Source organism: Thamnophis elegans, chromosome 1 (assembly GCF_009769535.1).
Source record: "Thamnophis elegans isolate rThaEle1 chromosome 1, rThaEle1.pri, whole genome shotgun sequence".
Classification (NCBI taxonomy): domain Eukaryota; kingdom Metazoa; phylum Chordata; class Lepidosauria; order Squamata; family Colubridae; genus Thamnophis; species Thamnophis elegans.
This window is the reverse complement of record NC_045541.1, coordinates 88,149,819-88,585,544: the sequence shown is the minus strand read 5'-3', so window position 1 is coordinate 88,585,544 and position 435,726 is coordinate 88,149,819. Positions and strand designations below refer to the sequence as shown.

The 435,726-nt window shown below is 38.2% G+C and overlaps 4 protein-coding genes across 15 annotated transcripts; 1 reads left to right on the top strand and 3 right to left on the bottom strand.

The window, feature by feature from the left end:
• Nucleotides 1-43,722: 43,722 nt before the first annotated feature.
• PARVA (parvin alpha) lies at nucleotides 43,723-126,262 on the bottom strand. 3 transcript variants are annotated; one of them, XM_032223537.1, is made up of 14 exons: nucleotides 126,206-126,262; nucleotides 125,412-125,621; nucleotides 67,779-67,868; nucleotides 67,609-67,679; nucleotides 65,154-65,256; nucleotides 64,303-64,443; nucleotides 62,206-62,321; nucleotides 59,227-59,285; nucleotides 58,725-58,744; nucleotides 58,266-58,327; nucleotides 55,347-55,415; nucleotides 52,294-52,395; nucleotides 51,975-52,047; nucleotides 43,723-46,663 (listed from the first exon to the last, which is right to left on the bottom strand). In XM_032223537.1, the coding sequence occupies exons 2-14, from the start codon at nucleotides 125,545-125,547 to the stop codon at nucleotides 46,587-46,589; spliced, it is 1,119 nt and encodes a 372-aa protein (XP_032079428.1). In that variant the 5' UTR covers nucleotides 125,548-125,621; nucleotides 126,206-126,262; the 3' UTR covers nucleotides 43,723-46,586. The 3 variants fall into 3 exon arrangements, with proteins under 3 accessions (XP_032079428.1, XP_032079437.1, XP_032079444.1); XM_032223546.1 differs by lacking the exon at nucleotides 126,206-126,262 and adding an exon at nucleotides 125,821-126,023; XM_032223553.1 differs by lacking the exon at nucleotides 126,206-126,262 and adding an exon at nucleotides 125,728-125,750.
• Nucleotides 126,263-128,745: 2,483 nt separating this feature from the next.
• On the bottom strand, nucleotides 128,746-273,722 carry MICAL2 (microtubule associated monooxygenase, calponin and LIM domain containing 2). 6 transcript variants are annotated; one of them, XR_004255932.1, is made up of 30 exons: nucleotides 249,522-249,806; nucleotides 233,556-233,763; nucleotides 232,554-232,670; nucleotides 231,233-231,334; nucleotides 230,046-230,201; nucleotides 228,979-229,079; nucleotides 227,188-227,445; nucleotides 226,673-226,788; nucleotides 225,798-225,924; nucleotides 225,273-225,363; nucleotides 225,014-225,161; nucleotides 222,097-222,296; nucleotides 220,124-220,236; nucleotides 216,015-216,071; nucleotides 213,754-213,903; nucleotides 202,035-202,221; nucleotides 201,266-201,342; nucleotides 199,546-199,645; nucleotides 171,245-171,428; nucleotides 169,915-170,090; nucleotides 167,034-167,111; nucleotides 160,974-161,071; nucleotides 154,379-155,672; nucleotides 146,420-146,517; nucleotides 140,072-140,164; nucleotides 138,100-138,193; nucleotides 132,971-133,070; nucleotides 131,523-131,613; nucleotides 130,954-131,001; nucleotides 128,746-129,917 (listed from the first exon to the last, which is right to left on the bottom strand). XR_004255932.1 is itself a non-coding variant. In XM_032223497.1 (29 exons), the coding sequence occupies exons 1-28, from the start codon at nucleotides 249,783-249,785 to the stop codon at nucleotides 131,550-131,552; spliced, it is 4,851 nt and encodes a 1,616-aa protein (XP_032079388.1). In that variant the 5' UTR covers nucleotides 249,786-249,806; the 3' UTR covers nucleotides 128,747-129,917; nucleotides 131,523-131,549. The 6 variants fall into 6 exon arrangements, 5 of the variants coding, with proteins under 5 accessions (XP_032079388.1, XP_032079401.1, XP_032079402.1 ...); XM_032223497.1 differs by lacking the exon at nucleotides 130,954-131,001 and having other exon boundaries at nucleotides 128,747-129,917; XM_032223510.1 differs by lacking the exon at nucleotides 128,746-129,917 and adding an exon at nucleotides 273,483-273,722 and having other exon boundaries at nucleotides 130,695-131,613; nucleotides 249,522-249,878.
• Nucleotides 273,723-350,044: 76,322 nt separating this feature from the next.
• DKK3 (dickkopf WNT signaling pathway inhibitor 3) lies at nucleotides 350,045-384,526 on the top strand. The gene is made up of 8 exons (XM_032224195.1): nucleotides 350,045-350,147; nucleotides 353,255-353,491; nucleotides 359,992-360,129; nucleotides 361,260-361,340; nucleotides 369,358-369,450; nucleotides 371,264-371,408; nucleotides 380,499-380,655; nucleotides 383,341-384,526. The coding sequence occupies exons 2-8, from the start codon at nucleotides 353,279-353,281 to the stop codon at nucleotides 383,564-383,566; spliced, it is 1,053 nt and encodes a 350-aa protein (XP_032080086.1). The 5' UTR covers nucleotides 350,045-350,147; nucleotides 353,255-353,278; the 3' UTR covers nucleotides 383,567-384,526.
• A 795-nt stretch (nucleotides 384,527-385,321) lies between these two features.
• USP47 (ubiquitin specific peptidase 47) lies at nucleotides 385,322-435,508 on the bottom strand. Of its 5 annotated transcripts, XM_032223485.1 has the most exons (29): nucleotides 427,204-427,239; nucleotides 422,620-422,823; nucleotides 421,397-421,510; nucleotides 420,653-420,791; nucleotides 418,923-419,019; nucleotides 417,866-418,011; nucleotides 416,881-416,960; nucleotides 414,959-415,108; nucleotides 404,205-404,300; nucleotides 403,956-404,108; nucleotides 403,242-403,409; nucleotides 401,723-401,854; nucleotides 401,167-401,243; nucleotides 400,264-400,319; nucleotides 399,393-399,505; nucleotides 398,821-398,925; nucleotides 397,929-398,136; nucleotides 397,665-397,780; nucleotides 397,456-397,575; nucleotides 397,018-397,176; nucleotides 396,396-396,891; nucleotides 394,818-394,993; nucleotides 393,611-393,691; nucleotides 391,722-391,837; nucleotides 391,090-391,208; nucleotides 390,706-390,836; nucleotides 389,013-389,060; nucleotides 388,091-388,221; nucleotides 385,322-386,788 (listed from the first exon to the last, which is right to left on the bottom strand). In XM_032223485.1, the coding sequence occupies exons 1-29, from the start codon at nucleotides 427,222-427,224 to the stop codon at nucleotides 386,614-386,616; spliced, it is 3,927 nt and encodes a 1,308-aa protein (XP_032079376.1). In that variant the 5' UTR covers nucleotides 427,225-427,239; the 3' UTR covers nucleotides 385,322-386,613. The 5 variants fall into 5 exon arrangements, with proteins under 5 accessions (XP_032079376.1, XP_032079368.1, XP_032079343.1 ...); XM_032223477.1 differs by lacking the exon at nucleotides 427,204-427,239 and adding an exon at nucleotides 435,221-435,508 and having other exon boundaries at nucleotides 396,396-397,176; XM_032223452.1 differs by having other exon boundaries at nucleotides 396,396-397,176.
• Between the last annotated feature and the right edge of the window lie 218 nt (nucleotides 435,509-435,726).

Sequence of the window (435,726 nt, the reverse complement as noted above, 5' to 3'; positions counted from 1 at the left end):
CAATCGCGAGGGCGGAGCCGAGGGCACTCGGCGGAGCCAAGATCGCTCCAGCTGCGGCTCCCGTCGAGGGGCGGCGGGGTGGGGGAAGAGGAGGAGGATGTATAGGCGGCAGAGAACGAGGTTTTCAGTGCCCTGAGGGAGAAAGGCTGGCTGATGCAAACTTTCTGGAGCTCCTTGGAGTGCGCGCTGGCGACAGCTGGAATTTGCCTGCAATCGATCGTAGCAACGAGGAGGAGGAAAGAGAAAGAAAAAGCCGCCGGGTTTCAGTGAAACACGATATTATAACTCTTAGGAGTCGACGGGGAAGAAAAAGCGCGTCATTCAGGAACAAATCCCAACGAGGATGCCTTAACTGGGAAAGTAGGCTGGGCGGGAGTTTGTTAGTATTAGTTTGTTTGCTCAGGGTGTGGTGATTATAAAAAAGAAAAATTTCAAGCGCGGCAACTCCTCCACTTTTGAATTTGTTTCAACGGCTGCGATTGTGTGATTCCACAACGCGTGTTTTCTCTTCCCGGGGTGGAATCGATGTCATTTTCCCCATGCAGAAAAGAGGCTCCTTGGGGATTTTCGGTAACGAACTTATCTCGTTTAACCATTTGAGAGCTGGATGCCAAAGGAAGGAAGCCTCGGGAACGGTGGGGCGTCGTGATTTTGGGGAAAGGGAACCAGAGGCACCCTTCACTACAGACTAGGCAACTATTTGTATGCAAACTTGGCATAATTGTGGGCTTAGCTTAACGTTACTGTGTTTGTCCAGAGAATGCGAGAAAATGGTTAAATCAAAGTTACTATGGATAAGTCATGGGTCATGCAAACACAAGCTATCTTGTGACACTGGACTCTCCTGTTTTAAAAGACACCCCTTTCCTTCCAATTGTGATTTTCTCTCTCACTCTAGTAACTTACTGCATCTTCTGAAGTCATCTAACCATCACGGTTCTCTCACATTCACCTAGCGATAATCTATGCTAAATATGCTGGTCATATTTAGAAGATATAGCCTCATGGTACAACCTTTGGCTCATCCCCAGCCCACCACAAAGGCAGCCAAAATTCACCTCTAGCTATTTCCATTTTATAGTAGTTTTTTAAAAAATCTTGGTGTCCCCGTGATATACCACACTGCATTCATCATCATGTTGGTTGAGAGCCAGCATCTTGTGAGTACCTATTCCCTGGTTGAAGCTGTCCTTGCCCTCCATTTTGTTAGGAAGCAGATTCTATACAACATTTTCCAGCAAAATGGATATCCATGTAACTTCATCAAAAAGTACCTGAGCACTCCACCCAATACAGCACAACCAAAACAAGTGAAAAAGGACAACATTGCCTACATCAAAAACATCTCAGAATCTACCTATAGATTATTATAATCACATGGAATCAGCATAGCACACAAACCAACTAAAACTTTCCAAAACATCCTAAGTAAACTAAAAGACAGCAAGACCAGAAGAAAAAACAGGAGTCATCTACGTGCAGTTTAAAGACTGCAACAGCCACTATGTAAGATAAACACACATGAACATTAGTAGAACACATCCATGAACACCATCCGGCAGTCTGAAGACATGATGAAAACTTTGATTTCACACGTGGGCAGATTTAATCATATTGTCAACTGGGAAACTGACCATCCTAGACCAAATCAAGTCCAAAAGTGCTAGAGAATTCCTGAAAGCCTGGCCTCTGACAATGTCAATACAGACATAAAAGTGGGCATGATGACTCAGCAGTTAAAGATGCTGAGCTTGTCAGCCTGAAAGCTGACAGCCTGGGTTCAAGACCTGAGCGATGGGATACACTCTCATTACTTGCCCTGGTTCTTGCCCATCTAGTAGTTTGAAAGCATGTAAATGCAAGTAGATAAATGGGTACCACTTTGGTAGAAAGGCTTTCTGTGTACTTCAACATATAGTCTTGGTCATGTGACCATGGAAATGTCTTTGGACAACACTGGCTCCTTCAGCCAAGACATGGAGATGAGCATCGCCCCTTAGAGTCGGACACAACAAGACAGTGGAAATTTACCTTTACCGTTAAACACATGAACATAACATCTACCTATTGTGCAAAAGAGACAACAGGCCAAAATGGGAATAAAAGGATCAAAACATCTCCATACCAACCATCTCTGTGAGGAGCATAGATTAACATCAGACCAACAATCAAGAAATTAAATAATACCCAATCAAGGAACTGCTAAACAAGCTAACAGTAACCAGCCCAACCAAAGAATCTCCAAAGACCACTCCCACCAATATTGACAGGGCAAGCCACTAGAATATAAAATGAGAGTAAATCCGACAACTTAATAGCACTGATGATGTCTAATTTGTGTAATGAAATGACTGCAAGAAAACAACCAATCTCAGAGACCCAAGGACCCTTTGTTACAAACCTGAACTACAAATATTCTCCTTTATTTTTTCTTTTGTTTTGATTTATTTAGTTTTTTCCAAAAGAGAGAGCCTGTGTGTTGTTAAAAAGTTGACTGTTCTGCCACTTATTTTTTATAGCAACAGAATACTGGTTTTTACCTGACAAAAGATCCTCTTAGACTCTGCTAACAGTTAAATGACTTGGCACAGCAAACAGAAATTCCTCAAACCTGCAGGATCCTGGTCTCTTCTGCTCTTCTTAGTGTATATATTCTTCATTGTCACTAATGGGCACATCCTAATCACGGGAACGTTTTCTTGCTTACTTGAAGTTCTACAATGGTGAGGCATAACCAAACATTTATCTCTACATTACTCTAGTCATAGCAGGAGCACTTAGATTTATATACTGCTTCACAGTACTGTATAGCCCTCTCTGCATATTGGGGCAACAGGTAGCAGGTGTACACTCATCAACTGGATATTATAGTATTACATGTCATGGGATCTTACTGAGTGCACCATTATGGACAGAATTAATAAGGAAGTCCTAATTGGGTTCATACATATGAACCCATAATGTTGCTTTGGGGGTTTTGCTTTATGAACCCAGACATTGGTAAACTATGATTTGTTTCGTATGGTATGGTATAGTATAACAGACTCAGTCAAGTATGGGTCACACAGTAAAATAATTAAAACAAACCTTACTTTAGCATAATGTGTAGCTCTGACTGATTAAGAACATTTTAAATTCTATTCCTCAAAGTGACTTGAGCTAAAAAAAAATTCTTCTAGTTAACATGACATCAAAGGCTATATGATGGCTTGTCTAGAAGCAGATGGTATGCTAGTATATCCTGTTTGAAGCCTCCCTTCCCAGAACTAGATGCTCGTTGTGGGGTTTTAAAACATGAGAACTAGAGAAAGAAACCAAAAACAAGGGAATGGAGGGGTACGGGATAGGGTATCCTCTTCCAATAGACCGATTAGATCCCACAGATTAGGCCTCCTCCGAATTCCATCCGCCGGCCAATGCCGACTGGCGACTACACGGAGGAGAGCCTTCTCTGTGGCTGCTCCGACCCTCTGGAACGAGCTCCCCCTGGAGATTCGAACCCTCACCACCCTCCAGGCCTTCCGCAAAGCCCTTAAAACCTGGCTGTTCCGACAGGCCTGAGGCTAAAGAGCTTCCCCCCCACTCGAATGATATGGTTGTTGTGTACTTTTAAATTGTGTATTGTTCTGTTCGTCTTTTTTATCTCTTATCTGTACCCCCTTCCCTGACTTGGATTGTGAGCCGCCCTGAGTCCCCTTCGGGGAAAAGGGCGGCATATAAATGCAATCAATTCAATTCAATTCCCTCTCCCTTTTTCTTGTGCCTTATATATTTTAGATTGGAAGACTAAGGATGCGAACACTCATAAAGGATAAAAATGTTTTTAATAAATATATAAATCCTAGCTTCCTTTGGGTCTCTATATAAGAGGAAATCTGAGATAACCAGCTACATAAAGAATGGACCAAAGAGTGTCCCACACAGATGAACCAGTGGCAAAATCAGAACAGGGGACTACACTTCTTTTTTTATTTATTCATTGGTGGCTTGTTCATTCATTTGGCTAGCCATGTCATGTAGAAACACCTCTGAAACCAATAACTGTTATAAACTACCTTTTGTTAAATTGGTTCACCTGGGTTCAAATGATTTCACTTCAGCATGAGAGTAGCACTGAGAATACAAAAAAATATCCTGATGCTGGAACATCATTATATTCCCAAGTGCTGGGTGTAGTCCAGAAAATTAATCTAATCGTGGAAGAATATTTTCATGCAAAGGTTGATTTAGATCAGTGGTTCTCAACCTGTGGGTCAGGACCTCTTTGGGGGTCGAACGGCCCTTTCACAAGGGTTGCCTAAGACCATTGGAAAATACATTTTTTTTAAAAAAATACGGAAAACATAAAATAATTGTATGGTTGGGGGTCACCAGAACATGAGAAATTATATTACGTGACCCGACAAAAGCGTGCACGACAAAAGCACACCGACAAAACCGCGTCACTAAAACCATGTCATCACCGTGCCGACAACAGCGCGGCGACAGAAGGGCGCTTTACAACAGCGCTGTGACAGAAAGCCGATTTAAGTTAAGGTAAGGGTTAGGGTTAGGTTTAGGGTTAGCGTTATGTTTAGGGTTAGGGTTAGCTTTTGAATGCTAGTAAAAGCATTTTGCTGAGCGCTTCGGAAGGCGCAGATTTGCCCTCCACGGTTATGTCGGCGTGCTAGGGTCGCATTTTGCTTAGCGCTTCAGATGGTGCAGATTTGCCCCCCGCAGTTATGTTGGCGCGGAAAAGGGCTTCGCGGTTTTGTCGGTGAACCTTATATTAAAGGTTCGCGGCGTTAGGAAGGTTGAGACCCACTGATTTAGATGAAAGCAAGGGTATTTTAAAAGTTCTCAGGAGTGGGATCCTACTCCTCACTAATATGTAAATGTAGCTTGTTTGGATATGACTCTACTTTGTATTATGTTAAGGATTATGCTTCTCAACTCTTTCCTAGTTATGAGACACAAAGGTCAAATTATCGTTGGTTCACACAAGAATGAATATTTTCTGGTACTTATTGGCATCCAGCTTGATGTAGTAATCATGTGTACTCAAGGGATTGTGGTTTATTTTGTAAAAAAAAAAAGCCATAGCTTTGCATGTTGTTATGCAAATATTTACTGCTATCTTTACTTCACTGTGAGTTTAAGAAACTGATTGGTTTCTGTACAGTTTCTGTACTGTAAGTTTAAGAAACTTCAGGTTTGGTACAGACCCTCACAAAATTGACCTATGTAAATTGGTTTAAAAATGGATGAGGTGAACATAAGAATCTGATATGTTAAGAAAATTAACCCATGAAAATAGTGAATTACTCAAGTACGTTTCATTACATTGATTAGAAGCAAATGAAAGAGTTAGTATAGTGGTTAAAGGTACTGAATTATACAATAGAAGATTATCAGTTGTAGTCCTGCTTTAGGTATGAAATCAGCCAGGTGACTTTGGGTGAGTCAGTCCCTCTCAGCCCTAGGAAGAAGATTTGGAGACTGTTAATAAACACCATAAAACTTTTTTTAAAAGAAAAGAATATTAAACTAACAGCACACACTTTTCTTTCAATTGAAGTTCTTATAGGAAAATTCAGTAAGATGCAGTTCATTCAAATTATTTCTGTATAATACTGATTATTTACAGATATCTTAATGACACACACACACACACACACACACACACACACACACACCATGATATGTGGACCTTTTCTCCAGTCGCAGCTCAGAGGTTCTGGGATAAACAGTTTCTAATCTTTACAGGTGGCTATAGAGCATTTCTGCCAGATTTAGTGGCCCTTCAGAAGGGAGAAGATGCTTGCCGGAAAACTTAGCTTCAGGGTTGACTTTTGCATATGGGCATTGAGCTCCCATTAACCCTAATTTTGTGGGTGTAATTTTTGTGTTCATAAATTATTTCGTCCACTATAAACCACAGGTACTGCAAGTGGCTTCTGATGTCTAACAGCTTGTTAATTCACTCAGCAAATTACTGTTCAATTCATTGTGGTTACAGAATTACAGGCTCAATTTATCAGAGGTCAGTGCTGAAAATCAGGTGCTAAATGAGCTTTGGATGGGGGCATTTTAATGGAATTAAATGTCCAGTGGAACACAGCCATTTCAGAAACCTCATCACTGATTACCACTTTATTCAGATTATCTGGAACACTGGAACTTTTTGCTCTGCTTGTTCTTTATTTCTGCCATGGGATGTAGATTTATTAATAACTAAAACTCTGTACATATCATGAAAATGAAACCAGGCTAGATTTATTGAATTGGTATGTTATGGTGTCTAAACAAAAGGCCTAAATATTCATACAACAATACTAGCCATATAATGTGATTTGAAAATTAACACATAATATTTTGAAATAGAAAAGTCTGGGAATCTATATAAATAGAACTGCTATAAAAAATTATCTAATTGCTCAGAAATAATTTTCTTTGCCTCTTTGTTGCCCCCCCCAAAACCCTTATTCCATTATTAACAGACAGCACACATCAACAGTTCATTGCATTCAGATCACTTACATATTTTTTCTTTGATTGTTGAAGCGTATTTATTTTAGCCAGTTCTCCTACATAAAACCCCCCACCATTTTCAATGTCTGCATAGGCGCAACATATTAGGGCAAGAGGAAAGATGAACATGCATCTTTCTATAGATTGTATTATTTTTATTGTTTTCTTTATTTGTATCCCATCTTTATTATTTTTCATAAATAACTCAAAGTGGTAAACATATCCACCATGCCTTCTTCCTTCTATTTTCCCCATCAGCACAGTTCTGTGAGGTGAGTTGGTCTGAGAGGGAGAGTGACTGGCCCAAAGTCACCCAGCTGGCTTTCATGGCTAAACTGGACTTAAATTCACGGTCACCTGCTTTCTAGTCTAATCACTAGGCCAAACTGTTACAATCATTGTATGTCCTAGCCACATTGACAATCCTGCTGCTTGCTGCTCCAAATATAACAATAACAGCATAAGTCAGAGACATATGGGGCTGTGAGGGGGAGTGCAAGTGACAAAACATGTCACATTTCTCTATTACAATGAAATCTCATTTGCTGGCTAAGTCTAAACCACGTGATTTGATGATCCAAGTCCAAATGGAATTACCAACAAAATGCTTGCAACTAACCTATATTAACTATTCACCAAGATATCCAACATATTTACTTAATTATTTATTATTAAATCTGAGCACGGCTCAACTCCAACCAACTCCCAATCACTTGTGTACAAACCATATTTTTTCCATGTCACCTCATTTTAAAACTATAGGAAACTCAGTTTGCATCATTAAAAGCAACACCACTGGTTTACAGAACAGGACATTCAAGCATATTATTCCAGAGGTTGCACAAGTAACTAATATCAATGTCATCCACTTCCTTCAGCTTTCTGTAAAAAAGGGTTACTGTCTTAGAAGTCAGATTAATTTCTCCCAAACCTCTAACCATTGAGAAGTACATACGCAGTAAAAGCATCTAGATTAAATCTATCAAACAACAAATGCTGCAGTTAAATAATCTGCCAAGAAGCACTCTGGGGTAAATCAGACATTTTTTTAAAAGTGCAAAAGTTTTTAAAAACTGGGTCTTCACTTGATCCATTGTAAGAATATTGTTGAAGGCCCAAACTACCTTCTCCCCTCCAAGAAAAGATTTACTATGTTTAAACTAAATTAAATAATGAAATTAAATAATCTGAATTTTTCATGGATTACATTTTCAAAACATTTTCATGTTTTCATTTTCATTCTATATAGATTTACATTAGGATTAACATTTACATTAAGAGCTGATCCAGAAGGTGGTATTCACAGGTTCCGACCGGTTGCGGAGAACTGGTAGTGGAAATTTTGAGAAGTTCGGAGAACCGGTAAATTCCACCTCTGACTGGCCCCGCCCCCATCTATTCTCTGCCTCCCAAGTCTCAGCTAATAGGAAGGAAATGGGGATTTTGCAGTAACCTTCCCCTGGAGTAGGGAGGGAATAGAGATTTAACAGTATCCTTCCCCTGCCACGCCAACCAAGCCATGCGCACAGAACTGTTAGTAAAACATTTTGAATCCCACCACTGAACTGATCTTAAACCAAGGATTTTAGAGAAGTCCAATAACCAGTCTTGAATTGATCCAAAGATAAATCTGAATTCTGAAATTCTTCATTCCATCCAGTGACAAAACTTAGTATAAATACCCAGTGTTATGACTGAAAAAATTGAAGTCAAATCCACCTGGATTCAGATCTAAATGGTGCAATGTATGTTTAATATTTGCCTCTTCTTTTTCAAAAAGTACTTTTTTTCTGTCAGTGTGTTGTGATGTACTACGACTAACAAATGCCTGAAACTAGTATTTACTGAACTATTTACTGAACTAGTAAATATAATTGCTGGGTTCCCATTATCAGTTCAAGATAAAAAGGCTTATTTGCTTGTGGCAAAGTGTACTCTGTAATTCCAAACAATTGTGACATCTATAACATGCCATGGTATACCATAATCTGTGACAGTAGTCACTAGCTCTGAAGTTGCAGCACTTTTAAATGTAATTAGAAACAAAGTCCATTGTTGCAAACTTCATTTCCTCCAGATTTTTAAGAATACACGTCTCATCATTCCCAGGTACAATTTAATTATTTAGCATATGGCATACAATGTCAGGGAAATCTAAACATGCTAGACACACAATGCAGTCCTGACAGCCTAGAATGCTAGTTCATCCTGTTCAGCTTTTACACGCCTATCCTTGGTGAACTATGGCAGCGGTGGGGGTGGGGAAGCTAGCTTTACATTAGCTAACTAGCAGCACTCAGGTTTCTGGCTTTTTCAGGCTCCTCGGCCGGTATTGCCTCGCCTCGTATCAGGATGCCTTGTGTCCAGCCGGGTCCAGCATTGGGTTCTGCTCTCCATACAATTGAACACATTTTTTTTTGCACACCAAAGTGGTACCCATTTATCTACTTGCAATATTGTATGCTTTTGAACTGCTGGGTGGGCAGGAGCTAGGGATCAAGTGACGGGAACTCACTCCATCTCACTGGGCTCGAACTGCTAGAGTACAGACCATTTCTGTCTGGCAGATTCAGTATCATTAAGTCTCTGCATCACCACATCCCCTTGCAAAGTACAATGAAGATAAATGATGGGTGCATGGGTGTGAAACAGGCACTCATCTAGCAGTCTAATACTTCCCACTCTTATTCTGCATGTTAATGTCTAAATAGTTTCTAGTTCAAACTGCCCCTGTGACATTCAACTTTGGCAAGGGCCATTCATTCAAAAAGAGCAATCAGATTTGTCCCAGGCACAATGCGTAGTCCAAATCAGTGTAAGAAAGAGCCCTTTAACCATTTGTTTTGCTATTGTTTATTCATCTCCACCATGGTCCAGTTTATTGTCTCAACCAAGCTGATGGGAAGCATTTGGTGATTAATTTTCCCTTTTGTCTCTGGACATAGAGTGGGAATGAGAGCTGGTCCCTTTGCAGTATCTCACCTGTTCATAAATGTTTACATTACCCAATCGAGCAGGCATGCAGAGAATAAAATGGTAACATTAATAGCCTGAGAAATCTTAATTCCCATGCCTTTTTGTATTGGCTCTGGCCTTTATCTGATTCTCATGTTATTTCTTTGTTGTTAAAAATCAATACAGAAGGTTTTTTTTAAAATCAGTCACACAAAGATGGCTAGAATATAAGTCAAAGTATAGGAAAACTAGCTTATCACAATAAACCACAACCTGAGGCATCATCTGACATATACCATGGGACAGGAAAGCCTTGACTTAGTATGTCACACAAATGCATTTGTAATCTTGTCTATGTTAATAACTTGTCTGCAAGAATATACATCATTTTTAAAAAATTGGCAAATTCCTTTAAAAGATATAAGCATTTGGTAGTAACTTCTGTGGCTTTTAATCCATTTATAGTATCTTTTCTCTCATATCCATAGAAATGGCTGGACTTGGATGTAAAGTGAAAAAGAACACTTCAGTCTTAAGAGGAACCATCTGATTCACTTCATAAGCTGAAGTTTGTCCTCCTTTCTGATCCTCTAGGGCAGAGGACCCCAACCCCAGGGCCACAGCCCACTACCCAGCCATGGCCTATTTGGAATTGGGCTGCCCAAGTGGAGCATGCACACAGCTCAACTTAGTGGCAGACTGGCAGGGACCCGTGCGCACCAGTTCACCCCTCGTGCAAATTGAAGCTGTCTACATGTGTGTTGGCCCACCACTTGCACAAGGGCTGTATGCATGCACACAAGCCAGCCCAGGGCTCATGCAGCCCAGTTCCCCTTTCCTCCTCCCCAGCCAGGCCACAAAGGGACCGCTGCTCTAGGGCACGTCAGAGTTAAGGGTAGTTCTTATAAGATGTACTTGCAACCTGTGGCCTGTCATCAATTTGTATAAGGGCCAGGAAAACAGGGGAGACACTAACCCCTAAGAAATTGCCTGCATTTCTTCACAGGAGCTGTACTGTCTGCTTCTATTCTCAACTAAGCAGGAGCAGAGGTAGAAGAGTTAGATCATTGCATGCTGGTATCTGAAAATGTCACCCTTGAACTGATAATGTTAGTGGTGCAACTTCATCATCTATCACTTTGAAATCATTTGATAGAAAGAAAAGTCAGGGTGGGGTTTTCTCCCTAACATCCTTTGGGGGAAGTGATTGCAAGGAGGGGAAAGATGCTACGAAAATGGTAACTGGGTATACTGTAGAAGGGCATTATGATCACAGTGTTTAAAGTTGCTTTCATAAGTATTTGAATCTTGTTTCAGGCCTTTGGGTATTATTACCTTAAGGTCAGTCTGGTATACAAATAGCCAAACACAATAAAAATGATTTCTGTGAAAATTAGGGCTTGATTGAAGGCAATATTTTTAAATTCTTCCAATATATTCTGGGAAAAAGAGTTGGACTTTGGAGAGAATATAAATGTGACCACTATGACATGGATTGGTAAGTTTTGATCTGGAATGTTATGTCTATAAGGGTGACATGGTATGCAAGACATGGGCAAGGAATGGGTGAGACCAGGACCTACAGTGGGAGGAGATATATATCTTTCATTTTTTTTCCTCTTTCAGAACCCCTTTTGGATTTCTCATTCATTGTGACTCCTCCATCTTCTCTTTTCCTGCAGCAAGAATTGGGAAACAAGAATGCTGTCACTAGGGGCCTTTCCAATTTCTTGATAAGATTTTGTGTAATTAGGCTGAAGCCACATGAGATGAGCTTGAAGACTGTCTGTGCTTTAGGAGTTTTAGGTGCTCATTCTTCCAGAGGCATTGGCACAACGTTGAAATGGGTTACTTCAAATTGAAGTCCCATCTTTACATCCCCTTTTGAGGTTTTTCAGAATCATGAAGAATCCTGTATCATCTGAGATCTTTGAAGGACACAGTGCAAATCTTACAGATAGGGATGGATGGGTTTTCTTTTGTAGGCATTATAGAATTTATTAAAGAAAAGAAAATGTGTCTATAATTTAAAGGGGGGAAATGGATCATAGATCTGGTAGAAAAATAAACCAGCGAAGCTCAGAAAATAAACCAGTCAGAGAAAAAAAGACAGATTATGAAAACGAGGGAGAAAAAAGAACGGAACTTCAGAAATCCACAATATATTTTGGAGAGAAGCTGTGGAAGAGGAGGATATTACTAGAGATGTGATCACTACATACATAATACATAACATATACAGTACATACATACTTAGTCACTGTTTGTAAGCATGTATGTATGCATCATTTTGTTAGGCTAAATAATAAACATTTTAAACAAAGCATGAGGGATCCATGCCTCACCTGTTCCATGTAAATAAACACTTCATTTGACATTAATAGAACTGACATATTTGTAATGCAAATGTTTGTAAATGATTATTTAAAACTGTTCTCCAACCTCCTTGGGACTGAAAGAATCTACTATTTTTGGAAATATATTTCCCGAATTGTCATGTTGAGGAATTCTACGAAAAATGATAGTACTATCTTTCTTTTTCTGATAGTTTTCCCTCAAATAAGTTAATCCTAAAAGTTGTTTGAATCTGGGTATTATTTCAGGGACTAGGCATTTAAAGTCTATGTGGGCAGAGATTATGAAGAGCCAGAAGTGTGGGAAGGCCAGCTGGTTTTTCTATAAAACAACAGTTGGAGACCCCCCCACACATGAATGAAAAACAACATCCAAAAGAGTGACTATAAACATTTTTGTTCTCTAATTTTGTTCTTGTTTTAGGCACACATAGAAACACAAGATTCTGAAAGAGTCCATTTACATAGCAGCTATTAGATAAATCAATGTAGCGTGTAGGATTAAGGCCATTTTTAATCATGATATTCAGGGGGGGAAATGCATTATATTAATTTTAATTTTTCAGTGCAACCGGATCAATTTCTAGGGAGGACCTATTTAAAGGTAGCTGAAAAAAACAGAACTACAGAACGCAACTAGTGCAGAGGTGGGTTGTTACCGGTTCACACCGGTTTAGGCAATCCGGTAGTGGTATTTTGGCCTGGGTCGCAGAACCAGCAGTGACCTAGGCTGGCCACACCCCCAAACAGGTTCCTCAGTGTTTTTTAGTAAATTTTTCATGTTCTGCACATGCACAGAACAATTTATAGTCAACTGGGCATGCGTGCAGCAAAGCGCACACTAAGCAAACCGGCAGCAAACCACTCCTGACTAGTGGCCATTAACAGCTCATCACTCAAGTCATTCAAATACCTCATTAATAAGCTACAACATATACTGTACAAAAATACTAGAGTTTCTCATTATCTCTTATATACAGACCATCACACAACCTGAAACCAATACCCACAGACGACAAGAAACAGGGGTACAATAATAGGAATCAGACCAGTGGTGGGTTCCGGATCCCGTTCCAACCAATATGGTTGGAACGTGCCAGGCATCGTCCACATGGACATGTGCAGTGCGCATGCACACGCATGCATACATCTTACTGCTTCTGCGAACCTCTGGAACACTTCAGCTGCTCAGCGGAGCATCGCGCAGGCCCTGTACGTGCTGTGCGCAGAAGTGCCAAAGACTTAAAAGATCGGTAAGGCGTTCAGGTGAGCGGGCGGGCCCTCCAGAGCACCGTACTGGAACGGTATCCGGTGCTCTGGGCAGGCTCTGGTAGGCCCATACCGGGGCATACTGCCTGCAGCCCACCACTGAATCAGACCCTGAGATAAACCTGATGTCTACTTTGTGTCAACATGTCATAAACTGAAACAACTTTAAAGACAAGATTAGAGGCACCTTTGTATATGTTCCTCCTTCAATATGATATAGGCATTCCTTACTTAACAGTGATTCAGTGTTTAAAGAGACCGCCTCCTGCCAATCACCTCCTCTCGACCCATAAGATCTCACAGATTAGGCCTCCTCCGAGTGCCATCTGCCAGCCAGTGCCGGCTGGCAACTACGCGGAGGAGAGCCTTTTCAGTAGCAGCTCCAACCCTCTGGAACGATCTCCCCGTGGAGATTCGTACCCTCACCACCCTTCAGACCTTCTGCACAGCCCTCAAGATCTGGCTATCCCGCCAGGCCTGGGGGTAAAGAGTATAATCCGCCCCCACCTGAATGTTGAATGAATGTTGCTCGATTTTAATTATACATTGTGTTTATATGTTATTGTATGTTTTCCCCTCCCATACAAGTTGTTAGCCGCCCTGAGTCCCCTCAGGGAAAAGGGCGGCCTATAAATAAACTCAACTACAACTACTACAACTAAAGTTACAACAGTATTGAATGAGGGATAGTTATGGTACACTCTTGTAGTTATAGCTGTCATAACATCTTTACAGTCAGGTGCTCACAATTCAGGTGCTCAGTGACCAACTCACAATTCATTGTTGCAGTATTTTGTGGTTACGTGCTCCCTATTTGCAACCTTCACTCTGGCTTGCAGATCCACTCAGTTTTGCCAGGTTACAACTGAAGTTTTCCCCATATAGACCCTCACAGCCTTCATATATGAGGATCAGATATTCATGGCATAGCTTAATTCACCAAGGATGGATCTCTATCTCTATCTCTATCTCTATCTCTATCTCTATCTCTATCTCTATCTCTATCTCTATCTATCTATCTATCTATCTATCTATCTATCTATCTATCTATCTATCTATATATATATATATATATATATATATATATATTGTGGTTTTTTTATTTGTGCTGATAAATAAATAAAGGGAGACTAGTATAGATCTATTTCAAGCTATTTAGCTCTCATCAGCTAGCCATACCCTTACTGGGATTTGAACCTGGGCTATATTACACACTAGGCAGACATCTTAGCCATTAGGCCACAGGCTCTTATCCGTTATCAGCGAAGCCAGGGTGAAAGGTATCTATTAGATTTTTACAACCCCTGGTAAGCCCCAATTATGGGAGGAAGCTAACTGCTTCCATCATCTGTCAATCGACTCGTCACAAGAGTCCATCACGACAGAAACCCAATATTTTTACTGTTGCCTTTGTTATATTTTGTGTTTTTTTATTTGTGCTGATAAATAAATAAAGGGGGACTATATGATAGATAGATAGATAGATAGATAGATAGATAGATAGATAGATAGATAGATAGATAGATAGATAGATAGATAGATATTTGGGTACTATCAGCTTCCTGATGATATCTCACCCCGTGGTAATAGAGGAGCTCATCCAGGAGCTTCATGAAAATATTAAAAAGGAGAAGAGACAGCACCAAATTCTATGGCATCTCAACATAAGAGTTGAGAGCTAAACCTCTCCTTCTCAATCATCACCAGTTGGAATCAACTCCAAAGAAAAGAGACAAACCAGCACAACGCAGCACCATGCCACACAACCCCAATCCTCTGAGCCAATCCAGAAGGATACATGGCTGATGGTATTGAAATGCTGAGAGGTCAAATAGTGCAAGATAGATGCACTACCACCATCATGTTCTAGCCAGAAGCTCATCCAAAAGCATGGCCAATGCCATTTCTGTCCTATAGCCAGGACTGAACCCAGATTGAAAAGAATCCATATAATCCTCTTCCTCCAAGATCCTTTGAAACTGTTGTGCACCTTCTACATCAACTTCCCCAAGAATAGAAGATGAGATATTGGATGAAAATTGTCCACTATGGTAGGATCCAGTGGTGGTTTCTTGAGAAGGGGGCCAACCAAAGCCTCTTTAAGAAATAAAAGAGTTTAGGAATTTAAAACTTGTTAGTCTGTAAATTACCTGTGTCCTATCATCTGTCAGTAATCCCCTTCTGGATTCTATGTAGAACAAACACATCAGACTTCATACAAAAGATTCAGTGGGGACAAGTTTGACATTGTGGCTCAAAGCAAAGACAGAGAAATATCAAGAGGATTTTATCTGATTACATATTTCAAAGTTTCCATGCTAGAAGAAAGTAAGTGTGCCAGCTTTATAGAGTGACAGATTATGGAACTCGGCTATGTCAACAGGCTTTAGCCTATCTCAGAAAGTCTTAACAAACACAGTGAGTTTTAAACACGTTTTTTTGTTTCTGTGTGCCTTCAGGTCAGTCTTGACTGTTGGTTGAATGTCTGGATATGTCCCAGCGCATATTTGATAACATTTTCAGAAGTATTCTGCTATTGTCTTCTTCCTGTGGCTGAGAGTGACTCGCCCAGTCACCCAACTGGCTTCGTGTGTAAGGCAGGACTAGAATTCACAGTCTCCTGGTTTCAAATCTAGCACCTTTAACCACTATATCAAACTGGCTCACTTTTAATACATCGCAATTGCTAATTAATGAAGTACTTGAAATTTGCAATACCATCCTTTCTTCTGCCCCCCTTGCCTCCTCATCTCTTCAAATGCTACATCACTTTAATCATTCTATACATCTTATGAAGAATGTGACTTATGCTTTTTAATAATAAGCACTAGTTGGAAAAGATGTTAACAGAATTCTGATTTTTATTACATTTATTAAAAAACATCATCTGAACAATAAATAACAAATTTTATTTGGGCCCAGGGTGTGTTCTTGCACTACAAGTGGGGGAGACCTGAGTTCAAATCCACTCTAAGTCATGGAAGTTCACTGTGACCAGTCCTAAGCCCAGCCAATCTTACAGAGTTGAGGGGAAAAATAGGAAGTGGGAAAGCAATGCATGTACTTTTGAATTCTTAGAAGAAAAATGAGATATTAATCTAACAAATAAATAAATAATAGCAATAGCACTTAGATTTAGGGATTTCATAGTGCTTTACAGCCCTCTCTAAGCAGTTTACAGAGACAGCAGATTGCCCCCAACAATTTGGCTCCTCATTTTACTGACCTCAGAAGGACAGAAGGCTTGAGTCAACCTGGAGGCGGTGAGAATTGAACAGCTGGCAGTTGGCAGAATTAACCTGCAATGCTACATTCTAACCACTGAGCCCCCATGACTCTTAAATACATTTCATGATGTTCAAAACCAGCTTAAATAGCTGTCCATTCAATGAACTGAAGAAGGTCAGTTTCCCCATAAGAATCAAATACAAGGGTGATGGCTAACATTTTTCAGATCACGTGCCAAAAGCGGAGGGAGCGCAGGGGGGGGTCGTGCGTGGGCATGCTCACACCCACAACGCTATGCACGTGATACCCCACCCTCCTCCTGCTTTTGGCACATGATGGACCGTTTTTCGCCCTCCCCAGGCTCCAGAGGCTTTCTAGGAGCATGGGGAGGGTGGAACAGCCTCCCCTGCCCCCTCAGGCCCTCTGGAGCCTTCAGGAGGTTTCCCTGAAGCTTCCGGAGAACGAAAAACAGCCCTTTGGGCAACCCTGAAGTTTAGGAACAGTGACTTCCGGTTTGCCCGTAGGTCTATTTATCATCTTCTGGAGTCTTCAGGGAAGCCTCCTGAAGGCTTCGGAGAGTGAAAAACAACTGAAAAAGAAGGCCAAAGTCAGCTGGCTAGTGTGCACATGCGCGCTGTAACTGACAGGGCAATGCCTCACATGCCCTCACAAATGGCTCCACATGCTACCTGTGTCATGTGTGTCATAGGTTCGCCATCACGGAACTAGGAAGTGCTTATTACAATACCATTCTAATACAGTGTATGGATATAGGCAATATTTTATCTCCAGGGGGCTTGATATCCATATCCAGGGTATTTCACCCTATTAATCTTTCTGATATAAGTTCAGCACATTCACAGATGTCTCATTAGAACAACCCTTGCGGTTTGAGTGCTATGGAATTAATGTCCATATGGCTCACGGAGGGAACCATATTGGAAAGAATGAATTCAGTATTTGTAATCAGACCCAATTTTGTTCCCCAGAACCACTGAAAGGGGAACTAGAGTTTGGGAAGGAGACTTCTGATTACCAGATAACTCTTGATACTTTTATTAGGCTACATTCTTTTGTGAGCAGTGCTATACAAAACACAGAAAAAGAATTAAAGGAAGCAGTCAAAAGCAATTATAAGCAGAAGTGATGCCAAGAGTTGGGAAAGGAGACAATCAAGACTTTAATCCATTGTCTGGAAATTTGAAACAACAGAACTTGTCAGTCTCTACTTCCAAATCCTGGTTTCATCTCCTGAATGAAAGCCCCATTAGCAAAGAAAATATACTGGACACCATAAGCTGATTATGATTAATTACAGACCCTGACTTGGGCATTATGCAGATTTATGAACATTGGACATACTTCATTATTTATTCATCCATTCACAAAAATGGATACACTTTATCAAGTATGAGTTCTTCAGCCAACAGCCCTATTAATTAACTTAAGGATTAAACTGCTAGCAGAAGCAATAGCCACCACTGGATTTAAAAAATAATAATCTGATCCCTCTGCTGGTAAAGAAGATAGACTAACCCTTTTTGCTTGTGGGCTTGTTTGTTTCAGAGTGGGAGTGACAGCATTATATGCCACAGTAACTGATGCACCTTCATTGCTCTTGCCAATGATTGAGATCATAATGGGGCTGTTATCCTCTGTGACAGAAAAAAAAGCATGCAGCAAATCAGAGAATGAGGAGAACAGTCAAATGGAGGCTGAATATTTATGTCTTTTTCTTTGATGGCCTGCTTGCTTCACTGGAAGTTGAAAGGTTGTCTGCTGTTCTAATAGAAAAGTGTCTCTTTTGTTGAAGTTAAATAATCTCTACAACACGAACTCTCTAGTCAGAAATAAGCATCCCTGGATATAATGGAGTTTGCTCTAAGGTAACTATGCCTTAGAATGCTGTATGTAAAATGTGGCCGAGTTCACATATTGTCTTAAAACAAAGTGTGTATTTTGTTACATGTATAGATTTTAAGGCCTCTGGCTGACTACTGATGATGGCTAAAGGCTATAATAAACTGATCAGCATCTGATCTAGCATGGCTTACTCAAGTTCATTATAAGAACCATAGATGCATATAGGGAAGAGGTTAAGGCTCTGGTGCAATAAAAGTAACCTGGTTCTAAATATTAATAAAAGAAAGGAGGTCATCGTAGATTTTAGAAAGAGCCAGCATAGTCATACTCCACTCAGTATTAAGGATGCAGCTATAGAGGTGGTCAACAGTATTAAGTATCTGGGGATGCAGCTAACTAACAATATGAATTGGTCTCTTCACATGTCATTCTTAGTGAAGCATGCAAACCAGCACTTGCATTTCCTGTGTCAGATGTGGAGAGCACATCTTTCTCCTTCTGCCCTGCCCACTTGTTACAGAGGCACAACTGATAGTGTTTTAACAAACTGCATCACTGTTTGGTTTGGTGGCTGCAGTGCCTCAGATAGAAAGTCCATACAGAGAGTGGTGAGGACAGCTGAGAAGATTATAGGAAGCTTGCTTCTGTCATTCAGGATACTGTTTATAAGTGCTGTGTACAGCATTATTAAAGACCCCACCCCACCCACTTCACGGTCTGTTTTTGTTGCTTCCCTCTGGGAGAAGGTTTCAAAGCATTTCTAGCAGGACTACCAGATTCTGTAACAGCTTTGTGTATATTAGAGATGGAGACCCTTTAAGAGCTGTATGCAACGAAATTTCATTTTAATGTATAGTGATTAGTGTACATTCAAAGTGGCAATAAAGTTATTCTATGTCTCTAAGATGTCTGATACATACCCTTATACATCACAAGCATGACCACATTATTATAGGGGTGATCTCATTTGTTCCTCCCTGCTTTCCCACTGAGGAGGTTCATGCTTAGAAGTAAGAAAAAGAATCAAAAAAATAATCCTTCTCAACCTTATATAGCATATACACCATGCTTGATACAGCAAATTGAGAAATTATGTCAGGGTTATTTCCCCCCTTTCAATTATAGTAATAATGAGCTGTGTTAAATATGTATGGTCATAAAGGCATCAGTAAAATTTGTTTCAGAAACACCAGATTTAATATTGAAAAAAGGGGCTTATTTGTCAGTACGTTACCTAGATGATTAAATATTTACTAACATAAATAAGGAAATAATAGTTATGGGAACCCTTATTCAATTGAAACACAGCATGAAAATTCAGGCTCTTAAAAACTATGCTGGCAATGTAATTTTATCCAAAAGCTGGAAGCAGACAAAGAAATCAAATCACTTGTGACAGAGAAATGAAAAATGTTGTTAACTTGAAGGCAGCCCCCAACTCTCAACCTTGTATAAACATCATTGCAAGAATCTGAAAATAATTTATTGTCATCTTTCATTTCCTGCCACATAATAGCCGCAAGTGTGGAGGTGTGTGTGTGTGTGTGTGTGTGTGTGTGTGTATCTAGTGGGCTAGCTATAAACACAGACACACACCAAACACATCTAATCAAAAAGACATTTGATCCATGTCTAGAGATAGAGAAGAAGGAACAAGGAAAACTTTATGGTAAATTATTGTTCATTCTTTCTCCAGAGTCTATCATGCAAAAGTGCTTTATGGAAGGAAACACACCCTGTTACATCAGATACCTGATCATGTCCCTACAAATACTTCTTTTGAAATACTTGGGCATGCCACAAGTATTGCCATCAATATCATAGCATGTCTTGTTTCAAAATTTTACACATCCGTAATTAGTTTTCTTGGTTAGCCCTTAGAATATTGGGGGGGATCCAGCCATAGCTTATGGAATAAGGATGCTCCCAAGACCTAGGTGGCTTCCTCCTGCTGACATTTTGGAGGGGCTTTGGAAGTCTTGACTCTTTGCCAAGGTTTTTGGCTGGCGGGGAAGGGTGAAGCCCTTTCTAAGAAGTATTATGTTATTTCCCATTTTTGCCATTTTTCCTTTTTAAAAATATTCATTGGTGTTTTTTTCTGTGTTTTACTTTGTAGACCACTATGAGTTGGGTACAAAAGTAACAAACAAACAAACAAATCCACTCAGAGAGTGCTGTAAAGCATTAAGGGGCAATATATAAATCTGTGACAAATAGCTATTCAGCCTCTACTTGAACACATCTTAGAAATGGGAAATCTACTGCTCAGGTAATTATTTCCATTGTTAAGGTGCTCCTATTTTTTCCTAAAATTTACCTAGAACTGTTTGTAATTTAAACTGTATATGTATATATGTATATGTAGATGTACATGTACGTGTATATGTATCCAGTCTATGTGTCTATGCACCTATCCAAGAAACTCAGTGGGTAGTGAACAACAAACAGTTACATTAAAACATCCAAACATAAAAAGCAACTAAAATTACATCAAGGCTCAATAAAAACACAAAGCACCAGACAATACACCATCCCATGGTTCCAAAATGAACATTCGGCCCATAATACCTAGGGGAAGAGTCTTCACAGTCTTGTAAAAGGCCAATAGTGTAGGAACTGTTCATATTCTGGAATAGTCTCCTGACTATTAATAGCATGTTAAAAACATTAGTAGAACTAAACAATACATTCATACATTAAATACATTCTGCACCAAGAAACAGGCAAGAGTAAAATATAAAAAAGCAAAGGACATATGAGAACGTACTTTTAAGAACTACAAACTTAGTTCTTAGCCTTCCTGTTCCAGTTTCAGAAACTGTTCCAGTTTCTGCATCCTTTCTAACATTTGAACACAGTACATGAGACGGAAAGCCGACAAATGCAGAGTTGGAAATATTAATTACTTGCTTCCTGTGATTTAGAAACAATATCTGTATTGATGCAGTCTAAAAATGCACATGCTTTTTCTCAACCAAATCACAGTTCTGACTAATATTCAGATTACAACAAATAAATATTCAGATTACATCAAATAAAAATGCTGTCTCTGTGAAGCTCACTGAGCGAGCAAATAGAGAAAACAAACAAGTTTGCCTGGGAAATTCAGCAGAAGAAAGACGCGGAAGAAAGAGGAGGAGGAAGACGAAGAAAGGAGCAAGGAAGGAAAGAGTCTGTTGACTGATTAGAGCTGCTGACTTGCTTCCTGAGTGCTGCTGATTAGCCATTGAATATGACTAGAGCATTCGTTTGTCCTAACTTCCTTGAAGGTGCACCAGGGGATATATAAGGAAGCCAGCTCCTCAGAAAGCAAACGCACAGAATGAGCAAACAGAGAAAGCACACAAGGGTTTTTCATGACAGTTCAAGGAAGAGACACTCTATTTGCTGTTATGATTGATGTTGTTTATTATCAGAAGAACATGCAGATGGAACAAACTGCTCTCATGACTGCAGACGTGACATGTTTTTATTTTCCTCCTTGAAGAAAATAAGACATACACTTTCTATACAGGCTGGCTGAAGGTGAAAGGACCTGAGGCAAATCTGCTTACCGCCCAACTTTTCAGAGAAGATGGGGAATTCCTTGATCGAACACAGGGTGTTCTTGTATAAAAGCCGCCCAGAAGAAAGAAGGCAGTCAGATGGAAGGAGTGAAGAGATTGAGGAATGTGACACAAAAAACCAAGCCAAGTTTTGTTCCTGGACTTTCAAAATTGATTCCATGGGCTACTTGCCAATGACGTTGTTGGATAAAAAGCAGTTAGCACAAGCTCATGGACTGGGGATCAGGAGGCAGCAGCAACAATCTAAATCTTTCTATTGAGAGGGACCAAAGCAGTAGCCTGTTGTCCAGACAGTCTACTAAGACGTGTGGAGTACACATTCAGGATGTGATAGAAAGACTACATTAATTCTGTTAGGTCACTGACAAATTTTCCTTCCTAATGCTACACTAGACACAACCCCGAAAATGACACAAAGCACTATGAAGCACTTGATAGGAGGAGGAAGATATATAGCTGAAGAAAAAAGTGAAGAGAACTGCAAGGGTTCTTTTCTCTATGCAGATGGTGCCAGTGAGAACAGTTAAGAAGTTCTGATAATGGGGTACATTTCTGAAATGAGGGATTCTGCAAGAGATGGGTTGCACCTCATAAGAACTGAGGGGAATCTGTTTGGAAGGAACCTGGCAAATCTAATCCAGAAAGCCTTAAACTGACTTCTGTGGTGGGGAGAAGAAAGTTGACGAAATATTGTGACACCGAATACTGGGAACAATACTGGGAAAGATATGCAGAACATGGAGGTATCCAAAAATTATCATATAAAATTCAACAAAAAATGGGTCAACTACATGGATAGAAACTATCCTTGGACTGCAAGACGACCAAACCGGTCAGTCCTAAAGGTGATCAATAATAATAGCAGTAGACTTATATACCGCTTCATAGGCCTTTCAGGCCTCTCTAAGCGGTTTACAGAGAGTCAGCATATTGCCCCCAACAATCTGGGTCCTCATTTTACCCACCTCGGAAGGATGGAAGGCTGAGTCAACCCTGAGCCGGTGAGATTTGAACCGCTGACCTGCTGATCTAGCAGTAGCCTGCAGTGCTGCATTTAACCACTGCGCCACCTTGGCTCTACCTATCAACCCTGACTGCTCTTTAGAAGGCCAGATCCTGAAGATGAAACTCAAATACTTTGGCCACTTAATGAGAAGGAAGGTCTCACTGGAGAAAAGCCTAATGCTGGAAAAGATTGAGGGTAAAAGAAGAAGGAGACAACAGAGAATGAGGTGGCTGGATGGAGTCACTGAAGCAGTAGGCGTGAACTTAAATGGACTCCGGGAGATGGTAGAGGATAGGAAGGCCTGGAGGAACATTGTGCAAGGGGTCGCGATGAGTCAGATACAACTTTGCAACTAACAACAACATGGATGGGTATTCTTAAATAAATATATATATATATATATATATATATATATATATATATATATATATATATATATATATATATATATATATATATAAAATATATATATATATATATATATATATATATATATATATATATATTATAATAAAAATAACAGAAATAAGAAAACAATACACATGAGATTATATAGTAAAAGAATAAGAATCATAGTAAATTGAAAGAGGAAAAAACATAACAAAATTTAATAGAGAATATTAATATATTTAGAACATCATCTTTAAATCATAAGAAGTGTATTTAGCATTTCTTAAAACCTAGGCCTGATTTTCCAAAACCAAATATACCAATTCTTTGTTCCACAAATCTAAATATTATCGACATTAACCTTCTTTTAAAAAATAAAAATAGTTAAGTTTATTTCAAATGCAACTTCTCTTAAACATTACAGTATTTTCGATGTCTGCTACAGCATTTCAACCATATTGTTTTGATAGTACATGTTTACATCATAGGTAATACAAGGCATGTGATTCAAGTCACTCACCTTCTTTACATAATCTCCCAAAGCATTGAAAACACCCATTGCTAATTAATTGATTCAAGATAGTAATACTTCCTTCCTTTCTTACAGAAAACATTTATCCCCATCTTCAAACACCCCCCCCCCCCCAATATCCCATAGCATCTATGTCTTAAGTTTATCTGGGTCAAATTTTAGTTGTTTCCCATTAATGTTCAAATACATTGAGCAGTTTTCAAGGATTCCTGTGTCAGATACACAAAATATGGGGAATTAACAGGAAAAATTAAAAATCTTAATGCAGGAGAGGACTGACCAATCATAACCAACAAGTGTACTTTGCTGATTCTATGTTAAGCAGGAAAGAAGTATCACATTATATTCTCTGTGCTCTTCCAGATATTTAAGTCATTGTTCTATTTTGCTCAAGCCTCACCTTATCTATTGCTCAAGCCTCACCTTATCAAAAACCTTGCATCTGGGGCCCAGATTTTAGGAAATATATTGATAATGTTTCCAGAAGAGAGCTAAGAAAATGATAACGGGCCTGGAATGAAAATACTTTTGAGAGATTGGGTACTGAGTATCTTTGTCATGTTAAAGAAAAAACTGTAGGGAGCCAAGATAAACTATCTTCAAGAATCTCAAAGACTGTCATGTGGAAATTGGAGAAAAAATGTTCTGTTTCTCCCCCCAGAAAACAGGAAAGAAACAATGTGCTTAAATGACAAGGCTATTTCTGTTGGACATCAAACAATGTTTGATAAATAAAGCTGTTCAACAGTAGAATTGATTGCTTTGGGAGATAGTATATTTTCCTTTGCTAGAAATGTTTAAATATTTACATTAAACAAATTGTAGTTAGCAAAATGCTTTGGACAGGTCAAAGAATTAAGGGACTATATGAATGGCAAATATTGTATACATTGAATGTATACACAGCGCAGTCCCAGCTCTTTGAATTGCTCATTTACAATGAAGATACTTTAAAGTGTATATTTAATATTGTTACGCTTGAAGCATCCCTATGTAATCTGGATTCTCGTATGGTAACAATTTATAAATGTACGTGTTTATATTGTCCATTGTTCAGGACAGTTTAGGGAGTACACGGATTTTCTCCCAAAACAATAACATGAAGTTGGTAGATTTGGAATGTATTCGGGTAAGCTAAAATATTTCCACAACTCTCTTTTGAGACTGATCCTTCAAGGATCTATTAATAGAACAATCCTATTTATTCAGAGCATTCTGGCGAATGTTTTAGTGAAACAGATAATGTTGTTGTAGCTTCTGGTTGGGTAAAAATTCCCCCCATTGCTCACAGCAGGCATGAATTAATTTAGATCAGTCCAAGGATGAACAGCAAAATAACTTATACAGAATTACTGTCTGAACAGCACATGTGAAAGCAGCAGATGCTGATTATGTCAGAACAAGGCAACTAAAGTTTAATGATGTACTGTATCAAAAATACATTGAGCAATTAGAGGGGAGGGGACCTAGGAATGCCACCTCCAAATGGCATGTATGATGCCATATTTTAACAAAAGAATAGAAACGTACATCAACCCACAATCTCCTCTATTTTTGCGATCCTCTATTGTCTGAAGTGTCATATCCTTGGCCAGTGGTATCATCAGACTTCAAACATGTGGAATGGTGCCCATCCATTATTTGCAGAAGTTCATTTTTTATTTATATCTGCATATAAATGGGGACAACAGGCAAAGAAACTGGTCCATTGCTTCTGTCTCCAGAGATTTGATGTCATGTTAGTATGTATTTTCTAGATATATTCCATATGGGTTTTACTTTTTCTCTCCTCTCCTCTCCTCTTTTTTCCACCTTTTTTGATACTGTTGCTTTCCTGCATGATTTCAGTCTCAATAACAAACAGGCAGAGATTCAAGGAAATGTCATAGTTTTTTTCTTTATCATTCCAAATCTTGCTGTTTTATTTAGATGGCAGTTCATACTTATAGAGACAAATGTTTAGCTTCACTTAAGCTGCAAACAGTCCTCTTAGCACTCAAATTGTTGCAAAACACCCTGGAGATACTGTGTCTTTAGCACTTCAAAATTGATTTCAGTATAAAAACACATGCTTATTGTGCCTATTGCATTTTTTTAAATCATGGAAAAGCAAAGAACAATAAAAGGCACAACCAATAATGTTATATGAGTACAATTGTTTTGGATAACATTTTATTCTTTATGACTTGATATGCTAAAATCAATCTAAAAACATGCAGTCACATCTGCTATTGCCATCTAGTGGAGAGGTAAATTAAGAATACATTAGCCTGAAACAAATTCCGGAGGCTCTTCAGAATTCAATAAATATGCATTTTGATCTAATGTTAAACAATTTCTTACATCCAACTCCCACTTTTTTCCTTCATAGAAGAGATAATGTGGTCCCTAAAGCATTCCCTGATAATCACATTGCTTGTTTCTTCTTAACAAAGAATGCCATTTGCAGTCCCTCAGACTTCACTGGCACAATGGCAGGAATGTCATTTGCCAATGGTTTGGAATGGCAAACCTCTCATAATGTAAAATAGAAATAAGCCTGGGGAATGGGTTGCAAAATTAATCTGATTCTTTGCCACCCAGCTCTATTATGCCTTACAGTGACTGGATTGTTTTGGACTTGGAGGATTTTGTCTGACTATTATGCCTATTATCATGAATCAGTGAAGAACGCTTTGATGTGGCTAGTGCAGGAAAAGTTAGTGGCAGTGGGAAACTTGTGCCTGGAAGTTGTCGTGCATTGCTTCACCAGGGCTATGTTGCTCTCCTCGCTGTCAGAGGCAGGAAAGAGTGGGTGTTATTTTGGCCTTGCTGAAATGGATTTTGTCATCTGGAGAGCCTGAGGATTGCATTAGGACTATATCATGGATGGCAGATGGCTCTCCTCCTGTGGAAGGAGCTGTTTCTTCTTCCCAGGTGAGACCCAGTTGGGGGCAGCAGTAGAAGGGTGTGGGTGATGACTCTTAGCTAGCTGGTGAGAGTGGCTGGCATGGAGGGGAGAATGGATGGACAGATAATAACAGGTGGTAATCAGAGTTCCTGGTGGTGTTGAGAATGGTGGCGGGAGTATCTGTGGATCTGGATACGCCACCCCCTTCAGTTATATGGCTATGGAGTTTGATGTGGGGATCTCAACTATGGAACCTGGGAGGCCTGGATTGGGGGGGATGGGCATGGGTAGTATGACAGGGAACAGAGGCAGCTTGTTCTCGGGATATGTCTTATGCCAATTTGCATTCTGGCCCTCTGTACTCAATCCCATTACCTGCTACAAAGACCTAAACAGTTCTATTACAAAATCTGGAAGTCCTTTGTACTTGTGGTTGTGGTCAGGAGGGCGCCTCTGCACAGCATCATGTTGTGCACCTGTTGCGTCCTTTCCTGGATCATGTGGCTCTACTCTCTGTCACCCATGCCATAATCACCTCCAGAATAGACTGCAACAATGCACTTTGCACAGGACTTCTCTTGAATAATATCTGGAAACTTCAGATGTTGCAAAACGCAATGGTGCAGACAGTTGTGTGTGCTCCAAGATCTACACACATTACAATTTTGCCATGTGAGCAGCATTGATTATCATTTTGCTTCCAGGCCCAATTCAAGGTGCTGGTGATGACCCTTAAAGCTCTACATGGATTGGGACCAGGTTTCTTGAGGGACTGTCTCCTCTCCATTACATCTACCTGTCCCATCAGGATGGGCATATTGCAGCCAAGAAACTTCATTGGAGGGAGGGGCAGAAGGACAGCCTTTTCTGTCATGGTGCTTTAGAACATCATTTCCCCTGAGGTGAGGTCCGGAAGGCCCTCCAACTTGTTTTTTTGCCATGGTTATCTGAGGAACCCATGGAAGAGTGGAACACGTTAAATGGTTGGTATAAGCTAATTGTTCTCTTCCCTGTATTTTTGTTATCATAGTTTTCTAATTGTTTTAACGGATAAATTATATTGTTTAACTTTCGTTTTGATTGTGTGTGCCATCAGTCGCATGCAAGTAAGTTGTGTAAATTCAAGTAAGTACATGCATGCATACAATGTTTGATGCTAGCATGTCTCTGCTTCCTGCAACACAGCATTAGTGTAATGGTTGTCAGAGTGAAAAGAAATCTGCATGTCTTGTTAGTTTTCCTTAAACAAAACTATACCTGCAGTGGTGGAAGATGTTTTAATACATAAAACCACACTATTATTCTTCCCCCAACTGGATGAGTTTCAGATATATTAGACCACAACTTCCATCATCCCCAGATGTCTGAAAATGCCTTAGTGTTCGGAATCTATCAGCTGGGCTGGAAGGAGGGGTCAAATGAGGACCTAGCTTAGAGCCCTTGCACAGTTGCAAGTGGCATAAGTTTCAGCTCCACTGAGATCTCTATGAAGCCTTATTTGGTTGTTCTCAGGAGAAGGCAAGCCGCCAGGAAGATTCTTGTAACTAAATAAAGCTGCTTACTTTAGTTATTGATAAATGGCTCTGGTTTCTTGTATTTGACAATTGGTAAAGGGAACCAAACTTTTTTATATGTACCCTTAAAAAAGATTAAAACTGATTGCTGAATCTTCAGTATTAACTAATGCTTGACCTGATCATCTTTCCCCCATGAAAGTGTGTGTGTGTGTGTGTGTGTGTGTGTGTGTGTCTTACATGTCAGGTACATATATTTTAAGTCACATTTTAAAAAAGAAAAATCCTTCTGTTTATAGCTTGAAGTTATAAAACTTTGTGGGTTCAGACTGCAAGTAACACAGAGATGTGTTGTGTTGTGTGTGTGTGTGTCTCCAATGGGGATGCTTGTGAAATCCTAATAGGACACCTGTCTTGATAACCGAGCCCTCCACAAAAGTATCAAGACTCATTAGTCATCTCCCCTATAAAGAGGATTCTTGATGGCATTCAACAATAAATAAGACAACCAGTACAGAAGCAATAAAAATCTAAACATCACAATAATAAATAGCATAAAACAAAAATACGGAGAGAAGGGAGTATAAAAATGGTTTTCCCTCAGCAATGAAATCATTGGGACAAAACTCTAGTCCCCTGGGAGCTCCAGGCCTGGAAGCATAACAAGGTTCTGAGGGCCTTATGGAAAATCAAAAGGGATGGGGCCAATTTAATTTCAGGAAGATGTTGCTGATCATGGTCACTGGACTGAAACTGCAATCATAATATGTCTTGGGTGTTGGGTTTGTCTGAAAGATTGAAAATGGTATACTTCATAGTTATTTTGAAGCTTTATAAAGGCTCTTTGCACACAAGAAATGGAAAGAATTTACAGTAGTGTATACCACTATTCTTTGTGTACACAATCTGGTATCATTTTGAAAAAAAGTAGCCTTAGATGTGAGGGCAGCATTTCTCAACCATAGCAAACTAAGCCATGTGGACTTCATTTCCCAGAACTTCCCAGCCAACATAATTGACTGAAGAATTCTGGGAGTTGAAATCCATACCTCTTGAAGTTGCCGAGGTTGAGAAACTTTGCATGAGGGGGGAAAATAGCAGAAAAACAGCAGCAGGCATTTGTTTTTCTAGGTGTGCTTTCCAAAGTAAATGAGATTTCCATCCACAGACTGGGCATTTTAAAGGAAGATTTGAATCATTTTCAGGGCATCCTAGAACGCTCCTCCATCTTTGCTTTTCATGTCTCCCATGCTCTATTCAACCTCTCAGCAACAGTTTTCCCATAAGAATGTGGTCATTTGCCAAGTATTCTCATGAACAGTTCATTAAACTTCTTGGCGCTAGTACAAACAAGGAACAGCAGCAATTTTCTCTCTCAGAAAATACGCAAAGATGTGATTTTTCTATCCTTTGCCTCTCCTCTCCCAGTTTTCAGTACTTAAATTCAGAAAATTGCTTTTATTAGAGTAGGGGAGCATGACCTGAAACTAACCAAGACTCCCTCCCTCCCCAATTGTATGCACCTCCTGCCAAAGCCTTGAATACAATTCTACCGAATTCCCAAAGTTGCTGCCAAAATGCACTATACGTTTGAAAACAACAAAATACAATCATTAAATACGTCAGGCATAATCAGAGCAAGATTAAACACTTTAACCTTGTGCTGGCTCTGCCCAGTTTTGGGGACGTGACTCAGAGTCCTCAAGGAGAAAAACAGGTGGTCTTCCTTCCCTGTGGCAACGGAGCAATTTTTTTTTGATTGAAAGTATTGATTGTCTGCCATCTCAAACCACTTGACATAGCAGAATATTGTTGATATTTTGAAAGTCAATGGGGCACTTCCCTTGTGCATATTTTTTATATAAAAAAAAATCAAATGATCTTTTAAAAAGTGCTTGGGCCTTAGGTGCTATTTATATCATCAGTCAGCGCATGGGCATGCATGAAGGCAGAGGTAAATATATCAGTACAGCCTACTCTGCAGCAACTATGCTGAACTTTTGGGTCTGATTGATTGGTTAAGATATTTTCTTTTATAGAGGATACATTGAGTTTAAGCATGAAAACCTAATTTTAAAGATATTTGCCACTGAAAAGTCAATCCCGAAATCCGACCTGCATAAGATCAAAAACATTTAGCAGAGCTATAAGGATGAGGATCAGGAAAAATAAGAGGTCTGGGGGTTTGGTCAGCCCTAAGACAGGGCATAAGAGTGAGGTGAGATCCATTTTTTAAAAAAGTAAGGTATCTTTTTGAAAACATTTTTGTAGAATTAAACAGCATTTAACCTGAATTTCACATTTTAAAAACATGTGATTTCTTTTTGCCAAAGGAAAAATTTTCTCCTCACTTAGGACGGACAAAAAAGACTCCCATTTTTAATACTATAACATTGGGAGAACAGTTACCCTGAGTATATTACACTGAGATGTAAATCTCACTAAATTCAAGGCTGTTCCCAGGTTCAGGAATGAAGATTTACAGCAGTCCTTATTTTAAGTTAGCAGATATTTTGGATTGGAGGCTGATAGAACAGCTAAAAAATATTCTTTCCTACAACAGATCTTCCTTTTTACAAAGCCTGAGATTCTAAGAATCTGAAAACGAAGAATCAGATTTCTCTTTTAGGTAGATGTGAATAACTTTCCCAAATCTGATGTGAGTTGAACAAAAAGCAATCAATATACTCTGTTCTGTGAGTCATTTGGTGCCATTTAATCATTGATTTAAACTGAGAGCTTTGCTTCAATATCAATGAAACAATGCTGCTCTTAAAAAATGGTTAGGACAATAGAACAATTAAAAGAAGAGGAATGAGGCAACAATAGTGTTTTCTAAATGTTTACATATAAAATGACAGCCTAAAAGAAATTGCTTTTTTTTTTTTTATTATAGCTAGCAATCTTCAACTACCATTCAGAAAGCAGTCTCTTTCACTTGTGACATATTATCAGTCAGAAAGCAGAGTTGATATTTAGATTAGAGCCCATTTCAAGGATGGTATGCTAATATATTAGCTATTCACAACTTTTACTGTACAAAAAAATATCTCTTAACTTCAAGCCTGGCACATTTAAAAAAACAAGTGGGGGGCGAGAAAAGTCTTTTATTTTAATGAAAACATACTTAGTAAGCAGTACCTAATGTATCCTGGCCCCAAGGACCTAATGGTTTGCCACATGAAGTTCAATATCCTGAAATAGTTGAAATGCTATCATGTTCTAAAGAGGAGTGTCAATTATATTTCTTTTTCTACCACAAACTTCCTGAGAGCAATCTTAGAATGACATTATTATGATTTATTCTGGTGGTTCTCAGTCTTTTCTTCACCCTTTCAATATCTTTTGTGGCCATGGACCAGGGCCACGGACCCCCAAGGCTTAACTCAAGATTTAAATCACAACATTCCTTCACGCCTTCATGGATCCCCTTTGGTGACATTGCGGGCCCCCTGGGGATTCATGGACCACAAGTAAAGAACCACTGATTCACTGTACTTTACTATAGATAATATGTGTGAAAAAGGAGATAGAACCTTCACCAACAGAGCCATAATCACTACTAGGTTTAATTCTCCAAAAGTAGATTCAAAGACATTTCCTTCTGAAGATTTAGACTTTATTGCAGAGATACCTGCTGAAGTATTTAGTTATCCATAAGGAGATAAATACAACTTTGATTACTATTTGTTACTATTAACTGGGCTAATTCAAATGCCTGGTTTCTTAGTTTTTCTGGTTTCCAAAGGATTCCTAGTTTCTTTACTTAGCATTAAAGCAGAAAAATGCAAGATCAACACAAGCACACATTGATACAGAGATATAATGGAAGGGACAGTTGCAACAGAAAGGTGTCAAGCAGTGGTGGGTTGCCAATTTTTTTACTACTGGTTCAGGCGTGCATGCTGTCAGGCCTGCATTTATATTCCTTTTAGAATTTTGGCCTGCCACACTTTCTCTTATTTCATTATGCTGTTTCTTTAAGTATAGTCAATGGGAGGGGGGATTAGAAGGAGTAGAATTTTGGAATGTATTGTTTTTCATTCTTTGCTGGAAGCCAAGGTCATCCTTTGTCTCCACACCAGTACACCTGACCGGAAGAAGCTGGGCATGGACGCCAGCGTGGAAGAAGGAGATTGGACCATGTGATGGATTGTGGGTGTGTGGACAAGATCATGAACTTTTAACTGGGTGGGATTCTGATGTAACTTCCAGAGTTGGGATCCCACAGCTATGTGCCAACATGCCTGTTTTATTAAATTGGAACTTTAAGCATAGTTTTGCCTTCGATTCTGATTTGATTCTACATGGTATTTGGAACGCTGACACATGTGCAGAAGCATCCAGGTGGGTGAGCGGAGCCTCCCAGGGCCGCTACTACCAGTTTGCCCGATTCAGGCTGAACTGGGAGCAACCCACCTCTGGTGCCAAGCCATGGGGGTCCCTGATTTAAATCAAAAACATCTTTGTTCCAGCCCAGCTTCAGTAGTTAGCCAGTTAGTATGTAAGTCACAAGAGAAGGCATTTCTACCCTTAACCACTTCTCATTTTTCTTTTCTACCTAGCAAATTACATGCGAATAATATAACTGGATCAAACAAATCCATTATACTGAAATTGTTCGTTTCAGTTGTTTTCTATTTTTAGTGAGTGGGAAATATGTTAGTGGCAATTTGATCAATACAATGGAGAATTATGCTGCTGGTTTTGATTAGGGGCATACTCATGGAATCTAATTGCAACATTGACTGTTGCGGCCTCATGTTATCAATTCTGTTTCAGTATGTTTTCAACAAGAGCTCATAAAACTCCTTGGAAAGCTACAACTTGTCTAATAGCTTTTGTTTGTAAAAAGTGCTCTTGTCCAAGCCAAGCTAATTAAAACTAACTAGTGAGGTAGAGTGATATGTATGTTTATGCACACAACGTGTGTGAGACAGATAGACAAACAATTTGGACACCATAACTTAAGATGTAAATCAAAAGTTAATTATTACTAGAATGCTAAAAGGACAATATGTTTAACAGATTGCATTGCATGTCTAATGGATACAGTTCTATATTTAGAAAATTTTATGTTCCTTTTCTCTTCATTTTCAAAGGACTAAAATATATATCCTTTTTCAGAAAATAAGACCTAGCATATTTTCATGTGTGCGCCTAATAGAAGCCATACCCGCCTCCCTCAAATAAGTCCTACTTAAGGGCCTGCGCAGCTGCCCAGCTACTCATTCCATCTAGTTGCTCGCAGTGCTAGGGCCACACTGCGAGACACGATGGTGGTGGAGCTGCCCCACATGCCCTGCATAGGCTTACCTCAGGCCCTGTTACCTCAGGCCCACTTCTGCTTGTTCGCAGCCGCAACAGAGCAGGAGGCCAAGGGGTGTGCTGGTGTCATGGCTGAGAAGAAAGGGAGGTGTCAGGGCGTGAATGGCCCAGCTATGGAGGGCCTGAGGTGAGCTGATGTGGGGCACATGGGGCAGCTTAATTGCCCCCCCCCCCATGGCAGCAGCGCACTACACAGCCTCCTGCCTCACTGTGAGCAAGCAGAAGTGGGCCTCCATTACATGGAATGAGACACTCCCCCCAAATAAGCCCTAGTGCTTTTTGGGGGTCCCAAAATAAAATAAGATCCAGTTCTATTTTTGAGGAAACACTGATAGTACTGTTAATGGTATGATTAATAAATAGAATTCAGGTTTTAAAAATTAAATAGAAAAAGATCAGGGCTGTCATGCTCAGTATTGTAGCATAAAGAGGGGAGTTTAAGATGCTCTTCCCCAGATCATCTTCTCTTTAACTACCATCCTCAGGGCAGCCATCTTTCACAAGCATCAACCAGAATATTTTTCTGCTCTCGTTCTTCATAGCTGTTCATAGCTGTCTGGTATATGGGAGACAAGGGGACGAGGAGAGTATTACTAAAATTACACCTGAGGAAGGTTTACATTCTTACTGTCCAAGAACTGATCACATAGACCTGGTTCAATCATTACACCAAACTGTAAAGAGGTTTGTTTGGTTTTAGCATAACATTATCACATGGACCCAGCTACTACCATTGATACACAATAGCAGACTTATATATTGCTTTACAGTGCTTTACAGCCCTCTCTAAGCAGTTTACAGAGTCAGCATATTGCCCCCAACAATTTGGGTCCTCATTTTACCCACCTTGGAAGGATGGAAGGCTGAGTCAACCTTGAGCTGGAGAGATTTGAAGTACCAAATTGCAGGCAGCTGGCAGGCAGCCTGCAGTACTGCACTATAACCACTGCACCACTGTGGCTCAGTAATCTTAGAATATGCATGGATTAATGGATCTCATGGGGAGAAAAAAAAGGTGTGTTCTTCAGTATTCCAGAGTATAGAATATGCAGTCATGGATGGGAGTATAGATTTAGTTCCGTGATGGCACGCAGAGCCATTTTTCTGGGCACAGGAGCTGTCGCCCAACTCACCTGTGCATGCATGCATGCCCCAGCTGGTGTTCGGTGCACATGCACACAATTCAGGGGACCCAGCTGGCCTTTAGAGCTCTCCTGCAAATGCACACACATTTGCATGTGAGAGTACTTGTGCACAGCACACGAATGTACAGACATAATTTGTGCACATGCATTACGTGCATGAAAACCATGCACATGTACAGATGGCGCAGTTGCACATGCAGCGCACAGGGGAAGAGCTGCATGTTAGCATGGATAGCACATGCATGTGCAAAGTGCATACCTGTTTGGCACTTGGTGAGTAAAAGGTTTGCCACCACTGATCTAATTGAATGTTACGGGGGAAAATCTCCCCAAACAATCTGACAATAGAACTAATTATCCAGGCAGGTAGTGGGCTTCTCTTCACTGGATGTTCTTAAGCAAAGGCTAGACAGCCATCTGCTAGGAACGTTTTAATTTGGATCCCTGCCCTGAGCAGCGTGTTAGATTGAGGGCTTAAATGACCCCTGCCAACTTTTGCTTCTGACCTTTTACTTACAAAGCTTGCATTTTGCTACTGAACTCTAGCCATGTGTCTTCTGTGGCTCTTATTCATTGGAAGTAAAAGAGGGCTTCTCAAGCATCCTTTCCAATTTACAAATAAGAATTAAAAACAAAAGGCAATTTTGTGGATATGATGGAAGCAAGGATGGTTGAATGATAGAAAATGTAAGAGCTACAAATTGTGCAAGTGGAAACTAGATTTAGCTATGTTTTCTTCTCTGTTTCCTATCTTTTGTTTATTATTTATTAACACTTCTCTGTATTTTACATAAGATTGCCTATTCTGAAAAGGAATAACATACAGTATATGGGAATATAGAAATGGGAACCTTCATGACAAGCTTTCCAAAGATGATAAATAAATACCATAGGCATAGGGAATTTTAAGCTGCTGAAAAACAGCTGAAGCTTCATTTGAGCTGTCTTCTTACTCTCTTCATAATCTCCCTTCACAACTTCTATTTTGTCTTGTCCTTCATAATCAGTGACACCACTAAACGATGTGCATAGAAAAAATCCAATATTGATAGAACTCTTAGTGGTATATTTTAACTGATACACTTCTGATCATTTCAAATGTTGAACCATATGCTTGTTAACTTTCTCCCTCAAAGCCATGCATATGCAGCATTAGCTACAATAGTCACTTGGTTTATTCTAAGCTAAATTGTTAGTCAAACTAGAAAGAATAGAAAGCAGTTCCAACAACTCCCTTAATTATATATATGTATATATGTATATGTATATGTATATATATAGTGTCACAACCCCTGGTATGCCCCAATTATGGGAGGAAGCTAATTGCTTCCATTCTCTGTCCATCGGCTTGTCACAAGAGACCATCCAGACAGAAAGCCCAATATTTTACTGTTGCCTTTGTTTCCTATCTAACACAAATACTATATATATATATAGTATAGCAGTTAGCTTCCTCCCATAATTGGGGCTTACCAGGGGTTGTAAAAATCTAATAGATACCTTTCACCCTGGCTTCGCTGATAACGGATAAGAGCCTGTGGCCTAATGGCTAAGATCTCTGCCTAGTATGCCTAGTATGCAATATAGCCCAGGTTCAAATCCCAGTAAGGGTATGGCTAGCTGATGAGAGCTAAATAGCTTGAAATAGATCTATACTAGTCTCCCTTTATTTATTTATCAGCACAAATAAAAACACACACACAAACACACACACACACATATATACATATACATACATACATATATATGTGTATGTGTATATATATATATATATATATATATATATATATACATACATATACATATACATACACATACATACATATATATGTGTATGTATGTATATATGTATGTATATATATATATATATATATATATATATATATATATATATATATATATATATATATATATATATTCTGAGGTTTTCGCGGGTGTTAGTATGTAGGTCTCTAGTTGTTCGGGTTTTCTCCCGCGTAGAATTGGAGATGTCTTGGCGACGTTTCGACGAAGTCACATTCGTCATCTTCAGGCTGCTGCTGACTACTTCAGGTTTGGTGTTTCCAGGAGTAGTGTGGGATCTTGGCTGTTTTGTTCCTTATAACTGCTGGTAGGGGATTAAATTTTAACTGCCAGTAGGGGATTAAGTTTTAACTGCCAGTAGGGGATTAAAACTGATTGAATGGGGGCTTGGGTGTGTCTTGATTAGGTGGAAGTGTGTCATTATTTGGTGGAGGGGTGTTCTGTTCTGATTGTTTGGAGGGTTGTGTTTCCTGTGAGGGTAGGAGGGGTTTTGAAGAGGCTGATTGTGCTTTAGCAGTCTGGCTTCTGGTTCTGGGTCTTAAAGTCACAACCCCTGGTATGCCCAAGTATGGGAGGAAGGTCACACTTCCACTCTCTGTCATTAGGCTCGTCACAAGAGTCCATCCAGACAGAAACCCAATATTTTTTACTGTTGCCTTTTTTGTTACATTTGTTATATTTATGCTGAAAGTCTCCCTTTATTTATTTATCAGCATAAATATAACATACATACATACATACATACATACATACATATATATATATATTTATATATATATATATTTATATATATTTATTTTCAGGTTTTCTCCCGCGTAGAATTGGAGATGTCTTGGCGACGTTTCGACGAAGTCTCATTCGTCATCTTCAGGCTACTTCAGGCTACTTCAGGCTTGGTGTTTCCAGGTTTCCAACTCCTGGAAACACCAAGCCTAAAGTAGCCTGAAGTAGCCTGAAGATGACGAATGAGACTTCGTCGAAACGTCGCCAAGACATCTCCAATTCTACGCGGGAGAAAACCCGAATAACTAGAGACCTACATACTAACACCCACGAAAACCTCAGAAAATATATGTGTGTGTGTGTGTGTGTGTGTGTGTGTGTTCTGAGACAATTTTAAGTAAAATGTTGACTTAAAGGAATTCCAAATTTTTAAAAAATCTACAGACTACATTTTAAAAATCTTCATCTGAATACATTGTGAAGAATTGTAGCTCAGCAATGACCAAAGTTGGTAGCTCAAAAATATCACCAATAATGTGAAATGGGAGGTGTTCATTCCAAGATACCATTACTTATGATATCAAAACATGTAGATGATAGTTAGGAGACAAAATATGCTCATGTTCAATATTTCTCTATTACAGGTACCTCTGGAAGGATATGATTAAGTCTGATTTTCTCTTCAGCCTCCTTTTGGGGTATTTAGAAATATCTCAGAAAAAGTTATACTTCTTTAAATGTTTACTTTAGGCTTTTTTAGTTTAATAAAGCAAAAGCAAAATCTCAGAGGGTAACAAACATCCATTTCAGCAAGGAACATTCAGTCAAATTTCTGCGCTCTCTTTGAACACATATTCCATATCATTTTAACACATCATCTTAGAACCTTCTTGTTTAAAAAAAGAAAAAAGTTGCTATGTGGCACAAATGATCTATTTTTATAAGAAAAATCTCAAGCAGGCTTGAGTATGGGGGAAAAGGGCTAGATCTGCAGCAAAGTTAACTATTTTTACATTAGTTATTAATATTCTATTAAATAAGAACCAAACATTTTATTTCAGAAAGATGTATTTAAATAACTATTTTTCCTATGAATAATTCGACACATATAGCCACCAATTACAATTACTAGATTATGATTATGTATGCTGAAACAGTCTTAAAAATACATTATTGTTTCACAGTATATATAACAGATTAAAAAATGTTACTCAAGTAGCAATTGAAGGTGATTTATTAGACATAATTATTGAAAAACATCATTTTAAATTATCTAGATGACAGAGAATGATTTATAAAAATTAAAATGCACAGGAACAGGAGGTGTTAGATGATCATTAACATTATAGAAAACAATTCCTGCAGTTCTCACGTTATTTACTGAATGTATTTCCAGCACCAGCTCATTCCCCCGCCATATCAAACAAATTTTAAAATGTATTGAAATCTAGAGTTAGAAGAATTTTGCCAATTTGTAATTGACTTCAAACGAGTATTAAATTAACACACATACACAGTAGCAGCAGTTACCACAGTGCTTGCTAGTTTAGTTCAGTGGGTTCAATGCTTATTGATTATACCCCACGTAGTGCACAGGAGGGGATGTTAAATACTTGCTTCAAATTCCTGATTCTAACCTCTCAGCCTCATTAGATGACTTCTGAAAGAATGGAAGCATTTAGGTATGCTAGTTTACCTGTAACAGGAAAGGGCAGCCCATTAAAAAAACCCCACAATTATAACTGTTAGAATGCTGTAGTTTTTAAAGTTTTCATAATACAATCTGAATATTGCTATTCAGAAAGAAACTTTGTTAAATTGATGTGATTTGTTCCTTACAATAACAAACCCTTTTGGTGAGGAAGCTTCATCAAAAGAAACAACAACCAAAGTTGGCCATAATGTGTTTTCAAAACACACCATGACATTCTGGCTACTGTGGTGAAATACAAACATCCTTTTGCAATGTAGCAGGCTAATGCTGTACAAATAAAAGGCTGAAAAAGATTAAATAATAATAATTTGGAACATTAATGAAAAGGTAAGTTTTTAAAATAGTCCAAGATCAATTACACTGATTAAGTGTCTTTTATCTTAATATATAATACAACCATAATTGATTAGCAAATCAGGCTCATAAGTTTGCTGTATCAAAATCACTACGTGTGTGTGTGTGTCTTTCTCATCTATATCTACTTATACCTACCTACCTACGTACCCATTTATCTCTCTCTCTCTCTCTCTTTCTGTATATGTATGTGTGTATGTGTATTTGTTTTCATAGATTTTCAAGGGTGTAGGTATGCTGGTCTTGTTGTATTCTGTTTTTAGATTGAGATTGTCTTGGCAACGTTTCGTTGAGGTCCCACTCGCCATCTTCAGGCTGGTGTTTTCGGCTTCGTGCTTGTGTGAGTAAAGCGTGATCGGAGCTGCCATCTTTCTATATATCTTGGTGTGTGTGTGTGTGGAGTGCTGGCTTTGTCACTGTAAGTGGGTTGATTGGCTGTGTAGTTGCATCCTGATTGGTAGATGGAGTTGATGTTTGTAGATTGGTCAGCTGTTTCGTATCATCCTGTGTGGCTGAGGTGCTGGCTGTGTGTCCGTTGTTCTTTTGTGTTGTAACGACCTGGGTGGTGGGTGGAGCTCGTTTGTTGACTAGGGCTGGTTTTCAGATGTCTGGTAGGCGGGAGGTATCATCACATTTATTCATATTGTGAGGGTGTTACTCTATTTCGATAGCTTCCATAATTAGTCTCTTGTTGAAATGTTCAGTTTTGGAGATTAATTTGGTTCCTTCAAAATCAATTTCATGTCCTGTTGCTTTAAGGTATGTGTGTGTGTGTATGTGTATATGTGTGTGTGTGTGTGTGTGTGTATGTATATGTATGTATATATATATATATATATATATATATATATATACACACACACACACACACACACACACACACACACACACACACATATATATACATACACACACACACATAATATATACAATACAAATGTAACAAAGGCAATGTAAAAAATTGCTTTCTGCCTGGATGGCTCCTAGGGTGAGTCGAAAGACAGAAAAGGAAAGCAGTATGTTCCCTCCCATATTTGGGCATACCAGGGGTTGTGACACAATACATATACATACATACACACACACATACACACACACATATCACAAGATGAACAGTACTGGCAAATTATTGTGGCAGAACAACAGTTGGAAAAATAGGATAAATACACAAGCCCGTAACTCGGCTAATTTAGAGCATTTTCATACTGTTCCAATTTTTCAGACCCAATCCTCAAAAGCAGGTTCTGGCAATTTTGCAAGCCTGAGGCAGAGGGAACAGTCACTGTCCTCGAACAAAATACTCTCAACTCTCTTTCCACAGAAAATGATAAAATGAAATTTACATAATTTTCCTCAGGTTGGCTATATTTGTCGTGTAAAATAGGCTTGAGTGAATATTCTGAGGGGGAGGTGCACAACTATCAAGTCACCCTTCTCTTCAAAAGATCTGCAAAGGCTGTTGAAGCCCAACCGTTGGGAAGAGGTTTGAGGCTCTATGGAAGCTTAATCGAACTGTAGCATTTTAAAGAAAATGTTAGGTTTACAACAGTTTCAAACACCCTCTGAGCCAGAAATCAATTGGCTTAGTTCTCAAGCCCAATGAAGATTATAGTAGCACAGATGTTCAGGAGTGCTTTCAAACTGGAACAATATTCTTGTCAGGAAGTTTCTTTAGCCTATCTGATTTATCTATTTATTTATATGATTTATAGGACTGCCCATCTCGCACTAGTAACCCTGGGAAGCGAACCAAGTTAAAACAACACAGCCATGACACCTGAGCTTAAAACAATAAACCTAAGTCATAAAAGCTTGGGGAAACAGCCTGGTCTTCACTGCCTTACAAAAAGCTAACAGGTTTGGAGCCATCTGGGCCTCTGCAGGGATGCTGTTCCATAGGATAGGCACTACCAGATGGAAAGCATGGCTCCTGGGTCCAAAAAGATGACAACTCTTGATGAGAGGGACTTGGAGCCCATCCTCCTTGGCACAAAGGACAAAGCATCATACACAGTAGCTTTCTCAAAACTAGTGCCTCTTGCACAGCAGCAGTGTTATATAGGTGAAATAAGAAACACCAAATTTAATTGTGCCACTGCATTCCAGACCAGTTGCAGCTGCTGAAAATTCTTCAAGGGTGGTCCCATATAGACCATGTTACACAGGAAGTGACTAAGGCATGAATCACTGGGATCCAAGAATGAGTATAACTGTTGCAGAAGAAAAAACTGTGAAGACATCTCCATAGACATAACTGAGTCCAAAAGGACACCAAATTTTCTGAACTACTCCATCTGGGGAAATGCATTGCCAGGCAGAGTTAAAGACATGAGATCTCCAGTCTTAGATGCTTAAACCCAGTAGCCACTTAAGTCTTGCCAGGTCTGAGCCAAAGCCTATTTCTCCCATCCAGATCCTCACAGCCTTCAGATGCTGGGTTTAGGCCACTGGGAAAGGATGACAGCAGAATCACTTGGTTGGCCTGAGGTTGAAAGATATAATTAGGTATCATTAGCATCTTAATAATATGAACCCCAAAATGGCATGACCTCACAGTGGCTTCTGGTAGATGTTAAATAGGAGTGGGAGGAGAGGAAAGTCCTGAGGCCTGCCACAGAGAGGTCTCAAGTTCAACTTCTACACTCCAAAACCATTGACTGGAAACAGGCCAGGAGAAAGAAGAACCACTGTAATACAGTACTTGTCACTCCCAATCCCCTGGAGATAGCAGTGAAGGTTACTGAAATTAAGGAGGACCAGGATGAATGTGCCACCTCATTCCAAATCTACTAGAGATCATCAACAAGGTCAATCAATGTTGCCTCAGTACTGGGTCTGATTGAACCTGCTTACAAAATTTAGCATTTTTCAGATAATGGGCATTAGATAAATGAAAATAGCAGCAGAGGAGTCAAGCACAAGACTCAAATAGATAAGCTGACTTTACTGCAGATGCCAAAGAAGCCCTTATAGTGAAGATCAGCTACTGCAGAATCTAGCTATATTTATTCAGTTCTAGTGTCTCCTCTGCCCTTACGTGATAACAGACTTTTTGACACTCATTTCTCAGCCTTGGTGTCAAGGGCATTTTCACAGTGTTCTCTGATCTATGACTCTTCACTTCTGTTGTGATTGGCTGAAAACGTTCCTCCCACCGCCAAACAATCAGAGAATCTGCAGCAAAGAAATTCTGAAATCACTGCATCATCAAAAGCAAAAGTGCAGTTTGCTGTTAACTTTATGTTCTGGTGTATTGCTTGTCTGTGCTCCTGGGGGTGGTGATAGGCAAGCCACCAGAATATAAAGCTGACAGCACACTGTACTCCTTACTATCACTGATGATGTTACCTAGTTTAGGTAATGAAATGTCTGCAAGAAAACAAGCAAGCTCAGAGAGTACCAAAGAGCAATCACATTTTCAAAGGAATGTGCAAACTGTGGCATTCATAGATCCCCCTTCTGTGCAGAGGCACCAGTTCAAAAATTTCTACTCCATAAGGCATGAGTCCACATAAGCAAAACATGGTCCCATAGGCATGGAGTTCACTAAGTAGGAAAGAGAAGCTGCAAACCAAAAAACCATCCATGGCCATTTATAGAATTTCAGCGGTTCTTATTTCATCTTCTCTTTCTTCCCATCAGCCTTTTGGCCTGTGGTTTTCAAAACCCAGAGAGTTTGCTAATCCTACACATAAGTACACTATATTTAATATATTTATCTCACTGAACAGCAAGAAAACTAATTGATATCATAGATTAGGCAGGGTTGGCCCAAAAGCTTTCATTAATTTCATTAACAATTAAAGGGACAGATCCTATATAAAACAGATCTTCAATTATCAGAGAAACATAGCAAATACATGCATTTAGGTAAACATGAATTTTAATAGATCTGAAACCTATATTTGATACAGAAGTGAAGCTGTTAGCATAATAGTATATTTTTCCTATATTTTTTTCAAATGCAATAAATATTAGATATAATCTATAGGTTCTGTTGCATATTAGCTTCATAGCAATGATATATCTCCATGAGAAATATAAGAAAGGTTCAATTTATGTAAGCTATGTAATGCTTGGGTATGAATATTATCAAACAACTGCATGTTCATAATATATATTTTTATAATATAGAAATAGCTCTTCAGTTAAAACATAACTTGCTAGAAATATATTCACACATTTTGCAAAATCAGAGAAAGCACCTTCAATTGTCAACCACTTGTAGATTTGAAAATGGAAGGAACTCAGTATCCGTGAGTCATTTGTTGATCACATACCTAGTGTGTAATTTTGATCAAAATGCACTTCAAAAACTTCATTTTGTGGTTTGACAAGTTCATAAGAAAACACAATTAACAAAATCACGATTTGCAGAAAGCACTTTAAAGTTAGGCAATGCACTTGGGATGTTCAAGCATGGATATTATGGATATATAGGCTTCCTCCCTCCCGTATCACAGGGGCCCGTTGGCCAGGAACATATAGCTATATATCTAGCCCACTATCTTGAACTAAGAGGAAAACATAACTCTTGTTTGATGAGAAACCAGGTTCATTTGTGCTATGTATTCTCCTTTCAGAAATACAATTGATGAAACTTCTTCAGCAATATATCTGGGAAAACAAAGTACATGAATAGAGTGGGTTGAATTCCACTTCACTTTCTTAATCCATCATATATGTAGATTAATCTGCTGCAATTCTGCACAACTGAAAGTTCTGCTTTCACTTAGAAACTCAAATTACAATATAATACTGTTTCCACACATACACACACCAACTACTGTTTTCTACGTGACCTGATTAGAAACAGAAAGATGCTCTTTTTTTTGGTATAATTTTGCCGGTTTTACTTTTTGTTGACTAAGTAAACATTTTTCAAGAATTTGTCCCTTTAGTGGATTAAACACAGACCTTATTTATAAAACTAAACAGTTAAGCTGTACCCCATAACAACAAGGGATGCTTATTGTTTCATCTTTACATGTTATTCTATTATGAGAGAATTGATTTTTTTTTTTTAAAAATAGCTTGTTTGCATTTTGTGTAAGTTGGTTAGATTGCCACAAGAGTTCAAGCTTGTCAGTGTTGTGCTTTTCTCTCTCTCTCTCTTTTAAAGGATCATAAATGGTTGGCATAATGTAACTTCTCCCTTCCCCCTTCTTTAGCATAAATAATGATTTGATGAGTAATTGTTGCTTTTCTTGGCAATCACCAACTATTCCAACCTTTTCCCCCTCACGATATTAACTTTGATTTTGCAATGTAAGCAGTCAGCATCCAGCTTTTCCCTGGAGCTTTTACATATGGCGAAACATGTTGCTGTTCAAGGAGGTTAAATCAAACTGAACATAAATCCAGAATCCAATATCCAAATTTTTTTTAGAGAATGGTCACTTGCTGAGCTAGGGTCTACTCAATATCTCTGAGCCTTAAACATAAAATCCTGTCTCTTGACAATGGGCAAAGTTCAAGGATTAAGAATTCACAGGGAACTAGTACCTTGAACATACCATAAAATAATTTAGACACATTTTATATATCATCTATATCACAATGGCATGTAACAAATCACATTCAAATATATGAACGAAGGTTTTACTTGGGCATATAACCATTAAAAACAATTTTTATAGCAACTTGAACAATATATAAACCCTATAAAATATCTCATGGCAAATTTACTACAAGTGAAGTTTTGGATGAAATTAGATTTGGGCTCTTGAATACTTATAGCACTGTCTCAGCTTCTGGAAGGCAAAAGGCATGACCTTATAACACACGGACAGTTTTCTTTGGCCTATGAAAACAAAGTTACTGTGTAAATACCTAAAGACACTAAATGAAAGATCTATTTAAAATCAGAATCTAACTTTATAAAATATGTAGAGATTATTATTTTACATTTATCATTTTCCATAGAGAATACATTTTTAAACTGCTCTAAAATTTCAGTACAAAGTAAGTGTAAATCAAGTTGAATAAAAATATATTATACTAAAAATTTATACTTTATCTGTATACAGGCTAATTCTGGTGCTCAAAACCAACAGTACAGCATTGTCTGGTTTTCTTTAAATGTTTAAAATTTCTCATTCATCTGAGGTATTCAGAAAACAAGTTAAACATAAACACTTCTCTTTCTGTGTTTTTGTTATTTCTTTTGTATTTTTTAAACCTTCTATCTTACTATTATCAAATATATTTTCCTTTTCATTATCATTAAGTAAACAAAGCTTATTTTTATTTTCTTTCAGTACCCTGGCAGAACTAAACCAAGTTATATCTCCAACGTTTATAGCACCGTACTGACTTTCTTGCTGTATATTTTCCACTTTTAAAGTATGTACATATTTCGTACCTCAGTCTTTGCAAGTAAACAAGAGTCTTTTACCACAAAAGATACTATACTGTATGTTATTTGAAGTGCACAGTTGCATATATTCATGCAGACTTTATAGGAATGAAAAAATATGTGGAATGTATATAATGGGAACAAAATGTTGGCCCCTTATAGTGACACAAGTTGTTTCATTTGCAATATCAAACTATACATGATCTTTCTCTCTCTCCTTTCCCCTCCTTCCTTCCCTTCATAATCTTTGAATCATAAATAAAATGAATCATTTGTCCCAAATAAACATTTCACATGTGGGGTGGAGGGAGAGAGAAAGAGAATGTACAGTAGAATCTATAAATTAATTAAACTAGCAAATTTCAATTTATATCATTCTATGGACCATCTACACCTTAAAGAGCAATTTGTGGCATGAATGCTAAATGTTTTTGGGTGCTGTAAGAAGGGCATTTCTGCTATCAGTCATGACCTCTGTGGCTATAAGGGAAAGTAGTATAGACTAGAACTCTGTTTCAGCTCCAGTATTGATGAAAAAGCCCAATGTGATCAGAGTCTGGGTTTCCAATTATGTCTTTAGTGTGGCAGGGAGGAAACCTATGATGAAAGGAGAAACACTAGAGAAGCTTGGGCAAATGAAATAGTGTCTTGCACAAGTAAACAGACCCTTCACAGATATATAAAAACAGTGTGCATGAGGTTTTCTCCAAATAGCTCATTGGAGCAAATTCTTATTTCTTTTGGCAGTAATTTAGCTTAGCTTGGTTGTGGATCAGGATTTGTGCCTGGTGCTTATTCTCTATTAAAAGACAGTTAAAACCAAGAGTTAATTCATATAGCAACCTGCTTTTTCCCAATCAAACCTATGACCTTCCAGCAGATTTCACTTTCTAATATTTCTGAATTCAAATTGTCCTAATAAAAATATTTAAATGTAACCACAAAGAACATTCCAAGAAACAGTGTCCTTTCTTTTCAAGAAAGCGTAGTGTAAATTGAGAATGACTGCAAAGAAAAGAGAGCTTTTTTGTTGTTGTTGTTCGGTTCCAATTTTGCCACCTGTGGTTTCCTGATGTGCTTTTCTTCATTCCAAGTTTCTGTATTTGGTGAACAGATTGTAGAGCACTCTCAGCGTTGACTTCAAGTCACAGTTGACAATGTCTAAAAAGGAGGAGAAGTGGGGGAAGGAAGGAAAGGTGAGCTTTTTAAATAATCTGAAATCACAGTGAGCAAATCAAAATTGGGAAGAAACATAACCACACATTCACATTTATAGGCCAAGACTGCAGTTGTTCTATGTAGTAAGAATATTGAAAGCTATTTGATTTTAATAGAGTTTTAGCACCAACCTACAGGATTATAATAAAAGCTGGCTATAAGTGACTAGTGCATTCCTTTGGAACAGGCCTGTGCAGCTTTGGACCCATGAAACCAAATGCAACCCACCCACTGTCTAATTACGGCTCATTAAGTGGGCGATAGACCTTCTGGTTTTGCTGCTCACATGGGATCACAAGCATATGGGATGATCAGGCACTTGGCAGGCTACAACAAGTGGTTCAAAAGATGTGTTAGACTCAGTTGGTCAAGTTGCTCTTAGCTCTGATTTTGTTAGTACAGCTGAAGCTGAAAACCTAGAAGCCCAAACATTTCTCAGGCTTCTGCGTGGCCTAGGAGGACTTTTTGACTAAGATGAGACAACTGCTCTAGCTGGACTCCCACCATCCAGTGACCAAAACCAGATGTTTAGATTTAACATGTCTTTCATAAGCCATGCCATTCATTTCTTGCTGCAACAGCAAAAAAGACATTGTCAGGACCTTCCAAAGCATTTGCCAGCTCTCATTGAGCTTTCAGTGTGTGGTTTTGGCCAGACATGGCTCTCTGCAATTGTCACCCAACTCAATACTTCTTACTAAGAATTCCTCAGAGCTGTGCATTGGAGAGCAGGCTGCCACCAAAGGCTGCTCTGAAAAGTCTGACCTAAGTATGGAGTTAGTTGTTCCTGGCAGTGGGTTTCCAACCTGCCATTCTTGGTTTGCCCACTGAGGCTGGGATGTATGCTGAATGTGAGTCAGTCCTGCAACTTGTCTCAAGCTTTATCTTATCTCAGTGAATGTCCATTTGATTCTGAATGTCAATACTGAACACAGGATTTCTAAAACGACTAGCAAGTCCTTTTATGCTCTTTGGGATAATAACAGTGTACTTTTCAAGAATGATAGAATCATAGAATCTAAACTTAAGAGCACTGACTTTGCAAATCAGACAACTGTCCTCAGTGTCAGTCTTTTGGCAAACCATACAGAGTAGTTTACATTCCTCCAGGAATGTAATGTCTCAATGTGCCAGTCTCACCCAAAGGACTAACTAGGTCTGCCCAAGTTTAGGCTTCTGAGATAGATTAAATTCAATTGGGTTTGCTGCTCAAAAACACAGGTAGCATTAAAACCAAGAAGCATTTAGGCTTATATATCGTTCCATAACACTTTAAAGCACTCTCTTGGCAGTTTACAATGCAGAATCCTTATTTGCATATTGCAAATATGGGTCCTCATTTTAGCAGGCTCAGATGGATAGAAGTCTGAGTCAACCTTGAACCCTTTCAGGATTCAACTCCGGGCTGTGGGCAGAGTTAGCCTGCAATATTGCACTTTAACCACTGCGCCGCCACCACAGATAATGCCTAGATTTAGTTTATTTTTGGTTTTACTCCAGCCTCATACCCTCATGATGAGTAGGCTAATCACTTCCCAAATTCCCAGAGATGTCCAGGGCTAACTGAGTATTCTGGAACCCTCAATCCAATTTCATCAGAGCAGGTGGGCAAGCATGAAAAGCAAATGCTAGTTTGAAAACCATCACTATATTTTTTTTCTCTCTTTTGGTTCCATCCACACTACAACATATTCATACTATGCATCGGGCTGGTACTAGGGAAAGATTCCAATTTATTGTGTGTTGTCTTTGGCAAATACGTTCTTTATTAAGATATTAAGAAGAAATGAATATGAGATTGGATCTGCTGCCTGTGATGGCTTTCGAGACCGCTTATGTGTTTAGAAGGAACACAGATTAATACAACATTTGATTTATTCTGTCAGTTGTAGGTGCACAGAAGGCATTTTAAAATCGTTTGTTAAATGACCTTTATAACTTCATGTTATTTAAATATTGGTTATTTCAAAAACCTTGACAATGAGATCCCAAGAGCAGCTTGTGGAGACTTCAATGTGCCTTCCCCCGACCATTTGTTATGCCTGTCAGGCTTTCTGCATTATCAGATTATCTTTTTCTTTTAATCTTCATTTTCTCAATGAGAAATGGTAGAATGAAATGCTCCAAAGCAAAAATGCAACCCTTCGGCATTCCTCATCCCCTTCCGCTACCCGAATGCTTCTGTTCCCCATAAAAATAAGAATGAATGTGTGAAGAACAGTCCAATGCCTATCTTTGAGAATTGGTGTCCATGAAGGGGGAGATGATGCAATGGACTATAGTGAAGCAGCAGTTTCCCAGGAAGTGAGGAACACATTCCAGAAAGGAGGGTAAGACAAGAGGCGGCACAGCCTGGAGCTGGTTGGAGACAGAGGAAGAGAATAAGGATAGCCACTACCCAGAAATTTTCAGAGTATATCAGTTAGGGCACAGGTGTCAAACTCACACCGTCACATTGCCGTCACATGACAATATTGCAACGTTTTCCCCTTTCGCTCACCTGGGATAGGCGTGGCCTGCACATGATGCTTCCGGCCCGTGGGTCACCAGTTTGACACCCCTGAGTTAGGGCAAGAGTAGAATTTGGCAAGATTCTGTCTATTGTGTTGTTGGAAACTAAAGTACTAAATTATGGCTGAATTACTCTCTATTGTTCTTATGCTTAAGTTGACATAAAAAGGACACATGTAAGGCAAACTAGGAGCACAGAGAAGCATTTAATAGTTTGGATACACACACATCCACACACATACATCCACACACACTAGCTTTGTAACTGCTTATACCAACAATTTCAACGTGTGAAGGGCAACCCTCCTGCTGCAAACATTTTATAAGAATGGCCAACACACTCTTAAATGTCCCACTGGTCCAAAAAGGCCAAGGGCTATGCTTTTGTCAATCATTCTTGGTAGAAAGGACAACATTACAGCCTTGAGGAAAGGTATTGCTAGATATTGAGTGGCAGTAAAAATAAATGTTTTTTTTTTACACAGCACTCAGGAAAAAACCTTTGCTGAACTTGCCTCTTTATTTATAAGAATTTGCCTCTTTAAAGCTGCTTGAAAGCTGGGAGAAGAACATTTTGTTTCATTGGTGACAAAGGTGTCGGTTCTAGTATACGCAAAAGATCTGATATCCAATTTCTTATTCTGTTCTTGTACCTAACTATTTTTCATTCAGAAAAACAAGAATTTAAAAGCTATTTTATGTGCGCTCCGCAATTATTAAAATGCTTTTCAGTACACGGGTGCTTGCTGGAAAATTTAAGCATAGGCATTGTGCCCAGATGTAACAACATATAAAACAGATGTGTTTTTCCATTCATATTGAGCAGGAAATTTCATATTAAGCATGTTAATAATTGTACATGAATGCTGAAATGTCTCTACAGTTTGATTTATAACAGAGGGGGGAAAAAAATCAACCATTTCTCTAAGCAGTAAATATCTGAAAAACTGAAATGCTGTAATAACATTAATGGGCCATAAGGGATAGGGAATCGTAATGTTTCTCCATTTTCAGCCTAACTCTACACTTCCCACTCTATCTTCACTCAGTTGGACTGATGCCACAAGGCAAAACTTGAATCCATAAGTAAATAGTTAACACAAAGTAACTTCTGCTAATCTTAACTCACAGCTCTTCTATTACTTGTTTAGGGCATTTAAAAAAATCTAATTCCCTCTCCCCAAGACCTTTTAAAGGAAAAAGTGATTTAGGGTGAAAGAGTATTAAAACAGCAAATCCTAGATGACAGGTAATTTTATTTGTCAGAGAAAATGGAGTGAATTGTTGTAAGTTATTCCTATGACAAAATACTACAGCAAATACATTAATGTAAGTGATACATACGTATGTTGTCACTTGTCCCTTCTTGCCCCTCTTCTACAAACTGTCATGTCCAGATGGGAAATAGTATATTCAGGGTATTCCCTATTCTATGCCTGGACTTGCTAACAAATTTTAACATTTCCATGGCTATCAACAAAGTCATTGAATCCTAATCTGAGCTGATGTTGAACTTCATAGAATCCCACAATCCCAAATGTGATTTCAGTCATATTAGAGAGATACACAAGGATGAGCAGAACACCACCACCCCCAAAAAATCCCCATGATTTCAGGAATTGCCAACTGTTTGCCATTAAATTCAGCAATGGAGCTCTTGGTAGATTCAGGAAAATAATTATTTCAACCACCTATATTTTGAATGTATAGGTCGTCCTCAAGTTAATACTATAACAGAGTCTGCCCAATAATTAAGTGATGATGGCTGTAAAGCAGGTTGATCATGTGACCAACCCAATTTTATGACCTTTGTTGTGCAGTCATTAAGCAAATAGCAATAGCACTTAGACTTATATACTGCTTCACAGTGCTTTACAGCCCTCTCTAAGCAGTTTCCAGGGTCAGCATATTGCCCCCAACAATCTGGGTCCTCATTTTACCCACCTCGGAAGGATGGAAGGCTGAGTCAACCTTGAGCTGTTGAGACTCGAACTGCCAAACTGCTGGCAGCCACCAGTCAGCAGAATTAGCTGCAGTGCTGCATTCTAACCACTGCGCCACATGCTGCAGTTGTTAAGCAAATGCCACACTTGTTAAGTGAATCGATGCTTTGGCACCAATTTTACTAAAAATCAGAAATATAACTGCTTCTTTTGACAAAACAGTCGTAAAACATGGTCACGTAATTGCACCACCCTATAAATGGCCATCAATGGGGCCTGGTTGTTCAGCACCTGAAGTGCAGTCATGGGATCATCAGAACATGGAATATGGATTAGACTCCAGGTAGGTCCATTCGAACTTTGAATGGTCACTAAGCAATCAACTGTAAATTGAGGACTACCTGTATCTGTTACCTGTGGGAAATCTTGTGATTATGGTAGCATTATGATAAGTAAATTTCCTTTTAAAATAAAATCTGCATTTACAGAAAGAAGATCATTGATCATTGATACTATTTCAAAGCTATTCTAAACATCAACTCTGAAAATTATCAAATTTCCTCTGGGCTGAAAAAAAAGAAACTTTTAAGATTTACAGTATATCTACGTAAGATATTAGAATTTCATTTGTTTGTGTTTCTAAGAACGTAACAAACAGCAGTGGAAAATTAAGTAAAAAACTAATCCTCATAATTAGTAGACTATCAAATGAAAATAGGCATTTATTTCTTATGAAACTTTCCCTAAAATTTCAGGCGGCTTTACCAATGAAATGCATCTTCAAGACATTCAACAAATACCTTCTGGCCTTGGTTTTGGTTTTTCCAGCCCTCCATCTTGCATTAACTCAAATGCAAATGAGACATTGAGTACCTGATGGGTTAATTAAGAAAAAGCAATTACTCATAATTCTAGACTTGTTTACTGATACTACATAGCATAATGAAGCAGAATAATACCGTACTTTAAAAATAGAAGAGTGACATTTATTTAATCTTTATTTAAATCAAGTGTTATTGAGGGTTTTTTTTTGTGCAGTGCTATGAACTCTTTTAGGATGATGACCAGTATAAACATAAACAGCCAAATTAATTCTTCTTTAAATGCATAAAAGTTTACCTTTTGTTCAAAACTGTCAGGAGTTAGGAAAAAGCTGTGAAGAGGTACAAAATAACCTTCAAGAAGACCCATCAGCAGCACCAGGTATACACCATCTGCAAACTTTTAAAAATAATACTTTTTTAGATCTAATCTTGTAAATATCACTCTTTGACATGATAAAAAAGTAATTTCTTGATTTTAAAGTTTTATTAAGTATAAACAGTTACGCAACACAGAAGTTCCTGTCATTAAGAATGGCAGGACTCAGGTGCTTATAAGTGGTTCAGAGGAACTGAAGTACCTGGCCCAGGGAAGCTCAATCATATTATAAATATCTGGTCTATATGACTTCAAGCAAACCAAGATTCTGTTGTCCACGTTACATAAAAAGTATTAACATACTGTATGTGTCATCCCTAGCAAAAGATTTAAAAAATAGCTTCCTTTGAGCTGAATTTGATTTCAAATGACTTCTGCAGACACATCCATACAATTCTCTTGGCTTGGTATGAAAATGGCTTGTCATCACCTTTTTTCATTCTTTTTCCTTTGCAAATTTAGTCAGTAGCCCTGGATTTCCCAGGACACCTCCTATAAAATAGTAAGCAGGAATATTCCTGTTTTCTAGATCAGCCCAGGTCCATTATCAAGTGCTACCATTTCCTCAAACAGCAATTCTACCTGAAAACATTTTTAATACACAAGACAAATCACTGCAGTTTTGCTGGCATCCTTAAATCAGAGGTGTCAAACTCAAGGCCCGGAGTGCTTAGATCTGATCCGCAAGGCCACCCTGGAAACAGCCCATTTTCACTGGCAGAGCTCTCAGGACACCACAGGCACCCCATGATGTATAACTGGCCACCCCCACCCTGCTTCCTGAGGTCAATCACAACGCTGATATGGCCCTCAATGAAATTGAGTTTGACACCCCTGCCTTAGATTGTTTTTATTCTGCTTTTATTATTTTTATAAATAACTCAAGGTGGTGAACGTATCTAATGATCCTTCTTCCTCATATTTTCCTGACAGAATTCAGAATTTTCCTGAATTCACTATAAACTGAATTCACTGCCATTCAAAAGTCAAGGAATCTTAAAAAAAAAACACCATACATGTATTGTTTTTTTCTATATTTAATAGAAAGGGAAGATACAAGACACTCTTTCCTTTAATTTAAAAGGAGCAGAAATAGGGGGAAAACCCCTTTGTTGCATTTTAACATACAATAAATTGGCTTGGACCACATGATAAACCAGGGTTCAGGGTAATGCTCAAACTATGTGTTATATTAGCATAGTCATTTTCATTTTAGCATCATATAACTCTCCCTAATGCTTCCCTTCATCAGTTTAACCTCCTTTAGTCAGACCTTAATTATTTCATTCCACTGCCACAAATCCTCTTTCATTTTAAATCCCCATTATTTGAAACACTGCCTTTCAGATGTTATTGACCCTTAGCCTCTGGCAACGCAATCCATCTCTCTGTTCGGCTAATGCCACTTTCAATAGCATATTTTGGGGGACTTCCAGTAGATGTTGAGTCAGAAAATGACAATTGGGTAAACAATGCGACATGTCAGCCATCAAAACAAAGAAACATTATTCTTTTCCCATTTGAATATCACAATATTGTAATCTTCCTCGGTATCTTATTTTTTCTCCTCCTCCTCCTAAATGCAATTCCTGCCAAGATTTCCTTCCTATCACCAGTTTTCACGCAGATGAGATGGTTTATGGGAAAAACTTGAGGGGGGGGGGGAAATCAGTGAAGACAATAAAAACTATGCAAAATAGAATATAGCTGATGGACTTTTCACTGGGGTATTCAAGAAAAGGGGCCATTTCTAGATTTCTAAATTGGATCAAAGGCACTATTGTTTCTTAAGAGGCAAATATTTTACTGCTTTTATTTTAAAGCAGGGAATAAAAAACCCTACAATACACAGTAGCTCTATGATAGAGCCTACTCTCAACTTTGCCAGCATAGATTTATGCTCTGGTTAAAAATGGCATTTTCTTTTCCACAGAAATTTTCAAAACTTTAACTCCAATTATTTTTTGTTTTATGGAGAAATCAAGTGTAGATACAGCGGATTTTCTAGCAAATGCAAACAAAACAAGATCTTTCTGATTCTATGAGTTTTCTTTTGATAGAGTGATGAAAAAAGGTGTTCTGTATTAAGGAATATTAATACGAATACACATCATGACCAAAGGTGGGTTGCTCCTGGTTCGACCCGGATCGGGCAAACCAGTAGTAGTGGCGGGAGGCTCTGCACAAGCAAACGGGTAGTAAAAAAAATGGAAACCCACCACATGATCACAAAATGTGATCATGACACATTTTCTCCTGGAATGTTCACAGAACCTGGAGAATCAAACAGCCCCAGTCCATTATTGCTAATAATGGGTTCCAGTTTAGCCATTCCATACTTAGTCAGATGGATTCTGTCATCAAGCCGTCAAACATATCGAAAGTTTCCTGACTTTTTTTATATGGATGGCTTAGCTCTTATTTAATCTATTGTTACCACAAATGTTTCAGTCATTCTATTATGTATCATGTTATAGCTTTGTTGTTAACCAACAGGAGCCCAATTTGATTGTATCCGTCTACAAATTTAATAAATGAAAAAATAGCAGCAATAACAATAGCAGTTAGACTTATATACTGCTTCATAGGGCTTTCAGCCCTCTCTAAGTGGTTTACAGAGTCAGCATATTGCCCCCAACAACAATCCGGGTCCTCATTTTACCCACCTCGGAAGGATGGAAGGCTGAGTCAACCCTGAGCCGGTGAGATTTGAACAGCCGAACTGCAGAACTGCAGTCAGCTGAAGTAGCCTGCAGTGCTGCATTTAACCATGGCCATCAATAACCACAGTTTCAGCTAGTAAACATGATTTTTGTTTTGTACACATGATATAATTGTTAAAAAATTAAGGCTGGGTGAGAAAATAAAAGATAATGTTCCAATACATTTTCACCTCCACTGATTACATGGTACAAATTGGAATAATGTTAAGAAACAGTTCTATTTTTCTAAATACATCTATATAATCCTACCTGGGTTTCTAGTTCCGTAACTTCCAAATTCAGCTTATTGAGGTGCTTATTCACAAAAGTAATGAGAGTCTAGAAATTAAGAACATAAGCTTTAAAGTTTTTAAAAACATGCAATCTGAGCTTTAAAATAATTTAGCATTTAGTAAATCCACTTGTTTGTTGGCTTTTGAAAAAGAGGAAAATGCTATGGAACTCCCTCCCAAACACTGAATAAAGAATGACTACATATTGCTGGGAAATATTTATCTCACACACACATACACATATATAGTATTGCTGCCATAGGATAATGCTGCAGCAGGATAACTGATGAAAGAAAATAACATTTCAGCCACAAATAAGCTGTTGTAAAGTGGAATGCCACTGTTTTCTCTTCAAGGAAGCTGTGCTGATCTAGATCAACTGGAGATCATATAATACAAATGTGTGAAATGGCAATTTCGGTATTTCACTCCTTTTCTATACCACCTTTTACTAGAAATAATGTAGAGAAACGCATTTGTATTTATATTATGATACACGTATTTTATGTACAGGGGAAAACTGGCAAAACATCTCAGATTTCCATCAAGTGCTCTTTCATATGGCAATTTTTTTATACACTACCTCCAGTGCATACTCATAAGGATCAATGAAAAGCCAGAAAGCCAAGAGAGAATTGAAGTACTTATACAGAGGGAGATGCAAGAGGCACACACTTTCCAGGGGAAGATTGGAAAACTGGAGCCAAGTATTTCCTAAGCCCAGATCCTAAGTACCAGAATGTTGAAGGCTTTGACCTGAAACTGACATTGCTGAATGGCACATCCACATGTAGTATGATCACTTCCTCTACATATGAAGGAGAAAGTACATCTGAAATGTGTTGCTGAAATCTAGTTGGGCACAGATGGAGGAGGGAGTCCCTTTGTCTAAGATGTACATAGTTATATATAATGCTGAGCAGATGCTGTGCTGCACATATAACTGGAGGAGAGAGTGCATGTCTATGTAATTTAGCACCAGAGATAACTTTTACTGCCTATTCTACTGCCTAGCACCCTCCCTGCTTAAGCTGTTTGACATTATGGCTGATTCATGGCTGATTTGCCTTGATTTTTGGGCTCTGGGATTCTAATATCCTTGACTTGAAGGTAGGTTTGGGATTACAAGATTTCTATAAAGTATATAAACAGAAGGCCACTGAATTAGCCTTTATTTAGAGAAGTAGGAATGTGATCTGAAAATCAAAGATATTACTCCCAGTTTTTTGCTCAGTCGCCTCATTTCCAGTCGGTACCAAGAATTAAGATTGCAATGTTGTGCATGGGGAACAGATGAGGAGCCAGATTCCAGCGATACTGTTTATTCAAGATAAAAGCAGACTATAAACCAACGTGTAGCTTCCAGCTGACAGCCCCTTTTATGGGAAGCTGTCAGCCATTAACCAATAACTTTAAAATACGTCCTGCACTTGCACGGCAGAAGGAAAAGCCTCTGCTCGGGCCTGCATGGACATAACAAAGATAGTCAGCCACAGACACGGTATGGATACTAGTGGAGTAATAGCAATTGCTGGGAATTTTCTGAAAAGTTTGGATAGCAGTCCAGCTATGCGCTCAGTCGATCAACTTCTACAAAATGCAGAGATTATTCCAACTGCTGTAATTTGAGAGTTTATCCTTTAGAGCTAGAGGAGCTGTTTGGTTTATCATGAAACTTCATTATCTAATGATCCTTCAGCTCTGTATGGTAGCAGTAAGGTCGGAAAAAGTGTCAGTACTTTCCACCCTTAATGCACCTGTGGATTGCTATCTAGCAGTCTTACCAGATAGTAGTTACCATTTCCTTTTGCAGGGTTTTGGTCAGAAAAGCTTCCCTATACTTTTTTGCAAGGTATTTTGTAGCCCAAATACTTTTGAATTAGATGCCACATGAACAGAATCCAGTGAGATGACAGAAGCAGTATCTTGTGAACATATCTTGGACAGTGGTGCGCTGCTGCCGGTTTGTACGAGTTCAGGTGAACCAGTAGTTCCAACAATCAGCTGGTCCCACCCACCCACCCCCATCCTATCCTGTCCTATATTTCCCTCTTTCTGGCTCAACTGATTCATGTGGCACAGCTGATTTCTGCGCCTCCGCTGTTCTACTTACCAGGGCTGCCTTAGCAGGTAAGCAGCTGAACTCAAACTTCCTGTACTTTGAACACTGCACACAAGCACGTTAGGAGTGCACGCATAAAACACGCGATCACCAAACCAGTTGTTCAACCAGTTGCAGCCTACCACTGATCTTGGATTTACTCAAAATATAAATAGTGATAGCACTTAGACTTATATACCACTTCACAGTGCTTTACAGCCCCTTTAAGTGGTTTACAGAGTCAGCCTATTGCCCCTGACAATTTGGGTCCTCATTTTATCCACCTCGGAAGGATGGAAGGCTGAGTCAACTTTGAGCCTGGTGAGATTCGATCTGCCAAACTGCTGGCAGCCGGTGATCAGCAGAAGTAGCCTCCAGTACTGCACTCTAACCACTGCGCCACCGCGGTTCTATTAAATATTAAAGAAGTGGACAATGTTCTTGATTACAGAGCTCTCTCACCTTTGGAACTGATGCCTGCCACATCTACCCAGTGCAAATTGGGGATTGGGTTCAAGGTATTGTGAAAGTTTTTTGAAGAGGGGTAATGCCATGTACCTTGAAATACATATATGGTGATGTATTGTTTGTCAAGAGACCATCCTCTTGGCCTCAAGTTAAGGAACTTGTAAAGTACATACTTTGCTCTGTACCTTGATGACACACTGCAATTAAAAGCATGCAACAAACACTAACATGTGGAATGTCTTGGCAACATCAAAGTTTAGTTTTAATTACATTCACTGAGTTTCTAAGATAGTTAAATAGCACATGTCAAAAACACTTTTGACTCACCTTTTTAACAACATTGAGTTTGTCTGGAGCATGGTCAAATAGTGTGTCAAATGCATCTCGTTCTGCAATACAGTTGATGAGAACAACCTGTTAAACACTACATTACTGCAGGGTAGGAATTCCAAAACCAAAAGGTCATCGACAGTCATTTACATTTAATAAGGAATATTTGGTCTACCCAAATAATCCTTGGCCATTATTTATCAAATGGACATTCACATCAATTTATTTTGAAATCTATTGTTCTCTAGCCATGCAGGTTAGAAAGTATAACAAAGCATTGATTTAAGAAATGTAATTATTTTCTAATTATTAAGAAAATATTCTTCCTTGGAAGAAATGTACATTTACAGATCAATTCAGAAAATTCAGAATGTGAACTTTGAATTATATATTATTATTAGCTGGAGAAATAATTTACAAACATCTAGAAAATGTCAACAATCAATGTGTACTTACCATGCCGTCCTGACATTGCCCTATAGAAAAGAAATAATGCAATTAATTGTATGAGTCCTCTTAAGAGTCATTTAATACATTTTGTTCAATGCAGAAATAGGCAAAGCAAATTAAAGATGCATCTGCCAATTACGTGCAAAAGACAAAAGATTGACTCTGAAAATTCCATTAAAACAAGCCACAGAAGGTGCTGTCTGAATGACCAAGGAGGTCTATAAATCTGGTGCCACTAAAAAGCCCTTGTTTCTAATTGGACTTCTCTCTAAGATGGTACTCAGAAAAACTCCTTAAAACATATATGGGGAAATTACCTTCTTGTTTAAGGAATTGCTTGATTTTAAAGCGACCTACATTGAGAACATCTCCATATCTCCACATCTTACATTATTTCTATTCTTTATTATTTGGAATGAAGCCTGTTTGAAATTTCCATTAGTGGAACCCGTTATCTACAAGGAAGATTTGGTAAAGCTGGTAGGTCTTAAACCTTGACTTGACTTACTCAGTATTGCCAGTTATTTCCTCTTGGATCTGTCGGGACTGGAGGATTCCTTCTCGTTTCTGAAAAAAATAACAATTAGCCATAAAATTGACTATATTTAAATGGTAAGATTATGTTTTCTCTAGTTTGTTTCCTTATTTATACTTTTATTAACTATTAATTCGAAGATGGGAATCTTCCTATATGAACCCTGACTCATGTATATAAGGATAGCTCAACAGCAATTTTTACAAGTTAATGGCAAGCATTCCTTATGGCTGAATATTCATGTTATTCTTATACCTATTCTAGGGGAAGGTCAGAAATTTTAAATTGGAAATAGAAGGCAGGAAAAGATCCTTGATAAAAGATGGAGCAAGAAGAGACTAGATGGAGACTTATATTTTAACCTCATGGAAACTCTTTTACCTGGTCATTACTCTAAATGCATTCATAACTCTTCTTCCATTTCCACATTAATAACTGCTTTTAATTGCAAAAAAAAATTCTACATAAACATTCACATTTAAATACAATTTTTTTCTCAAAACGTGGAATTTCTTACATGCTTTCTGTCAAAGTAAGCACTTCCAAGTAAATGTCAAAATAATAATTGGAAATTGGTTTGAAAATCGGAATAAGCATTTTGATTTAGTTTTGAAATAAGAACAACCAATTCCAACAGACAGCCACATTCTATTCTGCATTTCCCCACTGGAAGGTACAGTTCACGCCTTGTGGAAATGTACAAGAAGCTTTACATATTCCTAAACCAGTGCTTCTCAACTATGGCCTATTCCAGATCTGGCGATTTCAGTTCAAAAGAGCGTTGATTGCCAAGAATTCTGTGAGCTGCATACCACAACCCTGCCAGTTGCTAACTCTGGAAAACTCCGTCCTACCCTTATAAGGATGCCAGTGGTGAAAAGGGAGATTCTCCAGAAGCAAAATTCAGAAGAAAAGCCAGTTAAATATCTAAATAAGAGAATTTATAAGGTTGACTGAATTAGTCTGAATACATGTGCAGCTTCTAAAAAGAAACAGTTCAAAGCCAAGGAACTACAATAGTTTATTAAGACGGCCTTGGGGGCAAGGGAAAAACATGCTGCCTAGGGAACAATCAGGAGAGGGAGGGAGGGAGGGAGGGAGGGAGGGAGGGAGGGAGGGAAAGAGAGAGAGAGAGATGGTTAAAAATGGCAGTGGGAAGTTAATACTTTCAGATTGGCAAGTTTCTGTTAATGTAGCCTTACAATAAAGTGGAATTAGTTCATCTTGCTTTGTTTCCTGTCTGGTTTATTTGGGAGGGCTGACAGAAATGTTCTCAACACACTGAGAAGCAATAGCAGGGAGAAACAGAGCTCATTCCATAGCCGAACAATCAATACTTATGTCTGTATATATTGAATGCGTTTATCTACAGTGCAGTGAATAAATAAAAAATTGTGGCCTGGCATGACAAAATCAGGATCTTGACAGTAGGCAGGAATCTCACTATCACCAGGGCTATGTCTGAAATTCCCAGTTTGCTTTCATGTGGCTTTGAAACTGTCTTCTGCCTTTTATGGAAAGAAGGACTTCAAAGTAGGGTGATTATTCACTATGGCATTAGGATAATAATGGAAGCTGGTTCTGTTACTCCTAGTGTAATTCTACAAATGTAGCATATTGTCCTACACATTTGGTGATGTATTCTCATATTTCTTAAGTCTTAACTATAAGAATCAAAAGGTATTCCCCCTTCCACTTGAAGTAATTCTCGAATAAATCCCAGGGAACCAATTTCAAGCAGGTATCTCACTTGTGTATGGTTACTTATACAAAATAAAGTTTGTTCTGCCTGCTATTTTAAGGAGACAGAAAACAGCTGTCCTTAGAAATATTTATCACAGAAGCTAGAATTTTCACAGGATCATTCTCCAGAAAAAAAATATATCTGAAGAACTGATAACAGCAAATTCAGTAAAAATAATAATAATTTTAAGAAGTGAATTTGAAATTGTAGGCAGGTCATATGACTGGCAGGCATTCACAAGCTGATAGAAAAATCTATATTATTTGCCAGTGTTCAGTGAGCAAATACAAATATTTGAAGTAGAAAGTAGAGCCATGCAAATCCTTTGAGGCAAATGCTTTGAACTCAAGGGAGCATATACAAAGCATCTCTTCAAATTGCAAAGCAGACGCCTCGGTTTCCTGGCTTTTACAAGCTGCTTTCTACATGTGTTTGCATAAGTTGCCACTTCATTTCACGTTTCACGTATCAGTGGTGGGTTCCGGATCCCGTTGCAAACAGTACGGTGCAATAGGGCCTGGCGGCCACCACATGAACACGTGCAGCATGCACGCACATGTGTTCTTACCTCCTGCAACACCTCCACAACTCTCCAGCTGCTCAGTGGAGCATCGCGTAGGCGCCGTACACTCCGTGTGCGGAAGCACCAAAGAACTCAAATGCAGGTAAAGAGGGCAGGCAGGTGGGACCTCCGGAGCACTGTACTGGAACAGTACCCAGTGCTCCCGGCAGGCACCAATATGCCTGTACCGGGGCATACCGCCTGCAACCCACCACTGACACATATGCAGAGAGAGCTGGGAGCATGTTCTGAAGCAGCAATATAAACCTGGAAATTGGCACACTCTTTCATGATTTGAAAATTTGATTTGTGTGCATATTCTTTCAGAAGATTTGTATAGTCCCAATAGAATGACACAACATGGAGCAAGATAAACAGAAAGGTGAAAAATATTAACTTTAGGACTCTTGCATGACAACCTCAGAGTTACAATTTGCCAAAATCTGATTTAACCTTTACTATATTAATGTTACCGTTCCGCTGTTATGCTATCAGTAATGACAACAGTGCACTCAGCTCTAAAAAAGAAATGCTATGCTTTTGCTTTTTTTTTTTTTTCTCACTGAAGAAAGATCAACTGGAAACATGCCTTTTTTTCTTATACTTTCTCTGGTTCAAAAGGATACAGAAATACATTCATTCATACCTGGACAACCACAACTTGAATAGACACATGATCTGGCAGCCTGATGGGGGCCCGAAAATACTGCGACAATGCAACCAAAAGATGCAGTATTGCAACCAGGCTTTTTGCATGGACAGCTGAAAGAGAGGAACTGAAATATTTACTTCCCAACTGCTATCAATATGCAAAATTTATCTTTTAACAACTTTGCCCACTAGAGATTAATACAAGAGTATTTCCTCTGTTTCTCTTTCCTGCCATAAATCAATGGATCTTATAAAAACAACTAAATCAACATTATTCCAGTGGGTTAGGTGTTGCATGCTTCTTGTGATTTAAAACATTTCCGTGGCTGAATTAAGTGCTATCTATGGATACCTCGGTGACATTCCTTTATCTGCACTATTCCAATGTTAATTTATAAAATATGAGGATATTTTTAAATTCATAACACACACTTAATTTAGTTTTAAGTATCATAATGTCTGCAGGAAGATGAATGAGTCCATTTAGCTAGTACCCTTGAGCAATAACTTACTAAACAGAATGACTCAAACATTCCTCACAAACTTGTTAAGAGGTCTTTCACAGTAGGCTTTGTATATGTACTCAACACTAACAGGGCTGCAAGGTATCAAAAGACTTATTATAGTAAATTTCTAATATGCAACTATCAAAAGAAATAATTCATAATGACATTCTAGCACTATTATCATTATTATTCATTTAACTTGGGATATCCATGAATACCATGTCAAAGTATTTGATGTTAATCATGCTTCATTTTAACATTACCCAAATATTATTGAACAACAATGTAATAGTACTAATGAACTATTCAATTGTATTGTTTGTCTATGTTTGATAAAAGGCGTTTTGTAAAGGTACATTCCAAACAATAGATTTTTTTAAGGCTACCTATAGGACAAACATGCTTAAGCAAAACAACCTAATGTATAAAAGGGTATTTTAAATCTTTATGGATAATGATCCAGCACAATATTTAGGATAAAGCATGGAGTATTGTCTCATATACAGGAAGTCCTTGGCTTACAACCATAGTGAACCCAAATTTGTGTTATATGTCATGATGGTTGGAAGCTGAGGCACCCAAATGATTTTTTTGCAGCAATTGTTAAATGAAAACCAGAACAAAACACTGGTTTCTGGCAAAAATGTTGTAAAATATAATTATATGATTATGGGATGCTACAAATGGCCATAAATGTGGGTCAGCTGTCAAGCACCCAAAAGTCAATCAAATGGCTGAGAGGACAGGCAACGGCTGCCATTGGAACTTCAAATTTGAGTCTTAAGTATCTTTTGGGGATGGGGGAGAATCCATCATAACTTAAAATGGTATTACGTAACTGGTCTAAGTTGAAGATTCTTCTGTACTTGATTTGGATGAAAGAATTCTAGTGTTAGATATTATTTTAGCCAGGAATACTCCTGGGAAGGTCTTTTTTTTTCCAACCTAACTCAGTTAACTGGGAATTGAAAGGAATAAATTCTGCAAAGAATTTACAATCATGTCCAAGAATTTAAGGAGGAAAATGTATTACAGGATTTGCTCCAAAATTTGTGAGAAAATTCTCTGTGCAAGAGACAATACGAAAAATAACAACTTTACATAAACTAGACTTTTTATTTTCCTGTGAACCAACTCCTTTGGATTTTCTCGGATATAAGTCTTTTTCACACTTATTATTCTACAAAGCCCCACAGTGAATTATATCAGAAACCAGAAAAAAGACCTCTCCAGTTTTGAAGAAAATATTCCTTGACGAATGCAACACTTTGCCTTCATTTGTGAATGCTACGTGGCACGCTCAATTGGAATTTAAACTTATCAACCTTTTAATTGCCGATTCTTTGCAATTACAAGCTTTTTTTTTTTTTGCTCTCTCAGTATGTCTGTGTATGTATGTATGTATATGCTTTTAAATGTATCTAAAACACTCATAAACATGCACAAATTCATGTCTTCATACACATACCCCGCCAAATTGGCTTCTGGTTACAAAACATTTCTGGCTTTTTTTCTTATTTAATAAATGTAACACAATTTTAATGCAATATGTACAATACAAATTGTACTGTAAATAAATAACTCACAGTCCACATTCCATTTGATGCTCCTTGGAGGAAGCTTAAGGGTTTCATTGATCTTTTCAAGGACTGTCTGTAGCTTCTGTTTCTGAGCTATTTCGGACTGTGTGACTTCAGCCACATTGAGTTTCTCACTCTCAAGCTTTTCTGAAGTGATAATGGAAGAAAAAAACAAGTCTTTGTCTCAACTCCATGTACCAAGTCAATGTGAAGACATTCTGTCCCACAGATTCCAAAATGGATTTTCTATAGAGAAACTAATTTAAAACTTCAAAAGTAACCGTTGACAATCCACCAAGCAAATCTAAGTACAGTAAGGAAAACCTTTCCTTCTATTGCAGATTTCAATACTTTTAATAAAGCACAGTGATTTCAATACATTTTACATTTATTTCTTCTAAACATTATAACTGACAGTATTGAATAATGGGATTCCTGGATAAAACAATCTAGAATATTTTACTAATGTTAATTATTAGTAACCCTTTTTCAAAGCTTTATAGTAGTTTTTCTCAAAAACGGCCTATAAATCTGGATGTCATAATTAAATATGGTCGCACTACTGAAAGACAAATTTCACAGTATATCTGAAGTTTTCAAGTGTCAAACTTCAGAGAGATGTCTAATTTAAGATGCTGAGTAAAAATAATTTAAAATATAAAACAAATATAAAGGAAATGGTTATTTGCTGTTTAGACATTGTGACCATTCATTGGATAAAATCTGTGAAAAATAGGAAGAAACTATTAGGAAACAGAAGGAACCTATATTTTCTTATTTCTTGGGTGTTTTTTTAACCCATCTATATAAAAGCAAAATTTCATCACACTATGCATGAAAATAAAACTAGTTCTTACCAAAGAGTTTTTGCAGTACTTGTCCATCATACATGTCTTCAGCCAGATCTTTTACAATTATTCTTTCTCCTACTAACACATCGTTAATCCAGTCTATTAATACCTTTGTTAAGAGACCAAGATTTAGCAATATTAGCCATGCATCATTGCAAATGTGTGTTATACTAAACACAGTATGATGTTTCAAACAATAGGAAAAAAACACAACATAATTCACCAAAGATGCAGTGTATCAAGTTAAATACAAGGATTAAAATCTTGATATTGAAATATTAATATTTATGACCGGTTCATGTTATGTTGCATCAAATATGTTAAGCTACACCATTAAAAAAAGCTATTTTTCAGTTTCATAAATATTGAAGTTACTTTATAGCAGAATCATATTTTTCTAATCAATTATCAGTAGACATTACAACTACTTAATGATGATTGATGGATGATAAGTTACTGGGTAAGACTTAAAATATAAATTATTGCAATTCAATAGTTAAATTCAATGGAACTTAAAATATAATTATTATAATTCAGTAAAATTCAATGGTATTTAAGCACAAGGTAAAAGGTAAAGACATCCTCGAGTCATATTCAGCTCATAGTAATAACATGAACACAATTATGAAGGGTTTTTTTTTGGAAATGATTAAGAAGGGAGAAACAACATCAATTTTTTCAGTTCTCCAATCAGTACTGAAGATTAATATACTTAATATACATGAAGTAAACAATGAAATTTTAAAGAAGGTTCTTCACATTCCAATATTTGCTCTCAGCAAATAAATCATTTACAGTAAATTCTATTTTTAGCTTTTTTTTGTTCATAGAAGAAAACGTTGGACTCAAATTCTAAATTTTCAAGGAGATACATTTTCCACTATTAAAAATCTATATGTGAGTTTTCAATAGCATACACAAAGTGGACATGGAAGTGTCTTTGAAATTATCTCAGTAGTGAGAACTTTTGGAATAGTTTGAGTTTGTTCTTAAACATATTGTTAGAAAAATATTAATTGCATGGAATTATTAGAACTATCATCTCTAATTTCATCAGTGCTAGAAGTTTAGCTGATCTTTCTTTTTTTAATCTTCAAAAATCACTAATATTGGATTCAGATGAAAGGTAGGTGTCCATTGATTTTATTAAATTCCTATCAGGCTTTCAACTCACCAAAAATACCTACTACTTGTCACATGAATTACTGTTTAGAAATTACAGTGGGAACTTGGGTCACAAACGGGTCGGGTCACACGACTAAATTCGGTGCCAACCAAAAAATCTGCTAAATGTTTCACTCTGTTCATGAACACATCCTCAGGTAATGATCACGCAGTCAGAGCGATTTTCCCTGCTGCAGCGATTTCCCCTTCCGCACCTTTTTTTTGTGTGCTTGCGCATGTAGAATCTGGTCATGATGCCGACCGAAGTTCTGGAATGGATTATGGTCGTGACCCGAGGTCCCACTGTATGGTGAAAACTCCCTTTGGTCAACTAAATTAACTAAATCTTATTTAAGCTCACAAAATGGGCACTCCATACTGGTTAATGTAAGGGAAAGATGATTTTTCAGGAATTTCAACTATCTTTTGTAATCCGCCAAAAATCTGTTCTAGAAACTTGAGGGTTGCCAGGAGCATATGGGAGGGATTGCAGAGAGTAGGAAAAAAATGTTTCTATTCTTTCCTTCTTTTAGTGAATTAAAATTAAATGATATTCCACTGAGGGAATATTCCTTTTTCAATTTCAGTTTATACTGTGGCATTCCCATTAAATTAAAAAATTACTTATTGTTTCTTTTAAAACTTCAAATAGGTCTGGTTTTAAATAAGTTAGTATAATCTTTATTGTCATTGTACTTAAATACAATGAAATTGGTTTGAAGTTGACATTCAAACCTGGGAAAAATACTCATCTCTGAGGAAATGGAACTGCAATACGCTCTTCCCACATGCTAAAGAATATTAATTTCACAAGTCTTTAGTGCCTATGACTAAGATTTAAAAAATGCATATTGTTGATATTCAGTCACTTGGTATATTTTTAGTTCTGCTGTAAATTATTCCATTTTTATTCAGCTATCATCTGTTGTATTTCAGATTATTTATTTGTTTATATCTTGGAAAGTCTAACAGAGTTAAATAGCAAGATTAAAACTATTTAAAACAAATATCTAATTCATTTAGAAAATAAAATGTGGGAGAGCAATCAATGTTAAAGCTAAAATCGGCAAACCATTTTCTGCTAAAGAATCCAGTGATTCACAAACCATTTGTCTTAAACACAGGAAATGTTTTACAATGAGTAGTCTTGAGTAAATGGTGGTAGGAGAAGGCTGGATGCGATCTAGTGCCACAAAAGTAAAGTTAAGTTCAAGAGAATGAAACACAGCTTATTTTATTTTGCCTGAATTTTATAGACTACTTTCAAAGTGTTTGAAGGTGAAAGAACAAGTATTACCTTCATTAGCTCCTGTAGTTTTGGGTCACTTCTTGAATTGGGATCAATCATTGTTCGAACTTCATTTTCCTCTTTGAAAAAAAATGGAGAGAAATGAAGAAGGAATATTCCTCATTATAAAAAAGACATACTTATGACCAGTTTAAAGGGGGGAAAGTATTTCAAATTACCTAGCATAGTATCCTCAGGATCTAATTCAAAAGGAATTGGACTTAGTGGTAAATTTATGGCATTTATTCCTTCTTCTTGTAGTTCAGATACTGAAAGGAAAGGGAAAAAAAGGTTAGTGATTTTTTTTTTAATGTTACAATGCCTTTTGGTAGCAATAAGGATGTGCACTTTATGTTCTTATCCAATGTTGAGAGATAACAGTAAAGTGAAGTGAACAGGAAACAAAATGCAAAACTGAGAAATAACAGTAAAAAGCAAAAATCATGGGTCATTGAGGACCTGACACCACTGCAACTTTCTGCTAGTTTCCAACAAGTAATGATAGTGGGGATGGAAGTTGTAAATCCTGGACAACTTGCAAGCAGGCCAGGGGACTTGTGGGTAATGGCCACTCACAAAACAGTTCTATTGCAATAATCATGCAAAGAATGCATGCACCCATTAAATCATTCAAAACAATATGTTTTATATGAGTGTTTTAAAAACTGAAACTTCACCACAACACTCCCTCCTCAACCCACATCCACCCATGTGGCACCACAACCTCTTCCTAGCCTGAACCAACTCCCCACAACATCTCTCTGCCTTACCCTGCAGCAGAGGTGGTATTCAGCAGGTTCTGACCAGTTCTGGAGAAATGGTAGCGGAAATTTTCAGTTATTTGGAGAACTGGTAAATACCAGCTCTGACTGGCCCCGCCCCCATCTATTCCCTGCCTCCCGAGTCCCAGCTTATTGGGAGGAAATGGGGATTTTGCAGTATCCTTCCCCTGGAGTGGGTTGGGGATGGAGATTTTGCAATATCCTTCCCCTGCCACGCCCACCAAGCCATGCCCACAGAACCAGTAGTAAAAATTTTTGAATCACACCACTGCCCTGCAGCACCCACAAGTCCTCTGAGGTGTTGTGAGGAGTTGGTTCAGGCTAGGAAGAGGTTGTGGTGCCACATGGGTGGATATGGGTTGAGGAGGGAGTGTTGTGGTGAAGATTCAGTTTTTAAAACACTCATATAAAACATATTGTTTTGAATGATTTAATAGGGTGCATGCATTCTTTGCATGATTATTGCAATAGAACTGTTTTGTGAGTGGCCATTACCCACAAGTCCCCTGGCCTGCTTGCAAGTTGTCCAGGATTTACAACTTCCATCCCCACTATCATTACTTGTTGGAAACTAGCAGAAAGTTGCAGTTATGTCAGGTCCTCAATGACCCATGATTTTTGCTTAACAACGGCAACAGGGAGTGTGGGATTGCAAGCAGGTAAGAGTTGTTAAGCAATGTGGTCATGTGATATATCATTTTATCATTATTTAGCTGCATAACTTAGCAATGGCAGTTGGGTTCCCAATTACTTTTGTTAAGCGAGGACTACCTTAAATGTTGCACATCTAAGATGCCAGTGGCCAGCTCAACGTCAGTCGTGTCAGGGCACCTGTAGTGGCCAAATGCTAATGCAGGATTTCCCTGAGACACTTCCTCACTCTCATTATAATCTATCTCCTTCCTTCCTTCTTTCCCCTTTCCTTATTTTTCCTTCCTTGTTCTCTTCCCATCTGTCCTTCTTTTTCTTTCTCTTTCCTCTTTCCGTTTCTCCTTTCTTGTCCCTTCTTGTATGCCCAAATGCAAAAAAGGAAATATTTCTCCTTTTGTTTTGTTTTTAATTTGTTTTGCTAGCCCTCTGCCGGTGAAAATGAAGTGTGGGGGGGGGCATGCTGGCAGAGGCACTGCAGGCTGGTCCTTCGCTGTTTCCAGGCTGACCCCCCGGGCTGAATCCGGCCCACAGGCCTTGATTTTGACACCCCTGTTTTGAAGGAATACCAATTCTCTTGCTCCCTTATATCTGTGGAACTCTTCATATTTATGGAATTAAATCTCTAACCTAATAATATTCAGCAGCAAAACTATCCCCAATTTGAAGAACCTGACACAAAAATCAACAATGAAAAATACATTCCTGTCCATCACTAATCTAGAAGCAGCTTTCTTTCCCCAAATAAAAGTATATAAATAAATTCTGCCCTTTAAAATCCCTAGAAACTGATGAATCTATCGGAAGGCATAAATAGCAGTGCCTGCAAGGTTTAAATTAGCTTAATTTCTTTAGTATATGCAGGCATATCCTCCATGCTGTGCCTTATTAGACTTTTTCATGTCTTTTGATACCTATTTATATTTTCTTTCATTAGTGATTTCAAACATTCCATCTTGAAGGCTTCCTACTACTTTATTTCAGATTATAGGAAAGGGGGGAAAAAGGAGAAGCTGCTACTAACTGTTAACAACACACTGTGCTGCACAACAGTTACAGTTATTGTTTTTTAAAGCCTGGGAAAGTGGGGGGAAAAGTCTCTGTTTGCTTTGGCAAACAATTACTGATCTTTCCTAACTAACAAAAAGAGATGAAAGAGGAAGCCACATATATTTTCCCAATTCTTTAAATATAATCCTTATTGTTTAGGCCTTGGGTACAGCAGGCTTGCTGTTTATTTAGCACAATTCTGTACCAATGTATAGTTTTGGTTTCCAGGTGCTCCAAAGAAGAGTTAATGTACTTTAATTAGTATATAAGATGGGATTTGTCAAAAGCACATCTGACCAACTGCAACCTACACAAGAATATTGAATCCAGAAGCATCCCAAAGATGCACATAGTGTTTTTAGGAACTGTATAACTCCATTCAACATTAGTGGTATTCCATTACTCAAATAATATTATTTCCAATCCAAAGAATGTTTGCTCTCCCTCATCCAAGAACTGAATATGTGCAGCAATTTATGAGTTCCATAGCTTCCAAAGCTAAGAATTAGTGGAAAATAAAGGCAGTGTTGTCTGTAATTCACAAACTGTTGATAATGAGATTCATTATACAAATGGCTTATTTCAGTGGTTTACATTGCTCCATGTGTGCCCATAAACACATCCTCTGAGAATTATCAGCCTGTGGAGTGGAAGTGAATCACCCCAAATTACTTAGATACACAAGACTCATAATGTGCCTCATAAATCTGAGCCAGAAAGCTATGATAAGGGAACATCATGATCAATACTATCAAACACCACTGAAAAAACATATACGATTATTCTAGCCACATTTATTGATCAGGACATACAAGTCTCCTTTCATCTCTAAAGCAGGACATACAGTAATCTAGGCTGGAGAGATCTAGATAAAATGGTTTCCTCCAAAATTATAAATTATTCTAGCTCATGAACTTTTTGCTAGTCAGCTAACTAAGGTATGTAGGAAGCACATCACAATAGTAGTGGGGGATTTTAACTACCCTGACATCAACTGGGAAACAAACTCTGCACCAAGTGGAAGATCCAACAGGTTCCTAACAAACCTAGCAGACAACTTTGTTTCCCAAAAAGTAGAGAAGGGAACAAGGGAATCAGCCATATTGGACTTAATTCTCACTAACAGAGAGGAAATGATAGAAGGTGTTGAAGCCACAGGAACCCTGGGGGCAAATGACCATGCAATATTGGAATTCAACATTATGCAAACACAAGTAGTAGAACAAAGTGAAACAAGAGTCTTGGACTTTAAGAAAGCTAATTTCAATAAATTTAGAGAGAGCTTGGGAAAAATTCCATGGATGAGAATCCTCAAGGGGAAAACAACTCAAGAAGCTTGGGAAATTTTGAAAAATGAGATTACAAAAGCCCAGTCTAGCACAATACAAATGAAGAAGAAAAATAACAGCTCCCAAAAGAAATCAGCATGGCTGCATAAAGAACTCTCTGACAAATTGACAAAAAAGATAAGTATAAAAAGTGGAAAGGGGAGGGACATAACTAAGGCAGAATATCAGCAAATAGCCCAAGCATGTAAAGATGAAGTGAGGTAAGCTAAGGCTCACAATGAAGAAAGGCTTGCCACAAAAGTAAAAAATAACAAAAAAGCTTCTTCCAACATGTTAAAAACAAGAAAAAAGTTAAGGGAACAATTAGTCCATTGCTGGGAGAAAGTGGCAAGAAGGTGACAAGCAAGAGGGAGAAAGCAGAACTATTTAACTCATGTTTTGCATCTGTCTTTACACAAAGGAATAAAACAGTCCAACCTATCAAAAATAGCACCACAAAAATCAGGTTAGGAACACAAGTTGAAATAAGGAAGAAAATGGTAAGTGAGCACCTATCTACCCTAGACGAATTCAAACCACCAGGACCGGATGGATTACACCCCAGGGTTCTGAAGGAACTGGCAGACGAGATCTCAGAACCACTTTTCTTTCAGAGATCCTGGAGCTGATGTGGTTCTCATCTTCAAAAAAAGGGAAAAAAAACAGATCCAGGAGACTACAGACCTATCAGCCTGACCTCAATACCAGGAAAGATTCTGGAAAAGATAATCAAGCAACGAATTAGCGTACACCTAGAAGCAAACAAAGTAATAGCCAAAAGCCAACATGGGTTTGTCAAAAACAGATCACGCCAGACTAATCTTATTGTATTCTTTGATAATATGACAAAATTAGTGAACCAGAGGAATGCCGTCAATATAGTTTACTTGGACTTCAGTAAGGCATTTGATAAGGTAGACCATAACCTACTACTAGATAAAGGAGAAGAATGTGGGTTAGACAGCATCACCACCAGATGGATTTGTAACTGGCTGACCAACTGCACTCAACGTATAGTCCTCAATGGAACTGCATCTTCATGCTGGAAAGTATGCAGTGGAGTACCCAAAGACTCTGTTTTGGATCCAGTACTCGTCAACATCTTCATCAATGATTTGGATGAGGGAATAAATAGGGAACTCATTAAATTTGCAGATGACACCAAGCTGGCAGGAATAGCCAAAACTCCAGAAGATACGCTAAAGATACAGAAGGATCTTGACAAGCTTGAACATTGTGCACTATCTAATAAAATGAAATTCAATGGTGAAAAGAATAAGGTTCTACATTTAGGCAACAAAAACGAAATGCACAGGTACAGTATAGGTGGTACCTTGCTCAACAGTAATAACTGTGAAAGGGATCTTGAAGTCCTAGTGGACAACCATTTAAATATGAGCCAGCAGTGTGCAGCAGCTGCCAAAAAAGCCAACACAGTTCTAGGCAGCATAAACAGAGGGATAGAATCAAGATCAACACGAGAAGTGTTAATACCACTTCATAATGCCTTGGTAAGGCCACACTTGGAGTACTGCATTCAGTTTTGGTCACCACGATGTAGAAAAGATGTGGAGACTCTAGAAAGAGTGCAGAGAAGAGCAATAAAGATGATTAGGGGACTGGAGACTAAAACATATGAAGAACGGTTGCAGGAACTGGGTATGTCTAGTTTAATAGAAAGAAGGACTAGGGGAGACATGATAGCAGTGTTCCAATATCTCAGGGGTTGCCACAAAGAAGAGGGAGTCAAACTATTCTCCAAGGCACCTGAGCGTAGAACAAGAAGCAATGGGTGGAAACTAATCAAGGAGAGAAGCAACTTAGAACTAAGGAGAAATTTCTTGACAGTTAGAACAATTCATCAGTGGAACAGCTTGCCTCCAGAAGTTGTGAATGCCCCAACACTTGAAGTCTTTAAGAAGATGTTGGATAGCCACTTGTCTGAAACGGTATAGGGTTTCCTGCCTAGGCAGGGGGTTGGACTAGAAGACCTTCAAGGTCCCTTCCAGCTCTGCTATTGTATTGTATTGTATAAAGATAGTTATGAATAAATGTTAGGTGACTGTTAGTAAGGATTAGGCATTGGTATTTTATGCACGTTACAATTATTTACTGATTTGGATGCATTTACCTGCATGGTCCAAAGTATCCATAGAAGACAATATACCTGCTGTTTTAATATTGACTTATATTGACTAGCGTATCTGAACATGAATATTTGTAACCCTGTCTAAAAGTGGCATTGGTTACAGTCAGACTGAGTGCATAAAGCCATCAAGTACACCAAATGCATAAAGCCATCAGGTACACAGACTAACTCTGTGAACACTGAACATTGTGGGAAAGAAATGGCATCAATACTGCTTAATTACAGGTATAATATGCCTCCAGTTCCCCACCTCTCCATCTGTGTAAAATACCACCTTCTTTCTTATCCAGTTTTCAGAAACAATTATGCATGCAAAGGCAGAATTTTATTTAATATAGGTGGAACACTGCGTTTTTTTAATCAAGCTTTACAATTATTGTTTATTAATACATGTTTAAAAAATAAAATAGGGTGAATAAATGTTGATATTTATTAAAACCAATGTACCATTCTAGTTTCAAAAATAAATATATTGTAAATGTTTTATATAGTGATTATTATTTTTATTTTTATTATTATTATTATTATTATTATTATTGTACAATTGTATCACAGCGGCCAGTTGTTTCGCCGGATTTGGCATTGGTTACTAGTCGGGCCCCACCCAGGGGCCTAGGACGTCGTAACGTATTTTCGTAATATGCGTGCAGATCCAAGCAGTGCGGCTTTTTGCATTTGACTGATGGTGATTTTGTCAATTTTTAACTGTTTTAAATGTAATTCCAGTGCTTTTGGAATAGCACCCAGTGTGCCAATTACCACTGGAATTACCACTGCTGGTTTGTGCCATAGTCGTTGAATTTCGATTTTTAAGTCCTGGTATCTTGCGATTTTTTCATGTTCCTTCTCGGCGACCCTGCTATCACCTGGTATTGCGATGTCTATGATTGTGACCTTATTTTTCTCAACCAGTGTGATGTCTGGTGTATTATGCGCCAGTATTTTGTCAGTTTGTATACGGAAATCCCACAAGATCTTGACCATCTGATTTTCTGTGACTTTTTCAGGCTGATGTTCCCACCAGTTTGTTGCTGTTTTAATATTATAATTTTTGCACAAATTCCAATGGATCATTTGTGCTACTGAATTGTGCCGCAATTTATAATCAGTCTGCGTGATTTTTTTACAGCAGCTGAGTATGTGATCAACAGTTTCGTCAGCTTCTTTGCAAAGTCTGCATTTGGCATCATCAGAGGATTTTTTCGATTTTGGCCTTAATGGCATTTGTGCGGATAGCTTGTTCTTGCGCAGCCAGGATTAGTGACTCTGTTTCTTTCTTTAATGTACCTGTTTTTAACCATAACCAAGTTTGTTCCCTGTCCACTTTATCTTTTATTTTTTCCAGAAATTGACCATGCAGTGCTTTGTTCTGCCAACTCTCCATTCTTGATTTTATCACATCTTTTCTGTATTCTTGTTTTGTCTGTTGGGCCTACAGTAGATTTTTGTTCTTTACTTCGATTAATAGATGTTCTTGACTTTCTTTTAAATAATCAGCCAGTGCATGTTTTTCTTCTTCAACTGTTTGCTTCACTTGTAATAATCCTCTGCCACCTGATTTTCGGGGCAGATATAGTCTATCAGTATCACCACGTGGATGTAAACTGTAGTGCATTGTCATTAGTTTCCTGGTTTTTCGGTCCAAATGCAATTTGCCTGAATCTCCTCATGTTCAACTTCACTAAACACTTTATTCCGTATAATAAATCGCCTATTATTATTATTATTATTATTATTATTATTATTATTATTATTTGCAACAACAGAATTGTATCACAGCGGCCAGTTGTTTCGCCGGATTTGGCATTGGTTACTAGTCGGGCCCCACCCAGGGGCCTAGGACGTCGTAACGTATTTTCGTAATATGCGTGCAGATCCAAGCAGTGCGGCTTTTTGCATTTGACTGATGGTGATTTTGTCAATTTTTAACTGTTTTAAATGTAATTCCAGTGCTTTTGGAATAGCACCCAGTGTGCCAATTACCACTGGAATTACCACTGCTGGTTTAGATTTAGATTTTTTTTTAGATTTTATTAAGAATTTATATGCCGCCCTTTTCCCTGGAGGGACTCAGGGCGGCTTACAATAATGAGGGGAAGGGGGTGCAAGACAAGACTTAAAGGAAAAAAAAATCGTGAATAAAAGAAAATTATCCATAAAAACACAACATTCATTCAACATTCGGGCGGGGTGAGAGTAATCCTATCCCCAGGCCTGACGGGATAGCCAGGTCTTCAGGGCTGTGCGGAAGGCCTGGACTGTGGTGAGGGTACGGATCTCCACGGGGAGGGTGTTCCATAATGTCGGAGCTGCAACTGAGAAGGCTCTCCTCCGCGTAGTCGCCAGTCGGCACTGACTGGCGGATGGAATTCGGAGGAGGCCTACTCTGTGCGATCTGATGGGACGCAGGGAGCTAATTGGCAGGAGGCGGTCTCTCAAATAGTCAGATCCACTACCATGGAGCGCTTTATAGGTGGTAAGTAGGACCTTGAAGTGCACCCGACGATCAACAGGTAGCCAGCGCAGCTCACGGAGGATTGGTGTTATATGGGCGTACCGTGGTGCGCCCATAATCACTCGCGCGGCCGCGTTCTGAACTAGCTGAAGTCGTCGGATGCTCTTCAAGGGCAGCCCCATGTAGAGCACATTGCAGTATTCCAGCCTAGAGGTCACAAGGGCTCGAGTGACTGTTGTGAGAGCCTCCCGGTTCAGGTAGGGCCGCAACTGGCGTACCAGGCGAACCTGGGCAAATGCCCCCCTGGTCACAGCCGACAAGTGATGCTCAAAACTCAGCTGTGAATCCAGGAGGACTCCCAAGTTGCGGACCCTGTCTGAGGGGTGTAAATTTTGCCCCCCCAGCCTGATTGTTGGAACATTAGCCAAATTTTTGGGAGGAAAACACAACAGCCACTCGGTCTTTTCCGGGTTGAGTACCAGTTTGTTAGCTCTCATCCAGTCTTTAACAGCCTCAAGGCCCCGGTTCATCACGTCCACCGCTTCATTGAGTTGGCACGGGGCGGACAGATACAACTGCGTATCGTCCGCATATTGGTGGTACTTAATCCCGTGCCTCCGAATAATCTCGCCCAGCGGTTTCATGTATATGTTAAATAGTAGGGGGGACAGAACCGAGCCCTGCGGCACCCCATAAGTTAGGGGCCTCGGGGACGATCTCTCCCTCCCCACCAACACCGACTGCGACCTGTCCGAGAGGTAGGAGGAGAACCACTGTAGAACAGTGCCGCCCACCCCCACCTCCCGCAGTCGTCGCAGAAGGATACCATGGTCGATGGTATCGAAAGCCGCTGAGAGGTCGAGGAGAACCAGGATGGACGCGTGGCCTCCATCTCTGGCTCTCCAGAGATCATCGGTCAATGCGACCAAAGCGGTTTCAGTGCTGTAACCGGGCCTGAAGCCAGACTGGAAGGGGTCAAGATAGTTAGCTTCCTCCAAGGTACGCTGAAGCTGTAAGGCCACCACCTTCTCAACAACCTTCCCCAGAAAGGGGAGGTTGGAGACTGGACGATAGTTGTTAAGAACTGCTGGATCCAAAGACGGTTTCTTCAGGAGGGGCCTCACCACCGCCGCCTTAAGCGCGGTGGGGAGGTGTCCCTCCCGAAGAGAGGCGGTAACAACCGCCTGGATCCAGCCTCGTGTCACCTCTCTGCTGTTGGTAGTCAGCCAAGAGGGACACGGGTCCAGTATGCAGGTGGAGGAACTCACAGCTCGCATAGCCTTGTCCACATCCCCAGAGGCAACATCCTGAAACTCAACCCAGAGATGGTCTACCAAGTTATTCCCCTGTGTCCCGGCTGGATCTGCGGGGGTGGAGTCCAGTTCCGATCGAAACCGAGCAACTTTGTCCGCCAAGAACTGACTATATTCCTCAGCCTTACCCTGCAGGGGGTTCCCCGTCTCCCTCCTATTTAGGAGGGAGCGGGTTATCCTAAACAGGGCGGCTGGGCGAGACTCGGTGGACGCTACCAAGGAGGCAATGTGTGATCTTTTGGCGGTTCTCAATGCCCAAATATACTCCTTGGTGCAAGCTGTCAACAGTGCTCGGTTCGATACGGACCTGTCGGACCTCCACTGGTGCTCTAGGCGTCTCCTCCGGCGCTTTATCTCGCGGAGCTCCTCGGTGAACCAAGGGGGTCTCCGCGAGCCGCTGACCCGGAGGGGCCGTAGTGGCGCAATTCGGTCCAGAGACTCCGATGCCGCCGAGTGCCAGGCCGCAGCAATAGTCTCCGCCGAACTGTGGGCGAGAGCGTCTGGAATGACCCCAAGCTCCGTCTGGAACCTAACAGGGTCCATCAGTCGCCTGGGGCGGAACCACCTGGTCGGTTCCTCCTCCCCACGGTGGGGGTTTGGCCTCCGGAAGTCTAACCTCAGTAGGTAGTGGTCTGACCACGACAGGGGAATGGTCTCATTTCCCCTCAGACCAAGATCATAACTCCACTGCTCCGAGAGGAATACGAGGTCGAGTGTATGTCCCGCCAAGTGGGTAGGGCCTCGAGTTACCTGGGTCAGGCCCATGGCTGTCATGGAGGCCATGAACTCCTGCGCTCCGTCAGAGTGTTCGCCGAGCGAAGGCAAATTGAAGTCCCCCAGAACCATTAATCTAGGGAACTCAATTGCTAGCTCGGCTATTGACTCGAGGAGCGCAGGGAGGGCCGCTGCAACGCAGTTGGGAGGCAGGTACGTTAGCAGCAAACCCGCTTGACCCTTGAGGTCCAACTTCACTAGTAGGGACTCACACCCGGCAAGCTCCGGAGCAGGGATCCTACGAGGAACTAAAGACTCCCGGACTACAATAGCCACACCGCCACCCCTTCCCTGGGCTCTCGGCTGATGAAGCACCTGAAACCCGTCTGGGCACAGCTCTACGAGGGGGACTCCTCCCTCCGTGCCCAGCCATGTCTCAGTAATACATGCCAGGTCTGCCCCCTCGTCTACAATCAAGTCCCGGACGAGGGGAGCCTTATGAATAACAGACCTGGCATTTAGCGACAGCAGCCTGAGACCAGGGTCCTGATCGCTCACGCCATCTGACCTTGGAGTGGGACTCATAGGGCCGGAAGGAGGGATCTCTGCGATATAGCGAACCCTCCTTCCCCGGTAATGGCCAGCCCTAAAGTCCCCGCCATATCTGCCTCTCCCTGTTATGATCGCAATGCTCCGACTCTCTCCCGTGGGCATAATTCCCCCAACCACCCCAATGGCCCCCGCTTGCCCCGCCAGGTCCTCCGAATCAGGCATACTCAGACACTCACACAAACAGTCCCCACAATATAATTAAAACATAAAAAGAATACAGCAATAATAGTACTAAAAGTGGGTCTTTCATACTAACTCATTCAATTCCACGCACTCAACATACCCGTTTAAAATTGCGCAACACAGAATTTAAAATTATGAGTTCCAGAAGAGCCAGCCTCCCTTCCTCCAGTTCCAGAGAAATCCGAGGCCAAAGTCCAAGGTCCGTATTCTATAAATAGTTGTAGATGGAGGGGGGGCAAAGCACAGGCCCCAGGTATCATCCAGCACCAGCTTTGCAGTCTCACACCCTCCAAATCCAGATAAAGCATGGAATAATAAATAATAACGGTCCATAGGAGATAAAGCGGTAGTATGCAGGGGGGTATCTTGTCTTCCCCCTCTCCTGAAATCCTGGAACGGCCAGAGTCTAAATGTCCAAAGTCTACAAGTGACTGGAACCAGTTAGAAGGGGGAAAGGGGGGGTGCCAGCTTAGTGTCCAATTTTTAAAACGCCAAGTTCCTGTCCCTGAAACTGCCATCCTCTATCACTTCTTTCCCCAAACCAAATGCACCAGAAGTATATGTACCATGGGATATCAAAATGGTTAAAGAGATGGTCGGTTGCTCACATTAGATGTTTCAAAGTAGCAGTGGTAGCAAGTGGTGGGGAAGAGCAGTTGTTCCGGGCCAATGCCGATGGTCGCAGGCCAGGCAGTAAAGTTCGTATTAAATAAGAATAAATAGGCAGGCAAACATGGCTCCGCAGTAGCAGGGGCAGACAGGAAGAGGAATTGTCCAAGCCACAGAAGGAATAGAAAGGAGAGGCTCCACGGTGAGAGAGGTAGGCACTAAAATACAGGATAGAGGAGGGGCGGGCGTTCAGGCAAGCTATGATGATAGTGGCTAATCGCCGTTTAGTTCGCTCGCCCAAGCCACAATAATTTCCTCCTCTTTACCACGACGGTGATGGTAATAGTAGAGATGATAATAGCCAGTTTCAAATCCCCCAAACTCACCGTCCCTTTTTTTCGTTGTAGATGAAAATCCAGAGTTCCTCTCCAAGCCCCGCGCTGTTTAGATCTAAGAAGAACAGCGGGGGGGGGGGGCAATCGTAAGAGCGAAAAGCTCAAGCAGCCATCTTCCGACCAATTCCCACTGCCACCATTTCGCTGCTCTAGGGCACCTCCAGGACCAGGGCTCATCCGATAGGGCAGGCGACCACCAGGGGCTTCTAAGACACCCAGGTATCCAGGATGTTAAAAGACACCAGCTGTCCGCGTCTCGCCGCCGCCGCTGCTCTCGCTCGATGAATCAGCTGTTAGGCTGCTCAGCTGTTAGGCGCAATGGAGGCTAAATTAAGCCTTCGGGAGCGGTGTTTTTTGAAATGTCGTCCGGTCCTGGAGAGTTCTAAAGATCTTAATCTCACCCAGGCTCTTTCTGGAGACTATGCGGCTCGTTTGGAAGGCTAACCAGCGCTTTTTCGCCAGATTACAGGGAGCGAAAAAGCCCGGCCGCCATTCCAAACCCGCACATGCGGGTTGTGCCATAGTCGTTGAATTTCGATTTTTAAGTCCTGGTATCTTGCGATTTTTTCATGTTCCTTCTCGGCGACCCTGCTATCACCTGGTATTGCGATGTCTATGATTGTGACCTTATTTTTCTCAACCAGTGTGATGTCTGGTGTATTATGCGCCAGTATTTTGTCGGTTTGTATACGGAAATCCCACAAGATCTTGACCATCTGATTTTCTGTGACTTTTTCAGGCTGATGTTCCCACCAGTTTGTTGCTGTTTTAATATTATAATTTTTGCACAAATTCCAATGGATCATTTGTGCTACTGAATTGTGCCGCAATTTATAATCAGTCTGCGTGATTTTTTTACAGCAGCTGAGTATGTGATCAACAGTTTCGTCAGCTTCTTTGCAAAGTCTGCATTTGGCATCATCAGAGGATTTTTCGATTTTGGCCTTAATGGCCTTTGTGCGGATAGCTTGTTCTTGCGCAGCCAGGATTAGTGACTCTGTTTCTTTCTTTAATGTACCTGTTTTTAACCATAACCAAGTTTGTTCCCTGTCCACTTTATCTTTTATTTTTTCCAGAAATTGACCATGCAGTGCTTTGTTCTGCCAACTCTCCATTCTTGATTTTATCACATCTTTTCTGTATTCTTGTTTTGTCTGTTGGGCCTTCAGTAGATTTTTGTTCTTTACTTCGATTAATAGATGTTCTTGACTTTCTTCTAAATAATCAGCCAGTGCATGTTTTTCTTCTTCAACTGTTTGCTTCACTTGTAATAATCCTCTGCCACCTGATTTTCGGGGCAGATATAGTCTATCAGTATCACCACGTGGATGTAAACTGTAGTGCATTATCATTAGTTTCCTGGTTTTTCGGTCCAAAAGGTCCAAATCAGCTTGTGTCCAGTTAACTATGCCAGCTGTGTATCTTATAACTGGTATTGCCCAGGTATTTATGGCCTTGATTGTATTTCCACCATTCGATTTAGATTTCAAAATTTTCCTAACTCTGTTGGTGTACTCTCGTCTGACAATAGTTTTTACTTCTCCATGCTTGATGTTATCCAACTGCAGAATGCCTAAGTATTTGTAGGCTTCATTTTCTTTGCATTTAATTAGTTGGCCATTGGGCATTTCAATTCCCTCAGGTTATTATTATTATTATTATTATTATTATTATTATTATAGACCCATAAAGGGAAATTCATTTAGACCAGTCTCCAAACCATGCATTCTCACTGTGAAATATAGAATTAGTAGGCCAACACATCTACAAAATATCAAATTGGGGAAGTTAATATAAAGCACACTTTTCATTTGTATTGATCCTATTAGTTTTTGTAAGCAATTCAATATTTAAATTTGAAAAATCCCATGATTCACATCAAAAGGAAGTAACAATGAAGATAAATAGAAAAATACTAAGAAAATGCTACATATTTAGTTTGCAAGAATACTTGTATGCAAACATTAAATTTCATTTAGCTTGTTATACATAATGTGTAATTTTAAAAATATAAAATACTGACATGCACACAATATAAAAACTGTTTTGAGCTTAGCAACAAAATGCTACCAACTGATAATTAAAGGTGTAAGTGTATTATTGGGAACAAAATATTTATTTCACAACCCCCATAGAAATACATTTGCAATTTCACAGATGGTTGTTTATGAGGTGTTCATTCAAAACAGTGTCTTCAGAATGTAAACCATACATTGTTAAGCAACAAAATGTCCATTCATTCTTAAAACACTTGATAAAGGAAGGAAGAGGAGATATGTTTACAACTGAAAATATTTTCCAGAAAACCATCTGTAGCAGAGCTGAGTCCCACATCCATTAATTGCTGACTCCAAGCCAATCACTTCTAAAAGTGAATACAGCATGCAAACAACAAACATCAATATGATGATGCATTACTAACTATTCTCAGAAATGCCCATTTTCCATGGTTGCATAATTTCTCTTTTAAATAAAACATAACTAATAAGAAGTCAGAAAAACAACAGCACAGAATTGTTTGGAATATAATGCAAATTACTATTTTATTCCATCCTTGTTTTGCTCTACCTTCAATTATATGGAGGCAATCAATGTCACAACGATATTGATTAAAGGAAAGAGTAACATAAGATGCCCACTATGTAATTATTCTTCTGGCAAAGATAATTAATTTCATTCTCATTATAACTTCAATACTACTTTTATACTTTACTTTTATACTTGTATTTTCAGCTGAAAAGAGAAAAACAAAATATGACTTGTGTATAGCATCTCTCCTTGTTTCCCAGTAAACATGTTCTCATATTTATTATATTTCTATATTGCTGGATTCAAAAACAACTTCAAGTATACAACATATAACAAAATGTGGATGATTCTTGTAAGACTGCACAATAAAGTACTGACCCAGAGGCTTGAAGGGGGCAGTTTTTGAAATGTCAAACCTTTAAAAAGTTCTTTCCGTAAAGATGACCTAAGACATCATGTTACTATGACCATGGAAAAAATTATATTAATTAGAAAATCTGTCAACTATCTTTACACATTCTGAGGTCTCCCAGTTATCATGGGTTTCAACTAAATTTTCTGCTAAAACAGCCAAGCTGAAGTTGATATGAAGTTGACTATATCTAGAAAAAGATACTATGTAGAAAAAGTTGAAACTTTTCACCACCCCAGAGTAAAAGGCCAACAAAAAAAAAATTGAAACCTGAAATTGGTATGTCAATTTGGGCAGGGGATGGGAGAAAATCACAAATAGTTGATTGATTGATTGATTTACTGACTGACTGATTGGGATAAATACTCCACTTCAATCCAAGTGGTTTATAGCCTCTTGCAGAAAAAATAAAGTAATAGAAGAGAATAACAAAACAGTGGAATTACAATAGCAAAAACAGTAAATTAAAGATTACAAAAAAGACAATTGTGAGGCCAACAGAACAACAATATCCAAGCACAAGGCAGAGTGGGGGCTTCCAACTTGTACTAGATTCCCTCTCAGGGATGTTCACATTGAAGACTTTTACTTTATCCAACTTTTCATTCTGACAAACAAAAGAAGCAGGAGGTGAAAGAGAAATTCAAATGCATTTGCTTGTGTTTTATTTATTTAAACTAGTTGTTTTAATATGCTGTCATGCCTACACCCTATTTTATTTGATCTTAATATATTTTATATTACAAATCACTTTGGGGAAATCACAGTTTTCAAAGGTGGCTAAGAAATCCATCATTAAAAAAAAAGCTTTAGGGGTCTGAGCCCTCAATCCTTGTCTTTCATGACTAGATTCTCAAATGGCAAAACTGGCTGGGTTTGGGTGAGTTTTGGGAAGAAGAGAGAAGAAATCCTAAATAACAACATAGAAAAGCTGGGTTTATCATTGGTATGCATTTATCTTTTAAACAGAAAACCTAAATCTGTAGTGTGCAGATGATGTTTCAATGCTCTTAAATATTAAGATTGAAAGAAGATCCAGATTCAAAGGTCTAAATATAGATTGGAGTTTTCATTGGGCACATAGATAGCACCTGATATAAAAACTAATATCCAAATACAACTTTTCCTGGGGTTGTGCCTCAACTGTGGAAAGCAGCAGTGTGAGCCCAAGAAAAAACACAGCTGGTTTTAAGGTGGCTCCAATAGCTACACATGCATCTGTGTCTTCTGAATCGTATTTTCCTCTTACTTGTACCACTTCTCATATTCTCTGGAGGACCACGTATCCCTCCAGGTCAGCATTGGAAGAAGATGGGATTGGCAAAGATTACCTTTTCCCATTTCCAGTAGGACAACCCATTTGGGAAGTCAGCTCATGAGGATTTACATCTGACCCTACTGTGATTCTGAAATGATTTTGAGCGCACACATTCAGCACATATCATTTAGCCGCCGGAAGTAGGACTGTTATCACTGTCAACTATTCTCTTTCTAGCTAGGAAATTAACTCTTTAAAAACTTCAAATAAAAATACCATAAACATGCATGCACCATGATATTAGTTTATCCAATATATTTTCCTCATTTGTGTGTGTGTGTTAAAGCATGAAGGACACATGCAGCTGTTCACAATATAGAGGCTCTTAAACACATTCAAAGGGCTTCCTGATCTTCACATTGGGAAACCTCATCAAACACGTTCAGAAATAATAACGCATAACTGTGAGAGGTCATCTGTTTCCAGAATAAAGAGGACCTGAAATTAAAAAGTGCTTGGTGATAATAAAAAAAACCACATTGTTATTCTAAAACATGAAGCAATTTTGACAGAGTTGAGAAGGGACTACATTATGAAAAACATCTATTCCCAAGTTTCTTTTGTATGGCCCTGCATTTTAGTTGTTGCTGATCTGAAATTGTTGGGAATAATATTCCACATTTCTTTGGAAAGGGACCCCCCCCCCCATTTTCTCAATTTATTTGAGGTAATTTCATTAAACTGTTGACCTCAATGGCTGTTACTACCACAATATCACAGCAAGGTAATGCAACATAAAAACAATATTAGCTAGCAGAAAATTTTAAATGTAGCAACCGAAAGAAAATATCCAAATCCTTTGGACAGATAATCAGTCACAGCAACAACCCTGGAAAAAAAAATCAGCAAGCACTGCAGCATCCCTTACCTTTGAGGCAAAATGCTCCACATCCCATTGTACACTATCCAAGTCATCATTTTAACAGCTAAGTCCTCTTCTTAACCGCTCTCTCTTTTGCTGTCATAGCTGTATTATGCTTCCGAATCCATTTCTTGACAGAACACTCAATGCATATTGCACCTCTAAGCTCAATGCATTACAGAGTTGACTGACTGCCTATATAATTTAATATGATACCACAAGAGACTCGTACACCATCTGCAGAGCAAACAAAGTTTGCCAGTCTCATTTTGGCAAAATTTCATTCTGGAAAGCTGAACGTTTGACATACTGTGCAACATCATTTATCCAACTAGCTTACAAAATTCTTCAGTCATTAAATGTTATTAGGATGAATATTATTATAGCAGCAGTGAAGGCTGGGAGTGCATATATTGAGAAACCAGGGAGCAGCACAAGGTAAACTCCCCCCTCCTTTTTCCTTCAGTTCTCTTTTCACTGCTTGATCAATATCTACCTCATAATACAACTATCAAAATTATTCATTTTTTCTCTCCTGGATTGCCTGCTTTTTTCTCTCTTGCACCTCCTTTGTTTTTCTCCTCTCCATTTCCTATTTATGCTCTCACACAGAAGTTTAAAAGTACCCCATTTTATTTAATAGTTTCAAACCAATCTGCAGGTCTTCACACTGACATCCAGGTAAATATAAGTCAACGACATGCTATACAAGACTAATTCATGTGCTTTGGTCTAGTGTGATGTTTCAAGCATTCCCCAATGGTTTAAATTAGATGTTTATGAAAAATCCGTGCAGCTTCAAGCATCTCTGAGATTTCCCCCTCTTTTCTGTATTTCTCTATTTGCCACACATTACTCTCAACAATGGAGAGATCATGTGATAGGGTCAGCTGAGTCCCCTTTTTTCTTTTTCTGTAATGGTGCCAAAGCGAGATGGTAATCTGTGACAGCCACTGGAGTTAAATGGTTGAGTATGTTTGGGAGGGTTGGGGGATGAAGGTTGTGGAAGGAGCAGAGAGGATCTTTTGGAATTTTCAGTGGCAATTAGCAGGTGTAATTGGCACCTCCAGAGCAGTTGGTGAGGAATGGTCCTGTGGGAGACCATTCAAAATTAGAATAAAAAATGGACCAAGAGCTGGAGAGGAAGCTAGAGCTGGAGTTGATTGGCTAGATCCAGAAATCAGTTCTGGTGGTAGCTATAGCAATGATACCAATGACCGTGGAATATGCTGGATTGGAACCATCCATTAGCTGACAAGCCAGATGCTAGCATGGTGGTAGAGAACTTGTCTGGTGGTAGAAGCGTACTTATTATTGGCTGATCCTTGGGGTAATGGAGCTTATCCAGTATATACAACCTCAGTGAGCTGGAGTGCTGGTAGAAAGCAGGGATGGGAGCAAGATCAGGCTAATGTGTGAGAAAACTCTTTTTCTATGTTCTGCCTTTTCCAATGTCTTGCTATATTTCATTTTCCGTTCATATTTTAAGGGATTAAATATATAACAGTACAAGTACTAAACTTCAGTTAAAATCACAGGAGGGCTTTTTTAAAAAGTCTGATTTTACCACCTCCTGAACTACATCATAGCAAATCAATTATATAATCAGTTCCAAAGGTGAAACATCCAGACAATCTCACCTAAAATTTCAGAGGAGTAGAATTACATTTATGATGTTTGAAAAACATTTCAATTTCCTCCATGACATTTATTTAGGGTACCAGATGTTCCTGTGATATCCCTATCTCAGAAAAAAAAACAACAGTTCTCAGTCTTACATGAAGTCTGTTCTTTCCATTTCTTATATGTTTTTTCTCCCATCCAATTAGCATCTTAATTAAAAACTGAAATTTTATCAATAAGAAATGAAAACTTTCTGAGATGGTTTTGGTCGTCAGAAGTTCAGAGGTAACATAAAACTATTAGGTTAATTTGTGAAAATTGATGAATACAATATCTGCCATATAGCACTTTTAGCAACATAACAAATAAATATAGAAATAGGACCAGAATGGTTGGTTAAAAGGTTTTGTTCCTTGAATAGGAAATTGAATTAAACCATATAATGCCAATTACTGTCATTACCAATTATATTATGCCTTCCTAGAAATAATGCAGATGTAAGATTCTAAAGTTACCTAGATGTTTGATGTTAATAGGATAAAATTATCTAGGCCATGAGAAAATCCAGATAGTGGTAGAAAGAAAATACATTTCCCCCCAAATTATGTATTTTTCAATTGAATAATTACATACTTCAGAGCACTAATTGCACAAGAAGCAATGTGCCTCCAATGTATACATTAGCAATTTGCCCAGTTAGTATTTTTTATTATTTTGCAAATAAAAATTATTCTAAAGAAATCTGGCAATTTTTCTCTTTTTGAAATTTATCACAACAAATCAAATTCAGTATTGTATTATGACACTTTTAGCCATAAAATGGTGAAAATAAAAATTATTTTAGGGAGGACATATTTCCCTCCTTCTTTCCTCCATTTTGGAAATACGATTAGTCAATTGATATACTTGTATATAGTTTTTACTATTTCAGTGCAAATAAATTTTATTTCTAGCTATCATGGCTAATAATAAGTTGCTTCTTGTAATGCAAGAAGATCTTTTGGCTTGTTTTCATACGTACCCTTTATCAGAAGATGTAGAAGGGACTACTGGCTAAGACAGATTCTGCATGGATGTATTCAGGTTATCAATGACATATCCTAACAGCTTTATGATATTTCCCAGAAACATTTCTTGGATCATTGTTTGTCAACAAGTTGCTAAATACTGGACTCTGGTCCTGTTCAATTAAAACATTTCACGCATGTTTATTAATTTATGTTATACACCTCAGTTTTTATAAAAACTTTATTAAAAAATTATTAGAATACAGGACTTTTATTCTTGGGTTATCTAAGCTGTATTATTGCAATAAATTGCATAGAAATTCTTCAGCAGATGAAAATTACCATTCAGCCCCAAATTAGAAAGGGCCGATTTGGTCTTTGAATATTATTGTGATGTATCTATCACTTTCCCCAAGGGTTCAAGACAGCTTACACAGCAATTCCTCATCCAATTCTTCTCTACAGCAACCCTGTGAGATAGGTGGGCTGACAGAGAATAACTGTCCTAAAATCACTCAGTGAGCTTCCATTGCTGAAGATAATGGACTAGGACCTGGGTCTCTACATTTCTAATCCAAAACCTACATAGAATCACTTTGCTTGAAATGGGCGGCCATATAAATATGACAAATAAATAAATAAAATAGAAATATGTAAATGGTTGTTATGATAGTTCCCAGAACCTAATTTAGGGGCTGGTTTCGACCGTTACAGAAAGGGAATGTACAGTTTTTCTCTGATCAAGGACCACACTTGGCTTTGTGCAGCATGTTAAAGGAAAAATTTCCCCAAAATAGGAGAGACTAAAACATGTCTGAGATTTGAGCGATCACTGCTTTTAAATATCAGAAAGGATACCATGGGCTCTGTACAGTGACATGCGGTGAGGTTTATGGCTGGTGAGGCAGTCCTCTCCCCCGACACCCCACTGACTAAAGCACTTTCTTTCGCCTGCCTGAGCTCACGGCAGCCTACCTGAGCTCTGCTGCGAGCACAGGCTGGCGAAAGAAAGTGCTTTAGTCAGTGGGATGTCGCGGGAGAGGAGGGAATGCCTGAGCATTGCGTTTATTAAAGAAAAAAGAAAAAAAGGAAATTTGAAGGAAAAGAGGGAGCGTGGGGTGGGGGGCATCAGAAATGGAGAGAGGAGGAAGAGTGAGCGCGACACTGCAGCTTTAAACAGAATGACAGAGTTGAAGCCTCTAAAAAATGTGCCCTCTACTATGAGGCATGAGAACTGCGTGCCTCCGTGACCCGATAAAAGGGCGAACGTCAAAACCGTGCCCGACTAAACCGCGTCGCTAAAACCGTGACATCAACGTGGCGACAACAGCGTGGAGACAGAAGGGCGCTTTACAATAGCGCAGAGACAGAAAGCCGATTTCACTTAAGGTAAGGGTTAGGTTTAGGGTTAGCTTTAGGGTTAGGTTTAGGGTTAGGTTAAAGGTTAGCTTTAGGGTTAGATTTAGGGTTAGGTTTAGGGTTAGGTTTAGGGTTAGGTTTAGCATTATGTTTAGGGTTACATTTAGCGTTAGGGATTAGGTTTAGTTTTACAGCGCGCTTCTGTCTTCACGCTGTTGTCGGTGCGATTCAGCGCTCATTTGTCGGAGCGCTTCAGAATACACGGTTTTATCACCACGGTTTAGTCGGGCGCGGTTTTGACGTTCGCCCTTTTGTCGGTGAACCACGTGCCTCAACTACATCGGCATTTTTTAGGCTTTTAACCTTCGCTTAACTCTGCTCGAGCGCCTAAAAAGTCAGACTAGATGAGACATGCAGTTCTCCTGCCTCATAGTAGAGGGCACTTTTTAAGAGGCTTTTTTAAACAGGCAGTCATTCACAGTGTGGCAGCAGCTAGCTAGCCTAACCTCAGGACTTGCCTTTTCCCTTTTACATTTTTTTTTCCTTTTCATGATTGACAGTGGTGAGGCTGTGCCTCCCCTGACTGCACGTCACTGGCTCTGTATGCATTTATTAGTTTATTTATTTGATTAATATAATCACACAGATCCTGAAGATGAAATTCAAATACTTTGGCCACCTAAGGAGAAGGAAGGACTCACTGGAGAAGAGCCTGATGCTGGGAAAGATTGAGGGCAAAAGAAGACGGGGACGACAGAGAATGAGGTGGCTGGATGGAGTCACTGAAGCAGTAGGTGAGAGCTTAAATAGACTCCAGGGGAAGGTAGAGGACAGGAAGGCCTGGAGGAATGTTGCCATGGGGTCGTGATGAGTTGGACACAACTTCACAACAACATCAACAATCACACATCTCGGCTTCCTGGGGGCGGAGGCTGTCGACGAAGGAGCTCAACAGAGCTCCTCTCAGAGTTCTGGTCTGTATATCTAATTAAGATCAATAGATATCACCCCTTTTTGGCAGAAAGGGGCAGGCAGAAGCTCAGGTGCTAGGATTTATTCGTAGTTCACAGCCCCTTTTCTTTTTTTTCTTGGGCTGCGAACGGAGAAAAGATCCAGCGTAACTGAGCTCTTATCTCCAGCCAGTTCTTCTTAGCTGCTTTTTTTTTGCAGCCCTAGACAGGCGATCCCCCCCCTCAGGACAATGATAAACTGCTTAAAGCAAGAATAACACGAGCGGGTTTTACTCCTGAGATGTTCTTATTTTTATAACTATCTAAACACCAGCCCTGTTTTCCTTTGAAGCTTCTTTGTTCAACAAAATGGCGTTTTTACTGTGTTGGTGATTGATGACGTAATTAACCGGCTTCTCCCTGGAGACTGCTCCTCATTAACAAGCAAAATCTACAAATAACTTATTGAGAACTGAGCAGGTGAAGATACTGTTTATCTGTTTATCCTCAGCTTTTATCTATAATGCCTCCCAGGTCTAAGCAGGCAAAACGCTCCCCCCCGCATGTGCCTAAAGAACTTGTTAGAAAATCGCTGCCCTTGCCTCCTACACCCCCTACTGGAGATTCCTCAACACAGGAGCTTCTTTTTCAAATACTTAATGATTTTAAACAAGAAATCAAAGAATTTGTGCTGGATTTATGCGACAAAATACAGATCAAGATTGCCCAGATAAAGACGGATATCTTTGAAGCTATGTCTACTTTGACAGATTATATCGAAGAAATGGAGACTAAACTGGAAACTTTGGAGGAGGCTAATTCTAATTTGACTTCCAACATTCAAGCATTACAACAAGAGATTAGAGATACTCAAACACAACTTATAATGATAAACTATAACAGAAAGGCGTTTGCAATAAGAGTTAGAGGACTGCCCGAAAAGAAAGGAGAGAACTTGAAACAGACGTTTGTAGAGGCTTTCAGTCAAGCGGTGGGAAGTCCGGGATTCAATTTTGATTGGAATATTCGAAAAATCTATCGCCAGAATTTGTGTGTAGCAGAACAGCGACAGCTTCCAAGAGACATAATTATATACTTTTTTACAAGAGAATCCAGAAATGCGATCATCCAAAAATTTCACAACAACAGGCTGCGAATCGACGGGCAAGATTTGTTTGTCTTTAAAGAAATACCACTCCAGATGCTGCAAGCAAGGAGAGACTATACTTTTTTAACCCAAGAACTTAGAAATCATCAAATACAGTATAAATGGGGAGCTCCAGCTGGAATCACAGTTACATTCGAGAATCAAAGATTTCGTCTCAATTCTGTTTCGGAAGCTCGGGACTTTTATTATAAAACTCTGAAGGCGGGGCTTCCTGACTCACTCGGAAATGCGGAAAGACAAGGTGAAGGAAAGACAAGCAGCAATTTACTTGGTTACAAGACGGAGGGAGTTGTTCTCCCCCTACCGGAGAGGCAGAAGAGCGGAAACTGAGGATTTAGCCATATCTTCAAAGCAGCGGGACACGTGGTTATAAGGCAGAGGGTTGCCTTCTCTTTCCGGAAGGGCAGAAGAGTAAAGTATAAAGATCCAGCGATGTCTTTAAAATACTTTTTAAGCTCTTGGACTGATTAAAATTTTAGGATTCCTGTTTGGTATGAAATGGTAAAGCTGTGTACCGATGAGGAACGGAAAGAAGCATCTCTTATTTTGGACAGATATTGTATGGGATCTTTATAAGACTTATTTGAATTTTAATCCAAACTGCGCATGAATTGTTTTCTGGTGTGAGGAAAGCGGAGACCAAGATTTATTTGAATTGCGGTTTGGGATGAATGGAGTCGGGAGGAGTGGGACAGAAGGGAAGGTGGAGCGGGATATTGATGAAGGGATCTTGGGATTGAATGAAGTGGTATGGATTTTGGGCACACATTTTACGGATTTACATGCTTGAAGTATAACATAAAAAGCTCAGGATTTTAAAGTGAAGAGCGAGATCCTAATCTTATGGAATTTGGGCTTGGGAGGAATGGAGATGAGAAACGAGGGGTAGGAAGAAGAGTAGCGAAAGTATGATTAGACTGTTCTGTATTTGAAGGTAAATTGATTTTTGTATAAACTATTATTTGAATATAAGGTTAAGAAAGGCTATTTGGAGAGTCTACAGGAAGATGGGGGTAAATATCAAAGAAGCAAGGGACGAAGACAAAATATAAATGGAATGATCTATACTGTTTAAATTTTAAGAATGATGGGAGGCTGAGCATAATGCAAAAGATTTTCTTTTTTTTCTTTTTCTTTTTCGGAGTGTTCTTTTTATTTTATTTTCATTATTATTGTTAATCTATTTGATTATAAGATATTCTAGAAGGTGAATGGTATTGAACTGTGCCGGGTGTGGGACCTGGGAAGTCGGAGGGGATTAGGGAGGGGGCTTCATTGGGGGTGGGTGGGTGGGTGGAGATATAGTCTCAATATATAGAATAAGAAGAATACACTTGTATACTGTTGTTCCTTATCTTTTCTTTTTCTTTTTCTCTTTTTTTTCTTTTTCTTTTTATTTTTTTCCTTCTCTTTTCTTTTTAGCGCAATTTTTAGTAACTGAATAGATTAATGAATAGAGAAATGCACCAAAGTGAGAAGTAGAGGAAAGGAAGAGGGAGAAGTAAGGAGGGAGGAAGAGGGGAATGTAAGGAGGATGAGAGGGGAAGGAGGGTGAGGAAGGCGAGAAAGGAAGATAGGAGGGGAAAGGGAAGTAGGAGGGGTGATTGTTGGAGGGAGAAAGGAAAGTTGGAGGGGGAGAAGAAGGGGTGTATGAAAGCGACAGGTTGGGTTTATGATGAGTTGTGTTTAGGTGGGGTTTTTTTTTATTATATTATTATTATTGCAAATATTCAGTATATAAGTGAATGTATAAAATTGAAAATGAAAATGAATAAAACATTTGAAACGAAAACAATCACACATCTCAACAAATGACTCCAGATGGCATCCAGGTGACATAAGACATAAAAATAATTTAACAAACATAATTAAATATATATTGCACTAAGTGAAAGGGTTAATATGGATGTTGATATAGTCAGGAAACTGGGCCCTTAACATGGTTGTGACTCAGGCCCCTGCACACAACCAAATACCCTTCACCTTCTGTATTCCTTAAAAAGACTTTCCTCAATTTAAGAGATGTCCATGGGGGCAATGCTAAAAATGTCAAGGTGAGGGCCACAACTTCATGATTGAAATCCTGCTCTTATCTTTGGGTGTTACACCTGCAACCCAAGTTAAAAGGCTGGGGCTTTGTATACTTGAAAATGGCCATCGTAAACCCTCTCTACGCGCTCTACATGGGGCTGCACTTGAAGAGTGTTCGAAGACTTCAGTTGGTCCAGAACGCAGCTGCGCGAGCGATCGTGGGTGCACCCAGGTACACCCACGTCACACCTATCCTCCGCGAGCTGCACTGGCTACCCATTAGTCTGCACTGGCTACCCATTAGTCTCCGGATCCGCTTCAAGGTGTTGGTCGTTACCTATAAAGCCCTTCATGGCATCGGACCTGGGTACCTGAGAGACCGCCTCCTGCCGATCACCTCCCATAGACCGATTAGATCACACAGGTTAGGTCTTTTCCTGATTCCATCTGCCAGCCAATGTTGGCTGGCGACTCCCCGGGGGAGAGCCTTCTCTGTCGCAGCTCCAGCCCTCTGGAACGATCTCCCCGTGGAGATCCGGACCCTTGCTACCCTCCCGGCCTTCCGCAAAGCCGTTAAGTCCTGGCTGCTCCTGCAGGCCAGGGGGCTTTCAAAATATCTAGCCCCTCGGAAATTGTGACTGTTGTATATTTTAATATGTTGTTTTGTGTATTATCCCCTTCCCTTGTTTTATTGTAAGCCGCCCGGAGTCCTTTGGGAGTGGGCGGCATACAAGATCAATAAAACTAAACTAAACTAAACTAAACTAACTCTCCAAAGATCTCTACCCACTGGCTCTTGCCAGCAAATTTTAGGCAAAAATTTAGATCTGCTACATTCCTGTCCTATGTGGCACAGTCTTTCCTACAAACCCCAGAATACCATTTTAATTAGATTCTTCATCACTTTTATTGCCACATCAAACCCTGTTTTAGTCATATAATTTACAAACAATGTTATTTTAAATTCTGTATGTTGTGTGAGTGGTTATAAAAAAACAAACTAAAATATAAATGAGGTAGCGATAATGGGCAGAGATGAGTACTGGAATATATTTAAAATGCTGTTAACAGGCATGTCATCTTTCTCTTAATTTGTCATGGAAGAAGTATAATAGACGATTTGTGGGTTTTTCAGCAAGTAACAAAGAGACAGCTTTTTATTAAAGCTATGAAATTAAAAAATATGATTTGTTTAAAAATCTTACCCAGGAAATATACTTGAGTAGGGTAGGGGACACTGTTGTTAGAGCAATCCAACAAATACAGAAAGAGACTTCAGATCTCATCTGTTTCTATCTGTTTCTATGACCGCTCATCCAAAATAGAACAGAGTATAATCAGATTTCGAGATCTGATTGATCTTAAAAAGAAAGGTAAGGTTTGGAAATGGGTTGAATCTGGTTAATCAACTGAGAGAGAATGTTGTTGTTGTTAATTGGGAAGTCGTGTCCGACCCATCGCAACCTGTTCCTCCAGGCCTTCCTGTCCTCTACCATCCTCTGGAGTCCAGAAAATACAAAATCCTATTTTTTTTCTCAATATATCCATATAGGACAGCAATTTGGAAAGCTGGTGGCTCCTCTACTCTAAGTCTCCTTTCTCCTTGTTTGTCATATGCTTATTACATATTACATATATGCACATACATATTACATACAGACAAAGATATGGTCACTGCTGGTAAAAAGGTTGGAAATAATTCCAGAAACCATATTCCATCTCTTTTTCCAATCTTGTTCTAAAATTGCATTTGGATCTTTCTAAGTTATTGGCAACTCCAAAACCTTCTATTTTTTCCCCTTGGATTACTTGTTTCTCTTTTGCATGCCTTCCTTATTATGGGTCTACTTTCATTATTTTTTTATTCTTCATAAATCAAGTGACATCCCAATAATTCTGAGAGATTGCTAAAAGATTTGTCCTGCTACCACCATTAAACCCTTTTTTTGGTTTAAAAATTCTTTTGTTTTGTCTTTTCTTTCCTTTTGTTTCTGAGGTAATGTGACCACGTAGAACATGCAAAAGATATAGAAACAGTAGAGTTTTTATGCTAACATTTAAATGAACAAACAAATTATCAGTCAATTAAATGTTTTGCAGATGATGTTTCACCCCACATTCTTTCCTTTATTCAGACTGAATGTGTCATGGACCAGTATATAACTTTTTACAGGATCACAACCTATTTATTGATCTCCGCTCCTAAACAGTTTTGTGATTTATATAGAAATATTTGTATATCACTGTTGTCAGAGTCTTCTAAATCTAAAATGAAGAATAGGAGGGGAGGGAAAAGCCATAAAATTAGAAAGGAAATTTTGCACCTTGCCTCTAACAACAATCTTATAAAAATGTATCAATATTCTAAGTGGTATTAATAATTTAGCATGTTCAATGAATGTTGAATTGGAGAAAATCTTTCCCTTCATGTTTTGCATCTAACGTTTTCTCTGTGCACACATAAATATGTGTCTGCCATCTCAGCAATGAAAAGGAATCAAAATTTTAGTTAGACTATGTGCATTAGCCCAAACCCTTAATCTTGGCAGCAATCTCAGGCTGGCTAGAAAACACGTGCGAGTTATTCTTGATATAGGAAGATGCTCTCATCATAATTTCCATTATGTAAGTAGACTTTCACCAGGAGTTTTTGATAATTTCATTGTTGGTGTCTGTTTGCTCATGGTAGTAAGGCACAAGGGAATATAAACAGCACATTTATCCAATTTCATGTTGTAGCCAAATGAAATAGCTCCAAGAATGATCATTTTTCAGACATCTAAGTTGTTAATAATTAGAACTGTTGGATATAAAAGAATAGTACAATACAAGCAGTATATAAGAATAGATAGATTAGGAACTCTATCCTTATTTACTGTATACAATTATGTAATTAGGTTATGCTATTCTTTGTTTTATACCCAACTCTATCATTGTCTGTCTGTCTGTCTGTCTGTCTGTCTGTCTATCTATCTATCTATCTATCTATCTATCTATCTATCTATCTATCATCCATCCATCCATCCATCCATCCATCTATCCACGCACCTTCAATGGGATGTATTCTTTCTTTGAAAATGGATATATTGATATATAGGTGTATATACACATATATACAGGTAGCCCTCAATTTACAACCACAATTGAGCCCAAAATTTATGTTGCTAAGTGAGACGTTTGTTAGGTGAATGTTGCCATATTTTATGAATTTTCTTGCCAAAGTTGTTAAGTGAATCACTGCAGTTGTTATGTTAGCAACATGGTTGTTAAGTAAATCTCACTTCCCCATTGATTTTACTTGCTCAAAAGCTTGCAAAAGTGGTCACATGAATCACATAAATATAAGTCAATTGCCAAAAGCCTGAATTTTGATAATGTGACCATAGGCATGATGCAATGGTCATAACTGTGAAAAAAATGGTCATAAATTACTTTTTTCAATGCCACTGTAACTTTAAACTGTCACTAAATGAACTGTTGTAAATCAAGGACTATCTGTACAGAGTTCACAATTCTACATACTCCAAATAACTCAAGGTGGATTATGATCCATAAAGTGTATAATAAAATAAGGTGAAATGAAGATCACAATACTTAATTAAATATAAATAACTTTAATAAATAGAGATTCTTTTACAAAGAATAATTGGGTCCCCTAACCTTTAAGTTCTGGTTGCAAAAAGCATACCCGAGATTTCTCCTGATACTGAAATGAAACCAATACTGATGCTAGCCAACTTCCTGAGAGAAACATTCCAAAATCAGGATGTTCCTCTCATTAGTAATTCACTGCTGATTTCTCCCCTGCCTCAGTTGTCAGACTGATTTTTAAATATTTTAATATTTTCTTAGGTACAAACTAGAAGAAGGTTTTTCCCTCAAGCATCAAGGGTTTTTTTTGTATGGACATCTCTGAGCAGGCAACCTTCTATATTAGAAGATAGACATAGAATCAAAACCGCTTATCTTCTACTATTCTTGCACAGTTGACCAAATTCTCAGATGCAATTTCCACCTCCTTTTGAGGTTTAAATAGGTAGAAAAGATATTACTAAATGTTCTTCTTCTTGGAAATTTCCTGAGAGACATATAGCAGTGAGAAGGCCCATTTTAGGATGGAATAAAATCATCTAAAAATTTATGTCTATAATGTAGTAAGTAGGGAGAGGGATACCATGTGTATATGTTATTTATTCTGGATAATTCAAAGCGTAGCTCTGATATCTCTCATTTAAAAAGGAAGAAAAGGGAGTTGGTTGGCCAGATGGTATTTGAGGGCCAGAGGTGGTATTTAGCCAGTTTGGACCAGTTCACCTGAACTGGTAGCGGAAATCAGGGTGAGCCTTACAAGTTTAAATGTCATTACTAAAACCAGATATTACATGGTTTTCAGTTCCTAACTGTAATTTCCTATGGCCTAGAAACAGGTTGTCAGGTGCAGGACATCAAGAGACAGGATAGAACTCAAAAGCACTCTGAGTTTACTCCATGCAACCTATACACAAGAATCTGATTTACTAATGATCAAGGAAAATTGATGACACATAAGAGTAAATGAACGTCATAGGGGAGGGGATGGTGGACTTTGGTCTCTTACAGGGACATAGAAACTCCAAACTGATTATGCATGTGACCCCAACCTCAGGCTCAGAAAGGTCATCTGTTATACAGATGTTCTTCCAGAGATTGCCATACAACACTTTAGTAACAATAGAAAAGAATACATGTAGCCCAAGTTTGAACTATGGAATTCTTGGCAATCTCTGAGCTTGGTTATTTGCTTGCACTTATGATGTTTTTATTACCTAGTCTGGTAATAAAACATCTGCAAGCAAACTCAGAGAGAACCAAGGATTCCGCTTTAGTAACATCAACCAGCATGCTGGAAGTTGTAGTTTAATATTAATAGGTGGTCCACCAGTTCTATCTCCTTGAATTTGGGAAGAACAAATCTGCTTTCGTTTTTAGATCAAGCAACTTTTATTATAATAGAGGGGGAAATATTTCCAGAGTGTTTTCACAAAACGTGGAAAATATGTAAAATGCAAAGTGCCTACCATTTTAAAAAATATATCCTCACAACTCCCAGCTTTTTAAGTCATCACCCAATGAACATACAACTAGTATGTTAAAATAACACTGACAGATGACCTAAAAAAATGTTTGCAAAATCCTGTCCCTCTCTAGAGGGTACAGAAAACCCAACAGGAACCTGCAATGAGACAAAGAAATAGCTGAATGATAATGGATGCAAACTAAGGCAGCCTGTATCTGAGAAGATTAAGGGTTTTAAACAGAAAGCAGCAAAAAGTCAAAAGAAGAAGTTAAAATAGCTAATAGGAAGTAAAACAATGGTGAGGTAATATTTCCCTCTTTATGATGGGTAAAAAAAGAGTGAGTGGTCTGGAAATCACTGAAACTTGGTCTAGTACAATCTAGCATGCAATGAAATAGTCAGGCCAATGTGTTGAAAGTGAAATTATTTGGGAGTTGGTCTACATAATTAACAGATGGTTTAACTACTGTAAAAAGGATGCTGCAACAGTAAAATTATATTAAAAAGAGCATAGATTTCCAACTACATTTGTTCCCTTGATTCTAGTGTCTTTAGTTCCTGGTTGACCTTCTAGTCCCTAGAATCTAGGGATTAATCATTTTTAATATTATTAAACTTGCATTTCTTTACTCACAAAAATCATTGTGTGCTATGTTAAATACAAGATGTTAAATGATTATGATTAGGAAAAAAGAATATTAAGATATGCAGTATTACAGATTAAAAAAAAAGATGCTCACAGCAACATGGGAACACGAAAATAACATGTATCTGTGTGAAACTCCTTAAATGCACATTTTCCTGGGATTATGGGCCAGTTGTAGCAACCAGGCAACAGCAGGAAAAAGTGTGACTACATTAGGGGGTTAGAGGGAGGGGGTCACATTTTCATACACCCCCCATTCTGAAGCATATTTTTGCCCTTCTGAAGCACTTCCAAGCTGTGTTGTTTTCATTTATGCCATAGACTTTTTATTAGCTCAGCTTTTAAAAAAAACCAAGGCAAGAAATGAAACAAGTGAAATGGGGGAGTTTGGCTTCTCTCAGACATTGCTTTTGAGTTTTGATCCTGAGATGATTTTATCTGGAACAATTTTCATTTATTCCTCTTATGATTCACATATACCCTATGTTCCTTGATTTATAATATGCAGATTGGCTTACTTTTTTGAAATTTCTGCCTTGTTTGTAGATGAAGGTTTGGTTTCTGAATGGTGTTTCATGACTGGATAAATACAATCAATCTGTTTAGCCCTGTGGAGAGAGATTCTCTCATTCAGTTTCCATTTGCTTATGTTCCCTTGGGATTTTCACCCTCAGTGGCTCTCGCCTCTGAAAGAAGTTGATAAATTTGGCCGGAGTAACTCCCAAAGGGTTAGGCAAGTTTGAACAGCTGGGCATTCGGAGGAGCACCTGCATGCAAATGCAGTCCAAAAGGAAACCCTCCAGCCAGAAGTAAATGACCTGACATTAACCATCAGTAAGTGGAAGGAAATGAAAGATATAAAGGAAAATGATAAGAAACAAAAGGACTTTACAGAATAGAGTGCACAGCTTTTCATTTGTATTTCTCATTTATGCATTTACAAATTGCAGAATCGAGGTCTGATCCCATCTGAGAGGTGGGGTGGGGAGGAACAGTTTTATTCAGATAGATTTTTGAACTTATAGTGCTAATCCAGAGACCTATGACTAAAAATAAGCAACAGTCTGCCTAATTGGTTTGGCACAAGCTTAGCTTCTGATTGAAATCAAAGCTATATTAATAGCAGGTGTATGCTTTTTGTTACAGAGCACAAAAAGGAAAAAAAATCCTGAACCATACCCTTTCTTTTTAATTAGGAACTGTGCTTGAAGTCAATACACTTGGCTTCTCAGCCTCCCTACTTTAAAAGGGGCAAGGGAGAAGGATAATTTATGTAAGATTTATATGAATCATGTTCTACACACACACACACACACACACACAATGATGCATAAAGGAATGAAATGGGTAAGAGTGAAACAAATCACATCTGATTTATTTCAGATCTAACACTTAAGTTCAAGGCTCTAAAGCAAAGACTTAAATAGGCAATGTTAGAGAATTCTCCTGCAGCATCGCCAACATTTCAGTATTCGCTCTTTATCTGTGGGATCAAGTCTGTTGGGAAGGTTTGGTAAGTGTTACTCAGCCATCATTCCTGGTTATGTACATCTGTGGTCAATTTTCTATGCTTTTTCCCATAAAAGGTAAATTAGGCGCTGTACTTGCAACATGGTAATCTAAACAATATGAACAATGTTACAGTTACAGACCATCTGGCTCATCTAGTACTGCTCTGAATGTTTAACTCCTTGGAGTAAAATATGAACATTCAACAAGAGATGTTTTACTTGTTCCAATAGTTTCCAGGTAGCCAGAGTGCATGGCTTACCAGGACCTTTTGTCCTTACTTCTCTTCTCTCTTCCTGTACTGCCCTATCAGCTGTTGGAAAACATTTCTTCAGTTCTTTTGGAAAATAGTATCTTGGCGGCTTTTATAGGAAATGTACCGTATGTTACTTACAGCTTTATAATTAAAAGGAGTGAACATTTTTTAGGTAATTGTATGAGTGAAAAAGGACTCAAATATCTTCCTCCCTCCCCCCCTCTCTCACGCACACACCAATTTTCCTCTATGGTATATCATTTCAAACTACAATCAAATTGTGGCCTCAACACATTTCCCAAAACTATTAAAATAGTATAGGTCACGGGAGCCTTTGTTTCTGAAATGCATAAGTCCATATGAAAAGAGGCATGTTACAGTCCTTCTTTCTAATTTTGCAAGAAAAGAGTTAAATGTTATCTCCACAAATCATGCAGCTGTACAAACTCTGGCTGCCTGAACAAAAGAGCAGAATTTGGCTCCAAAGACTCCTTTTCTCAACAACTTTGTTAAATAAAATGAGAAAGCATACTTCAACATAACTTCTCTTTTTCCTATTCCCTCCATCCCCAAAAAATTAATTTTGTTTCAATGGGGGGAGAAGGAAGGGTTAAATTTGATCTTATACATTTTGTCTGAACATTAATTGGAATACAAAGGGAATTTTAACATTCATTGGGCTTGTTTAGCTTTAAGTCTCTATGGCTACATTAAAACACAAGCGTGGCCATATCTGGTTTCCACATAAACATTCAGCTTAAGCCATGTCTTTTTCCACCTACTGATTTTTGCAGTGTTAATGTTAGCCCTTGTCCTCTCCTTCCTTTTTATTAAATGATACTTATATTAATTAATTAACACCCAGATCTTAACTGAAATTTATACAATTATACGTGCGTGTATGTCACCTCCAAAATGGATAAACAATTTGCATTTGAATATATATATTTTACAATTATAAATCTGAATTGTAGTTGCATCAAAGCTTCACTTATTATTCACTTTTAAATTTAAATTGATTTAACATTTTAAAAATCATAATTAGGAACTTCTTTATTGAATGGAAAGTGTGAGGAGGTTTACAGGTAGCCCTCAACCTAAACAACCATTTGCTCAGTGACTGTTCAAAGTCACAACAGCACTGAAAAAGTGACTTAGGACCATTTTTACACTTAGAACCACTGTAGTAGTTCCATGGTCATGTGATCAAAATTTGGGCGTTTGGCAACTGCCTATTTATGATGGCTTCAGTGACCCAGGGTCATGTGATCACATTTTGCAAACCTTTGACAAGTAAAGCCAATGGAGAAGCCAGATTTACTTCACAATGTTACTAACTTAACAAGTATGTCAGACCTGGAAGCCATCTTTTACACTGGGCCTTCAGGCCTGCCACATTTTCTACTGGGGTTAGAAGGGGGGGAGGGTTATATGGAATATGGAATATGGAAGATATATACCGTATTTTCCGGAGTATAAGGCACACCTTTTTCCCTCAAAAAAGGGGCTGAAAATCTGGGAGTGTCTTATACACTGAATACAGCATTTTGTGTCTCCTGAAACCCTGCCCCTTCACCAAAATGGCCGTGCAGAGCCTCTAGGAAGCTTTCAGAGAACTCCTGGGGGCTGGGGAGGGCAGAAGTGAGCAAAATATGGGCCAATTTTTGCTCAATTTTGCCCCCCAGCCCCCAGGAGCGCACTATAAGCTTCCTAATGCCCTTTTCTTGATGAAAAATGGGCCTTTTTGCACGTTTTTGCCCCCCCCCAAGGAACACTCTACAAGCCTCCTGAAGGCTATTCATGGCCTTTTTTTAAAAAAATGGGCCCGTTTTCACGAAAAATGGGCCATTTTTGGGAGGTTTGCAGAGTGTAAAAACTTTTGTTTTAAATTTGCCTCTTCAAAACCTTGGTGAGTCTTATACTCCAAAAATATGGTAGTCTTAATAACATTCCTTTCTCAGAGTCAAGGACATTTTGCCCTGCACCTAGAGTGGCGTGACTGGAAAGCATCTCTCTATTGGGATGGTGCCTGATTGGACCATGTGATAGACATGTGGGTGCTGGGCAGGGACTTGAACTGTTACGTGGGTGGGGAAAACTTGTAAACTTTCAGATTCCAGTTTTCCCAGAAGTGACAATATGACATTTCTAATAAAATGAAACTTTGAGGAAACTCAAGCCTCCGAGTCTTCTTTTGTTAGGGGGTGTTACTTGGAATCCTGACACAGTGATTCACTGAACAACCGTGGCAAGAAAGATTGTGAAATGAAGCAAAACTCACTTAACTGTCTTGCTTAGCAACAGAAATTTTAGGCTCAATTGTGATCATAAATCAAGGACTATCTGTACATTATAACTAGAATGGTAGATCATGTCACGTTTATTTGTCAAGAGTAAAATTAGTAAAATACCACTTGGAAAATGAAAAAAAAACTTTGACACATTCTTACTTTATACGTAACCACTTATGATTCATCTAGAATTAATGTCCTTATTTTAAATTTCATTGAAATTAATTTGCATTTGTCATGACTAATCTTCCACTGATTTTTATGTCAACTAAATATAATTAACATCACCAGGGAATAACCCATTGTATTCCAGTGTATACAAATCACATATGATTATTCAAATACTGTCAAGTCTAACAACTATGTATTTCATTGTTATATTCCTTTAATGGAGTTGTATGTAAAATAATTTTTTCTTGTCTTACCACTTCTTGGCTTGTCAAGAATTTTCTGTTTCTGGAGGTTTCTTATACTTTATCTCAGGAGAGATCACTCTTATTATACTATTTTTACATTTTCTAAATGTATTTTTTTTTGTCTAACTTGAATACAATTGAATTCTGCCTCTCTAGAAGCATCAAAATATAGATTTCTCTCTCCCATTCCTTGCAGTAGAGTCTGAATGAAAAAAAATGTCCTGCTCATCTTTCATGATAATGCTCAGTAATTCAATAACTTGTTTTTTTTATTTCAAAAACTGTGCAAAACTTCTTATGTTGTACTTGACATTAAATAATTATAATTATATTACAGGCAGTTTGGCTTATTCCTTTCTAAAAGTATAATTGTGTGTTTTAAAATAAAAAAACATATTTTAATGCTTTATTTTGTTTCCCCTTTCAAAGACTACTTCAGTCCCTATTTTGACATTCCAATTATTTAATGACATTTAAAAAAAAGACTCCAAGAATATGAGTGAGAAAGATTATTGCCAAAAGAATATTGCAGCTGATTGGCTATCTCTGGATTTAGCATTCATTATTAAATGCATATTATAAAACCTTGGATATTATATTGACTCATCCTCTTTAATTTTCAATTTCCGGTAAAGGAATCCATTAGTTTTTGGCACCAAAAGGGAAATGACTGCGTTTTTTCATCTATTTATTTTGTTCTACTCGAATCAGAATAACATTTTTAAATATAGAATTTCTATATATGTTTATTCCATAATCATCACTGAGTGCAGTAGGGTCCAATGAGGATAAGACTGCAAGCTAAATTTATATTTTGACTATTTCTGTAAGACTCTAATTTAAGATTTCTATTGTTCCATAAGCAAGGACATAGATTAACAATTCTTGGAACTATTCCTATATGTAATCATATGTCAAAGTAAAAATAAAGTGAATGTTTTATATTTTTAGTGATCAAAAAAGGTAGATGAAAGAGAAGTTATGTATGCTCTGAGAGTATTGAGAAATGGTAAAGTATGGATGGTACAACTGAAGAAATATTGACTCTTGGATATAATTAACATTCAATTAAGAATTTGGTCTATATGCTTGAGATTTCCTTGGATCATTCCCTTCTTTGTAAATCAAACTACTACATGCTTCTTCCTGTGTATATTTCTTTTTGTCTCCTGGATGTTGTTCATCAGTCTTATTAGAAGTTCTAATATTTCTTCTAGATCGCTTGATTTAGGGAAGATATATAACAAAATGAATTGCCTTGAATTATGGAATGTTTTGCTTGGCATAGGATTGAAGGTGGCTTACTGAGTTCAGTAAGAATGGTATAAATGGAAGAAAAGCATGTATGAAATTAAATGATATGCTTAGTAAATGGTTTGCCACTGAGGATTGAGTAAAAAAAGTTTTGTGATGCCACCTTAGTTTGTTGCATACTTATATAAGGAAAGTCCCAAAGGTGCTTTTTCAAAATGCATCTGGACTTCCTTTGTTTTTGCTTGGAGACGTTTCATTTCTCACTGGACTGGGAATGTGACTGTGCATTTTGATATGCAGATGATATTTTGTTGGCTAAAAACTCAAAACGATTTGCAATAAATATTAAGTTGTATGATGTACTATGTGATATGAAAAACTGGGGATATGATTGTGTATATTTAGATATGCAGATGATACCATGTTGTTGGCTAAAATGTGTGGATATGTCAGGAGAACCAAAAATAAGTAAAATGTGAGGAGTTAAACCAGAAATTAGAGGGTCAAAAATGGTGCATGATTTAAGAATGAGACTTGAGTAAATTAAGTATAAGAATTGAATTAAAAAGGGAATGTAAGTACATTTGAGTGTTTTGTTCATCCAGAGAGAATGAAATGTGATCATACTACAAAAATATTATATGAAAAGTAAACACGTAGAGAGAATGAGGTAAACCAAGTCATGCATGACCAAGTGATACTATTTTTTTTGGATAGGGAACTGCTTTTATCAAAAGTATTATTTATAAAACAAAATACAAAATATACCAATGGGAGGCAAAGATAGTCACAATTTAGTCTCCAATCCAAACACAGACAAGCTATATAGTTTCATTACAACACAGATGTTTTTGTGGCATATTTTCCAAGGAACAAGCCAAAATATTGCATTGGAATCAGTCCTTATAAACCTGACATGTTTATAGACATGCACATTGAAGTATGTCGTACATACTTCTAATTTTCTAGAGTGGTATTGAGACTTTAAAAGCAGATGTGGTATTTTAAAAAAAACACCAGCTGTTTTATTTAACAATAAAAATTCCCTACTTTGTGAATTTTCTGGTCTTCACAATATGGCATAATGGTACAAATAAGAACTTGCTTATCAGCTATGTTTCCATAGAGCAGCGACACCTACATGAACTAAGATTGATAATTTTCTCCTAGAATATTTCTTTATCCACGGGAATTATGGTTGAAGCATGTCTTGTAGATATAGCACACAGGAGAGTATCAGAATCAAATGGATGAACCAAATTAATGTATATTTCTACACATAAATTACGTACCCGGATGGAAGTTTCTTCAGAGTTCCTATACTAGTTGTGGCCAGAAAATAAAACAAAACAATCCATGTAGTACTACAGATACCATAACCCCACAGGATCAGAGTTATGGAGTTATCTTATTATTGCAAATAAATCTTATGAGGGCATTTAGAACTTAAAATTACATAGATAGGTCCTATTACTCAGGTCCTTCCTAGCCATAATAAACAGAGTGAAATAAAGATGGGGACAGATTTCAATTGGCTCCATCCAGGACGTCTAATTTTAATATGACTCTATCAAACAAAATTTTAAAAAGTGAAAAACAAATATAACCTGAAGCCAATTTATAATTCTTATTTATTTATTTATTTATTTATTTATTTATTTATTTATTTATTTATTATTTCAGTTTGTATGCCGCCCTATTCCCGAGGGACTCAGGGCGGCTAACAATCAGAAAGGGAAGGGAATACAAATAAGAAAATAAAAGACAAACAATATAAAATACAACAACAATCGCAACCTCGGATGGGGCTGGAAATTCAACAGCCCCAGGCCTGCCGGAACAACCAGGTCTTAGTGGAAAGCCGGAAGGGTGGTGAGGGTCCGGATCTCAACGGGGAGATCGTTCCAGAGGGCTGGAGCAGCCACAGAAAAGGCCCTCCCCCGGGGAGTTGCCAGTCGACACTAGCCGGCGGATGGAATTTGGAGGCGGCCTAGTCTTCTGTGGGATCTAATAGGTCTTAGGGAGGTAATTGGCAGGAAGCGGTCTCTCAAGTACCCAGGTCCGATACCATCTAGGGCTTGAAAATATAATTCTTGAAAATATGTGTATGTCGTAGACAATTAAAATTTTTCAGAATAAAAATTAGCTTGATTGTGCTGTAAGAAACTTTCCATTCTGTTGTATCAATATATGAAATAGTCCAAAATTTTAATTTTATATGTTCATGAGGAAACATAATGCTTGTATTATGTTACCTTCAAGCAACTATAATGTTCAATATAAATTTAGATGCTGTGTCAGCATTAAGTCAGTGGGATGTGCTGGTTAGAAAAGAGACAGAGATCAAGTCCAGCTTCTACCATGGAAGCCTACTGATTGACTTTCTTTTTGTTTAATGTCCTGTGTATGGGAGTTGTTCTGAGGAAAAATGGAGTACAGAATGCTATGTAGGTTATTCCAAACTACCAAACAATATAAATTTAATAAAGAAAGAAATATCAGTGGGTGGCTTATGCATGTTACTATCTTTATCCCAAGAACTCAAAACATGACAAAAAGTAATATTTAGATTAAGTAACTCAGCAGGTAATCTGCGGTTTGCTTTAGCTGGTATAACAGTACAAAATGAACAATCTTTTATACTACTAATACATTTCTACTACACATACATTTACTGAACAATAACATTTAACTACAGACAACTTCAGTGGACCAGTGCCTAGCAATCAAAAGATTTATTCTTTTTATGAAACAAAATACAAGAATGTCAAGAATTATGTTTAAATTACAACTGAAAATATATGGATATGAAAGGAAAGCATTCCCCCGTTCTTTTTCCCATGACTCACAGACTCTGGTTATACCTACAGATTTTCACAATGCTTTAGATTTATGATTGGAGCAGAAGATTGAGGGTCTTTTATCTTCAGGTTAAATGGAGTTTAAATATAGTCTAGACGAGTGGTCCCAACCTTTCAGGCACAAGGGCTGGTTCGGTGGAGAGAGGTTTTTCCACAGACAAGAGGGGGCATGGTTTTGCATGCTGCCTGCATCCTTCAGATGGAGCTTTGCTTGTTTGCACGGCCTAATTTCTGGCATGCTGCGCCCCAGTGCCAATCCACGGAACAGGGGTTGGGGGCCCATAGTCTAGACTAGTCCAGTTTGCCAGTGCCCTTGCTGGCCAGTGTTCTCATAAGCTCAGTATATAGCCTAAGCATTTTTAAGGATAACTTTAATTTGCAGAAGTACCTCCATTGACAAACCAGTTAGTATCTTCCTCTACCCCTTAGCTTTAAGACTTATTAAAAAGCTTGGTCCACCAAGATGGAAGCCAGCTAATTAAAATTAAATTAAGTTCTAAATCTATCCAACAGATTTTGGACAAGGCACTTCCAGATCCACTGTTTGGTCAACCTCAAAATTCACTTTTTATCATCACTTGCATCTTTTTCTTTAATTTCCAAAAGCAGCAAAATTTTCATGTTGTGATTTCTTGGGCAGAATATGTTAATAAATAGTGAAAAACCAATACAAACGGCAAAATTCCTTATAATCATTCTGATGCACGACACATAAGCCAGAATTGCACCCAAATAGTTGATTGCTGTGAGATCTTTAGAACAAGTTCACTTTAGTATACTGTCTATCATTGTATCAAACAAGTTGGATATGAAGAAATAAAGTTCATGTTTTTTACCTGCATAAATAATAAAACTGTAAGAATAATAATAAGAGAAAGAATTGGAGAAAATCACAAAATAGAAAGACCTGCAAACAGAAGTTGAATGACAGTGGCAAAAGAAAGCAAAGATAGTACCAATACTAATAGGTTCCCTGGATAAAATTACAAAACACCTGGAGCACTATTTGAATACCATCAGCATTGACAAAATCACCACCAATCAATTGCAAAAGGCAGCTTTACTTGGGAACAGCTTGCGACGATACCTTCAACACCATCAAACAACATCTGCTTATCCCAGGTCTTTAGGAAAGGTTCAGTGTTCATTTTTCAGTGTACTTGATACCACTGTAGCAAGCTGTATTGGCTTCCAATATACTTCCAGGTGCAATTCAAGATGCTGGTAGTTACCTTTAAAGTCCTTCATGCCTTAGTATCTCATTACTATAGGATCATCTCTCTCCAATTGTTTCTATCTCTCCAATCGAGTTTGGCAGGAGGAGCATACTCTGAATGTCAGCTGGCAGGCCAATGTGGAAGGTCTTTTCTGCCAGGGGATCCACTCTGTGGAACATCTTTCCATCTGAGATTAGGTTAGCCCTGATCCTGCTGGCCAAGGATCCCAAGGCCCTAAAAACCTGCTTTTATGCCTGGGCCTGGAGGCCTAGAAGTGTGACTGAGCCCATCTCTTGGCTACATTGGCTTTTTTTTCATAAAGATCAGCTGCCGTGTACTTTTATTTTATATTATTTGTTTTTATCTATTTTATTTTAAACTGCTACATATGAGAGATGGGCAGCTATTGAAATCAAATGAATAGAGACTTGTTTAATGGGACCAGAAGCCTATCTCCTGTTTTGATTCCTGCTAGAAGCTTCAAATTGTGCTAACTTGATTTTTCTGTGTTGCAGCACAATGCAGGAGTGGTCAGTACTTAAAAGAATTTAGCCACATCATGCAGAGCAAATGTTTGCAGGTGTAGCAGTGAGCACCACCATGTAATTTCATGTACAATTACCTATTCGTTCCATGCTTTATAAGAAATCAAAAGAAATGAACAAAATATCAAAAATCTTGTCCGTGTGTTCGCTCTGGAAATCTCTGTAATTCTCAAGTGAGAATGTGAAGATGTTAGGAAATCTTGGCCATTGAAATATTACTTTTAGAGGTCTGATAATGTTACTTCAAGTTTACATGCATGTCATGGCATATATAGGCTACACACTGACAATTTATGCAATACTAGAAATTAGGAAGACAAGAAAGTTTTCAAACAATGGTCATCTCCTTCCTTCTACGCCTTGGACACTGAACATCACAAGATTATAGTAAAATGTTGATAGTAACTCAGAATTCATAGTTATTTTGCTGGATCTACCCTCTATACCCACGATGGCAAACCTATGGCATGCATGCCACAGGTGGCACATGGAGCCATATCTGCTAGCACATGAGACAACAGCTCTGGCATACTGGCCAGCTACTTTTCGGCCTTCCGGAGGGCCAGGAAAGGCCTTTTTCACCTTCCCCAGGCTTCAGGAAAGCCTCTAGAGCTTGGGGTGGGTGAAAAACGGGCCCAACGGACCAACCTCCCTGGCATCCTGGAGGCCCTCTGAAAGCCGGAAAAGATCATTTTTGAACTTCCGATTGGCCCGTTGGACCTGTTTTTCCAAGCTCTGGAGGCTTTCCTGAAGCCCGGGGAGGGTGAAAAACCCCTCTCCATGCAGGGGGGTGGGGTTATGCACACATGCATGTGGTCGTGCATGCATGCGCCTGGAGTTGTGCATGCATGCAAGTGGGTCATGCGTGCATATGTGTAGATGGGCAGGGCGCATTACATTGTGGGTGTGGGGCATGCATGCACAATTTTGGTACGCGTTTACAAAAAGGTTCGCCATCACATCTATATTCATGTATGGGCATATGATGATGGCACACTTGACAACTACTTCTGAAAAATATGGAAGTAAAGAATAGGAAAGGAATAGATGTCGCTTTCCTGGAAGTTCTTCTTTTTGCTATATTTCTCTTTACAACTATAAGCTTCCATAATTATCTCTTAAAATACAAAAAGGATAATGTAAAATAGAAGGAAAGTCATTTGTTTTAAAAAGCAGATTAGAATGTTGAATCTTATGATACACCTCTGCATCCTTTTTAGGTTAGAAAAAGAACAAGCTAGGCCTTTGAAAAGCATTATATGATTCAAGAAAAAGAAAGAAATTGACAGCAGAGTGCTAGGCAGAAATAAAGCAATCAATATAACCAATGGAGAACCAAAGTGAGAGAACTGATGTAGTTAAGTGAGAGATGATCAATTATTACTATAGAATCAGAGAAGAAAAAACATACTTCTCAAATTTTATGAAAGAAAAGGAGCAACATTATTTGGGCAGAGACTGGTTAAGAATTAAAACCCAAACAACTGTTGTTGAGTCTGTTCAACAGAATGGATTTATGTCAATAGATAAGAGAAACAAATGAGGGAGAAAAACAAGACTTTTGGGAAAGTATATATGAACATTGGTCTTGGCAACTGTTTGATACAGTAATGAGTCTTCTAGCAGAAATATCTGATAGCTAAACACATAATGAAGAGGTAACATATATTGGGGGGGACACATCTGAGTTGCATAAGATATGATACAAGAACGACGAGTAGATCCAAAAGTAGCTTTATCAATTGTGTGTCATTAATGTTCTAGGGTTTTAGATCTTCAGTATTCCAGGAACAAAAGCATGTTGTAAGGGATGGAAGAAGGTTGGTGAGGGATGGGGGGATTGGAATTGCCAAGCTGTGAGTTGGTACTATGCGGGCAGTATCAGGGATAATGTATTGGTGGTCTCCAGTAAATGAAGAGCTGGACAAGTTTGTGCAATCAAACAGCTCCTTCTGGTAGAAGAATGTAACAGAAGCAATGCTCCTGATCAGCTGTTTCATGTTGCTTGCCATTCGGCTGGAGGTACGCAATGTTAAATATCAAAAAGTGCAGCTACAGAGTTGTGGTGATTCCCAACAAAATAACAGCAGAGGTAGTGTGTTCACTAGAGGTTGACTTCCCTCCTGAGAGACAATGCCAAAGCAATCCAAAGATGTCTGACTTTGCTTGGCATTCCAGAGGATGCAGGCATCTCAGTGATGGCACTCAGGGGCAACAAGAATGAGATTGGGATAATGGATGTATTGGAAAGTTGCTGCTAGGTTTGTCACACTGGGCATTATCTAGCTTCTTTTCTGCAAGCCGGGACTGGACTTAGAAGGACAGGAAAAATACTGTGTGTTCCATCTATCAGCAGCTTGTCTCGGGCGTTTGGTCACCTGTGATATTCAAAAATCTGGATTGTGGAAGAAAACAAATTTTTTAGACAGAAGATTTCAGAGAATGGTGTTTAATAGATGTTCTCCCTCTTGATTGGGGGGAGAGGGAGCATTGATGATCCCTACTTGCTTTGGTTTTGGATTAAGTATCATTAAACAAAATGATTGCTCTTTAGAAGGCCAGATCCTGAAGATGGAATTCAAATACTTTGGCCACCAAATGAGAAGGAAGAACTCACTGGAGAAGAGCCTAATACTGGGAAAGATTGAGAGTAAAAGAAGGGGACAACAGAGAAGGAGATGGCTGGATGGAGTCACTGAAGCAGTAGGAAGCTTAAATGGACTCCAGAGATGGTAGAGGACAGGAAGGCCTGGAGGAATGTTGTCCATGGGGTCGCTATGGGTCAGACACGACTTTGCAAGTAACAAGAACAAACAAAATGAAGCTTTTGAATAAATACCAGATATACTGTACAATACTTAGAAGGAGTTTGTACAAATAATATAATTTAGTTATTAGATATATGTGCTTTAGTAATTTCATCTTAATTTTTTTTTAGGAATTTGAAGGAACATACAACAAAATGTTAAACAACTCAAAACCAAAACAAGCTCATAAAACAACAATGCAATTACACTGTAAATTGCCAAATCAAGCAACTGACAAGAACTTTCTCTTATTCATATCACAATCAAATATACTGTTTTTTCAGAAGCCCCTAAATAATTATTAGCAATTGTACCTCTCTATGACTATACATATTTAATCATTTCTTTAAAATGATTGCTGTTCATCCATTATTCTCACCAAAACTTACCTTGTGTGCTGGTTACTGGAGCCACCTGGTGCCCTATGGAGCACCTGCAGCTTATAAAACTTGAAATTACTGCAGGACAAGCTCACTGGTAGCAAAAGTGAATGAAATTTCTACATTTGGCAGATTCCATACCTAATGTACAAAGATTTTGTTATATCTTTAGAAAAATCTTATTGCATGTACTATTGGGGTCAACTTCTTGGTTTTAGGATTGCATATTTCTTTACAGAATACTGAACAATGAAATTTTATCATTAAAAAGAGACTAATCAATTAACAGCTTTTTAAAATGAAGATACATTGACATTTGGTATGGGAGAAAGTCCCTGTGAGCAGACGTTTAACAATTTATTTGCCATAGATTTGGCACTGCACTACCCAAATCTCCACCTCCTAGAAACTTGGGAGAAAATTGTAACAAGGAGTTGTTTTAAATACACTATCATCAATAAGTTCTGAGAATAAGTCATAAGAACCGAACAATCCAAACACAACTATTCTACTGGTGTCAATTTGATAACTGAGAAATGTATATTAAGCCCATTCAGTCAATGCCTAATTCCCTTACCATATATGAAAATCTAATGCTAGAAATGAGCGATTTTGACTCCATTTTCTGCAAATTCACTCTTCAGATCTCAATCTTGGAAGATAATATGTCTTGAGCATGTAGCAATTCAACAGAAATACATGGTAAGCAGCCACAAAACAACCAAGATCATCTTAAAGAAGAACACTATTGAATAGATTCAGAGTATTTATGGATTACAGCCTATTTTGTCTAATGAATGTAGCATAAACAAGATAGTATAGTCATACGGATGGACTAATTCAAGGGTGTCCGTTGTTCATAAAAGTCCATTAGATACTACAGCATATTATTGCAGCAACTTACATCATTTCCATAATGACATCATTACACTAATAATACCAATTATATCATTTGCATCAATTTGTATAATGATGTCTTTACCAAAAGATGCAAATCATTGAGGAAATTATTCCGTTGCATGCATGAATAATAATCCACTGTATCAAAGTTTCATTGTATGATACATCAGGACTGTGCAAATTATTTTAAAGAATTGCTTCAGAATGTACAGAAATATGTACAAAATAACTCTTTTTCCATTGTTAAAACAGCCACATCTTAAACTCACACGGCTCCTTTGGAAGCATGCAGTCACTTGGCCTTTTACTGGTCCCACTCTTACCATTCACATGAAATTGTATAGCAATTTCATATTTGCAACATATTCCCATTTTAATATCTGCCTCCAAAATAGACTGATAGGCAATTTTCAGAGTTGCAATATTTTTTTTCAGTTCTGCACCAGCTACGTTGGGATAGCAGAATGTATTTACTACATAATATCCAGAAGTATTTCAGACTCTTCCCTCAAATTCTCAGATTTAGACTTTATTATATATATTAAAATTCAACACAAAGATGACTTTTTTTTTGCAGTGAGTTATTTTCCTACAACTTACTCTAAAATGCTGCATTTCAAAGCCTGTAATTCCCTATTTGGATTTACCAAAAAATGAAATGTAAAGTACCTCAAGAGCACCAACTGGAAACATATTGCCTATTTACAGCATGAATGATTTTATAACATTCCTTTTTAAAATATGATATTGCTCAGGAATCAAAATGTATCCATTAGTAATAGCACTTAGACTTATATACCGCTTCACAGTGCTTTACATTCTTCTCTAAGCGGTTTTACAGAGTCAGCATATTGCCCCCCAACAATCTGGGTCCTCATTTTACCCACCTCGGAAGGCTGGAAGGCCGGTGAGATATGAACTGCCGAACTGCAGCTAGCAGTCAGCTGAAGTAGCCTGCAGTACTGCACTCTAACCACTGCGCCACCTCAGCTCATTAGAATAAAGATTTCCTGTATTCTAAAAAGGAGGGGGGGGGACATAGATTCTCAGTATCTCAGTTGTCTTATAAGTACTGGCAGTTTTTAAGCTAGTTAAATCATTGACTTCATGTATTCGCTTCATTCAATGAGGTTTACAATTAGTACAGCACAGTTTCCACTAAACCTCTTTTTTTTTAAACAAACTTAAAATGATTTTACCGCTTACTAGTTTCCCTGGCATTCAGCCATTTGGCTGTAAATAATATCACTTCCTAGAACATTCCACCTAATTAAACTTTTGAAAAAAGGTTATATAAGTTTGTTTTAGATAGAGCATGTGTTATGCCTTCCCTTTAATAGACATAGTTAGACACCATTTTCAACAGCACAGCAACAATGAAGTCATGGCAACAATTATAATCAAAATCCTCTTATTTTCAATGGTATTGGAGGTACAAAGCTGGTCAGTAAATTGTATAGTTTAGGGGTGGGCTGCTATGGATTCGCCCAGGTTTAGGAGAACCTATACCTAATGTTATGGCCAGTTCAGAGAACCTCCAAATCCCACCCCTGGCTGGGTCCGCCCATTCCACCCAGGAGTCTCCATGTGGCCTGTTTTGGATGTGAGGTAAGTGCAGGGACTGCGCAAAGGCTTGGGGAGGCCTGGGGAAGGTGAAAACACCCCCCTGCCATGGTGCAGGAGGCCAACTAGGCCACGCCCACTATGACCACGCCCACCCAGCAACCAGGCAGAGAACCCATTGCTGAAATTTTTGAAGCCCACCCCTGTATAGTTTTACCAAACTAAGTACAGATGGGTCTCAGTTAACAACCACAATTGGGACTGGCAATTCTGTCACAAAGCAAATAAATCACATGACCAGAATGGACTTATGATGTCATCTGATTATTAAATCAGGCATCACATGATCACAACTTTACTTTCATGTTCTCCATAAATTCTCCTAATACTAATCAGCTTGGCTAGACCTGCCTGAAAACTCTTGGTTACAACAGAATCTCTACTGCAGCCAGAAGAATATGAAACCTTTTCCTATTCTTCCAAATTTAGGTATCCTTGGAGCAGCATCTGCTGGCTGACAAATAGAATATTCAGAAAGCAACAGTTACTTTTTATTATAAATGTAAACTGTACACTTGTCTTGTTTGATTCACACAAGATAATCAAGCTAAACAAAAGATATCAAACTTGCAGCTCCCTTTAATATATATTATATTAAATCAACATAAGCAGTCAAGCTTATGTTTGACTGCTTTATTTTCATAGATAGATAGATAGATAGATAGATAGATAGATAGATAGATAGATAGATAGATAGACAGACAGACAGATATAGAGAATATATATAGATAGATATATAGATACATACATACATACATACATACACACACACACACAAACTTAGGAGATGCAATTAAACTGCAGAGATTGAGTTAAGCTTAGAACACATAAAGAAATAAGAGTGAACCTCCCCCCAACAAGCATCCCAAAAAAGAAGAAAGCAATTTTTTAATCCACAGTCAGTGCAATGGATTGCCTATGTTTTGCTTAGGTGTACACAGCAATTTCCAATAATATACTGTATATTTCTTCTATTTAAAAAAGTAATAGAGATATAGTATTTATAGTATTAGTGCAAAACCTATTACTTCATGCTTAAAGTTTACAAAACTGAAAATAGATCATTCTTAATTAGGTATCTATTACAGCAATATAGATTTTATTTATTAAATACAAGTTTTCAATTTAGAAATCCTTATATCCATCTTTCACTTTACAAATAATAAATTCACTCACAGTGAATTTAAAATTATCACAATAACTTTACTTCTGGTTGGTAATGGTTATGTCCACCACTTTAATGGGCTAACTTATGTTTGACTGCTTTATTTTCTTTTCAATACATTTTTCTACTAGAAGTCCCTATAACAGGCCTGTCAAACTGGCAGCCCGCAGGCCAGATAGGTCACACACAGGCCACGCCCAACCCAGCTCCACAAAGGCAAAAAACATCACAATACATCACGATCTGGCCCATGACATGATCAAATTTGACACCCATGTTTTATAGAATTCATTCTATTAAGTTTTACGTCTCATGGTTAATTGCTGCAAACTTGTATGCTGGATTTTAATTCAGTTGCTATATGGTGATTTTTACATTTTTGACACCAAAAATATTTTTTTATAATCTTACATCAAACTTGTTCTTAACTTGGTTATTTTTTCAAAAATATTTAGGCAGAAAAATACTGGGTCTACTGCAATATCCAATCATGCTCCCAAATACTATCAATTATCATTCCCTTTTTTATGGTAGTATTTAAACTATGCATCATTATTAAAAGAAGAAATAGGTCAGACATCATTTTGGAGAGCTATTTTATAGAGAGGAACAGAAACCTCTAAATTAATTGTTTGGGTTAATTTTAAAGCAAATAATTGTGATTGTATTAGGTAAAGGTAAAGGTTCCCATAGTTGTTCCCGACTCTAGGGGGCAGTGCTGATCTCCGTTTCAAAGCTGAAGAGCCGATGCTGTCCGAAGATGTCTCCATGGTCATGTGGCTGGCATGACTAAATGCCGAAGGTGGACGGAACGCTGTTACCTTCCCACCAAAGGTGGTTCCTATTTTTTCTACTTGCATTTTTACATGCTTTCGAACTGCTGCTTGGCAGAAGCTGAGACAAGTAACGGGAGCTCACTCGGTTATGCGGCACTAGGAATTCAAACCGCCAAGCTGCGACCTTTCTGATCGACAATCTCAGCGTCTTAGCCACTGAGCAACCATGGTTGTATTATTGCATGCTTAATGGAAAAATATATTTTAAAAATGAACAATAAAATATGTAGAATGAAATCCAGAATAGTGTAACAAAACCTTTTGTGGGGGCAAGGGGCTTTAAATAAGTGTTGAATCCTAGCAATTGCTGACCGCTTAGAGATTGCTATTGATAAACTTAATACCCTTTATTCATTTAATACAGATTATATAATTGAATTACACAAAGCAAAAATACTGGATGAGTGATAACTTTTGAATTTATTTGCCAACAATTTCAATCTAACATTCTCTTCTCTACTGAAATAGAAGCAACATTACATAAATCCAAATATTTATGTTATTTACCCGCAGTATCTACTATTAAAAATATTCAGGGCAAATTTTATTAAAGATTTGGATTTAATAAATGAAGATTTTTATGTTCGGACTTGGCATTTATGACAGTGAATAAAAGGTTACTGGGAAACAGAGTTATACTTAAATAAGTTATTTCAAAAACACATATGGCCAGGATATTTATCAATCTGCACTTTACTATCTTCAGGAAATAATAGATACCACTTAACTTACAAAAGCTGGAAACTATCCCAGTCTTGATGGCTATCCTGTGAAGCAATATAAGACATACATTTTTTCCCTGCATACACTGAAGGTTTATAATGTTGCTTTCCAACATGAGACTGTTTTCATTTTCTACTAATTGTGCAAGCCATTATTCAATTTTCTTGATATACACTGATGCCAATATTTTGATAGCAATCCTGGCATGTAAACTATAGATAGCATTGCCTTCATTTTCCATCGTGAGTACTGTATTCTGATTGCATTTGGTTTCATTGGATGCAGAGAATCTTTAACAAAGCATAGTTTTAGAGCTGCTTTTGTCAAACATAAATTTCCTTTTTTGTTTTTAAGAAAGTGGTATTCTAATTCTTTCGCAGGGAACAAATTATTTTCCTATCAAGAGTCTCATGAAATTGTCTCAGAGGCTTTTCTTCTTATATTTAATTTCATACACATATCCCATCTAATCAGGCAGTCACAGGACATTTTGGGCATAATAGAAGCAGTTGAACACTTCGTTGTTATTATATATTTGGAAGAATGTTGAACCAAAGTAAAATTTCGATCCTTACTCACATCATAATTTTAAACTTTAGGTGAATTCCAGTTTGAAAATAGGTGTAATTTAAAGTCAGAAGGTAAAAGGATTAAAATTTTAAATTATCTTATAATTAAGCATATGATTTTAAACTACTTGAGCTGTGGCAAGACAAAATTAAAAGTAAAGGTTTCCCCTCTCCAGTCATGTCTGACTCTATGAGGCAGTGTTCATCTCCATTTCTTAGCCGAGGGAGCCAGCTTTGTCCAAAGACGCTTCTATGGTCATGTGGCCAGCATGATTATAGGACTATGATGGTGAACTTAGGCACGTGTGCCAGAGGTGGCACGCAGTTCCCTCTCTGATGGCAGGCGAGCTGTCGTCTCAGTTCAGCTCTGCTGCACATGCGTGCGCCTCCCATCAGCCAGCTGGTTTTTGGGTCTCTGCCACGCCTGGAGGGGCACATGTAAATGTTGGGGGCATGTGCAATGGGTATGCATGCATGCACAGAGGCAAGCATACATGTGCAAGGGCCATGTGCATGCGTGGGAGCCGTGTGGGGGGGGGAAACTGTGTGCACATTGCATTTTGGGGGTTCAAGCATGCAGACACGCTTTGGGCACTCAGTCTGGAAAAGGTTAGCCATCACTGCTATAGGGTGAGGCATGGACCGCTGTTACATTCCCACCAAAGTGGTATCTCTCTTTATCGACTTGAATTTGCATGTTTTGGCAGATTGCAGGAGTTGGGGCAGGAACAGGAGCTCACCCTATTGCATAGCACTTGGGTCTTGAACTCAGGCTGTCAACTTTCCACTGTCAAGTTCAGGGTCTATAACCACTGAATCACTGCTTCCCTCAAGAGGAAATTACATGGTCTAAAACTGCAATGGCAAAATGTTTAATGAAAACAACTTTTGATTTCACAATTTGGTCTAGGTGTATCTACTGCATCCAAATCTTGGTATTACAATCATTATTGAAATATAATAATGGGACAATAAGGGAATGAGGGTGAAAACACCTTTGGTCAACCCATAGTGTGAGTGGGCAAGTAGAAGAGGAAAGGAAGAGACAACAAGCAGACATGGAAACATAGAACTGGAAGGCACTTTAGAAATATTCTAGTCCAGTGATGGGATTCAAAAAAATTTACTACTGGTTCTGTGGGCGTGCCTTGGTGGGCATGGCAGGGGAAGGATACTGCAAAATCCCCATTCCCTCTCCACCCCACTAACCTGCTTTCCAGCTCCGTTCTCCTGTTCAGGGCAGAAGAAAAGAAGATCAGCTGGGAGGCAGTAGGAGCGGGGCCAGCCTATTTGCCTACTCAAAATTTCCACTACCAGTTCTCCAGAACCTATCAGAACTGGCTGAATACCACCTCTGTTCTTCTAGTCCAAATCCCTGCTCAAGGCAGGAGATTTAGATCATTGCAGTCAAATGGTTAGCCAGTCTACTTTTGAAAACCTCAATGATAGTGCACCCACAACCCTAGAAGGCAAACTATTTCATTGAGTAAGTGTTCTAACTGTCACAAAATTTCTCCATACTTCTAGATTGGATATCTCTTTAACAAGCTTCCACCCTTTACTTCTTGTCCTACCCTCAGGTAGTTTGGAGTTTTGAATTCTGTTAATACTTATCAATAGTGCTGTTACTTGACTAGATTCCTGTGCATAGACATGAATAATAAATCAATATAATTGGAACTTAACATGGGGCCCTAGTCTTCCATGGCTGATGACAACCAGTTTATTCAGATTCTGATTATTTGATATTATTTACAGATCAATTCTTTTGCAGATTATAATACCAGATTTGCCTGTTGGATAGGGCAAAATGCAGTATTTTTCAACATCAGCAGAAAAATAAGCAATCGGGTCAAAAAAACATAGGAAATATTACAAAAGTTAGAGCCAGAGTAATTTTTCTTCTACTATCAGAACCAAATAAGCCCATGATAAGACTGGGCAAATTATTTCAATTGAAGTCATATCAATTGGGGATACTGTCTGAGGCCATATACTGCATCATAATTGTCCATATAATTTATAGGGTCAAAGCGTCTGTTTTTTCATCTGTTCCTACATCAATTTAAGCAATTTTGATCTTTGCTCTCCCTTGGTAAATGTATCACAGCTTTCTAAGACTGTCAGGCTCCAATTGTTAAGATCCTTTAAGGCAGGTAATTTTACAAGATGTGAATTTTTGATGTCTGCCAGACAATTCCAGAAATGCTGAAGGACAATGAACTATGGCTTTACTTCCCCTGGCAAACCATAATATAACATAATGAAATACTACAAGAGGGGAAAAGGATAGAGGAAAATTATTTTCTTCTACCATTATCTCAAAGACTTTCTTGCTAATGATTCTGATATCATAAAGAGATTTAAAGTAAACTGTACCTCTAAGTATCCCAAATGATATCTGCAAATATCATGGTTTCAGAGTATCCTCTTTATAGAGAATTGAGAATGTGCCCATCACATTATGAATGCATTAATAACTCTTTCTATAATCATCCTACTTACATAGCAACTCCATTAACTACCGTAATACCAGTATTTGCAGTTGTATTCCACCCAATACCTGTTCACTATATTTATTTGTAAATGAGCAGAATACATCATGAAACTAACAAGGTGACTTGGTCACAAATAGCAGTAGACTTATAGCAATAGCAGTAGACTTATATACCGCTTCATAGGGCTTTCAGCCCTCTCTAAGCGGTTTACAGAGAGTCAGCATATTGCCCCCAACAATCTGGGTCCTCATTTTACCCACCTCGGAAGGATGGAAGGCTGAGTCAACCCTGAGCCGGTGGGATTTGAACCGCTGAACTGCTGATCTAGCAGTAGCCTGCAGTGCTGCATTTAACCACTGCGCCACCTAGGCTCATAGGTGTATGGCTGTATGATAATTAACATTAGTAAGATATTTATGTTGCTGTGTTCTTCAAGGTGTTTTATAATATAGTGGAAGTGACCAATTAGCTTGAGTAATGAAAACATGGACTCTTCATTTATTTTTAAATATTTTATACATATTTTGTACAAAATACTTTGGCCACCTAATGAGAAGGAAGGACTCACTGGAGAAAAGCCTAATGCTGGGAAAGATTGAGGGCAAAAGAAGAATGGGACGGCAAAGAATGAGGTGGCTGGATGGAGTCACCAAAGCAGTAGGCGTGAACTTAAGTGGACTCCAGAGGATGGTAGAGGACAGGAAGGCCTGGAGGAACGCTGTCCATGGGGTCGTGATGGGTCAGACATGACTTTGCAACTAACAACAACAATACATTACTTTTCATACTGCTTTGATTATAGGATACTGTATAATCAAGCTTAATGTAGTTATGTAAAACAAAGTAATAAAAATAGATTCAGAGTTATTAGAATATACTGTATATTAGATAGCAAAACTGTATTTGCCTGTACACAAAAAGAATACAATAATGATATCAAATGAATCACTGTAGTGTAGACAATTTGTAATAACTATTATACTGTTAAAGGAACCTTTATGAAATTAGGAAGAAGATGTTTAGTTTAACAGTCTCTCTCAGTTTATAAATATGACTGGCTGATAATATGGATGGTCTTTGAATCAAATGCAATGTAACAATTATTTTAAAACAATTTCAATAAACTGAATAGGAGTGTTTTAGGACATATACAACTCCAAAACTTTTTTTTCCGTGGTCTTCAACCTCCATCTCTAAGATCCAGACAAATATGGCAGTGTGAAGCTTAATTTTAAAAAAAATATGACACCTCAGATGGGTATATTAAAATTTGAAAAATAAGAAAGGGTAGGAAATTCCAGCACCAGATCTTTTACTTATTATGTCATTGCATTATCATAGAGCTGTGATGGCAAATCTATGGCATGCGTGCCACGGGTGGCACACAGAGCCATATTTGCCAGTACGCCAGCTATCAGTTCCAGCATGCATGCACATGCCAGTCAGCTGATTTCCAGCCTTCCAGAGGGCCAGGGGAGGCCAGTTTTGCCTTCCCCAGGCTTCAGGAAAGCCTCCAGAGCCTGGGGAGGGCAAAAACCAGGCCCAACAGGCCAACTGGAAGTTCGGAAACGTCCACACCAATTCAATGCACACACACGACCCCCATGCATGCATACACGACCTCTCCCCACACGAAGCCCGGGGGGGTGAAAGCGGCCCCAATGGGCCCAACTGGAAGTTTGGAAACGAACTTCTGGTTGGCCCATTGGGCCCATTTTTCTCCCTCCCCTTAGGAGGCTTTCCTGAAGCCTGGGGAGGGCAAAAACAGCCTCCCCTGCCCCCCCCCCCCCGGAAGGCTGGAAATCAGCTGCCTGGCACGCGCATACACACCGTGCAGCGGATGGCTCACGTGCCAACAAATATGGCTTCATAGGTTTGCCTTGACAGCCCTAGACTATGGTGAGTATTCCCTCGCAAGTGCCCATATTAGAGGCAATCTGCTGGTGATAGGTAACCTCGCTGTCAAAATCTTGTCATTATTGATCTACACCAAAGGTGGTTTCTTAGGAAGTGGTTTGCTTCCAATATAATTTGAAAACCACTTCAACTGAAACGGGCGGATTACAGCATGTATAATCAGTTACTGCAGTATGAGTGTTCCCTAGATCCCAGATCAGAAGTGGGGAAAAACAGAACTAAAGGGTAATTTTCAGATTGGCGTTCTTTACAACATATTTATTTGCTCACCAGTTTGAAAACTTTACAGAAAGAATCATCTGCAATTCTCTAGATGTTGTTGGATTTGAATTCCTATCACCTTTGACCACTGTGTTCCCTGAATTAATTGAAGCCAACAGTTATTTTACACTACCTGCCATTAACATTCATGGATATGATAGCAAGGGGGAAAGCAATTTGCAACCCTCCAAATGTTGGATTTTCCCTTCTCTGAACCTTGCTACAAAATCAAAAATGACGTTGAGCTAGAAGTCTTTGAAGGGGCAGGGGCAGCATTACAGCCAAAATCGGTGGCCAGTGGATGGAGAGAGCTGCCATTCAAGAGTAGACTAGGAACAGAAATTTTTGCAGTTGGCTATGAGTGAAGTAGCTGGGAGTGAAGAGATTCCATCTATACGCAGAGTCATCTTTCTGCGTGTGTATGATATCATAGGACTAGAGAACAAGCACTATTGGACAAAACTGAAATTGATTTGAACTTAGATTTTAAAATGACAGGCTCCAAAAATATGGGGAAAATGATACTAGATATACAAATGAAACAAGATGATGTTTTAATAACTAAAAAAGACACATTCAAATAATCTGATAATGGATAAGAAATAAGTGATTATTAAGTTATAAATAATAAGAGTGGCTTAGATCATTTTTCTCTATTCTATTTACAAAGGAGACCTGTTAAAGTTTTTGAAAGACTTGGTGAGGGGAAAAAAAGAAACCACGTTCTAGGACATTATTTGAAGAAAATAAAGATCAAGTTAGTTAATAGTAAAGAGACGGAATATAAAGTTGTTTTATTTGATTAAGATTAAAGATGATGTTATTTCTGGCAATCTTTAATGGAATTTGCTGACCAAGATTTAAGGATCTGTCTTTAGATAAGAGATGTGGCATGGGATAAAGAGATTGTCTTATTTTATAAGAGTGGAAGGTTATTAAAACTGTTTATACTTATTGTGACACAGGAGAAAGTAACTTCTTTATACTTTCTTTTCTCTCTTTGGTATATTTTTCTTGTTTCTTCTTCTATGTGCATGTGCATTCTTTTCTACACTTATTATTTGTAGTAGTTTTGATTTGCATATCCTTAATAAAATTATTTTGAAAAATTAACCAAAGATGACATAATTGAAACAGCTTTACTTGGAAATATCTATAGACTTTCATCTCTATCTCTGTGTTCTGGAAGACAGAGGAACTGTGAAATTAGCCTTTCTTCCAGATCCATAGTGGGTCATGGGTTATACTGGATACTTACATCAGAATTACTAAGATTTTGCATTCAGGCAACATACTGGGCCCACCACTGATCTGGTTTATTATATCTTATGAATATAACTGATAGAGCCAGGAAGGCAAAACAAGAAGTTGTTAGAGGATTTTGATTTTAATAAAGTTAATAAATGTTAGTACAGTACAAATCTTGATGAGGAATGCTACAATACTATGGACTGATCTGAAGACTCAGATCAAATACCTGAGCATCACAGAACTTTGTTGAAGCAATTCACTAAGATAACTTTGAACATACTATGGTTTAAGGCCCAACAAACCACTGCATGCTCTACAAATCCAGACACTGGCTTGTACATCATGGTTTATTTCTTTATAATGTGAACTCTCTTAACTGTAGTATATTCAATAACCCATATTCAAAACCCATGTAGTTTGCTAATAGGACTGTGTGTCTTGCAAACCTAGAAACCTGAGTTGAGAGTTTCAATTTTAAACACAAATCCTCATGCAATATCCCCCTTTTTTCCACTTCTCAAGTTATGGGGTGCTCTCAATAAAGGTTATCCCACCCCCCATAACAATCGACACAGATGATGCCTTGCCCCAAACCCCTTCTCCTCTTCCATCAACTTCTGACTGGAGGTTTGCCAATTTCGTTGTATTTATTTTGTACAATGACAATAAAGGCCATACTAATTTGCCAACCCAAAGAAATAAGGAACCACGAGCAGAAAAGACACAAAGCCTTTTGACTTGGCAGAGCCCAGCTGGCTGCGGGGCGGCCGAGAGGCGCGCTGCTGCCACCAATCTCCCCACCCACGCACCCACCCCGGCCACCGGGCACACACTTTCGAGCCCCGCATTCCCATTGCGAGAAGTAAGCCCTTTCCGGTAGGCAGCGGACGGTGACGTCTCTCTCAGGCCCTTTCCACTATAAGGGCCGCAAGTTCCCTGGCGGTTGAAAACAATGAGCCAAGCGGAACATTGCCAGCCAGCCAGCTGAACGAGCCAGCCATAACCTGGCCGCCACTCTCAAGGCTTTATGCCAGAGGAGAACTTCGCACGTTACGGACGACCAACTTCTCGGGGAAAGAAAGCAAAAGGAGTTGCCGGAAGAGCCCATCATCAACTTCCCCAGCAGCGCTTCAGGGGACAACATTTTTTCAGCATGACGCGCCACAGCGGCGCACCCAGCCCGCCGGCCCCGCCAAGGCGTCTCTCCCAAGCCCCGCGGGGTCCGGGTTGAAGGGCAGAGCGGGCCACCTCTGCCTCCTCTCCCTCCCTCCTCCCGCGTCCTCTCTCTCGCCCCTCCCCTCGGCCCGTTAAAGGCACCGCGCGCGCTTGGTTACCTTCTTTGGCTTTTTTCCTCCTGGCCAGGGTACCTCCGAGCTTTCCGAGGAAGGAGTCGTCTTTCTTCCGGGAAGGGGGCGACTTGGGGGTCGGAGACTTGGGGGAAGAAGGCGATTTCTGAGGAGAAGTTGCCATGGCGGTGGCTTCCTACCAAACGGCGGCCGAAAACGGAGAGGCTTCGCTCGGCTCAGTCACCAGCGGGCTCGTCCCTATTCCCAACGGAAGCGGAATTATTCCAAGCATCTGAGGCTGCTCTGGGTCTGCTCCTTCCCTCCCTCCCTCGGCCCTCCTTCCCTCCCTCCCTCCCGCACACACCCAGAGAAGGAGGTTTCCCCCCGCGCCTGGCAAACACGCGCAGAGCCCGATCGGCTCCGCTGGAGAGCCGCCGCTGCTCTTCCCGCTCCCCACCTTCCTCCGTCCACAACGCCCAGAGATTGAGAGCGTTTGCATCTTTGGCTCATCTTCGGGTGTTAAAAAATGCTGCGGCCTGGATCCTAGGCAAATGTACAGGAGAAAGGTCCCGGCGTCCACCGCCTGCTTAGGCATAAGTCTGCCACCCGATCCCACTACCTACGGCCGCTTGACAGGAAAGTCGGTGGGGTTGAATCTAAGTTTCAACTCTTAACGTCTAGCTTTTAGTTTCGCTTGCAAAAGGGCCGTTTGAGGAAGATGCTGCGTGTCTCCCTTCTGAATAAAGTAAACTCGCGTCTTTAAGTTGCACTTAGAAGGGGCGACCGGCAACTTAAGCAAACTTCAGCCCTTTCACAACCCTGGGCTGATTTATTCACCGTACCTGCATCACTGGCCGGGACAGTTTCAAAAAGTAGCGTAGTCGGTGCTCCCGGAAAACATTTCCCGCGACGTCATTTCCTAGCCCGGTTTCAGTTACACATGCCGCGTCTGTATTCTCTTATCAATATCAAAACTATGTCTTTGTTCCACTCGATAAACTATGCCGTCTCTTTCCACTCCGCGGCTGATTTTAATTCTCCTTCCCGGGGGGCGAGGGACTGGATCGGGCGAGGATCCAGATGTGCCGCCGCCGGATCTTCAGGATTGCATGCAGCCGAGTTCAGAATTCAAATATAATGTTAGAGGAGGTGTTGAAATGGGGGGTGGAAAAAGAGGTTTAATGTAGCTTCTTTGATTCTGAAGGCTAAGCAAGCTAGCGAGGAAATAACGGGACGCAAAGTTGAATAAAAGTGGGAGTTACTCTTCCTGCTTGTAGGTAGGAAGATCTGCTTCATGTGGCACAAGTCTCTTTCTGTGCTGCTGGCTGGTAATAAGCAACTGGGCCGTTTCCAAGATGTTGGCAGATGGGAGAAATTAGCCCAATAAAACGTTGAATTTTATTCAACATTTACATGAGGCCATTGGAAAAGGTCATAAATGTGGTCAGATATCTTTGGTACCTTGATATTACAGCCCAGCTTTAGATTTCAGTCCCTTGGAGTATCTTTCCTAGTATCTGAAAGTTTGAATGAGGAGAATCAGGGTTTAGGTTTGAATCTAGCAAGATCAAATCACTTTGGTTTCAATAACATGCTTCTCATCATGAGTTACTTGAAGAAATGACATTAACTCATGGTTGCTCTTGGACTGTTAGCGCCTGCTCAGTGAACAACTCTGGTTACAAGGGCCTTTTATTTAGGGTTCACTTTAGATATCCTAAAGCAAATCTTTATAGCAAATTCTTCCTTGCAGAGGTGAGGCAGTGAAAGGAAATTGTCCAAAGTTACTGAAACTAAGTAACTAAGGATAAATACTATCAATTAATTATAACTAAAATCACCATTTTTCGACTTTACTGATTAATAGTGGTGTGGTGTCCTAGTGGTGAAAACACCTGCCTCCCACTTAGAAGGTTGAGAGTTCAATCCTAGGTAGCCGCAAATGGTTTTCTCCTAGGGCCCAAAGAAAAAAAATTCTGCTGTGAACTCTTTGCAGCATCAGACCAGTAAAGGCTCAGCTCCATCCTGTTGTCCCGTCAGTGACATGCAGGCAGGGGAGGCAGAGCCTCACCACTGTCATCAGGAAAAGAAAAAAAAAGTAAAAGGAAGAAGGCTGAGGTAGTTGCTGCCAGAGTCACAGTGGATGACTCTGCTTAGTGGCTAACTGTTTAAAAAAGCCTCTAAAAAAGTGCCCTCTACAGGAGGAGGCGGGAGAAGCACGTGCCTCATTTAGTCTGACTTTATGATCACCCGAGCAGCGTTAAGCAAGGGTTAAAAGCCGAAAAAATCCTTATGTAGATGAGGCACGTGGTTTTCTTGCCTCCTCCTGTAGAGGGCGTTTTTTAAGAGGCTTTTTTAAACAGTTAAGCAGAGTCATCCATTGGGGACTCTGGCAGCAGCTAACCCAGCCTGACATCAGCAGCTCTTGCCTTTTTCCTTTTATATTTTTACATTTTCATGATGGCAGACAAGAGCAGAGTTGAAATCCTCTGTGATTGTGAAACAGCTGGAAAAGGTATGTGGGTCGGAGGGAGGGGGAGGAATTCAAAATTAATGTAATTTGTAAGTAATTGTAAGTAATTTGTGTGTGTGTGTGTGTGTGTGTTTGTTTGTTTCTTCACTCAGAGGGAAGGGGGTAGGAGAGGCAGGGAGGGCAGCCCGCCAGCTTTCTTTCTCTGTGTCGGGGCAGCCTGCCAGCAGAGGCAGGTCTTTTACCTGCCTCTGCTGGCGGGCTGGCTCTTTCTGCCGCAAAAGAAAGAAAGCGGCTTTTGCCTGCCCCGCTGCTATGTCTGACTCCAACATAGAGACGGGGCAGGCAAAAGCCGCTTTCTTTCTTTTAAAAAAAAGCGGCTTTTGCCCGTGTCCCGCCTCTATGTCGGACATAGCTGCAAAAGCCGCTTTCTTTTAAAAGAAACAAAGCGGCTTTTGCCTCTTATGACTCGCCTCTATGTCGGACATAGCGGCGGGGCAGACAAAAGCTGCTTTCTTTCTTTTAAAACAAAGAGGCTTTTGCCTGCGTCCCATCTCTATGTCGGGGTGGGTCTCTCTTTTTGCCTCACCAGCCATAAACCTCACCGCACGTCACTGCGTCCCATACATACCCAACTAACTGCTAAACAGGGACTTTGTTGCATTACATCAAGTTATATGCTATTTGTATCAGAATCTCATTAATTTCTTTCCCACTAGTCAGGAACCATAGATTTTTGCATATAAAAGTTTTATTCAGTACTTGATATTCTTAAGCAGAAGCAACAGTGCCTTTTATGCATATTTTACATAAACAAGTCTTTTTAAATATTTCCATTTGGATTAGTAAACAAAGATGTTCAGAAACAACTATCCTGTTGTCCTACATCTTCATGCAAGTTTTAAAAAACAAACTGCAAAAATAACATTCAGAATAAACCAATAATCTTTTTATTATTAATTTCAGTACAAATAGCTTACTTAATCTCTTTACATCTTGTTCAGAATAAACACTTATACATTACATTACATTACAAAGTACAAATATCTACCATAGGTTTAAAGCTTAATATGTATAGTTACTTTTAGTTTGCAAACACATCTTATAAATTGCATTTGCTTAACAGCACAGATTCCTTTTGTTGTTCTTTATTTACAATATACATATACAGTATAGTTTCTAATTAATTGTAACTGTTCATAGTTACAATGGCATTTGAATCACAAGGATACCATTCTCCACCTCAAGAATTCATGTAAAATGTTAAGTGGTATGTAGTGATACATATTTCAATCACTGAAAGACCTTTCATCATCCATCAACAAGATATGTTTACAAATGAGAAACACTGATTGAAGGACCCTACTTTTAAGGAAAACTAAAGCAGTGTTGCAGTCTTGTAACTCTCAAGTTTTCTTAGAATTAAAAATCCAGGAAGTAGAACACAAAAACCATTCTAGTATTACTTCCTCAGTGGAACTGTATTATATAAGGCCCAGTTATGATTCAGTCATTCTTGTCCTACAAAGGCCAATGCTATTTTTACATTACCAATTGGAACATTATTCCTTTCCTCTACAGTTGTACTGTACAATAAGATTTTGATCCTAATTTACTTGATTGATTTATTTGATTTCTATAAGACACCCTCCCTTCCCCCATTTCCACAAGTGACTCTGGACACAGTACATTGTAATAATACATTAATGATATTCACTATGTTGGAAGGACAATTGTTTTCTGAGAACTTCAGAACATAGAATCACAAGAGTTGGAAGTGACCTTGGAGGTCATATATTCCAACCCCCTGCTCGAGCAAGAGAGTTTATAGCATTTCAGACAAATGGATGTCCAATCTCTTCTTGAAAGCCTCCAGTGATGGGACACCCACAACTTCTAAAGGTAAGTTGTTCCAGTGGTTTAGTGTTCTCACCATTAGAAACTGTATACATCCTTCTGTGTTTATATTTGTCAAGCAGTATAAACTTATAAAATATAGTTCTTTGGCTTATTGAAACTTCCTGTTCCTTCCAGAAAATACTGTTAGCATTCTTGTTTCTTTTCTCTTATTCATCAATTAGGCCCTGTTACAAATACAAGAGTTAAAAGTTAATATCATTTTTCTATTGCATTAAATAGCATTCTGGATTTATTATATTTAGTGTTAGTGTAACAAAAATGGGGAAACAGAATCAGGACCAATTTTGTCTGTCTATGCTATGATGTCCATGACATGAAATCAGACATCGAAATTTATATAATGCTCAACAAGCATTTGTGAACAGATCGTATTGCTACATATGTTGACTTTTATATCCCATCCGGGATGCTGTTCAAACTTGCTAAATGAACAATATACAAGAAGCTGCCATTCATACATTGGCACATACTTTCATTCAACAGTCAGTTCATAGTTCCAACAGGAACATTTCTGAACCAATCCTTTGCCCATAAGCCAGAGATGAATGCTAAATAAAACCCTATGTAAGAATTATTTGACGAGAGTCGTTTCAAACGGTCTTTTCCCTATCTTACCAAATACCTGAATTGCTTTTACATTTTCTTAAAAATGATGACTCCGAAGTTGATTGAATTTTTATCACATATGCTCTAAAAACTTTCAACTCTGTTGTTTAAATATACATTCTGTACCTCTCACACTATTTCCTCATGGGGTAAGCAATGCTATGCAAGGAGCAAGAAGTAGAGAGTGAAGCAAATGAAAATCAGAAGGTAAAATAAAAATCTGACTAAATCTGGTTTAGACAAACACCATTTCTTATACTTCTCCATACCTTCAAACCCATGCTTTCACTGTATCATGCATCGCCTTTTGTATTTAAAACCTCTAATTTCTATATTTTTCATTATTGTCCATTCATTTCTTTGTGAAGATTGAGTTTCTTTATTTTCCCCTTCCTCTCAACCCATTTACTCTTTCTCCATATATTCCTTTTCTGATTTGATTTCTCATTCACTTGATTTATTACAAAATCTCAACTTTGTTCATACTGATTTCTCACTTTCATATTACTACATTCATTCATCAGCCTTTCATTCTTCACCACATAAGAAACAATAATATTTTATGTTATTAAATGTGTTTTCCACCCATCTTACCATAGGGTGACTCTTGGCAACTTACAGTGTCAAAATAATCCATTCCTACTGTGTAAGGGAATTAAAATAGGTCACTTCAGCAAATTCAGTCATACAAGTTTGCTTGTAGCAATATACAGGTAGTACTCACTTATTGACAATTCATTCAGTGACTATTCAGAGTTATGACAGCACTGAAAAAGGAAACTTGTAACCAGTCCTCCAAACTGTGGCGATCTTAGCATTCCCATGTTCTCACGGTCACAATTCAAGTGTTTGGCATCCCGTAATCATACAATTGTCATCTGAGACTTTCATAGCCAGCTTCTGACAAGTAAAGTCAATGGGAAGCTGGCAGGAAGTAACAAATCATAGTCATGTAATGATGCACTTAATGACCCATGATGATTCACTTAACAACCTCACCTGGAAATGAAAAACTACTATTATAAGTAAGGAGTGATTCCCTCCACCTTTATAACTGTTGCTTGGCAATAGAGTTACCAGTCTCTTTGGAAAATGAACACTTAGTGTACCCATTTTCAGGTAACATATTGATTTTGTATGCAAAATAAATTTTATACCAATACCTTAAACATCTACTTTATCATCAATAGTTAGTGTTCTATCTCGGTCCTCCTCCAGTCATTCTGACGATCTTCTAGTTCTATATCTTTGGCTCTGTAACAAGAACAAGTAAAAGATCCCACTATGAGGACTGATCCTTTAATAACTCCTATCATTCTACACAAAGTTGATCAAGATCCTTATTTTTTTCAGCAATGCAATAAAAGGTGTTCAAGTTCATTTCCATTTCTATCATCATTTTTGACCCATACACCTATTAACTTGGCCAATTTTGAAAACCCTGCCTCCCATGAGGTTAAAATATGCCTTTTTTGGTGAGCATAGAAGTCCCACACAATTTTTTTGTCAAAAAATAGCTTGAGGTGTGGTATAATGTCCCCTGGGTGATTATTCCCTGTGATATAGATAATCCTCAACTTATAACTAAAGTTACAATGCCACTGAAAAGGTTGCTTACAATTGGTCCTTGCACTTACAACCTCTTCAGCATACCCATGGTCATGTGATCAACATTCAGCCATTTGGCCACTGGCATCCTGGGGTTATGTGATTGCCATTTGCAACCTTCCCAGTCAGCTTCTGATGAACAAAGTCAACAGCGGAAGCCATATTTGCTTAATGGCTACAGGATTCACTTAGGAATGTGGTGACTTGCTTATCAACTGTGGGAAACAGGTTGTAAAACCAGGCACAGGTCACTTAACAGTCCCTGTTTATCAGTAGAAATTATGGTCCCAGTTGTAGCCATAAATCAAGGACTATCTGTATATGACAACCCTTATTCTCCTTGCCTTCAGAAAAGCCACTGAAACGTAACTTTTTAGCCAGATATTGCGTGGAGTCTTTTAGTTGTTTAATTATCAAGTTTGGTTCACTATTTTATATATTGGAGTGTTTTAATGATGTAGGTTGTTCTTTTTTTGGATCATTGTTCACAAAACTGTTGTGTGCAACCCACATTATTAGAGCTGAATAGTCTTATAAATGCAATAAATAGGATAAGAAATGGGATATGAAAACAGTATCAGGAAACAAAACAGGAAATATACAGCTTTGTACAAATGTACTGCTCATGAATGAATATATCACAGCAATAAAATGTACAAATGGTTTAAGATTAGGATTGACTATGATTGTCTTATCTCAATTCAAAGGTAAAAAGTATAAAAGGCTTTCCTTCCTTCCTTGTAAAGATTTCAAATCGGCATGAAAGTATGCAAGTATCCTTAGAAGATATTCCATCAAAGCCTTTCAGTAAGGATAGTATAAAAAATATTAACTAACTTTAAACGAAAATAAGAATGCATATGCAAGGGGTAATATAGCAGTTTAGCTCAGTAAGGAACATATGTATGCTGGAAAGAGAAAATCTTCTGACATCCATAAATATATACATACCATACAGTACATACGTTCTCACCATTGATGCAAACTGTCAATTCTGACTTACATGATCAAGAGTTCAGCTTCATAGCGCATTAATCTGTTCTTTTCCAGTACTAGTTCAAACCATTCATGTAATAATTCAGATTCATCTTGTGTTCTTGACTCTGTTTAAGAATTTTTTTTAAATGCCAGAATTAGTTTTTTCTCCGTCCCAAAAATTGCATCAAGTATAGAGAAATAGTGCTGATTAAAATGTCCTTTTCCAAAATATTCCAGTTGCATTTTCTAAGCATTTTCAAATATTACAGCTGCTGTAGTGAAAGCTAGAAGTCCCAAAGGTGTTTTTTTTTCAAGAGGCAACTGGACTTTCTGGTTTTTCTTGGAAGACATTACTTCAAAGCTGAGCTGAAGAAGCTTCTTGGATGAGAAGCGACATGTCTTCAAAGAAAAGCCAGAAAGTTCAGTTGCCTCTTGGGAAAAAAAAGCACCATGACTTGGATGACTGAGAATCTCCATAGACATGAGGGCTAAAAGACATATTATTAAAAAGTTAAATTCTAGTTTTGACCCCACCCCAAAGGGTTGTTTCACACAACAAGTGCTGTTATCCAGCATGGGAGCTAACAGAAAACAATGCTGGCTTAACAAGGGGTTGATCACATTTCCAGCAATGAAACTGAATAGAGGTCTTGTCTGCACCAGAAAAGTGGGTAAATTGAGAAGCCTATTGAAGAATGTCTTTAGGACAAGCTATGGCCATGTCTCTACGGGATTGCAGAACTGACACCAAAGGAGCCGGTCTCCTCCTCCCTTCCCTTCCCTTCTGCCACCAATGATAATAAAAGCAGAAGACAAGTATGGGAAAAACAGGCCTTCTGCTCCCTGTTCTCCAATTGTACAAAATGAACACTCTAAGAAATTAGATAACTGGCACCAGGGGCAGGATTTTACTGGTTTGGATTTGTTTGGACCGATTTGGACGAACCAGTAGCGCTAAAGAACAGATGGGAGCGAACCAATTTGGTCCCACGAACAAATGGGCCCGTCCACCCGCCCCTCTACCTTTATCTTCTCAGCTGAGTCATGTGGCAGTGAATTGCCGCACCTCAGCTGTTTTCCTTCCCAAGCAGTGATGTGGAAGGTAAGTCTTCTCTAAACTGTGCACATGTGCGAAGTGCACGCTCAGCAAACCGGTTGTTAAACCGGTAAGATCCCACCCCTGACTGGCACTTCTGTTCTTCACTGCAGCAGTTTCCCAATTTTCCTGCCATGTGTGGCAGGAGAAACAACTTGCCACAGATTGACCACCTGGCATACCTTTTGCTACTACTTTTGAAGTGAAGCAAGGGGGGAGGGGCTGTAATGCAGAGACAAGTCAAAAATAATATTGTATATTCATGTCCATCAAGGATATATATAGCATATAAACCCATACTCACTTATTTAAAATGCTTTTTTCTCCAAATAGCTTCCAAGACTTTTCAAATCAGATTTTTGAGAAACTCTCAAGTATATAGCATGAAGGCAGTTGATATTGCTATAGTTTGTTTCCACCATCTATACTTCAAAGATTATCTCTCTTTCTCTCGAATATGTTATACATGCTTAGTTGTTTACACAACCAGCCCTTGCATTCTTGTAGCAATAGCAATAACACTTAGACTTAGAAACTGCTTCACAGTGCTTTTACAGCCCTCTCTAAGCAGTTTACAGAGTCAGCATATCTGACCCAACAATCTGGGTCCTCATTTTACTCACCTTGGTAGTATGGAAGGCTGAGTCAACCTTAAGCCTGGTGGGAATTGAACTGCCAAGTTGCAGGCAGTCGATAGTCAGCAGAAGTGGCCTGCAGTACATCACTCTAACCACTGCACCACTGAGGCTCTTGTAAATGCGCAAGGGTTTGTCGCATGGTCCCACCTCAGTCAGGGACACTTCCAATTTGTGGGGCACAATACAGCCCAAATACAACCTTATACTGATATATCACATTACAAATCTCTACTTTCAGTAGCTCTCACACAAAGTGGAGATGGATAAAGCAATAAAGCCAAACAACCAGGACTTCTCTATTGATGCCCCATTGCTAGTGATGGAATATGAACCTATATAGAAAAGCTTTAGGGAAACTTTAAAAGAAAAAGAGGAACAGACTGATCGCAATTAACCTCCTCTGTGCCCCAGAAATAATTAAGGGTATTCATAAGGCTAAGATTATTTGAGGTTTTTCTAATGCATACGTGATTGTTACTCCAGTTGTGATCCCCTTAGACACATTTTACTCAGTGCCTTTAGAGCACTTTATTTCACCCTCCACAGTCTCTTATTCAGTCCAGTAGCTAATGAGTAATTCCCCCTAACAAAAGAGCCTTTCATTTCACTCTCACACAATTATTAGAGGGGAGTTGCATTAATGTCATGGAAGACTACTGTTTGCAGGCCTGTCTCTAAATTTGGTTATTAAGAACCTTTGCAGCTCAATAATATTGCTTAACTGTGATGATTTTCTAATTAGCATAATAACACCTATTAAATCACTTGAACTCCATAAGCACAGGCCTGCCTAAATACAGCTTAATCTAATAAGACCTGGTTATTTATTAAGCAATAAAGTACTATATTTCTAAAGACTGAATGAATGGAACCGTAAGAGCTGTAACCATACATTAACAACCTAAACATGGTTATAAACAACACCCCCAAATTAATAATTTTCTAAGGTTGTTTGCCAAATCTATGTGTAAGGTTGACAAATGAGAAATAATCAGTCCCTCTTTTAGAACACCAGCTTCTGTCAATCAATCGAGAATAGAAAAAGCTGACCCTAATTAAAGGAATTAAATTACTAATGACAGGGAATGGAGCAGAAATCTTCCATCTCCAAAGCCTTGCCAAGTAACTAATGGCATAACAACTTAGCCGGCCTAACAAGAAGTCTTACATTTTTGAATGCCACAAATATCCAGTTCTTAAGACTTTGGGGCAGCTTAACCCATTTGTCCCATCCAAATGTGAACCCTTGTTTTGCTTTTTGTTGTAGTAGATAGAAATGCTTTTGACAAAGACTCTTGTAGGAGGTCTTCGTATAATTTACTACATCTTCTTGTTTGGTTCCCCTTTTATAAGAAACTGTTGCTACCATTGACTTGGTGCAGATGGAGAAGTGAGATTCCAGATCAGGAAGAATGGAAATGATTAAGCACCTCTGATATGTAATTTTCAAGGTTGCATATGAGCTGGAAGGATCAGCACAATTCCATTCCAACGAAGTACTCGGAGCAAGCAACCAGCCTTCTTTGGGGATTCATGGAATAAGGCCAGCTCACAGCAAGAAATTTATGCTGAGCACGAGGCAAATCTAAAGTCTCTCACAAGACAAAATGCGTGATGAAGACAGGGATTTTTTAAAAGGTACCACCTGCTGTGGGCTGAAAAGTAATTTGGCATACTTCGGAGCAATTAAGTAACTGTTTGCTCTTCCAGCCATCTGGTTGTTTTTTAACTACCATTGCTGTGCAATGAAGACCAGTATGCTGTCGTGTGCATCAGCTCTAAAGCTGCTAAAAACATATTCAGTCCTACCTATGGCATCTTCAAATTGCCTGTGGTTTAGATGTGCTGATACCAACAGTGATGCCCAAAGGCATCCTGATGTCTCCGGGCACTGCACTTCATTCTGCCCACTAAGCCAGCTTTGTCAATGTTAAGACTTGTGGACTTCAACTCCCAGAATTCCCCAGTCAGCATGGTCCACAAAGTTTTCAAGTTTGGAGACCCCTGCGCTAAGCAAATAGTCTCCAATGCCTACTCAGAGCTCCTCTTCCTCCTCCCTCTTCCACCCAGTCTTTCTATAATGTAAAGTTGGTGTCACTGAAGAGAAAGGTGTCTTCTTAGGAAGGGAGGAGGAGATGTGAAAGTAATAAAAGCGAAAGAGGGAGAGGGTGGCTGAATGCAAAAGAAAATAGTTCCTTCATCTTTCTCTTATTCTTTTTGATACACAAGTATAATGTGTACTGGTCTTCAACCACAATAAATCAAATTGATTGACTGATCACAAGTATAAAGTGCTAGAATTCTATCCTCTTTTAAATTTTGCCTCTTTTGATAGAAATGTGTTGTTACATGTAATATGATAAAATAGCACATAAGAATACAGATTTATAGTCACTTCTGAACCAAGTAATATATAAAAGGTAAAGATAAAGATTCCACTGGCACATATGTGTTAGTCATTCCTGACTCTAGGGGGTGGTGCTCATCTCTGTTTCAAAGCTGAAGAGCTCATGCTGTCTCCATCTCCGTGGTCATGTGACTGGCATGACTAAATGCCAAAGGTGCACGAAACACTGTTACCTTCCCACCAAAGTGGCCCCTATTTTTCTATTTGCATTTTTACATGTTTTAGGTTGGCAGAAGCTGAGACAAGTAATGAGAGCTCTCTCCATTATGCAGCACTAGGGATTCGAACTACCGAACTGTGGACCTTTCTGATTGACAAGCTCAGCGTTTTAGTCACTGAGCCACCATGTCTCTATGTAATCTATGGAGCTCTTCTATTAAGGAGGAGATCCTTCAATAATACTGGTCTGGGATGTAGCAAAAATTCCTTTTCCATTCCAGTATCTGTTTATTTCAATGTGTAGATTTAAATAAAGACCTGCTTTCCTGTATTCATGTGGGGGGAAATTGGAATTCGCTGCCCAAGTTTGCTTGTTTGTTTATTTAATCATATTTATGCCTCCCATCTCACCTATAAGGTGACTCTGGGTAGCTTTATCACTAAATAAACATGGGCAGTAGATAACTGAGCTTGATTCTGAATGACTTCATGACTGCCATTTTCTTTTAATTCCCCAATCTAGTTTACAAGCTGGAATGTTCTTGTGGCTGCTCGAACACTAATTAAATTGCCATCTACTCTAGCTGCTCACTTGTGTTAGGTGGTTGGGCATTGTCCTGTATATCTCAAGATTAGCCATGTTGTCCCCAACAATCATCATATCATACTAAGGGGGAGCATTCTCATATAATCAAAAATGCCCACAAACCTAAAAGCTTCCTGTATCCCATTCTATTCCAGTCTATTCTAGGAGGATAAAAAGTTAAATGCAACTGAGTTTTCTTACAACTTCTCAAACAGCTTCAGGAGGGCTGGCATGTTCTTCAGATCACAGTTTTTTCTGCCATTCTCACCTGCTTCTCCTCGTAGTTCCCTCTCCAACTGAACGCCATATACCTCAAGAGCTCTCTGCTGCTCTTCCACTTCTTCCAATAACCGTTGGATAGCCTGAACAAGTGAATAAATAAATCTAAGAAATAAAATCTTCAAAGATGCTACTTTCGTATACAGATAGTCCTCGACTTACAATTACAATTGAGCCCAAAATTTCTGTTGCTAAGTGAGACATTTGTTAAGTTAGCCTTTCCCCGTTTTACAACCTTGCTTGCTGCGGTTGTTAAGTGAATCATTGCAGTTGTTAAGTTAGTAACAGGGTTGTTAAGTGAATCTGGCTTCCCCATTGACTTTGCTTGTCAGAAGGTTACAAATAACATGACCACCCTGCAGTGGTCATAAATATGAGTCAATTGCCAAGCCTCTGAATTTTGATCATGTGACTGTGGGAATGCTGCAATGTCTTAGGTGTGAAAAATGTTGTCATAAGTCACTTTTTTCAGTTCCATTGTAACCTTGAATAGTCACTTAATGAATTGTTGTAAATTGAGGACTACCTGTATCAATCTCATGGCTCTCTATTCAATTAGACAGTGATTCTTTATGATAATACTGCTATTTTCCTAACTGTTAAATGGAGATATGGGAGTGAAATGTAGGTCTTTCAGCATATGTAACATACACCTCTGAGTATTTTTCTATGTCTATCCCAAGAAAATGTATTTAAACATTAAACACTAAACAGACTAAGACATACTGTATATATCTACTGCCAAATATTGTCAGGAACCAAAATAGAACTAACAAAAGTGCCTAACTGTTCTTTAGCAGTCATGCAACTGTGATAATAGCTACAACCTATTCCATCAGAAAAAGCACTAAGATTACCCACAATAACAGCACACACTTAATTGCAGAGCTTCTAAGGCCCACACATTTTGTCAATAAAATGAATTGATGGACATTAAGCCATCATCAATCCAAAAAAAAAAAATTACAGAAGTAAAAATGAAAATATCTAAAAATAAAAAGAAAAGATATTAATATAAAATTTTGAGACCTGTGAAGAGGTGGATAGTGTATAAAGAGGCCTGAAGTTTGGTTTAGTGGTTAAGGTGTTAGCCTAGGAACAGAGACTGTGAGTTCTAGTCCCCATCTTAGGCGTGAAAAACTGTGTGTGACTTTGGGCCAGCCATTCACTCTTAGCGAAGTGGGGGGGGGGGAATAGGAAGAGGAAAGAGTTTGCAATAGTGGCAAATATCTGTAGCTCAGGTGTGGGTTGGTTTCTGAACATTTCGTTATCAGCCTAGCTAACATCTTCAGTGGAGTTTAGGGGATGTCAGTGCCACTGTTCTGTTTATAATGGTGTGAGTGTGTCAAGTCTTGTGATGCGTAGGTGTGAGTCATCAGTGAGAGTGTGACAGGTCATGTGATAGGGAGGTTACATCAGGTCAGGGTCAATGGGAGGTGAACTGCTGGCAGAGGAGGAGCTTCATGGTTTGGTTGAGAGTCAGTGCAGTTGATTTGGATTCTGAGGGGTTCGTAAGCTGGTTGTAGGTCAATAAGGCTGTTGATGGAATTGATTGTGGAATGCCAAGCTTTGCCGAACTCATGAGCATGATGGATGGTAGCATGGCCAAGGAGGGAGGAGGGAGTATTGGTATGATTTCCACCTTGAGTAATTTATAAGCAATAATAAAGGTGGGATAAAAATCAAATAAATAAATCAAAACATGGAACAGATAGAAGAAATGACAAAAAAGGCCATGTTCTCTTCAGGATAGGATAAATAAAAATAATATCAAATTTCTTGTAAAAAGAACAGTGAAGGAATAGATGGCTCCATTGAGCCATCTCCATAAAGACATACTAAGCATTAATGAAGGGGAATATTTTTGCAGTTTCCCAATAATACGGCAGAAGACAATGCATCCAAACTGGCCAAATATTTTATGTCAAATACATTACACGAAGGGTAAGAAACTAAAATACCTGTGCTTTGTGAAGTCTTTTTAGTTCCTTTTGTTTAACCAGTTGCTTTGTTTCTTTTGCCAACTTTTTGTTCCTTCTAAGAGTACTTTTAACCTTCAAAAATAAACAACAGCACATATCAAAGGAAATCAATACTTTGTACTCAGCCACAGATTTCCATAGACTTTTCTTTTAATGTGAATGTTAAGTAGCCTTTGACTATGTTTGCTGGGCACAATCTGAGCCATTTGTTTTCATCAATAAAGGCCTAACCACAGTCTTAGTTAGTTAGGCATTAACATTTTCTGTCGATAATGGAAATGGTAATGTTCTGTCAATTAAGATAAAACACTACATTTATAAAACCAAGATAATAATCCTAATGGTTCCAAAGTAAACATAAGGGAATCTGGCATTACATTCAAATCTTCCTTAACTTACCATTGCGGCAAAATATTAAAGCATATACTCCACCATGAAAATAAAAAAAATAGAGTGTCTTCATGCAAAATGCAGGCAGATTTAATATTAAAAATGTCAATGTAGATGTTTTATTTATTATGCTCTATGCCTGTTCTGATTTCAAACTAATAGAGTAAAATAGCAATAAGATGCAATGCTAGCTATTTACAAGGAAAATGTAAAACGTATCCTGTCATAATGGTTGGTCTACAGAGATCATTCTGTAAGATGTTTTGCTCAAAGGGTCTCTCTGCTCCTTGATACTGTAAAAGATCTGCAACCACTGAAAGGGTATTTCTGCAGTGAGATTCTGCATGGTCACCCAAACATCCATTTGGCCAGGATAAAATGACCTTTGAGTTGCTGTAGCTTCAAGGAGAAGATGCAGAGGAGTATTTTGCTAGTAAATAAAGTGTCTCTTCAAATGATTTTACACTTGGTTCCTCCTCCACCACCTCATCACAGGGGTGGGCTTCAAAAATTGCAGCAGCGGATTCGCTGCCTCGTTGCTAGGTAGGCACAGCCATAATGGGTGTGGCCTAGTTGGTTTCCTGCATCCTGGGGGGCATTTTTCACTTTCCCCAGGCTCCAGAGGCTTTCCTCAAGCTTCTGGGAGGGCGAAAACTGTTTCCCCCAAGCTCCAGAGGCCCTCCAGAGGCTGGAAACATGCCCATTTCTGGACTTCTAGAACTTCTGGTGGGCCTGTTTTTCACCCTCCCCAGGCTCTGAAGGCTTTCATTGAGCCTCCGGGAAGGCAAAAACTGCTTCCCCTGGGCTCCGGAGGCCCGCCAGAGGCCAGAAACTGGCCCATTTCCTGACTTCTGGAACCTCCGGTAGACCCGTTTTCCCCCCTTCCTGAGCCTCCACGTGGGCCCTGCACTTACCATCAGCCTAGTCTGACTATTCTCAGCAGGTTCATAAATAGTACTGGGGACAAAGTAATGCCTTCTAGCATCTGCAGAAGAAATATGGCCACTCAACACTACTCTGGTACTGTTCCTTCCCATAGGAGTCAATCTACTGTGATCTCATCCTTCAATGCATGACACAGTGTACAGGGATATCAAAGGGCATCATTGAGGCACATACATTCAGGGCTCAGCCAAACACATTAATTTCCTCAGAAAAGGAGCAGGCTAAACATCCTCATTTGACTTCTGATGATAGCAAGCCACAATACTGGTTCCAAAAGACCAGATGCTGATGTCACAGTTCTTGATTCTGGTGCCGAGGATTTAAACCTGGAATTAAAAGCAAACCCACCCAGTCTTTCAGAAGATAGAAGACCACAGCTAGAAAGCCAGAGTCTAGCCTTGTGAAAGACATGTGTTGTAGGTTCAGTCTGGGAACAATGTCAGATTCAGTAGCATTTGAGAATTTCTGCAACCAGAATCTTTTTATTATCAGATATTCACCAAATAGTGCTTTTAAATTAAAATCTGAGGTTCCAGCCTCTTTCGTTTTTACACAATTTTCTACAGTTTAATTTACTTTCTATAGTTCTATTTTCTATGTCAAGACTTTTTTATCCTGCAGGTTATGTCATGCATTGTAATCCATTTCCCTTTTTCTTTATTGTTTTATTGTGTCTATATTTTAAATCTTGCTCCCACTTATTTGTACATACTCTGGCACTGGGGCCCTCTCACTGGCACTAAGACTCTTTCACAGTCTCTTGTCTATGGTTATCACTCTAGGTCTTCTTGGAATAGCTGCCACACTGTTGGGCCTTTTTCAGTGCAGCCAGTGCTCAAGGGTTTGTTACAATCTTTGTCAGCTGGGTGTTCTATGCCAGTGTTCTGGGCCTCTGCTTGCCAAGCTAGGCTCTTAGTTTAGACTCTGTGCTCTGGGCTGTTTGGAGTAATTGCTAACACTGAGGTCTTCGCTTTCTATTGGTGTCTAGATCTCCAGTGTAATTGCTGGTATATTGGGCTTAGTTTCCTGCCAGCACTCTGTGATATTTATTCTGCTACCACTAACAATCTCCTGTTCACCTCCCTCCAAGCTGCTTTCCCTATCACCCCCATTTTCCTGCTCTGCCTACCATCTTTAAGACTTCAGCTTTCAGTTTCTTACATCTTCTTTCCAACTTTTCTGTATCTTGTTCTTTTCTGTCAATGACACCATAATCAAGTTCCCCTCTAAAAGATTGGCTCATCCAATCTAAAAGGACAGTCAAAATAGGTAAAGAGGGGAAGGAGAGGGGGTGATATTTGGCCACCATGTTTCCATCATGTTTCCTTCTGTGTAGTACCTCTCAAGGAAACCAACATAAGGGAAGAGAAGGCAGAGCTAGAGGGTGGCGGAGTGAGTTAAATATGTCATCAGCTTAGAGTCCTTACATTGCCACAAATTATCCAAGTCTAGCTTTCCTTGGATTTTGTTACCCTTATCTAGTGCCAATTTAGTGCTGACTGTTAGTTGACTAGAGATTTCTGTAAAGATTTGAATAAATCTTCTGTGCTGCAAGTTAATGTATGGTCCTGATCCTTTGTGTCTGAAAACTATTTACCTTAAGCTGAGAATATGCAGGATCAAAACCTGAAAAAAATAAAGCTGCAGAGCTTCAGCTGTATCTGGTGGGGGACCTCGAGGACCGGTATATTTATGACTGCTAAGCAGTTTTATGCTCTGCTTGAGCAACATTTGGTGATAGCCCATTCTTGGTGCTGAAAATCTTTTACCTGTTCCCTTGACTCTTTGATCCAGTGGATTTTACCACACTCTACCTTTCACCCCTTTGAATTCTCACAGTGGAAGGCCAGCTCAAAGTCTGCAAAATCTTATAATACCAGTGAAAGACTGTGGACTGATTTATAGTCTTACCATTGGCATGGCTAGTAAGAGAATTGATTTACAGCAGTTCTATTTAACTCCCTGCTAGCATCTCATTAGGCTGTGAAACATATTCCCTTTGTCTTTTCTGCAGGAGGTCATTTAACAGGGTGACCATAGCTGAGTTTGTTCCAAAATCAGGCTGGAAGCCAGACTGAGAAGGACTGTGTTAATAGGATTCTTCCAAGAATGTCAGCAGTTTTACAGGCAATATGTTCTCAAGCACCTTGCCTGTAAATGGGTTTTTGTAACATGGCTGTAGTTGGTGAAAGTTGCCTATATTTAGTTATCTTTTGCTTAAGGAATGGATGTTCCACTTAGTCATTCCCCTTTTGTAACACGAGCAAACCACAAAAGGGCAGGGTATAAGAGGATATGTAATGGGCTAGAAAGTTATAATCATCTTGCTATATCCTCAAGCCTTAGCAATCAAAAGTAGATTCATATAATTAGACCAAATTATGCCAGATATTTCAGTATTATCTGTAACATTCAAGTTGGATAGTAAAGGATTTTATCTTTAAAACATCTTTTTTTGTATATGTTTTCTTTGCAGTTTTCCTTTAACAACCAACATATTTTGTGGACAGTGTAATGACTGGGTCTATAAATATCTTTAAAACACCTTATGCAGATTGAGTTTGTTAGAGCAGATGAAAATAGACCCTTGAGCAAACTAAAGCATTCTAATAGGCAATTACCTGAGATGCAATGGATTAAGTAAGCCTTCTTTGTAATCTTCATGACCTACAAGAGACATGATTGTATCTACTCAACTGCATGTCGTCTTCCAAGGGAGTCTAACACTCCTTTTGCTGTAGTTGTTTGCTGAAGCTGCGGCGCTTCATTGTATGAATCCCTCAGAAAACAAGGAAAAAAGCATGGATGCTACAGCACCAATAATAGTAAGATTGTGTCAATAGTCTCTTCTATTTTTCTATTACAGAATCATAGGTTTTGGCTTCTGGAAAATTTTCCCAGGCAAATACTATAGAGCAAGAGTGTCAAACTCACATTGTCACCGTGGTGTCATGTGATGTATAGGGACTCTCTCCCCTTCGCTAAACCAGACAAGGGCGGGGCCAGCATGTGACGCATCTACCCTGTGGGCCGCAAGTCTGACACCCCCGCTATAAAGCAATAGAGGCAATGGACACTATGAGACCATGCTCTCCAGGTAGTAATCTGTCTTGGCCAGTTGGATAGCCTTAATACTCTTAATATGCAGCTGACCTAATTTGAAGGAAAAAAATCATCCTAAAGTTCTATAACTTTTCATCAAAGACAAGCTTAGCTTCCTCAGCCAAGGAGAATATCAGGCCACCAAATAATATCTTGACCCAACACTATGCAAAACCCTTTTAGCCAGCAAAATTAGGCTTTTGGACAAATGAATTGGCATTTCCAATGGATCACTGAGAGTCCATCCTCAAATCCCACTGCTGTGCTAAAGCTACACTGAAAATACAGATGGACAAAGCAGTGTCAAGCCCACACAATCCAGATATTAGTAATACATGCCACATCATTTTCTTTTCCCACACAGAGAGACACAGCCTCACAATTTTCTCAGAGGGGCAGCCCTCATTGATGTGGCCAAAGTTAGAGAGAGGGGGGAGGGAGAGAGAGAGGGAGGGGGAGGGAGGGAGAGGGAGGGGGGAGAGAGGGAGGGAGGCAAACTATTCCTGTTTAACATTACAATAATATATTATATAAAATCAATGCCCAAGCTTGGAACATGTTCTTGATGTTTTTTTTTACTATTCCGCACTCCCTTTATCCTTACTTTGGCTTGCATTTTTCCTGGGCCCAGCATGGCTTAGGGTTAGGGTTAGTGCCAGTGTGGAAGGAGCTTTATGATTCACACAAAAACTTCTGACTCCGCAGATTGCAGTTTTCAGCACTCCCCACTTGCTTGGCCAATACTGGGAGTGGAGTTTAGCACCATATTAGGGTAACACCAACCTATACTATTAGGACAGCATTGGCAACTGCCTATTGTCCTAACTATCTTTTTAGAACTCTTTGGAACCTCTAAGTGCTGAAATTAAGAAATGAAATTGGTGCTGTTTCCTACCAAATCTCTGGAAAGGAACAAAAAAAATTGTCTACTTGAGGCACGCTAGCTTATCCGCTCTGTATTATCTCTTCCTGCCCACAGGCCACTTTAGATATTATTCCCCTTAAATGTTCTGTGTGCCTCTGGAAAACAAAAAAATTGCCAACCATCATATTGGAATGTTCATAGGTTTGTGGAGTAAGAGAATGAGAGTTCTTGCCACTTTTTAGCAATTGATAAAGTTGAGTGAAAAAAGTGCTTCAGTAAGTAAATAGTTTCCAAATAGCTTCAACTTGCTACTTAATACTGTTTCCATTCTCAGTAGGTGATTTCCGATTGACTTGGGCTAATTTCAAAATACATTATGCAAGATTGGACCTGGTTAGGACCTAGTTGGAAAACCCCTAAGAAGAAACTCTAGGGCTGTATGAACAAGATAAAAGAAATTGAAAATGCATTCCAGAAGAAGACCATGGCAAGCCACATTTATATTGCTGCCTAGGGTGCATTCTTGTAGTTCCCTAGACTCAAATTAGATTCCAGAGGACGTTACTTTTAAGATTTAGGTCCATCAAATAAGCTCTGCTACAAAAAAATTGAAATCATATAGACTATTGTTGCATATTTAATCATTTAAATTTGTTTATTATTTTGTTACGCACCTAATGGACTCTCTTCAGCCAATTTTAGTCATTACCTAAACTTATTAATGTGGTATTCCACTTGTCTGAAGTGATATAGGGCTTCCTGCTTGAGCAGAGGGTTGGACTAGAAGACCTCCAAGGTCCCTTCCAATTCTGTTATTTGTTATCTTAAGGAGTTCTGTAGAAAAATAGCTGGTCTTTCCTGCTGCCTCTGTGGAAGACTAGTTAAACTATTATCCCCTTTCCCCCCTTAAGATTCTTTAACATGCTATTAAAGAGACAAATAGATGATTGCATTAAATGTCAATCATTTTTGTAATCAAGTGAAAACAGCAAATGTTTGAGAGGAAATAGCCTTCAATAACTTACCGGGAGTTGAGGGGAAGGCTTATATTCCCATTCGTCATCAGAGGAGGATGAGCAATAGCCAGTTGTCGCTTGTTTCCTGGCAGGTAGACCTTTAGATCCTGAAAGAGAATCAAACTGCTCAGTGACATTTATTGCCTTTATTCTTTTCCTAGGATCTGACTGAAACTGCTTATGCTGCACCTGCTCATAGCTTCTCAAACATTTCTCGAATGACCATTTGTAAACTTGATTACATTAATTACATTTTGGCTACTGTTCAAGGCCTTCACTGCCTGGCAATCCTGTGCTCACAATATGAATATATCAAATTTTATGTGCAAACAAGGTCTCACCCTATATTAAAAATTAGGCCTGTTCTTAAAACGCGCATCACAAGTTAGCCACGTTATCTCACACCATGGGGCATAAATAAATGCAGCACGGCTGAGCCAGCTCTTAAGCAAATTACTCTTATGTGGCTTGTAGCATCTGGCACCCATTTTTCTTCTGTGACATCTGCTCAGTGTAAAATAGCCGGCGTCAGAATGTCTGGTCATATTTTAAAAGAAGTCACAAATATAATCAGAAGCAAATGGACGCCCTGATGGAGGCTTTATCACTCAGCCTTCTGCAGCATAAATATTTCATTAATGAGATCTAAATAAATGTCACTTATATTTTCACTCCCACAATCTCTACCACAGCAGGTATTAAACAATAGGTGCTGTTTATAAACACACAATGCAATTCTGGAGAAAACACGATGGGAAAGGAAGGAGGATTTCTGGGAATAACTTGCATTCCAAGCTGATTTCATTATTATGCCCTAACTCTACTTGTTACCTAGGTCATCAGCATTTATGTTTTAACAGGAACTGAACCTGACCTCCTAACAATTTACTTGTCTAATTCATATACCCTCCCCTTGATAAATTAAACAACAGAAGCACAAGGAACATCTGCTGCTGCACTTAATTTGCTGCAAGATTAATGATTAACACCTGGATTCACTTATGTTCAGGGCATGAGTGACAAGGACACGTTGTTTAAGATGATTGAGAGCTTCTTGCTTAATTTCAGATGAGTAAGTGTGAATTTGCTGTAACTGATGGCAGAAACGCATGTTGCACAGGCATGCAGAGATGTTCCTTTGCTTTGGAGGGACAACACTATTTGGGAGGGCTTAGCCACACAATGGAAGGTTATGATCCAGGTCGCTTATTTTTCAATGTGCTGCTCTGAACAGGTCATTCTGCTACCATGCATTTTAAGCCAAAGAGAGCCTAAAAGAGCAGTACCCAACATTAAGGCCAGGAACAATAGCTAGAGAAAATGTTGTGATAATTCACGGAGTGACAGAAAAACATACCAGACAAAAACTGTGAAGGAGAACAAAGTCCCATATTACAGGTTATGTTAAATAGGACCCTGAATCACAAATGGTTAGATTGGGTAATGGATAGGCACACACAGGCTTAACGGTAACAACAGCTCTTTATGAAGTATAACAAGTGAGAACAATCCAGTGAAGGTTGAGTTTGACAGCAGCCCTTTTATTGGAGCTGTCAGACCCTTCAACCAATAGAATTAAACCTCTGTTCCTGCCGGAACAGAGTACCTTGGTGGAAACCACTGTAGTTAGAACAAGTATCTAACACCCCTCCCCTCTTGGATGGAACAATCCTACTTGTCATGCAGGTAGGCGGGCTTTTGGGTAGCTCTGCCTGACCTGCGCAGTTCAGTAGGAGGGGTTTCCTTGGACAGGTCGGACAGACCTGTTTGCTCCACAGCTCCACTTGATGGAAGCTCCTGGAACCTTTCGCAGGCTGTGGCTGGAGCTTCTAGAGCTGGTTCGCTCGGAGCTTGCTGTGGACCTGCAACATAACCAGATACATTTCCTGGTACTCTCGGGCTTGATCTGGCCGTGGAAGGAGTGAGTGTTTGCTCCGTTTGGGTAGGGCTTTGGCTAACTCGTGCAAGAGTTACCTCTGGTTGTCTAAGAGTGGAGTTGGAGAGGAAGCCATGGAGTTGGTCAATATGCCTTCTCCAATTCCTACCGTCTTTGAGCTCTAAGAGGTAAGAGCGAGGGTCGGTGATGCAGGAATCCACAGAGTTCCCCCAGCGTAGTTGTGGGCGTATACTGAATCCCCTACGCTAAATGTCCAAATCTTGCTTGTGGAGTCTGGGGGTGATGAGGCAGAATAATTGGGGTGTAGCTGGTCTAAGTGGGACCTTAGCCGGAGACCCATGAGAAGCTCGGAGGGGCTTCTCCCTGTAGTGGCACCGGGTGTGATGTGCTGAATTAGCAAATAGTGGTCAACCCGTGTTTGCCAATCTCCTGGGCCCATCTTAGAGAGGGCTTCTTTTGCAGATCTAACCATTCTCTCTGCCTGACCATTGGAGGCCGTATGGAATGGTGCGACCAGGGCATGCCTGATTTCCTGGGCTGCTAGGCGGGTCTCAAATTGCATCGCTGTGAATTGGGGCCCATTGTCAGAGACCAAGACGTCGGGTAGGTCGTGCATAGAGAAAAGTCTCTGTAGCACCTTGATGACCGCTTCTGCTGTAGTGGACGTCATCAGGACTACCTCTAACCATTTTGTGTAGGTGTTCACAACTATGAGAAATTTCTGGCTTCAGCACTGTCGTCTTTCAAAGCGTTGATGCTGGTCACTTCTAGGCCCAGGGCTTGGAACCAATCTAGCCCTAGGAGGCTCTGCAGGTTGCCACTGACCACTGTCACTGGGAGTTTCCTGCTGAACTGCTTGAACTTCACCTGGAAGGTGCCTTGGCCCACGATGGGGACACAGTTTCCCTGGTAATCTCATAGACAGATGTCAGGGGTGCTAGCCTGCTTTAGGGTAGACCACGGTATGATGGTCAGTGATGTCCCAGTGTCGATCTCCATCTTGCATGGAGAGTCCTCAATGACGACGGTGACCTTCAGCTTTTTTGGCCACCTGGAGCGGACTTGGCCAATTGACGTATGGTAGGTGACTCTATTGTTGCCTTCTGAGCGCCATGGTGGCTTCTGCCAGGTCCCTTGGTTGGGCCTCTGTTGGTGGTTTGGTGCGCTTCTAGGCTGCCAGGTAGTGGCAGGGAATTCGCTCCAGCACACCTTGGCGATGTGCTCCTTTCGCTCGCAGCGCTGGCAAGCCGATCTGGCATGGTCTCCTCCACAGCTAGCGCAAGGTAAGAGACGCAGTTTGAATTTGTGCACCAACTGGGAGTGGCTACTGCGCATGCGGCAGCTGTCATTTTCCTCGCCTCCTGAGCTCTTGGGCTCTGCAGCCTCACGATGTACGCGTGTACTCTTTCGCGCGTCTTGTGGAACACTTTTGTGCTGCTGAGTCTCAGTAGATTTGACGGCTGATTCGGACACCCTGGCCTGCTCCAAGGCGATCTGCAGAGTGAGGTTAGATTTAGTGAGTAACCTCCTCTGTAGGTTAATGTCCCGCACACCGCAAATTATGCAGTCCAGAATCAGCTTGTCCATGTCTCAGAATTCGCAGTACACTGCAGCCTTGCGAAGCGCCGCAATGTACTCATTAATCAACTCACCCTCTTTCTGGTTCCTGATGTTAAACTCGTGCCGGCGAATGTGCTTGGACGACTTGGGGCCATAATGGGTCCTCAGCATTTGCTGGAGCAGGAACCAGGCAACTGATTGCAGTGGTGTCAGCTCAGAGAGGTCTTTTGCCGTCTCGAACACTTCCCGGCCACAGTATCCGAGGAACATGTTCTTCTTGCGGCCTTCAGAAAGGACCATGAGGTCATTTGCCTCGAGGAAGCAGTCAAATAGTAGCATGTATTAGTCCCAGTGCTCGGTGACTGGGTCATACGGAGTCAGTGGGGCATGCATAGCCATTTTGTGTACAGAGGACGTTTTGAGTTTACCACTCAAAAATGGCTGCTCAAAGCTGCACTGAGCTCCGGGCTGGATGTACTTGTTGGATTTCTACGCTCTTTTTGGTTCGCCTAGTTGCCTTCCAATCCCACCTTCGTCGCCAGTGTTAGATTGGGTAATGGAGACAGGCTTAACGGTAACAACAGCTCTTTATTAAGTACAACTGAGAACAATCCAGTGAAGGTTGAGTGACAGCAGCCCTTTTATAGGGAGCTGTCAGTCCCTTCGACCAATATGATTAAACCTCTGTTCCCGCCAGAACAGAGAACCTTGGTGGAAACCACTGTAGTTAGAATAAGTATCTAACACAAATCTTTAAGGATAACAGATTTATTCAAATAGTAGCAGAATATATTTTGTATTCTGGCAGTTTACAGCATACTAAAATATGCAAGGAGTACTGAAGGACCCTTGAGAAAAGGCATTCCCTGCAACAATGCCATTTTTGAAAAGCATTCAAATAAATTTCATTAAAGAATTCCATGAAATCTTATCATGAAATTTTATCTCCACCTGGAGATAAAATCAAAGTTTGTTAAACATTTTACATTAGAACCAGTGGGGTAAATTTGCATATAAAGAAAGAAACTTCAGAGCAAAGTACAAAATGAGAAGGAAGTCAGTGTCTTTTTGTGTGTACACTCAAAATAGGTTTGACTTAGCAATCAACTTTATAACACTTGACATTCCTTCAGAATCTCAAGCAATGCTAGAATTCTAGGGTAGGGGTTAGGTTATACTAAAAAGAAGAGATTAAAAATCAGGATCATGGCACAGTAGCAGAGCTTACTACAGCTATAGTCCTACCACATAAAGCTACAATCAGTTGTGGGTTCCTACCAGTTCAGACTAGTTCAGTCAAACCGGTAGTGGTTTGGTATCTGGGTTGTGGGCACCGGCAGTGACTCAGGCCTGCCATGCCCTCAAACCAGTTCTCTGGGCAGCGCCATAGGTGCCACAATCTTGTTTTTCATTTCTGCACATGAGCAGAATAATTTTTATTGCACTGTGCATACGCGCCCACAAGCAAACTGGCAGTAGTGCCTGTCAGAACCCGTGACCCGTCAAAACCGCGGTCCACAAAAGCGCGCTCGACGAAAGCGCGCATTTGACGTCATCACAGCGCGACAAAAAAATAAAAATTGAAATAAAAATAAAATTAAAGCAAGCCGATTCACATAAAGGTAAGGGTTAGGGTTAGGGTTAGGTTAAGGGTTAGGGTTAGGTTTAGAGCGTTAGGGTTACGTTTAGCGTTAGGTTAAGGGTTAGCGTTAGGTTTAGCGTTAGGTTAAGGGTTAGGTTTAGGGTTAGATTTAGGGTTAGGTTAAGGGTTAGGTTTAGGGATAGGTTTAGGGTTAGGTTTGGGGGGGTTAGGGTAAGGTTTTCGCTTTATTTTTACATTTTTCGATCACAGCGCGATGTTTTTGTCGCGCTGTGATGACATCAAATGTGCGCTTTCATCAAGCGCGATTTTGTCGTCCGCGGTTTTGTGGTGGAACCGTCAGAACCCACCCCTAGTTACAATCACTGCTGAGACTAAAAATAAGAAGGGTCCCCTTGTCTATCTATATCCTGTGAATGAGTAGCCCCTCATTACAAGCAACTGATCCATGCCCAACCTAATGATTCCATGAGATTATTAGATAGCTATTAGATGAGTAATAGTTAAGTAAGGTGACCAGTCATCCTGATTTTGGCGGGACAGTCACGATTTATAACAATTTGTCCTGTGTCCCAGGGCGTTTTTAAAAAGTCCCGATTTTCTGGCTTCATGTTGAAAGCCCAGTGGATTTGCTTAAGAAATCCTAACCGGGGCAAGACAAAAGACACTCTGTCTAATCCCTCTCTCTGTCTCAGTACTTTCATTGAAGATATTAAAAAGTTAAAGCAAGAAAATGGACCCCCCGCGCCCCATTTACCTCATTTTATAAGAAAAGATGACCCAGTACCATAGAGCTGCAGGAAATACTTGGCTAGAGAAGTCGCGAGTGTTCCTTCCTGGATTTTCCGGAGGGGAGGGGCATGGAGGTTGGAGGTCGGCTCGTGTGGAAAAAATGGTGGCAAAGTTTCTTTGAAAAATATTTCCCTGACTAATTTCACCATTTTAATTTGCTCAGTTCTTTGTATTAACATCTACATCATTCTGGATTGACTTGGAGTGCTCACTTGTGCCTGCTGGTAAGTGCGCTGGGTTTTTTTCTTTTATTTTTTAAATGTATTTTAAAATAATATTTTATTTATTGTGCATAGGATTTTTTAAAATAGTTTTATTCTGTGTGGATTCTTTTTTAAAATTGTCTTAGACTATTTAAAAAAAGATTCTATCCAAAATAAATTGAAGTGAAATCATTTTTAAAAATTCTATGCACAATACTTTGAAATATATTGTGCATAGAATTTTTAAAAATAGTTTTACTATTTTTACAATTTATTCTGTGTGGAATAGTTTGAAATGTTTTACTTCAATTTATTCTGTGTGGATTCTTTTTTTAAATTGTCTTAGACTATTTAAAAAAAGATTCTATCCAAAATACAAAATACCAGCTGCAGTTATTCACTTAAGAACTGTGGCAAGAAAGGTGGTATAGTGATCAAAGTTACAATGGCATTGAAAAAAGTGACTGATGACCATTTTTCACACTTAGCGACCATTTTCACACTTAGTGACCGTTGCAGCATCCTCATGGTCACATGATTAAAATTTTGATGTTTGGCAACAGTTACAATTTATATTTGTAAATTGTAGTTATGTTGAAATAAAAAAAAATATTACAATACTATTTTTGCGTTGTATGAAAATTTTTGTTGCTCTGTATAAAATTTTTAATCAAGCCCCCCCCCCCCCCGGTCAAAGGTGTCCCTCTTTACCAATCTGAAAATATGGTCACCTTATAGTTAAGGGATGCAAGAATTTAAATCATTTGTCATCTTCAGAACTGAAAGAAAATCTGGGTCTATCCTTTATATGTTCTACTAAACAAGGTTGCTAGGCATTCTCTGTCTCTCTGATTTTTCCATATTATTCTTCATTATTTTGTATTATTATGCATTTTTATGATTCCCATTCCATTTCATAGAAAAGAAAGTGCTTTCAGCATACAGTTTTGGACAGTCAGGAATACTAGACCTCTACATGTAACATTACGACTCTCCACTCTCTAACTTCCTACATTTCAATTATATTTCAAAAGAAGACATCAGAGAGAGAACATTTTCTATGAAGAAAGTTTCAGTCTAGGAGATGGGCAGCCAAGAAGACTGCAGAATGCTGGATAGATATGAAAAAAATGATCATGAGCCAATCCTCTGTTCCCTTTCAAAAATAATGGAAGTTCAAGTGCAGCATTGAAAGGAACTCTAAAAGACATTTACAAAAAATAGCAATAGCAATAGCACTTAGACTTATATAGCAGCAGCCCCCAACTTTGAAATTCTAAAAAAACGTTTACAAAAAATAGCAGTAGCACTTAGACTTATATAGCAATGACCCACAATCTTTTGGTCACCAGGGACCAGTTCCTTGGAGAGAGGTTTTTCTACGAACTGGAGGGGCCATGGTTTTTTTGCAGTCTGCAGTCCACGGATGGGACTTCACTTGTTTTCACAGCCCAGTTTCTGACATACTGTGGACCGGTGCTGGTCCATGGACTGGGGGTTGGAGACCCCCATTATATATCACTTTACAGTGCTTTACAGCCCTCTCTAAGCAGTTTCCATAGTCAGCATCTTGCACCCACAATCTGGGTTCTCATTTTACTGACCTTGGAAGAATGGAAGGCTGAGTCAACCTTGAGCTGGTCAGAATCAAACTGCTGGAAGTCAGCAGAATTAGCATGCAATACTGCATTTTAACCACTGCGCCACCACGGCTCTTCTAAAGAACATTCTAAAGCATCCTGATCTAAAAATCCAGAATCTCTTTCACAGGGAAAATTGGAGAACATATCCCAGTATGGTATTATAATAAAATACAGCATATATTTCAAATGAATAATATGTCACCCTTAATTTAAAATTTATAAATTAATTTTATAAATTAAAATTTAATTTTTATTTTTAAATAGCATGCTTACCCAAATATTCTCCTTTGGAAGTATCACTTAGTACTTTATCAACATCAAAGATGGTAGTGGGAGACACAGCTGGCATTAACAAAGGGCTTTTAATGCTGTCATCTTCTTTATTCCTCAAATTGCTGAACAGATTCCACACATTGTTCCTCTGAACTGGACCATCTAGTATAGCATTATCACTTTTCTTTTTCTGCCTTAAAGATGGATGTAGCCTGTTCTTTTCATTACAATCAATATATGACTTCCGAGCATTTTCTTTAAGGGTAAATCTTTCTAAAAGCGTGGGAACATCAACTTTATTAGAGTAAGAATGTCCACGGTGAGTGCCACTGGATGATGTCAGATGCACATCGCATTTTGGAATATATGAGCTTTTATCATCATACCGAAAATCTTCAATTGAACCGGAAAAATTAGAGATAACTGAACTCCTAGGTTTAAGGTCCTGTTCTGTATTATTCAGCATACATAACTCTTGCATTTGTGCACTGGAGGCTTCCTGATACTCTGTGTTTTTCAGATTTTCAGAATGAGCCAGGTTATAAGAGAAATTAAAGGTATTTTCCAGAGAAGGTTTTGTATGCACATCCTGGCTTTTTTCCAGACCTTCTAATATGGATTTTCTAATGACATTAGCCATTAACTTCAGTGACAGTTTAGGCTGAGTAGCAATGGGACATTTATCAACATATTTTAGACATTTCTTCTCAGGGTCCCAAACTGGCAAAAGATTATCCGAGAATTCAGGAGACCTAACATAACTAGGTTGCTTTGGAATGTGTTCATCTCTACTAAAATACGAATTGTTTGGCCCTGGAATTCCTTGGCCTTGGTGAGCAATTCTTGCCCCTTCTGGTTGAGAATTCTTCAGAGTACGAGTTAACCTCCTCATTATTTTACTTTTAGCTTTGTTTATTAAGGGTTTGTCTTGCTGTTCCTTGGCAGGCACCGAAGCAATTTTATCTCCTTCATCAAGGTTTACGGAGGATGTATCTGAGTTTTTTGTAAACAGTCCTGAAGTCAGTTGCTGACTGTTTACTGCCTCATTTCCTAAATATTGTCCATCAGTACCATAGCGGTGGATGCCAAGTTGAAGAGAACTGGGAATGGTAGCCCAATCAGCATAAGAAAGGGATTCACTATGTGCCACTGGATAACTATCTATGCAGCAGTGATGAGGAACGTAGAAAGGAATCGGTCCAGGTTCGTTGGTGCTTTTTTCTTTGGAGTGAAATTCTGCGCTGTGAGGTTGGAAATGTGCTTTTGTTTCTGGAATGTTGTTGGGATAGGTCAGCTGTAAGAAATGCATAAAGTGATTATTTTTAGAGGAAAAATGTAACTTCTCAGCCATGCTTCTATCTGGGGGAGGGGGGGGCTTTGAAACAAATCAGTTCTAAAAATGCACATATACATATCAAGGCAACAGAGCTGAAAACTCTTGAAAAGATGAAGACCCTTCCAATAAAAACAGAAAAAGGATACCATTGATGGTGATATTAGCCAAGGTCCTATGAGAGCAATAAAAACATTTGTAGAGTTGTAATTGTAGGTGTCTTTATTTGCAATAGGCTGCCTCATAGCTAGATAACACAAGATAAAGGTAAAGATTCCTCTCGCACACATGTAGTAGTCATTCCTGACTCTAGAGGGCCATGCCCATCTCCATTTCATAGCCAAAGAGCCAGCACTGTCCAAAGATGTCTCTGTGGTCATGTGGCCGGCATAACTAAATGCCAAAGGCACACAGAACGCTGTTACTTTCCCACCAAAGGTGGTTCCTATTTTTCTACTTGCATTTTTACATGCTTTTGAACTGCTAGGTTGGCAGAAGCTGAGACAAGTATGGGAGCTCACGCCATTTTGCAGCGCTAGGGATTCGAATCTCCAAACTGCCGACGTTTCTTGATCAACAAGTTCAGCATCTTAACCACTGAGGCAATGCGTTGCTCTAGATAACATTCAGCCCTCCTAATTGCGTCTTCCAACTATTCCTCATTATTAAAAGATGCTTATTCCTCAACTGCATGGCTAAAACAAACACAAAACTTGTCTAAGTGAAAAGCTGCCCTACATTGGCTGGCTGGCTGGCTGGCTGGATGGATGGATGGATGGATGGATGGATGGATGGACAGACCTTAGAAATTTTCTGATGCACTTAGCTGCAAAGGTCTGAAACAAGAATTTCAGCCAAATTGAAGTAGGAACAAGAACTGTGAATTATGCAGTGTGGTTGAATAATCAACAGCATCTCTTTGACCCTGATTGGACTGGGCCTATTGGCCAGCTGCAATTCTTCTCACAACTTTCATTTTTTAATAAATTTATTAAAACCCCATAACTTGGATTCAAAAACTTTTCCCAGTACACAGAGTGTTCTTTTTCGAACTTTGGAGATATATCACCCACTAGTGAAAACCCAGCAGTGAAATGGAGGACAGAGAGGAATCTTCATTAATTTCCTGACCAATTCCTCCCAAAATCTCCTCTGGAAGGCAAATTTGGTGGTGATGGTGGGGGACTCTGTTGCATTTCTAAATAGGATCGCTAAGATATACAGCTCTGCAAATATAACTATGATAGAAAAGAGATTACATGTATAGTTTTCTTTCTGTTATAAAAAATCTATAGCAAATTAGATATTTATCAACAAAAGAACATTGTTCTGTGCAACTCTGCTTTTTCATTTCTGGACTAGCTACTCATATGAACCCCCATAACCTGAAGCAGTCCTCAAACAAATCTCAATGTTATCTGAAGTCTGTGTAGCCATTGTCAACTTCTATCACATCTCATCCTAATGGGCCCTAATTGTAGTAGTGGAAGAAAAGGTATTTTAACATAGAATGTTTCCCTTTTTTGCTATCTTATTAGATGGTTGTATGGAGACTCTATTGAAGGAGTTCAATTTAACTTGAGATGTGATTAACTCTGTTCCTATATCTATCCTAATAAATGGTCATAAGGAAACATTATGGATGATGTTTCCTGAATGGGAATGTTTTGTAACACATGAAATATAGAAATATTTAAAGAATTAAAATTATAATTAGATAACCAACATCAATTGGCAATGGCCCCACTTAAAGTCAATGCTTGTTTGACCCCCATTTTCAAGAAACTAAAAAGTTTATAGTCACGTTCTTGTAAAAGCAAAACTCATGTATAATATCGCATGTATTACCATACTGTTGAGACAGACATATGTTTTTTTTAATTAATTGAAAAATATAGGGGATTCTTTTTCATTTATTTTGTCATTTTTTTTCTATTTGCAGTATATTTATTGTACCAACAAATGTGTTATACAAATTCTGAAACAACTACCAGGAATGCTGGTTGCAGAAAATTCTATGGAATGAAACTGGTCCATCTCCAAGCAACAACTTGCAAATGTTCTATTTGAATTTTTAATTTTTTTAAAAAAAAATTCTGTGACTAAAGAAATTGGCTCTCAAATAGATACTACATCTTGGCTTCTTAAACCTGGTGCAATTGGCAAAGTCAGAGGCTATTAACAGTGTCCAGAATTTTTCAAAGGTCATTCTTAGAAAAATTATCAGACAATATAATGATGTCTTTCCTGGAGTTGAGACATGGAAGAAAGCAACGTCAATCTGTTTTTGTGTACTTTTTTCATAGCCTGCCCACCCTGAGTGCATCCATGCGAGTGAAAACAAAACAGAACAAAAGCAGGTTTGCTACCCTGCTGTTTTGTAAGATAAGCTTGCTAGGCTAACATTCTTCACCAACCTTGTTGGAAAGGTGCCAAACTGAAGTGGAACACTTTCGCATTTTGGGAAAAGGGGGGTGTTGAAGAATCCATCAACTACTGTGGCAAATATTTGAAGGGGAGCAGCTGGAAAAATGGAAAAAGAGGATGCTAATGCTCAAGAACCTCCGGGAAAATAGAGTGGAAAGGGTTGTCAGGAATATGGAGAAGGAGGAAGGGAAATGAAGGTAGGGCTGGAAAAACAGACACATAAGAAAGGAGTTGAATTTGAGAGAAAGCAACTGAAAATGTGATGGAGAAAAAATGGAGGAGCAACAGTGGGTGAATGGGGTAGGGAAGGGGAAGAGAAAGTATGAACACCAGAAGGATGTCTGCAGGGTATAGCTAGAGCAGCTACCATCTTGATTTTTTTAAACCATGCCCTGTGGATACCCCTGGTATGGGGCGAGGGAACATAATGGGCAGAATCTAACCATTTGTACTTTTGTGCGAGGTAGATGTGGAGTTACTAGGCATAGAAGTGAGCAAGTGAACAGAGAAGTTCAACAGAGAAGCTGAAGTGATAATTATTTTTTTAAAAATAGTTTGTCTAAATTAAATCCACAAGTTCCTATCCTACATGAGACGGGAATCTTTCTGCTCCCATGATCTTTAAAAACAAGCCTTAGGACAGAGTATTAGGCAAGCTTCTGCAGTTGTGACCCACCATATTTGTGATTTGTTTGTATTCCTGGCATATATATGTAGCAACCATAGGCTCATAATTGGCTTGTGGAGGGGGGACCCCAGGACAGAAGGATAGCCATACTTCAACTGACGAGAGAGGTTGAAGCTGTATCAGATACAGAAAAGGAGGCACTAACAGGAACTCTTCAGGAGAAAATTGAACGAGGAAGCAAATGTAGTGAAAAAGGAGGGCTATGGTTTTATCCTCACATCCTACTAGCCCCTCATGGTATGAAGATGCCCCGATAATGATCTTTGTAGGTCACATCACTGAAAACATTGCTCTTGCCCCCCAAAGACACAGCTTGTTTAGCTGTTTCTGCTTTGACACATGCACAGAGAGACATGTCTCACCTATCATTTGGGTTCGTAAAATAAGTGGAGGGAGCTATTTTTAAAAACATCCTTGTTCTGTCCCACAGATCTGTGTTTAATATCTACTATCTCCTGGGAAGCACCCACTGGTCCTACAGATCAAACACTGCTGGTCATCCATTAGTTCCTAGAAAAGCAAGAGAACAAAAGCCGCCTACTTTACCGATTCTGCAGATCATCCACACCTGGGATGGTTCAATGCTACCTAATAAAGGAAGAGGGCATTGATTGCTATACCAAGCAGAAATAGCTTCTCTACTATGCACTCATTAGTTATATATTGGGAACAGGTTTTGACAGATGATTACAACCCTGGATTTAATTGTCTGTCAAAACTTGTTTCTTCCCCTAGGTTGATACCATTATAAAAATCCACTGATATTTTCATCAAATTGTTTTCCCCCATAAGTACATAGTCTGCTTTTTACAGCTCAACCAAGTGTAGAATAGCACAAAGGACACCAGCCTTGTTGTTGTTGCTGTTGTTGTTGTTGTTGTTGTGTCTCATAAATCAGAATACAGCATGGACTCAGGATTGTTGTGCTAAATCTTGGATTATATAGGGAGTCAGACTTGATCATCCCTTCAGTCCCTTCCAACTTTATGATTATAGAATTCATATTACGGTATTTGGAGAAAAGCATAGTAACATTGGACAACCAATATTGTCCAACTATTGGTTGTCCAACCAATTAAGATCAGACAATCATTTGTCTGAAATTGTATAGAGTAAGGATGGCTAACCTTTTTATCGTCACATGCTGACAGACCTAATGCAATGCATGCACAAGACCCCCCTGTGCTCTCCCTCGCACATGTGCATCACCCCCATACCCCATTTTGGGGTTAGCAGGGTCGCTAAAGCCTCTTGGAATCAAAAACGGCCACGGGGGAGGTGCTGCATCCCCCGCAAATGCACACGTGTCTGTCACATGCACTCTGCCCCTCCGCGCATGTGCAGCAGAGACCTGAAAATCAGCTGGTCGGTGGGAGGTGCACACACATGCCTGGTGGAGCTCAGCTGGGGCAACAGCTTGCGTGTCCACAGAGAGGGCTCCACGTGACACCTGTGGCATGCATGCCATAGGTTTGCCATAACGGGTATAGAGTCTCTTGCTTGAGCAGAGGATTGGGCTACAAGACCTCAAAGGTTCTTTCCAACTCTATTATTCTGTTATTAAGAATCGGCTATCTGACAGGGGTAGAGATACGGGGTTGGGAGAGATTTTGCCTCACTGGAACTCAAAACAGTATTCAATGCTCTTGCAGGATAAAAGGTTTCAAATGTTGAGGAAAGAAGAGCCTGGATCCCTGAAGGCCAAGAGCAGATGCACCCTTCAAGAAGTTAATAGAAGAGCTGTATAGTTAATTACTCACTCTACAAGCAATTACAACAAATGTGTGCTGGGGGACTGATTGGCTTATGAAGTGTCCCTGTCTGCTAACATCAAAACTCAGGGATGTAAGAGGACAATTTCCAACATCTCCACTGAAATGTTTATAGTCTGCTAATCCATGTATGACAAATGATACTGCAAGGAACAGTCATTTTCCCTTTCCAATACCATATTTCAAGTGCAATGATGCCCTTGGCTGCACAGTGCAAATGTTGTAACATCGAGTGAAGCCTTCTGAATGGCACATCTATCTCACGGTGTTTTAACATTGTTCCCTTAAATGTTAAACAATGTACGTTAACAAAAAAAATAATAGTAATGATACAGCAGGTTCAAAACAGTGTGCTGCCCTCTTTTGGTCACCTACCTCTGTCTTAAAGCAACTGTCCTCAAACTCTTGCTGAAGATTGGCAGAAGTGTCCTTTGAAGACAATCCACTTCTCTTGTTGTACAAAAGAGGAAAATCTATAAAAGGACAAAGAAGTTGTTCGGTTAAAATTGATAACGGTGGACATTTCTACTAAGCATGCTTAATCTAAAGAAGAGAAAGCTAACAGGAGAACTGATAGCAACCTTCCAAGACTTGAAGAGTTGTCAGAGGAAAGAGATTATGGATTTATTCTTTAGGGATCCCTAAATGAAACAGATGGTTGGAACGTTTACAGAAGGAGATCCCATTCAAAAGAAGGAAGAATCTCCCAATTGTGAGAACTGTTAAGTAGTGGAATAATCATGGCAGAGGTGGGTTCCTACCAGTTCGCACCTATTCGGTAGAACCGGTTCGTCAAATCTACCGAACTGGTTAGAAGAGGTTCCACCAGTGGACCCGGAAAGCAGGCCACACATACAGAAGACGTTCCAAAAAATTTTGAAACCCACCACTGGCAAGGATCTTGTAACTTGACAGCTTTAAGACTTGCATGCTTCAATGCCAGAGTTTCTGAATAGCTACTTGGACCGACCTAAGTACTAATTCATAATTTCATATCCGGTCACATGGGCGGCAAGCCACTCCCATCCGATCACATGGGTGGTAGGCCACTCCCACAAAAGAGGCCACACCCACAGAGTAGGTTCCAACAATTTTTGAAACCCACCACTGAATCATGGGTGCTCCATCACCTAGGTTTTAAATAAAAAGACTGGACATTTGCTTTGGAAAGGATGAGAATACTTGTCCTGGGCAGTGGGTTGTTGCATTAGAAGGCTTCTGATACAATTACAGTTGTATCAGAAGCACTGAAGTGTGACATCACAATTGCCTGGGGGCTCCTTTCATTTCCCCATTAAGTTGCCCATTGAAGTGGTACCCATTTATCTACTTGCGATCATGCACTTTTGAACTGTTGGATTGGCAGGAGATGGAGCGTATCACAGGGGCTGACCCCACCCCGCAGCAGCAATTGGGTCTCAAACATGAGCCTGCCAATCATCAGCCCAGCATCATAACCTAATGAGCAACCAAGCTCCTCTGATGATTCTATGATTATGATTATGCCCTTAGCTCTGAAATGTGCAGCAGAGTGCATATTGGCTACGCGTATTGCGTTTTAGGAGACTTGGATATTTCATGGAGAAAAACTCTGAGAGGAAAAAAAAGGCAGATTTGGTATTTCTCTGTACCTGTTTCTTTAAAATCCAATGCCTAGTATGGCTGCAGTCCTAACATGATGTCATATGCAGACCATCCAGCCACAGTCTAATGGTTGGGTGAGATTATTCTCTCCTATTGTAAATCTACGCAGCCTGTCATGCAGGCATTTTGTACTGCTTCCTCTCTCTATCCCTCTAACCCCGCCTTAAGAATTGTGGAGCAGAATTTTCACTGCTGGCCTGCTTCCCACCAACCTTCAGATTTCTTCACAATGGAATTCAAGGCCAGGCAGCTCTTCTCTTTATTGACTGAATGGCTCAGCTCAGCTCCTGGTGGTGCCAATTAAGCTCAGCGGGGGACACAAGCAGCAGCTGTCAAAGACTTGTTGTCGTCGTCCCCCTTCAAGCACCAGTAATGGTGGAAATGTTTTGTTCTCTGCAACATGGGAAGCAAAGGACCCTTCGCCCTTTCAATAGGAATTCTTGGCCCACATACTGTAGTATGACTTATACTTTTTTTTTTGTTAGTGGAATAGTAAATGCCAAAAATATTTGTCCAGATTTGCATGCGTGCAATGCTTGTACTGCTTTTTGAAGCGAGTGACATCATTTCAGCTGAAGCCTGCCCAAATTATCTCTCCACCCCTTTGTCTCTTGTTTTTTTCTGGTCATATACTCAAAGAATATCCCCAGGTTCAGTATTCCAGGTGCGTCTTTAATATATTGAATAAGTATTGGGGGAAGTCAAAAGAAAATGAGGCTAAATATGATGAATACCTGTCCATATATCCCCATGTAAATTAGGTCATAACAGCAGTGTACACCACTGATTCCATTTTTGAGCGCCTCCTATCTTCTCCACCTATGAACATCATGTAATCTATGCAACATACCTAAATCTAAAATCTTTAAAGTTACAATTGTTTTCTGAATTGAGAACCAACACTTAGCATATTGAAAGCCATATTACAAAAAAGATAAAAATGCAAGTAGGACCAGGAGAAAACCTGAATCTACTTAACCTAATTTAAATATAACTAAACTTACATACAGTGAATAAGCTATGTATTTAACAATTTGCTTTTTTTATGTAGGCTTTGGGAACAGTTCCCAAGCTCAGCCCGATTTAAAGAGAATAATACAGATTGTACTTCCAAAAATTAAAAAGAGTAACATTCAAATATTAAAACAATGATGTATTTTGAAATTCTAGAAGTCTAACCACTAGGATTCCTGGTTTTCACCTAAATAGAATATAATTATTGAATTGGGCAGAATATTTTAATCAAGGTAATAATTCATTCTAGTAAATAGATTAGCTTGAACACGTTAACATTCAATACCTTCTTCCCACAAGCTTTTAGCTCCCTCTGGAGACGCCTCATCAAACACACAGGGGAAATTTTACAAAATACAAAACGACAGCAGAATTAATAAGCAGCATTTTAAACACAGACTTAATTGAGAAGAACAAATTAAAAATGAGGTGGCAGTAGTTTTGCCACCTGCCTCTCTCTCCTTTGTAAAAGCATTAAGATTTTTTTTTTTTTTTTTTGCAAATTGTTTATTCTTTAGTTCGTGTGCTAATTGGACAGCTAGGGCAAACAAGGCTTTTTATATCTAAATCTAGTACAAAAATGTAATCAAAGATGCTGTTACCAATGAAGGAAAATATTTGTAGATACAAATAAAGACAATGTTATTCATTATTTGTGGAATTGCCTTAAAGTGAACGTGCATTGTGAATTCAGGAATAAGCTGCATGTCAGAACATTAGATATGATGATGTCAAAAGCTGGGCTCGTCTGCTAGAATAAGGCAGATGGTCTCTGGTGGCAAATGCTTGAGGATGGGAGGGGAGCAGAAAATGAGGCAGGGTCATAATTCAGAAACGGTGGCCACTTTCTCGTATTGCACCATGTGACTTAGGACTAGAGTAGCATGCCCTCCTTCCCTAACCCGAGTTCCAGAGTGCTTCAAAAATTAAGTGTGCAATGGGTGACATGGGTGGGAGAGACCTGATGAGGTGGAAAACAGGCCCTGACTTGTAGCAATAGCAATAGCAGTTAGACTTATATATCGCTTCATAGGGCTTTCAGCCCTCTCTAAGCGGTTTACAGAGTCAGCATATTGCCCCCGGGTCCTCATTTTACCCACCTCGGAAGAATGGAAGGCTGAATCAATCTTGAGCCGGTGAGATTTGAACAGCTGAACTGCAGTCAGCTGAAGTAGCCTGCAGTGCTGCATTTAACCACTGCGCCACCTCGGCTCCATAAGGGCCCTTGAGGGACTGGAAGCAGAGTACAGGGTACCTCAGGCGGGTAGGGCCTGCACTAAGCCTCCCAGGGCCTCCCCTGAGGCCCCTGAGGCTCCTGTGCTCTGCTTAATGACCTGCACATATGTTTAGCAATCCAAACAGCTGTTAACATCTCCCTGCACTTAGCAGCTATGCAACTATGTAATGAGGAGGATCTATCCCAGTTGAGTCAGCGACTACCTGTACTGGCTGCCTAATCTAGGTTGCTTTTCAGATACAGGGAAAGCTACTCCTCCCCTTGCTAGTATCCAAGATCTAAGTATCAGTCCAGAACTTTCTACACCATTCTTCAGAAGGGGAAACAGATAGTAACTTTGCCTCAAGCAAAACATGTTTCCAGCCAGCCTTTTCTTAGAAGTCCAAGATGCTAAAGATGATACAACTTTTTTTCTCAGCACTAAGAATGGAACTCTTCTTAGGAAATAAAGAAAAGAACTCACTGGAGAAAAGCCTAATGCTGGGAAAGATTGAGGGCAAAAGAAGAATGGGATTGACAGAGAATGAGGTGGCTGGATGGAGTCACCAAAGCAATAGGCGTGAACTTAAATGGACTCCATAGGTTGGTAGAGGACAGGAAGGCCTGGAGGAACGTTGTCCATGGGGTTGCGATGGGTTGGGCATCATTTCACAGTTAACAACAAGAAGAAGAAGAGTGGAACTCAAAAGAGCTGAGAGGGATCAGACTGTACAACAGGTGATTTCCAGGCCAGGTGGACCAAGCTGTGTTCCATGGAGGAAAATCAAGAAATCTCCTAGCTGAGGGTAATGTAAATGAATGTACAATGCACTTTAAATGCAAAGATACATTCATAATGTTTTCCCAGCACTTTGAATGGGCTCAAATGCTTGCTTCATTGATCGAGGCTTGGGAACAGCTGAAAACGAAAGTATTTATAATATATCAAAGAGTTTGTCGGTCCTAGTTTCTACAATAAAGCTTGTACATTCTTCTTGATAGGTTAGACTTATGGCCAATTGTTAAGAATACATTGAAAAGAGAGAGGAGGAGAAATAAAGCAAATCAAGAAGACCCATGTTAGTTATCTAGTGCAACGATACTACAAAATTCATATTGCAAGTATTACAAAGTCCATCCTATGTGGCCCTCGTGTCTTTAAAACTTTGAAGAGGAAAAACTGCCTTATGAATAGCCAACAGGAACAGGGAAGCAAAATATATATTTTTTAAAAGATTAGGTATCTTTCCCACATGTTTTCTCTTATATCAAAGCCATTTCCTTAAAAAATAATTATAATCAAGTCATAAGACTAGGTAGACATTAGAGGTAGTTCTTGACTTACAACCATTCTTTTAGTAAGTGTTTGAAGTTATCACAGCACTGAAAAAAGTGGCTTTCAACTTGTCCTCACACTTATGACTGTTGCAGCATCCCCATGGTCATGTGAATAAAATTTGGGGGCTTGGCAACCATATGTTGCAGAATCAGTTGCAGAATCCCAGGTGATCATGGTTTGTTCCTTCCCTTCTGTGCGACAAGCACACTCAATGGGGGAAGCTGGGTTCAGTTAACAACCTATGTCAGTGATGGCGAACCTTTTTCTTATGGCATGCCAAAATTGTTTGTGTGTGTGCATGTTATTGGCGCACCCACGTGCCCACACCAATTCAATCTTCCCCACCCACCTGCACATGTGCACATGACGTTCCCAGCATGGATGCGCATACAACCCCTTCCCATGCTCTGGAGGATTTCCTAAAGCCTGGGGAGGGTGAAAACGGCCTCCCCTTGCCCCCCAGAGGGCCTCTGGAAGCTGAAAACAGATTGTTTCTGAACTTCCGGATGGCCTGTTGGGCCTGTTTTTCGCCCTCCCCAGGCTCCAGAGGCTTTCCTGAAGCCTGGGGAGGGTGAAAGCGGCCTTCCACGGCTCTCCAGAAAACCAAAAATCAGCTGGCCGGCATGTGTATGCGCGCTGGAATTGACTGCTGGGGTTTCATCAAATATGGCTCCTCATATCACCTGTGGCACGTGTGTCATAGGTTCGCCATCACAGACCTATATGATTCACTTAATACAGGGGTGTCAAAGTCAATTTAATTCAATTGAGGGCAGCATCAGGATTGTGTTTGATTTCAGGGGGGAAGTGGATGTGGCCAGAGTGGGTGTGGCCAGCTTGATGTCACTCGTGTCAGGGGCACCTGTGGCAGCCCCAGTGCTCTGTCAGCAAAAACAGGGTTCCGAGCTCCGTTTCCGGATGTGCTGGCCTCCTTCAACCCTCTGCCAGCGAAAACGGAGCTCAGAAACCCATTTCTGCTGGCAGAGGCACCACGGGCTGATCCTTCACTGTTTCCAAGGTGATCTAAGATCTAAGCACCCTATTGGCCAGACATGGCCCACAGGCCTTGAATTTGACACCCACTAACTTAATACCTGCAGTGATTGGATTAACATCCATAGCACAAAAGTTGTAAAATTGACATAAATGAAAGTTGAACATAAATGAAATCATTATGGAAGAATGTAATTGCATTAGATGATTTAGTCAGGTTATATCTTACTTGACTGAATTTTCTTTTTCCAGTTCTGATATTTTTTTGACGAAGAAGAGTCACGAAGACTGTAGGCTCGTTGTAATGCTAGAGGGGAAAGATAGGGAGAAAACAGCTACAAAAGGTGTTTGTTAAAACACAGGAAGTTCCAAACCTTGACAATAATCACACTTGAGATTTTAAATTTGAATTTGCTTTGCTTGGATATATGTCTTGGAGTTATTCCATAATCGAAGAGTAAAATTTGACATCCTACTCCTCCTTATCATCCATATTTGGCAAATCCAGCTGCAGTTGGTAGCAATAACAAATTCAGTCAAGTCTTCTTCACAGAACAGTTCACTCAAGAAGTTTACATTTCAGGTGGAAGAGTTCAAAATTACAATTTTTCTAAGACAATGACGCCTCCTCGTTTCAAATGGACAGATAAATGTTTAAATATCAGGCACTAGAGGGCAATGTTCTCCAACCTGTTTTTCCCTTAGAAAGGCCATGGCTCAGTGGTTTAATTCTTAATTTATTACATTTTTGTAGAATGGCCTAGCACGAGAACTCATTTATGCCCAGCCATTTCTATATCTCTGTTGTTCCTCTTGCCTGTGTGGTTTTTCCCCCTACTCCAAAATGAGAGAGAAAATGAAACACTTGTTTTTTGTTGGTTGAAGTTACATAATTCTCACTACTGACTTCAAGGGAAAAAATCCTACTGATCAAGCAATGACGGTGAGAAACAGAGCAATGTGGGAGATAGAAAGCTAAGATTAAGCGAGGCCCAAAAGGGGAAAGTATGTTATGTACCAGGGAATCCTGTGGATCACTTTGGAAAAAAGCAGCGCGGAAGCTAAAGTGGCGGGTTGGGGGGGGTGTAAGGAGGGGTTATGACTCTCTCTGTGTGTAAAACACAGTGTGTGGGGGAGGGAAGATGCATGGCTGTTACTCCAAAGGAGTGACTTAAGTGGGATACTTTGCATCTCATTGCTGTGCATTTCAAAAGCTTTCCTTTAAAAAGAGAAAATTTAATTTGTACAGATTTATTGGCTGCTGTACAGATAGCCCTCAACTTAACAACAGTTGGAATCAGCACTTGAAGTCAAAGTTCTATGAAATATACGTGGGTAGTCTGGTCAAATGTATTCAATGCATTTGTTTAACAAATCTTTATTGTTAATTCAATCCCATCCCCATTAAAAAAAAGTTTATAAAAAGATTATGTTTACTGTACACAGCAACAAGGTAGGGCCTGCATTCTAAAAACAGAATACTTATTTGTTTGCGGTGAATAACTAGTTACAGGTAGAAATTAAACAAAACATTGTGCTACAACTTCCTGAAATCTTTGCCTTTGCTGAATCTCATCCCTGTTCTTTTGAACTCCAAAATGATACTTGTGGTTTTCAGGCATGAGGTTTGGGGTCATGTATTCGACTATGGAAAACTGCTGTTTCCAGTCTGAGCTATTCCCAACATATCAAATTGAATCAGGAAGATGAAGTGCTTTGACTTTGGTGGTCAATAGAGGGCTATGAATTGTTTTAAGTGTTCTTTGTACAACGTTTTAATTACTAGCATTATTGTTCACTGCCTGGTCCTAGACTCACTCTTTCATATAATTTTGATAGAGAATAACAAACAAATAAATAAATGTTTACATCCCCCCGCCCCAAAAAACTTAATAACAGTTCCTTTAATGACCATTCGAAGTTGCAACCATACTGAAAAAAGTGACTTCTGACCATTTTTAACACTTATGACTGTTGCAGCATCCTCGTGGTCATGTGATTTACATTCGGATGCTTGACAACTGACTCACATTTATGACGGTTGCAGTGTCCTGGGGTCATGTGATCACCTTGTGTGACCTTCTGACAAGCAAAGTCAATGGGGAAGCCAGATTCACTTAATAACCCTGTTACTACTGGTAATTTAACAACTGCAGTGATTCACTCAGGGCAAAACTCACTTAACAAATGCTTCACTTAGCAGCATAAATGTTGGGCTCAATTGTGGTCCTTAGTCAAGGACTACCTGAATTAGGGTTAAAAGTGGAGGAATTAAAATATATTTGGAATGATATCTATTAAAACATATAAGCAATAGATTTGGTCAAGCTATTGCTTTACAATTGTATTGGGTATGGGGTGATCATAGCAAACAATCAATTTATTCTCCCCGAGCAATTCTATATTACAGGAAACTATTTTGAGAAGTTTGTAGCTGCAGAGAGTAGGTCAAGTTAAGAAAGTTCTATTATTTAAAAAAAAAACATACAACAAAAGTTGGATGTATGGAAAGAACTCCTTTTCAGAGTTCTATCAGTATTATTTTATATAATGGTATATTTTCTAAATATATCAACTCAATTGTTTGCATTACTGTCACATTGGATCCAGTTGTTAAGAGGTACTTTACGATGCTATTATGCATAAATCTTCATGCCCCGGAGTCTACCTCTGGCTTACTTATCTAATGCTAAAGTGAATTTAGAAATGATTGCTTAAAAGTACTTGGGAAAATAGAGAGCCAAACATCCACAAGTGAATTTGTTTAATTCAACTGCATTTGTTTCTTTTTTAACTTTTAAACTCTGTAATCTCTTGATTTGGGATGGAGTCAGGGTGACTGAATAAGTTGAGCATTTGCTGGCCAGACACCCTTCCTAACGCGGAGTTCGCAGCAGATTATTTTCTTTTTGTTAGAGAAACATCTGTCATTACCTAGGAGTGCATTCTCAACCTTCTGAGTGGGAGGTGAGTGTCATCAACTCTAGGCCACCACACCACTCAATTCAACCGCATTACATCTTCTGAACTTCATCACACATTGTCAAGGGGGATGTTTTGAATTGTTTCAGTGCCTTTTGGTGAAATCAGAGAGATTTATAGAAACTTACCATTAGCAGCTTTGGATTTTTCAAGGCGATCATTTCTGTTCTCCAAATTTGTGGTGAATGGTGGAGATCTCTTTGAAGATGAGAGACAATTCCAGATTGGCTTAGGTGATGGCAACATTTCTTCTGAGGATGCAAACATGGCTGAATTTCCAGAAACATCAGATTCTAGTTCTGAGCTAAGAATCCAGGAGTAGAAAGATTTGGTTGTCTTAAGCATGACTAGCAAGTGGTACAAAACAACTAATCAACAATTCACACATGTATGGTATCTTTCCCCTACTTATGTAGTAAGCATTATTGGTTGACTTTGCTACAGTTTTTCTTTTGGCAGGTGTTCTATTTCTAGACATGTGCCCTCCAAATGTGTTGGATTACAACTGCCATAACTCTCAGCCAGCAAAAATGAACGAAAACAACACCCTCTCAAGTCACATTAGAATATAGAATAACAGACCTGGAAGGTACCTTGGAGGTCTTCTAGTCCAACCCCCTGCTTAGGCAGAAAACCCTACACCACTTCAGACAAATGGATATCCAACATCTTCTTAAAACGTCCAGTTTTGGGGTATTCACAACTTCTGGAGGCAAGTTGTTCCACTGATTAATTGTTCTAATTAATTAATTATCAGGAAATTTCTCCTTAGTTCTAAGTTGCTTCACTCCTTGATTAGTTTCCACCCATTGCTTCTTGTCCTGCCCTCAGGTGCTTTGGAGAATAGTTTGACTCCCTCTTTTTTGTGGCAGCCCCTGAGATATTGGAACACTGCTATCATGTCGCCCCTTAGTGCCTAGTCCTTATTTTCATTAAAATAGAAATACCTAGTTCCTGCAATTGTTCTTCATATGTTTTAGCATTCAGTCCCCTAATCATCATTATCCCTAATCATCATTACTGAAAGTCTATCAAGTTATTGACAGTTTTTCAGAAAGATAGAACTGCTAATGATGGAACTGTAAGGACAAAAGTTGAAGAAACTCAGTGCAAAGGAAACCATGGTGTACTGAAGTTTATATATTGAAGTTTTCAAGCTACTTTCTTGAAAACTTCAATAGCTCTTACATACTGTGATTTTTACTGTTGTTTTCAAAGCTAATCTGGATTTAATCCCCCACCCCACCCTGTATGACTCAGACTGTGTGGGATGCAAAGTTTTTCTCTCAGTGAATCATATACCCATAAGATCTTTGTACAAGCTGCAAGAATTGAGTGTTCCTGGTTCATCATTCTTCCTTCTCTCATATTATCTCCTTTATTTACTCTGACAACTGGGTTCTATCATTTCTGGACTCAGTTCATTCAAGAAAGTATATCTGCATCATTAACCAATACCTGCTTCCATCACTAGTTACCACGACTTGAACTGCCAGAGGTTTGTGATGAGCTTTTTCTTCTTCTGGGGTTACTCTGACCAAAGTCCATTCAGAAGAGGCCAAGGAGCTCCTCAAATCAAGATGGGGGATATTCTTCCACTTCTTTGGAGAGATGGATCTATCTACTGGATAGTTGTAATAGTCTAGAAAAATATATATAAAGAGCATTAAAACTTGTCCCACGTCAATTTAGAGCAATAAGATTGTTCATCTAGGATGCTCAAAATGTGGAAAAGTCAAGTCAACCACCTTTTCAACACAGTTTCTCTGTAGAGGAAGATATGCTTAAAATTAACTTATATGTCCATTGTTTAAAAATATCCTTCCTTCAATATGAAGGGTGTCCTTCAATATGTCCAACGATGAATATTATGCTGGAGTAATGAGCAAAATAGTTGTCCTCACTTCCTTTGACTTTCTCATGTAGCAGAGAACTGAAAGGTAACAGCCAATAGACAACCTATGCCTGAATTGGGGTCCTGCTGCTCCTGCTTCTAGGAACAATGATCCAACATTCCATTCTTCCTGATTTGTTACCCTTGTCTAATGTTCTCCACCTGAGCTGCTTCTGCTACCCAAACCTGCAGGATTATCGACATCAAATAGACCCTATCTGTTCAGTTTGCATATCCTGGGTAGATGCTGAGGGTTTCTCCCCATGCATATTTGTGGAGGAAGGGCTCTCGCTTATAGGCCTTAGACTCAGGAGCAGCTTTCTTCTGGAAAACTCTCATATATCTTCCCTCCCAGTATTTAAGAAGTCTGTAAAAACAGAAAAAATTTAGAAGAGCCTTCAATGATCATGTTCAGTTGGGAGATACCCAATGCAATTATTAACTAATAACAAGATTAATTATAATTATGGGTAGTTTTACAGTATCATTATGTGGTTGAAAGTTTATGATGTAAGACTCAAAGAGCCCCTTGGGATTGTGGTGATACAAAAACAAGCAAACAAGCAAGCAAACAAACACACCAGGAGTTCTCTTAGCTAAAGACATATCTCTTTGTTTGACACAAATCTGACTAGTTTCTTTTCTGGTTCTCCCATCAGCTTTTCTAAGAAAAGAATCAAAAATGGAACTGGGCTCTGCAAGGCTGTCTCTGAACCAGAAGAGTTCACCATAATAAACATCTTAACTGCAGAAACTGCCTTGGCCGTGAATTTCCACTCCCTACGGTCAAAAAGACCAACATTCACATGGCTATCTGTTGTCCCTGATGGGGGATCAAGATGGATGGATGGCACTGGTCCAGATCCACTTCAACTTCACACTTTGGGAGAAACTACTAGGAATCTTACAACATGTGGCAACCTATATGTGGAATCTATAATTTGCAGGTCCCCCCAGATTAAGATCATCCTCCACAATCAGATTTAATTTCTGGGCAATGCAGCCAACATGAATTAACTGAGTCTGACAGGTTGCTATTTATACACTGGATTCACTGTCTCTGACCACAAAGCGACCATTGAGATTTTCATGCCCAGACAGTCAGCTCCCTAGCATACAATTCATGGATACATTATTTTTTTTAAATGAACAACATCTAGCAACATGAAGCAACACCTATTTTTCAGAGTATAAGACTCACCTTTCCCCCCCAAAAAGAGGGTGAAAATCTGGGTGCGTCTTATACACTGAATATAGCATTTTTTGCCTCCTGAAATGCTGCCCCTGCACAAAAATGGACATGCAGAGGTTTTGGGAGGCCCGCAAAATCTCCTGGGGGTTGGGGAGGGCAAAAACGAGTGGAAAATGGGCCATTTTTCTCTACAAGCCTCTTAAAGGCTATGCATGCCCCTTTTTGGCAAAAAAGGGACAGCTTTTGTGAAAACCAGACTATTTTTCCTTGTTTTTGCCCTGCCCCCAGTTACCAGGAGGACTTTGCAGGCCTCTCAAACTCTCTGCATGCCCTGTTTTTCATAAAAATGAGGCATGCAGAGAGTTTGGGGGGTCTGCAGCGTGCAAAAACTTTTTTTTTGTTTACCTCTTCAAAACCTTGGTGCGTCTTATATTGAAAAAAACAGTATGTTTGACTGCTTCATCATTGGATGTGTCGGTGTCTACAACAGCAGCTTCCCTTCATTTTCAGCCTACTACCAACATTCCGTAATGAGTAGCAATAGCAATTAAACTTATATACTACTTCATAGTGCTTTACAGCCCTCTTTAATCAGTTTACAGTCAGCAACAATCTGTCTACCTTTTACTGACCTTGAAGGATGGAAAGTTGAGTCAACCTTGAGCCAGGGAGGATTGAGCATCGGCAGTGAGCAGAGTCAGTCTGCAATACTGCATTCTAACTACTGCGCCACCATGGCTCTTTGAAGGAGAGATGAGAAGTACTCTTACATTTTCAGGGGTGGGATTCTACCAGTTCGGACTGGTTTGGGTGAACCGGTAGCTCCGACTATCAGCTGGGAGCAAACTGGTTCGCTCCAACTTTGAAGTGGACCCGCCTGCCCACCCCTGCACTATACTCACTTATAGTTCCCTTTCTGAAGCCCAGCTGATTGGCGCGTCAGTGGATTGCCATGCCTCAGCTGTATTCCTCGCCAGCAGTAATGCAGAAGGTGAGTTTTCTGTAAACTGTGTATGCACGTGCACCAGTGGTGGGTTGCCAATTTTGTTACTACCAGTTCAGGCATGCGCAGAAGTGTCCGGATGGGTGGGAGGAGTCTCCCACCACCGCTACTACCAGTTTGGCCGATCTGGGTCAAACGAGCAGCAACCCATCTCTGGTGTGTGCTCATGTGCGAAGTGCACATTCAGCAAACCGATTGTTAATCGGTTGTCCCACCCCCGCTTACATTCTCCTCCTTGACTGGACTAAATACCTGAGATGAAGGATTGAAGTTTGTTATTTACAATGTGATGGGCTAGAAACTGGTAGTTCATGAGTTCTCCTTAGGCATAGAACCCCAAGTGGATTGCTTTTTCTCAGCAAACTCACCTTACAAGGTTATTGTTGTGGAGAAAATAGATGGCACAAAGAACTCTTTTACCCTATTAAGAATGGGGTTCTGATAGTTAGGGGTATCAGATGGAGAAGCCCCCAAACTCCAGCTTTTCCCACCAGCTGATTGGCTGGTTATCCAAAATAATCACCTGCATGACAGCACATGTTACATCTCATCCTTTTGAACCACCTGCCGTATGCCATCGGATGCCTTTTTGAACCACTGCAAGGGAAAGAGCTGCCTCACCACTATAGTACCTGGTGCTTCCATAAAAGGAAAAGATACCTAGAAAAAGCCTGAACAGCTACTTGAATACCCTTGGCATTGAAAGATGGTTGAAGTTCTCACATCCCGTCCCTGCAACTATGTCTTGCAGTGGTGGCAGAAGGCAGAGCAGGGATCTGGTCATTTTGAAGTGCTCCTATACTTGCTCTGGTCACCCAGCATGTCAATTGGATAGTAATGGATGCTCTGCTGGGATCTTCACAACCATCACATGCCACAAACTAAGATTTAGGAAAGGGCAGTTCGTCCTGACCCTTGCCTTCAGCCCTACAGTCAGTGTTGCCAAGGGGAGGGACTTTATTGCCTGATGCATCCGTACTTTGAATTTTGCATGAAATAATAACTAAAAAATCCTTGATGGTAATAGTCAATCCTGCAATCTCTAGCTGCTTTGTGGCTTTATAGATTACCTTCTCCATGGAAATTTGGAATTTGGGTACCGTTTTCATGAAACCACTTCCTGGGTGTCCAAAACATGCCCAGAATGGCCATTGCTGCCACGTGCTGTGGAACATTTTATTTTGTGTAAATCAATTTAAGCAAAACAAAAAGCAATTGTCTTCAGTCTCCTTGATTAACTCCTCTATTAGTCTATTAGACTTTGGGGGATTTCTTAGCAGAAAAAAAATGTTGAGGCTCACCCATTTAGTTGAGTTTATTTCCACTGAAAGCAGCGGAACTAAAAAGGCATTAAATTCAAATTCTTCCATTTGCTCTTCCTTTAGCATGTTTATTCAGGATTTTCTGCACCTTAAAGCAGACTAACTAAAATCTCTGCATGGAATTGTATGTTACTCCCAGAAAATCTCATTTATTTCAGGGACAACTTTTTTCAACCAAAATATGACTCCCACATGTTTGAAAGTTTAAGCATGAAATGCCAAAAATATTAAGGAAATCCTATCATTATAAATATCTATAATTTATTCCATGTTGGTGATTATATGGGAGTGATTTACAGTTGCCTCCTTCCAGAAACAACCCCCCCCCAAATAGGGAAGTCTAGTCTTAGTTCTACAATTTGTCTCCCATCCAGTTTACTTGCCAGCTTAACATTCTTTAGCTTTAGCAACCAAGGCCAGCTATTTTAATTTTAATTACTGAATATCCTGATTTGGGAGATCCTGATTAGCATATCAACTGTAGAGATCCAGGTACAAACTTTCTGTTTTCTAAAGACAATGTCCAGAGTGTAATGCCTCATCTCTATCTTCCAAGTAGGCTGGTTTGCTTTTTAAAAAAAAACCCAAATTCCTTCTCATCTGCAAAAAAAAAAATTCTGGTTGTTGTTTTTACTTTTTAATAGTTCTCTTTTCTATCTGGGAGTTCTCTGAAATGAAGAGGGCTGAAAGAGTTTAAAGCAAACATTCAGGTTTAGTGCTGGGGCTTCTCACAGGAGGAAGGAGGCATTTCATCTTTGGCTCACTCACACCACAGCACTAGTGGGACATGATCTCATCTGGGGTTGTGATTCAGGGACTTCCTTTCCCTTAATTACAGGCATCTGAAACTGAGCATTGGGCTGCCAGATACCACACAGAGTTACAGTGTTTAGTTAGAGGATTGTTATGTATGGATCAAAGATTACTTTTCAGTTTTTAAAAAATATTTACTTCTAGTCAAATCTAACATCTGGCTTACTGTATCAAGGAATGTCCTCGGGGTATGGTTAAAAAAATTAAGATGATTGATTACAATGGTGCAATCAAAGCTCTGTCTATTATGTGTGACATAAATAACAAAACAGGCAGAGTTTCAATGGTGCCATTATGGCCGCCATTTTGACTTTTTCTTTTAACCACACTCTGTGGACACTCCTGACAATATCTATTACTTCAAAGACTTTAATCCAGGGATTCGCTGCTGGGGATTCGCATGGGTTTGGTCAATTCTCTAGCTAGGATTCTGCTCAATTCGGCAAACCACCAAATGCCAACACTGGCTGGCCCCTCCCACCCCATCCTGTCCCTCCCACCCTGCCCTTTCCAGGATTCCCATCATGCCAGTTAAGTGCAGGGCCTGTGTGGAAGCTTGAGAAGGGGGGAAAAGAAACTTATTGGAGGTTTCAGAAGTCCAGAAACAAGCTGTTTCCAGCACCTGGAGCGCCTCTAGAGCCCAGGGAAAGCAGTTTTCGCTCTCCCGGAGGCTCGAGGAAAGCATCCAGAGCCTGGGGAGGGCTAAAAACTCACCCCCCATGCCACCGTGGTGCAGGGGGCCAACTAGGCCACGCCCATACAGCAACGGGGCAGCGAACCTATTGCTGCAATTTTTGAAGCCCACCCCTGCTTTAATCCAAATAATACTGTCTTCTTTTAGATTTTCCTAAACTCAAGCCCTATTTCTAAGTTCAGATACATTAAAACTGAAACAATTTGGGAGATGTTAGCCCACATGTAGCCTATCGCTGTAGCAGTGAGCACAGGATGAAAAGTTCTCCAAGATCAGCCAAGTGAGATGCAACATGCTGAAAGTCTCACTCTACTAAGAACATCTTCAGTAATGCTTTAGAGGTCTCAAAGCTTTAAAGTGCTTGGCTTTGTATCAGAACACGTAATCCATACATCAAAGACAAGACCAGAGCAGAAAAGCAACAGGCTGAGTTTGACAGAGCTCAGATGTGGAACAATTCTGAGTGACTCTTTAAGCATATCATTATTGGTGTTTTTTTCATACCTTTTGTGAATGCCATTCTTTCAGATGGCACATGATAATTTGGTTTGGAAAAAGATGCTCAGCTCCCAAAGAAATTTGTGGCAAGGCTACCTATGAAGAAGTGCATACATCCTACAGATCCAGGCTGGTCTGTGACCATAGTTTATCCTTGCAATTGCTGTGATCACAACAGACTGCAGTCCAGTTATCCTAGCTTTATTTTCAGTAACCTCACACAGCCTCTTTGTTGCAAGTACTGAAAAAAACAGCAGGTAAGAAGATCCTAAACAACTGGTGTTTTTATGTTACTCTCCTTAAAAATAAAAAAAGACAAGGGTTGGGGAAAACAGTCCAAACCTGAAAATCAAAAATCAATACTGAGCATCAACAGAAGGGCTTTTCAAAAAAGCAATAGCTTTCTCTCCTCCAATAACAATTACACAACTTTAGCACCATTGCCAAGCAATAAAGTGTCATGATTGTAAACCAGAAACAATTAAGATGTTCTCATCATCAATGGATTCATTTAAATGTTACTGGTGCACTTCAGCTTCATTTATTCATTGGACCCGCAAATGTACTTAACATCGTCTAATTGGTCTGGGGAGCATATTAAAGCATTACAAATGCATGTCCCTGAGCATCAATCTTGTCTTACTAAAAGCTACATGATATGGAGCATATGTGGCAGAATTCATGAATTTGATGATGCAGAAAACTGAGTGTAAAAAGCTGGTGTCCTTAATTTAAAAAAAAATCAAATGAACTACAACCTCTGCCACAAAAATTTCCAAATTATATTTGTAGCTAATGCATTGTAACACTGTCATTGAGCGAGGATACACTCACACTTGGAATAGTGTGCATAGAGGTTTCATGTGATTTCAGGAAGGTTATTGTACTGATGGAAATGTAGGAAAAAGCAGCTGAAATGGTGGGAGGAGGAGGAAGAGGACTGGAATCATTCCCCTGCAAAGACTATAACATGGTTGGAGGTGTTTTAGATGAGTAACAAGAAAGTCAAGATAGAGGAGTATCAAGTGAAGCATAATGCAATCAATCACTCAGTCAATCAATCACTCAGTCTTGCTCCCTTTCTTAACCAGTATAACTTGATTGACCCAGTCTATAACATTACAGAAGTGAAATAAAGTTCTTCATCACATAAAATTCATTGCCACAATATACGGTAGTTTAAATTCATTAGACAAATTCAGGGAGGATTAGCTATTCATGATGGATGTGGATAAGGAAATATTCAGATTCAACACCTCCTGACTGTCAATTGTCTGAGAACAGTAGCAGGAGACTTTCTTCTTTGGGACAACCATGACCTGGATAACTGAGAATCTCTATAGACCTTTAGCAGGAGAAGACAAAGCCCATTGCCTTTGTGCTGGTTTCCTGAAGACATCTTACCAGTTTCAGCATTAAGTTAGTTTTCTTTTCTTCCCCTCCAAAAGTTTGGTTAATGGAACTTTGATGGGACATTATTGTTTTTCATATGAGAATTTCTTGTGGTGCCTTCAGATGTACTGAGACCAGTTTGTGCAGGTCTAGATTAATTGCATTCTATTTAGACAAGTGGTTCTCAACCTTCCCAATGCCGTGATCCTTTAATACAGTTCTCCATGTTGTGGTGACCTCCAACCATAAAATTGGTGTCTTGGTTCCTAAGACCATCGAAAATATGTGTTTTCCTATGGTCTTAGGCGACCCCTGTGAAAGGGTTGTTCAATCCCCAAAGGGGTTCTGACCCACAGGTTGAGAACCACTGATTTAGACCATGATATTAAAGTTATGCAAAACAGTTGGACTGAGCAAAGGCTTTTTAAATATGGGACACATTACAGCCTTCTTTACAAGTCACGGAAGCTCTTCCTCACTTCACAAGTGTTGATTATTGTTCACTTGAAGTTTCCTGCCATCTCATGGGAGGTCTTGTGTAAATATGTTTTATTTTCATTTCATTTCGTACAGTCACATATATACTGTGCATAACCAGGGCCATATAACATTGAACAATAAACACAGCCATCCCTCTTGTCAAAAATACCCCCCAAAATACAAACCCAATATACCACTTCGACCCTCCGTACACCCTTTCTTTTATCCCCCCCTCCAACTTTCCTTTCTTCCCTCCAACATTCCCCTCTACCCTACTTCCCCTCCCCCTCTATCACTCCTCTCTCCCAATACACTCCCTGTGGGAGGTCTTAACCAGAGCAGGAATCCCCTCTCACAAATGGTGGAATTACACTGTGTAGAGTCTCCAGTGAGTCTCGGGAAGTCTCCCTTAGACTCACAGGCTCAAAATTACTCACAGGCCCAGATTACTTCAAAGATGTGGCCCCAATCATTTCTGTTTGTATTGTCCAACTGCTCTTGAATTTGTTTTGTTAGTCAAATGCTGCAATAATGTTTTATACCATTCAAATGGGAGCAATTTTTCCTCTAAAAGGAAGTAGGTTTCTTAAAAAGGAACGTTGGATGGCATTCAGCCAATGATCTTTTTTAAGCAACTTTTCCTAAAAGGAAGCAAGCAACTTTTACTAAAGGGAAGCAAGTTTCTTAAAAAGTACCATTGAGTGGTATTCAGCCAATACAGTAAGGACTACAACATATTTATTTTTGCCTTTCAACTATCCACTTAAGTTTGAATGTGACTCAGACTCAAGATAAATCTTTTTCCAACTGTGCTCTATATTTCTCCAACACTGCTCTATTTCAATATACTATTCTGATACAATCTGGCCATTCCCTGCATGATTCTTTACTCCAGAGAGGGATCACAGTGTCAGGCAAACTGCCTACCAGATCTTCCCTATCTGAAAACTCACAGGGTCTGTTAGATACCTGCAATAGAAGGACTCAATCTAATAGGTCCTCCCCCTCTGTGGAGGGGATGTTGCAAAGAATTACAGTATCTGCCCCTGATGAGGGACAAAGTTCAATGCCTTCCCTTTCAAATCACATTTTGTCTGCCCTAAGCTAAAAACTAGATTTAGCATATGGCCTTTAATGTGTTCTGGGTCCTTGATTCACATCTGCCACAGTAGCTATGAACTTCTGGACCATTGTAGACCCCTTGCTGTGGAAAGGTAGATTGATGTCCCCAACACTACTGGCTGGGAAACTCCCCCACCAGAAATCAGCTGAAGTAGCCTGGCAGGAACGCCATTGAATGGTAGGGGGGGATGGTGCCAGTGGTGGGATTCAAATAATTTAACAACCAGTTCTCTGTCCTTATTGATTAATCATATTCATTAAAACCTTACTAGATTCCTGTGGTTGGGTTAATGTTATAACCAAATCATCCACGAAAGTAAGTATTCTATATTCTTGATGCCTAATCTTGATTCCTTGTAGATCATCTGATCCCCGTATTTTGTTCAACAATAATTCCAGAGTTATGATAAACAGTAATGGGGATAGGGGACAACTCTGCCTTGTACCTTTCTCGATTTTAAATGGATCTGTTAAGGTTCCATTGACTATGATTTGAGCTGTGTGTTCCTGATATATTGCTTTAATTGATTGTAAAAAGTGCTCTCCTATTTGCATTTTTTTTATTTTCAATAAAAATTGCCAATTCACTCGATCAAAGGCTTTCTCGGCATCTAGAAATATAAGCGCAGCAGGGATTTAGTTATTCTTTCCCAAATATTCCAGTATATTAACAATTAGTCTTACATTACTTCTCATTTGTCTCCCTTGTATAAAACTGGTTTGATCATTATGAATCAATTGCTGAATAACCAACATTAACCTATTCGCTAGTATTTTAGTAAAATTTTTTATAGTCTATATTAAGTAATGATATAGGTCTGTTTTTCGTGAATTTTTCACAGGACTGTACATGAATAACAAAATACAAGGTTTAGATATAGATAGATACCTGGATAAAGAAAAAATACTTATAGTTAAAGACGAGCAGAGGGAGAGATTGAATCAACCAATAACTTTGGGGGAAATTCTCCAGGTAATTAAACAGCTAAAGGTAGGGAAAGATGGGCTGACATCGGCTTATTACAAAAATTTACAATTAGAAATGGTAGAACCTCTTAAGGAACTATTTAATAAGATCCAAGTGGAAGGGAAGGTACCCCCATCTTGGAAGACAGCCTTTATATCCCTGATACCAAAAGAGGATCAAGATAGTCAACCAAAAAATTACAGACCTATAACCGGTTCTCTGTCCTAATGACCAGCTGGGTGGGTGTGGCTCTATGGTCATGTGACTGTGTGTGTGTGACCAACTCAACATTTCTCAAGTCAATGGGTGCTTCGCCTTGGCTGCTACAATGTAATAAGGGTTAACTGGAGAGACAGTTTCTGTAAACAGGGCAATAAAGATTAAGCTAGAAACAACACCAGAATGTTTCCTTCCTGCCTTCCTTATAGAATTAGCCCTGTAAAGTGGAAAAAAACAAAATGAGATTTCTCCCAACAACCGGTTGTCCGAATTGCTTAGAAAGTTAACAACTGGTTCTCCCAAATAGGTGCGAATTGGCTGAATCACACCACTGGATGGTACCCAAGCAGCAAACCCGACTGATGCTTTTGGCTCAGCTGAACAAAAAAGGTCCACATCACTACATCAGATTATTTGTGACATAATGCCTTTTGATGTCAACAGTCTTGGAGAGGACAATAACTCCCCCCACTTCCCATACACACTTGATGTCTTACTAAATCTAGAAAAAGTGTATATTTCCCCCAGCAAATGTACACTGTGTAGTTCCAGGCAGCAGAAGTATTATAAAATGAGATGAGGTTTTCTGCTATAAACTTTAAATAGGCTTTATTGCCCATAGAAAGGAATATCAGGAGCCCTATTAAGAACTATAAATAAATTAAAGAGGATGATTCCCTTAGGAGACAGAAAGCATAAAGCTGTGAACATCTTGGTCACAGCAAGATAGAAACTCAGATGCTGAAGAAATAGTTAATTACTTTACAAAGGATGCATAATTACCAAAAATTGAATAAATTATATGCAGCCTTGCTTAGTTTTACACACACACACACACACACACACACACACACACACACACACACACCAGATGGGCTGAAAGCCTCTGAGTCACAATCTTTCCTACTCATTCCTTATTCCAGACATTGCATTAATGGTAAAAAAAAAAAAAGTCTGTGAGTCACAATCTGTCTCTCTCTCTCACACACACACGCACATGTATACATCAGCACATATGCATATAAATAGAGCACAATAGCTTTCCCAACTTTGTGTCTTACTAAGGGTGTGGAACTTCACACACCAGAATTCCCAGACAGGCCAAGTATGAATTGTGCAAGATAATTAAGCCCACATTGGGAGGCAACCAGCCTGCAGAAAACTTCCTAGAACAATGGGAACTTGACTTATTATGCCTCGAGATCACATAAGTGCAGACGCCAACAAGTCAACTTCAGCTTCTGTTCACTGCATTGATGCAAGTCTTTAGCCATAATCTGGGCATAATTTACCACTGTTTCCTCCTGGGCTATTTTCCACAACTTCCAATTTAGTCTACAGCCTTGGGATTTCAGGAAGTAATCAGTTTCAACCCTGCTAAGCTTTTTTGGATGTCAGGCTAAGCTCATAATATCCTGCAGAAATATTAAAGGACAAAGATTATTTAAAGAATAATTTTTGCTTAATATTGTACAGAGACAAAAGAAATCACACTGAACTACAAGAAAAGTAGAAATCTTCCAGTATGTTTACATATACTCTGTTACAACTTCCAGAGATGCCCACTGTTCAAAAACTATATCAATAGGAAGACATTAGATATTATGGTGCCAAGAAAGATGTTTGGTAAACAATCTTCCAAAATTAAGCCAAACAATGATAGGAAGGAAGGAAGGAAGGAAGTGACAGGTACAGGGGTGATATTCAGTAGGTTCTGACAGGTTCTGCAGAACCGGTAGCGGAAATTTTGAATAGTTCGGAGAACCGGCAAATACCACCTCTGGCTGGCCCCAGAATGGGGTGGGACTGGAGATTTTGCAGTATCCTTCCCCTGCACATCTACCAAGCCACGCCCACAGAACTGGTAGTAAAAAAAATGAATTTAACCACTGGACAGGGTGATTGAGTATCTGGTGAGCAGGAAGGAAGTCCTGTGATACACAGTAAGTACATCACCTTCCTTATTTCCAGCCTTCTGTCTTTCTATGCTTTGTGAGGAAGAAAATTTCCTTTCTCCTCTTTGTCATTGCTTAGGCACACTCCTTTGTCATTAACTTAAAAGAGCTCCATTGCCACTTTTTCTAATGACCCTCATTCTATATCAAAGCAAACCCAAAACACTAATTCAAATGCTATAGACCAGTGGTCCCCAACCCCCGGTCCGCGGACCGGTGCCGGGCCGTGGAGTACCTGGCACCGGGCCGCGCAGCGGCCGGGGGCCATGATCGCTGCAGCGGCCGGGGGCCATATTTGCAACTTTTTAGTCCTCATGAACGCGCCCTTTCTCTGCCCCCCCCCGCCGCCCCAGATGTGCGGGGCTGGGGGGGCGAGGGGAGGCCCGATCTCCCCCCCCGCCCTCTTGCTCTGCTCGCCCCGTGAGGGAAGGGGCGGCGGCGGCGGCCTCGGCCTCGGCCCGAACTTGGGATGCTGCTGGCGGAGGCTGCCTGGGAGACAAAACTTTGTCCGCGGACTCACCCGGCCCGCCTGCCCCGTGGAATGACGAGGGGGGGGCAGGAGGGGGCAGCGGCGCTGCATTTTCCTCCCAAGGAGAAACTAAGGTTGCGGGGGGGAGGGGCGCAGCGTGGCCGTTTCGGGGGAACTTGGGGAGCTTTGCCGTTCCGAGAGGCGCTTCGCACGCAGCCCCACCCAGGTGGGAGATGTTTTCCTCCGCCGAGGCGGGGAGGGGGGGCTTTACGTAAGACTCGCGGCGCAGCTCTGCCCCCCCTCCTGGAGTGTCACCTGCCTCCCGCCCCTCCCCTCCGCCGCAGCGCTTTTTGTGTCAGGCCGGCGGGGCTCTCGGGGGCCCTTCGGCCGCAGCCCGCCTTCTCCCCCTCTTCCCTTCATGGAGCGCGGCGCGGAGGCCCACCCCCTCGGAAGCAGCCGGCCTCCGCCGCGCCAGCCGCCCGCCCGCCCGAAGTAGGACACAGGGCCATCTTTTTCCCCCGCCGAACTGCAGTGAGGAAAAAGGGCTGCCCGAGCGAGCGGATCGCGGGGTCGGTTCCCCCTCCCTTCCCCCGACGGCCAAGGAGGAGGCGGGGCGGCCTCGTGGGCTGTCGGCCTTGGCGTGAAGGAAGCCCCCCCCCGCCCTGCGGAACGCGCGCCCAGGATGGCCGCCTTCCCACCCGCCGGTCCGGAAGGCCGAGGGAGGCTCATCTGACTGGTCCGCGGCGATAAAAAGGTTGGGGACCACTGCTATAGACAGTTTAGATTTCTGTAAGTCATTATGGCTAGCAAAGAGAATATAAGTAGATTTTTGTGGTTCGCTAACTTTGAGATGCCATTTGGGGGCCTCAAGCTCTACATTCATTATTCAATTGTCCTGTTTGTTTATATAATTTAATTTGGGATGTGAGGGATGGGTTGACTAAGTATCATATTCTTCTACTTGGGACTGCCTTAGTCTTCCATATTTCCTATTGCTTGAATATTCTTCATTCTTTCTGATTTTTTTTAAAAAAAGCAAAGTCTGAATCTGTGCAATTTTCTGATTAACAATATTAGCTGCAGCAGGCCTATGTGGCTGGGTGTGGGATAACAGAAAGCAATGGTTTGTGTATAATTGAGTGTCAAAGGGAACATGGCGTCTGCACACCTTGAGTGTTTGAAAACTCAGTTTACTCTAAAGGGGTTCATTGGAGCACCACTGTATTTCTGTTGCTAATACACAAATCTTCTTTGTATAGTTAAATAAAATCCAAGCATATCCACCCATAACAAATCATAGCACAACATTTCCTTATACAGAAGACTGTACTTGGAAACATTAAAACATGCCCTATATATTATTCTCATTAAGAAGTCATGTTTATATTTTACTTCACCAGAACTTAACTTCATTAATCTTCTATAAAGGCATTTTAGTACCACGAAGGATTGCAGAGATTAAGGTGCTATAGTCCCCCAAATTTGCAAGCCATTTTTAATGGAGAGGAAAGACCAGAGAGAGAAAGAAAGAGATTTTGAGAACAAAATCACATTCTGCTGACATCAAAATGCATAAGTTATCAGAAACAGCCTCCTGGGTACAATGTCCTCACACCCAGAACATCCTAGAAATTATACAATAGTCTAACATCTGCATGAAGATGCATTGATGAAGAAAAAGTTCCTCGTGTGTGTGTGTGTGTGTGTGTGTTTGTGTGTGTGTGTGTGTGTCTGTTGTTCATTCGCATCACCCAAACTCCAATTCCAATGACCTTAAGCATTAGGGGGATTGAACTCCACACATTGGAGAACATTGGTACATGTTCTAAAAATTCCTCTTTCATATTTCCTTTAGCCAAAATCTACTCTGAAATTAAAAACAGATTGCATGTCTGCTCTCTTGAATGTCCCAACCCTTGTCACCTGGTGATACTTTAAATCTGGAAAAAGGATATCAGAAAGACTCTTCTCTGTCAGACAGTGGGTTCCAGAGGGAGCCTTAAGATGGGATTCAGAAAATGGTTATTAGCTATCAAGCCCTTTGTGGCATATGGCCAGCCCGGCTATTTGTCTCCATTTTTTTGTGGAAAACCTCATCAGATATGTCAGGGACGGCATGCTCCAGATGTCAATGTCATCTTGCTGGAGTAGGAGTCATGCCTTCTCTGTGGTGGTGCTTGCTCCAGAGAGCAGCCTCCCTCCAGAAATCCAGATGGCCCCAACCCTATTAACTCTCATAAAGGAAATTAAAGCCTGGCTGTTCCCCAGGCATTTGGATTGTTAAATGAGCTTTGCTCATTTGGCTGATTGATTTTATTGCTCTGGTAAATTTGGAGTTATTTTTCTTGATCCTGGACTTTGGTTATGTGGCTTATTGGCTCTTTAATGTTATTGTTTCTTCTTTTTAATTTCTTATAAATTGTCCAGAGTCATTGCTATGAACAGCCCTGTCTGTCTGAATGTACATTAATCCATCTGATCAATCTTTTCATGCATTAAGAAGCAAATTATTTTTTTTTAAATTGCATAGTCCATTCAATCAACATTGCAAAGAGAACAAGAGAATCCAAAGAAGGTATTTGGCAAGCCAATAAATCTTTCAGCTTTTTTGGAATTGAAACAAAGCAATGACAAAGTAGCTGTTGGGTTTCTGTGAACATTGCCTTGCAGCCAACTTCTAAACATGTCCGATACTTATTAACTATATTTTTGCTGCAGCCAAAATAAATCTAGCTAGACAATAGCCACTGGTCCTCCTTACATCCAACTGCTGAAAATAATATTTCAAATTATGCATGTATGCATGTGATTCACTTCACAATCTGCTCTCTGAACAAACAAAAATGAAAGACCAAGGCAAAAAATGCCTAGATGGAGAAAGAAATGCCACTCCTAAAATTCCTAGGACTTATCTGCCAGTGGAAATTAACATCAATGATGATGAAAACAAGCTTGGTTCTGATGAACATTTAAAGTATTCAGCCATTTATTCAAAGCGTCCATAAAGGAGTTAATTTACACTACACATTATCAATATTTCCATAAATATTTTTCTTCTGCATTCCTAACACGATTTCCTTTCTTTTTCTTATGAAATAGATTATCTATCATCATGCTTTTGCTCTGGAACCTGGCTTATTTCCTATCGTGTAATTTGGGTAGAAACCTTGAAATGTGAGACATGCCCTGAAGATCTCAATGCCCACAATTAAAGTTGTTATGATCATCTGCTGCAGAGGTGGGTTGCTCCCGGTTTGGCCACCTGCTCCCGGTTTGGACGTTTCTGCACATATGCAGAAGCATTGGGCGCGAATGAGCGCACTTGAACCGGTAGTAAAAAAAATTGGTAACCCACCACTGATCTGCTGGTTTTTAAACAACAAATTGTGGACTCTGGAAATTGAAATTCCAATGCAGCCCAAACTCTTGTCTAGGGCTAAATTAACAGCCATGAAAACAGCTAACATGGAAGCCTACATCTGCTGGTTTGGGTAACTTTAGTCTCTTCTCTCAAGTGCATCTTTGACATCTCTTTAGAAAAACTTTTGGTATAGTTTCTGCATGTCTTGTACTTAGACATTGCTCTTCTCCTTGCTTTGTGATTTGTAGAAGCTAAGCTGCATGCTATCTACTTAATGCTTGTCTTTAACTGCATTTGAAATGGTTCCTAGCTAGCAATAGGTGCAGAAGCACCTGCTTCATTTTTTTTTTACTTCAAACAAATATAAAATTTGGTTTATAATTTTAGAAATGTTTATGAAAGTAGTCAATTAGTATCCAGAGGGTGCTGTAAAATCCTGCCCTACCACACCATTCAAAGATCATCTTATTAGCAAGGTGTAGACAACATTATTTGCATACTGTTGGTTTGATCTTCTCCAGTTCTCCAGCTCATACTCTGTATCCAAACTTAACTCCTATTTTTTACAACAGAATATACAATTCTCAAGATTCTACTTCAACTAATTCCAGGTTTTCTAAAAATACAGTGCTGTTTTTCTTCCCTTGCTTCCTCACACAAATGACCAGAAATGGAGTTGCTTCCTTTCCCTTAAAAAGCTCATCCAATGGAGGAATCTTCTTGCTCCTTATTGAATCTTTAGCATTTGATTTTCACTCTTTTCTCTATGAACATTTTGGGATGAGTTCTCCACATGCACAATTGTGAACAACCATATAATCTTACATATAAGAATGGCAAAATCTAATTTGCCTACTAAAAATAACTTAGGTTTTTTCCCCTAGAATTTCACATTTTTGAAATGTGTCACTACTTTCCAAACATGTATATCCTCTTGAATATGCTTGCCTTCTTAGACCTTATCTGTTAGATTTATGTAGAGAATCCAGTTGTAAAATACATACTGGTAGAACTATATTCTTCATTTTAGCAAGAACATGTGAATATATGCCAATGGATAATATAATAAAAATCATCCAAATAATGCTTGGCCTTCTTTCTATTCTTAGTCAAAATTCTGCTGGAGAAATCTCATTCCAGTCCAATTTTCTTTAAGTCTATGACAACTTGGTGACACAACCACTAGCCTAACACAATGAGGGTGTCTAGTTAGAACTCTTTGCAGCAGAATTCCAGTATCATGGCAGTGGGATTAAAGAATTCTAGTTCTCTACATCATATGCTTCCAAATTGTTTTTAAAGCATGTCCCCAAAAGCATATCCAAATCAGTAGTTTAGGTCAGCCAATATTTGCCAGGCAGGCACGTTTGCTCTATAATATTGGTCTTTCATGCAAAAATGGAAAGAGGAGGCATCTCCCCCCACATAGCAACAGCACTTAGATTTATATACCACTTTACAGCTCTCTCTAAGCAGTTTGCAGAGTCAGCATATTGTCCCAAACAATTTGGGTTCTCATTTTACCCACCTTGGAAGGATGGCAGGCTGAGTCAACCTTGAGCCAGTGAGATTTGAACTGCCAAATTGTAGTCAGCCGGCAGTCAGTAGAAGTAGCCTGCAGTACTGCACTCTAACCACTGTGCCACCGTGGCTCATGATATGAAATATTCTCAATTGGTGCCATGTAGCAGTGGCCTATCAAAAACCTATGGCTTCCATGGCTTCCTTATGCATATCTTACAAATTCTACTCTCCTCAGCAAGCTGATATAAATTCAGAAAAAAATTGTCCCTTGAGAATGTGACCCAGCAATCTGTTATGACTGAAAATTTGATCAGTTTAGTATACTGGGGCCTTTTAAGTAACAGTAGCAGATTTGGAAGGGACCTTGGAGGTCATCTAGTCCAACTCCTGCTCACACAGGAGACCTGTACTAGGGATTCAAACCGCCAAATGGCCAACCTTTCTGATCAACAAGCTCAATGTCTTAGCCACTGAGCCACCTAGTCAGGCTTTTCATACTGCAGAAAATCTGGTTACCTCAGATGGGTAGGAATAAATATGCTTCACACATTAAATATGCTTCACACATTCATTAAATCTATTTTGATGTCTGATACAAATAAAGCAACCATCACAAGGTTTTTAGATACATTATGGAATTATGGACCTTCTAGCTCCAACAAATCTGGAGGTCACCAGGTTAAAGAATGCTAATCAAAAGTAAGTTAATGTCATCTTCCATTAAATACAACTTTAGTCTGATCCTAGAAAAAGCATTGGCTGGAATGTTGAAAAACATTTGGCAATAAGCTCTATTTCATGTATTCAATGTAATCAGCCGAGGGGAGAATCTCAGTCTCTAGCTTCTTTGTGAACAATACAAGTGGCAGTAACAAGAGATATGGTACTTTTCATCTGTTAAGAATCGCAGACTGTAAAACATATGTTTGCACATCAAAACCTTGCAGAGAAATATTCATCAACACAAAGCCCATTTGATAGTATTTAAACTTAATTAGTTACCAAAGATCAGTCCTTCCTACCCCCTTTCAACAAATTAGAAGGCAGAACTCGCTGAATACAAAAATATAGGAAAATCTAAAATGTGTGTGAGAAATACAAGTTGCTATTAGAAATATAAATAGTCCTCAACTTGTGATTACAATTGAGCCCAACATTTCTGTGAAACATTGGTTAGGTGAATTTTGCCCCATTTTATGACCTTTCTTCAGAGGTGGTATTCAGCAGGTTCTGACCAGTTCTGGAGAACTGGTAGCAGAAATTTTGAATAGTTTGGAGAACCGGCAAATACCACCTCTGACTGGCCCCGCCCCCATCTATTCTCTGCCTCCCAAGTTCCAGCTGATTGGGAGGGAATGGAGATTTTGCAGTAACCTTCCCCTGCCACACCCACCAAGCCATGCCCACAGAACAGGTAGTAAAAAAAATTGAATCCCACCACTGCCTTTCTTGTCCCAGTTGTTAAGTGAATCATTGCTGTTGTTAAGTGAATCTGACTTCTTCGTTGACTTGGCATGTAAGGAGGACACAAAAGGTGATTATAGGAGACTGCAACGGTTATAAATATGAGTCAGTTGTCAAGTTCTCTGAATTTTGATCACATGACCATGGGCAAGCTGTAATGGTTATAAGTATGAAAAAATGGTCATAAGTCACTTTTTTCAGTTCCCTTGTAACTTTGAAAGGTCACTAAATGAACTATTATACGTTGAGGGCTACCTGTTATCTCTATATGATTTGGAAGTGTGTTAGAAAAACCTTTTATTAAAAAATAAAATATGAGACTCAAGCATAAATAGTTTGGGGTGTTCTAAATAATATTCTCAAACTGGCTTGCTGAAAGAGAAAATGAACAACATTATATGGTTTTCAAATAATAAATATGGGCTTGCAGAATAATACAAATGTAATAGAAAGTGTTTGTTAGAATAACTTCTATCAAATCAAATATAATAGGCAATTATTACTTTATGTCAAGAAGTGGTTTCATGATAAACGATTAAGCTCACCTTTCTGGCTCTTTGACACCAAATAGCAGGACACAAATGCAGTAATAAATAAGGATTTGAAACATTTAACACTAATGGCAGGTATCCCAACTGAACATACTAGCAATTTATTGTTAAAGTATAAAGAGAATCCTTCCCAAATTGTAAGTCACTTCCGACAATCCAAAGCAAAATATGATTGTATGATTGTATGTTTATATAACCAAAGGTTTAAGGGTGGAGATGTTAAGGCTGGGTTGGAAACAGGGAAATAGTCATTGTGGAAAGAAATCCAATATACACCGGAATTATTTTCTCTACAGTGTGGTCTAATTCAGGAAAAACAATACCTAAGAGACAAAAACCTATGAATGTTTTGACAAAAAATTGATTACACAAAAAAATTAAAGCTCTCCAGATGTTTAACCACCCTGTGTTGCCCTTGCACAGCTGATTCAAATAAAAGGGTTGGCACTGCACCTAGCAAAGCTTTGTAGTCTTGCAGAATCCTGGGAATGGAGGTTTATTGAAAGAAAAAAAAACAGGAAAGTCTTCAAAAGAAGAAAAAAACAAGAAAGTCCAGTTGCCTCCAGAAAAACCACCTTTGAGACACCCATGACCTGGATGACTGAGAATCTCTATAGACTTTTAGGCCATTGAAAGGTTTGAACAAACAAGGAAGATCTCTCTGAGTAAGTACTGTATGAAACTGGAGCTCTTCTAATTAATACTGTTGTATGGGCACTGCTTTAAGTACTTTAGTAAGCCAGTAAATGCAGTGCAAGAGATGGTAGGTTCCCTTCCTCCACTAGAATGAACCAGCGATTGAGATGAACTTACACAAACGGACGAGCAGCTCCTGTAAGCTTAATATTTAACTTCCCTCAACATTACTGTTTTGTAGACAAAGGAATGCTCTGGTCACCCATTTTGCTTCTAAGAATAAAGTTTGGGGAAGATAAGACACTCTTATTGCAATTTATTTTACTTTGTTGGCTGGTGTGAAAATGATTGGTATCTGAACAATGATTGGCTAAGAAATCTCAGCACTTCTTTCTGGCAGGAAGGGACTGTTATGTTTGTTCTACAACAGAGGTGTCAAACTCAAAGCCAGTGGGCCAAAATTGGCCCACTAGGTGCTTAGATCTGGCCCGTGGGGCTGCCCTGGAAACAGCAAAGGACTGGCCCATGGTTCCTTTGCCAGCGAAAATAGAGCTTGGGAAGGTTGCGTGCAGCCCTCCCAAACTCTGTTTTTGCTGGCAGAAAGCTGCAGGAGGCCGTTGCAGCTGAAAACGGAGCTCGGGAGCCCGTTTTCGTTGGCAGAGTGCTTGCGCTCTGACATGAGTGACATCGAACTGGCCATGCCCACCCCAGCCCTGTGAGATCAAACACAACCCTGATGTAGCCCTCAATGAAATCAAGTTTGATACCCCTGTGCTACAGGCTTGCAACATAGAAGTGCCTTTAGCATCATGTTAACTAAAATTATGAAAACCCGATACCCAAGTACTCCTGTGTTTTAGTTCTACAGTCAGAAGACTAGATTTCTGAATTGTAGGTCATTTGCTTAACCCATCATGAGGATCTGAGCCCTTTTGAGCCTTAGTTTCCTGAACACATTTCCTGCTTCTTAAACCCAGTAAACTTTATTAGCACTTATAGTTGCTATTGAAACTAATCAAATTCTCTCATAGCTAAAATGGCAGTCGAAACTTTCATTATCTCTTTCTTTTTTAAAGAAAAAAAATACTTTACTTTGATTAAAGGAAAAAGTGATCCATTTAGTGAAAGTGAAAAGTTAGAAATGTTACCAAAGCCACAATTTCTCAAAATTCAGATGAGAGTCTGCAAAAAATTGTCAGAGTATACTCTATAATTACACTAAAGGCTTCCATCTCCAGATAGGAAGAAAGTGCCATATGGTAGGTTTGAGCACAACATTGTAAAATGTTACTACTCATACAACAAGGTCTGCAAATATCAGAGCACCCACCAGATGGCTTCTTTCTGCCATCTAGTGGTTGCAAATTTTTTATACCGCATACAGGTAGTCTTTGACTTATGACCACAATTGAGCCCAACATTTATGTTGTTAAATGAGAGATTTGTTAAGTGAGTTTTGCCCGACTTTTCTTGCCACCGTTATTAAGTGAATCACTACAGTTGATAAGTTAGTAACCTGATTGTGAAGTGACTCTGCCTTCCCCATTGACGTTGCTTGTCAGAACTATGCAAAAGATGATCACATGACCCTGGGATTCTGATCACATGATAATGAGGATGCTGCAAAGCTCATAACTATGAAAAATGGTAATAAGTCACATTTTTCAGTGCCGTTGTAACTTTGAATGGTCACTAAGTGAACTGTTGTAAGTCGAGGATTACCTGTACTTTGAAGTCATTTGGCAACATTTTAAATGTCTTTCACAAGTGTAGAAAGAAAGCCCACGCTGAGTGTAAGAAGCATTGTACCAAAACCAGAAAAGCAGCAAAGGTGAAACTGTCTGTCCCCAGTGCAGTTTGTTAAAAAGAAAGGAAAGATGCAACAGTATTTAGGAGGACTGAATTTATTTCTTAACAGCCACATTAGAAACTTAAACATCGAATCTGTGCAAAATACAAATTTCCATGTGAAATTCTTATATACACTTTTTTTTTTTAAAAAAAAAAGAACACTCTAACAAAAATGCTTAATTAAGTTCCAGAAACATTTTAAGTGACAAGGAGTAGAGGAAGAGAATTCCCACTGGTACTGCTTAAGAGATGAGTAGATCTACAATAGAAATAAGTAAAGTAGAGAGAAAATTTTCATTCAGATGTCCCCCGTAGCCCAAACATGCAGAGAATTTTTGTTAATCACAGCAAAAAAGAAAAAAAAAGGTACCATTCTGTTAGGACACATCTGCATCCATTCCTAATCTTTACTTTGGGAATCTAAAGGAAGAATCTTTCTAAGATCCTTCAAGTGGTATTTAAAAGCCTTCACTGATATTTTTTAAAAGTATCTTTTTTTTTTTAACATGCTAGGGAGCCACCAAATCCTTCAAAGTGGGAACTAAAGCCATCAGTATAACTCCTAGAAGACTGAGGGTCAGCATATTTAAGAACAGAATTATGGTTTCTGTGTGTGCTAAGCTTTGGCTAATTCCCGATTCATTACAAAACATTAAGCAGAAACTAATCATTAAAAACCAGCAAAAAATTTAACAAAATCCAAGTTGAATATCAAAGTAAGCAGGAAGAGTGGTATAAATTTCTAAAAATTCGGAAGCCAAGAAAAATGGATTTTGTTTAGCATACTCAAGAGACTAAAATCAGTCTTTGGAAATAGGGACATGAAACATAGTTGGACGAGAAAGAATTTTAATAGCATTTGATTTGAGTTTGGGATTCTCTATTCAGAAAGTATCAACTAAGTCATCTGCAGTGCTATTTTCCCTAGCTTCTTTGTACTATCCATTACTTTTATGAATCATACAATCAGACTGATTCCTTCCAATTCCAGAATATTTAGAATTATTCTCCTCTTGAACAAGCAGAGATATTCTTCTTTCTATTCTCAACTCTTATCAATAATTAAAATAAACCTGGTGCATTATCTGTTCCATCCTTTCAGGCTTAATAAGGATGGCAGAAGGACAGGGAAAAAAGCCAATTGTAAACAAGAGAACCCACTAGCAAAAGGCAGAATTCTTTTTCTTATGAAAATAGCCTTGTCTCCTAGAGGGAAAACACACATCTTTTTCTTGCAAATACTGTTTCTCCTCGGGATAGGAATGGTAATAATGTCTTTTTGTTTCAATGTTCTGAGAGACCATTTTGAAAAAAGTAAAATAACATATTACCTCAGGCACTGTATTCGGTGTTTAAAATATGTTTCATAATAGCTTTCTCAATTCTCAGTGAAAAGAAGATGAAACAGGTTTGGGAGGGAGAATACATGGCGTGGGGGGGGGAGGAGGGCTGTTCTGTCTGTTTTGTCCTTCAGGCCTTTAGATTTATAAGCAAAAGCTTGCAAAATATGTAACAATTATGCTGATGTCACAGCAGCATGACACTGCATTTCAGATAAATGCACTGAAATTCCTTAAGGAATGAAATCTGTGTCTTTCCGTTTCTAGACTTAAATCTTTGTATTTGTACCAAATGAATGTTAAAAAACAATCAAGGATTCATGTTTTAAGATTACTTTCTATATAGTTATTGTCAAAATGATTTGTAAAACTAAAAGGCCGTTCCCTTAATCGTTTCCTCCCCCTAATATTTAGTAGACCAAGAGCTACAGTTTAAGAAAATGCAGATGGAATTTGAGCAAAACTTTAATTGTTGCAAAGAAGGAATTAAAAAAAAACCCATAGAAATGCCTTATGATTAAATTTAAATAATTTCTTTAAAAAAAAATAAGTTTGGAATGCATGCAAAGATAAGAGTTGCAATGCAGAGAGGGAAGGAACACTTGGAAAGAAGCAAGCCAGAAGTTTTGGACTGTCAGCTACAAAGCAGGGTAAGTGACCACACAGATTCTTATTTTGTATTTAGTACACAACACAACACAACATAACACACACACACACACTCCTCTAGTATGTTTAAAGACTAGTAGGAAGTATTAGGCATTCATCACAACATGGAAAAAAAGAAGCATAGAAAATAATAATCTTACACCAGAAATGGTTCAGCCAGTGAGGGGCTGTAGCACTGGAATGTTGAAATGAACTAAAGACAATGTAAAATATTGGAAAAAGAAAGTAGTCAGAGCAAGCTAACTGTAAATCTTTGATTACACAGCAGTAGATACATTGCACTGATACTGTAAAGTAGAACAAATGAACAGTAATTGTTTCTGAACAGCCAAAAATATTAAATAACCACATTTATTAAATTTCAAGTATCAATTAATAGTAGTTATCAAAGACTCCTTGAAATAGCAACGGACTTCAAACAATCAACTTCAAATTTGACTAAGCCAAAATAAATGATTCTGCTTTTATCTGAGACTGAATTTGGATTTACATGTACAATATATTGGTCACATCTTTTTTAACCCCAAAGCCACCTCTAACGCTTCCCTAAGAAACCTTCATTGAATGTGCAAATGACAAGGAAGTAACAAAATACCGTAGCCAAATAGAACATGGTTATTTGTGTCCATGTGACTGGATATAACTCAAAAAGAAAATTCTGGCCTTTTTACAGTGATCCAACATACCTTGGGAAATGGTTCAGAAATAGTCCCCCTTAGAGTGAGATAAACAACTGGATAAACAAAATTGTATTGTGTAATGATTATCAGCGGCTTCGAACAGTGTAAATAGACCCTCCTTTTCTATGCATTGCTTTCAAACGATTAGATAATACTGGGAGCATTTGAAGAGTTTCATTGGTGATAAATTTTTGATACACAGTTGAAGTAATCATTAACTAATGATTGTGCAATTAACAAGTCAAATTGTAGGGAAATAAAATATGAACATAATTTAATATTTTTTTTAAAAAATGTAAGGTACACTGAAGCGAACAGTGCAAAACATATTTGTGTTCTATTACTTCTTCACCCTTGAAGTTGCCCTAAAATCATTCATACATTGGCCACTCTGACGCTTCATTCCCTGAGTCTGAGATATGCAATAGCTGAATTGCAAGAATGGCAGTAGATATATATATATATATTTGCAGAGTTGTATCCATCCAACAAGATGCTGCTAGATCAAATTTCCCTTCTCTTACACCTTCTTGAGAATTGGAAACTCTGAAAAAGGTGTTGGGGGGGGTGGGGGCAGGGGGAAAGAACACAAAAAACTGTTGCATAAGCAGAAACTATGTGCTAGGGAGACCTTGAAATAACTAGAGAAGTTTAGTGTGTGTTTGAAGAGAGAGGAAGGGAGGGAGGGAGGGAGAGAATCTCCTAATGCAGGAGGGTTTTATGAGGGATGGGAAGGAAACGGTGGGTTCACACGTTTAGAGCTTGCACATCATAAACTGATAAATGGGAGGGCTGCAAATTGCAAGGGCAGGAGGAGAAATAATATATAGATAGCTGGGAAAACATGGCTAGGAAGCAGAGGAAGGGCAAGCAGAAAGGCAAGGCAGGAAGGGTGAGGAATGGGGAGTCATGATTTTACTAACTGGGAGGAAACAGACAGGCTTGCCCAGAGCCAGACTCAAAGCCATAGTGGGCAAGAAGGGATCAGAGCAGGAAGGTCCCAGAAACTGGTCTTGCAGGAGAGTGCTTTGGAAACATAGGTTGCCTCAGTAAGTGGCCTTTAGAAGTTTATATCGAGAAAAAATATCGAGAAAAACATGGCAATTAGAGGAAAAGGAAATTCAGTGATGCAGCTGCAGGTATGTTGAGACAGAGTAAGGCTCAAATGTGTAATCCCAGCCCAACCTGAATGGTTGTCAAATACCATCTTACTCTGCCTGGACAAATCAGTGGCCACACCATAGGAAGTACAATTGTATGCCAAGAAGAGGGTAGGTAGAGCAGCCTCAAAAGACTAGTTATGTGAAAGTAGGAAATGCTGTTTACAGCTTCCCTACCTCTGCTGCTCATCACTGCAGAAGAGAGGTGACCAGAAAGCCTTGATCCCAGGTCCAAGGGATAGAGGTTGGAGAACCAACAAGCTTTTCCATTGTTAAAAGAAGCCTTGTTTATTGGTACAGCAGTTTCCACAGTCCATACTGGCTTCTGATAATACAATTCCCTTTCCACTCTGTTCTTCCCTGGATCTAGTCCCTTGCTCCATGGCTCATCTGTCAGATGATGCACATTTGGGCATGCTTCTTAGGAATGGAGCAACATTGTGCCTAGGCAAGCTAACAGCAGAACCGAGTTCTCAGTGGGTTCTGGCTTTCTGGTGGCACAATTACTATTATAGCGAGGAGGAACTCATTGGTTTTATTCATGGAGGGGTGTCACACAAACACCTTTGCTGTTTCTGGGGGTTCACAATATCACAGCATTTGAGTAGGACCACCTGAAATTCTTACATGCAAGCAAATAATTATCAGAGCAAAAATTAACCCTCTTTTAAAAATAATTTTAAAAGCCTCTTTTCATCAGCATTGTTCATTTAATTAAAGATTATTGTCATGTACTGTGCTTAGCACTATATTTCTCCATTCTAATGAAATGAATAGGACAATTTTCCAAGTAGGAATACATGAGACTAAAGGGTGAAAATAGAACAGCATGTATATTTAAGAATAATTCCAATGTACCACTTAATCCTTTAACAGGCTGGCTCTAAATTAAATCTTTATTGATGGGTTTTATGAAGTTGTTTCTATTCTGTTTAGTGGTAAGTTAACATTACATTATACAAATAATATTTATGTAATTGGGTATAGAGAACCAGATATATATTCCAGGTGAGCTATTATTTTATCAGCCACAAGTCAAATTGGTTTTAGTTTCAGAAGCTATGATCATCCAAACCGTTTATAAAGTATACAAGCCTCATAGTTGGACTTTATTTTTTACAGCTATTTCCTAAGACTTTGAAGAAGCATGTATTCTTCAAAGATAAATTGGGACAATTATAACTAAAAGGACCCTATTAATTATTTTTATCTTAAATTTATCCGCATATATCTCCTGTGTAAATCTTCTATAATGGCAAAATAAATTTAAGGCCCTATACCTTTTTTTCTCTTTCAGTCCAATGTGGCTTTCATATCAAGTGAATATACTATAATTCTCAGCCATATCCTAATTTCTATGGGACTCTATGGTGTCAAAAAGATCTATAAAGTCAATAACTGAAACATTCCCCCTCTTTCTCAAATTATTCCATTTTTATACTACTCTGATCCTTACAACTTTCAAAAGATGGATTGAGAAAAAGCATCCTAACATAGATACATCTTACTTTCCATATCAACTCTAGGTCATCTCTAATATAAATTAACAAAATTGCTCCTTGATTTGAGAAAAAAATAAATATAGGCTATTGTTGTACTTTGGATTACTTTAATTAATTAAAGTCTAATATTTACTCTTTGAATTCATTCATAAATATTACAGAAAATGCCCAGAGTTCACAAAGGCTCTATCAAAGAGACGTCAATACAACTATTATGGGCTAAGCATACATTGGAACTTTTTTAAAAAAAAAAAAAAAAACGAATGCAGACAGTAGCCCCATAGATAAAGCAAAAGGTAGAAAAAGTATGTGCCACAATCAGTTTTCAAAAAAAACCTCCACGTAGTAAAAATTTGCTATTGCCCTATGTATGAAAGTTCTTCCTTTCACAGTCATTAAAATAAGAATATCAAAATGTAAACATAAAGGAATATCTGTTTTTTTAACGAAAAATAGATCAGTCATGTAATTTAAAAAAAAAATCTATAAACTATCCTTCATATCTCCATGGTCGGGAAATGAATTTGGACACTAACATTCATAATCCAACAACAATAATAATAATAATATAAAGAAATGAATGATTTTATAATTGCACCATGGAGTTCTGGGCTCATTAAAGCACCTGCTGAATTGAAATACTTATATTTGTGCAAAACCCCAGAGCTGTTTGTTTTGGAAATCTGAAAGGCACAACCGAGATTCAGAAGAATTTTAAAGCTAGAAAAATTTCTTGAACAATTCAAGCATATCCTCATATGACAAGTCCACTTCCCTGTAAAAATTGCCAAGTAACTCCTGAAGCACAAAAAAGAATGGCATGCTAAAGCTTAGGAGTTCATACAAGTAGATATAGTTGTATGCATTGTCCCTGAAATGAAGTCTGGTTGTGTGCAGGAAACCATGCATCCAGTTAGAGAGGCGTCTTGGAAGGTCAAGCAGATCCCTGGTCACCTTAAGAGGCCAGCATAGAGCTTTCCCAAAGAATGAAGGCAGGATACCTGGCGACCGGTCTTCTGAGCTGCTACTAGTAGCAAAAGCACTTTCTGAGCTAGTTTCTTCGCATATGGGTTCTTGATGCCTCTGAAATCCTGCTTCCTCCTTTAAAGAGAAATAGGGTGTTCAACTTCAATATTTCAAATAAAGAAAAACAGTTATTGTCTACATTTGTGACCTGCCACGATTCAGAGACTCTCTAGAGCAGGGGTGTCAAACTCAGTTTCATTGAAGGCTGCATCAGGGTTGTGTTTGACCTCGGGAGGCCGGGTGGACATGGCCGGCTTGACATCACTCATGTCGGGGGTGCTTGTAGTGGGTGGACCTGGGAGCATCCATTGTTTCCAGCGAGATCAGGGAGAGTGCCATACCCTTGTCCTCCAGAGGAGCCTCACTGTTCCTCTCAGGCCCTCTGCAACCCTCTGTGTTTTGTCTGCAACAACTTCCTGCAACCCTCTGCCAATGAAAATGGAGCTTGGGAGGACCGTTTTTTCCTGCAATGGCTTCCTGCAACAGTTTGCCAGCGAAAATGGAACACAGCCCTCATGAGCTCTGTTTTCGCTGGCAGAGGTACTGCAGGCCGGTCCTTCACTGTTTCCAGGGTAGTCCTGTGGGCCAGATCTTGGCTGGATCCGCCCCACAGGCCTTGAGTTTGACACCCCTGCTCTCGATTGCAAAATATTTCTTTGCAAGGTAATCTCCAAAAATACAATCTATTTTATGTCAGGGCTTCAACTTAGAAAAGGATCACCCTGATGGCCAACCAACTCCAAAATAAGTAAGAGAATATTTTCCATTGAGTTCAAGTTATAAATAGATCTCAATTTTCAGAATCAAGCTAGATATAAAGGTCATGTCTTATCTTATCTTATCTTTTTTCCCTAGTGTCTTCTTTCAAAAACTAATAAAAAGCCTTAGAGAGGCTGCAAGAAAGATAGAATGAGAATGCAAAGGATTTTTAATACTTTCTCATCTTGATACATAGAAAAAATGGCAGCCAAGGGAAAGAAAGCATGTAATTGAGGTTAGTTTCTTTCTTGCTTATCACCATATGTACTACATTTTCCAGTCAAAATTGAAAAAACATTAGAACATAGGTGAAATTCAGCAGGTTCTGACAAGTTCTGGAGAACCAGTAGTGGAAATTTTGAGTAGTTCAGAGAACCAGCAAATACCACCTCTGGCTGGCAAAATCCCTCCACCAAGAGTCGGGAGGTAATGGAGATTTTGCAGTATCCTTCTCCTGCTATGCCCACCAAGCCACGCCCATAGAACCGGTAGGAAACAAAATTGAATTTCACCACTGCATTAGAATGTATTTAATATGAATAGGGTAGGAAAATAACAGTTGGGCTTGTTAAAATAATAGAACCACCAGAAATCTCATTGGTGCTTCGAAGTTCAAATAACAATCATTTGCAATTCTTACATATTTTAGCTCTTCCTCTTCAGCATGTGGCACGAAGACATACCTTGATATAAATGTTTTAAAGCTAGGGTGGCCCACAGACTGAGCGAAAACATCTCTGAATGTATCAGTTCAATTCTGCTGAGTGACACATTTTGGATATCCAGTGATCACCCCTATCTAATTCAAGTGCAGAGGAGTCTCTGATAGAATAACATATATGGTTTCCCTTTTATGTATCACTTCCAATGAGCTGGAATTTGTCTCTTTATAATCTTCCTACTCTCTGTCATACTTTAGTAGAAATATATATATACCTTTATTTCCATTCTTTTCTTTCTGTGCTTATTCTTTGTTTTACATTGTGCAAAATGAAGCTTGCAGTAAAAATTACCTGAAAAATAAAAGGAATGCCATTAGATTTTGTTCCTTCCCCCATGCAATCTGTCAGTTAGTAAACCCGAAAGATGGAATGGAGGAATGTAAAGGTAGTATACCTTCAAATTTAAGTTATTTTAAGTGACTTTGTTTAAAACCTTTTGGAAAGCAGTGGTTTCATTAAAGAAAAGTCCTTTATATGAGGAAGGTTTATTACCTTATTCTAGCAACTGAATGGTCTTATCTTGGGATACATAAGCCTTGGCAAAGTGGCTAAAATACCACATGTGATAATGAACATGCTATCCTTGCTTGGTTTCATATAACCTCCCTTTTACCATTTAGTTTAATCTTATCTAGGAACATACAATCAAAATATGCTTAGAGTACATCGTCTTGACATCAATATGTAACTATTTCTGAGGGGTCCTTGATGTTCTCTGGACTTGGTTGTTTCCTTGCAGATGTTTCCTTACCTAAATTAGATAGCATCATCAGTGCTAGTCCTACTATCCAACTATATAGTCCTTCTACTCCTACTATCAGTGTGATAAGCACTGAGGATGTTACCTCGTTTAGATAATGAAATATCTGCAAAAAAACAACCAAGCTCAGAGAGTATCAAGGACCCCCTCATTTCAACCCTGAGCTACAAATATTCTCCTTTATCGATAAATCACAAAATACTTTATTGTAGATTTGCATTACCTTCTTCTGCATCAAAGGTATATGTAGCCAGCCGGAGAGTGGTTGCACATATGATACATTTGAAACATTCTCGGTGGAAGAAGTGGCCTTCTGCGCTCAATTGTTCCATGACATAAACTCTTTTCTTGCAGAAATAGCAGGTTTCGCTTCCACCTATTGTCTGAGGAAATTCTCTTTTCAAAGATCCCTATTGAAAACATTAAGACACATTGGTAGTATCTGAATAGCGTTTGTATAATTGTTTAATTTCATCACAAAAAAGTTCTTTCAGAAGGAAAGCTAAGAGTTTAATCAAGAACAGGCTCTCTTGATTTGCTTGACGATGATTTATATTGCTACTTACATTTTTTTTTAAAAAAATCAGAGCTCTTTTATGTCATTTTGCATTTTCTTGCCAATTAGCTAAATTCTGCATCCTGGCAATATATTGTATGTTTAAAAAGTATACAGGTAGTCCTCAAATTATCACTATTTGTTTAGTGACCATTTGATATTATGTATGACTATTGTAGCATCCCCACATGATCACAATTTGGACACCTGGCAACTGGTTACATTTATGATGGTTGCAGTGTGCTGGGAGTCAGGTGATCACTTTTTCTGACCTTCTGACCAGCAAAGTCAACGGGGAAGCCAGATGCGCTTAACAACTGTGTTACTAATTTAACAAATGAAATGATTCACTTACTATTGGTGACAGGAAATGGGGCAAAATTCACTTAACAACAGAAATTTTCAATTGTAGTTGTAAGTCAAGGTCTACCCATAGTGTCATAGCAAACCATGCATTTAGTGGGCTGTGTTTAGACTGCTACCATATAGAAGTAGTAGTAATTCAGTAGCAGAGGTGGATTCCTTCCGGTTCGACCGAGTAGGTAGTAACTCGGCCTACCACGCCCCCGAACCGGTTCTCTCGGCACTGCCATAGGCACCGCCATCTTGTTTTGGTTTTTTTTAGTACTGTGTATGCGCGCATAGCACACATAGCACATATCAAGTGCACATGCGCAGCATGCCCCTGAGCGAACTGGTAGTAGGTAGGCTAAATGGAGCAGGCTTTCCATATGTGGTGTGAGTGCCCGGATGAAGCTATCTACAGCTAGGGACAAGACCTTGGCAATTGAAGAGCCAAAAGCTCTGGAATTAACTCCTACCAGCAGCCTAATCAGCCTCTGTTATACATTTGACAAGAGCCTGGATGCAGTCAAATACTTTGTTCAAAGACCCAACCCAAATATTCAAAGCTCTTTACATTTGTCTGATGAGTGTCATCTGCAATGATTTTTGGTTCTATAGGTGGTATTTGGTACAGGTTCGTAAAGTACTCCAATCTTTTTAAGGCTATGTTCAAATACAGAATCTGCTGTATGCTCAACATACTATACATAAAATAGCTAATTAACTAATCTTCTTCAGATTTCCAGTATCTTTATAGAAATAGTATTATGCACATTTATACAGACACAAATAAAAAGCACCACTTCCAATTTTCTTAATGTGCTAGACTAGAGTTGGGGAGCAATAATGTTTTTCATATTTTATTCAATATAATATAGCTAATTTTAATATTATAATTTATATTATATTCTGCATATCTGTATAAACTGAAAATTAATTTGAATGAATATTTGCTTTGAAAGCCTCTTGTTAAAAGGCAAATGATTTGTAAAATCTGAGAATAAACTATTTTTGGTAGAAAAATGGGATAGAGATATTTTAGCTAACTGAAAAAAGGGAAATATTTTCTGGAATTGCAAGCACATATTTTTGAAATCCGACTACATGAATGCACACACACACACATACACGGAACATATTAAATGTTATCAGCAAATTCTAAATTACTTTGGGCTACTTACGCTACATCTTATTCAAAGTGCAATACATATAAAGCGACTCAACATAACCAGGGAAACTATGCATAATTCAGCATTTTGATGGGCTTTGGAAAAGTCAATACTGTTATCTATAAAAAGGCTCCACTGTTTTCAACCCTTCAAAAATGGATACATTTAATGAATAAGATATTAACATTATCATCTTCATTATAATGAGTTGCACTCAATTATGTGTGGGTTAAGGCTTACCAATTGTAAAGATGCAGATAATGGATTAGGCTTGTGATCATTCCTGTACAGATTGACAAGGATTTGTGCTACAGCATCTATTCCATGAGACACCTTCCCTACTGTCATCTAGTATTTAACAAGGCCCGAAGAAGAGGAGAGGAAAGAGAAAAGGTGGAAAATGAAGAAATCTTGCCTTAGAAATTACAATTTAAGGAAAAGCAAAGCAAAGAAAAATAGTGAAGCAAAGGTGTACAAGCTCAAAGTAAAAAAAGAAGAGAGCTTAATAATGGAATGCCAACCCCACATAAATTCTAAACATTTATCCCTTACTATACAAAATATAAAATCTGTATAATACCATATGTTGACAATCTGCCACATCTCTAAAATCTAAGATTGTATGAATATCTGGAACAGATGAGTTTGTGTATATGCATACATTCAAGCACACTCTTCTTGACACAAAAGGCTAGAGAATTAAGTGAGAGCTGCATTTAATTCTGGGCAACTTGTTAAATGGCAAATGAAATAATGAAGGTAAAATGTTAAAGCAATGTTAGTCATAATATTACAGTTGTCGGCACATATTCCTTTTGACTTCTCAAAAAAGGAATAGAGACTTTTAATAATTTGCCTTATAATGCAAACATTTACAATTATTATACCAAATAAAAATGCAAGAAGTATTTTGTAAAAGGAGGCATTCCTGATGAATGTGCTTAAGCATGTTTTCAAAAATGCATGAATTATAAATAAAGGGTAAGTTAACAACACCTTTTTTTGATCCTTTGAAGCAAATTATATCTATTGACACTATTCATATCAATGCTTTCATTTACCAGACATCAATCATGATGGGAGCTGGTAAAGCAACATACTTTTGCATCTTAAAATGATAGACACATCTTTATTAAAAAGGATGCAAGTTTGCCAAAAATGGGATTGTCTTACAAAAGCACAATTATTTTTGTCTGTATTTTATATAACTTGCTGTTTATTAAATTTTATTATTAAATATTATTCAACTTTTAAAAAAAATAGACAGGTTACTATCAAATATTTAAAATGTAATATGCGCAATCACTATCACCACCACCATCAGTGAATGGCTGGTATAAGAGTGTTTCTGCATGCTTTATTACATGAAGTGAGGGTTGAGTAAGTCAGGAGAAACATGAAACTATTATGAACACAGTGGGAACGGGATACTTAAGAAACTTATGATCTAGGAGGAAAATAAATGATGGTGGTCTGAGTGCCGATTTGAGTGAGCATTACGATAGAAATATTAAAGGTAATTTAGTTATAAAGATAGAATTAATGAAGATCCATAAGAAAAAATGAATAGATTGAAAGTAAGAGGAAAACTAGGAAAGAATGATTGAATACTTTTTCATCAAAATGAGCACTGTGAGAAGATTAGTATATGAAACAGGATTTGGACGTTATAGAAACTAGGTTGATTTGCAAAGACTGAAAATGGTTTCTGTGTAAACTAGATATATCTGTATTTCCCTTTCTTAGGTTACTATTTCTTATTTCTTTTCTATGTTTTGCATTCCTGAAAGTGAACTGTGGGATGCATATACTCACATGCATTAAACTATGTTTTCAAAGCACTATGTTCCTGAATGTTAGGCCCCAAGGAAACAAACTGCATTATGGTGTTCTATAATGTGTTAATCCATTCTTTCTGGATGAAGTTAGGAAAACAGAGCTGCAATAGGATTAAGGATGAGACATTATCCCCCCCCCCTCCTGGGTTTTTTGTTATATAAAAATATGTTTCCACAGTATTTTTGTGTTCCTGCTGCTTCAAAATCATAGTCATCATGCTACTTTCTGACAACTGCTATTAGAGAAAATTCTGAGGATTATAAATAACAAATTGGGAACCCATCTGGCCCTGAAGCTCACCTGATAATAAGCACAATTTTATCTGAATAGCAAATATACACTCATCCTTTTCTCACTGTTTATGGAGCAAAATTATGTGATTTCCATTTTTTTCAGTCCAAGTTTCAAAATAGTTTTTTAAACAGGATAAGCCAAATTCAAGTTCGGGTGCTATTTTAAAATTCTTTAATACTCCCATTACTTTAGCATTTTTTCAAATAAAATATAGCACACACAAACTGTTCTGTTGCAATGTTAGTGAAAGCCAATGTTGCACAAGCTTTTTTTTAGTGACAATATGAAGCTGAGAGGAAACCTGTTAAAGAATACCTTTTCAGAAAGAATAACAGAGGAAGCAGAGTGTATAGATGAAGAGGAAGCAGCTGAATCATGAGATGGCAGACAAGTGGGAGATGGGAGCTGAGAATGGGAGAGACCTTTAGTAGGAAGTGGATTCTGTGTAAAGCAGAAAGAGGAAAAATGGTCCCAAATTATTTACCTGCAAATGCATGTTAAATTATGGAATTTGCCAACATGCATTAAATTACCTAAGAACATTCTGTTACAGCCAGAAGAAAAAAATATTACAGCCAAAACTAAGACAAACATATTGGAAAGAAATCAACATGTTGAAATGGCCCATATCAGTTTGTGACAGACTATGAGCAAATTTCCAAATTTCTTTTTTTTTAAATCACATTTAATGAAATGAAGCAAAAGGGTTATTTAGCCATGAGCTAGCCCTCTTAACCACCAACACAGTTCCTCACCAACTTTGCATTCTCTGCTTATTTATTCACCTTGGGGATGTCAATGCAACCAAACAAGGAGGCCAGATGAGCTGCTTTCTCTTTAATGCTCTTTTTATGAAATTCTCTATTGGCTACGGACTGAGCTTTTTTCTGTGGCAACAACAGCAAGGAGAGAACAAAAGTTTGAGTTAGGGAGAAAAAGTAGAAATGATAGTACAAAAGGTAGCAGTTTGGAGAGAAAAAAAGATTAAGTAACAAAGAGAAAGAAGGCACAGAAACCCAAAGCACTGTTATGTATACATGGAGTTATCTGGAATAATTAAAGAGAAAAAATATTATGTGGGATTCTTTATGGAAAACTTTGTGCCTGATGTCACCCCAATTTGCACTTTTTTCTGGTGCATCTCACCAGTTGATGAGCTATGTTGCTCTTCCTTTTAAAAATTGTAATGTGCTTTTAAAAAAAGATTTTTTCCAGGGATTACATTCCACGAATTGTGTATGCACAGCAATCTCTTAGATGTCTCTTAGTGCATCCTCACTTTCTATAGCCTGGCTTTGAAATGTCTTGAAGGCTGTTGGTTAAAAAGGGGGAGCCAAATCTTTGCTTGATAAATAAAATTAACAAATATTCATGCAGGACTTAAGGAGACTTTGATAAGCAATTTGGCTTAATTGCTCTTACAATTGTTTCCCCTCTGAGACAGAAGGCAGGGAACTTTCTAGTCAAGTTTCTCCCAAGTTTCATTAATCAGTCTAAGGTGTATGCAATGTCAGTGCCATGTAGAAAACAAATTGTAAAAAGGTGAGGGATCTGTGAAAGGAACAAAAGAATATGTTTCATGATTACAGCAGCTAGGATTCCATGGTTCAGAACTGTCCTATATGATTGAATGTGTTTTTAGTAGCACAGGAAGAAACCAGAAGGGAAAAAAGAAGAGGAAATAGAGGAAAGAACGTCACCTGATTAATTTTTTCCTCCACATCCTGAAGGCGCTGAAGCACACCAGAGAGTGCAAGGGCAGCAGAACAGGAAGAGGCAAGAGTTTCAGAGATTCTAGACTTCGGCTCGCTTGGTTCTATGCATCTCAAAGGCTTGGCCAGTGGTTGCTCATCAGACAAAGGCTGCAAGGGTTTCCTGACAGAGCAGTCCATCTTAGCTATGGCCTGAGACTGGGAAACACTGCAAAAGAAGCCAGTGGTCTCTCTTCCAACCAAGGATATCTGCATTGAAATTGGCTAAAATAATCAAAATATATCCATGCAAATGGGCAACTAATCACATAAACACAAGGCAAATAATTTATTTGGAATAAAATTCCTGTAACCCAATAGTCATAAACAACACACAGCTGATTATTATAAATTAGATTTCCATTGTCTAATTCTATACTAAAACGATCCTCAAAAATTATTTAGCTTTTTCTGACATTCACCCAGGATAGAGAATAGTGGTGTGAAATTTTGTTAGGAGCTAAATCATTGCTACTACTTCTATACTATATCACTTCTTCAGTATATTTCACATTGTTCTAAAATGACTTTCTAGGTTGTTTTGGAATGTATTAATGGGCTTATTCCTAGCATCATCCAATCATGCTCTCCAGCAATCAAGGGTCTCCCCCCACCCCACCGAATAATGCCTACCTGTTTCTTTAATGGGGATGGCAGATTATTGTTTGCCTCCTTGGGTTTAGCAAAGCGAGGATTTATAGGAGATTCAGAAGAAAGAAGAAAGCCTGGTCTATTTACCGGCTCCTTAAATTAAAAAAGTGGAGAACAGCCAAGAAAAGAACATTTTAGAATTAGAACAGAAAGTGAGCATGGAGAAGAAGAAAGAAATTTTAAGAAGAATCACCAGCAGCAACATTTTAAAAATTTGTGAAGTTATTATAATTATATCATCATTAAATTGAAAATTTAATAATCTCCTCTAGAATCAGATGGGTACAAACTGGATTAGTAGTTAGTATTAAAATTTATAGAGCATTAGTTAGGACAGTGGGAAGGAGAAGATTAACCTTTTTTCTGTACTTAGGTCCCAATTAAAATCATCCCCCGAAACCTCTATTCAAACAAATATGAAAGCCAATGGAATAAAAGTCTACACAACTAACAAAATTGGAAGGAAATTGTTTTCAAGGCATATGTAATATTAAATGTTTTGCTTTAAACAATAGAACATCATAAATAGGGTTGTATGTTACTAACCTACAGGACTTATAAACAAGGTAAGATTGAAGTATCAACATCAACTGAAAGTCAACTAAGCAAATCATAAATTAAATCCATAAGTTTTCTGTAGAGCTCACAGTTTGTATAATCTTCAGACTGAAAGCTAAACAGAAGTCTAAGCAGGCTGAAAATCTGGCTGGAGTTCTTTGAATTAGGTGCTATTCAAATATCTAAATTCAGGAAACTTAAAAACCTCTAAAGAGAAAAGATAATATTTATAAATTACACACAATAAGCATTGACTCTTTAGATTTTTCACATGGATGGCCATTAGAAACATCATTACTATCTCTCCAGTCAAGCCAACTCTGTTTCAAACCTGATGACTTCTCTCTACCATATGCAACCATCATTTATTGTTGGAGCAGCTAATACATTTTCTTCATTTGAACAACAAATTGTCCAGAATTTTAAAAACCACAATATTCATTAGTCCATTGCTTCTTGTCTTGACCTTAGGTGCTTTGGAGAATAGGTTGTCTCCAGGGGTGGGTTCCGGCAGGCACTACTGCCGGTTCACTCATGGGTGTGTATGGACGCATGCGCAGTACAATAAAAATAGTTCTGTGCACGTGCAGAAGCAAAAAACAAGATGGCGGCACCAATCAATCAATCTTTATTGATTAGCCCTTGGGCCATATCAAAACACCAAGTTCCAGAGACAAAAACTACAGTTTAAAATGAGATTGAAACCGACCACAATTTAAAATGTAAATGGAAGTACAATTTAAAATATAATCAGAATAGAATGCAATAATTTAAGATACAAATTAAATATGCTTAAAATTATATTACAATGTCACCCCTATATCTACCCCATCTTTCTTATAATCTACCACGTTCTGCTGCACCAACTTTGTCCTTATTTCCATCAACTTTACAGTAAATTTGGCAATCCATTTCACCAAATGCAAATTAGTACCTAACAAACAATGTTGCAAAAAGCGCTCTTTAGGTGCTGGTATAAAAGATCCTACCCAACTGATGTTCCCTCAAATCTGAGTACAGGGGGCAATCAAAAATTACGTGGGACATTGTTTCAACTTCCCCCGTCCCACATAAACAGACTCTTTCACTTGCAGGGATCCCCTTATACCTGCCCCAAAGCATGTTTGTTTGAAGTTGGTTCAATCTCAATTTGGAAAAAAATCTCCTTATGACGGGAGATAAAGGCGAAGTTAAATATTTTTCTATTTTAAAAATTTGTTTGTTTACTGATAACCAGGGGCAAACTTTTGCTGCTGTCACTTGTGCAATGTCTGATTGTGCACTTAAATCTCTGTGCAATCCAAGTTCTGATCTGCCTAAGATCGTGCTGCTGCCAGTTTAAAGGAATACCAAAGCTTGATACCTGCTTCAAAATTCTTGATAACCAATTATTTTTATTACTTGAGATAATCTGCTCCTTTAGCGCTACCTTTACTAACCTTCCTTTCTCCATCTCGATTATTCTTAGCCAGTAATAAACGGTCTTCAACATGGCCCTTGTGCTAATCGCATGTACTCCCAATTCTGCCCTCACTGCGCATGCTGGAGTTTCAGGGGACAATGCCAAGATTCTCCTCAAGAACTTATTTTGAGGGATTTCCAACCCAGGCAACTTAACTAACCCCCATATTTCTGCCCCATAGGTAAGTACTGGTTCAATTTTCACATGAAAGACCTTTAACACTGGGGTTAATGAAAATGGAGTTTTCTCTAAGATAAGTTTATTTATTTGGGCCGCCGAGCCAGGGCCTTCTGAGCTCCGGCTTTTACATGTTTATTCCATTTACCATTTGTCTGGAATACTATCCCTAAATAGGTAAATGACTGAACTTGTTCTATTTTTCTGCCATTTAAAACCCATCTCCTCATCTTTTGTTGCCTGCTAAATATCATTACCTTTGATTTCTCTAGGTTAATTATCAAGCGATTCTTTATATACTATGCTGCCAACCTCCCGAGTGATCTTCGTAGCCCCACCTGTGAGGCTGACATCAAAATTATATCATCAGCATATAACAAGCAATTTACCTGTCTTGTTCCTATACTAGGCCCATGGAGTGATATGTCTTCCAAACATTTTGGCAAGTCATTTAAGTATAAATTGAAAAGTGTTGCAGCTAAAATGCAACCTTGTCATGCACCCTTATTTATTGGGATTGCATTTGTTACCGATCCTGTCCTGTTCACTCGAACTCTAACCTGGATTTCCATGTATAACAATCTAATTAAATATAGCAATTTCTTTTCTATTCCCATGGCTTCTAATTTATCCCATAAAATTTGTCTATTAATTGTATCGAAGGCAGCCTTCAGGTCTATAAATGCCACATACAGTAGTTTTTTTTCAAAACTTAAACTTTAGATGGTCCAAGACAAAACAATTGTCCATAGTAGATCTTCCGCTCCTGAAGCCTGTCTGTTCTTCAGCTAGAATGTTATCTATCTTTTATCCAATCTTCTAATTTATGAAGCAAATACTTAGCATAAATTTTTGCTGAAATATCGATCAGACTAATTAACTGGAAATTATCTGGGTTATCTCTAGAGCTTTTATGTAGTGGAATAATTATTGATGTGCGCCAACTCGCAGGAATTTGCCCTGTTCTATTAATAAAAGTAAAGAGACCCGCCAGGACAGGCTAGGCGCTGCCCGGAGAACTAGTTCAGGGGCGTGGCAGGCCTGGGTCACTGCTGGTTCCAGCGACCCAGGCCGCCAAACCACTACCGGTTCAGCCAAACCAGTCCGAACCGATAGGAACCCACCACTGGTTGTCCCCCTCTTATTTGTGACAGCTCCTCAAATATTGGAAGACTTATATCATGTCACCCCAGTCCTTCTTTTCATTAGACTAGACTTCATCAGCTCCTACAACTGTTATTAAGTTTTAGCTTCTGGTCCTTTAATCATCTTTATTGCTCTTCTCTGCACTATTTTATATAATTGTATACGTTGAATTTATGTAGCATGTTTCAAACAAGTTTTTATGGTGGACATTTAAGATTCTGACCAAAAAACCCAAGCTGACATCGAATTTTGTCTTATTTTCTGCATGTATACTAGAAATAGTTGCACATAGTTAAACAGCAATTGTCATGAAGTATAATGTTTCTAGAAAATCAATTTATTTAAGTAGCAATAAAAATGTGTAACAGAATTTTCACCACCTTGTTATCTTAATCAAAATATTGCTATCTTAAGAAAGAAAAGAATTTACATCTTTTATATTGTTCTATTAAATTATGTTACCTACTAAGACAGCCGCCTGATCCCATTTCATCAAATTATTTCAAAAACTTTCAGTAACAGGGAAGGAAAGCATTATAAAATTACATCACACTATCTACTATCTGAAAGAAACCTTGTATATTTTGAACTAGCAGCAAATGTCTATGTTGCATTTTCATCATTATACAAAAATACGAAGACAGGAGGTATTCTGAGATGCTTCCTTTGATAATGTCAGCAATATTTGTATTATCTGGCTATCTGACTATAAATGTGTATTTTCTGTATATGTGAAGATTCTGAAACTAATACTGAACTGCATTACCCAGAATCATGCTTTTTGAGAGTTGATCAATATCAGTATTCCCTAAAATGCTGTTTGGAAGCAGAATATAGTTTTAGGATCTTTCTCCTTGTACTGAAAACTTAAGACAGTAATTCCATGCACATATATTCAGAGGGCCTATGTGCCAATACCTCAAAATAGCTGCTTATTCCTCCGAAAGATTTGACTCCATTTCTAAATGTGAGTTTTACTATTTGAGTTGAGATTCTAGAAAGAGTGCGGAGAAGAGCAACAAAGATGATTAGGGGATTGGAGGATAAAACATATGTAGAACAGTTGCAGGAACTGGGTATGTCTAGTTTAACAGAAAGAAAGACTAGAGGAGACATGATAGCAGTGTTCCAATATCTCAGGGGTTGCCACAAAGAAGAGGGAGTCAAACTATTCTCCAAAGCACCCGTGGGTAGGACAAGAAGTAATGGGTGGAAATTAATCAAGGAGAGAAACAACTTAGAACTGAGGAGAAATTTCTTGATAGTTAGAACAATTAATCATGGAGCAACTTGCCTCCAGAAGTTGTGAATGCTCCAACACTGGGAGTTTTTAAGAATATGTTGGATAACCATTTGTCTGAAGTGGTATAGGGTTTCCTGCCTAGGCAGGAGGTTGGACTAGAAGTCCTCCAATGTCCCTCCCAACTCTATTCTACTGGAAGCAGTAACAAAGCAGTAACAAGGCCAAAGGAAAGTCTAGTAACTAGTCAGATCAAAGTTGATTAAATTAAATAAGACAGTAGAATCATTTACTCTACAAAAGCAGAAGATGTACACAGAAGATCTAAAAGCAAGCCAAAGTCACAAGGAGAGATCCAGAACATGTAGGCAGCAGCATCATAGGAGCTTTGCACAATCAAACATGGAACTTCTGCTGTAGGCTTAAACAGGATATGGGGAGTCCAGATTTTGTTAACTGCCTGACACTATGAGGGAATCCCTCATCCTACAAGATTTATGTCTTAGATGTTCTTTCCAACTTACTGCATGTTCTTTACTGTATGTAATTCACTTTACTGCACGTTCCATATGCCATGGTATGCAGAGGAGAGAGATAGGAAGAATTGAGCATCTCTACCTCATCTCTGTCTGTTTTGGGATAACACTGTCAGAATAGTCTTATTCCCATTTCTCAACTAACCAAGATGGTCTGTCCCTTGTCCTGCAATTGCTCTGCTTTCTTCTCATCTTCATTTATTAGCTTATTCACTCACCTGTCTCCTTAATGAAACATTGGGCGCATTTTCTTCAAACTTGGCTAAGAGCTGCGTTGCCATCGATTTCACTTTGTTTCGATTTATTGTTCCTTTCAAATCCCTTGGTCGATTACTAGAATTTCTTTCCTGATTTAAATAATTTGAAGACTATAAGCAAGCAGGTGAAAAAAAAAGTGTATGTATTTATTCCATAACATTTATGTAAATTTTTGGTGTAGATTTTAAAAATCTATATAAAAACGTTACATTTTTAAAATAAGTAACTCAAGATAACAAGCATACTTTACTCCACATTCCTCTACCTATTTTCCCCACAACAACCGCTCTGTGGGTTGAGAGAAAGTGACTGGCCCCAAATCACCCTGATGGCTTTCACACCTAAGGTGGGACTAGAACTCTCAGTCTCCTGGTTTCTAGCCTGGCACCTTAACTACTAGACCACATTGTTCTTTCTTCATTACATTTATGAATTTGAAAATTGTTCTGTCACCCACATTAGAACAATGCATCTGTTACACACCACAAAAGTAATGCAAGCTTTGAGTTTTTGTGATCAAGCATGATAATAAATAAAACAGAAAGTGGGTGTAAGAGTATGTGAGAATGGAATGTGAAAATGGAAGAATGGGCGGAGAAAGATGCTTCCTAAGGAACAATTAGATAAAAGGGGGAGGAACTCACAAATGAGTAATAGGTAGAGAATTTCATGTCTCAGTAGTCATAAAGATTCATACAGAAACTGGCCTTCTGTCAAATAGTTGGGACCTGAGCTGTGCAGGGCTTTAACTGCATTTTGTGCCCAAATAAATGGGCATCCACTACTGTACTTTAGGTATGCAGTAAACTAAATATGGACTGCTCATGGTCTTCTGAGACCAACCTGACTGCCTTGTTTTGTTCCAAATAAAATGGAACAAAGGTAGACCTGTGTAGCACCTGGAAGTTCCTAGGACATGTATCATTAATGTTAAAATCATTGTCTTCCAATGGGTACAAATTTTAAAATTGATAAAACCTGCTCCTGGCTATTTCTTTAATCTGTTCTTAGGAACAAGAGATAGATCCAAGTTCAGAAATACTCCAAAGTATCTATGTGTCTTGCAAGGAGAGTGCAATCATGTTTAAAATATACATGTCTATGTGGTGGGATTTGAAAATTTTTACTACTGGTTCTGTGGGTGTGGCTTGGTGGGTGTGGCTTGGTGGGCATGGCAGGGGAAGAATACTGTAAAATCTCCATTCCCTCCACACTCCAGGGGAAGGTTATTTCAAAATTTCCATCTCCTCCCAATCAGCCTAGACTTGGGAGGCAGAGAATAGATTGGGGAGGGGCAGTCAGAGGTGGTATTTACCGGTTCTCTGAACTATTCAAAATTTCTGCTATCAGTTCTCCAGAACTGGTCAGAACCTGCTGAATACCACCTCTGATGTCTATGCTTCTTTGGAATTATTGCCTTTCAAATTAGCACCTTCTGCTTCACTTGCAATGAATTATCCGTTATCTGTCTCACTCTCACTAGGCCATTCAGTGGAGTCATACAATTTCTTGAAAAGTTTATGGAGACATAGAATTGACTGTCAAAAGCACATTGATAAATCCAGCTGCATATCTCAAGTGTTTCAAGATGATATCAAATATTACTGGGAACAGAATAAAGCTGTAGACTTTCTTATACCTCCTGTTTTAAGGATCTGTGTCCAGGCAACATCATTTGAAACCTATCTGAGAGATGGGAATGGAACTATTACAAAGCCATTCTGCCTATTCCCAAATCTCTCAAATGATCCAGATGGTTGATGGTATCTAAAGCCACTGAAATACCCCTAAGAAAGAATCAAGTCAATTCTATCCTTGATATTTGACACTTCTCACACTACAAGTCTTCAGAGAAGTTTGACTTCTGACAATGGCAGTAGCCATACAGATTTCCAACCCAGATTTGAAGAATCTAGTATTATTTGAAAGAGGCTACGTGAAGTCCTGTTTGTTCAAAGCAGGTTCCAAAACAATATTATTTTTCTTTTTTGCAGACATTGAACTGATAACAAAATGGGAGTTATTAATAACCTTCAACTATGGGGCAGTTTAAACCTTTTAATAAATAAATAAAATAATGCTTCCCGTCCCCTGACTTGTTATGGTCAATTTTAATCAGCTAATGTGATTAAATGTGAACTTCTTAATATCTACTTTTGGTAATGGAAAACAAATTTTCTTATACAATAAAAGCATATTTAATAATGAAATGTATACCAACCTCTTCAAAACTGACGAGACTTTTGCGGCGCCTTTTACTGGTTTCATTTTCTTCCACCTGAAAGCAATGAAATCAAGTTGAGAAAGCATTCACAACTGTAAATGTATCAACAAAATTATCTATTTAATAAAAGGGCAAATTAACATGCTGTGCATTAAAAAATCAAATTAGTTATAAAAGGAGAAAGGGCAAACAGTATAATTAAATCATGCACCAGGTACAATTCAAGGTTTCATTATGCATATTTCTACAAAGAATTAACTGGAGGACTAATTTTAGGTTACTTTTAATATGTTATAAAGCCAGCTGATGTTAATGTTTTTATTTCTACAGACACCAACCTATTCTCAGCTATTGTTGTTATTTATAGTCCAAATTAGAGTATGTTTTTTTCAGTCTCCTCTATTCCAGTGTTTCTCAACCTTGGCTACTTGAAGATGTCTGGACTTCAACTCCCAGAATTCCCCAGCCAGCATTCACTGGCTGGGGAATTCTGGGAGTTGAAGTCCAGACATCTTCAAGTTGCCAAGGTTGAGAAACACTGCTCTATTCTATTCATAAGCTGTGGAATTTATATAATCTGATTTTTATGTGAAAACCACATATGACTAAAAGCCACTTTGTCTTCTGCCATTCTTCTTTGTATTATCTCAGCACGAGCACTTTTCTCATTAACAGCTAAAACACAAAAAATACATGAGAACAACTACCTGAATTAATAGATTTCAAGGCGTTAAGGAGAGCAAAAGATGAATTTTCTTATTATCCTTATCTATATTCTATGTTTGGTACAAAAGCAGCCCACACATATCAATGCATTTGGATTGTAGATTAAACATATGAAATTATTTATTGTATTTATCTGACATCTCGTAATAATGCACAATCCAATGTCCAATAATCGCACAATTCCAATGTCACAGTAGCTCAGAAACCTGCCAGGAGATAATCTGGTTCCCGATTCAAGGTCTTTATGCATTATTTTGGGCCTAAAGATCCCAGTATTACACATTTTTTTAATGACACCACTCATTAGATTGTGTATACTGCTGCCTAATTCAGGTCCTGGATAAATCACCAGTTATTCTTTATATAAGGAAGACAGATGTTATCAGTGATATGAATTAATTTATATAGCTTTCTACCTCTAGAAGAGGTAGAAAGTATCCTGTGAATATTTCAACATTATGCCAGTTTAACAATATTTCATGCAAGTTTGAGTGGCATTACTGATAAAATTCAACACTCTGGCTGAGCTTGCAAGCCACATGATTTCACATAAGCATATTTCTGTTGGAACTATTTTATAGCTATGTGTAATCTTCTAAATGATGGGCAAAACCACTCTTAGGTCTCCTTTCCAAAACATTGACAGATGTATAATTCTAAAAACTGCCTTAAAAGTTTTCAAAGTTTTTAGTTTGAATCAGACTATTGTCTGTCTAGATAAAAATCATCACTAATGATCACATGAACCAGAATTACCCTTATGCTCTTGGAAGAGGCTATAACAGAAAATCCTCCTACTAATATAAACCAGAAATTGTTTTTATTTGCTCCCTGCCAAGCTATTTGTGTGATCTCCATTCCCTGTGAAGCAGGGAAGTAAGTAAAAGAACCATTTATGGGACAGCATTGCAAGTACAGTTCGTGTTACAGATTTGCAGATTTAATCCATAGATCATTAAAACTAAGTTTCTGTTTTTTAAAATTTTTCATATTCACTGTTCATTTAATAACAATAAATTTTGTTTGTGTAGCTGAGAGCAGGAAAGCTGGCATAGAATAACAAATACGGAAAAAAATTAAGATGTCTTATTTATGTTAACTTGAGAGACTGGAAAAGTTACAATGAGCAACATCATGAAATACACTATATCAATATTTTAGCAGAGGAATCTACTATAAACTTGTTTTGGAAATTTGAGGATTTTTGTCCTATTTCTGCCAAATTGGATAGTTGGGTTTCAATTGAATAAACACAGCAGTTCTGTTTGCAAGGCTGAATAAAGAAAAGCTGTTTCCTAAAAAGGGCATATGACTACTGGTAGATAGCTTAATATTCACATGATTTGATGGTATTATTTATAGAATGGCTGGCATAAAAAGAATCTTACATTTTGTATTTGGAAGGCACTCTTAAACTGTATTCATTGGCCTTCAGAAGGCAGAGTTAATACAGCTTTAAAAGTACACAATGCATTCATTGTTTTTAGTTGCTAGTTATTGAAGACGTTGACCAAATATTTTGTACATTCTCTTACTTGATCAAGCAAGCTTTATAAAATGATGCACGCATGGTAATGTCTCTGGGGGCATTCTAGGGACACATAAGATGTAGGGATAAATGTAGGGGGGAGAAAAAGGAGGGAAGTTACACTGCATGTGTGAAACCTTGTCACATACTGGAATGAGCCATTGTTAGCTGATTATAAAAATCAATGCAGCTAATTTGTGGTGGTGTAAGTTCCACTCATCACAGGAGTAATTAATTATAGTCAGATGGCAATTTTAACCAACATACACTCCATCAAACAGTACTATATGATGCAAGTTGATAGATGAATGATCTAAGCTACACCAATTTCATTATTAAAATACTGGGAAGCTTAAGCTTATATTTGAACTCAAGTAATATTATGCAAGATGGGACGCAGTGACTCAGTGGCTAAGACGCTGAGCTTGTCGATCAGAAAGGTCAGCAGTTCAGTGGTTCAAATCCCTAGCGCTGCATAATGAAGTGAGCTCCCATTACTTTTCCTAGCTTCTTCCAACCTAGCAGTTCAAAAGCATGTAAAAAAATGCAAGTAGAAAAATAGGAACCCCCTTTGGTGGGAAGGTAACAGCGTTCCATGTGCCTTCAGCGTTTAGTCATGCTGGCCACATGACCATGGAATCGTCTTTGGACAGCACTGGCTCTTCGGCTTTGAAACAGATATGAGCACTGCCCCCTGGAGTCAGGAACGATTAGCACATATGTGCGAGGGGAACCTTTACCTTTACCTAATATTATGCAAAGCTGTTTCTTTTTCTGATACATAAGAAATATGATAGAAGGCTTTATCTCAATTTAATTTTCATACATAGGATGAAATTTAATTTTCTAAATTTAATTTAAAATTAATTCATTTTTTTAAATTTAATTTTTAATACAAGTTAATGTTCTGGAGTTATATCTCTGTATAAAACTGAACTTTCTTCCATTTCTGGAGCCGAGTATTTCTTGTACCAAATATAAAATTACTAATGGGAAGTAATACTCTTTCTTTCATCATTAAACTCACACATTCTGCAAACTCACACATTCTATCTCTTTTATTTTCCTGCTGCTATGCGGTCATACCATAGCTATTCCAATAAAGCATTAACCCGGGGGGGGGGGACAGGGGGAACCACAGTGATCTCTTTCAGAAATGAATAGAGAATACTGGTCACAGATACGTAGATTCTCCTTTAGAAACTGTAGTTTCCTTTAACATTAGCTCAATTTGACATTTGTAAATGGGAGAGCAGATTTATTGAAGAACATTTTTTTAGCAATCTTAGGGAGAAATTGGCCTTAGGAGATCATCAAAGAGGCCAATTTCATACTGATCGCAAATGGCAACCAAATAGTCCAGGGAAATTTACAAACTTTGCATGATACATGATAAGTTTATAGAGTACTACAGCAGTACTCTATAAACTTCCTAAAGGCTATGCATGCAATTTTTTTTGACAAAAGATGGGCCATTTTTTGCTCATTTTGGGGGGCCCTTACCCCCCAGAAGGTAACTCTGCAAGCGCCTAAAGGCTATTCATGCCTTTTTTGGGGGGGAAAGGGGGCTCGTTTTAGCAAAAAACAAACCATTTTGGGGAGGTTTGTAGAGTGCAAAAATGTTTTTTTTTTTTAATTTCCCTTTTCAAAACCTTGGTGCATCTTATACTCCGGTGACTCTTATACTCTAAAAAATACAGTAGATAGCATAATTGAATACTATCCTACTTTTAACTGTCATGAGTAACACAGTGTTTGTAAGTTTATAACTTTGCTGTTTATTTTATACTATGCATGCATTTATTTCTTTAACTGAAGAATGGAGAGAAAGAAAAAAGATATATAATTTTACTTTTGGTATTCTCTTCCTTGGAAATGTCAAGTTTATGTAATTATTACAGTCGAATTTGGATGATTTTTTTGAACAAGGATCAATTCTTTCTCCATTTTGCTTTACCATGGTACCTGTTCAAACATAAAGAAATAAAGTAAATTAAGGCATCATCCATTAATTTAGAAATCATATAAAGCAAGTCATTTATACTTTTCAAGTATTTTTCCTATAAAACTAATTTCTAATTTATTGTTAACTTCAGAAAGTCTTTCATTACAAAAAAAACCTGAACACTGAAAAAGCAACATTATTCTTCAAACTAAATATTACAATCACTCTGAACTTAGAATAGAGATGGATATCTCTCAAGGCACATTCAGCTCCCACTCAAATACCCTAAACTTCACTGCAAAAATTTATAGTAAAAGAGCTGAATTTCAGCAGCCCTGGAAAAACAAATGAAGTAAAAATGGTTTGTCTCCTGTTCCCAGTTCCATTTTTATCCCCCATCATCACAACCCCAAAAACTTGAAATTGTAAAAAGTTGGACATTTTTATAATAACCTCTATAACTGTCCCTCTAAGAAATCTAGAAAAAAAGACCCAAGATGAGCCTGAGAAATGGGATATCAGGCCACTGTTGACTTTTAGGAAGTTTTATGGGTGAGGATGGAAGTGGCCTACCACTTCTATTTCTATCCTTAACCACTACATGAAAAGGACATAAAATTTGGCCTTGTCCCTTCCAATGAAGTCACGGTTTCATTAGATGTCTTTCTGTGACTGTCTAGAAAGTTGGGAGGTAGGTTTAAAGCCTTCAACAACTCAACCACTGACAAATGCAGACACAAAAATTATAACACGTTGAGCAGAACTGAGTCAAAGCATGATATATATCTGAATAAATCCATTACGATTAGCAGATTGTAATTATTACTTTACATAAAATATATTTGTGCATGCCTAAGAACTCTTCTACTGTACAAATTTTAATGCAAACCGAGTGGAGAGTGGTCCAGTCCCTTCTTTTCCACATTTTGCCTATGACTATGTGAAAGGGGCAAAAGTATATTGGATTATGTAGATTTCTAAGTATTACTGACCCATATCATAGCACTTGGAAAACAATAAACCGTATTTTTTTGGAGTTTAAAACACACCAAAGTATAAGACGCACCAAGATTTTGAAGAGGCAAATTTTTTAAAAAAGTTTTTGCAGTCTGCAGACCTCCCCAAAACAGCCCATTTTTCGTGAAAATGGGCCCATTTTTTTTCCAAAAAAAGGGGCATGAATAGCCTTTAGGAGGCTTGTAGAGTGCTCCTGGGGGTGGTAGGTGGGGAAAAAATCAGCAAAAAATTGCCCCCCTTTTTTTTTGCAAAAATGGTTCTGTTTTTTGTCAAAAATAGGGCATGCATAGCCTTTAGGAGGCTTATAAAGTGCTCCTGGGGGCTGGGAGGAAAATTGGGCAAAAATGGCCTGTTTTTTGTTCATTTGTGCCTTCCCCAGCCCCCATGACCACTCTGGAAACTTCATAAAAGTTATGCACAGCCATTTTGGTGAATGGGCAGGGTTTTGGGAGGCAGAAAACGTTGCATTCAGTGTATAAGATGCACCCAGATTTTCAGCCTCTTTTTTGAGGGAAAAAGATGTGTCTTATGCTCCAAAAAATACAGTATCTAGCAGACAAGGTTCTCTGAAATTGAGGCAAATATGAAAACCAAGTGCAGAATCAGCAACTTTCATGAAACTTGTGTGATCAATTAACCAAAATAAGTAATGGCAACAGTGTCTTCTGGCTTTCCAAAACCACTCAAGAATAAAACTGTCCATTTCCCCAATTTTGTTATAAAAACTGGTTGACATAGCTAAATATAATTCGATATTTCAAAGCAGTTATAATTGCAAGAAACCTTGGGTTCAGGTTTAAGGCCAAACCTGAATGTAAAGTAACAAAAGCTTGCTGAGAGTAAACACAACAGAGCTGACTTACCCACTGCTCTCAGAGGTGTCCCCCTAAATAGCTCATAGAATTTCGAGAGATACATGACCATACTAAGTTTATCAGGCTCTTCAGCAGACACCATTTCTTTCCCAGTTGTGACAGGAGGAATTTTAAATTCATGTTCAGCAATGTCAAATGCTAGCTGGTTGTTTTTGACTGCATCTTCTTCATTCAGGGAATCAAAGTCACTTAAGAATTAGGAAGAAAAGTTGTATAAGTACAGAAACATCTCTTAGAGTAGTCTGAAAACTGAGTCATAGCAACTGGATTTATTTTCTTGCTGTTCATCTCTTACAGTACTTTTGAAAATGTTTTCTGCTATACTAAATCATTTTGGTTTCAAAGTTTTTCTAAAATATTGGGGGGGGGATCTGTGCTGGTATCCTTGATAAAAGATTAATTTAGTGAGTATTTATACCTACTTACTCTCTTCTGCATTATGTTTTTGCCAGAGTAGAATACCACCATCTCCTGACATTATTTCATTCCAGGTTATATATACAAAAGAATAGTCTATAATTATCCCTTAAAACTCTGGCCGGCCAGCCGGCCAGCCAGCCAACCAACCAACCAAAGAAATCCTGAATAAATATATGCTATAATAGAATATCCTTATTCTAGAGAATGATATTTGTTAAATAAGTATGAAATAGTTGCTAGTTCCAGTATAAGCCAATTTGATGTAGTGGTTAAAGTGCTGACTTAGAAACCAGGAGAGTGTGAGTTCTGGCTCTCTCTTAAGCATGAAAAACTGGCTGAATGACTTCAGTCCAGACTCTCAGCTCAACCCACTTCATAGGGCTGTTTAATACAATATAATACAATAGCAGAGATGGAAGGGACCTTGGAGGTCTTCTAGTCCAGCCCCCTTCCTAGGCAGGAAACCCTATACCAGTGATGGGCAACCTTTTTGGCGTGGTGTGTCAAAAATCGGCAAAAAATCGAGCATAACTCGCGTTGTGTGTCACTTCGACAAAAACATAATTTTGCGCAATTTATAGTTTAAACTACAAAAATGTATAATTGCAATATATAATTGTATTTAATAAACCAAAAACAAATTATTTAACATACCTGCTTAGTAACTTCTTTGTTCATCAGTTGATTTCGTATGTTGCCCTTGATATTATTGAACTTGTTTGGGGTGCCGTGAACCAGGGTTGTGGAGTCGGCTGCTTCCAGCTCCACGTCCTCATCAACATGCCGCTCCAGCCCGCCCCTGCTATGAATATTCCTAGTGACGCGAGGGCGAAGAATATGAATATTCATAGCGGGGGCGGGCCGGAGCGGCATGTTGATGAGGACGTGGAGCTGGAAGCAGCAGACTCCACAGCCCTGCCGTGAACTGAGATAAGTGTGGTGCGGTCGTTACCGACAGTCCCAGGAGTAGACTCTCTGTGCCGGCCTGACTGGAGAGAGGCGCGCACTGTTCCCGCGCTCCTCTCCTGCGGGTCCTCCCTCGCCGGGCTGATGACGTGTGTGCGCAGGGCACGCACGCCTTACCAGCAGCCCCTGCGCTCAGAAAGGGGCGGCGGCGATACAGTAAGTGAGTGTGGGCGGGGGAGATCACACAGATTCTTTCATCCTCGGCGGCCGTGCAGGAGCCGAGGATGAATCGCATGAAATCCTGTGCGTGTCACCCCAAATGGCTACGCGTGTCAGCACTGACACGCGTGTCATAGGTTCGCCATCACTGCCCTATACCATTTCATACAAATGGCTATCCAACATCTTCTTAAAGACTTCCAGTGTTGGGGCATTCATAACTTCTGGAGGGAAGCCATTCCAGGAAGTGGGAGCATTAGATATGTTAATTGTCTTGAGTTGATCAATATATGTAAAAAACAGAATAAAAATTTAATCGACATCATCTTCAGAATTTTGAGGAACTGGGATAGGAATAAAACATGCAATTTATTCTCCAAAGGCTTAGAGGTTAAGACGCTGAACTTGACAATCAGAATGTCGGCAGTTCAGCCGTTCAAATCCCTAGCGCCACATAACGGAGTGAGCTCCCGTTATTTGTCCCAACTTCTGCCAACCTAGCAGTTCGAAAGCATGTTAAAAAATGCAAGTAGAAAAACAGAAACCATCTTTGGTGGGAAGGTAACAGTGTTCCGTGCACCTTCGGTGTTTAGTTATGCCGGCCACATGACCATGGAGATGTATTTGGACAGCGCTGGCTCTTTGGCTTTGAAACAGAGATGTGCACCGCCCTCTAGAGCCGGAAACAACTAGCACATATGTGCTAGGGGAACCTTTACCTTTACCTACATTCTCCAAACAATTGACATAATATCCTTCCACAGATGTATTAAGATAGACATACACACACACACAAAGATACACATACACAAAGTACTGGCATTTCAAAGAGCCCTAAGGACCTGGCTCTTTGCCTAGGTTTTGCTAAGGACAATTCTTTCTTCCTTTTAATTGCCTTCAGGGTTTGTTTCCTTTGCTTTCATTGCTCTTTTGTCATGGGTTGTTTTTCTATTTTTTTTCCAGACATTATAACAATACAGATCGCACTCCTCGATTCTGAATAACCTCTCCCCACATTTGCATGTGAATATTACTCAGCACAGAGTATTTAAATGAAAACACTGTAAAATAATGCTATGTATTCAGGAAGAAATACAAGCATAAAAGATATCAACTTCTATAATACAAGCAAAAAACAGTATGGTTGAAACTCATACAGGAGTTCTTTGAATATGTAAACTTTGTATTTTTTAGTATAGAGCCAAAGACACTGAGGGGCAAAATCTGAACAAAAAGATGCAGAGAATTGCAAAATAGATGTTAAAATCTTTCTTTACTGTTTTGATTGGCCTTATTCAAGTCTTTATTTTAAAAGGAATTTGGCAATTAGCAAGCATTACATATATGTATAAAAACTTACATGAGGTCAGGTTTGAAGCGATGTATAACTGCACATAAGGCAAGGCCACTTTTCCACGAACTGGTGAGATCTGTGACATTCACGTTCTTGTATCCTTCAGTCTGTTCCTGACACCAGGTTAAAAGTTTGTTGGGCCTTATGTCATATTCTGAAAGAATAATTTTCTTCTTTTAAAAAAAATTACCGGTACAATCTTTACAACTTTCAAGCTGTCCCAGTATATTGTGTAAAAAAAGAACACTAATGAAATGTCTCTTACCACGTTTTAAAAGTCCAATTGATCTTCTAATAGTATTTGCTCTTTCTAGTGGGCAGGGCTGCAGCTCATTTGTAATATATAAATGTTTCACCTAATGGGAAATAATCATCGGTTAAGTTCAGAATCTTCACTGCTCAAATGTGATTTATCATTCTATTATCTAAACATTTATCTAAACTAAATGTCTATCTAACTCTAGTTTATATGTTAATTATTATATTTATGTGCTACCCTATTCCAAGATTCCAAGCATTTAACAAACATTAAAGCGCAATGAAACACCATTGTGGTAACTTACAGATAAACATCTGGGGGAAATAAATCTATCAAGACATGCATGCAAAACAGGCAGGTCTGCATTTTCTTCATGATCATATGAGTTTGTTTTCATATTTTATAGGTCAACTATGCAACCATTCTGTTTATGGCAGTCAAAGTTGAACAGAAACATTCTTAAAAAACCAACCCTACCTTCCTAGTACCACTTTGAATATAAAGAGTTTTATTGTTTATATCTTGGCTTACCTGATGAGGTCGAACACAACTTGAGTTCAAATTCGGATATCGTGTGGCAGGATCAATAGTGTATTGGTCAAAATTCTTAGTGATATTTTCAGGTGTTGTCTGAGGTAAGAGTCTATAAATACTTTCCCTGAAAGACAGCAATAGAAAAACGCCTGTTTGATTTTAAGAGGCAGGCAGTTTTCAACCTCACCTGATATGCACCTACCTTTATTTAGACAATGAATTTAGATTTGCCAAAGCATGAAAAATGCTTACGACGACAATAACTCATACAGAAAAATATAGGTCTTCCTAAGGCAGAAAAATAGCTACAATGATGTAAGATTACATCACCCTAAATCATCTGGATTTAATTTTCCTCTCGCACAAGAAACAACTCCTCCTTTAGCCACAAAACAGCAGTAGGTAGAGATTTCACAGCCATTATTAGTCAGTCAGGTTTCCATTTACAGCTGTGCTGTCTTTTGCTTTCCACAAATATGCTTTCTCAGCCCTTATATGACCTTTTTCCAAATTCAGACACTTGACTTCATCGTTACCATACATAACATCTACCCCACTCAAAAAAAAACCCTCTCCTCCTTGTAATTGGGCAAAGATTGCAGCGAAGCAAATGAGAAACAAATTGGTCACAAAATAAGAATAAGAATAAGATAATAGAAGCATTATCAAATATGATAGAACTAGGTCACCTAGATGCTACTGAAATCAACTGTAGCAACCAAGTGTCCAAGGCCAATAGTAAGGCATACTTGATATCTAGATAGCCACGGATAGTGGGGACTTTGGATCAAACTGGGATCAATTTACACTCTGTGAAAACATGGAATTTACTCACTTCTCTGGTATATAAACACAAGCACATATAGACTTACCTTTCTGCTAGGATATCAAGAGGGGACTTTCCCTGTGCCCAGCTTTTCACCATCCATGCTGTGTCAAATGCAGCTAGGAATCCTCTTGCACAACCAGTACCCATTGGCCAGAACGGCTGTGAAACACATTTTTGTTATAGATAACATCTAATATAATTCAAATGGAAAAAAATTCAAATTCTTTATTATAATCTAGATATCATCCAGCCATAATATTATGGGGAGAAAGCAGAGGATACAGGTAGGTAAGCAATTTACACAAAAGAGGAGAAAGTAGAGGAAAAACAAACACAATAGCTAAGAGCTGGAGAATCAGACAATAATAATAGTAATTTTTAAAAAAACCCATCTTGGTATAGATTGTGAATGCTTCTGAAGTTCCTACCATTTAAGTTAGAGAATAGTATTATAGCATTCAAACTTGCAATATTTACTAGATGATGGTTCATAAAACTGTTATTACAAAGGAAATCACTTTTGAAAGCTATCTTGAACAAATGTGTATTTCATCCTACCTCTACTAAACTGTCTCCAACAAGAGCAACCAACAGTTGATGCCGATGCCTCTCGCGTATTAATGCAGCATTTTCAGAGGCATACATAGAAGTAAAATCAAACATGGCCACATCTGGTTGCCCATAGTGATTAATTGCAAAATCTAAGGCAGGCAATTGATAATCAGTCGCAAAGTCGGCAGCTTCTCTTGCATAGGACAATAGATTGTCTTGGTCTACATTTTCCACACACAGTAGTATTTCAGTATCAATAAAATCCTAAATGAAATCAGAGATGTCTATTGTTAAAATTCCTAGACAGTCCAATGGATGCTAGATAAAACAAATAATTACATATAACAATACATGGTGAAGATATATGCATACTATATGCCAGCAATTTAATTTGCTCTAGACCAATGGTCTCCATATTTTCCGCCTTTGTGGACTGGTAGCAGGGGGGAAGAGCGGGTGGTTCTGGGTAAGCCCGCACACGGATATATAGTTCCATTTGCAGCTCATGCAAATGGAGTTTTGCATGCGCACATGTTCACCCACCGCTTGCAAAACCCGGTTCTGAATGGTACCGGGTCATGGTCCATAGATTGGGGACCCTTGCTCTAAGCCATTGAGGGCATCTAAATCAAATATATCTGTACCTAACAAAAATGATTTTTTTAAAAAACATTTCTTTTTAAAAAGTATGAATTCAGACAGTATGTGGAACATAGAATAAAAGGATCGGAAGGGACCATGCACCTCACTTTAATGATCTTCCACCAGTTACTGCTTGTCCTCAGCTCAAGTACTTTGGAGAATAGGTTGAAGCCCTCTGCCCTGTGACAGTCCCATAAGTATTGGAAGATAGCTATTGTGTCACCCCTAAACCTTCTCTTCAATGGGCTAGACATACATAGTTCCCTTAACCCTTCATCATATGGTTAGACTCCAAATACCTTTCATCTTTATTGTTCTTCTCTGTACTCTTTCTAGGGTCTTAGTATCTCTCTTGTACTACAGCAACCAAAATTGGATGTAATATTCCAAGTGTGGAATATTAGTCAAGACTAGTTCAATATAGACTGGTACTATCACTTCTCATGATCTTGATTCTATCCCTGTTGATGCAGCCTAGGATTGCATTGGCTTTTTTGGCAGTTATAGCCCACTGCTGGCTCATTCTTAAGTAGTTATTGACTATTCTATATCCATGCATTTGATTTTTCTTGTCTAGGTGCAGCTCTTACTTTTCTCATTTTATTTTTATCAATGAAACTCAGTTGCCAAAGACATACAGTACATCACTCTTCCTCAATTACTTTCCAGAAAACTTGGGGTTCAACTCTCATAATCCACAATTATTAATGTAGCACAAATACAAATTCTATGAATTTATAAAATAGCTCAATTGAGATATAACAATTTTAACCCAGAACATGCCCTAGTTTATTAATACTATGATGAAGTCTCATCCCTGCATGTTTCCTCTCCATCTTCTTTGAACACTCAATTTCAGTGAAGTGTTCTTGAATACTTCAACACAATTTCCTGTTATATTTCAATTTGAAAATGCAGCTCAGCTTTTGTCAAGTTGTAGTTCATCAGGTGTGTTGTGACTGCAACACTTAGAATTTCCACCCAGTACTTTGGGAATACAATGGCTGAGAATCCTGAAAATAATCTGTCCCAAATAATGTGGATAGTAGTGATTAAAAAAAAGAGAGAATCTGGGTTTTAAGATTCTGTCCAGGCTTAGAGATCAGAATGTGTACTATTATACAGAGAAAAAATATATATACATTAGATACCTACATTAATAATGACACCCTTCTCCAGAAGGCTCTGTTTCTTTGCAGTCATCACAAAGTAGTGGGTGCTATCTTTATAGTAAACAATATTTTCCAGGTCAATTCCTACAGACGAGCAAGACATGAAAACTCATATAATAAAGCAGTGTATATTTCTCAATTTTTTTACTAAAAAAAAAAACATTCAACAAATTTGGAAAAAACATTTTTAACCTCCTAAATTTTGAATTCAAATTCATTCATATTCTTAACTTTCTCAACAATACATTTAATTAAATTCTAACTTGATGTTGACATTAAAAACATCAGGGTTTTATAACTTAAAGATGAACACATTAAACCATGTTTGTCCATAATCTAAAATCCTATCCTAGTTAAAAACTATGTCATATTTAATTTGTAAACAAACAGCATGTTTCAGGGATTTCATTTTCTCCTTGTATTCATGCCAAGTGTTGGGGGGGGGGGGAATTGAACCAGAAAATAATATGAAAAAGTAAAGGCTGGGAAGATTCTAAAGTAGAAAGTCATAAAACATTTTGCTATTTTTATTGCAGCAAGTAGCACCTTTGAAATAACTATGACTTAGTTCATACTTAATGCTATGACCAGAAGTTCACAATCCATGTTCCTGATACCCAAGCACCCTTGAAAACTTGCAAGCAACTTACATGGGCCTACAGAAATTATTACCAAATCTCAGTTTTCATTGTAAGAGAAAGATATTAAATGTCTAACTAGTCAGCGTTCATAGTCAATTCCAATTTAAATTTAATCAAAACAATAAATGAAGTCAAATCAGTTTATTCTTAATCCTTTATATTCCTACATCCACAGGAAAGGGGTGATCCACAACATGGAAAAAAATCCACATTACTGCGCAAATATGTGGCTAGATTACTTTTGATTTAGCATAATAAGTGAAGCTGTCTATTATAGATTTTTGTGTAAATCAATGAAGAACAAAATATTAAAGCATGTGAATTCAAGTACTATCTCTGATTTTATACCTCTGCTATTCAGTTTGGTTGCCAGTTTGCTGTATTCTGCCATGTTTAAAAGAATACCCACCTGTTTCTTCTTTCAAATCTTGGAAGAATTTTTGATTAAAAATGAAAGCAACACCACTAATCTCCTCCACTTTGGCCTCTGCAGTGGTATTTCTGTTTATAAAGTTGGCAGTAATGGCAATAGCTAGCTTTCCACGAAATTCCTTCCTTTTAAAACCTTAGAAGGAAAAATAACATGAGTTGATTAATACCTTTTTTCCATGAGAAATTTGGGCATTTACCCAAGAACTCAGGTGGAGATCACAGAGATTGCAAATTAATTTGGAGCAAGAAAACTCTCAAATGTTTGTTCTTCTCTCCTAGCATTTCTCTATTATGTCCTCTTTTAATTGAATCATACCTCCTCTAACTATATAATTTCCTGCATCAAATTCTTAAAACTGACCCCCTTCATTTTTCCACTGGGCAGCTCTACATATTTCATACCGAGTGTAAACATTTATTTACAAATCTCCTAAAGAGTTTACTTATTTTGCTATACATTTATTGTGAATATTCTACCACATTCTTCTGGTACCTCTACCTTAGATGCACTGGTTTTTTTCTCTCCAAAATTGGGTAGGCACAACTCTCTGTAGTGATATTAAGTTCAAAAGTTGTAAACTAAAATCTAGAAGTTCCAAAGAATTAATGTACATCTAATTAAATCCCAATAGGAATAGGCATGAAGATGTTCAATCATATGACATAGCAAGGGCTATTTAATTAATGTCTCACTGACAAAAGCCAACTTAGAGTTGTGATATTTATTATTATTAAATTCCTTTTAAAATATTTAACAGCTAGTACAACAGGATCTCTCTCTCCTTCCATTTGGTTACTCTATGCCAAATTCACAATGATTATCTTTTAAGTCAATTTATTGCTTCCTAAAGTAAACTGTTCATTAAATACATAGCAACAAGTATTCTGTATATTCATTTTGTGCACCTGCAGAATTGTGATCCAAATAGCACAACGTGTTCTTACTGGAATAATGAAAAGTTCTGCATTAGATTTTGCAGTTTTGAAAGTGCATGTCTCTTTCTTTTGATAATAGCCAAGTATATTTTTAAAAAATAAAAGTGTAATAATTTTTAAAAGTCTAATCTACTTTATTGTTCTTTATAAAGAAAAAAAAATGAGCAGGCTCTTTATTTCCATTTTAGATATTTGTTCAATTGAATTTTTATTCTATTTTTAACATACCTTCCAAACTATTTCTTCGGCCATCAGCTCCAATTATGACATCAAATTCAAATTCTGATAAGGGATGATCCATTGGGAGAAATTCAGCTCTCCAACCTATTTCTGAAATCAAGAGGTTAGTCAGCAAGTACTATGCCTATGTCTTTATGTCAGTAACATGTATAATGCAAATCATGTTAAGAAAAGGAAAAACCCCTACTTTCTTCTAGTTGATTTTTTTAAAGATTCAATTTATTAATTGATAATTATATTCATCCATACCACTTCTGTTAAACAATAATCAAGCAATACATGAAGAAAGTTAACACTAATATGATCATGAAGAGTTTCTATAAATCTAACATATGTATTCTACTCAAAAGTGTATCATGTCATAACAAACATTTATAAGCAAGAAGATTCCAATTTTAATGTTGAATCACAATTTAATTAGTTACTAATTAATTAGTTAATTAATTCCTGTAATTAGCTTCTTTGTTCAATCCATCCTTAACTTCTTTGGAAAAGATTTTCAGAGTTAATCCTTCAGTTTGAGAGAAGGAATGTGGTACAACATCTGCTCTAAAACTTAACATTAGGCAAAATAAATAAAACACACAAAAACATGGATTTATTCAGGTCGCATATTGAGATGCACATAAAATGGAAAATTAATTTTGTTTCAAATCAAAACAAACACATACTGTTTCAGACGTTTTCCTTAACTGTGGGTGGACAGTAGTTCAACAACAGAAATCCAGAAGGATTTCATTGTTTGAAGATATGGTTGAGGCACACTTTGGAAGGGTACTAAGGACTGCTCTCTTCTCCTACTCCACATAGTTTAAGCCCAACCTTTCTTCTCTTCTCCCCCTGATACTGCTTTTGAAGCCAAGGATAGTAGCATTAGCAGCTGAAGGGAAATAGGGGGAAAAACATTGGAAAAGATGGGGACAGAGAGGCTGGTTGTGTATGCTGTCCTTGAAGTCAGAATGAAAGCTATCGATCCACTCCTTCCATTTACTTGACTTTTCTCATACCTTCCTTCCTTTCTCATACCTTCCTTTACTTAGCAATCATGTATCACCAATAACTTTGGCTTTCTCTACAAACGTTTCTGCCCAAAACACAAGTTTCCATCTGTGCCTAGATCGAGTTACACAGTTTCACTACAGATACAAATCAAAAATACATATTATGCTCTCGACACAGATTAGCCACAAAAAATGCTTTGCACACCTCTACAGATATAATCAGTTGCACCAAAAATAGTTACCTGTTTTCTAATATTAAACATTCTTTTTTCATGTGAAATTCTTCCTTACAAAAAAACACAACTTACTTTGATTTTCTTGATCTTCAGGAGGTTCCAAAACTTTCACAAATTCTAAGTTCACATGGATTTCAACTCCCAGCAGCAGTGCAATCTTGAAGAGCATAAGCTGAAGTTGTCTAATGCCTATGAAAGAAAAATGTTACATGTCAGGTTTTTGGTCGTAGCAATAGCAATAGCATTAGCACTTAAACTTATATACCACTTCGCAGTACTTTACAGTTCTGTCTAAGCAGCTTACAGAGTTAGCATATTGCCAATAACAACCTGGGTGCTCATTTTGCCAATCTTGAAAGGATGGAAGTCTGAGTCAACTTTGAACCGGTGAGATTTGAACTATCAAATTGCAGGCAGCCAGCAGTCAGTAGAAGTAGCCTGTAGTACTGCACTCTAACCACTGCTCCACTTTGGCTCCTGCATCATACATTATTTACCATTTATTTTCATTCTGGAAGATATCCAAGAAGTTTTTTTATGGTTTTCTTTTAATGTTAAGAAAGGATCCAAGCCTATAAATTGAAATCCCATTCCTGTGTTTTATTATGAATAATCCAGATTGTAAATGGAGGCTGTAGTTGAACTCTGACATATACATCAAGTCCTATTGAAAAATTGTACATAAATACAATTTATGTAAAGATAATTTCTGTCAACTGATATTGTTAAAACTCTGAAGGAACACTTTGGCATCCAGGTTAGATAAAAAACACTTGAAAATACTGACAGGAAGCACACCCTGTGAAGGAGTTGCAAAGCACTTAATTTTGTCTTCTTCCAAAAATACCTGTCAAAGACTTTCTCTGCAGTGGATCTTGTTTTCAGCATATGAATCCATTATAATAAATGTTATATCATATCAGGAAGAGCTGCAAATCTGTGTGCTGTTAACTATTCAACACACTACATCTACATCTTGGTATTAAATTACAGCTAATATTTCTAAACAAAAAGTATTCACCATGGGTATAATGTGCCTTTTCAGAAAGAAACAATGATGTAATTATGACTTACTAATGTGATCAATTGATCCAGCACAAAACTTCCCATAAAACTTTTTAGCTCCCAGACTTCGAAGATCGTGAATTGTAAATGGCCAGAGGTGAAGTACATTGTTTCTTGAAAAAGTGTCTCGCTTTTCTACGACAACGACTTTGGCTCCAAGAAAGGCAAGTTCTATGGCAGTTCGCAGGCCACAGGGACCACCTCCAACAATCAAACACTGGAAAAACAAATAAGAGGAAAATTGGTTATAATTAGACCTATAGAAAAATTAAAATTTACACTCTCCTGCACAGCCAGCAAATAATGAAAGGCACATCTAAAATCTTGAGAGAAGCTAACCCTAATCACTTAAGTTGGTAAAAGTCAAGGGCAAAATCAATTCATATTATGGATAGGATTCAAAATATTAAGACTGAGCAACCTTGGCTACTGAAATTCCCAAAGTGACTGTGGGCCAAAGTCACTCTCAGTCCAATGCATTCCACAAAAATGTGAGTGTGTGAAAACTTTGGAAGACAAAATGTTATACCTGCTGCTGTGAATTTCTTGAGTTATAAGTCTAACAAATAATATAATAACTCCATACAAAATATACTTCCTCAAAAACCTCCCATTTAATTCAGAGATGAATCCTTTGTGGTTGACTTTCCACCAATGGTCCAATTACATGTTCTTAGTTGTTCTTCTTCATTAAAATAGTTGTATATAACCTTAATCCAGATACTAATTTCTTCCTGTAAACTCCCCTTTCTAAAGCTATTTGCTCCAAACTGCTTTATTGTATATAGTAAACAGCACTTTTGGGCACAGAAGATAGATATATACCAGTAGGTGGAAAATGATTCACAGCTAAGCTCTTCCTCAGTTACTTTCCCTTCACAGCCAGTAGTTAGGTCAAAAACAATATTCTAACATGAATATACCGTTTCCCTGAAAATAAGACCTACCTGGATAATAAGCCCAATTGGGCTTTTGAGCGCATGCGCTAAAATAACCCCTCCCCTGAAAATAAGCCTTCCCTGAAAATATTGCAACACAGTAGCAGCCATGAGGTGACCATGCTCACCATCTCCTGCACTTCAAAAATAATAAGACCTCCCTGAAAATAAGGCCAAGTGCTTATTTCAGGGGTCAAAAGAAAATAAGATCCTGTCTTATTTTCAGGGAAACACGGTAGTTTGGACCAAATTATATAGTTCTGGAAACTTGCTTAGAAGTATTAAAACAAACTTTGAAGCAAACAAGAACATTCAAATACCTAAAATCAACTTGAAAAATTCATTGTTCTTTCGAGAACCAATCCGTTCTTCAGTACAGATTTGACATATAGGCATTCATTCTCTCTCTCTCTCTCTCTCTCTCTCTCTCTCTCTCTCTCTCTCTCTCTCTCTCTCTCTCTCTCTCTCACACACACACACACACACACACACACACACACACACACACACAGTGCTGATGAATTGTTAAAACAGTTCTTAGGATGACTGGCAGAAGATAAGGAAAATGAAACTCCAAGTACTAATATAACAACCTATGCTTACTTTACTCTATGAAACCCAATACATTAGTTGCATTTCTGCATAGGTAAATTTTGGTCTTCCCAGCTAGATTTAGCATATAAAGTCAAAACTACTAAATTATAAAAGGCAGAAAGAATAACCTTAACAAGAGCCAGAACCAAGACAAAAGTCAAATAAGAGAAATCTGAGTCTGGAACATGAATGTAATTTGAAAAGTGTTTCAGATATGACCCTCCCTAGTTTTCACAAAGATAAAGGGAGGGAGGGGAGAAGTGATTTGGACCTCAAAAATCCTGTTACTGTAACTTTATAATAAAAGTAGCCTTAGCATTCATAACTTTGATTTCCTAGTCTAGCCTACCTTGAAGGGCTGAGATAAAGCTACAAAGGTACTTTGTGTCAACTGCTATCATAAAACTGGTTCAGTTGACCTAATTATATGGATCAGCATTATCTAGTCCAGATACTATCGAGATTGAGGAAACAGTGGGCAGGGGTTTATGAGATTTGTCAGCACATTTTTGTTATGATTCACATGAGAACTCTGAGTTCTAACAAACATTGCTAAAGAGTGATATACACAGTTTAACAGTACTCAACACATATACACCATAAATAGTTTAATCTATTCCGGCCTGCTAGGCAAAGATGTGCGTATGCATATGTCTGTGCATATATACAAACAATTCCAGTTATAAAAAGTGACTCACTCAAACTTCGGTTTTTCAAGGAATATTCTTTTATCACTTAAAACATACATTCTTTTGAGCAGTCACAAGATAAACACCACCTACTTTCTCTGAGGCATGCGTTTAGCAACTGTTTTATGCCACAATCTGTGAATACCATCAAACATATTTACATTAAATTACTTGCGTTGTAGTTTTGTTTATCAAGATTTCTTACTAAAATGCAAAATACACGTGTTATTTGCCATTCATATTAAAAAAAAATGGAGGACAAAAACAATAAGGTTCTTAACTGCATTAAGCATAGTAGTGTTTAGACTCTCGCATTTAGCAAATTATGAATGAGACTGAACAAATTAGTTCTCAATTACATTTAAATCTGAAGATACATAAAGAAAACCATTTAATATACAGTACAAACACCTAACTTTGTACCAAAGATGCTTTTTCTGGAGACAACTGGGGTAAAGCACCTTTGGGACAACTATGACCTGGATGACTGAGAATCTCTACACATCTAACTTTGTACTATGTACTGATTCCCAGATTTTTCTCCATTTCCAAATCTAGTTAATCTATTTATGATGAAAGAAAGACATAAAGTGCTAGGCAAAGACTCAATAAGGAGAACAGTCAGAAAAACAGAACCAATAGCGTCATTCTGGGCTCATAGACTGACAGACAGCTTATATTAGCTTGAATTCTGGATTTATGCCTGGTTTACAAAATGCCTTCCTTTTAACTCATTCTTCTGTTTGCAAAATTGGAATCTAAAGGAGAGAATTATTTTTTAAAGTAAATCATTGCTTTAAGGCTGTTAATGACTCTGGTGCCTTTGCCTTGGCTGATTTGCAGCAAAAAATTCAGTGTGTGAAAAGAGAAGAGCTGACTGGCAGAATTTGCTATAGATAAATGGATAATACTCCCACCTTGGTTGACATTAAAGAACCACTTCCATCTCTCTTTCATCCAAAAAGATTTTAAGCTACATTGCATGAAGAAGAAGAATTTTGCTGAAAAGAAAGCAAACCAAAGAGGTTTTGCATGCACCCACACACAGGGACAACTGATAGATACAGCCAGAAAAAGATGCAGCTGTTTTAAAGATTTGAAAATAAGTTTTTAATTCATGTTCCCATGCTTTGCAAAGAATATCTTTCTGTGCAACTTTCATATAGTATAAACCATTACTTTGACAGAAACATGGGATACAGGAGAAGGGTAGAATGAAAAAATTGCTATGTTCTTATTAAGCAGGCATGCATATTTACAACTTGATTTATTGTGTCCAAGTTGCAGAATAGGATAGGATAGGATAGGATAGGATAGGATAGGATAGAACAGAACAGATTTATTTATTGACCAAGTGTGATTGGACACACATAATGTTATGTTCATTGTGTGTTCTTGTTTTATGAATTTTTTTGGCCACTGTTTTTTTTCTGGGTTTGCTACGTGGTTCAGTTCATTGCTCTGAAGGTTTCTACAGAGACTGCACAACACACTTTTAAATAAGATGAAATATAACTATACTATTTTAAATAATAGACATTTATAAAACCCACTGGTATGTCATACTATTGAATGTACTGTAGAGCTTGAAGTAAAGAAATGTTTTCTAGGTCAGAATCCACCTCCACTACTCTACAGCCAGGTCTATGAAGCATAATTGCCTTATTCAATATGCATCTGATATCATACAGATCTGATGCCTTATATTTACATCTAAGGAAGTACTTTAAGTAAGCATCAATTTGTTCCAACTTATACAGCAGATGTTATCAGATAAATTTATCTCACTCCTGATGTGAACTACAAAGGATTGTTTTAAAGAAATACTGTAGATGCCAATGTCCTCAAGGAAAAAAGCTCCTTTGTTCATATTAGTGCACAGGAATGCAGGGAAACATACCTCCAAGTTATTTTTGAGACAGGAACAAAGTCATCTGCTGGGACACTGGACTAAATAGATTGTATTTGGTTTGGCAAGTAAATTAAGCAAGTTGTGTGCATTTCTTATTAAAAGCTGTTAAGAAAGCTGCACTCAGAATTTAGTACTCTTGAGTTTAATAGGAATTTCTTCTAGGAACCTATATACATAGGATTACAGCTATGCCCCACAATTTTTGTGTAAGGTAGAATTTGGGCCTTTTTAAGACAAAGTTTTAAATGTAAAAATAAAATCCTTGTCAAATATGTTTTAGTTAAGCACTACCAGATATTCTGTGCCACCTATCAGAGTGACAAAATAGTTTAGGAGTTTTATTAAGCATGGTTATAAATTTTGCTCACAGATAATTAACATTCTCTTTAAGTAATTCTGAATGTCATTTTATGTTGATAAAAGAGCTGTTTTGCTTCACGTTACATTAAAAAGTTAAACATTCTTATTTAACAGACTTGAGCCATTATATATTTTAAGTAAATGTTAATACAGCAAAATTAATATATCTTTTCTAAACTGTAGATATTTTAACTATTGTTGGGCCAAATATTTTGTTTCTATGGCATGTCTGTAAAATAAATTCTGCTCCAAAGCAAAATCTACCCTTTCCCTCCTCCCCTCCATCATACATATTGACCTATGCTTGGTTGATTTAAAATTAACAAAAGGTAACATTACCTGGCTTCAACAGAATTTAATACATGAGCCCTATTGCTACATACATAATCATGATTCTATTTCAATAAAGGCATCCAAATGTCAAAATTAATTACGGTGAATGTCCTCACCATAAAGCACTGCAAGAGAGATTGTAACCACTTATTTTCCCAGTCCTCTGCATTGTCAAATGAGGAGTAGTGAAAATTCCTTGCCTTAAGAGACCTTCAATTACAATCTATTTTCTGATGAGCATGACAGTTTGCTTGCTTGGACTTTGATCTGTCCTTAGGTCAACACATACTCATTCTATTGCTGGTTCACTAATATAGCTCTGTGACTTTACTCTGTCTTTGGTTCTTTGACCCAGTTTAAAATATTTGACCTGTATTGTTTGCTTGGTTCCTCTTTTACTCAATGTTATCTTTATCTTTTCTCCTATAATTAGTGGCAATTTTTTATTCTTTGTGGTTTGGATTAAATCTGCTTTCTGTTACTTTTGGGGTACTTAGATGTAAGTTGGGGGATTTAGATGTAAGAATCTGCAAAAGTTTTATTTTACTTTTACCTTTGTAATTGGCAGCCTACACCATTCTTCCTGAACTTGTCTCAAGGTAGCTCTGAGCTCCTGCAATAAGTCTTCAGTAGAACTGATTTCTCTCACTAGAAGTCAAACACTTGACTTGAATAGATAAGATCCTTGCTACAGATACAAGAACTTTCATTAGTATGACAGGAAGCTTCTGGCAGGCTAAATTCTAGATGCTTACATGCCCCAAGGTTTGAATATGAAGAATAATTTTCTGGCTGTTTTGTAATGTATACTAAGCTTTCTCAACATGGCCAACTGGTTTCATCTGCACTTTGTTTACAAAACAGCTCTTTCCATTCCCAACTTCTTTCCCCTCCACCTTGACCATTGTAGCAGTCACAAATCTCTTTCATTAGATTTTTTTTTGTTTCTCACTCTATTTAGATTTTATCAAATATTCATATGGATAATATTTTTAGCGTTTTATTTCCTAACTCTTTCATATCTAACAGCCATACTGATTCCAGAGAAGCACATTAAATGTCATGTGCTAGCAAAGGGAGAACCAACTAGACCCAAAGTAGGATAGGCATCCCACTCTAAGCATACTTAGATGCATATGCTTAAATATTATTCATCTTCTTTCTCATTCTTTTTCACATTATTTTCCAAACTTCAGAGAAATACAAGAGCTTGCCCTGCATTAAGATAGTTTAGCTCCTGTTCATCTAATGCAGAACCATCTACTTAGATACATTCTCTGGGTAATCAAGTAGATATGGATTTATAACTTTGAACTGGATGTGTCAAGTAATATTGGAATCCAACCTTCTGCATACTATATTGAAAAATAATTAAGAAACCAATTACCAAGTGACCCGCATGAGAAATTACCTTCCATTTTGAATGTTGCTGGTCATTGACTGAATAAACCATCTTTTATTTTCATTTCGGTTTATCTTCACTGAGAATAGAAGAGACTGTTGAAAAGGTGCAGATTTCCCGTGAAGGAAATGGCTGCAGACATTATGGCTGGAAAGCAGGGCTGTCTTTGAAGATTAGCCTGAGGCTTGTTGCATTTGCAATGCTAATTTATATTTTTCTGTATCATCAAACAGGTTCCTATACTATCTTGTCCTATCCTAGCCACTTTTATTTTCCCCTTTTCTATCCAAATTTCAATAGCATTTAGACCCCAGAAAAATCTCAACCCTAACCCTAATCCTTGTATTAATTAGAACCTTTATGTTATTTTATTTTATATTTTTGAAGCTGTGTAGATGAATACTTTTCTGTTTCATATTTGGATTACTAAACTGATTTTTAAAATTCACTCACAACATAATTCTGGGTTGTCCTGCTGATTTAAATATTACTAGTTTAGATGGAAGCGTGTAATGTTGTCAACAAACTAAGTGTAACTTTAAAAGTAGAAAAATTATATTCCTTGTTTTTTCCTGGAAATTCAGCACATGCTATCTACCAGCTTATTACTTTGTCTTTTGCTAGAAGTGCAGTGGTGGGTTTCAAAAATTGTTGGAACCTACTCTGTGGGTGTGGCCTCCTTTGTGGGAGTGGCTTGCCACCCGTGTGACCAGATGGGAGTGGCTTGCTGCTCATGTGACTGGATATGAAATTATGAATTAGTATTTAGGTCGGTTCAAATAGCTATTCAGAAATTAGTGGTTAGAAGCAATCGTAAAGCAAGATATGGAATTAAAATCAAAAATATTTGTTGGCTATTTGAAAAGGAGTATAATATATATTTAATTTTACACATGTTAGCAGCTGCTGGAATTGTGTTTGCACAACAGTGGAAAAACAGAGATATGTAAATGAATAAATATTACAATGTGCAGGAATAAATAAATTGACAATTAAAATCAAGAAGGCTTTGAATACTTTTTCACGTGGGATTGGTTTTAGCAATTGCCAACTAATGGAAACAGAAATTAAAAATCCAAAGGTTGAAAGAAAACACCAATTATGTAAGGAAAGGTCCCTAAAATGTGTAAGGAAATATTACTAGATCATTATTAATACTTAGATAACTGCGGGACATTACACACCCACCAGTGGTGGTTTCAAAAATTTTTGGAACCTCTTCTGTAGGTGTGGCCTGCTTTATGGGTCCACTGGTGGAACCTCTTCTAATCGGTTTGGTAGATTTGACGAACCGGTTCTACCGAATAGGTGCGAACTGGTAGGAACCCACCTCTGTAGTAGTGTAAGAACTGAGCTCCTTTCAGGAGTCTAAGAATTGCTTATTACTGGGCTTTAATCATACCTTTCTCATAGTCTGGAACAGCTTCCCCACAATGACTCATCAAGACCCACATCATCTAGCTCATAACCTTAAGTTTCCTATAACTTCACTGTGGCATTACCCACAGGTATTATCATCTCTTACTATTTAAGCATCTGACCCGACTTCATCATCTTCTAGGAATTCTGTCCTAGCAGTGTGTCAATTTTAAAACAAGTAGTCAGTATCAATAGTTGTCTACAATAAATAATTCCATTTATTTTGCAAAACTCTCTTAAACTGTCAAAACCATAGCTAAATATCCTTCACTATCACATTAGTGGAAGACTATAACCAATAGACTTAAAAAGTAACTGTACCAAGTTCATTCTGGAGGCAACAATCAAGTGCCAGAAAAAGCAGTTCTTAGTACTGATGGCATTAAACCAAAATTAATCTCTTCAAACAAGATGTTCCTGAAGTCAAATAAGTTGTTCTGTTCTGTTATCAAAAAAGTATTGTCTGTGGTTTTTTTCATCACCAGTGCTTGATAAAGAATTACTTCCTATAATTTTCTTTTTTTAAAAAAAGAACACATATAAACCAAACCATTATGCAAATAATATAAATGGTAAAACTTTAACTTCCTTTGAGCATTTTTGTCCAAGTGACTTAATCTTTCTATTTAATGCTGTTAAAAGAGGTGTTTAATTATTCTGAGCAACTCTGCCCAAATTATTGGATTTAGTAAAAATCAGCAATTCTCTACAAGGTGACAACAGATTGGAATTTTGCAAATTCACCAAATACACCTCCCATCAAACAATCTTAGGATTCTTCCATCTATAGTTATCACGAAGACCATTTGGTCATATCAAAGGATCTTGAACTAAGGAACGCAAGTCAGATCATTTCCAGGCGGTCTAAAAACTGATTCCTATGTCTCCATTGTCTGGTTTATCTTGCCCTCTCTACTTTCACTGCACACTGCTCTAATATCTCTAGCAGGCCATATAATTACTTGTCTTCACAGCTAATTCTTGTGCTAAAATTGCATACTTATTCCCCACTAACTTTATTTTTATTGAGAGATTGTCCTTACTGTCATCTGGTAATAATTGCAGTTGTTTTTCAGGACAGCGTGTGCTTGCACATTACAGAAATCATCAGAGTAATGTATTGATGTCTGCAGTTCTTGTGGTTTGAAATAAAACAGGTAATGCTAAATAAGCATAAATAATCGGAGGGAGTCCCAGAATTGTGTGTTTTTTAAAAATTGAGATGATGAAAGCTCTTTGGCTTTAAATAAGTTTCTTGGCTCTGGTTTTATTAGCTGAATCTAAGCATTTTATTCAAAGCAACTTGCAAATTTTCCACAATTTCTAAGCGATGTTGAATTCTGTTCTACATTATTATAATGTTTTGTTTAATTTACAGAGTACTTGCAGTCCTCAGAGGGACAGTTTGGTGCAGTGGTTAAGGCTAGAAACCAGAAGACAGTGAGTTGTAGTCTCATATTAGGCAAAAAAAAGTGGCTGACCTTGGGCCAGTTACACTCTCTCAGCCTTCGGAAGGAGGCAATGACAAAAAAAAACAAAAAAACAAAAAAAAAAACTCCAGGGATTTTTCCAGGCAGTCACCAGGAATCAACACCAACTTGTAGGCATCCCCTCTTCCGCCCACCAAATTCAGTCTCTAATAACAAAACAAGTATGATTTTAATTGCCTTAAATCCCTGGTAATAAGTTCTTTTCAGTATGCTAGTCCTCAGATAATACAGATGCTCATTTCAAAAAGCATAGTTCTGATATAATTTTTTTTAAAATTCACTCTTAGAAATGGTAACAGTTGTTATGAAACTATATGCAGAAATCACACTTTCAAATGTGCTTCAGAGTACAATGCAAAGTACTGTACGGCATGTACTGCTTATTTCCTCAATTTCACATCCACCTTTTACATCAACCATTTGCAATTCCTGTTTAATCCTGTCAGGAACTAAATAAAGCTAGTAGCTCATGTTAGATTTTGAAAAAAAATATCCAAGTTATCCAATTCCATTCCAAAACCTTGACCATAATTACACCTCTATAGAATTTTAATGCATTCAAAATTTGTTTTCTTTTTGTACTTCACACAAGTGGTTTCAGCTGTTCTGAAATGATTTATCCCAAAATTCTCCACCAAAATAGTATCCAGGATTTGAAAGGTAGAGTTAAATATGGAACTCATATTAGCATCATTTATAACATGGTAGTTATTGGTGTAACATTTTCTTCTGATAAAATATCCCAGGATGCCTTTGACAGTCCCCCATGAACACCTCATCCCATATTTTAGTCTCAGACTATATAGAGGGCTATAGGGGAGAAAGTATGGTAGGTATTTCATTACTTTAAACTTTTCCTCTAAGCCAGATTGCTTTAGAAACTCCTCAATGCCAAAAGCCATTAAATTTGCATTAAAATTGGGGGCGGGTGGGGGGAGTAGAACAGTGTGTGCTGTTCAAGAAACATTTACTTGAAACATGTACCTACAACAATAACTTCATTGCTCTCTGAACTACATTTCTCAAAAGGAGGAAGGAAAATATAGGAAAGAAAGGAGGGGGGGAATATTAAAAAGCCATGAAAAAATACACACTGATATCAAATGTGTTTTTTATAAATTTCCAAATCTAACTACATTCAAACTGATAGAAAATGGGGATGGGGGTGAAATTGTTATCATACATATAACAATTGCTGCTGTTTTTTCTCAGAATACCTTACTTTGTTTGAGTAGCAAGAAGATAGTCTTAGCTTGAATGGGTTTTTTTTTCTTCCATTATAATGTACACTAATTCATATTTTTAAATATTAACTTCCTGAGAAAATGATCTATCATTTCAAGCCTTGGCTAAGAAACAATAAAGTTTAATGTTAAACTATCAAGGAGCACACTTGCAACATACAGTGTTTGTGTACCTTGATTCAGCTAGCTGGAAATGCATAAAGGGTATGGTGAAGTATTTATGTATCTTACTGTGGAAGTGCATTAAAAAAAATTGCTCAGTTTGTATTCCAGACATTATCAAGCAAACCAAACAGATTAAGCAATATACTTATTGCCAGTCTGTCTGCTCTTGAAGCACTGACTGGGAAAAGTGATTAGGACTGCATCAGACAGCTGTGGGTATTCCATTTGCACGAATTTTAAAGAGCCTGCCCAACCCTCTCTGTACATATCTACCCCACTGAAAAAGCCACCCATTGCTTCTACTGATATTAGATCAGCAGGTATCTGACAAGCAGGGAAATGGTGTGTGTGTGTGTGTGTGTGTGTGTGTGTGTGTGTGTGTGTGTGAGAGAGAGAGAGAGAGAGAGAGAGAGAGAGAGAGAGGGAGAGAGGGAGGGAGGAGGAGGAGGGAGGGGGAGGGAGGGAGGGAGGGAGGGAGGGAGAGAGAGAGAGACAGAGACAGAGACAGAGACAGAGATCAGAACTATAGCAAGGCAGGTAGTAAATCACTCACTTCCATCTGGAGTTCTGATCCAGATGAATCCCTCCATTCTGAATAATGCACAATTGACTTACTAGTAATGATAATGAAGTAATGTTTAGTTGGATACACCCCCTTCCCTTCCACAGTATGCAAGAGCTAACATTGCGAAATGGCTTTTACTGTCAAGATTATTGAATTATTGAAAGAGGTTTGGTCCTCTCGCAGGTGCTCTGCAGACCCATTTGTACAGTATTTAATAGACTAAATTCAGCTGTTTCAGAAGCATAAGTAATAATACAAGTGATTATTCTACCCAAAACCCCATTTTCTAATTATGACTACCAATCGAGTTCAGTAAAAATATGCAGAAATTCAAAGAAGCAATATTACAGAAAATACAATGATTCCAATTTAATAAATATGGAATGTTTGAATGTTTGTTTGAATGTTTATTAACATTTGTAGGCCGCCCTTTTCCCTCAGGGGACTCAGGGCGGCTCACATAAAAATCAGGAAGGGGAATACAAACAATGACGTAGACACATATAGTAAAAAATAATAAGCAACATTCATTCATCATTCAGGAGGGGCGGCTATCTTTGTCCCCAGGCCTAACGGGCTAGCCAGTTCTTAAGGGCTGTGCGGAAGGCCTGGACGGTGGTGAGGGTACGAATCTCCACGGGGAGCTCGTTCCAAAGGGTCGGGGCTACTACTGAGAAGGCCCTCCTCCTTGTGGTTGCCAGCCGGCACTGGCTGGCCGATGGAATTCGGAGGAGGCCCAATCTATGAGATCTAATTGGTCGCAGGGAGGTGATTGGCAGAAGGCGGTCTCTCAAGTACGCAGATCCACTACCATGCAGGGCTTTATGGGTGACTAGTAGCACCTTGAAGCGCATCCGGAGATCGACAGGTAGCCAGCGCAGCTCGCGGAGGATAGGTGTTATGTGGGTGAACCGAGGTGCACCCACAATCACTCGCGCGGCCGCGTTCTGGACTAGCTGAAGTCGCCGGATGCTCCTCAAGGGAAATGTGGTTCAGATTTTTTGCATTACTCCTATCTCAAAATTGATTTTAGACAGGCATTCCTATTAATTAATTTCATTGTATTTATTTTGTACAATGACAATAAAGACTATACTATAAACAGAGGCTAAAATAGAAATAGAAATGCTTACTTTGTCCTACAAAAGCAGAGATTTATCTGTCAAAGTTCTCCCTCAACCATTAAAGTTATCTATTCTAATATTGCTGTAGCCAACATCTGAAATATGTTTATTTAAAAGTGAATGTCACTGTTTATTTCTTATAAATCTATTGATTTCCCTGTTTTTTTGTTTCAGATATTTTTATTTATTATTTTTTCACTACTGTATGTATGTAGTTTCTTCCATTCAATTATGTCTGATTCGTAAAGATCCCTGCACTTTTCCTGGGGAGGTTTTCAAAAGTGGTTTGTCATTGCCTACTTTCTAGAACTCAGAGAAAGTGAGAAAGTGGCCCAGAGTCACCCAGCTGACTTTGCACCTAAGGTGACACTAGAACTCACATTCTCCCAGTTTGTGGCCTAATGCCTTAACCATTACATTTATTTTTATTTTATGTATTTTATACTTATATACCACATTATAAATAATGCAATATATACATTTTAAGGCTACAAGATATATGATAGATAGATGATAGGTAGGTAGGTAGGTAGGTAGATAGGTAGGTAGGTAGACAGACAGACAGACAGACAGACAGACAGAAATAATGTAAACAATAAGATGCAAGACTGCTGTGCTATTTATGACTACGCAGGAATTTCAACATGATTTTCTAACATTTAGCGAAACATTCTAGCTCGTCCACAAAGTTTAATTCTATGACCATTTATGATCAACATCAGAACCATATTTTATTCCAAGTATATTTGTTCTCGCTAATTGTATGGAAGATTTTAGTTCCACAACTGATTTATATACTGGCATGTAATGTAATCTTCTAAGGTGCTAAACCTAGTATATTTAGTATCTTAATACCAGTACTGCCTGAAATTAGTCACTTGGGATTTGTTCTTGTTTTGCACTTCCTATCACTCATATTTATATCATAGATATTTTTTGACAGGAAACAATGATTCATCAGTAAAGAATGCTTGCTTGATAGCTACATTTGGCTGGCAATTCAGTCAGTGTTTTCATTACATTCCTCAGATTAAGCATTTCCATACATACAGTCTGGTTACTCTGATAGTAGATAAAACAATTTTGGATCACTTTGGAGTAACTGAAATTTATTAATTGATACTATTTTCTATTAAAATGTCATTTTTGTTTTAATTTCTGTGGAATATTCACATTTTTAAAAATGACAAAAAGCCATTGTTAATAATAAAATTTGGGATAGTCCAATTCTTTTCTATCCTGGGAACAGAAAACACATTTTAAAAAATCCTTAATTAGAGAAGGATACTAACTACTTAAGTTGTACATATTCCATAATTCAACATGTAACTCAAATTATCTCATTTACATCAGTGCTACAGTTAAGGACTCAATTCACAGGTAGGACAGTGATGTATGAGGAAACGTATGGTCAGTTCTCAAAGCTGAGGTTGTCACAGCATCTCCATAGTCAGGTACTTGACAATCGGCTCACAATTCTGCACTGCAGGATCCTGTGGTCACATGATCACCATCTGTGATCTTCATTGCCTGCTCCCAACAAGCAAAGTTGATGGGAAACTGGCAGGAGGGCCCAAATCTGAATCTTGTGATATTGAGCTAAAATACTGTGCAGGATTCACTTAACAACTGCAACTGAAACTACATGAGTTGATGTAATCATGTAACGTTGTGTTTCACAACCCCTTTGTTTATCGACAGAGTTGCTGGCCCTAATTATTGTCATTAATAGAGGACTAATTGTATTAATTAGTCAGGTTCAAAGTGTAGAAGATGACCAGGATGAGGCTAAGGGGAGTGGGGGGGGAGCATGTCACAAATCTCAAATCCCTTCATGTCCACAAGGGATCTAAGTCCAGTTCATTTGAATTCTGTTGACTCTTTGTCAACAGTGTCAATTTGCTTTGACTGTAGTCATTCAGATTCTTGTAGAGAGCTTAAGCTTGCAATAAACCCTTATATTCATTTGAACTGCCTGGATTGCTGATTGCTGATTTCCTGCGTTTGAAACAAAGCATTTTAACCTAAGTGAGTGCAAATGGATTCAGTTTTTCAATAAGGATGTTCCCCTTCTACCTACATAGTGATCATTCACTCAGAGGTTCTTATGAAAGCTGAGAGTGGAAACTAAAAAGCTGCTTTGGTTTCTTATTAAGTATTCCCAGCACACCTTGCATTTTTGACTTTGAATGCATCGATTTTCAATGCAAGTTAAATATGATAATAATCTTCCTCAAAAGGTGAGTAGGTGAAGCAAGTACATATATTTTAATATATTAAAATTAACACATGAATTTGTTTTTGTTATATTTACAATAGAGATTAAAATAACAAGAAATTTACAAATATATATCATGCTCAACTTTCAAATACTAAAAAACAGATGTACATTGGCTTATGATATAGTATGTATGAATAACAAAGCATAGGAATAGACTTTTGAACTTTTATCCGTAAGGAGAAGTTTGTGGAGAAATACCATGTTTCCCCCAAAATAAGACAGGGTCTTATTTTCTTTTGACCAACAAAATATGGCTTGGGCCTTATTACCAGGGGAGGGCTTATTGTTTTGGGGTTGTCAGGCAGCTGCTTTCTCGCGAGTGGGCTCCTGAAGAGCCAGGCACAGCCTCAGGGTCAAATGGCTGTGTTACGCTGTCGCAGCAGCACTACACAGCAGCCATGAGGTGACCATACTCATGAGCAGCCCTCCGGCAACCCCCCTTTCCAGCCGGGCACAGTGCCATTCACTGACCTAGGGGTATCGCCAAGCTACGTGAGTGCCTGTTCGCCGCCCTCCAGATCCCGCGGCTTCCCATCTTCGGAATGCCCCTAGGTCAGTGAATGGAGCTCTGCATGGCTGGAGAGTGGGGTTGCGTGAGCGGCTATTCTGCTTCCTGCTCAGGGACTCCCAGGCTCACAATGCCCTTGCCTGCTCGAGCGACTCCCAGGCTCACAATGCCTTTGCCTAACTCTCCCTGCAGAGCCAGGGCATCTCTGCTGCTGCCCACTGCCGCCTCATGGCTTTTTCTGCGGCTTCCAAAGCACGGAGGTAGGATGCCTAGTCTTCCGGCAGTTGCCACTCTGGGAGTACGCTCTATGGTTGTGGGCTAGCTGCCGGCAGAGCATACTCCCAGAGTGTACAACCATAGAGCATACTCCCAGAGCAGAAACTGCTGGAAGACTCAGCATCCTACCTCTGTGCTTTGGAAGCCGCAGAAAAAGTGGGGGGTTGCCAGGTGGCTGCTCATGAGCATGGTCACCTAATGGCTGCTGTGTAGTGCTGCTGCAACAGTGCAACACAGCCGTTCAACCCTGAGGCTGTGCCCGGCTCTTCAGGAGCCCGCTTGCAAGAGAGTAGCAAGAGAGTAGCTGCCCAGCTGGGCACAGTGCCCCTCATTGACCTAGCGATATCTCGAAGACACCAAGCAACACGAGCCTTTGCCCCCCACCTCGTTCCTACGGCTTGGCACTTTCAGGGTACCGCTAGGTTGGTGAGTAGCGCTCTGCCTGGCTAGAGGGGTGGTGGTTGTCCAGGGGGCTTATTTTCGGGGGAGGGCTTACATTTTTGTCCACCCAAAAAATGTGGCATGGCCTTATTTTCAGGACATGTCATATTTTGGGGGAAACACGGTATTATTAAACCTAAAGAAGTATCCCAAAATTTCTTCTATAAAACCAGAGGGTCACCTGATTTATATAAGCATGATCAGATTCAAAATAAAGTACAAAATTCACCTTACCTTTGTGCTTGTACAAGATTTTCCACGTTTATATTCCTTATGGCTTGCCCTTTTATCTAGCTTATTCCACAAAGCTTTAGCCTTCCAGCTGGTCACTTTTGATTTAAGTTTGGCATAAAAGTTCCTGTTGTCCAAAGGATCTAATTCAAGATGGCGAGTGAGAATATTAAAAGCCTGAATCGAACCTTTGCATGTTGAGGCTTGAACAAAGCTTTCAAATATTTGGTTAGCTTGGTGGTACTTATCGTTGTCTTTTTCACCCATGTTTCAAGAAGATTGAGTAGCATGTACAAATGGCATACTTTTAAGCAGAGGTTCATCTGAGAGATACTGTCAACTTGTCCTAAGATGTAACATCTAGAAAGAGACAGATAAAAATCATTAGTGTAAATCAGGACAAAATTCCAAACCTTTACAACATACTACATAGAATACTTCGTAGAACTCAAAGTGTTCTCATCGAGAAAAAAAAGTATCATTGTTGAGAGAATTTTAAATAAAACTGCTACAACTAAAGAAGTTATATAAATGGATATGCTTATAGCAATGTTATGTTATTCTAACACATGTACCTTGTTTCCCTGAAAATAAGAAGAGGGTTTATTTCCTTTTGACTCAAGAAATAAGTGCTTGGCCTTATTTTGGGGGAGGTCTTATTATTTTTGAGGTGCAGGAGGCGACGAGTGTCTTATCTTATACAGTAGACGTTTGTAAATATACTGATCTGTAAATCATTACTAGTGTATTCCTAGTGGTCCATGAAATATGCAAATGCAAACTATGGGCTTTATTATTATTAAAATAAAGTTACTTGAAATGCAAACAAGTCAGCAATTACTTATGTTTAACACTGTAAAATAAAAAGAAAGAATAGTGAGGAAAGGAGTGGGCTAACTTTTTGCTTTCTACTCATTAACACCAATTTCAAACTGCTTGCCTATATACAAAATGCTACACTAATTTCCAGTCTTCCAAAAATATCTATTCCTAAAAAATATAAAGATATCAAACTTTACAGACTTTCTTAATAGCAACTATAAATCCCTTTCCCCCTGTTTATCGCTTCCACTATGAAATTAATTCGGGTAGGTTACGATTTAGCAACTTTTTAGAATATTGTTCAAATAAGGGCAAAGCACACTTGATTCCCAATGGACACCTTGTATAGTTTATGAATTTTCTTAAAGATATCAGAAGAAAGGCCATTCTTATTCCAACATTCCATGCACAAGTTTTGTAATAGCTACATTTGTAACATTTTTTTTGTTTTGTTTAAAAACCCTATGAGCTGTTATTCAGTACAGTGTTTTATTCATGGTCAGTTTTGGATAGGTTAAAATAGTTTTAATATACAGGGAAGATACAACCTATTTGTCACAGACAAATCATAATAATGCATAATTCAATTGCAAAAGATAAATCAAATGAAACGTCTTAAATATTTATATGTGTATAAGGAACAAGAACCAAAATGTTTTGATCTAGTCTACCATGTTCCAGCACAGAGTCATGGACTTAGTGGTCAGTGATATGAATACATTTCTTAAATATTTTTTGTAGATTATATCAAGAGATGCTATTCATATATTAAAAATTGTTAAAAAGGGAACAAAGCTCTAGCAAATAAATATAACTGCAATTCCTTTTTAATGAAATTATTTTTTTTCCTCCTGGAGAACATTTTTGACAAATTCCTTATTACTTACTACTTTGTACATCAGGAATGCATTAAATACATTCACCATTGCTAATATTCTATTTCAGCAATGTTGCTCAATTACTGAGTACTGTATTCTACAAGATAAAGGAACAATGAGAAATTCTTCCTAAACAATCACAATGAATTAGAGTAACGTTATCATATCTTTCACCACTGGTCAGTTTGCCAAACTTTCTTAATTGAGTAAAATTGTTCTTTATTACAGAATGTCAACTCCATGAAATGTAACCTATGCTCACTCTCTTTCATAGGGGTGGGAAACTTCCTTCCTCCATAGATGTCCCATGGATCACACTACATTTATTATTTATTTTTTTAAAATTGCATGGCTGCCCATCCAGACAATTTGAGATGGGAGGCTCACAGCAATAAAACTAAGAAACCTATATAAACATAGAGAACTTAAGAACCTAGCACCTCAATCAACCTCCAAAATGCCTCAAAACTCTTCACAGTCCACTTTTTACCCATTGCCTGGGCAAAGAAACAGGTTTTAATTGTCTTCTTAAAGGCTAAAAAGATTGTTAGTTGCTGGATAAAAGTGTTCCATAAGATAGGGGCAGTCATGGGAAGGGGCTTTTCCAAGTTCCCACTCAATTTAGGAAAGGAACCTGGACCCTACCTGGATCTGGAAGGGTGGGCAGATAGTCTCAGAAAGAGACTCATAGTCTCCCCCATGAGTAACCTGCCATTGTACCACAAAGAAGAGAAGGACAACCTATTCACCAAGGCACCTGGGGGCAAGACAAGAAGCAGTGGATGGAAACTTATCAAAGAAAGATCCAACCTAGAACTAAGGAGAAATTTACCAACTTAAGAACAATTAATCAATGGAACAGCTTGCCTTCAAAAGTGGAGGTTTTTAAGATGACATTGGACAACTATTTGTCCAGAATGGTATACGATCTGCTTGAGCAGAGGGTTGGACTAGAAGACCTCCAAGGTCCCTTCCAACTCTGGTATTCTGTATTTTGATAATGTATTCGCACAGATGTTGTAGATGGCATAATAGGTGCCCATTTATATTTCCTCTAGACCAGGGGCACTCAGTATTCAGCATACTACAACACTACAAGGAAAGGAGTCTGATCATACTTTTCATATATTCAACCAGCTGTGTTTTCAACTGTTCCATGACCACTCAAAAGGAGGAAAGCAGAAAGATTATGGGAACTAGGCCTTAAAGAGTCTGGTGCAATAAACGCCCCACAAATGCACTCAAGGGAGGGAGGCCCTGTATTTAATGCTGGATTGCTTGGAAGGTTGAAGCAAAATGGTTTTGTTTTTTTAAAATAGCCTTGAGTTAGAGAAACAAAAAAAAATGTTGAGTTTGTTTCCTTTGTCTTCGTTATCCTTTTTAAAAGAGATTGGCTGCTACGTTTCTTCTAGAATTACTGTTTAAACCAAGAATTGAAAGTAGCCATCATCAGTACTTTAAACTTTTCTTTTTGTCATTCTATCTTCCTTTTGTATATTTCTATTGCATTGCTATGGGTGCTCCATTTTTTAACATTTCAAATGCTAAGCACTCTGACTTCATTTCCTACTTTTGCTTTAAATCTTATCCAATAAAGCCAGAAAAGCCAACTAAATTTAATTTTTAAAGTTTAATAATCTTTAATTTAAAAAAAATTAAGATGACCCCTCAAGTTTATAAGGTACAAATATGTAACTGTTTTATAAATTATCTAATTTTGTCCAGCATCATAATTCACATGGGAAATAGTTTAAAGAAGTGTAGCAGTTTCATATAATTGATTTTAAGCTTCACTCTAAAACAGATGTACACTGTCTCTATGCTGGAATGTTAAAGGGCAAAATACAAGCTGGTTAAAAATAATTTCTTTAAAAAGGCATACTAATAATAGCTCAGATGCTTGAGAGGATAAAATAACTTAAACAGTCGTGATATATCTTTCTTCCACATCAGGTGTATTTCAGATCCTGATATAGCAACAGTTACATAATCACTTATATAAAAGTGTATCTTTTGATACAACACTTAAGCAGTAACTTTTAAGGAATTTAACTACCACAAAATTATAGTAAGGAGAACAATGCCTGAATTACAAGCAGAATGAAACTAGTAGTACAGGTGAGCGTAGGGTTTCCATCAATTTCAAGTAGTGCTCACGTATGGAGTGTATTTGGCTCTATTTGCAACATTACTAAAAAAATGTTGATTGGTTAAAATGATTAATTTTATTTCCTGAATTTCAGGTAATGTCTGTTAACAAATATTAGAATTACTATTTTTATTGTATTTTTAAATTTTTACTGAGACACCAGTCTCTAAACCACATTTTAAAAAAGTACATTACAAATACTTCTTTATGCATAGTGCTATCAATTGAAATTGGTACACAACAGTCACTCCACTTAATAAACTGGAATTTTATATATACTCCCCAAAACTCACTTAAGGACTTACTTCTAAGCAGATACAAAGACTGTATCTAATTTAAAACTTTATTTATCTAAAACTTGGCCCTATATTCTATTAAACAGAATGCCTTGCTTAATGCACTGAAGTCCAAATACAAAGTCAGAGCAATCAGGTTCTTTTAAAGTAGTATAAACCTAAGTCCCTGTGAGTGCACCTAGCTATATAAATTTCTCTAGCTAAAAACTTTCCAGATGGAAAGAACTACAACTTCTATTATCCTAAGCATTGTGGATAAGAATTGCTGTCCATCTGTTCTAGAGGCGATGGAAAGAATGAGCTTAACGCACACCAGTCTTCACAGAAAATGAAATGGATGTATGTACAAGAAAATAAAATTCTTTAAAGGCACTAAAGGTTTTAGAATTTACCATTTTTGGCTATTTTTCACCATCTTGGTTTCAGAAATAGGAATAGCTTACAGTTACATCAAGTTGCATACTTTTCCAAAGTTCTGCTTGTAAGACGGTTAATCATGTACACTTCACATAACAACTATGTTTTTATAAACTAATGAAAAGACAGAATATAAATTTAACAAATAATATATCTGAAACCTAACCAGCACGGAGTTTATTGAATTAAGTCCAGCTTTTTAACAATTATGTTTGAAGTTGCAGTCTGTATCATCTTTGGAGGTGGGAGAAAGAAACTGTCAAATTATTCAGATTCATTGTATAATCAATACTGAAAGATTAGAGAATAACTTGAACCTTATGAAAGTCTTTCCAACCCCGATCTTGCTAAAGAACTTAAGAAACAGGTTTGGTACAATCTTACAGGACAGGTCCAATCCTGCCCTCTTTTTTCTTCCATCTCTAGGTGAAACTCATATTTCTAGTTCCTATTTCCCAGTTCTTGTCCATGTATCCAGAGACAACAATGAAGATAAAATTATGTATGTATGTGTCAGTGGTGGGATTCAATTTTTTTTACTACCGGTTCTGTAGGCGTGGCTTGGTGTGGCATGACTTGTTAGGCATAGTGTGGCTTGGTGGGTGTGGCAGGGGAAGGATACTGTAAAATCTCCATTTCCTCCCCATTCCAGGGAAAGATTACTGCAAAATCCCCATTGCTTCCCGATCAACTGGGACTCAGGAGGCAAAGAATAGATGGAGTAGAGGTGGTATTTACCGGTTCTCTGAACTATTCAAAATTTCTGCTACCAGTTCTCCAGAACTGGTCAGAACCTGCTGAATACCACCTCTGGTATGTGTGTTTTATATTTATATATTTACACACAGATAAAGACCCATCCACACTTTTTGCCCCCCTCTTATTTTAGAACTAAAAAATAGGGAAATAATGATGTGCAAAACATTCTGACCTTGAATTTTATATTACTTCTAGTTCAAAATAGTTGTTTTAAATATAAAATATTTTGTTCTTGTGGATGCATTTTAAACTCATAATAGTTCTATTCGTAGTAACCTACTTCCAAATATAAAACAACCATTTCTCTCTCCAAATAACTCTTTTGAACTTAACATCAAGTGTTTTAAATTCAAAATGGTGCGTTTGCAAAATAATCTGAAAGCCTGTACAGGACAGCCTTCTTTACATCATTTCCTACAGACGAAAGTCTTCTGGGTTCTGTATTGTCTTCAGTTTCTTCTCAGGTTGGTCTCTGTATTTGCCAGCACCTGTATACTGTACAACATAGACTAGAACTGCAGAAGTCATAAAGAGAATAGAGCCACTCTGATACTTGAAAGGTAATGGCAAGCTTCAAAGAAACAGCTAGTGTGCTGACCAGCTTTTCAGCAGCTAGCATCATGGAGGCATTACAGGAACTGGCAGTATCAGTAATGTCTGTATATATTGTAGCAGTGGTGGGATCCGGATCCCGTTGCAACCGGTACGGTTGCAATGGGGCCCGGTGTCCTCCACATGAACGCGTGCAGTGCGCGAATGCGTCCTACCTTCCAGCGACGCCTCCGCAATGCTCCAGCTGCTCAATGGAGCATTGTTCAGGCACTGTATGCGCCGTGCATGTGCGCGGAAGCCCTGAAGAGTTTAAAGACAGGTAAGGATGACAGGCGGGCAGGTGGGCCCTCCGGAGCACTGGAACAGAACGGTACCCACTGTATTGTAGGTGCTAAGCAGCATGTCTTTCAGGGCCAAGATGGTTATAAAAACCTAGGCAATTGGGACAATACTGGTGGCAGTAGGTTTGTTAAGTTCTCAAAAAATGCCAGTGGGCCACTCAAGGTTGCTTGGCAGACCACAAGGTGTGATGAGGGCTATAAATCAATCAGCATTACAGATGAACCATAAATAACTTATACATACCATATTTTACTGTGAAGAAGTACAGAGCTGAGTTGTTAATTCACACTAAGCCACTATATGGTTTTCTTGGTTCTAAAAGTAGATGCACATGTTTTTCAGATTACATTACTTTTAAAAGATAAGCATTTATCATCAGGAAGAAAGTGGAAGAAGGACTCACCCCATAAACCTTCAGACATTTAATTCCTTACTCAAGCTGTCACTTGGACTAGCTTCAACATTTTACATGTATAAAATAAAAGTCAGTAACAAGCATAATAAAATTAATTTTATTTAAGGAGCAAGATCATACATTAAGTCTAATTAAATTAATTCTTTGTAGTGTTGCCTTCTGCTAACAAAATCTTTATGTCCCTAAATCTTAACTGCTGTGGAGAAATACAGTTCCTAAAATGTGAAGTGATAGATTTACCTACTTAATAGATTTACTTACTTACACTTTTATTGTTAGCCACCATGAATCAGTGAGATGGGAGCATAGACATTTGATACATAAATAAATTAACATATATTTGGGGAAGGGGAAAAGTGCAAATATTAATCATTGATTATTTTCACATCAACAATTTTATTAAACTCTTAAACTGCTTTAACTCACAAATGATTTAATAAAATGCAAGTAAAAATAAAAAAAGTATTTTACAGATAAAAAACAGCTATGCTGACAATAATAATGGCACAGCATGTATATAAACTCAAAACTCATTCATGCAAAATAAATAACCTTTTGATAGTATCTCTGTGAACCTATACAGATAAGCAGATTCTGTGTTTATGAACAATTATTTTTCTATTTAAAAAGATTTTTAAAATAGAAGGAAAAAATCTATACACACACACACCAGTGGTGGGTTTCCATTATTTTTACTACCGATTCGCTCATGCACGCACGCAACACTTCTGCGCATGCACAGAAGCCTCCTACTGATTCACCCAATCCGGGCTGAACCGGGAGCAACCCACCTCTGACACACACATACACACAAACACCATATATCCCATTAAGAATGAAAACAAAAGCAGCAAGCCAGTAACACTGAATCATTAAATGTCATCTGATTTCTGGGAATGATATCTAAAAGACTGCTTGAAAAAAATAATCATGAACTGCTTCTCTGTTCAGTTTTGACTATATGAAAACAGCCTGAGTACTACATGCTGAATATTTGTAATCCTTGAGTTTAAATGATGGATATGATGGTATGTGGGAATTACCTTGAGAGACAAAGAGATGCTGCCTAGGAAATGGTAAGCTAAGACACAGCATAGCCCACAATTGTGTAGTGGGTGAGCGAAAGGCTCAGGACAGATCCTACTTAAAGTATCAGAATGTAAAGGTGATGGCGGAAGAATTGTACTTTCACACTTGCAAGATTGGTGTCAGTTTTGCCTACTCCACCAGACAGCAAACACAACTAGATGACCTAATTCTATATTCTAATAGTATATAGAATTATATTCTAATTCTATTACGACCATAATTGAGTCCAGAATTACAATCATAAGTTGTTGATGTCATGAGGTAAGGCATCGCATGACCAGAGCTGATTTTCTGACATTTTTGGCAGCAGTCATTAAGTGTATCAATTTTCCCCAATGGCATTTTTTTGCCAAAAAACAGAAGTAAACTGGAAACTGTCAAACATTGCAAAGCATATCCAGGTAACAGTGGGGCATTGCAAACAGCCATAAATGTGAGCTTGTTGCCAAACTCTGAAAAGCAAAGTCTGTCTGCATATGGATTCATTAGTAAAGCAACCATACCTTTTAAAATGGAAATACTAATTGCAAGTTCTTTCTTAAAGTAAGTAGGTTGTAAACATAACTTGAACAATTACACTGTCATCTGGGAAATGCCATATAGACTAATCCTGAAAATCTGTGTGATTTATTTAAGTTCTCCCATTTCATAACCTGTTAACCTAATCCTTTGTGTCACTATAAAAACATTAACCTCATTTCCAATATCACACATTATGTGAAGAGGAAGAGGAGCTTTAAAAAGGAGAGGAAAGCAGTCACATAATGTGAAGTAATATTAAACCAATTAAAATTACTTCCTGTTATGCCTCTAGATGTTAAAATAAGTGAATGTATGATGCAAAATGGAAATCACAGGAAATGTCATATTTTTTAAATAATTTATACTGTGTCATTAAGTATTGTTTTCAATGGTAATAATGAAGTAGGGATCGGTAAGTATACAGTATTGGTCACATTTTGTGAGATGGGTGGCGTATAAACATGACAAACAAACAAACATTTTTTTCTAATATAATATTTCAGTTAATACCATAACTTAATAGGGGTAAACAACATGGAATCCACAGGTGCCAACATAACCCTAGATAACTTTCTTAATGCTGATCAGGTTTCTTGCTTAGCTGGTTTTTTTAAAAAAAAACTTTTTAAATAAAAGCATAAAATAATAAAACCATTAAAAATCATTTGCAGCTCACTTGCTGCAAAACAAAATGCCATTCTCCGTCATTCTGTATATTTGCAAAATGCCTTTGAGCACCACCAAAATGGTTTGTGAAATTCCCCAATCTGAGTCGCTCTTTGATTCTTGTTCCTTCCCACCCCTACCAATTAGTGATAAAATCTCATGTTCAAAAAAATATTTTCCAAATGGAGATAAATTAACACAGGCAGATATTACAAATTCTCATTAATAGCAACTAATTACTAATGAAAACTAATGTAACAATTGCTGATTAGTATGGTTATAATTGATACAGTATATCACAGGTGTCAAACTTGTGGCATCATGTTGCTGTCACATGACGTATCATGATCTTTTTCCCCTTTGTGGAGCTGGGTGGGCGTGGCCTATGTGTGAAGCATCTGGCCCGTTTGACACCCCTGAACTATAGATATAATTAATACTATAATTAAGACTATGTGACAGAATTAATGTAATTAAAGACAAAACTAAGTAAAAGCAATTAAATAATGTGCTAATGGATTTGATATAATTATAATTAATATAAATATAATAGTGATTATAATTACTTAATATAATTATTAAACAATTAATGTTATATGAACATTGCACAGATGAAAGCCAGCTGGGTCACCTTGGGCCAATCACTCTCTCTCAGCCCAACCCACTTCACATGATTCTTGTTGCTGCATAAAATAGGAGGAGGAAGGTGCATTGGATATGTTCACTGTCTTGAATTATTTGTAAAAATAATAAAGGCAAGATAGAAATAAATGAACAATTGTGGAATGCGTTTGACAATATCCTCGTGCTGTAGTGATTACAGAAGTCACTGGCAAGCATTTTTAAAGGTGGGCAACAAAGAAGCAAGAGCCCTGTCTTCTGTTAAATGGCAGTACTATGACTGGCTGACTATAGTATACATTTTCTCAAAATTCTGAATATGACCCTCTCCCAAAAGGGTACCTATTCATGATGCTGAAGAATTCCAAAATACTTTTCTAGAATTTTGGAAGTCAATTAAATGAATACAATAATGTTTTCTCCATGAACAAAAATTACAGTTGACTATAATGGGAAAAAATGGAAATTAATATAAAATATTCTCTATATGCTGTTGCAGTGGATTAAGGGGGCTCTTAATTAGGCTACTGGCTATCTGGGAGACTAAAATATTGTGAAATACAGAGTCTGTCCTACCAATGACAGTGAGGGAAGCAGAATTCAGTGGGAGAGGAAGTTAAAAGTTTCTTTATTCTCATACACATTTGGCTGTGGGCCCTGCAAGAAGCAGAGATTTAAAGAAGCTACTTGACTTAAGAAGTCAACCCAAAAGCCTAGAAAACCTTGGGGGAATGGGAACTAATAAAGTTGGCAAGGAACATTTAATTTAGTCATGTAAAAAGAATATTCTGTTTATGTGATGTTATATACAGTATCTGCTTCATTAACTCAGAATGTTTACAGATCTGTGCTAGGTTTTGAATGCAAATCTCAACCTTATTAGCTGGTTACAATTACACTGGGCTCTGAAATCCTTATTTTGTTGCTATTACTAAAAGAAAAATTCTTATTTTCTTCATTACTCCAATCTATTACCTAATGTCCCGAAACTGCTTGAGCCTGGCTGAAAAGGAAAAACTGGAGCCATTCAGTTTAAAAGTTGGTTCCTTTTGGGGAGGGAGCATTTCCTATGACCCACCAGATTTCAAGGGACAGGAACTCAAGAGTAGGTGGCTGCAGCTTTAAATACCTCCGAGTAGAACTTTTTCATTTCAAATAGATGAATCCAGACTCCCAGAACTTAGATAAAGGGTAGATAAAGGAGAGTAGAGAGTGGAGATTGCAGGAAAGGATCTGGCAGCCTGTTGTGGAGGTTGATAACAAGCTCCCTTCAGCAAAACAGGAAAAAAACCACTTTAATATGAGTGTTTAACTAGTAATCTGTGTTCATGATTCTCTGATAAATACTACTGTGTTCACTGGTAATTCTTTAACACTCAGACTATAGCTGTCTCAGAATTAATGCGTGTATCAATATGTTGTGTTCTGATAAGTGTATTACTTCTTTTGCTTCAAAATCGTGCATGCTGGCTATACTGCCTGAAAGAATCTGTAAAAACAGGAAAATATTCTTTTAATTATATCTCTGACCTCAGTATTCATCCATCAAAATCTTACAAAACCACAAAGTACAGCGTTTACTTGTTATTTGTAAAGCTGACATGATGGATCAAGCAAAATAACTATCTTTTCCTTGGATGGTTGGAATGTCAACATTTAACTCCCCAGCACTTACGAAAGCCACCACAAAGGCTTCACAAAATAGCTAAAATTCACTAATACTATACAGAAACCTCTAAAATATAAACATTTCTTAAAAGAGACAACATAGAGAGAAAAAGAAAAAATGGCAGGATTTCCTCCCCTTTTCAGCATGTTAAGCTTTGAAGGCCTACTGTCTTTCCAGATTCAACCAGAGAGATTATCCAATAAATACTGATATATAACAGTTTCCAAGAATTACAATTTCTGGCAATCTGCAGGACCAACAGCTGCCCACTTTCCAACTAATAGTATTTCTTTTTCTTTACATAAATATTTGTTGCTTTCCTGGTAGGATTATAGATTTAGCTATCACCTATTTTACTCCCTAATAAGGTATCCTAAAACCTGGCCTTTGGGTGATAGGTATTATGGGGGAAAACACATTAAAAAACCCCTCTCCATTCTCTTTCTACAGCATGTTCATCTTATGAATTAAAAGTTTAATACTACAGTAATTGGACTCATTTTATTACAGATTAATTTTTGAACATCCATTTATAGATGTATTAATTCTATAATTATTCTCTTTGGCTGGTATTTAAAATGCTGTTTCAAATTACACCCATTGAAATGAATGAAGCTAAAGCCACAATACTGGGTGGAGGCTGGGCAGAACATAAGTAAATAGTACATAAGGGTTTCATAGGAAGCTACAGGGTAATGAAATAACAGTGTTTGCTTGGAATGCTTATTCAAAATCAACAAATATCTGGCTGCAATCCAATACTGCTAGCTTTGATGGCAATTTGATTCTCACTTATATAGAGAAAGCTCAATGGAACACAGTAGAACCTATTTCTCAATCATTTGTTTGGTAAATTAAACAATTTACAAAATTTTGGAGACTGCTTGTTTCATGACACTTGAATATATTTAGGAACTATGTTCATTATATGATTGATCAAACCCTATTTGTCTGTTTCAGATATAAAAGATACTGCCAACATTCAACAGTAGAGAGCAGGTATCAAATATTCTTCTTTGGAATAAAAATGTTGTTTAAGTACACAAAGAGAAGCATCAAAGTCTCTTTATAGTATCTCTAGAATTTAAAGCAGAAGGGCATACAAGTACTGCAGCCCTCAACTTACAATTGTTTAATGACTGTTCAAAGTTACTGTAAAAATGACATATGATCAGTTCTCATAGTTATGACAGCTGCAGAATCCCTGTGGTCACATGATCAAACTTTGAGCGTTTGGCTACCAACATGTATTTACGATTTATGATTGCAGTGGCCCATGATCCTGGGACTGTCATTTGCAGCCTTCCTAGGGAGCTTCTGACAAACAAAATTAATGGGGAAAGCCAGCTTCTCTTAATGACCACATTATTCATTTCACAACTGTGATGATTTGTTTAACAACCATGGCAAAAAAGATAGTTAAATGGGGCATGACTCACTTAACAACTGCCTGGCTTAGCAACAGGAATGTAGGACTCAATTGGAGTCATAAATTGGGACTACCTGTAATATATTAGACCAGACAAGGTCCATTCCAACATGCATTTCCTTCAACTGTCCACAAATAGAAGGGCAACAATACTCACACACTTAAGTTTTCCATCCTCTGGTATTTAGAGGCATCCTACTTCATAGGAAGTACTGAAGGTAACATACAGGCATACATTGAAAGTTTCATCTTTGAGAAAATTTATCATGCCTCTTTTTAAAACCATTGCTAAATCTTGCAACTGTGATTTTCAACACCTTAGCATGTATTACAGAAACAAATATTTGAATTCTCTGAAAGTTCTCCTATATATCTACTAGCTTCTAACGCTCCTAAAATTCATATTTATTTCTAAATTTTACTGGAAATTCTGCTCACAATTTGTTCTTTAAGTGATATCCTGAGTATTGTCAAACACTGAACTTCGCACTACATATAGGTCCAAAGGCCATAATGATCAAAGTTATGTTTGAAACTATTCCCAATCTCATCTGTACTTTGCTTCTCTGTAACACTGTGTTACAGACACAACTAACATTGTTTAAGCTCAATATTAATCCTCCACAGAAACCCCAACAGCTGGTTAACAGATGATTGGCAAAAAGTTGGTGTTTCACACCCAGTATCTCACAAAAGCCATTTGCTTTTGGAAAATCAGGAGGAAATTGTAGGATAAATCCAGTTTTTAAACCTTAGTTACCCAGATAACATCATCAAATCATTTTTTTCTAGACATGACCATGTTTTTTTTCTAACTCAATTCTCTCTTTGCATGCAGAGTAATAATACTGGAGGCAAACATTAACACACCGGTCGCTTAATATATGAATTCATTGCCATTAATCTGGTTATCAAAGTGTTTGTAGAAATAAATGAAAAAAATCAACCATCCTGTTAAATAATTTCAGGTGGTTTGGTTTGCATTATGGTCAAAGTAAACATGATGATATAAGTGCAATGACCAACAATCTTTAATGTTATTCCATTGGCATAACTGGGAACGCATAAATCCCACAAATAATCTTCAGGAATAACTTTCAAGGTCTAGTGAGTGGTGAATGAGAATCAGATACTTTTATATGCCCTGAATTTATTTTATCAATTTCCAGAAGTAACTTATTAAATGTATGAGTGATAGGTTTTAGGTGCAATGAAGCATATGTAATTTTATGATTAAGCCACAGTTTAGTCAACTTGCTTTAGATTAGCATAATGGATGACTCCATTGTTTAGTGTTTGTGTGTGACTATCTCTCCTTGTTCAACACAACAAAATTTTAAAAATCATGACCTAGCACTGTGTGAGATATTCTCTAATAAGCAGGTAGATATGGGGAAAAAAAGATGTAATGTACATGGCGTGAATGAACAGGTATGGCATTACAAACTTACTGTCAGCCAGATCTGGCATCTGATTTGAATCTACATCTTCATGAGGAAGAGATGCTTTCTTTTTATATAGCAACAATCCCTCAGGTTTCCAGACAGAAGAGCTTTTATCCTTTAGGAAAGTGCAAATAATTATCCAAGGGAAAGGGGAAAAAAATCAGTAACAGGGCTCCTCTGGTAAAAGGAACAACTTCAAAAAGATGGAGGGACATTCCCACCAAAAGTTTCAGAGCCTTCTATTTTCCTTTATAGTTTTCTGCAAGAAACCCATTTCATCTCCTTTACTATTGTTTTGTTTATAACTACTTAAATCCAAAAAGGGATCTTTATCTCTTTCGCTTTTTTAGAAGAATGAAGCTTAGTTTTGTTTTTTCTTGTGAGATTGTTTTCTCTTTAAGGGGGCTGGGCAAGGAAAGGGGCTGATTCCTTACCTATGCCTCCATACTACAGGGTGCGCAGATGTTATTATATAGTTTGATTTTTCATTTCTCTCTTTTTCAATTTGTCCAATAAACAATTCAGGTTGTGGAGCCCTGCCTCTTAAATATCAGATGAAGGAGAAGATACTACTGATCCATTCAATAGAAAGATTAGCTGTATGAACATCCAAGCTGTATAGCAAGATAAAGGAGCCCAAAGGAGTTCTGGGAGGGGTTAATATCCCCAACGTTTCATATCACAGATTACAATGACTGGGTAAATGGTACCTGTCACTCAACCAATGATAAAGCTATCTCCTCTCGGTCAGATACCTAAAGAAGGGCATGTAGCATGGAAAAGCATGATGCTTTAATTGTTCCATCTGTCAACCAAGAAGAAAGGAAGAGTGAGATTTGGGTAGAAGGGCAGATCAAAGAGGAGCTCTGGGGCTACCCAAGTTATACCTACTAGTAATTAAAGTGAGTGGTTTAAATAACAGTTATTTCAGCTGAAGAAAAGTAAAAGCATTACTAAATAAAAACATCTGTATCCAAGCAGATATTCCTTGACTTACAATCATAACTGAGTCTGGAATAATGGCCTTAAGTCATGGCAGTTGTGATGTGTGTCACATGACTGACTGTCATTAAGTGTACACCATGGTCATTAAACAAATCCATTTTCTTCAATAAGCATTTTTGGTGGAAACTGGAAGTAAATGTTGGAAACTGGCAAAAAATACTGCAAATTGCAATTGCGTGATGGTAGGACATGGGAAACAGGTAAATGTGAGCCAGTTGCCTGGTATCCAAAATAAAATCATCTGATTGTGGATGGGGTTGTTGAAAATCTGGGTGCGTCTTATACACTGAATACAGCATTTTTACATCCTGAAACCCTGTCCCCTTCACCAAATGGTCGTGCATAGCCTTTAGGAGGCTTATACTGTGCTCCTGGGGGCTGGGGAAGAGCAAAATTGAGCAAAAAATGGCCCATTTTTCACTCATTTCTGCCCTCCCCAGCCCCCAGGAGCACTCTGTAAGCCTCCTAAAGGAAATGCACGACCATTTTGGTGAAGGGGACAGGGTTTCAGGATGTAAAAATGCTGTATTCAGTGTATAAGACGCACCCAGATTTTCAGCATCTTTTTTGAGGAAAAAAGGTGCATCTTATACTCTGAGAAATATGGCAACTCTGGTAAGGTTCATTGTAACTTGGAACAGTTGTTTAGTGACTGGTCATTAAGCAAAGACTACCTTAACAACAGACTTACAATTTAGTATTGGGGAAAGCTAATTTCAAAGGATCTTTTCAAGATGAACACTAAAGTTTGTTTTTATTTTTATTTCTAAAAACTTCTTAGCTATTCAATTTGCATCCTCTTTCATTTGGAAACTCAAGATAGTATGTATGGTGATCCCTCCAAGCAGCAACCTTGTGAAATAGTATGGCTGAGAGAAAATGAGTGGCTCATGGGCTGTGGCTGAAGGATGAGTAGAACCTGGATCTCTTCCCAGTATCAGTTCATTGTCTTATCCTGCCCTCTGGAACATTCTCCCTTCAGAAATTAGAATGGCCTCCACTCTGTTGGCCTTTCATAAACCTTGAAAGCAAAGGTGAAATGCAGCAGGTTCTGTCAGGTTCTGGAGAACTGGTAGCGGAAATTTTGAGTAGAGAACCAGCAAATGCCACCTCTGGCTGGCTCCAGAGTGGGATGGGAATGGAGATTTTGCAATATTCTTCCGCTGGAGTGAGATGGGAATGGAGATTCTGCAGCATCCTTCCCCTGCCATGCCCACCAAGCCACGCCAGCCCACCAAGCCACGCCCACAGAACTGGTAGCAAAAAAATTGAATTTTACCACTGCTTGAAAGCCTGGTTATGTGCCCAGTCCTGGGACACCAAGTATACTAAGGGTTCTGTTTTCATGGTTACATTCATATTTATGGTTATAATTTCTCTCAGTAGCTATCTCTATCTATCTATCTATCTATCTATCTATCTATCTATCTATCTATCTATCTATCTATCTATCTATCATCTATCTATAGTGAAACATAATAGAAAATTTTATATATATATTATATATATAAATTTTTAGCTTAATGGCTAAGACATTTGCCTAAGATGTAATATAGCACAGGTTCGAATCCCAGTAAGGGTATGGCTAGCTGATGAGAGCTAAATAGCTTGAAATAGATCTATACTAGTCTCCCTTTATTTATTTATCAGCACAAATATAACACAAAATGTGTAACAAATGCAACAATAAAAATATTGGCTTTCTGTCGTGATGGACTCTTGTGATGAGCCGATTGACAGATAATGGAAGCTGTTAGCTTCCTCCCATAATTGGGGCTTACCAGGGGTTGTGACACTAAATATATACCTTCTTCCCTGGCTTCAGCTGATAAGGAGGAGAACTTGTGGCTTAATGGCTAAGACATTTGCCTAAGATGTAATATAGCACAAGTTCGAATCCCAGTAAGGGTATGGCTAGCTGATGAGAGCTAAATAGCTTGAAATAGATCTATACTAGTCCCCCTTTATTTATTTATCAGCACAACTATAACTATATATAACTATAACTATATATAACTATAACTATATATAACTATATATAACTATATATAACTATATATAACTATATATAACTATATATAACTATATATAACTATATATAACTATATATATATCTCAATCAAACTATATATTAGTGTCACAACCCCTGGTAAGCCCCAATTATGGGAGGAAGCTAACTGCTTCCAACATCTGTCAATCGGCTCGTCACAAGAGTCCATCACGACAGAAACCCAATATTTTTACTGTTGCCTTTTGTTATATTTGTGTTTTTATTTGTGCTGATAAATAAATAAAGGGAGACTAGTATAGATCTATTTCAAGCTATTTAGCTCTCATCAGCTAGCCACACCCTTAGCACAGGTTCGAATCCCAGTAAGGGTGTGGCTAGCTGATGAGAGCTAAATAGCTTGAAATAGATCTATACTAGTCTCCCTTTATTTATTTATCAGCACAAATAAAAACACATATATAACTATATAACTATATATAACTATATATAACTATATATAACTATATATATATATATAAAATTTTCTATTATGTTTCACTTTAATTGGTTTTACAATTATTCACTGCCCAAGCTCACTTGAGATGCAAACTGAATAAACAAACAAACAAAAAAAGATCACAAAGAGAAAACGTGGTTGCAAATTATAGCTTTGTTTCTTCTTGTCTGGAACTAGATCACATGTTACACTAAGGCAGAAAAGGCACAATATGGAAACTAGCCTTGTTTCACTTGCTTGAAGTTTTATTTATATTTACTTCCTTAATGCTTTTTATCTCCCATGTCCAGACTATTCACCTATATCTGCTTGTTACAGTATTGTGAGAATTTCTTTTGCTCTTTTGTATACATTTAATGCAGAGGAAGGCAACCATTTTAGTGCTGCAGGCTGCACACTTATGTGGCAAGTTGTAATAAAAAAAATAGGCACAAAAGAAAAAAAGTAGGGACAAGATAAAAGAGGTATATTATTATGTATTAATTTACTCATATCACTGAAAGCCATCTAGAATAGCCCCATGGCGACGTAGGCAGCAAATAAATTTAAGAAATAAAATTTAAAAATCTATAAAAAGAAAGATTTGTGGCATAGGAGTTGTTATGGGTACCTATAGCCAGGGTAGATTTGATTTAAATCAAGTCAATTTAAATCATTATTTAAATCATTATTTAAATCGCTAGCAAAAAGACTTGATTTAAATCAACTCGATTTAAATCATAATTTTTAAAAAGCAACTGTCATCTCTGTCCCGTAGCAGCTCCTCCTCTGACCCTATGTTGATTCACCGACAGTCCCAATATTGCAGAATATACAGCCTCATGCTACATAACTAAGCTTCATTTCATACTGAATAAACTAAATTATTAATGTATCTTAAATAGAAAACTATCTTTAGATAGATTTTTACTCCAGAAGCATTTTTTAAAAAATAAATTTGATAAAAAAAAATCCAATTTAAAATTTAAAAATCCAATTTAAATTTAAAAATCCAATATTTAATTCCTTTAAAAAATCATTGATTTTTATCCACCCTGCCCATACCTATGCATCTGAATTTTATTTATAATCTATTCATACAAGGATTTTTTTTTACTACATTTATCAAACAGCTCAGCCTGAAAGAGAAAAGAATACTTTTCTCATATCACCTTTTCTAAGTAACTATACTTTGCATTGATAATTAGAGCTTAGTGTCCTTGGAAAGCCAGCCCTGCAAGTCTTATTTTCATATATAATAAACAGGAACCACATTAAACAGGTTTAGAAACTTGCTGCGCAGTAGTGCCTAATTTGCAGGGAAGGAGTGGGGGAGAGGCATCTCTTCGCTCCAAAATTGAATTTCACTAATTCATATTATGCTAATTTTACTTTATGCAAAATCATAAACGACACTGTCAACAACTACTCATAATTAGAGCAAGAATGTTTTTGCTCCCAAGACTCTCATTCACTTGGACTCTGAGAAGCCATCTCTAGTGACAAGAATCTTGTTCAGATTCCGTGCTCAAATGGAATCATCATCTTGGCTGCGACTATTGGTCTATGTGCCAATTATAAATCGAGCTTACTTACTTGCTGCACTTGAATATAAAATGCTTACTGGGGGGTTCTGGAGTTCCTGCACTGCTATGGTAAAACTTCTTTTGAAAACATCTAAAAACAGAAACCCATTATATATTAGTGCTTTATATAGCCCATTACATAAGTGCTAGTACTGACTTCAGGCTCAGAATACCAGGTCACAATCCTAATCTCATATAGTTAGTCCTCAATTTACAACAGTTCATTTAGTGACTGTTCAAAGTTACCACGGCACTAAAAAATGTGACATGATCATTTTTCACAGTTATGACCTCTGCAGCATCCCCATGAACATGTGATCAACATTCAGAGGCTTGGCAAACTGGTTCATATTTATGACCGTTGCTGGGTCCCAAGGTCATGCGATCACTTTTTGGGACCTTATGACACGCCAAGTCAATGGGAAGGCCAGATTCACTTAACAACCATGTTACTAAATTGCAAACTGCAGTGGTTCACATAAAGGTCATAAAATGGGGCAAAACTCACTTAACAAAATGCCTCACTTAACAACAGTCGTAAGTTGAGGACTACCTGTATTTGAACTATTAATCTACTTTCTGCACTAATAAACATATTTAGGATTTAGCCATCAAGGACTATGTCACACATTGGAGTCCAGGGCAGGGGTGTCAAACATGTGGTGTCACGGCAAAATCACATGACGTATCACGTTTTTCCCCTTCACTAAATCGGGCGTAGGTGTGGCCATCATGTGATGCAGCTGGCCGGCAGGCCGCAAGTTTGATAGCCCTGGCCCAGGGCATCTCTGGTGCATTACTGCATACAGGATACAGCATAACATGGCTCCCAATTAATGTATTATCCATCACTGTCTGTAGCAGCTTTTCTCAATCTTTTACCCTGGAGGGGCAAAAGAAATAATTTTCAGGTCTCAGGGAACCTTTGCATAAAAATTGTTATATATATATACAACACACACACACACACACACACAAACACACACACACACATTTATATGAATTTTATAATACAACTCCCTTCCAATCTACACAATGTTTACAACAACAGCAAATTTGCAAGCCAGTTGTTGTGTCACGGCATGTAAAAATTTCCATTCCTGAGTGTTAGCATCATGTGGCACACAAAGTTCAAAAAATGATTTAAAAAAAAAATCACAATCCCTTACCGAACCCCTAGTGACCTCTTGAGGAACCCCAACTGAGAAAAGCTAGTCTATAAAAACATGCTGACATCTAAGTAGTGATACCAATCCAATGTATACCACCTAGGATCACCAATCCTACAGCAAGGATTCTCCCAGGGACAAAATGTTTGAGGTGAGTCCAAAGATGATCAATACAAGAAAATAAATGTCTCTGAGAGGGTCTCATTTGTGAAAAGAACTGAATGTTTAAATTGTCTGGGTGTAACTTAGAACTGCAGACAATACAAATAGCTAGACAAATACTGTAATGAGCAGCAATCCACAATTCAGAGCCAGGATAATACCAGACACCTTTTTTAATTAGGCCCAACATGAGCTGAATACAGTATATTGAAGATCTGATTAAGCAAACAGACAGTCACAACTGAAATTACAGATTGGCATGACAGTATTACATAGTCACTCATAAAATATTGACATGCCTCATGTTGAGCAAGCACTGAAACTGCATTGCTCATTGAATAAACTTTTTTCCATTAAAGACAACAGCAGACATGAAAGGAAAAAAGTAAGAGTTTACATATTGACAAAAGGATTTAAAACTTTTTTAAAAAGTAGAATTTAAACAAAATGAACCAAAGCCCATTGTTTTTGACAGTTTCCATTTTATTATTATTTTTCTATGGTGGTTTTGAGATTTAAAACAGAAGCACCTAATCAATTTTAGACTTAACTTTTTTCCCATAAAAATTTAGAGTGAGCAGTTCTTATTGAAGTAACTGGTATCTGCGGTACATTTAGTTAAGAATGAAGTTTTTATTCAAGTGTCTGGAATAAATAGTGTTAATTTCCTTGACGTTTCAAATAAAGAAGGTCAACAATTTTGAACATGCTATCCCTCTAGGGGTCAAAGTACCTGTAGCTATTTGAAGCAATATATGAAAGGGAAAGTACAAAGTTTAGTACAATAAAGCAGGGATGCTTGAGGATACTTTAGAAAGTATAGGGTGCCCTGTTCCATTCTTCCTGGATGTATTTACAAATTAGAAGCTACCTACCACAGTCTGCCCTTTTCCAAAGTTTTGCCCCATAGTGGTCAAGTTTTAAAATATACTTTATATTTTAAAATATTTAAAGTGGGTACATTTTTGAGTCAAATGCAATGATTGCTTTTCAATCCCTTTTGGAATTTATTTTTAATGAATACATAGCAAACACACTAACTAAAAACACAGGATATCATACCATGCTTGCAAAAAAGAAGAGCAATGTGGCAGAACTTATTAGACTATTAGAACTTAAGCTGACAGTCACCCACTGATCTATTCTGGCACTTCATTCCATATAACAGTTATGTGGAGGAGGATCCAAAGCGAATTCATAGGAGAAATTCAAAGTCTAATTTCTGTTCCCCACTTGACTGCACAGGCATACAACTCCTTAAATAGGCACACTGTTTCATAGTGATTCATAGCATACCCGTGGCAAAGAACCATACTGATAGGAACCAAGACTGTGTTAGTGCAATACATTGAATCAAAAGCTAGTTAGCTTAGCATACTGAACCAAACTCAGTGCATGTGATTAATCTAGGGTTCAATGAGCTTGCAATTCAGGAAAACTTAGTTCCATTAACCTTGGATTTTCATGTCATATGAATACAGTCAAGAAGACATTGAAAGTTACCATATACAAGCTCTGTTTCTTAAAGCTCAAGAAGGTATTATGTAGTATGGCAAACATAGAGAAGACATTCTACTTGAAGTTAAGTGTCCTCAACGTGTTTTGTTTTGCTTGTTTATCATTACAGTATATGGATGTTTCTTCAAAGGTTATTATGAGGATACCTTCATGGTTTGTACTCTGTTTAGGCTGTCTTTCTTCATCCATAACTGGAACAACATGTTCATAAACCTCAACAGCTGCCAATAAGCAGCCTCTGACTTCCCTTCCACACCCAGCCAGTTTCTATCTTCATTCTTTATCTGCCACATTTCATTTTCCCCACAAACTTGACTACTAACTTCTAGTCTTTCCAATCAGCAACAGTATAACTCTACTGTAGAAGCAGCATAACTCCTTAAGACTACTTAGAAAAGCCTAAGAGCAATGAAATTTTAAGGCACAAAAAAAAAATCGCACCTCATTTTTAACTGTACAATAAAACCTTTAATCATATAAGGATTTGTAAGATAAGGATTAATCTAAGAAATAATGCTCAAATATAAAGCATCTTTCCTCAACTTTGCAACCTCTTCATGAATTGCAGTCCAAGCTCCCAGAATTCAAACCCAAAGAAGGATGGACAAGGACAATGTGGTGCAAATCACAAGACCCTGGATGGATGCTAGACTGGGGAAGACAGTACTCCCTTCATCCCCTTTAGATGGTGCTTTCTTGAGTCCAAAGTGTAGATCATTTACCCAAACTCAGTAATCAATATGATATGAATTGGAAATCAAAACATTCTGGGAGGGAGAACTGGAGATAATTGGTACAGAATTTCTTTTTCTCCATACTGTATCTCTACGAACACATTCCACACAGGTACCTCTGCACTGCTATCCTTCATGTGTCTACAGAAGCAGGCTCTACTCAATGTTAAGATGCCAGAAGAAAATCTGTTCCATTGCAATGCAATCTGAAATTACCCAGAGGATGAATTCAACACTTTACTTCCGAATAGATCAAATTCTGCATTGTGCAAGAAAGCTTCACTCATCCTCCCCACAGAGAAACTTTACTGTCCTGGGGTCCGCTTTAAATTCCACTTATCTTCACTAGAAAGCAGTTGAAGGAAGCAAAATAGTAGATCTGCAAGATCCATAGATGGATAGATAGGTAGACAGACAGACAGACAGACTATAGATAGATGATAAGGAGCTGATATATGATGGATGATAGACAGACAGACTGACTGACTATACATAGATGATAAGGAGCTGATAGATGATGGATGATAGACAGACAGACTGACTGACACACAGAGAGAGAAAGAGAGGGGGGGAGGGGGGGAGGGAGAGATAACCTCTCCATAGGCTTTTAAAGCTATATCGTTATTTCTTTTTTTAAAAAATCTATGAGAAACCTAGAGGAGGGAGCATCAAGAAACCACCTGCACTTAAAACGAATCGCATGCCGCCGGTTCAAGGAACTCCGAAGCGCCGGGGCGAGAAATATTTCGCCACCGAAGCCCAAACCGCAGATCTGCTTTCATTTCCGCCTCTGTCGGGATGGGGCGGAGGGAACATTTGGGGCAGCTTTTTCACATCCTGTTTTGTTTTGTTTTTTAAAAGCCCAACAGAACAGAACAAAACAAAACACTCCTGCAAAGCAGGTGAAACGCGTCTGGCGATAACAATTCTGAGGGTAGAGAGAGCGCGCAAATCCTTCGCGCCGGGCGGATCGAGCCAACCCAAACCTGGGCTCGCCTGCGCCTCCCAACCGAGCGCCACCTGCGTAAGCCGCGCTCCGGACCAGCGAGAGAAATTGACCGGGAAAGCTGTCTCTGTCGGCAACGCTGCCTTTCCTGGAAGGACGCCCACCCGCCCGCCGACTCGCGCGAAAAAGTCCCAGCTGCTGTTTCTGCCCCATCTCCCCGGGGACGCTTCAAGATCCCACGCTCCACAGACCAAAAAAAGCAGAAGGCGAAATCCTAAAAGCCTTACCGCCACAAGCCGGGGTCAGCAAAGACGGCCAAGCCCAGGAGCGCTTTGGAAAGCTCGCTCCGGCCGCGGCTTCTTCTCTTTCTACCCGGGAGCCAGGCGCATGCCGCCGGCTCCTTCCCCTCTGATTGCGCGCGGCGGAGTGCGCGCCAGGCTCTGACTGCCCTTAAACGGGACTCGCCCGCCTGCTCTGCTTGCTTGGCTTGGTTTGGCTTTGCTCGTGGCTAGCCGAGGGCGGCGGGGCGGGGCTGGGCTTCCAGCGGAGCTCTTTCTGCCAATGGGAAGACGCCGAGAGGGAGTTCTGTCACAGAGAACTTGCACGCGGGAGCAACGAGGGCGGCTTTCCGCTTTAGGACTTTGGAAGAAATGCTCCCTGGTCATAAAAAACAACAACTCAGGGTTGCACCGAGGGAGGGAGGAGGTTCAACACCTGTTAGCCAGTCCATTTTTTCCAGTCTCGTTTATATCTCTCATTTGAATGATCTTTGAGATATGCCGATATTTTAGCCATTTCAGCTAAGTTTGTTACTTTCAATGTCCATTCTTGGATTGTAGGCAAGTCTTCCTTCTTCCAATATTGCGCCACCAACAGTCTTGCTGCAGTTATCAGGTGCAGAGTCAAATTGGTCTCTACCACTGTAAAATCAGTACATATACCTAGTAAAAATAACTGAGGACTAAACTTTATCCTTCTTTTAAAAACATTTTGCATGACCCACCATATTTTTATCCAAAATGCCTTAACCTTTTGGCAGGTCCACCATATATGATAATATGTAGCATCGAGAGAACCACACCTCCAACATTTAGGCTGTACATTCGGATACATAGAAGCCAACTTTTTAGGATCTAAATGCCATCTATAGAACATCTTGTAAAAATTTTCTCTCAGATTTTGAGCTTGTGTAAATTTCACATTTCTTACCCAGATTCTTTCCCATGTATCCAACATTATTGGTTCCTCAATATTTTGAGCCCATTTTATCATACAATCTTTAACTAATTCTGTTTCCGAATCCATCTGTATTAATACATTATATATCCTCTTTATATGCATTAAGCTTTGATCTCTTATTTGTTTAAACAGATTATCCTCAACTTGAATAAAACCAATTTTTTGATCTATTTTCCACCTAGCCTGTAATTGCCCATACTGGAACCATGTTTGAACTACCTTCTCCTCTTTTAATACCTCTAAACATTTTAATTGTAATACCCCCCTTTCCGAGGTAAGAAGCTGTCTGTAAGTAATTCTGTCCTGTTTTTGTGCTGTATTCATATTTTCAATTGCGTGTCTAGGAATTGCCCACATGGGTATCTTGTCATTTAATTTATATTGATATTTCTTCCAGACCCGCAATAAAGCATTTCTTAAAATATGACTTTTAAAGGTCTTATCCAATTTTTTGTTGAATAACAGGTAAGCATGCCAACCAAATACCAGATCGTGTCCCTCAATGTTCAATATTCTATCATTAGTTAAATGAATCCAATCACTAATTACAGATAATGCCACTGCATCATAATATAGTTTTAAATTAGGTAGTTTCAATCCTCCTCTCTCACGTACATCTTGCATTATTTTCATCTTTACCCTCGGCTTCTTTCCTGCCCACACAAATTTGTTGATACCCTTCTGCCATTCTAAAAGGTTCGCATCTTTTTTAAGTATAGGTAACATTTGGAAGAGAAATAAAAATTTTGGTAAAATGTTCATTTTCACTGCCGCTATCCTACCCAGCAAAGATAAGTGCAATTTCTCCCATTTTTTCATCTCTGTCTGTATGCTATACCAAAGTGGTTCATAATTATGCTTATATAATTTCCCATTTGAAGTTAAAATGTTAACTCCAAGATATTTGACTTTTTTAACTACCTCACATCCTAGCATCACTCCTAATTCTTCCTTTTGTTTAATATTCATATTTATAGCTAATATTTTCGTTTTTCCTAAGTTTATTTTAAAGCCCGACACTTGACCATATTGATTAATCATATTCATTAAAACCATACTGGATTCCTGCGGTTGTTCCAATATTATGACCAAATCATCCGCAAAAGCGCGGACTCTATATTCTTGCTGCCTAATCTTGATCCCTTTTAAACCATCCAAGCCCCGTATTTTATTCAACAATACTTCCAAAGTTATAATAAACAATAATGGGGACAAAGGACAGCCCTGTCTTGTACCTTTTCCAATTTGAAAAGAGTCTGTCAGACTTCCATTGACTATGATTTGTGCTGTTTGCTGTTGGTATATTGCTTTAATTGACTGTAAAAAATTATCTCCTATCTGCATTTTTTGCAGTATCTTCAACAGAAATTGCCAATTAACTCGATCAAAGGCCTTCTCAGCATCCAAAAATATAAACGCAGCAGGGATCTGGTTGTTCTTTCCCAAATATTCTAATGCATTAATAATTAATCTAACATTACTTTTCATCTGTCTCCCTTGTATAAAACCTGTTTGGTCCGTATGTATCAATTGTTGAATGACCAACATTAACCTATTTGCTAATATTTTAGTAAAAATTTTATAATCTACATTCAGTAATGAAATGGGTCTATAATTTTTGGGTTGAGTAGTATCTTGATCTTCTTTGGGTATCAAAGATATAAACGCTGTCTTCCAAGATGGAGGGACTTTACCTTCCGTTTGAATCATATTAAATAATTCTCTAAGAGGTTCTACCATTTCTAACTGTAAGTTTTTGTAGTAAACCGCTGTCAAGCCATCTGTACCTGGTGCTTTCCCTGGCTTTAATTGCTTAATTACCTGCAGGATTTCCCCCGAGGTTATTGGTTGATTCAATTTTTGCCTGTGTTCTTCTCTAACTGAAGGTATTTTCTCCTTGTCTAAATATTTGTCTATGTCTAAACCATTAATTTTATCCCCTTTATACAGTTCTGTAAAAAATTCCCAGAAAGCCTTTTGAATCTCTTCCTGTTGGAACACCTCCTTCCCTCTGTAAATCAGTTTAGATATATTTCGAGTTTTCCTTTTTTTCCTAATCTGATAAGCTAACCATCTGCCAGGTTTGTTTGCATTACAAAAAGTATTGTGTTTTGCATATAATAAATTAGTAGCTACCTGGTCAGAGATCAACATGTCGAATTGAGATTTTAATATGTTAATAGCTTCCTTAACCTTTGTATCGTCTGGTTTCCTTGTTAACTCCAGCTCTTTTCTCTTAATTTCCTCTTCCAGTTCTGTTCGTTTTAACCCTTGCTTATTTCTATGTGTTTTATTTATATTCATCAAAACTCCTCTCATATACGCTTTGCTTGCATCCCATACAAATTCCATAGATGTACCCTTATTCATATTCAAAACAAAATATTCAGATAGTAATTTTTTACAATCATTAATATAGTTTTCATATCTAAATAAATTTTCATTCAGTTTCCAAAACCTTCTTGCCTGCACTACCCTTCCCAACTCCATCCAAACTGGGTTATGGTCCGAAAGGACTCTAGCTGCAATCTTTGTTTTCTTGACCCTAGAAAGCAAATCATTAGTGGTTAGAATAAAATCAATCCTTGAAAGGGATTGATGCCTGTCCGAGAAGAAAGTGAAGTCATATTCCTCTGCATTTCTTTCTCGCCAGATATCTCTCAATTCGAAATCATCCATAATGTCAAAGAAAGATTTGGGTAACTTTGCTCGCATCTTGGTATTTAGGCGGGAAATCTTCTTATCTCTCTTAGTGTCTATCACTCCATTCCAGTCACCCAATAGTATACAGGAACTATAGTCCCACTGTACTAATTTAGCATGAAGATTTCTATAGAATCTATCTTGCTGTTGATTGGGAGCATAAATTCCCAAAAGTAATGTCTTTTTCCCTTCTAAGATTAAGTCTAAAGCAATATATCTTCCGAAGGGATCTGCTTCTATTAATTCAGCTTTCATATCTTTTCTTAAGTATACAACTATACCATTCTTCTTTTCCATAGCAGAAGCTGCAAAATGTTGACCAAGTTTTGAGTTGATCAAATATTTTTGATCAGTTGACTTGATATGAGTTTCTTGCAAACAAATTACATCGTTCTTAAACTGTTTAAGATAATGAAATATTTTCTTCCTCTTCTGTGGAGAGTTCAGTCCGTTGACATTCCATGTTAAAATCTTAGTTGTCATCTTTGGTTGGTTGAAGCATTTTTAGAGCTTCCTGCACGGCCTGTTTAACCTTAGGTCTAGCTCCTCCCACTGCTTCCAGATTTGTTGTTGTAGTTCCTTGATCGATGGCCGATGATTGTTGATGCTGTTGCTTCTTAGCTTGTTTCTCCATACGTCTAGTAGTCATGCGGCTAGGTCTTGGTTCCATAGCACCTTGCACTTCTAGAGAAGAGAGATGCTCCATCTTGTCTGGTGGTTGTATAGTTTGCTGTCTATCCTGTCCTTCTTGTGGTCTTTCTCTAGGTCCAGATGGTGCAGGGTGTCCGGCCTTCAATATATTATAATAAAAATCTCGGGCTTTCCATACAGAGTTGAGGCGGTACCTTTGCTTATCAAATGTAAATATGATGCCGAATGGTGCATCCCATCTATACTGTATCTGACGATTTCTGAGTTCTTCGACCAAAAAAGCGTAGTCTCTTCTGGCTCTTAACATTTGAGGTGGTATCTCTTTCAAAACAGCCAGGTCTTCACCGCCAATTTGAAGCTTAGTGTTATAAGACGCTTGCAGTACCATATTTCTGAACTCTCTTGTAGTAAAATATATAACGATGTCTCGAGGAAGCTGCTTCTGCTTTGCCAGCCAGGAGTTAACGCGGTAAGCTTTGTCAATTTGCCAGCCTTGGTTGGTCCCTGGTCTTCCCATCAGGCGGTCAAAAGCTTCCGATAGGATCTGTTTCAGGTTCTCCTGTTTCTCCTCACGCAGCCCCCTTACTCTTAATGCGAACTCCATTTGTCGGTACTGTATCATAATAATTTCTTTTTCAGCATTTTCCACTTTTTGTTCCACCACCTCTGTTTTCAATGTCAAGTTAGCATTGGCATCATTAAGAACCTCTAGAGTATCTTCCACTCCAGAAATATGTTCTGTTAATACAGTTACAAGACTCAGCATGTCATCTCTAATTTTATCAACCTTAGCCTCAAATTTCTCATACAACTCCTGTTTAAGTCCTTTTATTTCACTTTTAATTTCACTTTTAATTTCTTCTTTCATTTCTTTTATTTCCTCTTTTCCCTCCTCTCTATTATCTCTAAATTTATCTTCCATTTTAATTGTCTGTGCATTAAGAGCCTCGCTTAAATTACTCAGGAAAAATTCTTTCGTTAACACATCCCCAGCAGGGGGCGTAGGAAGCGGAGGCTGCAGCTTTGTGCCAGGCACTGAGGATGTGCCCCTGGAAGTGGAGGGTGACGACTTCAAGTTAATATTTGGTTTTGAGGCCATTTCAAAATTTGTCTGCCTGCAGTTAATAAAACTCTATCGCCTAAATATGCAGCTTTAAGTAAAGAGGCTTTTATTTTGAAGTTTAAGGCTTGGCAAAAGTTTCAGTGAGTAAACATTGTAACAAGACCGTTCAACAGATTCGTCACCATTTAACTTCCAAATAAGCAAAGTTAATGAAGGAGTAAAATTCTTCTATTGTGAAACCAAAACATATGATAAGCTATCTCTTTTGTTTTGAATTCTTTTGAAGTCTTGTGAGAATTAGCAAAAAGTGTTCGTTATTACCGGAGAAACCAGCCTGCTCGGCGCCATTTTAAAAGCCTCTGAGTAAATAATTTTTCGGAGGAGAAAAAGAGAAGAAGCTAAAATGTTGATAAGCAATTATTGTCCTCGCAGTAAACGGATTCAGCTCGTGATAAGATTAAATCAAACAAAACTTAGAGCAGAGTGGGAGAGACCTACTTTGTCCTGCACAAGGCAGTTTGAAGTTCCCAGCACGGACAGCCGTTCTGCCTTGGGCTAGCCCCCCTTTCCTTGCAAGCACAAAAGCTGCAAAAATCGAAGAGCATTTGCCAGCAAAACAGTTTCTTCTTTCCCTCTTGCCTGAAGGATAAGAAAACCTGATAAGACGTCAGATGGAAGATCCTCTAAACAGGTACGTAGCCAGGAATTCGGAGGCAGCTGATTTTTTGCTGCCTTCACCAGTAGGCTCCTCCCAGGAAGTCCGCCGCGGCCAAAATATTGATTTGACTGGCCCCATTTATTCCTAGCACCATCCTGTGACGGGGCCTTGTTTGTCTCCTCCTAGTTTATCTCCCACTGAAGTCAACGTGCCAATAAAGAGGATGACTGGAATCCTCCATAGGTCGTGTTCCGTTTTAAGGTACTCTGTCTAAATAAAAAGTACCCATCCAATCTAAGGGTTGAGGATAATTCTTCCATACTGAAGACAAGTCAATTTCTCCAGACTAAAACCAGTCTGAATGCTGGTTCAGTCTGAACCCTTCAGCACATTTTATTCCCTGTCAAAAATCTAAACTTTTACAAAGCAAAAGCAAATTACCAGGCATGTAAATTTCGCTGAACAACTATGATTCCCCACCCCCACCCCCAGTTCTCTTCCCAGATGCTGATTTGAAAGCTATATTCTGAAAGTACATCAGCCAGTTCTGACTAGCTCTGGAGAACCGGTAGCAGAAATTTTGAGTAGATTGGAGAACCGGCAAATAGGATGCCCCTGCCCCCAGCCAATCTGCTTTTGTTGCCCTGAACAGGAGAACGGGAGCTGCAAAGTAGGTTAGAAAGCCGAGGTGGCACAGTGGTTAAATGCAGCACTGCTGGCTACTTCAGCTGACTGCAGTTCTGCAGTTCGGCTGTTCAAATCTCACCGGCTCAAGGTTGACTCAGCCTTCCATTCTTCCGAGGTGGGTAAAATGAGGACCCGGATTGTTGGGGGCAATATGCTGACTCTGTAAACCGCTTAGGGCTGAAAGCCCTATGAAGCGGTATATAAGTCTAACTGCTATTGCTATTGCTATAGTGGGGTGGGGAGGGAATGAGGATTTGCCCACAAAGCCATATCACGCCCACAGAACCAGTAGTAAAAAAAAATGACATCCTCTGACATCCTGGCTTTTTTTTTAGATGCCATCAAATAGTTTTCAACTCATAGCAACCACCATGGAGATTTTCTCCATGATGATTTGTCACTAACCTGGTTTTTCAGATCTTTTATGGTTTATCCCTGGCCACTGTAACTAACTCTATCCACTTTGCTACTGGCCATCTTCTTCTCTTACCTTCCACCTTTCCCAGCATAGAATCTTCTCCAGAGAGCTGGGTCTTGCATAATACATATACAACATGGTAATTTGTGCCAAAGCTTTACTCTAGTAATTATAATTAACACAATGTATTATTCTTATATGCTGCTCTGAGAGAAATGGCTTCTTCCTTAATAATCATGCATAGCACAATGACATTAAATTGAAATATTTTACCATAATATGTGCAAGGCACCTGAATTTTCTGTTTGTAGCCAAAGAACTGGGAGAAGACCTCTCCCTTGTTTCTGTTAGTTATTTTAACTTGCCTCTGAAACAAAGTTTCCTTTATTATTGTTTATGCCTCACTTTCACTGCAGATTGAGAAACAAGTGATAACATGACCTAATTATTCCTGGTATGTTTCATATTATCGCTTTCTAGAAATAGTTTAACACATTTGTGCTTAACATCACTGAAATATAAACATTTGAAAGTATAGGAATTCAGCATTTCCCTAAAAATTAGTTGCACTAAATAATATGTTTTAATATCCATTGATTCCTACCAAATCTGGAATATAGAATGGTTTAGTTACAGTCAAATGAAGTTTTACAACTAAGAAAATTGTAGCATTTATTTCAATATTTCAAAAAGCAGGGATAGAATAAATTGTATGAATCAATATAGAGCTGAAAAGGGACCTTGGAGGTTTTCTAACCAGCCCCCTGCTCAAGCAGGAGCCTCTGTACCTGAGATGTCAAACATATCAGGACTCCCCCCCCTCACAATCACTAAAGCGGGTGTGGGCATGTCCAGCATGTGAAGCATCCATCCCATGGTCCAGGAATTTGACAGCCCTGCTCTACACCATTTCAGACAGGTGACTGTCCAGTCTCTTCTTAAAAACCTCCAGAGATGAAGCATCCACAACTTCTGAATGCAAGCTTTTCCACTGGTTAATTGTCCTCACTGTTAGGAAGTTTCACCTCAATTCCTGATCGTTTCTCTCCTTGATTAGTTTTCATCCATTGTTTCTGGTCCTGTCCTTTGGTGTTTTGGAAAATAAATTGACCCCCTCTTCTTTGTGTCAGCCTTTCAAATACTGCAATACTGCTCTAATGTCCATCCCCCCCCCAGTCCTTCTTTTCTCTAGACTAGCCAAACCCAAATCCTGAACCATTCTTCATATATTTTAGCCTCCAGACCTTTATTAATCTTAGTTGCTCTTCTTTGCACTTTCTCCAAAATGTCAACATCTTTTTTGTAATGTGGTGACCAAAACTGGATGCAGTATTCCAAGTATGGCCTTACTAAGACTTTATAAAGCAATACTAATACTTCACATTATTTTGGTTCCATGCCTCTGTTTATACAACCAAGGATTGCAATAGCTTTTTTGGCTGCTGCTGCACACTGCTAACTCATGTTTGATACTAGGACTCCAAGGTTCCTCTCACAGTTACACTGTTTTTGAGTCAGGTTTCATCTGTACTTGTACCTTTAGTTTTTCCTACCCAGGTATAAAACCTTGCTTTTCTCCACATTAAATTTCATTTTGTTGAATAGAGCTTTTTGGTGGACAGTATGCTTTAGATCTGACTTTTAACAGTTTTTAAAATCACACTCTGCCAAAATAACAGTAACTGTAATGAGAACATTTTTTAATCATTTCAGTGATGGCTGGATGATTTAATGAAGACACTTTAAATCACATAGAAGTCACAAGGTTTAGAGATACTGGCCATATCTACGTGATAAGGTTGTCTTGTCAAGAGTAAGAGTCACCAATTGTTTCTGGAGGCCAAAACACACAGTATGGTTTTTACTTAACCTTGGCTCCCTGCCAGATTTTTCCTGCTCCAAGTTGAAAGTTCAATAGTAGTGTTTTCCAGCTTGTGGTGATTCTGGCACTGTGCTCCAGTTTGCCTACAAGTAGTCCTCAACTTACAACTTTTTGTTTAGTGATTGCTTGAAGTTACAATGAAACTGAAAAAAAATAACTTACAAACTGCCCTTCCACTTATAATCGTAACAGCATCCCCATGGTCAAATGATTAAAATTCTGACACTTGGTAATTGGCGGTTGCAATAACTCAGGGTCAAGTGATTACCACTTGGGAGCTTACCAGCTGGCTTCCAAGAAACAAAGTTTGTGGAGGACACTGGATTTGCTTATGATTCACTTAACTGCAGTAATTCACTTATGCATGGCAAAAAAAGGTCGCAAAATTGGGCATAACTCACTTAACAACCAACTTCCTTAGCGACAGTCGTAACTGTGGTCATAAGTTGAAGACTGCCTGTATTGTGTTCCAATTTGTTCAGAGGCGTGAACATCCCCTTACCTCAGAGGTGAAATCAACTTACCATTACTACCGGTTCGCAAAGGTGAACGCGCGCCCATACTTTGCTCGCACAGGCCATCTCCGCACAGGACTTTCCACCCATGCGCAGAGGACATGTCAAAAACAGGACATGATGATGTTCAGGCAGGTGAGTGGAGTCTCCCATTGCCACTGCTACCGATTCGCCCAGACCAGATAGAACCGGCTGAATTGCACCACTGCCTTTCCTCCTTTTCCCAGCTATTCCTCAATGAAGTTTGCTGCCGTTAATGTTTCAAATCTTTCTTGGAAGTTACAATATTTGCTTAGTATTGTTGAAAGAAATGTCCTCCTGGGTTCAGCCCCAAGTGGGAAAAAAGACATGGAGGCTGCTTGGAAAGATGGTTTTAATGGTGGACAGGACCACGTGGCTTGAGTCCTGAACAGAAAAGGTGATCACATGCTTCAATGTTGGTGGAGAAGGGAAGAGAAGGGAAAGCAAAGGAGGAAGAGAAGCTGAGTTCTGGTTTTATGCCCTCTCTGATCTTTGATCTTGAGCTTGTATTCTGATTGGTTGTCAGACTCCCATGGGCCCATGCAGGGACAACTCTCTAGGCTGCGTTTTGAATCCAGGTTTGGTTGAGATCTCAGACGCCATGTGGCAAGTTGGGTAAAAGGGCCAATATTATCATGCCTTAATCCCATCACTCTGGAGCTGAAGGGGAAAACTCTTTATTATGTAAAGTGGACTAGCTCAGGCTTTAATGGCTCATTGACAAAGGGGGATGGGCAGGAAGCTGCAGGCAGCTATTCTGTCTTTTAAAACATGTTTCTTTCTTTTCACATCCAGAGAAATATTCTGCCCTTTCAATATTTCCTAGGATATTTCATTTTTCTGGGGGAGGGCTGGGTGATAACTTCCTACAGTATGAATAGGATTCTCAGGTTAAAACTCAACAAGAACATTTTAATTAATATTTTCCTTCTCCTAAGCTACCTGGTGGTGGTTGTTTTTACTTTTTTTTTTTTTTTTTTAAAAAGAGTGATTATTTGTAAACCATCTCATCACTTTTCCAGTCACTTAGTCTAGATAGAAGGTTTTGAGAGAAGTAAACAGACTAATTAAAAGTACATTCCTTTCAGATTTCAAATCATGGACATTCTGCAGGTCAAGCATTATAATAAGCATGAGACTGAGAAAAAAAACAATAAAACAAGCTGCAGCAGACTTTGAGGAAAAGCTAGAAAATGTAAGAATGTTTTATTATTTTTTTTATTTCAAAGTTGTTTGTTGTGTCTGTATATATATATTTGACACCTTATTTTTATATATAAATCTATGTTTTTGATTTTGTATACCACATGTATAAAATATTGTTTTGAATGATATGTATATCTAGTTTCTATGTAAATAATTTCAAATGACTAACAAGTAACCCAACACACAAAATTTATTTCAAAGTTAAAATCATTTCATTGCTTCCTCTTTCCTCCCTCCTTCCAGCATAACATAATGCTATGCCTTGAGTTATTTGTAAAAATAATAAAGCCAGGATATAAACAAACAAAAACATAAGTCTCAACAGTATTTCACACCATGCTTTAAACACAGATTTTGATTTTGCTAAAAGTGCCTTTAGAACATGGAACCACCATTTCTGGTTAGCTAATCGAAAATTTAAAACCAAGTTTAGTGACTAAACTTCAGCTGTAGCTGAAGAGCAACATAGGACAGGGATGAGTATTTAGCATTATTGTGTGAATCTACTGTCCCAGTAAAATGTTTTAAAGAACAAAAATGGGCTAGTAATAGGCAAGTAGCTTCTATTGTATTTCAGTTGAATTGTGATGGATGCATATTGTAAGTTCATGATGATCCATGAACTTACAATATGCATCCATCACATATTGTAAGACTTCACAAAGACTTCTGATCAGATGTGGATAAATGATAGAAATTCCAATGCTATATTATCAGTTGATAGCTTTCATAGAGCTGCAAGTTTCATAGAGTTAAAAGATGGTCTTTTTTAAAACTTAGATATCATCAAAGCTCTATTTAAGAATAGCAAAAGTCCAGCTGAGAAAGAAAGAGTCATAGGATTTAGAAATGATTCATCATATGTACCAAATATATTTTATATAATACTGCATTCTTATGCACATTTTCTTAGAAGTAAAATCTATTGAAAACAATGGACCATACTAGTCAAAACTTCCACTTTAAATCTGTTAACATCTTGCCAGACGTCTGCAAGCTGCATATGTGCTACCAGATATTTCTCCCTGTAAATTGACCCTTTTTTCATCAGCACAAATGGCGTTTTCTTTGTTTAGTGTGATCCAAAGAATTAAACACCAACAAATTATTCAGCTTTTTTTTTTTAAACCAGTTCTATGATATCTATGCTACAGGTTATGTTGCTCTTTGCATTTGCTCATGTTCCATTGTTATAAATAAGTTATTACCATTTATTTTATATCATATTCTTCATGTCCCCATGGGATCTGAACTTTGTAATTTAAGATTTTATACATACTTTGAACTTCTCATAATGTACCTAGAAGTTCAGAGTTTAATTATTAAGCACTTGCTTTTTAAGGAAGGTGACTACGCAGCTATGCATGCAAAATAAATGCAATGTAAAAGGGTTTGGTTTTTTGTTTGTTTTTACCAGGGAGGTGATAATTAGTCTGGTCTAACTGCCATTGCCACTCTTGCTTAAACTTCATAGCAAGTTCTGATTAGTACTGTTCTTGACAAGTTTTCAAAAATATTGAGCTTGATGCTAATGGCCAATATACAGGCTCTTCATTAACTGCTACCATAAAAACAGCCTATTGTAGCTTTTATGTTTGATCCTATGCTGTAATTTACAGTAGTGGGGTTGCCGTGAAGAGAAGTGGGAGCTGAATATAGGAGCTGAAGTGGTGTAGTGGTTAAAATGCAGTATTGCAGGCTAACTCTGCCCATAGTCAGGAGTTCGATACTGACAACCTCAAAGTCTACTCAGCCTTCCATCCTTCCGAGGTCCACAAAATGAGGACTCAGATTGTTGGTGGCAATATACTGACATTGTAAACCATTCAAAGAATGCTGTAAAGCACTATGGGGGGTGGTATATAAACCTAAGAGCTATTAGCAATAGCAATAAGATTTATATACTGCTTCATAGTGCTTTACAGCCCTCTCTAAGCAGTTGATAGAGTCAGCATATTGCCCCCTACAATCTGGGTTCTCAGTTTACCCACCTCGGAAGGCTGGAAGGCTGAATCAACCTTGAGCCTGGTGAGATTCAAACTGCCAAATTGCAGGCAGTCGGCAGTCAGCAGAAGTAGCTTGCAGTACTGCATTCTAACCACTGCGCCATCACGGCTCTTAATAGTAATATTGCATTACTATTAAGATATTAGCTTAATGAATTGTCATTGTTATTCCTTACATTTCCAATGTCCTTCAGGACTATTTCAGACAGTTCAAATCTTAGCTCATTATACTTAACTCATTATACGCTTAATTGCATGAACTTAATTCTTTTTCTTAATTGTGGCTTATTCACAGATTATATTCTCAAGATAATTTCTAGTTTATGGTCTCCCAGCAACATTATAGCTGAATAATATAATCTTGCAATAGGAAAAACATTGTTTAAAACTCATAAAGATAAACAGAGGAAAAATCTATGGGAATTCAAATAAATACAGTTACTATTAATCTCAGTTTTCTTTGGAATTGCAAAAGCATAACTGTTATGAAAGAACCAGATGAAAGCTTCTCAAATGACCACTTCCTTTTCTTTCTGTTGGCAAATAACAGCTCCATGGTGATATTAGACTTATTCTTTCTTATCATTAAGAAAGCAATGATGTATTCACGTCTGCTGGCGCAGTCTGACTGGTACAACTTGAAAACAACTGGTTAGTTTTTAAATTTAATGTGTCATTCAGATGCAGAACACATGGTACTTCTGCATTCAGCTAATCAGAAAAAACATAAATTGCATTATATTTGTTCAAGGCTATGTTTTTCTGGTTAGATGAAAACTAAGTCATATTCTGCATTTGAACCAAACATGAAATCCCAAATTAAACATTCTCATTTTGGATGTCTTTTAGATACGTGGCCTTCAATTCCAAAATACTTTGTCCACCACTGCCTGAATTCTAGTGCTGAAGTCCAATGATTTGGATGAGACTGAGAAAACCTGCTCTTAATTCATAATTATTTTATTTTATTCAGTTTGTTACTTAATCAGAATAACTCAAAGCTACCTACAGAAAGTTAGTAATAATCAAACCAAAACACCATACTAGAGATATACAAAACATACAAAACAGTTAAAGTGAAAGATCACAATGCCCTATCCCATTTTTAGAACCAGTTTTTTTTTTTTAAAGGATCTCCAAATGGACGTTTGGCAGTAATTTTAAATGAGGAAGTAGAATTCATCCAAGATTAGAGATTGAGATAGGAAAGCAGATCAGTGGGTCCCTGATATCAGCAGCTGCTCACATCATGAGAGATGTGTTGGACTTCAGTTCCCATCAACCCTAGCCAAGGAAAACAATGTCATGTCTGCCCATGTATTACATAAGGCTCCAGATGGGGAAAGTAGTTCTACCCATTTAGCAGGAAGGAAGCTCTATTGTGCACAATGGGATGCCTCTTGGCATAAACCTCTATCCTGATCAAAGGCATTGTCCAGTTGTGAGTATGGAAGAACAATATTGCCTCTTGAAGGAGGGTGGTATTTCAATATATTTCTTTTTCTTTCCAGTAATTACTATTAAGATTGCAAGACAAATTTCTTGGGACTTACAGGTGTGAAAGCTATTCTCTGGTGAGAATGCCATATTCTTTGTATCATCTGCCACTTTCTGAACATCCTGCCTTCTTTCTGTCAGAAGTGGCATTTCTTCTCTAATCTTTTTTTCTTTTGCTTACTTGAATAATTGGTAGAAATATAACAGGCATGAGAAAAAAGAGATAATTGGCCCAAATGAGAATGAATTGCACTCATTCTTTAAAATCTGAACTGGGTTTCTCACAGAATCAAGCCACCTGGTCCAATTTCCTGTCCCCAGTGAGATCAAAAACATATCCTGGAAAGCATCCGGTTCTCTCTTCTGACTGCAATCCAAAGAGACAAGCATAAATGACAGATAAACTGTCTCTCAGGAAGCTCAGCCCTATGACAGGTTTTCCCTCTTAGTGTATTTTTTTTTAAAGTCTTTATAGCCTGCCCCTCTCCAGAGGAATTTGTGTCAGGATTACAATCCATAGAAATAAAATAAAATTTAAATGCAGCCCAGTTAGTTCATTAATTTTAAAAGCCATGCAGTTTCAAACACAAAATAATAGCTATGTAGGAAGGGATTGGGTCCTATTGGTTTAACAACCAGTTCACTGAGTGCATGCACACGCACCAGGACAAGTGCTGCGTGTGTGTGCACAGTTCAGAAAATACTTACCTTCTGGATTGCTGCTTGGGAAGTAAAGCAGCTGAGGTGTGGCAATCTACTCTGCCGTGCGACTCAGCTGAGAAGATAAAGGTAGTTAAGCGCAGGGGCAGGCTGGTGGGCCACTTACTCGTGGGAGCGAACCAGTTCGCTCACAGCTAATATTCGGAGCTACAGGTTCGCCCAAACGGGTTGAATCCCACATATGTAGGTACTTCAGGGGCAAATAAGATAGATGGACTCTGAATAGTAAATTCTAAATCTAGGAGTGAATGGTCAGGATAGCAAAAGATAGTTTGTGACAACAACAGCCTGGCCCCCAGGAAGGGAGTTCTCTAAAGCCAGGATGCCACAGGAGGCAAGGCCCTCTCCAACATTCCCACATAATGAACTTCTCTCTGTCATAGGATGCCAAAGATCTTAACATAGGATGCCTATGGGTCTTCATGTGCTGAAAGAACTGTTATTTTCATTCAGGTACTGTGTTTCTAAACTGCTCATGATTTCAATTGCCATTATGGAAATCTTGAAGTTATGTTGTTTCTGATAGGAGCCTCACTGCCTCATTCTGCAGTGAGCTACAATTTCTAAGTCCCTTTTGAAGCTAAGGTATGTCCTCAATGCACAGACTATCTGGATAAGCAGTGCTGGCATTGATTGATTGCTTATGAGTCATCAAGTCATTTTCAATTCTAGCGATCACATAGAGAGATTTTCTCAATGATATCTTGGCATAGCTGCCTGAATATATTCCAAGCTATCAATGCCACATGGGATCAAGTCACTTTCCTCCACTGAAATAATTGTTTGTCTTTATTCAGTCACAAACTCTAGATACAAGATACAACCTCTCACATATGTTGGGTTGATGAAGAATTAAGAGAGCTCTGTAATGATCAGTGTTCAGTCCCACTCTAACCTCATCAAAATGAGGTCTCAGTGGGGTAACCATTAAGCAGACTATGCATGTGCTTAGGGCACCAGGTCCAAGGGGCACCACAAAGTTGAGAAATTAAAAAAAATATGAAGATTTATACAGTATGTACAAAGGATGGGGGCACCAGGATTTGTCAGTGCTTAAGGCACCAGTGAGCCTTAATCTGCCACTGGGTCTCAGCATGGATATCAATATAATATCTGAGACTACATCATCTTCTCAATACATGTTAGAACAGCTTGTCTTGTTCATACAAGAACAAGAACATATCACAGAGAACAAGTATTGGTTCACATAGTAAATACATAGAAAGAACTAGTGAGAGCAAAACTCTGTCTTAGACTTTAGTAATGTAAGTAGTTCAACTCTTTTGATCTAGTATCAAATAATGATGGAGACTGCTTCCAAACTGACCTAGCATTTGAAAGTAGCTCTGTACAACCAGAAGGCAAACTGGCCTGGAAAACTTAATCTTGACAGGGACCAAAATTCAAAATAGTTTTCAGGTTTTCTTGACTTTTAGCCTAGCTCCTTCCCAGTACCGCTCTCTCTTCCCAATTCAGATCAATAAGTATACCCTCAATATATTGAGATTAATAAACTAAAAGATAATTCTCATATTACAAGTAGATATAGTTTAAAATGGTTCACCGACAAATGCGTGCATGACAAAAGCGCGCTGACAAAACAGTGGCGAGAAAACCGCGAGGTCAATATAGCGCCCACAACAGCACGCCGACAAAAGTGCGCCTTCAACAAACAACGCCAAAACAATGTAATAACCCTAACTCTAACCCTAACCCTAAACCAAACCCTGAACCTAACCCTAACCCTTACCTTAACCCTAATCGCGCTTCTGTGGGCGCGGTTTTGTCGGCGCGCTGTTGTGGGTGCTATATTGACCTCGCGGTTTTCTTGCCTCAGTTTTGTCGTCGTGCTTTTGTCGGGTCACGGTTTAAAATATAAGGTGAAGAACAGTGAATCTATACAGTACTAAATCAAGGCTCTAGGCTTTGTTGTTTGAGGCTTTTTACTTCTTTCTGTTGAGGTGGGCAGGTGTCCATGTTCAGAACATGCCAAGGTCTCTACAATCTCCATCAAACCAACAGCCAAATACCAGAGCAAAGAGAAGGATCAGCTGGTGAGGGCCAACTCCCTATGTTATCTGTTTGGAAATAGTCTGAGGTGGTAAAGGTCCAAGTAGGAGAGTCTGGTAAATGTCATAGATAAATGCTTGAAATTCCTTGAACCAAGGATAAAGAAACTGACATACAAAAAAGGTTACATATAATCTTCCCTCAATGGAAGCCGAGATAAGCAGCTTGGGAAACAGTGCAAGCAATCTAGTTGATAACTTGAACCTACCAAGGAAGCATTTCTTTGGAAGTTTTAAGCTCCTGCAAAGTACCAAGCATAGAAATGTTTGTCACAAGTTCAGTCAGGCATGCTTGTACTTTATGAACATTATTCAGAAATAGTAAGGACTACACAAAGAAGCTTTTTTTTAAAAAAAATTGTTAGGCCCTAGAACACACTGTCATAAAATGAAGATCCTATTCAAATAAGAACCGTGACCTGTCAAAACCGCGGTCCACAAAAGAGCGCTCGACGAAAGCACGCATTTGACGTCATCACAACGCGACGAAAAAAATTAAAAATTGAAATAAACATAAAATTAAAGCAAGCCGATTCACATAAAGGTAAGGGTTAGGTTTAGGGTTAGGGTTAGGTTAAGGGTTAGGGTTAGGTTTAGAGTGTTAGGGTTATGTTTAGCGTTAGGTTAAGGGTTAGCGTTAGGTTTAGCGTTAGGTTAAGGGTTAGGTTTAGGGTTAGGTTTAGGGTTAGGATAAGGGTTAGGTTTAGGGTTAGGTTTAGGGTTAGGTTTGGGGGGGTTAGGGTAAGGTTTTCACTTTATTTTTACATTTATCGATCACAGCGCGATGTTTTCGTTGCGCTGTGATGACGTCACTTACGCGCTTTCGTCGAGCACGATTTTGTCGTCCGCGGTTTTGTGGTGGAACCAATAAGAACATGCTTTTACTTTATGAACATTATTCAGAAAAAGGAAGGACTATCAGTAAGAGGTTTTTTTTTAGTGTGTTAAGCCCTAGAACACACTGACATAAAATATGAGGAATAATAGTATTTTATATTCTTATGGATGACATATAGATTCCAAAGCAGCTTTTTCCAACCTGATATCCTCTTAATAAATTAATAAGATTTCCAGAAATTGTAGGTTCATTACTGCCTATCTTTAAGATGATTGTAAGCATCACTTATATTATGTGCTGTTGTCATCTAAATACATGGACTGGAGAGTTGTAGACCATCTTCAAATTTAATAATGTTAGCAAAGCATTTTAGTAAAGCAATTCTGGATAAACTTACTTGTTAAAATTTTCTGATAACGTTTGTTGAGTGAGTCAGCACTTAGAGGTTTAACCAGCCTTGAAAATCAAGGATATGAATTACTTTAATTATAGACTTATAGTCTATATCTATCTATATAGTCAGAATCTTGCAAATCTGAACCCCCCCCGCCTTTATCTATAAGAAAACTAGGGAGGATCAAATCTGAGATGTTTTCTCAAATTACATTTGTTTTTGACTCACACTTCTTTAATCTGACCCTTGTCTTGGTTGCAGCTTTTCTTTCTGTTCTTCAAGGTTATTCTTACAGCCCATTACAAGTATAGACTTAAACACAGAAATGATATACATCACTCTGATAATCTCTCCCAGCTGTTTTTATGTCACTCTTCTTTTTGTTTCCCAGCTCTGATTCTTAATTATCTAGTGATACTTCTGTTTTGTTTTTGTTTTCATATTTTGATGTTTTTGGCTATTTGTTTTTAGACCGGTACATTATTAGGCTAATATTGCGAAGGATTCTAGAAGCTTGTGAATTTCATTAAATCCACCCTCCCTATTTAAAATATGCTGCCTATTTTTTCTGGTAGGTGGGTAGCTCTTGAGGTGCACTTCTGACATCTTCCTTGGTTGTAAGAAGAGAGGGAACAGTTCTGCCACATAATAGATGATGGCCTGTCACCTTCAGAAATGGTATACCACTAGTCCTTTGGACTTTTCTGTTTTGCTAAAATGTTGACCTTGAAATAAAGTAGAATACTAGACAATTTTTCCTATACATAGAAGAACAGGCTATCCACAGTCTACATTTGCCCCAGAAAAAAAAGAAGAGCGAGAGGGAGGGAGGGAGGGAGGGAGGGAGAGAGAATGAGAATGCTTTCAAGCTTACACAAAGCCTACACAGTAGTGAGGCTCTGAGAACTCAAATTCTACATCATAAATGTCAGAATTTCAGTGTTACTCCAACACTCTTTGGAATTCTGGTACACATACACAATTTTAGTTGCCAAATTTAATTAGAGAAAACCTTACCAATGGTATCTTTCCTTTATTATTCTCCCCTTGTTTTTTTACATACACACGGTATAAGAAAACCAAAGATAAAACATTTTGAAACATCTGGCTATCCCAGTTGTTCATAGTGAGTAGTGTTATATCATTATGGAAAAGTATGAAGTGCTTGTTTGTCTTGGAAGACAGTCTTTATGATTGGCATGTCTTTTTTTGGAGTGGAGTACTTCAATATTGGAGGGGTGGTCCTACTGAAACAAGGTTGCAAAATAATCCAAATTATCTTATTTATTTATGGTAGTCCTTTCTGTTGCCAACTCTGTTGAAAGTTATCTAAACAGATTACCTAGTTTAATACAAATTAAGTTATAGAATAACAGTTGAAATAATTCACAGGTGAATATTATTTTTCTACACTTGGGGCGGGGAAACCCATCTCTGTTGACCCTCATTCTTACAATCAGGAATTGCTACCTCATATGGATATCTAATCACTTGTAAGATTTGGTTTAACTATAGTTTATTGAACAAAGTACAAACATTTCTAAGCAAAATACTAAACCAAAATTAACAAGTAAAGCAGGCTTATATACTGGAGCATATGGAAGTTTGTATAATATGTTTCCTTTTGCTGTCAAAATATTTTACCTACCTTATTAAAAGTGGATTTGCTTATTGTCCTGTGCCCCTAGTACTGACTTTACCACAGAATCTACTGGAATACAGAAATTATACTACTATGACCCTGCAAGCAAGAAAACACTATTAACTTACTTGAAAAAGATCTCCTCTTGAAATTTATACATTGAATATTTAAATAAATAAAATCATAAATAATAACTAGTTGCAGCTGATATTCCGTAGGAATGAACTAGACAGTTTTCAATTATCCTGAAACAAATGAGTAGAGCTGGGTTTTTTTCTCCACATTTTCTAAAATGTCAAAGCTATAGTTGGAACCATATGCACCATTCTGGATCTCAAATTTATGGAAAGTGTGATGAGTATGCTAAAAAATATCTTATTTTTGTAACCTGGATTGTCTTCTGTACTATATCCAAGTAATAAGTATAAAAAGCGAATATTGATTGAAATCAAAAGCCATAGAACTGTGCCAGTGAATCTCATGGCAATTAGTGTTCTAATTTCAAGAAATGCAAGTAAATTTGAATTAATTGCCCTTCCCCTATTGCCACTGAGAAATATTATATTTGAATAGAAGGGAGATGTTTAGAATCTCTTGACAATCTACCACAAAAAAAAGCCTCTGAGGCAGTTGCTAGTATCTTATTACATTTATGTATTTATTTATAAAATTTATAGGCCATCCATTTTACCTCAAGGTACCATCAACATCAATTTTACCTCAATGTATCGTCAGCATCGACTTGATGCTCAAAATATCTGGCTTCTGCATCTATAATGCATATGTACAAAAAGAACATTAATAAGGGCAATTGTTCTCATCTTCTCCATGACTAATTTCTTCTGTATGTGGCTTATTTCTTGAAAAAAATGCCAAGACATCATCTAAGGCTTCCTGTGGATTATGCTATCCTAGTAATGGCCAGTTAGCTATATTCACTTACTAGCAAGGTGGCATAGGACAATAATATTATTTTAAAGGGTGCAGATTTTGCTGCATCCTTTAAACCATGTTCATCTCCATGGTTTTCAAACTGTCTTAAAAAAGAAAGGAATGCATACCAATGCATGACGTTGGGTCTTGAGTAACTCTGCAAGAATGGGCTTCAAAAACATCTTCTGAAAAATATTGAGGGGTGGGGGGGAAGGTGAAGGCCGATTTGCCCAAATGCATGAATCTTAAAAGCATGCACTCACTATAGCGGTGGAAGATTATATTAGTACTGAAATTGGATGAAAGGAAAACTTTCATTTGTTTATTTGTTTGTTAATTTAATATAGTTTCTGGTTTCAATTCTGGTAACTATTCTTGTTATAAGCTATTCCTCTGGGGAAAGAAAATCATCAAAACATGGGTTATTTATAGGCTTGTCTCTTAAGCTTTTTGCAGTATACTTCCTATTTAGGCAGATGGTTAGTCATCAGAAAGTGGCTCAAGAATATATCCTGTTCCTGATTTTTTTAAATGAGAAGTTATTGCCCCCAAAATGACTGCCTGCACTGCTAGATATATTCTCTAACCCCTTGGAGACCAGTAGGCAGCTCAAGCTATAAATAGAAATTTAGGTGAAGCTCAAGCTGAACAAGAAAAGCATATTTCCTTATGGAAACCAATTTAGAATTGCTAGTATTCTTTTGGGGGCATTTTTATTTTGTGTTTCTGTATCCTAAAATAATAGCCTGACTCAGTTTTCTTCAGCTTGCTGACCTCCGGAAATTTTAAATGCTTCCTTCCATTATCCCTAGTAGTCTTCACCAACTGGATTGAGAGCAGCAGCTGCAAATAATGAAATTTATTTTCACATCTATAATGATTTTCTTCTGGAACTATTTCCTTTTAATGGTCATGCATTGCGATTATGAATCATGAGTATTCACCCAGATACTGTGCTGCTTTACAGCTGTGGAACACTTGCCTTTGCTCCTATCAAATTCATCATACGATATTTCACTCTGAACCACATCATGGATAGGTTTTCTGAGAACAAGTATCCAAAAAAAGGATGAAGAAGAAAAATCCTTAGGCTTATCATTTTCAAAAGGTTTCTTCTTTCCAACCATAGATGGTGGTCTAGAAAGTTTCAGTATACATTCTTCTACAGCTCCTTCATATTCCCCATGTTTCTTCCCATCATAAGTCTTTACATTGGTTTCCAACTAGGGCCGGAGCCCAATTTAAGCTCTTGATGGCAGAGTTCAAGACCCTGAGATTAGCCTTTCTTATTATATGCCCCAGCCAGGGGTGGTATTCACTTACCTTCCCTACTGGTTTGCAAATGTGAGCACATGAGCCACATGTTAAGAACTCACAGGCTGGGCCTCCTCCAGATGCTGTCGACCAGACAATGCCAGCTGGCTGCCCCTCGGGGGAGAGCCTTTTCTGCAGCTGCTCCGGCCCTGTGGAACGATCTTCCCGAAGAGATCCGGACCCTTCCCACTCTCGCGGCCTTCTAAAAAGCCACCAAAACCTGGCTGTTCCAGCAGGCCTGGGGCTGCTGACCCATGAATGAGGTCCAGCCCCCAGCTAAGTCGAGTGTATGGTGTGTTCCTTTTAAATTGTTCTCGTCTTTCCCCTATTTTTTTTATTTTTTGTTTTATCTTTGTATTTGTAAGCCGCCTGGAGTCCTACGGGATTGGGCGGCATATAAGTTTATTAAATTACGAATTATGTGCAGATGCTTCTGCTCTTGCGCTTTTGGTGAAAAAATGGCCTAAATGGAATGCCATAGAGCCAGGCGTGTATGGACAGAGCCACACGTGTTTTCTGCTATCAGTTTGGGCAATTGATCTGAACTGGTAGAATACCACCTCTGGTCTCAGCCCCTGCTTTGCTTTGGTCTTCTTTTACTGCAATAGCATCAGCAGCAGAAAAGAGACTTTCCCTTCCCTTTTCACATGTTGCGTCTTTCTCATGTGCATTGATAATCCATTCTATCCTAGAAGTTGAAATCCATGCATTTTAAGAGTTGCCATGGTTGAGGCACATTGATTTAGACCAGTGATGGTGAACCTTTTTGGCACCAAGTGCCCAAACTGGAATGGATGTGCATGTGTGCATGCTGGAGCACCAGAAACCATAAGACCAGCTGGCCAGCATGCGCATGCCTGTTTGGGGGGCATTTTTGGCCTGGAAAACAGCCTGAAAATGCTCCCCAAAACAGCCTGAAAATGTCCCCCAAAACAGCCTGTAAATGCCCTGGTTTTTTGCTCTTTTCAGGCCATTTTACAGCACTCCAATGCCCGTGAAGACCAGCTAGCAATGGCGCACGCGCCCACAGAGAGGACTCTGTGTGCCACTCCTGCCATAGGTTTCCCATCACCGATCTAGACTAGGTACCCTGGGATCATGGATTTCTCATTCAAAAACAATTTCCCCATTTTTATATTACATTACATTAGGATAGCCCATAAAATGTATAATCAAATTGTCTTGGAGATAATTTCAAATTTGCCTTGCGGAGACATATGGCAACTTGAGATAATTATTAAAGGCTCACCTACCACATATTTTTTTTTTATTAAAGCAAGGGTGGTCTCCACTGAAGTGGAAATTCAATTCAACCAATTCAATTCAATTCAACCCAACAAGTTTATTTGCATTCTTGCCTTTCTTGAAAAGAATTTTGGATTCTTAGCTAATTTTTATGGGACTTCCTGCCCCCCCCCTTTTCTCATTTTGTATGCGGATTATTTTCTATAATGTAGAATTATACTGTGTATAATGTTGTAATGTTGTATAATGTTGTACATTTGTATAATGTTTTAATTAGTTATTGGATTTTTAGAATCTAAATTTACCAATATTCCCACTCTCCATGGATAAAACAAAGAGTTAGGAAAAAGTCAGAACTAGTGTTTTCCTTGATCACTATGTTCATCAGAAAGAACCTATCACCTAATTCACATAGGAACTGAGCTGATGTAATTTCTGCTGTCATCACATCTTATATTGCTCTTTGCTGAGCCTTGGTGTCAGGACTTTGGACATAGTAATTAAACACCCTCCCTATTCCATACTCTCAAATCACCTCCAGAAGGTTAGAGATAAGTAGATTCCTTGCAGAGATACATAAGCTCTTCCTTATCAGCATTTTGGAATCTTATTTCTGATAAATATATATTACCCCCTAGATTTAAATATGGAGCCTTTTCCTCCCACATTTTCAAATGCCCGACCATGTCCTTGCTTGTTTCTCAGCCTTGAAGGTCTGCCATCAGTCTTTCCTACCTTACAAAAGAACTTTTTCTGCCATTAAAAAAAACAAACCAAATTCCAGCCTCACCAGTTCTCATCCTTTCACTCAGTCTAAGCTTAAAATTGTTGCATGAATCACTTCATATCCTTTGATCCAATTTATTACAAAGTAATCCAGATCAAGTATATCACCAATAGCTAGCAAGCAATTTCCCTATTGCAATCAATGCTGAAGACAGCAACTGGAGTCATGCATACTGCAGCATTCCTGGACTGACCTCTTCCCCATAACATCAGTTCTCAGTCATGACCTCTCTGAAACTCACATTCCCAGTGAATCTTTAATTCCTTTATTCCCAATAGGACAAAATCATAGCAGCTGCCCAGAATCTTTAATCTAGCCTGTCCTTGCATGAGACACAACTTCCAGAAAGTATAACAAGCAGGGTCAACACATTTGTAGAGGATCGTGTTGAGAAATTTGGTTAACCCTATATTTCTATCAATTTTCACTTTGATCTATTCAAGACAGGGGGTTCCTGGCAGCATTACTACCGGTTCAGCACGCAAAAAAAAATGTGTGTGTGTGTGTGTGTATATGTGTGTATGTGTGTATGTGTGTATGTATGTGTGTTTATGGTTTCAACTGTTGCAATATTTTTTGCCACCCAGAGTCAGTTGAATTAAGGTGGACAGCTACAGAAATTGAGCAAATAAATAAAATAAGATCCTTTTTGTGCTTCTTGGAATGAGGCATGTGATTGCATGCTGAAAGAGTCAGGAAGATGTTAGTAATTAACTTCAGCTTTTCTTTCCTGGCCTACAATTGGACTGACAACTGGGCTCATGTGCATTCAGAGGGAAAATTTCCCTCAGGTTGTGCTCAAATCTGCAAAAAAAGTTAGTTGCATTGGGATTTTTTTAAAAAAATCCTCCATTTAGCTAGTAGTTTGTTTCTCCTACATCCAAACATGGTTAGATTTTTCAAGAATGGGGAGATGAGATACTATTGGAAGAAATGTCCATCTGGGTTCAGTTCCAAGTGGGGAGAAAGACACTGGAAACATGAAGGCTATTTGGAAAGATAACTTAATGGTGGACAGGACCACATGGTTTGAGGTCCTGGGTAAAGTGAACACATGGGAGGGAGGGAGGGAGAGAGAGGGAGGGAGAGATTTATACTCTCTCTTGGGTCCCACTTGGAACTTCCTGTTCCTGTGTAAGAAATGTATTCTGATTGGTTGTCAGACTCCCATGGGGCCATGCAGGGGTAACTTTATAGTTGTCTTGAGTCCTGGGCTTGGTTGAATCTTGTTGGGTGATGTAGTCTTCCCGGGGGGGGGGGGGTGGCATGTGGTGAGATGAGTAGAGGGCTAATCCTATTATGTCCTGAGGGTGAAGGTCTTTTGTGTTGTAGATAAGCTGGTCCAGCCTTGTACATAGGATGGTCCAGTCTTTCTGGGGCTATTAACAAAGGTGGGGTCTGCTTTCTAAGAGCATTTAGCTCCTTTTCTCATCCAGGGAGATATAATATTCTTCTAGGAATATTAGCCAATATTACCCACCAAGGGTGGGTGCTAACTTTCTACATTACCATGTTCTTTGCTGTGACTCAGTAGAATGTCATTGTCCGATCTCCACTCCTAACCTAATTCCTCATCCTTTAAAAGCAGGCTGAACTATAGGAATTACATTTCTAATCTTAAACTAATCAAGGAGAGAGGCAACCTAGAACTAAGGAAAAATTTCCTGAGAGAATAATTAATCAGTGGAACAACTTGCCTCCAGAAGTTGTGAATGCTCCAACAGTGGAAGTTTTAAAGATGAGATTAGATAACCATTTTTCTGAAATGGTATAGGGTTTTCTGCCTGAGCAGGGGGTTGGACTGGAAGACCTCCAAAGTCCCTTCCAACTCTGTTGTTCTGTTCTGTTCCTACTGTATTGTAGAATGAAAATGTTTGCCTTCTGGAATTTGGCCATTTCTATTTTTATATAAATGCTATTAAATTTCTACACATAAAATAAACCTAAAATGCAATACATAAATATAAACCTACAAATACAAAATTAAAAACATCTCACTTAAAAAGCATATAGTCCTTTCTTTCACTTTTCTCACAGCACCATTAACCATATCTTATACATTTATACAATTGCAATCACTATTTAAATTTTCTGTTATTTAATCTGTAGAATCATTTATCATCAAGCTTTTCCCCTCTACTTTATCATCAAGATTTTTTTCTCTACATTTGTAATAAAGTTTCCAATTTTTAATCCTCTGCAGATTCTTCCCTCATTAGACATGCCAGGTTTTTTTTTCATTTCTGCCAAGTTCATAATTTTAAATATCCAATCTTCAACATGTGGAGTTTCTTTATTTTTTCCATTTCTGCACATATTTTCCAGGCAATTATCTTGCCACAGTGATTACAACAATAAAACACCATATACATATGCAACAATAAGACACCATGCTTTTTCTTTAGGTTTTTTTCCCCTAAACACTAATGAGTCCAACTCTGATTTCATCTGTAAAGGATTTCCTTTTATTTTCACCAACCCTTCACAAGCCCACCACATATGATAATAGGTTCCAATCTTTTTTTCACATCTACATGTCAAAGGCCATCTACACATCATTTTATTTTTTTAAAAAATATCTTAAATTATTGCACGGGATAAATTTAATATTTCCAGTTCACATTTCCCCCAAATATCCATGCTAATTCCATGCCCACAGTTAAGCATCCATCTAATATTACATTCTTTAACTTGCTCAGTTTCTGTAACACATTTTAACAGCAATGTATAAATTCCTGTGATTACATCTTTGTCATCTTTGCATAATTCTGTTTCAAATTCATTTTTAACTTCCTCCTTTACTTCCTTGTTGTACACCCTTTTAAAATTGTGCCTTTATTTGTATACAAGCAAATCAAGTCAGGTTTATGCCTTCTGTATTTCACTGCACTCTTGTCTTAAGTGTAGGTTTGCAACCTATAAGTATCAGCAAATAATTATAATGCAACCTTTTTTTCTTGGCTTGCTGCTGTTTCTCTTGTGAAAGCTTCTTGAATTGAAGTATTTCCTGACAATCTTGGGGGCAATCTTTTCTTAAAGGGCATCTTTGACATAATGATTTTTAAACTCAACATTTACTTTTACCTTGGACTGTATACAGGAGGCACGCTAGGTAATTGAACCACTTCCACACGACCTGCCTCTGTAGAATATTGAGGATCCGGTGCAGAGGTGGGTTCCTGCCAATTCTAACCTCTTCTATAGAAGAGGTTCTACAAATCTACAGTGCCGTTTAGAACCGGTTCCAGCTCCCCCCCCTGCCCGTCTGCACATCATCAAGATGAAGAGCGAGAGGAGGAATCCTGGGAGTTGAAGTCCACAAGTCTTAAAGCTGTCACCCCTGGGTTTTTTTTTCTAAAGGGTTAGGGGTGCAAGGGTCTTGTAACTTGACAGCTTTAAGACTTGCACACTTCAATGCCAGAGTTCCTGAGCCAACATGACTGGAGGAGGAATTCTGGGAGTTGAAGTCCACAAGTCTTAAAGCTGTCACGTTTGAACACCCCTGGGTTTTTTTTCCTAAAGGGTTAGGGGTGCAAGAGTCTTGTAACTTGACAGCTTTAAGACTTGTGTGCTTCAAATACCAGAGTTTCTGAGCCAACATTTTGGTTGCTAAGCAAGAGTTAGTTGTTAAGTGAGTTTCACCACATTTTACAAGTTGGCCACTCCCACCATGGCTGGCAAGCCACTCCCACTCAGTCACATGGCCAGCAAGCCACTCCCACAAAGCAGGCCACACCTACAGAAGAGGTTCTAAAATTTTTGAAACCCACCACTGATCCAGTGGCAGGACAAGGTGCGAGACACAGAAGTCCTCTCCAGAGCAGGCCTGCCATCAGTTCACACTCTGCTGAGGAAAGCCCAGATACACTGGGCAGGCCATGTTGCAAGGATGCCAGACCACTGCATCCCAAACAATCCTCCATGGTGAGCTACCTAAAGGAAAGCGACCGCATGGGGGACAAAGGAAGCGATACAAAGAGACGTTGAAAGTCTTCAAGTCCCTGGAAATTGACACCGCCTCCTGGGAAACCCTGGCACAAGATCCACTGACATGGTGCATGCTGACCCACCAAGGCTGCCAGACATCTGAGGACAGAAGAACAACCATAGCAGAATTGAAGTGAACACTCCACAAAGCAGAGCTGCAAATGCTGCAACAATGGTGCCCACACGTTTGCCAACAGGTGGAAGAACTTTTTGTGCCCATATATGTCTTACCAGCCACCTGTGGACATATTGTAGACAGCCCACAACCTGTTAGATGTCAAGGTCTTCTTCGAACACGATGGACAAACATCATCATATCGGAGAAATGTAGACCATATCTGAGGTCGTGCCCTTCCAAATTTAAAAATTAGGCACTGCCAACCTTCCTGTTTAGCATCCTGCAAAACTTTCATTTTAACTTGTGTGTTGTTTTTTTTGCCCTGAATTTACTGAGATATTTTTGCCATTGTATCAAGGATACATCATTTTTCCAAGAATTTGGCCTATTTCTCATCATTGGAGACAAATGTTTCTTTGCATCCAGCTAGAGACAGAAAGTTCTTGATGGAGTAGCTGTAGAGGAATCATTGTGCTGCTTTTTAAGGTCAAGACAAGAAAGCATCTAGAGCAGGTATGTGCAACCTGCAGCCCATGAGCCACATGCAGCCCAGAACAGTTAGTAATGTAGCCCCATAAGATTGTAAAGTTTTAACATTATTTTATGATTTATATACATTAATTGTATTATATATTTTATATGTGGTCCAAGACAATTCCTCTTCACTCAGTGAGACCCAGGCAAGGCAAAAGGTTGGAAACCCAACCTCCAAACATGGCAACTTCAATCCCAGTGACGGGATTCAAATTTTTTTTACTACAGTTCTGTGGGCATGGCATGGTTTGGTAGGCATGGCTTGGTGGGCATGGCAGGGGAAGGATACTGTAAAATCTCCATTCCCTACCCACTTCAGTGGAAGGTTACTGCAAAATCCACATTTCCTCCCGATCACCTGGGACTTGGTAGGCAGAGAATAGATGGGAGCAGGGACTGTCAGAGGTGATATTTGCCAGTTCTCCGAACTACTCAAAATTTCTGCTACCAGTTCTACAGAACTGGTCAGAACCTGCTGAATACCACCTCTGTTCAAACCCCAGAATTTTTCAGCCAGCCATGCTAGCTGGGAAATTCTGGGAGTTGAAGTCCACAGGTAGTTGCAGGGTTGGATACCCCTGATCTAGAGGATGGCCACTTAAATTCTTTTCAAATCCTTGATCAGCAGTTACCATAGAAGCCATCTGAATATTTTTCTGGGCAATGAAGTACTATAACTTATGAGCATGTTCATTCCAGGAATTCATCAGGATATTACATTTCTGTGTATCTTTTAGTTTTTTTCTTTGTGTTATTTTGAGTGCTCTACACATATGTTGGGGGATTTGAATGGAAAAATCAGTAGCTTGTCAGGTCACTACCTAAATGCCTCTCCTACAGGGAAGCAGTGCAGAATCTCTTTTTCCCAGGTAATTTTCCCAGGGGTGGGATTCAGCCAGTTTGGACCGGTTTGGGTGAACCAGATGCTAATTTTGTATCTGGTTCATCAAACCAGTAGTTGGAAGGTTTGGCTGGCCCCACCCTCCCCTTCCCTTCCAGGAGTCTCCACAGGGCCCATTCATCATGCCTGGTAAATGCAGGGCCTGCACAGAGGCTCTGGGAAGACGAAAAATGGGGCTTCCAGAAGTTCTGGAAGTCTGGAAACGGGCCTCCGGAGAGTCTTCAGAGTCCAAGGAAGGCCGTTTTTGCCCTCCCGAAGGCTCAATGAATACCTCTTGATAGATACCCACTCCCGCCATGCTGCAGGAGGCGAAGTAGACCCCCCCCCCAATGGCCACATCCACCCAGCAACCAGGCAGGGGACCAGTTGCTAAAATTTTTCAATCCCACCCCTGTCTTTTCTGGATCCTTCCATTTTACTTGTTCTTTCTTTTGTCAACTTTTCCAGCCAATTAAATTGATTCCTCTTCTTTTCAGTTTTAAGAGAGTTCTCCTGCTAGCAGACAGAGTTTGAAGCCCATCTTTACATAATTTCTTTTCACTATTTTGCTGGGCTGGAAAGAAGGAAGATGATACTGACAAACCCTTTACAACATTCCTGTCCTTCAAATGAGCAGGAAAATTGTGCATTTGCTGACAAAGCGGGAGCGTCAATCACATGGAAACTTTTATTTACCTTCAAATGAACTCAATGAGAAGCTCCCTTTGGACCTTGACTAGATGAGGACAGGTATCTTGGGTGTTGCATACCTCATACAAACAATTGGAGAGCCTGCATGAAGTCTAACTAATTAAGGGCATTTTTTGCTACCTTATGTAAACTAGACACTACTTTAGAGAGCTTTAAAGACAGATTAAACAAATTCATGGCAGATAAAGCATATTTTCCCAAGGTCAGGCAGCAGTAGCATAAGCAGCTGTGTGAGGTCAGGGAAAAAAGCAATTGCTTTAAGGTGTAGCTGACATGTTCTAGGCACGCCTGCACATGCTCTGAATCATACTTGGCCCTTTGAAGTGAGTTTATGCACACTTGCTAAAGAGCTACTGGGGTGATGACCAATATTTTTGCTACTGTGCTTCCCATAGGCATCAAGTCAGGTATTGTATATAATAGGTGTTGGATTTTTACCTAAGCTCTTCATATGTTGTTTAAAAAAGATTACTAGCATTCCGTATAGGTTCAGCATAATGCCGTGCTGCAATTTTCATTTGATGGAAAAATAATTAAGTTATACAATACATAAACACACGTTTGGGGCTAAACCTCGTAGGTAGGGTGTGAGGTTCAGGCCCTTTATCTTAGTTACAAGACGATGGTATGTCTGAGTGTCACTGTGGAGAAGGAATAGAGACAGGAAGAAGAGCTGCTAGCAAGGCAACAATCAGACAAACAGAGCTTGAGTCCATTTCAATAAATTAGTGAGAAACTATTCCTTAACTTGCACTAAGATAAAATGAAGCAGGGGTGGGAGGGGAGTACATTCAGACTTGCAAGTAACTCCTCTTCCTATATGTCTTATAATTTTATTTATTTGTACCCACATTTATTATTTTTACAAAGAACTCAAGACAGCAAATATTATATATATAATGTCACAACCCCTGGTATGCCCAAATATGGGAGGAAGGTCACACTTCCATTCTCTGTCCTTCGGCTCGTCACAAGAGACCATCCAGACAGAAACCCAATATTTTTTTACTGTTGCCTTTTTTGTTACATTTGTTATATTTGTGCTGATAAATAAATAAAGGGAGACTAGTATAGATCTATTTCAAGCTATTTAGCTCTCATCAGCTAGCCATACCCTTGGCCCTGGCCTGGCTGATAAGGAGTCGAGCTCTGTAGCTCAATGGTTAACACATCTGCCTAAGAGGCAATAGAGCACAGATTCGACTCCCAGCAAGGGTATGGCTAGCTGATGAGAGCTAAATAGCTTGAAATAGATCTATACTAGTCTCCCTTTATTTATTTATCAGCACAAATATAACAAATGTAACAAAAAAGGCAACAGTAAAAAAATATTGGGTTTCTGCCGGATGGTCTCTTGTGACGAGCCGAAGGACAGAGAATGGAAGTGTGACCTTCCTCCCATATTTGGGCATACCAGGGGTTGTGACTTTAAATATATACCTTTCACCCTGGCCTGGCTGATAAGGAGTCGAGCTCTGTAGCTCAATGGTTAACACATCTGCCTAAGAGGCAATAGAGCACAGATTCGACTCCCAGCAAGGGTATGGCTAGCTGATGAGAGCTAAATAGCTTGAAATAGATCTATACTAGTCTCCCTTTATTTATTTATCAGCACAAATATAACATATATATATATATATAGTGCCACAACCCCTGGTATGCCCAAATATGGGAGGAAGCATACTTCCTCCTTTCTCTGTCTATCGGCTCATCTCAAGAGACCATCCTGACAGAAAGCCATTATTTTTAATGTTGCCTTTTTGTTACATTTGTGTTGCATTTGTGCTAATAAATAAATAAACAAAGGGAGACTAGTATAGATCTATTTCAAGCTATTTAGCTCTCATCAGCTAGCCATACCCTTACTGGGATTTGAAAAATATATCCTATTTTTCCCCATAACACCAACCCTGTGAGGTGGGTTGAGCTGAGGAACAGTGACTCGCCTAATGTTACCCAGCTGGCTTTTATGACTAATGTGGGACTTGAACTCATTATCTCCCACTTTCTAGATATAACACTGATAGAAGCAGTGCTGACCTGAATGGCATTGGTTTCTTAGTCTGGTCTGCCTTATAAAACTGACACTGTGCATGCATCTCTCTAGCCATTTGCAGCTGACATGCTTTTCCCACTTCAATTAAATTCCAGGAACTCCCTTCATGGACTTAAGGATAAACAAGGACGCTTCAAAATAGCAGAGATGTAGAATAGCAGAGGTCTGTAAGGGGCGTGCATAAGCTCACCAACGTGCCTACTGTTCCTGTCCTACTATACCCACTTATTCTTATCCATTTCCTGTATTCATAATCATGTTTATACTTATATCTGTTATACATGCTTGACAAAATTAATTAAATTAAAAAATTAAATTAAAAAGATGTGTGAAAAAAAGCAGCAGCCCCTGCTACCTGAAAGCATTGGAGGATAACCTCTCCAAACCACCCCAAAGTTACTTTAAAGCAGTGGTCCCCAACCCCCAGTCCACGGAGTACCTGGCACCGGGCCGCGCAGCGGCCGGGGGCCATGATCGCTGCAGCGGCCGGGGGCCATGATCGCTGCAGCGGCCGGGGGCCATGATCGCTGCAGCGGCCGGGGGCCATGATCGCTGCAGCGCAAAGGCTCCTGGGCCGTGCGCAAAAGCTCCTGGGCCGTGCGCAAAGGCTCCAGGGAAGAGAGCCCCGCGCTGGTACGCACGTGATATATAAACAATCAATGTGTCGTCGCGAACAACGCCCCCCCACCCCTGCGCGCGCTCAGTGGGCCACGGTAAAATTATCAAAGGCTGACTGGTCCGCGGCGATAAAAAGGTTGGGGACCACTGCTTTAAAGCACTCTGGGAATGACCTAGAAAATCAAAAGTTACTTTCAAAGCAGGAACTAGATAGTAATTTCAAAACAGATGAGTTCGTCATGCTATTCCGTACATGACAGTAGCTAAGACTTAATGCCAGTACATTTCCCCCCCACCCCAAAGACATACTCCATGTGTGTTTTTTAAGGCCATTTCATCACTAGTGATTAATAGCACGTTATGGCACCACCTAGCTATCTTTGTGCAGTATCAGCAGAACAAGGGCTTGGATGATGTTGTAAGGCTCTTTAAATCACTACTGTAAATCTGTGCTCTAGGATGGGATAAAAGGAGAGTTTGAAGATCAGAACTCAGTGATGAAATTCTCTCACTCTACAAAGCCCTTCATTAATCTTTTCTGAGCGTATCCTTAAAGGCAAAAGTAACAGCACTCAGACTACAGACAAGAGAGACACATTCATTGAAAACTGTAGGCTACCAGATCTGAGGTGTGAAAATCCAGGGGACCGTTCCAAAGCAGCAAAGTTATACAAACCCTGAACTGCTGCTATCTAGTGGCCATCTGGACCAGTGATGGGATTCAAACATTTTTACTACTGGTTCTGTGGGCGTGGCTTTGTGGGTGTGGCATGGCTTGGTGGGTGTGGCATGGCTTGGTGACAGGGGAAGGATACTGTAAAGTCTCCATCCCCTCTCCATTCCCTCCCCACTCCAGGGGACGGTTACTGAAAAATCCCCATTTCCTCTTGATCAGCTAGGACTCGGGAGGCAGAGAATAGATGGGGGCGGGGCCAGTCAGAGGTGGTATTTACCGGTTCTCCAAACTACACAAAATTTCCACTACCGGTTCTCCAGAACTGGTCAGAACCTGCTGAATACCACCTCTGATCTGGACATTTGTAGCTTAGGATATCTGTAATCCTAGAGGCCTATTTCTATGAGATATTGAATCAGAAGATTCTGGAAGCACCCTTTGAGACCAATTTTATTATAAGGAATATGCCTTCATACCCGATTGTTTATAACCTTGTATTAAAAATGGTTATCGTTAAAATGTGCTTCTAGATTCTCTTGATTTTCAGCTACATTGATTATTATGACTTTCCTCCTACAATACAAATATAGAAGAAACTTTAGAAAGTACAAATTGTGCAGTTCTTGATAATCTGTGCTTGGTTGTTTGCTTACAGATGTTCCATTACCCAACTAGACAACATCATTGGTAGTAGTAAGTGTGGATTCTGCTTCTTTGGGAGTGTTGTAACTTCAAATAGTCACTAAACCCAAGGTTGTAAGTTGCTTTTGCCTTAGGTTGTGAGAGAACTGTAAGCCATGGTTTAGCATGTGTGAATCTGGCTGACTGAGGTTATTCAATCAACAATGAGCTACCAAACAATGGTTTAGTATGATCAATAAGACTACACAAAATCTCCTCACTGATTGCAATGAAAAATAAAATAAAATAATGTGACTTTTCCATCTTCAATTATTGCCTGACTGTAACTGGTTGAAGGGGTTCAGAAATCATGATATGCCACGATAATTTATCTATCATCTGTCCTCCTTCATAACCTTCAGTAAAAAAAATGAATTAAATCACAGATTCTTGCTGTATCCAAACCAGGAAATCATGATTGCATCCCTGCATCATAGCCTATGATTTACTTAATCCTTACCATTTGATGAATTATTATTAACTGCCCAGAGTTTCTGGGAGTCAGGCAGCGTACAAACATAATAAATAAATAAATGTGCTGAATAAACCTTAACAGAAATCACAATAAACCATAATTAGCAGAAATCACATCGCACACTAGCCATAAACATGGGTATTTAATTAATAGATTGCATTCATACAACACAATGAGGCACCAAAAGAAATTTGTTTTGGTGGTATGAATCCAAATTGTACCTTTGCAAACCTGTAAGTGTAAATTATAATTTGATCCTGCTTTGCAAGCTCTGTACTTCAAATCATAGTTTCCCAATCCCCTTGTAAGGGTAAAATTTAGTTTGTCACATACTAGGAAGTAATTAATTTGCAATGAAACTATGAGCACTGGATACATTTCCATAATTTCAAAACAATTACCTTTACAGTTCTGATTACACTATATTAAGCTTTTGACTCAGAATATCAAAGGAAGCAAGCAAGATATAATTTACATAGAAAAACCCTTGGCTTAGTACCATGGTGGTGAACCTATGGCATGCGTGCCACAGGTCACATGCGGAGCCCTCTCTGTGAGCACGCAAGCCGTCGCCCAGCTCAGCTCCACCATGCCTGTAAGCGTGCCTCCAGCTGGCCAACTGATTTTTGGGTCTCTGCCACGCACGCGGGAGACACGCGTGCATGCGTGGGGGTTGCATGCACATGCATGGGGGTTGTGTGTGCATGCGCGGGGTTGCGTGTGCAGGACTGGAGAGTGTGCACACATCCATGGGGGGTGGGGGCAGTGCAGGGTGTGTGCACCTCCTGCACCCCATTTTTGGTTTCAGGAGGCTTCAGAGAGTCCTGCTAGGCCCAAAATGGGGCGTGGTGGGGATGTAATGTCCCCACATGGCCCGTTTTGGTCCCAGGAGGCTTCAGGGAGGCCTGCTAGGCCTAAAACTGGGGATCACGCAGATGCATGGTGGAGCGCAGGGGTGATTTCGGCATGTGAGGAGAAAAGGGTTAGCCATCGCTGGCTTAGTATAAAGGTGACTCTTAGGTTTAGGTTTTTAGGTTTTATTAGGATTTGTATGCCTAAGGTGACCAGATTTTCAGATTGGTAAAGAGGGACACCATTGACGGGGGGGGGGGGGGGGGGGGGCCTTGATTAAAAATTTTATATTTTGTCAAAAGGTCACCCCAGGACACTGAAACCAGCATAAATACGAATCTGTTGCCAAACAAAATTGTGATCACGTGACCATGAGGATGCTGCAACGGTCACTAAGTGTGAAAAATGGTCGCAACCATTGACTTATAAATAGACTAATGTTCTGAAAACCTGACCTAAATTACTATATATTTTAAATAGCTGTAAAGCTATGCTGAAAAAGTTGTTCTCAAGGTATTGTGATAAATTCAATAAAAAGAAGGGAATTCTTCATGAACTTAAGGCGAAATGAAAGTATTGGATAGTAAATGGGCAAATAAAATTACCAATCAAAGAGAATATTTGCACCTCAGGGTTGAAATGACATGTTCTCTCCTACTCTTTCCTCTTCCTCTCTTCTTTCTCTGTCTCTCTCATCCTCTTTCTCTTTGTCTCTCTTCTTTCTCCTTCTTTTTCATTCTTCCTTCACTTATTCTTTCTTTCTCCCTTCTCTCTCCTCTTTGTCTCTTTCTGTCTCTCATCCTCTTTCTCTTTGTCTCTTTTCTCTTTCTCTCTCCTTCTTTTCCATTCTTCTGCCAGTTTCTCTCTCCTTCTCCATTCTCTCTCCTTTGTCTCTTTCTCTCTCTCACCCTCTTTCTCTTTGTCTCTCTTCTCTTTCTCCTCCTTTTCCATTCTTCTATCACTTTCTCTCTCCTTCTCCTTTCTCTCTCCTCTTTGTCTCTTTCTCTCTCTCTCTCTCTTACCCTCTTTCTCTTTTTCTTTCTTTCTCTCTCCTTCTTTCCCACTCTTCTGTCACTTTCTCTCTCCTTCTCTGTCTCTTTCTGTCTCTCTCCCCTCTTTTTTCTTCGTCTCTCCCACTCTTTTATCACTTTCTCTCTACCACCCAACCTGTCCCCATACTTATCTTCGACTGATCATGTGTGCAATAATTTACCTTTTCTAAATAGGCACAGTTCCCTTACCGGATCCCTCGCTCAATCAAACACACACACACACACACACACACACACACACACACAACCATTTTTCTCCAAACTTTCATCACAGCATGGTTCTGACTTCGGCTGGTGGGAACAGCTTTCTCCTTTCCCTGTCCAGTTTGGCAGCGAGTCTAGCGGAGAGCTGTCCCCATCCCCGGTGACCGGGGCGGAGCGAGGGTAGCGAGAAGGCAGCGCCGGCTCTTCTTGGCTTCTGCCTCTCCATGCAGCATACAAGAAACGGCTCGTGGTCACAGATAAAAAGAGGAGATCGCGACGGAGAAAGAGAATCCTCCATTAGCGCTGTGCTCCCTCCCTTCCCTACTTCTGCGCCCAGACTAGTTTCCCCTCCCGCCTCGGAGGCGCCCTGCTCACCATCTGCTGGTGGGCGTCTCTGGCGATCCCCCACTAACGGCAAAAAAAAGGCCCAACACCACGCGGAGGGTGGAGAAGAGCAGCGCCTTCCTTCGCGCCTTGCGGAGTTTCTCGCACACAGGACAGGCGCGATCTGGCAGACACAGGGAAAACTCTGCAGGGTGCAAAGGAACCAGCGGGGCAGCGGCGGAGCTGGGAAGGTGCTGCCCCCGGAGCCCAAGGGTGAGCGGGCTGGCGCGGGCTGGCGAGCGGGCGCCTTTCTCACACACAGGACGGGCGCAACCTGGGAGACAAAGGTGCCCATTCGCCAGTCCGCCCGCCCACCCTTGGGCTCCGGGGGCAGCAACTCCCCAGCGCCTTCCTTCGCGCCCTGCGGAGTTTCTCGCACACAGGACGGGCGCGATCTGGCAGACACAGGGAAAACTCCGCAGGGCGCGAAGGAACCAGCGTGGCAGCGGCAGAGCTGGGAAGGTGCTGCCCCCAGAGCCCAAGGGTGAGCGGGCTGGTGAGCGGGCGCCTTTCTCGCACACAGGACGGGCGCAACCTGGGAGACAAAGGCGCCCGCTCGCCAGTCTGCCTGCCCATCCTTGGGCTCCGGGGGTAGCACCTCCCCAGCGCCTTCCTTTGCGCCCTGTGGAGTTTCTCGCACACAGGACAGACGCGACCTGGCAGACACAGGGAAAACTCCGCAGGGCACGAAGGAAGCAGCACGGCAGCAGCGGAGCTTGGAAGGTGCTGCCTCCAGAGCCCAAGGGTGAGCGGGCTGGCATGGGCTGGTGAGCGGGCGCCTTTCTCTCACACAGGATGGGCGCAACCTGGGAGACAAAGGCGCCCGCTTGCCAGTCCGCCCGCCCACCCTTGGGCTCTGGAGGCAGCACCTCCCCAGCGCCTTCCTTCACGCCCTGCGGAGTTTCTCGCACACAGGACAGGTGCGACCTGGGAGACACAGGGAAAACTCCGCAGGGCGCGAAGAAAGCAGCGTGGCAGCGGCAGAGCTGGGAAGGTGCTGCCCCCGGAGCCCAAGGGTGAGCGGGCTGGCGCGGGCTGGCGAGTGGGCCCCTTTGTCGCACACAGGGAAGGGGAGGAGGGCGGCAGGGGCTGTTTCACTAACCCCGCGCAGGTTACTAAAGGCCCTCAGTAGCGGCAGCAGCAGCAGCCAACGACGACAACGACCTCACGCGATGGTCTTTGGGGGTGCTGCGGAAGCCCTGCCAAAGCGCCTCTTTTTCAGCTCGGAGCGGGATGAACAGTGAGTGGAGCCTCGTTTAAAACGACGTCCGTGGCCGCTCGTTCGCTCCGCTGCTCTTGCGTGGAGGTCTGAGGAGGCAGAGGGGTGGGAGGGGCGCGAAGGAACCAGCGCGGCGGCGCTTGGCAAGCGGACGCCTTTCTCGCACACAGGGAAGGGGAGGAGGGTGGCGGCAGCTGTTTCACTAACCCCGCGCAGGTTACTAATTCCCGGTTTACTCACCAGTGAAGCAGCAAAACAAAGCAAATGGCCGCAAAGGCGAAATGAAATGGAGACTCCTGCGACTCATGCGGGCATGCTAAGCGGACTCCAGCCAATCAGTGAGCTGGCTGGGATGGAAAACTTTAAGCACGCTGCGTTTTCCATCCCAGCTAGCTCACTGATTGGCTGGAGTCCAGGCCAATCAGTGAGCGGCAGGCTGGGCTGGCTTAGATTTTTAGAAATAGATGGGGGAACTAACGAGCGAGCTAGTGGCAGCTGATGGGCGGGGGAGCCAGCGAGCCCCAAAATAAAGCGGGGTTTTTTGAGAACCGGGCGGGACGCGGGAAAAATGATGAAAAGTCGTCCCTGTCCCGCCAGATGCGGGACGTCTGGTCACCCTATGTATGCCGCCCACTCCCTAGAGACTCTGGGCGGCTTACAGATAAAAACGGGGGGGGGGGACGGGACATATAAAAATTAAAAGAACAAACATTAAAATTTCACAACATACATACAACTTAGAGTGGGGCTGGATAAACTCAACAGCCCCAGGCCTGCCGGAACAGCCAGGTCTTAATCGCTTTGCGGAAGGCCGGAAGAGTAGTAAGGGTCCGGATCTCCACGGGGAGATCGTTCCAGAAGGCCGGAGCAGCTACAGAGAAGGCCCTCCCCCGGGGAGTCGCCAGCCAACATTGACCGGCAGATGGAATCCGGAGGAGGCCTAATCTGTGAGATCTTATTGGTCTCTGGGAGGTAAATGGCAGGAGGCGGTCTCTCAGGTAACCAGGTCCTAAACATGTAGACCCTGACCATCACTTGGTTTGCCTCACACAGGTAAATGGCCAAAGTTACCTGCCTGCCAATGACCCCGTCTGTAGGTGATTGTAAATGATTTTAGAAGTCACAGGTAGTTCAGCATAAGGCAAGGCAATGGATTCCTGGCCTACTACATGCACATGAATGGATAGTTCTGTCATTCTTCCAAAAAACAAAAGAAAAAGGGCAGATGCCCTATCCAGTGAAGTACTGATACTCCCTGACTTACAACAGTTCATTTAGTGACTGTTCAAAGTTACTACAGCACTGAGAAAAGTTACTTATGACCATTTTTCACATTCATGACTATTGCAGCATCCTGACCTGCAGGTCAGGTGATCAAAATTCAGTTGCTTGGCAATTGACTCATATTTATGACTGTTGCTGTGTCCCAAGATCACACGACTGCCTTTTGCAACCTTTTGACAAGCAAAGTCAATGGGGGGAGCCAAATTCACTTAACAACCATGTTTCTAACTTAACAACTGCAGTGATTCAGTTAACAACTGTGGCAAGAAAAGTCGTAAAGTAGGACAAAACTCACTTAGCAACATAAATGTTGGGCTAAATTGTGGTCATAAGTTAAGGACTACCTGTAGTGCATAGCAAAATGCAGAAGTTATACCAGTTAAATCCTCTGTGGGAGTTTTCTATTTTGTTTGTTTTGGCAAGCATTTTGGTAACATTATCTTTTCCATTACAGAAAGGCTATTACATGCACAAAGATGGAAAGATTTGACTTTACCCACAACGGAGGATTGAATGGTGAAGACTTGTTGAGACAGCCAAATTTGACGGTTTTAATCTAATTAGAGATAAGATAAACAGCATTGTTTAATGCTGTTTAAAGTGGCTTTTTGAGTGAAGCAGAAAACAAATTATGATGTATAGTTTTGGTGGTTAGGTTATAGGAAAAATATTTTTTCTAACCATCAAAGCCATACATTATAATTTCATTTATTTTCTATTTCACTCAAAAAGCCACTTTAAACAGTATTTAGAAATGTCTTGTCTTTGTTAAAAACTGTCCATCTGGCCATCTCAACAAGTTCTATCATCTTATAAATATAAATGTAATTTAGGTCCTTAGTATATGGTTATATTTATAATTGCTGTAAAAAATTGGAAGTATTTTTTTTTCCACTTTTGGCTTAGCTCTTCTCATTTCCTTTTTTTATTTTTTCTTCATTCTAAATATTAGTTCTTGCTAGTTATTTTTCATCTTAAAATTTTAATACAGTTTTATGTTAAAAAGTAACATTATCTTTCTGAAATTGAATAAAAGAGAGCCCAATATTTCAGATTAGATTTAGGAACGCCTTAGGTTCCAACATTAAAAACGAAAGTGGGAACATGGCGGTTTAAAAATATAACTAAAAATAAATATAATGTGGAATAGAAAAATTTGAATAGGTGCATGCACTAATAATACTTTATGTATCTGCAAATGTATTTTTTGTGGACAAAAAACCTTTGAAAGTACTTAGCTTCAGCTATAAGGACACATGCTCTCTTAGTATGGCATATAGGCACAGAGGACCAATCAAAACTCAGGAACATATACATCACTTTCTGACTTAAAGAAGCTCACAATTCAAATCCAGAAGTAGGGGATTTGTTCCTTTACAGCATTGTCCAAAAAAAGTTTTGTGCATTTTTGTCCTTAAATGGAAAAATAAAATATTGTAAAAATATTTGAAATATTTCAAATTAATTCTCAGATGAGTAAGGACCAAATTATGAACACATTCTGAGCCAGGCAGGATATAAGTAGCTGCAGTAGTTATTCCAGATAAAGAAAGAATCACATTGGTTTCCAATAATATTATAGTTAAGAGGGATGACTACCATTAATCTTTTCCTACCATTATGAGTAATAACAAAGTCTATTAAAGGCACACAGAGCATCATAACAGACTAGTTGCTATTAACAAGAAAGCATTACAAATTGAACCTCCTACTTCCATAGTAGCATTTCTTATTATGAGAATTAAAGTAGTATTTATATAGCACTAGCTAAAAAACAATGATAGGACACTTACTTCAATTTTGCTGTAGCTATCACAATGGATACTATTGTAAAATATTATGCTGTATAAAATCAGGATATTTACTAAAATGATGCAGAAGACCAGAAAGACAAAGGCAACATGGCATACCAAGGAGAGGGCAGGGAATAGTGGGGCAGATATAGATATGGCCTATTTAGTAAATATCCTTATATGGTTTGCACATCCTCCCCCAAAATGTTTGGGTTAACGGGAAACAGGATTGGCTACTGGGATTTCATGAAGAAGAAACACACCCAGAGAAATATCTCACGAGAAATATCCTGAGGCAGGGATATGTACAAATCCAGGGTAATAGTGATAATAATAATAAAAACGCAGAAGCAAGATGATAATTACCTTCTTAACAGTAATAATTACAAAATGACTTTTTTTTTTTACTGGTGAACTGATGAAAATATATCTCTATTCAATCAATGGGAAATAGCGCACAGCCTCTCTATGTATTCTTGCTGAGCTGTTTTTTGAATTAAGCTGGCCTTTCTCCTGTGCTTAGATTTTAACATCTTGCAAATAAGCATGTGGGCGTCATTTGGAATGCTTGTAATTTAGGCCAAGTTGTCTCTAGTAGCACATAAGGCATTAATCCTAGCACTGGGTTGCACTGCGTCAGATAGCAAGCAGAGACTCCTCACTACATTTCTGTCCCTCTTCTTTATTTGTAGAGGAAAGTGGTTAGGTGAAGCATGAACTGCTGGCCCTGATCTCTCTGGAGTACCTTGTTGGAAGAAATGTTCATCTGGGTTCAGTTCCAAGTGGGGAGGAAGACACTGGAAACATGGAGACTGTTTGGAAAGATGGTTTAATGGTGGACAGGTTCACATGGTTTGAGGTCCTGGGCAGAATGAGCACGTGTGTGTGTGTGTGTTTGTGTGTGTGTATGTGTGTGTGTGTGTGTGTGTGTGTGAAAGAGAGAGAGAGAGAGAGAGATTTTTACCCTCTCTTGGGCTTTGAACTTGGTTCCTGTTCCTGTGAAAGAAATATATTCGGATTGTCAGACTCCAATGGGGCCATGCAGGAGTAACTTTGTAGGTTGCCTTGAGTCTCTGGCCTGGTTCAATCTTTCTGGGTGATGTAATCTTCCCAGGTGCTATATGGTGAGATTATGGGTGGAGGGCTAATCCTATTAAGTCCTGGGGGTGAAGGTCTTTTGTGTTGCAGATAAACTGGCCCAGCCTTTTGTCTTGTAGAGAGAATGTCTCAGTCTTTCTGGGGTATTAACAAAGGTGGGGGCTGCTTTCCAAGAGCACATATCTCCTCACCGAGGGAGGTATACTATTCTGCCTTTGTAATATTTCCTAGAATATTTCATTCTTCTAGGAGAGGGGTAGGTGCTCACTTTCTACAATCTTTTAGAGGATTATGAATTTAGAGTTTCACTTTAGGATGGACATGGCTCTCCAGAATGGCTCATTGAGTCTGGTTCTTTACAGAGAAGATTCAGAGGGTGGCAATAGGCAAACTATTGTAGAGGGTGGCTGCTTTCTACTCAGCTTCAATTTCTTGATAGGCCCACCTCAAGCTGATCCTTGTATCTATGCTGATTCATATTGTGACAGCTAACAAAAGCCAGATAAGCATCTCCATTGCTGTTCAGAGTAGAAAAGCAGGATACTTTGGAAGCTCTTGTAAGAAGCAAGGCTTCTTGCTCTGTAAAAATATAGTCTGGTGGAAATATTCGCTGACCCGTTAGATCTGATGGGAATCTAAAACCAATTAGATATAAATAGGTTGAATCTCCTTGTAACTTCTCTGAACTTTTAAGCACAAAGTGTACTCACATCTAGTCTAGTTTTTTTTAACTAGCTTCGACTGTGGATTACATATTATTTAATTATGTGTTCGTACTTAATATGTATATAGACATATATTTTATATAATGATATACAAGTGTTTTAGTCACAAGTAAAAGAGTTCTTCAACTGTAATATAATACCTAAAAGTGTTATATTCAGAATGAAGGGAGAAATTACAGTATTTCTTTATGCCAAAGCAACACTTTAAAATTAGTTACGTTATTTAAATTGCGCACTTAAAATTTCTAACAATATAAATTTAAAATCCATCTACTGTCCTTTCTGGCAAACATAAACTGTTGTTTTAATCTTACATCCCACAAATTCTCTCAGCTTCAAAGAAAGATACAACACAACCATTGCATAAGAGCTTTAAGCTCTTTTTATATGTTGGAGCACTGTGCCGCTTGTAAAACTTGGATTGCGAAATGCAAACTACTTCACAGCACCAAGTGCCTGCTATCAGAAAATTGCTTCAACAGCAAATGCACAGCTAAAAACATGCTTTGCTTTTCACTCTCTAGATTAATTTCACTGCTGTGACCCGAGCAAACTCTGTAGCTTTTTACAGATGAGTTAACGAATTGTATGGCTAAATGTGGCCTCCTCCATCCCAAGAGCAAACTCTGCATGATATGGAAACAGAGGGATACATAATAGGTCCCTCCCCCCCCCCCAAAGTAAATAAGGTTGCGGACTGTAGGAAAAATATAATCTGTGAAGTTTGAATTCTGTGTCTGAGAGACAATACAGTTTGTTTATAAGGTATGTAACAATAGCTGCTGAGACCAAATAAAAAACGGCAAACTGTTTGCTCCGGATTCAGTGACAAGAAAATTTACTACCGTGTTTCCCAAAAAATAAGACAGGGTCTTATTTTCTTTTGACCCCCCCGAAATAAGCCCTTGGCTTTATTTTCGGGGAGGTCTTATTATTTTTGACGTGCGGGAGGCAGTGAGCATGGTCACCTCATGGCTGCTGCTGTGTTGCAATATTTTCAGGGAGGGCTTATATTTTGGGAGGGCTTATTTTAGTGCATGCGCTGAAAAGTCCAATTGGGCTTTTTATTCAGGGAGGTCTTATTTTGGGGAAAACAGCATATGTACTCTTTTGATTGACAATTTATGGAGCGCTTAGCTATAAATTTATTTTCTACCCATTTTTCATGTGAAATTTTGCATGGTACCTTGTACCTTCTTTCACTTTTTTTCCTCCCTATTTTATTTAATACTAAAGTTGGAGATTCACAGTTGAAAAGAAATAGGGTATAAAGTTTTAAAACTAGCTAAGTAAACTTGTTCTTGCCCTAGTCTTATCAGTTGAAAGATGAGTGATGTTTACATTCCTTGCTACTAGTTTATTGCAATGAGACTTTTTCCCAGGTGCCTAACATGTCAAACGAGCTCGTCAATGAGAATGCTCATAATACAACCAGACACCCCTATTATGATCTGGGCCTTATCACCTGTTGCTTACAGATAGTCCTCAATTTACAGCAATTCATTTAATGACCAAAGTTACAATGGCCCTGAAAAATGAGACTTCTGACCATTTTTCAAAGTTGTGACCTTTGCAGGTATTCCCATAATCATGTGATCAACATTCAGATGTTTCGCAAGTGGTTCATATCTATGATCTTTGCCGTGTCTCAGAGTTCAGGATCATGTGATCACTTTTTGGGAAGTTCTGACCAGCAAAGTCAATGGGGAAGCCAGATTCACTTAACAAGCGTGTTACTAACTTAACAACTACAGTAATTCACTTAACAACTGTGGCAAGAAAGTTCATAAAATGGGGTAAAATTCACTTAACAAGTGTCTAGCTCAGCAGGAGAAGTTTTGGGCTCAATTGTGGTCATAAGTCCAGGACCATCTGTACTTTTCTTGGAGATAATAAAATAGACATCATGTTTTATCAGATTTTATCAACAAAACTTCTGAGATTCTTGCATTTAGGTTAATGTAAGCCTCATCCTGTAATATTATTTCCATCTGGCTCTACAGTGTGTAATCAGATGCTTGTGCTTCTGTACATATGTATATGAGCATAAGACAGAGAGGACAACGTGGCATATTTTTATCTAAGCTATTTTGAGTTGTTTGATACTCAGAAGCTGTGCTATTTTCAGTGATCTGAACCATCAGCATTTCTTGACTGATGTGTTGGGTTAAAACTTGTCTCATTTTTTAACAAACAAGAGCGTAAATAATGCTTAAACGGAACAACGGTGGATATAATCTAAATGAAACATGGATAATACGTAGGGCACTTCTACAAATATAGTGAAGATAAAACACAAAATAAAGCCTATCTTAAAAACTAGTGAAAAGCTTGTTATGAACAGGATGACACTACTGCTACCTAGCTATGGTTAAAGAAAAGGCAGATTAAAAGAGAGTTCATTAAATACAACGATTTCTAACAAAAGCACCACAGAATGAATAAACAGATAGTAATGGGAAACAAACTTAGCAAAAACTGTGGAAACTAGAATGAGGATGAATTTGAAGAAGTACTTCATCTGGATTTACACATTACCTTAAGACAAATCTGTTTGCACTACAAACAGCTGGATTCTCATACTGCAGGACTGAGCAAAGCCTATTTTCCTTTAGCATCACATATGAACCGAAAGATGTCAAGCTCAGACAACAAGCCAGTTAGTCAGTTGCTGTCACAAGCAACAGGTAGTTCCAAAGGTGCTTTTTCAAGAGGCAACTGGACTTTCTGGCTTGTCTTTGAAGACATTTCACTTCTCATTCAAGAAGCTTCTTTAGCTCTTTAGATGAAGAACTTTCTTGGATGAGAAGCAAAGCATCTTCAAGGAAAAACCAGATGGTCCAGTTGCCTCTTGAAAAAGCACCTTTGGGACAAACATGACCTAGATGACTGAGACTCTCCATAGACATTAAGCAACAAGTAACATTTGATTGATTAAAAAAAAGTGGATTCTGCACTTCTAGTGCCCATCAAAGCTGTTCAGATTTTTCTATTTAAGTGAGACAGTAAAAAAAAATACAATGAATAGCAAAGCATCAAATAAGAATCAACTCCTAAAGCATTTATGACTAAACAACTGCTGGTAAATTTTTCCCTGTGAGTGGAAGACAGACCAGTTATTCAACTTTTCCATGACCCCCTCTGTCTCTCTTTCAAAAAAAAGGGGAGGGGAAACAAAATACTTTGCAGATAATTTCTGAATCTCTTGGAAGTATTTGAAAGAGCTTTAGAAAGGACCATATTCAATTCTACTTTCAAGAGAATCCTACTTCACTTTGAAAAACACAAATTCTCTCTAAAGTGAGAGATTCATCTGCATCCCTGCCCATCCCTACCTAACAAGAAAGTCAGGGAAGGAAGAGGTGTAGGAAAATCCTCACCTCCCATTTTCAAAAAGATGTACTGCCAAATGATGGAAACAGTATACAACGCTGTTGTTGTTCTTAGTGTTTTTTTATTCATGCTAGAGTCAAGCAATAATGTGAGGTCAAATTAGGATAAGATTATACAACAGCATGCAAAAGGAACTTCATCAAGTAAATGTTCATCATTTCCACCAAATGAGTGTAAGACATATGCAACCATCACACACATAGTTGATGAAACGTGGTTGGCAGCTCCACCTTCTGTGTTAGCTATCTTCCTGAAGAACCACCTATCATCACTGCTACTTAGAGGTTCTCGGTGTGAGTGATCTCCTAGTTAAGGCACTCATGCTTTCCATTCTATCTTTGAATGTAGATAGATCTGAGACCAAGCCACAAGAATCTTAAGATGCCCCAATATGAAAGCAACATAGTCCATCTCCCCCTTCTGTTAACTTCTATACTTATTGGGATATCCAGGCTTTTAACTTGGTAGGAATGTCCCAAAGGTTAAAGAAATGTAAGATATTTTATTTTTAAAAAATAGAAGATTGATCTTTATTTTTTTTATTACCCTGCTACTTTCCATTTTAAATATCAGCTAAATTCAGGCAACCCACCTCATTGCCTGTTGACTAATCTTCCACCATAAGAAACTGAAATTTAAAGTATTTATCACTTTCCTGGCAGGCATTCTAAAAAGAACAGTTTGAAGACTGATCCTCACATTGATCTACTAAATCTAAATCCCATGTGGGTCTACTAACTTTTTGATTTTTACCTCATAGCTGACATGGTGTACAATTCTTGGGACTTTTTCCTGTTTACAGTTCCACTTGTACTTAGTATGTGCTGACTTAGCTTGCTCAGCCAATGATATATCTTGTGCTTAATCTAACTTAAGAAAGTGTCAGGCATCCAGTGTGGATTCAATTACATGTTAGCATGGTTCAAGTCTCAATCAAGAGAAATCACCCTGAAGCTACACCCTAAACTCTTGGGTTATTCTTTGCCTGTCTGAAAACAGGTAATTTAGAAGTTCCATCTGGCCTGTTTTTGTCCCAGCAAAGGGCAAGCATGGCGCAATATTCCAAGCAATCTAATCTTATTCTGGAAAACATTAAGTCAGTAGCCAGCTGCTCCCTGGGAGGTGGGACTGAATGACCTTTATTAAATTATCACACCTGTGATCAGGCACCATCGGAAAGTCAGGAATGGAGCCAAGGCTGATTTCCTATAGATAGTCAGTTAGACCTTGCCTGCTGCCAGAAAAAAGCTCATCCACATTGTCAAAAACATTGCTGAAAGCTCATCTTTAGAAGAATAAAAGCCTCTCTATCAGCAAAGGCTAGCAGAAAACCAAGAAAATGATGCACCTATTTTGTAAATGAAGATGCCTACGAGGAATTGTACTTAGGAATAAGTGTCATTCAAGCAGTTGTATTTATGTCTGAGTAAATCTACATAGGATTGCATTGGAATCCCCAATCCTTAATACACATTTTCCTCACTAAATTAATTTCCCTTATTTAGGTGTAAAACTGCTATAAATCTTCTCAATGCAGAGGAATGCAAGATAAAAGTATTCAATCTTTAACACATTTTCAGATTATGCAAAATGCAAATTATGTCGATATCTATTATGAATGGTAATATATAGCTTTACTGTAAGTGTGTGAAATACTGTAAATCCTGCATGATACCCAATCAGAATAAAATATCTTAACTCTTTGAACAGAATATTCTTAAAAACCTAGAAAGTTTACAACTTATGATATGCTAAGCAAGGACAAAATAATTAAGTTGTTCATATTTTTGAAGAAACTGGGCACAAATACCGTAAAACTGAATGTAGAATTTCATATTTGATTTTATACACCTTTGAAGAAGAGAAAATTTAAGTTTTCATTCTACTGTTGGGCACCACCCACTGGACCTTTGCAGAATTGTTAGGTTAGAATTTTATTCTTATAAATTTATACAATACAATAGCAGAGTTGGAAGGGACCTTGGAGGTCTTCTAGTCTAACCCCCTGCCTAGGCAGGAAACCCTATACCGTTTCAGACAAATGACTATCCAACATCTTCTTAAAGAATTCCAGTGTTGGGGCATTCACAACTTCTGGAGGGAAGCTGTTCCACTGATTAATTGTTCTAACTGTCAGGGAATTTCTCCTCAGTTCTAAGTTGCTTCTCTCCTTGATTAGTTTCCACCCATTGCTTCCTGTTCTACCCTCAGGTGCCTTGGAAAATAGTTTGACTCCCTCTTTTTTGTGGCAACCCCTGAGATATTGGAACACTGCTATCATGTCTCCCCTAGTCCTTCTTTCTATTAAACTAGACATACCCAGTTCCTGCAACTGTTCTTCATATGTTTTAGTCTCCAGTCCCCTAATCATCTTTTTTGCTCTTCTCTGCATTCTTTCTAGAGTCTCCACATCTTTTCTACATCGTGGTGACCAAAACTGAATGCAGTATTCCAAGTGTGGCCTTACCAAGGCATTATAAAGTGGTATTAACACTTCACATGATCTTGATTCTATCTCTCTGTTTATGCAGCCTAGAACTGTGTTGGCTTTTTTGGCAGCTGCAGCACATTGCTGGCTCATATTTAAATGGTTGTCCACTAGGACTCCAAGATCCCATTCACAGTTACTACTGTTGAACAAGGTACCACCTATACTGTACCTGTGCATTTCATTTTTGTTGCCTAAATGTAGAACCTTATTCTTTTCACCATTGAATTTTATCTTATTAGATAGTGCCCAATGTTCAAGTTTGTCAAGATCCTTCTGTATCTTTAGCCTATCTTCTGGAGTGTTGGCTATTCCTGCCAGCTTGGTGTCATCTGCAAATTTGTTGAGTTCCCCATTTATTCTCTCATCCAAATCATTGATGAAGATGTTGAAGAGTATTGGACCTAAAATAGAGCCTTGGGGTACTCCACTGCATACTTCCCTCCATGAAGATGTAGTTTTTTTGAGGACTACCTGTTGAGTGTGGTTGGCCAGCCAGTTACAAATCCATCTGGATCCAACTTGAAATGTATTGGCAAAAAATCTTTTTGAGGTTTTTAGTATGCAGCTGGTCTTTGGTGTCAAAATATCGGTTATAAACAAACAGAACACTGTACAAGGTTGAAATACTTAATCAATCATTGGGTTGAATTCTATTGTTGAATTTGAATATCCCATAGCCCCGACTGGTATAGGATTTGTAAACAATTCCAGAAACTATGATTTGCAGATTTCACCAACCTTGTTTCCTTTGAATTTATGCAATGATCCCTGCATTTTTGTGTTTTTGCAGCCTTAGTGAAAATGTTTTCCTTTTCGGGAGCCCCTTCTAACTCTGGGAGTGGAAATTGCGAGCAATCCCTTGCCATTTTAAAGTGTGTTACAAATGAAATATTATAGTGCGGATCCTAAAACTAGCATTATCAGTGATAAACAACTTAAAAGTGAAAAAACATAATGGACATGTCATAAAAGTCCTTGCAATTCAATAAAAAATAAATAAAGGTCACCACTGCCTCCTGCAGCCTCAGTTTTCCAAAAATGTTAGATTTGTCTTTTGCTCAGAACAATTATCCATGCTGTGCTAAGCCATAATTTTTCATGATCACCGATTAAACAAACATAATGGCCTGATCCACACAATATGCTAAGCTGTATCCTATGATGTATAAAACCTCAGGTGCTGGAGTCACAATTTTATTCAGGCAAAGGATATTGTGTGAACCTAATTGTGTGGTTTGTGTAATTAAGCATTTATAGTTTTGTTAGAGGATAGCACACTGAAGTTGGAGACTGAACAACCATTTATCTGACATGGGTTTCCTGCTTGAGCAGTGGGTTGGACTAGAAGACCTCCAAAATTCCTTCCAACTCTGTTATTCTGTTAAATTAACCTTAAAATCTGTGTTAATTCCACTCTTGCTTGAAAGAGTCATATTTCATTTTGCTTGAGTCATCTTGCTTGATCTCTAAATATGTTTCTGCTAGGTGGTTTTGCCCCACTTCATTTTTTTTTTTTTTAATATTTCAACTTTTTTATTTTTCTTTAAAAAAAAAACACAAATATGTCATCATTTGTCAATCATTAAGACATTGAAGTACAATTTTTTTTTTGTTGTGTGTATCCCTCCCTCCCTCCACCCCCCCCACCCCCCCCCACCTTACCCCCCCCCCTGACTTCCCAGAACCCGTACACGGTATGGATTTTTAACTAACACAGTCTAAAATCTATTGAGAAAAAAGAAATAAAGAAATTAATGACATTCTAGATTGACCTTAGCTTCTTCTTACTGAACTGACTTTTAACAGTTTAAATCATTTCTGATCTTAAGCATAGGCTAACTGGAATTTCTTAGTCCCGTATTTATTTTGTATATAGTCAATCCATTTTTTCCAGTCTCGTTTATATCTCTCATTTGAATGATCTTTGAGATATGCCGATATTTTAGCCATTTCAGCTAAGTTTGTTACTTTCAATGTCCATTCTTGGATTGTAGGCAAGTCTTCCTTCTTCCAATATTGCGCCACCAACAGTCTTGCTGCAGTTATCAGGTGCAGAGTCAAATTGGTCTCTACCACTGTAAAATCAGTACATATACCTAGTAAAAATAACTGAGGACTAAACTTTATCCTTCTTTTAAAAACATTTTGCATGACCCACCATATTTTTATCCAAAATGCCTTAACCTTTTGGCAGGTCCACCATATATGATAATATGTAGCATCGAGAGAACCACACCTCCAACATTTAGGCTGTACATTCGGATACATAGAAGCCAACTTTTTAGGATCTAAATGCCATCTATAGAACATCTTGTAAAAATTTTCTCTCAGATTTTGAGCTTGTGTAAATTTCACATTTCTTACCCAGATTCTTTCCCATGTATCCAACATTATTGGTTCCTCAATATTTTGAGCCCATTTTATCATACAATCTTTAACTAATTCTGTTTCCGAATCCATCTGTATTAATACATTATATATCCTCTTTATATGCATTAAGCTTTGATCTCTTATTTGTTTAAACAGATTATCCTCAACTTGAATAAAACCAATTTTTTTTTTTTTTTTTTTAACCCCACTTCATTTTTGAGGTGTAGATTTACTGAAAGATTGTCCATCAGCCCCACATGCATCTGGATTGGCTTTACACCTGGGACTGCTACAGCTACTACACAATCAATGGAAAGAAATTGTACCCCGATGATCTTATTACAGCTATCGGCAGCATTTGTGTTATGATCATTTGATCATGAGGTGACAACTTCAGGCAGAACAGCTGTTTGCACAACTGCTATGGAAAGATACTAACAGACAGGATGGCCTTCTCAACATAGATCAGTGGTGGTTTGTTACCCCCTACAGATGACTCTTATTTGAGCCCAGGGATTCTCCTTTGTTCCTGTTTGGTGAATAACAACAAAGGAAAATGAGATGCCGGATCACATAAATAAAATCAGTTCCTTCATTGCCTGCAACCTCCCGCATCATTAGATTTATGAGGCATTCGGTGCTTTGCTTAAAGTTAAGGAGTCATAATATTAATTCACTTGGCTAAGAATTTGCAACATGTTCTATGCACAGAGTGTTCCAGACAGGGATCATGCAGCATTGAGCAGGTTTAACCCAACAGCAGTACATGTGTTTTGTCACTATATAGGGCACATTCATTTATTTTTAAATCAAATGTATATCCCCCCCCCCAACTCAACAGAGGCAACTCTGGGTGGCAAACAATAGATGAAAAACAACAAATAAAAGCAAAAATATAAAATCCACTTTTAGAAATATTATAAAAGCGAGAAATACAAAGCCCGGGTGGGGGAAGATAAAAATGGCCTCCTCCTCAGTGAAGCCATCTGAGCAAGTCTCTAATTGTTGGGGAGCCCCATGACTGAGAACATAGCCAGATCTTAAAGGCTTTTTGGGATATCAAAAGATTATGGAGATGATCTAATTTGGGGAAAAGAATATTCCCTAAGATCAGTATTATAGCACAGAAGTCATGTTTTCTAGCACCTACCGAATTAAGATCCCTAAGTGATGGTACTTGCAACATGCCTACTCTGCAAGATTTGATGGGACAGGTTGATGTAACCAGGGAGAGGCCAGATAACCTCAGATAACCCAGTTCTATGACATGTTTTATACATGGATCTGGAGCATATTTATTTCAACAGGAATATTATAGGGTTGGAGACAGTAGGAGAAACAAATGGCTGGTGGCATATGGTAACAGGAAGGCAGAATGGATGCATGAAAGAAATGGGGAAACTGACTGAATGATCCCATTGAATTTCTGAGATTCAGCGTGTTTGGTCTATGTATAAACTACCTGTAAGCCCATTTTTCACTCTGTGCACATTCCTACTTGATATCATAATGATTTTGCATGAAACACCATCCACTTATTGTATACTTTCCTATCAGGAAAGCTATGAAGCTACAACATTCTTGCTTTGTTATTAGGAAGAGGAAACTACCTTTCTATGTTTTGGCCCAAGGGTGCTTTTTCAAGAGGTAACTGGGCTTTCCAGTTTTTCTTTGAAGACATTCCACTTCTCATCCAAGAAGCTTCTTCAACTCTAGAAGCTTCTTGAATGAGAAGCAAAACGTCTTCAAAGAAAAACCAGAAAGTCTAATTGCCTCTTGAAAAAAAGCACCTTTGGGACAACCATGACTGAGAATATCCGTAGACACTTTCTATATTTTACTGTTAGATTTTTGGGGTGGGGAGTGATTCATACGCTCAATTGGAGGAAGCATGACTCTCCAAAGTGGAGATTTTTTTTTTTTTTTTAAAAATCCCAAAACAGAGTGGATAATTGAAAGTAATACAATGGTCCCTTATGCTTTGAAAGTAAAGTGAAGCATCGTTTGACCTCCTGAACTCAGATTCAAACAGATGGAAACTTTGCTTGCGTATCAGCACAATTTTTAGATATGTACTGGCTTTGCAGTAAACTGCTCCTGATGGTGTCATTCAAAGATGTGTAAAGTACTAGCCCTCACAGTTATTTCTGGTCTGACAACAGTGTTTGTGGACATTGGAAGAAGAGACAGGGGAAGGCAGAGGCTGAATAGCACAGATGCCACAGATTGACGATGAAATGCTTTGGCAGGACAAAGATGAAAAACTTGGCACCTGTCCACTCCATATGACCCTCTCAGTTTCATACTCACAGCTTAACATTCTAGAAGGCAATTAAACCGTAACAGATAAATTTCTCCCACTTTCGTATAACCTTAGACACAGAAGTCCATTAATGATACTTCTTCGTGTAAAACATGATTTTCAGTCCATTATAAGTAGGGTGACATTTTCTTGGAATTTTTTTTTTTTAAATCCCCCACAAATCTGAAATAAGTTCAGGATAAACATTTCCTTGTTTACAACTTTGCTTTGCAAAGGAAAATTCAAGAGCAAAACCAAGAAAAACTGAACAAAAACATATCATCTACTAAAATAACATGAAATTAAACAGTATATGTAAATATATTTAAAACAGACAATTCAGTTTCTATATTTTTCACATGAATGCGAAAGGCTGCATTAAGTGGTACCATTTATACGGTAAAAATTAAATGAACACAATAAAGAAGAAAAATGATTTTTTTAAAAACAAATAAATCTAAGGTATCTTTCTGAGATAAAGGACTGTCCTTTATAATAAAAGATTTATGATCACTGGGATTATAAGACAAAACAAAACTTTAATTCCAATAAGCTTGCATTCTTTCTTAAACGTCTATCTGTGGATTTATAAAAATGCTTAAAAATTGAATAGATTTTTCTGTAGAAACAGGACATTAAATTTCTTCATAAGCATTTAATTGTAATTGCATAAATCAGACAAGATGTTTAAGCTTCGCAAATTATTGAACTATATCATAACCCAATAACTTATAATTTGGTATAAAACTATGTGTTATTTCCTGCAGTAAGGTGATTTAAGCCCATGATCCTGACTCTGACACACGAATACTTACATTTTTATGCTAGCAAGACCCATTTAAAGTATCAAAATGTAGGAGCATAATATGTATGTCTTGTGCTGCAAACAACACTGATGTAATTATATGGCATGTGAACACAACTCCATATGTTCAAATGCATTGCCTTTTCCTATACGAGCTTGTGACAATTTTCTCTGGACAGATATCTGTAAAGTTGCTTTCCAATTAAACTGTACACTCATTCTTTTCTGCTGCTGTAATGAGACATATGTTTATGCAGGTCTATGGCCAAAATAAAAAAAAATGATTTGATTTGCGATTCTATGGATACAAACTCATTAGCTACTCCATTTTGGCATTTTGCAAATGACACAAAGAGTAGTAAGGAAAAGAGATTAGATGGATATAGGGGCAAAGAACGAATTAGTTTACATCTCTCCATATCTTTGTATCCTCGCAAATTATCCTTGTTTCTGTTTATGCCTACATTGTTTTCTGTTCTTTAAATTTCTCACTATAATGAGTTGGGACTGCTGTAGATTCAGCTGGGTGTTTTTTGTAATTGCTAATCACAACCCAAGTAATGAGATGTAAGATTAGTTGCCATTGATGAAAGAAATGTCCTTCAGGGTTCAGCTCCAAGTGGGGAAAAAGACACTGGAGACATGGAGGCTGCTTGGAAAGATGGTTTATTGTTGGACAGGGCCACATGGCTTGAGCCCTGAACAGAAAAGGTGATCACATGCTTCAATGTTGGTGGAGTAGAAGAGAAGGACTGAAGGAGGGGCTTGCTAGGCTTTTTATAACCTGTTCAGTCCCACCTCTCTGTTTCCTGTTCCTGTGTAATAAATGTATTCTGATTGGTTGTCAGACTCCCATGGGGCCATGCAGGGGGCTATTCTCTAGGCTGTGTTTTGGATCCAGGCAGTGGTGGGTTTCAAAAATTGTTCGAACCTACTCTGTGGGTGTGGCCTTCTTTGTGGGAGTGGCTTACCGCCCATGTGATCGGATGGGAGTGGCTTGCTGCCCATGTGACCGGATATGAAGATGCCGACGACACTTGTCAGAACCACCTTAAATTACCTCACACACAGCACTGGCATGCCTAAGAATATGATGTAAACTTGTTTTTTAAAAGGCATCTTTGGTTTGCGTTAAAACAACTTCAACACACGCAATATTCTGATTGCACCACAAATGCAGTAGTCATCCTTACTTTCACAGAGGCACTGAGTTTTATAAATATGAGCATGATAGTGTAGAATAATCATATCCAAGGACCAGTGGTGGGTTTCAAAAATTTTTGGAACCTCTTCTGTAGGTGTGGCCTGCTTTCCGGGTCCACTAGTGGAATCTCTTCTAACCGGTTCGGTAGATTTGATGAACCGGTTCTACCGAACTGGTAGGAACCCACCTCTGGATCCAGGTATGGATGAGTTCTCAGATGCCATGTGGTCAGTTGAGTAAAGTTCCAATATTATCATGCCTTCTTGTAGCTGCTGGCGAAGCCTTTATTATGTAAAGTGGACTAGCCTGGCCGTCTTAATGGCCCATTAACAGTGGGGATGGGCAGGAAGCTACAGGCAACTATTTTGTCTTTTAAAACATGTTTCTCTCTTTTCACATCCAGAGAAATATTCTGCCTTTTCAATATTCCCTAGGATATTTCATTTTTCTGGGAGAGGGCTGGATGATAACTTCCCACACCATTAAAGCATTTTGATTATTCTGACAATTTTGGGGACTGAGTTGGAAGGATTTAGAAATAAGAAAAGGCAATTAATATTGCCAGAGCTTGACAACTCGAAGGTTAGCAAGCAACTAAAATTAGATCATTTCTTATGAGCAATTGCTTTGAGAGTGTGACTTTTCCTAACAATTTCTCACCTGATCCAACTATGATTCCCTTTCAGTCTACTCACTCTTCTGTCATAATCTGTGATTCAGTTTTCATTTATTCTCTCGATATGAACAAACTACCTCAGTTGTGCTCAATCACTTATGTATTCAGTTCATATTCATTCATTTAAGGTGGGCCATATCTCTTGTTTTCCTTCACACCAGCTGAAGTATTCAGTGCATTTGTTTGTTTGTTTTCTCCTGACATACTCAACTCTCATTTACAAATAATAAAGGCAGAAGCAAACTTATAATTTCATATAATTAAATCACTCATCCATCATATGGGTAAACAGGAAATTGTGGTTAAATGGCATCAAAGCTGTGTATAAAGAATCCACCAGGTGGCACTGTGTTGTGGTTTTTAATACTTTCTGTGTTCTTTTTCTTTTAAAGACTGCTTTTATGAATTGAATACCAAGAGAGAAAAAATATTGTAACAATACAGAAAGTTATAAAGAAAAGAAAAAGAAAAAAAAGAAACCAAAACAGATGACAGACAATTTGGTGTAATGGTTAAAGGTACCATGTTAGAAACTGGGAAATTGTGAGTTCTAGTTAGACATGAACAGCTCAAGGAATTATAGTCCTATTTCATTATTATCACACATAACTCATTTACATTGATAATGATTCATTCATACATATCTGTTCTGACCCCCCTCGTCCCACACCAAAGCATGCCGAGCCAAAGATACTTTACGGAATTTATTAACAGACAGACAGGTCCTTGGCAGCAATCCAGCACAGACAAGCCTTGACAGCAATCCAGCCTGCCAAGCTAATACCACAGTTCTCCAACATTAGTGAATGCGTTGACTCCTGCAAAAGGACCGTGTGCACAAGCATTCCTTTTATAGTCTTGAGAGGAGCCTAATTACCACCAGTTGAGTGCAATTACCTCCTGTAACTGCGCAACTGTTTCTTACGCCTATTAGCTCTCTGGTGCCGGGCATCCAGGAACAACTCCCTTGGCTCCTCCCCACTGCGACCTCCGGATCACACTCCCTTGTCTCCTCCCCAATGGTCCAAGGCTCAGGCGCCTCCTGGTGACCAACCAGCCTCTCTGCGCATTGCTCAGAGTCGGAACCCTGTCCAGGGTCCTCCACATCCTCCAAAGCCGACTCATAGGGCCCCTTGCTGTCGAAGTCTGGTGGCAGCTCCAACGGCTCCTGCTGCACCACAACACATATCTAATAACATTATTCTACAAACACCCCCCCCCCATATTTTTCTTTCTTTGAAGAGTAAGTCTTTGAACTGTGAGTAGGGTATTCAGAATGTGATTTCTTTGTCCATTATTATTTCAATAAGGCATTCCTGAGAAAAGAAGTAAAGCACGCATGTCTCATGACAATACTAATTTGCAGGATGTGTGGCAGTGGTGGGTTTCCATTTTTTTATTACCTGTTCACTCATGCATGCGCTCACTTGCACGTCCGATGCTTCTGCACATGCACAGAAGTGTCTAGGCAGGTGGGCGTAGCCTCCTGCTGCCACCACTACCGGTTCACCTGATCTGGGTCAAACCAGCAGAAACCCACCTATGATGTGTGGTTGTACTAATATGCCACATGGTAGTGGTGGGTTGCAGACGGTACGTCCTGGTACAGGCGTACCAGAGCCTGCCCGGAGCACCGGCTACCATTCTGGTATGGTGTTCCGGAGGGCCCACCTGCCCACCCATGCTCCCCACCTGTCTTTAAACTCTTCGGCGCTTCTGCACACATGCATGGCGCATACAGCACCAGCACGACACTCCACCGAGCAGCTGGAGCATCACGGAGGCTCGCGGAGGCATCGATGGACAGTAAGACGCATGTGTGCGCTGCGTGCGTTCATGTGGAGGACGCCGGGCCCCGTTGCAACTGTACTGGTTGCAACGGGTCCGGAACCCACCACTGGATTGTGATAACAAGAAAGGTACAAGGTTTCCACTTGGAAACCACTTCTGACCTTTCTAGTTGAAAGAGATAAAAATGGAAATCATTTTGGGTTTTGATGATTCAGTAGATTGTTTATATATTAATTGGTAGTACTTTACTTATAAATCACTGCTTTTTTTCCTTCTTCCCCCCTCTATTTCTTTTTCCTTTTCCCCTTACCACCTTCCCCATTCTTTTTATTTTCATTTGTATTTTATATTTAGAACATTTTTAATAACAATAATTATATTAAAAAAGAAAAGAGTTTCTGTGGGTAATCTTTCTCTGAATTTTTTGTTGTTTCCTGGAATAGGTAGATATAAACAGTTTTTCTTTAAAAAGTTGCAGAATGAGCATTTTGTTCCCTGTGCAGTTATGGAATTATGTCATATTGTTCTGTAAACTGACAATACTGCGAATCTGATGCAATTTGATTTCTATGATGTTGGTTCTTTTTCATAGAAATTTACTCATTTAGTTCCATGGAAAGAATCATTCATATCATTTTGCCATCTCTAAACTTTTTTATGGATATATTCCATATAAATATGTAATTTGGTTCTTGAGAACTGTTTAACTTAACCAATAACGCTGTAGTATTCCATTTTCTTTTCACATTTGTCAAATAGTTGAGTGGCAAGCTAATGTACATACTTGCAGATAAACTAAAATTTCAGGTGCTAAAATACACTCAAAATACATGGGTTCATCTTATTTACAGAAGGGCTTACCAACGAGTGCAGGTAGTTTTCAACTTATAACAGTTCATTTAGTAACCAATCAAAGTTACAGCACTGACAAAAGTGGCTTATGACCATTTTTCACACTTACAACCATTATAGAATCCCCATAGTCATGTGATCAAAAGTCAGATGCTTGGCAACCGGTTCATGTTTCTGATGGTCCCCGAGTCCTGTGATCATCTTTTGTGACCTTCTGGCAAGCAAAGTCAATGGGAAAGCCAGATTCACTTAACAGCCATGTTACTCACTTAACAACGTCACTGATTCACCTGACAACTGTGACAAGAAAGGTCGTAAAATGGGGCAAAATTCACTTAACAAATGTTTCACTTAGCCATAGAAATGTTGGGTTGAATTGTGATTATAAGTGAAGGACTAATTGGTATGTAGAAACACTTTTTAAGAAGTACCCATATATCGTTTATATACTCACCATCAACCTCCCAAGTAGGTCAGACTGGAAACATGACAAGATGGATTAATTCTATTTTATTGTAAGGCTACATTAACAGAAGCTTACACGTCTGACAGTACAAATCTCCAACCTTTTCTTATTACCCTCTGACAAGTCAAGGCAGATTCTTTCTAGGTTTCTTTCTCTGCCTGTTGTTTGATTGTGGGCTCCTCTGCATTTTATCTGAGCCTTCCTGTCCTTTGGCTGCCAGCCTTCCAAGGTCTTTCTCACATTCCATCACACTCACAGTTAAGCCAATCCACCGATCCTCAGACCCTTGGATTTTAAATCAAAATACCATAAAAGATGTGCCACCGTCAATTAAGCCTGTTGTGAAAATTAAAACATTAAAATTCTGACGGTTGGCTTTTGCCTTCATTATCTGTCAATGAGAGTTGATTAAGTCAGGAGAAAAGAGAAATAAAGGCAGTGGGGATGGATACTTCAGTCTCTGCATGTAGGAAAGCAACACAATTTTTGGCCTACATTAAATGGATAGTGAATGAATAAGAGTTGAATACAAAAGTGATTGACTAGTGATTAAAACAGTACAATGAGAGGGTCTGGCCATATAGATGGAGAGAATGAATGAAGATTGAATTACAGAACAAATGTATGACAGGAGAGGGACTAGACTGAAATGTAATTCTGAAAAAAAAATCATACTGGAAAAAGTCACACTCTCAAAATATTGTTCCTAAGAAATGATTTAATTTCAGTTGCTTCCCAATCTTAAGAACTGTCAAGCTCTAGCAATTCAGCACAAGAATTTTTCATGGTGCAAAGTGCCATGAGTGGAGGAGGGCTGGGAACCAAGCAGAAATCTTTTCTAAATAATTGCTATGTATATTCTAAGAAAAATGTACCATTGCAACTTCAGAGCGGCAGTACCTCCTATCGATTCTATTGATCTACCTTTGATCCTATTATCAATGGTGTATTAGTTTTTTCAAAGTCCAAACTTGGTAACCGTATTCTCCAGAACCACAAGCTATATATGCATATAAAATATGTCAACATTGTAATGCAAAATATGAATTCATCCAACCATTCTATTCATTTATTTATTACTTCAAAGTATTAATTACATTTTATCAGTAATTTACCCCGGATAGTTTATCCATAATTTTGAAATAATTACTGTTAGCCTCTTGAATAATTACTGTTAGCCTCTTGAATTGTTATTTTAGCAATTAAGCCAACTCTTGTAATTTATGGTACATTGGATCATATAAATGCAATTGGCCACTCCAATTGATCTTTGATAGATTAGTTTTCAGATCCATATCCACACTGTATCATACAATCTAACTTTCATTACAAATCTATTTTTGGAAATAGATTTCATGTACTCAACTAAAAATTATTCTGTATACATTTTGTCCTAAATGCATTAAACTACCAAGGGGATGTCATACTTCTTTGTAATACACCCTGATCAGTTAACCATTTGCTAAGTATTGCATTTGTTCTCATATATACTTTATTTATTTTATTTATCAAAATTATATAGCTACCCATCTCATTAATGTGATTTTGGGCAGCATGCAATAAAAACAGAATAAAACACAGTTTACATTGTTGCAGAAAATGACAGGCTTTAGACTTCTCAGGATACAGGAAAGGTTTATTTGGCAGCCAGGTTCATAAAGTTAGCAAAATGGCTAACATTGCAAATTCTGAACAACTTTCATTATTGAAGTACCGTATATACTCGAGTATAGGTCGACCCGAATATAAGCCGAGGCACCTAATTTTACCACAAAAAAACTGGAAAAGTTATTGACTCGAGTATAAGCCTAGGGTGGGAAATGCAGCAGCTACCGGTAAATTTCAAAAATAAAAATAGATACCAATAATGTTTTTGAATATTTATTTCAAAGAAAAACAGTAAACTAGCGGTGTATTCAATGAAATACTTCACTCACCTCATGATGCTGATGTCCCGCTGTGATGATGATGTCCCGTGCAGCCGCGGGAGCGATGTCCCGCCTCCTATGACACACGCCACAGTGATTCCTATCATTGGATCACTGTACCAGAGGAGGTGGGACATCGCTATGTGGCTGCTTGCCATAACAACGAGGAGGTGGGACATCGTTGCAGAGCGGCAGGAGGGGGAGGAAGGGGAATCGTAAGACAGCCCTGCATTACATTAGAACGTGAGGAGGGGGGATGGTGCGGTGCGCGCTGCACGGCAAACTGACACAGAGGGAGGGGAAACTCACAGGGGCACTGGGCCATTCACGAGTGTCACCCAGCGGCATGGCCCCGCCCCTTTTTCTCCTCCATTTCGGGCAAATTTTTCACTGACTCGAGTATAAGCCGAGGCGGCTTTTTTCAGCCCAAAAAGTGGGCTGAAAAACTAGGCTTATACTCGAGTATATACAGTATGCGTTCTTATACATTCTCAAAGGCAGAGTAACATGGAAACACTTAACTCATTTCTTATTGGTTACCTTGAGGAAAAAGCCTTATAAGGAGGTGAGGTCTTACTTCTCCTTTTGTCTTGAGCCATAGGTACTGACTACGTGCCTTTATGCAAACTTTAATTGAACCTTGTGGTTTGGACTTTTGACATTGGGTCGTAGGCTGGAACATCTTGTGGTTAGAGGCTGATGACATTTCCCTGTCCCTTTAAGCAAGCTTCTAACTGTCGCTTTGGCCACGTCTTCATTCTTATATTTTTAATCCATATTTTATTCTACTTTAACATAACTATAAAATGATCATGGTGGCTTTACTTCCATCATAACATTCTTCTTGCACGTATCAATTAATTTTTCATAAGCATGTATAACATTCTATAATTCAAGCCTATTCATTTTTATAAATCAAAAGGCATCCAGTAACCTTTCTCACATTCATCCATTGCTAAGATTTCCTGAAGATCTAAAAACTTCACAATCTCTGACTGGCATAAAGCCATGTGGTACTTTCCATCCTTTGGTCATTGTTACTTCACATATTCTTCAGATCCAAATTCTTCCAAACTCTTTTCAGGCATTTTTAACAGGCTGGGCCCCATGTCGTTTTTACACTCACTCTTACTATCTTATACAGTGTAGAAGAATCTTATTCTTCCAATTGTCAGACACAAATGTAATCTTAAAAAGCTATCCAGGTCTTTGCATAAACATTCCTATTTTAATGCTTGTCCAATTCTATCAGTTATACTTACAGTCTTAATTTTTTTTCAGTAAAATGCTATTATTTTATGGTTTTAATTCAGGTCACACAGGCCTGTAGAACAGGAGATGCCCTCGGGCCACCCTACTATGGGACCAAGTGGGAGGTACATTTCCAGTTATAGATGAGATATCTACTTTCTATTTGGACTTCATGAAAACTCTGAAGGATTAAAGGGTGCCCAGGCAGTTTTTAAAATGGAATTACCAATCACAGAAAAACTATGTCATTCTCTTAATGTAATCCAGAAGGACGGCTCCTATTAGGGTATTGTGGAGCAGCCATTCTGAGTTATGATACTATCTATTGATAGAATTTCTGCCTCGCTATTTTTAACTTCAGAGATAAGAAATGAAGTGCCTGGCATCCCTCTGCTTTCACTGGCTTTACAGTGAGAGAGATGTTAATAATGGCAGTGTCATCAGTGAAACTTTTGCTAATCCAGAGATCTGAGACATCAAGCATGACACTGCCTGATCATTACTTCCTGTTTACTTTGAACATGGCAATTTTTGGAAATGAAGTCAGAACTTGCGTTGTGTCTCTGTAGTCATTCTTCATTTACCTAATGTCTCAGTCATTTCAATATTTTTATCTGATTATTTTTAAATATCCATTTGATATTCTAAGACAGCAATGAGCTAAATGAGTACAAAGATTCAAACCCACAATAAAGGATTACAACATCCATGTAGAACAGAAAACCTTGATCTACACCCTCATGTATTGGTCACAGTGCAACAGAAGTGCAGGTTTTGATTGAAACAAAATTGGGCAAAACCCTGGGAGATTTGCTGGGCAAGTAGGGAACTTAGTGTGTGCCAACCATTTCCCCACATCTTCAGGGATGCGGTGGGCCAGAGACTTAATGATGCTGGATGTGTTGAGACATTGTCAGCACTCTGGTGGTTTGAGTCCAGCTCCACAGGACAGAGTGAGCCCCCATCTCTTCTCCCTAGCTCCTACCCACCTGTTTGAAAGCATTGTTTGCAAGTAGATAGATAAGTACCCCAATTTTGGTGGTAGGAAATTGCTGGCTCCATTGTGCAGGGAGAGTTGGAACTGGTGCTGGATCTACCTGGATGCAGCCAGCGGAGGAGCGTGGAAGGATATCCCAGATGAATTCCCTTTGAGAATGCTGCAGCCCAACCGGTATGAAGCTAGTTTGCCCTCTTGTGGTGCACTGGTGCAACAAACAGATTGGCACACAATTGTCAAAGAAAACTTTTAGTCCTGGTTGTTCCATTTATACAGCTTCCCATCCCAAAGCATTTACTCTAGGCCAGGGATTGGCAACCTTAAACACTCAAAGAGCCATTTGGACCCGTTTCCCATAGAAAGGAAAACACCAGGAGCCACAAAACTCTTCCCAGGCCTGACTATTTCCTGAGCGGCTACAAAACTTGTATACGTAGTTGAATTAAACATTCTGTTTTCTTCAAAAACCTTTCTTTTTTTTCTTGGATTTATCCATTGTTGACCTACTGGGTTGAAAAGCTCAATAAATTGTGTGCCAGAGGGTGCTGGTTGTGATGCATAGTTTGAGCAATAGGGAGCTGCAGCAGAGGGATGAAAGAGCCACATGCGGCTCCAGAGCCATGGCTTGCTGACCCCTGCTCTAGGCAGTAACAGAGAATTAAAAAAAAAACAGAATACAATATAAAATACAACACTGTACTACTTTTGAAGTTTGAAGCTTGTTATCTTTTGAAGAAAACCTAAAAGACTTTCAAGGTTTTTATTTTTGTTTTAATGTAAACATATTTTGCAGAATGCAAACACGTTTTAGCTTTTGATACAGCAACAGATATGCCAGAAATGTTTTAAAGAGCATTTTGACCGCATATAGTACAACAATAAGCTTTTAGTTGACATGGAATTTCAGCACATACCTGCTGCTTATATAATAGGAAAGAAAGAACCTACTTATTTCTGAATCACTTGCTATGGCTCAGAATAGGGTGCAATGCTATATGCTAGAAATAAGGATTTGGAGAAAACTCTGCATTTTCAGTGGGATTAGCATGAGAACATGTAAGCATCAAAATATCACAGCGGCACTGTTGTCCTAGAGCTTATAATATATCAAGAGAAAGGATGAAACACAGAGTTACATGGGTAGCAAATAGTAGAGTGTTTTTCAGTGTAATTTTATAGATTTTTGTAGAAGTACGGGTAAAAGAAGAACAAAAAATGATTGACCAAACTCGTAAATACAATTCAACCAGTTCAACGAACACTAGTTGTTGTTTTTTTTTAAAAACCACATTAATATAACCTAATTACTAAAATGGATTAAAAATAAAGAGAAAAATGAAATAGAAAATAGGAATATAATATATAAATAATAATAATATAAATATAAAGTCTAAATTGATCAAATACAATATTTTTAATATGTTTTTTCTTTATTCGTATCAGATGCATCTTCAAATTATAAACAATTAACATTCATCACCGAACAAATAAGATAGGTATTAAAAAAGTACCACTCTGGTCTAATAAGTTAATGCAAGTTAATACAGATCAACTTTTAAGCAATGAATGAAATCTAGGTCATATGGAATTCTATTAGTCAATCTTTCTTTTCTGTCAAATTTTCTTTTTTTAAAATTAATTTTTTTTAATTTTTAATTTAAAACAAATACAACATCCTTCTTTACATGCTATAGAAAGTGTATCAGTTGGTTACAAATAGACTTTTGCGCATCTCTTCCACAGTCAACAAACATAATTCATGTTAACTCGAACATTTTAACTCAAATATTCATACATGTCACCATCATCATATATCCATTTTCATTTGACTATAATTGTTATTATTATACAATTGTATCACAGCGGCCAGTTGTTTCACCGGATTTGGCATTGGTTACTAGTCGGGCCCCACCCAGGGGCCTAGGACGTCGTAACGTATTTTCGTAATATGCGTGCAGATCCAAGCAGTGCAGCTTTTTGCATTTGACTGATGGTGATTTTGTCAATTTTTAACCGTTTTAAATGTAATTCCAGTGCTTTTGGAATAGCACCCAGTGTGCCAATTACCACTGGAATTACCACTGCTGGTTTGTGCCATAGTCGTTGAATTTCGATTTTTAAGTCCTGGTATTTTGCGATTTTTTCATGTTCCTTCTCGGCGACCCTGCTATCACCTGGTATTGCGATGTCTATGATTGTGACCTTATTTTTCTCAACCAGTGTGATGTCTGGTGTATTATGCGCCAGTATTTTGTCGGTTTGTATACGGAAATCCCACAAGATCTTGACCATCTGATTTTCTGTGACTTTTTCAGGCTGATGTTCCCACCAGTTTGTTGCTGTTTTAATATTATAATTTTTGCACAAATTCCAATGGATCATTTGTGCTACTGAATTGTGCCGCAATTTATAATCAGTCTGCGCGATTTTTTTACAGCAACTGAGTATGTGATCAACAGTTTCGTCAGCTTCTTTGCAAAGTCTGCATTTGGCATCATCAGAGGATTTTTCGATTTTGGCCTTAATGGCATTTGTGCGGATAGCTTGTTCTTGCGCAGCCAGGATTAGTGACTCTGTTTCTTTCTTTAATGTACCTGTTTTTAACCATAACCAAGTTTGTTCCCTGTCCACTTTATCTTTTATTTTTTCCAGAAATTGACCATGCAGTGCTTTGTTCTGCCAACTCTCCATTCTTGATTTTATCACATCTTTTCTGTATTCTTGTTTTGTCTGTTGGGCCTTCAGTAGATTTTTGTTCTTTACTTCGATTAATAGATGTTCTTGACTTTCTTTTAAATAATCAGCCAGTGCATGTTTTTCTTCTTCAACTGTTTGCTTCACTTGTAATAATCCTCTGCCACCTGATTTTCGGGGCAGATATAGTCTATCAGTATCACCACGTGGATGTAAACTGTAGTGCATTGTCATTAGTTTCCTGGTTTTCGGTCCAAAAGGTCCAAATCAGCTTGTGTCCAGTTAACTATGCCAGCTGTGTATCTTATAACTGGTATTGCCCAGGTATTTATGGCCTTGATTGTATTTCCACCATTCAATTTAGATTTCAAAATTTTCCTAACTCTGTTGGTGTACTCTCGTCTGACAATAGTTTTTACTTCTCCATGCTTGATGTTATCCAACTGCAGAATGCCTAAGTATTTGTAGGCTTCATTTTCTTTGCATTTAATTAGTTGGCCATTGGGCATTTCAATTCCCTCAGATGCAGTGATTTTGCCCCTTTTTATGGATACAGTGGCGCATTTTTCCATGCCAAACTGCATTGAAATATCGGTGCTGAATACTCGGACTGTATTTGTCAATGATTGGATTTCTATTTCTGACTTTCCATAGAGTTTCAAATCATCCATATATAGTAAATGCGAAATTTTTTCAGCTTTTTTGGCTGTTTGGTAGCCTAATTTCATTTTTTTAAGATTACTGATAGTGGGATCATTGCGATGATGAAGAGAAGAGGTGAAAGTGAATCACCCTGGAAAATTCCTCGCTTGATATTAACCATTCCGTAGCTCTCATTCCCTACTGCCAACTCAGTTCTCCATTGTTTCATTGCCTTTTCAGTAAAGGATGTAATATTTTTGCTAATGCCAGTTGTTTCTAAGCATTTTATGATCCAACTATGTGGCAGTGAGTCAAATGCCTTTTTGTAATCAATCCAGACCATATTCAAGTTCGTTTTTCTGTTCTTACAATTTTCTAATATCATTTTATCAATTAGAAGCTGATCTTTTGTGCCCCTGCTCCTTCTTTTGTTGCCTTTTTGCTCTACTGGCAAGATGTTGTTTGTTTCCAAATAATCCATCATGTTATCTGCAATAATGCCTGTGAGTAATTTGAAGGTTGTTGGCAAGCATGTTATTGGTCTATAGTTTTCAGGTGTTGTTCCTTTAGTTGGATCTTTCTGAATCAAGTATGTTTTTCCAGTTGTCAACCATTCATCAATTTGGCCCTTTTGTAAAATTTCATTCAGTTGCCTGGCCAATATTGCATGTAAACTGGTCAGATATTTGAGCCAGAAACCATGTAATTGGTCCTTTCCAGGTGATGTCCAATTCTTTACCTTTTTAACTCGATTTTTGACCATCTCAGTTGTTATTTCTAATACTTGCATTTGTTTGTTGCCAATGCTTTTCTCAAAGTCATGTATCCACTTTGCTTCCTTGTTGTAGTCCTTTGCATTTTCCCACAATTCTTTCCAGAATTCAACTGTGGCCTGTTTTTCTGGTTTTTCACTTTTGGTGTCACCATTTACATTAAGACTTTGATAAAAACGCCGTTGGTCTGATCGAAATTGCTGATTTTGTTTATATTGGATGATTCGTGCCTCATATCTTTCAATTTTTCTAGCTGTTGCTGTTATCTGCTGTTTTACAATCTCTACAGCTTCATTGATGTTTCTTGTATCGAATCTATATCTCCTGATTAGCCGATCTATGATTTTGTTGTTTTTAAGCCGTTGCTCATGCATGTTCTTTAAGTTACTAGCATCTGCCCTTAATTTTTTGATTTTTTGTTCTAAACGGATTTTCCACTTTGGCTTTGATGCTTTTTCTGTTGTATGACTAGGTACTTTAATTTTAATGCCTAGTTCATTAGTGACTATTACAGCTGCGCTGTACATTAACTGGTTGTTTCCAAGATGGATCCTGGTTCAATTGTTGAAAACACTGCATTAACCATTTTCATGATAGGGGCCAAAATTTTCTTCGGCACAGTTTTTAGTGATGGTAAACGTTGCCTTTCCTCATTAAGCAGAAAATGCTCCATGATCTTATCCTTCAATTCTTTTTGTTTTTGAGTTAGTTCATCAGTTGGTTCAGTGATAACTGGTTCTAGTGGTGGTGATGTTATTTCCTCCCCAAGAGCTTCTTCTGGGAGTTCTACTATAATGTCTTTAGTTGTGTCTTGAATATCAGTTATTTCCGCTTGTGATATTGTTTTTTGGGTTTTGCAATTTGCCTGAATTTCCTCATGTTCAACTTCACTAAACACTTTATTCCGTATAATAAATCGCCTTTGATCTGCTAGTCGTTGTTCACTAACATTTGAATCTGGATATTGTTGTTTCCATAATTCATACATTCGCTTTAAATAGCCTCTTTTTTCTGGCTCTGAGTTGTAGTAACAGGCCATTATGGCACGGTTTTCATCTGCACTATATTTTTGTCGTTTTGTTGGCTGGTCCACTTGTAGCCCACTTGTCGACGGATGTCCAGGGACCCCAACATCCGCCGCGGCCCTTGTTAACCCGCGCGACGACCGATGCGGTATGGAATTCTTATTTGTTTTTTTCACCATATTGTATGGGTTGGCGGGGTTTTTTTTTTACGGGACCAGATGCCAACCTGATCCCAACCTTCCTCCTTTCTCATCCGGGCTTGGGACCGGCAATGGCGGAGTTTTATTATTATTATTATTATTATTATTATTATTATTATTATTAATAATAATAATAATAATAATAATAATAATATTTTTTGTTTCTTAAACAATACATGCCCACACCAGTGGGAAAAGAAAAAATCAAAAATAAAAACAAAGAAGACAAAAAGAACAAAAAACAAGGCAGGAAAAAAAAAGAAAAAAAAAGAACACAGGTATATATTATAAAAAAAGTATATCAGCTGGTTACAGCATGTTTTGGTGCATCTCTTCCATTAATTCATATTAATTCAAATATCTTAACTCAAATGTTTACCATATTGACATCATTATACCTCCACTTTTAGTTGACTACAGTTATTTAAACATCCTTCATCCTTAACTATGCCAAAGATTTAATCCATAACCACATGCTGACATTTCATTTACTTGTTTGTAGAATCCTCTATTAATATCAAATCCTCATATCCTGTTTTAGCTGAACATCCATAATATTTAATACCAAAAATTCCATCTTCCATGCAGTATAGTTTATTATCATTCTCCCTTCTTTATGTAATTATATCGTATATCATAACATTTTCCCCATATTAGTTAACATTTAACTGTATATATTTTATTTTATTTTTTAATAGTGATAATTATTGTGATTAAAAACATTTGTATATGGTCCAAAAATATTTCCAACCTTCCCTTCTCATATCCAATTATTATTTATCATATCAACTCCACATTATATACATTACTATCAATATCAATTATTATTCAGCTATGTCTATTACAAATAAGAGTAATTAGATTTAGCTAATTTTAAATTGTATTCTTCCATCTATCAGCCTATGTCTCTCCAATAACAAAACCTCCTTAGTCCTATTGCCATTCGTGGAACAGATTTACCAAATGTTTTTATAAGCAAGTCCAAACAGGAATATCTTCGCACCTTTTTGCTCAGGATGCCTCTGATGTAATAATAATGTTGTCCCAGGCTTGTTGCACTTTTCAATTTGTCTTTAATTCTCAAGGGTGGTATCGAAAATTCTGCAAATGATGTTTCAATAAAGTATAGGTTCTTTAATGCTTCTCATTCCTCCTGCGCTCTGTCTTTTAAAATAAATCTTCTGTATGGCTGCCCCCTTTCAAGCGTTGCATCTCTTTCTCCCTCTGAAGTAAACCAGACGCCCGGCGTGTCAGCAAGTTGAGAAACTTCATTTCTGACATTCTTCATTTGTATTTCAGGAACATTCAAACATTCAACGTTCTCACTTTTTTCTTCATATTTTAATGTTAAATAGTCCAGCCTTTTTTCAAATCTTTCATATGTGTCAAACAACTTTTGAAATGCAGAGAAAATCATTTGAAATGAATCATTTGAAGCAGGTATAGACGCCATGTTGTGACGCAGCTAGAAGCTCTAAGATATTTGCAAGTAAGAACACGCTGGGAACTGTGCGATCTTATCTGATCTTAGACCAACACAGCCAAGCAATAAAAGTGTCAGATCGTAAGAAGCTTAAATTTTAATGCGGACCGTATCTCTTTGAGTAATAAAATCAGCTTACCAATTGAAATCACTTCCACCATTCTTAGGGGCAACCTGCAGTTTCGGTTAGCTTACAGCTAATCCAGAAGGAGCTGGAAAAAGGGGTTAAATTCCAAGCCCCCCAGAGACTTGCGAACGTCTCTGAGGTCACTGGATCTCCCCTAACCTTTCACTGTCTCTCCGGGACAGCTAGGGTCCAAAACGACCCGTCCAATTCCTTCGGAATAGGGGAATTTCAGGAATAGCCTGAAACTCCGTCTTCTCACTGCTAAGCCCCGCCTTCTTCCCTGTCAAATTTTCTTAAGAAGGTTCCTTCAGAATGTTTAGAATCTGTTTAATTCTTTTGAGCGCATAGCAATTTCCCCGCAATTCAGCCACAATTTATCAGACGTTCCTGACAGATGAATTCCATACCTGGAGATATATTTTAATCAATATTACAAAAAATCCTACCAAGGACAGACAGGTAGTCCTTGGTTAGCAACCACTTGTTCAGTAATTGTTCAGTTACATGACAGCTAACCAGTCCTTGACATTGCAGTTGTCGGTGCCCCCCATGATCATAATTCAGGTATTCGGCAACCAGCATGCGATTATGAGTCACATCATCCCGCAGTCATGTGATTGTGATCTTCACAGCTGGCTTCTGACGAGCAGTCAGTTGGGAAGCCAGCAGGAAGCTGCAAGTCGGGATCATGTTTGCACTTAAAAATTCACAATGATTTGTTTAATGACTAAAGCCATTACTGATATAAATTGTGCAGGGTCACATGATTTTCCACTTTATAACTGCATTACAGTTAAAAAGCAACAGAATGCCAGTCCAAATTATGGTCAGTAAGTGAGGACTATCTGTAATTCACCATAGATAGAGCCAAGGTGGCACCGTGGTTAGAATGCAGTACTGCAAGTCTAACTCACTGCTCACTCCAGGAGTTTGATCCTGAGTGGCTCAAGGTTGACTCAGCCTTCCATCCTTCTGAGGTGGGTAAAATGAGGAGCCAGATTGTTGGGAGCAATATGCTGACTCTGTAAACCGCTTAGAGAAGGCTGTAAAAGCACCATGAAGCAGTATATAAGTCTAAATGCTTATATACTGCTTTATTGCTATAGCAGTAAAGCTCAACCAATAAGGAATTAAGGAAGTAGGAATGCATGCTTACATTGTGCTCATCTATCTGGTCTTTATCACTACCCAGAGAAAGACCGAGATACAATGATGGCATATTCCCTGCAGCAGCAATTGGTATCTGTTGTGGCCCAGCAGGAGCCATTGGAGCTGCAAACAGACTCCGCCAGCGAGGGGCCTTATGAGTCTGGACGAGATGGAGGACCCTGGACAGGGTTCTGACTCAGAGCAGGGTGCAGAGAGGCTGGTTGGTCAGCAGGATACGCCTGAGGCATGGAGCAGCGGTGAGAGCCGAAGGGCGTGTGCTCCTGACATCATGCCTTGGAGTAATGATGAGGAGACAAGGGAGGTGGTCCTGGATGCCCGGCTTTGCCGGGCAGATCAACAGAGAGAACAGCTACGCAGTTACAAAAGATAATTGGACCCAGGTGATTGTAATTAGACTCCTCTCAATATTGTATTTAAGGAGAGACTGGGAGGAGTCTGGTTTTGCAGGATTCAACTTCATACTTAACGTTGGAGAAGCTGTTATCTGTCTCTGTCGAAGTCTGAGACCAAGGTTCTTATCTGTTTGTTATGCCACCGAGATTTATGTTTCCTGCTAATAAAGTGCTGTGAAATTCCAGTTACGCTTGTCTCGGCATTCGTTACTGGACAGAAGAGGGGGTCAGAACAGGTATCCCTATTGTTTCCCCCTTTTCACCTGAGTCACTGCAGCTGTGCATATCTGCATATATGCCCCACCTTACTTTTTCATCCCTTATCATAAAAAAACAAGTAGTGCACTTCAATACATTTTCTGGCCCAGGTGAAGGAGATATTTCTTTGAAAGAAGCAACTTTTATGCTGAATTTTGAACACTCCTCACTTCTGGGCACCTGGGTTCCCTTCTTGCCAGTTGCAAAGATTGAGCGTGAACTGTTCCTTCTTGAAAATATTTGTACATCAGGTGTAGGTATGCTACAATACCTAGAGGCGTGTCTTTGAAAACAATGTTCTTTATCCTTACTACTACATAAGCTCTCTTAGCAGTCCAACTACAGTCTGTTCCAATATCAATAACTAATTATGGCAGTACGTTGACATGTATGTATGTATTTATTTATTTTATTTATTTATTTGTCAACAAGTACAAGGAAACAAGCAGGAAAAACACATGAAAAGATGGCACAAATAAATGGATATAAATAAGCAAACATAGCCAAGAACACATAAAAGGAGTATATATAAATGGGACAGTAGGACAGGGACAGTAGGCACGCTGGTGCGCATATGCACGCCCCCTTAGGGACCTCTTAAAATGCATAAGGTCAAGCTTAAGGTAAAAGGAGGAATTAAATATAGGATCAGGTAGGGTGTTCCACACATTTACTACTCTATTGCTGAAATCGTTTTTCCTGTAATCAAGGTTAGAATGGATTACATTTAGTTTTAAATTATTATTAAATTATTTCTAGGAATTTCCAATCCTAATGACTCCCTCTAGACAGTTTTCTGAATAAAAAAAATATACAGTATATCATGAAGAAAAAGTAGAAAACATTCTCTGTGAAATCTAAACCAGCTATCAATTTCACGAGCCTTTGTGATTAACAGAGAAGATTATAGACCTAGCCTGAGTGAGGTTGCCAAGTCTGTCTGGAGGCCACGGGAAAATAATTATTCCCCCCCCCCCCCAAGAGAATGTTCAAATTAGTCATCCTTGGAGCAGCAAGCAAATGTATTTCCTCCTTTAAAAACCAAAGTTCAGTGTTTTGTCTATGATAGATATCCTTCTGCCATTGGAAGAACAGAGGCGAGAATATGAAGGTGTTTTAGGTCCATGCAGATATCGAAGCTTGTACATGTGCCATCAGATAATACATTTGTTTCCATTTTTCTCTAATGCCAATGATAAATTAATACTGACTGATTTTTATGATGTACACTATGACTGTTGATAATGAGGCATTATTTATGTTATTCCATCTCTCCTGGACATTGCAAGTACATATCAATAGTTTATCCCACAGAATGAGAAGAGGACGAGAGTCAGTTTGGTCTAGAGATTAAGGTACCTGGTGAGAAACTGAGAGACTGTGAGTTTTAGTCCTGTCGTAGTCCTCCGAGTCCCTTGGACTGCAAGGCGATCAAACCAGTCAATCTTAGAGATCAACCCTGACTGCTCTTTAGAAGGCCAGATCCTGAAAATGAAACTCAAATACTTTGGCCACCTAATTAGATACTGGAGAAGACTCTAATGCTGGGAATGATTGAGGGCAAAGGAAGAAGACAGAGAATGAGGTGGCTGGATGGAGTCACCGAAACAATAGGCATGAGCTTAAATGGATTCCAGAGGATGATAGAGGATAGGAAGGCCTGGAGGAACGTTGTCCATGGGGTCGCGATGGATCAGACACGACTTCGCAACTAACAACAAGACCTGAAAACCAGCTTGGTGATCTTGGGTCATTCTCTCTTTCAGCCCAATCCACCTCACAGGGTTGTTGTTGCAGAGAAAATAGGAGGAGGAAGGAGTATTGGTATGTTTGCCATCTTGAGTTGTTTATAAATATAATAAAAATGGGATATAAATAAACAAAGATAATTAAGGATGAGAGAATAATCTGTAGATCAAAATGCCCTTGTGCTATGCAAAAAACTTGTGCTTATCAAAATGTATGACAGACATTCTTAACAGTAAAAATCAGTGTGAGTGTTACAGTTGGAATTTTGTCTATAAAATTTTTGGATGCATAAAATGATTGCTTCTATATTTTGAATAGTTCAAATGCAGCTATCATCAAATTTCTTCCATATCTAAAAAAAAATCGACATGAAAAGAGTCACAATTTCCAATGTCCATACTCTAACTGCCAGGTTTCCATGGTTTGGCAGCCAGATAATTATTCCAAAAGAAGTTTAACATTTCTTCACAATACATAAGCGGCTCACAATTCTGAATTTAGGCCTACCAGAGACGGAAAAAGTGAACAAAAATCTCCTTTGAGCCAAGGTGGCGCAGTGGTTAAAGAGCCTAAGAGCCAAGGTGGCGCAGTGGTTAAATGCAGCACTGCAGGCTACTGCTAGATCAGCAGGTCAGCGGTTCAAATCTCACCGGCTCAGGGTTGACTCAGCCTTCCATCCTTCCGAGGTGGGTAAAATGAGGACCCAGATTGTTGGGGGCAATATGCTGACTCTCTGTAAACCGCTTAGAGAGGCCTGAAAGGCCTATGAAGCGGTATATAAGTCTACTGCTATTGCTATATTGCTATTGCTTTGGGAATTTCAGCTGATTTTGCAACTGGCTAGAGTGATGAAAAGCATGGAAATTAATTCTTTGGGGTCACTTGGAAGATACAGATTACAGTTCAAAATGTTCATAGTCTTACACATTAATGCTCAAAGAAAATGAACAAGATCAGTGTGAGCTCTTTAACTCAACAATCATATTTAACAGATAAAACAAAGACTTTGTGAGAAAACTCCTATGACTGGACTATAATAGTGAATAATGCATTTTTTTTCAAAACGTACCAATTCTTTAATTCAGTTTGTTTCCAATTTAATAAAGTCCGAAGTATTTGAAAGCATAACTGAGCCCCATAAATGTTGTCTGTTATTCACTTGACATGTTGTGCAAACAGAAGAGGTGAAAACTTTCTCTAAGGAAAAAAAGCCATTAAGTAAGGCATGTGTGTGTGTATAAAAAAAAAAGCTAGTAAGTGTATTTTCAATAAGCTTCAGCGTGTCTTGCTTTGCAAAGGAAACTCTGCCTTTAAGTATAGAACAGATCAAATGTTACTTTAAGTCCACATTCCTTTGAGAAAGCAGGACGACGCGTGTTCCAGACCCGGATCGTATTCCAGCTCCTCTTTTGAGAAAGAAGCCTTCTTTCAACCGAACTTCTCCAAAAGTAAACTTCATTTAAAATCAATGTTGTGGTTGGGTTGTTTTCGAAAAAAAAAACAGAGTCCCCTCACGCCCCTCCCCGTCTTCTAAAGCAATCCCATTTTATACCACGGAAAGGGAAATTAGTTTTATCGTGTGTGTACAATCTCGCAAGTCCTCCCAGCCGACCTATCGCTTCGGTCGCATCGCTGCAGACCTCCAATTACCTGACCTCAAGGTCAGCTAATTAAAAGGCGGTGCGAAGTGGAGAGAAGAGGTTGCGGAGGGACGGGCTGCTAATTGGCTCTTCCCCCCCCCCCCCATCCCACTCTCCGCGGTTTGGTAGGTCTTTGCCCCGGGCGGCCGATAGCCGCGAACACGCGCGGGGGAACTGCTGCTGCTGCTTTTTTTCAGCCTTGGTTCAGCTTCCCCAAAGGCTCTTTCCTCGTCTCCCCCCCTCCCGAGGGCGGGTGGCCCAGCCAGTCGGCGAAGAGAGGAGGAGGTGCGGAGGTGCCAACGCATCCCTCGCTCAGGCGCACCAGGGAGACCGGCTGCAGACCAGCGAGGCAGGCCCTGGAGGTGCTTAGCGCGCGGTTTCCAGATCCAGGAGCTGATCGGAGGGCAAAAAGCCCGCTTTTCTTCCAGGCTTTCTCTGGTGAGTAGGCACACTGGGCTGTGGAAGGCAGTGGGCTGGGGTTGGGCGATGGAAAGATGCTATTTATTTACGCGTTTATCACGTGTATAAGCGATCGACCCCTGGCGCTCTGCGGACGCGTCCCCTCCGAGTCAGCAGCGATTCCTGAGAGGAGTGGAAGGACGGGGTCTCGACTCTCCATCAGGGCTGGGACTGGGGGGTGGGGGAGGCTTCCCCGAGGCTCGGATGGAGCGTATCCAGATTAGTCTGCTCTTGCAGCCTTCTCGCCTTCCTCGGGAATCGGCGGCTCGGTTCTTTGCGCGGCTGATGCTGCTCGGATGGTTCCGCGCTTTGGAAGAGCCGGGAGCCTTCGGGCGAGGGCGCGCGCTGCAAGATGTCCATGGAGGTTCTCAGCCATCCGGATCACGGGAGTCTCAAAGTGCTTTATTTTAAAGAGGCGACTGGATTTGGGGGTTTTCTCCCTTCTCCTTTGGGGAAGACGTTTCGCTCTTCATGCAAGAAAATCCTTCAGTTCTGACTGGATGGTGGGGGTGGGGGTGAGGGATGGAAGTATTTTGATCAGGTCCCTGTGAAGGAGTACAGGTAGCCCTCGACTTTCGGCCACAACTGAGCCCAGAATTTATGCTGCTAAGTGAGAAATTTGCTTAAGTCAGTTGTGCCCCGTTTTATGATTTTTCTTGCCGGTGACTCAGTCACTGCAGTTGTTAAACTAGTAGCAAGGTTGTTAAGGGGATTTGGTTTCCCCATTGACTTTGCTTGTCAGAAGGTCGCAAAAGGGGATCACGTGACACTGCAACCGTCATAAATATGAACCGGTTATCAAGTATTGGTAAATCAAGTGACTGTGGGGAGGCTGCAAAGGTGGTGTGAAAAATAGTCATAAGGCACTTTTTTCAGTGCTGTCGTAACTTTGAATGGTGACTAAATAACTGTTGTAAGTCGAGTACCTGTATAAATCCTTACATTCCCCCCCCCCCAATCCCACCGCATCCAATCAGAAATGAAGAAGCTTTTTGGATGAGAAGAAAAATGTCTTCCTAAAAGGAAAAAAAAAACAAAACGAAATCCAGTTGCCTTTTGAAAAAAGCACCTTTAAGACCTTTTTATAAGAGTGGCCGGTCCATTAATTTTCTGCCTGCTTAGGACGTGTGTTGTAATTTTGAAAGAGGCTATTGCAACCTCAGTGCAACTGGGGCAAAGAGCCGTTTCCTGAACTTTTGACCCTTTTCTCCTTACATTTTCTAAGACTATTCTTTCTTTTAATGATTTTATTGGTGTAGTAATGAAGTGCTGACCCTAGAATTTTAGTCCCATCATATGCCTGAAATCCAGGTGATGATTCTGGTCAGTTATTCTCTCTTAGCCCAATTCACTTCGCAGGGTGGTTGTTATGGGGAAATTAGGAGGCAGGAGGAATAGGTATAATCATCACCTTGAATTGCTTATAAAGTAATTAGATAAAGGTAAAGATTCCCCTCACATAAGCATGCTAGTCATTCCTGACTCTAGGGAGTGGTGCTCATCTGTTTCAAAGCCAAAGAGCCAGGGCTGTCTGAAGACATCTCTGCTCATGTGGCCAGAATGACTAAATGCCGAAGGCTCACGGAGCTGTGTTACCTTCTCACCAAAGGTGATCCCTATTTTTCTACTTGCATTTTTACATGCTTTCGAACTGCTAGAGTGGTAGAAACTGGGACAAGTAATGGGAGCTCACTCCGTTACGTGGTGCTAGGGTTTCGAACCTCCGAACGCCCGAACATGGATCCAAAAACAGATAAATTTGGAATATTTTGTAATTACCCTGATTGCAGAGATCACGGGCAATTATACATACTGTTACTTTCATTGGAGATGGAAATTTGAGAAAATCCATGTATAAGAAAATCTACAGTACCTAAGAAATTAGCTTTTAGGATAGGGCAGTATCTCTGCCCTTTCTATCTTCATTTAGCAACTAAGATGCTAAACAAAATGTAAGTAGGCAGTAAAAGTGTAGAGGAACACTTCTAAGCATTTATAATTAAAAAAAGAATGTTTGGTACATCTTAAATACTTAAATACAGTTCAGTTGTCCTTTATATTTGTGGATCAGAGTGATATTCAACCCTGTAGCCTTTGCCATGGTAGCTACTCATTTCCTCAAAGAGCGAGTTTGTTCTTATGTAGCCAGAATGGCACCATTCAATCAAAGATGGTTAGGCGATACTTCATATTGTAGAGATGATGTAGTTCTCTTTAACAAGGGACTTCACATCATTTCCACTTCAAAATCCCTCTGGCAATCCTTGTACGTGTAAGTATATGCTGAAACATCTTCTAGCTAGTCAGAAAGCTTGGAGAAATCAAACAAGATGTTTTGCTGTTAGAAGAAGGATTGCATACAGATAATCCTCATTAGTTTTTCTTCCTGGCCTATCCACCTTGGTTCCTTTTGGACAGACTCTAGCAAATACACTAGCAAATACAGTGGAGCCTAGCAACTCAGTTAAGCGAAATTGCAAATGTGTTGGGGATCTTGCTTTTTTTTTTTAGCTTTCCTTTGCTTGCAGACCTGCAAGGCAAGGACTGATCATAAAATTACTTTTTCATCACTGTTGAAACTCCGTCATTAAATGAGCCAATCACTAAACAAGGACTACCTGCAGATGTTGCTTCATGCAACAATTTTAAAACTTGCAAAAGGATGGTATTATAATATGGCTTGGTTTGCAGAAATCACCCAAATAATCGAGAGAGGCAAGAGCCTATAGGCAATTATCCTCCAAAAGAACTTAGTGCTGAATGGCAAGCCCAGTGGTAGACATTATAGATATCCAGGTGTGAGAAAAGAGAGATGGGAAAGGGAAAAGAGATTTGACTACTTTGTTGGAGCTGGAATTCTAAAAAGAAAATTTCAATCTTGCAGCATTTTTGAAGGTTACTGTTAATGTAGTGGGTAGAAGTTCCAGCTTTTTGAAGAAAAAGCTAGATTAGTATTCTTAGAACTTGGATGAGTCATCTTCTTGGCTTTCCGTTCTGATATCATCTAATATCAGTAATGAGGATTTGGAAGTTCTCTTAAGACATGTTCTCACTGGGAGGCTTTTGTTTCTGGTCTTTGCCTGCAGAGAATCATTGCAGCAGCTCTGAGGATGTTTCTGCTTGGCTCGACAAGGCTGCTATTCTTGCCGGCTCTTCTGGGCATGGTCTTTTCAGCTCCTGCTTCACAGAGTAAGGAAAAAGAGCAACCCCAGGAGATAGTTCTAAGCTTTCCAAAGGATGAAACTAGCCTGAATGAAATGCTCCAGGAAGTCGAGGAGTTGATGGAGGACACTCAGTACAAGCTGACCAACGCGGTCAAAGAGGTAAGACTTTTGTCCCGAGAGTTGGGGAAATAATTGAATGTTTGAAGCTGATAGGGAATCTTACTACAGTATGCTTTATAAGCTCAGGGCAGGAGTGGGATTTAGCCGGTTCATACTGGTTCGGGTGAACTGGTGCTATACTGACCTATATTCCCTTTCTTTGAAGCCCAGCTGATAGGAGCGGCAGAGCGGGTTGCTGCGAAGCATGCGCTCAGCGAACTGGTTGTTACACTGGTTGAATCCCACCACTGGCTTGGGGATTTAGATTAACAGCAACACGATTAAAATATAACATGCCAATGCTCCTGAAATGATTACCATTTTAATTGAATACTTTAAGAAAAGGTATGTGTCTGTCTGCGTAATGAGAAAAATGAGGCGCAATAAAATAGTGGAGAATCTACCTGCTCAGCCTAGAATGGTTGTGTAGGTTAATTGGAGTGACTTGCCTAGACAATGGGCAACAGAGGCAGTGAAACATTAAGGGTGTGAATATTTTGTTTAAGTATCACCAATATCAACAACTATTTTTATTCTGCTAATATTTATATAGTTTTAGACCTTCAGGGGTTAATTCATACTACAGGGCATGCTTTATAGTCAGTGTGTATTTTTGAAGGGCTGAAATGGAACAGCATTTTCTAATCTGATCTTTGTTAAAAGACTTAATAAGTGTCAAAGGCAAAGAGAGTAGGGAGAATGAGGCAGAATAAAAAGAGTATCTGTAACTCTAAAATGTACCCTAAAAGAATTTATTCATCATATCTGTATAGAAAGTTAATTGCAAATCTCTTACAAAGAAGGCATTAATTTGTGTTCCCCATTCATAGATTAGGCCTGCAATCTTGTCTTATCTGTGCTTTTATTTTATAGAAAAATACAAAGAAAGAAATATCACTTTCAGATTGTCTTTCATTTTTCTTCCCCTGGAATCACACACATATTTTCAGGCCAGTAACATTGATGTGGAGTATAGTTTGAGCTTGTTTTCCACACTGATTAACTGTTTTCATGATGTGAAAAATCGAAACAGAATTTTCAAGCATTTTTATGTGTTGAAAAATGGACTAATTTGGCACATTTTTGTGTTGCTGATCTTCTAATGTTAAATCAGTAACTGTGTGAAAAGAAATCCATCTGCTTCATTAAGTAGTACTGGCAGATTTGTTGCTTTACAGGCTAATTAAATATATACACATGTGGAATTTTGGAAACTTTTTTGGGTTTCCCCCCCTTTTCTGATATAGGAAAAATGTATTGTCTAACAATCTTTTATTTCGTATTTTTCCCACCTCCAAGATAGCGTTTTACAAATATCCTGAAAGTGCCATTTTGGAAAGAAATGATCTAATTTTTTTTTTTTTTGCCAACTTATAATTGACTATGTGTGGGCAGGACTGAAAGCCATAGGTCCTGGTTTACAAAGCAGAGTGGTTTGTTCATATAATCTGCATCTAAATAAACTAAACTGACACAATGTGTACATCAAGTTAATGAGTTTCCAGCCTCATTTGATTTGATTTGGAGCATTATACTCTTCATACTTGTCAAGTTGGGAAAAATAGGCTGCACACCAAACCTTCTTAGAAGAAGTAAATCCTGTTAAATAGACACTTTATACAATAGTGTATTTTCTAGTTGTTGCCTAACTGTCTGTGTCTTTTTAAGTGTTTGCTTTTTTAACAAAAACTTCTGAATCCTAGACCTCTTTATTCATCAGCACTGGAGAGGGGGGAGGGCTTGGCTCATTGTGTCCTTAAGCTGCTCCTCTAAGGTGCTCATGCCAGCTTCTCTTAACCAGCTAAGAAAATTCTATCTGGAGTGAGATGCTTGGGCAACAGCTTGCGAGGCATTTAGTCCAAACAGCAGGGTACCACATCCTCCCACTCTTCTATATCCGAAATTAATTATTGGAGCCTAGCTGCTAAGAAAATGACATCTGAGGCATAAACAGAAGCAACAGCTGGCTTTAGTGTGGCTTAGAGGTTACTGTTCTATAAAATTCATAGCAACCTACATTACCCACAAGATTCAATTAAACCTTTTATTTTTTGTATTTTTTTGTATTAATTCAACAACTGGCCCACCATTTATTCTTATACAACAATATTTTAAGTAATTAGCCCTAATAATTAAGCCATTTCCTTGGTGGCATAATACACAAATCTCAAAAATATGTTACAACTGGAGCAAAATAATTTCCCATGATAGAAGTCATGACTCGATTTCCTGGATTTTCTTATTTATTTGAAACTTCTGTATACCACATTTCATTTAAAAACAAACAGCCCATCCCTTGATGTGGTTTTGAATAAAGTCCAAACAATTCAAATACATTAAAAATAATTGGAAGTATATACTAAAATATTATATTAAACATATAAAAAAACAAAGACAAAGAGAAAATAATAAAACAATAAATAGACCGAGTAAAAACTTCAATAAGGAAATAAGGCTCTAAATGAAACAAAAAAAAAATGTTAAAAAGTTATGATACGTATGGTAGTTACTTATCAAGCATGTCTAAATTATATTAAAGTAACCCAAACATCTTTACAACCCCCAAGGCATGTCGTAACTTTCGCTCACCCATAATGTTTGGAAACTGAAAGCTGAAAAATTTGACATGCCTTACTTGATGCTGGGAAAGAGATGAGGAGCTTGATCAGGAGCAAGGTGACTGAACTCAATTACAGGGACAATGAATGCACCATTGGAAGAACAGATTAGGGATGGATCTTCATGGAGAAGATCTGTCTGTACCTGTGATAGCGAACCTATGGCATGTGCCAGAGGTGACATGCAGCTCCGTCCCTGATGGTCCACGAGCTGTCGCCCCAGTTCAGCTCCGCCGCCCAGGCGCCTCCCACCAGCCAGCTGGTCTTTGGGTCTCGACACACATGCACAGGGACGGGGCACATGTACATGCATGCTTTGGGCACTTGGTCTGGAAAAGGTTAGCCATCACTGGTCGATACGATCTCTAGATGTCAAAAGTCAAAAACAATAACAGATGGCAGTCCAGTCTCTTCTTGAAAGCTTCCAGTGATGAAGCTCCCACAACTTCTGAAGGCAAGTGTTCCATTGGTTGATTGTTCTGGAAGCTCTTCTATAGAAGAGGTTAGAACTGGCAGGAACCCATCCCTGGTTCCCACTGTCAGAAAGTTCCTCCTTATTTCCAGATTGAATCTCTCCCTTGTTCAGTTTCCATCCATCATTCCTTGTCTGGCCTTCAGGTGCATTGGAAAATAGCTTGATCCCTTCCTCTCTGTGGCAGCCCCTCAAATATTGGAACACTGCTAGTTGGACTAGAAGACCTCCAGGGTCCCTTCCAACTCTGTTATTCTGTTATTTATTTCTCTAGAAATCAGCTAGAGGGGATCTTGCTTGAATATCTGCCTTGGATATGTCAATCCCTACTAACATATGTACTATTTATGATACTTGGGTAGGAAAAGCATTCTTTTCTGTTTGGTTTATGAGTGTCATGATGCATACTTCCCTCCTGTTCCCTGGTTTGTTTGTTTGTTCATTCTTCATTGTGAATGATCTATCTGCCAATCACCTTCACTGTTTATGTCTGGGCTTCTAAAAAAGAAGTATTTGTTCTGATGATCCTGAATCTGAAAGCAGATTTGCGTCTGTTATCCATTTTCTTGTTCCCTGTCCTCCCCTTGGCCACACCTTGGGGAAAAATACTTCCATGATTTTGAAAAGCATCATGTTTTTAGGGAATGGAGACAAGACAAAACAAGGTCCTGCTGTGTAAAATCAACCAGTTTTTTTTTACAAAAGAATAATTTGTTCATGGATTTATTCTCTCTCTCCTCTCTCCCCTCACATACTCATTTATTCTGACCAAAAAGGCTGATAAGTCTGTCTTCAGTATTCTTGATATTCTGGTATAGTCCAGCTTTTGTTTACAGAGCTGAAAGTGATTCAGCTGTTTCAAATTTGCTTCCCTGACAGACTGGAAAAAATGTACTTGTGCTTTCCTTTGTTCTGAGACCTAGTACTTTGTACTTTCACAATTAACTCTCCTACCTAATTTTCCATTTTCCAAGAATATGTTGTGCTTGAGACTGCAGTTGGCCTCTGGGTCTAATGTCAAGGCTTGGATTTGGTGGGCAGCGAGTGCTGTTGACTAAGTTTCTTCTCACTTGTAAATGGAAACAGTGGCTTCATCTGGGATGAAGCAAAAGCAGCTTCCTATCAGAAGACCTGTCTAGGCACGATGGTGCCAGCACTTCATTTGAGAGATTAAACATAGCCTGTTTATAAACATTCTTGTGTTTCTCTGGGACACAGCCAGTCTTGGTGTCATTCTGCTTCTGATTTCTGTCCCCAGCACATTGTGCTACTCAGACAAATGTCACTGGAATCAATGTACTTCCTTTCCATTGATGTGCTGAGAATTTTTAATTGCTGCGGAAAGCTAGGATTGCATTGATCTTCTCCCACCTTCCATTCTGTCTTATGATAAGCAGCAACAGGATATAATAAAGAGGATCTCATTGTATTGATACAGACCCTTTCACTAAACATTGGAACATAATGGTTTTATTTTAACTTCTGGAAATTATACTTCTAATTAATTATTATGCTGGTCCTGTTCACATGAACTGGGCTTACAGTTTTGTGTCAGTGCATAATCTCATGTTTTGATTCTTATATACCAAGCAATGTTCAAGTATTGTAGCTGAATCAATGGTGCAAGTCAAGTTTTTTATTTTGCTGGCAGTTTTCAGCCTTGGGCTTAGTTTTTGTTTGACTTTACTGTAAAATGAAAGTGAAAACTGACTGCCTAACAGCCTTAAAATGATTTGCCCATTGCTTGTCATAAGACTGTGTTGTGGGATAAGCCCAACATTGGAAATTAACACTGCAGTTTGGGAAAGACGAGACAGTAACTTATAGAGCTTGACCAGTATTTGGCAACATGATCTATGCTACCAATAAGATCAACTGGCCTGGAGTGTGTATTCAGATTGATCCCCAAGTTTATGGCAATCTTGTTTTCCCTTCCTAAGAATTCTATTCCTCTGTGATTGGTTAAATTGTACATCTTTAATTGTGAGTATAGTGAGAATTAAAAATTGTGGTAATTTATTTATTTGCAAAATTTCAAAATGACTCCTGCCAGATAGGTTAGTTCAAAATATTTTTCCCAATTTCTTGAAAGGAGATATGAGCAGATAGGATGTGCCAGTTCTCCTTACAGGAGATGGTCATGGACGTACCTAGAAGCCAAGCCATGAAGGGCTTTATAGATGAGTGCTTGGTAATAGATTAAAGATGGATAGTAAGCTCCTTAGTTTACCAATCTGGCTGTGTCCCTGCCTCAGATAACTCAAAATAAGCAGATTTTTCCCCCCGATGAAGAACACTTACATCTGAATATCTTTAAGCAGCACCTTTTTCTTGATTGGCTGGTTGTATATTTGCTAAAGACAAACACAATATGTGCATTTGCTCTTTTGGGTTAGGACAAGGTGTGGACTATTTTATCCTAGAGAGCAAATAAAGAATTATTGCCAGCTGTTCCTTTTCAAAGATTGAATAAGGTAACAGTGAAGACAAGAGGATAGGTGTGATTGTAAAAGCCTTTGTAATCATTTGTCGAAGAAACATATTCTAGACCGGGGTGTCAAGGTCGCGGGACAGATGCTTCACACACTGGCCATGCCCACCCCATTTTAGTGAAGGGGAAAAAGTCGTGATACGTCACGTGATGATGCGATGACACAAGTTTGACACCCCTGTTCTAGACTGTTTTTTAATATTTTTTTCTTTGCTGTCTTCCACGAATGAACATTTTATTTAACTCCATGTCGAATGTTCTTTTCTCCTGTGATGAAAAGTATAAATTGCAGTATTTTTAGTTTTATCATAATCATTATCGAAGTAATAATGTAAATCTGTATTTCATATTTTTGAGTTTACAGCAAATATCTACATGAAATAATGTTTTTGTTTATAATCCAGCCACATATTAATTTCTGGAATAAAGGCTGGAGAGCAACTTTTGATTATATCTATTCATATTCATAAGGATAACATAATTTTACTAAATTGGCAATATAGCATCAGGAAATTGAAGTTTAATCAGGTAATTACCATGGATGTAGCATAGACACTCAGAGTAGTGGAGGAAGAATTGTAATATCCAAAGAAAATAATTAGGAATAGAATCATAAAAGAAAATGGTTTCTGGTTTGAAATTTGCTATTGCTGCCAACTTATTCTTCCTTTCCAAAAATATCACCTTTCACCTTCAAAAGGATTTTCCATATCCTCGGCCACCAAAATTGCATAACAAACCTGCATTGAAAAATAAATATTCTGCAGTTTCAGACAAGACAGACAATACCACAAATAGTAAAGTTTTGAATGAACTTTGTCCATGTGTATATTGCTCTATAAATTTAATAACTGCATGAATAATGAAATCAGTCACTTGTTCTAAGCTGAGGATCTGGAAATAATCATAATCTTTCTAGATGGAAGCAGAGGAAGAAGGCTCTAAGAAGATAATGGGAATTGAATTTCAGAAGCTTCCTGCCAATTACCATAATGAATCCTACACAGATACAAAAGTTGGAAATAAAACAATACATAGACATCAAGAAATTGATAAGGTGAATGTTTTCATTTTATGCATTTTTATATGTGCATATTTCCTGTAGTTCACAGATTTTCTTCAACTTAGTGTTACTTACTAGATGCACTGGTAGCATAAAATTCACAATGTACTCAATTGTAGCTTTTTAAATATAAATTTGGTTTACGAAGTTACAGAGTTTGAAGTCTTATTTTATCATATACTATGAAGCACCTTCATAGTAAATTTAAACTATTGCATAACCCTAATCAAATTTTGTGGCTTGGCCCTCTAGTTTCTATTGAGATCTCTAGAAAGTATTTTAAAATAATTGTGGACAACATTTTTTAACTGACTGCATACTTCTTACTTGCTGCCATGGTTCCAAAGGCTGTAGGAGAAATGTTTAATAACTGTGGTGGGGATATTGGGGGCATTTTGACAAATTATAAGGGTAAAATAAAATGTTTTTCCTCAGAGGATTAATGTACTGATTCTGGCTTATTTTTTTTTTTAAAAAGCATGAAGTTACACAGCTAAACCTTGGCCATTTTCCTCTAGAAATATAGATTAAAGATATTGCATAGATTCTGCAAACTGCTCTAAAAAAGCTTCTCCAATTGAGTCAGGCCACCACTTTTAAGGGTTGACCAGCAGGCACTATTAACCCATTTTCAACCATGTTAAACAAGTAAAACAGTCTTGGATTGCCAGAGATCCTCTCTGAAGTAAAATCATAGAATGATTTCATGACAGATTCATTCATTCTCTCTCTCACTCACTCTCTCTCTCTCTCTCTCTCCTTCCTTCCTTCCTTCCTTCCTTCCTTCCTTCCTTCCTTCCTTCCTTCCTTCCTTCCTTCCTTCCTTCCTTCCTTCCTTCCTAATAGTAGTTCTGTCTGTAACTTCATTAACATGTATCCTTCAGATTTTTTATATAAAATATTGTATCTAGGTAAACTGGATGGGGTTCTGTGAGATATAAAGGTCAAATCCCCTCCCTTCCCTCAAAGCCAAATTCCACCAGTTTCATGTCACAATTCAAAACTGCTTGTTTCACAATAATAATAAAGTGGTATTTCCTTTCTTACAGCTAAAAAAAACAAACATTATTTAAATTGATTAAAATCATTGCTTTACTGTGTACCTGTCTGTTTTGCTCTCTTAGGTAACGGATAACAAAACTGGATCTACTAGCTATTCTGAGACTATTATTACATCGATACAAGAAGACAGAAAGAGAAATCATGTAAGTAATTCTTGTTTTGAAAAAACAGGATATCAATAAATGAGTAAAAGTTATCAAAACCTATATGGCATGACTAAAACATAGGATTGTTTGACAGTCCATTATAATATGCATCTTCCATATTTATGGGCTACTCTGGTGACTGCAATTTGTCACTTGTCATGCATACATGCCAGCCATAATGGCATGTGTTTTAAAGTAATTATCACTAAATTCTCTAAATTATTGGGATGTTTGGTGTTTTGCAGACTGAAAATACTTGGAGGGAAGATTGCAATGTAATTAATATTTATTTTAGCTTGTGGCTTTGATATGTAATTTCCGATTGTAAGGGTAAGAAATCCTAGTGCAAACATTAGTATTGCTTAAATCAATATGAAGTTATATTAATGTAATAACTTAATACAACACACAAACTTGATCAAAAATTCCATTTTTACTCCTTGTTTCTGATTACAAAATAACCAGTAAGCTTTTCTTTGTGTTCCCTGATAAGCAGAGAAACGTTGTAGAAAAACCACACATCTTTAAATCTGTAACTTGTGTAGCTTTCATTGACAGGTTTTTATATAGATTTAATTGTGCTGTTTTTTATTTGGAATTCCTTTGAATTTATTCGCTTTCGGTGTCAATTAGAACAATTGTTTAGACAACTATCTTTGAGTTTCACAAACCTGTGTTGTATCTTATGTTTCTGCATATGCTGATAAAATTGGTGAATTGGACATCTGCTCCCTGTTTATCATTTTCAAAAATAGACTTTATAGGGCCTATTAAAAATGAACTATTTCATGTGAGAAGATCAGTCACCAGAAAAGTTATTAGAATTAGTTTTCATGAAATAACTTGAGTGACTTTCTCCAAGAAGCTAAATTATATGTACCATAGGCTTTAATTTACTTGAGATGTGCTATTTTTTTCTGAAAATAATTTAAAATAGGAAAATTGTACTAGATTTTATGAGAATTATTTTTTCAGTCTAATCTGCCTTTCTTGGGGAGATTCATCTTTAACTCAAGCCCATCTTTCTTTCAAATAAATGGGTAAACATCCACCAATAAATCATTAGTGTACATTAGTGGTACATTGAATTATTACCTTATTTATAGTATTAAAACTGATGTGAAAAAGCATTAAGTTTCCATGCAGTTATTGCTTACTGTTTACCTCAAATCTGAATTCAAATCTGCAGGTATAAACAATTTTGAAAACTGCAGCTGCTGTAGTCCAGCAAAATTTAGTGTGATAGTTCTATCACACTAAAATGTTTTATCACTTACTGTTTTCACTTTAACAAAAGGCCAAGCCTGCTGTAATATACTCTCAAAATAGTTAACAGTGCTGAAATAGAAGCAATAGAAACTAAAACCAGCAAATTACAACCATACATTCGTGGGTTTTTTTTTTGAAAGATGCATATTTGATTTAATGTAATTAAGATGGATGGAGAAATAAAAAAACAGAATTTTTGGCATGGAAGAAATTATTACAGTTGCTTGTACCATCCTTTGACTGTCACTAGAGGAGAAAATATGTAGCTCATGATTGAACAGTGGAGTCCATAATGCTATCTAAGCTTAGCTGTTTTATTTGCAGATGCTTCATTTCTCAAACATCTTCAGTGCTTAGAAGAAAGTGGTGTTGACTCTCTGACTATGTACAGTAGTTTGTCTTTGACAGTGTTTGTGGGGGTGTTGTTTTCTCCTTGGTAGTTCCTTGGTTAGGTTGTTGTTTACTGCTTGATTGTGTATCTCAGTTGGTAATTCCTTGATTAGGGTCTTGTTTATGGTTTGATTGTTTGTCTGTTGTGAATCCCTCCTTATTGGATGCTGATTGATGGAAACAGGATGTTCAGGTCTTTTTGTTCTCTTTTTAGCTTTTTTTATTGTCTCTTTTGAATGATGCATCTCAGTGCTAAGCTTCCTTTCCTTAACATTTGGGGGGGGGGGGGTTGGAGGGTTAACTTGATCTAAGATGCTCACAATTTTCCAGTTGAACTAAGGTTAAATCCGTCCATATGTTGTGAAAGTAAAGAGATTTCATCCTGTCTTTTGACTGCTAGTTAGTATTTAAACTACTGTAAACAAACAAAGAGCAAATCCCACTCCCTTCTAGCATTGAAGATGTTACCATGTTTGCAAGAAAACAACCAAATTCAGATAGTACCAAAGAATCCATCAGCCTCTGATTACTGTAAACCCGGTAATGAAATAAAGGGATTCTGATACCATCGTATTGTAAGCCACAGTGAAATCACATTGGTAGCTGGTGTTACTGTCGTCGTGGAAGTGGCCCAGTTGTATCATTTGTTTTTAATGTGTGACAGCAGTTTACAAGTTATGTCATTTCTTCGATGACTTCATGATGCACATGTCATCCTTTCCTGCCTGTTTGCTTTCATTACCAAACTCGAATTTACTTTCTAAAGTACTTTCAATATGACAAAGGTGTACACTAAAAGGGTGAAATAACATTCTACTTTGTTTCTCTGTGGTTTTTTTTTACCATACAGTTACAAGTAGTCTGTTCTGTTATACATTTTTATATAAACATAATCCCTATTTCGTGAATTAGGCTTAATTCTTAGTTATGTTTAGAATCACCTTTGCCTGCCCCTCTTGTATGTCAGAGTCAATCTTTTTTATATGATTTCATTTTGCACTGTTACTTATTTTTGTCCTCATATTTTCCAAATTACATAGGAAGAGCTTAGAGGGGAATTTGAAAGGAGTATTATGCTGACTGAATGCAGTCTGCTATATTACATCCTGTTCTTCTCTAAAAGAAGAGGGTGGGTGGGTGTTACATGGTGATTAATTAAAATACAAGGCTTTGGATTAGAATACTATACTCAAGTGTTTTCCAAACATTGTTGAATCAAAATCTCAGTAACTTTCTTCAATGTTTATTACTTATTTTTCCCACTAAAAATACTGAGAAAGTGTTTGCTCTTGTTTGTATTTTCTCTCTCTTCTAATAAAGGTTTCATTCCCCATTTTATGATATGAAAAGAAATTAATAATATGGCTATTACTAATAATAAAGTACTTTTTTTACATTTCTGCCCTGCCTCTTTTATAAAGATGCATCTTAATTTTCCTTTAGCAATTTTCAATAAAAGCAAAAACTATTTCTCAATGTAATTTCCTCTATGACACCATACTTCGATTTTTTTATTGAGTTCTGGAATGTAGTAATGAGGTTTTACAGAGGAAAACATGTAAATCATAATAACAGGGTTACATGGGTAATGCATGTATAGAAAAAAACTTTAAAGTTAAAGGTTTTAGATCAGCTGTTATAAATATGCTGTGGTATTAAATTTGGAGTCACATGGTTTCCATTTTCTGTCCATTGAAGGCTACCTCTGGAGGGTCCCAAATTCTTATTTATTACAGGATTTGCTATTCATTGCCTGCAAATATTGTCATATTTGTCTCATAGAGCAGTTCAATTTACCTGTATCTTCTCTGAGACTAAATGATTCTATTTATGATTCATTTGTGCTCTTTCAATAACTATTCTGTGCATATTGAGCTTCTAAGCAGAAAGAACTGGTATGTTGATTTTGAAAGAAAAATGTTTTGAGTTAGGCTAGACCAGACACTTAAGATTTGTCAGTAAATAACTTATCTGCTATGAGGCTCTCTTACAAATCTTCATGTTTGTAAGGAAGGTGTCCTTTCTTCTGACCTAGGAAATAAGTTGGAAACCTTTTTTTTTATGTTTAAGCTATACTGAAGGAAGGGGCAACTTTTTGACTTTGCTAAAACACAGTTTAATGCTTTAGAGAAAGGAAATCAGAACTCTGTTCTTATTGATTTAATGGTAAATCATTTTGTTAACAACTCCACATTTGACTTTATTGTTACTAACTCAGGCAAGCTAATCAGACACAACTTTTTGATGTACCTTTACAGGAAAGATTTTTTTTTTTATTCCAAGAGGAAATCTCCATACCTGGATTCTGTGACATGCTGCTATTGAATGAGCAACATGTTTATGCAGCCCAGCAGTTGAACAAAAAAGAAAGTCATAAAATATGGAAATATCCTTCATGAGCTATATTTTAGGGCAGTGTTTCCCAAACTTTTGACATATGTGTACCCCTTCTGTAATTTTCGTAATGCTGAGTACCCCTCATAAAAAAACATATGCTTTAATAAAAATCAAAATATATTTCTTTTTTCTTTTTTTGGTACATACGCAAAATAAACGAAAGTTATATTATAAAGAACATTTATTTGATTCAATGAGAATATAGCAATAGCAATAGCAATAGCAGTTAGACTTATATACCGCTTCATAGGGCTTTCAGCCCTCTCTAAGCGGTTTACAGAGTCAGCGTATCGCCCCCAACAACAATCTGGGTCCTCATTTTACCCACCTCGGAAGGATGGAAGGCTGAGTCAACCCTGAGCCGGTGAGATTTGAACAGCCGAACTGCAGAACTGCAGTCAGCTGAAGTAGCCTGCAGTGCTGCATTTAACCACTGCGCCATGAAATTGTTTATGTTGAGATGACAGATCATCATAATTTGGTTCCCTGGTTGTTAATTTTAATCTGAGATGCGGTTCCATGTCCAATAGTCTGTTCCTTTTTTTTTTGACTTAATGTCTACAAATGCAGAAAAAGCAACTTCGCATAAATATGAAGTTGGAAAAGGCAAGATGTATTTCAGGACTTTTTCTGTTAAAACCGGATACACATGTACACAGTGGATATTCCCACGTGATCCCCACCAAACTCCGGTGCAACGCGTACCTCCACCAAACTCTTCCTGTACCCCTGGGGGTACGCGTACCACACTTTGGGAAACACTGTTTTAGGGAATGTAGCATTGCAAGGATTTGAAAAGTCAACTCCATAATTGTAAACAGAAGCTAAAAGATTCAGGACAATTCTTTTTTTTTTAAGCCTTCATTTTCATTGCTTTCCTTTTCTAAAAAGGATAACTCACAACTGGATGACAATACTAACATAGTTGTATCTCACTTATGGAACTGCATTGAATTGAGCACAGTTGATAGGAGAGGAGAACCACTGATTATTGTTTTCTAAAGTGTGACTAGCAGGTTTGCTTTATTCTTCCTTCTTTCCTTCCATTCATCCATCCATCCATCCATGATCAAGCCACAATAATTGCACTTATGGTTTGTTCAATTAGTAACATTATATTGCCTCAGCAGGTGGCAACCTCTACTTGAGCTCAGATGAGCTTAGAAGCTAAGTAGGAATCAGCCCTGGTTAGCATTGGGTGAAGGATGCCAAGAATTTTAGTGGGTTAGCCAATCTGGGAAGTTCTAAAAACCTTTTAGAAGAAGGCTGTGGTAAATCTTTTTTGTGGATGTTGTCTTGAGGAGGTAAGTTTGATATTTAGGGTGTCTTTTACATTTGTTTCTTTTAGTGAACACATTTGACTTTTATCCATGTATGGAGTTCTTAATACGTTTTGCAACAGGTTTGTGCCAAGATTATTTTTATGCTCATTACATAATTCATAGATTTCTCCATGGGGACTTGATGAAACCCAAACCTCTTTTTAAAAAGATCCTGCAGCTAAAGTACGCTTGATTCTTAAATGAAACACAGCATATTTCCAAATATTCCAGACAGTGCCTAAAAAAAATAAATCAGAGAAGGAAAGGCAAGGAAAAACACTTTAAAGTTACTGTGAAGACCTAAAATATTTAGTCTTCAGATGGGTCAAGCAGAATGAGTGGAAAACTTAACAGCTAGCAGCAGGAGACTTTTGGTCAAGAAGGAACTGCTGCAAAGAATTAAAACCGACGTGATTGCTTTTCTCCTGTCTGAAGAGAGATTGCTATTGAGACTGTCAGCATGAATGTTGGCCATAGAATTGAGTGCATCGGGAATATAAATCAGACTTTATGGGAGGAGGGTGTTTGGAAGTAAGTATTACTTTGTGGCAGCATGGCTAGGAAAGCCACAGATACTCAAACATGCCTAAGTAAGGCTAATAGTAACAGGAGTAAAAGTTTAAAAGGAGAGCCAAAAGTCTGCACAAGGGAGCCACTGTTCAGTAGGGTAAAGCCTTGTTCTGTCCAGAACTTTTTCGGGGGGGGGGGGGGGGGGGGGGGGGCGGGGGGGGGCGGGGGGGGGGCTGGTCAGTTCTGATATCACCACTTTGTGACAGGGATTGCCAAATGGAAACTTATTTGAACAACCTGACTGAGTATATTCATAGTTAGGATGCAGGAGTTGGTTGGAGGAGCCGCACTCTTTATTTAATAAATCCAAGACACCTTGGGTCTGCCAAACCTATTATTTCCTTTCTTTGTCCTGAGAGTTTGGTCATTGGTTCAGTATGTGCAACAATACATCAATAACTTTGAATTAATAACTTTGATTTCTCCATGAAATCCATCAAATTTAAATATGCAGAACAATTTTAAGGTTTTAAAGGAGAGACTGTATATACACTTGTCTAAAATGGTATAGGGTCTCCTGCTTAAGCAGAGGGTTGGACTAGAGGACCTCCAAGGTCCCTTCCAGCTATATTTTACTCTATAAATTGTTTTACTTGTTTGGTATAATTTGGAAGTTTAATCACTAAATGTGACTTTGTATTCTTCAGTGCTAGAGAAAACTGGTTTTCCTTCAGTACAATGAGTTACGGTGAAATGTATGTCCTATATTTCACAGTAACTCAGTAATTTGCACAGAGTGCAAATTAACTCTGCAGATAATTCTTAACATATGACCAATGTGGAGCCTGGGATTTTGGTCTAAGTTGTTGCAATAATAAGTTGAGACATCTTCTGATTGGACTTGATTCTTTGACCAGTTTTAAGATGGTCATAAAGCAAGCCTTCACAGATTTTATGTAAATCACATGGTTGTTAAATCAATTTTCTGAATGGGCATTTTTGGCATTGCAAATTGTAGTTATGTAACCACAGGTCACTGTAAATATGAGTCAGTTGCTTGGCGCCCGAAATGCATTCATGTGACTGCAGTTGAGGCCAGCAGCCATAACTTCGAGGATGGGTTGTAAGTAGTTTTTTAAACATCTGTCTGTAGATCTAAGAAGAGCCGAGGTGGCACAGTGGTTAAATGCAGCACTGCAGGCTACTTCAGCTGACTGCAGTTCTGCAGTTCGGCTGTTCAAATCTCACCGGCTCAGGGTTGACTCAGCCTTCCATCCTTCCTAGGTGGGTAAAATGAGGACCCGGATTGTTGTTGGGGGCAATATGCTGACTCTGTAAACCGCTTAGAGAGGGCTGAAAGCCCTATGAAACGGTATATAAGTCTAACTGCTATTGCTATTGCTATCTTCGACCAGTTGTTAGGCTACCTGTATTTTTTACTTATTTGATATCTGCTTTGAAAAAAGTATCACAGATTATTAGGCTCCTCTGTGTTGTTGGAATGTTTGATTGTGTATGATTAAATAAATTAGTCCAGTACAGGGTTAGGCAATCAGTCAGGGAGAGCCATATACACAGACCAGTTTTTCTTGTTTTCATATTGGAAGAAATGTGTGCTTTCTATGTATTTAGTCTGTAGTTGGGGGCATGTAATTTGTAGAAAACCCATCAAAGGGATAGTCTGAAGCACTTTTGCAATATTAGGACCAGTTGGGCTTATGGAACTCTGATGTATATAACACTTGTGCAGACAAAGGAGAGGCATGCTGGAGGTGATTGATTGACTATTACCAGAGTCCCACCTCCTCCCTCCCATCTCCACTTTCCCCATGTGTCTTTGGCTGTAAGGTTTGATTTTAACATTTTATGTTTTAACTAAGATGTAATTGTAAGCAGCCTAGAGTTACCCTATGGTAAGATGGGCAGTGCATAAATTGTATAAATAAAATAAAATAAATTCATTTTGGGACATCAGGTTTGTTTTATTACTGTTTTTGTATAACATAATATTGTGACATTGCTATCCTAGGTTCTTTGGGAGCAAAAATGGATCTTTGGTTGCATGCAGTTTTACTGAATAACCCACACTTTCCTTTTTACTGAAGACTTGTTACTCTTCTTCTCAGGAATGCATTATAGATGAAGACTGTGAAATTGGAAAATACTGTGCATTCTCTGATCTGGAGTACAACTGTCACATTTGCAAACCTCAACACGCAGTGAGCATTTCATCTTTATCCACTTTCTTTTTCTATCTATAAGTTGATACGTTAGGGTTAAATTGTTAAAAGATGTTTGTTGCATCATGATGTCTCATCTGAAGGCTCCAAGACCTGATGATTTTATCCGCAAAGCAGATAGTTTCTAAAGTTGGAAAAGCATGGAAAAAACAGCTTCTTGCTTTGCACTTTATTACCCATTTCTGTAAAATGTAAAATATGTCAAAAAACCCTGCTAGATCAGTGGTTCTCAAATATTTTGGCTACAGGCCTCTTTATATTATTAAAAATGATTGGAGACCCCAAAGAGCTTTGGTTTATGTGGATTGTATTTAAAAATAATTTTTCTATTAAAAATTAAAGCTAAGAAGTTTTAAAATATTTTATTTATTTATTTGACTTTGTGGTTTTTATGAAATGGTTTCCCTATACCACAGTTTGAGAACAACTATTCTAGATCAACCACTAAATTTTAATGCCTTCCAGGTGTATATAGTCTTATAAAATAATCAGCAATGGCTATGCTGGCTAGAAGACTTTTATAGTGAAAATCCATACATCTACAGAAGATCCAGATTGGGAAAGCATGCTGTAGGTTTTATTTAATCAGTCTGTTTTAATGGAATTTAATACATTGGGTTCTTGTAAGATAAAGTGAAGCTTCTATAGGGCGTATGGAGAAGTATTATTTATTCTGGTTTAAATTGATTGGAGACTTAACTAGTGACATTCAAGAGTCTATAGGAACTTTAATTACTTTCATATACAGATCACGGTCTAATCTTTTTTTTTCTAACTAGAATCTTTGTATTTTGGTTTCAAAGGAGATTAGGGTTTGAAAAATTCAACAAGTCCTTTTTAAACTTTTCGTTGGCCTAAAATGATTATTACCTTGGAATATGACTCATGAAAATATTGTTAGTCTTATTTAAGAACCGATAGTTCAAATTGCACTGAAATAGTTTGAAAAATATTTTAGAAGATATTTAATGTCAGAGTAGATAGCCTAGGATTTAAAAGGGAAAACTCAATATTTCCTATCAGAAATACAACTCTTTATTCTTGTTTGCTTGAAATTCCTCAAAAAATAATGTGCTTTCCATTTTGCACAGCTATCTCATACTATAGTGAATGTTTAAATCAGTTTAGCAATTAAAATAGCATATTACCTTACTTCATTGGAGTATAATTCTTTGGGTATTATTTTATGAACATGTTTTCTCAAACAGACTGTCAGATGATGGCTTGAATATTTTGCCTCTGTTTCACTGCGCTCACATTGTGTCACTGCAAATTTCATCATATTCTGTTCTAAAACAATAAAATTAGACACTTTTAAAAATTTCCAGACTTTTTTGAGATTTGACACGCATTGCTGTTACATTTGTTTGCCTATAAATTTATTTATTTATTTATTTTGGGTCAGGAGAAAAAAAAGCAGGTCATGTCATACTAGGTAGTGCTCGAGATACAGAGTTCTGTTTTTCCAAATCTCACTATAGATCTAATAGCAATAGCAATAGCAATAGCAGTAGACTTATATACCGCTTCATAGGGCTTTCAGCCCTCTCTAAGCGGTTTACAGAGAGTCAGCATATTGCCCCCAACAATCTGGGTCCTCATTTTACCCACCTCGGAAGGATGGAAGGCTGAGTCAACCCTGAGCCGGTGAGATTTGAACCGCTGAACTGCTGATCTAGCAGTAGCCTGCAGTGCTGCATTTAACCACTGCGCCACCTCTAAGTATTAGATCAGATCAGAATGCTTCCAATAAGTTGTTCCTGTGGACGTTTTCTTATTTATTTATTTTTAGCACTGTTCTCGGGATATGGAGTGTTGTGGGCAACAGCTCTGTGTATGGGGTGAGTGCATGCAAGCAGTCTCAAAAGGAGAAAATGGAACAATTTGTGAAAATCAACGTGACTGCAATCCGGGTTTATGCTGTGCATTTACAAAAGGTCAGTCACTTTTATGCTTTTTTAAAAAAATTGTTCTTCTTGTTTCCTCTGGATAATGAACAGAACAAGTTACAATATCTGCATATATGAGTTTGTATTTTTGTTAAGATATTAAATGGTATTAATATTTAAAAACTTTGTATCAAAGAGAAATGGTCTAATGTAACATTCTTCACAAGTAAGCATCTTGTTTCAAAGGAGCATATTTTTATATCTTCTAAGATTTCATTTCAGCAAAGAGCAGGTTCCTTACAGAGAAACTGAGTGAATAAACAAAGAGAACTAGTGGATTTACTTGGGGAGTTCAGCAGGGGAATTTAAGTGGGGGGGCATAATAATCAAGTCTTTGTGCTTAACCTGAAAAAAGGACAAGAACAAACAGTATACAACCAGTTGAAAGATTTTTAAGAAGTGAAGATGAATAGACAGAAATTCCATCTTGACTCATATTGCTTATAGCATATTTTGCTACCTGAAAAAAAACCCTCCTGGACAGAGGTGGGTTGCTCCCGGTTTGGCCAAACCGGCAGTGGTGATTCAGCCTGGGTCGCAGAACCGGTAGCGATCCAGGCTGCCCACGCCCCTGAACTGGTTTCTTGGTCTCTTCTGCCATTGCTAATATGTTTCTGTGCATGCGCAGAACAAATGACACTCAACAGTGAATGTACGAGTAACGCGTGGTGGGCGCGAAGCGAACCGGTACCAACCGGTAAAGAAACCCACTCCTGCTCCTGGAATATATTTGCATCAAATCATGCTTGTTGCTTTCCTTGAAATAAAAGTCCAAAAATCAGACATATAGTATATTCTTCACTACTGGAAATCAGGAATGGTTTTCAGATCCTTGTAGATGAAATAGGCTCTGAATGTTCAGAGGAAGAAAAAGACAATAGAAAGAGAGGATCATAAATCTCTTTACAGATAGCTATGTCCTAAAAGAAGATAAAGGAAAGAATTGTGATAGTTGGTGATTTACTATTGTAAGAAATTGTATGGCAACTGGAACCACTGGCTTGTGAAATTGTTTGTCTGCCAGAGCAAAAATAAAGGCATAGATAGAATATTTTTCAGATCTTATCAAGTCTGGTGACAAATGGGAAGACAAGTGATACTGCAAAGAACAGGTACAACTGCATTAGTCTAGAGTTCTTGGGAGAAAATTAGGATGCTGACAGCTGCTTACTATCCTTCCAGTCTATTGTAGATGCCCAGAAAGATAAAACCTGGGTAAGCAGATTTTGTCAACAGCAGCTAGTCTTTGCTTATTGCTCATAATTGAGCCTGGAATTTTGGTTGAAAGTTGTTGTGGTACTTAAGTAAGATATCCACATGACCACTTCATTTAATAACTGCAATCCTGTTCCCTTATTTAATGACCACAAAAGTCATTAAGCAGATGGAGTGAAAGAGCTGTCTGCCAAAGGAGGGTAGCTCTATCTCACCTGCACAGAAGGGAAAACCTTGCATTGGCAAGCTGAATGGAGCTTGGATCTTTGGGATCCAAGTATAGTTGGCCCAGAACTGGGGTCCCTCCCCATACTCTGTTTGCAGAGAAGGACCCTTTTAGCCAGGCTATTTGATAGCAAAAGCGTTGCCTTCCAGATTGATTTGGCCCTGTGCAGGGTGGGTTCTCTCTGCCAAGCAGCTTCTTCACTCTCATAGGTTGGCTGAAAATGGTCTGCCTGAAATCCAAGCAAAAATTTAAACCTGAGTTTTCAGGGTGGATCTTCTTCAGCCAGCCTCCAGGAACCAGTCTGCAGATTTCAACCTTGCCTACCAAATGAAGCTGACAGGGAAGATTGCCAATGGCAATCACATGATTGCAGGACTCTTGACAACCTATTGTTAAGTATGAAAGATTGCCAAGCACTCAGATTGCAATCATGATAATGGTGTGTGTGCGCGCACATGCGCGCTGCAACAGTTGTAACTTTGGGCCTGGATCATAAGTCCCTTCATTCAGTGCTGGTGATAATTTTTAATGGTCACTGAATGGGTGGCTGTTTAGCAAAGAGTTGTATTGCATGTTTGAATATTCATCCTTGCTAAGAAGTCTAAATGAATTAATTTGGCAATGTTATAACCTGGCCAACTAAAGTGATCACATGTTGCAGATATTTCAAAGATTCAGGAAGGAAGGAAGGAAAGGAAGGAAGGAAGGAAGGAAGGAAGGAAGGAAGGAAGGAAGGAGAAATTGATTATAAACAAACATAATCTTGGACCTAAAAAAAACAAACCCCAGAAGATGGAAATTCCTAAAGAAGGAAGTGGTTACTCAAAAAGTTTAATGCGGCTTGAACACAGTAAGAGGATAGACCACAAAGCAAGTCACATAGGCCAGCATAGCAGAGCTGGTGCAGGTAAATGAAAACTCAGAGATTAGCAACAGATTGTAATAATTAAAAAAGGCTTTGTGAGAAGACAATACTCATTGATTCCACTTATCCGTCACATCATTCACATGCAGTTTAGCTTTAAAACCATGGGCAAGGCTAGAGAGAATTCAGCTCTGCATAGCATGGGACTCAGGTTGCCGCCACAGTTAAATCACTCTGTGGATCTGAGGAAATTTCAAACAATAAACTGGTTGGCAGTCAGGTGAGCCAATAAAAAGAAAAGGCTTTTATATTTTGAGTAGTATGGCCTTGCCAGCGGCAGTTAGTTTGCCAAGTGGGGAACAGTTGAGGCCACAGCAAACTCAGCTTACACAAGGCTCCAGTTGGGAACAGCTAGGTCACCCTTGCGGAAGGTGAGAGGTATTCAACTAGTAACTAGTCACAAGTACAATCCAACAGCCTTTTAGTCCTGCTTAGCAACTGGGAGCATCTACTGACAAGTGATGAAGAAGGGGATATTTAAAGGAAATAAAGAGCTCCAAGAAGTCACTTGATATAGACCCCAAAGATTGGAAGATCCTTAGAATGTGTAGCCTTAATAATAATAAATAGTAGCCTACTGTATATGAGAAGGAATAAGGTAGGGAGAAGAAAATAAATAAATACATAGATGCTAGCATGGCGAAAGCCAACTTCTCTAAAAATCAGGTGCTCACTCAGGTGGCAGCTGTGGCAGCAAAATCAGGTGGCAGCTGTGTAGGTACCACAGAAAACTCTCTTAGTCTAAAAGTTCAGGTGCAAGAACATCCTGAAGTAGCAGGCTAGTTATCTCCATAAAAAATATCCAGTGGAATTAGGCAAGCTACCTGCAAGAGGATATCCTGGTTAAGTTTATCATCCTTCGGGCTTCGAGGGGAGGAGCTGCCGCCGTCGGGAGCTCAAAAAAGCTCCTGCCAGGACTCTGGTTCGTATATCTTATAAGATCTATAGATATCTCCCCTTTCTGGCAGAAAGGGGCAGAGAGGAGGTCAGTCGTTAGGATCTCTTTGTAATTCATAGCTTTTTTTTTTTTGCTGTGAATGGAGAAGAGATTCAACATTAGCTGAGCCTTTACTCCGGCCAGTTTTCCGCGCTGCCTTTTTTGCAGCCTAGGCAGATTGCCTCCCCCCCCAGGACAAAGCTAAGCTATTTAAAAGCCAATCCGGGCGGGGACCATTCCCGAGGAATTTTTTCTATTACTATTTAAAATACCAGCTTCAATTTTGCAAAAGGCTCCCTTTCTTTTTTAGCTGCGTCACAAGATGGCGATCTCGTAGCTTTTGTGTTTGATGTGACGTACCTAGTAAGCCCTACCCTCCTGAAGGCTTCTCCGTACTAATTGCTAAAAGATTAACTGAGGGGAGCACAGACTTTGATTTTTGGCTCGCTTGATTGCTTGTCTTTTATTCTTATTCTGGAATGGCTCCCAAACCTAAACAGAAGCGCTTCCTTAATAACATATCTCCAAAAAATGCTATGAAGTCGCTACCCTTGTCTCCTACACCCTCCACGGGAGATTTGCTAACACAAGAATTCCTTCTCAAAACGCTTAATGATTTCAGACAGGAGATTAATCAACTGATATCGGATTTATGTGATCAATTTGATGCTAAAATTGCTCAGGCAAAGCAGGATATGATCGGTGTAATGACAGTCATGACAGATTATATTGCTGAAGCGGAAGACAAATTGGAACTTTTGGAAAAAACTAATCTTAATCTGATATCAAAAATCCAAACGTTAGAACAGGAAATTGAATCTGCCCAAAAAGAACTTGTCATGATAAATTATAACAAGGCTGCCTTTGCTATACGAGTTAGAGGACTGCGTGAAAACCAACAGGAGAATTTGAAACAGACATTCTTTGAGGCTTTCAGTCGCTTGGTGGGAAGTCCGGGACTTAACTTTGATTGGCAGATTCAAAGAATTTACCGCCAGAATTCCTGGGTAGCAAAACAGCGACAGCTTCCGAGGGACATAATAATATACTTTACTACAAGGGAATCTAGAAATGAGATAATACAGAGGCTTTACGGAAAGAGGTTGATAATTGATGGGGAGGACTTGATTGTTTTTAAAGAGATACCATTTCAAATATTAAGAACAAGAAGACAATACGCTTTCTTAACCGAAGAACTCAGAAATTCTCAGATTCCATACAAATGGGAAGTCCCAGCTGGTATCACAGTTACATTTGGCAACCAAAAACACCGCATTAACTCCGTCGGTGAAGCCCGAAAATTTTACTATGAGACCCTGAAGGCGGGACTTCCTGATTCATCCGGATCTGGGGAGAGGCAAGGAGAAGGAGAAGACAAACAGCGAGACACGTGGCTACAAGGCGGAGGGTGTTGTTTTTCTCTTCCGGAAGGGCAGAAGACTAAAGAATAAAGACTAAGCGATGTTTTTAAAGTTTTATGATTTCTGTCTGGGATAAAATGGAAAAGTGGCATATCGATGATGAGACATGGAGACTGAAAGAAGCGTTGCTGATTGTGGACATATATTGTACAGAAGTTTTATCTGAACTCTAACTCAAATTGTGCATGAACTATTTTCTTAGGCGAGGAGAGCGGAAATTGTGATCTTTTTGAGTTGCGGTTTGGGACGAACGGAGTTGGGAGGTGTGTGGGAGAGGGAAGGGCAGCGAAAGTTTAATTAGATTACCTGGGGCTAGAACGCAAGCTGATGTTTGTTTGAGTTGCTATATCAATATAAAGTTAAGAAAGATTGGTCGGAGAATCTTCAGGAAAGTGGAGTAAACATGGGAGGAGCAATGAATGTGGATAAAATATATATGTGGATATGGATAAAGGCAGGGTGGAAGGTAAAAAATTTATATGTGGAGGTGGGTAAGGATAGAAAGGGAGGTGTTGGAAATGAAAAATGAAAGAAGTATTTGAGTTTAATGGTGTTATAGAAAGGTTTGGATATTTGGATAAAAAAGAGATAAATTAAAGGTCTGAATAGATAGGCAAAGTAAGGAGACTTTTAGTTGGGGAATTCTAATTGATCAACTTACCTGGCTCTAATACAGTTTGAAACCCTGCAAGTAGCAAAATAATCGAAATTTGGAATGAGTCACATTGTTTAAAATTTACAGATAATGGGAAGCTGTGTTAACGTAGTGGGTTTATTGACCCTTTTTGTTTCTTTCTTCTTTTTGTGTGTGAGTGTGGGTGTTTTTTATTTCTTATTTTCTACTATTTTTCCTTTTTCTTTTTGGCTTCATTTTTATTTTATTTTTTTAATTTTAAAGTTAGCTGGCCTTATTATACTCAAATGCTTGTTAAAGAATTATGCCGGGCATGGGACCTGCGAAGCCGTAAGGGGGTTAGGGAGGGGGGATTATAGGGGGGAGGGGGGAGGGTGGAATTACAGTTTCAATCCTTAGAACAATAAGAATTCACTTGTGTACTGCGGCTCGTTTTTCTTTTTTTTTCTTATTTTCTTTTTCTACTTTTATTGTAAAAAACAAATTGAATTGTATGGATACACCAAAGTGAGGAGAAGAGGGAAAGAGAAGGGAGAAGTAAAGAGGGAGTGAGAGGGAATGTATGGAGGGTGAAATGGAGGGAGGGGGAGATGTCTGAGGGGGTAGGGAAGTAGAAGAGGGGAATGCTGGAGGGGTGAAAGGAAAGTTGGAGGGGGAGAAGAGAGGGTGTATGGGGGAATGAAGTGTCATGGGGTTTTTTTTTTTTTTTTTTTTCCTTTTTTCCTTTTTTTTTATGCACAGTATATAAGTGATTGTATAAAATGAATATGAAAATGAAATAAAGATATATATGAGGTAAGTTTATCATCCTTCATGAATAGCAGTAAACTTTAACTTCTCAGTAAGAAATGCAGTCTGGGAAAACAGCCAAGAGTGAAAAGACTCAGATAGAGATGAACAGGTGCAAGTTTGGAACTTTTCCCAGAAAGTTCGTTCAAAGTGGAAAAGGAAAGTTAAAAGCCTTCTTCACCTCTTTATAACAACAGAAGAGAAAGAAAGTTTAACTTAGAGCTGGTCTGTGTATTGCCTGAATTTTTGTTCCATCCTGAATCCGTGACAGGCTCGTCTATTGTCAGAATAAAAGGAAAAGAATCAATAAATGAGCAGCTCAGCAAGAAAGACAAAATACTGGCAAGTAACAAAAGAAGATCGTTCTAGTCAATTCTTATTTTGGTTCACTTTTCTTCAACAAAAACTTTGTGTTCCACAAGACAATGTGAAGGGCAGGAGAAAAGGAGAAAGATTTATAGAAATATAGTTAGGAATTGCTTTTTCTGAATGAAGTCCATTCTCAGAGACCATATGAATTGCATCCTAAGTTACTGAAGCAGAGGTGGGTTCCTACCAGTTCGCACCTATTCAGTAGAACCGGTTCTTCAAATCTACCGAACTGGTTAGAAGAGGTTTCACCAGTGGACCCGGAAAGCAGGCCACACCTACAGAAGAGGTTCCAAAATTTTTTGAAACCCACCACTGGTCCTTGGATATGATTATTCTACACTATCATGCTCATATTTATAAAACTCAGTGCCTCTGTGAATGGTAAGGATGACTACTGCGTTTGTGGTGCAATCAGAACATTCCGTCTGTTGAAGTTGTTTTAACCCAAACCAAAGATGCCTTTTAAAAAACAAGTTTACATCATATTCTTAGGCATGCCAGTGCTGTGTGTGAGGTAATTTAAGGTGGTTCTGACAAGTGTCGTCGGCATCTTCATATACTGTCACATGGGTGGCAAGCCACTCCCATCCGGTCACATGGGTGGCAAGCCACTCCCACAAAGAAGGCCACACCCACAGAGTAGGTTTGAACAATTTTTGAAACCCACCACTGTACTGAAGGAACTAATAGACTAAGTGCAAATTCATATATTATCTTTGAGAAGTACTGAAGAACTGATGAAAGGTCAGATAACCAAAGCAGAATATATATGGATCATATGTATGTATCATACCCTAAAAAGGGGGAACAGAATGATCCAACAAACTGCACATTAGTTACTCTGACACTGATGTCTGGGAAGAATCTAGAGGAGGTATGAAGAGATTGATCTGTAAGCACCTTGTCAACCAGTTGGTAATTAGCAGAAGTCATCATCATCATCATGGATTTATCACTAACATATCTTGCCAGATTAATCTTGTCACAATTTTGAGATTTATTTCTGAAATTACTGTCAGAAAACTGTAGGAATGTCTGGTGTTCAGCAAAGCATTTCATAGAGTCAGCTGTGGCATGCAAATTAGCAAGCTATTTAAACATGTACTGGATGATTAAATGGACACTTAAACGGATAGATGCTAACTTGAAAATTATATAGGTAGTCCTCAACTTATAGCCATAATGGAGCCTAGCCTTTATGGTTGCAAGTGATGATGATCATTAAGACTGGTTAGGGAGTAAGGCTTATCCTATAGAACAGGGGTCCCCAATTCCCGGTCAGTGGACTACACTGAAACCAGGCCTTGCAAACAAGTGAAGCCCCATCTGTGAGCAGAATGAGAAAACACATCCCCTCTGGTCAGTGGAAATACCTCTCTCCATGGAATTGGTCCATTGGGTCCAAAAGGTTGGGTGCCATTGCTATAGAATATAACTCTTCTGTATGCTGATTGCTTCTGCTGACCAACTTTAGGCTCCCTTGTATGGTTTAGTGGCCAGATTGGGAGCAGGGGAGATGGCTGGGGGAAATGCGGGGGGGGGGGGGAGCTGCAGCATCTCTGCAGCTGGGTCATAAGTGTGAACAAAGATGGGGGCACTACAGTGGCCATAACCTTGAAACCAGATGATAAGTATCTTTTGGGCAACTTTCAACAGTCGCTAAGTAACCAGTTGTAAGTCAAGGACTATCTGTATTCACTGAGTACTTTCCACAGGTTCTTTATCAAACTGGACAGACATAGCAAATAGGTGCCATAAAGATCACCCTTGGATCCTGGATGCTTTGGTATGCTTATTAAGATTTGGATGAAGAGGTAATAAAAATGCTCATCAAATTTACAGGTGATTCTGAATTGGATGGGATACTGAATACTGTAGACAAATAAATTCAAAATGTTCCTAATAGATTGGAGCAACGTGTTATGAGGAACTGAATGAAACTTAACAGATGTAAGTGCAAAGTTCTTCCCTTAGGAAACTAAAAAAATCAATTCTACAGTGTAGGATGGAGGATACCTATAAAAAAAGTTCTTGTAATAGTAGTTAATTGCACATCTGGATATTAGTCAGCAGAGTAATGTAGCTGCAAATGTGACAATTCCAATTTTAGGTAAAGGTTCCCCCTGCACATATGTGCTAGTTGTTCCCAACTCTAGGGGGCAGTATTCATCTCCATTTCGAAGCCGAAGAGCCAGCGTTGTCCGAAGACATCTTCATGGTCATGTGGCCTCATGAATAAATGCCAAAGGCGCACGGAACACTGTTACCTTCCCACCTAAGTGGTCCCTATTTTTCTACTTGCATTTTTACATGCTTTCGAACTGCTAAGTTTTGCAGAAGCTGGGACAAGTAACGGGAGCTCACTCCACTACACAGCACTAGGGATCTGAACCGTTGAACTGCCGACCTTTCTGATCGACAAGCTCAGCATCTTAGCCACTGAGCCACCGCATCCCTTGAATCCTGAAGGGTGGCCCAAATTAAGTAGCACAAATAATACAAATAATTCATATTTTGCATGTAATAAAAATAACCAGGGTCTTCCACTTTTCTCGACAGATCTTCTGTTCCCTATATGCACCCCCTTCCCCGGTGAGAGAGAACCTTGCCGTAATCCTTCAGATGGGCTTCTCAACCTAATTACTTGGGAGCTAGAACCAGATGGAGCTCTTGATCGTTGCCCATGTGCTCATGGGTTGATTTGTCAGAAGCAGAGGTAAAATTTCACATTAACAATTAAACTCTCCTAAGAACTTTATTGGGAAATTAAGATCAGGATAAATATTTCAGTTTTGAGGAACACACCAGTAATTATTAATTTAGCATGGTGGATAAGACTGCACAAGTGTGTTGGAAGCTTGCAATCAAGGCAAAACAGAAATCAGATTAACTTCTTATTATCTGCAAATGTAAATATAAAACCATTTGAATGCTATAGGAAATTAATCAAAGTAAATTACTCAAAAGGCAAGGTAAATGTTCATATGAAATACAGTCCCCCAAATCCTGAGAATTAAATTGCCTGTAACAGTCTTTGAAATATGTGTATTTGAAATGTTTCCTGAAGGGTTTCAGATTATAGCTCCTGACCAAAATCATTGTTTCCAACCACAAGCTGTTTTAGAGTTTGGAAGAATACAATAGACACATACAAATTTGTAACTAGCAGAAATCAAGAGCAATTTTGTGTAGTTTGATATAGTAAGAGAATTTGATGGAAGAAAGAGATTTCTTTGTCTTGCCACTTTCTAAGGCTGCTGTTTGTATTTCAAGCAAAGTTTCCATTACTGTTGTTTTTCAGGAGTAACATAATCATAAATACAAAAGCAGAAAGAATTGTAACTACACACAAATACACTCAGGTTAAATACTAGGAGGAGTTTCCAATGGTGAGAGCTGTAACCAGAGAAATAGGTTGCCAAATGGAGATTTTCAGAGGCTGGAGAGCCATCTGTACAAAATGCTTTAGCTGACATGACGACTTACTTTTGAGTCATCAAAATGTGGAAAATAAAAGGAAAATACTCTTTTTCTGTTTACATGGTACTGAACCTGCCTAGATTGTTATTATGTAACAGAGGTGCACATATTTGGCACCTTTGTACAGATTGTACAGTTTGATAGTGAAGTGTCAAAGTGGTTTATGGGTGCCACAGTACAATGTGATCATTACTCAGGATTAATTTTTTGTGCCAGCCTGAACTGATCCTTCAGTTTTCTTGGTAAGGCTTTTCAGAATTGGTTTATCACTGCCACCTTCTTTCTAAGAACTGAAAGTGGCTGACTGGCCCAAGGTCACCTAGCTGGATCCATGTCCAACATGAGGCTACAACTCACTCTCCTAGTTTCTAGTTCTATGCTGTAAAACCACCACACCAAACTAGCTTGCTTTGCTTAGGAGCTATACAAATATTTCATTGAAAGGTAGTCGATACCTAGTTAATCGTAATTCAGGAATCTAGAAGCATTTTATAACATGGGGATTAGCACTCTTAGCCTGATCCTGTACTTAATACCCTTGGGGAATTGAAGGGATGTACTGAATGATTTAGGCTAAGATGGGCCTGGATTCATTTCATGATATGGCAGGCTGAAAGTAGCCCAACAAGGAATTATTATTACTGGGTTACAAATTAGACTAAGCTTCATAGCCCTACGTTTTCAAGCTGAGTCAAAGGTAGTGATTGCTAAGAGATATAATTTTATTTTACTGGTATACATTTTTTGAGTATGCTATTAATCCCAGATAGAAGATCGCTATTGCCACTTGCATCACTGCCCACAAAGGTCTTGAGGATCACATCATGTTACTTGGAAGGATTAGTATGTGACTGCCATGGCACTTTTAAATTAGTAGTAACAATTCCACTTGGAAGGCCATAGCCATTGATTGTAAAGAGGATTCCTTCTCTTAACATGGTCATTTCACTTAATAGGATTGTTTTCTATATTGCTCATCATGCTGTATGCATTTTATATAGCTAAACTTCAGGCATTATCTTCGCATCTATTTTAGCATGAATAAATTATTTACTGGCGCAGAATGATTTCAAAACTTGCCTATGATTAAATTCCCAAGCCCATTTATTTGCTCGAGTACAAAACTTACAAGAAACCAACCTAATAGCCTGCATTACCTCATCCTGATGCCAACAGGTATCACAAAAATGCAGTTGAATCTCTGTTGATCCCAAGGAGTATATAATGTGTGGGAACACGTAAAACAAGAACGTTTCAAGAAAAGAGGTGCTACTGAGAGACTGGAGAATTCCCCCTCCCTCCTTCTTGTGAAACAAAATGAGGCATTGCCTGTTAATCCTGTGAGGTAAACAGATCAGTCTCTGAATTGCTGCATTGAGATTTAATAAGGTCCATAATGCATGCAGTTTCCATTTGGGTAGCTCTTGTCATGCAACTCAGATTTTCAGTATGGATTATTGTTTGCAATGGGTTGTCAAGGTAGGGATCGAGTGGGCCATGTAAGACTAAAAGCTGCCCAGCAAAAAAACCCAACAACTGAAATCTCCCAATTCATCCTTTAGAGAGAAGCACATGGTCAGAATATTGTTAGGCCCCACTTAGTTACATGAACCAAAGCAGAGCTTTTATTAAGTGGCTAGAAAGAATTCCAAAAGCCAGGCCCTCTGTGATGCTTTCTTTTTGGTGCTTTAAATCACAACATAACACAACACAATCAGTCCAGTTGTTAATTCATGTTCAGGCTTCATTGACATGTACTCACGATTAAAGGTTCATGTCTATCTAAATTGTAAAAAGAACATTTAAAGAACATAAAAGCAGTTTAAAGGTCAGAATGTTTAAATGTAATTTGTAATCATATACATATTTGTCCAACTAATACCAATATATGATGCTGAAACCTAGAATTTGTTTTTTCCAGTTATAGCAGCGACTCTCTTTGTGAATTATCACTGAACAAGACTCAAAGTGAGGACAAAAAACAACTACTAGCGGATGAATTATCACTTCTGGATTTTGTAACCCAAGATATTCCTGATGAATATGAAGAGAGACTGATCAAAGAAGTGCAGAAAGAACTGGAAGATGGACTGGCTGATTCAGGGAAATTAGCTATGACTAGTGACTTTTTTGGAGAGGAAATATAAGTCCAGCAAGTTAATTGATCACACGTGCACTATTATTGCTATTTCCAGAATTATCATACACGTATGGTATAACTGCACCTCTCTCTGCTACATAGAAGTGCAGTTAAGTCCATTTAAATAGATTCATGAAAATAGATTCCTCTTCTAAAGCTCAAGCTAAATATAATGGGTTCTTTTGTAAGTACTGTTTTGAGATGGTTAAGAATTAGAGTTGAATTAATTTAAGCCGGGTGGTTTGAATTATGTATTTCTTGTATATATTGCTCCTTTTAAAAAAAAAATCCAGCTATTTCTTCCTTATTAAAGCTCACCAACACTGAAGGATGCTATGTACTTTGTGACCAGAACCTATAGGAGCTTGATATCTAGTATATATATATAGTATTAACAGGAGAGTCTGTTTTAATTAGTTATGTTGATTACACCGGGTAGAAGTGGTAGTCTGTGAGCTGCACATCTTAGTTTGGAATGAACATTTCCTGAAGGACAATATGGCTGAAATTGGGTGGGTTGTACAGCAATAGTACAAGTACTGCAAAAATGTGTTTATCTATAAATAGCAGTTATGACTTATATACCACTTCACAGCCTTCTAAGTGGTTTAGTCAGCATATTGCCCCCAACAATCTGGGTTCTCATTTTACTGATCACAGAAGGATGGAATGGAGTCAATATTGAGCCGGTGAGGGTTGAACCTCTGGCAATGTATACCTTTTCCATAGTACAGCTCCAATCAGCCTTAGCTATTAAGCTTCTTCAAACAAGAAAATGCAATTATAGTTTTTTTTTTTTTGGAGTATCTGAAGAATAGAACTTTTCTTGATTTCCTTTTAAATAACCATCTTACTATGGCATAGAAATCTTATTTCCAACCCTTATATTTTTAGCAGCATTATAGTTAGTTATAGTTTTATTGACTTGTATGCCGCCCACTCCCGAAGGACTCCGGGCGGCTTACAATAAAACAAGGGAGGGGAATAATACACAAACAACATTAAAATATACAACAGTCACAATCTCCGGGGGGGCTGAATATTACGAGAGCCCCCCAGCCTGCTGGAGCAGCCAGGACTTAACAGCTTTGCAGAAGGCCGGGAGGGTAGTAAGGGTCCGGATCTCCACGGGGAGATTGTTCCAGAGGGCTGGCGCTGCAACAGAGCTCTCCCCCGGGGAGTCGCCAGCCGACATTGGCTGGCAGATGTAATCCGGAGGAGACCTAACCTGTATGATCGAATCGGTCTATGGGAGGTGATCGGCAGGAGGCGGTCTCTCAGGTACCCAGGTCAATTGTCTAATCCTTAAAATATATATTGATGTCCTGGTCAAAATTTTGTCGAGTGACATTTTCAAACGTTGTAGGAATGAATGAGCATACTGGCCTTGTCTACCACATCTGTCTATATTCTCCAATCTTTGGTTGTTATAAAGGCCTCACTAGGAACTATATTCATGTTTTCTCTGAATATGTATATACCTCAGTTCCAGATCTCTCATGAATTAGAAAAGAAATTAATTAAACTAAAAACAAACTATTCAGATCTTGTGCCGCACTGGAATCTGTGCAGAATAAAGCTTCACATATTCAAATACCTGTGATATCCTTCCACAATTAGCTGCAAATATTCATGGCAATTTAAGATCCATCAGCAAAGAAACATTTGGAAGTCAATTCAAAAGGCTTTTCTTCCGTCTATATAAGAATTTCTTGCAAAACAATCCTGTATTTTGATTATTACAATAAATTTCAAAGTGTCATTAAAGTAACAATAGAATGAACAAATGTTTTATTTGCATGTTCATGGTTGTAAACAGCATCTGGCATGGAAAAATTTACCAAAACCTTTGACTGATATAAATTAGATAGCATTTTCAAAAAGAAAAAAGAAACCCCTCTATAATATTGTTTGTAATTGCTCTTATGTAGCAAATTAAATCTCATATATGCTTTGCAATGAAATCATGTACTGCATCAACCTGTACCACATTTTGAACTACTGCAAACTATACTGGGAGGTGTTAAATGAAGGCCATTCATTTTAAAAAAGCTACATATAAAAACTATGAATCAACTCTCAAGAAAAAGTGTGATTTGTAATGATGCTAGAAAAAGCAAACTCGAAAGAATCCCAGTCCTAAAATGTACAAAAATAAGTAGCTAATCAAACAAAAAGCCCTGAAATTCATTAACAAGGAAACATTACAAATCTAAGTACCCAACGTTGCCCCCCCCCCCAAAAAAACACAAAAGGGATACAAATTTAAATAGCCAGCTATACTCTTAAATGTACACAGTGAATAATGATATGTGGAAAGAAATACCATAGTAAGCAGTTGAAATGTATTTCTGGTAACTCAGGACAACAAAATAGTATTTACATACTGAACAGAATAGTGACATTGCCATTATTCATAACCTAACTAAAAATCAGATACAACACTTCTGCAAAATAAACACCACCTGCTGGCAACTTTTACTAAAAATACTTCTTCAGGTGTCTTTGCTTCATGGAAGAGGAGTCCAATGAGATTTAAGTTAAACCTGTAAGCTTTAGGGGATAGGTTTTGTCAATTTTATCACATTTCTAGTCCATTTCCACATCTTTGCTTTTATAAAAACCACTGTCACATTTACTTCAGAAATCTTCTGTGAGGTAATGTGTGTATCAGTGAAAAAAACAAAAATCATTCATGGCCTTTGCACAGCTTTTATTAAGCTATGGATATCCTGTCTGTGGCTAGTTGACTAGCTACTGCTTTGTGCACATTTGTCTCCCAATTTTTGCCGATTACCCTCCCCGCTATGCTTTTCTGGGTTTTTATTTGCACATCCCTTTTCTCTTTACAGTACATTTGACTATAGTGCACAACATGATTCCAAGTCAAACGGGGACTTGACTGGGCACTGAACTGGACTGGGCTGTCCTTTACCAATCAGTGCTGATGCTTCTTCTTTATACCTAATGTCCTGCCATAATGGCACTACACAGTAGTTGTGTACCTTTTTCACACTTAAGAAAAATTTCCCAGAGAAAATGCTGAAATAAATATCAGTCTTGAGTCAAATCTTTATTTGGCGCTCCATCAAGATATATTTTTAGTGCTTTTTCTTTACGAGGGGAATAGGTCACACGATGTCCAGTTTTCTGAAGTCTACTGCTTTCTTTTTTCATGAGTTCATTTCTCTGTTCTTCAGTTAGTTCCACCATTTCTTCGGTTTTATCCCTTATATTAAAAAAAAAAAAAAGATTTAAATTCTACAACAAACACAAATTTACACATTTTTAACTACGCAGTATTCATTTGATGTTCTAACACGTAACACACCTTCTGGACAACGTAAAATCACCCACATTTCATATAATTTTGGGGAAGAGTCAAGAACTTACAGCTCTTAACGACCAATCAATGCTCAGAATGTACTTCAGAACAGCCATTTCAGAGGAGAAGATGGAAAATTAGAAAAGATCTTTGCCATCCAAAGATCCAAAAGGAGCAAGTTAGCAAACTGACGGTCATTTTCTAAACTACATTATTCTTGTCAATAATGTAAAATGCTAGATCCTACAAATGCTATATAATTGCGTGTATTTGTAAAAACAAAGGCAACTTTTAAAATTATCTCAGTACAGCTGGCTTATAACCTTGAGGTTTTCTAGGATTCACAGCTCCTGCTTGAACAGCGTATAGAGGCCTTGGCTAATGGGATCTTTGCATAATTATATCTAAAGTACTATTCCTGGATCAGAGAGCATTGTACACAATCATCACTGTCCCCATCACGTGGTTGGCCTGCTTCAGTTCATTATTCAGTAGGACTCCTGCTGAATTCTATTTGTAGGCTTCAGCTGCTACAGCATATGGTACCTAGGATCATTAATGACTGCCCTAGATTTGCCCATGTGATACCAGTACAACAGGAGCCAGCTTGGCTGCCACTCTGTTTCTGGGTGAATTAAAGATACTGCTCATCACCTTGAAAACCTCTAAGGGTCAGACCCTGAATACCTTTGAGATAATCTGCACTGAGCTGAGTCTTCCTGTCCAGTAAAACCTATGAGGCTTGTTAAGAGCCCTTCTCTGAGAGTGTATCATTTATCAGGACCTTGCAGTAAAGCAGCACATACATCTCTTAAATACTGATTAAATTTATATTAAATATTATTTCTGTATTACCTTTGCTTAGCTTCAAATCCAGTAGTAGGCATAAAATCCAAAATTATTTTAGACCGTGCTAGCCTACAGCTATATGTATCTTGAACACATTGAGTAAAATGCTTTATTCTTAAAAATGTCACTCCTAAAGAGTAAAATGTTTATACTCTGTTTACCTAAGCACTTGAAATGCAAAATTCTGACAATATCATAAAGAGAATCAAACTAATGCAGTCAGAAAATGAACATGATCCTTCCGGAGTAATTTCTAATTTCTGATTTATTTAAAGCACTTGTCTACAATTACTGTTTTTTCATATTGGAAATTTTTGCAGGATTTTTCAATATAATGAATGACGTAAAAGGATATACCTATAAAATATTACTGCTCCATCATCACAGATGTAGAGAGGCCATACATTCAGGGTAGAAACCTTCGGATTCCAGTCTAAATCTTGATGTATCTCTAAAATGGAAATCTCACATGGAAATGTCCCTCTGCCCTGGGAAGGATAAGCAGAGTATCTTAGTAAAGTAAGTATGTAAGTAAGTAAATACATGTTTATCTGATTATATGGCTACCCATCTCACTAAAGGCAACTCTGGGTGGTATAGGGTGTCCTGCCTAGGCAGGGGGTTGGACTAGAAGACCTCCAAGGTTCCTTCCAACTATTGTATTGTATTGTATTGCATATAATAATTAGTATATTATGGCTCAACACAAGTCTTTATACTCAAAATGTAGGTGTGCTGTGACCATAACCAATATTATTTTTCATTTATGTCTCTATTTCCAAATTAATACTTTCTCAAACACAACTTGATCACATTTTTCAGTTAAATGTAATAAATCAATTCCCCAATATCTCTCAGTCCTCCTAGGAAAAGCCAATTTGTCACTTCTCCATTCAGTCAGGCTTCTTTCTGTATTGTAAAAGAATGCAGGCTTGAACTCCAAAGAGATGTAGATTATCAGCCAGCACTTCATTACATTTTCTAATGCTATATGAAATCAAAAATTAAATCAAATGGACTAACCAATTGATGGGTATTTTACTTGCTCATATATGGAAGAGACAAGCACTTTCATTCTACTTGGAAGAATGAAAATTGATAGGAGAGAATGTCTTCTCCCCCTGTCCAATTTCACCAATATCTCCCTCAGTGGATTCAGATATTATACGAGAAAAGGGGGATACACATTAGTATTTGATCAGCATTTTCTGAACAAAGCACCCCTGAGAGGAAATCTGAATCACATTCAGCAAGTTTGAAGAACTAAGTAACAACTTACCTTTGCAAATTCAATATTTTCTGTGTCGATTCCACTTATTGTACAAAGCTGTGAAAAATATATATCAAATGAGTTTATTTCCAAAAGGAAATATATGAAGTTTCATATATTCTTGCTGGCTGTTTCCCAATTTATGTGCAAAAATTGACATCTCAACTGTGTTATGTGCAAAAACTGGCATCTCAACTATTATTTTTAAATAATCTAAAAAAAAACCACTGGTAGTTCACTAGTAGTCTCCAAACAAAAGCTAGATGTCATCTTTTATAGATGCTTTTTATACATATTTTATTACTTTTAATAGAAAAAAAGCAAAAGGAACAAAACACAAAAATATATACATTGTTCAAACAAACAAAACATAAGTGCTTAAAGAACACAGATTCTGAATTGAGCAGGGGGTTGGATGGCTTCTCAATCCTTCTCACTCTGACTTACATTTCTATCAGGAATGTCTTAAAAGTAAGCAAAATTGTATTTAACTTATATACCTTATTAAAGAGTTGAACAATTTGAGATAATAGTTCTGCTACTTCGCTCAAATTCTGTCATTTAGCTCTTGCTATCCTACCACCTTTGGTATTACAATCTATAGCTAAAACTCTGTCTGTAATCCTCAAGTAGCCCAGAGGCTACATCATAGCGCAAACATTTTTTAGTCAAGGTATCTCAAATCCACTGACTTAAAGAATTTGTGCAAAATTCAGGACCCATTATTCCCTTGTATTTGAAATTCAAGGATTGTCACAATGCTTGTATTTACAAAGTTGTAATCACTGTAGTGTCGTCATGATTAGCTGTAATCGTGTGATTGTGATTTCCAAAGTTCCCTGCTAGTTCTCTCAAGCAAAATCAATGGGGTAGCCAGCAGGAAGTTGGAAGTTGTTCCTGTTCCCATTGCTTTTTTGTCTGCCAAAAGTCATTCTATTCTTCTGTTTAGGTAAGGAAATGTCTCTAAAAGGATGACCCATTGAACATTTAACTATTAGTGTCTAAAGGTTCTTTGTAATCAAATTATAATGTGTGAATATGGAATAAAATATGTACTGAAAGCACTTTGGAGCACAAAGTTTTTTGTCATAGACAATAGCAATTGGAACTTTCATTCCTCAATTCATTTATGGTAAGTCTTTAGCTTTATCTAATGCAGATAGAAATGAGACACTATTATATGGTTGTCTAAGCAATAATCCTCAGCTGAATTTCTCCATCTACTTAGACTACAATTGCCATTAGCACTGGTCATTGGGGCTGCTGAGAGTTGCAATTTAAAACATCAGGAAAATTAAGCTGAAAAAGTGTTTATTTAGGTTTGCTTTCTTAAATTATGTAAAGTAGAAGTGATCACTCTATTGTACTCTAAAAACCTAATTTATACCTTTTTAGGAACAAATTAAGCAGGTATTTTGTAAGCCCCAAAAAACTGGTTCATACATTGTGCTGGAATATAGTTTAATCAGTGTTTATGAATAATCCACATTTGACTTTACAGTACAGGCTAAGTCAGAAGCAAACTGCATATTATATAACTCTTGCTACACTATGGCAGAGCATAATGTTTGCATTTGCCAATAAACCCCAAAACATCCTTTTAATGATCACTATGAATACTGTTTAGAAGCTTTTAGTTTCTCAAAAGAAAGTAACTATGAATTATGTGAAAGGGATATTTATATAAATAAGGTGAATTTACCTTATCTTTTAATTCATCAACACTGCTGCTCTCTAAAACTACTTCTTGAAAAGGATCCAGTTTCATCTCTGATGGCCTCCATCTTCTTGACAGAACAGCAAGTTGTGACATAGATTTCATTTTTTCTGCTTCTGAAAGTCATTTGGAATGTAAAGGTATTCAGTAAAACATTTCAGGAAGAGATGTTTAAATGTTTATTTATAGCATTTTCTTTAAGTGTGAAGATTGCCTTATGAATTGTGATTGTATAAACTAAATACAATCTTTTTATAAAAATACTTTTTTTTAAAAAAAGACAACTTTTAAGACAACACAATTAACTTTTATTTAATTTAAAAACATTGTAAAGCTTAATTAAAATAATTGACTTCAAAGTTTTGATACCTTCAAGTATTTCTAGGAAAACCTCCCAGTTACTTGAAATATTAATATCTTCTTCATAGACATGATAATCCAGAAACACAGTCCCTGGGTTTTTCCAAGTCTTCTTTCTTAGGCGGAATCTATTGGAAAAGCAAAACAGTAGTTGAAGGTGTTAGCATATATTTATATACTAACGTATAAAATCTAGTCACAACCAGATTTAATTTAGATATAGTGCTTTCCCAAAATAGTCACAGGACATGTTTTTATCAGAACCCAAGAAGCCAGAGCCAAAAGCAGCAAATTAAAATGTTCAGTCAGGTCCCTTCATTTTATAATGGCAAAAAAAACCCAAAACAATTTTGTCTTAGAAAATCTATAAAGTATTGGTTGTTCAAAACTAAAAGATTACTACCATGTGCTACATATTAGAAAGTGTAAATAAATGCTGGTTCATTTCAGCTATGAAACAAAACACAGTAATAAAACAATAAAACAAAAAATAAGTATAATGGTTTATTTGTAGCAAAAGTCCAAAAGAAAATAAATGTATGACTATTTTTTTCAAACATGATAAGGTCAACAGTTCTTGTCTTAGAATCTTTTTCAATTGTCAAAATAAGAATTTTGAGATTCATTTTAATGATGTTTACCTGTCGATAGTCAAATTCAGCCCACATTGCTCCCTGAGCTGAGGAAGTAACTCCTCTTTTGATTGCCGCACAGTCATTCCCTTAGCAAAAACTGAATCTATAAGAAACTTGCAGGGCTGTGAAAACACATTTTAAATAGATAACTTGTTAGAAAGCTTTCATATTCCCTACTTTCTCTATGCACAAAATATATCAACAGATTTTTTTGCCTGACAGCAGCAGTGAATTCTGTGCTGTCCATGTGCGCTTGAAGGGAAAAAAGGAAGATATGTACATTAGTGTATCAGGACACAAAAAAGGAAGGAAGTATGGATTACTTATAAATCCGCTCATTAGAGACCATCTAGGTAAAGATAAGACAGCACATAAAATATAACACTATACTATACTATACTATAACTATACTACACTACAATATATAATAATATAAATAAAATATATTTGCATTTTCAAAGGCCTTCTAGAAAAAAAAACCCCTTGTTTTTAATTATTTCATTATTCTCTGAAAGGTGCTGAGACTGGGGAAGGCATTCTTTTCTTTAGGTAAACTGTTTCAAAAGAGGGGAGCATCCACCAAGAGTGCCTACCTCTGTATGCCCTGGCATCACATTTCAAGAGGTGCTTCCTATTTAGCCAGACTGAGGGGCTAGTATATACTTTATATTAGTGGTGTCTAAAATACCCAGGTATTAAGCCATTTAAGGCTTCCAGGTAATCAGAAAAGTCTTAAATTGTCCTCAAAAACAGAATGTATCAGGTTGAAGTTTTCAGGTGTTCTTCAAGGACAATCCCATGTACAGCATATGTCAGAAATACAGGCATGACATGAAATAGGCAAGAATATCTATTCAAAGTATCTTGTTCTAAGTAAGGCCACAACTGTTGCACCAGTCAAAAGGTCATTCTGGCCACAGACACTGGTTTGATGGCTTTACTGGTTTAGAATTTATCAATCAAAGAAGCTTCTAATTTTAATTATGGCTTGTCTAAGGAGGAGTAAATAGGTTTCTATATAGATAAAAACTTACACAAAATATTTTATGTGCCAATATTATATATTAAATTTTATTAATAGTGCTTCTCAACCTTCCATTAAAGGCTCAATGCTCCTGTGCATCAGACATATATGTCGAAGATTCTTTATAACAATGAAAAGAAACTGAATATTATTATTTTGTGTAGCTAGAAAATATTAACAGGGAAGACCTGGTATTTAAACCAGATACTGAAAAAAACCTGATAGCCTGGATGCTTTATTATTCAAGTAACTGCAACTTCCCTTCTTTAAAATACATCTTATTCTGATAATTTAGCTAAAAATAATTATTTATTTTGCATATATTTTATTCTAGCAACCAGTTTTATGTTTGAATTCATGGAAACACATAAACCCTATATTTTTTTAACTTAAAAATGCTTTCCAATTATTGCTTTAATTAATATTTCACTCCTATTCTCGCCCACATAATTCTTTAAATATCCCCACAAGGAAGTGGAGAGTCTTTAACCGGAATATCAGAATATCATCCTTATGCAAGGCTAACAGAAGTCAGATGAAAATGGGATATTCCTTACTTTTATTACAGTTGTTGGAAGTTTCTTTTGGCAACTCAAACAACAGTTTTCTGCTATTCTAAAGAGTCATGTCCCATCAGAACAACATGTATACATATTGGAAAAAATGTGAATTAGAGCATAAGAGTATATTTCCCAGAGAATCTATTTTGTTAACTGCTTCTAAAACTTGCTAGTAATATGATGCCCATATTGGAGCTGCGCAGCTTTTGCTAAAGCTTACTTTTCAGCTATTGATTACATCGGATGTAGGAGGTTCACTTTTTAATAGTTATGTTGTTCAAGATGTTTTAGGAGTTTCACATCTTACTTACCTCTGGATCATTCACCAAAAGTTGGTAAACCTTGACTCTGTATTCTCCTTTCTTAAGTGCTCTTCCAAACCTGATAGTTATCTTTAAATTAAAAAGAAAAAATAAAAAGCTTGCAAGATATTACTTGTCTCTTATCCTCAACACAGAATGCCGGCAGTTAAGCAACCATTAAATGTTTGTGTCTGTGTCAATGTAATGCACTTCAAAATTCAAACATTGAATTTGAGAAAACTGGATGCCTTTATGGATAAGCATCTCAGAAATTGTGAGCATAAGCATTTTACACTTCTGTTCCTATAAAAATATTGGATTACTCTTGAATGAAAACTTTATAGGGAAAAGAATGAGATGCAGGCAGGCATTAACCAATTTCATGCAATATTGATTACTTTTAACCACCTCCCTACCATCCTTCTATAATTTCACAATCTCCTAAAGTTTCTTTATTGTCAAGAGACCCAGTGGAAGGTGAATAACAGGGTGTGTATGTAGGTGAGAAACTATTGAAACTGTATTTTTGTTTGACTGGAAATGAAAAAAAAAACCTAACACCTCCAGATTCAAATAGTTGGACAGCACGGCTGTGGAATAGATTTCAAAAGAGGTAGTTCAAAATGCAGGGATTATTAAATCAGTATCTACTGGCCTCTCATTGATGTGGAATATGATATCTTTTTTTCATTATACATTCAACTTTCCATGATCCAACTATAATAATAAAGAACAGTCTGACAGCCTGTTAGGTGAATCCTGCACAGTTTCAGTGTCTCATCATCATGATTGCTATTTGTAATCCTACTGGCTTCCTTATTGATTTCGCTTGTCAGACACTGGCAGTGAAGATCACAAATGGTGATCATGGGACTGTGGGACAATGCAACTGTTGTAATTGTGAGCCAGTTACCGACTCCCCAAATCACAATCACATGACCATGGGGATGCTGTGATGGCCGCAACTAAAAGGACTCATCAGCATAAGTACCCTTGTTTAGCACCAATATGTCTTTGAAAATCACTGAACAGTGGATGTTAAATGAGGACTGCCTTGTATAGAAAATGTTAAGATATTGAGTTGAAGTAAGATTTTTAAAAAGATAAATACCTCCTCACTATATTAAAACCACAAAACATCTACTGGAAAAATAAGTGAGTCAATCATTACTTTCTAACTTCTTTCCGCTAGTATTCAATAGCATATTTTGCTAACCTTGTTATCATCTGAGAAGGATGAAAGAGTCTCATTCAACCGGACACTCTCGAATTCTTGATTGCTGGCATAAATTCGAAAGACCTTAAACTGAGAAGATGGAACTCCAACAAATGGCTCCAAGAGTTGTTTGAAGGCAGAGAGTGTAATTCTTTTATCAACATGAATCAACAACCCTAAACCAAGAAAAAAAAATTAACCTGAAAAACAAACTCGGTTCTTATGCCACTTGTATACCAATACAATTTGATTCATATTATTAATAGATAAGACAAATTCCTTTTTCTTCTTTAACTTCAAGTTATAAGACTTCAACTGATCAGAGAGTTATCACATCCATTAACAGTGTATTCTACAGTATGTAATTTCACATATAAGGAAATTGTACAGCAGGTGATTGGGGCATGTGTGAGATTATAAATAATAATTTATTTAGCTATACTACTAATATTTTAAAAAGGTCCATCTAATGAAAAAGTAGTATGTTTTAAAATTATGCATTACAGTTAAACTGCATCTTGAAATTGCCTTTTTAACATTTAATTTATGCTCAATGCTGTTATAAATTTTCAGAAAGCGTCATTTTTAGCAACTGCACATAGTGTGTCACAGATGCACAATGGTTTTGTTATCAATTTATTGGCAAAAATCAATCTTCCCTAAAACAAATATATTGCCAAATTTTGAACAATTAACTATTCTTGCCTTAAAGTTTATTGATTTAGACTCTGTATTTCATTTAGTTCCCCAAAGTGGTATGTACAGAACTGCTTCTTCCTACATTTTTTACAGCTTCCTCTGCTTATTAAAAAAAATAATCAGATTTATTCTCTGATTGTGGATCAGATGGAAGCAGCAGCTTCCTTCTGGTAGTATTCCCCAAAGTTTTTCTAATCAATAGAGGAAGTCATAAATCAAAGCCTCAATATCACATTCTCTACCAATGAAGGAAAATGATGCAGGTTTCTTTTTCTTGAATTTAACTTCATTCTACTCCAATTCCTTAAATGCATGTGTATGTCTAATAGTATAGATAGTCTTCAATGTATGTTATTAGTTCAACAACGTTACGATGGTGTGGAAAAAAGTGATTTTCATCTGCAACTTTCATCCTGTCCTTGAAGTTACGATCATCACACCTTCCTCACAGTCACATGATCAAAACTTAGGTGTTTGACAAGTAGCTCACATTTACAATGGTTGCAGCACCCTGTAGTCATGTGATCATGATCTGTGACCTTCCCAGTCAGCTTCCAGCAAGTAAACTCAATGAGGGAAGCAGGATTTGTTTACTGACTGCATGATTCATTTAATAAACAAATGATTCACTTAACAACCACATTATTTAATTAATAACTATCATTTAGTACCTTAAATTCGGGTCCCAGTCGTAGTAGTAAACTGAGAATTACCTACATCTAAGCATCTAGAACCATCTTTCATTTTATGCAAACAAACACCAAGCCTGCATGTATAAACATATTTCATGGGGATGTATACAACATATATAGACATAAATAAACAAGCAATCTACATTTCTAGAAAAACAACTTGCACATTACCGTATTTCATACATACATTTCTGCCCCTCTCCTGAACCTTCTTCTGTGATGTAGGGCTCTGCCTTGAAGTACATAAACTGGGCTTCTGCCCTGCTTTTCCCACTTTCATCATATTCACTGTCGGTTCCAGAATCCTCTTCGGCCGTATCCCAAGTTTCCTTTTTCCCTTCGTTGGCTTTGGATCGCCTACTGCTTGTTATGCTGTGTGAATCAAGTCCGTTCGCCAAGGATATAGCGGTGTTATCGACATTGCATAACGTGTCACTGCTGTGGCTGGAACTAAGAATATCACTGTCCACTGAACTTGTGCTCCTGTCATTGTTCAAATCGGAATCTGACCGCTCCTCTGACTGGAAATTATCTGTGTCAGAAACCTGTATTTGGTTTTCAAGTTCCTGGTTTTCTGTTGATGCTGATGAATCTGCCTCATTGGAAGGCGATTCGATATTTTCAAAGTCACTGGCCTCTGTACTCCTGCTGCTGTCGCCATTATCTCCTTCCTGCTGCTGTTGCTGTAAGGACAAGGTTTTAAGTTTTTCAGTGCTCTCTTCTAGGATAGCTTCTACAGATTTTGTATTAGGTAAAGATCCTTTCCCTGCTTCACAATTTGCATCTAAATTGCCTGAATCTCCACTCGCCTTTTGAAATATTGTCCTTCTGAACAGTGATCCAGGAGACTGTTCCGGCAATGAAACATACAGTCTGATTGTATTTGCATGGCGATCTAGGAGTTTCCATAACTGTGAATCTGTAAATGGCAGCTGTCTATCTTGAGAATCTGAACTTTCAACAAATACCTAAAATGTAAAAAAAAGTAAATCCGCGAGGAAAAATCTTAACCTCTTACAGAAACTATTCTTAGCGTATAAACTACAGATAAATGTGATTTCTCTGGAAATCAAGAAATTCCTATTAAACAAATAAATTACATTAACTTTATTGTCTCTCTGACATAGTAAACGTATTATTGGAAATTATTTTGTAAAAGCATTTTGTTATATTTCTGCAGAAAAACCTGAGATTAATACAATATTTATATTTATACTTTGAAGGAAAAACTTAAGAAAAAATCTTACTTTATTGCTCCTAAAAAAGCCTTCAGCTTTAAGTGTTTTGTTAGCCACACTAAGAAGACGCAAATCATTATAGCAACGTTCCAAAACAACACGCATTGTTTCAGCAGGTAAATGTACAGCCTATGGTAACAGGAAAAGCAAGATGAAATGAGCGTTTTAATACTTTAAAGAAAAATTCGGAAAAAAAGAATAAGGTGCAAGTTATTTACCTTTGAAATGAGATACTTGAATTCTGTAACTGTTTGGTTCAAATAAGCACGGACACTAATTGGAGGAGCCACTGTGTCCTGTTTTAGGTCAACAACATGAACCTTTACCATGACTTCTGCCAAAATAATAAATATAAACCATGAAGAAGATAACACAAAATGGCAAAAAATTTTTAAAAAGAATACTTGTCCCATAAATACTGAATTTAAAGATTACTTACTATAAAATACATACTATAATGTACAATTATCAAAAATAATTACCACCAGGTTTGTAACATTGGAAAGACTGATCAGGTTGCCTGGTTTCCAGAAGAAGATCAAACATGTAGGTTGATTTAACACCACCAAGCAAGATTCCCATTGCAGTGTCATCTTCTCCTTCATAGGATCGTTCCAGATAATCATGGAACTCATCATATTTAACAAGACGACAGCAATTCAAAGGAACTGCTTCTTCTAAATCCATTATCTATAATGCATACAAAAGTGTTCAATCAAAACTGAAGAAAAACATTCTAATTTCAAGTTCTCCAGACATGTCTTGTTTGTTAACAGAAATAAAATTTCTTAGTTCTATATGCATGCCCACTGGTCTAAAAATACCACCACCATTATCTTTATTGTCCATTTATATGTGAACTTGCAAGATTCTTTGGCATGATTGCAACAAATGTAATACAAATGTAAATTTATTTGTTATATATGTATCCTCCCTTTCCTCTAGGAGCTCAAACACTAATCCAATACCTTTATTACTATACCACAATGAATTTATTATGGCTTTCAATTAATAAAGAATATAACAGCAGCTACAATGAGATTAAATACTGAAAAATATTTATTTAGAATAGAATTTTAAAATTCTATTCTATTCTGTATTATACAGCATGTGTGTGTGTGTATTCTATAATAGAAAGATAATTCTATTCTATTCTAGAAAATTCTAAAATAGAATTCTAAAAATATTTATTTAATTATTTTTATAACTGCCTATACTTGGCTCATAGCTCAAATAATCAATATCATTCTATTATTGTCCAATGCAAACAGAAAGCCAACAATAAACAGACAAATGACATCAAATATACACTGAAGTTTCACATAGCCCTTGAGATCTTGATCAATTTAGTAATTACCCTGTAAAGTATTGTACCTTATAAGCTGTCTCCACAGCTTCCTTCAGAGTCTTATCTTTATGAACTTCCAGTTTATTTTCCATCATTATTTGTTTTACAGGATGCATACAGAATAATTTTATCTGTAATTGCCATTGACAGAAAAAAAAACCACATTGATTTTTCTATTTACTTGATAGCATATTGAATTATAATGTTTTGTGCATGAACATTTTTGTTAGAAAAGAGATATTCAACAATTAAAAGAAAAAAAGACCTTGAAAACATAATCATCTTACATGGTTTTACATTTCAAAGACTCGTTCAAACCAACAAATTATATCTCACAGCTAATACTATATCAATGAATAAACAATGCACATGATTCTGTTCAAAAGGTGACATGAAGAAATGAAACACAGTATTAGATTAGCAAAATTCCAGAATATGTATTACGTTATTCTACCTAGGTTCTAAAAATATGTATTCTCCACCCAGTTTAGAATTAACCTTGATTAATAAACATTTTTCTCCATCTATCAATATGTATAAAATCATCTGCTCATCTTACTCTAAGCAAACATTTGATGTGGAATGTGCCAAAACATACCTTGCAAGTATTGCGTTCTATTTCACGCTGCCTCTTTTCTTGTTCTTCCAGTTCTTTTTCCTTTTCTACTAATCGTTTAATATGCTCTGGATATTCATTGATTTCTAAGAACTCTATCAATGCAATAAGAATGTGAGAATTTTTTTTTTAAAAACGTTGGTTTTGCAGTATTTTGTTATTTTGTAAGCTAATCTTACTTTAAATTACACATACAACTTTAGCCTGAACTGTGGACCACTACCATGCTACAGCTGGTTGGGAAATGGGCCATCGAAGCAACATGCAACGTTTCATTTGTGAATGTGCAGCATTTAAGTTGCATGAGTAAAATCATTCCCCCTTTGCTGCCTCCACCATTGGTCTGTGGAACCAAAAAGTTTGGGGACCCCTGCCTTATTGAATGCTGTCTAGGAGTACTTGTGAAATGGACCCACTGCTAAAATGGACCCACTTATTCCCTTTTACACACACACACACACACACACACACTCTTATGCATAGTCTATATATATATTAAACTACTTATCTGTACAAATATGCACCTCACATATCAAATAACATCTTTAGCTCAGTGCATGAGATTTAGTAAACAAAACACTGCTTTACTCTTTCTTCAAAAACAGCTAATCTGAACTAATATATACTTCCAACAGTCATTTTACCTGCATTCTGATAGCATGCTATCAAATTCAAAAAGGAAAAAAAAAACCTATATATATCTTCCCATTAATTTGGATTAATTTTTCTCCTTTCATGAACTGGAGAGAAAAAAAGCAATTTAGCTAGATTGTACAGAAATGAGGTGATTCAATAACATCGGAAATATCATTAAAACCACAATCAACCTGTGAATAATGGAATGTGTACTTACTTGCATTTCTAGTTGTATCCTTTAGTCTATATATAAGCATGTATGCATTTGTTGAGCTATTGGAGTGATATAAATCAAACAAAAATAGTATTTATATCTTGCATGTTAAAATACATATGCATTTAAAAACCCAAAATAAAATGCATAATTACATCTTAGTAAAAGTAATTATATGGATTCAACCTTTATAATCAAAAGATCAAACAGTGCACTATTCAAATCCAAGAGCATTTCTATAAAACCTCAAAGAATAAGTCTTAAAGGTACAAGAATCCTCTGCTTCAAATGAGTTACATCCCATTTGTCAAGGCAGAAGATCTGGAGCCTTACTTTTCACAAAATGATAAAAGCACAGCTGCCATTTAAAAAGTGCCAAATAATCAAAGATAATGCTGGATAATGAAAACAGAAGTGCACTTATAGGTGCTACACCAGGCTGTTTATAAATGCAGTTAGACTGGTCTTCGCCATAATATATCTTCTCCTTAAGGCTGACTTCCTGAGGCAGAACCGATCACTCATGGATTGGTATAGCTGGAGCGCCAACTAACGTTCCGGTCACAGTTGCCAGGATGATACCTGCTTTTCTCAAAGTCTGCTGTAGGTCTTCAAAATGGAGGCTCCCCTATCCCTGTGCTATGGACTGAATACTGGTTTCGACATGCTGAGATATTTTCTGTTCCTCATTTTGAACAAATGTTAAGGTATTTATGGATTTTATGTTGCTAGTTTTAAAATGACTATATATAGGCTTTTAAAGATGTATATATTTGCATTGTAAACCAACCAGAATCATTTGTGAATGTGAAACATATACATCTACTAATTATTCATTAAAGCAAATAATTGTATTAATCCATTACAAGGGTAAAGTTAATCAGCTACAGAAGTACAATCTGCTACCTTGCAAAAGCACTGGAGTAGTAGCCACGACTTCCAGATGATCCACCATAAGTTTTCTTAATGTCTTCATGAGTTATCTAATTGGAAAATTAAGGTGATACACATTTAGTATATTTAAATAAATTACATACTTATTATATACTATTCCAGGAACATAACCAAGCCCTACATGGAAATCATATTTCTCTGTGAACTAGTAACTTGAATACATAAGCAGAGAAAAAGAAAACAGGATATTGCAATGTTGAACCATGCAATGACTGTTACAAAAATATCCCCCCGTCCCCCGCAAATAAAGAATACAGACTGACTTTAAACTTCCTGGAGTATAAGAGGAACAAAAAGAACCATCTAGTTAGACTTTCAAGATTCGGTTATTAGAGCCTATCTGAATAAAAGCTGCGTTTCAGACATTGTCAAGAAATCTGTTTCCTGACCTGGCCTACTTTGGACAAGCTGATGCCACTTTTTAAAACTGCATGCAGCTTAAATTTAAAGCTATATGGTGTTTTGTTTCATTGTAGACATTCTTGCTGGGATCACTATAATAACTTACCTTGCTAACATGTTGATCATTGAAACTGTACCACTGATCATCACTAAAGGATTTTATGCATGCATAATAGTGACCGCCAGCTGCACTTCCGGAATGAACCATAACAGAAAATAATTCATATAGTAATGAATTCTGTACAATAGAGAAAATAGCAAATACAGATTGGTCAGAAAATATTTGTAACATTAATTTAATTTTTTAAATTATTACTAATTTATTTATTTTTCATACTATTCATATCTAATTCCCTTTCTTTTGTACTTAAACCCTCAAATGTTAATACTAACATTTAAAAGGCTCTCTTGTTCCTTGTCCTATTTATATCAGAGCATATTCACTGCAGTCACATTTTGTGAAATAACTAGCTCCCTGACAAGAAACAAAGCAAATAAAACAAATCTGAATATTTATAAGAATATTTAAGTAGTACCAAATTTTATAAACATTAAATATTATCCCCCCTGCTCATTTCCTAATTCTAATATTTCCTGCTCATTTATTACTTATATTATTACTTCTAATAAAATCTGTTCATTTTCATTTTTTGCCATCTCTTTTGTATTTTAAGCAGCATTTTGCTATGGTACTCTCACCAATAGCAATTGGCCATAGAATGTATTTCAGCAAGTTGGATATGACTATGAAAATCAACATTCTATATTATGCTTTTGTTTCTTTTCTCGCTGGGAATTGTTAGCTAATACTATTTTCCTTTAACCTGCAATTAGGTAAAATAACTGCTGCTATTTTAGAAAATTTTCTTACAGATGAAATCAGCTACTGACATTCATTATTCTAAAGTCATGTAATTCATGTTCTCATTATGGTATTGGTAAAATCTCTCTTGTAAGATAGATAGCTGTCTGTAAAACAGAGAGACAGACAATTGACATAAGGCTATCTCTACTAGTTCTCGAGTCAAAACCATAACTGAGTCCAAAATGTACGTTGCTAAGTGAAACATTTAAGTGAGTTTGCCCCATTTTACGACTTTTCTGGCCACAATTAAGTGAATAATTGCATTTGTCAAGTTAGTAACACGGTTGTTAAGTGAATTTGTCCCCCATTGACCTTGCTTGTCAGAAGGTCGCAAAACTAATCATATTACCAGGGACATTGTAATTGTCATAAATATGAACCAGTTGCTAAGCATCCGAATTTTGATCATGTGACTATGGGGATGCTGCAAGGGTTGTAAGTGTGAAAAATGGTCATAAGTAACTTTTTGCAGTGCCATTGTAACTGTTAATGAACAGTCACTAAATGAAGTATTGTAAGTCAAGGATTACTTTTATGTGGCCATTTTTTAAAAAGGTTTAATGGCCTCCCCTCAGGTTATTTTGCAATTAATTGAAAAATCAGCTAACACTGTACTATCAATTTACTGACAAGTTTTGGTAAGACAAACAATATTTTGTGTTACTGTGTACAATACATAGTAATAAATCTTACAATGTAACTATGTAATAATTTTACCTTTAAAATGCATATTTAAATAGCATAAAATTATATAAGGTACCTTTTCACTGACAACTTTTGCAATTCTTTCAGCAGCACTATTGTTTTCAAGACATATTCCTTCATCAATGCCATCGTCATTAGAAAAGTCATTACTCATCTGATCACTGTGACAACTGCCTTCATTCTCTGCTCCACTATCAGTGCAGCTCTCTGTTTGAGGAGACTTCTTAAAACAAGTCATAAGGATTAGTTTATAAACAATAAGGATTTGTACAAAATAATTTTCTAATTAAAGACAAAATTGTAAGACAAAATAATTGCCTTACAAAATAATTGAAATTGTAAAGTGGAATCAACAGTGCATATCTGGGTAGAATGTGAGAATTAAATTCCTTTGTAAAAGTATGCTACAGACTTATTTTAGTTCAACTTAATGGATTCATATGTTCTCTCTCACTACACACTAATACTTAGAAATGAGCATATTTTACAATTACATAGCAAGGAGGCACTTCAGGAAATATAAGTCTTACATCTTCTCCTTATTGCTTGCTACGTTGCACTACTGCGTGTGTATTGGTATGTATACGTAGCACAAACAAAGTCTATGTTTTTCATTTAAGACATTTGAAAGGGGAAAGAAAGGACTACAGAACAGCTGATCCTGATTCTGTGACTAAATTTCAAATTAATCTGATATGAAATAAGTTTGTAATTTAGAGTCAATTAAGGTTTTTCTGAAAACATAATCCAAGTAAATACTGATTATTACCTCATCTTCAATATCAATGAATGAACCCATATCTAGCTCTTCAGGAAATGTCATACGGTCATTAAGTTTTATCCTATGCATAGTGGTATAATCAAAATCAAATCTTTTCAACTGCAAGGTCAGCAAATAAGGAAAATGCAAGAATCGCAATCCCTACAAGATAGAAAGGGAAACCAATTGTCAATGATTAATTGTATTTTGTATATTCTATATATGCCCACCTTATTATTTAGGTCAAAATATGTTTACCTTTCTTGCATCACATTTCTTCTTGCATCGTTCACAGAAATACTGATTGGCACCATCAAGGATCTCAGGCTGAATAAAAGCATGTAGAGCTTCCTCCTAATCAGAAATTTGTAAAAGACACTGTGTAAAAGACTGGTATTACACATTATGCAATATTTAATAACTAGACATCAAAGATTCTTGAATTTTATAACACAAGCCTGTGAAGAAAAGTATTTAACAAGTGACAAGTTCTTTTATATTTTCCCTTCAGTAAGCAGCCAAATCATGATCCATAAAACATTCTTTATTAAATAACTGATGGTTCCTATGTTTAAATATTGTAATGTAAATGAAAGCAAAATCTGTTATCTTGCACATCACATTAAATCACAGTCATCCATCCATCAGTTCCGTATCCTCAGCCATTTGATTTAAAGCTGGCTTTATTTTAATGGGAACAAGTTCTTGATCAAATATATGGTATATTTTTAATTATTAAAACTCTATCTACTCTAGAGAATATTTCCACATTAACCTGAAAACTTAACATTTAAATGCTAAATGTATTTCTCTGTACACATTTCATTAAGTATAACTGGTCTCCCTATAAAATATGACTTGAGAATATATCTTGCTCTTACCAAAGAAACTTGACTTATTTCTTATGCTTTGCTAAACTCAATTCAAGACATTAGTACTTTTCTATAAAATCGTACCTGGCGTGAAACTCAGCTACATGCAGAGGTACGCTTAGCATGTCAATTACCCTGAGCCGAGGTGGCGCAGTGGTTAGGGTGGAGTACTGCAGGCCACTTCAGCTGACTGCTATCTGCAGTTCAGCGGTTCAAATCTTACCGGCTCAAGGTTGACTCAGCCTTCCATCCTTCCGAGGTGGGTGAAATGAGGACCCAGACTGTGGGGGCAATATGCTGACTCTGTAAATCGCTTAGAGAGGGCTGAAAGCCCTATGAAGCGGTATATAAGTCTAACTGCTATTGCTATTGCTGTTCCCTTTAGAACATCCATATTATCTAACAAGATGCAAGTGATGAGGGGAAGAAATATTCTATCAACTCCCCATTATACTATCTTCATAAAATCAAAGGGCTAACATAGAACAAGACGAGATTATGGTTTCCCTTGATATCACAGAACATTTTTACACCCACAGACAGAGAACTAATGATAAAAATACATGGCAGCAGTACTACACAACACACCCAACCTAAGCAAATACATTAAGACTGAAATAGCCAGGATCATGGACTTCATCAACCTCTGCCTCACTACCTATTTTCAGTTTTAGCCAACAAATCAGAGGAACACCAATGGAATCACCAGTCACAGGACTCATAATAGAAACTGCAGCATCTAGAAACAATAGCATTTCCACCAAAAATATGAATCTAGTAGATTGCATTTTTTCATAACAAAAAAGGACAAAGGGACACATGAAACAATCAACAGCATCTTCAAAAAAGGAAAGGGAAAGAAGAAAACAATAACTATTTTTCTTGGATATTCTTATCAGCAGAGGAAATAAAGGCAAATTAGAAACAGAAGTTTATTAAAAAAATTAGCCACACTAACCAAGTGCTCAAATATCAAAGTAACAACCCAATCTTCCACAAGAGGAGCTGTGGGATAAGCACAAATGTATTGCAGCAACCCAGAACATAAGAATAGGAAAAAGAGTGCTTATACAACATCTTCCAAGAAAATGGATACCCATGAAACCTTATCAAGTAGAATGTGACCACTCAAACCACAACAACACAGTCTATACAAGCTATAAAAAGGATAACATTGCCAAACATCAAAAACAACTTAGAATCAACCAACAGACTATTTACAACCACATGGCATCATAACATGCAAGCTAACTAAAGCCCTCCAAAACATCTTAAGTAAATCAAAAGAGAGCCACTATGTTAGACAGACAGGTAGACGACTAGCAGAGTACATCCAGGCAGTGGTGTATTAACCATTAAGACTAAGTATGTGTTTAGGACCCCAGGCTCAAAGAGACACCACAAAGTTGAGAAAGAAAAAAAAACCCAATGAAGATTTGTACCGTATGCACAAAGGAGGGGCACCAATTTCGTTGTATTTAAGTACAATGATAAATAAAGATTATACTTATACACCAAGATTTGTCAGTGCTTAGGGCACCAGTGAGCCTTAATTCGCCACTGCATCCGGGAACACCAACTAGCAATCAGACATCATGATGAAATCTCTCTAATTTCACAACACATGGCCAATTTAAGCATAGTTGCAGTTGAACATCCTAAACAAAGCTAAATCAATAAAAACACTAGGGAATTCTGGGAAGCCTGGCATTCAGACAAATTAGCCATGAGTAAGCACATAGAGATAAACAAGATAAACAAGTTCAGCATACCATTCAAGGGAGGCAAAAGCTAAAAAGGAAACAAAAAGATCATAACACCTCCTTGCCAGCAATCAAACCTCAGATAAATAGAAATTAACACCAAGATTAATACCAGACACACAAGCAGTAAACAACAGTCTAATCAAGGAACTGCTAAGGAGACAGTAACATCCCCACCAACATTGAAAAGTCAAGGGTATATAAATAGATAGCAAACCTCTCTCCCTTCTAGCACTGCTCAGGGAGCACCAAGGATTATGCCTCTCTCTGTGTAAGAGAGACAGATAGACAGTGGATTAAGAAAAAGATATCTTATTTCCAAAAGCTTCTCTATAGAAAAGCTTACCTTTTTACACCAAAGTATTCCCTTTTGTATTAGCCAATACTGTTTGTCTTTATCAGGTTTATAAAATATATGTTTGCAAGATTTTAATTCATGGCTTTCTATTTTTAGCATTTTTGTATTATTTTTCTATCATTTTATCTAAATATTTCTGAAAAATGGATGCTAAAGGATATTAAAATATTTGAATATGTAATTTATTAACTTGCAAAGCTTAAATGCAACTGGAATATTTTGAACACTTTTCAAAAAGCACTTAACAAAACGTCCATCTAGATTTCAATGCAATAATCCATTTTTCATAACAAATCTTTTTAATAATGAAAATAAATTCAAATAGTAATCAGTTATATCAAATATATTAATGAATATGGTGAAGAAAATTTAGTGTTGGCCTAAATTCAATTCAGTTGTTCAAAACCATTAGGCACTGAACCAGATAAATGTGAAAGTTGAGAGGAAGCCAAGTTCACAACCTACTTAAGAACCTTTGTCCACAAAGGTTAAAACAGACACAACATTAGCCTGCTATCACCGTGTAAATGTCAAGGCAAATGTTATCATTTTAAAAAAATAAAATAAAATTCTGTGTCTCAATTTCTCTCATCAACAGTTGTTCCCTGGAGTCTAAATAAATAAAAGGGGGCTTAGTTGGGCAGAAGACTCACCAATTGCAAAATGACTGGTGCACAGCTTATAAGACTACTATCTAAAGCATGTTGTTTGATGGATCCCACTTTGGGAGAAGGTCAAGGATAGGGGAAGGTCTTCAAAAAGCCTCCAATTCACCCCTTCTCCCTCCATTTCTGAGAGCTCAGAGAAGCACTAAGAACAAACAAAACAAAACATTTACAGCCCTCACTTTTTCACATGGGTAAGAATTCTGTCACTGCTGAAACAGAAGAAACTTTTTAAAAAAGGCCCTAATTCCAATGGCGGAGCAGAGGTGGGATGGTGGTCATGAGGCTGAAGAAAAAAGTAATACGCTGCTGTAATTTTCTATGATTGCTCTTTAAAAAAAAATCTAGAAAATCTAGAAAACACATATTTTATCTAAAAATCATGGAATAAAAAAAACACCTTTTTGCAACAATTATTTTTTTCAAAAGGGGTTGCTACTGAAAATTCTAAAGTGCATGCCAATTTGAAGTTTGACCCCACATTACACATATTAAAATCTAAAGCCAACATGCACAATTTTTATACATACTATAGAAATTTTGATTATAACTATGGCTTAAATATTTTTAGGGGAAATGTGCTAATTGCAATTCTGAGTTGTGAATACCAGAACATTTCTATTTTTTCCTACAAATATTGAGATAAATAAAACTATATCTCTTTAATTAAAAAGTAAATGACATGTGAATGACTGAAAAAATAGATGTGAAATTTATGTAAGCTCTGTGTGATGTGCAAGTCAACAAGAAACCATACTGTGCTATATTTATATATAAAGAAAAAAGAAGTGATGCTCCTAAAGATCATCTAAAACTAGATAAAAATCCATGAAAGAAAATGCATTATTTAATGGCTTTATTGCTTACCAAGGAGAAAATTAAACCAAGTATTTTAATATTTTTACAGATAACCTTTAAAAAACATATTTACATAGTTCTTAATAATCTCATTTTTCATTCTGGTATTTTTTACTTGTAGAAGCTTTATAATTTTATAATTACAAAATGTGTAGTTCCTTTAATTATTTTAGTTTTATATACTTAATAGTCCATGAAATTATCTCTATAAATATAGTCAGGACCAAGTATTTACATCCTCAAATCAAATGCAACCAGTCAGATCCAACTTGCTGTATTGCTCTCATCTGCAGATCATATTAATTGAAATTAGTCCCATTGGAAAATCAGTGGAGTTAGTGGCAGATATAATTGTAGGGAAGACTCTCCCCACCCCTCAAACTTAATGGGAAACAGTATTCAACTAACGCTGATAATGATTTAATTAGAAGAGAAAAATGCAACATTAACACCATCTTTATTGTCTTATAATAAGCTACTTACACAAGCTACTGTAATGTAACATGTCAATGCAAAAGGGTATCTTACAAATTGTGATGGAGAGACAGACTTCTTTTTTTAAAAATTGTTACGGTTTCTGTATTCTCTGAAAAGTCAGTGTGTGTCGGCCCTAGAGCAGACTAAGAAACAGATACCATGTGGACCTAAACCTCTTAGGACAGCTATACTGTAGTTAGAGAAGTGTTTCTCTTCCTTCCTCTTTTATCTCCACAGTGCCTGGACTTATGCCTTATTTATCTGATCAATGTCAATTATCTGATCTTTCCTCTGCCCTCCTTTTATTCACTACATTTTGCTTCCAAAGTTTGCTTCAAAAACTTTCTTTCTCTTTTCCTAACCCCACCTCCACTCCCCCGTGCAGGTAGATAACAGCTGGGATGAGAGAAAAGTAAAATGACTTTGGAGGATTTTAAAACTTTCAGGACAGGACTTTCTGAAACACCGCTATACTGTTAAAGTATAAAGCAAGCATTATGTAGAAATCAATCATCATGTGTTCAACAAACTAAATTTGTTTGAATTTAGAAATTTTGGCTTAACATAGTTATAAATCTTATTTTGTTATGTAAGATTTACTACTTCTGGCTATTTGCAATGTCATCTTAGTTCTACCATTTTTCTATGATATTCACAATGGCACTTGGAAAGTCCCGTAGGTCTCCTTTTAGACTAGATCTAAATATTCTTAACAATGTGTTCTTAGGGCAATTACAAATAGTTTTGACTTAGGAGCAGACTGTTCAAAATTATGATTGTGCTAGAAAAAGTGAGTTACGATTAATTCTCCCACTTACAATCACTAAAGCATCCTTGCAATTGTGTGATCCAAATTCAGGTGCTTGGCAACTGGCATATATTTACGACAGTTGCAGTTTCCCAAAGTCACATGATCACCATTTGTGATTGTCACAGAGGACTTCCAACAAGCAAAATCAATAGGGGAAGCCAGATTTACTTAACAATCACATAATTCTATCAAAAACCACACCAAAAAAGTTGTAAACCTGAGCACAATTGTTTTAACAACTACATTGCTTAGTAAAAGAAGTTCAGGTGCCACTGTGGTTATAAGTTGAGGGCTATCACATTTAAAAATATTTACACACATATATTTCCAAAACTGGAAAGGTTTTTGTAACCTTTGTTCTAAGTAAATGTTAGGCAAGCGATTAGATTGTTTAGTACCTGTCAGATTAAATCTGAATACATGGCTAACCTTATTGTATCAAAGATCAATAACTCCTTTTGCTTATTCTGAAGCTGATTAATTCTTATTTGTGTGTAAAATATAACCCTTTGGGCTGATTATTTTATGCAGCAAGAAAGCAAGAACAACTAAAATGATGATATACCTTGGTTGTATTTTGGTTTAACCTGAATACTATCAACATGATTAAAAGATGTGGACTTTTACTCTCCTAAATTATACTTTTCTATTAAGCTGACTTTTTAAATGGCTTCTACTGGTCTAAAAAGGGCACTTCAAACTCCTATTGATCAGAATAATAAAATATTATTAAATATTAAATAAAGGAACTGATCTTTTCTAAGATGACATTTAAATGCAAATGACAAATAGATGTATTTCAATCCCGTGTTTAGGAGTAAATGTACATTTAAGATTAAAGCAAGCTAGAGCAAGTTAACTTTATGAACATCTGGAAGATTATTTTTTTGAAGTTCAAGTATAAAACATTCAAATTAGATATGTAGGTAAGAATATTTAATGCAGCAGAGCTACTATTTTAAAATAGAAAAGGTCTACTGTATTTCTTCTGCAGCTAAGGTATTCAAGGCAGAAGTAACGATCAGTTGCTGAATTACTGCCAGATATATTTTACCAGGGTTCTGGCTCATTAAAGATAGCTTAAGCTACATTTTTAGAATATTATTTGCAATTCTTCATATGTTTAGTACAATTTGCAGCCTGTCATGGGGAAAAGTGAGGCTTCAGCTTGCATCTGCGTGTGGTTTAATTTTTTTTTCCACATTCAACTTTGTTGAACCATTTTCAAATGACCTAGAACTAAAAGCAACATTATGGTAATATAGGTTCTTCCTTGAGTTGTTTTCATTGGCATTTCATATAACAGAATGCATTTTCAGATTTCACATTTGGAATTCTGTGTAAAACTCTTTACATGTTTCAATGTGGTTTCTAATGATCTCAGGAGAACCAAGGATGAATTTTGTGGTTTATGTCATTGTTTACATTTTTTAATCTATAAGGCAGCAAGGCAGAGTCTGCAAAGAGCCTTGAGTCTGCTTTTTTCTATTATCTTGTCAGCAGTCTTAAAAACAAGTATCAAATATTCCATTTTATGAGTACATGGGCCCTTGGGAATCCTAGTTAAAAACCCTTCTATTTTGAAGAGTCAGCAGGAAGCAACTAAACATAACTAAATAAAATTATAGAAATTTCCTTTAAATTACTACTAGAAATTGTAAATATTTGTGGTGACAATTAGAAACAAGATCAGATTGACTTTTGGGAAGGGGCAACAAAGATTAGTAACATTCATTAATTTTTAAAAAATAGAAAATCACTTACCTCTAACTAGAATTCTTTCAAGGTAATATCCCCCATAGATCCTCTATTTTGGATAGTGACGTCTGTGGCAAGTCCCCTCAGAAACACACTAGCAAGATCAAAAGAGCTTTACATCCCCTTCCACAAGCCCTATTAGCGCATGTGTCGATCCCATAATGATTACTTTGTTCTGAGTCAAATTCTTATTTACCCTTTTTAATGGAGGATCAATGGAGGATACTACCTTCAGAAAATTCCATTTAGAAACAAGCGACTTTTCTTTTCTCCAAAAGAAAGTATCCTCCATAGTTCCCAAATTCTGAAAACTACAACTACAATATTTTTCTAAATAGAGGATCAGCTTTGCAATCCAATGTAGGAAAAATCTTGTATTTCAATGAAAAGATTATTAACACAGTAGGTAAGACAGCACATAATGTTGAGTCCCATGTTCGGATATATGTAGAGAAAATAGACAATACTGTCCAAACTAAACAGGAATAATACAGATACTCCTCAATATTACCACTATTGGGAGTGGAATTTCTGTTGCTAACCAATGCTGTCATAAAGTGCAATGTCATATGACCACACTGCTTAGTAACAGAAATCCCATTACTCCTGGCTGCCATTATTAACTGAGAATTGTGGGTCATTCAGTACCCACCCCAATCCAAGCTATTCTGGGCCTGGTTCCGCCCTGTCCATAGCCTTGGTAAGTACCTCCTTTTCAAATCCTGCCACCTGCCTATCTCCCCCAACTTTGTCCCTTTGGCTACCCTATCCCGTCTTGCGGGCAACAAGTAGAAAAGCCCCAGTTGATCTTAGCCATCTTCTTGCTCCCGATTCTGACAAGGTATGGTCAACCTGGCCCTTCATGAGGCAACTGTTGTCCACTTGAGGCTATCTTTCCCAGGTGTCATGAGGAAACAGCCATACGCAACCATGTGCAGCTAGCACATAGTCAGCAGAAGCAGCAAGCAGAAGCAGTAAGAAGATGGAGAAGGCTGTCTAGGGCAGCAGGGGCTGCGGACTATAAGGAAGCAAAAGGTGGGGAGAAAATAGATGGCTCCTATGACTGTAACTGCTAAGCGCCCAAATTTTGATCTCATGCAGAGGTGCTGCAGTGGCCATAAATTATTTTAAGTTCTATCATTCAGCACCACAAAAATCTTAAATGGTCATAAGTCGAGGACTATCTGAAAGGTATTTGATATCAGGTAATTTCCCTAGTTAAAATATTATTGGGGGGGGGGTGTCCTATATCATTTATATACAAAACTGCTTCTTTTTCAAGGTATTGTCAATATTTTGTCAATAGAAAGACAACACAGAAACAGCATTTTATCCAACTAGCTCTCATTATCCAAGAGTATTTTCCATTTAAAAACAAGAAACTAATGAGAATATGACTATTCTATTTATAAGAAACATTTTATAGTGATGGTATATACATAAAAATGTACTATCTGCAATTTTGCTAAGTTGCATAGCATATCAAATGTAATAAAGCATAAAGGTTTCTGAAAACTGTTAATTTAAAATCAGAAAGATTATTACACTCCACTGGCTATCGAGCAACTGATTAGCTACTAAAGATTATTTCAAGGTGACTTTAGCTTCTGGTTGTTATCATGTCAGTGTTATTTTCTTGGCAACGGTACAGAAATGATTGCCTTTGTCTTCCTCAAGGATATTTTTTCAACTTCCTGTCTAGCTTACTAGTTTGCTATCTCTTGGCGGTCTGGATTGGAATGTGCTTATGTGAATCTTCCAGGGCATATCCATTAGAGTGGAGTAGTTTAGCCTGGCAAGATTCTGCCTAAATGGTGTATGCAAATAAAGAACTGAACTTTAGCTGAATTGTTTTACATCATTTTTTGGCTAGGCCTAACAATCTCTTTAAACTAGTACCTTTATTCTAGCTGTCTAAATGTTCAAGATGAACAAAAGTAGGCTAGGAGCAGAAGTCTACGGTAATTTGGCAAGAAGTTAGCATTTGCTTGGATTGAAATTCTTAGGAAAAAAATCTGGGCAAACACGAACCTACTACATGTTATTAGGCATCTTTATCTGTATATACTGTATCTTTATCTGTATATCTATCTATCTATCTTGTATTTTAACAGATAATATATGTATGTATGTATGTATGTATGTATGTATGTATGTATGTATGTATGTATATATTCATTCTTGGGTTTTCTGTTTTTTTAAAAAAAATGCAGCTGGAAGATCAGACAACCAAAGAAATTCTGAGTTTATTTGTTCAATAGGCTACATCATGTAAATCAGCGTAATCATTTTAAATGATTCCTTTTTTAAAAAGCTGCTTATAAAACCTTGTTTTAAAACCTGAAGCATACAAACCCTATTGGCAAAAAAAATCAAATAAATTTAAGTTATACACTGTAAAAAGCATCAATCAAATTTTTAATCAACATTAAAAAAATTACAATTCAGAAAGGCAGATAGGGAAGCATGCCAGCTCTCTGGGAATGGCAAACTTCTGAAAACATTGACAGAAAACTGTATGAATCTGGCCATGTTTTCGACAGGAATCAGGGTTGATTCAAAGAACCATGACATTTTAAAAAAATAAATCCACCCTTTGTTGCTTGCATAGTGCCATGATGGGAAGGTAGTTAGGAAAACTGGATTGATCAGTATATCCATTTTCAATTCGGAGTAATCCTTCCTGTCTCATTTACATTAGTTAATGTAATCCGAGTGGCCCTTATAAACAGATAATCACTGATTATCCTACTCTAAGCATCCCAAATATAGCAAGATGGCTAGTATGAGAGGTTGGAGGGAATTGATAGTTCTCAATTATTGATTTGGCAATGTGGGTCCAGAGAAAGAGATACAAATACCACAGAAGTTGGTCTCAAATTGAATGCACAATAGTTTATTGGGACTTTAAGCAATATTACAGAGACGTCTTAATATTGTCAACTTAAAGTTTTCCTTCTCCAGTCCAACCAAAAGCCTATCTGGAATTCCAAATAGGAATTCCTTTCCTATTTGGGAATTGGAATTAATTATTAATTCCATTAATTATTGGAATTAATTATTCTGAAACTATTGGTAAATATTACAGCAAATAGGAATTCCTTTCCTATTTGCTGTAATATTTACCAACAGTATCAGAATAATTGATTCACCTAAAGCCCATATTATGTTTCAAAAATATATTTTTCTACAAGAAAGGCAGAACATGTGTTGTTTTATTGCATTCGCAATGTTAAGACTTCACATGTTAACTGACTGCTTTTCCTTTTCTCAAACATGCACTAGTAGGTCTTATTGAAGGGTCTTCTAAAGCTTGCTAGCTGGTCTACTGCACAAAGACGGACAAACCAAGATAGAGTTTCCAGGATGATGCTTACCTTTAAAGAAGTGACAGTACTTCAGGCATTATTACATAGAAAGACGCAGTAGCATTCAGTTTAATATACACACCACACTAGCAAAGGCCTGATTGGCGCCATAAGGTCGAATAACCAATGGAATATCCAGATAAGTATCAATTCTCCAGCTCTCATAGCCACATTCCAGGCATCTTACGTAGTCCTTCAGCTTGCCTTGGTAGAGCTGATTTATGAGATCAGCCTGCATTTGAGAAAAAAAATATTTCAATATTCCAAAAACAAATTTATTTATCTTTATGAAGCATTATTTCCTGAAGAATTTAAATCTAGCTGGCTTTCATATTCTAAACTGCAAAATAATACTCTACAATAGTAGTTCAGGGTATGTATTCTAAATTCTGCCTTTAATCCGTAAGTTTATTAATAGCATTCTTTGAACTAAAAAGATATATAGAACATATTTAAAATTCATTTCTAGTTCTCTGGCTATTCATTATTTCAGCTTATTAAAGTGAAAATATGAGCATAAATTCATGGCAGATTTTTATTTATCCAATTTGTCTTAATCATGTTTAATGAGAATGCTGCTTATTTCTATTCCAATTAAAAATATATGCCTCATTCTACTGGAAGCCCATATCAATTTCATATATATTTATAAATGCATGATTTGCACATTTTAATTTTTTTTACAGTCATATTCATATATAAAATGATTTTAATGTACTTTTTATCTGAAATATTTATGCAGATATATTTAACCAAATATACATTTCAAAATGTTCTTTGGTAGTAATGATTGGCATAATGGATATATATACAAGAATGTGAAAGGGAAAACCAGGAGTCATGTGATACAGATTCAATACTGAATTGCTACAAGGAATCAAGGCCCGTCTCCAGTCACTTTTTTCAGTTCTATTGTAACTTTGAATGATAAACAAATGATTGTAAGTCAAGGATTACCCATATGCAGATTTCATGAATATAAAGGACTCATACATAACAGCTTTTAAAGACACCTCTGTATAGCAGCCAAATATCAGTCTACTGACTGGTTCAGACATATTTAAATAAAGACAGGGATGGTGTTGTGCAAGGGGTCCATCTTATGATTAAGATGAAGTAGAAGATATTGCACGAGATATTGCAAGATCTCCTTTTGGGACAACAGCTATGGCACTATTTTGTATCTATAGAAGTATAAATATGTTAAATGGAAACCGTCTATTTAAAGCACAACATGATGGAGACAGTGCTGAATAGTCTAGAGCACTGAAGTTTTCTGTGAGCAATATCACAACTGAATTGAATTGCCCATTAGTGCTCAATTTGAGTAATGTTCCTCCAGCAACAATGTTTGCTTTCACATTAGGGTATTGAGACTGCTCTTTCTGAAAACTGATGGTAGTGGTAAGAATCAATATATATAGGAATAGACGGCATCTCTGGTTACTTTAGGTATGTATATACTACAGAAGTACTATAAGTCTCAGAAACAAGTCTGGAAGGAGCAAGTTGCAGCTTTTGGCAAAAACAAGAAAAAAGGAATAACTAAGTTCTTTTTATATATTTTATATATTTTTTACAAGATGGACTGAATTTCAGAGGTTGTGAGGGGGAAAAAGATAAGCTCGAAATAATTAGGATGGTTCCAGAATAAAGGAGATTTTATCAGGAGACTCCAACTTGAAGAAAGGAAGTAAGATACACATTCCAGAATGATCACATAACTCTTGCTTTCCCTTGACTACAATCCACTTAAAAGATGCCTCCCAGAGTATTATACTGCAAAATAATGACACTTCGTATAAAATGCATACAGAATGAATTCCTCAAATTACAGCAGTTCCGGATAAACAATGCACAATTTTTCCATTTCATCTCGCTGTTTAAAACTAGTCTTTAAATCTAGGATAAGTATAGTACTGTTTTATTAGTACGGTTTTATTCTAATGGTTTGTTATTTCTTGTTATCTCATTATCACAAGAATAACCCCAAAAATATTATACCTGTTCTGTTTGTTTCCATTTTTGTTCCAAAGCATCAAACATGACTCTACAGAGTTCCTGCACATCATGCTGCTGCCATGCTATTGTAAAACAAAAGTGATATTATTTAATTAATTAATACTGGCATACATCCCATCACAGCAATTTGTTAGCCCGGTTACAAAAGCACATTACACTAAATTTATTTTATTGCTAGTTTTAGAACGGAATTTTTTCTATCTCTCTCATTTTGCTTGACCTCACAATTATTTTCAAACATCAACATTTTTTAAAAAAAAAACAGGGATTTAATAATAATAATACCGTTTCCCCCAAAATAAGACCTTCCTGGATAATAAGCCCGATTGAGCTTTTGAGTGCATGCACTAAAATAAGCCCTCCCCAAAAATATTGCAACACAACACCAGCACACAACACCAGCCATGAAGTGACCATTCTCGCTGCCTCCTGCACCTCAATATTAATAAGACCTCCCCGAAAATAAGGACAAGTGCTTATTTGGGGGGAGGGGTCAAAAGAAAATAAGATGCTGTCTTATTTTCGGGAAAACACGGTAATAGTAATACTAGATTAATAATAATCCAATATTACACTGTAAATTGTCTTCCTATACTTTTTATTATTCTGTTACTGTGAACTGAGAATTTTGATTAATGGTTTGTAATAAGAATAAGTTATTAAACTTCATTAAATTCATCAATTCTCAACAGCTATGTAAATAAATGCAGAAGTCAATTTTAAACTACTGATATTCTTACTTTTTGAATGCTATTAATCAGAGATATTTGAGATATGACAGCATGTCATATCTGTGGCTTTTTTCTCTCTCCAGTTACACTGGAATGCTAAGGGATTGTTCAATATGTGACCAAGTAAGAGTCATGCCCATGACCAAGTACATAACTGATAATCAAGATACAGACAATGTCAGTCAATATATGTCCTAATAGAATTATGATTTAACCAAATTTTTGGTTATCATTACCCTCACTACTATCCCATCCAAAGCTTCGTGTAACATCTGTAGTTTCAATTGCTCTCTTTTTGCTGGTCTGCAGTAAAACAAACAATCTTTGAAGTTGGTAAGGGATGCTTGTCACCGGATCTTCTTCAGAGTCTTCAAATTCCCATCTATTAAAAAAAAAACATTAATACCAACAGACAAAAAAATATTTTAGAGCACCCTGCTCCTAACATTCATTTGTAGTAGAAAGTGATATCTAAAAGGAAAGTTGATATGGAAATATTTCTTCAACATACAATTTGAAAAAAAGCTAAATATATTATATTTATAGCCTGATATTGAAATTTTTTAGAAGAGATAACTCCTGTGCTTGAATATTCAAGTATTCCATAATCATAACATTTTCTAGTATAAATACTATGACATTCATCAAATCATACTGAACTCTTAGAGATATTTTTGCAAAAGTTAACACTACCTACATTCCCAAAGGTGCTTTTTCAAAATACGACTTTGAAAAATCAAAGTCCAGATGCCTTTTGAAAAAGCACTTTTAGGACAGCCATGACCTGAATGACCGAGAATCTCCATAGACATACTTGCATACCTATATTCAAAAATATAACTACACAACCATATAGTGAATAATAAATAAGAACCTACCCCAATTTTAATTGTACTATAAAATAGAGCAAATATTTATAATAAGATTGTAGATAGTCCTTTAAAATCCTTTTATAACAACCAAGATTTTAGTTTTTATAATTATTTTTATGAACCATTTTTACTATTTCTCTGCAATTCTAAACTCTACTATGAATCCTCATTTAAGCTTAAGGGGGAAAAAGACTGCAGAGGAAGTCTCCTTATCAATCACTACATCTGTCCTACAACTAATGACATATCAAATAGTTTTACAAGTATGTTCCAGAAATCCTTGCCTTGAAAACTAATGATATGTCATACTTTGCTTTAAAGAGTAATGATTTGTTAATTGCAGCAGTCTCGCAGGTGTTTAGCAAGATTTTAATAATCCAACAAAAGGCAATAACGAAATTAATGAAATCTATCTACTTACCTATATAATGCATTTCTAAATTCAGGAGTCATATAAAGAGTTTGTAGAAGACTGTTCAAATAACAGGTCATTGCCTGATTTACTAGACCCACATATCCTGAAAAATAGTATAAGATTAGTAATAATGCTCATCTTAAAAAATGAATAAGATTAATATTTAAGAGAAATTAATATTACATTATTGGACATATTTATTATTTTTATTTCAATTTTTCAAAATCAATTTTTTTGCTAATAATATCTACTTAGAACAGCACTTTAAAGCTTTATTGGATATTCAAAAAAACACATTTCTTCAGAATTCTGAAACACATACCAGTAGTAAAAACATGACTTAAACAGGACTTCTGAATAAACTATAATACTGGGTTAGAATAATATATTAAATATTGCTATTTAATATTTATTAAATTGCAATATTTATGCTAAATATTGCAATTTAGCATCGTTTGACTATCATGTCAATGCTAATTAATTATTTATCCTTATATGCCCGGCAAACAACAACTTAGAAAAAATACTAGATACTAGCAAATTTCATTTCCTTCTAGTATGATTGCATTTTTAGAGTATTAGTTATTAGAATATAATTTTTAGATTCACAATAGTAAACGTGAACTACATACGGGAGTATAAATATGGATTTTTTTAAAAGAAAAAACTATTACCCTATTAGTTAAATATTGAAAAATAATTTTGTGCTCAATTGTTCCTACCAGAAATAAACACCTGCATTTCATTAAATGGAACAAAATGAAAGCTTTACCTATGACCAAGAGTGAGGGTTTTTTCTTGTTTAATAATAAAAAAAATCCCTAGCAGTTTAAACAAGGATTGGGTTTTTAAAGGTGAAAGTTAGTGATTGTAAAGCAAATCACAAGGTTGTTAAATAAATCTAATCAGCGAAAATAGCTGGAAACTGGCAAACTGTAAATCATGATCACATGACTGGAACAGTACAATCAGTTGTAAATGCAATCACGTGATTGCAGGGTGGTGATGCAGTGGAAGTTGCAACTACTAGAGTGAGTTGTTATTAACTTTTTAAAGCCTGTCATAACTTTAAATGATCATTAAATCAAAGATTATCTGTAACAATCTGTAGGAGGAAAAAAATAAACCATACCTCTTGTGGTTCTGTCACCTCTCCTTAAAGTAAAGGTTCCCTTCACACCTATGTGCTAGTTGTTCCCAACTCTAGGGAGTGGTGCACATCTCTGTTTCTAAGCCAAAGAGCCAGCGCTGTCCGAAGACGTCTCCATGGTCATGTGGCTGGCATGACTAAATGCTGAAGGAATGCTGATACCTTCACACCAAGGTGGTCCCTATTTTTCTATTTGCATTTTACATGCTTTCAAATTGCTAGGTTGGCAGAAGCTGGAACAAGTAATGGGAGCTCACTCCATTACGCAGCACTAGGGATTTGAACTGCCAAACTGCTGACCTTTCTGATAGACAAGCTCAGCGTCTTAGCCACCGAACCACGACATCCCTGATCTCTCCTTACACATCTGCAATATTGTTGAGAGCAACTGTAGTACCACCAGTTCTGCGATCCTTATCCCTCATTCAAAATCTTACATGTACAGTGGTATTTACAACTTGTTCTCCTATACTTAAATTGTTTTTAAGACAATTTTATAAGTTGTTTTAAGATGGTATAATAAGCTTAAGATTCCAAGAGCCAAACAGGTACCATGTTTATCCAGGGGAAAGGACAAAAGACATACCTGTTTCTGATTTGCTCAGAATTGATGAATAAGAGTAATTCTGACTGACGTAATCATTGGAACAGCCAACAGAACCTTCTCTTGGTAGTGGACCTATAAATCTATCAGGATTGTGGTCATCTGATCCACCAGACTCCTCCTAAAACATTGGACACGTTTATTAATGTATGTTTCAAATTTATAATTAACTAATAAAAATAGCCTATTAAAAAAGTCCATGTTCTTACAAGACATTTCACAATAGGAATGCTATCCTTGGCATTACAGGTAGTTTCAGACAAAGAAACAAAAAGGAAATGAGTTACCGAAGCAGATGGGGAACTGAGTATAGAGTGAATCTAAGTTAGGATTGCAAGAAGTGCCTATGTTACTTTTCCTATCTATAGAACTCCTAACACACATTTTGAGAACAAACATTTTGGTATTTTTTAAATAGAGTGATTAAGCTTAAGATTCCAAGAGCCAAACAGGTACCATGAGAGTGCCAACAGAATTACACATTCTTGGTCTAACTCTTTAGATTCTGCCTAAAATGCAGTAAATAGCTAAAGTGTGCAGAAACATTGAAATTCTTGAATATCCCAACCCTAGGAACTTGTGTTTTAAGATCTGTTTCGTTTCTTAGAAAGGATTTACTTGGTGGCTATGAAAATCAAAGATAAGCATTAGAACATTCAGAACAAAAAGAAAAAAAAATCATAACATGTGATAAGACACAGAAGCAGCAAATTAATATGTCGTTACCAATACCACTTGAGGTTGTTCTCCATCTTTATCCGTCAAATGCAGAAAATTCTTTTTTCCAGGCTCAAAACCAGCATCAACAACAGATTTATCACTCAAATGATCCAGTGGTGTCTATAGTAAACAAAATAAAATTGTTTATTCATTAGAATTGTTATTATACATTTCCAAATTCAGGCATAAGAGCAATAGCTGCATATTTCTTTAACTATAGAAATAATATAAATACACTGAAATATCACTGTCAATTAACAAATTTTCTTTATGTTGAGCATAAATCAGATAACAAAATATTTTTCTAAAAAAAAGATTTACCATATTTCTCAAGATTCTGACAAAGTTTAATACCTTAAACATTTATTACAACATATTTTTGCTTGCCATTTAATTTACAATGATTATTTAATAAATATCCTAATTACCTAAATAGCAACATACTGGAAATTAAATGCTAAAAATAAAATTAACAGTATTAAAAGTGCAGTATATGCAAGACCTTTAATGAGAAGGTAAAAGAATAAAACTACAGGTCAGAGCATTTAACTCATTGATTTCTAATTTTTATGCTTTAAATATGAACATTGATCTTATTAAAAGCAAAAAGATAAAAATAAATAAATAAATAATCCATTCCATTCTTATCAGTTCATAAAAGATGTTACAGGCTTTATACCATAGATAAGACAGACTGACTCAGAATATGCAACACATGAATTTAAGAAGATAACTGGCAGAAACATTTAAAAAGATATATATTTTCAGTAGAGTTTACCAGCTGTTTTTTAATGTCTTGATTTAAAAAAAAATCTAACAAACAGCACTGTTTGTTCCTTCACCCAAAACTACTACAGGATTATTAAACTTTAGTTGTGTTTATGCCCACATTAATGCAATACTTTTAAGATAATCAGAAAAAATTTAGTCAGCTGTTGTCATCTTCAGAAAAGAGTGAGAAAGTAAAAATAAATTAAAGAAATAATTGAAATAGATAAATATTTTATCTGTTATTTTTATACATTATTTTATGAAAAATTGCATTAAAATATTATTCTATATCACATCCAACCAGAGAAAGTAAAAGGCAGTCTTGAACAAAAAAGTATTATTAAGGCAAAACAAATGCCAATATGAGAAATACCATGAAAATGAACAAAAAAATTGCACATCAGCCATTTAAAAGTATTCTATTAAAATGCCTAAAATTAGTAGATATTTGCTTTTACCGTATTAGCAACATTGACTCCATTTCCCCAAATTAAATCAAATGTTCCAACAACATAGCCCACTTTGGAGGCTACATCTTCAAATAGTTTTTTTAATGGTGTGGAAGCTGGTAAATTCAATGTGATGCGCTCATTCACTCTCTTAGCATTGGTAGTATCTTGTATTATACAAAGCACTCTAAGTTCATCAGCAGCATTTTCAATCTGAAATGAAATGAAAGGAACAAATAGATTATAAAAGTATGTTCTATTTTAGAAAGTTGAATGAAAATGTAAATGCAGCTTTTTCCACACACAGAATTAGTATAAGGGGTGCAGGTACAAATATATTAAGAAGACACAAACCAGAAATCAATGCTGAACAAAGTACAGAGTCATGCCTGCTGGCACGAAGATCCAAGCAAAAACTGAGTTCATGACTATGACATGTTCAAATGTAGCACAGACATTCTATATTAAAACACCAAGCTGGATTAAGCTTCTAATTCAAGGAAAGATATTGCATAATTTCCAAAACCATAGTAGTGACGGTGGAAAATATTTTGTAATTGCTATTCCCATGTTCTAAACAACTGTTTTGTGGCTTTGTTAAACCAATTACTTATTCAAATTAATTGCTTTAATGCAATGAAAGTTTTTTAGATTTTTGTTAGATTTAGATTAGCAACTGCATTTATATTTTATAATAGTTTAAAAAATACAACCATCCTGACTCACTTTTTTAGCGTAACCACATTCTGAAATAGTGTAAATGAACAAGAGTCGTAAGCTGCTCATGTTGTTGTCTAAGCAAGTCTAAGCGATATCAAAACTTACCAGTATTACAAATATTCTAACGTAAACCAGGCCTGCAGTTTAAGATAACCTAAACACAGCTAGACTTGCTAGCTAATTACAGTCCATTCATAGGCATATTTTTTTTATTATGATCTGGTTCTGCAGCCTATCTAGAACTGACAGTATTATGGACTGTGGGTCAAAACTTTACAAGCCTTATTTTACCTCTTAATAGGCTCTAGCGATAAAATTAACAATTTTTCTCTCACTTCTAAACCTTTAATTTTGTGAATATTTCTTGTAGTTATTATTTATTCCACAACCAAGAGAAAAAGGGAAAAAATGATGAAAGACAACTGGGATTGGTATCCCTTGTTAAATATATTTTATACAAATTCAAATAAGTAATGTTATTGATGGTTAATAGATTAGGTCCATATTTTTTAAAAAAATATCACCAAATTTACAAAAATGATTAGAAATGACGTCTTGATCTAAATTAACCAATTTACCAATTACGGAGTCTCTTTTCAATTAGTTGAATAAAATTTAAAATAGAAGTAAAAATTGGTTGAAAAATTTTATAGGGGCCAGGAATTACAATAATTATTGTTTCCAATTTAGGAAGTGAAAAACCATTCATCAAGTGATTATATACTCTATATATTAATAGTATTGTACTAACAATGTATTAAAGCTTTATCTAAAAGGTCTCCACTCCATCTATCTCCCAATGAGTGGGGACATGCAGCTTGCCCTTTCTGCTGACTGTATTAGGTAGGCATATTCTATATGGATAAATGTCTCAAAAAGACCCAAGATTCAAATCATATAAAGTTTTATAGATAATATCCAATGTGTTGAGTTGTACCTGCCAACAAAGTGACAGCCATAAAGTTGCTAAAATAATATAATCTAGTCGTAATGGGTCTCACCTTCAAGCAGGCAGATGCATTTTATACCACATTTAAGTTTTTAAGACCGTTCATGTAGAAGGAATTGCAAAAATGCAACCAACAGATAACAAGAGCCTAAGTGAACATACCTAATTCATCTCATTCCAAGATTAGTGCAGCTCTTGGCCACAACTTCCACCTGCCACTGTAGCAGGAGCTACAAGATGAGAAGAAGGGGAGGAGAAACCTTAGGCTGCAATGGAAACTGATTTCCCTCCCCCTGCAGGAGCTGATTTGCAATATGGGTGAACTGTGCTGGGATGAGAAAGCATCTCAACCAGCTGCCATTCCATCTCACTGGAATGAGGTTTTTCCACATCTAGTCTTTGAAGCCTCTAAACCAACCAATCAACATTTTTACCCAGAAAGATATAGAAGATAATCTACATTTTGATACCTTACATATGGTAATGGACGACCTTTTCCATAAACTTCATGCAGAAGTCAATATAAGGGAGGGGGTGGAACTAGGAGCCCATCATAATGAAATGGCCAATGATTTCATATCTCATTCCATCTTACCTCCTGCAAAACTGCTCAGTAACCAAGGTGTACAACTCTGCAGAAAAGCACTTCTAACCCCTAACCAACGCTGACAACTCAGGAAACTACCAATTTCTCCAACCATGCTCATAGCCTAAATGGATCTAAGTACTTTGCATCTATGTCATTCTGAAGAAAGAAGATCACTGTCTTTAATACCTTTTCTAAAAAGGAAAGATCAATCAGAAATTGTTCAAGATGAGTGGATGGAGTGGAAGCCTCTTAAGAAAGGAGTATCCCACTGTCTCTTTGAAGAATGTTCCATTTAAGAGACATTGACCCTTTCTTGAATCCATCTTCTTGTGTCTTCTTTGGTTGAGCTAGCACAGGCAAGTATCCAATTCACTCGAGCTAGGGTATCCCACTGAGGACCCTATCCATTTAATCAATACCCAGATTGTTAAAGCTGCTGGGCAGTAGCCTGCAGATGTAATAAGGATTGAGTAATAACAATGTTCTTCTGCCCTAACCCCACTGTGTAGGCACAAATCTGGATTTATTTCATGTTCATTTGCATTTGTTCTTTTTCTCTGGCACCATCATTTTAGGCATTTATTTTGTTGTTTCATATCTAGGAACCATTCATCTGATCAAGGACAAACCCAAGATCAATGAATGCAGAGACCATTGGGAGGCAATGTTATTCAGTGGATGACTAGGTACATAATCAAGCTGTTCACTAAATCACTAGATAATTCCCTAAGCCTTCTTGGAAATTTCAAAGAATTTATAAGAACCACTTTAAAAGTCCTTTTTACTTGCAGAGATGAAGGTTGCTTACAATAAAAATGCTACAGGAAAGTAGAAAGTGAGAAACCAAAAGGCAAGACATCATATTTTTAGACCTTACAGAACTAAGCAAGTGTACTTCTAAGTCAAATAATTTATCTTCACATTTAAGCTGGGCTTAAAAATGAAAAAAAATTAACTGAGACTTAACATTCCTATGCCTTTCTTAAAAAAAGTAACATCATCTAGAAAAAAACCATTTTTGCATGAAATTGCATGTTCTTTTATAATGATCAAGTAAAAGGATACAAGGTTCTCTCTGAGAGTCTAATAATGCTACTCATGTAATTAGATTATTAACAAAATGGTCAGTTTGAAAACAAAGATATTGATACATACAGAGACTTGCTTCACTTAAAAAAAAATGGTACTCTCTCCTAGGCCCCTTTCTATTTTGTTCTTTCTGCTTAGGAAAGGCCACATTGCAACTAAGATGAAACTGAATTACACAAAAAACAAGATGGAATTAAAAATTAAAACATGTATTTATTAAAAATTGATCATATGGGTTACCTTTTAGAATGGGCAATTTCAGTATTGTCATACTTAGCTTTTTTCTAATTTGAAATACTATGCTATGACACATTAAAGCTATTAACTCTTCAGTAACAGCATCTCATTACAAATAGTCTTTGTTTAGTTCAGTTACGATGGTGATGAAAAAGTAACATTTACAACTCTATGAAGCAAAGTTGAAATGAGATTATAAGCAGTCGCAATTTCACTTAGCAACCACTTTACTTAACGAAAGAGTTGCTACTCCCAGTTGTGATTGTTAAATGAGGACTATCTTTAAAATATTCCAACCATTTAAAAAAATACTGAAATATAAGTGTAAGCACTGTAACTTTTGGGAAAAGTTGAAATAAAACACACAAGGTACTTTCATCAACTATTTCATACTTCACATTTGTCAGTTAACTGAAATACAACGTAATATAAAAAACAAAACAAGCTGTTTTGACTAGACTTCCAAAAACGGTATTAGAGCAGTACATTTCATAAATTAATTGAAAAAGGTGGGCAATTTTTAAATTACCCAAATACTTCATGTTAGTATATGTTTTTAAATTATAAGTTTCAAAGTTGAAGTCATGCAAATTATCCTTTATTAGAATTTTCAAAACCATGCTTTTGATTTTTGTAGATATTAAAATGAAGGCTTAGAGCAGTGGTTCTCAACCTTCCCAATGCCGCGACCCTTTAATATAGTTCCTCATGTTGTGATGACCCCCAACCATAAAATTATTTTCGTTGCTACTTCATAAGTGTAATTTTGCAATTTTCCGATGGTCTTAGGCGACCCCTGTGAAAGGGTCATTTGACCCCCAAAGGGGTCACAACCCACAACCTAACCGCTAAGAGTTTCATATAAAATACCAAATCATATTCCACTCTTAGAAATATATTTAAAATTAGTACCCTAATGCATTTGCAAACCATTTTATTTACTTGTGCACAGTGCTAATTTCATGCTATCAAAACTGAACTGTTTTAAACATTCACTTCATCTAACTACCTGTGAAAATTTCTTCTTCATTTCATCAAATATATTCTGTCTGCATCTCCAAAGCATATCCTAAGATATATAAACACAAAATAGTAAGATTATGCTATCAAATATTTAATTAAAAATTAAAGAAGCCAACTTTTAGTCAATGTAAAATTCATTTTCTCACACAAATGAATATTTAATATGTATAAAAAAAGAAGAATGGTTTAATTATACAAAAAAGTACATGGGAGTATAATATGGAACTAAAAGGCTCAAGACGTAAAACAAATTATCGTATTTTTCAGAGTATAAGATGCACTAGAGTATAAGATGCACTAGAGTATAAGACACACCAAGTTTTTGAAGAGGTAAATTTTTTAAAAATGTTTTTGCACACCGCAGACCTCCCTAACCTTCTGCACGCCTTGTTTTTGGGGCATGCAGAGAGTTTGAGAGTCCTGCAAAGTGCTCCTGGGGGCTGGGGGGGGGGCACAAATGAGCAAAAAACGGGCCCATTTTTTTCAAAAAACCCGGCATACATAATAGGCTTTGGGAGGCTTATAGAGTGCTCCTGGGGGCTGGGGAGGGCAAAAACGAGCAAAAAACTGCTTGCTTTTCACTTGTTTTTGCCCTCCCCAGCCATCAGGAACACTTTTCAGGCCTTCCAAACCTTCTGAATATCCATTTTTGTAAAAGGGGTGGGGTTTCGGGAGGCAAAAATACTGTATTCAGTGTATAAGATACACCCAGATTTTCACCCTCTTTTTTTGAGGGGGAAAGGTGTGTCTCATACTCAGAAAAATTGATATACTAAAACGTATTTGTCTAAGTGAAGAAACTGGTATCCCATATAAAGTACTAAACTTCCTAAAATACTTATGTATTTTATGTGTCTCCCCAAAATGGGTCAGGAAATCTCAAAATGTACTATCAACCCTATTTTTCTATACATTTAAAATATTTTGGACAGCTTTCTGAACAATACAGAAGCAGCAATTCATTTGTCACGGCCATCATAACTGAATGATCAACAAGTCAACTTCTTCAACAGACCTTCTGGAATAATCTAAAGCTCCCTGGAACTCAACCAGGTCCACTAGCTGCCTGGAGTGAACTAATACAATAACTCCAGCCTCCCTGTAGGGAGGGGTGGGTGACATCAGAGAACTGCACATTCAGAACTGTGATCTGACTATGACTGAGGAGAAATCAATACCTCCCCCAAATCCTGAACATCTTGCCACCATCCAGACATAAATAAAAGGTCACATGAATGACCACTATTATACATTGGCCATGGATGACTTGCTAGAGGCCCATAGCTGTCACAATGGCCATGAACTTCCATGCCCTACAGATGGCAAGGTGAAGCCCCTCAATACCATAAATCTGAGGAACTCAATCACTAACCTGGAGTAAAGGACATCAGAAAGGAATATTGCCACACAGCAAGGAAACTTGGAGAATAGGAATAATCCCAAGTAAATCCTAGACCCCAACCTAATAAATAGGGTCTCACACCCAGTAATCTATTGGATAGTGCCCCTGGATATCTCTCAAGTATTTTGGATGAGCACTGCCACTGCACCACCCCTATCCTGGGGTTTCGGCTGATGCCACATCCCAAATTCAACAGGACATATCTCAGAAAAAGGAACCTCTCATTTTGGTCCTATCCTGATACACACCAGGTCAGTGGCCTTGAAACAGAAATAGCACTACTTAAGCCATGGTTTGATGACTGTGTTAATGCCAAAAAAGCTCTTGCTAACATTACAGGTTTATTTATCAAATATTATGTTGACAATTACAGTGGACTTCCTCCAGAAGAAAAGATACTACAAGCAGCTTCTGGCATACAACAAAAAAGAAGCAATAAAAATAATTGGACCCAACTCATTCAAGCAGTCAAATCCAATGGACCACCCTCATTTTGGCATATCACATCAAGCTTCTAAAAAAATAGTCATTCTATGGTGAATTGTCACATACTCCTGCAGGACCTGGAAGGCATATTTTCAGGAACTCTACAGGGCATCTCTGTTGGAAATAGACATCTTAGCCAAACTAAGAACATTTCCCAATATGGGCACCAGTGACAATGACAGAAATCAAGAATCTTGTTGCTTAAGACTAGAAAAGGTTTTGGAAGAAGATCTGATCAGTTCAGAATCCATTAAAAACAACTTGGGATTTTACGCCCCACCCTCGCTTCACTTTTTACCTGCATTGGCATCTGTGGCTGAATTCCCAAGGATTGGGGACTTTTAATCATCCATCCACCCACCCACCCACCCACCCACCCCACCCACCCACCCATCCATCCATCGAAAGCATGATCCTGCTCCTCAACACAACATAAGTCAGTGCTTCCTTCGGCAGCACATATACTAACATTGGAACAATTGGCATAAGTCTATGCAAGGCACCTACACTGGAAATTCCAAACTGAGACAGCAAAACATAGTTACAGAAAAGCAAGTCAGGTTTAGGGAAGGCCAATCCACCATTTATTACTGCCTAGTATTCCTACATCTGCTTGAAAAATATCCTCCTGCAATACATCTCTTTATCCTGCCTTTATAAACTTTAAAGTAGCTTTTGAGTTTGTATTCTGAGCTAAATATGGGAAATACTGGGAAAACCTTAAATGCCAGATGCTTATTATATCTAATACATATGCTATATAAAGGGATCTCATTGCAATTGAAACTGCATTCAATTTTTATATTAACTTAAATATTTATATTAACGGGTGGTGGCACAATACTTATAATGCAGTTTTGCAGACTAATTCTGCTGACTGCCATAGTTCGATTCCCACTGGCTCAAGGTTTACTCAGCTCTCCATCCTTCCGAGGTCAGTAAAATGAGGATCCAGATTGTTGTGGGTAGTATACTGACTCTGTAAACTGCAGAGAGCTTAAAGCACTGTGAAGCAGTATATAAGTCTAAGTGCTATTATTAAGTGCTATTAACTTCATGGTAAGCTATGTCTTCAACAGAAACTTTCATTCCCCCAAACTGGAAGACACATCTCTGTTCTACTCTATGCAGATGATGCCATAATACATTTAATCTGCCATCCTTAAATTCCTCAAGACATATACTTGTGGCACTCATATTATTTGAAGCCAAACCAACTGCACAACTTCTTTATGGCCTCTTCTCCAATTCTACACTATTAGATCTTGTTCAATCCAAATTTCTAAGACTGGCTCTTCAAGCCCAAAAGGTGTCTATAATGCCTCTCAAGAGACTAGAGATAGACCTCATGAAAGTGGAAGCTACTGTATGGGTGTACTCTTATCTGAAAACACAGGTGTTCTACTCAGCATGGGATGATTGGGATGTGATCAAGCCAAAGCACTCATTAAACAGCTCGCAGTAGCCACAGAGCACCAATTTGATATAGACAAGTTCCCACCTTTATTGCCAGTGAATCCAACAGATACATTGCTTCCCCTATGACATACTTAACTAAACTCTAAGTATTTAACCACTGGAGGGCCTTTACCCTGGCATGATGTCATGTCCTCCCTTCAGCTGTCCTTGAAGGCTGATACAGGAAGATTCCCAACCCAGAGAGACAATGTTCCTGTGACTGGACACACAGAAACAACAAATCATGTGCTTCTCCAAAGTCTATTTTACAGACATTCATACTAGTCTCATCTCACCATTATTGCATAAATGCATAAGGCACACAGGGCAATTCTATACTTCCTTGGTGCTTTCAAATATAAACCCCACTACAACATATGATTGATACTAGTTATATCAAGGTCTCTTTTTTTAAATATATAGTGCTATTTCTTCTGATACCTCAGAGTTTGTTAAGCTTCAAAAAAATCAGTGATTTGCTTTCATTCACATTGTAAAACAAGCATTTAAAGTTTAATGCATGGACTCCGAATGAATGCTTAGGAATTAATTACATATGAATGTATTAAATAAAAGCATTCTTGGTTTTTATGAAGTTTTTTACCATGTTTCTTAAGCAATGGTTAAAGGGAGAAAGTAAGGTATCATCCATGTTTTTCTTGTCATTATCATTACACAAATATGGAATAGTGTAATTTTCTATTTTCCTATATATATAAATACTTTTAACACTAGGTTGCATTCATAAACACACAGACTGGAAAAATAAACTACTGAATTTAAAAATATTTTTTATAATTTTGCAATGAATTTGTAATTCATAAATTCAGATATTTCTCAATAAACAAACATGAGATTAATTTCAAAGCAGGATTACCTCAAATTAAGAAAAACCAGAAAGATAAAACTATGTAACACTGTGAAGTATTTATTTCTTTATAGATATAACTGATTTCTTCAAAATATACGATTTGGGAAAATTATTTCCTGTTATCCCCAGAATCCTTTTTACAAAAAGGGAAAGCATTTTAAATCCTCATAGCTCATGCTGTTTAAACTGATAGTCTAAATGCTATCTTTTATAACCAGAAGCACAATAATCACAGCTAGACTCTGCCATTAATCATTCCAGCCTAGGCTAGTTATCTATAATTACTGCCAAACACTCCCTTTGCTTCTTGGACACCAAGTAATGCTAAACTATTATTCTTTTCTCTCTCATTCAGCAAATATCAGTGATCTATGTATGTCTAGATAATCATTGCATGTTATTAGGTTTTAAACTTTATAGGCAGAGCTGTCCATTGCTTTTAAAAATAAAAGTGCTGCCAAAATAATGTCCTTGGTATCATTTAGTACAAAATTGCTCAAATTGGACACTTTCCAGATGGGTGGACTTCAATTCTCTGAAGTCCCCAGCTAGCATGGTCACGGCTGAAAATTCTAGAAACTGAAGTGCGTACAACTACAATGAATCAAATTTGGAGAAGATTGATTTAATACCAATGTACTGAATTAAGGTTTAAGATAGAAAAATGCTGAATAATGCTGGCCAGGGTTTAAGAAATACACAACACTGCTATATCAAGATGTAACAATATTATTATAGATAGGGTGAAATAATAGGAAAATACTGTTTACAGAAAGAACTATTTATGTGCTTTTGTGAAGTTAGGTATTTACATTAATGCCATAAAACATATGTATTATACTGAATACTGAAGTAAGTTTAGAATCAGGATTCCAGTACAGCAATGAATTGTGTTTACATGCTATGTCACCACACAAATATTAAAGTCTCCTCCCCAGTTCTCTCTGGTATAAAAGTTAAACATGACACTATTTTTACAGTAAAATTTATTTGTTATATTAAGTTGCCACACATCTGTAAGCTGCTTCAGTATCAAAACCTAACATAAGATTTCTGCATATCTGACCCAATATGCTACCATGCAAGGGTATTGACAGTAGTTCTGTATACTTAATTTGTATCTTCTTTTAAAGTGGTAACATATTTAGTCTGATGTACCAGTGATATCTACAGATGATTAAAACTTTAAACTGCACAATGTTCTTTATTAACATATCTACCAATCTGAAGTGTGCTTAGGAGAACCAGAACCTATGAATAACAAGGTTTATTTATCAAACTTCTACTCCACACATCTCACCTAAATGACTCTTGACAGTTTACAAATAAAAAAAGATTAAATTAGGATAAATCAGCTTTCCTGAGAATTAAATTTGTCAATACTGTTTATTTTTATATATTATAAAGTTGGTGAGGGAAAGTAAGATGAGAGTCAGTTTGATGTAGTGGTTAAGGTGCTGGCCTAGGAATTAGGGGATTATGAGCTCTAGGCCTCCCTTTGGTATAGAAGCCTTCTGGGTGATTTTGGATTAATCACTCTCTCAGTCCAATACACTTCACGGGGTTATGTGTAAAAAATAGGAGGCAAGGAATTTAGGTATGTTTGTCACTTTGAGATGATCTAATATGCTGTATATCAAAAAGATAAAAATCTAATAATAAATGTTATTCACTAAGTCGTGTCCAACTCTTTGCAATTCCATGGATCATAGCATGCCAGGCTCCCTTGTCTTCCAGAGTTTACCCAAATTCATGTTGTTTCGATGACACTAACCATCTCATAATAATAATATTACATATCAAATACAAGATGATAAAGTCTCAGAGCATAAAACGATTTAATTGTGTTTGAAAAGAATAATGGATAATACAAGACAATGTAGAATAGGGGAGAGAGAATTGGAGAAGATCACAAAGTATCAAGATCTGAAAATCAAAGTTGAAATATGGCATACATTGGCAGAGGTGGTTACAGTGATTATCAGCAACTAAGTATTTAATATAATATAAACATAATTATAATTAAAACTAATATAAAAATATCTTGGATAGCACTTAGGAAATCTGTGCATTGACGAAATTTCCATCATTCAATTACAAGAGGTCATATTCCTTGGAACCGAAAATATACTAGGTCAGTACATTATGACATCTTAGGTTCCTGGGAAGAATTCAAGGTGAATTTGAAGCCAACACTGGCTGAAGAACTGGCAGCTGTGATTTCACATTGTTGCGTATAATAATAAATATTACTTGTCTTCTCAAATGAACTTTCAAATCACAAGGGACAAATATGAGAACCTCTAAGCCTAATTTCAACCCTGTGATCTAAGCATACATGATATAGGGCACAGAAGAAATCACAGTATCTTTTACTGTGCATAGTGATTCTATGGCAGACAAGCTGAATAGATAAAGATTCCTTCAAAAGATAAAATTTGACAGCTACAGTTCATATGGAACACTGCTAAGGTTGCTCATGCTTCTACTACTAACTACAGTTCTGTTATTGTCTTATCAAGTCTGATTCCCAATGACTGCAGGAACAAGTCCATGCGGTTTTTTTTCTTTTCTGGCAACATTATCAGAAATGGCTTGCCAGTATCTTCTTCCTAAGGCTGAAAGAAATAGTCTAGCTCAAAGACATCTAGTTGGCTTTGATGCCTAAAGCAGAATGAAAACTCAAAGCTTCCCTGGTCTCTCAACTTCTAATCCATCACCTTAACCACCACTAGACCAATCTGACTCCAATCCTATTACTGTACTACATCATCCAATTGCCCATAAAACTATCCGTGATAAAATCAATACCTTAGCACACAGTAGCACTCACAAAAGTAAATGCAATTTATAAGTCAATTAAAATAGCTTAAAACTCACTCCAAGGACCCTGCCATAGCCTGGGGACGCTAGCAAGAAGAAAACTCATTTTAAATAAACGCGATAGCAATCGTCAGACTATAATCCTATATTAAAAAAAATACAAACACTATCCGCTCCAATTCACAAAACTCAGTTCTGTAAACTAACCGAAAGGAAGCTCCTCTTTCCAACAGTCCTTCAAAACTTTTGTCCACACCTGCAAAACACCTGCCTCCAAAGAGAGCAGATCTGTATTTTTTTCTTACTTATGATGGCTAGTTCTTAATACTAACCATCATATGCCTTCCCAAGGATGGTTTCTAGCTCCTTGGGGGCCGAACGCAAAGCCAGCAAAACCATTCTGCGTGTAACTTGCTCCTCTCCATATCCAAGCGGCCCTTGAGGGCAAAAAAATGGGGGGGGAGGAATAATCTCCCAAAGGTCTGCCCCCCCTTTCCCCCGCAATAGCCGGAATGACAACCCTTCAAATCTCTGCTCGCCCCCAGGCTTCCCGCGACTGACAGCTCTTCTCTCCCCCGCCAACCCTAAACCCTCCGGCCCGCCGCCGCCTCTGGCCGAGACCTTGTTAAATCGCCCTTTCCTAGCGCCTCTGCCGTAGGCCTTTCTAAGCGGCCGCTAGGCCTTTTCCCCAAGACGCCGCTTCGCTGGAAGCTACCCGCTTCTCTCTCCGCCCGACCTGCCGGGCTTCCCGCAGTGAGGCCGCCTCAACCACGGCCAGCTCCCATGCGAAGAGGGATTCACCTCCGCCTGACGCTCCCGTTACCCTAACACCCCGCGCCAAGGCGGCCTTCGCCGGGCGCCTCTTCGCCCTCCCGCCGGCTTCTCCGGCACGGGGCAGAGGCGCCGCTTGGCCTCTCCTCCTTGGCCGCCCGCAGAAGGAGCGTGCGCGGAAGGAGCGCTCACCTCTTTAGGGACCAGCTGGTTGTCTTCGCTGGGCACCATGGCCAGTGGCGCAGCCAGCTTGGGGCCGGCGGGGGGAGGAGGAGGACTCGGGCGGGGAGTCGTCGTCAGCAAGAAGAGCCTCCGGAGGAGAAGGAAGAGGAGGTGGAGGTGGAGGGAGAAGGCGGCGAGGGGTGTCGCGGGAGAGTCATCCTCATGGTCTTCCCTCCGCTTTCCTCTTCTCCTAACCGTCCTTCCCCCCCTTATCGCCCGTCCCCTGCCCTTTCACTCAGCCAAGGCGCCCTCCGCCCCCCCGTCTCTCGCCGCCTGCGCCAATCAATGGCAAAATGGCCGACGACAAGTTTCTCGCGAGAAGTCGACGGAGTCGTTTGTCACGGCTGCTCCGGTTCTGCCTCCCCCCACCCTCACTCCCTCCTTCCCTCAGCGTGTTCACCGAGGCTCCGAAGCGTCCCGGTTTCTCCGGAGTCCAACTAGTTCCGCTGCTGTCGTGGGTGGCGGGGAGGCGCGCT

Coding starts and splice junctions, on each gene's coding strand:
- MICAL2 (XM_032223510.1), bottom strand. CDS start 249,785: ATGGGTGAAAAAGACAACGATAAGTACCACCAAGCTAACCAAATATTT. Junction 171,429..199,545: donor CTCAGAAGACCGGTCGCCAG/GTATCCTGCCTT, acceptor ATATTTTTCTAG/ACTATTACAACTATCCAGTA. Junction 138,194..140,071: donor AAAGACTTCACAAAGCACAG/GTATTTTAGTTT, acceptor TCACTTGTTCAG/GCTATCCAACGGTTATTGGA.
- USP47 (XM_032223477.1), bottom strand. CDS start 435,259: ATGGTGCCCAGCGAAGACAACCAGCTGGTCCCTAAAGAG. Junction 418,012..418,922: donor TTTAGAAATGCATTATATAG/GTAAGTAGATAG, acceptor TTTTTTTAATAG/ATGGGAATTTGAAGACTCTG. Junction 400,320..401,166: donor TACTCCAGTGCTTTTGCAAG/GTAGCAGATTGT, acceptor TCACTCCAATAG/CTCAACAAATGCATACATGC.
- PARVA (XM_032223537.1), bottom strand. CDS start 125,547: ATGGCAACTTCTCCTCAGAAATCGCCTTCTTCCCCCAAGTCTCCGACC. Junction 58,328..58,724: donor GGCAATGTCAGGACGGCATG/GTAAGTACACAT, acceptor ACTGTATTGCAG/AACGAGATGCATTTGACACA. Junction 55,416..58,265: donor AACTCAATGTTGTTAAAAAG/GTGAGTCAAAAG, acceptor CTTAATTTCTAG/ACTCTCATTACTTTTGTGAA.
- DKK3 (XM_032224195.1), top strand. CDS start 353,279: ATGTTTCTGCTTGGCTCGACAAGGCTGCTATTCTTGCCGGCTCTTCTG. Junction 361,341..369,357: donor AAGACAGAAAGAGAAATCAT/GTAAGTAATTCT, acceptor TCTTCTTCTCAG/GAATGCATTATAGATGAAGA. Junction 371,409..380,498: donor ATGCTGTGCATTTACAAAAG/GTCAGTCACTTT, acceptor TTTTCTCGACAG/ATCTTCTGTTCCCTATATGC.